This window comes from Marmota monax, unplaced genomic scaffold, assembly GCF_021218885.2.
Source record: "Marmota monax isolate L192 unplaced genomic scaffold, Marmota_monax_Labrador192_F-V1.1 WCK01_AAM20220418_F8-fsc00031, whole genome shotgun sequence".
Taxonomy (NCBI): Eukaryota; Metazoa; Chordata; class Mammalia; order Rodentia; family Sciuridae; genus Marmota; species Marmota monax.
The window spans coordinates 13,321,989-13,898,704 of NW_026695197.1; the positions used below are offsets into that span (position 1 = coordinate 13,321,989).

A 576,716-nucleotide genomic window follows, 5' to 3' on the forward strand; every position below is an offset into this window, starting at 1 on the left:
TAAGTTACATAATTGCTAATAACATAAAATAGAGTCATGGTATTTTACTCTGTTCTCCTCCCAACCTATTCTCCAGAGCCAGAATTATACCACGTATAAAAAAAGCAAATAATTATTATTTCATTCCATCGTCTAAATTTCTTTCAGGATGAAGAGAGATGAAACCCTCACATAAATAGGCCAATGAGGTTTTATCCTAATTTTCTCATCACATCACAGACCCGGTTCCTCTTTTCTACCCCAGAATGCTGGTCTCCCCTACTCACCATGATCCCGCTTTCCACAGGACTGATTCCCATGCTCCTCTTGCTGCTGGAAACACGTTAGCACCATCTGTCACCCCCTGGCTAGTAAGGGGTGCTTGTCTTTCATATGCCAACTCAATCCTCATGTCTTCAGGGGAAATCCTGACCTCTTCAACTAAGTTAAGCCTCCTATTATAGATAATATTCACACCTCATAACTCTCCTTTATAGCATTGAATATAGTCCCAATTTAAAAATGACAAATATAGTTCACTGTTATCTTTCTCCCTGAACAGAGAGGAGCATCAGAGCTGTTTGAGTAAAACTGTATCCCTAGAGCTTAGTGCAGTAATTGATAGGGAGTTAGTGCTCAGAAAATGTCTCCTTAATGTGGTTAACATAAATGGTTTGGTTTGTTGTGCTGATTTCTGAGGGGCAAACAAATAATGCTGAATAGAGTGTGTTACACACAACAGGAGGTCAAAAATGTTAAATAAGTAAATGAATACATGCATAAATGAAAGTTGAGTTATCTGTGAATAAGTCAGCTGCTAGTGAATTTATGGGTCATTTACTATTCTAGTTTGACTTTGGGGGGCCACATATTTACTAAGATAGAGTTCCTCTTTTCTTCCACGGATGGCTGAAACAAGTAATTTCTATTATTTATCTACAAAACCCAATGATTTCTATTAGTAGCAACACAGGATATACAATAAAATAAACTACACAATAAGTACCAAATATAAAGCTCAGCCACATAATGAATGTCTATCTTTTGTTGGCCTGATTCCATCCCCATTTTTTTTTTTAATACTGGAGATTGAACTCAGGGGCGCTTGACCACTGAGCCACATCCCCAGCCCTATTTTGTATTCTATTTAGAGACAGGGTCTCACTGAGTTTCTTAGTGCCTTGCTTTTTCTGAGGCTGGCTTTGAACTTGGGATCCTCCTGCCTTGGCCTATGGAGCCAATGGGATTACAGGCATGCACCACTCAGCCCAGCTATCCCCATTTAATATGATCAGAGAGGGGAAGGATTTGACTGACCCAAAGCCACAATGTGCACTCTTGAGTCCATAGTTCATGGTTGTTTTCAACTTGCTAGACATCTCTTCAGCCGTGGAACTTTAACAGTGCTTTTATTTCTCACTTTATCTCTTCTACATAAAAATATACAGTGTAATTGCTATAAATCCAGCACTTCTCACCAGCAATAAATATAACACTTTTGCCAAACTCCCCTTACTTGACACTTTCACCTCAAATCTGATGCGCTTACCTGAGGAGAGTGACTTTCAGCAGCGTGACTTCTGGCTTCCGGGACTCTACTTGCCTCACCCAGGATGGGAAGCAAACAGCTCTCATATTTCATATGTTTGAAAGAGTCACTGTGGATCTATCCCAGAAACCATATTTTTCATTTTATTTATTCACCTGTTTTAATTACACCTCTGGAGAATCGAGTGATACCCAAATTGCAATACAGATTGTCTGCGGAATAAATCATTGTTGTGATTTTAGTGGGCATACTGAATATATCAGAACATTTTATTTCATTTTAATTTTTTAAAAGACTTTTCTACTAGAACTGGGAGATATAATAATGACCTATAGTCATTTTTAACAAATTGCGGTGTCTGGAGTTGCTAACCTCTCATGGGGCTGATATTGTCACATCTTCTTTCCTTCTGCTTCTTCCATGAGAGACGATAAAATATTAAAGGGTCAGTAGCACCATGGTCACTACCACTTTGGTTTTTAGCCTATTAAGCCCCCACAGGGCAGTCAAGGGCACTTGAAAGGATAGCTAGAACGAAGGTCAGGCCTGACTGACCTCATGTGCCTGGAGACTCGCAAGCCTCTGATCCTGTGTCCTCACCTCTAGGAAACTGAGCTATTATAATGTATATGGTCTCCTGATTCACTATTTATTATTCAGTGTATATTTTTTACAGGTACAGGTTAATAACTATAAAGTATTTAAAAAGTAAATAGGATAAATCATACTGACATTATTGTTAAGACTCTACACAAGTTTTTTTTTATAAGCTGAAATGTTTTGATTTATTGATGTGATTTTTCTCCATAAAAATTAATGATTTAGACCCATCTTTTTGAAGGGAGATAGCTACACTAGGGGATATATAAAAAGGTTAACAAGAGATGGAGCTTGACTGAAGCTTAGGGGTGAAAAGAATTGGGCATAGTATATCCAAGTGAGTTTTGTGTAACACCACCCTTACCTTTACCCTACTGTGGTGGTTGGAATCCACTTATTTCCTTTAGTAATGCTTTCATCATTTTCACTCTGAAAATTCACATGCTCCTTGTCTCACCACAGGCTTCTCTGCTTAGTTTTTTAAAGTAGCTACTAAATCATATGATGCATTTATTTGTGAACGCAAATTTTTGATGCCGCATTTCCTGTGTTGAAAGATGACTAGAGGATTGATAAAGCTCTGTGAGTGTGTTTCCAGAGAAGACTGGTCTATGGAGTAGTGCTATGATAAGTGTCCTTCCAAGGTCTATGTGTTAAAGACTTGATCCCTAACCCACGGCACTATTGGGAGGTGATTGAACCTCTAGGAGGTAGCACTTAGTTAGGTCTGTAGTTCTCTGGGGTCACAACCTTATGGCATAATGGGACCCTACCTCCTTCCTCTTCCTTTCTGTGCCCAGCTTGAGGGGAGTGGCTTTGCTCTGCCATGCAATCCCATAGCGAAGTGCCTTACCACAGACCTAGAAGCAACAGGATCAAATAATTATAGACTGGAACCTTTAAAACTGTGAGTCAAAATAAACCTACTATCTTTAGGAGCTGGTTGTTTGAAATATTCATTACAGAGTCAACACACTGGGTGGAGAAGATTCTCCATGAATGTGGGTACTACGACCCAATAGGCTTGGGGCCTAGAGAGAACAAAAAAGGAGAAAGTCACTTATTCTTTCTCTTGCTTTAACTTTTGCTCTTTTTCTTCCTTCCAGAATGGGCACATTTTCTACTGCAGCCACAATTAAACACGAGAGTCCAAGATCTTCAGCCTTTGGACTTGGACTTTCACCAGTGTCCTTCTTGATGTGGGGAGAACTTTGCCAAGATGGGAGTTTATCATTGATCTCTTTCTTTTTCTGAGGCTTCCAACTTCTTGGACTGAGCTGCTACTGACGACCCTTGCCTCTCCAGCCTGCACATGTCAACTGTGAAACTTCTCAAGCTCTATGATTGTGCAAGCCAATCTAATAAAGCCAATTTCATATAAATATGTGTTTTATTGGTTCTGTTTCTCTGGAAATTCTAATAGAGATTTTAGAGAAAATTGGTATGAGGATTGCGGAAGATACTATAAGATAAATAAGAGTGTTTTAGAATTGGTTGATAAGAAGTAGTTCTAAGAGTTTAGAGAAACAGACGAGAAAATGCATCAGATGCTAAAATAGAGCATTATGGGGCAATGCCTAGGAGAGCTGTGGGAGTGAAGCCAGAAAGGCAGAGGTGCAGCAATGTGTAACACCTACTAGAAAAAATGCAGGTAGCATGCAAAAACAGCTTCAGAGAGCAGCCACGGGGCCTACAACCAGCAAAGTCATAGAGATAGGTTTTCCAAAGCCCCGAAGATTTATCATCCATGGACAGCATGACCAGGAAGCTGTATCTGGAGCTTTAGATTTTAATGTCTTTCATGCTGGGCTTTCCTTCATTTTGTTTATCTTGTGCCTGCCCTACGTTGTATCTTGTAAGTATATAGCTTGCATTTTGATTTTTATAGGCTCACAGCTAAGAGTTTGCCTTGGATTTCTGAAAAAAAAAACTCTGGAGTTGGACTTCTGAGCAGTGCTAGAACAGTTAAGATGTTTGGACTCTTGCAATGGATGGGATACATTTTTGCACTGTATGACAGACATGGACTTTGGGGGGCTAGGGACAGAATGCTACTGCATAAATATGGTTTGTGTTACCTCAAAGGGTCACGTGTTGGAAATATGGATTCCCGGATAAAGCTGTTGGGAGATGGTAGAAACTTTGAGAAGTGGGAGATCCTTAGGTCTTGGGGTAGTTCTTGCATGACCTCTTGAGTTTTCATAAGAGAGTTATTATGAAAGGAACAGCCTTTGGCATGTTGCACCTTCTGTCTCTTCCTCCTTCAAAATGAAGTCACTTGTTCGCTCTTGTGTACACTCCAAACATGGCTATGTATATTAAGCAATGATTTAGAAAAGGAACAAAAACCACTATAGAACTTGCATTATGCTATTTGAACTTTGAACCTCCAAAACTATGAGCTAAATAAACTTTTTATTCCTCATAACCAGTCTGTCAAGTATTTTCTTATATTGATGGAAAGCTGATGAATATAGTATTTATATGGTTAATATTTTAATGAGATAGCTAAAATTCCTACTTTCTTACATTTACATTTAATGATGGTTAAGTGGTCAGAAAGAATGACTGGTGGTTTTTTTTGTTTGTTTATTTGTTTTGTTTTATTGTTGTTGTTGTTTTTCCATATAAGCCCATATTGAAATTCTAAAGAGAAAACTTGAGATCAGGTAGAAGAATTTAAGTGAATGTTAAAAATAGAACTTAGGTTAAATAGGATTTGTGTCTTCTTCTTTTATTATGTAAAGATCCAAACCAGAAGAACTACAGCTTTAATTTTTATAAAGGCGCTCAGAAAGCCTGGCCTTAGATATATGTATAATAATGATCACACGCTTTGATATGTTTTCTTATATATTTCTGTATTTTCATATTTTCCTTGATCCATGGATTTCAGTCTTTTTACAAAATATATGATATTTTTATTGAGATGGGTTTCATGTTTTGATGCTATGGTGGAGGAACAGAAGCCCCTAAATCAAGGAAGTCAACATTATCTTGCATGATCTAATTCTTTTTTATTTTCACTTTTTTGTTTTGGTGCCAGCATGTTGTTATAGGAATACATAAAAGGAAAAGCACATAGGCTACTCCTCTCTCAGGAGGTGACTTAAAGAGAAACGTTAAAGAAAGCAAAGGGTTACTACCCAGGATATTCTTTCTCATCACCTACCCTAGCCCTTCAGACTGAATATTGATATGAGGCTGATTATCAACAACCATAGGGAAGTTTGAGAACACTGTGGCTACTGATCAACTTCCCTATGGTAATGGTTGTTGGTACACTTAGTGATTCGAGCTAACCTCCCTTTTGCTTGGGCTGTACTTGTGTGTCATGTTGCCAAGGGACTTGGATCAGCTCTATTCTTGGAGGTCCCACAGGAGCTAGATTGAGGTGGTGGCAGAGAACTGGAGTAACTTCATTGAGGCAGAATTCAGGAATCCACACATCCTCTTTGTGTCACACAAGTGATCTCAAAGGGAGGCAGGTGCTCTGGGGGAGGTAGACTAGAAAGATCTAGGGTCAGAACAAAGAGACAGTATTGGGAAGGACTCCAGACCCAAAGCAAAGGGGAAAGTTCACAGAGTCTAGTAGGGAGTTCCTGCTTACCATGACACACTTGATAAACTGAGTCAACCAATGCATTAAACAGAATCAGGCCAGCCTCTTGGTTTAACAGATCAGAGAAGAAAGAGAGTATAATTCAGGGCTTAGAAGATGAAAGGAAGAAACAACTGCCCTGAAATCACCTGGGCCACACCTTACCTTGTAACCCAGAGATAATTTTGAATCAGAGAGTACATGGGGCACATAGTTTTGAATGATAAAATTTTGACATATGCACACCAAGTACAGATTGTATAGTTTAGGAGGGTTCTTAAATTACTGCCTCAGATTAGCACTAAATTACTAGAATAAACTAAAATTTAGTAGGCCCCCTCCCAGCTATCCATTAGTCTAAGGCTCATGAGGAAAAATGAACTATAGAGAAATGAAGTAGTTATCTTTTGCTTGAACATCTGAGCACAATATGTATGATGCTTATTCCAACTGCCCAGGATTTATCCCTACAAGTATTTTCTATAGAAGTTCCTAGGCTGAGGTAATGCCTATTGAACATAAAATGTGATATTTTAGACTTGCGTTTGTGTCTGGTCTGACAAATTATTTTATCATGGCCAACTATAGGATAAGTTAATGGAAATTACTTTAAAATAGGTGGAGGGTCCATTTGAGGAAGCAATAAATCATATTCAGGATTGCTTAGTACCATCCCATGGGATAATCTCACACTTACACATACACTCTTGTAGTAACTAGAGAAGGTTTGTTACCTATTAGGCACTTATTCACAATTTGATAACTTGTGTTGGGTGACTAGACATTCATCTACTCTGGATATCTATGCATATTGGCTAAAAATCTTGATATTCACTGGACAATATAGGCATAATGTACATTATAATTTCTGAGCTTTTGGAATCACTTAGATGTCCTAGGTCTGGATAGAAATTTTCAAGAACATGATCAGAGACAAGATCCTGACATTTTGGTCTTATATCAAAGGGGGCAACTAAATATTCCTTGGGCAAAAATATCTAGGGTTTTTATGGAATATTTCCTTCTAGTCCAGTCTTTTATAAGAAAGATAAGTTGAAAATAATGCTTGAAATTTGTCTTTGACTCTATTGGGGATAACTATCTCAGATACTTCCAATGTGAAGGTGATGATCTGCAGACTCCCTTCCTGAAATACCATAAAGTGGTTGGATGTGGCAACTGCTCCCCAAGTCAAAACTCAAAGAGAATTTTTAAGTTGCAAGAATTATTTACCATAAATTATTAATAACTATTAAATGATTTTAAGTTATAGAAATTATTTATTTAAGCATTATAACGAAAGAGATGGAATAAGAGTAAAATGAGATACAAAACTTTAAGGCCAAAGGCAGAGGAGTTATCAATTAAAGATAAAAAAAAATTAAAATTTACAAAGACTCGGCTGTGTTAGAACATGCACCAAACAATGTCATTTATAGGTAGGGGAATCATCAAGTTTACAAAAAAGCAGATTGAACACAGAAAAATTAGTGCCAATTACTGTTTTCTGAATTTCTTCTTCTGGCAAACAGGGAGTAACTGTTGGAGTGCAACATTCTCAGGCTTGGAAGGATTCCAGGGTCAGGGACTGTAAGAAGCAAAGAACCTACTGAAGGTGAATGAGCTAATTTAAAGGGACAAGTGCAAAGAATTGAACATTCCAAAACAAAGGAAGAAGTCAAAAATCAGTTTGAACGCTTAAGATTATCTTGTATCACATGAACCCATGTATATGTATAATTTTTAATGTGTCAATTTAAAATAAATTTAATTTTTAAAAAATCTTGTGATTTTATATCAACTTTATTTTATTTTATTTTGGCTTTTCATCTTAATTGTGAACACGAGTTACAATGGAGAAGTATTATGCATTTAGTTTTAGGGGAAATTCAGGATGGAGAAAACTTCGATAAGTCCATGCATCAGTGCATAAAAGACTTGGTTTCAGTAAAGCCTAAGGGACAGAATAGTAGAAATTACTAACAAAAGATAAGTACCTTCTAGCTTCCTTGGTGGGAAGGCCTAGGAGTAAGAACAGAGGGCTCTAGGTGGGTTTGAGAAAGGGCCCTGGCTCCAGTCTGTAAAAGAACCCACAAGTGTAATATTCTGAAAGACTGATCTTGATCAACAGGTAAGAACTGATAATCTATAATTTCCCTTTTATTTGTATCTATATTACATGTAAAGTAATGCATGTGGACAGAATCTCACAGATACAGAATTCAGGGCCTAAGTCTGAGTAATTCATTTCTATACTCTCAAAGTTTACCAAATGCCAGAGACATTGTGGAAAAAAGGAAGAATCAGTGATGAAATACTGAAGGACACCATTGTCCTCTTCCCTTTATAACCTAATTTATGCTAAAACTGTCCCCTCAACCCGTGAACAATGTTTTGTTGGATTCATGCTTAACTTAGAGTTTTCCTAAATGCTTCTCTATTCAACATTCAAAGCTATCCCTTTTAGTAGTTTCTTACCTTGAATTTAAATAAGCCAATTCACACAATGGGAAAAAAATGAACGACAGATGACTTCATTTTACATGATGACCCATTGTAACAAAAACAAGTACAAAGCATCTAACTGGTGGCGTCTCATCACATTTCATGTAAAAGGAGAGAAAAGATTTTAGCAATATGACAAGGTTGAGTCAGTTGGGTTATCAAAACTCATCACCTACATATATGTATATGCAGATGAAGGAGTTCTAAGAGATTACTTCCTGAGAGGGAGCACAAGATCCTTTTATAAGTGTATGAATCACCAAATTCACAATCGCTAGTCTCTTCTCATTACATAGACAATATTCTTTTGCCACAGCCCTGTGGCTTCACTGTGATACTTTCACACAAGTGAAAAGGGGGCAGAACACTGTAAATAAGGGTATCTTTCATTTTGGCTTTTTAATGACCCATACCAGTTCCCATTATAAATAATTTCTCTGACATTCATTTCTGAAGCATTCAAGAAGTAGTATGGTGACTTTTACACTTAAGGAAAGACCAGGATGCAGATTCCTGTTCTGAAATTATTTCCCAAGCTGCTTCATTATTTACAGAGATTCCTGAAATGCAAACAACCAGTGTTATCAGGCAAAGGCAGATCCCTTGAGCCTTTTATCATTCTGCTTGCAATTTTGCATATTTCCTTATAACCAGACAGCATACCAAATGAAGCTAGACTCTTTAAAGGGAAATGAGGCAATTGGAATGTCAATTTTATTTACTAATATATTGTAAAAACTAAAAGCATATCCGGCTGATTGACAAAATCCATCCAACTGTTAAAGGCAAAACAAAACTATCTCAAGAGGTACAGTTATGCAGATCTAACTTCTACCTAAAGGCAGATATATAAAGAAAGAGGAAAAGAGAATAGAGAAGCAGAATTGTCCGACTGATAAAATTCAGAGAGACAGAGAGGGACTCAACAGCAAGGAGATCATGCTGTGGCTTCTCTCTTTTTCTTCAGGGAGACTTTCAGCTTCTTCCAGAGGCTGCCTTTTCTCTTCAGTTTCTTTTCCATGGATGATGGCATGGACTCCTTCTTGCGAATTTCTCTTACTAAGCCATGAAAGGCATCATCAATACAGAATCTAAGGGCTGCAGAGGTCTCAAAAAAAGCACAGTTATATTCTCTGGCAAGACTCAAGCCTTCTTCTGTAGAGACCTAGGAGAAAAACAAATAATATTAAAAATAGGGAAAGGCTCTAAGATCAAAACTATGTTCTCTATTAGGGCCTATGGGCCTGTTTTATTGAAAAAAAAAAGAATAAAGCAAAAGATGAGAATTTGTTTTGAGGAAGAATCTTAAAATTTTTGAACTTGAAGGACAAATAGAAAACCAGAATTCCTGAAGAAAAAAAACAGATTAAAATTGTTTAAGACTATAACTAAAATTGGAGCTGGGGCTGTGGTTCAGTGGTAGAGTGCTTGCCTAGCATGTGAGAGGCCCTGGGTTTGATCCTCAGCACCACATAATAAATAAAAATTAAGTATTGTGTCCAACTACAACTAAAAAGTAAGTATTAAAAAAAAATAGAACTAGAATTAAGCTCTCCAAACTTCAAAAGAAAGCAACAGCATAATGAACCAAACCAAGGGTTTATAGTCAATCTATTTAATTGCAAATCCCAACCCAAATATCTATTAGTTTTGCAAACTTGGGTAAATTTCTTAATGCTTTGGTTTTGATTTTCTCATCTAGAACATAAAAATAATAGCACCAAACTAAAAAAAATAACAAAAAAAACCTTTTTGGGATTAAATGAGATAATCTGTAAGAGGGACATGGATGTGCTGGGTGTAGATTTACTTCAAAAATGTTAGTTGTTATTATAGTCCATAGCTTTCATTTAAGACTAAGTGACAGAGTAAAGTTGTCGTGAGACTTAAAGAAATTATTTGCTGACAAAAAGAACAGGCAGGGCTAGGGTATAGTGGTAAGATATTTCTCCAGCATGCAGAGGCTCTGAGTTTGATGGGGGTGGAGTAGGGGCGGAGGGGAAAAAGAAAACAAGAAGAAAAACACCACAAATGTATAATAAATAAGACTGTATCTAATTGAGTGCTTTAGAAGGCTCTAAGCTTCACGAGTCCTTTGTGGCACTTACGCCTGCTGTGGTTGATGTTATTGTACTGTATCTTCTAGAGAATATACAGGACTGAGATCAGGCAGTTGGCTTCATTTATCAGTCCTGTAATATCTACCAAAGCTTCTGATGCTTAAGTGACCAATGGAGGTTTTACAGGAACCAAAAGAATAATCAGTAAGACTACTCAAGGTTTAGTAAGTCTTAACTAAGATATTAACGTAAATTATGCACATATACTTGCACACAAGGTTTTGTTACTCTAGCTGCGATTAACTTTCTTACTCAAAATTTAGTGCTCCTATAAAGCGCTCTCAGATTGTCCATCTGGGACTCTGAGTACTGGGATAGGACTACAGTGAATACAGCTCCCAGCCTTCCCGTGTTGGAGATGTGGCATAACTCTGAAAAAAAATTTTTTGTTCTTCTAAGCAACTGACATTTTGTAATTGTTTTTAATCAGAGCAGAAACCAGCCTTCTTAGCCGATACATCACACCATATGGCTAGTACGTGGCTGAGTTTAAGTGTAAAAATCTACCAAGTCTGTTTGATTCCAAAGATACATCTTTCCCTTGAGTCTGTAGTAGATTGGCTTCATCAAGGGCTATAAAATGGAGAAAAGTAATTGCCATGTTTTAACCTCAAGACCCAGAATGTCTGGATTTTTTCCTCCCTCCTTTCATTCCTGATGGCAAACACATCAATCCTTTTTGGAGATCATTTCTATCATGTAAGAACTTAGGAAATGTAGCTGAAAACAATCAACTAAAGCTATTAGCATTTTATTTTGCTAATAATTAAGCAAATTATAAATGCACTAAGTCACTAGTCTGATTTTCAAGTTATCACAAGTGATAACCATACTGTTTTGACACTGCATACCATGGGTTACTATTTATTTTTCAGTCACCTGTAAGCATTTTCCCTATCTAGAAGTCACTGACATAATTTTACATATCTGTAGAAATGCTACATATCTATAGAAATGCTACATTTCTGGAAACTTTTTTTTATTAATCAGCTTTCATCAGATTAATTGTATAGTTGTATAGTAAAAGAGCCTCAATATCTCTGGGATGTGAAAAAATTTGTTCTTTGATCACACTGTTTCTTAGCAGCTGGAAGTGGACTGTGGTAACCCAGTTTCAGGCTATTGACTGGGTTCTAGTCTCCTAATTATTTTTCTGAGACTCAGGCTAAAAGAACAACTATTATTTAGCATATGGTTTATCCATGATAAAGGGAAGACATGCTAAAGAGGCTGACATAATTTTATCCATGTCCTAGTGTTCAAAAGACACAGAAAAACCAAAAGCCAGTGAGGCTGATTGTATAATAGGCTTACACTGAAGAATGGCCAAAGTAGAAAACTCTAGCACAATCAAGTATATATAAGTAGAGTGCATTCTTCAATTAAAAAACAAAAAACAAAAAAACAGTGATAGTTCTAATTTTTGAAAAAAAAATCACTTATAGTTGCAACATCTTACCTGTAAGAATCTAATCTAGAAACAATGAAATCTGAGTGGAAACATATACAAAGAGAAATTTAATGCAGTGGCAAAAATATCAAAGTAAAAAACGAGCATTACTAGAGTTAAAGGAAAATATTTTATAATTGTAAAAATACCAATCAGGAAGATATTAAATATTTGTATGAACTAAAAATTGTAGCCTCAGTTTATATCAAGAAAGAATTGATATCTCTAAAATTCAAAATTATAGTAAATTTTTAAAGGTTTATCTTTTTTATTTTTATTTCTTAGTTGTAGTTGGACACACTGCCTTTATTTTATTTATTTTTTATGTGATGCTGAGGATCGAACCCAGCGCCTCATACGTGCTAGATGAGCGCTGTACCGCTGAACCACAACCCCAGCCCTATAGTAAATATTTTTTTTTTTTTAGAGAGAGAGAGAGAGAGAGAGAGAGAGAATTTTAATATTTATTTTTTAGTTTTCAGTGGACACAACATCTTTGTTTGTATGTGGTGCTGAAGATCGAACCCCAGCCCCATGCATGCCAGGCGAGCGAGCTACCGCTTGAGCCACATCCCCAGCCCAATATAGTAAATATTTTTAACAAGTCTCATTTAGCAATTGAAAGCATAGAGGCAAAAATTCAATAAGAAAATGAGATTAGAAGGAAATAATGGATATGACTTAATTTACATACTTAAGATGCTATGCCCAATTAATAAAAAAGTTACATTATCTTCAAGAAATTTATTTCCTGCTAAACCAGGCCTCAAAACACTGAAAAGACTAATTAGTACCTCATATTCCCATATCAGATTAAAGTAGAAATTAATAAAAAAAGATAAATAGAAATCCCCAAGAATTTGGGAAAAATATATTTCTAAATAGTCAACAAAGAAATTATATGAAAATTAGAAAATAGTGGGAAATGAATAATGAAAGGAAAACAAAAGTGTAAATATCGAAACTTGCAGGATTACCTAAAGCTTTATTTAGATGGTTGTAGCATTACATGCATGTTTTAGAAAAGTATGAAGACTCAGATTTGATGATTAAGGTATGAACTTCAACAGAGAATCATAGCCAGATTCAGGCAGCTATTTTTTTCTAAGTTAAGGGTTAGAAAAATAGCCTAATACTAGAAAGATTAGCATATATATGGGGGTTTGATGTATTTTGGGGGTGGCATTTCAAATTACTGGAGGAGTGAAGTTGTCCTCAAGAGTGCTCTGACATTCAATTATCACTTTGGATTATTTTTGAACAGCACAGGAAGGTAATTTTTAAAAATACTTTTGTTTATTTATATGTGGTGCTGAGAATCGAACCCAGTGCCTCACATGTGCAAGGCAAGTACTCTACTCCTGACCCACAACCCCAGCCCCTTAGGAAGGTAATTTTTGAGAGGAGAGAACAGAAGTAGAAAGGTTGGAGTTAAGTCTTTAAGGTCTATACTTTTTTTTTAACACGTTTGAAAATACTTATGTTTATGCTTATATGTATGTATTACACATATGTTTGCATTGTAAATATGTATTTGTATATACACCTCTTCATATATAATCTCATATTTTATAAAATATTTCCAAATTATATAAATATAAGCATCACAAATTATCATAGAAATCAAACTTCATTTAGAATTTTGATGTAACAATCAAACTCAACCTAAAATAAAATCAGGAAGCAAACTCTGTGCCCAAATACTTATTGGAAATATACACAGCAAAACAGTACCTTTAATACATGATATAACCACATAATTTTAGCAAGTTGAAGTATATTTAAATCTGTGATCACTCATTACTTAGTAAGAACCCTCTCAATATGTAAAATCTATAGTTGCAAATATTTTTAGATTTATTATCAGACATAAATTCCATGTTACATAATTGAGACTAACTCAGCATCTTTTTCTACATTCATTATAGTGAAAAAAAATGTTAGGAAAAATAAGTCTTAACAACCATTATTTTTTAAGGATCTCTGTGTTTTATGGTTAGTAAATACAGTCAGCTATTGCAACAGTATCATAGGAAATACTTTTTAGGAATCTAATCATCCACAAATAGTGTTTTGACTAGTTTAGAACCAGAGTGTGTGATCATAAGTAACAGCTTTCCTATTAGAATTAAAAAAAAAAAAAAAAAAAAAACTAAGGTAATTAACGTATTCTTCTAATGTCTTGTCTATCCAAATTTTAAATAAAATTAAATATTTTAAATCACCAATATGTATTCACAGGATATGTTTAACTGCTAAGGACAAAGGGGAGTGTTAAGGAGAATTACATTTTCTTATTTTCTGAATCAGGAGTTTCAGACCAGAAAGGTTAAGCAGTGGTTAAGAAATGGTTCAAGGTCACCCATCCAATTAAGGAGAAAATCTGTCCAGTTGTCTTCTTTTCCATCAGTTATTGTCTCCAGTCCTTCTTCCTGTTTCTCCTGGGACCTTTCTTGTTCCTCTCACTAGCATTCCATGTTTATTAAGAATGATGCCAGTATGAAGTTTTAATATGCTGTTTAAATAGTAGATAAGTGGCACACAATATTTTATATAACATTTATATAAAAATTAAATTTTCAATAAGTACAGAAATATAGGAGGGGAAACACATGTTGTAGGAAGACTGCTTTAGGGGAGGGGAGCAATTGTCGAAGATACCCTATTACTATTGTGTCCCTCAGTTGCAAAGAAGGGAAGTTTGTGATTCAATGTGCCACCTGGAGGACCAACAAGGCAATGGCAGAAGAAGAGAGAATCAAGAAAAATGTTTCATACAAGTAATAGAAAATTTCAATAACCCAGGGGGGCCATCTTTTTAATATATATGACCTTTTTCACCAAGGAAGATCACCGTGTAATAGGCCAGGTACTCCCTGAAATGCCATTACCCATCTGCTGGAGGAGGCATTAGCACACAGCCACAGCTGCACCGGGGGCTGATGTGGCTGCAGGGGCCCAAGGCAAGCACAGCCTCTTCTAGAGCAGGCCCAGCCGCAAGCACATGTCCAATTAGAGTTCCAGTCCCAACCATTTGCTGACTTCAGGAGTTTCATATCTCTTTACATGTTTTCGTCTTCTATAAAAGTAAAATAAAATAAATTAAACTAAATTATTGTAAAGGTAGTCAGAGAAATAGTGGTTGCCTAGTAAACTTTGTAATTCTTAATAGCACACAAGAAAACTCTGATACCACTCTGCTAGAATTGCTAACCTCGAGTGAAAAAAGAGTGGGTCTTGCTCTTCCAGCAGAAGCTGTACCAGCAAAATCTCTTTATGGATAACTCTACTGGGCATTGTTAAAATGTTGGGGGCACAGAGAGAACTCATTGGGATTTGTTCTACATTTTAAAAATATGTCATCATCTGTGTTTAGCTCTATTCTTGCCTATGAAGCAATTCATATTCATTATATAACACACATCATCAAGATAGCAGGAACCATACTTTCCTGACTTATTTGGGACCAAAACATCCAATTTGTTAAATTGAAGGGAAAGCATCCCAAAACTTATATATATATTTTTTTTTTCAATTTTCACTTTTAGATACTATTTGATTTGGGTCAGTTTTAACGTAGTTTTGATGGTTTCCTTGACCTGTTCCAATGAAAGTGCTTTTGATCTATTTAACCTGATTTATTTACATATTTCATCTGAGACAGACATTGCCATTCAAAGTAAGTGGTCAGATGTTATCTCAAACTCACTAGCAAGATGCCCTACCTTCAGATGCGCTCAGCCCATGGGAAACTAATTCTCGATGGATCAGAGAGTGGGTGTGTGGATGTTCATCCCACTGTATTTGTTTACTCCAATTTTCTTTTCTAGATGGGTAAACAAATCTGCAACCAAAGCAGATGCTCAACTGGAGAAGAGGTGTCACCCTCTTTAGTAGGTCCTCCTAACTTTTTGGAGCTTCCTTTCCTTGTTCTGACAAAGGAGGTTAAACAACTCCCTATCTTTCTCCGTGGTAAGGAGAAGGAAAAGCACTCTGATTTAGGATCAAGATTCCAGATTCCAGCCTGAGTCTGTAGAATGGGAAGGGTAAGGATCAGGGAGAAATGAAAGCAGGAGTGTACCATGTCTCATGGCATATTTGTCTGTGGCTCTTTGGACCATGGAGTACCTTTCACACTTTAGTGATCACAGCTCTTCTTATGGTATGGATATGAGGTATCCATCAAAAGTTCCTGTGTTAATATAGGAATATTCAGAGATGAAATCATTACATCGTGAGAAGTCTAGCCTAATCAGTCCACCTTATTTCGAACTCCTTGAGTTGGTAACTCTAGGAAGGTACCATGCGGCTAGAGGAAGTGGGTAACTGGGAGTGTGCCTTTCTGCCTTCCCTCCCCACTTTCTCTGTTTTCAGACTAGGCCATGAGCTAAGCAGCTTTCCTCTGCTGGGCCCTTCCTCCATGATGTATTGCCTCATCTTGGGCCCAGAATTATGGAGTTGGCACGTCTGGGCTGAGAACTCTGAAACCATGAGCCCCCAATACACTTTCCTCCCTGTAAGGTGGTTTTGATGGATATTTTGGTTACAGCAACACAAATCTGACTAACACAGCTCCTCTGCAGGAATCTTTCCATTTTCATACCTTTGCATGTTGCTTTTTCTCTTCTATAAACTTTCTCTTTTTCTCTTTTTTTTAACCTTTTCCAGATCTGCTCACATCTCCATAGACCCAGCCGAACTGCAGTGATCTTGTTGGTCTCAGTTTGCTGTTCAATTTATTATTCCTAACGGGAGTTTCTAGGTCTTACACTGGATGCTCAAGTCCCTTATTTAAAGTGGCGTAGTATACTCATAAAACCTGTGCATGTCCTCTGCTACACTTTAATTGCCTCTAGATTACTTACAACATCTAATATAATAAATGATATGTGACCAGTTATTATGATGCATCTATCACTTAAGGGGTAGTTATAAGAAAAAATGTCTGTGCATGTTCAGCACAAATGCAATTTTTTTTCCTGAATATTTTTTATCCAAAGTTGTTTGCATCCTGTGTTGCAGACCCCATAGAGACAAAGGAAAAACTGTAGTTGTTTTATCTCATCAGCCAAAGTGCAATACAGCTGAACAGAAACCATATTTTGTTCTTCTTGTAATCCTCATTGTGCTCAGCCATAAACATTGCAGGTGGCAGATGCTCATTAAATATTTACTCTTGATGATGGTGATAATGGCAGCCCATAAGCAGTCACTGATGACCACAGAGTCCATTATAATGAGTCCATCAAACTGCAATTCTAGAGGCCAAGATACTATTTCCAAATTTATTTTTACTATAGTGTGGGCTTTAGCAAGATACTCAACAAACTCTTACCACACTGACTAAAAGTTTAGCTTCTGCAATCAGATTCTCAGGATTTGTATTCTGGTGATACATTTCCTACCCATGGGCTTTTAAAGAGTTGCTTAAACTTTCTGTGCTTCAATTTACTCATCAATGAAATCCTATATCATAGAATTGATAATAAGATTCAATGATATATTTTATGAAAATAAATTATCGTGGCTCCTGCCATATTGTGTATATGCAATAAATGACACCTTTATTTTTCTGATGTTTCCAAAGAAGTTCAGAGGAAATTTTCAACTGCTTTGAATCACATTTGGACCCCATTTAAAAATTTGCTGTTTCTCACCATGATATAAAAATGTTACCCAATGTAGTCTCTATTTCCTCATACCACCTTGTGCACTCTGTTTTCCATTCTTTATATCTACCATATATACTTGCACATATGCCCGGGCAATCTTCCTGCCTGTAATCTACATGGACTGTTTCTTGTCTGAGATGTGCTCCCCCAGTTCTCCTCCTGGTTGTTTTCTTCGTGCCCCAGTTTAAGTGATACCTCACCTGAGGTGCTTTGCATAATTGTCCTCTCCAAAGCACTTTTAACATCCTAGTAATGCCATTTCACTACACTGCCTTATTTCTTTTTGGACAGTGAAATATTCTTGGAGATCATTTTATTAATGTCTCTATGTTTATTTAGTTTCCCTACAGTTAAGATTAAACTTATTTATTACAGAAAACTTTTTTTCATTCACCATTGTACCTAGTCCTTATCATATTGACTAGCACTTAGTAGGCACCCAAGTTTGTAGAATAACACCACTGAAACCCAGGGCCATGGGAATACAGCTGGGATTACAACAAATAGAGGAGCTTGTTGTCAATTGGGGAAATTAAGTCAATTAAAAAAAATAAAAGGAAATTTCAGATCAATCATAGTGGCTAGCACAGGACACTCTGGTTGCAGTCACCCTACCCTATCTAAAGAAGGGAGCCTTAATCTGAATGGACTTAACCTGAGTGACAAGTAGTAATTACAGAGGCTGGTGGGGGGGAGAGGAGCCAGGGAAAGGCACTAACAAAGGCCTAAATGGTGCTTTTCTGGAATCAACAGTAGTTAATGTGGTTTAGACCAGAGCACAAGGGAGTGAATGAATGAGAGCACAATCAGAGGGAATTAATGCGCTTAACTGCCTAATTTACTTAGAACTATCTGAAATTTGTTTGGAATGCAACTGAGTAATTAAAACAAAACAAAAACTATTTTTGAGAGCCTACTTTGTGCAAGGAAATGTAAGAGGTTTTCTCTCTCCCGGTGTTCTGGAGTAATATTGATTGAGTGGAGAGAGAAAAGCAGGACATAATAAATTAAATGGTGTAGCCAGTCATTGAGGCACAGGATGATAATAGCTCTAGGGTAAAGGGTTTAGACTGCTTTGTGCAAGAGACATTTGAAGTCTCCAAGGCCTTGTGCTTTTCATCCTAGAAACTGTGGTATGCTGGGGGAAGTGTTGCCATGGTAGCCAGTAGTTGCTATGAAGGGAAAAAAAGAGAAGGTTAATGCTAAATATTTTGCTAACAGCTATGTCTGGCTTCTTCTTTGAATTTTCTCCTAAGGACTTTACTTTTAAAATATCTTGTTAAAATTATAAATCAATAGACTTAGGCAGTATGTGTAATATATATATATATATATATATATATATATATATATATATTCAGGAATATGTGTGGGTAAAATATACATATATATATATATATGTGCATGCCTAAGGATATCTTTACATATTTGCCCTAACAAATAAAAGTATGTTTTCGATTTACATTAAATCAGTAGTTCTTTGAACATTCAGGGAATTAGTTATTATGAATAGCTAAGCTTAAAAGTGGCCAATAATTTTATTCTTTAAATATCAAAAGTATTTTAATAGATAATCTATTGCTTTAATAAATTCATATTAGGCAAAAATAGAAAGAGGAAAATTATATTTGTAATGCACATAACAATTTAATATAAGTATCATATTTTAATACATATAATAATTATAATTAAGTAATAAATTGTATAACTGTATAATATCTGAATCCCTGCAGAATACCATGATGTTAAAGGACATCACATTCTCCATAATACACAAATTCTTTGTCCATGAACCAATTCAAAAAATATCTGTCCCCATGTCTTCATTGCAATGCCAAGGAGGAACCAAACAATTACTATGGTTGAAATTCTCCATGAATTAACTAGAGAACTCATTAGCTGGAATTTCATATGAATTGATGAAGGTTTTAAGTTTTTTCCATTAAAATGTTCCTGCAACCAATTTCAAACATCATAAATGCATGATTACATATGCTTTCACTATGAATGTATGTCCCACAGAATCTCTAAAGAGAGAAAGAAGAAGAAAAAGCAAAGCAGGGTTACAATGCTTGCTTGAATCAGGTCTGGGGATCACAGTGGCAGATGATTCTGATGAGGATCAAATGAAAGTCTAAGACTTCACACAGTTATCAGGGCTCCTCTGAGCTGACTATCAAACTTTGTATCAAATTGGATTGCATTTGTAAAAGAAATTTCATAAAAAGATGTATGAATTTAGGATGAGTTTGATATGACTTCTAAACTTGGAATCTGCAAAAATAAGCCATATTCTTTATTTTCTGACCTCATATACACACCTGGGAATATTTTGGAAAATATAAGTGCCTGTGCTTATTGGCACCACCATAAATTAAGTTTCCAATCTTAGCAGAGCCATCAATGCTCTTGTCAATCATTTTACTTATTATTAGCAAGAGCCCTTTCTGATTCCTCATTTAGTTCTTCAAAATCTGCACTTCTTGTCTCAGATCTCTGACCTTATCCTCATTTTTAGCAGATGGCCTTGCCCTCTTACTTCACCTCAGAGAGAAAATAAAAGCATCAAAAAGAATGACTGCCATCTTGGATAGTACCTAGAAATTCATCTGAATCATTAGACATCTTATCTTATACTTCCCAACCTCAGAAAATGAGAAGTTGCTGATTTCTGTGAAGTCTAATACCTGTATATCTGGAGGGCTCTGAGGTCCCTTTTAGATCTATATCAATCCTGCACTATTAGTTGCCTTTCCTTTGTTCTATATTTTCAGCCTTCTTCTCAAATAGTCCCCTTTGTCTCAGAAAAAAAAAGTGTGATTTTTTAAGAGTCTAATTTTAGTTACTTTCTTATTTCTGTCACTCCATTTCCACTCAAATATAAATTATTTGAGAAAAATATTTGTACAAGGTGAAAAAAGACAAAGGATGGAGTTGAGACACAAAAGTGATTGGGAGAAGGTTGCACAATTTAAAAAAAGTCCTTGTACATTTATGTGCTGGTTTCTCTCAATCACTTCTGATTTGCACATTAATATCCACAATCTGAATTCTGTCCCCACCTCATTCTCCTAACATGTTATGCAAAGGCATAAATATTATTCTTGCTGCCAATCCCAAGAACTGTTTTCAGTGATCTTTAACCATTTGCAAATTGGTGACTCCCTTTTAAAAAAATTCTTCTCCTTTGGATTGGTGACCTGTATCCAGTCTAGAAATTCAGATTTACAACTCTTCACTCACTCAGAATTATGTGCCCGTGGATTCTTTCATTGACTTTCATTATTTCTGTGCTCATTTGCCATTTCCTCCTTTGCTACTTCTAGCCATTTTCATAGACTTAGTCATCATCAGAGTGCTCACACGTCTCAGACCAATCAATGTCTTCAAATCTCCACTTTCAGTTGCAGTCCAGAATCATATGCATAGCTTCCCGGTGAAAAGTTCTTTTGGAAGTAGTACAGGTGAGATCTTTTGAGACCACTCTACATTCCTCTTTCTTCCACATGTCTAAATCCTATTGTGAATGAAGTTGTTCCATGTGTATCCCTCTATTATTTTATTCTTCCATCTTCTCTCTCCATCTATGATCACTGACTTCATTTAAGCTCTTGTTAACTTATACCCTGGAATATTTTTTCTCACCTTTAAAGTCATTCCTCTTAAATCTATCCTTCCCACTAAGCAGAGGAAGAGTTCCACAGAATGAAGGCAGCTCTTTTGCTCTCCACTTTATTTCTGTGATCCCTCATTATTGAGCATGTGGTGGGTATTACATTATATTAAAAAGGATGTTATTCTTATGGCTATTGTTATAAATAAAGTTATATTTGTCTGTTTCTTTGGAAAAGATTGCCTCATCAGTGTGTGTGAGCATCATCCAATCTATTGAAGGTGTGAAGGAAAGGCAGAGGAAGAATGAATTTTCCCTCAGATTGAGCTGGGATTATATACCTTCTCCTGCCTTCAGACATTGGCTCCTCTTTTTTTCAAGCTTTAGACTATAACCACAATCTACACCGTCAGTTTCCTTAATTTTAAAGCCTTTGGGTTTGGACTGGGACTATGCCTCTGGTTTTCCTGGCTTCCAGCTTTCAGATGGTAGATTGTAGGACTTTTCAGTCTTTATAAAAATGTGAGTCAACCTCTCTCTTTATATATCTCTCTCTTTATATATAATTTTTTCATATATGTATATATAAAAAACATAGGTATACACATACACACATTGGTTTTGTTCCTCTGGAGAATTCACATGCAGTACTAAATAAAAAAGTAATTCAGGATTGTAATTGTGATAGCTTTAGGACCATCCTGATTTACCAAGTCATCAACTGTGACCCTACACATCATCTCTCTCAATGACTATCTTGTTTCTACAAGTATATATTTATTGTACATTCTTATGTAAAATGCCCATTTCTGTCAAATTTTCTTATACTTCAAAGATAATTTAAATTTTAGAGATTATTCCTGGGTATCATGCACTCCAAAGTCTGTCTTATAGGAAGTACATGAACAGTTTGGGGATATCTAAATTCCAAGCTAATATATAAGAGTTGGCACTGACATTCAGGTTTTTCTTTTTGCAGTTTTATCTTCCTTTTCACCAAGAACACAAATAAAATGGTGCTAAAGTCATGGTGCAGGGGACAAGTGCATTTTGATAAAGAGAAAAATGGAAAAAAAAATGTTCAGAAGAGACAATTCCGGGGGCAATCAAGCTTGCCTTGGTTGGGGATAGCAGGAGTAAGATGCCTTTTACCCTGCTTAGTCAGAGAGCAGTTGAGGACCCTGCACTTCTGGAGCTTGAGTTTTTACTTTGTGAAATTCAAGTTTGTATTTTTAAAATTTATATTCTTTAATATTTTATAATAAAATGCATCCACAAGTCCCCAACCCTTTGGATGTGGAAGATATTATATGTAGATTCAAGTGGCTGCACAGATGACAGCTGTTAACTCTTATATGAATCCCCTCTGTGGCCTTAGAAACTCCTTGCATTTGTTGCTTCCTAAGCCCAGTTGCCCGATCAATCCCTGGGTGGACGGAATGACCTGCCTTAATGGCTGGGTGCACAGCGTGCCAGCAACGGCAGGCAATCTTGACAAGTCTGTTAAGAAGCAGCAGCCTGAGACTGCATCTCCACGTCAGTGACACCTGTTTTCACTTCCAGATTCTGGTCGTGTCAGAGCACCTGGCAAACAACACTATCACTGCAATGACTTGTCAGTTCACTGACATTATCTGTGCTCTGTCCTCTGTGGAGGTAGCTGAGGACATTGTCTGTGTTAGTTAAACAGCAGGTCTCACTGAGATACAAAGAGAAAAGTACTCAATTTAAGAAAATGGGATTTGAAATCAAATGGCCCGGGTCCTATTCCCAGATCTGTTGTTTATTAACTGAGTGACATTAATTGATTTACTTATCCTTATACTCCATATTCCCATTTTGAGATTAATAAAAGACCTATTTGATAACCCTAATGTCTTTTTGCTCATTACACAGTCAATGTATATTATTTGGAACTTTTTTTTTATTCATTTAAAAGATGTGGCTGACTTCTCTGACACATGTCCTGCAACCTGATATGGCTTTATGACCACCAGAGGATGAGGTAGGAAACTTTTTCTCATCAGATATTCAGGTAGAGTTCAATCCATTACCATACCTATCCTCACAATTCTTGACTTCTCCTTAGAGTATATTATATTGAGTACGACCGAAAAACATTTTGTTAAAATCACAAGTCTTTTCTGTGATCACAGGTCTGTGGGGTGACTTCTGTCTCCAACATTCAGTGATTTCTCGAACATGCTTTTCTTATTCTGTCTCAATGTCTGCTATTTCCTGGTCTTGAACCAGTCATCTTATGCCCTTATGGAATAGAACCAACATTCACCCAGATGCCACCTACACCCAATCCTCTTCACACCCTGACTACTTAAAAGTACATGCACATTCCAAAAAGTAGCACGACCTATTCCTAGATCCATCTGCCAGAAATATATCTCACCCCTTGTAAGTCACATCTCTATTGTCTTTGAAGTGAAGCATTTTCACCTCTTCCCATGTATCTTTCCAGGCGCTTTATCAGTTAGATGTTTCCTTTTACTCCTTAAAAGGTATTTCTTTAAGGTAGAAACTATCCTGTTCATTTTTTGTTTACTCCAAGAATTTAACCTTAGCAAAGATTTGGCAAATATTTGTTGAATTCACAAAAAAGCTCACAACATCACTCACATTATCCTTTCCTCTACAGATTTCAATAAAGGATTGTTGTAAAGATTTCCTACTAACCTTCTTATTTCACTAAGGATGTACAATCTCTGAGAAAGCTATGAAGTATTAGCATAAATAATTAAAACAAAAGCTTACTTACTAAACTAATTTGTGATGCAGTTTTATTTAGTTTATAGTGTTTACTTGCTAGCTGATTTAAGAAATTTGAAAGTCCATTTATCTAGATATCTTGAAAAGTCATTATTGCCTTAATATTTAGAGGCATTCAGTCTAGCCTTTTCAGTCAGCTTTCTTGAGCCTATATTTTCTTCTCAATGGGGGGACATCCATTAATTTTGCCATTACTTTCTGTATCTGATGCTCAGAATGCATAATGAAAGCATTTGAAAATTAGTGGGGTGAATATTCTGCAATTACAGAAACAAGTAATATTTTGGTTTTGTCAGAAGAAAATAAATATTTGAGAACCAGACATGCAGTAACAAGAAATGTATGCCAGGGCTTCTTCTGTAACTATATGTAGAGAGAATCATTTCAGAATAGTAATGCAAATGACTCAATTCATGGACAATTTAAAGACAATAAGCTTTCACTTGGAACATGTCTTCATCTTCTCTGAGACCATTTGACATACAGCCTGTCCTCATGAAAAAGGAAATATTTACTGTCTCCAAAGGTAGTTTACAACATTAAAATTCTGTTTGTGGCTTTTGTAAACCTCCCCTGGAAAATTACAAGTGAGATTAAAAGGAACTCCGACAGTCTGGGGAGGAATTGATAGATGACCTGCCATATTTAAGACAGCCGACTTTCTGCTAAGGTCAGCCCTCACACACCAAGAGGACAAAAGGAAAATGCAAGGTCTAGGGAGCTCAGGGAGGCTGAAAGAACAAAGCATGTCAAAATCAGTGATCTCAGGCCCTAACCTAAGGGGAAAGACTACTCTTTTATGTATGTGTGTATATATATATAAATACAAAAATGTTGACTTGCCTATTTTCTTTTTCCATAGACATGTGTATATATATATATATATATATATATATATATATGTGTGTGTGTGTGTGTGTGTGTGTGTGTGTGTGTGTTGCATATGTTAAGAATATGTATATGTGTATGTAGAGCCAATATGGTATGTAATATATATATATATATCCCCTTATTAGAATAAAAAAAAATTGAGTTGTTATTCCATGTCCTGACTTATCCTAACAGTAGATTTCTGCTTCTCACTCTCATTAACTGATCTAGTTGAGTTGGTATATTTACCTTCCTGAATGAGTTTGTCAGAATAGTAGTGGGATCAGCCAAGATAGATTTAGGTGAAGAGTTACCATTAACAAAATCATCTAAATCCAGACTGCAAGCCCAAGTGCTGGTCTCGAGGCAGCCTAGCGATAAATTGCCCTCTGGGTGCCAGAGCCTGCCAAACACCAGACATTAGAAGTTCAAGGTTTCCATGGATACCTCATCCTGGGACAGGTGAAATGATGACCCTTCAGAAGCTCTTTGCACAAACACAATGGCTGGGGGTTCAGTGGAGGTTAGCCTAATTAGTTATCAGAGGGAAATGGATTTTTATGAATAGCTTCCAAAGGCCACTTTAATTAAAGAATAAAAAGAATAAAGGAATGAAATTGTGAATGGAAGTAAAGTTTTAAAATTTGTATGTGATTTTATTGCTTCTTTAATAATATTGACTAGTTTCCTATTGCTTAAAGGAGGAATTCCCAGATTTCTGCTTTTTTTTGTGTATGTGTGTGTGTGTGCGCGCGCGTGTGTGAATAAGCTACTTTTTAAAATTGAGGGTGACATGTGTTGGGTTCTGTAGATATTTCAATGATAGGCATATGTTATGTTTCGCTATCCAGTAGATTTTTCTCTCCCTTTTTGAAATATTTCAATTTTTTCTTGGAAAAGTTTATATTTTTCATTTCTTAAATATTCAGTGATTTTGATAAGATCCATCCAATTCCTAGCTCCAATGATATACAGTAACCCAGGCCTGGATCTTTAAGGAACTGTCTCTTTTTATCCAGATGTTGGTTGTAAGGTTAGCATATGACCCAAAGAGACTCATGAGACTTTCCCTGGAAATTTCACTAGCACTCTTGGGAAACAATCCTATTCCTTCCAGGAGTAAGTTAGTAAAAATGCAAGTGTCTACCTAAGAATAAAGTCAATAGAAAGGTAATAAAAGCAAGGAGACAGAAATACTCTCATGATATTGTTAGGAGCTCTAAATCTAGTTAGTTATTCCTGAAGCCAACCAAATTGGGTTTCCTAGTAATAGTAGTTAATACTTTTTGTTTGTTTGTTTGTTTCAATTTTTCTGTTTGTTTAAACTAGCATATGTGAGGTTTTCTAACAACCGAATGCGTTCTAACTAATACAGTTGTTGAGTCTTTATTTCAGCAGTATTATACAATGATGTAAAGCATTGCCTGAGACTCTCATTCCCCCGAGGTTGTCAACTACTATAGGAATTGTTGTAGAAAGATCCTGCATCTGGAAACAAAGAAGAACAATTTCAAATCACTAGATTCAACAGGAGCCTGATTCTTGATGCTAATTCTGTATATTTTGCACTGCACTTCAAGAACTGGATAAGTATCATTTAAACCATAAATATTTTAAAACAGGCTAAAAGAAAAAAAATAGATTTTTTTTTTTTGTTTTGGAAAGCCAGAAATTGAGAGCAGTATACTATTACCGCTCTTCCTTATCTCTTGGGACATAGTGAGCCATAATCTGTGTGGGTGCTTATATAATATGATCATAGCTGTCAGGAGGGAATTCCATTTCCTATATGAAGACTGGATGCTTTCTGATGTGTAAGCTATGTCACAGATCCACTGCACTCTGGAAACAAACAGTAGAGAAAGACACAGTAACAGTGATCTGGGAGAACTCCAGTATAGGTTTCCACAGTTCCAAGGCAGTCATGGGATTCCTAAGTTTTCTTACTGCATAGGATAGGATTGAGGGAAAAAAGGTGAAGTTACTCACTGGTCACCCAGAGGTTGCCCCAGCAGGTCAAGGATTAGTGCCTTCCTTTATTTCTCCAGTCAGCCAAAGATAAATGGGTGAATAAAGGAAGGAGTGAAACCTCCTTGAGGAATTTCCATTATTAGAAATCTTTTTGTAGCCAAGTACTGAACTACATCCTAGAGTAGCACAAATAATTCAGGGCATTCTTAATGCCAACGATAAGCTGGCAGGGTACCATTAGCATCCAGCGCCAGCAGAGAGGTTACAATGACCTAGAAGGAGAGCTTCTATGTGAATAGAAACAGATAGCAATTGCTTCTCCACAGCACCCTTCATAACTACACACATCTACTCATACACCTTCTGCAGTAAGAGAAGGTTGATGGGATAGGAAAGGAGAGAAGGGGAGGATAGGGAATTGCCTTGAGTCTCATTCTGGTTTTCTGTGAAAATTCAGCCCAAATTCTTGAGGATGGATGACAAATGATAACACTTAAACATGGCTAAATATTTACCAGAAGTAAATCTTTCCTCCAATATGAGCAATATGAATTGCCAGGTGTGGTGGTACTTGCCTGTATTCCCAGTAACTCAAGAGGTTCAGCAGCAGGATAACAAGTTCAAAGTCAGTCTCAGTAATTTAGGGAGACCCTGAACAACTGAGCAAGAACTTGTCTCAGAATAAAAAAATATAAAAGGTCTGGGTATGCTGCTCAGTGGTAAAGCACTTTTGTGGTAATCCTTAGTAAAACAAAATTAGCAATATGCTTGTAGAAAAAAATATTTGCATTAACTTTTCAAGTAAATCAGGAATAAAAAATCACTGACACATTGCCCTTTGCAATCTCTTAGATGGATGTCAATCCACAAATGATGTGTTGATATTTTAGTTATTGTAGGTTTAAAAAGATACAAAACAACCAAAATAAATACTAAATCGTGATGACAGGAGTAATTCAATATTGCTTCTTGACTCGCCAAAAAGAGGTTGGTTACAACATTATAGAAAGAAGGAAATTTGTGAGTTACACAATTATAGGACATGGGGTGTCTAGAAGCTAAGTGGCTCACTCTAGGTCACACAGTAAACTAATTATAGAGATGATATGAGCCTCCAAGTCTTCCAACATCATGCTTAACACTTGATGGTACTCTAGATTAACATGGTGTTTCTTGTTTCTTCTGAATTGCTCCTTGGAGTTCATTCATTTGGATGCAGAAAATACCTGGCACAGGTACAAATTTTCTTCTTGTCCTCAGTGGAGAGTTTTTGACCTGGCATGCCATTTCTTCCTAAATTTACCTCCCTCCATTTCAAACTTGAACTTCTTTTTTTAACCATACAAACTCTCACAGCAGCATTCTCCATAATTTAGTGCATAAATCTGACAAACCTCTTAGCCTTCTTGTAGTATTTGAGTTTGGCTTGTGATATTATGGCATGAGTCACATTGAACAAATATTAGGGTACAGAGGCCCTAAAACCCTTTTAATTTTACAAACATCATGGAATCTTGGTGCATCATTTGATGCCATATTTGGTTTTGACCTTGGTTCCTGATACAGAGGTCCTGATATCTTAGAAATTTTGGGGGTAATAAATATGCCCTTTGTTCTAAGGAGGCAATTCTTGGTAGGTGTTTACATAGTATCTGGTCATCAAAAAGACCAATCCATGATTGGAAGCTTAGAACTTCTAGCCTCACCCTTCATTCTTTTAGAAGAAGAGAGGGGTTGGAGTACCTGAAATGATTTTCATTACCTTTGAAAAATTCCTTATATATTTTTCTGCCACATACTAGATCTAGTGAGATCACGGCTATCCATGGGTCTGGGAGAAGAGTCGTGAATGAGAAGTAGACATGTATATTTAACATTCTCCTTGGGTTTTATACAACATACCCTGCAATGGGAGTCACAGCCTTCAGTAGCATTAAAAAGACCTGTTTCTTTACATCCTGTAAATATCTGTTCATCCAAGGAAAAATAAAATTGTTTTTAACCTCCTTCTATGTTTTCTAATATCTGTTTTCTTAATAAATATTTATGCACATGTAAATAAATTAAAATCTTTAAAATTCCAGATATTTATGAAACGATTGTAATGTTTGATTCGGATCTGACATTTCTGAGTCACTGAGAGAATCAGTTTGAAAGGAAATCAATTCAAACCAAAAATAATGGAAGGGAGCTCTTAGGATATGCTTTGAATAAATGATGGAAATAGAGTCATAGCATTGGAAAACAATTTAAAGTAAGAATATCAGGAATACAAATGATGAACTGAAAAGGCTTACTTTCCAGACCTTGAATGTGGCAAACTAAGCTATTAACAGCAGTGGACTTTCATAGCTAGTACGTGTACAGACCAGAAGACTGATATATACCTTTATGTAACAAATTTTGTTTTAAATGTTTTATTTGTTGTGAGGCCTATATGATATTCTGGAAGAGAAAAAATTAAATATAATCTTTGTCCTCAGTGATTCTATATTTTAATAATAAAACATAGTAATTAGTTACTCAATTGAATATGAAATAGCAGTTATGATAAATGTTACAAAATATAATTGCATGAAGCATTAATGAATGTAAAACTATGAATATATCCAGCCAAGTAAGTCAAGAAAGGTGCCCGAGGATGTAATAATTGAGCAGAGAGATGACAGAAGAGTTGTCATTAACTAGATTTACCATGTCTATCTCTTTAATGCAAAAGCCCAGTTGTTCCTATAGTTCATTCTTTAAAATAATAAATACTTAAAACTTGGTTTTTCCTCTAAGTTCCAAGAGTTATACAAAAGAATCTAGAGAAAATGTTGGCTCTGGCATGTATGAGAATACTGAAATTGATAGTCCTACCAATGTTGTGAAAAGCAATTAATCAGTGTCACTAGGAGCCAGTAGGTTAAATCTTTCTTTAAACAAACTTAAAAAAAATCTCAAAACCCATAAAAGGTAACAGAAATAAAGTAATTCAGACCATTTGCAAAATATTTTCTCTCTTCTGAGTCTCAATTCAATTTTATTTCAGTGTCTACATATTTAAACTCAATGGCTGTTTCTTTCCATTTTTCTTTTCTTTGTTTGTTTTCATTACTTTCCTTTCCCTCCCTTCTACTAACTACATGGGAGACTAAGCTGAGTCATTTCTTCAGATAGTGCAAAGTAATTTGACTGTGGGGGTAAAATTGCTCAGAGGTTAGAAAGAGGTTTTTCTCTCCCCTCTCTGAGTAGCCTACTGTTTTCCTACTCCACAAATTGACAATATTAGTGTCAATGTGTGTGGACAATTTCTGCTTACCTTAGAAGATAAAACACAGAAACACCATAATTATCTTTTCCATAGACAGTAACTGCTTGGCACAGAGACATCTGGTCAAACAGGAAGCCAGACAGTTTTTTTTTCTGCATAGCATCAAATGTTTTTTGGTGCCAAAAAAATAATTTGGCACCATTGAGAGATTGCCTTACTCAATTCATTTATCCATTTTAAATATCACTTATCCATTATAAAATATTGGAAAACTAGTTTTACTCATAGTTTTCTCAAGAGTAAAATGAGAGGCTTAGACTAAGACTTTGAAGTCACATGATCTGTAATATTCAATGATTGAAATCAAGCACCACCATGACCATATGTAGCTTCTAATAATGACACTATATATGCAAAATTGTGACAGTAGTGATGAATACTCAAAGTTGTATTGTTTTTTGACCACAAGACAAATTATTACTTATGCTTTTCTCATTGCAAAAGAAATAAGAGAAGTCTTACTTTATGTAAAGTAATTGAGCATCACCAGATTTAGGTGTATGGTAAAACTTAATACTGACACAAGTCTCCCGGTGGATACCAAGGGGTAAAGATATATCTGTATCTATATCACACACACACTCACGTATGTCCTTTCCTAATTACTTTTCTGCTTTCCAGTTTTATTCAGTGGAAAAAATAAATAAGATAAGCATAACACCTAAGGTAATATATTGATGTGACAAAAAAGAGATATTTTGAAAGCTCATAGGTGAGTTTAACTACTTTTCATAACAAAAAATGGACAGGTATCACTGGTCTTGCTTTTGGGTTTAGAGTAAAACAGTATAGGAAGGGGGGATAAACATGGAGGAGAGTAATGGATTCCAAAGAAAATTATTTCCAGGTCTGAGACAAATGAATACATATAAATAGATAGAAAAGAGAAAATCAAAGGACAAAAATACCTGAGGGTAAGAATAGATGACAGTGTTTATTATACTCATTCACTTCTTCATTCATTAAACAATTACTTAATGACACCCTGCCTATGGTACCTCTGTGCCTGGTTCTGGATACAGAATATGCAAGATAAACCCAACCCATCTCTTCATGGAGTTCTCACTCAAGGAGGAATCGTTAACATTAGCATAATTATCATCATAATTTAAACCTTCATTAAGTACTTACTACAGCTCCTGAACTCACTGAGCACTTAAATGTTCTTTATTAAATACTTTATTTAATTCTCATAACAAACAACCTTAGGAGATAGTACTAGAATCCTGGCCCTTTAGGTACAAGTCTTAAAGAGCAATTTGCAGAAAGTTCTCCAGTAGAATCTCCATTTAATCTAAGATTTCCAACACTGCATCTCACATTTTCAATTATTACACTGAGGAAAAAGTATACATAAGTCCGATGCAGGATTTTTAGTGTGATAAGCAGCCAAGGAGGAAATTGAGAAGGGGAATGACATTGTCAAAATTATATTTTCCAAACATAATGATCAACATGCAAGTAGAAAAGACTTTAGGGACCCTAGAATAGAAGAAAAAGGGGCAAAGGGGAATTTATTTAGAAATTTTATAATAGCGGTTTGGAGAAGAAGTAGATGGGATGGAGAAGAAAGGTAAGACTCAGGACCTATTTGAAAGGTATTTCCCACAGAGGGCATATGGGCTGAAGAAAAGGGGAGAAGAGGAATATTCCTAGATTTGTGACAGAACAACTGGATGAATAGTGCACTACTTGTTGAGGGAAAAAAAAACATGTAAAGAGAACTTTGAGGGGAAGAGAAATTCAAATGACAACCTGAAGAATGTGGAATCCTGGCAACCTAATGAGGAATAAATCTATTTTCACGGGAAATAGATTAGCTGTTTGAACTATCACTGATAGGTTAAGTAAGATGGAGTTGTATAAGATGGAATTCATTGGCAATCTCACTATTATCATTTAGGTAGAGGTTACTCACTATCTTTGATATGTTGGAAAAATTTAGAAGCAAAACCATATTCCATAATCTTAGAATTCTATCTACAAAATCCAAACAAAAATAGAACTTTTAAGGTTTCCTCCATTGAAGAGGCTGACTCTTAAAATCATGTTCTTAATTTAACTAGTCAGTCCCAGATAAGCACTGAAGTCTAGTTATAGAGTAAATGTTATAAGATTAGATTTACTACACATATAAATAAGCTAGAGTGTAGGAATAAAATCAAACTCTAGTCTGTAGTATATGGGCATTACAATGTAACTATTTTAGGTCTTATGAACTATATGACTATAAAAAGTAATCATAGATTTTTAAGAATGTATTTTATAACATGATTACTAATAAAGGGAGAAGAGTGGCACCATTGTAACACCAACTATGGATCCTCACTTGCAAATTTATTTTTAGGAAAACCTTGTCTGCCCTATAACTCTCATCAGGAGCTTTTCTTTCCAAGCTCTCATAATGCTGGTGGCTGACCACTGTGCTTTTAGGGCAAACACACAGAGAAAGATCAAAGTACTACACACTCTAAAATCATGTCATTAAAAATTTCATCTAATTAGGTCTGGACTGCTCCCTTCTCCAGTCAGAACAGGAATTATATGCTCATTTCCTCTCTTATAGTGTCTGCAAAAGAAAAAAAAATCTTTATAGAAAATATAGCAACTCCAGATGGTGACTTGCCATCAATTAAGTGAACAGATAATTTCAGTTAACCCTTGGAAAACTTACTGTTGACTCTTTTTTTCTCCTCTTTTTTTTAAATAAAAGAATCTATTAACTCTATAAATGATCTTCACATGTGATTATATCTGAATACCCACCAAACTTATTATATAAGGATCTTTTCTCAGTATAAAGCATATCCAAAATATAAAACTCACACTTAAAATCAAGACATCCTAAGGAACACTTGAAATATACTTTGAAAGAAAAAATTGCAACCTACGTCATCTGTCCCTGGTAGAGAGCATTCTCATCTTTAGTTTCCCCATTAGTTGTCCATTGATTCTCCTATCACCATTACCAGGTCTTCTGTTACTCTGACTTGATGCCTCCCTCCCTTCTTAAGTCTTAGATGCAAGAGAGTACATGTGGATTGACATACTTCTAATGTCCAAGTCTGAATAGTCAACTTCTTATTTTATGTGGTTTCCTTAGATATTTTGTGGATATCTTAATGCTCATGAGCACTTTCACTAAATCATAGATGGAAATATCATGCATACAAGAAGTGGCAATACAATTGACTGCTTGTCAGTCATAGTACTGAACCCAACCCTGCCAGGGCAAGAGAGCAGTTATAATTTCTCAAACTTAGTGATTTATTGTAAACTCTTTTTTACTTCCTTGTATAATCTCCTATCTCCCTTTCAAATGTTAATTGAACCAATATACATTGTAAAAATATGAAGTTTGGCTGAGATCTTTTTGTTTCTAGAAAGAATTTAGTGTAGGATACCACGTTTTTCATGTTTATCAAGACTGCCTTAATGTCCATTGAGCTTGACCATGCTTTTGACCGTTTTTTTTTTCCTACCACAGTCCTCTCACTTCTCTTTTCATAGAATATTTACATTAGAAAGCTTGTAATTATAAATTCTTTCTCTACCCCTTTGAGATATAAATTTTACATAGCCCAAAATGTCATTCTCAAGGACTCCTGAATCATCCCTTTGAAATGCAATCAAAAGAAAGTTAGAGTCCCAGTATCTCTGTGGAAGGATAGGAACAGAACTTCAGTAAGTGACAATTATTCAATGTACGTGAAAAGCTTAAGTAATTAGCAAATTCATCACCTCACACATTTAAAAAATTAACAAAAAATTTAAGTGCAATTAGCAAACACACATGAACCGACCACACTGAACAATTTTTCCCCTAACATCTTCATATAGATTTCTACTAGCTTACCCAAGTGTTTAAAAATCCCTCCAGCCTTTGTTGCAGGGAAATTGAGTTCAACATCTCACTTTTATTGCAAGCCTTGACCCCCTACAGTAAAAGTCTTGAATAAAATATTCTTTTTCATTTTTAACAAGTGCCCAGTGCAATCTTTCTTTTACAGCATCTTAGCAGGGACTGTGAAAAATGTGGTATAACTATAAATATAGTTTTCATCCTACAGAGCTCACAATCTGTTCAGTAAATAGAAATAAAAATACACAAAAGCATTAGTGAAAAAGTAAGAATAGCACGTTCTGTGCAAGAAGAAAATGCGGTTTGGATGCAGTCTATGAACCATTAGTTAATACCTCTATGAACCCAATGGGAAAAATGGTAAAGAGTAGTTTTCACTTGGTCTTTGACAATTTTGTGACTTTGAGCTTGATTATTGCTCCATGAAATGGGGAGAATACCTGATTTAACTACGTGATATGACCTAAATATATCTGAGGATGTTTAATAATTATGAGGTGGAGGTTATAAAGTTCTAAATAATTTACATATATTAAGTCATTCCATTTTACCCTGGTACTACTTCCATCCCTATTGTATATATGAGTAACTTGAGACAAAGCATGAATAACTTGCTCAAGGTTATGACTTAATGATTGTCTGACCTACATTGAAAATGCAAGCACTCTGCTTTACAGCTTACTCCCTTAAAATATTTGAAGAAGTGTTTTCAAATTGAAAAGCTCAAATACACTGAAAATAAATATAAAAGGGAGTGAATATTCACTGAAAAAAATGAAATATAGTTGACTTATGAAATTTATGATTTTCCTAATTTTGATATATGGGAAACAATACACATAAATTCTGTAAATTATATTATCCTCATGATCTTTCCAGAGTCTACATTTTAAAAGATTACTGCTTTGTCTCTCTTTCTTACTTACTGGAAAACTCTGTTTAGAGATCTACATTTTTGGATCAGAAGCACAATCTCTTGATGAATGTTTTTCTTCACAATGCTAAGGAGGACAGATGGAAATTTGTGCCTTCTCTCCACTGAAAAGCAAGGGGGAAAAAACCTGTGAACCATTCCTTGTGTTTATTCTGCCTGGCCACCCCCCCATAGCAGCCTCTCATATCTCTCCCTGGGAGTCTCAGCAGCAACAATTCTGAAGGTCAAGTCTTTGCTTCACACATCTGTCACTATATTCTTCATGATTTTTAGGCATCACAACCCAAAGGGATGATAGAATCAGGCTGGATTATTGATAAATATTGATAGTGCACATGAAAATATACTAGCGCAGATTGGCTGGATCTGCTGTGTGGGGATTTCTATTCTCTTGACTGAACTCTCTTGACCATTGCTTATCAGTCATTTGCATACAGTTGTCTCTACTTATTTACAGGAATAGATTTCAAGGCTCCCAGTGGTTACCTGATACCATGGACAGTGTATGTGTGTGTATGTGCGTGTATACATGTGCATTTATACACTATCCTTTTTCCTATACATATATACACATAATAAAATATAAATTATTCAGAGTGAGAGATTAGCAACCATAACCTAATGACGAAACCAACAATTATAACACGGTATCATAATAAAAAATGTGTGAATGTGGTCTCTCCATTTTGAAAATATCTTTTGGTATTCTACTCACACTTCTTGTGATAAGGTGAGATTATGCAGTGTCCGCATGACAAGATGAAGATAAATGAATAATTCAGGCCTTTAGATGCAGTATTAGGCTATAGGATTATTTGAACATAAGTGCTGCTGATCTGATAATGAAGACTGCTACTAAGTGACTAATGGGTGGGTGGTCTACTCAGTGTGAACCTACTGAACAAAGGGATGATTAATATCCTAAGCAGGATGGAGGATAGTGTGAGATTTCACCATACTGTTCAGAATGTATATAATTGTTATATTACGATTTTTTTATTTATGGGATTCTTCATTTAATATTGTTTTGCACTGCAGATAACTGAAATCATTGAAAGTAAAGCCATAGTGAAGAGGGAACTACTATACTTGTAAACACATGTCCTAGAGGACAAGAAAAGATAGAACAAGGAGAGTTATACAAACTTCAATGAATCCATTCAGTTATAGTTGTAAGTAAAGATCTGATAGGCCAGCACTAGAAATGATGAGCATCTGACATTTGATGTTTGTTTGTATAACAAGAGGTGATTTTTTCCCTCTTTTTATATTGTGGTATCATTGGCATACTTTTTAACTAATGAGCAAGTTTTTCTTTCATCTTAGTGCACAAAATAATTATTCCTAATAACACCTTGAAAATATGCTAAATATTAACTTCAAGTTTTGGAAAATGTTCAGTATCTTTACATGTTCAGTTGCTTTCAAAACACAGGTAAAGTGTCTTTGTGTATTCATTGTTAATTTTATCTGGATTCAAGCATTAAATTACCTCTAGCACTCTGCAAGACAGCTTTTTAACCATTCATCCAGCATACATTAAGTCAGGCTATTCCAAAATTTCCCATTTTCCTATAAATTATTAGTAACATTATAAGTTAAGAATTGTTGCTTATATATTTTAAATCAAAAATACTTATTGAGCACCCAATATGTTCCTATGACCGAGTGCATGTGATGTGTTATTTCGCTCTATTTAAGTAAATTCTTACACTGCATGATAGGCAGCAGGATTATTCACTTTGTAAAAAAAAGTATAGACATTTTTATATATAATTTTTTATTTACCTCATATATAGTTGTCCAGATGGATGATGGATGGATGGATAGATAGATAGATAAAATGAATATAAAACACTAGTGCTATGTAACTATAAGACAATTCAGACAAAAAAGTAATATACAAAATAAAAAAGTATACGTACTATACAGGATAGAACATAAATGTGCTAATGATAATAAAGATTTCTGGAAGTCAGTATTCATAAAGAGAATCTCAGGATTTGAAAAGCAGGTAAACTCTAACAATTATAGTTTTTATTGGCTCAAGCACAATGGTGGGGAATCTAAATACCTCGATTACAAAACAGAGAACAATAAACATAGGACAAAAAGGAGTGGAATCTTACATCTGCTGGGAAAATTCTGCTGAGTAGAGAACCAGAGGCAGGCAAAGAATGAGCAAGATCATTTCTTGGGATTCTGGAAAGTTAATGATTGTAAGAAGTCAATGAAAGAGTAAGACAGAAAGGCAGTTTCTGATAGGTATAGTCACATAAGTGGTAGTAAGTTAATGATCAGCCAAATTATTCCAAGAACTCAATTTTTGTAAATGCTGTGTTTTAAACACTCAAGTCCCAGTTGTTGTTGTTGTTGTTCTAGGTATTAGTGTCTTGCCGAACAAATACTTGGGCAGATGCTAACACTATGAATGGAATTGTGTGACATATGTACATGTAGTAAAGAAGTTGAGAGATAATTGAAGGCAGTGAAAACTCAAACGGCCAGAGAAATTTTTATGCAGGAAATATAACAGAAGTTGGTCATTGATACTTGGGCAGAAATGGACAAGAATAAAGCTGTGAAAAATAAATTAGGACAAGAATTGCAGAAGTAAAGGTGCAGTAGAAGAAAAAGATAACTACAAAGAAATAAAGACCTTTACATAAGTTGGTCCAAATTATATTTGGGCTGTGAAATTTTATATGTGCTTCTGAATTCTAATGTTAAGAGTAATAATAATTTTGTAGTTCAAGTGAAACAACTAATTTTTTTTCTTATTTCAAATAAAGGGCACATTGCCATTGATCTACATCCCCAGTCCTTAATATATATATATATATATATATATATATATATATATATATATAATAAATTATATATTATATATATATAATTTAAATATATATTTAAATTGTAGATTGACACAATACCTTTATTTTTTATTTATTTATTCATTTTTATGTGGTGCTGAGGATCAAACCCAATGCCTCACACATGCCAGACAAGTGCACTACCACTGAGCCACAACCCCAGCACCCCTGTCCTTTTTATTATCTGTTTTAAGACAAGGTCTCTCAGAATCGCCTAAGTTGGCCTTAACATTTCCAACCTCCTGAGCTAATACAATTACAGGCATGCAGTACTGCATCCAGCTCTGATTTTTTTTTTTTTTTAATTTACTGAGGCTAGACAAAGCACATACATTAGCATGTGAAATGCTTGTGTTCACAAGTACATTCAGTGTAAAATATCTGATGGGCAACAAACAGTGAGTTGGGAAGAGTGAGAAAAGAGCATACTTTTGCTCACTTTGCCTGGATATTCTCAAACTTCAGGCAAGTATCCTAGAATATGATACTTTATTTTTCAGGGCTGATGTCATGTTCAAAACAATTTGTGAATATGTGGCAGAAAGAGATAAAAGAACTGGATTGTAACTTTAACAATCTGTTTGGGGTGAATTCCTGGTAACGAACTATAGTTCAGCATATATACTCAGAAGTCTAAAGAAAACTTTCAATGAAAAAGAAGTCCCAAGAATTAGCAATAATGAAGCCACATTTTCCTTCTTTGCTAATAAACTGGGTCAAGTGTGGTTGTGTACAATTCCCATTCTCCTACCACGTACAGTTTTTCCATATTTATATTTTATTCATATTATCATATTTTCTCATCTCCCTTTTGTACATCTAACGTGTGCCTATCTTTCAAAGCTAAACTCAAATATAGTCCCTGCATGAAACTTCCTTGGCAATTTTAGTCTTCACTCATGTCTCCGTCTCCCTTGACTTTTTGTTTTGCTTTTCATTTTTATTTTGTTTCACCCTAAAAGTGGAAATAAAGGAAACTGGAAGCTATACTATGGTTTATAAACTCAGGTGGTGGATGTGGACATATTCAGGTTTGGAGCACTCTTCTGCTCTTTTCTTTAAGCTCTCAAGAATATTCTTCTCCCCCCCCCCCCCGTTTAAATGAGATTAATAGAAACCCTTAAAATCATTATATGACTTGAATGAAATCATTTTTCAATATGCTTTGCATGGTACTTGCCTGTAAACTCTCAATAAATGTAAGATATTTTTGGTAATAAAATATTAAAATTACTATTAGTCTACCAAAACTGAAACTTTGAGGAGAGAAATGGCTCTATTTGTGATGTTCACTCAGAGTGGAATGCTTTTTCTGTCAATAAAAATTCTAACCACCCTCAATACTCAGTTCCAATATTACATCTATCATTAAGTTTCTCTCAAACACCTCACTAACCATTACCCTCCTTTGAATTATGCTATTAGTCCCAGGGAGGTACATAAAACTTTTACAATATGACTTGTAGAATATAGACCGTGCCTTGAATTCAAACTTAAGTCTGAATTCCTTCTATTACTTCCTGAATATGTGACATTAGCCAAGTAACTATAACTGGTCCAATATGAGAAACTTGCAAAGTTTCAAATGAGGATACACAAAAGAAGTGTAGAATTTTTAAATTCTGTGTCACATATTAACTTATAATATTTAAGATGTAGTTAAAATTTAGAAGCATTTGTTAAAATATATTCATTTAGATACAGTAGTCTTTCTCATGTTTAATTAAAAATATTTATTCATAATCATCTTTGATAACATTATCTTATAAGTAAGTAATTTGAATGACATCAAATATGTTTTTACCTGAACTGGTGAGATACTTCACTTTTTGAATTTCTGAAAAATTCTATTCTTCAAGTCTCAAGTTATTATTTTTTTTGTATAACATTGGTACAGTTGATACTTTCTTTTCACCGTGATCCTAATGATTTGCAGTTTAGGATTTTTAAATGATCTTCAAAGTGTTGTTGATAATCATCCTCTGCATATGGAGTTGTGTGATACAAATCATTAAATCTGTTATATGTCTTGGCCATTTAAAACAATTTAAGCCGATTCTATGTCTATAAAATTTCAATATCAGCTATGACTGAGTTTGTTTTCAAAATAGGGTGTCTTCCTCTTATATAATTTTATTCTATAATATATGGTGATTAAGAGAATTCACTGAATCTTGAGCACTAATGAAGAACTTAATTGTAATAGACCATCATGGAATTTTCAAGGAAAATCGGATGGAATCCAATAGGTCATGAAATTTATAGATCGAAAGATTACAGTTTTAAAGAGCAAAATGAAATTTCCAGGTAAGATGAAAATGGCATCTGAATACTTTCACAGAGAGATGAAAATGTTCCCTACAGAAATTTCAATGATTAGTCTATACAAATAATACAATAAATATCAAATATACAAAAGCCTGTTAGGTATTAAAAGAAGCAAGTGTATAAAATTTACCCTTGAGATTTTTTCAAATGTGACTTACTAGCATAAGATTCATTCATTCTGTGCCAAGTCATTATGTACCTTTCACATTTTTAATCATAAAAATGAATATATCATCTTCCTGACTAAAATGAATATATCATCTTCCTGATATTTCAAATGCATATGTAGAATAAACAAAATGTTTAGGAGTAGAGATGAAGACAATTTCTCATTAGAGTGAAAGTAGTCCTTATTCTAAACAGTGTTCAAGAAGAAGAAAATAAACAAAAGCACAACCCTCTTCTCAAACATCATAACTGTGTTTACTGTGTAGTGATCAATGATAAAATGGTCACTAGTAGAACTGGGCACATCTTGAGGAAACCATTTACTTTGTTAATATCTAAACTAGCCCAAAGATGAGCTATCTATATAGATTTCTCATTTTATTTTTATGGGTCATGAACTTAATAATTAATGTAATGATAGTAATATTTCCCTAGATAAAAGAGATGAGAGAGAAGGGAGGTTAAAATTTACTATTTAATTTAGGAGGCTGAATGGTATATTTGACATAAATAATGTGATGAATCCTTCTCAGTAGATTCACCAGATAAGATTCTTTAGTTACTATATTTTCTTAGTTGGAACCATAGTTTGAAAAACAAAATATATTCAGGAAAACGCTATCAGTCTTCAAATTCTTACTGGGAGGTGTGTCATTGTCTTTTATACTTTTTTGTGTGAGAATTTTGCTATGACAGATGTTCATTTATTTTAAATAAATCTTTTCTCTTTCTCTAGATTCAAAGACCATTGTCATATGCATTAAGGGAATGAAAAGTCAGATATAGTTCCTAAAGCTTACTGGGTTTGTGAGCCATAATATTAAACAATTTTATTTTCACTATGAAAAGACAATTTTGCTTATAATGTTAATATATGACCAAAAGGGTGAAGTTGCTTTGAAATTCAGTTCTTTCATATACAGAAACTCTTTGCCAACTATGGTTATTTACAAATCCACAATTTCATACATCTTAGCCTTACCCTACACATTTATAATTTTCCTGTAATTTGAAACCCCTCAATTTAGAAATGTTGAGATATCATTAACCTTTCCTCTTGTGCTTCTGGTTCAAATAAAACTGAACTGACAAATGAACCAACAGGAGCCTGCGTCTTTCCCCTAGACACATGCATCCCCAGCCTATTTTAATGATTCAGGGCTCTCTGATGCAGAAAAAAAAAATGTACATCAGATCAGAAGAGCAACTTACATCAAAACAACTCAAATTCTTGTCACTACATTTTGAACCATTTTAATAATGTGCCTACATGCAGAAAAGTTCAGAAATCTATTCTCATTTTACCAATGAACTGATGTTCACAGACTTAGACCTTATCGATTCTCCCTCAAGCCCCTCTGGACTGGCTCAACCTTCCCAAGAACAGGGAAAACAGCAGAAATAGCTTCCTTGATAGGGTGACTGCATTCTTGGGTGTCCATCCATAACAGGAATCCAGGGGAGACATCCTCTACTCTTTGTTGGCTGAAGGGCTCCTTCCCTACGTTCCATTTTTGGGTAAGTGCTGGGGATTGAACTCAGGGATATTTACCACTGAGCTACAATCCAACCCATTTTATTTTTTATTTTAAGATAGGGTTTTATTAAGTGTCTCAGATTGGCCTCAAACTTGCATTTCTCCTTCTTTAGCTTCTCAAGTCACATGTATCTATCACTACACCTAGTACTCCTTTTCTTGTTAACAGAATGGGCGAACCAATCTTGCATGAATCCTATATTCTTTATTAATTAAAATAACTTGAGAATGTCAGCAGGAATATAAGATCATCCAAGTTAATAAACATGCATGTTTGATTGATTTTGTATTAATATAAGATATCCCACCTCTTTTTTCTTTTTTTATAACTACATATAATTTGTCTTCCAACTCTCTATGCCAACTCCAGATAAATCCCACGGTACTGGTTTGACCAAATTAGGTGTACATTCTTTACCTTTCCATATAATTTTAATATTGAAGTGATTCGGGGTACCACACTACTATGTAGACCATGGGTAGTGAATCCTTTGTTAATAGTTTTAGTAATATATTATTTGTATGTTAATGAATTCATATTATGCTTCTGCAATACAACTTTTCAATATGTGCATTGTACAAGAATTTATCATCATCTCTTGGTGTCTCACTGACCTGTTTATTTCCACTGACATTGTACATTGTGTTGTATTATGGTGAACAAGTCTGTTTTTCTAAGATTGTTATGTCTTAATCCTAAAATGCTAGGATTAGACATAGTAAATACGAATGCATTTTATTGACAGGTCAGTTCTTATTGCTTTAATACACATTTGTAATAAACATTTGCTGATTTCTGCTCTTTCAATCTATTACTATTTCTATCTGTAGGAGAACCCTAATTTCCTCAATGGTCCAATTTCCTTTCGATACTTGGCCTATGTCATTATGGTGCTATTGATTCCAGTTCTGATTCAAGGGGTGTTCATCCTACATTGGTATGACCAATCAGAATACTGCCTTCCACTGGCCATAGTAATTTGTTCATGGAAAAGAATGTGACCCAATCATAGCTAATAAAACACTATTAGGATTTTGATGGGTTGTTGCAGAAGAGAGATGTGCTATTTGTCACTGGCAATGAACTTGAAAGGATGGCTGTAGATCTATTTTAGTTGTCTTGATATCAAGATGGTAAAATCTAGCTGAAGATGGAACCATAACATAGATAGCCCCAATGGATATAGAGAAAATAAACATGGTGCTGTATATTTAAACTTGAATGAAACTATACCAAAAAAACCCCACTCTATATTTGTACTTCAGTTATGAATTCAAATAATCCACCTCTCTTATTTTTTTCTTTTCTTTAATCCTCCTTCATTTTGGTATTCTTTGATTTGTAGCTGACTTAATGCACACCTGGAGAAATCTGTGGTAGTTATGATAAAAATGCTTAATGACATCAAAGTCTAGTCCAAGGAGAAAAATTAAACCACAATTTAGTCAACTTGATTCACTTCTTATTCTGCATAGCATAAGTCATCTTGACACAACTAGGCTCAAATCTCAATTCTGATGCTATTTTCTAATTTCTCTAATCAGCTCATACTCAATATTTTTTATAATAATAGCAATATCTAAAGTTTCACTTTCCATTTTCCTTTTGTTTTATATACATCAATGCCTTTCATATTCATTATATTAATTCAGAGACAATCCAATAAAACAGGGCAGTTACCACTTATATTTTACCAATGAGAACAACAACAAAAAAGGTAATAATTACCCTCTATATTTAAGTTCAAGTACCAAATCCATAAAGAATCCATACAAATCCCAATTTCTAATTGAAGACCCTTTCTATTATATTGCCAAAGATTGCCCTTAAAAAAGGGCACCATAAATTTTCAAAATAAATACAAACATACCCCGAATTAATTTCCTATTAATAATATGACATTGAATATTGTCTCATTAATGTTGATTTTTATTTTATTAAGTTATTTAGTTCTACTCTTTATATCCTCCTGTAGAAAACCATAGTAAAATTCATGTCTTGTTAACTATATTTTTTCTCCAAAATAATAACTGATTTATGAGTATTTTTATCGTAGGGACAGAAATGAAGTGATTCCTCCCCGTTCCCCATACCCCATAATAAGACGTGGTTTGGGTTGAAACTTCTTATAACAAAAGACAGATTAACAAGAGAAAAATGTAGCAGATATACTTAATCAAAGTTTTATGTAACACAGACATCTTTAGATTGAAGACGCAAAGATATAGGGAAATCTATTGAGTTTTATGCTTGGGTTCTGTAAAGCAGGGGCAGTTGTATAAAAACGTGATTGGACAAAAATGGTATGGTTTTGGTGTGCATCGCCTACCTTGGGGAAGAGGAATTCTAATTTCTATGGCTTGCTTCAGGAGAGGAGGGGATGAGAGACAGGAGGACAAGAGAAGGTCAGAAAGAAACTTGGCTTCTGAGGGCTTTATTTGGGGGTATTGTTTTCTGATTTTCAACATTATCTATATCCCAAAAGAAAATTTGAAGTATAGGAAATGCTTGCTTCCCACAAGCATCTTCTTTGTTAACCTAGAATGTGTGTTTGGGGCCTCCTGTATTTCAATTAGTTTCCAACTCTTAGAATAAGTCATATTGACTGTAGTATCAAACCAACTAAGTGATACTAGTGGCTCTTTTAAATATGTAGGTTATTAGGAGAGGGAACAGCTATATCTAAACTAAAAGTTCACCTCCTGAGTTTAATTTTATCCATAAAATGATTCTAATAAAATTTTCTAAGGTCTGTTCTCTCTGATGTCCATCACTCACTCTCCATTTAATCTTGACTATTTTATTTCTTGGCCTATTGAGCGGAACACAGACATTTTTAACTATTTCTGGCTAACTTCACATACCCTTCCTCTCCGTTTAAAATCCTAGTCCATCATTCAAAACCGGCTCAAATTCCCCATAGCTACTCTATGAAGCTTATTCTTACTTCTCAAATCCAATCATCTTTTTTTTCCATCTGAAATCTTCATTCTTATTTAAGGGAGAAGTCTCAAGAGAGGAAAGCAACTTTTGCAAGTGCAGCATATCAATGTTAAATAAAGTCATGAGACTAAATGAGATCACCTACTAATCGAATGACGTTAGAACAGAGAAGAGGGCGGGGTGTGGGGGTGCTCACAAGAGAGAGAAAAGAGATCTGAGACCTGAGTTACTCTCAATTTACAAGCTGGAGACATAAGGACACATCCAAGGAAATAAGACTAGCAAAGAACAGATGGAAGGTTCGAAGCAAAAATTCAAGTGAAAAAAAAAGTATTTCAAGGAGAAGAATGAAGAGTTGTGTCAAATACTGCTGATGGATCAAGATTTATTTTTACCCCTATGCTTTTTATTAGCTGACAGAGGAACAGTAACCAAAAGATTTCTTGATTTTTTTTTTTCATTTTACATTTTTCTGGGACAGCTTGATCACTTTGATGAAAATCCTTTCTCATATCTAAACTCCTTTGAATTTCTCATTTTCACTCTATAATTGGGATTTTTTCCCAATACTCTTATATACTTCAATTGTCAATGCTCCTAAGTTAAACACTTGGAATGTAAGAAAGGAAACAGAAATCTCATGAGCATGTATTGTAGCACTTTCCAAGGAAGCAGTTATTCTTGGTGAAGGTGAACCCAGGTGCTCCTATTTCTCTCTTCCCTGGATGCCTGTCACACACTGCCACTCAGACACTGCAGCTTGCCCGGAGTCCAGCATCCTGAGTATGGCCCTTATACTGCCTTAGCATCAGGCAAGACACCTGATCTTTTAAAATACTAGATTCTTCAACTTTCAAGCAGAAATAGCTAAGTCAAATAAAATTAGTCATTCATAAGATGTTACACTGAAAAGTAGAGATCACTGCATAATCTTTGTTGTGAAAAATAACAGTTTAAACTAATAAACTACCTAATTTACATAAATAACAATGCTTGCTTCTATATTACTTCTTCCAAAATTCTCCTAACAGTTCTCTTAATTGTAAGGGGTAGAAGTGCAAGGAAGCATGGGATTGATTTTTTTTTTTTTTAGAAGATTAGAACAGTTTAATCTTAGAGACAGTTCAAATCTCTGATTTCTACTAATGCTTCTTTTTCTTCTTCTTTTCCTGGATGTCTGCTTGAAAGCAGCTCAAATAAAATTCCAAAATCCAATAAAGGTGATGGAATTGTTGTGAGGTGCATTTTTATTACAGGAAATAGTTCATATTGTATAGTAAAAACTGATTCATATCATGTAATTTATCAAAAGAGGAGTGGGAAATCTTTGATACCTGCCTTGCTAACTGGGGAGAATGAAGTTTTTCTTTCAACCTTAAAATAAATAGTACATAATAAAAATGATGAGAATAACTTTCAGGTACATTGAGAATGGAGAGAAGCACACAGTTTACCGATGGGATTCCTTTTTCCACCGAAAATGCTTCAATATGTCCAAATCAGTAGAATTTGACATTTACATTTTAGAGGTTTTTTGCTTAAAAGTCAGGAGAGAATGAGCAAGAGCACCTATCACAGTGAGCTGGATGCTGTGCACAGGTTTTGGTGAGGATTCTCACTGGCCATCTCTCTACAGGCATCCCTGTGAGGTGGCTGTTGTCAACCTTGTTTCTCCAACACGAGGCTGAGTTCACAAAGTATGTGACAAGATTTGTGAAGTTAATATACAAAATTTACCCCATTTAAAACTGAAAGTATTTCTGGCAGCAGGAGTCCCTGTCTTATTTTCTTAAGCATTGGAACTACATATCTTTGATGAAAGCTAATTTACTTTAATTTGATATCCAATTGTTTATTACAATATTGTCTTTCCTTCTCTAAAGTCTATTGAGCTAAAATAAAGTATTGTAAAAGTACAGCATATAACCAAAAGATATTAAACCAAGAAGACAATGAGGGATCTTTAATCAGATTGTCCATTCTGATAGGACCAGAGGAAAGCAAACTTGTCAGGACACATACAATTGTACCCTATATTCTCTTTTGGCACACTACCCCCAATCCCTGCTCTCCACCGCTGGCACCTTTCCAATTAATGGCTGTACCACATGTTGAATATTTTGTGGCCACCGATTTCTAGACAGTTGCTTCAGAAAAGTTTTTTGTCTTTATTCATAAAGACTTAATTGAAAATCTCCTGTCCTTCTGTTGGAGGGAGCCTGGTGATAACTTGGATGCAGATGGAACCATAAAGAATCCTTCCCTCAGGATCACAGCATGCTATAGAATCATTCTGGAGGATTTTCACAGGTCTTTAATCATGTTCAACCCAAGGAGATGCAGCCAGTCTCATTGCATAAACTGTTTATTTTAGTTTTAGTGTTTGTTTGTAATTACTTGTTATCCTCAACGACTGTCACACTGTCAACATATTAACTTCCGCAGTTATCAGGAGGGGAATTAAGTATTCTGAAAAATAAATAAATAGGTCACCTCTGTCAGGCCTTCAGAGGTAGAAAACAGAAAAACAGAGTGAACCAAATAAAATTCTATGTTCCAACCTTGCAGTCCTCAGTAGGTTTGGGGTAATGAATTCAAAGGTAATTCTTTCATGCAAAATAAGTGGGTTTTAAGTGTCAAAGAATAATAATGTCATAGAAATTCTTAGAATGAGCAATAGAAAAATCTAGGCAAACTTTTTATCCAAAGTAGAATTTCACACTAAACTACTGCATTTCTCATAGTAACTATCTTTTATATTCATTTGAAAACTAAAAGAAGTCTAAAAATATGCTGAATTCACTTATTATCCTCACCAACATTACCATATCCCATGCTTCCAATATTTCTCAATTGAACTATTGCAATACCCTCAATTATTACTGTCTTATTTTCTATGAGTACCATTAATTTATTTTCCTGTCAGCATATGCAGTGGTGTTTTTCAATGATCACTTTTTGATATTAAAGTTAAGGCTGAAATCTCACAGAACCCAATGACCTGGATCTTTCAAAATCCAACTCCATTTAAGAAAGTGCTTCCCCATGTTTCATGTTTGCATCCATACTGACTTTCTTAGAACTTCCTATTTGCATGAGCAACACTTGTACTTAGTACACTGCTGTTGTGTTTTCATACCTTTTAATCTAACAATCTTCTCAGCTAGAACAACAACTCCACAAAGTAGCCTTCCCAGAATCTCTCAGACTAACCTAATTTCTCCTACTAGATGTTATTAGATATTGAACTTGTCTTTTATTGGGTTTATCATAAATAGAAATTTAAATAAGTATTTGTATATAGGTTTTACATGTTTCCCCTTACTAGGTTATAAACTCCATGAATTTGGGTAATGTGACTTCCTAAAAACCCCTACATCCCTGGAACTTTGAAAAGTGGTCTGGCTCCATAAGCATTGGTCATCAGAGTATGACCAAACAATATTATTTATAAAAATCTTTACCAGGTACTACTTTGTGGGATTGGTCATCCCATTAATGAGACGACAACTTCCATCCTTCCTATTTATCTGTGGAACTGTACATGACTATATTTATGCTATATATGAATGTATTTGGAGACTGTGCCTTCACATCAAGTATTTATCATTATTATTCAAGCTAACCTTCATTAGGAACCTTATCTACTTCACATTGGATCTATTTTCAAACATAAGATTCTAGATGTCTGTGTTCTTTCAAGGGCTTACATTTAAACCATTACGCATATTGACTTGGATCTGCCTAAATTGCATGAGTAGACAAATTTGAGGGCTGACCTACTCTTACATAATTGTTCCTCTGTTTGTCTTCAGGAATATTGCTCTTTTACTTCTCTCCATACTGTCTCATGTTTGCCCCGCCCTTACGATATAGGATATTTTCCCTCTATTGCCTATTTTTTGACAATTTCCCCAGTCCTCTTTTCTACTTTATTAGAATTTGCATGCACTTACTTCAACAATGTCATCTTCTCCCTTAGGATTCACTAGCAACTCTTATCTGTGGTTCTTTCCATAGCCTTAATTACTTATTAAACCATTTTTGTTTGACTTATAAAAAGATTTTGCAACAAGCATGTAAACAAAGCAAAAAAAATGTGAAGGTCAAATGCAGAATACATGAAATATCAGAGTAAAAATGAACAGAGTTGAAAATAGGGTCAAAACTAAAAGGATGAATTTTAATTAGGATTATAATTAGGATGAATGTTAAGTTTTATACTTGGGTTCAAAAAATCATGAAAAATGCAAAAATGTGTGAGCTCTTATTTAGAAATCAGGTCACACAGAATAAAGGAACAGTTTATTAGATTGCACATGTAATATGATCAAACGCTTATATAGTGTAGTCAAAAAAAGTAAATGCACTTGTAGGCTGAATAACAGGGAAACACTAAAAATAAGAAAGTCAGAAGCCATATTGTTATTAAAGCTTGTAAGATTATGCTTGTAGTCTTGTGTGAAGTTTTAGACACTTGTGTTTTAAGGGAAATAGTTGTGGAAATATACAACGAACATTATTTCCTAGAATCATTTTTGAATAATGATAAGATAAAACCCAAAATGTGGCTAAAGAGTTTAAGGGCTAAAAGGATGGAGGCAATAGTTATTTGTAAACACTTTCTGGGATGTAAGATAAATAAAACGGCTCTTCAAACCAACATGGAGGATCTTCTTACTCTTAAGTTATTTATGGTGAGTAAGCCATTCTCCTGATAGATGTGATTATGTAGGTGTTTTCATATTCCCTAGTTTTCTCTATGTTGGTGTTCTAGAGTCCCAGATCTGTTTCTTCATTTATGGTGACTGATTTTCTACTTCTCAAATGGACCTATTCTAATTATAGGTTTTAGTATTTACTTGTGAATCATATTGAAGTTTGTGATGCTGGGACTTGAAACAAGTTATCTTTTTACACCATGTTCCACTTCATTAAAACTTTTCCTGAAATTATCTAAATTCATTCCATTTATCTAGTATGAGTCCTAAGACCTTGAACCTAAAAGAGATATTCAAAGGGATTATAGTAGTAATTTTCATTATGTATATTGGTGGTGAGCAACAGAGGTAGAAATTAAATTATTAATATATGTGGATTAAAAAAGTATAAAAACAGCTCTGTAGGCAATTGAATTGAATGGCATTATGAGGGTACAAAATTGATGTTATTTAAAAGTGAAACAGAGCAAGTCAAGAAATGTAAAAATAGAGACTTGGTTAAAACCAAAAACATCTATACATTTTCAGTGGGCTTTTAAGTATAATTTGTTACCTTGCTCTTTTTCTGAGGTGATTAAGCACTATTTAAGTTAGACTGAAGAGAGGTACAGATTTCATTGATAGTGGAAGATTGATCTTTCAATCATTTGGAACTTTTATATTGGTCTGGACTATCTGGTGTGGAGTGATCTGTAAACAATACTATTTGTTACTGAACACTGCATGGCAGCATTTGCAGTCAAGTGTAAACAATGAGAACTCTTCCCAGCAGCTTCTCTGTTAGCTTTCCATGAGTGGAGCAGGAATTGAGTAAGCCTTCTTTTAGCCATTGTGGTATTATAGGATGCAAAGGTTGCCTAGGCAACTCCACCTCATTTAAGTAATAAGCCATAAGAGAGGATGTTTTATGGGGCAATTAATACATGTTATGGTACATTTCAATCTGGCACTATTTTCTGCCCAAGGTATTTATTAATAGTCCTCTAAAGCATTTGCAAACAACATTACTTTGATAAAAATAAAAACATTAATTTTAAAAATCCAATTTCAGGAAGAACTCTTGTTTTAATTACTTTTCAAGAGGTGTTTTCATTTTAAGAATCTCTGATGTTAACTAGCATGGGACTGAACCCCATCAAGTATTGTAATGTTGAGTTCTTGTGATATTTAAAAAAAAACAGCCAGTTAACATCACAAATTTTTGTTACATTTAGGACTAAAAGGAGAGCGTAAGCCAGAAGGGCTTAATGCTTTCTGGTCAGCAAGTGAACCAAGCCACTCATGAGAAAATTGAAGAACAGAGTATCAGATGAGGTACTACATTATCATAAAGATGAGAATATTTTTTTAAAGACAGAATGTCACAAGGAAAGTTTTTTCATCAGCATTTTCAGGATAACAAAACATAGATCAAGCATAAATTGCACAAGAAGAAATACTCAATTCACTATGGATTAGGGATACATGTCTTCTATGTATTCCTAAGCTTTTAATGATATCTTACAAGACATGAAGTATACTATCACAGCCCAACATGACCTGGGATAATGGTCTCCACTGACATCACCAGTAGATCGAGCGGATCACTTCTCATTTCTGTTAGGAATAAGGATGTTGTTAGGTCAGACTTGGTAATTTCCTGTTATTCTAGATGTACCTGAATCAGGAAAGGGACAGAGGATATAGTGGTCTTGGGTAATGTAAGATATCAGAAAGGAAAGTGAGGTTTCCTAATGGAGAGGCTTAATGATTCTTGAGGCTATGTTCACTAGCAGGAAAAGCACACACAAATTTGAAGAGGAAAATACATCTACCTTTCTATGAATTTAAAACTATGAGAATATAGATCAAGTTTCTAGAACAATGGTTCTCACTGGCTTATGTGAGTTACATATATTGATTTTTATCTTATTAAAAAAAGTATTTTTATCCTATTTATTCATTTCAAAGTAACAATGATAAGTCTGTTACATGTCAGCATAAATAAGTTTCATTGAAAAATGCATTTTCTAAAACAAAACAAATTTGTGAAATGATATTGCTTTACATTTCTATAATTTCATTAATGCCTGGCCAAATGTAAGTAAATTAGAGTTTGATGTCTTTTCTTATGTAATATGTTACAATATATCATTCCGTTAACAAATATGAAAACTACCTGAGCTCATGAAGTTGAAACTAGAAAGAGTATTTTAATAATCTTTTCAGATAGTTGTGGGACTTCTTCTTTAGTTTTCAACGAAACTTGACAAAATGTTAGCTGCAGTGTAAAATCTGAAATAACATGAATAAACATCACATACTCGCTACTATTTAATCCCTTTGTCTATCTTGAAGTGTGAATGGATATTGTGCTTAAGTCTATTTTGTAATATCACATATTGATTATTTGAAAAATATTATTCATTGATTATGCTTATCTGACAGATGTTAACAAATTGATTGTTAAAATATCAAAAGAATTACATTTATTGCTATCATTACCCATCTTATAAGGAGAAACCTTTATAGCTTTTGTATAAAAAAGCTACAAAATTTGGGTGGCAGATACAAGCTTTCAAAATTTCTAACTTTCCCTTACTCAAACATTAGCATTAACTACACATATTGTCGCTACTTTCCTTTGAAGGGACAGGTTTTTTTTATATGTTTTTGAGAAATTATCAACCTCCTTTCCAAGTCTAGATACCCCTAGATTGTGTTGGTCATGATTTCATGTAAAATAGCATTCCATGAAGAAAATCACTCTTCCACTCATGACTCAATCACACAAATTCTTGTTCCCAAGGTTACTATGTACTTCTTTTTTGTCACAGAATTACTTTATGTGAGCTTCCTATTACATCCACAGAATAATGAATAAATGGGTGTATACTTGAAGGTGCAAATTTAATAAAATAAATAATTTAATTGGTTAATCAAGGATATCCTTATGTATTATTTAGTTCTTAAATTTTAATTTTACTCTTTAAAAGAGATTTTTTTTTTTGGCCTGCATGACCAAGAAGAACACATGTCAGCTAACGCAATTAGTGCCAGTGTTTTGATGACAGCTATTGCTGACTAAAGGGTCAGCAATAGCTATCATTCTGACTGTAGTTAGATGGTATCTTAGAGTAGTTTTGATTTGCATTTCTCTAATTGCTAGAGATGATGAACATTTTTTCATATATTTGTTGATTGACTGAATATCCTCTTCTGAGAAGTGTCTGTTCTGGTCCTTGGCCCATTTATTGATTGGGTTATTTGGTTTTTTGGTGTTTAACTTTTTGAGTTCTTTATATACCCTAGAGATTAGTGCTCTATCTGATGTGTGAAGGGTAAAAATTTGTTCTCAAGATGTAGGCTCTCTATTCACCTCACAGATTGTTTCTTTTGCTGAGAAGAAATGTTTTAGTACAATAAGTGTTGGCAAGGATATGGGGGAAAAGGCACACTCATACATTGGTACAGTCACTAAGAAAAGCAGTATGCAGATTCCTTGGAAATCTGGGAATGGAATCACCATTTGACCCAGCTATCCCTCTCCTCAGTCTATACCCAAAGGACTTAAAAACAGCATACTACAGGGACACAGCCACATCAATGTTTATAGCAGCACAATTCACAATAGCTAAACTGTGGAGCCAACCTAGATGCTCTTCAGTGGATGAATGGGTTAAAAAAAAGTGGCATATATATATACACAAAATGGAATTATACTCAGCAATAAAAGAGAATAAAATCATGGCATTTGCAGGTAAATAGATGGCATTGGAGAAGATAATGCTAAGTGAAGTTAGCTAATCCCCCCAAAATAAAAGCCAAATGTTTTCTCTGATATAAGGAGGCTGACTCATAGTGGGGTAGGGAGGGGGAGCTTGGGAGGAATAGATGAATTCTAGATAGGGCAGAAGGGTGGGAGGGAAAAGGAGGGGGCAGGGGATTAGCAAGGATGGTGGAATGTGATAGACATCATTATCCAAAGTACATGTATGAAGAAATGAATTGTTGTGAACATAATTTATGTACAAAGAGAGGTATGAAAAATTGTTATATATGTGTAATAAGAATTGTGATGCATTCTGCTGTCATGTATTTAAAAAATAAAGCCAATAATAAATAAATAAATAGTCAGCAAATTTACCCACATTTGCATATACATCATCAGTGGAATTTAAGCACAGTAAAAGAAAGTAGAAGCCGGGCTCAGTGGTACATGCCTGTAATCCCAGCGGCTTGGGAGGCTGAGGCAGGAGGATCACAAGTTCAAAGGCAGCCTCAACAATTTAGCGAGGCCCTAAATAACTCAGTGAGATGCTGTCTCTAAGTAAAATATAAAAAAAAGGGCTGGGGATGTGGCTCAGTGGTTAAGTGCCCCTGGGTTCAATCCCCAGTACAAAAAAAAAAAAAAGAAAAGAAAGTAGGAACAACTAAGTATTATTATGAAAACAGTTTTTACCTAATAAGATCTCAGAAGTCTGTGGACCACATCTTGAGTACAGACACTGTAGATGAGAAGTTCAGAGAAAAGTTGGCTTAAATTTACTTGATTTTTGAAAGCAAATGACTTCTGCATTTACAAATATAATCTTATAAAAATGTTAATACTTTTCTGATACAGGAAATATAAAGTAATACTGTTAAGATGCAGGACAGTTGACAGTAAATAGGAATTATTAGCCTGAGCAAATAAAAATAATTATTCTTCCTCGAAAGTAATCATTTTTTTTCATGGTAATTTTAAAAGATGATTCTATGATGTGTTTATGAAAGGTATGTGGCTTTAAATTATGAATTATATTGGTTGTAACTATTCATATTTTCTTCCTTTTCTGTGTGGATTTAATTATCCCTATGGTATTGGTCTTCCAAATCATGTGTCTTTGAATCTCTTGATTTATAAATATATTATCTTAAATTTTCAAAATGAAGACATTTCGCGCTGAGAGTCATCTCTTTTTTACAATTTTCTTGACAAGACCCAGATCTTAGGCTCTTCTGTTTTCTTTGAGAATGGATCATGCATTTCATACATTTTAAGCAGTCTTGAATAAAGTGTTCATGTTCTGAGAACACAGCTGATGTTTTAAAACATCATTTCTGAAAACTGTATCATGGATTCTGAGTCAAAATAAAATAAAACAAAGCATTTCTAGTCCTTAAGCTTTTGCTATTTATGGAAACCATGGTCCCTTAGAAGCAAAAAGGCCAGAGGCAAGATTATTTTAATATAAAGTGAACATACATATATACCTCATCGGAAAGTAAATAAATTAGATGTGAATTTGCTTAGGAGCTTGAGGATGTATCATTGTAGGTAGCAGTCGATGCTAAAGATATTAAGGAAAAGGTTTTTGATTATGTTTCCCTCTAAAGAAGTGAAAAGCAACTCAAGGGTGGTTCTTTCTGCATAAGTGGATGATGTGTTAGGAAGAGCTCAGCTGACCCTAATGAGCTGTCAGTGGGCACGCTAGTCAGAATTCTCAGTATGCCGGAGTAAATATGAACAAAAGATACATGAATTCCTGGAAGACTTTAGCATGGCATCTCTCAAGGTTGTTTTGCTCAACAGAGCAAAGGCAAAATAATTTAGCTTCTATGCTCTTGCCTCAGAGTTGTCTGAACTGACCAAAGAGAGTGAATTACTCCTGGGAAAAACTAAAATATTAACACAAAGGTTTACATCACAGATGCTGCATATTTAGTGTGCTTGTAAGTCTGCATTCTGCTAAAACATATCAAGAGGTTTTTAAAAATGTTGTACTTCATAAAAAAGAGACATTATGCATTCATGCAAATAACACATGTAGAGGACATATAAAATCAAAATTTTAGGGGAGATTTTTCTCCCATGCTATTGGTGAAGGAAAAGAACTATGGTTCTCTCTCTAATGAGGAAGAGTTGTTCTATATCTTATTCCAGCATAGGTGCCATGATAAAATATGTACATTTGAACAAATATAAGTGCACAACATTTATATTGAAAAAATGGCAAAAAGAAAGAAATGAAAGAAGGAGAAGGAAAAAGAAAACCTCAAAACGAAATTCTGTATCAATATCTTCTTTTCTGGTGTTATGCTTTAGATATGTGGTGTCCCCCAAAAGCTCATTTGTGAGATAATGCGAGGTTTAGAGGTGAGATGTTTGCATTATGACAGCCTTAACCCCAATCGGTGAATTAATCCACTGATAGGGATTAATTGAGTGGTAACCTTAGGCTGGTAGGGTGTGGCTAGAGGAGGTTGGTCAATGGGGGATGTGCCTTTAGGGTTTATATTTTGTCATGGTAAGAAAAGTGTCCCCTCCAATTCCTTCTATGTGGCCAAGACTTGACCTGCCTTCCTCTGCCACATTATTTGATGTTCAGCTTCACTTCAAGCTAGCTAGCTATGGACTGAGACCTCTGAAACTGTGAGTCCCCAAATAAATTTTTCTTCCTCAAAATTATTCTTCTTGTCAGATCTTTTGGTCATGCCAGTGTAAAAGATGACTAAAACACCTGGTGATTAAGAGGAAAAGAGCTACTTTAACAACTATCATTTAAAAGCATGATTAAACTGAAAACTAAGTCAGACTTGTTTAATAGAGTTCCCTCTTTTACTTTCGGCCTATTTTGTAAACACCAGAAAGAATGATCATTTGTTCTTGTAAATCATCACTGTGTGTAAAAATTCATCAAGGACTGGGATCAATAAATAATCTTAACAATTCTAGCAGTAACCAAAGTACAATTCTGCTGTCCTCTTTAGCCAGGTTCTTTATGAGTACCAGTTATTAGGTTTAAAATAATATTTATACTACCAGAAATGCTAGCCTCAAGCTTTACAGGAAAGATCTGGATTTACCAAGCTTTAGAGCAATAGTGTAATAAGTAGAAACCTTTATTTAGATGGTTTTTCTCATTGTAAGGAGATTTGAATTAGATTTATCTTGCTTCCAAGAATTTGGTAATGCTTAAGATAGACAAAACAAAAAGTATAGGTCTTATATACTTACTACATTGGCTAGTAGAAGCATTAATTTCAAGAAAGAATTATGATTGTGTGTAAATAGACTCCGAGTCCTAAGATTTAAGTGCTGAAAAGAACTCGAACAAAAATATCAACCAAATCTATTATTCAGATGACAAAAGTAGGGATGAGATTGAATGACTTGACCCAAATTCTGTAACTAGAGACAGACTTACATTTAAGTTTTCTAAATCCCAGTATTATTTTCTGTCTTTCACACTAAGCTGCCCAATCATATGTCATATGGACTTTTATCAAACAAGACTTCATTTTGAGCTGTGAAACTAGAAAACTTCAAATAAATTTAAAATCCACTTTGAATTGTCACTGAGTCATTAAAAGATGGTTTTAAATGAAATCCTGTAGATCTCATCCACTGGGATAATTGTTCCACCTTCAATTCTCACCTGCAGTAGACCACTTTGTAGAACCAATCATTACTTGACCTGAAAACGGTTGTGCATGAATCTCTATGTAAGAGAATAACTGCCTAAGGAAAGAAAGAGGAGAATTAAGGAATTTTTGGCGAACTTTTAATGAGGTGTTTGGGGGCCATCTCAATAGATAACGGGGTTCATTATTGTGGGTTTTTACAAATACTCTTGTCAAAATTACTAACTCACAGAAAAGAAATCATTGCCTGCTTTTGTAGTACAACTGCTCTAGTGTGCTCTCAATGTAATCCAAGAAAGACTTGCTCATTAGTGGCTCATTACTTAGCTGGATAATTGCTGTTCATATCAGCAACACAAATCACAGAAAAAACTTATTAAAGTAACCTATTAATTTTTTTCTGACGAGCTTCATTATACAGTATCTTCTCCTAATTAATGTAATCAGTACCATAAAAATACAAGATGAAAAAGAACTATGAGGTCATCTGAACGCAACTACCTGGAAATAGAGAGGCTATTCTCTGCAATGACCAGTCCATTAATCTCAAGCAAGGAATCCCATTGACCTCACTATAAATAATTGCTTCCCTTTTAAAAGCCCTAACTATGATAGTTAAATCTCTTTACTCTTCAGAATATTCCTTGGATTGCCTTAAGAAGAGAATGGGTGATAAAATTTAGAGCAATTACTGTATATGAAAACTATACCATCTTTTCACTAACTCCACTATGAAGCCTCTAAACTAAAGGTATAGAAGCTGAACTTCTTACCTTGCAAGGCCTTAAGCACTGTAACACCAAACTATCCTTCTAGTTTCAATTTCCTAGCATCATTGCTGCTTTCTTCTTTTGAATATCAACCTTCAGATCAACTGTAATGTTACCTTTCCAAGAGGATTTACAACGCTCCGTGACTTTACCTTAGTATAAAGCCATTCTTTCAGAATGGAAAAAAATGAACATATATTATAAAAAATGATTTCCATATCAAGAAAGTTTACCATGAAATGGTGCTCCTATCATAATTACCATACCAACTTAATCATAAGTTTTTGAACCTGCATGCTTCCAGGTCTTTGAGTTTTCTTATGCTTGCAAGTATCTTTATGTACTTATAGGCTCAGGGCTTCCATATTTATGTAGAATACTGGAAACTTATATTTACTTTATTTGTTAATTGCTTGCCTGAAATAAATCTAGTCTTGCATTTTTTGGAAAATGCAAGTTTTTGTAATATTTGTTCATTTATCTTCTTTATTATATGTGATCTTGATATGTGATGCCTTTTAAGAGGTTATTTATCCAAAATCTTAACACCTTGCCATGCAAGCTGCCATGAAAAATAAATCATTCCATTCTAGTTACATTTTTCAATTGAAGTGTGACAATGTGTGAATTTTAAATATTTATCATTATTTGTTTTCTGTATATCATTTTACTTATTTTTAAACTGTATTTTATTTAAATGATAAAAAATGTTCAGACTCATTATTAAGGAGTTAAACACAAAGTTCAACTTTTGAATGCACATAAGTTTTTGAACTGTGATATCTTTATGGTATGGGTGATTTATAGAGAAGCATTCAATATTAGCCCAGCTCTTTGTTTTTTGACTTGGTCTCCATTAAACAATTCCTGATTTACATGTCCTGAAAATAAGCCATCATGGATAAGAGTTTGTGAACTTTCAAAAAATGTTTTCTATTATTGGGTACATGGTGTTATCACTTAATATCCAACGGGAAATTACATAGAATATGCAAGAGTCAAGGGTAACATTTACATTTTTTCATGTCTATGCTAATCATCTCTTTTTAGATCTTCTGTTTGGTCTGTAGTATAATGCCAGACAATTCCTCATGGATTACTAAGAAAATAATAATAATAATACCCAAGAACTAGAGAAGGATTAAAGGTCATCTATTCCAACTTCCCAGCCAAAATTAAGATTCCCATACATTTTTAAGATAGAGGAAAGAATCTGGCATTCAAATCTGAGAGATGACATTAAACCATACATTTTTAAGATAGAGGAAAGAATCTGGCATTTAAATCTGAGAGATGACACTAAACTAAGGTAAAGTCACAGAGCATTGTAAAACCTCTTAGAGAGAGGTTGAACTTCCCACTTCTAGGACATAGTTCTGGGTTCTACATTATGGCCATCTTTGTAATTATTTGTGATCAAGTAACTTGCTTTGGAAGTAAGCAGACATTTGAAGAACAAGTACACAAGTCTCTATATTCCAATTATTCCTGCCTTAACAATTGTGAAGTCCAGATCTGGGGCAATCCTGAGGTTGGTTCTCTTAGTGTGAAACATGTCAAGTAGAACTCTCTACCAATTTAAGACCGGCAAGAATATGGCCAAGAAATAAAGTTTTGTTGCTTTAAGTCATTGAAATTTGAAAGAAATCTTCAACATAAACTATTAATCTTGAATGATAAACCATCTTGAATGATAAAATCATGTCATGGCCTGAGAAGATCTGTTAAAACATCCCTGTGTTTTTTTTTGTTTGTTTTTTTTTACTTCTGTTATACAGTAACAAAACAAATAGTTTAATGTGAAAGTTCTACTCCTTAGAATTTCACTTCCTCAAGTAGAGGATTCATATATTCCTTATTTTGTAACTCCAGAGTCTAGCATAACATTTGTCATTTTGCAAGATCACAAATTCATTTCTGTGGAAGGAGAAAGAGAGAGGAAAAGAAAAGAAAAAAGAAAGAAAAGATTGGAGCAAGTGTCTCAGATGTTTCATGATGGTTTCATAGACTGATTTATTCCAGAGGGTTTAAGTCTTAGTAATTGGGGACATGATGGTTACTAAATTTTATTGGTCACATTAATGCATGTTTAGAACCTCAAAAACATCTATGATAGCAGAGGAAATACATAAATGCCAAAATAAACTACAGATTTAATGTAATTGTTGAATAGTGGGAGACAGACAGTTGAAAGACACTTTCCAGAATACAGTCCACCCAGAGAGCATGAAGGCTCAATCTCTTTCCAGCCACCAATTGAACTTTGATCCTTGAATCAGCTGAATCCTCTTCTGGAAATAGCAATATAATAGGAGAGTGGGATGCTTGTAAAAAAATTAATAATCAGATCTCCAGGTAACGAAAGTCTGATTTGTAGAGTTGCCAGTTTCCATGCCATAAACATCTCAACAGAGCTGGGGACTGAAGTGTGTACGTAATTGACTCTCATGAATTGGTTTAAGCTAATATTTGCCAACTGCTGCATGCCACTGAGTCAGAGACACTTACATGTTCAAATTGGTCTGTGGGAATCCACCAAATTGGTTCCACTGCCCCTGCTACAAGAGAAAGTTGATTACCAGCTAAAGCAGTTTAGTAAAGTCATGTACTTTAATGTGCACAAAAATAAGCTGGGGATCTTGTTAAAATGAAGATTCTAACTGAGTCCTTCAGAGGTGGGGTCTGAATCTGTATTGCCAACAGGTTTCCAGAAAGTGCTATATGAACTCTGAGAGCCTGATTTCAAAAGCAGGGGACTCAATTTAAGTAAAAGTTTATTTTTTTTTAATTTTTAAATTGTTTCTCACCCTATAGTCTCTGAAGAAAGAAAAGCTCAAGTGAGCTTCCTTTTCTAACCTCTTCAAGCTGATATCAGCTGGAGAGACAGCCTGAATACACTTGATTGCCTTAGGGATGACTAATTCCTGGACACTCACAGGTATCAGGTAGGAGAGCTGAAGGGAGAGGAAAGTGATTTGTATCACCTCTGCTTTCCTCACAGGTCAGAACTCACTTTGGTAAGTAGAATGTGCTTATTTCAGGTAAGGCTAAATTGATCATTGGATTCACTGTGTTCCTGAGGTTGGTTCTCTTTGAATACTTTCTATTTAGTTAAATAGTTGCCTGGAATAAAAGACGATGGATTATATTTGAAGAGTTTTGTTCACATAATAGAAAAGAAAATCCATTTTGTAACCAGTCTGATCTGTAATAATTAGTTTCACGATTATTATCCAACAATGTCTTTGAATAATTAATTGGATAATGTTCATGTAGGTTTGAAATTACTTCCATCAAAAGGTTAACATTTATTAGGTGTCATAATTATGATATGTACTAGCACTGAAGGAGTTTAAAATAACAGATTAGCATAGCTTTTGAAGGCAATTGCATGCAATGGAAGCAAAACTGCATTGAAATTGAAAATACATCTTCTTTGGAGTTTTTGAGGAGTTTTAACTTATCTTTAAATAGGGAGTGAGAAATGATCTTTTAACCTATGAGAAGAGGCAAGACTTTAGAAACATTGAAATCTGGATTTAAAATGTTGGTTGGTCAAGTTATAATCATGTCTTGAGACAAACCATATAATTTCCCTGAATTTCAATTTCCTGGTATATTAAATAGGGATAGTAATATTTATATATCAGTACTGCTGTGATAGTAAGAAATTATATTTATAATTTACCTAATTAAGTGCATGCACAAAATAAGTATCAATGACCTGTCATTTACAATAAATAATCATTTTCATGGTTATGATAGAAAATTTATATTATCTTCTATGCTACATTTTCTATTAAATGATATCTAAGTAATTTATTTTAATATGAAGTTTACACTTATTTATTAAATATATTATAGTAATACATTTATCATGTTAATATTTCACAAGTTGAATTTTCATTAGAAATAGTAATCAGCACTGCCAATGAACTGTGGAGTTAACATGATCAATTGTTTATATAAAATGAGATATTATGTGTGAAACATCTTTGAGAAAATATAAATTATGATATACATGTGAGTTATTAACTTTTCAACCAAAATGAATTCCCACTCATTACCTCATACACAGGTACTGATTCCTAGAGTAGACTAAACCAGGAGAAGTTGACCTATTAGGAAACTGCATTATTATGCTTTTTCCTGTTGATATTATGTATACTTTTCCTTGACAAAATGAATGATAGGATTCATTTTGTCAAGGAAAAGTATATGAAACAAATGATATGAAACAAAGTGCCATGATAACATATCTTAAGAGCTCATAAATTAGATTATCGAATGATATAGGGTGTTAACACTTTGCAAAGATAAATGTTTAGAAAAGAATGAATTCTTGATATGGTAGGGTTATCCCATAAGTCTTTTTGGTGATTGTAAAATCAAGCTTTTGACCTGGAATGATCCATTGGATTTGGAAAGGTATTTTCATGGAGCAATAAATCTGTCAATTAATTTAGCTAAGGATGCTGAGATGTAAAGACACTGGACTATGGGATGTAAGCACAGAACATTGTAGACATGCTACTAATAATAGTGAAAAGTGGATCCTTAGAAGACATGGCCAATACAGCTGGTAAATAGGATAGAGCAGGTTAAGGAGTATCTGGAGAATACTGAGACCAAGGTGATATAGGCAGACCAGTGACATAATAAAGTCAGTACATTGTATCAACAAGTAGGATAGCTCTATGCAAAAAGATTGGAAGAAAGGATTTCAGTAGAGGAAAATTCAAGTCAGAGAGGCTAAAGGTTTATAAATATTGAGTCTTTAAAATATTCCTATTCCTCATCTCTATTCCAGGGACTAAATGGCATGCAAATATTGAACATAATTGAGGAGAGGACAGAGAACCACATCAATGCTATATCAATGCAGAGATCAAAGAAGTCACTTGTTCAAAAAAAATGACATACAAAGAAAAACCGAGTGGTGAGGAATTCAGATCATGAACAGAATGTAGAAAACTCTTATCTAAAATAAGTACTCTCTTTCTGCCTTGTATGTAGAGATGATACAGATGAAATTAGAGAAAGGGGTAGCATCCAAATCATGGGAGTTACCAAATTTGTATTCACCAGGTAATAAGATTATGCAAAAACAATGTAAATGCCACAATCCTTGCATTTGTATTCCAACACTTAATGCTGAAAACCCTTAGTTCCATTTCATTAAAATCACTGGAGATTTGAAATACCATGTAAGCAATATGTCAAACACAGAAAATATTGCAATTCATAAACTGTTTATTCCCAAAGAATACCTTGTTGAATTCTTATTTTCTTAGGTGTGGTTTTGTTGTTTTTCTTCTCATGAAGCAAAACTGACTGTGCTTTTTAAGGTATTCTCCAGCAAAGTGGGCTGTTAGTGTATGTTTTTATATTTAAATGAAGAACATCTTTATGCATAACTCATTGTACTCCACAAATATCAATTAATTCACCTTATTCATGCTATCCCCAGGTGTTAAAAGATGGGATGTCTGTTTTACATTACAGAGGAAAACAATTACTTTACAAACACTTACAACCTGCATGTCTGAATTCATTGTTCAATCCCATCCACCTGCTCAATTCTTTGAAGTCATCAGAGAATTCAGTCAAAACATTGAAAATGAAAAACAATATATACAAAAGAAAAACATGACAAATAACAAACCCCAAATGACTGTTTGGGTCACTAACTTTCTAAGCAAATTACCTGAAGAGTTTAGTGTAATTGGATGCCTTCTGTGTTTCTAACATGAGTAGAGTATTAAATTACATTTTCATTTCACCATTGGTAATTACTGCTAGTTTAGCATTGATCAACGGAATATTCATTCATTTGTTCACTACCTTTTAAACATCACACACTATCCTATGAGCTACATTTAAAACTGAGCATTATCTGACCTTGAATAGAAACTGTTTAGTGCAGTTGGTAGAAACAAACTCTTTTAAGACACAGTGGCAAATGACGGTTATTAGAAAAGGAATACATGAAAAGGGGCCTAGATTTATTCAGGAGTGAAGGATGCAGGAATCATTCTCTTAGGATGAGATGACACATGTACGTCTTGAATGACAAGTAGGAGTTTTCCACCCAGGCACTTGCAGAGTGTTTCAGAAAACATGAACAGTATAAGCAAAAGATTCGGCAAACTTGGTGTGTTTGAAGATGAAAAGGCAATGCAGTTAACAAACTGTAAAGTGCAAGCCAAGACAAAAATGGGAAATTATACAGATGTGCTTGGTAGCAGCAAAATCATATATAAAGAAACTAAAGAGTTCTGAGATGGGTTATGAAACAAAGTCCCATGATAACATATCTATCTTAAGAGATCATAAATGCCAGTTTGGAGAATGCTTGAGAGTAGGATACCCCTGGAAGACTGATATCAATTAGCAGTGTGTATTCCATATCAACCATGTAGCTTTTTTATTGTACAAAGTAATAAGATGTAGTTACTCCATTGGTATTTTACACACTCATCTCTCACTTCTTTCAGGACTGATAATCAGCTAAACTACACTTGACGCTTACCATGTCCATATCAGGTGGTAGGAAGCCTTGAGACCCACAAGCATTTTCCATTTGCTGTTCCAATTGTTTTACATTTCTATTTCAAGATTTCAAACACCCCACCAAGAGCTTCTGAAGATGCAGAGGGGAAACTGGAGGAAGCTCTCAAAATCTGAGGCATTCTCACTTCTGGTAGGTGGGATTCCAAACTGTACAGATTGTTAAAGCCTTTGAATGTCATTCCTCCTCACTTTCTGCCTCTCATTTTACACAAGCCCCCAGCTTTTTCTTGGCCTTTGGCTCTTTCTTTCATTTATCTTCTTGCTCTTTGGACTTGATATTTGCATTGTCTCGCTAGCTACTGACTTTTTAGCTCTACCCTATGGTCTTGCTTGTAGTCATTTGACATTTGCTTTGGACTAACTTGTTATTACTGTTGACTTCTCGGAACCACTTGCAAGATGTGGCTTAAAATGAAAGAATAGACTTCAAATACTTCTTATCAACTCAGATGAGAACGACTTCTGACAATAGATAAGGCAAAGATGATGGATTATGGAGAGCACATGGCAGTAAGGATGAGATATAATAGACAGATCTGAACACTGCTTAGGAGAAAACTACAATAGATCTGTGAAGAACCATTAAATGTAGATGATTAGAAAGAGAACTGGGCTATTAGTCCATAGTATTATTTTGAGATTTTGTTTTTGATGATTTTAAATCATTCAGTGCTGCTCTCATTCACATAAAAAGCAGAAGGAAATGCTTCTGGACAAATTAAACTTACTTCAGACATTCAAATTCAATTCCCTTCAATGGCATAAAGTTGTGTCCCTGACTGAAAGATAAAAATTCATGTAACTGATGAGAATTGAGACCAGGCTCTGTAGAAGTAGAGAATTTGAGAAAGTAAAGTAGAATAAGTAGGACATTTAACAAAGGAAAATAAACAAAAATACTGCCTTAAACTATGGCACTAGGATGGTACAGGTGGATTTGCATGACTGCAAATAGTTCAGTTTTGATAAACCAGACATTTCGTATTTTGAAAATATGGAAAATATCCAGGCGTGTTGATGCACTTACAGTGACTCAGGAGACGGAGGCAGGAGGATTGCAAGTTCAAAGCCAGCCTCAGTAACTTAGCCAGTCCCTATCTCAAAAGATAAAAAGGCATGGGGATGTGCTCAGTGGTAAAGAACCTCTGTTTTCAATCTCTAGTATGAGAAAAATAAAGGAAGAAGGAGGAGGAGGAGGAGGAGGAGGAGGAGGAAGAAGAGGAGGAGGAGAAGAAGAAAATAAGTCTTTAATTATTACTTTAAAGCAGTAACCACTGCCAACCAGGGGTAATTCTTGCCTCCAGGAGATACTTCGCAATATCTGTAGACATTTATGGTTGCCAAGACTACAAGAGAGTCAGGGAGGTTATAGTGGCATTTATTGAGTAGAAGTCAGAAAGCTGCTAAGCACCTTACAGTACACTGGTAGCACCCTACAACAAGACTCACTGAGTTTAAAATGTCAACAGTGCCCTGGCTCAAAAACCCTACGAACAGTCAGTTTTGGAGCATATTCATCATAGAGCATCTTGAACTGCTTGTCCTTCCATAAAATGGTTCACATTCACTCAGCAAATACTGACTATATATCATTTGCACATCACAGTGTGAAACATGGGGTACAATAGAATAGAAAAAGAAACACAGTTTCTAAGCTTAGAATAAACTTGGGAAAGAATACACCAATAAAATAAAAAACTCAAATAACAGTAAAATAAAAACTGTGTGAGGGTAGCCAGTGAAAATATAAGAACTGAAAATGTGAAGTGGGGAGGCAGTTGGTCTCACCAATGAGATCAGTAGGAATTAAGTAGGCAGGGATGAAGTGGAATGCAGACATAGAGAACATTTGCAGAAGTTGAATATGTGAGGAGCTGGCTGACTCCATTCAAGTATGTATTCAATTGCAAAGTATATCATTCCCTTGCTAGAGTATTTTTGCTTTATGATTGCCTTTTAAACTGATTTCTTTACAACTAGAGGGTAGTTTGTTCTAAATTAAGAACTGTTTTCTGGTCCTGGTCCGTGTGTGTGTGTGTGTGTGTGTGTGTGTGTATGTGTGTGTATAGTGCTGGGGATTGAACCCAGCACTATACACACATACATACACATTAGGCAAGGGCTCCACTACTGAGCTACAGTCCCCAATTCAAGTTTCTTATTCCTTTTAATGTCTGCACATCCATGGAGAATGTCTCATGTCTAATCATGTACATCACTCTAGATCCAAAATTTAGATTCTGGTGTTACCTGCCAGTTTGCTTTTTATTAAAGAACATTTGCACATGTTGTTGGAGAGAGTTGAGGGTGGCAGTTTAAAAACAAGTTGACTCAAGTCTCTTTAGAGTTTATACTTGAGCCGATTTCATCTGCAATGCTTGCTTCCAGTACATTGCTAAAGACACACTTCCCCAATCTGGCACACCCAGGGAAAGCACACCAAAGTGAGTGGCTGGAGACCTGAAACTTACCTCTACTTCTGCTGTAATTACACCTTGATATTTAAAAAATTCCCAAAATCCTCATCTGGTGCTAGTGGTTGACTAATAATATCCTTACACTAATTTTTTTTAAGGAAACAATGTCACCATATCTTTGAAACTACTCTAACATGTGCAAAATAGAATACATATATAAATATATTATACATAATAATCAGAAAACAAGAACTGTGAACTCAGAGCTTAAAAAGTACCCACATGACATTCAAAACACAAAACATTGGTCAACATCCAACGAAAATAACAACTATAATAATATCAGCAAGGTGGACATTTACCCTTGATTGGACAGTTTGGTAGGAGAAAGAAACTCAGCGATACCTACTGTCAAGCCTGATCCATTGAAGGCTATGGTGGGAAACCCATTGGAAGAACATCAAAAGAGCTGCTAGTAAAGCAATCAACATTGAATAAATAACAAATTGACATTGAGGTCCTGATGGGGCAGATGTAATGAAAGTCTCAAATCAGTTAAAGACAAAATATACCCACTTTCATCTTTATTCAGAAAAAAAAATTCATGAACACTCTTTCCATTAGTATTATCCCAAAGAAATAGGAGTCTGCCAAATTTAAATATAAGAACATTTTGTCAGGAAATTATTCATATACATGCTTCATAATGATAGAAATAAATATGGCCAATAATCATTTCTGGTTAATATTTGGGTTTGCTCATTTCACAGTGAGAGTCAGTGAGAGGAAAATGAACTTGTTATTTCCTTGCAATTTCACAGGCAATTATCAAAATCATATTTTGTGCATGGCATCTAGATAAAATATACTTTGGAATAAATATCAGATGATCAAATAATTGTGAACACAACATAGCATACTTTGGTGTAAATAGCATTGTAGGAGAGTGAAGAGATCAAGCTTCTATATTTAGGTTCTACTTAATAAGGGTGTGTCTGAGGTGCAAGGTATTTCTGAATACCTATTTTCCTAATTGTTAAAGAAGAATGTAGATTATAATGGTAAACACATCTATATTTTATTAGGTACCTATCAAGCATTGGCCTGTACCAAAAGTTTTTATAGTCATTATCTTCTTTAATGTTCATAGAAAATGTTTGAGATAGATGTTCACATTTAATGGATAAGAAAACTGGGAACCAACTCATGGAGTCAAGTTTTCAAAATGCGCAAGAGGTAAAGCTGGAACTGAAACCCATGTTTTCCCATCACTATCTCATTTCCCCACATTGATAACAGGAAACTTGGATAGAACCTGTTATCTCAAAAGATTCTGAATGCACAGCACATTCTCATATCAGTCATGATCTCCTCAGATGGAGCATTTTGCTTCATCATGATATAGTCTCCACTCAGTTTCTTACCTATTTGCATGAAATGGCTATTCAATAAATGTTAAAAAACATCATGAGAACATAGTAATTTGACCTTTACCAATGGCATCTAGATTCATGAGATAATGTATGGTGAGAATGACTGGAAATTTCAACTCTCTTCTTCAACCTGTTGCATATTTTTAACCTTGAACATTATACACTGAAAGAAGAGAAAGTAGAGTTGATAAATTCTCTTGTTTTAATTTTGCACATTCACAATTTAAAAGCCAAAGAATGGGTGGAAGGTCAGCATTGACATAGTAAGTCAATTAGAGTTTCACAAAGATTTGTCATGAGCAAGAAATGACTTATGAAGATGTGTGCCACTTTCATTACTGCTGTCCCTTCTTTCTTGAAATTAAGTCAATACGAGAGTGCAATATTCATAGCTATGCTTGACAGTACATTTACAATTGCACAAGTAGATACAAAATTCATATCCTTGCTACTTTTCAACCTTTTTTTCTCAAAGATGCATAAAATTATATGGTAATCTAAGTATTAAGCAGAAGAGATGATAACTGACATTTCAGATCTAATAATGTATGGTTATAAATCAGATAATTTTATATCTCTGCAGATATATTAATCTAAAAATCCATTTGAAGCAGTGCAATTTTAGTAATGATATTCATATCAAATTATTCTCCTAGGTGAATCTCTACCTATAGCAAGCTTAAATCCTCCTGTTGTTAGTTTTTCTCTTCTTTATTTTTCTTTTCTTTTCATTATAAGGAGAAAGAACTAAGGAGAAAAAATTCTAAGATAGAAGAAAAATGCAGGGCACATACTGTCACAGGTTTGCTCGTGAAATTTCAACAAGTTTTATCTGTGCCTGATAGAAGGTCATGTTCAGACAGCCATATTCATGAAACTGAATTAACTTTCATTTCCAGGCTAAAAAGAAAAATATTGGATTGGATCAGTCTCATCAATTGCATTAATTGCAAGAATTTGACATTTTGCACATACAATCAGTTCTACAATTTTAACTGAATTCATTAGTCTGTTTAGTCAAATAATTTGATGATTTAGTCAAACTTCTATTATTCTAGTTAATGAAAAATAATGGTCACTTCAGGATTTTCAAATAACTGGTAAAAGTGATTTCCATAAATATACATAATTTATCAACACAAAATAAATGTTAATATAAGTATATAGAAAATGGGACAAAGAAAAGATTAAGAAAAATACATGGAGTCAAAATTACTCTATAATGTCTTAAACCTACAGTAGAAACAGATTGTGAATTTAGCTCTAAATTTGTAACAGGCAGTGCTAACAGGGAGACATGGCCAGCCATGTAATTCAATGTTGTTATGATAGAAATTAATTAATTGTTCAATGAAAACCAAATGTTTCTAGTATTGGAACCAATGAAAAATTTTTCTTAAAGGAGTAATGCATTGAACAATGTTCCTCAAAATGTCCATAACATAATCATCATTGATACATTATGACAAGCACTAGATAGAATATATTTCCAAAAATATATGCTGGAAAGCTTTCTGTAGAAAAGTATAGCACGATTTTTTTGTATGTACATAGATGTAAAAATATGACATAAGAGTAAGACAATTCTATAAATGTATAAAATAATAGTAATATTGTTAATGGTAGCAAAGATAGCTTATATTTGATAACTTGTACTATTCTATGTATATCATATATGTGTCTGCATGTGTATACATATAGCTATGTGTGTATATCCATTTGTAGGTATATATTTGTCTACACACACACACACACACACACACACAACACTATTGTTTGAATCATGAATGTCCCTAAAAGGGCCATGTGTTAAAAGCTCAGTCCCTGACTTGGTGATATTGGGAGGTGGTGTAAAGCTTTAAAGTCTTAATGGAAGGTTTAGGTTATTGGGGACATTTATTTGAATGGGATAACAGGACACACCTTTTTTTCTCTCTCTCTTCTTTCATTTCCTGGTCATGAGGTGAGCAGCTGGCCCCACCATGCCTTCACTGGCAGGATGCATTGCCTTTCCAATAGATCACAGCCTGACACCTCCAAGCTATGAGCCAAATAAACCTTTCCTCTTTTTGAATGTCTTATTTCAGGCATTTTGTTTCCTCTTGTTAAGTGTCTTACCTCACATATTTATAGTTCATAAATATATGAAATCAGTAAGCACTGACTTACCCAGAAAGAGCATAAAGATCATGATCATAATAAGGCCACTTGTATAGTAAGTGGTATGGATGATTTCTGCAATCAGGATTCTTAGATCTAGCCTAACATTTTGGTATCCATGATTGTAATTGATACAGAAATGTATTGAGAGAATATTTATTTATCTCAAGAAATATATAAAGAACCTTCATAAAATTTTTGATCACATCTTTCCACACCAACCAACCAACAGGCCAAATAAACAAATGATAAAGAAACCAATCTCTTGGCAACCTGATTTAAAAAGGTTGCTAGTTAAAGTGATGCTTTGGAGTTAGAATCGCTAATTTGTATCCCTTCATGATTGCAGAAATTAATTAATAATCATGTGAAAATAGTTATGATAGAAATTAATTGTTCAGTTGGCTATTAAAGAAATTAAGTTTGTAGAGTTACTATAAGAGAAACTGGGTAGATGATGATAGGCCAAAATCTTTCATGAGATTAAAACTGAGCCATGGCTGTAACTTGAAAGGGGGAGAAATATGGGAAGTTAATGGAATTGTCATCATAGTCCGGAACGTGAAGATTGACAGCATCTTGTTTCCCTATTGAAATCAGACAGAGGACTGATAAGACCTAGACTCAGCCTTATCATGTTGCCTAAAAACTAAATTCATGTTCTATAAATTAAAATAACAACCCTTCTCCTTAGGTTGGAGAAAGCTGGGGGAATCATCTGCCAATGAAATAAGTATATTAGAGACAGAGTGATGTCAGAAACCTTATTTTTCTCCTTAGAGGGTCCCTTCACTAGAGCTCACATTCTATATCTTTTTTTTCAGAAAAATTAGTCATGGCAGGGGTGGGCAGTAGAGAGCAAAGAGGGCACTATTTGAGAAGACTTCCTGTTTTTTTGTTTGTTTGTTTGTTTGTTTTTAGTTTTATTGTTCAGGGATACAATTGGAATAGTTCAACCCATCTCTCTCTCTCTCTCTCTCTCTCTCTCTCTCTCTCTCACACACACACACACACACACACACACAAACACTCACACACACACACAATTTACTTCAATTTGGCCTTTTGAAAAACAACTCTCTGTCTTTGGATCGAAATCTGAATTCAACACAATCTTTCTGGCAATACTTCTAAAAACACAGGAGAAATTTAAGGAAAACTATTGAATGACAAAATAGAGGGAATGAAAGCTTTGTTTGAGGTAAGGAGATATGAATTGCTTTGGTCACAATGTGAAAACGCAATTTAGAGGAGGAAAATTTATTTGAGGCTCATGGTCTCAGTGGTATCAGTCCATAGATGGCTACCTTCTTTGCTCTGGGCTTAAGGTGAGGAAGCACATTATGGAGGAAGGGCACAGCAGATGAAAACTGCTCAGCCCATAGCAGGGTCAGGAAGCACAGAAAGAGGGGAGAAGAGACCACAGAGAAGATGCACCTTTTTGGGTCCCACCCCCAGTGACCCCTCTCCTACAGTCATGTTCCAATAGTCACTACCCAGTGAGTCCTAGTCAAACTAGGATGGACTGACTAGGTTTCAGCTCTCATAATCCAATCATTTTACAGTCAAAGATTTCTGCATTAACAAAAGCTTTTGGGGGGACATCTAATATCCAAAATATAACATGGATTTAAAAAGTAACTAAAATAGGAATATAAGTCGCAAGAGGAAAAAAATATTAAGAGACATTTTTTTGATCTACAGGATTCAAACACTAGAAGATAAAAATATGGTAAAATTGAAATTTAAAAAGTATACATAAAATTAGAAGGGTTTAAGGATGTCAAGAATTAATAAGTAATAAAATAAAGAAGAATGAAAGCTGTGAGATTTAAATGACAGTTGAGACAGATAAGAAAAATGAGGCGGGAGGGAATAAAGGAAAATTACTAGAAACTACGTAGCCATGAGAATTCTGAGAACCATTTAGTTTTTCTTCTTGACAGACACTCTCACTCCCATGTGATCATCATGGGAAGAATTTAGAAACCATAACTTGGCAGCTGTACTTACTCTATTGTCACTTTTTATGAGTCAGGCTCCTAAAGCCACTGTCTGAAATGGTCAGAGCCTGTTTTTGTATCACATAATTATAGATACCATTTCTGGGTTATGAAAGCAAAAGAAAACATCACACTTTGGTATTCCTGGACCATTGTTTTCTAGTAACCAAAATAATCTGGAATAGCGGTTTGAACTCCTCTCATTGATAAGATGGTCAAACAGTAATGGTTTCACATGTTCAATGTCAATGGCTACCAGTGACAACTTCTATAATGATTTCACCCAGTTTTGAAGAATTTTCCAGAGAAAAGAGCTTCCATGAATGGTCCAGGGGAAATTATACACTAACTGGTCAACAAAATTATTGGAATAAGGAGAATATTTTTATATTTATATAGTTTATTAGTCTAAGATCTATTGAAAACTAAATAAAGACTAAAATGTACTAATCACATGGATCTGAAAAGAGGGCTCTCAAATGAGATTAGAACTCGGGTCCTCTGACTTCACTTGCCCATCTTGTCTCATGGACTCATGAGGGTAAAAATCAAAGGTACTACAGGAATTTGAGGCAAGATAATAAGCAAATTCTGCTTTTATCATAAATGGGTTTATAATAAGTGTTTTTTGATGATAATCTGTTAGGTTTTTTCTTTCTTACCATTACATGAATTGAGGCTGGTCAAGGTTTTAACTTAAAAACAGAATCATTCAGTCACCAATTTTGCTTTCTTTCAGAAATAATTGGTAGTAATGGATTCTTCTTCCCATAGTATTTTCTAATTTACTCTTCTAAATAAGGGCACAGAACAAAGACGTAGGACCTGAAAGTTCTTTTTCCTTATTGCATAATGAAATTCAAGTGTACTGACCTTCTGACCATGATGTATAAGCCTAATGATTTTAAAATTACTTTTGCCTGCTGAGTTGTATATTCTAGCCTGGGAGTAGCCAATTATCATTTTAAACTGAACAGATTATGTAAATTAGTCTGCTTGATAGTTTATTCCTGTCTTTGTATATACTATAAAAGGCAGGAACAGTTTCTCAAATAAAATGAATTAAACATCTGTGCTGAGGATAATCTCAGTGTTCAAACACTTGCTTTCTCATAAAGCTAGTTTTACATCTAGACAAGCAAGGACTTCGGAGGAAGATGGTAGGAAACTACCGTTCTTTGTTGTTGTTATTTTCTTTTCTTACAGATTTGCCCTTTGGAGTTAAGAACGATCCTCTTCCACTCTTTTGCAAAATTTAAGTCCACTAGTAATTGGGACACCTTTTCCTTGGGAGGGATGGATTATTATATCCTTTCTTCTAATTGATAAGAACACAGAGGTATGCTCTGTGTAGGATGTGCACGGGGTGCATTTGAGGCCTTAAAGAAGAGTCCCAGAGAACAGAAAATGCCACAGAGCGGGGATGGAGATGAGCAAGAACTGGAGACAGCAAGAAGAAATTTACTCAGAGTTTTATTTGTGAACAATAAGACTTATATTCAACTAATTCTTGCGCATGCAGAATACAGATGTATAAAATACAAACTAACTTAGAAATGGAATTTCAAGTAGGGACAACCATTTTTTCTTTCCCACTACCCACTATCGTACATGGCTGATGGTCAGAGATACCATCTGAGTGATGAACCTGCTCCTATTCCTCACTGCCAACTGCCTTCACTGTAGTAGCCATGACCCTGCATTTATTTCCTGGCTTCTCAACCATTTACTTAAAAGACCAGACTCAATGTCCACCCCATTTCCTAAAACACTTGGATAACGATGGGATACAAAGCTTCATGTTTTCATGTTTTCCATTTTTTTTTTTTACTTGACATTCTTCTTCTAGGTTAGAGGTAGATTCATAAGAGAAAGCTTCAGGGAAGGCAACCATCAGGGGAACAGTTTTACAGGAAATGGTGAAAATGGGAACGGAATGAGGATCCCAGAAGGAGGTTGGTGAGGAGGTAGTTCATAGTATGATGCCAGACTGGCCCTTAATCATTTAGTATTTTGTCCCAATAAGAATGAAGCCCACAATCAGGTTTAATCTTGACTCAGAGGCAATAGCAAATAGCCCATTATCAGAATAAATATGTGACTTGTATTAGTCTATTTTCTGTGACAATAACAAAATGCCTGAAACTTGGTACTATGCACACAAAATAAGCTTATTTAGTTCACAATTTTGGAGGTCTAAAAGCACAGTGCTGCAATCTGCTTGGTTCTGATGAGAACTTTCTAGCTACATCTCATGGTAGATGGCATCATGGTAGAAAGTTGAGAAGGACAGAAAGCAAAAGGCTAGGCTTGATATTTTTAGAACAAATTATTCTCCCAGGAAACTATTGCAAGACCCAACCCACTCCATTATTCCCTTCAAGAGGATGAAGACTCTGATCTAATTACCTTGCATTAGGTCCCACCTCTTAAAGATTTCACCACCTCAACACTGCCACTCTTGGGACCAAACTTGCAGCACATGAAACTTCTGGAGACACACTTAAACTACATCTAAATTGTGGCATAATGAAAAGTTTTCAAAAAAATGTACATACAAAATGGAGTGTTAATGGAATAAATTTATATGCTCTTTACTTTTGCACTTCATCCTCAAAGTGCAATTCTTAGGTTATTTGACTTAAAAAATGGAACCACAAGTAATTCCTATTGTCAAGACCTTGTTTAAGTGCACTCTTAGTAAATGGTGCTATAAAAAGGCCTTGAATGCAAATGGTTTCTTAAGCCAGTGTAAACTTTCTCATCAATAAAGCTAATTTAATGCATGCAGCATTTTTACAGTACACATATTAATATATATTGTCTTTTGTAACTATAAAATCCAAATAAATTATACCTATCATGTAGCTTATAAATCAGAAATGGCCTGAAACTGATTAACTTAAGTCAAAATCCTAAGTTACCTCAATGTCAAATTAAACCAGTGGAGTAAATTATTCAATGTGTTCTTATTGACTAATTCAGCTCAAGTTTATCAATATAATTTTTTAAAATATTGAATATCAACTCATTTCCAAATATTTTGACAGTATTGATAGGAAGGGAAAAAGAAGAAGGAATGTAATACATAGTATTATTTTCAGGACACATTGTCATGTAGCGAAAGGCATGTGTTTGAGAAAATGAGCAAGGGGAAGATATTATGTTGTTCTTTGTGAAGGCTAGGGATGGAACTATCTATTTCAATAATTACAATAGTCACTAAATATTTATTGCTTCTATTTTGCATAGAGAAACCAAAAAGAAAAGTTAAATAATTTGCTCTAACAAAGCTGATGTGAGGTGAACTCCATCATCCAAAGTCTTAACCCTACTGTGCTGTGCTCTTTCCCAAGGATTATAAAATATGAAAGACAAAAACATTTTTTACTATGAAAGTTCACAGGGCAGAGAGAATAGGATTGCATGTTTTGTGCAAGTTTCCTGCCTGGGTTTTTAATGGTACAGTTGAATGATTTCTAGATTAAGCATCAAGATATCTGCAATAAGATTTACATTTGCTTTAAACTCATTATGTGGACTTGCTCACTGCATATATACTGCATGGACCTTTAGTTCCCACCTATGAATGCAAGGGTCGGATTGGACAAACCCAAAGGTCCATTTTATTTCTAAAACAATACTTTAACTGAATTTGACCTGTCTAAATTAATAATATCACTAGATTCTGGCAACTACACTATATGTGCAATGAACGGGTAGAATTATTCTTTCATTCTTTCTTTCTTCCTTTCTCTTTAGCATGCATATACATGAATACATACACTTATATTATGGTTTTAGGTGGTTTTTAAGTGTTTTATAAATAAAATAGGATTATCTATATATGAATTAATTTCTACTATATAACTATGGAAAGATGGAATTACATGAATTAATTTTAAAACAGTTTAAATATATAATTATGCAATATAAAACTATAATGTTTTCTCAAAAATATCATACTCTAATAGCTATACTCAATATTTTGCCCAATTAAATATGTACTTACAATTAAGTTAAAAGCTATTGGTGCCACAGTAAATTAATTGCATCCTTTAGAAAGTTCTTAACATAATTGACACAAATTAATCCCATAATAGACATGATTGTTAAACTATTTAAACACAAAACAAAATTTGTTTAATTTTGCTGAATCAGCTGGTCAAATGTCCTCGCTTTACCATCAGACCTAAGAAGTCAAATGATTCTTCTTGAAAAATTATGTAATTACAACCTGTGAATTAGCTATTTCTCATTAGAGTAAATTTTAGGTCAAAATATCTCTGGGAATCCATCTTCTATATTGGCCACACTAAGAAGAATAGAGAATTTTCTCTAACACTTACACTAGTTGACCTCACACATAATCTTTTTTAAAAACTTCCACTCCTACTTATTTATTCAAAGGATTCTACTCAAGATTAAATAGACATGACAGCAGGACAGGTACAAATATTTGGAGAAATACACCAGGACATTTAAAAATACTTATCTGGAGAAATAAACATAAAGTTATAATAATATCTCAGAGTGATAATTGTTCAAGTCTTCAATGTGAAAAAATACCTTCAAATGTAGAAACCTACTTTATGGACCATAGAATCTAGATACTCTGAGAATTATTAGAGATTAATAAAGAATTATAAATTAATGGGTAACATATTGCCCCAGACAGAATATTTGTTATTTTCTCAACAAAGTATTATCTAAATAAAATTAATAAATTAATATTTGATCAAGTATTGAAGCCATTTCTCTTATTACCAAAAGTAATACAATAATTCGTGGAAAAAAATATTCAAATCATTTCACTTCTTAAGGCTTTTGTTTTCTACTTTGTAAAATGTCATTGAAAAATTAGGTGATCTTTAAAATCCTTTTTTATGAATGATCCTTATTTCTTATTGAATAGCTTACTTATTTTTTTACTTTCTTCCCATTCTCATTTTGAGGTTGGTAGAAAGGAAACTAGAACAGTGAGGATCTATAAGTGCATATCTCCACAAACTAACCAAACCACATCAAGAACAAAAGAGAAACCCTCTTTCTCACACTTGATTTCATTATTTTTTTTTCAATTGTTCTTTGTGGATATAGCTGGTTTAGTGTTCCCTGGAATATGTAGCCATTATTTAGACATGGGTTCATCTATGTTTGAGTGAAGCTAAAGGAAACTACATAGGATGGGTTGGGCAGAATATAGCTGAATTTCTCTACTCCGAGTTGGGAGCTGCATCTAAGGAATAGTTAATGAGACCAGAAGGCAGTGTGAGAGTCCTGGTTTCAGAAGAACAGAAATTAAGTAGAGTGGAGTAAAGAAAGGTAAAATTAGCACACTTAATTTTCTTCAGAGCTATATTTCAAAATAAAATTAAGAAGAGTTGTTCTTCTGGAGATAACTTTTCTAGTATTGGGCTAATAAGCACAAAAAAAAAGAAAATAAAAATCAAATTCCATAGAAATTATGTGAACCAAAATAAGAAAGAAAAATACCATACTTTTAGCTTTACTGAAGAATAGCATTGTGCTGGTAATGTTCGCTTTGCTTTGAGGTAACAAAAACATTCTGAGATGATGGATCATTCTCTAAACCATCCACACCTCAAAGAGAAGAGAATCAAGATTTGAGAACCTCACAGTTTGTAAGATGCTTTCTGAATTGTATAAGGATTTGATTAAACTTTTCTTCAATATCAAGAGTCTCGAGACTGCTGATCCTGATGTCAAGAACTCTAGCTGTGCTGACCACCTTAGACCCACTGAATTCACTAATTTGGGGTTTTCAAACTCCCTGAGGGGAGGGCCATTGTTTGTTACTTTTGTTATTTTTTTTCCAAGTGTCATACATGGATATACAGTCTGTGTACCGTGCATGTCCATCAACTAGCTCAAGCCATGGCAACTTGCCACACACGAATTCAGTTATATCTAAACTGATCTACAGTCTCTTCCATGAAGCTGTCTCTGGTAGGGTGGGTCCTTGTGCTTTCCATCAGAATAATCTGACAAAGGTATAACTTGGATAAAAATGAGTCTCTTCATTTTTTATGCTGGAGCATGTGGGAAACAGAAATCTCTGCATGATTAAGTAAAAGACAAGGATGCTCAGCTGTTATGGCATCTACACAGTAGGTGGGGACACAATTTTTTGATGTGATGTCATCACATGCCTGCCCTTTTCCTCATGCCTCCTCACATGACACAGAATTCATTACCATCTTACGTCTCCACTTCAGGGCAGGGGTGTGTGTTTTACAATGCTAATAAGACAAAGGTACAGGTACCTGCACATTACTTTTGTGACTATTTTAAGTATCTGTTTGCCCCCTACTACCTGAAATCATTCCTTATCATCTGCAACAGTTCCTAACATTATTTCCAGAACATGAAAGACTATCATCCTGTCCTCAGTAGGTTGAATTCTAGTGACCTTGTCCTATCTGGCTCTGGCTTCTTGGTTTTTCTGCTGACCACATAGTCTCAGAAGGTTGAGCTGATTTCCCAACCTCCTGTCTCCTAGTGTGTATCCCAGTTCCACAACCTTGAAGACTGATTCACTTTTTAACCCTGAATTTCTAGGTATGTCAGTTAACCCCATAAATTTTGACAGCTAGTTTGACTGTCTTAAACCAATTTGATTGATCAGGCCTTTGAATATTGTGGCAAAGTTAAACTGCTATAAACATTTCTAAACAACTTACTCTCAAGTCCTATATCATTAGACTTGGACCAGAACCTTCCCCTTGAGACTATTTTGAGCAGAAATAATACTCAAAGGTAATACTTGGCTTGCAAATTAATTTAGTCAGACAGTTTCCCAATATCAAGATTCTCCACAGTAGAACACAAAATTATGAAAGAAGTTGAACAAAGAATATGCTGGAATTTGTGGCAAATTATGGTCTTTCTTTATATAGTTCTAATTTGAGCAGTTCAATCATTTTCCCCAGGTTTTGTTGCCATGATTTTATTAACATGTGCACTTTTAAAAAATTAACTGACATTAAACCAAACATTTGGATCAGGTTTATTTCTACAAAATGTCCACAAAATAGAATGCATATAGGGAAATAACAACAAAATATTACACAGAAAAATAAATGAAGAACGTTACTAAGTAATTTCCAGGAAGGAAAACACTCAAATAATTTTGGGTGGAAATAAAGAAAAGAAGAGTGAAGATGTCATGGTGTTATCAAAGCCTGACTAACTGATTGCTGAGGAATTTCTTCTCTTAGGTGCCTGGGATTTCCTAGATGTCGCCACATAGCAGCTTCTTGATTATACACTTGACTGTATTAACATTATTTTACATATTTGAGTCTCTTTATTTATTTTTCTTCAAGCAGATTAGCAGCTCACCAAAGGCTAGGATCCCGAAACACATCCTTTTTCTGTGACTCCATGCAACTCTTGTGTGAAGTACTGTTCCATAAGGAAGAGTAACGTTCCTGGGAATAGTCCTTCTATTATGGCATACATTTTGGAAGTATTCTCTCCAAAGTTTATTCTGTAATATCCTTTGTGATTAGAAAACATGGTTGCTGGGTCCCTGATGAATATTTAAAATGACTTCTGGTAATTCATGATCTTCTATTATTAATATTAGAATGTCAATATTGATGCCAAGACTCTGAGCTACGTATTGTTTAATACTACCTCTAATCTTTCATGGAAATTAAGGGGTTTTATGTTATGTTTATAGATAAGAAAACTGAAATTCAAAGAGGTCAGACCTATTTCACTGTTCACATAGATACTATGTGGCAGTGTTAATACCAAGTATTAAAATAGCTTTGTCTCAGCTCAAAGCTCCTTTTCTTCAATTTGCCTTGCTTTTCCTATATAAAGTATAACCTTTTATGCTCATGATATCTTTTTTTATTGTTAAAAGTCTCAGAATTTGAATATTGGAAACCTATGATTTCACTTCAATACCCTAAAGCCCATGAGTTCTGATTAAATACCAGAGAGATTGCTTCAGTTGTTCTTTATGAACAAAAGGAAGAAGAATTAGAAACGGCTACAGATAGTATTGAAACTGGCATGTCCAACTTCCTCTCACTTGAGAAGGATCTGCCGGAGCTAGAACACATCTCACCTTTTTAGAGCAAGTTCCTGAAACAAGGTGCTTTAGCCAGAGAGGGGTCCTGAAAAAGTTCATCGCATCACCCAGCCCATAATGACAAATGAGGTGCTAACCTGAGGAAACAGCCCAACTAATAAACATTAAAAATCTTCTCTCACCCCACACCAATTCTTTGCACACTGCAAAATGAGCAAAATCCCAATAAACCAAATCAACAAAAATCAAGAAAGGGCCAAGCTCATGACTGACTTCAGCTGACCCCCATTAGAAGGCTTTCCTTCAGGATCAATATCCTTAATGCAAAACTATAGACACCCACCAATCAATGGAAAGTGATAAAGGAAGCAGAATCAATAAACATTAGAAGGGCTAGAGAGAGTGAAGAAAGAAAAGAATATAGTGAGAACACTGTACAGGAGTTTGCTGAAGTGAGAGGTATGGGAATTGCTTGAGGGCCTTGTGTTTTCTCACTCATATAAGCTATTTCCTTCTGCTGAAAAAGCTTATGTCCTGAACTGAGTTGACATTCTTTGCATATTGCTACTACAGAATAACTTGAGAACTTGTTTGGCTTTAAAAGTTTCCTTAATAAAATTCCATGATTTGGAAGTAAATCCCGAAAGAATGCCTTTGCCACGTTAAAATATTGTGTCTTCAACATTCTCATAAAATAGAATTGCTTTTGTAAGGCTAATACGTGTCTTGTCATAATCGTTGCAACATTAGTTACACAGCATCTAACTTAGCAAGTAATGAATATTAGTGCTGGTAGATAAAATTGAGAGCACTATGTTGTACTGAGGTTGAGAGATTGAATATACAAACACACAGTGGCCAGATCACACATAAAATAAAATTGACTTTTGGAAATATTCCCAGATAACCAAATTCTTATCTACAATACCTAGTTCAGGAAGCCAGAGTGCTATAAGTCACACTTGCAGGAAGCCAAATTGCTATGTCTAGTAACAACTCCCTAACTTTGATTCTCTACCTACACAGTGCAAGTGATAGTGGCTGACTCTCTTGCTGTAAATAAATAACTCTTTACTTGTTCTAAAGTCCTGTTCTTTATTTATATCCATAGAATATTCTTATACCATGTTATGGTTGAGATATGAGGTGTCCACCAAAAACTCACGGGTGAGACAATACAAGAAGAAATAGAGGTGAAATGATTGCATTATGAGAGCCTTAACTCAATCAGAGAACTAGTCCCCCGATAGAGATTAACTGAGTAGTAACTGAAAGCATGTAAGGTAGTGCTGGATGAGGTGGGTCATTGGGGACATGCCTTTGAGATAAAAATGTTCTCCTTTTTGAGCAGAGCTTCTCTCCTTCTTGGTGGTCCTGTCTGAAGCTACTTTCTTCCACCACAGTCTTTCACCATGATTTCCTGCCTCACCTCACGCCCTAGGGAATGAAGTCAGCAGTCTATGGACCAATACCTCTGAAATTATGAGCACCCAAATTAACTTATCCTCCTCTAGTTGTTCTTGTTAGGTCTTTTGATTGAAGTTGCAAAAAAGCTGACTAAAACACACCAAAAAATAATAACTGTCTCTAATGTAAACTTAACTGTGCATTCTGTATTTTTATTAGCTAATTCTGGCAACCCTACTTACTATATGCCAAGAACTACTATAAGAGTTAGACAAACATTGCTTTTAACTCTTACAGTATTCTGAAGTTGATATAGTTCCCAAATGGGTCAGCTGTGGCTTAGAGACATTTTGCAATTTGCATGAATGCTAGCAGGAGAGATTCAAAATCACTTCTGTTGGATGGCAAAGCTCATATAACTTTTACCACTAGGTTACTTTCCAAGGTTAAGACTGGCAATTCTACAATAAAATTGCACAACATTCTTGATTAACAAAACCTGAAGCTAACCTGCAAAGTGAAGAGCAGACAGAAATTAATACCTCAGGATTATAAGCATGAGGGACACAGATCATATGCTAGATTAGGAGGAGGAAAGACAGGAGAGTAAAGAAATTGTGCCAAAGGCATGTTTCAATAAATGCTCTGATGAAAACCTCATTTAAAACATTCAAGTTATAAGCATGATCGTTATGATAGACATTTCAGAGAAGCTCATACATATTGCATTTTCCTTTCTCTCTCATCTCATGTTCACTGTAAATTTGTACAAATACAGGCTCCAATTGGCACTATAGCATCTTCTCATACATAAAGCCAAAATTAATCTTGAGAATTGTTCAGGAAAATGTGCATAATTGAAGTTATAAAATGATAAAATCCTACCATTTCTAATTCTCTTTCTTTAAGGAGTTATCATGATGAATTTTGGTAAAATGTGATTGCCAGAAAAAAATATCTATTGCTCCTGATAGTTTTTTTAATCTAACAATGAAATTATCCACCCATAATTTTTTAATAGTTTATTCTATAAACTTGAAATCAGAGTCAGTTTTAAGACATCAAACTCTGGTTTCCAGTTTGCATACCCTAAGCTTACTTCAAAACCTGATCTTCACTGTATATTTCAATAGCTATCATTCAATACCTATATTACACCAATGGAATAAGTATATTAAGTTGTGTCATATTATTTGTCTTTCTTCTTGTAGTTTTAATTTTTACTTTTAATATTATGAAATACATATGTGTCCATGAATGTACTAGAGAATTGTCTCCTTATTTTTATTAACCCAACCCCAATTATTACAATCTTTGAAGCAACTGATTTTTACTGTACATCATACTATGAATCTGCTCACTCCACCCTCCACAGCTTTGTTATAAAGCTAATGACATCTAAGTGTTACACATCCTGAATGCATGCTGTCTTTCTCTAGAATATTTTTTAAATATAAATTTAAGTCTTCACATTTTTCCCATAAAGTTTCATTTCTATGCTTTTTTTTTTCATTATTTCTGGAAACTTCTAGCAAAATTAAGACTGATAAAAGCTCTATTTCCTGGGGTATAATAGGAAGCTAATTTCCTATGTACAAAATTTCTCTCTAGAGGATAGTATTTCTTCAAGATCTTTACCAGGTTCACCTTCTGCTGTGATACAGGCCTGATTGCTATTTGGTAATTTTATTTGCATTTGCTGATCCATTAATATATATCACTCACAACTCAACTTAGTTTCCATCTGGTGGAAATTATACAAGGATGTTATCAAACTGTCTAGGAGATAAAATAGCCTCGGGTCTTCTGTTATCAAAGTTTGTCATCCTCTAACAGAAACATAAATTATCTAGTCAGAAATAGAAGATGCAAGTATAAATTAATGATAAAAATAATTGATTTTCCCCAAACCATCATTTTATTGAATATAATAAATGTATCAATGTATTTTTCTGTGTTGAAGATTAATTTATATATTTGTACATCATAGGAGATGGGGTGACTAGAAGTCTTAAAATATATCACTTGAGTGTTTATGAAACACAATAAGCAGAGCAGAGGCTTTATGAGAACCCTGATCTACTAAATCTTCCCACTTCAAGTTAGGATATATTTTCAATCACTCATTGAAGGATGAACTATATCATCACTTTGTGAAGAAAGTTCTCAGTTCTGATTGTTTGCACAATAGCAAAACCAACTCCACCCAAAATCATAAGCAGCTCAATTAGAAAACAAGCTAATGAACATGTAGTTAATGCATAGTAAATATCCAGTATTGGTTTTTAGATTAAGAGGGGTCAAAGGTGTATACACAGGTAAAACTTTTAAATGATACAAACTAATGAATCCTAAATGTGAGACAATTTGAAACATACAAATTATAATACTGGTTGGGATTCTAAACATAAAGATTCCAAAGGACATTCATTAGATGGCCTAATTTCTCTCCAAATGTTACAGTTTCATATGACACATTTGATATAGGTAGCATGAGTGTTCATGACAACATACCTTGTATTGAGCTTTTTGAGGTATTTTTTTTTCAACCTTCACATTGTCCATCTCTTCTTAGGTTAACAACAAAAGTTCTCATTAAAAATTACCTTATTATCCATTTATGTGGTTTGAGAAGCTATTTGTTTTATGTTGCTATAACAAAATACCTGAAGTTTGGCATTTTATAAAGATATTTACTTAGATCAAAGTTTATAAATTCTAAGAACATGTCATTGGCATATGCTCAGCTCTGGTGAGGGCCTTCTTGTTATCTCATCATGTAGTGGATGGCATTATGACAGCATGAATGCATGCAGAAGAAATCACAATGAAAGACAGGATACCAGAAATTAGTCATGACCACTGAATTTGCTTTATAAGAACCTATTCTTAGGAGAACTATTCCATTCTGTGAGACCAACATTAATCCCTCCAAGGAGTGGTCAAGATCCAATCATCTTCCACTATATCCCACATTTTAAAGCCTCTACCATCTCAACACTGTCATTCTGAGGACAAAACTTACAGTACAAGATACTCTGGGGAACACACTCAAACCATATCCTAGCCCTAGCAACTATTCAGTTCAGATAAGAACACGTGACCCAGGCCATAGGCAATCAGTGGATTCATTTCTCCTCAGAATTGTGATGATAGCAGGAATGACTACTTTTCAGGTAAATGGGAGTCAGGTACAAAACTTTTATTCAAACTAGTAAGAAGGAGAAAATCTCTTTCCTGATAATGTGATCCTTGAGATGTACTGCTGGAGACCCCTGATCAGCCTTGAGAAGTGATTAGATAGAGAATAGAGTCATCCCATGGAAAATATGGTCAAGAAATAAGACCAGCTTCTCTTGATTTCAATTGAGTCTCTACAATTATAGCCTGTTGACAAAGAGGAAAACAGTTGGAATAAGCTCTTGAGATATTATTTTAAGGAAGAAAAAAATGAAAACTCAAAAATGTCTGATGACTTTATCAGATTCTCATTGATTTCTAAGCCAATGCTATTTCTATTACCCCTTTGTATTTGTTGAAATCAATTAAATTCAATATATTTACTTAGTACCTAACAGCACTCGATATTCTAAGCATGTGGGACATAATGGAAATAATGTTAAAACTCTAATCAAATAGCTGTTGCTAGAGATCAAGACAATTTGGTGATAGGCAATTCCACAGAGTCTGGTAAGAGTTATGGATGAGTTAATCCAGGTCTATGGGAACTCCAAGTTAAGTAAGTACATTCATCTTGTGGGGAAAAGCAAGAAAACACAACACATATGAACTTAAAACATTCCCACACAGATTCTTTTTTTATGTAGTTGTAGATGGACAGTATGCCTTTATTTGGTTTACTGTTATGTGGTGCTAAGGATTGAACCCAGTGCCTGACATGTGCTAGGCAGGTGCTCTGCCACTGAGCTATATCCCCAACCCCACAAAGATTCTTTCTATTAATGTGTACATACCTAAAACCCATGAACTTTAAAATCTACTATTTTCACCTTTCAAAATATCCCTAGCTGATTACAGGTTTCTCCAAAATGCTGCTCTTATCCCCCAAATAATTAGATATCAAAAGAGAATGATGAATATTAATTTCATAATTATAATTAGGAGATTATTAAGTAATTTTTAAAAACTTTTAGGTTGTGGCCAAGATTTCTTCTAGGGCATGACTACCTGTCTGGAAACCTGGTGCACGGAACTCAGGCACATAATGCACAAAAGAAAAGAGCTGAAGTAAGATATTTTATATATATATAGAGCTCCGGATTCCAAGTACAATTCTCTTCATTTATCATTTCATTGGCATCAGTGACATTGGAATAAAGCAAGCAAGCTCAGGGCTTTCTCAATTTAGAAAGTTATTGTGACCTATTTCTATGGAACTTTGGCAGATATATAACTGAGACAGATATCAGAAAATCATTGAGCTTTATAGCAATGACTACAGAGACAATGATGAAACAGTCTCTCATCCAAGCAGTCTCAGAATACAGATTAAGTTTCCCAGATGAACTGATGTCTAAAGTGTAATCCAAATGACAATTAGAAGTTACTTTAGTAAAAATATAGAATATTAAAATATAGAATATTAATAAATATAATATAGAATATAATAAAAATATAGAATATTCATGAAAGAGGAAATGCATTACTTGTGGCAGGGATAGAAGGATTAAAATGTCTTAAGACATTTTAAAGAGAATCTAGCCAATAATGAGAACACTGTCAGGAGCCACATGTGGTTGTACATGCCTATAAAACCTAAGAGGCTGAGGCAGAAAGGATCACAATTTCAAGGTCATCTCAGCAACTTAGTGAGGTTCTCTCCCAAAGTAAAAATAGCTGGACTTGGTGGCATATTCCGGTAATCCCAGCAACTCTAGAGGCAGAGACAGGAGCCTCAGCAACTCAGCAAGACCCTAAGCAACTCAGGAAGACCCTGTTTCTAAATAAAATATTAAAAAATGGCTGGGGATATAGCTCAGTGGTAAACCATCCCTGTGTTTAATTCCTCATAACAAAAAACAGTACTGTCATTTGACATATGAGACATACAATAAAAATATGTGATTAGTAATGGTATGAGTAATGTCATCAGGGTGACATTAAAGTTTAAGATAGGGCATCTTAGTCGGCATTGCTGACTTTTCACAGAAACCTGAGAAGTTGAGTGCCGATAATGAAGTCAAATTTTAATACCTTGACTTTCAAAAACCATGTAATTTATCAAATTTAAGGAGCTAGACAAATAAAATTATAAGTTGATAATTGTTCTATGGTATTATAGATATAGTGGTCAGCATTTTGAAGACAACTGGAAAAATGAGAGGGGAAGAGATTGCTCAGGAATCACGTGAAGAGAAAAACAAAAGAAATTGAAGATGAAACTCCACCAGGAAGTAAAAATTAAAGGTCAATGTGAAACGATTCTAGAGAAGGACAAGTATTGAACTTTTACAAATGGCAGGAAACCATTTTATGAATAGTTTACAGTCCATCAAATTTGACCACTCTTCCCAAAACTAAAGAAATCCAAACTTTGGTTATAACAAAGTAAAATAGCAATAAATTAAATATCAATATTAGGAAATTACCAAATCAGAAATGAAAGCAAAAAAATGTAGTAGGTGGTAGGAAGGAAATAACAAACATTAAGACCAGAAATTAATCTAATAAAAATTAAACTTTAAAAAGCTGTTAAAAATTAATAAAGTTAAACCATAGATTAATCTCTGGACATACTGAGCAAGGTAAGAGAGAAAAGAACATGAAGAAAAACATTTTATAAAAGACATCATTTATTATGTGAAAAATACTTAAACTAGGGATAAAAGGGAACTTCTTTGACTAAAACAGGTATCTACAAAAAATCCATAGCAAACATCATAATTAAATTTAAATGTTGAAGCTTTTTCTTTGAGTTTAGGAAAGTGTTGTGAATAGAACACTGAAAGAATATAAAATAATATTTCACTTGATTCCTTGTAAGACTTGATGTTTGGAACTGGGTTATGATCTTTTTTTAAAAAAAAAAGAGGGAGAATTTTTCAATATTTATTTTTTAGTTTTCGGTGGACACAACATCTTTATTTTACCTTTATGTAGTGCTTAGGATCGAACCCAGTGCCCCGCACATGCCAGGCGAGCGCCCTACCACTTGAGCCACATCCCCAGCACAATGATCTTTTGATATTTACTCTGGGATGACCATTGAGTTGTTCATTTATATTTTCACTTTTCTATATGTGAGTTACACATCCCTCATTCTCCTGACTCTAGTGACTGTAATAAATTACTACTATTTGCTGTGCAGTAACAGGTTCAAATGTCTATCTTGGGGAGGGATTGAGGACATAATTCAGAGGTAGAGCATTTGCCTATCATGTGCAAGCCCTGGGCTCAGTCTCTGGTACTGCAAAACAAAACAATGACAACAAACCAGGCTATTGGACTATTCCTGATAGAGGAATGTCGTCAGTGCTTTGAACAAATATGACAACAATCATGGTTTGTAGACATGCTAACTTAGGGATAAAAGAGAGAAGCCTGGTATTAAGGGATGTTCCCTTAGAGGGGCAATTTACTGAATATCCTATGGGAAATAACAGAAGTTTAGGAAAGGTATCTTGAGGTCTCCAGCTGTGATTCAAGGACTAGTGCTTTTTTTAATGCTCTTCCTGAGGAGGTCCCTTCCCTGGGATCACTGTGGAGCTACATTGTCTGATCTTAAACAATATTCTTTATTATTGAATCAGATGCCAAAAGGTCATTTTCATTTATAAAAAAAAATGACACAATTTCTCTCAGTTTAAAGATAGTTTTCTGATCCAGAGAAATTCGAGGGAGTTTCTATAATAAATTCTCATGCACATAAAGATAGCGAAGTCACACTTGGGCCTCCAGTCCACAAAATCATAATTTCTAGACATAATATATAATTATTCTAAACATTTTATATTAAGGAGACTTAAGTCCAGAGCATCATATTTTCCCTGTTGGAGAGAGAGCTGGAATTATTTATAACTATGTTCTTGGGCTTTGGAGGAGTAATAATTACAGTCTGAAGTATGATTCCCAGTGTTCTAAGAAGCAAAATATAACATACATATATTCTTAAAATAAGTCAAGAGTAAGAGCATTCAAATTTGATTTGTTTGAGCGATGTTTCTTAGGTGGTTAACTAACAGGACCAAATAAGATAACTAACTCTGTCATCAGACTGGCTATAAGAGTTATAGAGGCAGTTCCTTATCACTTTATGAAGTACTGTGATAGCCACTGTGATCTGGCACCTAGCTGCCCTGTAATGGAGGACTCATTACCCAGCTGCAGGGAGTGTGGCAAGCAGATAATCTTCAGGTGTCAGCTCCTTTGGACATTGCTTCTCCTAACTCATGCTCCTTCACAGGGAAGCCGTCATCCTAAATGTATCAATGCTGAAGTATAAGAGTCTGTCCACCTAAAGGCAATTCTAGCTGCGGAACCCCAAATGGGATTGGCTGACATAGTTAGAAAAGACAGATGTTAGAAGTAACTTTTTGGTGCTTAGTATTGTCTGATTTTAAGAGAAACAAAATTGTTGATTATTATTATTTTTCTATGATAGGTATACAAGCCATAATCACTATTTCTACGCCTCCTCTCCTCTTGTAATTATGAAAGTAGATTATGAGAAACCAAAAAGAACAGTTCTCAAAGTGCCATTACATGTAAGCGTATTTTAGAATCATATCACTGGGATTCAAATCCAGGTAACCACACTTATGAGCTTTAAAACCATACACAATTTATAACCATATGCTTAGTCTTAGTTCTCCTATGGGTAAAAATTGGTTTTTTTTCAGGCTAAATGTGAAGAATAAATGTGGAAAACTAAGTGTTCTGCATAGTTTGTGTAAAGAGTAAGTACCCAATATATTTATTGTTATTACTGATATTTTATTTGTACTGTGGAAGTACCAAATTATTTTTGAGCTTGAGAGTAAACTTCAATATCAAGAAAGATAAAAAAAACCTTCCTTTATGCACAATTCTTCAAATCATAAAGAAAATCATGGGACATTATCTATCACCACCTCATAAATCTAAGCAGGATAATATCCGTCAATTATCCAGCTGCCCAATGAAGCATGATGAAGTGGAAATCTCCAGGAAGAAAGATAGAATGCTGGTTTGCACCTCATTCAATAATGACTTTTCTGAACTGGGACAAACCACTTAACCCTCTTGGTACCCAATTATTTTATATAATTAGGCCTGTACTAGATGAGTTCTAAGTTTCCTTTAAACTATAATAGATAATAAATCTTAGGCTAATTATTCTAAAACTAAGATCCAAAATTTCTTTCCCTTTTATTCCTTAAACATTCTAGAAAGTAGATTCTTAAGTTTGGAATGAAACACCTCATATATTTCTACATGTGTATATATGTGTGCACATGTGTGCATATACATGTGAGAACAAACATACCAAAATGAGTAAATTGTTAATGAATCCACTTGGAGTTGCACAAGGATATTTAGGAAGAAAGATCCCTGGCAACGAGAATTCTTTGGAATGTTCCACCTTTTACCTCTTTATATTTAATTTCCTATCAAAACAATGACTTAACATCTGGCCAGAAAATTCAAAATGCCATTCAAATTTTGAATGATTTTGCCCTGGGGCATGGCTATCACTCAGTTTCACCATTACCCACATTACCTAAATTGCTTGAACATGTTTATGCACAGTTAATGGATTGTATTGTGAAGAGTAAGGTTGGTGTGGACATAAATCTGGTGGCAGAACACATTGATAACTGTGTTAATGGTTTTTATGCATGAATTCCATTTATACCCCAAAAGGACTCACTGGCAAAGGTACTGCTAGAAGATGAAGTGATTGCAAAGATTTGGGGCACATTATTGAGAATAGATGAAAAATAATTAAATTCTCATATTCTAATCAGAAAATCAAAAGTTTAGGGAAAAATTGAAGATAAAGAATATGCAAAAAGTCATGGAAGAAATGTTTAGAATATTTAATATTTACTTTGATTTTACTTTGATTCTCATGCAAAGTCAATTAAAGTTGTTTTCTTCACAGTTTGGCTTAGGGCCCTACCTATTTTTTCATGCTGGCTGCAACTACTACTTTTTGCTGAACGCTTCCTTAATTCCCTGCTCTGATAACCAATGTCACTGTTATGATAACCTAGTAGGCATTTCCCTAAGGTTCTGTCCTGTCACCATTGCATGCATTGTTTCCAATTACTCTGTAGTTCTCAGAAGCCAGGAACCAGATCTTATGTTTCTTTTATATCCTCTCTTTTCCCTATTACAATAATATGTATGGACAAGGTTCTTATGAGCAAGGAAATGAAAAACTGAATGATTCAATGTATCATTGAACTGATTAGTAATGGTAATGAGCAAATAAAACTTTATCTAATCTTGTTAAATTGATTCCCCTGTTTTATTCAATGTTTAAAAGTCCAGCCAAATTAGACTCTTGTTACTCAGATATCTCAAGAATTTTGAGGCACTCTCTCCTACTTCTACAAAGCCATCTGTTTATCTTACCATTTTAAGATGTACTTTCAAATACAGAATATTGTTTAGTCTTGATGATAAACCAGGGGTATATTTAAAAGTCTTAATTTTGTCTGTGGGTTGTTATAGAATCTGATTTCTACACAATAGATCATTAGAAGGTTTTGTATTTTAGAAGCAAAACTAATGAAAACAGCATAATAGAAAAAAAAGGATTCTCAAAAATCCTAGCAAAGATATTGCTAGGCACTGCAAAGGCTTTGTAGTGTCTATCAATTTCTAGAACTAATTATATAGGCAGAAAAACTGAAAGGTGGCCAGTTTTTATATGAATTTTTACCTCTACCTTCTTGCAAGGCACATACAGGTCTCACAGCAAGGATCTCTAACTCCCATGGATATTGTATGTTCCATGAGGCGGCTGCAGAGATGCAATGGTTGCAGGATGTGCATGATCCCACTGATACCTACCAAATCATTCACGCTCTTTGCTTTCACACACCAAAGCGGTGACTCTGATCTTCAGTTAGGAAAATACACCAAAAGGGCATAATAGTGCTGGTCATCATATCAATCTCAACTTTGCAACATGAAATTCTATTCTATGAATTAAGTCATTAAGTCTTGAAGATAGCGATTAAAATACAAAGTGTACCTTAAGACAGTAAAATCACAGCATATTATAATACCATTCTTTCTCATTTATAGCTTAATACACTTAAATGAATTAGTTAATTAAGGTCCCAGCTGCTGCTTAAAATCTACGAACATGCCTCTAAAACTTAAGAAAGGTCAGTTTTGATAAAAACTGAATGTAGTACAAAAGGCGATAATGAATTTAGAATGCAGAGGATTAGAGTTAAATGTTCTAGTGAATTAGGATATATGATAAAATATTAATAAGGCCCTGAACAGTTGAACAGATATAGCTAAAGAGGGGATTTGAGATAGGTTTAAATAATGGGAATCTCTGATGATACTTAGGCTCCTGGACTCCATTCTCACTTCCAGTTTGTTACTTCAAAGTGTTGTTGAGGGACAGAGTAAAGTTAAACATCTATGGTAATAGAAGTCCATTGCAGTTTTTTCTCCTAAAGATTTACCCCATCTTATGATCACATGCCCTCTGCAACCATGTTACCTCTGTCTAAAACTAAGTGAACTCAGTTCTCTTTTGAGACTATCTTTTACGAGTTCTGTAGTGACTTGAAATAAATCTGTGATACCTGTATTGAATATATTTTTAATATTAGCTAGTTAAACTTTCATACTTATAAAATAATGATCAAGAAATAGATTTATCCACTGAATTATTTCAGGAGTTGATGTTGAGTTGTCCTAATTGAATCTTCTTTACTACATGTAGTTGTGACCATATTCAGAGTCACATCCTGGTCAATTAACTCAGTCTGTACATAAACAGCAACTGGGTCCATAATTTGGAAAAAAAAAATTATAAAACCTTATGCTCTACACTTTTTATTCCTTATAACGAGTATTTAACCTTTGAATATTGAAAACATGAAACCTGCAGTGAGGAAACAGTCTTTTGTGCAGTTTACAAGTGTTGGGGGATCTATTTTCAGACCTATAACTTTATATTTTTGTTTCCTCATCTCAGACATTATGCTACTGTTATAACCTTAATTCTGCCTCTGTAGAATTTCTAGGAATATGAGCATTTTATCGTATAGATCTTTATCCCCTATTGAGGCTAGTACATGCTCAATAATTTTAACTGGGGCTTTCTAGTTCTTTATGAGTCTACAAAAATGAACCTCAACTATTTCTTCCTAAATCTCTGACCCGTGTGTTTAAACATAGGTTGCAATAAATGTTTGCAAGAGAAAACTCTTGGCTTATATTCTGATCAAAGGACTAAATTAATTTCATACAAAAATACTTATTTGTATTTTTTTTAATTTGTTAATTTCTTGTAAATTGTTTAAACTAAACCAAAAGGAAACATCTTATTCAGTCTCTCCCTTCTCTTAATTTACATGACTGGTGGCTGATTGCATTGCTTAGTTCTTTAACTGCCTCATAACATTAGTAATTTATTCTTTAACTTTTCTTTCTTTAATATTCCGAATATTTCTCCAGTTTTATACTTAGGCTGTGAATTATTTGAGGGCCAGGACCATGTCTGTCACTATTTTTGGCTTCCCACATTCTATAGCCCAACCCTTAGCACCAAGCAGTTTGAGTGCATATACTTTTATTTCTGATTAATAAGGGCCCTGATTCTCCAATCACTAGGACAATAAGATGATATAAGTTTTGCCTGATTGACAAGGTTCTTGTCTTTCTCAAGATGTTTTATTCTTAAAGTTAATTCCTTTGGTAAATGTAGCAATTTTCTTTTAGTCTAAGAAATAACATACATTTACTTAATAGTAATCCTAAATTTAATTCAATTAAATGCACTAAACTTCCTTCAGTCTTGATAGAAACTGTAAATTCAAACTGGCCTTTGAAACTTAACCAAACAATTTTCTTTTCCTGAATTTCTGGGATCAGGCATACTTTTTTCTGTCTATGGGATCAAGAATAGAGTTAAGTAATATTGAGAATAAGCAAAATAACTAAATTACTTGCTCTAGGGAATATTTACTCCTAGAAGATAAGACTATGTGACCCAATTAAAACAATATTATAGGATGACTAAAAGCTTGCTTATCAAAGTTGACATTAAGACCTTCACCTTGCTATATCAACCTTCAAAATCCCACAACCGAAGTTCCAAATCCTACAGCCACTTTCTTCTGACTTCCCCCTTTTGAGACACTAAGTGAATCTATCAAAGTGGTATTCTCCCTTACTACAGTTCGCATAATTACCTTAGATTTACATTAATAATGTGTTCTTATAGAGAAATTTTGGGAGAGTCAACAGTGAATGAACAACCTCCTAGAATATATATAAAGTCAGCCATCAAAATCACAAATTGTAAGTATCCTCATCTCTGAAAAACAGGAAAACATTTTGCACAGCTAAAATATGTCTCCATTGGATGTTATTATATGAAATTCTGAAATACTTTTTACATTTATTAGGTAGCAATATGTGGTGGGAGTTTTCTTTTGGTAGAGACTAGATTATTGTGTAGAGACTTTCTTCATCAGGAAAATACTCTCTACTACCCTTCTAATACTTTCACTTAAACATTACCACCTTGAAATTTATGTAGAGATTAAGAGGTAAATTTTTATTTCAGAAGCACTTGGAAAGGGCAGAATAGTCACTCAAGATATACAATTATAAGAGAGGTTAACCATCTTCTGCTCACTGCTATAATTCACCAAATGTATCACACGATAAAATTCTGTGATAACTCACTTTTCCTGACAAAACCTGTAATGAGAATAGAAAATGGAATAAATTCATCTATTCACTTGACCCAATATGCAAGTACAGAGAGGGGAAATCCCATGGAATTATATCTTCTTAAAGTCACCATTCCACTGTAATCTCAGGGTTTTCCTTAGATTACTTAGCTATTACCTTTTATATGCGAGACTTACCTTTCTTTCATCTTAACACATTCACACAGTCTAGGCTATGTTATAGATAATAGCTATGGAGTTTAAGCTACAAAAATATGTTGAGTCCTGTTTTGCTATTTTTATTTCATATAGTTTTCTAGCTTGCTTCAAAGCTATTAGTTATATCAAAGGCTACTAAAAAAAGATGACCAGCAGACATTTGATAAATACTGAACAATATGTAGATCACTATTCTAATCTAATGATAGAATCAGTGAAATCCGTGCACTTCTTTCAAGACTGAGCATTTGTTTTATGTCTTTATTGAGGATAATACCAGTAAGAATACTAAATAAAAAGTGGCATCACATTTTTATTTAGATTTTGCTTTAAGTTCCATGTGACCAAGAGCAATCCACCTACAATTTCAATCTAAATTTCCCTTCTGAAAATGAAGGACTGTGATGAAAAAGTGGATTGATGGGGAATGGTTTTTGTTCTCTTCTTGAATAAGACACAGCAATGCCTGTAGACGTTTTCAATTGTCACAGCTGAGAAGCGGAGAGCTCAGGGATGCAGCCAAACATCCCACAGTGCAGAGGACCATCCTCTATAGCAAACAATTATATATCCCAGAATGTCAGCTTATGGTTGAGTTACAATGGACTCAAGCATCTCTCAAACATTCCTTCAACTTCTCTAGGTCTTCTCCTAATTTATTTGTCCCTGTGATTATCTTTATCTCATTTTTATGAGATGCACATTTGTGAAACAACAGCACTGAGTTGTTGGCTGTAAAATAAGATTTCTCATTACCCTGGTGTTATCTTTTTTATGACCTACTTAAAGAGATTCTTGACACAAATGTTTATTTGAATACACTAAAAATAATACTACAAATGAATCACCAGATTAAGCATACATTATAATGGAACAAGATAGAAGAAGACATTTTAGATGAAGGAACTCAGACCTGTAAGTGTCATTTACAACTATTTCCCACAGGAATCAGACAGCTCCTGGAAAAGACTTTGGTCCCTCACAAATGAGGACTTCACAAAGAAGTCACCATGGAAGTTTTTACATCTCTTTATTTGAGTGGGATATTTTCTGCAACTGTGTGTAGGGGCCTTGATTAGGGGCAGGTTGCACAGCAAAGAGACGTATGGAGAAGATTGTCAGGTGCCTTTTAATACTCGAGACCATGGCACTGGAGCAGAGTCCATGGTTAGATAAGTAGGAGCAAAAGATGATGTGATAACATCCATTAGAGATTGCAAATTTGGGGGTACAATTAGAACTTCTTTTGACCTCAGGTGATAAATGTTAGACAGATATAGAAAAAGGACGATCACCCTGCTTTTCGTTGACACCTATCCTGCTCTGGAATCAAAGAATCCTCAGGAGTGGAAGCACTTGGCACTCTCAGAGTAGGCCCTAAAAACAGAGGGCTTATAAGGGGCCTTCATCAAAATGATGTATGATTCAGCATAAGAAAAGGGAAGGAGAATCTCACAGAAAACAAGCAGTTACAGCAGCAGCTCATTACTCACCAGAATATCCCGTATCTAAGAAAGCATTGTCTACCTCTGAGTTTTATAGTTTTATCTCCTACATGTGAATGTATGATGCATATTGAATCAATCCATGATTATTTGCATTTTTATATTGTTTAAGTCATATTTTTTTCTATTGTGAACAAGTGACCTAACAAGAACAATATAGAGGAGGAGAAGTTAAGAGATGAAATGATTAGGTTATGAGAGCCACAACTTAATTAGTCTTTTAATCCAATTGAATGGTTTAACTGGGTGGTAACTGTAGGCAGGGAGGGTATGAATGGAGAAGACTCCATTCAGTTTTGGCTCACGATTTCAGAGGTCTCAGTCTATGAACAACTGATTCTGTTGCTCTGGGCCCTAGGTGAGGCAAAACATCAAGGTGGAAGGGAGAGGCAAAGGAAAGCAGTTCAGAACATGGCACCAGGAAGCTGAGAAATGGAGCTCCACTCACCAGGGACAAAATACAAACCCAAAAGACATAACCCCAGTGACCCGTCTTCTCCAGTCATACCTTCCCTGCCTACAGTTACCACCCAGTTAAATCATTCAATTGGATTAAAAGACTATTTAGGTTGAGGCTCTCATAACTTAATGGATTCATCTATTAACTTTGTTGTATTATTCCACACATGAACTTTTGGAGGACACCTCATATCTAAACCATAACATTTATGGTGTAAGACTGGAGTTCAAATTATCATTTTTCTTGTATATAGATACCCAATTGAGATAACATTTTATTGGAAAAAAAATTAATTTGTTGTCATTGAGTTGTTTTTCTATACCTTTGTCAACAGTTAACCAGAGGTGAAAGGATTTGTTTCTATGCACTCATTTCTATTCCACTGATCTGTACGACTACCCTCATGACAATATTACACAGTTTCAGATGCTATGGATTTGTGGTAAGGTTTGAAATGGAAAGTGAGTTCTTCATATTTATTCTTATTCAATTTGGCTATTCTGGTTCCACTGAATTTCCATATGAATTTCAGGATGTCAATTTCTACCAGAAAGGTATCAGGGATGTTCACAAAGATTATGTCAAATATTTAAATCAGTTCACAGACTATTGGCATCTTAACATACTGAATCATCTGATTATTGAGCAAGATATCTCCATTTATTTATGTCCTCTCTAGTTTCTATCTATGGTATTTGACAGTCTTCAGTATGCAAATATTGATAGTTTCCAGTATGCAAATATTGAGCTTCTTTTGTTTGATTTATTATTAAGCACTATGTTCCTTTGATAACATTAAAATAAAATTATTTTCTTAATTTAATTTGCAGAGTGTTAATTCCTAGCATATAGAAATACAACTCATTTTTGTATCTTGAATTAGTATTCCACCACCTTGCTGAATTTTATTATTATTTTAATAGTTTTGTTTTCAATTTCTAAGAATGTTTTGTATATAAGAACATGTCAAACTCAGAAAAAAAAAGGGTGAGATGTTTTATCTCATATGCAGAAACTAGTACAAAATGAGTGGGAAAGTGGGGGAAATTAGATATTAAAGTTACAGAGAAGATCAGTGGATAAGAAGAAGGGGGTCGAGACGGAGGAAGGAGGGACAGGAAATGAAAGGAAATGCAGAATGACTTTAACAAAATTACACTTGGTGAATCTATAAATGTATCACAGCAAATTCTACATTTATGTATATATGTATATAAAGCACCAATCAAAAATTAAAAAAAAAATAAATGAGTGACAGGAAGACCAGTAGAGTAGAGAAAGGAGAAATGAGTGAGGGGGACAGCAAGGACTGAAATAGAGTAGATCAAATTTCATGCATGTATGATTTTGTCAAAATGAACTCAACTGTTATGTTTAATGATGTGCACTAGTAAAAGACAAAAAAAATTAAAAAGGCTCTCATGACCTAAAACAACAACAACAAAATGTCATTGAAGAATATAGTTTTACTTCCTCTACAAACTGGATCACTTTCTTATTTTTTAATTTTTTTTCTTGCCTAATTTCCCTGGCTAGAACCTCTAGATAATGCAAAAGGAGATAGCTTGGACTTTTTCCTGATCTTGAAAGAAAGGCTTCCTATCTTTCAGCATTATATATATTATTAACTATGGATAATTTATAGATGTTCTTTATCATGGAAGAGTTCCACTGATCTTCTCTGTTATCTTTATAATATCTGATTCCCCCACTTTCCCTCTCATTTTCCTCTAGGTTTTGCCTGTGAGTTTAAATATCTGACCCTTGACTTTCTGAGTCTGACATGTCCATATATACAAAACACCCTAAAACATCAACAACAAAACTATTAAAATAATAATAAAGTTCAGCAAGGTTGCAGAATACAAATTCAATATACAAGTTCCTTTCCATCCCCAGTGTGCTGAGTATTTTTGCTAGAGGAGGGTATTGGATTTTGTAAAATATTTCATGTCTATTGCCATATTTTAAAATTTTTTTGGTCTTTTATTCTCATGAATGGTTTTCATATGTTATGCCAAACTAGGATTCTAGGGGAATATTCTACTTGGCAATTGGTTATAATCCTTTATATAAGAGGCTGAAATTGCTTTGCTAGTTATTTCCATGTTTATTTTTGTCTATTATTCATAAAGAATATTGGATACTATCTTCTTCTCTTGTTGTGTCTAACTGACCTCAAAAAATTATTTGAGCAGTGATTTCTCTTGTTTGTATTTTTAAAAAGAATTTGTAAGGTTATTGTATCTATTCTCCCTTCATCTTTTGGGAAAGTTTGTTGGTGAAACCATGAGATTTTCTTGTGGATAATTTTAAATTGATAATTCACATTCTTTACGGTCTTTAAGTCTTTTTGAATTTTCTATTTCTTTTTTCAGTTAATTCCAGTAGTTCATGTTAATATGTCCTTTCATGTAGGCTATCTAATTTACTGAAATAAAGTTATGCAGAGTATTTCATTGTAGTACATTCTATCTCTGTAAGTTTGTTTGTGATGCCTTTTATTGATTAATTTCTCATTTTATCAATTTGAGCTTTTATTGCTCTTTTTGTTGTCAGTGTAATTATTGATTTTGTTAATCTTTTAAAGAGCCAAATTTCAGTTTTAATGTTTTCTTCTATTGAGTTTTTACTTTTTTGATTTATTCTTTCCCTAATCTTTATTGTTTCCTTCTTTCATGTATTTCAGTTTTATTTTGTTCTTCTTTTCCTACTGTCTAAAATTCTAAGTTTTAATTATGAATTTAAGATATTTCAAACATGAGCTTTGATAACTATAAATTTCTCAATAATCACTACTATAGCTACATATTATAAATTTTGATGTTAATTTCAAATTTTCTTTATGATTTCTTCTTTGATCTCTTATTTATTTATACTTGTGTTATTGTAAAATACACATATTGGTGAATTTCCAAATATCCTACTTTTACTAATTTTTCGCTTAATTCCATCATGGTCTTATAAAATGCTTTTCATTATTTCAATCATGTGAAATGTATTGAGGACTGTTTTGATTATTTGTTCATTTTAGTTATACATGACAGTAGAGTCTATTTTGATATATTTATACAAACATGGAGTATAGCTTATTCTAGCTAGGATCCCAGTCCTGTGAATGTGCATAATGTTGAGATGCACTGTCGTGTATCCTTATGTGTACATATGAAAGTTGTGTCAGTTTCTTTCCACTGACTTTCTTTATCCTATCCTTCGTCAGTTCCCTTCATTCCCCTTTGTCTACTCCAATGAACTTCTGTTCTTCCCCCACCTTGTATGATAGCATCCACTTATCAAAGAGACCATTCAACCTTTGTTTGTTTTTGCAATTGGCTTGTTTTACTTAGTATGGTAGTCTCCAGATCCTCCATTTACTGGCAAATGCCATAATTTCATTCTTCTTTAAGGCTGGTAATATTCCATTGTATAAAGATGCCACATTTCATTTGTAATTTCATCTGTTGAAGTCACCCAAGTTGGTTCCATAGCTTAGCTATTGTAAATTTAGCTGCTATAAACATTGATGTGCCTGCATCACTGTAAAATGCTGATTTTAAATCCTTTGGATATATACAGAGGAGTGGGATAACTTGGTCAAATGGTGGCTCCATTCCCAAGTTTTGAGGAATCTCCAAACTGCTTTCCAGAGTAGTTGCACCAATTTATGGTCCCACCAGCAATGTACAAGTATATGCTTTTTCCCATATCCTTGCCAACATTTATTGTTACTAGTATTCTTAATAATTGTCATTCTGACTAGAGAAAGATGAAATCTCAATGCAGTTTTAATTTGCATTTCTCTAATTGCTAGAGATGTTGAACTTTTTTTCATATATTTGTTGACCTTTTATATTTCTTCTGTTGAGATTATCTTTTAGTTCCTTTGCCCATTTATTGATTGGATGATAATGATGATGATGATGATGATAATGATGATGATGATATTGATGATGATGATTTTGGTGTTAAGCTTTTGGAGTTCTTTGCATATTCTGGAAAATAACACCTGAGGTGTGGGTGGCAAAGGTTTTCTCCCATTCTGTAGGCTCTCTCTTCATGACCTTGATTGTTTCCTTTGCTGTGAACAAGCTTTTCAGTTTGATACCATCCCATTTACTGATTCTTGATTTTACTTCTTGTGCTTTAAGTTGAGTTTTGTGCAGGGTTAGAGAGAGTGGTTTAATTTCATTTAATTACATATGGATTTCCAGTTTTCCCACCACCATTTGTTGAAGAGGCTATCTTTTCCCCAATGTATGTTTATGGTGCCATTGTCTAGTATGGGTAACTATTTACGTAGGTTGGTTTTTGGTCTTCTATTCTATACCATTCATTAGTCTTCATGTCTGTTTTGGTGATAATACCAAGAAGTTTTTGTTAGTATAGCTCTGTCATATAATTTAAGGTTTGGTATTGTGATGCCTCCTGCTTCAATTTTGTCACTAAAGATTGTTTTGTTCATTCTGGGACTTTTGTTTTTTTGCAAATGACTTTCATGACTGCTTTTTTCTATTTCTATAAAGACCTCATTGGAATTCTAATAGGAATCACACTAAATCTGTATAGCACTTTTGGTAGTATGGGGATTTCCTCACATCAGTATACACATCTTTGTCTCTAGTAACAAATTTCTCTTTAAATCAATATTGCATGGTATTACTGTAACCACTCCAGCTCTGTTTGTTACCATTTCGACAATACATTTTTTTCATCCTTCCACTTTAAACTATTTGAGTCTTTGAATCTAAATTTTAACATTTTTTATGTCTGGGATCCTGCTCTTTGTCTTTCATGTTTTTTTTTTTCCATAATTCTTCTATTAGTGCCTCATTTTGTGTTAAATAGATATGATTTTATATTATGCATTTCTTTTACCACTTTCTTTTAAAGTATTTTCTTAGTGGTGTTTCTGGGGATTATTCCTACCATCAATTTATAAAATGTTCCATTGAATAGCAACTTCAAGAACATTTAAAACTTTACTCTTATATAGCTCTCTTTCTGACCTCCATTATGTTGTTATTTCCACAAATTGCCTTTATAATTGTGTATACATCAGCTCAGATTTTGTTTATTACATGTGCATCATTATTTAAATCAAACGGGCAAAAACATTAAAAAAATAAAAGAATATGCTTTTAAAATAATTATTATGTTGTTACTATGTAATTACTATGTTATTTTTGTGAATTTGGTTTTTCTAATGTCTTTATGGACTCCCTTTTGTATTTTTTTGTAACATAGTTCTGCTGCTGACCAACTGTCATTTTTGTTTATCTCATAATGTCTTAATCTTTTATATTTTTTGAAGAATAGTTTGAACACATTGATTATTTAACAGTTTATTTTCATTTAGCATTTGAATATGTTACTTTATTGCCTTCTTATATCCCTAGCTTCTGGTGATACATCAGCTGTTAATCATATTGATGATTCCTTATACATTATGAGCCACATCTCTCTTTTCTGCTTTCAGTATGTTCTCATTGCCTTTGCTTTTAACATTTTATGATCTATCTAGGTGTGGATGTCTTTGAATTTATTCTACTTGGAGATAGTTGAGCTGATTAGATTTATATATTAATATTTTCCATAAATTTATGCTGTTTTCAGACATAAACTTTTCAAATATCATTTCTATGTAGCCTCTTCTTCTGGAACTATCATTAGGTATATGGTAGTATGCTTGTGGTTTTTCACATATCTCTAGGGTTCCACTCCTTTCTTTCTTTCTTTATTTTTACCTCAGTTTGGACAATCTTAACTAATCTATCTTCAAGTCTACAGATTCTTCTATCTAGTCAGTAGTCTTTTGAGATATTCCAATAATTTATTTTTTCATTTATGTACTCTTCATTTCTAGAATTTCTTCTTCATTTTTATAATTATCTATTATTGATATTTTCAATTTGGTAAGATATTTTCTTCATACTTCCCTTTAGTTTTACATGCTTGCTTGGTTTCCTTGAGTTCTTTGAACACGTTCAAGATATCTGCTTAAAATTTACTGTAAATCAAAAACCCATTTTGATTGGCTTTGTTTTGCTTAAGTATCCTTTTCTGTCTCTTTCTATGTTTAATTTTTGTTGTTGTTAATAACTGGACATAATTTGAAAAATCAGGAAATTATTATTGATGGCAATTCCTTTTCTGTCCATGGTTTGTTGTTTTTATTGAAACTATTTGTTGGATGAATGAATTTCCTGGATTAAGTATATAAAATCTGTGTTCTTTGTTACATGTAATCTCCCAAAATCTATGCTTGTTTAGGATAGTGAGCACAAATATCTTGAAATACCTTGAGTGGACAGAACTGCTTAAACACCTTTGATCAATTCTCCTCTTAGGGCTCACAACTCTGCTTACCCTTCACTTCCTGCTTGCTCAAAACCTCAATTTCAGCAATATTTAGTGATTAGGGACTACTTAGGTTTTTCTGGGTCATGTGATCTGTCCTTCCTTCATCCACATGCGTATGTCAGAGGTTGCCAGAGCCCTTATGCATATTTTATTTCTAAAATTTCCTTTCAATATTTTTAAACTACCATCTTTTTTTGTTCTGTCTGGTGTTGCAACTTTAGATAGCTGCTAGTTTGTTGTTGTTGTTGTTGTTGTTGCTGTTGTTGTTTTGTTTTGTTTGTTTTTAACAAATGTTTTAGGGATGCATCTTCTTTCACTGATTAGTTCCAAGTGACAACAAATAAAGAAAAAACCTTGTTATTGGGACTTTTCCAGGGAACACTCAGAGAAGTTGTGCAGTACACTAAAGATTAGTTTCCTGGGAGATTTTCATCCTGCGCTTTCCCATGCTGGTGGCTAACCACAGGTTTTCACAGACACTGTGATTCCAAGGCCATTGCCGTTCAGTGCTACTCTGGAACTTGGAAGAGGGAGATGGGAATGGAACAAGTTAAAACACTACAAAGATCAGTGCTCTCACTGAGATTCAGATATTTTTCTTTCATAAATCCTCATATAATTATTGCAATTACTTAGTTAATTTTCAGATTTTTAAGAAAGTTAATTTTGACCATTTTTGTTAGTATCCTCATTAAATTGTGCAGAAAGAGATTTATACATCTTTTTTCCACCATTCCAGAAATGCTTTTCTGTCCCATTAGAATTTGAACAAAAAGTATCATGTGGGTTCCTTTGATCTCTACTTGGGAAGAGATGGGGAGAATGGAGTGAGAATGCCCTGCCCATAGGGAGTGCTATCTCTTTTGAGGCATAGAAAACCTTCTGCCAGCCTCTATATGGTCCTCAGCAGGCTGCATAGGGCTTCACAATAAGCCTAGATTTTAATGTGTTCTTTATCCTAGTAGACAAGCCCGTAGGCAGAATTTGAAAGACAGGAGATGAACCAAAGTGAAAAATAACCCCACTCTACGCAGCCTGCTCAGAGGATGAAAGCATCTGTGCAGGTAATATTTTGTATAGGGAAGTAATGTTTCTTTATTAAAATTACCTGTCTCTGAAAATTAATCCTTATTTTTTTTAAGTAGGAATAGGTATGCATATACTCAAATGTACAGGGAATTTGTAGTGTTTTTTTTTTGTCTATAACTGTTCTGATATTTATAATACAATTTATAATTATGTGTAGTGAGGAAATAAATGAAACAACTATCCTTGAGCAATTTGCTTTAAAATTTGTTAGGATGAAATAATTCAGTCTATATAGGTTTACTATTTACTTGATAGTCCACATTCATCTCTGACCCTTTAGCCACTCTCAAATGGTTTATCGGCATGGAGAAGGAGTTTGAGTAACACAGTGACAATTAATGAAAGGAGATTCCCTTGCCTCCCTATTCCTATAAGTCAGGCATCTATTTTAATAAGCACTTATTTCAGAACTTCTAATCTATATCTCTGTGGTAAAATTATCAAATACCTGACCACAGTCTGCTCCATGGCAGACAGGTTGATTCTCAATGCAATGTTCATGTAATAGCACGGTTAAATCTAATAGATACAAAGGAGACTCTGTCTATCTGACCAAGCTGTTCCACCTGATCAGTAAGTTGACCCTCTTCCTATGGTGATTTGGTGTAATTTTCTTGAGGAATTTTGCAGAGAACATTCTACTGTACCTTCTAAAACTATGTGTGCCAAGAATCTCTATGTCCTCTATTTCTATCAGTTTATCCAAATGCATTCCTCCCTCTTCCATAAGCCCATGATAAACAGGGCCTAAAACAGAAAATTAGAAAGAATGGTGTGTGGCATGGTGCTCCATGGTAGAGTGATTGCCTGATACACCAGGGTCATGGCTCAATCTATGGCACAGCATAAAAGGAAGAAAAAGAAGGAAAGGAAAAAAGAAAAAAAAAAGAAATGAAAGAGGAAATGTATTTTTTTAAAAAATGCTAGCTTTTAATATTATAACCTTAAAGTGCAATATCATTTTAAATAATACAAGTACTTTTTCATCTCTGTAGTCCTACTCCCAAAATCCTGGTTTTATCCTTTCACCTAGAAGCTGGATATTTAAGCCTAATGGGGGACAAAATTAGACATTCCAAAAAGAGAAAAAAAAAAGAAAGAGAAAACAGCATACAGCATATTATCCTTCCTTTTTTTCTTTTCTCTTTTTTAAAAAAAATCATTACATACATCTGTAATATGATCCAGAAAGTCAAAAAGAAGACTTTGATGCCAACATACTTCATTATTTAAATGACATCTACTGCAAATTTATCAAAAAGCAGAAATCAACAATTTCCGGCCATTGGTTTCAAATTTAAACTTGTGTATTTGTACTGGTAATTCAATACTTTGTACGTCAGTTAAAATATGATTTACTTCTCACAAGCTCTCCATTTACACAGTTTTCATGAATGCCTTGTTGTATATTATACACAAAGGACTAAGACCTACAAGTGAATATCCAAACTGCCTGAACTCAAGTACACACCTGTCAACTCTAGCATTCAGTCCTGTGAACAGATATCACTTTACATTGTCACTTAACTCTCTGTTATAGGCTTATCTAGCTTTCCTAATAAGATTTTGAAATTTTTGAAAACAAAAGACAAATCCCTTAATTCTTTATATGTTCAATGATACACATGATTAGGTTATGAATAATTCTATGGGGCAGAAAATGCATACTGAATAATCTAAAAATCATAAAAAAAAAACTATAATCTCTACAAAGATACCATTTTGGAGTCATATACTTCTTGATTTTCTGTTTCTGGTGCTTTGGGAAAAAATATATATGTATATATTTCTTTTTTTTAAGGAGAACCATTTTTTTCAGTTGTTGATAAACCTTTACTTTATTTATTCATTTATATGCAGTGCTGAGAATGGAACCCAGTGCTTTACACATGCAAAGCAAGCACTCTACCACTGAGCTACAACCCCATCCCCCAAGAGGCATATTTTTTAAAATGAGGCATTCCATGTAATAAATTGAGAACCTCAATCTGAGTCACTATAGACTGTGATCATCCTGTTGGGCAGGAAATAAAGAATTTACTGTGCTGAGAAACCAGTGAAATAAACTCTCCACTGTAGCTGAAATTTTTCACAGATGTATACTGTTGGGTAAAATCTTCCTCCTGTCTACATTTGGGATTCAAGAGTATGTATGTGTGAATATATATGTATGTGTATTTACTTTAAGCTTATCATTCAAAAGGCCACTTTGAAAAAATACTTGTTGTGAATTTCTGATACCTAGAGAGACTTCTGCTCATGCATGCACTTCATAATCCCAAGGAATACTTATTATATTCCATCCCAAATATATTGAACCAGAATCGAAGTGAGTACTAGGAAATCCAGTTTGCTTTTAGAAACCAAACAATTCTTCATAGTGCTTTCTGGATGAAAAGAAATTTTTAGGCTAGTAATTAAAACTGTGTGCTTTTTATTTGTTTGTTTTTTGTTTTTGTTTTTGGACATCTATGGCGCTGCTCTAAATTAAGCAAATTTTAAAAGAATATAAAGCATCAATCCAGTGTTGCCCATAATATAGGCAGTCTACCAGTTCAGATCAACTCTTATTGAAGTTTGACAAAATTAGGAGAGCCTTAACTCTATTTATCATTGTTTATCTCTATCTTACTGTCTCTTTAAATATGTTAATATTTAACCATCTTGATTTTCTTTGGGTGTTTTAACAAACAGAAAATTTTTCCTTTATACTTTTTCCTGGTTTCTATAGTTCACTAAAGAAAAATGATCTGAATGACAGTAACAAAGAATTTTACGGGGCCTCTTAGGTAGCAGTAAGGCAAATGTTTCATAGTTCAATTTGGAAGCCAAATAAACTCCTTGAGAATTCCAAGTAATGCTCTCTTCCTTGGAATTGACTTCTAGAATATTCAGTGGAACTTTTCCCATTTTCTCAACCTGTTTCACTCATGCTAGGTGAGTTACTACCTCGGTGAAAAAAACGTTGACTGTGTTGGCAGAATACCTCAGTCCTGACCTCAGGTCATGTTACAGAAAATTCTACTTAATCCTTCCAATTCCCAACAAAGAATATGTATTTCAAGAATGAATCTAAATAAATTCGGGCAAACAGAAAAAAAAAAAAAAAAACAACTGATATTTATGAACTGAAAAACGAAATTAAGGAAAACTAAATTAATCAGATACAGGATCCATAGGAAAAGAACAGACAATGATGAAATATTATTAAAAAATTGTTCCAGGGAACTAGAAACTCCATTCACAGATTGCATAACAAGACTGTTTGAGGAAATGGAGAAAAACTGTACGAAGGTGACACTGTTAAATAGAATCAATCAGCCCTTTCAATAACTTCCTGACCCAGAACACACTAAATAAGAGTCTCCAATCAATCACTTATGCCTGCCTGTGGGTTGCCATGCTGTCTCTGTTCTACTGAGAAATCCTAAGTCATCACAGAAGAGGATGAACCTGGTATCAACACTTGAAGTACTTAACATCAATAATGAAATTTTTCAATTTTCTTTTCAATTTCATATTTTTCCACGTTATGCCCCTGAATAATTGAAAAACAGTTTTATAAATTACAAATCCACATGAAACTCCTGTGTACAATAATCATGTAATTATACAAACCTTTCTTCTGTTTTTATCATATAAGTGGAGCAACTAACATTTCCAATGCATGCTCTGCTCTCTGGTACACTGTGAAGGGAAGTTTGAGCCACACCACTTGTTCATAGGATCTAACAGATATTCAGAACTTGTATCCAAATTAATGAAGCATAGGAAGGGAATCAGAGATTCTTTCTTAAGCCAGTTGAACACTCTTAATTTCAAACATATTGAAATTCTTGGTTTTTATAAGGGGAAATTTTGTGCTATTTACAACATGTCAATCTATCTCCTATTGTATCTATCCATTGTATAGAAGCATAATTCTTTTCACAGAGCCTATGATCATACCACTCTCTTCATTCCTGGCTACCTAGAAATTTCAGTGACTTTAAAAGACTGCCTCACACCTACCAGCCTTCCACTAAGGCTTCTCAAGACAGGTTATTTCTTAGGAGCCTCCATACTTCATACACACTGACACATGGTATTGCCATAAAAACAGGTTACTATGTGACCATAGCCTTTGCTTATCTATGAGAAATTTTGCCCAGTATGAAGTCCAAAACTCCTAGTTTATTTACTAGATGTACTCACAACTGCTGGAATCCTAAGTACCATTGGGAATTGCTGACTGACTGGAGTCTTGATCTTGTTAGCCTTCATTCCCAAGAAGTTGAACTCAACATCTGGACATTATAAACTTATATAAACTTATATTGAATGAGAATCACCATTGGTATGCTGAACTCTAATATGAGTCTTCAGGAAGAATGGATAATAATGCTTATATCTCAACTGGTATACAGAGTTTGTAACTGGGCTATGCCTGGCTCTGGATATGAAATTGAACCTAATTCTTCTGTCCAGTTGAGGCTCTGTGCCCTTTGACCATGATGTCTGCTTTAGTTCATTAATTCTTCATTAAGCCACCTTTACTGGACTCTGATGCCTCTCTGCTTTGACTCATCTACAAATTATGCAGGAACCTCCATTATCTACCTGGAGACTGGCATGTTCTTTCTCCATGTCCCCAATCTTGTGTCTTGGTAATTGATCCTCAGTGCCATTCAAGTTTTCAATTATTTCAATATTTATTTTGTGCTGGTAAAAGAAGGACAAAGAGAATACCCTCTTCATCTGGGTCACTGTCTCCTTTCAGATAATATATAAATGTAATAGAGGAGCAGTTTGTAAAACATATATCCCATTATTTTGTTCTTAATATTTGCTCACAGTATTATTTAGCTCATTTATTTAATGTATTTATTTTCTTTAAGGTTTAAATATATGGAGACAACTCAAAATGCTCTTTCTATAGTCACAATTCTGATATTGTTCTTGCCCTTCTTTTGCCTTATTTTGATTATTGCATTTGATTCTAATATTCTATAACCAAAGGTTATTTTTATATTTGGGATATTGGGTGCTTGTAGTTAACCAGCTTCTTCAGCAGAAACTTTTCCTTTTTGGTCTGACTGGCATCAAAGATACGTCTCAGACACCATTAGATGATCAGGAAGTACTCCTGTAGCACTTTCATGAAAGGGAGAGCAAGATTAGGCCAGACACAGTCAGGGGTCACATGAGTACTTGATGCATTCTTAAAAGTTTAGGGGATGTTTCTCCTTTATTATACTTGAATTCAGTTAGATCAGCCACTAAGTACTTCTTTCAAGAAGAGAGTTTAAGCTATTCATGTATGCATAAGACATTTTTTTTTTGGAGGGGGTACTGAAGAACTAACCCAGGTGTGCTTTGCCACTGAGCTACGGCTATAGGCGCCCTCCTTTTTTCCTTCCTTCAGACAGTCTACTAAGTTGCTTAAGGCCTCCTCAAATTGCAGAGGTTAGCCTTGAACATGTGATCCTTATGTCTTACCCTCCTAAGCTACTGAGATTAGAGGTTCCCAGCCATATAAGATTTTTTTTCATATTTTTATTGGTGCATTGGTGAGATTCATTTTTCTGTATTGGAACATGCACATGACATAACAATGTAATTTTGCCAATATAATAAGCTTTTAAAGGTGCATTGATGTTACATCTATGGTAAAATAACCTTGTCTCCAGTGCAATCATAGGTTTCATTGTCATAGATGAATGTAATCCCCTATTCAATTTACATTATATTGCCAAATTACACATAGTGTTTGCCCTATGAAATATCTCAGTGGACCTCTGGTCATCTTGTTATGCCTCTTATAGTATACTACAGGCACTTATTCGGATTCTTACTACCTTAAGTTTAACACCTTCAAAATTTGAGTAAACTTGAAAAAATTCTATGTTTTATTTTGGTAAAATTGAGCTGTAATTTGTTTGACTGTAATTATTCTTTAATGTAGTTCATAAGACTGTTCTTTGTCATAATTGAGAAGGATGCTTCTTTGTGATTTCCCACTGATTTTGCTATTTTTAGCACTGCCAGCTCTACCATCATGAGAACATTAATTAAATGTGGCTGGTGACAAGAGGCTTTGTGGGGATTCTTTAAAATTCATATGTAGCTTGCAGCTGAGAACACATTAGAATCATCTAAGCAAAGCAAAATTTTCTGGATCCCACCCCCAGACCTCTGATTTAGTCAGCTGGGCTTGCTCCCAAAAGTTGTACAGAATGAGTATCCCTTATCCCAAATGGTCAGAAATGCTTCAGATTATGGAGATATTTTTATTAAGATGATTGGCATAGACTTTACCAGTTGAATATATTTAATCCCCAAATCCAAGATACAAAACTTTTTGAGCATTGACAAAGTGACAAAATTTCATGTTAGAAATGTTTAATCTGTATTTTAAAATGTTACCAACAGATTTAACTGAGAGGCAGGATCAATAGAATGCAGTCTCATTAGGCTCTAAGTATTTATTTCAATAGACAATTAATCAACATCCTAAATAGTGCAGGTGAGTTTTAGAACAGTGCTATTGCTACCTCCATAGTTCTCAGCAATGGCAGTATATCAGAATTACCCTGGGAACTCTAAAACTTCTGGATTCCTAGATGAATCAAATCAGAATTTCTAGGGTTGGAGCTCAGGCATTAGAAGTGAAACTCCATAAGAGTTTCCAATTTATCCCTGGCATTGAGAGACACCACTGTCTTGCACATGTGCTAAATTAGCCTTGCTACATTTTCACTTAGGGAAGAAGCTTTTCTTCCCCTCCCCCACAAGGTAAGTGAAAATCAGCAAATTTGAAAGTAAAAGGGCAAGAGAGAGTTTTTCTTATCAATTTACAGTACATGATTTCCCAATCTGAAAAATGTAGATTTTTTATATGCTTTTTTAAACCACTATGTCCATCAATTCCCCTGCCCAATCATGCAAATTGAGAAATGTTTTCTAAATTGATGGTCTATTCAATTGTGTATTCTGATCTTTCCATCCTCAATGGTATCTCTCATAATTGCCTCTTAATTTCTATGTCCATATTTGATAAATTATTGCAAATCACAGCCAATATGTTGTTGGTCCCGTGGGGGAGGATAAAAAGGCTAGGTTCTGCTTTGAAAATCCAGTTTTAAAGAAATTGAGGAAACTAATACTGGCTTAAAACATGATTTGCTGAAAGTCTTATACAAAGTAAAAGATGTAACAACACACATTATTTCTAATTTAATATGCTATTTTATAAAAATATTATTAAATTAAGCACTTGCTATCTACTAGTCAACTAGACAGGCAATATGAATTTCTTTATGATATTAAATCAATAAATATATGTTGAATAATGCTCAACTATATGGAGGTAGAATATATGTAAGATTCATGTAGTCATGGCTCTACTTTGTTAGCATTCAAACTAATGGATTAGACAGCATAGGTTCACCAATGACATTAGATGTTAGTATTTTTTAAAATATATTTATTTATTTATTTTTTTAGGTGTAGATGGACACAACACAATGTCTTTATTTTTATGTGGTGCTGAGGATCGAACCCGGGTCCCTCCCATGCTAGGCGGGCACTCTACCACTGAGCCACAATCCCAGCCCTAAATGTTAGTATTCATGAGGTTGCCTCTATTTCATTTGTTTTTGATATTATTCTATTGGAAATTGGAATATAACACAATTATCATAGAATCAGTAATTGTAATGGCTATTTTTTTCAGCCTTCTTCTGAGTTTAATATACCCATTTATAAACATCTATAACAGGTGGTAATGTTGTCCTGTCTTGAATACCTTGAATGAAGGGACTCTCACTTCTTTGCTGGTAAGTTCCAGCTAGAACCACTCATTTCTTTGCTGGAAGTTCTAGTCAGTGAATTCTCCCCCAAAGGGAGCCCCAAATGAATAGTTATTCTTTCTTCTATGTGGTATTTCAATTCTAACTTCTTAGATAATAATGGTTCAGGGAGTATTTGCCTCGATACTTTACTGAATACTAGAAAATACTCTTTTTCTCCATATAAATTTTATTATCTAGTCATATATTTACTTAATGCATTTTCAACCTTGGCATATATCTTTAGGCCTGATCATCAGTTGCTGAAACCCAGTTACACCTTGTCATCTTTGATCTAGTTAAATCTTTACATCTCTGGGGAAGTGTGATGTAGCATGTTACTTCCTTATTCCACAAACTCAAAACCCAGCACATCACATGATTTATGACTCCAAAGTAAATCCTAGTGGTGACCACTAGAGTCACATAAATAAGATGGTTCCCCTTTGTACATGTATGGTTAACCAATCCCCAGGTTTGAGGGGAAGCCTGAGGAATAACACCCATGAACCCCTCTCTCACTTCTTGTCACACCCAAACTTCCTGTTGACCCCCATCTACAACCCTTTTTTCTCTGAGATCTGTAAGTAATACATTTTATCAGTTTAATTTATTTTGGTTTTATCTCCTCATTGTGTGTTACCTGAATGATACACCTACACCTAACTTTCCTCCAGATCAGGACCTTCCTAGAGAGTGGCTATCTTGACTTGTGGCCACTGTTGACAGATCCCTCAACACCAAATAAGAGGGATTTCTTATTTGTATCTGGTTCAGATTTACATATAATATATGTAAGGAAGATCTCATATATGATGAAATTCTGGACAGGAAAACAAACAATTGGTAGACCAAGAAGCAAGGTCATGTTATGATATTCCATGTGAATGGATCCCTGTAAAGTTGGGCAATATGGAAATGCTGCTAAGAGAATCAAAATATTCACTGATATGAAAATTTGGATAGAAATTTTGTCTTAAGTACTAGATATTACACTTTATCATTCAGTTGATGTTTGTAAAGTACATCTAAAAAATAAATCTTCTGTAACTTCTCAGCTCATGTGAACCACATAATCTCTCTTAATTTGGATGTACCAATCAGCACATTTTAGCACTTAATACTCTTTTCATATCCCCCTCATGTAATATTGTTTTGTTTTGTTTTTTCCACTTTGGCTAAATACAACAAGAATAATCTAGGAAAGGAAAAGTTTATTTTGGTTCACAGTTTCAAAGGTTTAATCCATGATCTGAAAGTCCAGTACTCTCCCAGATGAGACAGAAGATCATGGTGGAAAGTCATGAGGGTAGAAGGCTGCTCACCTCATGGTGGCTCACTGGGAAGCACAGAGAGAGGGAAAGGGGCTGCAGGGAAGCTGAACTTTTCCAGGGCATGTCCCCAGTGGCCCACCAACTCCAGTCATGCCCTCTTGCCTCCAGTCACAATCCAATTAAATCATTCAAACTAGAATGAACTGATTTGGTTATAGCTGTAATTTCATCTCCAAATATTAATACTGGAGCTTTGGGTGAACACCTGATATCTAGAACAGCAAACATGATGTGTTATCTGGGAAATATCAAATTTGCATATTTAGTTTCTATTTTAAACTAAATATTCAACTTTTTTGTAGAAGTTGTAGTCATTTATTTCATCATGTAAAGTCATTTATATGTGATGTAAATTGTTCCAATAATTTCTTGCTGATTAATTTAACATATTTTATATCTGATGATGACAAAATAAAACTGAATCAGTGCATTATCTGATTATTACAAATAAACTATCAAGTAGTACCTAGCTACATGATAAATTCATACTAAATTTGTTTCATCCATGTGTTATTTTTATTCTTTTATAAAACCAAATGTGTAGAGTGCATATTACTGAGGGAAAACTTACAAAGCAGAGAAGTAAAAGAGCAATCACAGACTCCCAAACTCATTATTCCACAACCTAAGCCCACTAGGTATAGGTGTTATATGTGCATAATGGCCAAAGGTATAGTAGGGCAGGCTCTGCCCTGGCCAGCAATATCCTTAATGTCAGAAATGTGGACACTGACCAATGGCCTTGTCTCAGACTTACTCAGTTGCATTCCTTACTTGGTGGTAATATGGGGGAAGGAAAGTAGCATCCAGGACAATCCTATTGCTTCTCATCATAAAACATTAAAACAAAAATGACCCCTCCATATCTCAATTTTCTTATTAAATAAAAATAAAACAGCAATTGAAAGATCTTTTGTCTTTTAATTGAACACCTTAAATTAGTTACAAGTGATAGAAACTTTCTAACTGGCTAGACCATTCAAGGTTTGATTGGCTCACATAGCTTAAGATCTAGAGACAGGACTAGATTCAGATGTGTCATACTTCATTGTACAGATGCCTCCAAGACTCTAATTTCCCTCTCTCTTCCTCTGCTCCATTACATTGGCTTCATCTTCAAGATCTACATTGCAGACCTATGCTGATTCATATCTTACTTTGTAATCACAACATTTTTGCCAGAGGGGGAAGATCTCTCCACTGCAGTTGAATAGAACCACTGACTGGATTTGCATCTTATGCCTAACCCTGAATCATTTGCCATAGTCCAGAGGATCTCAAACTCTCCATTCACAGAAACTTGAGTTTTAATAGTTCTTTCCTAGTTCTCTAGGGCAAAGGAAACACTTAACAGTTGCATGTTTAGGTCCAAATAATTTAATGAGCATTTATGACTCAAATACAGAGTAAGTGTTCAAAAATGATACATATAAATTAAAAGAAAAACTATTTTTATTTTTAAGTAACCACAATAACTAAGAGGATGCATGGGACATTATACAATTTCTCACATGTTGAAATCAGATTGAACAAACTTGCTCTTATTTCTAGCTTCATATTCATTTTTGTCTCATTATTTCTATCATGGTTATCACTGCCAAACTGAAAACAACCTTCACAAGTAGAAGATGTCATTTGGAAAATTACACAATCTGACATCGTTTGTGGTGTTCTACAAAAGTTAAATATCGCCATGGTTTTCTTGATAATTGACAGTATCTCATGGTTTCCAGTTTGAGAGCCATGGGTGTTATCAGGATAATAAAAGTTGCTTTTTGAGCTTAGCTGGTTTTAACTCAACCTCTGACCTTAGGGTGAGGCTGATCACTGGGGATAGGTGCTTTTCCAAGTAGCATTCCAGGAGTTTTTTAATAAAACTAAAAAATTAGTTGGGAGTGTTTGCTGAGAAATAAGATGCCCATTATATCCAGTTTGTTTCTCTTTATTATTGAAATATAACCATTTATTCACTTCTGAATGAAGAATCTCCCAAAGTTTCTATAATTGGAACAGTTACATTTAAAATCTCTATTTTTCATGCATTAAAGCCTGTTAGGTTCATGTTGCGATTCCCCTCTGTGAGTAGGAAGTGCTGATCACATAATAGATGATATTTAATAAATGATTATTGAGAAGTATTACTGCAAGTTAAAACACAGAAAGCAAACTAAGAAATATTTTTATCCTAAATAATATGTTCCATATTTCCTTGACATACTTTTGTTTTAGGCTTACCATACAGTTATAATAGTTTTATTTTCTTTTGTTCTTCTCCTAACTGCTCCTTGGTAATATTTTAATTAAAAAAGAGAACATTATGGGGAAATAACCTTTATTTTTTTTTTCTGTTGAACAGAAAGTACATTCAAGATGATAAAAACAGATAACAGAAACTCTTTAAAACAAGCTTTCTTCAGAAATAATAATTTAAAAAAAGAACACTGCATTCCTAAGTGTAATTTATGTTCAGGAAAGAGGGGAGACATTTTCTAAGCTAATAAAGAAAATTAACTTTTCTGTCCTGGGCAAGGGTTTCAAAGCAGCTATGGTATAGTACAAACCAGAACCAAAATGGGAATCAGAGGATGCAGTGGTAAATGAGCTGGGAGCCCTGGGAGAACACAATGTCACTTTCTTGCTGATAATTGCTGAGTTTGACTTGGAAGGCATAGCTTTAGATACAAAATGGGAAATGAAGACTGATTCTATATCACAGCATCTTTCCACTGAGAGATGGACAGGAGCAAATTATGAATCAACATAACCCTGGTCCCATCTCTGAATTATTGAGTGTGAAGCTAAAACCTTGGAGAGGCTTAAACAATCTATCAGCTGCTAAGCTTTCCTTAGAAAATTAGCTCGTGATATGTAATGGTCTTTCTTATACATTTTAATTCCTTTTAACAGTTTAAATAGAATTTGAGTAATAGCTTCTTAATGTTCACTACAGAAGGTAACTAAATCTTTAATGGACTCCTGCTGCAGCCTGCTTAATATTGTAATTTAATTGAGGCCTATGTAAAAGAAGTTTTCTCTCTTTTTTAATATTTATGCTTGCAGATTTGTTAAGGATCCATGTTTTACTGAAACTGTTTTGCATAAACACAACTAATATTTGCATCTGATTAAAATGGGAATTGTTACAATAGAAGTAAACTTACAATTTTTGTTCTGTTAAAACTCTTAGTTTTAAAAAGTATTAGATTTTAACTGAAAAGAAATGTTTGTCTAAATGCTTAAATTTTCATTCATTTATTTCATGTACCTGTCTTGTGTTTTCCAGCTCTGGCACTGTGAAACTACCTTTAGCCTATGCCTAATGTATAGTGCGTTTCTCTGTTTAATCAGGTCCAGTTTTCAGAATCTTTATTATATTAGGTTATGAATCATGAAAACAATTGAAAAACAAACTTCTCTTTACTGGGGGTTTAAATTAGGTGGTAAAACATTAAACTGAAGTTTTGATGGTGGAAACTTTCACACCAATCCATAGTTGGGAGAAAAGACAGGAATCTCTCTGGAGTCCCATTTGCAAGGGAAAAGAAAAGGCTCCAGTAGGACTGCCTGGTGCCCTAAGAATCATATCATAAAGGAATCTAGTCCAGCAAAGTTGAACTGACTATGCACAGGCAGCATGTGGTTTAGTAGTATATTCACATAGTTTAAATCTAGAAAAGTGTTAGAACCACAAGAATCATCATGGAGACTGTGGCCTGAAACCCCATCTCTGCTGCCCATTGCTTCCTGTCTCAGCTGTCTTCCTATCTGACACCTGTTTTCCACTTATTGAGTCTTTCTCACTCTTCTCAAAGTTTCCTTTCTTCTCTCTGCACTTTTAGCATGTCATATTTGACTTCTGGAGTCAAGCAACAATATAGAAAGTCTTTATTTTTCATTTTGTTTCAAATTTTGACTCTCATCTTTGGGAATATAAATTTAGTCTTCCTAAGCCTCCAATTGCATTTTTCTCCTTTTTTTAAAATTTTCTTTCTTCCTTTTTTTTTTTTGTTTGAGAGGTGCTTCATAGGGTTGTTATGAGGCTTTGCTGAGAGAATTTATAAAATAAGCATATAAACTTGACCTACTGTAGTGTATGAGTAAAGAGTGTTGTGTTGTTGCTGATAGTTTTATTTCTCCATGAATAACAAACCCTTGTGTAGGTAGAAACATGAAGATACTTGGCAGTATGCAGATGGCATCTTTAGTTGATACCAATTCTGTACTCCTTATACAATATATTCATTGCATGGAGCTCCAGTATTGTTTAAAAAGATATTTTAGGAGTTTGTAAAAAGAATATAATTGGAAAACAGCATGATACTTATACCATTACAGATAGTTTAGGAAACATGAAAAAAAGACAGATCTTATCACTGAGACCATCCATTTTGGTTTCCTTTATTCATTTCCACCAAAATGTTATTATCCATGTTTTTTTCTTGATTTCCCTTTTGGTGAACACAGTGTTCTTATCGACGATATTTATGGGAATTTAGGGATACAAAACATTGCTGGACTCTGCTCTGTGCATTTGAAAAGAGCATAAAAGGGAAAGAAGAAAGCTTTATTCCAATGGTCCAATCTTAATAACTTGTCAGGGAGCTTGAAAAGGAGCTAGCGTGGCCAGGGGGTCTCTTGATCTATGGAACTTCCTGGAACATCAACAGATGACAAAGGACAAATTACATTTTAAAAATCAGTCACTGAATTATATTAGAGTCAAAACCTTTATAGCTGGGTAGGTTTTTAAGATACCATTTGGTAGTTCAGTGCTCTAACTTGCAGTATAGAAATTAGGTCTCTGAGAAGTAACTAATACGTCTCTCAATACCAAGATTAGGTATCAGCTCTTTTGTCTTGCCCTACAGGTTCTTTTTGTTACATATTAACATACTCATAATTCATTTTAAAATCCAACATTAATTGAACTGTCTGTGTTTTTGTTTTCTGAAAACTAGACTTATTTGGTGAGAAACTATGTTCACACGAGTTATTATTTCAGGGAGTATAAAGGGAGTATCTAGGATGAGACAGAAATGGAATGAGGTCTTAAATTAACTTTGTTTTCAATTTCATGCCTCTTTGCTCTCCTTGGTTACCACCATTTGTGAGAAAAGTAATCACAAGGGGAGGAAAAAGAAAGAGCAAAAGCCTGAATAACATTATTACTGAATATGGCAGCATTAGTAAATAATGCTGGAAAGCACATTCCCAGGTAATTTTGAGAAATGTATCCTTCATGTTCATTTATTTAAAGATCCGTATTTATTTGGGTACAGAATTTTTTCTAATAAGTAACAGCCAATGGTCCAGGAAATACATTGTTAAATGGCAGGACTGTACTATTATGTTTTTTAACAGGTGTATTAAAATCTTTATTATAAAATTTAATATCTTGGGAAAATTGCTACTTGTCACATATATTAAAATATTTGAAGGTCATTCATATGAAATTTAGTGATTTAGGTTTTCTAAATTCTACTATCTTTGGCAAGAGCAGTGGAAAATGCAAGCCCTTTGAGATATATACCTCACAGTCTTAAACTTCATTTTCATTAGATTGACTACTCCCTATACTAAAGAGTGGCATGGAACATTAGCCATGGTGAAAATTTATTCCAGTTTGCAATGTCTTTTTCTTTCACAAATTGTCTTAGGGGCTCTAATTTTTCCAGGGCACCCAAGGAGTAAATAATAATTCTTTCTCCTTCACCTTTCACTACCCATGGGAAGTATAATTTTTAGGATTTCACTTTCTGTGATAAAGATAGACAATTTTGAAGCAAAAGAAGAAAATACCAAGTTATTGAAAGAATCAAGACAGTTCAGATAAAGTACAAGATACAACACAGATGCATATAAACAAACACCATAAAGTGAATGTGACTTTCTTAATACAACATTATGTTTTGATTAAAGTTCTATTCCCATTCTATTTTAGATCTGAGAGATTTTTGAATTTTAAGATAACATTGAAACTGCACGTATTATTGCCAATTTTTTGTGATTATCTTTATGAAGGTAACTTTGCTTTTCTTATTGCTATAGTTATTTTCCCATCAAAGAGCACTTTTAAGAGTCACTATATAACAAACTCTGCTTTACATGTTGACTATACATGAATAAATAATTAGACAAAAACCCTTACTTCTTGGTTTGTTTGTGTGTGTGTGCATGTCAAAACTGATATGTACCTGTATGTGTAGATATATGCAAGTTTGTGTAGAAACATACATATAAATATAGATATGTGTGTGTATATATATATGTGCAATGTGTTTGTCTATATATCTGTATATATTTATACAATTGCATGTATATATCTATATATGCATATATACATGTATATACACATATATGTTATATATATAACATATATGTATATATAATGCTATATATGATGTTATATGTTTGAAACACAACAATCTCCTGCTAAGGCTTTTCATGATTCTGCCGCTTGCTCACTGAGTTTCCTCCTCTCCCCTACATTCATGCGGTGTCCCAGCAAATGACTTGAAATTCTTTAAATTAGTCATGCTTGTTTTCTTCTCTGTATATTTTGTTCCCCTTATGTCTTTTCTTAACTGATGTCAGCTCTTTCTTAAAATCTCAACTCATATCTAAGTAGTGTTCTCAGCATGGAATGGCTGCCTCGCTGACCCTTTCTTATACTTTCTATTTATAACTTTGTCTCAGCACTTTCAATGCTGTGCTCATGATGGCCCATTAGATCTAGAGTTTTCTGAGGCCCTGAATTGTGTCTTATTCATGTCCATTAACTGACACTTAAGGTAGTGGGTGAGGAATGTTAATTGGATTAATGAATGACTGTGTTAAATATTTAATGTATTCCAGATATAGGGATGGGTCATTCAAGAGCACATTATTCATTTTAATTTAAATACCTTTCTTTCACATTATTTTAAAGATACAATTTTCTTCTGTGCACAGAAAATAAGCACTTCATGCTTTTATGGAATTAGCCTCTGATTGCCACTGATACCTCCATATTTCAGATTAGAGAAGTCACATTGAAGTTTTGCTTTCAATTTGATTAGTTTTAACTATTTATTTTCTGCCATTCTAGTTTGAGGCTGAGCAGCAAAAATATGTTAAATGGACCAGAATTCAAGAATTAGAAGTCATCCAGCTACTGAGGCTTTAAAGGTATCAAAGTGAGCATAGAGATGATCTATTCTGTTCTTACCAGGCATCTTCCTGTAAGTGTTTGTAGGTCAGAATGCCAGGTGTCTAGATCTTAGGTTTGTTATGCTATTGTTTATGAGACTGACAATCTCCCATTCTTTCATATTTCATTTAAATGTGTGTCCTTGCAGTAGTGTTTGTTAAATTCAGGGATGATCAAGTATTTATATCTGGAACTATGGCCACACCCTTCCAGTGCTTTCACATGGAAGGAGTCATCAATCCAGGTAGTTCACATGGACACTTTATATTAAAGATACTAGTTGGCTGGTGGAACTAAACAGGGAGCTCAGTCCAAGAAGATGTCAGCAAGAACACACAGGCCAGAAGTTGGTGTCAATGTCACTGGACATAACCATGGACACTTGTTAGCAAGCTTCCTATGGGTCAACATGGAAATTCTAAGCTTTGATTTCTGCTTCAGTCAAATGGGGTAGTCAAAGGGAAATGGTCTTCTCCTGAAAAGGACTCCAACCTAATGTTGAGCATAGATCCTTATTTGGATAATTAACCCTGGTCCCAAAATTTCTCACAATTTATGGGAATGCTGGTTTGTAATTTTAGGAAGCTATGGAGAATTGAGAACATTTTAAAATTTCTGATAAGCTTCTCCATCACACACAAAATTTGTGACAGTGATTATAAAGGATGAAAACAAAGAAATATTGTATGACCACCATGTGTTTTGCAGTTAAGTTTCATTGACAGCACAGATTTTACCCCTGGTCTTCCATGTAGGCATATTTCCCAATATAAATCACATTTATTAAACATCTCTTATGGGCCAGAAACTGATCTAGGCACTAAAAACTAACAATGATAGTACAATGATACTACAATGATAGTACAATGTACTAACAATGATAGTACAACATCTTTCCTGAGCTTGCACTTTAAATTGCACATATGGACATATATGTATATGAGTACTGAGTTTCTCCACACACACACACACAAAAAAAACAATAAAAAATAATCATAAACATTGAAAAGTAATATTATTATAACTATATTTTTAGGAATTTTCTTCCAGTAAAAGAAAATTTTATATTGTAATTACACATGAGCAGTAGTTATGAGTTAGTTTTGCCTAAAAATGTTTTAAACCAAAAAAATGATATCATCCAGGAGGATTTGGATAAAGCCACATTAAGAAGGAGTGTGATATCAGTCTTTGATAGTATGCTATCCTCTTCCCCGAACAGAGCTCTCTATGAATTTTAATAATTATATACAATATATAAGCATACAATATGATAATATATAAAATTATATATTGTATCCAGTATATATATATTAATAAATTACCTAAGAATTAAGGAAAAGTTTTTCACTGTATGTCTAAATCTCCCTAGTTACAAGTTTGTAAGTTATAAAATAAAAGTACATTTTATAAATAAGTAATTATAAGTAAAAAAAGATATAAGAGTTTGATTGTTTGTGTGTGTGTGTGTTTGTGTGTGATTAAATACATTTCAAAACTCCAGGCCTACCTGGTGTACTAGCTTAAGTAAAATTCTGAACGCTACTAAGGCTCGGTTAGTTTTGTTCCTGAGAGTAACGTCAAGAATGGAGGAAGTTGATGATCTAATATTGCTTAATGGACTATTGTACAGTGCACAATGTCATTGTAATTGCTCTGTAGTTAATTTGAGATACTCTGTATTTGTTCCATCTATGACTATGTTAATTTCCTTGCCAAACATTATCATTCTTCATGTGTAAATCCTCTAAGAAATTGGACATTAGATCCTCAGCAGGAGACAGATTCCCGATAGCACTTTTGCAAATTGGCTACAGTAGGTGAATGCTCAGGGTTTCTCAGATTTCCCTTTGCTTTGTCCCACAAGTGAGAAGAAGAGCAAATCTTTTCTCTCGGTGGGAAGTCCAAATGCTGTTTTCAGAAATAGATAAATTCGTGAATATGTGAATAATCCTTTGAAGTAACACTTGAAGATTCTAGGCATAGAAAGGGGAAAAAGGTTTTATTCAAATTTTGGCTGATCTGAAATTTCCAGAATATGGACTTCCCAGAGTTCTTCTGTTCCAATAACTGATTTCTTTCGTTAGTACAACTTCTAAAGAGTTGGCCTTTAAAGATCTTGTGTCTATATGTTATTATTTTCTAATTAGAATCCTGGAAGAGTTAAAGGCATCCCTAAAAATAATGCATCTCATTAATAGAACCATGTTCTTTCCACCATGTATAAAGCTATGCATTATGGAAATTTGAGAGTTCTTCAGTCTTTAAAAAGTTTATTCTATGTAATAATCTACATAAAACAAAATTATAAATGTCACAACATTAAGAGGTGCCATATCTTAAGAATTAACAGTTTAGAAAAATGTTCTTAAAACTCTGACAGTTTAAAGACAGAGCACCACCATGAATCTCAAAGGTTTTTCTAAGATGTGGGTAACAAAGGACCTAAGCAGTCGCTCCTGGGAGCTGACAACTCTTGAACTTTGCGTATCTTGTGGGGTTGCTAGTCCCCATGGATTGTGAGTTGAATTCTCTCAGCACAGAAGTTGCAGGCTCTCAAAGGCAATTGCCCTCTCTCTCCTTCTTAATGTCAACTGTTAAGATCATGACTGAGAAACCCAAGACAGTATTAGTCACATGAGAAAAGATCCTTTTGGAAAACTCCATATATAGCTTTGAAATATATCAAAGAATCTTAAGGGATAACTTTCACCATGGTTGAGAGATTCCTATCGCATATTTTCTTCCTTGTGACTGTGGATGTGATGGGGACCTCTCAGGTTGTGTCATTTTAGAAATGCTGGATGTCTTATTTGTTCTTCATATTCATTCTACAGTCTGACCTCCATTATTAGAGGTGTTCACTTGATCCTGCAGGAGAGTTTTGTCAGTGTATCATTATGTTACCTGGAATAGTAATGGTAACCTGCTATTATCCATAGAGTACAGGTTAATTTGTCAGATGAGCAAAATACCACCTGGCAGGCTGAAGGAAACAGAATGCAGAGTAGATGAGACTTTGCTTAAGGAAAGTTAGAGAATTTCAAAACTTAGAGTAACTAGGCCTATTTGTCATAATGTAATCAGTGAATAATACTTAAAACACCTTTAAATTCTACCACTGCTTTACAGTTAAGATTCTCTCAATATTATCTGGGTTATCTGCACTTAAAACTTTCACCTTCTCCACAATAGTTCACTTTTTAACTAAATGCCAGAAACTTCTAAAAAGCTTCCCACTAAGACTGTTATCACTCTGGTTACCAAAGTGATTGACTTGATAGCCATAAGATTATACCATTGAACTGAGTCTTAAGTTAGTTGTACTATTGAATTGCTTCTCTTGATACTCCATCTTAAATTGAAATCACAAGTGATTATTAGAAGTATGGTGGCAGTGAGATAAAATGACAGGATTGAAATGGGAGATGGACATAGAAGCTAATAAATAAGAAACTTTATGTTCTGTTTTTGTAAATACTATACCTTTCAGAGATGACAAATTGCACTCAACAATACCTCTTAAAAAAAACACCAATCACAAATATAAGTGATCTAGAGAAAGCACCTCATTAGAAAACAACCACCTAAGGTCCACAATGGAGAATATATTGGAGACATTACAAATATATTTTCATTGGTCTTTACTACCAGAGGAAAGAGCTAGTAGGTTAGCTGTAATGTCATATTAGTTTTCATTACAGAAGAATTTCCATATGGAAATTACAGTGTGACAAGCAAAGTAACTTAGAATAAATGAAACAGTTTTTGAGAGATGAGACATTCATTTGCATATATAATTTCTCAGACCCTGGTTCAATAATCAATCTGAGAGCCTTATGGTACAAATGCTTCTTTAAAAAAAAAAGTTACAGATCAGCAAGGAACCAAAGTTGGAAGAAAACTGATTACATGAGTTCTGTAATATGAGAACGGGAAGACAGAAGAGTCTGATTGTACACCTCATTGTCTTCTCCTTAGGAAGTGTTTCATTAGTAGCCAGGATGTGTGACTGTATTAATTTAGTGGTTTTTTTTTTTCCTCCCAAATGAACTTTTTAAGTTTTCCTTTAGACAGAATTGAGAAATAAAGAAAAAGCAGTAATCTTTGATTTACTTCTGCCTATGCTTTTTGATGAAAAGCTGCTGATTAAAGTGTACATTTAAAAAGACTAAAGTTTCAAACACATTTTCACTGTTGTCAGTTGCAATATTTGCTTTCCACCAAAGCCATCATGAAAGCACCATCAGATAACAGACGGATGAATATTTTAAACACATTTCAATTATTTTATTATGAGTAGAATCATAATGAACTTCATATAAATCATTAGGGTGTACATGGACACATAGACTCTACTAACAAAAGTGATGATAACTACCCCCACAAGAGGTTTTCAATAGGCAAGTTTTACCTAGTATTGTTCTTACTGTTTTACCCTTGGAGGGCAACTTCTGAATATTCATTGGCAAAAGACCCCTGCCACACAGAAGTTGAAACTACAGGGTTTTAGAAAGAGTAGGAAATGAAAAGGCTGAATTGAAAGAGACTTACAAAAGAAACTAGAGTAAGAAACTGAACAGCAGTAGAAAAACCTTGGGCTTTGGAGTCAGGTTGATTTTTTTCTAGAATTAGGCATGCCAATTTACATGTAAGGCTTGGGAGCTAGACCTGGTGGTTACACACCTGTAATCCCAGCAACTCAGGAGGCTGAAGCAGAAAGATTGCAATTTTGAGGTCAGCCTCAGCAACTTAATGAAACCCGGTCTCAAAAAATAAAAAGGGAAGGGGTTATGGCTCAGTGGATAAGTGCCACAGTATTGAAAAAAAAAAAAAAAAGACTTGAGAAAAATATTGAATTACCTCCTGTTTTCTCATCCGAAAATCTAAAAAAGATCACACATTTGGTTATTGATATTATTGTTATAGGTATGTTTATGTTAATAGATACATTTAGATATTTATATTTTTCTACAGGAGTGCTTATTATGCCCACCTTATGGTAACTGCTTTGATTTATACTACACTATAATAGCTTCAGGCTAACAGATAAGCTATGGGTTTTTTTTGTTGTTGTTGTTGTTTTTTAAGGGATTGGCAGGGTACTGAAAATTGAGCCAAGGGTGATTTGACCACTGAGCTACATTCTCAGGCTTTTTATTTTATTTTACTTATTTATTTATTTTGAGGCAGGACCTAAAGAAGTGTCTGATACTGGCCTTGAACCTGCATTCCTTTTGCCTCAGACTCCCAAGTCACTGGGATTACAGGAGTGCACCACTCTGTCCATCTAAACTATGTTTTTAAACATTTTTACATGTCCCCACTTCCTTGGAGTTAAAACAAAGTTTCTGCACTTGGGCTAAGCCTAAAAAAAAAAAAAAAAGTACCACCTGACATTGGCCATAACAAATGAGATTATGGGGGTATTTAAAGCTTTATTTTTAAAATGAAAACCTGATCAGAGCTGGGGATATAGCTCAGTTGGTAGAGTGCTTGCCTCACATGCACAAGGCCCTGGGTTCAATCCCCAGCACCACAAAAAAAAAAAAAAAAAAAAAAAAAAGAATTCTGATCAGAAGCAACAGCAAGATTCAAATTTGCTTGAAGTTCAGAATCCTTAACTTACTATGCACACATGGGATAGTTAATTTACAAATTTGTGCCATACAATGACTCCCTTAAGAATCCATATTGTCAATATATCTTATAAAAAACAATGCATAATTCTGTAGATCTCTGTCTTCTAGGATGATTAATTGTTTGAGATTTATTGATTTTGTCAACTTCTCTGAGTTCTATATCTGCTATTGCTTTGGTACTAAACAATTGGTGCTATCCAGGTCTTATTTACATAGATGGTATCATATGAAACAACACGGGAAGCCACACCTTTGTGATGCATAATAGTCTTTCCACAAGAAACTCTTTTCTTTTCAGGCAAGACTTTATTATTCAGAATAATAGAAAACAAAGTATCCATCTGCTCTGAGCCTTATTATCTCTAGGATTTTGAAGAAATATATCAGAATAAAAAAAGAACACTTTTAAAATTGCATCAAGAGCCAATCAGTTCACTGGTTCACTGAAAAGTTTCATTTTTTTCTCATAAAAGTTAATACTGAGCCCGGTGTAGTAGCACACGCCTGTAATCCCAGGGTTTCAGGGAGGCTGAGGCAGGGTATTGCAAGTTCAAAGCCTGCCTCAGCAAAAGCTTGGAGAGACCCTGTGTCTAAATAAAATACAAAACAGAGCTGGGGATGTGGCTCAGTGGTCGAGTCCCCCTGAGTTCAATTCTTGGTATCTCCCAACCCCCCCAAAAAAATTAATATTGAGAGAACAGATAGTGAGAAAGCAAGGGACTAGGAAACAATTATATAAAAGGACACTAACATGCTTTTTTCTTTATAACTGCTAGTAGGTAATGTGTAGGAAGATTCTCTTCTCTTGCATTTTTATATTCTTGAACCTGACCAAAAGCCTGGCACCTCAAGCTGATGATCCCAGTTCATCTTCAGTTTCCCAGTAATTTTTTTTGTGTGATGAAGGGGGAAAATTGAGGGACAAATCAATACTGCCAACTATTCTCATCATATTACAGAGTGGTGATTTACTTAGGTTGGCTTGAAGTCAAATTTGGGGGATACAATTAAACCACATTGGCACACGGATAGCTTAAAAATGATGGAAAGAGAGATAATCCCTAAATTAATCCATTTTTTAGACAATGGACAAGATTTAACCTTCTGTCTCAAATTGTAATACTTGATTGTAATGGTGAATTAAACAATAGATTCTGAATTTCTTTCATAGTGAACAGTTGGTTCTGTAAGATGATCCAGTTACATTATCACTATCGAATGAGTGGCTAATCTACTTTGTAAAAATTCAGGAAAATAATTTTTATTTTATATGCTTGTCTAGATCATTCAGCCTTATGCAAAACTTATCAAACCAGGCCAGAAACAGAACAAAACAACAACAAAAACAAACAAGCAAAAAAATTGACTTTACCAGTACCTTACTCATTAACTTAGACAACAAAAGCTAAAATAAACTAGCACTTAAGTTATTTTAGCTTTCTCTCTAGACCTGAGGATACGTGAATGTCCTATCACTGGTTTCATATATGGGGTAAGTTTCTCAATCTTATTTGGAATGTTCACAGGCTACATCATATTCAGGGATATAAAACACACATGAACACATTTAAAATAATAGAAATCGTATAATGTATGTTCTTAGACCACAATGGATATAAACTACAAATCAATATCAGAAACATCAGTGAAAAAAAAAAAAAAAAGAGAGGTATTGGAGATTAATTAAATTACATTCATATTCAGAAAAGAAACCTCAAGGAATTTTTTTAAACAAATTAATGAAAAAACAAAATAGGACTCAAAATTTGGGGGATACAGCAAAAGAAGTGTTTAAAGAAAAATTTGTCTCAAGGGTGCTTTACCACTGAATTACATAACCAGCACTTTTTTTTTTTTTTTTTTTTGAGACAGGGTCTTGCTAAGTTGCTGAGGATTGCCTCAGACTTGTGATCTTCCTGTATCAGCCCTCAGATTTGATAGAATTATAGATATGCACTACTGCATTCAATTATAAAGGAAAATTTATAGCATTGGATTTATAGCATATCAGAAAAGAACAATGATCTAACATCAATAATCTATATTTCTATCTTAAGAAATTAGAAAAAGAAGAGTCAATTAAATTTAATGTAAGTTGAAAAAGAGAAAAAGTAATAAGATTATAACAGAAATCAGAGAAACTTAAAATAAGAAATCAACAGAGAAACTCAACAAAGCCTTTGAAAAGGAAGATAACATTGATAACCCTCTGGCCTGGCTAAGAGAAAAATGAGAAGATATAAATTATGAATAATTTTATTTCAGAAATAAAAGATGAAAATTCACTACCGATTTCATGGCCAATTAAACAATAAAATAAAAAAGTAATCTGAATAACATCATGCCCACCAATTTGATAAACTAATCTATACATTAAATGTCCAAATTCACTACAGAAGATACAATTTGGATAGACCTATATATATTAAAGAAACAGATCAACAATAATTTTCCAAACAGAAAATACCATATCCAGAAGAGTTTACTAGTAAAAGTTAAGAGATTATTAAGAAATAAATTAACCGATTATCTATAATATCTTACAGAAGACAGAGGGCATACTTCCTATGAATCCAGCATTACCCTAATTAAAAAAAAGAAATTTCATGAAAAAAATGAAAGATTAATATTTTTAATGAATCTAGACAAAATATTTTCAGCCATATAATAGCAAATTGAATCTAATAATTTTTGGAACAATTATGTGTCTTAGGGTAGCCAATGTATACAAAGCTTCTGACATTTGGAAGTCAAATAATTTAATCCATCATGCCAACAATCTAAAGAAAAATAAATAAATAAATTTATTAATAATAAGAGAAAGCATTTGACAAAATCCAACAAACGTTTGTGATTGAAAAAAAAAAGCAAACTAGCAATAGAGGAGAAGTTCCTCACTTGATAAAAACATCTTCCTCAAAGTCTATAGGTAATATCATAATTAATGGTTAAAAAAAAAACAAAATACAAAAAACCTGAAACTTTCTCACTAGGATAAAAATAAAAGAAAAAGTTTCCCTCTCTCACCAGTGTTTTTGACATCATATTGGTTGTCCTAGCTAATGCTATATGACACATATTAAAAGTTGTATAAACTGGGAAAAAAATAAACATTTATTTGCTCACTGATAACATAACTGGCTTTGAAGAAAACCTGAAAGAATCATAAACAACAAAAATTCCTAGAACTAAAAGCAATCATATAGAGTTTGAGAAATATGAAGCTAGTGTCATTATTGAAATTCAAAATTAATAACACATTATGGGTTACAGTAACATGAACACAAATGGAAAACTTAGGTATAAATTTTACAAAATATGTGAAAAAATATATACATATAATAAAAATCAAACAATTTTGAGAAAAGATATAAAAAAATGAAGTAATGAGAGAAATTTCATGTTAACAGTGAGGAAGAAGCAAGACTGTCAAAATGTAACTTACTTATAAATCAATCCATATGTTCAATATAATGCCAATAAAAAATAAAGGATGTTATTCTGAGAATACCTATAAACTTGTTCAGAAGATTACATGATAATGCAAAAAAGCAAGTATTGGCTTTTTTTTAATAGAAGGAGAATAAAAAGACAGAGAACCAATATTACCCAACATTGTGACTTATGATAGAGCTACAAAAAGTGATGTTATGTGCCATTTGGTGAAAGAATAAATGATCAGTGGAACAGAATATGAAAGTACAGAACTAGACAAATACAAATGTAGTCAACTGTCCTGGATAAAGGAGAAAAAGCACGGAGAAAAAAGTCTTTTCAACAAAAGGAACAGAAGAAAAAATGGATCCCCCCCCCACACACACACACAAACACAGAATCCAAGACTTAAGAGCCTCATAACTTATATCCTTCACAAAAACTAACTCAAAATGAATCATAGACCTAAAAGTAGAATACAAAATTATAAGACTCTTATTAGACAATAAGATTGGAGAAAGCCAAGATGGACCTTGGGTATGGCAACAGCATTTTAGATATAACACCAAAGGCATGATTCATGAAAGAAATAGTTGATAAGCTGAACTTCATTAAAATGATAACAAACTGCCCCATGAAAGACAATGTCAAGAGCTTGAGATGAGGAGACGAGGGAGTGAAGATGTTTTCATGATATATCTGATAAAGGAGGATTAATAAGACACTCTCAAAATTCCACAACAAGAAAATGTATAACCTTGTTTTTTTAAATGGTGATTGATGTACTTGAACAGACACATCACCAAAATCAGTAAAACATGGAAAGATTGTCATTAGACAACTTCAAATTAAAACATGAGATGCTATTGTACACATATCTGAATGGTCAAAATCCCAAACACTGGTGATACCGAATGATGACAAACCAAGTGGTATCAGGATTTCTTGATTGCTGTGAAAGCGAGGGATGCAACCATTTTGGAAGGCAGTTTGGCAGTTTCTCACAAAACTGAATATACTCTTTCCACATAATCCAGCACATTGTTATTTAGCCCCTCCCCCCCAAAAAACAAAACTCATGCCCATACCAAATCATGCACATAGATGTTTATAGGGTCTTTATTCACAACTGTGAAAAGTTGAAAGCAACCAAGTTGTCTTTCAGTAGGTGAATGAATAAACAACCTGTGGTACTTCCAGAGAGCAGAATATTATTTAGAATTTAAAAGTTAAACACAAAGTCATAAAGTGAGCTACCATATCCTAAACTTTTCCGACTTCATTCCATCCTATATGGATTATACCACTCATGTCATTATAACTGTAGTACAATCTGGATATTTGTGTTGCTTTCAAGAGTTGAAATAAAGCAGGTACATTACTTACTATACAATGCTAATATATTTCTTAAAATCCCTCTCATGGTGGACGACCTGTGTTCTTGAATATCTCATTCATAAGGTTTGTTAATTAAAAAAAGTACCGATTTTGCAATGCCCCACAAGGAAAATCTGTGATCCATTCCTTTTACAATAGGTTGGGAAATTTCAAATGTGCCTTAAAGCTAGAAAGAAAAGTCATTCGTGATGGACACATTATTGACAAGCTTCCTTTTAAAAATGTATACTGCCATCAAACATTTATACATATAATTACAGAAGATAAACACACACTCTGTCTCATGTAACATAAGCAGGCATGTGTGGTGGCAACAAAGGGATAAAGAAATGCAGAATGAGCAATTGATTCCATTGCTATTTATACTCTATTGTATTGAATACTCTCAGGAAAGAACAGGAAACACCTCTCTCTTAACCAGATTTGCCCTTGTGCTCTGAATTTGTTTTGTGTGTTTTCCACAAAGGATTTGAAGCTTAAGAGATAAAACCCCTCCAAACAATCAGTCTCTTTTGAAGGATTAAATGCTTTCATACATTCAGTAGAATGGTGTTATGCATTTTTCTATAAAACAATAAGCAAGTGAGTGATTTGGTCATTATTTCTGGGCACCACTAAGTGACCTCATTCAAATGACTTGAATATTTTCAGTATATAAAACAGGGGTTCTAGTGTACCTCTTTATTTTACAGCCTTCCCATTCAATGTTCTACATGGAAAAGTAAACAAAGTCTGTTTGGACAACTTTTTATGATCATAGTATCATAAACAACTTCAAAACAGAAAAATTTTCTTAAAATTTTCAATACAAAATAGCATACAAAAACAGGACCAATGAGAATTTTAATTTAGCTATTATCTTATAAGAAAGTTCATTTTAATACTCTTTATAAAACAGCTTGGAACCTATTTATCAAGAGACTTAGTTTGGTAACTCTTTTTAAATGAGAAGGGGGAGGAAGGAATGAAGGAAAGAAGGAAGGAAGGAAAGGAGGGAGGGAGGGGGAGGGAGGGAAGAAAGGAAGAAGGAAGGACAGTTTTTTTTTTTTTTTTAAGAGCCAGAAAAATGTCCAAATATTTTTTTTCTCTTATATATTTACTATGTAATGGCCAACATCATGAATATAACCTGGTATTTTAGACCCATCTAATTGGTTCTACATTCTTTCTGTCTAATTGGAAAGAAATATGAATGTGAAATTAAATAATAATAAAAATAAATTACCTTACCTTTCCCTTTATTGTCTGTAAACACAGAGCTATATTAAGGAATAGGACATCTGCCTGGAATATAACTTCAGGAATGATCTAAAATTACTAGAAATAGATACATGAAGAAAATTATATTTAGCAGAAGTTATTTTTATGGACTGTTCCATTTATGGTTGGAAGGAAAGTTTAGGTAAGTCTTTTAGGTGAAGGAGAAAGTTGTACCCTCTAGCAGAAATATTCAACTAAAAATAGGTAATCATTGAATGACTGAAAAAGTGGAAATTTTAGATAACTACAGAACTTGTATCTGGGGCAGAGCTGAACAACATAGCAGAAATCTGTCCCTGGTTTAATAATCCTTCTTCCCCATCTTTTCCTGATACTGCACTTAGCCTCCATCCTAAATGAATATTGTGCTAACATTTTTTAAATTAGCATTTGAATGTACATTAAGCAATCCAGATTTTTCATTCTTTCGTTGAGTGGTTATGTGGTCTTTCATTTCTGTATTTAAAGTATACAAAATGAATATTAGTATCCATAAGTTACTAAATTCATTAAACTCTTTTCTCTGTATTTACTTTTATGGACTACAAAAACACTACCAATGTCCATACAAAATGGCCAGATTTTATAGTTAACAAAATCTGCAAGTAACCAAGGTATTTTCCCATAGGTGAATGGATATATCCTACTACATCCTTACAATGAAATATCATTTAGTACTAAAAAGAAATAAGATACCAGGACATGAAAAGATATGGAGGAAACTTGAATGAATATAAAAAATTATGAGAAAAAATACAACTTGAGAGGGTCACATAGTATCCAATTTCAACTATAGCACATTCTGATAAAATGCAAAACTATGGAGAAAATTAAAAGTTTAATGGTTGTCAAGGTGACACAGGAGGATGGTGAGCTAAAGTTCAGAACCTCAGTTCTTGTGAGTTCTTGTCAGCATTAGTATAAGTCAAAGTAGAGTAAAGCTCAAGTAAAGTGTACTCAAGGGAGAGAGTGGATTGTCTCTGAGCAGAAAACAACAAAAGCAAACAATGGCTGCTTCCAAATTTATTACTGTTTGAAATTTTCCAGGAGAACCAAGTTCCATGGCAGTCTTTACCAATCAGATGTTTATCTCCTCCTTCACATTGGGTGGGGAAGTTTTCGACCCTAGTTGGTCTTCTCAATAACTGTTAGAATGGCCCTCCTATTCAGGGGCCTTTATCTACAGGTTACTTCTATGTTTAGGTGAGTATTGTGGTCAGTGACTAGACAGAATGCAGCTTCAGTGCCTGTGCTACTATCAAATTTTTCCTTCTGAAATACTGTGGGAAACTCATGGTCATAAATCCCAACTTTGCAAAAACCTCAGTAGACACTGTCAGGAGTGAGCTCCGTTGATCTTTCTTGACATATTACTTGTTTTCCTTTGTTTCTACCTGTATATTTTTGTAGACCCCTGTTGTTGTTCCACAAGTTACTTGATTGTTCATTAAAGGCAATCCAAAGAAAGCCTGTGACCCTGCCATGTTATTTGTTCACATTTCACTGCTTATTCCTAAGTACTATATAACAAAGGGTTAAAGGGGTTTTAGGGATGGATAAGAGGAGAACAAAGGATTTTTAGGTTTGTCACTTATTTTGTATGATACTATAGTGATAGGTTCATGTCATTTTGCATTGTCCAAATCCATATACTATATAACAGCAAGGATCAACCTTAACACTAACCGTGAACTAATAATTTTGTGTTGATGAAGGTTCATTGATAATGAAAAATGTATATCTGAAGGTTGCTGATAGTGGAAAAGGCTGTGCATATAGTGGTGGAGGGGATATGGAAACTGTATGCCATTGGCTCAATTTTACTGTGAACTTAAAACTGCCTAAAAATAAAGTCTAATAACAATCAATCTGTCTAGGATAGAAGGCCCAGATTAGAGTCACCCACTCCCATAGTTCATGCTTACCTCTTCCAAACTACATTCTGATTTTTAACCTTTGAACTCTATAACACATCTTATCCAGAATACTAATTCAGTCCTATGTAGATATTCCACTATGCACTGTTTAAAAAAATTCATATCTGTAAGGCCCCATTTTTTCATCTCAAGTGAATACTTTTTCTGTAAAATGTAACCCAGAGCTGGACTAACTTATGATTAAGAAATTCACATGAATTAATGTATTTTAATACTTGTTTAATTCAGCCCTATTGGATTATATAGATTCTTAAACTGTGGCTTTAAAAAAATCTCTTTTCTCAGAATATCTGAATGCTTCAGAAGAAATAATCCTGTTTAAGAAGCTGAGATCTGGATCCCTAAAGGGTTTTGCCCTTATTAAATCTTATCTGCCATTGTGCTGCCTGCTCTTTTAATATTCAGAACCTGGAGTTGCTTTGAATTTAAACAAAGCACAACACTTGAAAATGTAGTTGGAGAAAACACCAGACATGTTTGAGAAATAAAGTGACTTTAGAATAATGTTCATGCATTGGTGACAAAACACTTATCAGAAAACTAATAATATCTACTTTTCCTTGAGATAAAAATGGCTAAATAAAATTACCTAAGATCCTGTTGTCTTATGAAAAGATTATCTCACTTATTCTTTTCTGCCTGAGGATAAGTCTGAATACTGAATTTGCAATATTGTTAGTTCTCTGGATGATCCATTTTCAAAATGGTTTGTGAGGCTTGTTAAAGTATGAAAACACATTGTCTATGCTTATTCCTCTACTTTCCCATGACTTGATATGAAAATAAATAAACAAATAAATAAATCGTTATCACGGCATGGTAGACTTTACTGCAATTTTCTTAGTTGTAGATAGTTGATAAGCCCTAAAATCCAAAACCCAGAGCATTTGGGGCCCTCAGATTTACACCAGGCTCTTTAAAATCTATAATCTGTTTATGATCTTGTAACAAAATACTTTATACTGAGCAACTAATAAATAATGGAAATTAATTTTTCATAGTTCTAGAGACGTGTATGTTACAATTTTGAAAACATTCTGTGGAAACAGGAAATCACTCCTCTATCCTGCCTATGTATCCTGTGGAGTCTATGACACATAAAAATGGAGAGAGAAGATGGTTTCATAGTAGAAGTAGGGAGTGATTTGTAGGGTAGTTGGGAAACACAAAATGATTGTCCATGGAAACACTATGATGTAATAGATTCTGAGTTTCTTGAAGTCCAAAGTCTAGCATGAATCAGTAGAAAACTGGTGGAAATCCAATGATTAGGAAGACAAGCTTTAGAAGACACATTTAAGGAAAGAAATATATGGTATATTGTATTTATCACTGAAATCTCACTGCTTCCTAGAGGAATAAGTTAAGAGCCATAAAATTAATATAAATAGATTGAGGAAATACTCATAAAATAGTAGTTTGATCAGTACAGTGGACCCTTCATATCTGTGGATTCTGCATCTATGGATTTATCCAACTGAAGATTGAAAATATTTTTTAAAAATATGTTGGTACTGAATATATACAGACATTTTTTATTGTCCTCTAAGCAATTCAGTATAAATATTTATATAGCATTTACATTGCATTAGATATCATAAATACTCTAGAGACAATTAAAGTATACAGAAAGATGTGTATAAGTTATATGCAAATATTTTGTCATCTAACATAGGAAATTGAGTCTGGGGATTTGAGGATCCACAAGGATTCTGGAAGCAAATCTCCATGTATACCAAGGAACAATCATACATGGACTAAGCTATAGTTAATAATGCAATAGATCTTGAGAATTTCTGAAATTAGTAAATAATAGACTATGAAATCAATTCTAAAAATGAGAATGAGCATCCTATTGTAATAAAAATTAAGTCACTTTAAAGTTGTAATTAACTTACAATTAAATTTGAACTGGCTTATGTAGGAAAAAAAATATATCATAAGGTAATCACATTTCTTGGAAGGTGATCGATTTTTTTTTTTTCTGTACAAGGTACATTTTTGAATAATTTGTAAAAGTCAGTTTGTCTGAAAAAGTTCAACAGTAACCATAATTGCTGTGGAAAAGCAGTTGAAGGAGAAGAAAAAATGCCTTTTGGCTTTGCCTTTTTAGGTATCTAGCACCAAAATGAATTCAGGTGTTAATTCAGTCTCTTCTCAAGTTATGAATATCCAGATTTAGGAGGGGAAGCCTCAAGTACAAGTAGAGGGAAGAAGAGAGCAGATTTCCCTCTTATCCCTAATGAGGAAATCTGCAGACAGTTTTATGATGAAGAATTAATTAAGCTTTGGCATTTAATTTCATGCAATCAAATATAGGATGTGAATGAGAAATTTCTTTCAACACTCTTTCACCTCACCCTAAACTTTGTGAGTTTTTTTAGAGATTTTTTTCAAACAAATCTACATTGGCTTACATCATGATATTAAGATCTTCTGTTATATTCTTTGCATTGTTTACAATGCATATCAATGATTGCTAATTAAAGATTTCAGATCAAATAAGTTTTTTCCTATTTTCTAACATTGAGAAAGATGAACATGCAGTTCAGATTCTTGATACTGAACCATAAATCTTTAAAAATGAAATATTTTCCTTCTTTCACATTAAAATATTAGAGGATCTGATTGAATTTCTGTCAAATATACATTTTAAATTTATATTTAATAGAGCATTCTCCAGATTGAAGTCATTTGGGGGAACAAAAAGATATCCGAGGACAGAGAGACACTAAAGTAACATTGTTTTGGAAAACACCCATGTAAAAAATAAAAGCCACAATATGACAATTTGACTGGACACATCACACTTGGTACATCTGAGTTGTAAAGGACTTAAAAGGAAACTCATTCAACTTAGATTCTGGTCCAGGGATTCTCTCCAAATAGTTTCGTGATCTTAAGAATGCCATTCATATTGTGATAAGTCTCATTGTTCTCTTGTATCAAGTACAAAATATGAGATGACAGAGATAAAACTGCAAAGGGATAAATAGGTTTCTAAGTTCCGAAATTTGAGTGGGGAAAAAAGAAAGCTTTCAAAACTTGAGCTTAGTGAAGTATAAAACACACACACACACACACACACACACACACACAATGTGCAGGGGATCACACCAGTGGTTTGCTCTGAGATGGGAACCAGGGTTTTGGATGTGGGCAGGCACAAAAGAGGGCAATAAATGGTAGAGACAAGATGTACTTACACAGTTTTAATGTTTAAAAAGAAGATTTTGTGTGTGTGTATCACCTTTGAGAAGGCCTGGGTTCTGCTTCTACTTCGAACTTAACCTACAGAGCCCCAAACAGGAATTTTTCTCTTTTGCAGTCTGTCTCTCCATGTTCATTTTTCAAAACTTCATTCTGACTCACACTGATTTTTCAGAGCAAGGGAATTTAGTTGTTCATCACATTTTTAAATAACTTCATTTATACTGTTTAAGGTGAATATTGTATTCACTTCTCCCTTCTCTCAAGCTATGTTCCTCCATATGACCACTATATATGGAAGTGGTCTCCATATTGGAATTGAATTTGGATGATTCTTTACAATTTGTTTTTTACTCTTATAAACTTCTTCATCCTCTTGACAACGAGAAGAATGTGAACATCTTTATTGAATAGACTGCTCCAAGAACTCTAGGTTAGCCACACAATCTGGTATTAGTTCAGGAATTATTCAGTGGACTCAGCCTTTTAACAACTAATGCTACCTTTGTTGATGGAAAGCTCCTCTATGCTTAACTGTTACTTATTGCACAAATACATCACTATAGATTAGGAAAAGCTGTGGACTGAAGATTCTTAGGCAGGTATTCTAATCCTGACTTGGATACCAGCTCTGAGACCTAAGGACATCACTTCACTCTGTGACTTTCCTTTCTAATTTGAACTTCAGTTATCTAGGTTTTCATTAACTTGCTGTGCAGTTTTAACTGTGCAGTCCTCTGCAATGCTACTCAGTCAGGTGTGACTTCTTGCTTGGCTCCAGTTTATTATGATTCTCTTTTCTGAGACCAGCCCACCAACTATACAATCACAAGATTTTGCAGTTATTTAAGTCATTGGAATAAAGCAATGAGAAAATGTGTCATTTCTCATTTCTTTCTTTTACTTCTTTATATGGATACACAATTATTTTCCTCTGTTTATTACTTGCCATACACCTTCACTTCCCAACATTTCCCTCAACTTCCCACAATGCAGGGAAACCGACCTGCTGAGTCTGATCTGTATCTGATGGCATTAGGGAACATCTGAACTGGGAGCTGGTCAACGATGAAGGTGAATCTGAGAAGGGAGGAAGAGGGCTTAAGTTGGTGTTCAGAGGGACTAGGAAGAACTGCAAAGTAATTATCCTCAAATATTTTAAAACTATGTAATTGCAGATTTCAAGATAGGGCAGGAAAATATCTGCATAGTCTAGTGCATGCCTTCTTGTAGCATACACAAACACACATACACACACATATGCTATGAAATGTGTGTGTGTGTGTGTGTGTGTGTGTGTGTGTGTGTCAGATGAGAGCAAAGTTTTGATTTGGGGAGATTGAAACACATCTTACTTTTTATGTTCAAATTACAGATATCCATGTAGCATATAAACAGATATAAAGAACATCTGCAGTATTAAAAGTTCACAGGGATTATAATCAGGAAAAATCTAAAATGACTTCTCATGTTATAATAAAAGTTGAAAGGGTAAGAGATGGTATAATATTATTTAAAAACAGGTCATCAAAACAGAACAATTCACAATAGCCAAGGTAAGGAATCAACCCAGGTGCCCATCAACAGATGAATGGATAAAGAAAATGTGGTACCTATACACGATGGAGTATTACTCAGCCATAAAGAAGAATAAAATTTTAGTATGTGCTAGTAACTGGTTAGAACTGAAAATCATCATGTTCAATGAAATATGACAGAACCAGGAAGTCAAATGTCAAATGTTTTCTGTGATATGTGTAAGCTAGTTCAAAGTAAGGATGAAAAAAATGAAAGAAAGAAAAAGGAAGATGGAGAGGTGGAATTCTATTAAAACAGAAGAAAGATTAGTAGAATAGAGAGAAGGGATTGAGAGGGAAGGGAGAAGGAACAGGATAAGGGAAGAAGAGTGAATGAATCTGATCCAACTTTCCTTTGTTCTATATGAATATTCCACAGTGAATCTCACCTTTATGTATATACACAAGGCATTAATTAAAAAAAAAACCTATAAGTAAAAATAGTAGAAAGATCAGTAGAATAGAGGGAAGGAAGAGGGGAGGGAAAGGGGAAGTACTGGGGACTAAATTAGAGTAAATCATATTCCATGTTTTTATAATTATGTTGAAATGAATCCTAATGTTTTATATATCTAAAAAGAACCAATTTTTAAAAAATGAAGTAAAAAAATAGGATATGAAGTATAAAGAGGTGTGGAGATAGACAATTTGGACAAGGATAGAGTAAGATTTCTGAAGATGTCTAATGTAAATAAATACGTGCTTCAGTTTGTTCTGAGGCTTTCCCAGGAGGAGACCCACATCTGTGTGGTTGCCATGTGGGGCAGCAACTGATAACTCTGAGCCAGCGGTAAATGCAGCGATGAGAGAGTGTGAAATGATCAGGATTTCCTACTGAGGAGTCTTGTAGGATAAAGGAAATGGGGTTCAGACACCAGCTTTGGTTTTGAAAGGATTCCCCTAGGAAAGAACTAAAGAGGGACTGAACTGTACACTCTTTTAAAAAGGTTACAAGTTTAAACACTGAAGACCCAGAGGTCAGACCGCACACACAGGAAAAGTCAAAATTAAGAAAGAATAAAGAAACAAAGAGTTACCGAGTTATTGTAAAAAAAAATGCAATTTTATCTAAGTGGAAGGAAAACTTCCAAGATTGGCAGGAAGCACTAAATTTCATAATGATTATGTAAATTTTCCTGTTTTTTTATATTTTGAAAGAATTTCAAATTTTAAAAGAGTTTTAATGGTGATAGTATACATTTTCAAATATTGGCATTTTAAACATTTGCTTTATTGTCCTTTCCTTAATATATAGACCAAATTCAAATTTTGCTACTTGTCCCAAAAATGTCTCATGCAACATTTTTTTTTTTCTTTCTGATCTGTGGTTCAGTTCTGGTTTGTACATTGCATGTAGAAATCATGTCTTTTTTTTTCCCCTTGGATGGGCCTGCTCCTTAGACTGTCTCTTCTGAGAGATAAATTGTGAAGAATGTGGCCAATTAATTATACTGTAAATGTCCCTCAATTTGGGCTTTTCTGATATTTTCTTGTGATTAGTTTCAAGTTTTGCACTTTTGACATAAATACTGCATTAAGTGGCATATCCTTCTAAAAGTCCCTCAGTGGAAGTATACAATTATTCTTTGTCATGTGATTAATGATGTTCATTTTTATCACATGGTCAAGGTGATGCCCAATAGTTTTTAACTGTGAATTTACAATTAAACCCTTTCTAATAAATATGATAAATTTTTAAGGTTATTTTGAGACTACATAAACATCCTATTCTTCATTAAACATTTACCCAATAGTTTTAACATCTACTAGTGATTCTTATTTATTTTGTATTTTGAAATATTTTCTTACAAATGGACAAGTTACTTTATTATAATTAATAAACATGTAAAATAATTCTATTCAAATAATACTTTGAGAAACAATTGTAATAATAATTTCAAAAAAGGCACTAATCTGCTCTCGATGCCAAGGGAACAGATATAACTTGAAAAAGTGCTGGGTAAACCAGGAAACACAGCTATCATAGTGCAAATCCTGAGAATAAGAATTTATTCTTATCTCTCCGTGGAACGTACAGTAAGTTAGACAAAGTAGAAGACATTATAATCATTAAGAAGAGAAAATATCGTAAAATGTCACCTAATAAAAGTTAATTCTGGATTGTTGCAAATATATTTACTTTTCAAATAAAATCTATGTCCTTTTTAAAATATTTTTTAAGAGGATCATAGTTTCCAAAGGCTGCTACAACAAATTGCCACAAATTTGATGAGTTAACACAACTGAAATTCATTCACAATTGAGGAGGCCAGAAGTCTGAAGTTAAGGTCCAGGCAAGACTTTGCTTTCTTTGAAGGATCTCGGGGAGAATCCTTCCCTGCTTCTTCATCTTCTAGTGATTCCTGGTGTTCTCTGGTTTGTGGAAACAGACTTTAGCCTCTACCTCCATTTTACCTTGACTTCTTCTCCCTATGTGTCTCCGTGCTCTTTTCTCTTCTTATAAGGACACCAATCATTCCATTGTAAATCTAGAATGATCTCAACTTGAGATCCTTAATTATATTAGCAAAGAGCCTACTTCCTTAAAAGGTCACATTTGTGGGTGGGGTTAAGACATGGGCATGACTTTTGGTGGACACTTTTCAACACACTGCAAGATGTATGACATTTGAGAACCAAGAAGTCAGACTCAGTTGTGCGAAAGGGAACTGGAGCTCTTCCAATGTACCCACATGGTGACAAAGGTTAAGTGGTTCAGTGAGCACAGGGTGAATAAGAATGGACCAAGTGACTTAATGGAAGATATTAGTTGATAGCTACACAAAATGAAAACAATACAACTGTGGCATAACACACAGAATTATGTCTGGCTTAATAGCTGGTAATTGAGAGATGTAATATTGATCAAGCTTAAGATGACAGCGTTTCTCAAATACTGGTTCCCAGACCACCTGTGCTATGATCATCTTAAGTACTTTTTAATGTGCAGATTGTATAGTCTCACACACACAATGAATCCAAATTTCTGAGGATGGTGAACGAAAAGCTTCAAAATTAATGTTTTTCTCTTGCTAATTCTGTGTCCTCTGAAATGTGACAACTTTTGATATAAATAAAAATTTACGATGCTTTAATGATGGAGATCAGTGGGTGAGATGAGATCCTGGATGGAAGGAGAGGTCAAAAGCACTGAGATGCCTTCCACAGCAATGGCATCATTATTGCCTATACCATCAATCTCCTCCATACCCTTGATGTCTTTGTTGTTTCTGGTTTGTACATATTTCTTATACTCAAAGTTTTTCTTCATCTACCTCTTTATGAAATGCTTCTCTAAACCTTAAGACACCATGCGCATTGGTTCTTATCCTTCAAACTTGAAACCCATATTCTGATTTAATGGTCAATGGTGTGAGGTAATGTAAAGTTGAGGTGCATTGGGAGTTCAAGTTCAAGACATTCATTTCCTTCTGGAAATATTACACACTAAGTCACAGAGAAAACACGTGTGCAGCCTGTGATTGTCTCAAGCTCAGCTGCTGTGATTGTCTGACATCCAGCTATTTGTTACAAAATATACTCCAAAAATTATACTTCAGTTCCTTGAAGTACCAACTTAGATTGCAGTTATATAGGGATTGAAGGTATGGAGGCACCCTCAATTTAATTTAGCTAACCATGTTTAATATTGTCTCAACATTTTAGTATATATTCCATATATAATTAAATTCTGAAAGTCTGGTAAACATAAAACTATATAATACCAAAACAATCAATGAAATTGAATTAATCAAATGAATGAAAATAAACCACCAGACACTAATTATGGTAATTAACTTAATCCTGGTAGTGATATTTAATATCAATTAGTACTAGAGTATATGCATTATATATCTTAATTAATCTAAATTAAATGTGTGATTAAGGTAATTTATTTTTAATAAGGTGCTTTTCATTCTACAAAATTTAATATTGTGTAATTTGGAGGAAATTCTGCTTCTCTTAGGTAGACAATATCATAATAATGCTTCACATATGACAGACATTGAACAGTAACATAATGAGCTTTAAAAATGAAATGATGTCCCTGGGGTTTTTCATAAAACCTACCATAGTATCAGTAATATAAATGTGAAGTCAGGCTGGTAATCCATGTCAGACGGGCACTTGTTGAAACTAAGCTATACCCCAGATATAAGTAATTAGAACTAGCATGTTCCAGGTTAACACCAAGAACCCTTTCATTAGACAAGAAGCTAGAGAGCACACCTGCAAATACCTGTTAGTCAAAGCGTTTCTTTTGCTAGTATGTGTTATATCTAAAGGCCTTGACATTATATCTCCAGTTCAAACTACTCCTATATGCTTCCCCGAAAAGATAAATATTTCTATTAAATAATTCTCCCTCTTTCTTTTTCTTAAGACCAATGGTAGTGTTTTCACAAGATATGTGGGGGACAAAGATTTAGTATTAGACTGAGGCAAAGAGCTTGAGAGAAAAAAAATTGTTGGTGAAAGGAGAAAAGTTATGAAATTACATCACAGAAAAAATAGTGAGAGATGTAATCAGAAAGCAGAAAGACAGTAAAAGGATGATGTTTAACCGTGGGTCTCAAAGTGTGAGGCACAGAGCTCTAGTCATTCCTAAGCCTCTTTAAGAGATGTATGAGGTCAAAACAATATCACACTAATGTTATAATTTTATTTGGCTCTATCACTGAGCTAGCATATTTTTTCCTGATGGAACAAGGGCAATGTTTGATGAAACTTCTGGTGCTTTAGCATGAATAAAGGTAGTGCCATGTAATCAAACTCATATTATTTGTTGCTACATGCTCATAATATAAAGAATGGCACAAAAGAATAAACTTGATGAAGAATAAGCATTGTTAAATGCATTCAATATTGACATTTGTGTTCACATTATTGCAATATTATCTGTAATGAAATTTGAAGAATGCATAAAAAAGTTTTGCTAATGTACACTTATTGTGTTGGATTGAAGCACTTGATAAATTGCTTCTGTAAAGAGCTGGAAGACTCACACTTTTATAAAACCCTGTTTTATCTCAGAAAAAATAATTTCCAGTCAAGCCAAAGTTATTCAGACTAGAGTACCTAATAGACATTATCTTAGCAATGAAAGAATTAAAATTTTCATCCAAGAACAACTGACAATAATAGAGGTCAACAATAAAATTTAAGGTTCCAAGCAAAAAACTAGCATTTGGGAAAACTCTACCCAGAGTTTAACAACCTCCCAATTCTAAGAGATCTTTTAAAATAAAATTGATTATTAATTTTTGAATCTGATGTTTTTGTGCAATCAAATGTGACAGTATTTAAACATCAACCTAACTCAGTGAATCAATGGTTTTCAAAAGGCCAATATATATTATAAAACCATGAGAGATTCAGTAATGTCCATTCATACTAGACAGATTAGTAAATTTTAGTTTAACATTGACATAGATACAGAATCTGAATTTTAACTAATTTTTTAAAAAATACAACATGTTGAATTTTGCTGAGTTGTCGAAGAATATTATCTATAATTATCTGGAAAATGTGTTAAAATATCCTGCCTTTTCTGATTATTTTTTTGTAAACTTTAATATGATGTTTTTACCACAGATTGAAGAAAAGTGCAAGTCTAGGAATTCATCTGTCTTCAATTAGATAACACATTAAGGAGACTTGCAAAAAATTATAAAACAATGTCTCTTATGTTTAGGTATGAGATTGTCCAAAATTTCATGTGTAAGCAAATGCAAGAAAGTTTGGAGGTGAAATGATTGGGTTCTGAGAGCCTAAACCTAATCAGTGCATTAACCCATTAATATGGATTAATTCCATAATATAGGCAGATAGCATATGGTTGGAGGAGATCTGTCTTGGGACATACCTTTGGAGGATATAGTTTGTCCCAGGTGAGCCAAGCTTCTACTCTCTGTGCTTCCTGATTGTCAATGTCCTAAGCTTCTTTCTTCTTCCACCATGATGTTGCCTTATTTTGAGTGCAAAGAAATAGATTTGGCCATCTGTGAGCTGAGACCTCTGAACCCGTGGGACCCAAACAAACTTTTCCTCCTCTAAAATTGTTCTTTTCAAGTTTTTGAGTCAGAGTGGCAATAAAGCTGTCTAAAACAATGCCATTTAACACTAATTCGGGGAGGAAAAATACATATTTTCCATGAAATTCTGTTACTTTTATTATGAGATGAGTTTAACATTGTTGATTTAAATAAAATGTAAATAACACTAAATATTAACATTCTACTTTAATTTTTAATGTGGTAAACAGACTCTCTTGGGGAGGGGGTCCTCAATAATTCTAAGCATTTAAGGGGCTCTTGAGAACAACTGATCTTTATGTTCTTGCATATAAAATATGCACAAATGGTCATGATGATGATTCATACATAGATAGATAATAAAAACCTAAAGTAAAGTAAATTATTAGGAATATAAATTCAGAAGAGGACCATCAGGGATTGCAATCAGGGACAGTAATGTAGGGAGCTTCAATGTTACTGAGAATGTTCTGCTTCTTAAGTTGGGTGTAATGTTTATGGATGTGCATGTTATTACTGTGCAGTTTATAATTTGCATACATCCTTTTTATTTATTATGCTTTATCAATATTTCAGAGTTTTAGATATAGAAGGATTTTAAATAGTTAATTGGAAGATGGAAGTGGGAGAAATTGGGGGATCATCGGTGTATACTAATAACTTATTTTTCAAGAAAATAAAACACCCAATATTTTTGCTTTCTCAGGAAAAACATATAGATAAATATGTCTGAAAAATTAGAGGGTAACATGGACTGGGGATGTAGCTCAGTTGGTAGAGTGCTTGCCTCACATGCATAAGGCCATAGGTTCAATCCCCAGCACCACAAAAATAACTAACTAACTAACTAAATAAATAAATAAATAAAAGATGGAGGGGGTAGAGGGTAAAATAATAAAATCATAAGCTACAACTTTCAAACAAAAAAGTGATTAAAAGGAAACAGAATAGTTAAGCAAAGACAGAAATAAAAGAGAAATAAAAATGCAATAAACAGAAAATGGTGAATAAATCCAAATGTTATAATATATGAAATTATAACATATGAAAATGAGTTAACATGTTCTTTAAGGGATGTTATAAAATTGAATTCAAAATCAAAACAAAATCCATATATATATATATAACTATATATAACTATATAGTTATATATATATATATATATATATATATATATATATGTATATATCTTATAAGAAAGGCAATCTAAATAAAATGAGGAAAGACAAAGAGCTAGAGAAAACAAAACAAGTATATTAATAAAATTAGTAATATAATTTGAGAAATAGAATGGTAAAAACAAAGAATAGAGGCATAAAATAATAGAAAAATAAACCATCTTTAGTATTGAAAAATCATATTCAATGTGCTTTTAGCAAAATCATTTTGAATATATCACAATTTTAAAAACTGCAAGAAAGAAACTGACAAATATTAATATTATGATATTTTAAAGTTTCTTTAAGGATCTGAGATAATATAGAAATCAGTATAATATCCATGTAATTGATTTGTAGATAGATAAGAAAATTGATAGGATTAGTAGGTGGATGGATACTGCCAGCTATTTCTATAGCCCCCAAATATGAACAACATTAGGAAAAGAAGATCATTTTCAGAAAGTGATAATTCATTAGCTGCAAATCTTCCATTTTAAAGAGTTGATCTCTTGGAAATTAAGGTTTCTGATTTCAATAGAGTTCAGTAAGAAATGTTTGCACATATTGGTAGAGCATAAAGGGATCTTTGGAAGCTAAAATAATTTATGCTATTCAGATGAAGCTTTGATATAATAAATTATCATAATTGCCTCTATAATAAATAGAGCACCTCTATGCTGATCCACCATCTATCACAAAAGGGAAAACAAGTCAAATCCAGAAAGTTTTATAAGAGGATTGAATAAGCCTTCTTAAACCAGATAATTCCTCTTAAAAGCACAGATCAAGAAAAATAACTGGAAGGCTTATGTGTCATTTTTACCTTGATTCCAAAGCTGGACAAGGAGTTTAAAACAAAATTATAAGCAGATTGAGCTAAGGCATCCTAAGGAAAAATATAAACAAATGAAAGCAATTTCAATAAAAAAGCAGAATTATTCATGAAACTTTCTAAAATTCATATCGAAGAAAAAAGTTCCAAGAATAAGCAATATAACTCTACAGAAAGCAATTAACAACAAAAAAATTGTAAAAGTAAATCTTCCCTACAAAATGTTATGATGAGTTAGTTATAAGTTATAATGCACTATTAATGAATAATATATAGGAGATCAATGGAACTGTTAGTGTTCTAGAAACTGAACCAGGCATGTATGGGGACTCGCTTTGTATGATGCTCTAAATTAATTGCATTTATGTACAAAACAAAAGCCTTAATTGTTGAACTGAAACCTTTAATGATTTAGAATAAAATATAGGAGAATATCTTTGTGTCTTCAAGCAGGAATGATATTTAGACCCCCTAACAACATGTAGGGTATGGACACCAACCAGTCAGAAGAGAAGTCAACGATAATGCAAGAATAAAGTTCCACTATCTGTGTAACTGTGAGGCATTAGTCCTGGAGTGTTAGAGCTTAGGGAATTCAGCAGTGTCCCATGGAGGGGCATCAGATACTTGGGCAGCAGTGGGCCTGGAGTAGCAGGTAGGCCTGTGCTCTGGGAGGAGACAATTAATCATGGCTATGGGAATATTTTGTATTTTAAGAGTTGGCATGCCTTACCAATATGTACCAAAAACATTAGCCTTGTTCTGTTAAGGAATAAGTTTTTGGTCAAATAGCAGAATACAACTCACAAAAGAAACTTGAAATAAAGTGAAAGAAAAAGTGACAGATTGGTATACACATATATAAAATAGAAAAGAATTTATAAAGAGCACCTATTAATTCATATTGCAAAAAAATATTAGGCAAATTGTGTAAATACAAAATTCACAGAGACATCTAAGGTAAAAAAAAAAAAAAAAAAAAAAAAAACATCTTGTTGGTAATCAGGAAAAGGAAAATCCAAACAAAAGAATGAGGCAGAATTTCACACTAATTACATTGGAAAAATATATAATAATTAGAACATAGTAATATTAATTTTATATCTTTAGAGGGTGTGCAAATTGGCAGTTATTTTGGAAAGCAATTTATATTTTGGAAAGCAAATTGTTTTGGAAAGCAATACCCCATGAAACCGAAAATACAAGTGTCTTCACTCAGTTCAACTTCATGTCTACCCATGTCTACTGGGAAAGCTCTCATCTATGTGTTCAAGGACTCACACACAATAATATCCACATCAGAACTTGCAATAATGTGAAAAATTGTCTTACCAATAGACAAGCTCATTGTTTTGAATACTATTATGTAGCCATTAAAATGAATGTACTATTTGTATTTTTTGTATTAATGATGTATAATGTTTTTGTATTAATGTTTGTATTATTACCAGAGATATCTAAAATCAAAGTATTGAGTGAAACAAGAACAAGGCACATATATGTGTATGTGTGTATGTGTATATACATACATACGCTTTTTCTTGTATTACTACATATATGAACATGTACATGTATTGCATATGATACATTTAATTATTAAATAGGTAAAACAATCCATATCATTTCTAAGTAAACATATTTTATAAATGTAGAAAAACATGTATCTATGATATTAATTATGTCTTTGAAATAATTATAATCTAGCACTGATGATAAAAATGAGACAAAATTGAAAATAAATAGGAGCCTGTCATCAGAAACACTAGAAATAAAAGATTAGGAGGGGAAAAAAAGAGTTTATATTTATAAGAAGTATTTTTAATTCAATAAAATTAAACATAAAAATTTAAACATATATATGCTTATTCATATTTTCTTCCAGGACTATGCTCATTTTAAGTTCTACCTCCTATAATGAATGTTTGTTTCCCCAAAATTGACTCCCAACTTTCCATAAACATGGGAAGATTTGTTCTTTGGTTGAGGGCGCCCAACCAAACTGCATTGCCGTTACATATGCAGTTATATGCTCTGCCCATTATTGTGGCTCTATTGGCCAGCTAGCAGGAACTGAATAATTTGAGTTTTCTTTTATTCTCAAAAATAAAAACCAAATCTCTCTCTCATAATATCTCATCACTATACAAACACATAGAACACTGAATATGCAGCAAAATCCAATTATAAACCTACCAAAATTATATTACTTCAATGCTATTTATCATTATGTGAATTACTTTATACTAAATGTCCCCTTTGAATACAAAAAAAGATCTCTTCTTTATCCTTACTAATTAAGACCAATTTTGGAAGAAAAGAAAGCATAAATTTTAATAAGTGGTGGCATGATATATTTCAGACACTCCAATAATGCTTTTGAAATTATTGATTGCTTAGAGAAAATCCACCTCCTATGCAGCTTCTGTGCTGCTGCTTCTAATGACAATCTTAATTGCAGATTATTCTCATTTTGTATTGCTGGAAATAGATGAGATACATAACTAATATGTAAGGAACACTGCATTTCAAAAACTGTTTTATCTGCCTCAGATTCTATTTGATTAGTGTTAAAATAGCTTTGTTTTCTCCCTTAAGAGAACCATTTAGCTAGGCACAGTTGTACACACCTGTAATCTCAGCTACTCAGGAGGATGTCAAGTTCTAGATCAGATTCCGCAATTTAGGGAAGCCTAAGCAACTTAGCTAGAACCTATCTCAAAATGAAAAGGGCTGGGGATATGGCTCAGTGGTAAAGTGATCCTGGGCTAAATCCCCAGAACTGCCCTCCCACCCCACAACCAAAAAGAGAACTACTAATGCAAACAATGCATCTTTCTAATTATTAGGAGTCCCCCTCCTCAAGGCTTGGACTGGCCAATCTTCCTGCCTATCTGCACTCTTGTTGCTACTCATGCCCATCATTGCCTCATAGTCTGGTGGTTAAGAGGAGATATTCATTAATTTTTTAAAACGTTTTTAGTTGTCAATGGACATGGCACCTTTATTTTACTTATTTTAATATGGTGCAGAGGATTGAACCCAGTGCTTCATACATGCTAGGCAAGTGCTCTACCTCTGAGCCACAACCCCAGCCCCATCATGACAATGTTCTATAGCATCATTAATCTAAAAGCTTTTCTCTTTCCTCTCTTGATTTGTGTTTTAAGACAAAAAGGAAACAAAAAGTACTGTTTCTCTAATTTTTAAAATATCTTCCTTTATTTTTTTCTGATTTTGTATAGCATGTTTCCTCCTTGATTTAAGTGCACAAACTAGTTGTGTAGGCAGATCTGTAAACAATGGATGGACTTTGAAAAGTGCAAAAGCCAAAGCACCGACAGTGGAAGTCATAGCAAGAGGGAACGCCAACACATGATGTTCAGTGAGCAAAGAAAAGGCTTAATATGGTGATAATGTTGATTCAAAAGGATGAGAAGTGGTAAAATAACATGGGATGGCAGAGGTGGCCTGTGTCCCCCTTGAGTTGGAAGAGGGCGATTGTATTTACAGTGTAGATTACTGGAGGGGTTGAGCATCAGGGATGGAAAGCATAATCAATAATCATACAAGAACCCAGAGAAAAGCAAACACAATACTCAAAGCAGATTCCCACCAAGGATTCTTGACCTGACCTGGAAGAACCCAGTGGGACCGTAAGCTCACCTGTATGTGACGGACTCAGCCCTCCTCTTCCTCTGTCATCTGTGAAGGTGGTAGATGCCTGTACAATTCCCTCTGTAGGGCTGGATGCATATAATTCTGACCTTTCCTGAAGAGCAGTTTTTCAGGGCCCAGCCCTGGTACAAGAGCTCACAAATCTTTTAAAACATACTTAAACATCAGTCACATTAATTGGTATTGAAATTAATTCATGTTCATTTTGCAAGAACTAGTGGTACAGTATGGAGACACCCTGCCAGCTCTATCCACTTGAGCAGGGCAAGTTGATCAAAGAATAAGAATTTACATCAAGGTGTGAGCGTGAAGGCCACTTCTGGCAATAGCCAACCCAGTAATGCTGAAGAGCTCTCTTACTGATACAAAAAAAATTGGATATGGAAAAACTACCAAGGTAATCTATGTGAGTCCCCTAGGCAGTGAAGAACTCCAGGGACAGATAAAGTAGGAGAAGGAAAGTAAGAGAGGTGAGCCAGGGGTCTGGCACCTCTTTACCTATAGAGGCAAATGTTCTCCACTGAGAAACTGAGTAGAACTAGGTCTCCACAGGAGTGGCAACAAAAATAGTAGCATAGGGCCTGACAAGCAGCCTTTCTCCCCAGGTTTGAGTTGGGCCAAATATCCTCATGCTAAGAATAAAAGTGGGAAATAAAGAGATGAGCCCCTATAAGGTCTGTATCTCAGTTTCCTGTCATCCAGTTACTGACTAGAGTAAGATGATGTGGGAATTTTAGTCTTCTTAGTCTCCTTCCAGAGGTAAAGTACTAAAAAATTGAGAAACTTTTTTTTTAAGACAGACAATCATTCTATACTATTTCAAGGAAATATATTAGAACTTGTAAAAGATGATGAAATCTAAAGATCAGTATTTCTAGAATGAAAAAGTAGAACTATTGAAATGAAGAACTCAGTGGATGAGTTTAAGACAGATTAAGAATAAGGTAAAAAGTAAATAATAAAAAATTCAGAAGAATAAAACCAAGAATATGGCTCAGGGAGATAGAAGTATAAAAAGAGAAAAAGAATGAAAGTGGGATACAAGAATGAAGTATAAAAGATTGACACAGTCCTAATTCTAATCCTATGAGAGTAGAGAATAAGATAAAAGGAAAACTCTGAAGATATAATGACAGAATTTTCCAAATCTGAGCAATAGAAAAAGAATTCAAATTTTACTATACATGCTTGGAAGTAACACATATCTAGAGAAAGAAAGAGAGAGTCACATAGGGCCAGATTGAGTCTGTTGAGAAGAAAACAAACAAACAAACAAAACAGAAAAATTGTAAAACAATGGGGTGGCAAGTTATGGTATAGGAAATGTGCTGCAGGAGTACTTTCAAAATAGCAATTATTCAACACAAACAATAGGCAACAGAAGGAATGGAATGTGATCTCAAATTTGTTAAAGAAATAACTTTTGTGTCCATTTGTGCAACATCATTGAACCCAAATGTATGTATTCTTATTAAAGATGTATGGAACATTTACCAAAATTATATTTCAAAGTGTTATAAATTAACACAATATAAAGTTCAAGAAACTAAAGCTGTACACAGCACATCCTTTTAAAATATTAGAAAATAAGGAATTTGATAACTAAATGGTAACTAGCAATGTGCCACATGATCAGAAGTTAAGAACCACATTTTTGAAACACAAATGAATCAAAGAATAAATCATAATTGAAACTGCAAAATATTTTGAATTAAAACATAAAAATATAATATACAGAACTGTAGAATTAAAGATGTACAATTAAAATCTTCCTTAGCATGTTAATTTATCTTCAAGTGCATAAACTAGAAAAGTAGAATGGATAAAAGTAGAATGGATAAAAATTAATGTGCTAAGCATCTATTTTAAGAATTCAGAACCAGAATAGCACATTAAACTCCAACAAATTAGAAACAATAAATAGTCAAAATAAAAGCATAAGTAGGTGAACAAGCTGGGGCACATTCAAACCTGAACAGCATTCAATAGTAAACACAAACACACACTGGTAAACACGAAACTGAAGGGGTTCCTCAAGAAATAAAGCTGAGTAAAAAAAAAAAAAAAGCCAAGCTCAAAAGAATGCATATAAAATTATTCTATTTACTTCACAATTAAAAATTAATAATTTTAGAAAAGGGAATGAGTTGGTGGATTGATGATTGCTGGGGTTAGGGACTAGGGTAGGGAGGATAGATATGTTAGAAGAGAAACATAAGAGTCTGTGCTAGTAGTATGGTTGAACATCTTGATTGTGGAAGAGCTAACTAACATAAGCTACATTTCATAGAATTTCAATGAATTATACACATGCATACACAGAGATGTGTGCAAATGTAACTGATGGAATTTGAATACATTTTTTGATTGAACCAATGCCAATGTTTTATATTTGATAAAATTCTGTAGTCATGCACAATATTAATATTGGGGATACTGAGAGAAGTGCATAAGCGGCTTCTCCACATAGTTGTCTAAAACCACTTGTTTATCTAAATTATTTCCAGATAATTTTTGAAAATTTCCTAAATATGCGGTTGAATGATTTTTTTTAAAAATTACCAACGTGCAAACAGCAAATGGCTCTTTTCAGAATGTTTGTAATTCAGCCTTAGACATCATTATTTTGCATTCATAGGATTGCTCCAGTCTCTAATGTACTTATAATCATATATGAACCTATAAAACCACACACGTACACACACACACACACACACATACACACACTACTGGGTACAGCCTGAAGTCCAATTGTTGAGCATTGAGGAAACTACAAATATTAGAATTTTACCAGGCTAGGATACATGAGGAAGAACAAGAAAAAGCAAAATCAGGTACAGGACGATACAAAATATAACCTTCACTCATTTCGATTTATTTCCTTTTGGATGGCTATTTTAAATGGTTGGTTTTAAAAACTGTAAGAAATCAATTCAGAACAATATTTTTTATAATCTTGGACTTCAAATCAAGGAACCAATCTGATTACTGATGTAGCTTTCTTTTCTTCTTCTCCTTAAAAAGAAACAAGCTTATTTCCACAAGCCCACTGACCTGTCAATTTTACAAATGTAGTCAATGATCCATGCAAACCAAACAATTCAATGTAACACAATTTAAATAAGGAAGGGAAGCAAACAGTTATATCAGCTCAATCTGAGCAGGCACAATCTCTGTTCCAATGAAACAGGAAACTCACAGGCTATTTAGCTGTAGCTACACAAAATCCACAGCAAAATTTAGATGTTTAAATGACAAATTTAGTTAGAAAATTATATTGAGTCTAATATTTTCATCACCAGTGTTTTAATATAAGCATAAATTAACTTTATGTTTAAATATTTTTATACTTTAAGTCTGTGTGTGTGTGTGTGTGTGTGTGTATTTCCCTTTTAGGCCTCAAATATTTCATTTAGTGCTTGGAGGTTTTAGACTCCCCCTGATTATGCCCAAATGATAAAAAGCACCCTTCATGTCCTTCCACTTCTATTCTAGGATTGTGGTTCTCTATGTTTAGCATGCTCCAGAGTCACTCAGAAAATTTACTCAACTAGGCTTCTGTGCCACATCCCTATGTATAAGACTCAGATAGTCTCTGAGAATCTGTTATCTAACAGAGCTCACAAGTGATAATGATTCTTCTGGTTTGGAGACCACATTTTAAGAACCCTGGGTCTCACATCAGATAAGTGTTTCCATGCATTTAAAAATGAGCCCTAGCTTTTCTGGAATGGCCAATAATCCTTTTTATGTTCACTTTGTCAACTTTAGATTTCTCAGTTTTACTTAAACCCATGAGCTAGCAGAGGAGAGAGTGAGAGAGCCACACAGGGACATCAGGTTAAACTTGTCAAAAACTGTAGGCGACAAGAAAACCTTAAAAAACACTAGGGTGGGGAGTTATGATATAAGTAATGTGGAGAAGAGAACCTGCAAAATGCCATTAGATGTAAACCTGGCCTTCCACACAAGATAAAAACTACCAGAAGGACTGGAATGTGATTTTCAAATTGTCAAAATAAAGTAACTGCCAATTTGTACACCCATGTAATGGTGAACTCAAAGGAATACTTTCTTATCAAATATATATGGAACATATACCAAAACTGAAAATACGAAATACTGTAAATCACCCCTCCACGTATTTCAAAGGACTAAAATCACACAGCAAATATTCTTTTAAAATATTAGAAAACAAGAAAGAATTCAATAACAAAATGTAACTGTGCTACTCTGTTTCACAGAATTTTATAGAATTGCTACTCCATGTTTCAAGGTAAAAAAATTGAAAAATAATTTCAATATGGGTTTGCAAAATTCATACACTGAAGCCTGTATACTTTGGTTATCGAAAACCCCCTGAGATTTCACCCACTTTCAATTACTCTTACTTTTTACACAATTTTTACACTTCTGGCTGGCTAGTTTTTAACTTTTAAAGAGTAAATTAGAAGCATAACAATAACCTTTCACAACAATCCAGGTGTGCTAGTCAATTTTCTGTTACTGTGAAAAAATACCGTACATAATCAACGTTTGATGAGGAGGTTTTAAAGGTTTTGATTGGTTAGTTGACCCTTTTGCTTTGGGCCTGTAACAGTACAATATCTCATGGTGGAATACATAGCAAAGGAGGTCTGCTTACTTGAAAGCAGTTGGGAAACAAAGAACAAGGAGGCAGTCCCCAGGTTCTCAATATTCCCTTCAAGACTATGGAATGACCTAACGTCCTTTCACTAGGCCCCATCCCTAAGGGTTTCACAATAGTGCCACAAACTAGAGAACAACCTTCAACTTGTGGGCTTTGGGGAGACAAGGCAAACCCAAACTATAACACTCAGTGAGGGATGAAAATGGGGACACCTAATATCTATTGAGTCCCTGCTGTGTGCCAGGCAGTAATCCACTGACATTATCTAGCTGCACCCACCTAAGAACAGAGTCTCAGTGGAGGAAGTGAACAGAAGAGAAAGTTGAACATGAATGCCAGCCCAACTCTTTTAGTCAGCTTTTTCCAGGGATTAATTCACTGATTGGGTTAAGGTTTTCACATCTTAATCATTTCTTCTCTGAACCTTATTGCATTTTCTCACACATGAGCTTTTCAGGGACACCTTACATCTAAACCATAACACCAACCATTGTTGACGATTCAGTCATTAGAAGAGTAGGACCAGAACAAGATTTGCCTGTCAGAGTGTTCCACGTTATGCTGAAATGTGTGGAAATTTATACTAAACTTCACTAGAAATACAGGAAGGGTGTGACTGCAGGCAAAGAGTCTTGATGTAGCCCCTTCTGACCCTGAAGCTCTTGACAGCTGGAAACTCTCTACTGACTACATTTGCCTACCTCCGTGCTGAGAAGGAAGAACTCTTATGAAGAATATGGATGTTGGTTGCCGATATTTGTCAGGACATGGTAATTAACTGCATAAAGATAAAAACCCAGGGCTATCTTATTCTTTGGGCCATATTCTCTGTTACTTTCAAGAATATATATGCTGAGATTATGTCTTAATCATGTTTTAGCAATTCATCAGGAACATGCAATGTATTGTTTAATAATGCATTTGATGATCTCAGGTGCCACTGAAGATTGTCCAGCTTTTGTGTTACATGATATATCTCCAAACATCATTGCAATTTTGTCATTTGCCATCCTCTCAGCATGCTGTGTGAGTGTGGAATTCACAAATATTTGGTACTAGGGCTTTCACCCAAGCTGCCATCATTTCTAATCTTGTTGACCTGTTCTCCTAATTGGTTTTCCTGCTTCACTGTGGCCACATTCAACAGCTAGAATGACTTAATGAAAATGCATTCATGTCATAGCTCAGCTCAATGTTTTAAACCAACAGTTGCCCTTATCACTTAAAAACAGTGCATGCTCCTTACCCCAAATCTTTTATGGTGCTATATATCTGACCCTGCATCCTCCATGTTGGTTTTCAAATAACCTGATCTACATTTCACCATGAAGATTTGATAAATACTGTTGGATCTATCTGGAATGCTCTTCCCACAGGTTTCTGCCCAATGACTTCTTCTTAGAGAGGCCTTCCTGACTATTCTATCAGAGATGGTTTTCTTACTCACCCACACTGCCCTCTTCTCCCTTCTCCCACTTTTTTTTCTTCCTCTTTTCAATACTGGAATGTATGTGTGTATTTGTGTGTGTGTTTGTGTGTTCATGCACACATGTGTATATATGTAATATTATTAATCAGAGCATTTTTTGTGTTGTGCAGTTGGTATAAAATAAACACACACATTCAAATTATTCATATTCTGTCCACTGTTAATTTAGTTTATCAAAGATACAGATGTCTGTCATATTCATCCCTGTGCAACCAGATACTAAAAGAGTGCCTGTTTCTTACCCATTGTGTGGTTGTTAAAAACTTGTTAAATAAATTGAATGAAAAATACATATATTCATTACTACCTATGGTTATATATAATGCCAACCATATATATGCATATACATATACGTACATGTACAATGATTATATATATATATATATATATTTATATATATATATATATATATGTGTGTGTGTGTGTGTGTGTGTTTATGTATGCATGTGTATGTGAGAAAACTCATTTAAGATCAAATTCTAGATCTAAAATCCCTTTTAGTTTGAATAAATTGGGTAAAACTCTAAGTTTTGCTTTCCATCTCAATAGGAATTAACAGATTCATATTTACTTAATTAAATGAGGTAACATACAAAAGAAATGCTATCAAAGGGTAATTGCAGCTAAAATAATTGCTAGTTGAATTTGAGTGTCTATTCCAATAATAATGAGTAAATTGCCAAACCTCTCTTTTCCTTTCAAAAAATAAACCCTCATTATTTGGAAAATGTGTTTATGTGAATAATCTAATGTACTGGTAATGAAAGATAATGAAGTGGTACTCTTTTATTTTTTAAGTTTGACTATGATTTGCAATTAATTACTTCACTACAGCAGATTAAATGCACTTTGGTATATATTTATGTTTTGTCTGTGCTGCAATGTATCTTTGAGTCAGGCCTTGTCTATGAATAGAGGACACAGGAGACCAACCCACAAAATTACAACTACCTTGTATTAGACAAAGGTGCTAAAAGCATGCAATGGAGAAAGGATAGCATCTTCAACAAATGGTGCTGGGAGAATTGGAAATCCATATGCAACAAAATGAAATTGAATCCCTATCTCTCACCATGCACAAAAGGTAACTCAAAATGGATCAAGGATCTAGGAATCAAACCAGACTCTGCGTCTAATAGAAGAAAAAGTTGGCCCTAATTTCCATCACGTGGGGTTAGGCTCCAAGTTCCTTAATAAGACACCCATAGCACAAGAATTAAAACTAAGAATCAACAAATGGGATGAATTCAAACTAAAAAGTTTTTTTCTCAGCAAGAGAAATAATATGTGAGGTGAATAGGGAGCCTACATCCTGGGAACAAATTTTTACCCTTCACACATCAGATTGAGCTCTAAGCTCTAGGGTATACAAAGAAGTCAAAAAGTTAATCACCAAAAAAACCCAAATAACCAAATCAACAAATGGGCCAAGACCTGAACAGACACTTCTCAGAAGAGGATATACAATCAATCAACAAATACTTGAAAAAATGCTCATCATCTCTAGTAATCAGAGGAATTCAAATTAAAACTACTCTAAGATACCATCTCACTCCAGTAAGAATGGCAGCCATTATGAAGTCAAACAACAAGTGCTGGTGAGGATGTGGAGGAAAAGACACACTCATACATTGCTGATGGGACTGCAAATTGGTGTAGCCAGTTTGGAAAGCAGTATGGAGATTCCTTGGAAAGCTGGGAATGGAACCACCATTTGACCCACTATTCCTCTTCTTGGACTATACCCAAAAGACCTAAAAACAGCATTCTACAGGGACACGCCACATCAATGTTTATAGCAGCACAACTCACAATAGCTAGACTGTGGAATCAACCTAGATGCCCTTCAATGGATGAAAGGATAAAAAAAAAAATGTGGCAGGTATACACAATGGAATATTACTCAGCACTAAAAAATAACAAGATCATGACATTTGCAGGGAAATGGATGGCATTAGAGTAGATTATGCTAAGTGAAGTTAGCCAATCCCCCCCCCAAAAAATGTTGAATGTCTTCTCTGATATAAAGGGGGGTGACTCAAAATGGGGTAGGGAGGAAGAGCATGAGAAGAAGATTACTTCTAGATAGGGAAGAGAGGTGGGAGGAAAAGGGAGGGAGAAGGGGAATTGCATGGAAGATGGAAGGAGACCCTCATCGTTATACAAAATACATGTATGACGATGTTAGGAGAAAAAAGAATTGTGTCACATTAGATTGGGGTAGAGAGAGGTGACAGGAGGGGAGGGGAGAAGAAGGGGGGATAAGAAGGACAGCGGAATAAAATTGACATTATTATTACTGTGTGTATATACGTGACTGCATGACCAATGTGATTCTGCAACCTGTACACTCAGAAAAATGAGAAATTATACCCCATCTGATTCAAATGTTTGATATGTCAAGGTTATTGTACTGACATGTATAACTAATTAAAACAAATTTAAAAAAATTAAAAAAAAGAAAATAAATTATTGGGAGCATGCTTGACTGTTTACTAGGCAGAATTATTTCCTCAACCCCCCACCAACCACTCACCATGTTTGTTTATACTTGTAAGCCTCAAGATTTATTTCTTCCTCCCTAGACTTATTCTTTCCTATTTTCTTAAAATAACCGTGAGTCACTATTTACCTGATCTCTTCTATGTGGTCAGGATACTTGTGTCTTCCTCATATATGTGTCCATGTGGATCTTTTGCATCTGTGAACAACTTGTTGAAAGCTATAGCACTTATAGGCAGTATCAGATATCATAGTGTTTGGCACTTACTTCTGTTGCTTAATAGGGTTTTCTGCATATTTATTGTGCATAGCTCCTGAAGAGAAAGTTCTTGAGAATAAGGAATGAGTTACTCATTCCTTTATTTTATTCTGAAGTTGTCACTCTCTTGATACAACTCTACATAGATTTTATTTTTCTTAATATAGGAGTTCCTAATCCTTATAAATACAGATACCCATCTTGGTTAAAAAATAACAATAATAATTTTCATTAGCTATCTCATGAAAGAGTAAACAAGGCATCTTTCATGATCCAAATTCAGCACTTAGTCAGCAGATATGGAAATTAGAGTCTCAAGGTCTCCAGCTGTGTAGTAACCTGTAATTAGACTCTCAGGACTGAGGGTTTTATCATGATCTGGTTTAGGATAGAACAGTTTATGGTCTGCTACTGATGTAAACTTTTCTAATCTAGCTCTCAAATAGCTGAAATTCATTCCATTTAGAAAGCATCTATAGTATGCACAGGTGGTCAGGGTTTTGCAAAAATAAGAATTATCCTCTTGTCCTTTCCAATGTAATGTTTGAAGACACAATAAGTAGGGACAAAGATAATGGAAGCTTAGAAACTAATGTTGTTTGTCTGGGAATCTTTCAAAATTTTTTATAAAACTCTAGATGGACTCTGGACAAAATTGTTCACCTGATAACAAAGCAACGCCTATCAGAAGGTGTTCTTTTATTTTATTTTATTTTCATTTTTTGGTACTGGGGATTGAACCAAGGGACACTCTACCACTGAGCTACATCCTCAATCCTTTTTTATTTTGAATTTTGAGACAAGATCTCATTAAATTGCCAAGACTGGCCTTGAACTTGTGACTCTCCTGCCTCAGCTTTCCAAGTAGCTGGGATTACAGGGTTACACCACCATTCCTGGCCCTTTTAGAAGTTTTGAATCTCATTTTCATTGCTTTTCTCCCATTTTTCTTCACATCATTCCTTACAAATTCCCTCACTTGTCCAGGGCATGGAGCTGCCCTCTCCACACCCAGGAACTTATCATTCTCATCCTCCTGGCTATACTTGACATCAACATGCTATTATTTATGTTCCAATCTCTGAGGAACATGCTAAGATTCTGAAGCTGGTATAAAAACTATAATTCAGGATAAAATAATGGTTGGAAGCCCCATTGTAATACACAAGAGCACTTGCATTTCATTTCTGAACTCTAGCTGGCTGTGTGAACGTGGTGACACAGTTCTCTTTGTGAGATCTCCAAGTTCCTGAATGTACAAGAGCTTCAGTTTTCTCATGGATGAATAGGCACCATGTAGGAACCCATGACATGGGCTTGTGGTGGGGATTAAATAAAATAATACGTGTAAATTGCCTGTCACAGTTTTACAAATACATCACAGGCATCATCAGTATCAAAATGAATACTACTTCCTGACAAAATATTAGCTTTTAAACAGTCTTTTCAAATTTTAACTTGAGACGAATAATGATAAAAAGGCATTAAAGTCTATTACTTGTTTGCTTTGTATTTTTATTTTTTGCTTGAAATACCACAAACTTCATCAAAATGCAATGCATGAAAGATACAAAAACCTACCCTATCAAATATAAAAAGAAAGAGCTTTAATCAATGGGACTCTTTCCTTTTAATCTCTTTCCCTACAGAGAAGATGTGCCAAGTGAGAATCTTGTTCTCTGTCTCTCGATATTAAACAAAAGCAACTCCAGGTTACCTTCAACAACTTTGGTGGTTTAACTCTATTACTTTAGGAAGCCTCACAGGACTTCTTTGAGCCTTAAAAGGTATTAGTGTCAGCATTGTTATTTTTGTTTGTTTGTTTTTCAATTGAACCAGGTTTAGTCTTTTAAATACTCATGTAACAAAAAGAATACGTGTGATCTGGGTTTTAGCTTTAATTTTATAACTAACCCCAACAGCTTAGGAAAGTCAATTTCTACATCCATATTCACTTCTCAAATATCTTTATTCTTAAAATACTTGCCTTACAACCACACAGGACAGTCATAAGATTAAAATAAAGTGTGAATTGAAATCATTTGCAAAGAAAAACCACTGTGCGATTTTAGGAATAATTATTTCCATCAGAAGCACCACAGCCAGAAGCCAAATTTGCACATCAACACTTCATTTACTGGCGACATGGGTACATGAGCATTTTAACAAAGATTGTAATTTATGTTTTCATGGCTTTTGCACTTTCGGTGACTATTCATGTTTACTGGCTTTTATCTAAAAAGGAAAAGTCTGTCAAATCTGCAAAATTAATGCCTTTCTAAAATATTTGTTTCAGTGACATTTGTGATGCTTATGATTCATTTCACTGCTAATCAGAAAGGAGTGGCTAATTATGCAAGCTGGGATTGAGGTCCTGTTGTACATTCTTCGTGAAGTCCTAAGGGTCACCTCTGAGTCTAGGAAAGCAGGACCTGGAAAGTGCATGGAAAGCAAATGTCACTAGCGTTTGGAATCATAGAGAGCCACTGATCTGTGAGAACCTGAACTGAAAACAGTTTCCCTAATGTTCCCAAATTCACTAGCTTCTGACTTTCCCAAATGACGCTGAACCAAAGCTTTTCATTCTCCAGAAATTCTTAGAAGTGCAATAAAGATGGCCCTGGGATCATTGATGGTGCACTTGTTAGGATGCTTGTATGGTACTTTGCCCTAGAAAGCCCTAAGAAAAGTGAGGCATCCCTAAGCTTTAGAAGAATATCTGAAAGGTCCAGGTACTAGGTCTATATTTCTTGTTTTCTGCAAATATCTGAGAATAGATTCATATTTAACTGTTGAGATGAGCTTGAATTCTTACCCACAGAAATAAAAGCATATCGTACCCTACATTGCTTTGGAGAAAGGGAAATAACAAAGAAAGAAAACAAAACAGTGCACAGGATACAAATTAATATTACAGCCTTGAAAACAAATTAGTTGAGATACTTAGACTCTCAAGTAAATGATACAAAAATGTCACCATGAAAATGAATTGTACCAAATCATAAGAACGTTTCTATATTAAGCATAAAATTACAAAATTTGGCTTTCTGTGAGATATTTTCATTTCTAGAAGAGTTAATATGCATTGAATGTGAAAATTCAAATTCAAAAAACTTTTAAAATAAGAGAAAACTCAATTTGCTTTGGTAAAGATTCCTACCTTAGCAAAGGATCTTACTAGCAGGCTACTTTGAGTGGATTAAAATTAATCATCAATTGGAATAACATAAACTCTATAAAATCATTTCAAATTTAAGGTCAATGCAAATGGAGATGAAGCAATTCAATTTAGACAATTAGATTTACCAAAACTTTATTTGAATGCAAGTTTTCAGTAATGTTGCTTTAGACAAAACAAGTCAGAGCAATGAAAATGTAAGATAACTTCCTTGATCCCTGAACCAGGATGGCTCAAGTATCAGGGGTAGCTCAAAGGAAATTTATCATAGATGAAAATAATTTCTGAATCAACCTGAGAAGTAGTGGCTTGTTTTGATTCTGGGAGAAAGGGAGATCCTGGTTTATCCACCACTGCATGAAAACTTACTCCAAAAAATAACAGCTTAAACATTTTGATTTTCTTTGCCATGGATTCTGTAGTTCAGAAATCGAGACAAGAACTCTGCGGGAGATTTTTTTTTTTTTTCACGTGAATTGGTTTGAGTGACTTATAAGGTGACTGGTGTTAGAACATGCAAAATGGTTTTGCCCAGATGTGTGGTATCTTGGCAGGGACAGTTGTGAGCCTTCATCTCACTTTGTCCACATGATTCTTTTTTTTTTTTTTTTCAGTCTTTTATTTTTTTTTATTGTTGGTTGTTCAAAACATTACATAGTTCTTGATATATCATCTTTCACACTTTGCTTCAAGTGGGTTATGAACTCCCATTTTTAGCCCATATACAGATTGCAGATTCACATCAATTACACATCCATTGATTTACATATTGCCATACTAGTGACTGTCACATGATTCTTTCTACAGAGTTAGCTTGGGCCGCTTTATAGTGTCTCAAACATGAATATCTCAAGTGAGAAAGGCAGAAGCTGAAGAAGCTTAAATTTCAACTTTCCAAGTATATACACTATGGCTCAAAGCAAATCATAGAACCAGCCCCAAACCAAAGGTATAGGGGAGTGATAAGGACCTGCTGTAAAATAGCATGTAAGATGGATTATATTGAAGTAGCCAACACAGTCAACCGCAGGACCACTTAGACTTCCTAGAAAAATCATGTGCATCATTTCTTTCAATTCTCAGTGTCAACCTTGGAAAGCAGCCACACTGAATACTATGTATCTTCTGAGAAAAAAAGACAGAAGCTAACAGATAAAATTGGCACTAACCTGGCGGAACTGTTCCAGGTCAATTTTGTTACCCACCAGCACCAGGGGAATTTCATAGGTGTGGCGGACCTGAAAAATGAGCTCTTTAAACTTGGCAGCCTCCTGGAATGATTGGCGGTCAGTAACAGAGTAACAGATGATGAAGCCCTCTCCGCCTCGCATGTACTGCTCCCGCATGGCTGTAAATTCTGCCTGCAGGGAAAGAAAAAGATTCTTTATGAATTGTAAGAGAATCAATATGAAGTATAGATGTATTATTATGGAATTTGAGTATTTTAAACTATTGAAAGTGTTGATATTTAACCAGAGAAGGGTTGTTTTAAGAGATCTCAAAAGCATATGGTAAATGGTGAATTTCACTCATTGTCTCATAGGAATTATATATAGAGGATATATTTTTAATACTTTTAATGACCTCACTTTAAGAAAAATCTAAATTAGATTTTCCCATTCATTAAAATGATTTGAACCTAAACTTGACATTGTTTACATTGCATATTTAAGCATTTTCTAAATCCCACCCTTAACCATTTTTTTCCTCTTAGGAACTATTAAAGAAAAAAACTTGGATCTAAAGAAATTGGCTTCAGTTTGCACGAAAAGCTAGTTTGTATTGCTAATCTGCCATAGGTCCTCCACATAACCTGGGAAGCAAACTGCTTTTCTCCTCAAAAATATGAGGAAAAACTAGAGTAAGACCATGATTATCCTTGTGAAACTATTTCCTGGACCTAGTTATATATTTGGATGTTCTTAGATTCGTCTCATGGATAACAGAGGGACAATTTAGTTTCTATATTCTGTTAACTCTTTCATCAGCATTACTTTCCAGATGGTACCAGTGCCCCAACTGTCCCTAAGCCATTCATGTTGCATCTATCTGTATTGCTACTTCTCTGCATCTGGAAGGGCAATGTTTTAAACTGCAATCTGGAATATTTCTTTAAGTCTGAAATACGTGTTTGAATCCACTGTTAAAACTACAAGAGATAGTTTAATATAAACTCAATGGGAAATATAAAACTCCAGCTCAGGCTGTGGAATAAACTACATGAAACAATAGAAGAACACAAGAAAATGTTGTGACATGAACAATTAGTGCTCTAAGAAATCAACAGATGGTTCCACAGTTTAGCTATTGTGAATTGTGCTGCTATAAACATTGATGTGGCTGTGTCCCCATAAATTCTTTGGGTTATAAACTGAGGAGGGACAGCTGGGTCAAATGGTGGTTCCATTCCCAATTTTCGAAGAAATCTCCATACTGCTTTCCATATTGGCTGCACCAATTTGTAGTCACTCTAGCAGTGTAAGAGTGTACCTTTTTCCCCACATCCTCGCCAAAACTTATTGTTGTTTGTATGCATAATAGCTGCCATTCTAACTAGAGTGAGATGATATCTTAGAGTGGTTTTGATTTGCATTTCTCTAATTGCTAGTGATGATGAATATTTTTTCATGTATTTGTTGATTGACTGCACATCATATTCTGAGAAGTGTCTCTTCTGTCCTTGGCCCATTTATTGATTGGGTTGTTTGTTTGTTTGTTCTTGGTGTTTAGCTTTTTGAGTTCTTTATATACCCTAGTGATTAGTGCTCTACCTGATGTAAGAGGTAAAGATTTGTTCCCAAGATGTGGGCTCTCTATTTACCTCACAGATTATTTATTTTGCTGAGAATAAGCTTTTTAGTTTGAGTCCATCCCATTTATTGGTTCTTGAATCACAATAGCTAAACTGTGGAACCAACCTAGATGCCCTAAAATAGATGAATGGATTAAAAAAATGTGGCACATATACACAATAGAATATTACTCAGCAATAAAAGAGAATAAAATCATGGCATTTGCAGGTAAATGATGGAGTTACAGAAGATAATGCTAAGTAAAGTTAGCCAATCCCAAAAATTCAAATGCTGAATGTTTTCTTTGATATAAGGAGGCCGATTCATAGTGGGATAGGGAGAGGGAGCATGGGAGGAATAGAGGAACTCTAGATAGGGCAGAGGGGTGGGAGAGGAAGGGAAGAGGCATGGGGTAATTAATGATGGTGGAATGTGATGATCATTACTATCCAAAGTACAGGTATGAAGACACGAATTGGTGTGAATATACTATGTATACAACTAGAGATACGAAAAATTGTGCTCTATATATTTAATAAGAATTGTAATGCATTCTGTTGTCATATATAAATAAGAAATTACATAATAAAAAATTAGCTATAAAAAACAAAAAAGAAATCAAAGGATGGAAACTTTAGGTGAACTTCAGTCATATTTGAAGACTTAGAAGATAGGATTCTTCATGTAACAAAGTATTTATAAGAATTATTAAATGCCCTAATTCATAGTATTTGTCTAAACACATGTTAACATGATTTGAAAAATGAGAACATTTAAATAGATTCAGGAACTTTGGGAAATTGGGGCACTTGATTACAAGTGCAGAAACAGTCTTTTTCGTGAATTTTTAAATCATGTTCAATAGATATGGAATAGTTCTAAACAGTATCATTGGGTTCAATCATTTCAAAGTCGCAAGGACTGGATCTAGAGAAGAGAGGATATGTGTCCAAGGTCAGAGAGCCAACTAAAGCCAGAGTTGGTTAAAATAATTTATATTCCCTCACTCTCAGTGTATCAAATTACTTTGCAGTAACTTTCACTTTAACTCAATCTTAAATTTAACCATTATTGAAATGTCCAAACATAAAGGAAAAAAAATCATACAGGACCTCAATTTCATCATCCACAAAATGAAGTTTGAATATGAAATATCTAAGATCCCTCATAGTTCTTACCTTTTCTCTTTTTGAAACTCCATACCACTATCTGAAACCCATACTTGATAAAGATTGAGTAGGAAAGTACAGACTGAAAATGCTAACTGATGCTTCCCAAACTTACGATTACATTGTCAAATGAAATAATAATGGAAATATGTTTAGGAAAATGTAAATATTTTTAGGAAAATGTAAATATATTTTTATCTATTATGATTAAAAAAATGCAAAAATGCAAAATAACTGGATGAGTTCTATTTTACAATATAAAGTTCACTCTACTTTCCATATCATTTTATGGATTAATATGTTTATGTTTAATGGTTTATTTATTTTTTAATAATTTTAAAAATCTGAGACAAAATATTCCAATGGTAGAAAAACATATACTATTAATTTAGGATTTTTTTTTTTCCATTTCAAACTCCCACTTTTTTCATTCAAATACATCACAGTTACTAGTTTATTTTTTCTTAGAGAAATGTCTATGTTTTTACAAATATATTCATGACATATATATACACATACGCGTGTATGTGTATATATTTATGTGTGTGTGTGTGTGTGTGTGTGTGTGTACACGTGAATGGATTTTTTCAGTGCTAGAGATCACATTCATGCTAGGCAAATACTCTACTAGTGTGATACAACTCAAACCTATATCTTTTTAGATTCAAACAATAACATAATATGTATAATTCTCATTTTATCCTGAATTAAAATTTAATAACCCCAATATATCTTATAAATCTTTTCATACAAGAATGTATAAAATATTATTTACTCTTTTCCACAGAGACATCATTATTTCTTTTATGCATGTATCATATTTGATGTAGTCACATCCTTATGATGAATAGATATTTAGATGGCCGCCTTTTATATCTATTATGAACGATGCTAAAATGTATATTCTTCAACATTCATAATGCATGGATTTATATATACCTGAGAACTAGAGTTGTTAGAGCAAAGAGAATATACAATTTTACTTTTGTGAAGTGGTACCAATCTCACTGAAAAGTCTTTGTATCAATAGTACTATATGAATGACTAATTCTTCTCATTCTCAATAATGCTGTTATAAGCAAACTTTTTGACTTTTACAAATTTTAGGATTAAAAAGAATTATGGTTTTTGTTACCTATGACTTATATTGAGAATCTCTCATTTGATTATGCACTTAGGTATTTCTTCTACTTATGAATTTTGTTATAAAGAATGAAGGGTTGTTTTTGCTTCCTGATTTTTAATTTAACTGTAGATTTTTTAAAAATGATCTAGAGAAAGATCTTTCCATGAAACTTAAGAAAAAGAGTAATACATTTCACTACTTCAATATAACTACACAATAAAGAAGAGACTAATAAATTTGAAAAAGACTAACAACCTATTAAGAAGACAACCAAAGTACATGAAAGCAAAATTCACAGGGAACAGTATTGGATAAAAGAACAAATATCCAGGGCAGTTTATTAACCAGGCTCAAAGCCACATATAAGTCATATTAAAAACACATATCCAGGGGTGGGGTTGTGGCTCAGTGGTACAGCACTTGCCTAGCACGTGTCAGGCACTGGGTTCAATCCTCAGCACCACATAAAAACAAAATAAAGGTATTGTATATAACTATAACTAAAACATAATATTAAAAAATACATATTCCAAGACCTTGCCTCCCAAGTCTATTGGGATCTCTAGGTATGTGGTTCCAGCACTTGTATTTGTAAGAGTTCCTTCATTGGTTTTACTTTGCACCTATATTCCAGAGTATACAAATGTGTTCATATTCAAAAGTGGGTTTTATGACACAACAGCCAGAAAAGGGAGTCGCAGTACATGATTTCTAGGTCTGGTACCCATTAGACTATATCTTCTGACAAATTGCCTAACATCTCAGATCCTCCATTTCCATCTTTGTCAAAGAAGGATTAGTATACACTTAACCCATATTACAGGGCTGAAGAAAGAATCAAATGAAAGAGCAGATGTGAAAACACTTTGATGAATTTTTAAAATACAATACAATTTAAGCCTATTACTATCTCTGGTACAAATCCGGCAGAACAGAACCTTTCACTGGGAGAATAAGCATGAAATCCTCTTTAAGCTGCATTAAATATAAATGTGTTGGTATTTTTAAAATATGCTCATCAGAAAATTATTAACATTTCTTTTCAAACAGAAGAATCTCTCCACCTCTAAAGCTGATATAATGGAGTTATCACAATGACTGGGGAGGGCACTTTCTAGTTGGATAGCTGACCTTATCCATATCAACTTTCACACAGCATAAGGATATGTGTCTGTGCATTTTACTTACAGATGCACTGAAGGAGGAAGAGGTCCAGAAAATTGAGCAGAACTCGGCAGCTATGTATCAACTTAATAATATATGATACGGAAATCACTTTATAGGGAAATGTTATGTTCAACATGTTGCTTCCGTCTTCATTCACCCATGAATTAAAGATCCCTGTGCTTTATGTTCTGTGTATCCTGAATACTAATATCATTTTCATTGGCTTCCTGCTATAAATGAAAACTTGTTGGTTAATTATTCAGGAACATTACTAGATTTCATTTGCTATCCAAAAGTAGCAAAATATCTATAAAACAGACCCTTGCCAGAAAATGCTATAAATATAAGCATTTCAAATATCTTCAAAAAGATATTCTGAGTACAACACTGTGGTTTGATCAGTTCTCTTTGATATACCCTCTTGTATTAAAATAGTGTGAGAATTTTTTCAATTCTGAAAATGATAAAGAATTTTTGATGAACCTTACATCCCAGTTTCTTGAATAGCAGAGTGTATTTTGAGCAGGTATTAGAAAACACTGTCTGGGCCATCTCATTATATTTAACTAGTGATACTAAGATATGAAGGACTCAGTATTTACAAAATGCAGTAGCTCTACTGTCATATCATCCTTTTTTTTCAATACCAAAACACCACATTTATTCTTCTAATATATAAGAGTAAATAAAAAAGCCAGTCATGTACCTAACACCATGCTAATTGGTGGGATATACGAAAATTAAAACAAACAAGTAAGGAAATGAAAACACAGCCTTGCTCCAGTTTACAATACACAACTAGGATACAATAAAATAAATGAAGATCAATTAAATACATAATGAACCATGGGGACACAGGTGGTTGGGAATGAAGGCTTGGTGAGGGAATGAGACTTGGCACTTTTTCTTAAATTTATTAGTTTTACAGAATTTCTCAACTTCCATGCAATTGAACTTGGCAATGATTATGTATTGTCACCCTTAAATAATATATCTGGCCCAAATGCAGCATTTGCATAATAAGGGAATTAAACTTCTAAGGTCTATTTCCAAAGGTCCAGTCCAGTTATTGGAGAGTGCCAAAAAATCAATACGCTTGCTGCTGCTTTAACTTGAATCTTTTTAAAGAAGGCAGAATTTAAAAAAAATATTATAAATAATGAAAGTCTGGGTATCATAAATTTTTTATAATTTATGCAAGGTATAGAAGCTAAAATTAGTAGAATGGTCTTGATCTCAAGTCTTAAATTGGTTAAATATTTTCAATTGAAATGTAATGAACAAAAAAACTGTTAGAAATGCTGATAGCATGTGGTTAAATATTGTGTTTAAAAGGCAAAATACAATTTTTAATACTATTTTCCAGTTTTTCAAAGAACATAACCTTCTCTACCACTGTAAGTTTACTATCATCTCTTTCATATTCAAAACATATTTTTAGGAATGTATTATGGAATATTGCTTATCCTCTGTTTAACCCATTCATCAAATATTTATTGACCACTTACATATGTTAGGGATGTAAGATTTGAGAAGGCATAAAAGAATACATGGTTTCAGCAAAACTATGGATGGATAATATGGAAAATAGCAAAACCAGGATACAGGGAGAAGATAAAGTTCAATCTAAAATTTTTGTGGTAAATATTTTTAACTTGCACATATTATTTATATAGAGTAGTGGGTTTCCTTGAGGCATATTCTTATATGCATAAATATATAATTTGATCAATTTCACTTCAGTTGAACTTTGAATTTCCAGACAACCAATGCTATAATGAAAACAATCAATTGTATCCCTTCAGTGGTCGATGACAACATATTAATTTGTCACAAATCCCTGAACGCTTAGAGCTGAGGGCTAATTCTTTAATAGAGTTGATACAAAAGGGGGCACCCTCAACGTAACCTCAATGGGATTTTCAGTAGAGGGTTTGCTAAGACATGGTCTGTTTTCAATGCATTGTGGTCAACCATTTTCATGGACAGTATCAGTACTTGATACTGATACAAGGTAAGGTAACATAAAAGTTTTGTCTATAGAAAAAATTAAACAGTGTGTTATGATGGAGAACAATGGCTAAAAACTTTTGATTTTTGTGCCTGACAAACTAGAAAGGCTTAATTATGATATTGGCATTGAACATTGGAAAAGTTGAATGTCAACCAAAATATGGCTGTCATAAAAATGGGTCCTGAAAAAGCTCTGACCTAAATACAACTTGAAATAAAGGCTGAAGTTGCCATGCAGGAAAAGCTACATGATTTGTGGGTCCCAGTACAAAGGGAAAATATGGGGCATTGCTTAAAATTTATTAAGAATTAACAAAAATTATTAGGAATTAAAGATGAGCAGAGCCACAGAGTCATAAGCTAACTGCAGGGCCCTCTGAGCACAGGGTCAGATTCATGAGGCCAATATCCCACCCACCCTCATTCCTTCTCTCTTTCTTTCTTTCTTTCTTTCTTTCTTTCTTTCTTTCTTTCTTTCCTTTCTTTCAATTAGCATAGTAATGAACAGGAGACAGTTGTATTTCAGTGGTATTGGAGGAGTGGTGAGGCAATAGTGGGAATAATAATGGAGAGAAAGAATGTGAAGGCAGGGAAAAAATCTTAAAGACTCTTGCAGGAATTTTGAAATGTGAGTTCATGGAGAGGGGGAAACAAAGGGAAAAGTCTGAAGGAGAGATCAAAAGAAAACAGGGAGAAAAGAAATGTCATACATTTCAAGGAAGAAAAGACTTGAAAGCTGCCACTTTGGGTAGAGAGAGAAAATGAAGGAAAATTGTTATTGATAGTTCTAGAAAATAAGTTAGGTGTTTGCATAGGCTCTAGTCCGATGTTTATCTATTAGCTTCCATGACAGGTATGAAAAAAAAATTCTAGTACAGACATACAAAATGTTGTAGCCAAAGTCCGAGAAATACTAAGTGGGAAATTAGGGACACATTCATTCCAAACCGTCTTTCCAAGGAAACAACGAATTAAATTAAATGTGGTTCCATATTTTATAACTCTGGATCTGGGAAGTGGCAGAAGTAATGACAAAAATAAATGGACTGAGAAAATAAATAAAGAATATTGTGTCCTATACAGGTTTATTCTTGTCCAGTTAGATTTAACACTAGATATCTAAATGAACCATCCATACATCATTGGAAATATAAAAGACTAGAGTGGGAGAGGAGGAGGGACATCACACTCAGTGGACAAGAGTTTTGGATTGATTATGTAGACAAGAAATAGGACATGAACTCAGATCAATTTGGGGGGACAAGGATTATGTGGCCCCTCCTCTTTTGAAAGCTGGAGCTTTTTCACTACATTTAATCTATCTGAAAGGAGGTTTTATGAAAATGATTTTGACAGCTGTCTTCTAGTTTTGCTCCCTCTTGCCAAACATGCTCAGTGCTTCACTGTTCCTGACTTTGGCACCGATAGCTCTTTCTTTGTACGGTAATGGCAAATGTGTGCTTTGCTCTTCTTCTCATTACTAGACTCTAAACTACATGCGTATCATCTTCTCCAAAGCACTAGGGACAGTGCCTGGACCAAAGCCCAACAGATAATTATATTATCATTTGCTTAATTACTTACTTTAAGCTCAATATTTTTAAGTATGTTATCATTCCCTGGATGATATATACTTTAAGGAGAGGGAGATTTGGAGTCAGGAGGATGAAGATAAAAGGAGAAAGGAATCAAATCTTTAAACTAAAAGCTTTTAGTTGCTTACTCACTCCTGTAAATTTAAGGTCAAGTCCAGTTTAACTTTCAGGTTAAGTTATATTGCAGTAAAATCCACATTAATTAAAAAGCAATTTAATGTTCCTAATTTAATTCTCCAGCTCTGCTCATTTGTCTTATGCTATAAGGGGGGAAAGATAAATCTTACTGGCTTTGGATGAATCAAAAATTTCTTCACCATAGAAGTCTGTTTTCCTTTCCCCCTTTTGTTTGACTTGTTCATCAAAAACTTAAAGTTTCATGACTGCCTCTGGGTGGTACAAATCCACTAAAAGATATTTCTAATCACAGCTGGTCTCCTGTTTATCCTGGAGGTCACTCATTCTGGGGGCTGTTTTCCTGCTGATAGAAACTGCAGGAATATAGCTGCAATCTTGTGGAAGGATTTCATCCACTTCATTTTAGACAGTTTCAGTGTGATACTGGAAAGATGGTCCCAGTAAAAATGCAACCAAGAAGAAAACCCACAGGACAAAGTTGGAGTCACTATTTGATTTAGAATGTGTGGTATTATGCTACTATAAAACAAAGAGATAACATGATATGAGACATGCACATACATAACACACACACACACACACACACACACACACCCCAAAATCCTCACCATTGCACAATGTACTTCACATTTCTAAAAGTTGGATGGAAGTAAAAGGACAGGCATGGTTCTTTCCCAGGTGAAAACTAAATCATCTTGTTTTGCAAGACTTATAATAATTTGCCTCAAGATCATCTCAAAATTTTTGAATAGTACTGGGAAGCTGGCATTGTTTCAGGATACAAATAACTAAAGTGATGCTCAGAGCAGGTGATTGTTTGTCTTCCAGAATATTGGAAGCACAATCATGAAGAGACTACAGGTTTCCTGACCATGTGAAGTAATGGATATACTTCAGCTTCCAGTGAAGCTTTGTGGGTGGCCACTCAAACCTCAGGGTCTCTGGTTTTCAGTGAATCCATCATGCATTTCTCAGTCTGATGAATCTTTAAGCATTGTGTTTGCTATGGAGCTTTCCTACCCCTAAAGATTCAGTTGTTAACCCATTTGCTTTCACATCAAATCAATACTTGCTGTGGTTTGGATGTGAGGTGTTCCTGAAAAGCTCATGTGGGACAATTCAAGAAGGTTCAGAGGAGAAATGTTTGGGTTGTCTTAACCCAATCAGTGATTTATTGCCCTGATACGGATTAACTGAGTGGTAACTAAAGTGGTAGGGTGTAGCTGGAGGAGGCAGGAATGGGGACTTTGGGGTATATATTTGTATCTGGTGAGTGGCTTCTCTCTCTCTGCTTCCTGATGATGTGAGCTGCTTCCCTCTGCCACACTCTCCTGCCATGATGTCCAGCCTCAAGGAATGGCACTGGTCTTCTATGGACTAAGATCTCTGATACCTCGTACCCTCAAATAAACTCTTCCTCCTCTACAACTCTTCTGATCAAGTCCTTTAGTCACAGCAACAAAATAGCTAACTGATTCTAAAGGCCCTATGTACCATGATATCATTCTCCATACCCAGCGTTGTCTCCAGTTAATCCTGTATGTGTACTCCCTAAGGGAGTTACACCCTCAAGGATTGATCATGGAAGTTGTCATCTCCCCTATTGTGCCTTTATGATCATTGTTCTCTATGCTGGAGCTTTTCTAGATAACAGAGAATTTAGTGATTATGGGATACAACCCTTTTTCTTCACAGATGAGAAAATTCAGATCCAGAAAAGTAATGGTGACATCATTTTCTCATGGCTAATTAAAACACAGCCAAGTCAGCTAAGCCAGTCTTCAGATTTCTTCTACATTATATGGATAACTGCCCTCCCATTCATTGATCAGAGTCACAAAACCTCTGATCAATTATATTCTTTCTTCTTTTATGAACATATGTATAGAAAACTCAACCCTTATTGATTAGCTTTTGTGAATATTTTTATCATTTATGAACCTAAAAAATTAACAATTATGTCTTTCTTTTTTTTTGTTATCATTCAAGAAATTAGATTTGTGTCACCAAACAAGACTTTAAAGATTCTTTAAGTTGACATCTTCATTTACACTGTGCTTAATGCTTATATATTGCCCAGTATGTTTTGAACATATGAAAATCTTTAATTAAATTGTTACCATCTGAGTGGGAAAATGTCATTTCATATAAAGAAACTGATTTGCTTATTCTGAAAATGTAAATATTCTAAAGCAAACAACAAAAAAAGCAAGTTTCTAACTTTAAAAGAGTTTGTAAAGACCTATAAGATTCATCTCAACAGAAAAATTTTTAAGAAAAATTGGAGGAAAAAAGTGAAAATTTATATTTTCAAAAGATATATTTGCATAAGTGAAACATGGCTGCTTTGTTCTCAAGTCAGCTGACATTCCTACCTTTTAAATCAAATTTGTAATCACATATACCTGCATACTACAAATTTTAAAAGTCTACATATATATTTATAAAATACATTGCTTTCTAAATTATTTCAACTTCCTACAGCAATTGCTGTAAGTTATTTAATTTCACAAATGTAATTGTGCTTCATTCTACTTTTAGACTGAAATGAGTTACTTTAAAAGTAAAAAAGGAAACATTGAAATACAGCTTCAGTAATTTTAGAATCATTTTCATCTAGATATTTTAAATGTAATAATTTTAAAATTGCATACTAACCTTAATTGAAAGAGATAGTTTTTCAACATTAAAATCATAGATATATGGGGGATAATAAGGAATGATAAGATAAGAAGAAATTTGAATTTTAAAACTTTTGAAATTTTAAAAATTTAAAAAATGTTATTGTTTGCAAGATCACTCAACATGAAGAAGATGATATTCTTATGAATTGCCAATAAGGTAGAGAATCATAGGTTTTTATATATTACATGTTATTATATCTTAATATATTATAGCATAATGAATTTTAAATATATAAGCATAGATTATAATAATCATAGAACATAAGGCTTCATATTGTAAAAGCCATTTTTGTATCTAGTACATATGAGACTTTCAAGCAATGCTTTTCTGAAAACATCTCTATTGAAGCAATATGTTAAAATGGAAACTGCTATTCAAGGAGGTGGATAATTCTCCATCCTTTGCTCCTTGAAATCACACAATATTTATTTCAAATCTATAATACTGTTGGGAAACAAAATAATGGCAACAACATTTCAAAAGTTCTGGAAGGCTAAGGGTGAAGGCAAAGAAAAGATGATCTGAAGTTGTCCTGATGAGGTCTTCGGAAACTTCAAACAGCATCAGTAACCAATAAAAAAAGTGAGAAAAGATCAGGGTGATTAAAGAAGGAGATGCTGGAGCAAATAACTCTCTTTCTCCCAACTTAATAGCCACTACTTTTGCTCAAAGTCCTGTGGATTCTTTTTAAAAAGTTGGATGATCTAGTTAGGGTGTCAGCAGAGAGAGAGAGAGAGAGAGAGAGAGAGAGAGAGAAGAAATTCTAAGATAATTCAAAATTGCTTTACCTATATCCTATATGCATCCTTCTATACCCTTCAAACCATCTCTAGAATACATATCACACTGAATACAATGCTAAATATTTATATAGCAGTTGTTATAGTTGTTGTACTGTACTGGTTTTTACTTGCATTGTTTATTCTTCTATTGCTGTTTTTTTTTTTTTTTACTTGTCTGTTTTCTGAATATTTTGAGCTCTGGATGACTAAATCCATGAATGTGGAAACTATGGTCATGAATGGCCAACTGTTTTCCTGCTCTCATTTTGCTTCTTCTCATGAAACTCATTAAATTAAAAAACTTTAACCACAGTTTTTATTACTGAATAATTTGGTCACTGCTTTTATTTGCAAAAATCCTTAAAAATAATTCTGCTCATGTGAAGTGCCAATGTACAGAGGACGGTATTATAAGAGGGACTCTAGAATCAAGTTTTAAGCTACTAGAACCTCAGAAATAGATCATCGAAGTTGATGAAGAGCCAATGAAGTTCCCGACTCTGCAGGCATAAGTAGACTGGCACACCTAGACTGAGAGGTGAGTGGAAAAAGAACAAAGGTAAGCAGGAGATGTCCTCTGGAGAACATCAAACCCATCCATAAGTCTTGTTTAGTTACCAATTAACTGCAAAACTTCTTGTTCTACATTACCTAAAGGATGGATCTAATTTGCTGAAACCTGGATTGACTGGAAGAGAGAGTAAATAAGAACTAAATGGAATATTTCAGGGAGTTGATACAAATTTTCAAACAACAGAGATAAAAATGCTTTGAGGGAAAATTAGAACTCAATCTTATCTGATCAAATAACTCAGGAAATAATAATTCTAAGTATTTTAGGGGGTCTAATTAGATAAATAAATATCCTTCATAAGGCAAAGCAATGCCAATGTTGTTTGTGAGGAAAGTGCAAGATGGGTGGACATATCAAGATTTCGAGGACTCCTATGGCTGTAGAGGCTACCTCAGCATGCAGCTGAGGGTAGATCAATGGAAGGATGTACACATGTGACTCCTCAAGGTATTACAAGTGTTCAATCACTTAATAGAGAGCAACTATGATTAATATGAGAGAATTGGTGGAGGAAAAGCCATCAGGTTCCACTTGACTCAATAGAAGTTTAAAATTCAACATTTGAAAGCTATAAATTAGAAAAGATGCAATGTATTGACTATGACTGAGGGAACACAATAATTGGCGGGGGGGGGGGAAGGATCTTTTAAGTAACAAATACAGGAAACATCTGCTGATACCAATGCCAATTATAAGACAGAGCAAATTTTATCTCATCCATTTCCTAAAATTCAAATTTTTGATGGGAAATCAAAATTGTTAGCTGCTACAAGAAGTGGGGGGATGCTGACTACTAAAATTTCTTTAAGTTGTTTCTGATAAGGCCTTTGGGTGGTGGAGGTAAATCACAAGAAACTGTTTAAACCAGCCAAAGGCACCCAGTTCCTCTTCTGTGTGACCTGAAATAAACTTTTCCCATTATAATATTAAATTGCTTCAGAAGTGTTCCTGTCCATCATTTTCAATCATGCAATGTATGAAGAAGCATGACCTTGAATGAGCATGTTCAGAAGTATGTCCACCTTCAAAAGTGATGACATCTCTCCAATATTAATTTCCCTACATTTCCCTAGTAAAAGTCTCTTGCTTCTTTTGTTTGGAAAGACACTAATTGGGGAGTTATCCTAAGTGATCACCACAAATTGCTGCAATTAATAAAAGTTTGTTTATTCTTTTACATTCTGGTGGTGCTTACTGATTTTGCACTTACCAAGTGGGGGAACTCATTGTGTTTGGTTACAAGATGAAAGTATAAAATAACTCCTCACTTAGATTTAGGATTTGGTGGAGATTGACACATAAGGTGAGTACTACCAAAATCTTGTACTTCCTTTAATCTTCACCCTTAAAGTCCTTCACCCTTAAATCTACTAATGGGAGGCTTAACTAGATTTCTAAGTTTCAAATTTAAAACAATTCAAGAGATGATTTTGCTTCTCAAATAGCAAATGGATTATTCCTATATTAGAATTTAACATTATTAATTAAAGAATGGTTCAGATACAGATAATATTCTATTTATATTTAGGAAAGAAACAGATATATTGATATACTTGGATAAAAGAGTATAACATTCAATAGACTTTTGATGTTCTTGGAAGAGATTACACAAAATAACATTAATTTTCTACAATATAGTCACTTAGTATGTAAGAAAACAGGTGATTTCAAGTTATTAAAACTATCACAGAATTCACTAGTAAGAGGAGTTTAAGCATCAGGCTCTGGAGTCAGACTGGATTTGGACTCTATTATTTCACATCTCCTAAATCTCTGCGTTTTCATGTGTCTATGGCATTAAGGAAGAGGATCCAATCCAAAAGACTGTGGTAGGGATCAAGGGAGATATTGCAACAAAAGTTCTGAGAACATTTCTTCTTGTAAAGTCCTTTCAAGACCACCTGGGCATAGTAAGATCACTGTACCTTAGCAACTATTCATGTTGGTTATCCTACTAAGTCTATTTCTTCTCCTTAGCTGGGGGATAGAATGAATCGGTCTCTTTGTCATAAATGGTGAGGAACAGGATATGGGATTTGTAATGTGAATTTGTCTGTTTTCATCACCTATTGGTAAGCTGACAGAGTTACAAGTAAGCCCAAAGCCATAGACAACTTACTGTAGGAAAACTTTTACTTATTCTTTAAATGGTTTACTAATGCTTAATCTGGAATTACTACTGAAAGAAAACATCTGTTTGAAGCTTAAATGCTTTGTTTTATTTCATATCAATGCCAAACACTTGCTCTTTCATCCAAGTAAAAATACTTTTATAAAATTGTGTTTTACAAAATCTACTAAAGTAGCATTAGTATTCACTTCCTAAATCTGAAATGTAAGCCTGGTTATAAACATAATTCTCCCTTACAACACTATTCTGGAAGAGAATATAACCTTTGATAGCTCTTGGCACATCATATTATGTAGAAAGCAAACAAAAATACTTCAGTTTTTCTTCAAATTTTTATAACTATGATAGTTTTAAAATAATACTAGAGCAGAGAACAGAGAACTTGCTGGAGAGAGCTTCATACACTTCCATGGCAATTTGCATTAATCTGATCAGTCTCCTATTGTTTGTCTACTTGAATGCAAGTCTTACCGATATAAATAATAAAGATTAACACTGAGAAGAACCCAGCACTGGTGTTTTAGTGCATTTGTGCAAGGTAAGGTACCTGAAGCAAAGCCAAAGAAGAATGGTTCAGGAAAGACACATTTTAATGCCCTATGCATTTATTTATGCAGTTTATTTCCCTGTGACTTAAATTTTCCTTCCATTCCTTAAGTGTCAGTTTAAATGTTGCAGGTCACATTTTCTCAAATTTCTATTCAAAGGAGAAGTATTATCTCAGGTTTTCAGTCTCCTCGGGTTTTATTCCACTGCGTGGCCACCATCTTTACTTTGGTCTTACCAAATAAGTAATGGAGTACAGTAAAGTAATACACATGACACTTAATAGGTTTTTCACAAATGTTTATTAACTGAATGAAGAATCAAATTTTATACCCTTAAGGACTTACCTCACTTATTCATAAGCTCTCATTTGTAAACCAACAATATTAAAAGGTATAGAGAATTCCACTTTACAGATTAAAGGGACATTCAGTGTTTTGACCCAAATTCAACATTTAGTGAATGTGAAGATGGAAATTTTAATTCAACATTCCTTGACTCTAATTCTAGTGTATATCTCACATTACTATATGCTAGTACGTTTTTCTAGTTCTTGGATACTATTTGTTTTATAGGACAAGATCCTTCTGGTCCAGGACTTTAAATGTTAACTGCCAAAAGAGTAAACCAAGGGTCCTATTTATTCCTAGTATATATTGTGGAAAATTGTGTTCATTTCTTCAAGTTTAACACTCAAGATTCGAAAGCATGTTATTTGGCTTATTGACATTATTTAGCAGAAGGGTTTTTAAAACAACATTTAAGGGAAAGAAGTAATAAATAGTTTTATATTAAATGTGGGGAAGGGATATCAATTCTGAGGTTTTATAGAAGCAAAAGAGAAGTGAGCAAATGGTGTGTATCATTTTAAGCAGATTTGCATGACTGAAGCCAAGAGCTCCTGTCATGGAAGAAAATAGACTGGCTGTACATAGAATCAGCATAGGGAACTGTCAAGATGGAATGATTTGAGGCACACTAGAAGTCATTCCTCTGCTTAAAAATACTTTCTGCACTGACCCCTGCAACCTCCTACATCACTTATTTCTCCAAGTTAGAGCATCAAAAGTTTCTGTTCACAGCCAACTCTGTTTACCAGGAAGAATGGAACTTTTATTATTGTTTGCTTTGTATAGGTATAATGTTAAGTGGTTGATCAAACTATTGTTGGCTCTAAAGATCATGGATAAATATGCAGAACTTAAGGAAATGTCTCAGGATGTCACACTTCCACATGCATAACATTTCATGGGAAATAGACTCTCCCTCAAAGAAAGAAAGTCTGCCTCAGACAGCCTATGTGGACCTGAGTCACTAACAGCTCAGTTTCTTTATTTTTAGAAATGATGGTAAGAGCCACTATCTTATTTATAAAATGAATATCATAAATATCCTATGGGTTAAAGTGCTAGAAAATTACTATTGGCTTTAAAATACTCATATATTAAAATTTCAAGCACTCCAGCTTTAAAATACAAATATATACCATGATATATTTAAGCAGAATTAAGAAATAATATTCATTTCACAATTGTTTTTGGTCAGTCATTATTCTGTGCACATGATATTGGTAAATAACATTTTAATTATTTTTAAAACAATTCTATGAAGAAGTAACTAAAGAACTAAAGAGAAGAGAACCCAGGGAATGGGAAGGTTAAATAACTTGTCCAAGAGTGCAGCTACTTAGAGAAAGAACTGAGATTACTGTGATAGGCAAAGTTGTTTTATCTTTCTCATTTCCATTTTCCTAGTTTATAAAAGACTTTGAAGTTATCTCACTGGTATCCAAATTCTTGAGGTATCAATTACGTATTCCCATATTAAAATTAGAACATAACTTATAAAACTCTGTATTTCTTGTTCTCCCTTTCATCTGAAAATGGTGCATTGGAGTAAAAATAAGCGACCTGGTTGAGTTGAGCACCTGTTTTCTAAATTAAGAATCCACCTGGCCAATCACCCCTTTTTCAGCTTCACTTATCACCTATCCTGGGTCAGGCTTGCCTACAGCATAAATATCTGCATATAAAATGGACACAATAGCAATTAGTTTTATAGGCATTATCTGGATTGTTCACATTAAAAAAGAGAGAGTTTATCAATTATATTCTGATTTCCTTTTACCTTTTCAAAGTAGAAATAATCCTTTAAAAGTCAGAAATAAAAATTGATCATCCCAAAACCTCATGGTGTAGCTTGGCATGGGATGACTTTACTTGCCACATAGACTGGTTGCAGCTGCCAGGCCCCAATTCTTATAATCATGTCCCCTCCCTCAGAACAGTGAAAGAGGAGAGAATTATCATAATTGGAGCCCAATCTCTGCTCAGGCATCTGATGACTTGTCCATGTATGGTTAATATTAAATTGAATTTCAATGTTACTTCTCATTCCCTTCTTTTCACTGTTATCCTAATAATGGTTCTAAATTATTAGAACCATTATTTTTTTTTATTTCTCACAGATCTCATTAAGTCTAATCAGTAAATTTTGTCAGTTCTATCTTCAAGTTATCTCTAGAATGCATCTACTTTTCTTTCACCTGCAATGCCACCATGGTGCAAGCCCCATCTCCCCTCTTATTTTATTGCAGTAGCTCCCAGATATTCTTCCTTCTGTGACATTTGCTCCTCCAAGGACTGGTAAGAACAAAGTATTCAGAGTGAGCCTTTTAAATGTAACCAGTCAAGTCTTTCCCTTGCTTGGAGCTGCTAGTGGCTCCCATGTCATTCAGAGAAACATAAGAAATCCTGAGAAGGGATTGCAGGCCTCATGCAGACTATATACTTCATTCTATCCCTTTCTGATCCTGACTCTTATGGCACCACCTCTCTTATCCTGCTGCATCCACGCTGGTCTTCTTTCTGTGCCTGAAACAAACCAGGCAAATTCCCTCACCTCCTGCCTCCTTTTTCTCCATAGTTATTACTCCATTAATAGATCATTGAATTAGGCTATTTATTTATGCTGCTTATTTTTTTTCTCCTACTAGATGCAAACTTCATGAGGTCACTTGTTTGTATCCATTTTATTAGCAGGTATATCTCTTATCCCTCAGGTTTACCTGACACCAGGGAGGTGACCACTGAACATGTAAAAGGGATTATAGGCCAGATGGGTTCCTGTGATTCAGAAAGCAGGTGCTCAATTCCATCAGGCAGCCCTGTCTAACTTCAATGCACTATTTTTAGATTGGAGGGAGAACCAGAAATATAGATTTTTATGAGGTATATCTTTATTTTAAGGTTGAGAAAGTCTCTTGCTAGTATCATTTTGATTTTAGTTGTTCACACACAACAAAACATGTTGACTGAGATATAGTTTTCCCCAAGTCCCTAGTTTGGGGTTCTTCCCTGAACTCCTGAAATCATAACAATCTTTTTAGATCTAATAGTCAAAGTTTCCACCTAAAGCCTGCTTACTGGAACATACCTATTTCCAAGAAAATGTACAATTTATAGAAGCCAGTGTTTTCAACTATCCTTGGAGAAAGATTATATTAATTTTGGGAAGTCTCTCCCCATTAAACCATCTAGAAGATGCAAGAAGGCAGAAAAATTGATTAAAGGAGTTCTTAGCGTGATTGTTCTAATTATTGCATACTAAAAAAATGCAAGTATCTGCTTTGGGGTTTTGGTTCTGTTTTGGTTATAGAATAGTGTATCTCAATATTTTCCTTGATACTCAATTACATAAAATGGCAGATTTCTTCAGTTTTCATTTTATTCCTTAAAGGTAATTCCTTTACATCTGATACACTGGCACTTACACTTTATAAGAGATCTTACAGGTGCCTTTATACCACTAATGATGATTTTACTTTAACTTAACTAAACTGCTTATTGGTATCAACTCCATCAGTGTTTTTTTTTTTTTTTTCAAAAAGTAACTACAATTTACAACTATGCATGGTGAATAACTGGATTCAAAAATTTCTTTGCTTGTCCTATGAGAGAGAAAAAGTTAAGGTATTAGTTAACACTTTTTTTTAGGCATAGGGCCCTCCTTTGAAGAGAAAAAAGATAGGTTGGCAAGTTTCATTCTACTAGAACATCACAGGTTGGAAATGTCTAGGAGAATTTGGGCACCTATATTCTGTGAATTTGGTACAGGTTTTTGAAAAACAGTTATTTTTTAGTTATAGGTGGAAATATACCTTTATTTTATTTTTACGTGAGGCTCAGGATCAAACCCTCACACATGCTAGGTGAGCACGCTACCTCTGAGCCACAACCCCAGCCCTGGGTACAGGTTTTTGAACACAGGAATCCTACAGGAGCAAGCTGTATGGGTTTTATTGTTGAGTGTTTTCCTACAAAATAAACATAATCGTTATTTCAATTAGGCAATGAGAAGGTTTCATTGGATTTGATTGCAGATATAATTATTCGGTATAAATGTGGTAATTTAAAAATTTCTGCTCTTTTATCATGTTTAAAACATGCATATATTTTGTTTTATTTTCAGATTTGTGCAATGATTCATTTTATTATGCCTCTTACGGGGTGTGTTTACAAGATGTACAAACTACCCACAGCAAATCCAATGGTCAGATCAAATCAATTTATCAACACAGAAAAGACAAAGAATAGAAATAGTCATGTGTTATCTGATGAATGCTAAGGCCCATGTGTCATTAGGCCTGTGGCACCATTGGGAGGTGTCAGAATTTAGGAGTTGGGCCTCCTGGAAGGAAGGAGGGTGTGCTCTTGAAGGGAATATTAGAGCCCCAGTCCCTCTTCTTCTCTTCTTTGTGATTCTTAATTGTCCTGAAGTGAGTAGGTACTTCTGTCATATTCTCCCACCATGAAGTGCTGCCTTGGAGTAGACCCCAAAGCAATAGAGCTGACCAAATATGGAGTGAAACTTCTAAACCTTGAGTCTCATTATAAGTTGTTTATCTTAGAAACTTTTTTCACAGTGTCAGAAAGGCAACTAACACAACGGATTTTAGTTTAGTTATATCATTTGAAATACTGGCATGAGAAAACTGAAGAAAGAGAAGTATCCAAAAAATTAAGCTTCTTGGTTGTAGACAAACCAAGCCCTGGTTTGTTAAGGATTTTTTTTTTTTTTTAGTATCATTTAATTTCTAGTTCCTTTAAAAAGTCATACAAAGGCAAATTTTAAATGCTATGAATGCTCTGGGTGCACATTTTGTGTAATTGTACATATTCTTTAGAGCAAAATTAAAGTTCTTCAAATGTTAAATTAAATAAACTGATGATGATTTGTAGATACTATGACAAATATAGTAATTAGGTCTACAGGAGACAAGCCTGTAAACTAATATGGATCAGTATCCAAGTTGAGTTTGTAGCATATTCCAATGAAGACCACTGTCTCCAAAACATTATCATATGTTAGCATCACCTGGAGGCCTCCTTCCCATAGCTTGCTGAACCCCAGAATTCACATTTCTAATGAGTTCCCAGTTGATACTTGTATTGCTGATCCAGGAGTCACATTTTCCTACAAGCCTCCTTTTCAGGAGAGCTTTTAGAAGTCTATCAAACACAACACACAACAAAGTTCTTGTTCAGGAAGTAGTCCACTCGTCTAAACTACAGAGAATCTAATGTTTCTTATCACTAAGTAAACTAGTTTACTGCTTGCTCTAACTTTAAAGGTTCTATTTAATCATGTGTATAAATTCAGGGAGATTTCAAGTGGTTAAAGGCTACTTATTTTTCAGTAAAAATGTTATTTTTAGGGATAGAACACCACGTTCTTTCTAAGTGGAGGAAGCAGGAAGCAGTTTTGCAATCTTGCTCTTGTCAACTTTGTTCTTATGAAGGGAACTCTGAAACTATGAACCAGGAATTACCAAGGGGAAACTGCAGTGGCCTCAAATCACAAAAAAAAATATCATTCCTGCTACAGGCATTTTAAGATAAAGTATCCTGCTGTTTGAGAAGAGATGTAATGGAAGTGGAATTAGTCAGGATTCAAAGATTACCCACCATACCCTCACCCCCCCCCCCAGAAAAATGCAACATTAGTTCTGAATATCACTCATTAGGGTTAAGTTAACAGATTCTTAGGCTTTTAGAAATTCAAAAGAAGATGGTCATTTTTTTTTTAATGTTGGTTCTAGACTTTTCTTTCCTTACCCAGCAAGACATATTTTGGAGCAGAAGCAAGATAGGGAAGAGAAGAAAAATCTTGTCAGAATAGTGGGTGAGATCATTGCAGAGTGTTCACAGATAAACTGCAAAAAGTAACAGCAATTTGAAAAACATTAATGATGAACAACATTCTTCTCTGTCTCAATATGAAAAGTCGGACTGAATATGAAGAGATATGGCAAAACTTGTAACTGAACAGACCAGTGTATGATTCATTGGAAATATAGATTTATGTTAACTCCTGATCCACTTGGGGGAAATTTGTTTTAAGAGCACATAAGAGTATTAGAAAATGTTGGGAATTGAGATGCAGAGATGGTGAATGGCCAGTGCTTCCATTTGGACAGAAGACTTAAACTGAATTCCTTGTCTTAAAAACAAAGTTGACAGCTGGATTGATTAATTCATTTGTGTAATCCAGGTCAAATTGTTTGTGGATATTGTGACTGGCTGGTTGATTATTTACAATTCAATGAGTAAGTCTCTCATTGCCCATGGCTGAGCACATTAAGAAAATGGAATTGAGTTTCTTTAGTGGTTTGTTTTGGATTTCTTGAATTAACCTTTGTTACTTCCTGTGCCATTTCATGACTCGGATTTTGCATGGTATATTAGAAGGAGTAAACCCTCTTCAAAATCACTTGATAAAGTCTAAAGTTAATAGAAATTTTAAAGCATAGAGATTCAGAAATGAAGGATTTTCTTACAAAGAATGAAGTCATAAATTGAGGAGTGCTGCTACTAATCCAACATAGCAAGCAGGAATCAGGCAAAGGAGTCAGACACTGAAAAGTGCACACGTACAAAGGATGGTCCAAACTGCATCAGGACAGAGAATTGCAGAGTGACTGAGAATTGATACAAAACATGCTGTTCAATGTTCATAATAGCAATATAAAAAATTTATTTAAATCAACAGAACAATAAAATGTAAATTATTCTTATTTCAGGGATAAATGCTATTATTACTTTTACCACATATAATATCCCATATCCTGCAATTATTTTGCTCTATATTGTATCCCATATCTAAGATCTGAACTGAATAACTCTTCTAGGTATTTCATTTATATATGTTTCATATAGATGTACATATTACACATATACATACAATACAATACGTGTATGCACTTTTATGAATTTTAGATGGATTATGCCTAAGTAAACAAGATTAACAGAACTACTTACATAATGTGTTTTTTAGCAGGCTTATTTCTGTATTTGTATGATATGCCATACCTCCTACTATTCTAAACGTGGCATATATATGTTTTAAATTGGAATAAATTACATTTATGCAGATAATATTGAAGGATTTGTGACATCTTTAAGCTAAAGAGAGAAGCAAAACAAGGGATGAAAATAATTTTCTTAAATAATACAACGCTCTTGCATATTAAATATTAAATTTCCCAAGGCACCAGTAAGCTTAGGTAGTGAGAGGAGAAAGGGGAGTTGGCCTCTTAATGCCTTTACTCTCAGGGGTTTGTCTTTGATATTTGATCTTCCTTGGCAATAGGCTAAAGGTTCTAGAATACAGGACACTTTGCCACTCAGCATAAATTACCAGGTGTCAGGTCCTAGGACCACGATTAGAACTTGTTTTTTTATTGAATTACCAGTCTGAGAATGAGCCAGGGACAATGGAAGGATGAAAATAAAAGTCAGGACACAAATGTAAGTTTGGAAAGGGCACTTGTACTCTAGCAAAGGACCTAGGGGGGGAATGCAAACTAGGGAATATTCCAGTTTGCCCAAACAATCCTGGATTATGCCTGATGTGCCTTCGTTATTTTTAATGTATCCCTTATAGTCTGAAAAATAGTCTGGATGATAAATTATCTGCTCACTTTAACCAGAGGAAAGTCAGGAGAAAAACAATTCAGATGGGGCATTGCCCTTTCAGCTAGAGCAAGCCCAAAGCAAGCAAGCATTCTAATTTCAGGACCCTTCTCTTAGGTCACCCTCAAATGACCATCATCTCCTTCCCCCATAATACTTTAACACATAAACTGAATCCCAAAGTATGGGAAAGGAAATAAGAAAGCCAGACAATCCCGCCCACCCGGGGAGCTTAGAACTCTCGAAGCAACTCTTCTCTTGTTAAAGCTTCACTGGTTTTTCAACTCACTTTTCAATTCTTCTGATTTCCCACAGCTCTCCTTCCCATCTGTGTTTTAGCCAGCTGCACAGCTGGGGAGAAATTAAAATAGAGATTCCTGCAGTAATATTCACAACTAGGAACTCTAATTAGATGCCCTGCTACACAGAACAAGGCTTCCAAACCAAAAAGAACCAAATCGTCGTACCACGTTTTCCTGCTCCAAAAGTCTGTGGGTGATGTGGTGCAGGTGCTTCATAAATTGGCAACCATTCCTCTGAGAGTTGGGGAAAACTCTGAGTGAAGGATATGCCGAGGAACAGAACTACATCATTCCTTGGACTTAATGAACTGAGACTTGTCTCTCCGGTGGCAAGAACATTTAAAGAGTAATTTCAGTTGAATAAGAAAGAAAAAATCTTACTGAATCTCAATTTCTGAAAGGAGCATATATAAACAAGAAGAAAAGAATAAAAATCTACTACTCACAACCACAGGAGGGAAAGATTGTCTCAGCAGCTCTATTATTTTTTGTTATTTTTAAATTCAAGCAGCTCATACACAAGAGGTAAAAATTTAAATCATATCATAAGGCTTATAACAAAAAATAGCACTCTCAGTCACCTGTCCTTCTTTTCCCAACCCTCTAAACAATTCAGGACACTTCCTTCTGCACACATGTTCATGCAAAAATGTCAATTACTCCATTCTGAATTGTTAATCATCTTTTGACAATAAGACATAGTCTTATAACCCTTTTAATTACAAAATTACACATACTCTAAAACAAAACACAAATATGTGTCATCTATAATATATAGGACACCAATTTAAGAAACTTAAGAAACAAAATGTTACTAGCACTATTAAAGATTCCAATATATTGCTCCCTAAGAACCCTAAAAATAAAACTCATGTTGTTCTAGGACTTGAATCCAGGAACACTCTACCACTTAGCTACATCTCCAGTCCTTTTCATCTACTTAATTTTAATTTTAATATTGTAGTTGTTGTTATTATTATTATTATCATTATTATTTGATACTGGGGTTTTACCACTGAGTCACATCCCAAGCCCTTTTTAAAATATATATATATATATATTTATAGAGGCAGGGCCTTGAAAAGATGGCTAATGCCTTGCTATATTTCTGTGTCTGACCTCAAATTTATAATCCTCTACCTCAATCTCCCTGAGTCACTGGGATTATAGGCATATACCACTGCTCTCAGTCCTTTACCTCTTTTGATACAGTGCCTCACTAAGTTGTTGAGGTTCCCACAAAGTCCCTAAGACTGGTCATGAAGTTGCAATCCTCCTGCCTCAGCCCCCAGAGCTGCTGGGATTGTAGGTGTGCACCACCATGCCTGACAAAGATTCTTCTTCTTAATGCAAACACTATCTATGCACAAAAATCAGTAGCATTGCTTAACACCTAAGAATAAATTTAGCCAAAGAAATAAAACATTTCTAAAATGAATGAAAATATTAAAGCAGAAAAAGAAGAGAGAGGAAAAGATATGTCATGCTCATGGATTGGAAGAATCAATATTGTTAAAATGCCCACACTACTCAAGGTGATCTAGAGATTCAAAAAATCCCTACTGAAATACAAAAAAAAATTATGTCATTCTTCACAGAATTTGAAAAGGCAATCATAAAATTGTATAGAACATCATAAAACCCTGAATAGCAAATGCCATCTTGAGAAAAAAGAACAAAGCAATAGGAATTACATTATCTGATGTCAAAATATATTAGAGAGCTATAGTAATCAAAACAGCATTGTAGTGGCAATAAAACAAAACAGACCCATAGAACAACAAAAGATATCAGAGATCCTAGAAGTAGATCCACACATTTCTAGGTGAAACGATTTTCAACAAAATTGCTAAGAACATGCATTGGAGAAAAGACAGCCTTTTAAAATAATCATGTTGGGAAAATTGGTTATTCACATGTTGAAGAATGCAACTAGACTCCTATCTTTATCAGGTACAAACATCAACTCAAAATTGATTAAAGAATTAAATGCAAGGCCTGAACTTTGAAACTACTAGAAGAAAACAGGGAAATACAAGGACATTGAAATGGGCAACGATTGTTTTATTTAGAGAAGAACATGAAAACACAGCAAGTTATAAAAACAAAACAAAACAAAACAAAAAAGGAAAGGACAATAAAAAGTTACAAACAGAAAACAGGAGTATATTAAACTAAAATGCTTCCACACAGCAACGGTAGCAATCATTAAAGAGAGAACATAGAGGATGGAAGAAGTTACTGCAAACTATATATCTGGCAAGGAATTAATATTCAGAATATATAAGGGACTCTAAAACTTCAGTATCACCATCATCAACAACAAAATAGCCTAATTAAAAAGTTGGCAACCATACTAAATAGACATTTTTCAAAAGAAGACATAGGAATGGCCAGCATATGAAAATTGTTGAACATCATTAATCATTGGGAAAAAAATAGAAAACATAGTGAGATGTCACCTCACTTCAGTAAGAATGGTTATTATCAAAAAGGAAAAATGACAAGAGCAAATGAGGATGCAGAGAAAATGGAATACTTGCAATTTGTTGGCAAGAATATAAATTAGTATAGCCATTACGGAAAACAGTATTGAAATTCCCCCCAAACTAGAAAGAGAACTACAATGTTATCCAAGAATCCCAATGCTAAGAGTGTACCCCAAGCAAATGAAATCAATGTCAAAGAGACATCTATACTCCATGTTTATTGCAGCAGTATTCATAATAACCAAGAAATGTACACAACCTAATTATCCTAATTATTGATGAATGAACAACAAAAATGTGGTTCATATACACAAAGGAATACGATTCAACCATACAGTAAAATGAAATCCTGTCATCTAGGACAACATGAATAGCACTGGAGGTCATTATGATAACTAAAATTAAGCCAGACACTGAAAATCAAATACACATATTGTTACATGTTTGTGGAAATGAAAAAGTCGGTCTCATAGGAAAATGAAGTTAAACAGTGATCACTGAGAACTGGGAAGAGAAGAGGGGAAAAGGAATTGAAAGAAGTTAGTTAAGGAGCACCAAAACACAGATGAGAGGAATTAGTTCTTGTTTTCTGCAGATCAGGGTAATTACTGGTTGTGACAATCTATAGTATATTTCAAAATAACTAGAGGGGTCTGAAAGTTCCCAACACACAGAAATGATCAATGTTTACAGAGAATGAAATGCTTTTTGCCCTAATATTATCATTACTCATTGTTTACATATATTAAGTTGTTGTTTTCTACCTTAAAGATATACAAATATAATCTCTCAAAAAAAAAGGACATATTTTTTGATGTGGTGGTATAGGCCTGTCATCCCAGCAATTTGAGAGGCTGAGGAGAAGGATCATAATTTCAAAGCCAGCCTCAGCCACTTAGCAAGGCCCTAAACAACTTAGTGAGACTCTGTTTCTGAATAAAAAAGTAAAAAAGGCTAGGGATGTGGATTGGTGATTAAGCATCCCTTGATTCAATCTGTGGTTTAAAAAAATGACATATTGTATAGAAAAACAAAGGAGAAGGGAATGGTATTTTATTGAAGAATGAGCCCTCAGTGTCGCCAGAAGTAGATGATACCTACATAAAACCAAACACAGTGTTTGCTTTTAGAAAACAGGAGGACATTACCAAAGGACATTATTTTTTTTTTTTTTTTTTTTTTATTGTTGGTTGTTCAAAACATTACATAGTTCTTGATATATCATCTTTCACACTTTGCTTCAAGTGGGTTATGAACTCCCATTTTTAGCCCATATACAGATTGCAGAATCACATCAATTACACATCCATTGATTTACATATTGCCATACTTGTGACTGTCATGTTCTGCTACCTTTCCTATCCTCTACTATCCCCCCTCCCCTCCCCTCCCCACCCCTCTTCTCTCTCTACCCCCTCTATTGACCTTCATTTCTCCCCCTTGTATTATTTTTCCCTTTCCCCTCATTTCCTCTTGTATGTTCTTTTGTATAACCCTGAGGGTCTCCTTCCATTTCCATGCAATTTCCCTTTTCTCTCCCTTTCCCTCCCACCTCTCATCTTTGTTTAATGTTAATCTTCTTCTCATGCTCTTCGTCCCTACTCTGTTCTTAGTTACTCTCCTTATATCAAAGGAGACATTTGGCATTTGCTTTTTAGGGATTGGCTAGCTTCACTTAGCATAATCTGCTCTAGTGCCATCCATTTCCCTGCAAATTCTATGATTTTGTCATTTTTTAATGCAGAGTAATACTCCATTGTGTATAAATGCCACATTTTTTTAATCCATTCGTCTATTGAAGGGCATCTGGGTTGGTTCCAAAGTCTTGCTATTGTGAATTGAGCTGCTATGGACATTATTAAAGTGAGGGAGGCATCTATAAAGGAGTCAGAGCCACTTGGCATCCCCTGATCACTGGTTCTAGCCTCGGAGGGACAGGAATGCTTAAAAGGACACCAACAGCCCCACCTTTAGTGGAGACCATTTGCTTCTTAGGAGACCATCAAGACACACATGGAAGTGCTCTGTAATCCTCCTAAACAACTCAGGACACTTCAGTCTCTGCCTTTAATATACCAATCAACTTCTCCCAACTTAGGTGTGATACCCAATGTTTTCCTTACAAAAAAAAAAAAAATCAGTGATATTCTCTATAAATAAAGGTTTTATAAAGGTATCAGAAAGTGTAGAATTTAAAACTAAAATACTAATGGTAAAATTATAAAGACCAGATGATACCTAGAGTTCTTCCATATTCCTAGGTTCCAGACTGAGCAGAGATCCCATGCTTTGTGAATCTTGTAAAAGGGATTCTATTCCTTGAATAAGACTTGGAAAAGAAATCTCACAAATTTGCTGAACATAATCCCTTGCAAACAAGAATTTATGCTCTGTAGTTCCTGAGATCAAAAGAAAAACATTTCATAAAGAAGAATGCAAAGGTAGAGAGATCAATAAAAGTGACATTATTTTAAAACACAGTAAACCAAATTTCTAGAGGGTACCAACTTCCAGAAGAAAGCAGGCAGATGAAGGGTCAGATCTTGATCAAGTGCATGATCCTTTTGAAGCACATTCTTCCTCATTCAGGATTCAGACTCTTCTAAAAATTCCATAGAAAGCAGATGGTCTGTTTTTAGGCTTTGAGCCATCTTTTACTTATCTCCAGCCCTTTTTATACTTTATTTTGAGTCAGGGCCTTGCTAAATTGCTGAAGCTGCCTTTGAATTTGGGAACCTCCTGCCACAGCCACCAGAGCCACTCAGATTACTGGTGTGTGCCACCAGGCCCAGCTACCACATAGCTTTTTTTTTTTTCCTTAGTTTTTAAACAAAGAGGAACTAAGTTTTTTTCCCTAAGTTTTAAACAACATGAAACTAAGGTTAAGATATGCAATTCATTATTTTTTAGCATGTTCAAAAGTTGTGTAACCATCGCCACTAAATCCAATGTGTTTTCATCACTCACCCCAAACCCATTCCTTATATCCTCTCTCCTCAGCTCCTGGTAACCATTGATCTAATTTCTGTCTCTAAGGCTTTTTACCTATTGTGAAAAATGCATGTAAGTAAAAATATGCGATTTTTCATCTGACTTTTTTCAATTTCTTATATTTTTCAAGGTTCATCAACTCAGAATCTTCAAAGGTGCCCCAAGTCATCCTAACATGAGCTAAGGAACTATTGCAAATGAACTCTGTCATTCCCCAAAACTTCAACTTTATTAAAGACTGAATCTCTGGGTGATCAGAAGACTTAGGTTTGCTTTGGGTTTTGAATTGATCCTTAACATCCAAGGATCTCTCTCTCTCTCTGTCTCTCTGCATCAGAACAGCAATGTTATATATCCCTGCTGGAGTACACTAATGATTAAAAGAAATAGGTCACACCACCAATAATTCAGCCAACCGGCTCAGTGTCCCATAAACAAGTGCTGATCACTAAATTAGTCCTCTTTATTCTCGATGTGTTCCCCCTTTGATGTCATTCTGCTGAGTCTCTGATCACTTAGGCATGGAGAGAATGCATCTGTAACCTCTACAAACTACTCAGGCTTTGTGGCATCAGATGAAGGTTAGCAATAAATGAAACATGTACTTGGAATTTGATTTCCTCTCTGCTCCATTTCATCGGTTTGAGATATGGCAAATCTAATCACAGATTGATCTTATTAAGGCTAATGACCTGATGATTAACAAGAGAAATGCATCTGTAGTCAAATTGCCTGTTTTAATTATTCCAAGGAGCTGCACCATCAGCGGACAGCGGGCAGCAAGCAGTCTCTTGGATGAGGTTTTGCCTGCACCTGGTGCTATCTGGATTATTACTCTCCTGGTACCTAGCAGAGGAAAATAATAATAAGAAGAAAATTCTCAGATGTACTCAATATTTCACCACACACAACTTGCAATAGGCAGCATAAGGCAGAAGTGAAAGGTTTGACTCTGATGTGCGTTGTGAGTCTGGGTGTCACTGAAGGGTGCTGCGAGACATGAGGACAAGCTAGGTGGGAGTTTGGCTGGAAATCACGAAAACCATTGTCCAGTTCAGCAAAGTCAGTAAAGATCTAGAAGCAGAATATCTACTGGTGATTCAGGAAAAACTCTTTCATGGCTTGGCTATTGTATGACCAGGGTCACTTAGGGACAATGATAAACCATAGCTAGCTTTATGAAAAACATCACTTAAAAAGTAGAATAATTTTAAATGATACATATATTAAACATTTTATATTCATTTAAAACACACAAATGTATATTTATCTTCCAATCTTTGATGGTAAGCCAACATGCCCCCTCTTTAAAAATAAGTCTGCCAAATTGAGCTATATTTTTGCATAAAGCATCCATAATGCATTCTTCATGCTTGAAAGTTTTGATATCATTAAAGTGGAACAACGATGTAAGACACACTGAATGTATAGGAGTTCAGAATTGTGGATTTTCAAATGCCAAATTTTAAAATTACCTTGTAAATCCCTTACTTCAACAATAATTTGGAAGGTGAGGGAAAGCTGAAACTCATGGATAATATATTATTTCAAAACACCCAGTTTTGTGTAAGTATTCACTCCTTTCTCACAGTATTTTGTCAGTTTGTGTAATATATTTAATTTAAATAATTACAAAATCATGTACTTGGTATAAACTGATTAGAGGGCAAACATAATGAGCTCTCAGTAAGCATTTTAAGGAGAGCTGAAGCCCAGGCATAACAGAGTAATTTGCTGCCAGCATGTGCAGAACTGGAAATAAGGATCATTATGATTTTAGGAAGGAGCACAGGTCACTGGTTAACCTGGTGAGTGAGTTAAAGGGCAGGCTGGTTAAAAGAGCTCCTATTGTAATAGGTAGCAAGAACAGAGTGAAGTTTTCTATCAAAGTCTTTGGAAGCCAGGATTTCCTACAATTTGCAAGTTTACAAAAAAAATTAAAAAAAAAACACAAAGTCTACAAAAATAAATTTCTTATAAAGACTTTATTTTAAGATCAACATCTTGAAAATTTCCCAAATTTCAACACTTACTAGATAACAATTACTATTTTTAAATGCAATTTCGCAACCACACCCCAGCCATTCTTATCTGCTGTTCTATATAGGGCTGAAGATTTTGCTTATGCTGAAAAATATCTAGAAAATTATTTAGCCTTCTGGTACCTACACAGGCATCCAGAAACTAGAAATGCCCATTTAACTATATTCTGGTGGTGAAATAAGAACATCAATTCTGAAAGATCAGCCAAGCAAGATGTAATATAACAACACAGCCTATACTGATGATCCCTGACTAAAAAAGGAGTGTTTTCCATGAAACCTGGGAAAAGTGCTTTACTATAAAACAATCTTATTAAATATACTTTGACAACTTATAATACTGAAATTTCAGGCCATACCTATACCATGAATTACAGCTAATTGCAACTCCAGGACATATCCACAAACCTTATTTCTATATTTATGTTCACTCTGGAAGGTGCCACATTTTTTTAAACCACCATTCCTAGCCTGGAATTCTGTAAAGTCTTTTAATAATCTTTCTGCAGTTATCATCTCCTTATTTTTTTCTACATTATTACAGGGTAAGCATTTAATAATACAACTTCAATTTTTTTTTCCACTGAGTCAATGATGTCTCCTTACTCCTAGAAGTAAATTCAAAATGATTAACTTGATTTCATGAGTAGATGGATTTTTTATCCCTGTTTTGGCACATGATCCATCACATGTCACCTGTCTAAGGAATGATGGGAATCTCTAAGTTACCAAAGTTACTGCCTTTTCTCCAACTACAAACATACCCACATATCACATTACATACTTGAAATCATTTTGACTTCTCCCAAATCTGCTCATGACCTCAAGTTTATATCTTAACATATAGCCTTCAGTAATCTTTTTTTTTTTAATATTTATTTATTTATTTAGTTTTCGACAGACACAACATCTTTGTTGGTATGTGGTGCTGAGGATCGAACCCGGGGCCACATGCATGCCAGACAAGCGCACTACCGCTTGAGCCACATCCCCAGCCCTAGCCTTCAGTAATCTTAACTCTCCATGTTAGGCTGGGTTCCTTTTACACAGTTCTAACTGTTCATGTATTTTTGCTTAATTTTGCATCTCCTTGTGTAATATACCAACTTTCATGTAGTGAGGTCATCTCTGCCTTTTGCCTGTACTTTTTTTTTTTTTTAACCAGGGATTGAAGCCAGGGGCACATAACCACTGAGTCCCATTGCCAGCCCTTTTTATATTTTACTTGGAGACAGGGTCTTACTAAGTTGCTGAGACTGGCTTTGAACTTACCATCTCCTGTCTCAGCCTCTGGAGTCACTGGGCCATACCTGGCCTCATAGACATTTTTATATGCAGTTTCATCGTAAATCGGTTATTTTTAATGTTTACAAACAATTTGCGGGCTAATTCTTTCATTTTTTAAGTGCTAGGGCTATAAACTACAGGAACTTGCTCAGTATTAAAACTGTCCATTTAAAATAATGAATAAAAACACTTTTCTAAGACTTAAAAATACAGCAAAACTTCTTTTCTGATTTCAAGCATTAAAATACATAATGATAGTGTGACAAATATTATACCACTAATCTTGAGTTTTACAGTTAACATAGTTATAGCTTTCATTCTAGATCCTAATCAGATGCTAACTTTAAAATGACAGTTTTGTGGCTTATTGAAAATTTTCACACATTAGTCTACTTTCTGTGATTTACATATTAAGAGATGTTCATTCTATCTTGTAGCAAAGCAGAATTGAAAATCCAGGCTAGAATGCTGTTATTATCCTAACAGGCTATGGGGACCAGTCATTTGTCAGATTTAGGTCACTGCACTCCATTTAGACTTATTCATGTGTTGAAACCATTGCATTAATAAAAATTTATAATTTACTTGCCTATAAACTGTTGCTTAGGGTTTAACTGTTCCAAAGGGAATCAACAACAACCTGAGAACATTATAGCTTTTGGAAAACAACCGATTTGAGAAATTTCTGGGACTATGACTAGGAAGACTTCCACATGTGGGGAACCCTTGATGAAGCCATCAGCCAATAACTCTCCATCCAATTAAATGTAGCATAAGTTCAAAGGAAAGATAAAGGTATATAGTACCAAACAGGTAATGAGGTAAAAGAATATATTTTTAAAAATATAAATTATATCAACAACTAGAAAGTTCATTTTTATAGATTAATTAGAATATCTTAAACCCCTTGGAAACTTTACTCATTGATATATTCTCAAGGAAACAGGAACTTCACAAAGTTCTGCTGTACTAAATATTACCTCAGAAGGAACTTTGAAACTTTTCATAGATGTGTATATTATCTAGCATCATTAACATATTTGCATGACAAAAGTCCTAGAAGACATGTATAACTGGGGTAAATTCTTTGAGCTATTGCCAGTGCTTACAGTACTATTCATAAATAATCATGAATTCAAACTGAAGGTTCATATCAGCTTTAAAATGTTAATGACATAGAAAGACATCATGTTACACTTTCTTAACAGGTCCTATAAAAATAAGTGGACAAACACATATCTATCAGGATTACATACTATTTGATGTGACCAGTGATTATGTACATTCGTTTGTCTGTTTTTCATAAAGAGGTCATTGCTCATGATTTCCACAGTGTGCACATGTATGCACACATGTGTGAGCACACACACACACACAAACACACACAAAACTTCCTATTATTAAACATAATCTTCAAAAACCTTAAATCTAATTGCAAATTTTAATCATCTTCTAAAGTTTCTTTTAATGCTAAAATTATTTTGTTGCATTTTTCTTCTTCATTATTTATGTTTCTAAATGTTTCTTCGCATTTTGAGGAGTCTGATTTGTAGGATTGTGGATGTGGTACCTATTTGAAAACTATCTTATTCCTGGGATGATCAGAGGATGCAGTTCTGGGGAAGAACATTTTTTGGGGGTGAGGTACCAAGGATTGAACACAGGGGCACTCAACTGCTGAGCCATATCCCCAGGCCTATTTTGTATTTTATTTAGAGACAGAGTCTCACTGGGTTGCTTAGTGCCTCACTTTTGCTGAGGCTGGCTTTGAACTCGCAATCCTCCTGCCTCAACCTCCATGTTGTAGCACGGTGCCCAGCCTGGGGAAGACCATAAAATTCATTCTAGTTAGTAGAATTTATACATAGAAGAATAAAAATAGAAAACCATAAATGTTATAGGTTCTATATATTCATCAGGCATGCACCTGAAACCTATAGTGAAAACATCTCAAGAACTTGAGTTTATTCTAAGTTTCTCAAATTTTGCATTTTCATCTCTCGAAGTTCAACAAGAATTTGGCTAGAAAAAGTCTTAAGATTGTTACCAGAGATTGAGGTTTGGGAATGATTAGACAATATGGCTAACCAACATATTGCTATACATAATTACCATTTTAGCCTCAACAGAGAATTCTGCTTTCCTACTATGTTAGTGCAAACTCTGATCAAGACTTAGAGTGTTGCTGATCAGCGTCAAATCCTCTGAAATGGAAATGAGGACAACCACTCCATTCAAAATATCTTCAAAAAAAATAAAATACTTGGGAATCAACCTAACAAAAGAGGTGAAAGACTTATACAATGAAAACTACAGAACCCTAAAGAGAGAAATAGAAGAAGATCTTAGAAGATGGAAAAATATACCCTGTTCATGGATAGGCAGAACTAACATCATCAAAATGGCGATATTACCAAAAGTTCTCTATAGGTTTAATGCAATGCCAATCAAAATCCCAACGGCATTTCTTGTAGAAATAGAGAAAGCAATCATGAAATTCATATGGAAAAGTAAAAGACCCAGAATAGCAAAAACAATGCTAAGCAGGAAGTGTGAATCAGGCGGTATAGCGATACCAGACTTCAAACTATACTACAGAGCAATAGTAACAAAAACAGCATGGTACTGGTACCAAAACAGGTGGGTGGACCAATGGTACAGAATAGAGGACACAGAAACCAATCCACAAAACTACAACTATCTTATATTTGATAAAGGGGCTAAAAGCATGCAATGGAGGAAGGATAGCATCTTCAACAAATGGTGCTGGGAAAACTGGAAATCCATATGCAACAAAATGAAACTGAATCCCTTTCTCTCGCCATGCACAAAAGTGAACTCAAAATGGATCAAGGAGCTTGATATCAAATCGGAGACACGCCGTCTGATAGAAGAAAAAGTTGGCTACGATCTACAGTCGGTGGGGTCGGGCTCCAAATTCCTCAATAGGACACCCATAGCACAAAGTTAATAACTAGAATCAACAAATGGGACTTACTCAAACTAAAAAGTTTTTTCTCAGCAAAAGAAACAATAAGAGAGGTAAATAGGGAGCCTACATCCTGGGAACAAATCTTTACTCCTCACACTTCAGATAGAGCCCTAATATCCAGAGTATACAAAGAACTCAAAAAATTAGACAATAAGAGAACAAACAACCCAATCAACAAATGGGCCAAGGACCTGAACAGACACTTCTCAGAGGAGGACATACAGTCAATCAACAAGTACATGAAAAAATGCTCAACATCTCTAGCTGTCAGAGAAATGCAAATCAAAACCACCCTAAGATACCATCTCACTCCAGTAAGATCGGCAGCCATTATGAAGTCAAACAACAACAAGTGCTGGCGAGGATGTGGGGAAAAGGGTACACTTGTACATTGCTGGTGGGACTGCAGATTGGTGCAGCCAATTTGGAAAGCAGTATGGAGATTTCTTGGAAAGCTGGGAATGGAGCCACCATTTGACCCAGCTATTCCCCTTCTTGGTCTATTCCCTAAAGACCTAAAAAGAGCATGCTACAGGGACACTGCTACATCGATGTTCATAGCAGCACAGTTCACAATAGCAAGACTGTGGAACCAACCTAGATGCCCTTCAATAGACGAATGGATAAAAAAAAATGTGGCATTTATACACAATGGAGTATTACTCTGCATTAAAAAATGACAAAATCATAGAATTTACAGGGAAATGGATGGCATTAGAGCAGATTATGCTAAGTGAAGCTAGCCAATCCCTAAAAAACAAATGCCAAATGTCTTCTTTGATATAAGGAGAGTAACTAAGATCAGAGTAGGGACAAAGAGCAGGAGAAGAAGATTAACATTTAACAGGGATGAGAGGTGGGAGGGAAAGGGAGAGAGAAGGGAAATTGCATGGTAATGGAAGGTGACCCTCAGGGTTATACAGTGGAGGGGGTAGAGAGAGAGGAGGGGAGGGGAGGGGAGAGGTGGGGAGGGAGGAGGGTGGAGGATGGGAAGGGCAGCGGAGCACAACAGACACTAGTATGGCAATATGTAAATCAATGGATGTGTAACTGATGTGATTCTGCAATCTGTATATGGGGTGAAGGTGGGAGTTCATAACCCACTTGAATCAAAGTGTGGAATATGATATGTCAAGAAATTTGTAATGTTTTGAACAACCCACAATAAAAAATTAAAAATAAAAAAATAAAAAAAAAAGACTTAGAGTGGTTCAGCCAAGCTTACTCAAATACTATGTTCTGCTAACTGACTTCCAATTGCAACTGCACTTTTATCTATAACTAAAGTGCAAGATCAGGTAAGAGCAGACATGGTGCCTAACACCATCAAGAGAGCAGCCACAATATTATTCCATTGATCTACTGTGAAGATATTTGACTCCTATGTGTGACTTGGCTGCACAGTTAAATTTTATCAACATATCCCTCAAGCCACCGATGTGTTGTTATTTTCTATGGTCTTCACCAGAGCCACAGTGTGAAGAGAGCAAATGTTCATTAATAAACACAACTACTAAAATTGAGTTATCTGACATTTTTACATCAATCAATAGAGGAACCTCTTTAAACGGTATCTTCTCAGAGGGAAGAGTCAGTGTACATTTTACATAGCACCGTCTCCAGAAATATATTGTTCCTATTGACTTTCTGTAGCTCCATAAGAAGACGATATTTTGCTTAATTTAGCTCACTTACAGTTTTTTAGATAAAAATGACTATCTCTTTGATACCTTATCCATTTTTTAATTTGCTCAGTAACTCAAATCATTTATCTGAAATTTCAGATATTAGAATAGAGGAGAGAAATGTTCATGGGTGAAAGCACTGATACCTATAGAAACAGATCTCTACCACACTTAGCCATTATACTCATCTGAAACAAAATAATAGTCTTGTTCAGGGAGTTGTTTGAGGTTCCCATAGCACAACTTGATTTTAAAGTCAAATCTGGATATCTGCAAAGAAAAGCAATGGCACTTTGCACTTTTTTGTAAACAAGGCTTTCCTGTATTATAGGAAAATTTTAAAAAATTAAGAAATTGAAATGGGAAACACATTTAAAATGGTTGTAAAACCATTTGAATCTTGTAAGGGACTCAGTTTATGGGCCCATTAAAAATATTACTGAAAGAAATGAATTTCAAATTTCCATTAGCTATTTTAACTTTCACTTTAAACTTGAATTGGTTTAGGATGAGAGGATAGAGTTTTGGGATAATAAGCTGGAAGATTCCAGATAACTGCCAGAGCCACTCACAGAAGTATTATGTAGAGAGTATGAAAGCGTGTTTATCTGAAAAAGCCTTTCAGAGTCAAACAGCTTTGCTTCAAAGTAGAAAGCAGGGTGCAAAATTTTGGGCTTAGGATCCTGGCAGGAAAAACTTGCCTTTTGATTTTTTAGTGATACCAATGACACTTGTTAGCCTCGTGAGTGGACTCATCAGTTATTTTCAAACTGTCCTTCTAACATGTACCCCCTATTACTGAGAGTGGTCTCTGAATGAGATATTCATTATTATTTTAATTTGCATTTAAAAGAATTCAGAATTAACAGTCTCCAGGATAGTCCTGTATAAAGTGGCTCCTCATCAAATTTTATTGATTAGAAGAAGTTTCTTACTTACTTTAAAGACATTTAATTGCTCTGGAGCAATATAATTTCCAGTTCTTTTGGTCACAGTTTGTCTCCAGTTGCTCACTGAAGTCAAAATCAGCACGCTATTTATTGGTAGTTGGTCCAACAAATAACACAAGTTTCTTGAATGAGAGTGTTTCAGTAATTCTGCTGCCTAATTGAATAATTGATTTCTAAAGGAGAAGTTTGGTTCCCTAAATTCCATCTGTTTCCAGATTTCAAATGAAATGCAATACATTTATTTTCCAGCGCTGCTGAAAATTCTTAGGAAGAAGAATAGTTTTAATAGAAAACAAAATCATCAGGCATCTTAAATAACAACCACCACCCAAAATTGGATTTATCATGTCTTCCCACAAAAGTTACACAGTTCAGATGTACCTATAATACAGCTAACAAGATATCAGAAATGGGAAATGCCATAAAAGGAGAAGCCAATCCTTTGCTTACAGGCTCATTTCATAAAGGAAACAGACTTGTTCAACTTTGATACATCAGCTATGAAGAATGGAATATGTGAAACAAAGCTATGGGAGGGTTTTGTTGCCTAAACTGGACCCCAGCAGACCACACCAAACCACAATGGACTCACTTCTGCTTGGTGTCACATAATGGAACTGAACTCTGAAATGAGCCAGTATTCAAAAACAAAAAAGAAAAACAAGCACATTCCTAGCAACCAATCAGAATGAGCCTGGTTTACCTGAGATGGCAAAATAAGGAAGTCACCTTTTAACCCTGTAAGGAAACTAACTGAAATGACCAATCTGATTTTCATTTCATATTTCCACTTTCTTTAGCCCTTTTCTGACTAAAAAGCCAGTCTACTCTGCTGAACTTAGCAGGATACTCATTCTGTAAGATAGAATGAGGTATTGCTTAATTCTAAAATTACAAATAAAAACCCATTAGACCTTTACACTAATTTGTTAACATTTTGTATTTTAACAACTATAAGAATTTTGGTATTTTGCATCTGGTTTTCTACTGCAGCATGTCTCCCTAACTCAGAGTTCAGCCTTCACTCCAGCTAAATTCACGTCCTTCTTTATGGATAAGATTTCTACCTAATATTATCAATGTCTTAGTCTATTTTCTGTTGCTATCACAAAATATCTCAGACCAGCGATAGAACTTTCTGAGGTGAGTGTCCCAATGATGTAATCCCCTAGACACCGCCCCCCCCCCCCATTTAAAGAATTCACCACCACACCGAGGACCAAGCTTTCAGTATGTGAAACCACATTAAAAGCATAGCATCATATATTTTTCAACCTGTTGAACCTAAGGTTGTAAAATGAAGAAATATTATCTGTCTATAAGAAAGTACCAAACTTATTCCTGTAGTCTCAAATTAGTCTCAAAACCAAGTTTCCCATTCCTTTTCCCCTGAACCCTTCTTAACCACTTTAAGCTTTCCAGATAGCCAGGATGCTCCAAACACATTCTGCCTCCTCCTCACCTCTGCCACCCTAAAAAGAGCACAGACAAAAGTTTTAATACCATAATATTGCATCATCAAGGAAGTAAAGAAAGATATCAAAGGGACTTTTTTTTAAATAAAAGATTTCATTTTATCAAGAAAATGTCTTATTGCTAGAAGGTCTATAATGATAGGCACTATTTTCCACATTTTTTTAAGAGAGTAGGATATTGGAAGCTGTGTATGTAAATATAATTCCAGCAGAATATGAGGAGTATGTTGATAGAAGCCCTCCTGATTTATTTTTTTGTGGCTCTCATTTTACCTAAGCAAACATAGCTGATTGTAATTCTTAAAACTATACTGAGAACTAAATTCATAGTATGTTAATTGACACTTTCTCCTAACTAACTGTTATATCTTGCCTGTTCTAATAAATTTCAAATTGCTTGAGGACAGAAAATATTATTCAAATTTGTTTGCATCTGTCATAACTTTTAGTACTTTTCAGAGAACATAATCAATATCCTATACAGAGTAGCTCATTGCCAAACAGAATAAACCAGTTTGGAGAATAATAGAGCACAAAATGTTTTAAAGAATAGTTAATGCAAGCTCTTTTGAACACCAGGAGAAAGTAAATCGGAAACAATATTTTGTCTAATACTGCATGTCTTACTTATGTCAGATAGGAGAAAAAAAATAAGTCATGTGACCTGTGTGTTTCATTTGGTATTATAGCAAACTTAGCCATGACCCTCCTTCATGACATTATTGGGGTTACAGCAAATGTGAGGGCTCAGCCTGTTGTTCTTGCTCATTCAATCTTCATATAAACTTCACAGAGTGCAACATCATTTTTCACAAATATGATATTAAAGCTTTCCTAATTGATAAATATATGGACAATGTGACTCATGGAAAGACTGTAAATAAATTCTTCTGATGTTTAAAATTAGGAAAGATAAAATCCTTTGTTCAAAATATTACAAAGAATGCACAAAGCCAAATGGATGGAAATAAATCAGCCCTTGTACTTCTAGTATTTCTCTCTTTCTCTCTCTCTTTTTTTATTCTTACTACTCTAGAATTTTTTATCCATTGTGCTTGGCAATATTCTGTGCTGGTTTCCAACTAAATCTCCTTTAATCATAATATCATTGCCATTGCCAAAAAAGTAACACACAAATAGCAAGCATCACCACTTACAGATAGTTCAGTACTATTCATTTTCACAGAGTAACTTTTAGAAGAGGTAATAGAGCTGCATCCCTGGAGGATTGTAGGAATGACTCACCGGTTAGTGTTAGGATGCCTCCAGCTGCAGCATTTAGAAGCCATGAAACATTGGATAAGCCATTTACCTCTGTTGTGCCATAGGGTCTTTATTAGTAAACTGAGGAAAGTGTAATTTGTGACCTTTACTCCCCCTTCAAGTTTTTAAAAATATTCGTAATTATAGTCATATCATGGATATTCAATAGAAAACATTTACAAATTGACTGTGGAGTTTCTCTGAGGACTATTCTTAGTGAAATCTCTCTTTACACAGTGGCCCAGTAGTGATTATAGGATACAAAGATCTGGCATTGTCTACCACGAAAGTAGAATATTGAAGGAATTAATAGCAACAAAGGAGCTGAAAGATGAAATATGACGTCATTGACATTCTGTTTTTCAGCTATTTCTATCAAAAGTATACTTCAGAGAATCTTGGTCGTCATTTTAGTGCTTTTATGTCAAGCATAAATCAATTTATTTTTTAATTTGGCAAGTTTAGTCTTGAAAATTGCCAAGTTTCAGCTAAAAAATATGTATGATAAATATATATCTTAATGCTCTGCATATCACACTAGAGAGTAATTAGATTCTTAAAGCATGGTTTTGTAATGAAATTCACTATAAGAAAAGTAAAGAGGTGAAGTGATTAATAATATGGAAATGAAATTTAACATTTATTTTTTTGTAAGTTTAAATTCTTTTTAAATGTGTGCAAAAATAAAAGTGTAAGTCCTCCAAAGTCAGGGATTGCCTGGGTTTTATTTAATTCTTCTGTATTAATGTGGACCAATTAATCCAGCAATGCAAACCTGTAAATGTCCCAATTACTTGTGTTAGGAATATGAGATACCCACATATATTCAGGGATGTATAGATATACAGCCTCATATAGTTGACCATCAATGAAACTGAATTATTAAGAATATTATCATTGGAATCTGTGGATCTACAGTTGATGGTATGACTAATTGTTTCCCCTGAATCAATAGAAATTTTACCTTTAAAAACTCACCTTAAATATGTTCATCTTTTCTAATTTTTAAATTGCTTGCTTTTTGCTTTCTTTAGCAGAAAATACAAATCATAATTATAATTTCTTGATAGTTTTATATTATTAGTCACGAATGCCATTATTGCATTTAACTTAGAAATATTTGCCATTATAGCAGGTGGACCCATACTTACATGCTTCTAAAACATGCTTTGTGCTTTAGCTTGTATTTTAAAATCACATTCTCTTGTTCTTCTGTTATAAATTGTTAGGTCATTTGGCTATTAAAATACTTGTTTCTACAAGTACACTTCTGAAGTTTTTATTCTAAAAATTATAGACCAAAAAAAGAAAAAAAAAAAAAAACAGGTAGCCAACACCTTATATCTAACCCTAATACAAAATAGATTCAGAATGAGAAACTGATAGTCTCCTTTGTTATGAGACAGTTTATAAATAACATGAACTTTATTTTATGTTTTTTTTTTTTTTTTTTTTTTTTTTACATTTGGTTACTAAAAAATCACTTTTGTTTTATTTCTGGCTTCTGGTTGTATTCCTTATAGTTGTTGGCTTTCTTTGTTTGCATATTTAAATCATAGGAGATTTTAGAGCCTCTTCATTAGAGAAGGAGAGGTAGTAATTTGCTTGTAGTCTGGATGACTACGTAAGTCATTTTACAAACCAGAGCAGTTTTGAGTGAAATGCAGTGCCAAAAACAGAAATAACAAGCTTTAATTGCTGCACAGCAGGTGCCAGTACCAACCTGAAATATCCTTGAAAAAATCAGAATTCATGGTCATTATATTTGCATTAGTATTAATAGCAAATAGTTTTCAGGCCTCTACATCTATCACAAGGGATCACCATGACCTGACCCATTTTCCGAAGACCAAAGGTGATGATCAAACTATCAATTCAGGACATGAGTCTGGTTGTAAACATACTCTGTCTTTTCCTATTTAAAAAGTAGTTTTGTTGATTCTTTTGATGGTAATGCTTATAATGGTTTGTACTTTAATATTTAGCTATATTATGAAGTATCTTTTAAAAATTGCCCTTTACTTCTCCTCACAGAGTTATGACTATATGGCAAGCCATTTAGATAATGATGCATTTCTAGATTTAGTATAGTTCCATAAAATGTGTCCTATTTCCAGAGAAGCTAGACTATACCTGCATGATATCATTTGAGAGGAACATGAAAGAGATATCCATGTTAAGATGATGTCACAGGAGCTCTGTTTTAGAGTCAGTATTGGGTAGCTAGCAATAAAGTGAGTACACTGGAGTTGGAAGCAGATGGAACGATGATAGCTCTATGCTTCCTTAGCACCCAGTTGACAAAACATCAAACTGAACAAAGTTCTCAGTAAATCCAAGACTGAGAACATTAAGATCTACATTCTCATATTTTTCAGTTCTAATATGGTATTACTTGATTGACTTTAGTAACATAGTGTCTATCAAATAATCAAAACTCTCAAAATGTAATGAAAACTGACTGAGGAGTTGGCACATAGTATTTGCCCTGGGATGCAATTAGGAGGAGCTGTCGAAAATACCCTTCTTGTAGGACTGCTTGATTATATTAGAGCTTTGCCCGTTGTGGGGCCATCTAGCCCAGGTTTCATCTTCTAAGACCCTAAAATATTCACAACTCCTTGTAAGATGGGATGATTCTTGAAGTGTCATGTCCTAAAGAATTCTAAGGATAAACTACAAACATGAAAATAAAAATAATCAAATAAATAAATTAAAAGCTTGAGGGTAAAAAGTAATTAAAGCTTTCAAAGAATAATGTACAAATCAGGCCAGAGGTAATTCAGAAAATCACAGTTTAAATCTGAAAGATACCTTAGAGATCAAGTTTAATTCTTTCATTTCACAGATGAGTAAATTAGGTTCAGATGGGCTAAGGGACCTACTTTGACTGCAGAGTTGATTAGGGGATGAACCAAATAAAATTACAGCTATGTTGTTTCAGAATGACTTAATCCAGGTAGTATCCATGTTTGGGAGGATGTGTAAGTCTAGGAAGTTTCAGTGGCTGGATTTCATGGATTGTCACAAAGAGGTAACTGGTGTGTTTGGAGAAGAACTACTTTTAGTACTTCTTATGTGGATGAGTATGATTTAATATGGTTATAATTAAATTGAACTTCATATACATATTTTCTTAGAGTTTCATTTAAGAATACTTGCAACTTCTATTTTAAACTTAGCTATATTAGAAGTTTGAGATAATCCCTTAACAGAATTTGCATACTTCCTCTATAATCTTCATCCTAATTTGCTGCAAAATTTAATTAGCATGTCCACACTGCCCCAAACCACAAGCATTTTGAATTCACACACTGTATTTTATTTTATCTTGCATTTTCTTGATCTATGGCAGGCCTTGGTACACACAAGGGATTTCATAAGAGAAATGAAAAAAGAAAGAGCTTGAGTGGAAATGGGGATGGCTTCTAGTCACACCTAGATCGAGAGCTTGCTGTACTGCAGTAAGTAAGCCACTTACACTCTATGAGACTTAATTTTTCCATTTATAAAATGAGTAATATAATATTTCAGGAGATTGGTCAAGGATCAAGAATAAACTATGGAGAGGAAATTTTTAGCTCATGGCAATAATACTTTCTAAAAATTAAAGCTTTCCAGAGAATGTCTACTTTCAGCAGTAGAATTCCTGAACAATGGAAGTAGTCAAATGTAGGCTTACCAAACATTTGGATGGAGAATTAAGCACTGAAAGAGAGAATTGAAAACCCTGGGTGAATGGCAGAGTAAAACCCCTTTCCAAATTGAGTTTTGGTGATGCCCAACCTTTCTTCCATGGAATTATGGTGGCACTGCAAGTCCATATGCATAGCATGGGGTAGTGCATGGCATACTTCCCCTAAATATGGTGCCTTGAGAAAATTATATAAGCAGAAAGTTATTTCTGACTTTCTGTTGTCCCCTGTTTTAAAGACCCTCATAAGACAGATATCCAGCCCTATATTAAGTGAGAAGGAATGTGGCACAGAGAGGCCAAAAAGAATTTGAAGAACCGGCCTAGCTAAATTGAGCCCAGTTTGTTTCTTAGGTTACACATACTTTTAATCTAATGGTACTTACCATAGATGTCCATTCAACATCAAACTTAAGCATAAAAATATAATTTTTCCTTTTTAAAATTAATTAGTTTATTGTAATTATGTATATATGACATCAGAATGCATTTTGATTGATTGTACACAATTGCAGCCCAACTTTACATTTCTATGGTTGTACACGACATAGCATCACACCATATGTGAAGTCATACATGTACATAGGGTAATAATGTCCATCTCATTACAATACTGTTCCTGCCCACACGCACCCTCCCTACACACAATGGACTATTACTCAGCATTAAAAAAAGAATAAAATTATGGCATTTGCAGGTAAATGGATGGAGTTGGAGAATATCATGCTAAGTGAAGTTAGCTAATTCCAAAGACCAAACGCTAAATATTGTCTCTGAAAAGTGGATGTTAATTTATAAAAGGGATGGGTAGGCATGGGAAAAATGGAGGAACTTTGGATCTTTTATGTTTCTTCATTCTGTGAAGCTCCTATATCATCTAAGATCTTGTTTTAAAATTTTTATTATGCTTTCCTTAATCTTTCTTCTGTTTTGCTCTAGGTAAGAGATAAAACTTTGTCACCCCTACAAGCATAAACATGAAACTGGTCAGTACTTGGTCTCCTTTATTGCCTCTAAGAGGACAGTCTCTTCACGTTTTGCATAACAATATATGTATTCTAGATGGTGACTTTAATAATAGCTTTTCTACCTAATCCTTGGCTTTATTGTAAGGATGCTAAATTTCAATAAATATGAAAATCAACAGTACCTAAAGAAAAAAATGTGTTATTATTTTTAAAAATTTCAATGGTGTTCTCTCCTATCACCTGTAGGGACATAAGTTCTGTTAAATCAACTGTATAGACCACCTCCTCCTTTGTAGGTTTAATAACAGTTTGGAAGCAAGCATATCACCATCTGTTTAGGTTTATGTACTCCTAACTGTTTGGCCATAATTGATATTTTGAAAAATATTTAATGGTATACAAATTTAATAGCTTTATCATTTTAATTGTGTTTGCAAGTTTCTCAGTATTACCAGAGCATATTATCTTAAATTTATCTTTCATCACTTACCAATTTACCAACAGATAGGTGGATAGACTCTCTGAGCCATATTGAACTAAAAAATGCTTTACTAATATGCATATTGATCAGTTATTTCCACAACAATGCTATGTGACAAACCATTTCAAACTTAGGGTCTTAAAACAATGGGTGCTTATAATTTCTCTACTTTGCAATCTGTGTGGTGCTGAAGCAAACCTTCCTCAGGCTTGGGTAGACTAGGCTTTGCTTCTTTCTTTGAGATAGTGCTAGGTCTGCTCGGTATTTTTCTTCATTTTCTGGAAACCAAGAATTACCTGCAGCATGTACTTTGAGGAATAGCAAAAACACCCTTAGTACCCCTACAGACTTTAGTCCAAAATTAGTGTGTTTTCTCAACTGCCTACATTTCACTGGCTTTAGCAATAACATGGCTTAGCCAATTGTCAACAGAAAGAGAAATATTCACCATTACCTTAGTACCATGGTTAGGATCTGGTAGGTCTATATAAATACTATAAACCAAATGACTGTTTGATAAGTGAAGGATTTCGCTTTCTATAAATGTTTAATTCTAGTTGATATTTCCAGTAATTCAGCTTTTCTCTTTCTCAAAGTAGACTTTATCACTGGACAATTTCAGTCATTGGAAAAACGTATTAAAATTTAACATTCTTAATTTTCTTTAAATTGAGCCCCCAATTGCCTTGAAAAACACATGTATTTTGCTTTAGATAAGGCAGGACTTTCAAATAATTGAAATTATTTTTCTATTCTAAATATTCCCCAATGGTTTCAACAATCTTTTCACCTAAGTTCCTTGTTCAAATGTCTCCAGAAACAAATGAGTTTGTTAATATATTGATTTCAGATAGTCTTTGTATAACTCATAAATATATAAATTGACTACTTATTTCTAGTGACTTATACATTATCAATATTCCAATTACTGCAGTTATATTTTAAGTAGTTACATAAAATAGATGAAAAACATAAAATATATTTAAAATTAGTAAGATCTTTAAGGACAAAGAAAAATAATATAATGAAAACGTGTATTCATGATTTTCAACTCTGAATAACTTTTTATATTTAATTGGAAACTTAATAAAACATAAATCATTGCAGGTATAGTTGATGTTTATTTTGTATTTCTCTCATTTCCTGTCTTCTTCCCTTTCCTCAAAAGTGGTAACCAAAAAAGATAACCACTAGCTTAAACATTTTATAAAAATGCATCATATCCTACGCCACAAAGTAAAATTCTAAATTCATCAAATAATCAGTGTCCTACAGATTACATGCTTTGCAAGATTAGAAATCAATAGAAAATAAAAACAACATGTGAAAAGATTGTTGATTCTTGTATTGGATAGAATATTCTATTTGGGTTATATGTGTTTTCAAATCTTCCATTGCACGACGACTCTACAACCTAACACTTATTGACAGAGCTGCGTTAGTACCTTCCATTGGATTTGATTTTAGATTTATAATTCTGCTCTTCACAATCCTCTCCATTGCTGTTAATATTATAGATGATAATTTAAAACTATTTCTGATGATTTCTTCACTACAAACTAGAACTTTTACAGTACAGTAATGCTGTTCGCATAATATCTCTTTTTTCTGATGTTAATACAGGTATGCCTGCTTTAGGTTTGGCTCTTTTAAACCCAATTTTTGTCTTTTTATTTTTCTTTGTTTGTTTTTTTGGACTGGGAATCAAACCCAGGGCCAAAAGTAATCACATAAAATAGGTGACTTAGGACTGGGAATCATACCCAAGGCCTTGTGCTTGCTTGGAAAGTGCTCTCAAACTGAGCTACATCCCAGCACTATTCCATTATTTGATTTGCCACTCTACTTTACCATTGTGATTCTTTTAAACCACATAAAAATTAGTCTATTTCATTCTTTTAATATAATATTGACAATACTTGTCTATTCCAGGAAAGAGAGATCCGTTTCCATTTATTTTGATATCTGATATGTTTATATTTCCATGTACATATTATCAACATATTTCACCTATTTTTTGTTTATTTTATGCCTTCTATTGCACTGAAATTTTTATTGTGTTCCTCCCTTTTCCTTCAGCTCATTTTTAAGTTGTATGGTATGTATTTGGCACTTGATATATAGATTTACATTTTTAATGTCCTTATTTTGAACATTTGAAGTTAAATGAAACATCTACCCTCCTTGTAAATACCATAAGGGTTTTGACATATTGTAAATATTATGTACTTTCTCTTCCTCATGTTTTACTGAAAATTGTTGTAGTGCTTTAATTCTTTCTTTATGTCACATAAATCATTTGTCTTCCTCTTTGTCCTCCTCTTCCTCCTCCTCCTCTACCCCATCCTCTTCCTCCTCCTGCCTACAGGTTTGCGCAGGAACATATTAGGTTATGCTAAATTGCTTACATCACTGAAATGTCTCCTTAGCCTTGGTTCCATAGACTGTGGTAAACAACCCTTCCTTTTTTATTTTCATCAAATGAAAATTTTTTTCACAGTGAGGTCTAGAATAGAATTTTGTGTGTATCTAGAAAAAATAATAAACTATTTTATGATTTCATTAATACTTTATATGTATACTTTTGTATTTATAAAATTGAGAGAATATTAAAATATTCTTGGTGGTAATCAATGATACATCACCTTTTCATGCCAAGTCTTTTCATGTTCAATTTTTTTATTTGTATTACAAATTTGTTTTCCTGTTTACATAAACTCATCTCACATATATGAGGTTGGAGCCTTCAACTGTCTCAGTGACTAGAGAAGCTGAAGTATATCACCTACCTGGCCAGCAGTGTCCAAGATGTCCAGATAAGCTGGCTCATTGTCAATCCTAACTTGGGTCTTATAAGCATCTTCTGAAAAACAGAAGCAAAGTTTATATTCAAATATGTCCAGTAGAAAAGCCATGATTAATTTTTAGATTTTTTAACAAAGAATTTCTAAACAAATTACTAAGTAAGAGAATCAGATATACCATCCAAAAAATGAAAGCAGATTGAGAAGAATGTAATGCAGGGATGTATAGGAAAAAGGATTTTAGTTAGAATATAGTTGGGTAGATTTTTTTTCTTCATCAGGAGAATTTCTTGATCTCAGATAACCTAGTAACATTCCCTTGAGAACAATCACTTGGACAAGTCCATCAATTCTTTTCCAACCATGAACCACAGAATAATGGTAAAAGAATAAAAGCTTTTCCTAGGAAATCAGGAGAAAGACACAGTGCTGGAAGTCCCAGCCAGATCTATTAGGCAAGAAAGAAGTAAAAGAAAGGATTCAAGTTGGAAAGGAGTAAAATTATATTTTCACAGATAACATGATCTTACGTGTAGAACATCCTAAAGATTACGTACATACACCCACAGGCACATACACAATAAATGAATTTAAGTTGTAGAATACAAACTAACAACAAAAATTGTGCTTGTGTACATTAACAATGAACAGACTGAAATCAATAAATCAATTCCAAAAAACAAACAGAAATATACTTAATTGAAGGTGTAAAAGCTTAAACAAAGAAAACTACAAAATGTTGCAGAAAGAGTAGAAAGATGTTCTGTGCTTATGGTTTTCAAGATTTAATATTACTAAAATGTTAGTATTACTAAGATGTTAATATTACCCAAAGTAACCTACAGATTTAATTCAATTCTTATAAAAATTCCAATTGCAGAAATTGAAAAAAAATTCATACAAAAGTCGTATGGAAACTTAAGACAAATACAGTACAAATAATTTCAAAAAAAGGACAAAAATTGAGTTTTATACTTCCCAGTTTCAAAACTGAATACGAAACTACAGTAATCAAAACAGTGTGATACTTGCATGAAAACAGACATATAGACCAATCACAGAATACAGAATCTAGAAATAAACGGTGGAATACATGGTCAACTGATTTTCAATAAGCGTCCCAAGACCAAGATGAGTCAATGAAAAGGATAAATGGATAAAGGAAAACTGGATATCCAAATACAAAAAGGAGTGAAGGTGGACTCATATTTAACAACACATAAAAATTAACTCAAAACAGATCAAAGACCTAAACATAATAATAAAACCTATAAAACTCTTGGAAGAAAAGATAGAAAAATAGAAAGATCTTTATGATTTTGTGTTTGACAATTTCCTACATACAACACTGAAAGTACCAGTGATAAAATTTGAAAATGGACCAAGGTATTTAATCCAAAATATTTATATAAATGGAATCACAAAATAGGTGACCATTTGCATCTGGATTCTTTTCACTTGGCATAACATGATCTCATGTTTCCTCAGCAGCTATACCATAATCAGTTGTTCATTCATTTTTATTTCTGCATAATATTCCAAGAACCATCTGTGGATGACTGCCAAGTTATTGTCATTGTGGGGATATGAGCAGGGCTGTCCCCTACTGTCAATCTTGCTGACATCACACTCTGCAATTTAAGGTCTTTCTTTTTTCTTTTTCTTTTTTTAAAATGTAAGCATCTACAGGCAAATTTTGGATTGTTGTGCTTTCATCTCCATTCATCCCTAATTACTTTCTAATTTCCCTAGTGATTTCTACCTTGACCCACAGGTGTTTGAGAATATAGTCTTTAATTCCCACATATTTGTAAATCTGTCAGATTTCCTTTTCTGTAGTATTTTAATGTCATTCTTTTGAGACTTAGATACTTGGTATGATTTCAGTCTCACTTCTTCCTTACACTTGGAAGGACAAGACACATTTTCTGGATGAAGTGCATTTGAGTTGAAGAGGTAGGCCAGGCAAGGCAGGAAAAGGAATAGGAAAGCCAGAATATGAAATTGCAAGAAGGGTATGTTAAAGGCACAAGAACTTAAATGATTTCAGTGTTGCTAAATACTAAGTATTTTGGTCAGCTTTTTTGCTGCTGCGACTACAGTGGATGGGGTAGAGAGAGAAGATGGGAGGGGAGGGAGGGGGGATGGTAGAGGATAGGAAAGGTAGCAGAATACAACAGTTACTAATAGGGCATTATGTAAAAATGTGGATGTGTAACCGATGTGATTCTGCAATCTGTATTTGGGGTAAAATTGGGAGTTCATAACCAACTTGAATCTAATGTATGAAATATGATATGTGAAGAGCTTTATAATGTTTTGAACAACCAATAAAAAAAAATTAAAAAAAAAAAAAAAAAAAAAAAAAAAGACCCACCCAAAACAATCTTAGAGGAGGATAGGCTTATTTAAGGGCTCATAGTTTCAGAGGTTTCAATCCATAGACAGTAGGCTCTATTCCTTGGGGCTTGAGGTGAGGCAGGACATCATGTTGAGAGAGTGTGGTATAGGGAAACAACTCACAAGATGATCAGGAAGCAGAGAGAGAGATCTCCACTTGCCAGATACAAATATATACCCCAAAGCCACACCCGCAACTCCCACCCCTTCCAGCCATATCATCCCACTTCAGTTACCATTCAGTGAATCCCTATCAGAGAATTAATTCACTAATTGGGTTAAGACCCTCACAACCCAATCATTTCTCCTCTGAAACATCTTGCATTGTCACACATGTGAGCTTCTGGGGGACACCTCACATCCAAATCATAACATAAGGCTTTAGAGAAGACATGTTGATTAAGAGATAAATTGGACCAACTTCTGAATACATTAAAAGGAATCATCTTTTGATTGAGTCATGTGAGGTCAGACTGCCTCTATTTAAACTCTAGCTCCACCACTGTTAGCTGATTGTCTTTAGAAAAATCACCTTCTCTCTATATAATGTTGATTTCTCTTTAAAAAGTTATAAAAATATTTATATTTAATTCATGAAGTTTTTTAGAGGATTCAATGAGATAAGGTCTGGAATTCTTCAAGCAGGGTGCTTGTGAGTAAGGTTTAATAAAGATTAAATATGTCCATTGTTATTTAAAAAAATGAACTCTATTATAATGCTATCATCAGGAGAGCCTTTTTGAAATGCTCTGTCTTTGGGGTGTGGTGAGTGGATTTTAAAGTGGCACCTTGTGGCATAGGAAGAAGATTAAGTAGATATTTAGAACTCCAAATAAGAGACGATACAGACCTTTACCGAGATAGTAGCATTTGTGTTGGAATGAAGTTAATACATTTGCAAGATATTAGAAATAAGAAATTAAAGCACTTAATAATTGATTACATGTGGGAACAATGAAAAAAGAAAGTACCAGAGAAGCTCTCAGATTTCTGGAATTACCAGCTGAGCAGATGGTTATGACATTTCCTGAGACAGGGAAGGTAGACAGATGACAACAAGTTCAATGCGGGAAATACTGACTATGCCTTGTCTATGGATCCTCTAAGTGAGGACAATGGGTGTTCAGCTACCTTGCTCTGAGCCCTGGACAGGGCTCTTTAAGTTCTTTCATTATATAGTTGTATGTTCTTGTTCACATCAAATCTACCCTACATATTTTTGCATGTTTAAATATATAAAGTGAATACATATCATATGTCAAGCACAGTTGAACCTTCATAGCCTGAACTTCAAAAAAATCCTAGGTTTTGGCTGCAGTTTGTATTTTGCTTTACCCACCATTTTTATTATAAGTAAAGAGCAAATGACATCACTGCTAAAAGCTTTTAGAACACCATTGGATTTGGGCACAAAATGATAATTATTCACACTGTTGATTTTGAGCCACCGTTGGACAAATGAATTATTTTCAGAATCTTTTGATGTAGAAAGTGGTAATAACCACAGGAGGCATTTTTCAATGCATAGTGCTGAGTACCTCCCACAAATCAGTCTTTTGCTAGCTGTTGGAGATATGAAGACTCTCAAACACACACATATAGAGAAGGGGGGTTGCAGATAATCATGGTCTTGACTCTCAAAGTGCTTATTCAATCATGGTGAGAGACACATATATAAATAATTTATATACAATGGATTTTTAAGACTATAAAATGTATATGGCAGAGATTCATAAACTCAAAGAAATTCATTCCTTGAATTGTACTTGAGAAGATAGAAATATGGAAAGTGTGACTTGGACAGTGATCCATCTAGTGTGGTTTCAGCAACCTAGCAATTCTAAATCTATTCAATATATGGTCAATCATAACACTTTTTTCTATTTTCTGTCCCATTGATCATCTTCCTATTGGAGGGAAATTCTGTGGAATTACTTTCAAATTTTTTGGAAGATGCATTGGGTTGTTTTTCAATTTCATAGGGAAATAAGAAGAGTGACTCTGGAAAGGGCTCTGTCACCTGAGGATCACAAATGAGTCCTTCAGATTTCAGGTTTGTTTATTTAAACTCAAAGCCCGAAAGAAGAGCCTCCTGAGGCCAGGGGCATGCAGAGTAATCAAGGCTAGAATTCTCTCTGTGGTTATCTGATCCTTGGATAAGCCCAGCATCTGAAACATATATTAAATGAAAGCTTCTCTTGAGATCAGAAAACACCTTCAAAGAGACTTGATGTGAATTGGCTAGAAACGAAAGTCTGTCCCTGTATCCAAGGATTTTTTTTTCTCTCTCTCTTTTAAAAAGTGTCCATAAGAGTATACATCCCAGTATGGGGAATCTAGGTCACCTGCCTGGCCCTCATAGAAACTAATCCCTTTCATTTCCTTTCCACAAACAATCTTTCTTTCAGTTTCCATTCATCCACACCCTTTGAAGCCACCCATGCAGAAATGTACTGTCAGAAATCCTCTGTTGAATGCATATAAACACTTTCCTGAATTTCAATCATCTACCCATAGACCCAACCCTGAAGTGAGCTCATTTATCTTTCCTCACAAAGAGGCCAAATGTACACAAAGCTTTATCAGGCAGAAATGGTAGCAGCTGCCTGCTGTATTCTTTGCACAGAAAAACACAATAGGACAGCATTCCTGGAGGCATCCACCACCTCAAAATTCATCTCAAAATACTAATGTTTAATTTGAGACCACTGATTCTCTTAGAATATGTCTTCCTCACTTTCTTTCTCCAGCAGAATTTTATAAAAAGAAAATATTAAAGACCTGTATTAAATCTTTGAATATACCATTAAAAATCTGTTGCTATTGGCCAACCACTTAATCTTATTTGTAAGATTGAGACAATAGCACATAAACGTGAATACATAGGATTTCTATAAGATTCAACAAATGTAACACATATGATATTTCTTTTGAAACAATAAAGCACAGTTCACACTCAAAGTATGTTATGTTTGACTTTTAGTATTGCAACACACTAATTAGGCAAAATATATAAAAGTAAATCACTTAGGCTACTTGTATTTACCTATGTTTAAGTATTTTCCCTAACCAATAAGTGATAGAGGACTTGACAGGATATGTATGCAATAATCATAAAATATATGCATTTTTGATTGATTTAAAACATATATAGTGTTCTGAGTGACTCTCCACCAAAGTAACTTATTTAATTTCTTTCCCAAACAACCATATGCATTTAAATTATTTTAAAACATTTTACTTTTCAATGTGAAATTGGGGGTAGTTTAAACCCATAGGATGCATATAACCTAGAAAAAACACCAGAAAGTTATTATAGTTATTATAGAATTTTCAGTAGAGGACTTTTAAAAAATCTTAAGATAAATGAATGCTTCTAATATGATTCATTCCATAATCTGAAATACATTATTTGAGTCTTTGTATTATTTACTGTCTTTGAAAAAATTGGGTCAACCGTTAATAGCTTAGACATATATACTAGCTCAGAGTTATAGAAAAATAGCTTCACTGAAATATCAAGTAGGTATTTCAGAAGATCATTTAAACAAATCATCTCTATTATACATTCAAATGGATATTTCTGCCTATGCATAGAGAAGAAATATCTGGCAACATAGGGTACTGAATATTTTCTCTTGAACAAAAAAGTTAAATTATGGCTGACTTAGCACTGACACAAATCTAATGTATTTATCAACATATGTAACAGAATTCAAAACACATCTGAGTGTGTAATAGGAGCTACCCACTCTGATGGCAGAGTCTGCAAGGCTGAAAAGGTCATCATTGGTTTCTACCACATTTTATTCATTTCCCCAAATTTTACAATTTGGGGAAATGAATAAAAACAAACAGGGAATTGCACCAAGTTTTAATGAGTGCTATATCAGATGCACTCAGAAATGTGCTTAAGAGATAACAATGGACACTCAGGAACTGATGTTGAGCTAGGTGAGTCCCAAGGTATAAGGTAGAAAACAGTTTGGAAGAGCAAGACTGGGATGTCTAGGAAGAGAGAATGTTGTGTAAGTGCTGATGTAACTCCCACAACACCCCAAACCTAACTCTCAGTGAAATATTCTAAGAGTAAACATGCTTGTTGGCTGTGAAAATGTTTTTTTAAAAAGTTGGCTGAATTGAGCTTTGTAGCATGACTCAGAGAGAACAAGAACATGATTCTGTACCATAACAATAAATGCTAAAGACAAATATACATGAGAACATCAGCCCAGGAAATTCATAGAAATTATAGGTTTGCACTTTGATTGTTTTTCCTATGCTGTAATATTGAGAGTATAGTCCAGTTTATTTAGGTCTGTGAGGAATAGGGTCTCTCATAGTGTACCTGAGGAACACTGCAATTCAATCTTTTCTCTAGACATGTGAACAGGCATAATGGGAAATTTGTTACCAGTAGTCTTTTGGAGATGGAGATGCCTCATGTCATTGCTTAGGAAAATCTGATGACAAAGTGGCCAGTCACACACATTTTGGAGGGTCTGCCTTGCAGATGATTCATTTAATACCATGTTTGACTCAATGTCTGTGTTCCTGGTCTTTTCTTCAGGAGGCCTTGTCATGAACATTAAATTCAATGTCGGGGCAAGGGGAGGGGTTGCAAGTTAGAGCATGTCCTTTGGAACTGCAGAACTTCATAAGACAATTTGGCTGTACAGAGCCCATCATTAAAAAATGACATTCCAAGCAATGGCTTCTTGAATCAAGGAAAAACATGTGGGAAAGATGATCTTTGCAGTTCTTGTCTTCTAGAGTTCTACCAGAATGGAATTCAATACAGACTATGTCTTCACATAAATCAAAATAGTAGGGAAATTGTGAATAAAAGAGTACTGATACTTTACCCTCACCTGATGCATATTCAACAATTGCAAAATACTGTGGAGTCCATAGATAAAATATGAGAAACTCTAGTGGCAGACATCTGACTTATAAAAGGTTGCTTTTTCTGGAAAGATAGCAATAGATGTAATTTTCTCTGTTATTCCTGGTATATGCAACTTAAAACCATGGATTTTATATATAAAACAAATATAAGAAGACTCTGAAATGTGGAGAGGAGAAAAACTATCTGGAAACTTCAAGACCTGAAGAACAACATGATAATGAACTCCCTAAATTTTCTGTCTCATATATTTCAAATTTGGAGTTGAAGAATCTAGCAACCTGGAAACATCAATGAATAGAATAAAAACAAAGAAATAGTGGAAGAAGTAAAGGACAGAAGAAAAGAGGGTGAGGAGAAGGAGGAGGAGGATAACAAAGAAAAAAAGACCCAACAAAATAAAGTGCCATTTGACTCTACAAGACAGGAAACATTTAGGTTATAACCAATTCACAATTGTTCATAAAGTGAAATAATAAGGTGTAAATTGAGCAAAACACATGCAATACTTATGTGCTGAAATGCAACATTAATAAAAGAAATTACATTATAGTTAAATAAATACTATTTTCATACCATTTTTATGTGTTTGAAGATTCAATATATTAAAGGTGATGATTATCTCTAAATTTATGCAATGAATTAACACAAGCCTTTCAAAAATCACAGCACTAATTTGGGTAGATTTAAGTAGACTTACAAAAATTTTGTGAAATGGGAAATGAAATAGAATAATTAATGCATTTTTTTAAAAAATGAATAAAATAAAAGGGATAAATTTACCTGATTTCAAAAGTTGTTTATAACACTAGAATAAATACAGTATAATAGTAACAGAAACATAGACACATAAATTAATGAAATCAAACAGATAATGTAGATATAAACTATACAAATATGGTAGATTAAATTTTGACAATGTCACAAAGGCAATGGAATGGAAGAAAAAAAAATTCAATCAGTTGTAAAGAAACATCAAGCATCCATTGGGGTTGGCTGGACCATTGAGCTAAGTCCAACATCTTGTACACAAATAACCTATAATGGATCTCAAATTTCAATAAAAATTTAAAACTAATACTTTTAGAAAAATCATAGGAGGAAGTCTTCAGAATCTACTCAAGCAAAGTTTTTATAAGCATAGTCTATGAAAAGTTAAAAATTGAGTCTTAGCAAAATTTAAAAGAAATTGTTTTTGTTTTATGAAAGTTTTCATTAAGAGAATGAAAAAATAATTAGAGTAGGAAAATAAAGCACTCTTAAAACTTTTCAGCAACAACAAATAGTCTGATCAGAAAATAAGCATAAAAGGACATTTTAAATCTACACATGGAGATGACAAATGACCCATGAAAACTTGTTCAACCTTATTAGCCTTAAATAAGTGCAACTTAAAAAACACAATGAGATAACATTATATACCCACAGAATGCTAAAATAAAAAATATTGATAACACCTAATTTTATGCATACTGTGATTGTGGCTTTTACATGTTCAGTGAGGCAAAAAAAAAAACTGGTTGATGAGGAAAAAAAGGGGAAAATATCACTATTCATGAAAATTCTTGTTTAAGTATGTTAAAAATTTAAGAAAGTATAGAAATTTAGACTAAATACATGAAATTCACTCATTTAAGAAAAGACAGGAAAATTAGATTAAATACATGAACTTCACAAATTTCTGGAAACAAAATCAAATGGAAAATCTATTTTATTTCTATATGCAAGCAAAGAGTTAGGAAATTTAAATTAACTAACAGTAATATTCACCATAACATCAAAAACAGCAAATACCAAAGAACAAATCTTACAAAAGTTTTGTAAGACTTCTACTTAGGAACTGCAAGCTGGTGTGAGAAAAACTAAAGATCACTTTAATGAAGTCATAAATATGTCATATTTATGAATTAGAAAATTCCACACTGCAATAATGTGCATTTGCCCCTAATTTATCTATAAATACATAGAAACAGACTTAGAGATGGGGGCAGATATTCACCCACTGATTCTAAATGTATATAGAAATGAAAAGGGTGAAAATAACAAGAATAAACTTTATAATTTATTAAGAGTTATTCTCAATCTACCTTAATTAAGACACTGTGATATTGGCATATGGATAGACAAACAGAATGTAAATCCACACGCTAATGAATATTTTTTTGTACATGATAATGTTGGCATTTGGAGAGAAAGGAATATATTTTCAATAAGTAGATCTGTCAGTTGTACATAAATATTGAAAATATTGGAATCTGCTTCCTCACAGGATGCACACATACGGAAAATAAATTCTAGTAGGATTGCAAATATAAATAAGCAAAGCAAAACAATAAAGCCTCTTGAAGATACTGTAGGAGGACATCTGTCCTACTTCAGTGGTAAGACTTCTTACCAACAAATATAAATAATCTACAGAGTAAGAGATTGACAAATCAAAATTTATTCATTAAAATTGGACTACATGGAAATCAAACAATTGGTTCATCAAAGACTTTATTGACTGTATGAAAATGCAAGCCATAAGTAGGATAAAGTATGTATAACAAAAACAGGCTCATATTTGAAAGATATCAAGTATTCCTACAAATTCTTCAGGAAGGGGAAGCTTCTCTAGTAAAAAGTAGGCATAATTATTGGTATGTAATTGCCTGTGTTTTAAGTTACTTATAGTTGAAATTAGGCTGACCTAGTGAAAATATTTCTTTTTCATTCACTATGACATTTAATGCTCATTAAAAGCCTGGCAATTCAAAGAAGAAGAAATATGAATAGTCAAAAATATGTGAAAAATAATGTTCAACACCTATAGCAATTAGAAAAATACAAATCAAAACTACACAGAGATTCCATCTCACCCCTGTCAGAATGACAATTATCAAGAATACAAATAACAATAAATGTTGGTGAGGATGTGGAGAAAAACATTCACTTCTACACTGCTGGTAGGGCTGCAAATTGGTTCAATCACTCTGGAAAGCAATATGGAGATTCTTTAGAAAACTTGGAATGAAACCACTATTTGACTCAGTTTATCCCACCATTTATTGTACTCCTCATTATATACCCAAAGGAACTAAAATCAGCATACTACAATGATGCAGCCATTTCAATGTTTATAGAGGTTCAATTCACAATAGCCAAACCATGGAACCAATCTAGGTGCCCTAAAAGAGATGAATGGATTAAGAAAATGTGGTATATTTACATAATGGGATATTACTCAGCCATAAAGAAGAATTGAAATTATAGTATTTGCTGGTAAATGGATGAAGCTGGAGAAGATCATGCTAGGTGAAATAAGCCAGTCCCCCAAAACCAAATGCCAAATGTTCTCTCTGACTTGTGGATGCTAACCCACCACAAGGGAGGGGAAGATTAGAAGCTCACTGGACTAGACAAAGGGAAATGAAGGGAAAGGAGGAGGAATGGGAATAGAAAAGACAGTAGAATGAATTGGACATATCTTTCTTATCCTTATATAAAAATACACTACCAGTATAATGCCACATCATATACAACAACAATTATGGGATCCTAATTGGAACAAGTTATACTTATTCTTTGTATGTATAATATGTCAAAATACACTCTACTGTCATGTACTGTCCTGAATATCTAGAAAGAACAAATAACAAAAAAATGAAATGTCACCTCAAAACTTGAAAAAATATAAATAAAACCCATCCATTTATTTCAAAACAAGAAAAGAAAATTAAAAGTAGACTTGTAGAGAGTTTAGATTCATTTAAATCTAAAGCCTTAATTATCATGTTATCATGGAGAAATTTATAATATTTGGTTTCTAAAATCTATATTAAAATAATAAACACTAGGGACATAAAGACCGATGATATCCGGTTCTATCATTTAAGGAAGGAGCAAAAAAAAAAAAAAAAAAAAAAAGGAATAACAGATTAAAATCCTAAAATAACTGCTTAATGTTAAAAAAAAAAACCCTGATAATATCCCTTTTGTAGTAATGGTAACTTTCATATACTATAGGTGGAGCATAAAATGGTGCAACCAGCTTAGACAACTGTTTGGGACTGTGTGCTGATCACAACCATAGCCTGTGTGGTAGGTTGAGGTACTGGTTCAAGTTGTTTTCACCACTAATGCTATTAACTACAACTTTGTCAGGGTCTCCATGGAAGGTGAAGTGTATTTCCTTGAAGTTTGGTTTCACTGTTGACCAGGTGACTTGCCCAGTGGAATGCTAATGGATGTGATGTGAGCAGAGGAATGATATATGCAGGTGGGATGTGGCTCAGGCTCTTTCAATTCTTCTATTGTGATGAGAAGGATAAGTCCTGGGAAGCCCACTGGTTTCAGAAGCAGCCTAAATACCAATGAGAAACAAATACATTGGAACTCACCTTACAGGTATGTGAGGGACTAAGGCTATTATTGTTATCACTCATAATTTGTGGCAATGTGTTATACAGCAGAAATCTACTAGAGTACTGAATTACAAATAATTTCACTTATTAATAAACGTGTACATGTATAGTACACACATTCATAAAAACATATGAATGAGAATATTTATGTCAACAGCATGATACTGTCCCTACGCTAGAAGCAAACCTAGATTGCATCAATAGTAGGGTGTGTAATAAACTCTAAAGTACTCATACAGCAGATTCTTTTCAATATAAGATTTAAAATGTACAACACAAACATATGGTACAATCTTGAAAACACAACATTGAGCCAATCAAGTCAGACATAAGAGAATACATGGCATATAGTTTATGTTTTAATTTATAAAAATTAAAAACAAACATCCCAAGCTAAGCTATGTATATAAGAAAATGCTTTCTAAATGAGGATGGAATTTCTTTGGACATTTGTTCTAAATAGCTTTGTATATTTTTCAGTACTTGTGTTACAGTTCACTTTGTAGAAAAGCTTTTTAAAAGGAAATGCTTTAAATTACTCAACTGAAAGAAAGAAAATCTCTAGTTCCATTTTTCTAATCATTCAGAGTTCTAATGGCAGTACTGCATTGCCAAAACTCAATTCATGACAACTCACTTTTCCAAAGATGTTCTCTTTTTCTTCTAGTCTCTCTCAGTTTTATCTCACCTAAGGATAACTTCTAGATATTTAGTCTTTGTATTGAATAAACACAGTTCTGACAATGTTGTTGAATATGGGATATGGAGATCAAATACAGAATGATGCGAAAGGATCTTCCTGTCCCAAATATCTTATTGACCCGGCATGATGCCCCCAATTCTCCCTCTTCTTGCCTCATTCCCTGTGGTTAAGATAAGCTGCTTAATTTCCAAGAACTTTCCATTAAAATGCAATAAAACTACAGGAGAGGTAAAATATTAAGCTATTATCAACCACAAACACCTTACACTAGATTGCTTTTGCTCAAAATTAGCTGTCAGGAGAGAAAGCAGAAAGCAGGGTCCCCAGGGAATGATCAGCAGGGTGATGAAACAGGAATGGTAGGAGAGAGGACAAGCTGAGAAGAGTGTTAGGTACAGACTAGGAGAGCAGGGAGGGAACATGGGAGGTGCAGGAAGTGCCTGGGCTTCCAAGGACTTGAAAGGGATTAAAAGCTATGCTTTCTTTGTCTCCTCCTCAAACCTGATAGCAAATGGAGTGATTTTGTGTGACCCCCCCACCCCAAGCCACGCAGGGTCTGCAAGCTATAACAACGGAACACCATGTATATACCAAATTTTAACATAGAGAAATATGATATATGCAATTCTAGGCTTGCCTTCTGTGAATCCTTAATTCGTTAGTTTCTCTAAAGAGTGTAGAAATGAAATTGTCTGTGCAGTAGAGGGAAGAAATTCGTTTTTGTTTTTATTTTTTTGAACAATGGCTTTGATCAGTGTTTCACAGTCTTCCTTATGTTTTCAAATATCCCAAGGATCTTGTTAAAAGGCAAATCCTACTTCAATTTAGGCTTTGGGTGGAGAATCTCTATTTCCAGTAAGTGACCACAGGTCATACAGAGGCTACTGGTCAACTACCTACAGGAGCACTCTCCAGCAGAAACTGGGGAGTCCCCAAATCTGCAGCTACCACGCCAGACTTGAAAGAGCTGGTTGTGCAGTTACAGACTGAATCTGAAGGCCTGAGAACCAGAACTGGTTTAAGATCCAGTCCAGAGACAGGAGACGCCTAAAGTCCCATTTCCTGCAGTCAGGTGGCAGGGCTCCTTCCTACTTATCTTTTTGTCTCCATAAGTCTCAATTGACTGGGCAAGGCCCATGCACATTAGCAAGGGCAATATGCTTACTCGGGTCTACAGATTCCAATATGAACTTCACCCAGAAACTTGAGAATAAATTTTGAGTAGGTACCTCGTGGCCTACTCAGATTTCCATGTAAAATTAACCATCACATATCCCTAGGAAATCTCCCTGAATTCACCCACTCTGAAATTGCTACACTCTCTCCTATACTTCTCTAATATCCTAAGCATAGCTGTATTAAAGCCACTTAATCATTCTGTTCTAATTATCTTAGTCTTGGTTATTTAAAAGCATGGAATACGCCTCATTATCTTTGCACATATATGTATTTTCTAGCAAATGAAAGATGCATAATAAGTAATAAACAAATTCAGGTTACTTTCCTACTACACTTTGTCTGGTATTCTACTTATTTTTTTTTCAAATATGATACTTATTTAATTTGCACAATGCAATGTAACTAATGTAAAAATATGTCTCTTTTAAATACAAATATATTAAACTTTACATTCACAAAGCCAGCACAATGTGGTTGAAAGCCTCAAAAGATGCTCTTACTGGAGCATGACGGTGCACCCTTGTAGTCTCCATAACTCAGAAGGCTGAGGCAGTAGGATTGCAAGTTTCAGGGCTATCTTTGACAACCTAGGGAGATACTGCCTCAAAATAAAAAAAAAAAAAAATAGAACAGGCTAGGGACATAGCTCAGAGGTAGAGCATCTCTGGGTTCAAACACCTACCCCCCAAAAAAGCATCTCTTAATTTGCTATAACATTTTTTTTCTATAAACTGATCAACTGAGTACAGAGGTTTACTTTGAATATTTGATGCTGTTTCTTAAAGTGAGTGTATACATAACTCACAAATCTGGTTCAAGTTTAAATCAATGCTCAGCTATAAATAAGAGAAAGCTGAATCTTTCCTCAAACATCCTTAACAAAAGAGAAAACAAAACAAAACGAAATGAAATAGCATCCTGAACAAGTGCTAAATTTGTGGCCATGTGGCATCTTTTGAACCCTACATTCCATGACTGAGGAAGAAACAGCACTTCTTTTTTCCAGTCTTTCTTACATGGAGGGAACAGGAGTGTGACCTAGGCTCTTCTGATCAGATAAATCCAAGAAAACCCTTGATCCAAATGTTAGTCATATTAGGATGCCTGTGCACAGTGTGTTTAAGTTTCTGGAAAGATGAAAAAGTATGGCAAACACTACTTCCATGCTCAGTATTAGCAAACCAGAGTAAAATTTAGATACGGTTCAAAATGTGTGCCCTTGAAACTTACTTCTTTGTATCCACTGGAGGTTGTAGAAGAAATCTATACCTACGTGATTTCCACTTTGGGGCACTTTTAAATCTCCTAGAGAAATGACTGCCCGTACCATTTTAACTTTATTTATTTGCTTATTTATTGGTACTGGGGAATGAACCCAGAGGCACTCCACCACTAAGCTACATCTTCAGCCCTTTGTATTTTTTATTGGGAGACAGGGTCTTCTTAAATTGCTGAGGCTGGCCTTGAACTTGCAATCTTTCTGCTTCAGTCTTCTGAATCTCTGGGATTTTAAGTGTGTACCACCATTCCCTGCCCTCCCATATCACTTTAAAGGGAACTGAGCTCACCCACTGTGTAAACTGTAATCCCTATGGAAAGGATTTTTTCCCCATATTTGTCTCTAATGCCCTCTTCCTTCTTTAGGTTTCTCTGTAACACTTGGTTTTCTCTTCCTTCCTCACAGCAACAGTTCCCATTTTTAGTCTGTGTGTCACCTTCAAACATCTGGTCTCCATTTACCTTTCTGCCAATCAGCGGGATCATCCTGGTGTTTCACAGCTATGCACTGGAGCAGAAGGCAGACAAGGAAACACAGCTACTGATTATTTTTATAGTGCATCATTCACTCTTCATTTTCTTTCCCCCTTCTCTAGTACCAGGTGGACATGCCCACCAAATCTAGAGGCTGTATCTTTGCTGCAGGGTCTTTATACTTAACTAGGGACTTTTAGTAGGTCCTCACAGATGTGAGACTTTTTGAGTTTTTGCTTTTCTCTATCCTCCCTTGCCTCTTAATACTATGGCTGAATTTTGAAGAAAAACGAAACTAAACTAAAAATGCTGAAAAATCTAAATATATGCATAAATAAATAATCTGACCTAGAGATTTTGCTTGTTTCCTTTTCCCATATTTTTATGCCAGGCAGACACAGCTAGTGATGTTAATACTGTATCCCATATGTGGCTTCATGGATTTTAATGACTCATTCAAAAACTATTTTGAACCCTTTCTTCATAGTTTGCTCTGGGGTATAATGAGGGCAAAACTGGCATCATCACTGTCCTCACATATTTATAAACTAAAGGAAGAGAACCTTAAATAATAGCAGAAAATAAATATGGAAACCCAATTTGATTAATCCAAGATATTCTCACCAACTCTTGGAAACTGGGCAGTGGCTCCAAGCGACATTCAACTAATAAAGATGAGGCCAGACTTCCTACAAATTAGACTTAAACAGGCCATCTCTAAGGCTCATCACATAGAACTCTTTTTTCCATATCCTCCACTTGCTAATTGAGAAGGAGAGAAAGAGGAAGATAGAGACAGAGAAGTAGAAAGAATCTCAATGAAAACCAACTGAAACCTGTTTCCAGTCCTCTGAGGTAGAATACAATGTATTCTTGGAACAACAGTTTCAACACAGTAAATTTTCTAAACTTCCCTCCAAATACTCAACAGGATTCATCCTACCTTCTAAGAACCATGGTCTGTTTTGAATTCTTTTAATAAACAACATAAGTTCCATGCCATTTTTTCCAAGGAATAAGCTTTTTGATGTCTCTACCAGAAATATATATTGTCTTTCATCCTTAAGGTCCAGCCCAAATATTATCTCCTTCAAGAAAGTTTGACTTATCTGTCTCTGAATAATTAAAATATTTCTTCTTAATAATTGCAAATAAAGTTATTTTATTTCTATATCAATACTTGGCTCAAACTTAGAGATACCTATGAATTCTTCTTGTCCTTACCCCCTTGGTAATTTTGACTCCTCTGTTTCTTAAACACAAGCCTCTTTTCTTCTCTCTACTCAAGAGCATAGTATTATCTCTGCCCCACAAGCCAGGCCAGGGTACATTGCTCTAACTAAGCAAATGCTCTTTGGTAATGAGTTTAATCTGACAATTCTGAAATTAGGTCCTGGATTTTTATTTTTTTAAATAACCCTCATTGGAGATTCTAATGTGCAACCAAAGATATATATAAATCACTGAACTAGAAGAGTAATCACATAGGCTGTATCAAACAGATGATATTCAATGTTTCAAGAATTTAAGACAAGAGATATGGAAAAAAGTTAGAAGTTAGTAGGTACTAACTGCTAAGTATCCAGAGTGTGGTAAGTATCATACTGAGTTGCAATTTTGCAAAACAAATGTACTAAAACTTTATAGAAGACTTTCTGCAACTATACATATAATGGTATGTATAGTTAACTTTTCTTCATTCTTTTGGGAAGAAATAATTTCATATGTCCTACAATAAAACCCAGAATTTATAGAACATTTACAAGGCAACAGATTGTAAGTGTTAGATTATTGTATATTACTCTTCTAGAGGGAATTTGCTGATGGGCACATCTAGCTTGAAGTCTAGTTCTACTACATACCAAATCTAAGTTTCTTGACCAAGGTCTATAGTTGAAAAGATTTTTTATAACAAAAGAAGAGAATAAATATCTAACTCAATTTCTCTCCTTACCCCGTTCCCAACTCTCAAAAGAAAAGACAATTTACTAGATTCTTAAAACAAAAATTTGCTATTACTTGCTAAATTCAGAAGGTTCTTTATTTTTAACTTAGTTCTTTTAGAACTAAGAGATCTTTGTCTATGCTATTATTTTTCCATATGTACTGACCAATAATAAAAATTATATTATTCACAAGTTTGATCAATACATATTAATCTGACATTCAAAATGCAGGTTTACATTTTTTAAAATGCCAACACTTATGTCCATATAGGTTGTACAACCCAGAAGGTACCTTTTACCTTTTAAACTCCAATGTAAAAGAAACTATCCGGAAATGAGAAAAGCAAAGACTGTCTATGAGAAAAGGAGAGAAGTAATTTAGTCAGTTACCAGTGAGCATGGCTCATATACCTGCATCTAGAGGAAATATTTGGATATTCACTGGGCAGGAGAGGGTGTTTCCATGTTTCCACTGGAGGGTCAGAAACCAACAGTCCAACTTGACAAATTAAGTCAGTTCCAAAAAAAAAAAAAAAAACAGAGATGGCCCAGATAATTATAAAGAAATCTGAGTATAGAAATTAGATAGGATCCAGTACTTGCCTCATAAGGATATGGAGGATTTTATCAGGATACCTGAACATTTTAATTTCTTTTCTTTCAAACTTTAGAGAAGTTAAGATTCACAAAAGATACAAAACACAATGTATCTGGAAAGAAGGTGAGAAAAGGAGGAGTAGGATGCTGATGAAAGGCTAAGATATCACAGCTCCTTTACTTCTTATTTCCTCTTTTAGAATTGCATTGAAAATCAAACGATAAAACCAACATTTGTCAAGAGAGAATGAAATCCCAAGATGTGTGATTAGATGTGAAGGGAGCATGTGGCTACTCCAATGGAGTGAAAATATCTTTTTTTCTGATTAATGATGTTTTAGGATTTCAAGAAAAGGTATGAATGATATTTGAATCATCACCATGCAGGAAAGTCGACTTCAAATGGGTGTTTCACTTCAATCTCAGTAGATAAAATGGGAAGTATAACTTGACACTGAAGAGGATTGAGTTTAGTAAATGTGTGAATTATTCTATCCACATGATAAATTGTAGATTTCTGTCAGCATGTAAAATGTAAGCTAGTAGTTTATGAAGTATTATTCCATTTGCCAATTTTGTTAGTGATTTTAACAGAAATACAGAATAATAAATGCTCATATGGGAGGGGGGCTAAAAAATGAAATATAACTGGTTCTCAAATGGTTCTTGACAAGGTTAAACAATGGTCTGTTTGTAAAAAGATAATGCTTGATAGTGATTGAAACAATTGCCTGAGGGTGCTTTGTCTACTGACAAGATGAAATGTAAATTCAAAATAACAGTTATGATAAAACATAGGTAGAGTTTTTATTGATAAAAATTTTAACATAAATTGATGAAGTAAAATGTTTATGAAAACCAGGTAATTTTCTTTGGCTGTGGGGGTTGGATTGGGAAGGTGGAGATATCTGTATCTACTTACCACAGGAGAGTTAGGGACCCATTGTACTCACACCTGGTCAGGCTACAGGTGGAATATTTCAATTACTGCAGTGGGATAAACTCTGTGAGGGATACTGATAAACTGTAATGAACACAGGGCAGGCAGGAGGTGTATCTAAATTTTAATCTTTCCTGAAGAAGGGATTACAGAGGAATGAAGGAGTCCAATCTGAGCAAAGAAGGAACATGCAATAGATGTTTAACTTCTTCAAATATTTTTTTAGATATATTGATTTTTAATCATTTATTTTATAAACAGTATAAAATGTAAACATGTATATTTAGGGCCAGGAGTACAGGTCAGTGGTAAAGCATTCACTTAGTATGCAGGAGGCCTTGGGTTCTATTTCTAGCACTGCAAAAACAAAACAAAACAAAGCAAAAAAAAAAAAAAAACAAAACCCTAAAAACATGTATCTTCATCTTACGTTTTTTCCTCAATAGTATTTCTTCTCTGAAAGTTTATTTGTAATTGGTTATTTATCTTTTACTATCAATTTGCAATTCTTACTACCATTCTGTTGCCTTGGTGTTTTCTCACCTCTATTGATTTTGCATTTACTATCTTTTCTTGTAGATAGATACTTTTTATCATTAAAGTTGTGATTCCTTTTTAACTTCTAGATTTCCAGTTTAGGTTTAAAAAAAAATCTTAACTATGCCTGAATCGTATTATATACTACCCTAGGTGTTCTAGATTAAGTAATCATTTTTTTTTTTTGGTATTGGGGTTTGAACCCAGGGATGCTTACCCAACCAAGCCACATCCCCAGCCCTTTTTAATATTTTATTTGAAGGCAGGGTCTTGCTCAATTGCTAAGTGCCACACTAATCTACTGAGGCTGGCTTTGAACTTGTGATCCTCCTGTCTCAGCTTCTCAAATTGCTGGGATTACAGGCATATGCCACTATGCAAAGCAAGATTATAACTTCTTCAAATATTTTAAGGGCTTCTTTGTAGATAAGAATTAGAAATTTTTTCCTGTGACTCTAAAGAAAGGGAAAAAAAAAGCAAACTAATAAAGTTACAAACTAATAAAAAAGCAAACTATTAAAACTCAACAATTAATATTTTAGTTGAATATAAGGAAAGCATAACCATATACAGATGAGATTACTAAAGATGGATGGATTTTCTTGAAGGAAACACAGTCTGTAGTTGAAGGAGATGTGGGGAGGCAGGTCCAAGCACATGGTGAGTGATTAGATGGGATATCTTGTAAGATTTCTTTCATTTTATTGTAGAAGATTTACAGAAACAAAAAATCAATGTGAAGAGTTTGCGAGTAGAAATTGAATAAGAAAAAAATATATATATATATATTTCATAAAGGCATTTGGGGGTTTTATCAGGAGACTTAAAACTTTAATTTCATTGCTTTTCAGCATTTTTCCTTCTTTTTGTTGTATACAACACATTCTGATTATAGTTTTAAAAATCTTTTATCAAAGAGCCATTCTTCAGTTAACATAGGACTGAATATTTGTAAAAAGTTCTGTTTTTGGTCTGTCACATTTAAAAAATCAAGGATGCCCGCCTCTTTGTGGGTATGTATGTGTGTTCCAGTCTAGATGTGCAATAAGACTGATATTGCAGAACCTTCAGGGACAGAAAACACTCAGAGTATTCCTCCATATTGGAAACACTTTTTAAAAAATACCTAAATATTGGTGACACAGTTTTTACCCTCTGCCTGAGGTTGGGCCTCTTTAAGAGACAGATGACAGAAGAAATTGGCTGCAGCTCCCAGATGAGCCCTTGTAGCCACCAAGACATCCCTGAGCAGAGGAGGAGGGAGTATTATGAGATATTTCATTTCTTTTCTTGGAGTGAAAATTATGATCCACTCTGTCATCTCTGATAGGAAGAATAATGCTGCCTGCTTCCCCCCAAAAGTGTCTATGCCTTAATCCTCAGGTTGCAAATTAATTTAGTTTCTGACCTTAATATAAAGATGACCTCAGAATAGAGAGAATAACTGGGATTATCCAGGTGTGCCCAATGTAATCACTTGGACCTCTAAAGTGAAAGTGAAAGGTGGAAGAGGAAAGTCAGAGAAAGATGTGACTAGGGAATCAAGTCTAGAGAGATTCTAAGCTCCTGCTGAGAATGGAGTGGGTTGCAGGGAGAGCTTAAGATCAGAAATGCAGGCAACCACCGGGCACTGGACTGAGCAAGGAAACAGATTCCCTCCAGAAGCCTTCAGAGAGGAACACAGACCTCTGATATCTTGGCGTAGTCCAGTGAGACTAGTGTCAGAGTTCATGTAGGAACTGAATGAAAGTAAGTTTTAAGTTGTTCCAAATCACCATGTGTACTGTCATTTTTGTGACTGCAATAGAAAACCAATACAGCATCCATTCACAACTTTTTGGGTTTTTTTTTGGGGGGGGGGAGGGGCAAGAAAGGAACAAAACGGAAAGGGTAAACACACAGAATTCTCTTCATGAAAGTCTTCAATGGGAGGATCTACCCAGATTTTAGAGAATAGTCATTGTGGTCTAGAATAGTGTCTCACTGCTCACTTTGAAAGGGAGTAATCATCTCAACATATTCACCATGTCTTCCTTACATGGCACCTCTGCTTCTGTGCCCCATTCAACACATCAGGATAAGCCTAGTATGATTGCTATCAGGTTTTATTTGTTTGTTTTTCCAGGGTGGCTTCTTCAACTGCCAAGAGCAGAACAGTTGTCTTCATAATCAGCAATGGTGACTGTTTTGGTTACGTTTGAGATATTTCCTTCTTAGAAAACCATGTCTCTATAAAAGAGATTGCATTGCATTCTACTCTTTATAAATCTATCTTTGAGGATGGGGAGCCCTTATGGAATGGGGTCTGTGGTAAAAAATATCCACTTATTAAAGGGTTCTACTGTTCTGGAGGCCAGAACCAACACACTGATTAGAGAGACCCCCTGTCCGCAGGTCTGTTTTCCCTGCTTTGTTTGTTTGAGTGGACTTAATTCATTAATAACTGTAGTTAGAGATGCATCATTATCACAATCCTATCCTAAAGCACATATGAGCATCTCTAATCATCTTAAGAAGTGCTATCAACAGTTAAAAACAATTTTGACTTTCTTTTTTTTTTTTTTTTTTTGTTAGCATGTACCACAAAACAAGACTTCCCAGTAAGGAGATTCAAATCTCCTGGGAGAACTCAAATGCTTCCAGTGTGCCCTGTGTTTCCTGGGAAGTACAATTAGTCCACGGTGCTGAGTCTATGTTTACTTCTATATTGATCTCCATTCTGAGAAGAATGGCCTTGTCTCACCTCTGCTTCACACTCAAACTCCTGGACTCGGCTCAATACTCCCTCTTCTTCCAGGAGATCTTTCAGGAGAATGAACCAATAATTGCCCTTGGCTATTTTCACTCACTGATTGTCCTTTTCTAAAGATATTTTGCATTATACTTTCATCATAATATATTGGCTATTATCTCCCTATTAGATTGCTAGATCTGTAGGCTCGTTGAGTATGTATCACTCATATTAGCACATCTTCATAGTATTGCACACACCTCACTGACAGAATGTGAAACAAACTACCAAAGAAAGGTGTCAGGCCGAGGAAAAGGTATTGTGCCATTTACATGTGTAAACCCAAAGACTTTTCATCTATGAGCCCTTAAACAGATCACTGCAGTATATTGACACTTGACTTTGGTATAGAGTAATTTCTGCTATAACTTTTATTTTACAATGCAAGTGGGTCCCAAAGCAATTAATATATTAGGGAACAATTTGAACATAAGTAAATCTCATATTCCTTTGGCACTTGTTGGTTGTTGAGGAAAATTAGATGGATTCAGGTAACTGCATCCAGATGAGTATAAATGCACACATTCTCTCTCTCTCTCTCTCTCTCTCTCTCTCTCTCTCACACACACACACACACACACACACACACACACACACATATGCACACCTCTCAAGCATCTAGTGACTTTAATTTACCATATATTATGAGCCTCATTATCCACTTCTGTTTTTACAGTTTTATGTTCAATTTCCTTGCAAATGTAAAAATAATATTGTCATTTTCTTGCTGGCTATTAGCTGGGTGTTCCTCTAGGCTTCTAGACTGTTCTCAGAATCTAACCACATGACTCTCTTACAACATAACACTATTTCAAAGACAACAGCAAAAACTGTGACTTCCTCAGAGACTGCTCTCTAGATCTTCTTTTTGATGGTTCAAATGCAGTGTCAATTTCAACCAAAACCATGTTAATCTCTGTTTTGGTCAACATAAATTCAAATGATTATAAAGTCAAATAACCCTAATTCCATCTGCAGAATCCCTTCACCTTTGCCCTATAATATTGCATTTCAGGATAGTGACAGCACATCATCTTTGGCATATTCTATTGATTAAAAGCCAGTTATAGGTCCTGCCAATATTCAAGAGCAGAGATTATATAAAATCTGCACCATTCCCCATATTATTAGAATTCTTCATATCATGGTGTAAGTTGAATTTTCTTCAGAGTAGCAGTGAAACAATATGGATGACTCCTCTTCTAATCCCGTTTGTATAGAAATTAAAATAAAAATTGTGTCAATTTCCTACATGAGGATAGGAAAGTGTTGTAAAAGTGGAAGAGTTTCCTGTATCTGTCTCATCCTTCATTGTTCACCTTTTTTTTGCTTGTCTTCAATGTCTATGCAATGTCTCAATTTTCTAGATTCACCTTTCATCTACATGTTTAAATACCATAAGCAGAGACAGTAGAATATAATTCATATTTACCCAAAGATTTCTCTTAGTTGTCATATAATTTCTGGATTTCATGTCTCCAGATTTCTTGATATATGAGAACAATCCCCCATTCCTGATTAAACCCTATTTTATGGGTGTCTGTACTCATAGCTAAATAAAATATAACTGGTTGTATAATCAAGGGTAGATTCTTTCTGCCACAGTGCTCAGATATATTCCTACCAGAAGCCATCTTCTCATCACAATTCAATTGAAATTGTACAGAAAATATATGTTGACTTCCTTTGTATAGCTTCCAAGGCTGTAGAGAAATAAAAATGGCTTCTTTTAACCAAATATTGTATATTCCTTCCATAGGAGGGAAGGAGCAATCTGTAGGGCTTCTGAGTAAGAGAACGCAGAGGAAATAGAGTCATAGAGACTCTGACATGGAATTACAAATTATAAAGTATCAGCATTGCTCAATTCTTTTTCTCCAGTGTTGAAGAAACTTGTATCTCATTTTTTTTCAATCAAATTTCAAAGCCTGTGAATGACCCTAACAAATCAAACCTTGGGAACATGATATAGGATTATAAAAAAGAAATATTTGTAAATCTGATAGTCAAAACTGACCAATAAAATGAGTGAACACTGGCTGTTATTGAAAAATAGACAGTATAATTTCTTTCCATATCTACATATGCAAGCAATTGTTTGTGAACAATTTAAATACCTACAATAAGTATGTATGACATCTCTGAGATTAGAGTTCTCTGATTTGAAATTATGAGCTAATGAATTTGAAAGAAATGACAGTGAGGAAATGCTACCAACAATAAAGGCATATCCACTCTCCATTAGGAGAAATTATCTCCATTAGTCTAATGTAAGTTTGTAAATTGTATGTTGGCAGGGGCAATGTTGTCCAAATTCATGGCAATGATACAAAGTAAAACCGGTTAGTAGAAGTAGAAGTTAAATGTGGTGGTGGCATAGATTTTGTCCCCTAGGGCAAAACCATCATGTAAATGACAAAATGTTCCACAAACTCCAAACATGAGTGGACTAGAGACATGTTATGAAAGCTGCAGGTCACATGGCATTAGCATCTATGCCAGAGAAAATGAAAGTAATCAACATGAGGTCTGATGAATCTGAGTCCTAGTACTCACTGAAAAGTTCAGAAAATCAAGTGCATATAGCAGCTGCAATTGGAGACCATTCCTGAACTTCAATAGCTAGTGAGGGCAAGAAATCTGCAGTGAGAACTGGGATTCACTGCTCTCCAAATTCTTCCAGAGCTATTTAGCTAAATTTTTTTCCCTTAAAATTGTTCACACAAAGAAGAAACTTTTGGGAAAAATATAAAATGACAGTCTTAATAGAAACAAAAGGAAAAAGAAGCTTTAAGTAAGAGTGGGGAAAGAAAACAAAGAACCTCCCACAAAAATAAGCTTCCCAACAGAAAATTGTGCTGTTTAGTTGTAAGAATAGAAAAGGTGCACAGATGACTTTGTCTAAAAGATCAGGAAAGCTGATTCCATATAAAAGTGTAGACCAGAATTAAAACCAGCTTCTATGCAAATGTAAGTGGAAAAAAATAAGACTACAGAGCAAAATAACATCTCTGTAGATAAGAAAAGCATTCTGGAAAGATAGTTCACCAAACATCTGGAAATGTTACTGAGTATTTTTCAATGAGTTAGAACACATTAAGAACTTAATATATGATATTTGTTATGGTTTGGATATGAGGTGTCCTCTAGTAAGCTCATGTGATAGACAATGCAGGAATGTTCAGAGGTGAAAGGATTTGATTATGAGAGCTATGACCTAATAAGTGGATTAGTCAATTTGATGGCTTAATAATTTGAAAGAGCAAGTGCATTGGGTGGTAAATGTATGCAGGAGGGGTGTGGCTGGAGGAAGCAGTCTCTGGGAGAAACCTCTAGGGGATTGTATCTTATCCTCCTGCCTCCTTCTCTGTCACTCGTTTCCACTCTCACTTCCCATAATCCTTCATGACTACCATGAGCTGAGCAGCTTCCTCCACCTTCTGCCATGATGTTCTTCCTTACCCGGGTCCCGGAGCAGTGGAGCCTGCCAACTGTGGACTGAAGCTCTAAAACCATGAGCCAAAATAAACTTTTCTTCCTCAACGTTGTTCTTGTCAGGTATTTTGCTCACAGGGACAAAAACCTAACACAATTACTATATAAAAGAAATCAGAATTAGACCTTAAGTAATTTGATAGAACTTAGAAAAAAAACAAATCATGTCAGAAACAAAGGCTTAAATAGAAAGAAGGGCAAGAGTGAATAAATACAGTAGTTGATGCCTTAGGAGTTGCAGAAGATAAAACAGAAAAATTCAAAAAGGCCAAAGATATTTAAAAATGAAAAATATTTGAGAAGCATAAACACAAGACAAAAGTTCCAAGATATTAATAATAACATACTCCAAAGAAGAAGAGCAAAGTAAGAGAACAAATACTAAAAACTATAACTCAAGATGATTTCTTGGAATTAATAAAAGGGTTTTTAAATTACATATCAAGAAGATATATTGTGTATTTGAGAAAATCAACATAGAACCACTACTATGAAGGTAATACATCTCAAAATCATTGGATTTATAGGAAAACAAAAGAATTTTTATGGTATTTAGTAAAAACAAACAAACAAAAAATTATATCATCATACTCATCACTAGAAGAAAACAGAATAATAATTTTAAGAGAACTGAGGGGGGGAAGTGTGAACTAAGGATTTTGTATCATGCAGTCTAACTTTCAAACATAAAGACAAGTATCATCAAGATGCTAAATATAGAAATGCTGTTTTGATAAGCTCTTTATTAAGAGTATACTGAAGGAATGTCAAATGACAGAACAAGTGGGAGATTGACAAAAATGGTGATAAGCATTAAATCTATATTTATATGTCAACTTTAGACTATGTGAGGGAGAATTCATAATGGCTATATTCTCTGACAAGTAATGCAAGATAATTGTGTTTTTTTTTTTAAGTGAAGGAAACGGGGACAGCATGTGCACAAAGGCTTTTTTTTTTTTTAACCTGTAGCAGTATCCTGCCCCCCTTCCATCCATGAAAAACATCTGGGAACAAATTCAAGGCAACAGCAGCATTCATATTTAGTGCATTGCATTAAGTGATCATAAAACATCTCTATGCATTAAGAAAAACCAGAGCTTTTAAAGTAATGGCTTTTAAAGAAATCCAGGTTTGTAGTGGAACATGAAAAAGAGAAGCTGAGAAGATGCTATTACATCAGATAAGAAGAAAACAATCATTGTTTGCTAGAGTTGGGTTCAAAGAACTTAGTGTATTTTAAATGTCTGCTACTGGCAAAACATGGGTAATATAAATACTAGGAAAATGGTCTGCAATGAAGATAACCCACCAAGCATGCTTAGGTCAGCAAACTCATAATGATGTAAAAATCTCATTGGTCATCCTTGGAAAACCTAGAGAATCAACTCATTATTTTGAAAAGTAATACATAATGGAAAAGATTTATGCAATTCTTATTCAAACTGAATCACTGAGTAAATAGAGTTTGACAGAACATTTTACTTTATAAAAAACATTCCAAAAATTAAGAGCATGTGAAATGATAGGGTGGTGATATCACCATTTTCCAACCCTTAATGACTGTTAACCACATAAAAGAGAAACAACCAGATATTATGTCTTTACATCAAACACTTTAAATCCAACATGGCATTTACATCCAATGCCATGTATGAAATTGTCTTACCACAAAATATCAAAACTGAATCTGATTAAATATCAAAATCCAACTACACATTTGTAGGAAATTCTAAGAGCAAACTAATGTATTAAACTACACAATGGGTAATACTAGAGCACCAAAACAAAGCAATTCAAAGATTTTATAGATTTTATATTATACATGCAGTATTAGATAAATGTATAGATAAGTATAGACACACATCTATGTAAGATTACACATCTACATATATAATTATATGTAGAAAGCTTGTGCATATATAAGTGTGAGTGTGTGTGTGTGTGTGTGTGTGTGTGCGTGTTTGTGTGAGGAAAGGCAAGGGTAAGTCATAGAGAACTGGAGGATATTACAAAGGAAAGCAAGAAAGTTATTTTATAAGTTCTAGACTGGGGATTACTTGTACTGGAGAGGGGTAAAGAGAGATTTTGGGGTGACAGAGAAGGCTCTGCATTTTACAAGAGTATATTACCTAGTAATTCATTAATTACTAGAACAACAAAAAGTAAAAGAAAAAAATAGAGATGATTATTCCATTTATTCATACCATTTATTTCATTGTGAAATGAATTACCATACCATTCAGCACTAAACCTCTGAGTATATATTATGTGTCCATGAGCTGTGAGAAACAAAGTTAGGGATAGGTTTGTATAATTTTTTTTTTTGTTCAAGGGAAAAATGTTTTGATTTTAAACGTTGTTGTGGTTTGAACATGTGTTGTAATGCTCCTGTGTTAGTGCAGGGATGTTCACGGGTAAAGTGATTGGATTATGAGACCTAGGACCTCATCAGTTCATCCTATTTTGAATGGACTGACTGGGTGGTAACTGTGGGCAGGTAGGGCACAGCTGGAGGGGTCTCTGGGGTCATGCCTTCCTGTGTGGCACCTTCCCTACTTTTTTCTTCTGTTTCCTACCCTGCCAAGAGCTGCGCAGATTTCCTCTGCTGGGCCCTTCCTTCCTCCATAATGCCCTGCCTCACTTTGGGGCCACAGCCATGTAGTTGTTGGTATAATGGACTGAAATCTCTGAAACCTTAAGACCCAGGTAAAATTTCCCTCATTCATGTTGCTCTCATTGTGTGTTCTGGTCACTGTATTAAAAAAAAAAAAAAAAAAAGGTGACTAAAACAGTAGTAGTAGCCTGCTATTACCTATGGTAATGTACTCTTTTTCTCTTTTTGAACAAATAATATTTATTTGCATTACTACCACACAAAACAAAGGATTTGGATAATCTTCTTTTCTAGTTGTATAAACTGGAGAACCCATAGTCTCTGTGGAGCTACTTTCTAATTGATTACAAATATATGGATTTATGCTGTCTTATTAAGATTGTGCTGGAGATTTAAAAAGGTTCTCAATCGAAACATGAAAAAAAAAAAAAGGAAATGTAGCCAGCAACTACTACTACTCTCAATAATGTTCAAATCATAAAAATTGTAAATACTTGTATTTATTCCAAAATATGAGTTACAAACCAATCAACAAACATGCCAGTAAGAAATCTAGAAGTTATGTAAATATTGCCCAAGTTATTCCAATTCCCATGTCAACACTGGAAGCAAATTTTAGTAAAATATACACAAGCCAGTTGTAAATACTTTCAAAATTTTAATGTAATGTTGTTTTCAAAGAAGGAAACAAATACCAGAAAATGACAGCTACAGTTTTCATTAATAGATCTAACTGAAAATGAAGAGATCACTGAAGACAAAATGGTATTGGTACATATCCTCCTTCACTCTCATTCTCTCCTTCTGGGACTAGAAAGGAGCAGATCTCCCTTATAGGGTTAAAACGCTTCCAATTTCAATAGAACATGAGGAGAAAAAGGGAAATGTTAGGTAACATTGGTCTTTGGTAGAGTTTAGAGAAATCAGGCCGCTGTAATATTCTCACACTCATCTTCACTTCTTGGAACAATCTGAATATTTCCATGGTCTTATTGAAGACAATTTCAGAAGCGCTTTTCTGCATCATTGAATGCCATTTTAACCAGGCTAAATCTTATGGAAATTTATGTTTAATTCTAAAACGTGTTCCACCCACCATCATATTCCAATTAGAGCATGACAGTGACACATCCCATGGCCCCGCCTGATTCAGTGTTGAGAATGCACACAATTTCACATGCTGGTATCTCTCCAAACCAGGAAGCCTCTTTCACCTCTAATTTGCATGATGCATTCATTTTCAGATTAGTCACATGATTAATGAGCATCTTGGAGAGTGTCCAGTTTTATCCACTCTGTCATGTTTCCCTTACTCTCAACACCAGACTCAATTAACTCTCCCAGCTATTGCCAAGTGGTGCACACAGTATAAATTATGCTTGTTCATTTGTTCCAGAAAACAATCACATCCATTGCAATTTGAAAATTGTTTTCCATTGGTAAGCATAATTAATTGTTAAAATGTGTATCAGCAAGAATTTTCCTTCACTACGCAAACCAAGCCTTAGGACTATTCAATATTCAATATTTATTACATGACAAATTTGTACTCCACAATTTTCATCCCAAGTCCCTGAAGAAACATTGTAAATTTGTAAGGAAATTCTTATAATAAGCTGTAGTTGTAGAACTTGAATTAATCTGTAGTCCTTTATCACAGGAAATAAATGTAAAACTTGCTTTATAATGAAGAAACCAAAGACTTACATTATTGTTCTCTCACCATTGCATTTAATTATTTTTCTCTTTTTTACAGCTCAAATTGAATTTTGCAGTTTTACCCCTTGAGCCTCTAGTTATAATATAAAAATTAAGTGCTATATTTTTCTACTTTATACATCATCTACATTAATTGATATTTTTCTGAATAAGGCACAATACAAAGAAAACTATTGTGTTTTTTGGCAACAATTTTGTTTAGGCTTGAGTTATTTATAATTACAAACTCTTAAAAATACAATAAAATTATTTTGTTTCAAATAGTTACATTTCTAATGAAGATCCTAGGTCATATTTTTGTTTAACAAAGAATAAACATTGAGTATACTAGGTCAGAATTATTTATGAGTAAGCTATCTGTTTAATCAAAGAACTTTAGATCTTTTATTTGAAAATGTACTGGCATGCATACATTAATCTAGGCATGATTAATTTTATAGGAATAAAATAGAAGATAATTGAAGAGAGGTAATTGTGCTATTGTTGCAAATTATCCATACAATTGATATTCATAATCTATTGAGAAATTTAGGAGAAGATTCACATTTCTATCAAGAGCTGTCCCTAAGATATAATTCTGGATGCTGGGGAACACATCACTGAAGTAGACACAAAGGTCCTCATTCTTATGATAGACAATGAAACAATAAATACATGTCCAAGAGAAATATTGAATCTTGATAAATGCCATAGAGAAAATTTTATAAAAATGATAATAGAGTGACAAGTTATAAAGAGTAAACATTTAAGATGATATGAAAATTCCCAGTGACTCAGGAGGCTGAGGTAGAAGGATTGCAAGTTCAAAGCCAGCTTCAGCAAGAGCAAGGTGCTAAGGAACTCAGTGAGACCCTTTCTCTAAATAAAATGCAAAATAGGACTGGGGATGTGGCTCAGTGGTCAAGTGACCCTGAGTTCAATCACTGGTCCCCTACTCCCCACTAAAAAGGAGATGTTACAAGAATGACAAAAAGGAGTCAGTCATATGAAGAAGATGGAACAGAACATCAGACACAGAATCAAGCATAGTGGTATGTTTAATGAATGCACGAGGGTGATGCTAGATAGAGAGTAACTGGCAGTGGGGAGAGTGAGCGGAATGATGTATGCTGAGATCAGAGAGATATACCACTGCCACATCATACCTCCAAAGTTGTCAGCCAGCAGCATTACTCCATGTGCAATACAGAGCACTGGACAGGGACAGCCCTCTAGCTCCTGAGTGAAACCAGTGTGGGACAAGAGAAAGAAATGGCATGTATATGTGAGTATGATCTCTAGCATAGACACTTAGTCCACCTCTTATTTTACTGTATCTCAAGTGATTAAGATTAATGAAGATTTTAATAGAAAGGAAAAACAGAGAAATTTAAGTTGAGCACATAGGAGGCTTTTTGTTTTGTTTTGTTGTTGTTGTTGTTGTTTATCCTAAAAATAAACTATCCCTAGGCTGAATAGAAGAAATCTACATTCAACTCTACTGATGTGGATTTTAGTCTTATCTCTTTTCACCACCACCACCCCTACTCTCATAAATATTCCTTTTCTTTTAGGTATGTCTCAGGATCAACCTCAGTTTTATGTATTGCTTGTGTTTTTGAAGATATTTACCCCCAAGGAAATCGTTTACTTTCTAAATTTCAAAAACAAACATAAATGTTATTTCCTTGCAATATTTCATAAAGTAATAATTTCATATACCTCTGACTTACATTTTTTAATAATAAGATCATCAACACTTTGGCATCAAAATATTATAAATAAATTGCAAATGATATGATATATAATGTTGGAAGAGCTTTTGTGTATTCCTGAAATTACTCCGGTGGGTGCCTATCAAGTTTCTACTGTGTCTGCATTAAATTTGTTCAGAAACCCAGGCCAGTATTGAAAAGGGCTGAGCTATGAGCAGCACAATTGTGAAGGGGTTAATATTAAAATTCAATGTTCTTCAACACTCATCTCATTTGTCTTCTTTGGATGGTGTGACCTAGACGTATGAATTACTGTGGACTAAGCATTATTGTGCAAAGGTCAAGACTATTTGTTTTAAATTTACTGGATTACAAAGCCCTGGAAAAATACTTTAGTTCTTTCAGATTCTGCTTTTCTTTTTTCCTTTGCTTCTATAAATCAAAACCACAGTATTTTTCAAATGGGAAAAGTAATTTCTATATGTGAACTCTTCAGAGCTGCATTCTAAACCTGAAGTGATATACAATGGGGCTGTCTTGTTTAAAATATAGTAGAGATCATTTATTATGGGAGACTTGTATATTACACATCTGAGTATCTAAGGGAAAATAATAATTTTCCATATTTCAGTCAAATTTATGTAAATACACATGGTAGCATATGTATCCCTACCATTCCTGGCTTTTTGAGTTTTATCTACACTCATTTATATCTATTTTTATTTTATTTTTTGTATACCTTTTTATCTACACTAGTCTTCTGGCATTTTTGCCTCTATCATTCAATGTATCTAAATATATGCATCATGTTAGTCTACCTATAAATAAAAGATATATATTTACATGGTATGATTATAGAGAAATTTTTTTTAAAACCCAGCTTTATCAATCAAAAGTTTATAAAGCCTGTCAAATCCACTATTTAAATCTGTGTTTATCACAATACCACATTTTTTTAAAGACAGGTAGTATTACCCACATTTTGTAAATGACGAAATTTTGGTACTAACAAATTCAAGTGACTTGCTAGAAACCAGATATTTCTGAAAAAAAAGGTCCCATAAAAAGGCTTCATACTAATTCCAATATGATTGATATCACAAACATTTTAGAAGATCTATTTAGACTCCAATGTCAGCTAATAGGAAGTCATATATACAGAGAAAATATTGTTAGAATCCAGTATTTTTTTCCCCAGGAGCACTGTTCTCCACTGCCATCACCTCATTTATTTCATTTTTTCCAAAAGTCAAAACCTCCCAAAATTGGATATTTTCTGTGTACATACGTGTGTATAAAATGCACAGTAAAGTCATGTTTCAAGTGGTTGCAATATCACTGAAACAAGTACTCAAAAGTGTTGACTTGAAGAAGACAATCTTATGTAAGCCTATAATTCTCTTACTTTTGTTAATTTACTGTTAACTAATGTATGGTCACCCACAGTGGTTCAGTGGTTTCATTTTTTTGTTTGGTTTTGTTTTGTTTTTGGGGATTGAACCCCGGAGTGCTCAACCACACTGCCACATCCCCAGCCCTTATTATATTTTATTTAGAGACAGGGTCTCTCTGAATTGCTTAAGGCCTCGCTAAGTAGCTGGGGCTGGCTTTGAACTGGAGATCATTCTGCCTCAGCCTCCTTGAACTGCTGGGCTTATAGCAGTTTCCCCACCATGCCCTGCTCCACAGTGATTTCTTATTAAGCAAATTGAATATGAGATACAACAAGCTGCATAGTATGAGTATGTATGATGAATGTGAATCTGTATCAATTGTTTTTTCTTTCCTAGTGATATCATAGTGTCCAGGGGCCAGGACTATGTTTTAGCTCTTGAAGAGAAGATGTTCAACATTTTGGTTAAAAATTCCTGTCCTTAACTGGTTTGTTCCCCATTATGGCCCAAAGTTTTGGACTCATTTGATTCATTTTTTTTCATTTTGAAGCAATTGCTTATGGTTCTATCAGAGTGACCAGTTATATGATATATTGTCCCACTGAAATTTTGGTTATATAATTATATAGCTTTGAAAACTTGATACACAAATGTATTGAAATTGTGGGTGGATAGGAAACAAGTAATCTGTCATAATGAGTGAAGAATCTCTCCTGGGAATACCTGTCATAAACAGAATTGTTGTTTTCTACATGATCTACCAGCTCTAGTCTAGGTATGATAAATTTTGCTATAATAAAGTTGTTAAGCATCCTTTGATGGATGAAAATATAACATCTAAATTTATTCAATAAATATAAATGAAGTTTCCCCAAGGATCTGTTACTGAAATTTCAAAGGAAAAGATGATCAAGGAATCAGTAATCTATTTATGAAGGTATGGCTGCTCAGGATCCAGGGAAACAGAATCTCAGTGAGCTGGTCCTTGGAGAGAGAGAGTGGAGTAGCTGAAGGAAAAATAGGCAGTAATTAAACAGAGTAGGAGTGGAGCAAGAATAAGAGCATACTTTCGGCTTAACTATGAGGAGGGGCACTGTGGAGGGAGGTAAGTCACTGAAACTCAGTGCAAAAAGAAGGACAGTCTTCTTTAACTGCAGAGAGAGAAGACAAAACATCAGACAAAGTACCAGTTAGTAGGACAAATTAGATTTGTTCACCTAAATACCAGGAAAGTCACTGAGCAAGTTTAAGCAGAAAGACAAGTGTGTGTGTGTGTGTGTGTGTGTGTATTTTGGGATGAATACATGAGAACATAGAACCATATCTGAAACTCTTTAAAGATCACTTTGAAGATGTTCTTTTGAAGATGGTGCCTTTACTTCTTGCCCCAACATTTAGAAATATTTCCAAGTAAACAAAACATTTCTAATATCATAAATAAATAATCACCAGGAATAACCTACTCTAAGTGGATCAGAAACTTTCAGCAATACCCAAAGGAAAAGAGAAAATATGAAAAAATAGAAAACCATGGTAAATAGAAAACACAAGACAAAGTCACAGGAATGAGTCCAAATAGTGTAATACCCACTCCTCCCAACAAAATGTGAATAGGTTTATCTATTTAGAAAGAAAAATTATGTGATTAAATTGAAAAAAATTCTCATAAAGTATATATAAAGTATCAGTTTAATAATCTACACAGTACCATATCATAAAGAAGCATTAATAAAAATGTTTTAAAACTACATAGCATAATATGGATGAACTGCACAAATATTTTTTTTTATTGGTTGTTCAAAACATTACACAGCTCATGACATATCATCTTCCATACATTTGATTCAAGTGGGTTATGAACTCCCATTTTTTACCCCAAATACAAGTTGCAGAATCACATCGGTTACACATCCACATTTTTACATAATACCATATTAGTGACTGTTGTATTCTGCTACCTTTCCTATCCCCTACTATCCCCCCTCCCCTTCCCTCTCATCTTCCCTCTCTACCCCATCTGCTGTTGTTTAATTCTCTCCCTTGTTTTTTTTTCCCCTTTCCCCTCACAAACTCTTATATGTAATTTTGTGTAACAATGAGGGTCTCCTTCCATTTCCATAGTTTCCCTTCTCTCTCCCTTTCTCTCCCCCCACTCGTCTCTGTTTAATGTTAATCTTTTCCTCATGCTCTTCTTCCCTGTTCTGATCTTAGTTGCTCTCTTTATATCAAAGAAGACATTTGGCATTTGTTTTTTAAGGATTGGCTAGCTTCACTTAGCATAATCTGCTCTAATGCCATCCATTTCCCTGCAAAATCCATGATTTTGTCATTTTTTAGTGCTGCGTAATACTCCATTGTGTATAAATGCCACAGTTTTTTAATCCATTCATCTATTGAAGGGCATCTAGGTTGATTCCAAAGTCTAGCTATTGTGAATTGTGCTGCCATGATCATTGATGTGGCAGTATCCCTATAGTATGCTCTTTTAAGGTCCTCAGGGAATAGACCGAGAAGGGCGATAGCTGGGTCAAATGGTGGTTCCATTCCCAGCTTTCCTAGGAATCTCCATACTGCTTTCCATATTGGCCGCACCAGTTTGCAGTTCCACCAGCAATGTACAAGTGTACCCTTTTCCCCACATCCTCGCCAGCACGTATTGTTGCTTGACTTCATAATGGCTGCCAATCTTACTGGAGTGAGATGGTATCTTAGGGTGGTTTTGATTTGCATTTCTCTGACTGCTAGAGATGGTGAGCATTTTTTCATGTACTTATTGATAGATTGTATGTCCTCCTCTGAGAAGTGTCTGTTCAGGTCCTTCGCCCATTTGTTGATAGGGTTGTTTGTTATCTTGTTGTTTAATTTTTTGAGTTCTTTGTATATTCTGGATATTAGGGCTCTATCTGTAGTGTGAGTAGTAAAGATTTGTTCCCAGGATGTAGGTTCCCTATTTACTTCTCTTATTGTTTCTCTTGCTGAGAAAAAACTTTTTAGTTTGAGTAAGTCCCATTTGTTGATTCTAGTTATTAACTTTTGTGCTATGGGCGTCCTATTAAGGAATTTGGAGCCCGACCCCACAATGTGTAGATTGAAGCCAACTTTTTCTTCTATCAGGTGCAGAGTCTCTGATTTGATATCTAGGTCCTTGATCCATTTTGAATTTACTTTTGTGCATGGCGAGAGAAAGGGGTTCAGCTTCATTTTGTTGCATATGGATTTCCAGTTTTCCCAGCACCATTTGTTGAAGATGCTATCCTTTCTCCATTGCATGCTTTTAGCGCCTTTATCAAATATAAGAAAGTTGTAATTTTGTGGATTGGTCTCTGTGTCCTCTATTCTGTACCATTGATCCACCTGCCTGTTTTGGTACCAGTACCATGCTGTTTTTGTTACTATTGCTCTGTAGTACAGTTTGAAATCTGGTATCGCTATACCTCCCGATTCACACTTCCTGCTTAGAATTGCTTTTGCTATTCTGGGTCTTTTGTTTTTCCATATGAATTTCATGATAGCTTTATCTATTTCTACCAGAAATGCCGTTGGGATTTTGATTGGCATTGCGTTGAACCTGTAGAGAACTTTGGGTAATATCGCCATTTTGATGATGTTGGTTCTGCCTATCCATGAACAGGGTACATTTTTCCATCTTCTAAGATCTTCTTCTCTCTCTCTCTTTAGGGTTCTGTAGTTTTCATTGTATAAATCTTTCACCTCTTTTGTTAGGTTGATTCCCAAGTATTTTATTTTTTTTGAGGATATTGTGAATGGGGTGGTTTTCCTCATTTCCATTTCAGAAGTTTTGTTACTGATATACAGGAATGCCTTTGATTTATGCGTGTTGATTTTATATCCTGCCACTTTGCTGAATTCATTTATCAGTTCTAGTAGTTTCTTTGTAGACCCTTTTGGGTCTTCTAAGTATAGGATCATATCGTCCGCAAATAGTGATATTTTAAGTTCTTCTTTTCCTATTTTTATGCCTTTAATTTCTTTTGTCTGTCTAATTGCTCTGGCTAGTATTTCAAGGACTAAATTAAATAGAAGTGGTGAGAGAGGGCATCCCTGTCTTGTTCCAGATTTTAGCGGGAATGCCTTCAGTTTTTCTCCATTTAGAATGATGCTAGCCTGAGGCTTAGCATATATAGCTTTTACAATGTTGAGGTAAGTTCCTGTTATCCCCAGTTTTTCTAGTGTTTTGAACATAAAAGGATGCTGTACTTTGTCGAATGCTTTTTCTGCATCTATCGAGACGATCATATGGTTCTTATCTTTAAGTCTATTGATGTGGTGAATAATATTTATTGATTTCCGTATATTGAACCAACCTTGCATCCCAGGGATGAATCCTACTTGATCATGGTGCACAATTTTTTTGATATGCTTTTGTATTCGATTCGCCAGGATTTTATTGAGAATTTTTGCATCTATGTTCATTAGAGATATTGGTCTGTAGTTTTCTTTCTTTGAAGTGTCTTTGTCTGGTTTCGGGATCAATGTGATGTTGGCCTCATAGAATGAATTTGGAAGAGCTCCTTCTTTTTCTGTTTCTTGAAATAGCTTGAAAAGTATTGGTATTAATTCTTCTTTGAAGGTTTTGTAAAACTCCGCTGTATACCCATCTGGTCCAGGGCTTTTTTTGGTTGGTAGTCTTTTGATGGCTTCTTCTATTTCTTCCTTTGTTATTGGTCTGTTTAAATTGTGTGTGTCTTCCTGACTCAATCTGGGCAGCTCATATGACTTAAGAAATTTATCGATGTCTTCACTGTCTTCTATTTTATTAGAATATAGGGTTTCAAAATACTTTCTAATTATCTTCTGTATTTCTGTAGTGTCTGTTGTGATATTGCCTTTTTCATCCCGTATGTTAGTGATTTGAGTTTTCTCTCTTCTTCTCTTCGTTAGCATGGCTAAGGGTCTGTGGATCTTATTTATTTTTTCAAAGAACCAACTTTTAGTTTTATCAATTTTTTCAATGGTTTTTTTTGTTTCAATTTCGTTGATTTCCGCTCTGATTTTAATTATTTCTTGTCTTCTGCTATATTTGCTGTTGTTTTGCTCTTCCTTTTCTAGGGTTTTGAGATGTAGTGTGAGTTCGTTTATTTGTTGGTTTTTTCTTTTTTTGAGGAATGAACTCCAGGAAATGAATTTCCCTCTTAAAACTGCTTTCATTGTGTCCCATAGATTCCGGTATGTTGTGTCTGAATTGTCGTTTATCTCTAAGAATTTTTTGATTTCCTCCTTTATGTCTTCTGTAACCCATTGATCATTCAGTAACATATTGTTTATTTTCCATGTGATGCAGGAATTTTCCTTCCTTCTTTTTTCATTGATTTCCAGTTTCATTCCATTATGATCAGATATGGTGCATGGTATTATCTCCACTCCTTTATATTTACTAAGAGTTGCCCTATGGCATAATATATGATCTATCTTTGAGTACAATCCATGTGCTGCTGAGAAGAACGTGTATCCACTTGATGATGGTTGATATATTCTATATATGTCGGTTAAGTCTAGGTTATTGATTGTGTCATTGAGTTCTATAGTTTCTTTATTCAGCTTTTGTCTGGAGGATCTGTCTAATGGCGAGAGCGGTGTGTTGAAGTCACCCATAATTATTGTGTTGTGGTCAATTTGACTTTTGAACTTGAGGAGAGTTTGTTTTATGAACGTTGCTGCACCATTATTTGGTGCATATAAATTGATAATTGTTATGTCTTGTTGGTGAATAGTTCCTTTTAACAGGATATAGTGTCCTTCTTTATCCCTTTTGATTAACTTAGGTTTGAAGTTGATTTTATTCGATATGAGTATGGCCACTCCTGCTTGCTTCCGAGGGCCATGTGAGTGGTATGATTTTTCCCAACCTTTCACCTTCAGCCTGTGTATGTCTTTTCCTATCATATGAGTCTCCTGAAGGCAGCATATTGTTGGATTTGTTTTTTTGATCCAGGTTACCAGCCTGTGTCTCTTGATTGGTGAGTTTAGTCCATTAACATTTAAGGTTACAATTGAAATATGATTTGTACTTCCAGTCATGTTTATTTATTTATTTATTTTAGTTTGGCTAGTTTTTACTTTTTGGTTGTTTTCCTCCCCCTTTACTGAGATACCTCCCGCTGTTGGTTTTGGGCACTGTTTTTCCATTCCTCTACTTGTAGAATTTTGCCCAAAATGCTTTGCAGTGCTGGTTTTCTGGCTGCGAAATCTTTTAGCTTTTGTTTATCGTGAAAGATTTTAATTTCATTGTCAAATCTGAAGCTTAATTTTGCTGGATACAGTATTCTTGGTTGGAATCCATTATTTTTCAGCGTTTGAAATACATTGTTCCAGGATCTTCTCGCTTTCAAAGTCTGTGATGAAAAATCAGCCGTTAACCTAATTGGTTTACCCCTGAATGTAATCTGCCTCCTTTCCCTCGTAGCTTTTAATATTCTCTCCTTGTTCTGTATGTTGGCTATCTTCATAATTATATGTCTTGGAGTTGGCCTATTACAGTTTTGGATGTTTGGGGTCCTGTAGGCTTCCAGGATTTGGCAATCCATTCCATCTTTCATCTCTGGGAAGTTTTCTAGGATTATTTCATTCAATAGGTTGTCCATTCCTTTGGCTTGAATCTCTGTGCCTTCTTCTATCCCAATGACTGTCAAATTTGGTTTTTTGATGAAATCCCATATCTCTTGGATAGATTGCTCGTGAGATTTAAGCATCTTTTCAGTATTGACTATATTCTTTTCAAGTTGATAAACTTTGTCTTCATTATCTGATGTTCTGACTTCTACTTGATCGAGTCTATTTGTAATATTCTCGTTAGCATTTTTAATCTGGTTTATGGTTTCTTGCATTTCTAAAATCACTGTTTGTTTTTTTTTAAGATCTCTATCTCCTGGTAAAGCTCGTTCTTTGCAGTTTGAATTTGTTTGTTTAGTTGGTTTTCAAAATATACTTTCAATTCTTGGATTTGCTGTCTCATGTCTTCTCTAAAATTCCATTCCATCTGAGTTAGGTATGCCTTGATTTCTTTCCCTGTCCATGTTTCTGATGCTTCTAGGTCCTCCTGTAGATTTAAGTTGTCCTGCATTATCTGTACTCCTTTTTTCCCTGTTTTTTTCATGTTGTTCACGTTACTTTCCAGCTCTATTTGACTGCTTTGTAACTGCTTTCTCCTATACATTTGTTTTGGCTTTGTTTATATCTGTTGTTTCTCCTTTGTGGTGGGAGATTATGCCTATAGATGTTGGGTTTTATTGTACTTTAGAGCTGATTAATTCAATTTATAAAGGGCTTCCGGATTTTGTATGCATATAGTGATTTGTTTTTTGTTCTTAGGACTTTATGTTGGGTGCTATGAAGGTATACAGGTTAGTATGTCTTGGCTACTTTAGAAGATTGCTCTACTGAAGGGGGATGCTAACCGTCAATTGGATCAGGGTGTTGGTAGTAGCTAGGTATTTAGGAGCACTATAGACGGCCTCGAAACATTCACCTGTTTGCATTTAGACAGTTACACGAAATGGAGGACGTAATGCTTGGGATGAAAGTTGGGGGGAAGGGAAAGGAAGGTGCTCTTGAAAAGTAAGAAGGAGGGGGAGTTAGATAGCATAGAGGAGAATGGAAAGAACAATAAAACTTGGAAGGGGAGAGAAAGAGGGAAAAAGGGAGAGAAAAGATAAAATAAAATAAGAAATAAAATTAGGTCTTAGAGATCCATTTTCTTCTCTTCCCGTAGGCAAAGCTGTGCCCTCTGGGCTGAGATTTGCCCTCAATGAGTCAACAGCAATCCCTGTAAGGCGGCTCCTGGGAGTCTCTCAATCCTGTTGGTCCAGAGCCGTTTCACTTCTACAGCCCCTCCTCCCCTTCTTCCTGCCAGCCAGCCAGGTCCTGTGCACCGGAGGAGGTTCTCCAAGGATTTGGTTACACTTTCAGCCCCTCTGGGTGCTCTATTTCCCTAATGACTGAGCACTCTCTCTGTCATTCATCTAAGCCCCAGGAACTGCACAAATATTATAAGGAATATAGAAGAGCCAGATACAGAACAATACAGATGGTAAAATTCTATTTATCTACTGCAAAATCAAGCAAAAATGTTTAAGGATGTATGTTTAGCATCCCTTCACTGTTAAAAAAAAATGGGGAAATTAGACTTATGGAGTTCCATAATGGGTGGGCAGCATAAGATGCTTCTGCAGAGTTGGTAGTGCATACTGCTTCAGCTGTGTAGTAGTTATGGATCGTCACTGTGCGGCACACTATTGACATGCAGCAGTCATGACCTTGAAAGATGTTTAGGAGACGAAATCTTCAGGTCAGTGATGGCATGGCTATAGAGGAGAAGAGGTGTCAAGGGTGATTCCCAGTTCTGGAGCTTGAATTCCTAGAGGGATAACAGCATCCTGTGCTGACAAAAGGAACACTACAAGAGAGACAATTTTGAGGGGTGACAGGTATATATTTAATCTGAAATGGTAAAATTTAAGATATGTTTAGGACATGCAAATTAGTCTAGTAAGTGCTAGGATGTGTAAGTCTAGAAGTCAAAACCTGTTCTGAAAGTTATTCTCATGTAATAAGACATATGAACCTGGGGGTCCTTGGCTTATGCATGGCAATTAATAGCACGATGGTATTTGTGATTTTTGGAGAGAGAAACGGGGCTTAGAAAAAGAGTCTAAGATAAAGCCATGAAAGAGGCTTATGTTTATTTGCCAGAAGAGTCACCATGAGCTGTTTAGCACAGTAGAGCAATGACTAAAAACAAGTAATGAACCAGGAGACAGTAATGGTACACGAGATGAAAAAAGATAATATTCCCTACCAAAGGGACATAATCATTAATATTTCTTACCCCTTTCTCAGTAAAATGAGACTGGCATGTCCTTTGGGTTGGAATACAGTGATGGTTTCTCAGTTGAGTATTGGCAATGGAAGTTCAATAAGCACCACTTGAAAACTGAGTGGGAGTTTAGAGTTCAGACAACTCTTAAAGAGAATGAGAGCAAAGAGAAGAATTGAGAGAAATGTGTATTTCACTGGAAATAAACAAGCTGAAAATTAACATAAATGGGAGAAGGTGAACATGCATGGAATATGACCATATATGGAAGTTTAAAGTAAAAGCTCCAATCACTAAGTTGATATCAGCAGCCTCTGCCTTTTGTACGCAGACTACTCTGACCCTACAAATTGAACTACTGAGAAGATTTCAGTTAGTCAATTTGATTTTTATTAGAAGTTTCACTATTCCTAAACACATATATTCATAAGAACATTTTAAAAAGGAAATTAATTCTTAAAAGTGGTATTATTCAACTTCTTAATACAAAGAGACAGGGTATTCTTTAAGTACATAAAAGATTCACATAGGTAAGTAAGCAAGAAGATGCCTTAGCTTTCCTTCTATAGCTGTGTTATTCACCTCTTTGTTACTGTGACAAAATAGCTGAGCAAAACATCCCAAAGGAAAAAAGATGTATTATGGTTCACAGTTTCATTGGTTTCAGTCCAAGTTGAGTTGGGTTCATTGTTGTGGGCCAAGGTGAGGCAGAGCAACATGCTGGTTAGTGTATAACAGATTAAAGCTGCTTACTTCACATAAACAAGTAGAGAAAGTAAGGAAAGGGCCTGGGATAAGATTCACCTTCCAGGTCTTGCCCCACTGACCTACTTCCTCCAACTAGGCTCCGCTTTGTAAAATTTTTACCACATCCAAATAATGCCACCAGATCATTAATCCATCATGATCCAATTACTTCTCTAGCGTTCCACCTCTGAACATTGCTACACTGGGGACCAACTCCACCACAGAGGAGCCTTTGGGAAAATTCCACATCCAGTCATAACAAAAGTGCAATAAGATAATCCCAAGTAATTTGGCAATTATCTATTATCCTCATAGATAAAATATCCCTTTGGAAGACTTAATTTCTATAATCCTGCATGATTAGTAAAGGCAAGAATATAAGAAGTTTAATGCTGACTTCTATTATATAAAAATATTTGCTCATATTGGCATGGTTCTTGATAGTTTTTCAATTGATTTTCCATGTAGCTAATTTTAGCTTCAAATCAGTTTTGTTTTATGCTTAGGAAAAGCATGGCTGACATAATTTTACAGATAAGAAAATGAAGATCAGATTGGATTACTGACTTGCAGAAAATGCCATGATTTATCTGGACTCTGCTGTTTGGACATTCAATCTTTGGATATTCATTCCATCCTGTCCCTCTTCATCACACAGGTTATATGCCTATAAGACATATTGTAACACAAAGTTGCAAAGATTATTTTTCATCTCCTAGATAATATCACAGCACACTAACTCTATAAGGCTAAACCCAAATAGCATTTCATGTTAAAAGACAAATAACATTGTTCAAGTGAGAATTTTAGGACTTATCTTTCTAGATCTGTGAAGAATCTGGTATTCGAAAGGGATTGCATTGAATCTGCACAATATTTTTGTTAATATGACCATTTAAAAATACTAATTCTGTCTAACCATGGAACATGGGGTCAGGTCTTTTTATCTTTTAGTATCTTCTATTTATTTTTTTTCAGTTCTCTGTAATTTTTATTACAAAGTGTTTTCAGTTCATTGGTTCAAATTATACATAATTCTTAAGGCTATTACAAATGGAATTGTTTTTTGATATCTGCCTTAGTGGGTTCATTAAGTATAGAAAATCTACTGATTTTGTATATTGACTTTATCCTATTAATTTTCTGATTTTTTATCATATCTAAAAATATTATGGAAGAGCTCTTAGAGTTTTGTAAGTATAGAATAACATCATCTTCAAATAGGGATACTTTTACTTCTTCCTTTCCTGTTTGTATCTCTTTTCTTTCTTTCACTTGCCTAATTGCTCAGGCTAAAATTTCAAGTCCTACAATGAATAAGAATTATGAGAGCAGACATCCTTGAATCAATAAATGGAATGCCATCAAACTAAAAATCATCTGCCTGATGTGATGGCCCATGCCTATAGTCATAGCAACCTGGGAGGCTGAGGCTCACAAGTTTGAAAGCAGCCTAAGCATATTCACAAAACCATATCTCAAAATAAAAAGTTCTGGGGATGTAGGTCAGTAGTAGAATGCCACTGGGTTTAATTCTCAGTACCAAGAAAAATTAAAAATCAGAGTTTCTGCACAGCAAAGGACAAGTATAGAAGATAAAGACAGGGCCTACCGAATAGGGGACACTTTTTCCAGTTACTCTTCTGATAGAGGTTTTATATCCAGAATACATAAAGAACTTAAAAAAAAACAGAACACAAATAATCAAATCAATAAATGGGTGAATGAACTAAACAGACACTTCTCAAAAGAAAGATGGGCAACAATTATATGAAAAAATCATCAATATCCTTAATTATCAGGGAGCTACAAATCAAAACTACACTGAAATTTCATACCATTCTAGTTAGAATGGCAATAATCAAAATACACTAACAAATTCTGGTGAGAATGTGAGGAAACAAACTCTTAAACACTTTGGAGGCAATGTCAACTAATAAAACCACTATTGAAATCAGTACAAAGCTTTCTCAAAAGACTATGAATGGATCCACCCAAAGTCCCAATAATGCCACTGCATAATATTTATACAAAAAGAAATTAAAGTCAGCATACTATAGTGCTTTGTGAATACCCATGTTTATAACAGCACAAATTACAATTAGCCACAGCATTGAACCAGTCTAGGTATTCATGAATAGATGAATGAATCAAGAAAATGTAGTGTATGTAAACAATGAAATTTTATCCATTCATAAAGAAGAATAAATTATGTCATTTGCAGGAAAATGATTGGAACTGGAAAGTATTATGTTAAATGAAATAAATCAGATTCAGAAAGTCAAGGGTCATATGTTTTATCTCATATGCAGAAGCTAAAGGACAAAAAAGAAATTCCATGAAAACGAAAGATCAGTAAAGAGGGGATGGGGGATACTAGGGAATGAAATTGATTAAATTATATTATGTGAATATATGAATATGCTTAATGAAACTCCTATTATGTATAATTGTTATGCATTAATTTTTTATATATAAGAAAGAAGCAGACAGTTCTGGGAAACAAAAAGATGGCATCTCCGAGGCCAATAGGGCATGACTCTAATATAGCTGAGGATTCTTAATAACAGAGGTGCCTTCCAAGGCCCTATCCTTAACTCTCCATGCAAAGTTTTGTATTGTTTTACTAAAGAGGTGGGTGTATTTCTGGAAGTCATATCAAGTGACAAGCAAAACTTAACTATACATAAAAGCGATTGCATATTAAATAAATATATATGATTAAACTTAAATTATTAGTATATATTATACATATATGTATATATGTGAGTGTGTGTGTGTGTGTGTGTGTATGTAAAATAGGTTTGTATTACCTGTCTCCCTCACTAAAATGTAATTTACTGAGGACAAGAACTTTATTTTGTTTTTGATGATAGCCCAGCTCCAAGAAGAGTGCTTGGCACATATTAGGTGCCTAGGAATTATTGAAGTATGAATGGATATGAATCAGAACATTGAGAGGTAAAGAACTTAAAACAGTCAGAATTGTCATAATCTTCAGAACTCAAGTAAGACTACATGAGCATCTCTAAATAATGAATGTTTCCTTTAGAACAATCAGTTTTTTATGAATGCTGGCAATCAAGAATCTGTTCTTTCGATTATTTCTAGGATTCATCTAAATTTTGGTCTATTTTGGAGCTAAGAAGGATGTTTTGCATTTAGTGCAAGACCAGTGCAGTTTTGAAGAATGTGTCACATATTCTTAGACTGGCATTATTAAACTTTCAATTTTCTTAACTTCCCTGGACTGATTCAATACCTAACAGGCAAATTTCTTATCCCATATAAGACACCTGTCATAAAGATGATGTGGAGCTCATATCCAGCTTTCTGATAGAGATTTCACAGAGTAAATTGATTCAGGAATTTTTCATTATGATTTTTCTCCCTTATATAGTTTGGCCACAGGAAAATTATAGTAATCATGAGTTTTAAATAATCCCAATAGCAATGACAGTAATATCTCATGGTAAGTTAATAAATTGACATTTTGGTTACTTTAACCTCTTTTATGGATAAATTTTTATGGTGGTTCAAAAAAAGAACACAAAGTATAGGTGATTTCTTCTTGACAACCTTCATTTTTATTTTATTTTTTTTTCGTCTAGTCCAATTGATTCCTACTGAGGAAATCATGATTCTCATTTTGTCTTGAGCAAAGTGTGATGCCGTTACATCTATATTATTTCACATAACCATCATGAGAAATAATATTCTCATCTCATTTTTATAGATGAAGAAAGGGCCAGCAATATCTGTTAATTTGCTCAAAGTTGAAGGTACTTTAGGAGGTACTTTAGCCATTCACTCATCCAATTTATTGATCATCTCCTGTGAACCAGACATTGATATAGGTTTTTAGACTTCAGTTAATCACACAGTATTTATATTCTAGCTAAAGAAGACAGACACAACTGATTGCTGACTAAGAAAGTAACATGTGCTATGGAAAGACAAATAGAAAGACACCTATAAGGAGTTCTGGCGATGGTTAATGGAAGCCTAATTAAGAGTCAAGTGAACTCTGAAGCAAAGCCTTAGAAAAGTAATAAAGGGATCTCTGTGAACACCTGAGAAAAGAGTGTTCCAGGAAATGGTGGGTCAAGTGCAAGATGCTACGAAACTATCTGGCATACTCCAGGAGCAACATGGGGGCTGGTGAGATTGAAATCAAATCAATGAGGGAGAATGGCAAATAATAAAGTCAAATGGGCAAGGTGTGTCATTCTTGAGAATTTTATTTATTTGTTTTATTTTGCTGGGGACCAAACTTAGGGCCTTGCACATATTAGGCAAAACTCTACCACTAATATATACCCTTGAGCCCTTTTTGAGGATTTTATGGGCCTTTGTCAGTAACTTTGACATAAATAAAATGGAAATCTATGTGGATTTGTGACCAGAGTGGCATTATCTAATTTGTTTTTGAAAGTGATCACTCTGTCCACTGTGGTGAAAGTAGATTAGGCAGGGAAAGGGTAGAATCGGGGAGAATTCTGAAGAGCTGCAGTCGTAGCCCCAGCTGGAGCTTCTGCTGGCTCATATCAAGATCTGAGGTAGTTAGGAATAGTTTCTGGATACCAGTTTTGAGTATGGAGTCAATAGGATTTCTTGCAGGTATCTTATGTGAAGAGAAAGAAGAATTGAGGTTTCTGGCATAAGCACCCAGAAAGATGGGGTTGTCACAAAGATAAGAATGCAATACTCATAAAAGTTTGTGTTGTATGTGTGTGTGTGTGGGGGGTGTATATGAGAGAGAGAGAGAGAGAGAGAGAGAGAGAGAGAGAGAAGCACTGGAAGCCAGTTTTAGAGTAATTTAGTTATTTTTTTTTTTAGAAATTGAGTTAGAAATTATATAAACATGAAATTTAGGAGATAAATAGGAGAAGAAGAAGAAATAAATTTTGAAGTTGTAGATTATCAATGTCAACTAAAGTCATGATAACAAAGGCAATAACCAAGAAAGGGATGTGAATAAAGACAGTAAGAAGACTAAGCACTGAATCTTAGGGATACTTAAAATTCCAGAAGAAGAAGAAGAGCCAAGCTGAGTCAAAAAATTATCACAGAGGTTAGAGGTAAGAGAGTCTGGAATCCTGGATGCCACGTGAAAAAAGTAGATGAAATTCAAGAATGGTAGTTCATATCGAACGCTACTGCTACTGGTATATCAAAATGAAGAGAAAGAAAATTAATATTGGCTAGCCACTAAAAAGTCACAGCAATTTCAGAAATGGGCTTCAAAACCTAGCTATCAGTAGAAGGGGAATGAGAGTCTTGTGGTAAAATCAACACTTTCAGGAATTTTACAGCAAAAGCAGTGGAGAAATGCAAAAGGCACTCACAGAGGAAGCAATGTCATAAAAAATTTTAATACTATGATTTTTTAATGTTTTGGAGCCACACAGTAACACCATGTTTTTATAATGATGGAGAAAGATAAATTAAAAAAGAAACGCATACGGTGCAAGATTCTTGAGTGGGACAATGGAATTGATTCTGATGAATGAAAATAGTGGTACAGAACTGCCTTACATAGGAACATGGATATAAGTGGGAAAGCCCATTGTAGGTGCATAGTGGTTGGTAACTTTGGGAGTATTTTATGGATGAGAGTGTAAAGGAATTAATCTTCTAGTTATTTCTATTTTCTAAATAAAGTAAAAAGCAAGGTCATCAGTGAAAGTGTGGAAATGGTAGAAGCTACTGGTTTTAGTAGAATGAGAAAGTGAGTAGTTTTTGACCTGAACATATTTTCTAGGCACCAGTAAAATCCCATTGGAGATCCAGCATAATACATTTAAAGTGAAGCCAGATTGCATGGTCATGCTCAGCTGCCCCACTGAAGTTTCATAAAAATAAAAGGTTTGAATTCAGTCCTGGTGGTGCTGAGATTACTATATCAAATGACACAGTCAAAAGGTCTAAAATTCTGATCACATAAGTTTAACCTAGGTAAAAGGGAAGATGACACTGAAAGTTGTTCATGCATTCTTTTATTCAATAAATGTTTTGATCATCCCTTATGAACCATGCATTGCACTAGGTCCTGTATAAAAAAGCAAATATGTTCCTGGACACCATAGAGGCTGCATCTCAGTTGGGAAAATAAACAACAAAATGCCCCATTACTTCTTATTCAGAATTTGATAAATAGTATTAAGGAAATAAGCTCTGTACCCATATAGGGACTACGTTTGTGTGTTTCACATGGTTTGTGTGTGTTTTCATATTTTGTATATTTCACTTAGGTAAGGTAGGCAAAGAACACTCTAAGGAGGTGATATGCAAACTGAGACCTTGCAAATCAAGAATGAGGAACTTGCTATGTAAAAAGCACAGGGAAGATATTCAAGGAACGGGAAAGAATACTAGTAAAACCCAAAAGCAGAGAAGAGCCTGTTTTGCTTATTTAAGTAATGAAGAAAGAACTTGTGGCCAGAGCATAATGGCAACAGGCTGTTAGAAGATAAGTCTGGGAAGAGAATTGGGCCAATATGAAGACAAAATTCAATTTCTACAACTAACTACCTTTCTATTTTTACCATGTTCAGACATGAATCATTAATAAATAGAATTCTTCGAGTTCAACTTATCAGCCTTGATTTCCTTCAAGAATTATGCTATAGCACTTTTTCTACTAGTAGTAATATCCTATCTTCTACAGACCTTGTAACTCTTCCTTCAGCACTACTCTGTAGACCATGGCTCTGTGGTTTCCTTTCTAGAATAATTGAGCACATTAATCTATGCTATTATATAGATGGCTCTTAATGGGCCTAGGCATTACCTCCTCCACCCCTGAGTATTTACATTTTAACAGAGATTTTCTATTGACACAAAGAAGTGACACTATCAGTGCATACTTTAGATGGCAAACAGGCCATTTTCATGTAATTCAAGTACCAATATTGCCTTAAATTCCATACTTAAGTAGTTTGTGTTCTACAAGAGATCCTGAGCAATATATACTTCATATGGTAGGTTCACCCCACGCTGGTCTAACTGCATTGATAGTTTTCATACTCTGGCACCATGCTGCATGAGCAATCATTGGGAATGTGGCTCTCTGCAGAAGACCTGTTTATATCCTTGATGTACGTTGCCACTTATATGAGCTCCTTGTTTTTTCAAACTTCTGAAATCATTCAGGAAGACTGCACTCTAAAATGGTATTTTTTTTCCTGTAGAGCTTGTTACAGCCCTTAATCATTGCTCAGAAAGAATATAAATCTTCTGGTGTGCATATTATACAGCATTCATGGCTTGTAAATGAAACTGAGGTCTAAAACAGTAAAAGAGGAAAAGCATTTAAAGTTGAGTCAATTACAAGAGTATGTGTTCCTTGAAAATAGAATATGTAAGTAAAGCTGGAAAGTTGGTCTCATAAACTTCTGGGCACTGCAAGAACCAAACAAATATATGGGCAGGTGGGATCATAATATTATAACTGATTTCTGGGTTGTTAAAGTTGTTTTCTTTTTGTAGGAAAACCAGCCCAAGGAAGCAGTTGAAGAAGTCAATAAGACTAGCTTAACTAAACTGTGTGCTGCATTAATACAGTACAATGAGGAAGAAAAGAAGAACATATCCCAGATGAAAAGATACAAATAGCTCTTTAAAATGATGAAATAAAACTAGGCAAGAAAGTTCAATGAAGAAAGAATCCTTGTCTATTTTGGTGCACCAATGAATAAAGGAAGAAACAGAAGAGAAGAGAAAGAACAGAAAACAGAAGAAACAATAAATTGGCATTAGCATAATATTTTTAATTTTTCAACGAATTTTTTTCTGGTTATTCTTCATGGCAAGAAATACCCATTGACATATATAGTCTACCACACGCAGGATTAATAAGGAAGTCCTAACTGCTTTAACTCCACAAAACCAGTAGCATGAGTCAACTTTGTATTGTGTTTCTATTGTTATGATGTAGATATGAGGCATCCTCCAAAAGCTCGTATGTGAAACCATGCAGGAAGATGTAGAGGTGAAATGATTGGGTTATGAGAGCCTTACCTCAATCAGAGAATTAATCCCCTGATAGAGATTTTACTGAGTTGTAACTGAAAGAAGGTAGGGTATAGCTGGAGGAAGTGGGTCATTGGGGGTGTGCCTTGAAGATATATATTTTGTCTGTGTTGAGCAGATCTCTCTCTGCTTCTTGGTAGAAATGCCTGAAGCTGCTTTCCTCCACCACACTCTTGTACTGTGATGTTCTGCTTTGCCTCAGGCTCCACAGAATGGAGTCAACAATCTATGGACTAACATCTCTGAAAATGTGATCCCCAAAATAAACTTTTCCTCCTCTAATTGTTCTTGTCAGGTCTTTTGTTTGCAGCAGCAAATTAGGTGACTTAAACACACACACACGAAAATAATATCTGTCTGAAATTTAAACTTAACTGTGAATTCTGTATTTTTATTAGCTAATTCTGGCAACCCTACTTACAATATGCCAAGAATTACTGTAAGAGTTTGACATACTTTGCTTTTAACTGTCACAGTATTCTGAAGTAGATATAGTTTCCAAGTGTGTCAGCTGTGGCTTAGAGATGTTTAGCAATTTTGCTTCAATGCTAGCAAGAGGGATTCAAAAATCATTTCTGTTGGATGGCGAAGCTCATATACGTTTTACCACTAGGTTACTTTCCAAGGTTAAGACTGTCGTTTCCACAATGAAATTGTACAACATTCCTGATTCACAAAACTGGAAGCTAACCTGCAAAGTGAAGAGCAGGCAGAAACCAATACCTCAGGATCCTGAGTGGATGGGACACAGATTATATGCTAGATTAGAAGGAGGAAAGACAAAAGAGTGGAAATAAAAGTGCCAAAGGTATATTTCAATAAATGCTCTGATGAAAACCTCATTTGGGCTGGAGCTGGAGCTCAGTGGTAGAGTGCTTTCCTTGCATGTGTGAGGCACTGGATTTGATCCTCAGCACTATATAAAAATAAGTAAATAATGATACTGAGTCCATCTACAACTAAAAAAAAAAATATTAAAAGAAAAGAAAACCTCAATTAAGACATTCAAGTTATAAGCATGTATTGATTAGGTTAAAGCTTTAATTAATAATTAATTAATCTACGGGGATGGATTAACCTGGTGGTAATACTAGGCAAGTAGAGAGGTGGGTCACTGATGCATGCCTTTGGGTTTATCTTTTGTCCCTGATGAGCCGAGCTCTCTGAGCTGCTTTCCTTCACCACGCCATTCTGATATACTGTATCATCTCAGGCCCAGATCTATGGAGTCAGCTATGGCCTGAGACTCTGAAACCATGAGTCACAAATAAAATTTCCCTTCTCTATGTTGTTCTTGCCAGGTCTTTTGGTCACAGTTCCACAAAAGCTGACTAAAACATTCTGTTTCTTTGTCCTCATCATAAAAAGCATGCTGTTCTGCCATTGTCCAGAGGGAGCTCTCATTCTATTTGGAAGAATAAGGGTGCCCAGATTCATAAATTGTTGGTGAACAAAAGTCCGATTAGGTCTACAACTGAATGGTTGTAATTTTGTTTTTTGACAAAAAGCTTCCCTGTCTTCAAGGCAAGTGGATTTTACCTTGCTACACTCCTGCCATGCCTTGTGCTTTTCTATTTACTGTATGGTCTCATTTAATTCTTCTCCATTTGTCTTGAAGTGCTTGGACAGCACTGACTCCATTTGACCTCTGCATGTGTTGTGTTTACCATTTTTAAGGAGTGTAGGAGATAATCACTAGTTACATATGTGACTTAATCAAAGTTAAAGAACTGTGTAACTGCAGGGAACCACAAATCCTCCAGACTTCAGAAAAGCCCATCCAGGACTAGGCATCTTTTTCAGGGTACACTGGTTGTGAATACTATGTTTCCTTCTGCATTCATTTGCAAATGAGGTGACCCTATTGTCTATGCTTATGTGTTTGCCTTCCTGTGAATGACAATCAACATCCGGAGAAACAATTCTCAACATACGCAGTTTTCATTAAACCATAATTTGGAGTAAAATGCAGAACCTGATATCTTTTATTACATTCTTGGTTTCAAGGAAAGGGAGCTCATCTGTTGTAGAAAAAAATAAATAATCTGATTTTTAATTTATATTCCATTAGAATTCTATACCTTCAGACTTTCCACCTCAAGCAAGTTATAATGAACCTAAAAAGGCATACCATGACAAGCATTCACATGTCATTTTCTCAAAAGTATTTAAGAAGTCTGGTATTTCCTGAAAGGTTTCCTTGAAGGAGGATTTCTGTATTCTAGAAAAGATGGCAGGAGTTTCTTGGCTTTTGAAAAGTGTGGAGAGCTTGATCCTAGTTCACAGTGAATACAGTTGAGGAGGGAGCTGTTTAACAGCCGCCTAGTCTTTTCAAAACCCTTTCTAAACAGTGTTGACTTCTTTCTTATATTAATAGCTAACTTCAAAAATATTACAAATATCTGTGTATTTGCATTAACTCCTCTGGCTGAATTCATCCAGGGCTTGAAATGTACTATTTCAGTATTTTATTTTTGGAGGACAAACAGATTGCTTTCCAAAGAGTAGGTATTTATTTTTTGCCAAGTGAATGGCATACAATGGTCATTTTTAATGAGTCATTACTTAAATATGGCATGTGGGTTTATTAACATGAAAGCTTAGAACCAGTCCATTGGTAAAAATATTGTCTCTTATTATCTCTATAATAACTTTATTATGGAAAAATCAGCTGTAATTGGTGCCATGTCTAATGCTCAGAGAAGTTCCATTTTAAAGATTAAATTAAAACTTGAATTTACCCATATTTAAGTCTATTAAAGGAACATAGTTTAAATTTTACATGAATTTTTCTCCCATTAGAAGAATTGAATCAATACATTTAAATATATCCCTTTCTTAGGCATACTCTGTGAATTTTAGAAACCAAAATCATTGGTCTATCACCAAAATGCTTGCCAAGAAACAAGATCAATTATTTCTCTGGATAGAACACAACTAATAATAGCCCTGATTCTTATTATGAATAAAATATAAAATTTCAGAGTTTATAAAGTTTCAAAAAAGGATGATTCTAATTTGAAGATAGGGGAGAAAATAAAAACCTACAAATGACTCAAATATTTCAGGGATTGTTGTGAATATACTTTATATACAGAGTCACGAAAAATTGTGCTGTACATGGGTAATAATGAGTGTAAGGCATTCCACTATTGCCATGTATGTAAAAAATAAATAAATAAATAAATTAAAAAAAAATCTCAGTCAGGATGATAAACAGATCCAAACAGGGATTAAAGAATATTCATTTACTATTTCAGTCATGAAATAACTATGCTTATTCTTCTTCAATTTGTAAGATTTTCAAAATGTACTAACATGAATTCTTTCCTGAGGGATGATTAAGGAAGCCAGACTGAGTTACAGTTATGTAGTTAGAGCTGGTGAAGAGAAAATTACTTGGGACTTTGACCTTCTTCAAGCAGGATACCAATGGGAAATTGTTAACTAATGTTCCCATTAGAGAAGATAAGAAATGAGATAATGGGAAAATCGAACAGAAAGTAATAAAATAGTCTTTCTATTTTCAAACTTTTTCTTTTAAAGCTAGCTACTTTATTAATAGTAGATAAAATTATGATGTTAGCCACCTGTTAGTAGTGGCTGTCCAGTTAGTCTAATCTCAAATGATGGATGGGCCATGTGAATATCTAAAGAAACCATCACATCCTTATTTCTTTCTCTTGAAGGAGCCATTTATGGTTTATTCACATTCACTGTCCTATGTAAGCTATTAGACACAATAAGCTGGTGAGCAAGAGGCAAGTTTTTGAGACAGTGATACATATGCAATTTAAATAATCACAGAAAACAACAAAGAGCAGAGCGAGCTTGTGATTTCATAAATTATATTATGCAATTTTCCAACAGATACAAGATTCAGAACTTATGGCCAGAGAGTTCCCCTTTTCTGTAACTCACATTTAAGTGGTACAAAACTACTGGTACTCTAGATATTTAGAAAACAGTCTTAGAAATTTATCAAACAAGGGTTATACCGAAACACTTCTAAAACTTTATTAAGTGATTATTCTCAGAGACACAAAAACTCCTTGGGGAAGGCCTTCTTGGTCAACAATGTACCAATCAATTGTATTTAAATCTTATTGATTCTGTTTACCTAATGAAGAGATCTTAACGAATTATAAGACATTTAAAAATTCATGCATTTTCTTCATTTCAGTACAGTATTCAAGCAAATATTCTCTAGGACCTACCGGAAGAAATACAGGAGCATTATATATAGGATAATATTTTATGTATTTTAAATCAAAATTCCTTGATTAGCAGATGGAAACTAGAGGATATTATCCACAGGCAGGGGGCAAGGACAAGACATATAAAAATTGAGAAAATAAATGAGGTAAGTAATGGGGAGTCATTAATGGAGCTCACCCTCCAAGAGTCAAGGAATCAGCCATGAAGGGCCCTGGAGATCTATGCTTCCCTCTCTGGGAAATAACACTTGGTGTGTTTCTAAGCAAAGATGACTTTCTTTTTTTTTTTTTATTTTTTGCAAAGATGACTTTCTTGAACTGTGCTAGAAAAATTTCAATCTATTCTTTAAAATAGCTTTATGAATAAAGCAAATTTAAAGACATTTTTCCTACTTTGAATGAATGAGAAATCTTTCCCAGTGCAATGCTTCTGTACTGCACTATGAAAGAAAACTGCATAAGGGAATAAAACTTGGCTGAATTGGGAGCTTTTACAATATTTTGACTCTTTAAGTCATAGTTTCCTCATCTGTAAGATGAGGATGCTGGATAAAATTATGTCTACATCTAATGACTTCTCCAAATGTGCCATTAACACGGTTAATCAATTCTACAACAGAAAATTCAAAGACTGGTAAACAGGAAGCAAATTACCAAGTCCCTATATAATCATGTCACCTATATTAACTAGACAACAGTTTTTCAAGTGAGTTTCTCTAATAGTAAATATCCATTATTGGATCCTAAGATCAACTTAATGGATTCTAACCATCATTTAACAGAATAATAATAAAAAATTATTAGAGTGTGTTACAAGATATAAAGACAAATATTGTGAAAATTTACACAATGTGTGTGTGTTCATCATACAATAAATTCAATTATTTATTCTTCAACGTCATTATCAACATCAACAGGCTACTTATTTAGAGTGTCTTTATTTGGACTAAGGGGAAAAGAGATTTTTACTCACCTATAGTGGGGTCATGATAATCAGGAAACTGATGACTGATAAACTGCATTGTCATTGCTGAAAATAAAAATAAGTTTAAGTTTAATAAAAAAATCAGCAATTCACTAATAACCCATTCACTTTGGTTCACCAATCTTTTTTAATAGGTTCTGGTGAACAACACATTTATGTGAGTGACTGATTATATTATATGAGCCACAAAATGATAATTAGACATAGTTCTTAAGGGGGAAAAGAAGGCAAATAATGACAGATATTTCTCTAGAATAAATATATTTGAATTTTGAGTGTATTTCCACTACAATTGAATTGGAGTGAAAATCAAGAAGCTCTTGATATAGTGAGACTATAAACTAACTGTAGGTCCCTCTTAGCCTGTTCTCATTAAACAATTGGTAATAACCAGAGTGATGTTCCACTAAAAGATCTGTATATTTGGGGGAACTCAAGTATCTCATCGTAAAATAAGAAGATAATCTCTAGAGTTCCTTTAAGCTATAATACATTATAGTTATCATCCTTTGATTATATTCTTGATGATATTATTTTATTCATAGTTAACTTTTTTAGTTAAGTTTTTTCAGTCACTTTTATCTTGTCTAATTCATGTTAATTACTATGACTTTTCACTACTTATTCTGTCGTTCTGAAATTCTCCATGGTTTTTACAAACCCTTAAAATGTAAAATATTTTTAGTGTTTCTGTTTTCAAGAGTTTCCTTGTGATTTTTCATTGTTAGGAGACAAGGGACCTCTGAATTAAATAACAAACTATATAAAAAAAGCAATATGTATGTTGACAAAGACTCTTGAGTAGAGATTTGCTGAGTTCTTTTTTAACTTGGCCTCAACTTTGGCCCTGTTGCTTGTTTCTACCCTGCAGGGTATGCATAGCTCAGTTGTAGCAAGAACACTACTAAGTCAGTTCACAGGGAATCATTTCTGATAACCCTGGCCTAGCAAGAATCCCTGTTAAATCAGCTAAGCAAAAATCCTCCTACCCTTGATGTCTCTTCTTGGTAATTTTCTATCTACGGATGCAACCCCTCCTCCTCTTCCTTCTTTCTCATTCTGCTCCTTGCCTGTGAATCCCTGTTAGTCCTATTATATTCAGAATTCAGCCCAGTTCTATACTTAAATCCCTTTTTTCTCTATAGCAATAGTTCCTGAATATAATCTATCTTTACTGCCTTCACTATTGTATTGTCTAGCTCTGGTTCTCTTTAACAGTATGTTCACACTTTAGCAAATGTTCAGAGCAGAGAACACTCAGTTAAATTCAACATACATGTAAAAGGCACTTGCTTGTTGAGAAATACAAAGAAATGGAACCTGACCCAGTGGAAGAGAATTTCTGTGTACACTTCAATGGTTGTTTTCCTCCTGTTTTTGAGTCCTCAAAGGGTGTCTTTTTATGAAAGTGTTAATTTGGCAGCTTTGGAAAAATTTTTGAAATGCAAATCAAGTTTCCTTACAGACAACCTTAGGAATTTTGAGAATTTCAGGAATATAAACTGAAAGCTACATCTTTGTTGGTTTCAGATATTAGATATATATTTTAAAAATCATTTGGGAATTTCTTGGATCCAATCCAAGATGGCGGAAGGAAGAGAGTGAGCCACCCTGTACCTGCGCAGCCAGACCCTCAGATCTCGCCTAGTAGGAATACTATATCTCCAAGAGTGTTAGAGGTCCCCTATCCAGCTGCTCTCTGCAGAAATCACCAGCGCTGTGACCTCATGTGGGGCTCTGGGCCTCAGCATTAGAGTAGGATGCCTGGCGTTGGAGCAGGACTCAAAGCCTCAAAGTTCCAATCCATGCAAGACTTGTGGAGTGCCTTAGCAGAATCACCTATCAACACACCTGCAGATCGCCAAGACTCGCTTCACTCCCACGCAGGACATTCAATTGCTATCTACCCACAGTACAATGCCATTGCCTGGCTCCCCCCACCTCACCAGACTCTCTCCACCTCACCAGACACCCCGGTGCTGAAAGCAGACCGCCACCATCTTGGCTCAACATTCTTGCATTTAGCTGGGGTAATTCCCAGATCAGATCTCCAGCAGCCAGGTACCAGGTTTCCCCCCTCCCCAGCAGCCAAACCCAACACAGTAGCTACCCTACACAGGTGTGCAGTGCTACCAGGAAGCTGCCCACGGGAGCACTGGGGTGAGAGTTTCCTCAATTGGGAACTGCTGGGGGAGAGGGAGAGACCAGGAACTGGGAAATCTCCAGGCAAGAGAGGGAGATAGTACCAAGCACGCTAACATCGCATGAGCGAGAGTTCCCAAAAAGAGACCAAGAAGGGGCTGGGGATGTGGCTCAAGTAGTAACACGCTCGCCTGGCATGCGTGGGGCGCTGGGTTCGATACTCAGCACCACATAAAATAAAATAAAAAGATGTTGTGTCCACCAAAAACTGAAAAATGAATATTGAAAAAAAAAAATTTCTCTCTTTCTCTTTTTTAAGAGAGAGAAAGAGAGACCCAGAAGGTGCAGTCTTTCTGCAGGGGACTGGTGGATTCCACTCCCTGCATCCAGGCACCCTATGCAAGGACCATCTTCCCACCCTGGTTACCTCCACCATCCTGAGGGCAGAGACACCAGTTTGCAATAGACAATGCCACCTACAGGATGAGAAGAGAAGCAGGAGTGATGCGGATCTCTAAAGCTGACTACCACCCTGGTTTCTTCCCTTGTTGGTTGGTTGGTTGGTTTATTGGTTTGTTTCTTTTTTCCCTTCTACCACTCCATCCTCCGGCCCTCACATCCCCAACATATGTGAAACCTTTGCATGAAAGAGGACTTTGAGGACTGAGTCATCTCAATAATATAATATAGAGGTGTTGTATATGCCCTTTTTTCTTTTTATTCTTTCATTTTTCGTTCCTCCTCCAAATTTTACTGTCTTAACATCTGTATTTTTCTAAATACATATGTGTGTTTGTTTTATGTACTCTACTGTCTTCCCACATACCTACCCTAAATTACTTCCTATCTATACTCTTGCTACTAACCCTCTTTACTAGATTTCTCCTTCATACTTCCTAAGATATATTGACTCTATATCCTCACATCCTACCTTCTCAGCATATCATCCTAAGCTCCACCCCCATGTTATTGTCCACTGTCAGAAACTATAAACCATTTTAGAAAACTACTGATTATATTTTAGATAATAATTTAATCCAACATTTCTGTACATTGAGACTAAAGTGTAAATATCTTAATAACAACAAATTGTTGATATTGGAATCTGTTAGCATTGTCCTTCCCTGCAAAGGAGAGATCTTGGAACTCTACAAGAGCACTACAAACCTATAGGGTAAAAACAATAACAATCTAGACCCACAGAGCTGGAAAGGATGACACACGAGCAACATGAAAAGACAAGGGAAGAAAGTGCCCCAAACAAATGAAGACACCAATTTAAGACATTCAAGTTATAAGCATGTATTGATTAGGTTAAAGCTTTAATTAATAATTAATTAATCTACTGATATGGATTAACCTGGTAGTAACAATCATAAATATATATGCCCCAAACAATGGTACAGCTATGTTTATCAAACAAATTATTCTCAAGTTCAAGAGTCAAATTGATTACAACACAATTATCTTGGGTGACTTTAACACACCTCTCTCACCACTGGATAAATCTTCAAAAAAAAGTTGAATAAAAACAATAATATAATCAACAACTTAGGCTTAACTCACATACATAGAATATTTCAACCTGCATCAAGCAGATATACTTTCTTCTCAGCAGCATATGGATCCTTCTCTAAAATATACCATAAACTATGCCATAAAGAAACTCTTAGCAAATACAAAAATGTAGAGATACTACCATGTATTTTATCAGATCATAATGGAATGAAACTGGAAACCAATAACAAAATAAAAAATAAAAATTACTCCAACACCTGGAGACTAAACAATATGCTACTGAATGAACAATGGGTTGCAGAAGACATCAAAGAGGAGATTAAAAAATTCTTAGAGATAAATGAGAACATAGACACAACATATAGAAATCTCTGGGACACTATGAAAGCAGTTCTAAGAGAAAAGTTCATTGCATGGAGTTCATTCCTTAAAAGAAGAAATAATAAACAAATGATAAACAAATAAATGACCCTACTTTATATCTCAAAGCCCTAGAAAGAAGAACAAATCAACAGCAAAAGCAGTAGAAGACAAGAAATAATTAAAATTAAAGATGAAACCAATGAAATTGAAACAAAAGAAACAATTGAAAAATTGACAAAACAAAGAGTTGGTTCTTTGAAAAAATAAATAAAATTGACAGACCCTTAGCTATGCTAAGGAAGAGAAGGAGAGAGAGAATTCAAACTATCAGCATATGCGATGAAAAAGGTAATATCTCAACAGACACTACAGAAATACAGAGGATAATTAGAAATTATTTTGAAAACTTATACTCTAATAAAATATAAGATAGTGAAGGCATTGACAAATTTCTTAAGTCATAAGACTTGCCCAGACTGAATCAGGAAGATATACATAATTTAAATAGACCAATATCAAGTGATGAAATAGAAGACACCATCAGAAGCCTACCAACCAAGAAAAGGACTGTACAGTTACACAGCTGAGTTCTACAAGACCTTTAAAGAAGAACTAGTACCATACTCTTCAATTTATTTCAGGAAATAGAAAAACAGGCAGCACTTCCAAACTCATTCTATGAGGCCAATATCACCCTGATTCCAAAACCAGGCAAACACATATCAAAGAAAGAAAACTTTAGACCAATATCTCTTATGAACATAGTGCAAAAATTCTCAATAAAATCTGGCAAATTGAATACAAAAACATATCAAAAAGATCATGCACCATGATCAAGTGGGATTCATCCCAGGTATGTAAGTTTGGTTCAACATAAGAAAATCAATAAATGTAATTCATCACATCATTAGACTCAAAGAATCGTGATTATCTCAAAAGTCGCAGAAAAAGCATTTGACAAAATACAGTACCCCTTAATGTTCAAAACACTAGAAAAACTAGGGATAACAGGAACATATCTTAACATCATAAAGACTATCTATGCTAAGCCCCAGGCCAACATCATTCTACATGGAGAAAAATTGAAGGCATTCCTTCTAAAAACTGGAACACGACAGGGATGCCCTCTTTCACCACTTCTATTTAATGTAGTCTTTGAAACACTGGCCAGAGCAATTAGACAGGTGAAAGAAATTAAAGGGATATGTATAGGAAAAGAATAACTTAAATTAGCACTATTTGCTGACCATATGATTCTATATCTAGAATACCCAAAAAGCTCCACCAGAAAAATTCTAGAACTAGTAAATGAATTCAGCAAAGTAGCAGGTTATAAAATCAACACCCATAAATCAAAGGCTTTTCTGTATATCAGTGACAAACTCTCTGAGATAGAAATGAGGAAAAGTATCCATTTACAATAGTCTCAAAAAAATAAAAAACAAAACTTGTGAATCAACAAAAGAGGTGAAAGATCTATACAATAAAAACTACAGAACCCTAAAGAAAGAAATCAAAGAAGACCTTAGAAGATGGAAAGATCTACCTTGTCCTTGGATAGGCAAAATTAATATTATCAAAATGGCCACACTTTCAAAAGCACTATTCAGATTTAATGCAATTCCAATCAAAATCCTAATGGCATTCCTCATAGAAATAGAGAAAGCAATCATGAAATTCATCTGGAAAAATAAGAGACCCAGAAAAGCTAAAGCAATTCTTAACAGGAAGAGTGAAGCAAGTGGCATCACTATACAAGACCTTAAACTATACTACAGAGCAATAGTAACAAAAACAGCATGGTATTGGCACCAAAACAGACTGGTAGACCAATGGTACAGAATAGAGGACACAGAGACTAACCAACAAAATTACAATTATCTTATATTAGACAAAGGTGCCAAAAACATGCATTGGAGAAAAGATAGTCTCTTCAACAAATGGTGCTGGGAAAACTGGATTTCCATAAGCAACAAAATGAAATTAAATCCCTGTCTCTCACCATGCACAAAACTCAATTCAAAATGGATCTAAGATTTAGAAATTAAACCAGAGACCCTGCAGCTAATAGAAGAAAAAGTAAGCCCTAATCTTCATAATGTGGGATTAGGCCCCAACTTCCTTAATGGGACTCCTATATCGCAAGAATTAAAACCAAGAATCAATAAATGGCATGCAATCAGACTAAAAAGTTTCTTCTCAGCAAAAGGAACAATCTGTGAGGTGAATAGAGAGCTTACATCTTGGGAACAAATTTTTACCCCCCCCCCACATCAGATAGAGCACTAATCTCTAGGATATATAAAGAACTCAAAAAGCTAAACAGAAAAAAACAAATAACCCAATCAATAAATGGGCCAAGGACATGAATAGACACTTCTCAGAAGAGGATATTCAATCAATCAACAAATATATGAAAAAATTTTCATCATCTCTAGCAATTAGAGAAATGCAAATCAAAACAACTCAAATATACCATCTCACATCAGTCAGAATGGCAGCTATGAAGACAAACAACAGTAAGTGTTGGTGAGGATGTGGGGAAAAAGCCACACTCATACATTGCTGGTGGGACTGCAAATTGGTGCAACCAATATGGAAAGCAGTATGGAGATTCCTTGGAAATCTGGGCATGGAACCACCATTTGACCCAGCTATTCCTCTCCTCAGTCTATACCCAAAGGACTTAAAAATAGCATACTACAGGGACACAGCCACATCAATGTTTATAGCAGCACAATTCACAATAGCTAAACTGAGGAGCCAACCTAGATGCCCTTCAGTGGATAAATGTATAAAAAAAGTGGCATATATACACAATGGAATTTTACTCCGCAATAAAAGAAAATAAAATAATGGCATTTGCAGGTAAATGGATGGCGATGGAGAAGATAATGCTAAGTGAAGTTAGCCAATCCCAAAAAACAAATGCTGATATGTTTTCTCTGATATAAGGAGGCTGACTCATTGTGGGGTAGGGAGGGAGAGCATGATAGGAATAGATGAATTCTAGATAGAGAAGAGGGGTGGGAGGGAATGGGAGGGGGCAGGGGATTAGCAAGGATGGTGGAATGTGATAGACATCATTATCCAAAGAACATGTATAAAGACATGAATTGATGTGAACATACTTTATATACAAACAAAGGTATGAAAAAATTGTTCTATATGTGTAATAAGAATTATGATGCATTCCACTGTCATGTATTTAAAAAATAAAACCAATAAAAATAAAATCATTTGGATTTTTTTCTCCTTAGCCTTTTTTTTCATCTTTGGTAGAATTAATAATTTTAACAATTTTTAATTATGAAAACTAATGGGTTTCACTGGGATCTTTCCACATGTGTATATGTGTATGTATTTCCTGAGCTTTAAAATTGCAGTTGTCACTATCTCTCTGTCACCTTTTGTTTTTTGTTTTGTTTTGTTTTGTTCCCAATTATAACACAGAGGTCAGAGGCCTGGCCTCATCTTCACCAGTTAGCTTAGTCATCTCAATTCCAACAATAGCTTAGATTTCATAAAGTTAAAACTAAGATGAGGATGTTCTCACTACATCTCACTCAAAATAAAGAGAAATATACCCATTCACTAAATATGATTAAGAGTCTGTATTCATCTTATGATAATCAATTATTTAGACTAAAATCTTAAAGATATCTTTGGACACTTTCACTTTCATATTCTTCATGCAAACATGTCAATTTTTTACTATACCTCACTCCAAAATATCTTTCAAATATGTCTTGATTCTTTCCTTATTACCTAGTTCAGAATCTTCCATTTCTTCTCAAAGCCTCTGTTGTATTAAACTCAACACTGTTTTCTTTGTAAATGTGTTTTTTCCCATTATATTTTTCATAGTCACATCAGAATCATCATAAAAAAATCTTGTCACTTACATGTCAACAGCTATTAAAGACATGTCTAATATGACATGCTGGCATATGTGGTCTTTAATAAACCATGCTTGCCTTACTCTTCAGTCTGGAATCACAGACTAAAGTCTAAAGTACAGACTTTCTGAAGTGCTTTTCATCCACAAGCAAAACTTAATCCTATAACTGAGAATGACATTCATGTTCTGGCTTCTGCTGATGTACTTAACAAACCTCACTCCTTGACCAGCATTTCCTCAACTTCCTCTGAACCCTCTTCTCACCTAACTTTAAAATTTTGGTCTTCTGTATTTATCTTTTGGATAACACAGTTTAAGCAAGAACTGCTTAACCAGTTTAGAGAGCAATCCCCAACCTTTACATCTATTCACCACCCTCCATATCTGATCAAATTATTCTACCTTACCATATTCCATGTAACATCTTGCCTTCAGCAAGAATCTCATTAAATTGGTTTAACCAGAATCCTCCCTAGTTCTCCCAAATGCTTCTTCTTGCTAATTTTTCATCCACTGACCCCCATCCTGCTCATTGGCTATAAGTCCCTAAGCAGTTCTTGTTGTATTTGGAATTGAGTCCAGTTCTATACTTGGTTCTTCCTTTCTCTATTGTAATAGTTCCTGTTTAAAGTGTGTTTTTACTTCTTTAATTGCTGTACAGCTCTGTTTTTTTAAAGCAGTAATAATAATGGCCAATAGCTCTGCTTGAGCATCACACAACTCAATTCACTCATTTAACACTTTGTCTACCAGCCATTGGTAAATAATAGTTATGGAAGCTACCAAGAAGCAATAGCAAACATTGTTTTAATTGTGGATCAATTTTATTACTGTATATTTGGGAAGGAATTGTGGAGATAGAAGAAATTTTGAACAAAATTAAGGAAAAGATATACATATAAGTATTTTAAGGACTGATAAATATACTTGCATATTAAAGTTGAGAATCCAAAAACCAACATACAGTTATTTAGAAGAACAAGTAGCATATTATTTAGATGATTGAGTTTGTGCTTTAATGGAAACCTGCTGTTTATTAGATAATTGAAAAAGCCCTTCAATTCTCAAATTCTCTGACCTACCACTGAGAGAGAACCAAAGAAAAGGGAGCCAGCTGAGCTTTGTTCCAAATTTTCAAAAGATAATTTTAGAAAGGTTTATTTGTAAAAGTTTCTTTGTGTTTCACAAAATGGTTGCCCTCTGGGACACTTAAGAGCCATTTTCTTTTAGGGAGATAATATATAAAACAATTTTTGAAGAAGCTCTCTTAAACACTTATGTGGGACTGTAATATAACTCACCCAAAATGTAATTCTTCAGCATATTTCAAGTTGATTACTTGAAGAAACTTCAGACCTCAGCAGAGCATAGGAATGACTCTGAGAGGCTGCCCTGTGGTTGGAAATGCATTTATAAAGAACATTTTCATGGGAGATAAGCAGTGGAGGCAAATAGGCTTTTCTATCAGATACACTACCCCCACAGTCAAAATCATTGCCAGTCTATATTGTGCAATTGACATCTCAGAGACTGTATCCTCAATCTCAGTAGGAGACCCTGGATATTAGCCAGGAATAAGAATGCTAATGAAGATATGGGATGATAGGAGATCAGTACAAGCATTTTGGGGGACCTATGAAGTAATTTATACAGTCTTGATCAAATATAATTATGTGTGTGAATCAGGTAAATAACTGGGATTAACCACTGAATCTTCATATCAAAATGAACCATTAGAGTTGTCATCATTTTCTTATATAAAGGATGTTGATTTTTATAGGTTCATTTCAAACTCCTTTCCCTTGCTAATTAGCATTTTGAGCAATTTTTCGTAATTTTTAGGAGTTCCTTAGTATCATAACCTCTGAAATAGAAATAGTTTCCAATTCTTATCTTCACTCTCAATTTATCTTATCCATAGTCATGGCTTCATTCATTCATTCATTGATTAATACTTCATTTTAATAGAATCTCCTATGAAACCATATGGACCAGGTAGGTTCCTTTTGTATAGTGGTAGTTCCTTTATAACTTTTCTATCTAGTCTGTGCTTATTTGGTCTGTTAAGCCATCTAACTTTACTAAGCAGAACTTTAGGCAGTAGTATTACTAAAAAATTTATGCCTCTAGGTTTTAAATCACATTTTTAAGGATTTATGGAACTGTATAAGAATTTGCTTCCATAATGTCAATAGTAATTTCCTATTTATAATTTTCTGTTTACTATTTTCCTATATTATTTGTATAAGTTAACTAAGGATTTGTGTATTTCTTTGATTTTTCTGTAATTATTATTATTGTTTTTCTACTCAATTGTTTTCTTTTCACTGTCTACCTGCTTTTGTCTTTTTTTTTCTATGTTGGTTTCCTTAGGTTTGTTTTTTTTTGTTAACTCAGTTGCATATTTTAATTCTGACTGATAAAGCTTATATCAATATGAATTGTCCACTGATATCTGCTATGAATGTGTCCTATATATTTTAAGATTATTTTCATATGTTTTCTAATCTCTATTTGTATTTTCTGTTTTATCTATTGGTTGAGAAATAGAAATCACTTTTCAATTATTAGCTGGTAGTATTTTTTTGCTTTTAATTTAATTTTAAGATTCTAATTCTGAATCTTGAGTTCCATTTTTAATATACTTTCAGCGATCATATTTTACTTGTTTTAAAACATTATTGATCACATAATCACTCTTGTGGGTGTTTTTCTGCCTTCTTTAACATCTCTGACTTGATTTTTCATCCCAAACTATTTTACCATAGATATAATTTAGTATTTATTTTTGAGGTGGTTTTGGCCTTTCCTTCAAGTCTCATCTTCTTAATACATTTTTAAAAATTATTTACTGTTCTCAGATTTTAAATTTTTGATTCTATGTTTTTGATCTTTACATGATTATTTGAAGATATTGGATTCAGTTAAGATTCTTGTGTTATATTTCACTGGTTGTTGAATTTGAAGAAAAATTGTTGTCTTTCAAAATACTGATTTATAATTTTTGGTTTTCTTCTTATAGTAGTTTTGTTTCATACTTGTTTAATTCCCTCTCTGTTCCTATATATTGGAAGTCCAGAGTTACTAGATCAAGAATGTCTTCTTCTGTTAGATGACTAATGTGCATTTTTAAAAAATTGTCTAATATTGGCAGATATTAGTGGTCTTGTTTTTTCTTTCTTTATATCTTCTTTCTTTTTTTCAACAAGATCTTTAATTTTCTTTGCCCTCCCGTCTTCCCCTTCACTGCCCCAACTTTGAGATGAACCACCCTTTTCTACTCTATTTTCTGACTCTCTGAAACAGATAGTCATTCTGTTTAGATAGACCATTAGATAGACCATTATTTCTGGTCCTGTTCAATGGTGAAATATTTTATTGTCTTTATTTTTTAGTTGTCAATGTATCTTTATTTTGTTTATTTTATGAGGTGATGAGAATTGAACCCAGTGCCTCATACATGTTAGTCAAGTGCTCTACCACTGAGCCACACTCCAGCCCTTGATATCTTGTGACTGCTGTGAAACAAAAAGTTCCTTGATGATTGTCATTATTGTTGTCCATTTGCATTGGATTTCCATTCCTGGGGATGCTTATACCTGTAGTTTATTTGTGTACATCATGCTCCTATCTCTTTTTCTGAGTCTTTAGTCTTTCTTATACTCCACAGCTATAAACTTATAAGGGCAGCAGAATTCCACTTGGAATTATTATTTCTTTCCTTAGAAGTGACTGATATTCACAGTGTGGATCATATGTGATTTTTTTTAAAGAGAGAGAGAGAGAGAGAGAAAAATTTTTAATATTTATTTTTTAGTTCTCGGTGGACACAGCATCTTTGTTTGTATGTGGTGCTGAGGATCAAACCTGGGCCGCATGCATGCCAGGCGAGCGCGCTACCACTTGAGCCACATCCCCAGCCCCCATATGTGATTTTATTTATACTCCTTGTTGGTATTTTGGCTTTGTGGCAAGATATATGAGAAACATAGATTTAGGAGGCCAACAATATTCTCCTAGTCATATATCACTAATCATTAAATTTCAATATGGAATAATAAGTCAATAAAATTTGTGATGTGTAGGTCTTTGAAACTTAATGCTATAAAAGAGCAGGTAATTTTTCTCATGGGTAATTTAGGTTAAAAATTCTCTAAACATAATTTGTGCATTGAATTACTTCGGCTAGATGATTAGAAATTCATTTGTGTAAGAAGGCAAAGTGTACAAAAGGTCATGACTTAATCATAATCTGGTCAAGACTGCTTTGAACAAAGAAAATTGTGTTTACAAGTCCATCCATAAGACATTCAGTTAGCATGTCTGTGTGCTTGAAATTGGGCACAACAACTTAATAGGTGGAACATTTTAAATGTACTGAATCCAAGATGCATTTCAATCCTCTTATATTAGAAATCAGGTTGTACGTGTGTGTAAGCATGAGGTGGGAAGAGGTTGATGGAAATAGGTGCCTAACACAAATAGAAAGTATCAGAAATTTAGTTTCCAAGTTGAAAGAGAATTTATTAATGCAGATGCAAAAGGCTGAAACCAAATTTCTATGTCTTTACCACTATTCTTTATTTTGCACTCATGTCAAAATGCAGCATTGAAGAGGCATGGATATGGTAGTTATGTCCCATGGAATCTTTCTGGGGCCTAGGATTCTTTCATCAAGTGGGTCTCCCACCCACCACTCAGAATTCAAGGTCTGCACAGAATTCTTTACAACAATTGGCATATGAGTGAGCGATAATGCATGGAGGATTATATGGGAGGATTTTTAGGGAAAGTGATATAAATATTGTACATTACTTTCTCCGCACACAGTTAACAGAACTCAGTTACTTGGCTTCTCCCAGTTGCCATGAGGCAAGGATGTATGTAAGGAGGAAAAAGAAACTGGGCTTGGTAAATGCATAGCAGACACTTACATATGGGGAAAAGAATGCTCAAAGAAAATGTGAACATTTCCAATGAAGTAAAATAAAATTTCACACTCTTCCTCCCCAAAAGAAGAATCATCTCCTGAAACATTAACTTAGGTCTTAGTGTTCTGTTTCTCACTAGATTCCATGCAGAATCCTTCTGAATTTTCTAAATATAATATTTTTTAGTTTTGCTGAATAGCTCAAAAATATTATAAAAAACAATACTTATTTAGATTTTCAGGGTTGCTGCATCCTAAATGGTGAAAATCTATGTACCATTTGGTAACTTTTAAAAATCAGTTCTCCAGACGGAAGCGTATCTGAAATGATGAATATTTTTTTTTCAAGTCAACTACCATCACAAAAAAGTTCAAAAAAGAAATAGTGACAGGATGTTTGAACCATTCCATGTTCGTAAATGCTTCTTTTTATAACAGTTGTCTTTTACTGCCTTTACGGATACAAAAAAAGTACAAAACATTTATGTTTAGAGAGGACATTTGATCAGAAAATTCAGTCACCCACTTTAATCTTAATGAAAGTAATCAGGGATGAAAATATTTGGTGGACTCAAATAGCCATGGTCATTTGATTTGTAGAATTATTATTGTTAGTGGTAACTGTTGTATAGGAGGCAAGAATACTTTTCCCACCATAGAAAGGAACATTTGCTAGAAAGTAACTGAAAGTCCATTATGAAGTATCTGATGTATTTCATATCAAAAACCTTTTCCCTTTATTAGTTGGCCATACGGTTTACACATGGTATGAAAATGTAATGTTTCCCAAGACTTCATAAAATATTCAGTAAGTACATATAATAGATAATGTTCAAAGAATCTTAAATGTCCATGCAATAATAGTGGTAAGACATTAACAACAATCATTTTTTTTAAGCAAACATGCTTTGTTTAGACTTTCTTTTTCCATGGGCATGTTTTCTTATTTAAATTTTCATTTTAATATTCCGATATTTTCATAATTTACTATTTCATTTTAAAGTTAAATTTAAACCAACTGCTTCTTGTTTTGCATAATTCAGTATTAAACCATCAAATTTACCACTCTGAAAAATCTGACAATATTATATATCATCCTACTTAGAGTGTCAGTAATATTTGGCCAGAGGCAGAGACTGTCAGTTATGAAAAAGATAAATTGTAAAAAGAAGGAGTTATTTTTTATGAACTCAAAAACAAAACAATTGAAGTACTACATAAAATCACACTACTGGTTATTATTTCTCCTACTCACTCCCACTCCTCCAAAAGGAATATGATATTTATGGAAAGTACTAAACAGAAGCATTTAGGATAATAATACAATCTCATAACACAGTGACAAAGGATGGCAAATCATGGCTTTCCCTGTGGGATTGATGGCCTGTCCATGAAATAGGAATGATGAGACTGAGACTGGTCACTAAGGTTTAATACTATTTCCCTCTTATGATTATATTTGTGGGATCTTGGGAAAAAATGACCTAAACTCTCTGTGTTTATTTTCTTGTCTAGAAAATAAGAAGGATGAGGAACAGTGACTTGAAGTTACCTTCAGATTAAGCACTAAGACTCTTTCTTCTTCTCATTATCATTATCACCATCATTATCCATTTCTCATCTATATAGGATCTGGTTGTTTTGTTTCTCCACCACTTCAATCATTGGGATCCAGTCACACAGGCCTCCTGGGAGTTTTCCATAAGTCTCAGCCATGTTTATGCCCAAGGAAGAGTCTCAGCTGGTACAGTTTCTTCTGCCTGGAATGCTCTTCCCTCAGATACCTTCACTCTCTTACACTTTCAGGTAACTACTCACACAGGGCCTTCTTTGGGATACATACCCTCAGCACTGAATTTAAGTCAGAACCCATTTATTCTTCCTGGAATTCCCATGTCCCTTGTTGGTGTTCACTCATGCATTCATTCATTTAATTCTAAGTATTTATTATGTGCCAGACACTGCTTAGATGCTTGGGGAAAATCAAGGAACAACACAGGTAAAGCCTATGCCTTCTAGGAGTTACATTCTAGGAGATGGGAATTTGGAGAAAGAAACACATTCTGGAACACATTAATAATATGTGAAGGGGTGACAAAGCTACACAAAAAGTCAAGTATTACAGGATAATTATTAAAATATAAAATACAGTAAGATGAAATTCTGTGGTAGGAATCAAATGGACATAAAACTTCCAAATAGTACAGGAAAAAAATGTAGTATTTTCACTATTACAGATCTTTTAATGTATATTTTAAAAAGGGATAACAGTGGATTTTAAATTACTATGTTTTTATGTACTAATGGGTATACTTCTGATTATTTTTTTGAGACTTCATTATTTAACATAAGCTGGAAATTATACCCTTTAAAACTATTTAAATTTAGAATGAAATTTTTAGGTGTCAGTCTAAAAGAATGAAAATTAGGCCCCATATCTTTAAAATTTTCTTTGGTGGAGCAACTTAACAAAAATATTTTAGAATAAATCTGTAGATAATCTTGATCAGGGTTAGGGAGCCACCAAAGAATCAAAGTAGATGGGTCATAGGACCCCAAAATAAGACTCTTTCTATTGTGCTAATTGGTTCTCATTCATTCTTTCTCTTAACTGAAAACTTATGCTCAATCATGAGCATACCAAAAACATTTCCTGTATATACAATCAGTGTAGGCTTTTTAATGAATAAGTCTAAAATTATCTTTTGACGCAAAGGAACAAATGATGACTGATCTTTTATTTTTCTATCAATCAGCACTACACTTACAAACTTTTTCTGAAATGCATTGAAAGAAGGTCAGAAATAGCATCAAAAGAATCCATAACATGGAATCCTTCCCAAGGAGAATATGCCCCAAAGAAATGACAGTGTGATGGTTTGTAATCACTTGCTGAGCCCCTTGAGTGAGACTGAGATGGCCATCCACAAGGATTGCCCCCAAGCAGGTGTTGGGTGTTCTTTCTAAAGTCAAGGCAATAGAGAGAGTTTAAGAGTGGTGATAAAATAAGAGTTTCATGGAACTTGTTAAAGATGTTTTAATTATTTTCATAATTTTTAATAATGGAAATTGTTGAACCTATGTTAGACTGAAAAGAATGCTGAATTTAAAAATGGCATAACAGATATCCTAATCCCACTTAATGCCATCTTTCTTTCTCCTTATTAACACACTTCTAACAGGAAAAGAGTTCTCTTGTGTTTTCTCTAGGGTATTACAGGTTCTAACCATCTATGAAACTGACATTTAGAAGGGGCATTCAGCACTGGTAGTCTGGAGTCTGGTGCCCTCTAAATCTGAAGCATACTTCAACATATTTACATCAGGATTTACAAAATTACTTGAGTCAGGCATATGCCCAAATTATCCAAGAGTTAAATTTTCAGAATCAATTATTATAATCTTAGAACAAAATCATCACAGTGGAAAGGTATTCTGGCAATCTGAGAATGTCATTTAATTTGTTCATTAAGTCATAAAACAAGTAGTAAAGCCCTGGTATGTTTTCATCTTCTTACATGTTTGTGGACATGGGATGAGGATGGATGTGGAGGAGGGGTGATTGGGGAATGTGGGATAAAATAGAAAATGGGACCATTTGGTTGGGGGAACAAGATTCAACTAAGGAGTTGATTGGTGTTTTTCCTGAGTGTCTCTATTTCTGTGGAATCCTCTCTCTTGCTCTGATATTTTCTCTTTCTGTCCCATAAACCCACTGCTGATAGAAAGAAATTGTGCTTTTCAGGACTTTAAAAACTCTATTCATCTTCACTGACTGATTTTCAAGGGTGATTGATGAGATACCAAAAAAGGGAATGGATATTAAAACTCAATATTACCAGTCATTACTTATTTGCTTTATGCTGACAGTTTATTTTGTACTCAATGAAACAAAGAAGAAAAATAGACATTTTCACCAATCTTTCTTCAAGTCTTTTATCATTGACAATAAACTATATCTCCTTAGGTAAATGAAATACTGCTGATGCTCTGCATACCTGTACCAACATATGTAAATACATCTCTCCCTCTACCTCCATTTTTAGAGCATAATTAACGGAGACAATTATTGGATCCTCATTCTCATAAATGGTGATGGAACTGCACACTATTCCAAAATTCTTAGGTTTTAGAACATGTACAGCATATGATAGGAGTTATCACAGACATTAATATCAACACTATGTGAATTGTGGTTTCTTCTTATTTGCCATAAGGAGAGTTTTTATTTCTTCTTGAGATCCCAACCCCACAGTGAAAACACAGGCATTTTAGAGAATTGTGTTTGTAACTAAAGGACACCAACCTATATCTCCACTTGAAGGTTTTTCTTTCAGAGGTTTGGAAAAAGATTATTAAGCATGATATCTGTGATTTATGTGTTGCTATAATATTTGCATGATCCCTAAGAATTTTTCTTTATTTGATTATTCTTCATACCATTTCTAAGAATTTTGTTAAGAACTCTGTGGAATTAGGCATATACTAGTCAGCTGTTTTATAAGCTTCATTTATTGGAAGGACACTGGAGGACATATATAACTTTCTTCTGCCCCTATTATTGCTATTTCCTATCTGTCTAAAATTTTTCATTCTATTCCTTCATTGCTTCTGGGTTCTTGGACTTCTTTTTAAAACATTAGCTTCTTTCAGCTCACACAGTCTTTCATGATTCAATAGCTACTTCATTCAGGGAGGAAAATGTTGAAAACAAAGATGTGTCATACCCTGAATAACAAGCACACTTTTCCATGGTCTTCTTCAGATTATATCTTTTTGCACTCAACCACTAAGCCACATCCCCAGTCCTATTTTGTATTTTTTTTTTATTTACAGACAGGATATTGCTGAGTTGCTTAGCACCTAACTTTTGCTGAGTCTGGCTTGGAAATCGTGGTCCTCCTGCCTCAGCCTCCAGAGCCACTGGGATTACAGGTGTGTGTCACTGCGACTGGCTATGACAGTGGTTCTTAAAACATGGCCAAATAACCCTAGGAATTTGAGATACCCTTTCACAGGTTAAATGAGTTTCTCTCTCTTTCAACTTCATATTTTTATACAACTGGATTTTCTTCAAATACTCAGTCAACACAACACACTTGAATCTATTTAATACAAAAACAGAAGAACCTAATTGCCTTTTATGTTAGATGTCTTTGAGTATTTTAAAAGAAGTGAAACAATGCCATTTTTCTCATGTAATTTTCCTTGTTTGGTTTTGGAAAGTGTAGACTTTATAAAATCTTGTTATAATATATATATATTTTTTTTTGCAGGGGGATAGCTTAGCAGGGATTGAACTCAGGGACACTCAACCATTGAGATACATCCCCAGTCCTTTTTGTATTGTATTTAGAAACAAGGTCTCAATGAATTCCTTAGTGCCTCCCTAATTGAAGTTTGGCTTTGAACTCACAACCCTCCTGCCTCAACCTCCTCAGCCACTAGGATTACAGGTGTGTGCCCCCACATATGGCTTGTTATATCTTAATAAATTAATATTCACTTTAACTTATTAATAAATTAATCCAGCTCTATAAACCTTCAGTTTTAATTTATATTATGGTGTATATCAATAGAAATAACCTACAAAACCAAACACTTTCTTGATAATATTCAAGCATATATGGTCATCCTGGGACCAAAAGTTTTGGTGCCACTGATCTAAGCAAAATTTAAGCTTGGTTAATTAAAGCAGGCGGAAAGATCTATGATTATTCTTAAATTAACAAACATTTCAAAAGTCTAGAATTAAATACTACAGAAAATGAAAAGCTATTTGAACAAGTTATATAAATATATTTTTTTGCAGATAATTTCATTCTCATTTCATTTTCTCTTTTTTCTCTGTGTCATATATTCATGGGTATTGTACTGAAGTATTTTTCTCTATCCTTTTATCTTTCCTTTTCCCACTCACTCTATCTTTCTTACCATATGATCCATTTTTATTTTTTTTCTTCCTTTCCAAAAATTGCTCTTATTTTTTTATCATATGTTAATCATATACAATACCAAATTATGGAATTCTAATTAATTATTTGCTTAATAAATAAAGTCTTAGTAAATTTTGTTGTATCTCTTCCTCTGGTTACTCATTCTAAGACAGTCAAATTTAATATTTTAGTGAATTTAAAAATAATCTGAAAAAATATTACTAAATTTTACACCAATGCAATGTTTGCATTTTTTCTATAAACATTTTTTTTATTTTTAGAGAAACACTAAGAGGAATTAAAGTAAAAATAAAATAAAATCGCTTTATTTACAGACTGGGTGGTCAAGAGTCTTCAAATGAGTGAGGAAAGTAAGCAAAATACAAAAAAAAAAAAAAAAAAAGAAGTAGTTTCTATGACAAATTCTGAAGTCAGGAACCCAGAAAGAAGGGCTAGGCTAGACAGAATCTCTCTGGAATGGGGAACACATGGCCAAAAAATTTGGACCAATTTATGAATGGATGTCAAATTTGAGGTTTTTTCTTAGTTTCATATAAAAATTGTAATGTCTCTATTCTTTGCATGCCTATAATCCCAGCTATTGTGGAGGCTGAAGCAGAACGATCTCAATTTTGAGTCGAACCTCAGTAATTAAGACTCTGTGTCAAAATAAAAATAAAACAAATTTTAAAAGACTGTGGATGTCACCCAGTGGTAAAGTGTCCCTGAATTTTATCTACAGTACCAAAAAAAAAAAAAATTACTGTGGGGTCTAATGTTTAAGCTCAACATGGTGTAGAAACTGCCATTCTCTTCAAAGAGAATTTCATCACCAGTAGCTAAAAGCACTGCATAACTTAAAACCCGTGAAGTCAACTGACAGCACTGGTATGGACTGACCATGGAAAGTTAATTCACCTTTGGAATCACCATTGTAAAATGGAAGGAGAACTGACTGCCACATGGTGTATTGAGCTGGGTCTGAGCCATTCCACTGATGGATTCTCTGATATTTAATCCACTGCTTTAATTATCCTGTAATATGTTTGTTTGCTAGTCTTATCGTTTACTGAATTAAAAACTGAGTACAGGCACTGTGGCTTGTGTTTATTTTGTGCATCTATATCGATAATATCGTTATTAAACATGACATTAAACAGCATATACTTAATAAAGACTGGTAAATTTATAGCCACTAATATAAATAAATGCATCAAAATTTGGGAAATTAATATTTCAAATAATTAGATATTTGGTTGTGAGTTTTCACCTCAGTGTCATTCCAATGGAATGACCAGTGCTAGAAAATTATTAAATTTTTCTGGACATTTACAAGTTGTGTGCCTTAAGAGAGTTAATCAGTAGCTTGTCCTGTTTTTCAGTTGCCTCATTTGAAAAGCAAGGTTAATAATAATAACCACTATTGGGTTGTTATTAAAATTAGTGTTACAAAAGCTAAGTTCTTTACACATAAGGAAATTCAAACCAGTGATTGGACAATTGTAAACTCTTGATGAAACTTTTTATCAAGGCTTGATTTAAATCTTTTTTTTTTTAAATTTAGAATGATTCAAGTATTCTCTCTTTTCCAATATTGCACTGGGATCTCAGGTCAAATTAACTAGAATATGAAATTTTAAACCACAACTCACATATGTTCATATGATGCTATCCCATCTGTTTGAATGTTACATTTCTATTTACTGGTGTTTGGCTTTCATGAGGACACCTTGTTTGATAGTCCTTATATCATCATGGGAATGCCAGTTGTTATTTTTTTATTGTTGCTGAATTAATGAGTTAGTATGAAAATGCATATAATCAATGTACTGATTTCTAAAACATTTCAACCACATGTTACTCTGAACTGAAAAACAGATTGAATCTAGAATACACACTCAGCTTACTTAATTAGAGTTGCTTTCTCATTTTGCTGTTCTGAATTGTAGCACTAATGCTATGGATCTCTAGCTCTCTGGGTCAAATTTGAGTGAATTATGAAGAATAGCTGACCAACTGGCACTGGCAAATATGATGATGGTGACACCAAGTCCAGGCCTATGAAATCCCCAAAACAACCATAGTTCCTTTTCATAAACAGTGAGATAGTAAGAATTTCCTAGAAGTTGTCCAGAACTTGATAGAAAGATCATTGAGCAATAGTGTTAGGAGGGATGAGTTCTCAAATTGGCAATACTGACATATTCAATTAATTTAGAAAATCACAATGGCAGCTCTAGCTCAATTTCCTCAACTCTAAACCATAAGGGCTAATATGTATACACACACATATACATGTAAATATTTACATATATATATTTGTGTATATATATGTATATATAAAAATAATAATAAATAATTAAAAAATAATAATTAAACAAGAGCTAGGTATTCTGTTATGTTTAGGGACATGGGGTTAAAAGAAATAAACTTTGTCTTCAAGAAACTCACAGACGGATAGAAATGAAATAAATAATTCTATTTTGGTGCACTAAAGATATAATAGTTAATCTTTTTTTATTTTTTTCCTTTTTCAAGGAATAGGAGAGTAGACTCTAATCTCAGAGGTGAGTAATTACCTCCTTGAGATGGCAGGATAATTATGAATCCTGAGTAGTTTATATATTTGAATCGTTTATAATACACATGGGGTACAGACTAGAGAAGTCTTCTAAGCAAAAGGAATGAATTTTCAGAGGTTCCTAATACCTTGCCACATTCAGGTATTTCTGGCCATTCAATATAGGGGGAAGCCAGGGTCCGAGTAAGATGTGAAGGGGCCAGATGAAGACTGGAAAGAAGAACCCAAAGTCTTACTACTGAGCACCCCTGTGTTAGGTTAAACATTAAAAATTTCTCCTGACAGCCATAGGTAATTGAGAAGGGGCGTTACTAGATAGAAGTGAGAAAATCAGACTTACATTTTGAAAATAAAATTCACTAGCAAAAATGAAGAAACAGGTGTGAAGTGCATTACTAACCACAGGGAGACCTGTTAGGAAACTTCTCAGGGACAGGGAGGTGAGACATGATGAAGGTTTGACATAAGATTCCACCAGGTCAGGTGGGAAGAGGAGATGGAACTGACAAATATTAAAGGAAGAGAATTTGCACAAATTGGAGACTAAATGTAGAGGTGAGGAAGGGTTGTTTTTCTGGGTGGATGAAATGGTGACCTTTGCGGAAAGAACCCATGAATGGGAATACATTTGGAAAGGAGGTGAATTTCAACATAGGGAAGGTTCAATTTAATGTGTTGTGAGTTTAAAATGGAAGAGAACCATTGAGAAGAAATTGAACTTGGTATCTAGAGATCAGAAAACGATTCCTTAAAACTTTTCAAATAATATTATAACAATTTACAAAAAAAAGAAAAAAATGAGAATATCTTTTTTAGTGTTAACTAAACGTTAGCCTTCAGTCTAAATCCAAATTAACTGTCTAAATGAATATTAAGTGTTTGCTGTGTTTTGCTATTGCTTTCTTGAGTTAGCTCATTAACTCTGAAAGAATATAAACCAAGTTGCCTAACAATTAACATACAAAATAGGAAATCAGATGTGCTAAAATACATGTTTAACTTTTAACTTTTTAGCATCCTCAAGGATACTCCTCAGCCACCTCTTTCCAGATGAAAGTGCTACTCTTTCAAGCTAGCAGTTTCTATGAACCCTCTTATGGACTCCATTTATTTTTTTGTGTGGCTTTTTAGATCATGTTATGGTTTAGATACTAGGTGGCCCCCAAAAGCTCATGTGTGAGACAATGCAATAACATTAAGGGATGAAATGATTGAGTTATGGGAGCTTTAAGGGTGTGGCTGGAGGAGGTGGCCATTGCGGGTGTGCCTTGAGGTATATATTTTACATCTGGCCAATGAAGTCTATCTCTGTTTCCTGATCATGTCCTGAGCTGCCTTCCTCCACCATAGTCTTCTGTCATGATGTTCTACCTCATCTTGAACACAGAGAAAGGGAGCCAGCAGTCTACGGGTTCAGACCTCTAAAACCATGAGCCCCAAATTAAACTTGTCCTCCTCTAATTGTTCTTCTCAGTCTTTTAGTCACAGCTGTGAAAAAGCTGACTAAAACAGATCACCACAAGCTTGTGCATACCCTGTATGACACAAAGAGAGACGGGATACCCAGGATACTACCAGTTTTACAAGGCAATACAGACAGACAAGAGCTTCCTGAATATGACTTTTGTTATGAATTTATCTTAAACTTTTTCTTTTTTCTTTTTTGCTTCCATTGCCCTTCAATTCAACAATGGCTAATAAATAATAATCAATTTCTTTTCCTTCTCGTGACACCAACCTTTAATTATTGCATTAACTTTTATTACATATATAATTAAAATGTTAAATATAGCCTTGATATATGAGTAAAAGACCTGAAACTAATTCATTACAGATATATGGATGCTCTGAAAATTTTAATTATAATTACGTGAAGAATGAAGTTATTTGTAGGAATGATTTATTAATTAAGCTTATTTGTTTCTATCATGGTATGTATGGCTATTTTTATGACATAAAATCTAATTTGGAATCAGATGATAAATATTTCCTAATTCACAGTTTTTTATGGGATTTCTCATACAGACTTCCACATAAGACTCTGGAATCCCCACTATGTATAGGATCAATTTCAAATTTGCTAATTTGACACTCAGAAAGTCTTTCTAATCGGTTAGCCTGAAACCAAATATCAAACTGTTTAGTCCCAGAAATGGTGTCCTTCTCAGCCTGCTCCTTTCCACACTGGGGACTTTGCCCCAACATCTCTTATCTGCACATATTTTTTCTTTATTACCTAAGATTACATTTAACTCAGTTTTTCTTCTTCCCTATTCCGTTCTTATTCCTTCCCATCATCAATCACTTGTACTTACCTTCAACAGCTTATTCTCTGGTTTCCCTCCTCACTCATCATGTACATGCATTGTGTCCTCAAGTGCCCTTTGACCGTGAGGCGATAAGAGTGGCCAGGAATGAGTGGGGGATAACAGTTGTATCTTCCCATCAGTGAAGGCACACTTAATGTTTTCTCCAGTTCCAATTCTACTTTCAGATAGATACTATTATTTGAGAATTATTAAATTCAGAGAGTTTCAAATAACTTGCCAAAGCCCTATTTGCTTTTAATGGGGAGCTGGACACAAAACCAGTAGTGTCTGGTGTTTGTCCTTTCCTTCTCTGTGGCCATGTTGTAGTGGTCATGAGCTTAAGGCAGAGGCCTAGCATTTAAATCACAATGCTGCACCTCAGAAGCTGCGTGGACTGATTTATTAGACATTGAATTATTGCTTAGCAATTTCCTTACCTTATTACAGTACTGTTGTAGGCAAAGACCCTCAGTACTAGAATTTATATTACCCTCACTTTATAAATAAGGAAACTGAAGCACAGGGAGTTTAGGTAGCTCACCAAGAGACAAAACTGAATGTCAATCCCAGGCAGTTAGTTTGCATTTAAAATCACTATACTAATAATTATGTCTTCATGGGAAACTCCTGGGACTCCATTAAGCATAAATAGTTTCCTTGTGTATAGGATAGGTGAGTGGCTGTGCGCGGTGGTGCATGCCTGTAATCCCAAAGGCTCAGGAGGCTGAGGTAGGAAGATCATAAGTTCAAAACCAGCACTCAGCCACTTAGTGAGGTCCTAAACAACTTAGTAAGACCCTATCTCTAATAAAATGTAAGAAAGGCTGGGCATGTGGCTCAGTGGTTAAGCGTCTCTGAGTTAAATCCCAGTATCAAAAAAAGGAAAAAATATATAGGTGTAGGATTGCCTTGGTTTGGGGGTTAAATGGGATGATAGGGGATTAGTAAGCATTACTTGTCCATAATAGTAACTAAGTAATTTTTTTTCCTGTTATCGTCAGTATTTTACTGTGCTATTTAGCAAGCTGGGGGATGGAAATTCTATATTTTTATTCCCCCAAAAGTGGTTTGGTGAATACAATTCTTACATCATAAATATGTGTTGATTTCATTATTTAATGTGAGTTGTTTAGAGACATGCTTGCAGGAAAAGGGGACTTGTTATCAAACACCGACATACCTTTAAATAGTATCAAAGTATTTTGGACTTAAAACATAATAAATGATGCAGCCTCATTTTATGTCACCACATAGAAAGGAGCTCACGGTGGGAGAAATTTCCCCACATTTGACATCCATTTAACAGCAGTAATTATCAATATAATCTACCACACAACCTCCACACTTGCTTTAATCTTATTTGCCTATGATGTGGTGATCTAAATATATTTTGGATTCTGCTCCATCATTTTCTATCATTATCCCCTTAATGACATTCTGATATCTAAAGCATCTGGCAGACTTTGGACTGAACTCTCTATTAAGAAGTGATAAATCATAGTTTTCGTCTTTTGTTGAAAGTTAGTTTTACTTTCTCCCTATGTCCAAATTCCAGCCAGACTCCGGATGCATGTGTCCACATGTGCAGATCCTAAGTCCAGAGTGTGTGACTGGGTCAGAATTCAAATGTCCCCTCTGGAGAAAAGGAAGGACCTGAAGATAGTCAGGATGACTATCACATCCAATTGGGAACTCAAGAGATTTCTAGGATGAAATCCAAAGTTGTCCTTTTGAGGCAGCTTATAAATGTGTTACTAATAAGTTTAGAAAGATTGGTAAATTTCAGAAAGGGACTCCTGGGAGCTAAATTGGATGATGTGAAGTATTTTTTTTAAAGGACATGATAAAGAAAAGTGGTCTATATGGACTCAAGAAAATTAATTGAAGAGTAATTACTTGCCAGAGTTCATTCAGCAAGTATGAAGAGAGAGAGAAATGATAGCTGGAAAATAGCCATTTTAAGCTGAAAGAGAGACTCAAGATATTCTGGATAAAAGTTTCTACAACCCTTTCCAGCTCATTCTATTTCAAGTCCAAAAAGCCATCTGCTTTCCTTGTCCATGTGTTTGGCACCTTGAATATAGAAGGGTTTCTGGTGATTTGATTTCCTTGTAAATTGGTCATTCTCGTTCTCAAATTATGCTTTGATTTTTTTTTTTTTGATTCAGATGAATTAGTCTCACAGATTTTATTACCCCCATGGGGCATTCATAAAGGTTGGTTATGTACCTGCAAAGCTAAGAAGCTCCTGAATCTGTGGAGATGCCCCTATGGTGATATCTGTGGCTTTCAATCTGTTAATCATTTTCATCTACACTGGAGGTGTCGAGTCTTGCTGTGCAATGGATGCACCTCAGTTGCTGTTAAATGCATCAATTCATGGGTACTCCTCCAGATCCATGGAAGCAGTGAGGGGCTGATACATTCTTATTTACAAACCTTTTGAGCTGATTCTGAGGCTGCTATGCCTTCTGAAATCCTATATGGCCATATTTTCGGGAGAAGAGCTGCCTGGTAAATCAGTCATTGTTTCTCAGTTATTTATTTAAATAGCAACCTCAGAATATGCAAAGTGAGATAATCATTTTCATCTTATAAAGAAAAATTGTGCAAGCAGCATAATTCTCTCTGCCCTCACCATAGGGTCTCATCCAGAACCATGTCCTCTGGGAGCATTTGATGAAGGTCTGGTGATGAAAACAATAATGAAATGACACTAGGACACCAAATGGAAATTATAGTTGTGGGTATTTGACAACTGTGCATTCTAGATTGCATTGGATACAAATTAGTTAGGATGGTCTTTCCACTTCATGCACATCTACTTCTAAGTCAGAAGACAGCCCCCCGTGGTATTCTTCAGAAAAGAATAAAAGTTATTAAATAAAATAGACTAATCATTATCCATCTTCCATTATCAAAATGGAAAATGCATGCTACACTTTTTAAAACCGTTTTAGTAAACTCCTTGAAAAGAAAGACAAAAAGAGTTTTCCATCATGTTTGAAAATACTCTAAAATATAGCATGAAGAGGAAAATCAAGGATTATTTGTCATTATTTACATTCAGGCATGGTTATGGAGGACTGGTTATGAAGTGCATGCTGTTGGTCTAGAAGGGAGGGATGTAGATTCAAAGTAGCTTTAAAGTTCACAGGCACACTAAGACTGTCCTGAGCAAGGACATGAGTGCAGATTGGACAGGATTTTAAGGACTTTAAGGTTATGCTTTAACAACAGCAACCTAAAAGTTAGGATCCAGTAAGGGTAAATTCTGTAGCAAGCCCTCAAGTCTTCCCTAATTTTTATTGGCTTCCATGGTGCCTGTGGGTGACATAACAGTGAGTATTAACATCAAGACTGAATCATGTCCTGACTGCAAAAGTGAGAATCCGATTAGGTCTGCTAAATGATATGCCTCTGTCTCTTTTTGGTGGGCAAGCCATAGCTGACCAGCTAGTAAGACACATGTAGAAGCATAAGCTTACCAGGTCTCTTTTTTTTGCAAAGTATATATATATATTTTTATATATATGTGTGTGTGTATATATATATATAAAATAGTTTTAGTGTCAAAGAAATTATTGCTAAAAACAAAGGGTATTAAAAATGGCCTGAGCTATCTGAAAATCCAAGCCACAACTGTAAAACCCATCGACACCACAGCACATTGAATCTGAAAATCAACAAAAGTAATATTCCCCCAAGACTGTGCAGGACCTGTCATCAAAACTAATAAACATTTATTGCAAAAGATTATTGGGAAGCTTTCTGGAGCTGTTTTATCCCAGGGAAATATGTACTTACAGGAACCATGGCTTAAAGGAAACTCTATCACACATCATATTTTAGGCTGAGAAATGACCAATAGGGGACAGTATAAGTGGTGGCACTTATGAAACAAGAAGTTGACACTTGACAGCCATTTTATTACACCTTGAACATATTGAAAAAATAAATCATGACGGGTGTAAAGAATCTGAGTTTTTGAAATCCTAGGCTTTGGAAAAAAGCTAAACCCTATGGAGAATCAGAAGATGGATTCCAGACACTGGACATGTCTGAATTGCCCCAGGCATCAGCAAAGACCTAGCATTGATGGGTCTCCTAGGCCTTGCCAGGAAGAATGACCAGGACAATAGCTTTTTGACTTTAACAGAGCAGTGAAAATCTTTGAGTCACCATCAGCAAATAAAGAAACTGTCTATTTCATTATTATATTTCTGCCCTCTGGCACCAAAAACATCCAAAATAAACTTTGATTTAATTATATTCATGGGGTTTTGCTTTTCCCTAGTCTGAATTCTGAAAAAAACAAAAAAAAATTCCTTGCTCTTGTTCTTATGATGGAGGTTGCATAAGAAATTCTAACCATCCAAGGGAATTATATAAATGTGGGGTGCCAGTGGAGACTATTTGTGGACACAGTACATTGAGTTATCTATTTATTAAATCAGAAAGAATGACCAACAGTAAGAAATGCTTATTCAGATTTGTTACAGCCAGTATTTTTCCCTATGCCTCCTCTTGTCCCCTAATATATTGTTCTAATCAGCTGACCTATTTTCTGCCCTCTTTGATACCTCGATCTTACTTATTGTTTGAGTTAAATCACAGAGGCCTCTAGCCCTTAGCTTTCCCACTGTGAAGCACTATATATAAAATGAGTTACTGCAAATAAGACAAGGGCCAGTGCCATAAACCTGTCAACCTCATCTCCAGGATTTTCTTTCCAAATAGCTCTACACACTTTCTTGCTATTACTTCGTATTGAAAAAGGGCAAGCCTCTATTAAAGTTAGGCATTTATGAATCTCATGTTTCAACACATTCTCAATAATGCAAAGGAATTGGGAATATTAAGCATGGATCATTTTGAATTGTTATTTAGGTGAAGAGCTGAGGTGTGTATGTGTGTGTGTGTGTGTGTGTGTAAAACTGGCATTCACTATTTAGCTAACATGAAAAGCAGACTACATTTAGCATCCGTTTAAGATCTGGTGAAAGCACCCTATACTTTGCCTCCTTCCACATTTCACCCCGGAACACCAGACCACCTTGGGACAGCAGATGTTGATGTCTTCCCTAGCAATGGAGCTAAATTGCAAGGGCCTAGACTTCTTTTTTGTAAAATATTTTCTAAGGGAAAGACATGTAGCAAATGGCTTTGATCCAAGAAATTAGTAATAAAAATAATGCAGAAGCCAAATATCTTGAGGAAAAATTTGGTTTGTTCTGCCTCGGAACCCAAATTATGATATTAGGATTTCTGGTTCTGTAAAAGAGAGGTAACTCATAACAAACAAGTAAAATTAACAAAAACACCATCAAAAGAGATTTTATTTTTGGAATGGTATGTGGTCAGATTGTTATCCCTGAATTAAAGTACTAATGAGAATGAGAAAGTAGTTGCTTAGGAAACACATACTGCCCTGTCACGGAAAATGGTTTGGAGTCATAAGGCTGTTTGCATAGTGATATCTTGTCTCTGATGGTTTCTATTTATTCCTGATATTGCTTAAGTTTGATTAATACAAAGTTCATATAACTTAAATGCTACATTCAAAAATAACAACAAGATGGGCATGGTGGTGCATGTCTATAATCCCAGTGGCTGGGGAGGCTGAGGCAGAAAGATAGTGAGTTCAAAGCCAGCCTCAGCAATAGTATGGCACTAAGCAACTCAATGAGACCCTGTCTCTAAATAAAATACAAAATAGGGCTGGGGATGTGGCTCAGAGGTTGAGTGCCCCTGAGTTCAATCCCCTGTATACCACCCCCCCCTCAAAAAAGTAACAAAAAAGTAGTAACACCTTTGATACTAAGGTGAGGCACTCTTTTTTGTTGGTGCTTTTGATATTTTTAAGTAAAAACATTTCCCTGAATGCATAATGACAAAAAATTTACCTTCGGATATGCAGAAATAAAAGTAAATAACTGACTAAGAATCCCAGGTGTGAATTATTAACCTCAGAAATAATGAGTCTATATCACTTTGCTCCTCAGAGTAGTACAGCTTTGCCTTCATCTGGGAGTTCCCTTGAAACACAGACCACTCCAGACTCTCCAGACTACTACTGCATTGGAATAACATTTTAACCATTAGATTCAAATTCAGGTTGAAGTTTGAGATATACTGCTTTATTATTCTCAGGATTTTACATGTGCATGTTTCCACATGTCTATGCAGGACACACATAAGAATCATTCATAAATTATTAAAAATCACACTAACATCCTTCCCTTTCTCCAGACCCTCCAGAGCCACTTCCCCCAGTCTTCCACATGGCTATTCATGCCTACTAGCCTCACACCAAGGAAAAACTAACACAGGGGGTAAAGGGTAGAGGAATATTTGGGAATAAAATTCCCTCTATGTATTTTTTCCAAAAAGAGATGTCAAGAAAATTTTCTCAAGGTAATGGGAATGATTGCTAGTATTTGTTGAGCACATAAAATGTTCAAACTTTTCTTGCAAAGATTTTAAATATATCATCTTATTTATCCTTATAATGACATGAATAATATTAATTTCCTGATTCATACTTGTCAATTCTGAGTTTCAGAAACTTAAAAGGTCACATAACTAATATGTGCCAACATCAAGGTTTGTACAGCATGAACACTATTTTTTTTGTTAAATGCAGCATTTGAAGTACAAGAATTTTGCACTAATTAAAATCAAGTAATATCAGGAGTAAATAGAAATTATCATAGATAAAATATACCAGAGAAGTGGATTAGGAGAGCATTGTTGTTTTAGAAATAGGACAGATTGTTAGGCCTGGTGGTGCACACTATAATCCCAGAGACTCAGAAATCTGAGGCAGGAGGATTGCAAATTCAAAGCCAGCCTCAGCAACTTAGTGAGGCTCTATATCTAAATAAAAAATAAATAAGAAGGGCTGGAGATGTGGCTCAGTAGTTAAGCACCCTTGGGTCCAATTTCCAGTACCAAAAATAAAAGAGAAAGAAAGAAACAGGACAGCAAATCACACTAATAGTTCACCATCTTCTTAGCTTATCTAGGTCAGCACATCTTCTTGCATACTGGGGTTCCAACACCTACATGAAGTTTTTCTTAAACTGATGAATAGCTTATGTATTCCCTTTTGAACTTAAGTAAACACTTATTAGCTCAAATTACTTTGATTATTTACTAACTTGAATTATTCTACTACCACACACACACACAAAAAAAGTGTAATTTCTCCAGGTACACTATGAGTACCTTGAAGGGATGAAAACTCTTCTTAGAATTTTGTTCTTTTATTCTAAAGTGTATGTCTTGTGTCCTGCTGTTAGCTGTTACATGTGTAACATGTTTATATATCATTGACTAGCAGGTTTTGGACAACACTTGGTGTTAACACATGCCCTAGAGTAGATGTACAGTTTTAAACATGCACACCTTGATGGGAATTAAGCTACAGGTAATCCCAGCTCAGGAGCTAGCAAGCTGAGAGAAATTTCAACAAGTGCATAGCAGGGGTAATTGAGATTGAAGTCCAGTCTTCATTCTCTTTGTTATTTGAAATTTATCCATAACAACATAGCTTATTAACTTAATAATTAACATGAAAAAGGTACTCAAAAAGTATATTTTTTTACAGAGCAATAGTATTTTAGATCTAGAAATAACTTTAGGGAGAATAATATTCCAACTCTCTAAATCTGAAATCAAGATACACAGAGAATAAGTGAGTTACCCAAAGAAGAAAAAATTGAAACTAGAATCAAGTCTCCTGGTGCCATGTCCAGTACTATTCCTGCATAAAATGCTGTCTCCATAGCCATGTACATTTAATGTTATGACTAAAAGAAATTTCTAATTCAGCAGGAATCTGGATGACACTGATCTCTTAATGAGCCAGTAGATTCCACTTTCCACAATATAGTAATAATGATGCCAGATTTGTCTAGAGAATAAATTCATGTTTGTAGTGTACTACCCAAATAATTAACAGTAGTTCAGAAACTGCTCCCAGAGAAGTAGCAGTATCTTTATAATATTCTAGAGGGTACTGGGTGTAATGTCAGCTCTAAAGCTAGTGCCAATCATTGCTTGATGCTAATATTGACTCCTTTGAAGAAAGGATTAGAAATGTGAAACTTTTAAAATATAAGCATATGTAAATAGAATAAAATAAGTCCAGGCCTTATCTGGATAATTCAGGAAAAAAAAATGTAAATGAACTGAAATGCAGTGGCCACATTTTTGAAGTTGTATAAGGCAGGAAAAGGACTCATGGGTGTTAGACTGGTAGTCAGAATCAGTCCTAATCCCACTCACTAAAGCTTAATATAAAACTAGGAATTCTGAAAACTTCAACCTAAGCAAAGCATCACTATTCTGTGTGGTCCCTAAATCAGTCCATAAATAGAGAGCAGCTGCCCAGCAATTTTTGAGTCATTATAATACTAACTAAATAGTTAAGTATGTACTACCACACACACTTTTAACATATTACAGTGATCCCTGTGACTAATTTATTATAATCCTTACATTATATATTAAGAAACTGAGGCTTAAAAATACTATAAGTTAACAGAGTCACTTAAAAATGATCAATGTATAATTTGATCTCAAGTTTGCTGGATTTCAAAACCAGAACTCTCAACCACTTTATATGGTGTTTTAGTTTCTGGATGCCTAGACACTATAAAGCTGTTATTATATTTTTATAATAATAATTTTGCAACTACCTTTATTAGATTTGTATAATCATTATTCACAAAAGTAAACTATTATTTCTAAGCATCTTAAACTCAAACTATTTTGATCCATATATAAAAATTATTCACAGAAATTCTAGGACCCTTTTTTCCATGATAGCAAAATAACAGGTAAGAGAGGTCAGACTATTTTGTTAGGTTCTGCATGCAGAGAGGGTTACCTGTCTTTAGTGTTTTATGTGGGTTCTTATGCAAATATTGAGAATATGGAAGGGGAAGAAAAATATTATGACTTTTTAATATGTGTATACTATGAAAATCCCTAATCTCTTCAAAAACTTTTTTAAAAATATATTTTGCTTCAAAATAAGAAAAGAAAATTTCTCAAAATGGCTAGCTATTTCCTGGTTAAAAATAAAATCATTGCATTTTCTCCTCTCCCATATGTTATGTACCACTGATGTATATCTTCAACCACTGTTCTGTATATCTCTCTGCAGATCCTTGGGGACTGAAAGTATTCTGCTGAACTTTATTTATTGTAGATTTTACACGAGAATTATGAGCCATAATACTCTATTCAAAATAAATATTACATACATAGCCCCAGAGACTTTGAAAATCTACCCTTCATCCCCATGAGAACTAGAGAATTGATGAATGCAAGGATTCGAAGATCATAGACTATATTTCCTATCTATCAATCTAGACTATTTAGAACAGCTGAAAAAAAGTGAATATACTTCTGGAAAATATTCATCTTATGTGACAGAATGGAATGACCACATGCTTAAATACAGGCTAGTGATGTGGTATCAACTGGGTGCATGAAAAGCCAGAAGTGCTTTTTACATGTAAATAGAAATTCAGAGATTCATTTAAAGCTTTGATTATACAAAGGCATTCTAACTCAAGTGTGATATAAATAACTTAGAGCCTACATGGCTACTAAAAATCAAATGGGCTTTATTAATTAAAAAATAAGCAACTTGAGGTTTAAAGGGAAAGATTGGGGACATAGCCAAGATAGAGACATAAGAGATAGTTCTGGCAATTATGTATTCCCTATAAGAGTTTTAGCCAGAGAAAGAGGTTTAAAATCACAGCAGAACAGATTGAGTCAAATAATACAGGAACAGGTCTTTGTTTAAAAAAATGTCTTTTTCAGTAAATGTAGATTTGAGTTATATATATTTTACAGGGCTTTCCACATTCAGTTGGTAAGATTGTCAACCAGCATCTACTGATTTTCTCAGCTTCACTTGTGACCTTTGGACCTAAAGGAGTGGCCAATATCTGGGTTATATGCAATAAAGTAAAACACAAGACCTGCTCATTGTCTTTCCATTTGTTTAAGGAATGATTTGGGTATCTTGGTAACCCTGAGCCACTGGCGCACTTAGTAAAAGTAATTTATTTTAACTATTTTTGAAATTGATTTTTTGTTTGTTGGAGAAATTTTATAAAACCTCCTATAATAATGTATTTCAATCAGGAATCCAATTCAATGACACTAGACATCAATTTTCAGTCATACATTATTTTTATTTTGTTTAAGGGATAGCTTTCTTTGGAATTCTTGTAACATAAAATGATATTTGACTGACAACTTAGGAGATTAACAAATAATGAGGACTAAACACTTTCCTTAAAATCAAGGACTCTAGAATTATTTTCTTTTGTTACAAAACAGTTGCCAGGCATGTTATATCAGTATGACAAAAGTAAGCTATGAGAATGATATAAATACCTACTAGACACCCACAACAGCTGGAAGTTGAGATTAGGGAAAAATCACTGGGAAGAATAACACTACTTCCGAGTGTCAAACCCTCTTTACCGAATGCTAACATCTTAAAATGAAAAGCATCTTAAATTTTCTGCCACTTATATTACAATGAAAACAAACCACAACAACAACAAAACAAATAAACAAAAAAAACTTATGTCCAGAGAGGCTAAGGGATTTGGTTAGGACTGATAAGCACAGAAGTGGTAATACTGGGAGCACAAATAAGATTCTATGACTTCCTCCACATGCAGTCTGAAAAGTAAATAAATGGGTACTCTCATCAGGTGGTCACAAATTTTAGAACAGAAATAAGTAGAATCCAATCAAATTTGTTGAAGGGAAATACATTTAAGTATCTTCCTAACTCCAGAAATCTCAACTCATTGAAAAGTTATACCAGAATATGTGATAAACTAATAAAAACATTTGTGAAGCATTGGTTTCAAGTTAGAATAATGCATGGCCTTTTCGGAACAGAGTTAAGTGCCTTTATTATTGGTGAATAGCTTATTCCCCTGGCTACAGTAGCTCTAAGTAATGTACATTTTGGAAGTGACAAATCTCTTTTTACATCCTATTACTAAGCAATGCACATTTCAGTCAGAATAACATGGAAATTAAATAAAGAGATGCAATTTCAGGCAGAACACAGTACTTGGGATCTGTAGATGGCAGGCAGGTCCCCATAAAACATTTAGAGAGCACTACAGCAATATGATATCCAGAGCAATTTTCTTCTGGGTTCATATGAGGTGTTTGAATATAGAAATGCCTTTTACAATTAAGTTCTGAAAGAACAATGGTCTCCAAAAAGACTCTCAAAAAAAAAAATACACCATCAACATCTTATTCTCAATTAACCAGATAATTGGCCTTGCCTTGTCACTGTGCCTATAATTTCACCAATAATTTTATATGTTGCAATCTTCACCAAAATTCACATAGATTTATTTTGTTGAGAGGTCTTGGGGATTTATTTTCTTCTGGAATTCCTCATCATAAGCTGTCTTGCCTAAACATGCAAAGTAAATCACAAGCTAGTAATCGATTCCATTTTAACTGGACTTTTTTTTTTTTTCTGTTTTTGCTTTTCTTTGTCTATGCTTTCCTTAGGAGAATGCTAATCAGTACAACATTCTGAGATGCAAGGACGTATCTTCTACCGTTTGAACATGCACAGGTACTGTAACAAAGAAAGTAGTATATCTTCTTCATTCCTTTAAGTTAATAATACCCATAGTCACGTTGTGTTAGTCAGTTTTATGTTGCTGTAATCAAAACACCTGACAAGAACAACTTTAAATAGGAGTTCATGCTGGTCTTACACTTTTACTTTGTCCATGGTCAGTCTATTCCATTGCTCTGAGCCTGAGGTGAGGAAGTGTAGGCTGGAGAAAAGCTATTCTGTTCATGGCAGCTGAGAAACAGAGAGGAAGAAAGAGAAAGAGACCAGGGACAGATACCACCCAAGCTTACACTCCCAGTGGGCTACTTCTTTCAGCAACACTCTACCTGCCTACAGTTTCCACTTAGCCATCCATTCAAATTATTAATCCTTCAAATGGATTAATCCACTCATCAGGTTGCAGCTCTCATAATCTACTCTTTTCACTTCTTAACATTGCTACATTGTTTAGCCCATGAGCTTTGCGGGGAACATCCAAATCATAACACCCATCTACTTGGGCTTTAAAATATGTAATGTATTACCCAAATACATTTGCATGCTGTTGTAGTTTGGATATAAAGTGTCCCCAAAGACTCATGTATTGAAGGTTTGGTCTTCAATGAAGAAATGTTTAGAAGTAGAGATTTTAAGAAATGATTGCATCGTGAGGACTGTAATCTCACTAGTGAATGAATATTTTATGAACTAACAATTCTAATGGACTATTGCCCAGCCTTGTCCTCAGTCAGTACGCACGCTTTCCCTTCCTGGTTTTTATGAGGTGAGTATCTTTCCTCTTTCACTCTTTCATACTTTTCCACCATGATATTCAGCCTCTCTACCAGCCTATAGCAATAGAGTTGGTCAACTATGACTGAAATCTCTGAAAGCATAAGCCAAAGTACATCTTTCCTCCTGCAAGTTGTTTTTCTCAGGTATTTGTCACAGTGACAAAAAGCTTTTAGGAATTATATAATAAATACCAAAATGGGACAAATAAAGTAGAACTAGATGGCTTCCACTTAACTTTAATCATGAAAAGTTGTATAGATAACCTAGCATCTGAGTGAAGATATGAGCAATAGTCAGAAGTTTAAAAGGCAGAAATGCTAGGTAGAAAACCTTTTCTATACAGATGATAACTTAACTCAAAACATAGAACCTAATGTAGAATAAATTCTTGGTGAAGGTCTTTTATTGAGTAACCATTGTGTTAATGCTATAAATTGTGTTTAGATTAATATGATAATTTAATTGGATAACAATGAATTTCAACTTATAACAATATTTCTCAAACTTGATACTTAGTGAATCTCCAAAAAATTGGCCATAGTCTCATTGCCATAGATCCTAGCTAAATCAAAAATTGAGTGCTACCTAAGTGAACACTAGATACAACATCATTGTAATAAAGCACATGCACTCTAACCAAATGACAAGTCTGGGTTACAAAGGGAATTTACAGGATGATCCAGCACATGCTTATATTGATTTAAGACTGGCTATTTAAATTAATTCACAAAGTCAAGATGAAAATCCATAGAACAATTACATATGCTGAGAGCAAGGGTTTATAAGCCCTAATTTAAGAAGCACTATCTTATAGGCAATGTAGAACCATTAGAGTTTAAAAGTACAGTTGAACTGGTACTTATACAAGATATAATCCAGAGACTTCTATCTTAAGGGACACTGGGGAACTTTTGAAATATCTTGTTCATTAAATTATCCTATCATGCAGTATATAGCTAAGATCCAAGTTTCTACCTACCTGATAAGTGTTAGGCAAAGATAAATACATGATTTTGCTATAAAGAAGCTTATAGTTTAGTTAGGGAAAACATGCTCTTGTCCTATAAGAAAAATAAAATATGCAGATATGATGGTAAAGAAATTGACAGAGATGTATCCTTTAACTCACCTTGAAAGTCAGAGAAGATTAGTGAGACTAATGAGAAGACTAGCCTCAGAGAGTGGGCTATGGGAGAAGGAAGGATTAGAAACATTTGAGTGTATGTTGGGGCATGTGCATCTGTACGTGTAAGGGGGGAAGTAATTTAAAGAATAACAGAAAGCATAAATAAATGTTCTTTTGATGTAGCTAATTTAAAAATTTTGAAAGCGGGGATTTTTGAAAACAATATTGAAAATGTATATAGCAACTATGTTCCTGTGGTTGTAATAAATTGGTGCCAGGTAGCTATCTTTGACTATAAGCCTTGATGAGTCTTAGAGTGTGGGAAGCAAGAAATGATATGGTTGACTTGGCATTTTAGTGTGATAACTAAGGAAAAGAATAACCAAGTTTGCAGATAAAATGATTGAGGAATATCACTCAAAGTGTTGATGAGTCCCTTGGGTAGAACACTGAAGATAGAGAAAGAAAATGGAAGGATGAAAATTATATTCAAGGGGTTAAATCAGTGGGACACAGATTACACATGAAAGTGACAGAAAGGAAAAATTTAAGCATGAATGTTTTTCCAGTGTGTATCTATTCACTGAGAATGGAAATACACTGAGAAAAGAAAACATTGAAGAGAAAAATACACTGAGAAAAGAAAATATTGAAGAGAAAAAAAAGTGAGCTCATTTTTAAAATGTTGAAAATGAAGGGTTTGTGAAATACCAAATTATAGACTTTATTGGCAGACAAAATATACACATGACACTTAGGACACTGCTGTTGCCTAGAAACATAACATTGTACAATTTGATGATGGTGTATAATATAGCTACAATTTATTGAGCACTTGCAAGACAGTGGGTTCTGTCCAAAATTATTTAAAGGAATTATCTTACTTAAGACTCAACAAATCTATGAAAACAGTGCAGATAAGTCAATGAAGGATCAATGTCAAGAGAAGAACTGCTCATGTTCCCATAGCTAGTTACTTGAGAGTTTAAACTCAAGCTCAGGGAATCTGACTCCAGGGAATTCATACATAACTACTAGTGTAACCCACTCAGAATCCTTTGACTTCTCTGGGAGCATGTATGAGAGGATTCGTGAACTCAAGAGACCAATAGATTTTAGCACTTCATTTTTATTATTTTATTAGAAAGTGAGCCTATTAGTAAGACAAAGATGAGACAGATTCAAGGCAAACCAGGAGGCATAGAATCATGATGGTCAAGATAGTAGAGAAGAAAGCAAGGTCAACTGTAAAGGTGTAATGAGGATTCCAGTAAAAGGACATCACAGATTTGGCAATTAAAAAAAATGCGACAGAATCTTCTGTAGATTTTGGAATATAAGGGATGTTACGACTGGAAAGTAATAATTGATTAACATGACTGCAACTATTCTGAGTTCAGAAAAGGAACAGACAGAAAGACTAGAAACTGATTTGTATTGGTACCAGTCTGAATGGTTGGGCCAATTTTGAAACTTTCTTTCCTAAATTTGAGGTGCAGTCAGTAATTGTTAGGTCATCTCTGTTAACTGTAATACAGCCAGTTATCAACATCTCTTGAATTCCATCTATCCGTGGCCTCTCTCCACTATGGAGCCAAACTTCTTGCTTTGGTCCTTGCCCACAATCTGTTGTTTGTAGAGCAGTTGGGATGCTGCTTGGAGAACTTAAACCATGTCACATTCTCACTCAAACTTCTTCAATAGTTTCTTCTGATGCTTCATATAAAGTTAATATCCTTACCAAGGCCTCATGCCCTACCTGACCTGGCCCTTACTACCTCTGTGACCTTATGCCTTAATGATGCCTCTTTCTGTAGTATTTTTTCCCCAAACATTCACAAAGCAGTCCCTTTACTTCCTTCTGGTCTCAGAATACATGTTAACTCCCCAGAGAGAGGACATCCTTGAAGACAGTAAGATCATAACATAATACCTTTCCCATTAGTCTTTCCTTTTCTGTTCTATTTTATGGCAATATATTATTTTTATGGCAGTATATTAAATTGTAAATGTATTCTAAAATATAAATTCTGTAGGTACCCACAGCTGGAACAGAGGCTTGCACAAAGTAAAATCTTTTAAAAAAATATGCTAGGTGAATGAGCAAAGTAGGGAAAGAATGTTTATGGCAATGTTGGAACATTGTTAGAAGAGGGCAGAGGTGGGGAATGGAAAACATGTTTCCTTTGGAAATTTTTGTTAACTAGTAAATAATTTTCCTTGACCCTGTTTAAGAAAGCATATTGCCAGGCAGTTAAATAGACAACATGACATAGGGGAATTGATAATCAATAAATTAACAATAGCCTCACCAGAATCTGAGAGTTTAAGGAATACAAAGGAAAGCTATTGTTACAGTTTCTTTTTCTTCACTTCTTTTTTCTTAGAAATAGCTCAGGATTCACAACATGTGGTGGTTGGTCCTCTAATTTCTTCATTTATGTCAATGCAGAAAGTAATTAAGAGGTAGTGATTTTACTTAAACTATAAAACCTGTGAGTCCTTGAGTGCCAAGGACGGTGCTAGATTCCAGCAACAATGTGCCCCGTAGAAGAAAGGAAAAGAACAAGACAAATAATGAAACCACGTTTGTTCTCAGGTCACACAAGGTGTATATTATCCAGAGTGAATGCAGCAGGGGATCGGGGAAGCAGCTTTTATTGATCTTGTTATTTATATGAAAACATGATTTGCCTGTTTACTACAGTGTTCATTAAGTGCATCAGCTATTATGTAGTGAATTTCTCCAACACAATGAATACATTCAGTTGGAAATTACCAGAGCAACCTTTTTATAGAATGATAATGCCTGTGAGAAATACAGCAGTAATCCAGTCAGTTAAATGTCTGTCCATAGATTTGGGTATTGCTGTAACCCTCCACATGCTTCCTGTAATTTTCAGCCAGTCCCATATTTATCAGCTTATTTTCCATATACCACCAATTTGATCACCCCGTAGCCCCCATAAAAAAGCTGGTAATTAACCTTTTCCTGTTACACTTGCACAGAACAATGACTCTGTAGCAATTTGGTGTAGAAACAAAACAAGAATATTAGCTTTTTCTTCAGGTTTTTATGACTTCAAAGTGAAATGTGTATTTTTCCCCAATAAATTTCTGAATTCCTCCCACTGACTTATTGAGATCTTATTGGCTTTATTTTGTTGCATCTGTGAAAGACAAGGATTTCCAATCTAGAAAATTGCTCCAGTGGCTCAGTTCCTCTGAAATTTGGTAATAAATATGTTTAAAAGTCAGGGAAGTGGACCAAGAAGTGGGGAAGAGAAGAATGCATAGGGAAGTACTAGGAAATGAAAACTACCAAGTAATGCTGTGTTCATATACAAATACACCACAATGAAAGCACTTTTATCCTTAGAATACACTAATTAAAATAATAAAAAAACAAAAGGGAATTATTACAGAAGAGAAGGCAGATTGGGGGAAGAAAGAGGGGAGGAAAAAAGAAAAGTACAGGTGAATGAGATCCATCAAATTGTGTTATATGCACGTATGGCATAATGAATCCCACCATTATTTATGATCATTATATACAAATTTCAGAAAGAACATACCTACAAAAATTGTTTTGGTTTTAATGTAAAATTTCTTTGATCACTCTGAATTACGAGAGCTTTATATTTTTTATTTCAACTCTAATCTACAGTATTATTCTTAAATATAAATGCCAATATAAATTCAACTAGATCATAAGTTCTCAATTTTGGGATCTGAGAGTTTAAAAAATATCTTTATTTTTATTGAATCTTAATAGGCAATTGATATCTCCTTCCATTGTTAATATACTTGTCCAACTGGAATACATTGAGCTTATCTGCTACTTTGTCACCAGTAGAAATCAGTTACTTTGCAATATTCTGCAAGTTTCGTATATATCTCACAATTTGCTGATTACCAGTATCTCGAGATTGCAGTAGTTATTTTTCCTTTGGATAAATCATATGTAATATATTCTTAAAGAAGTTTTTACATTCCTGTGTCATATTTATTAATACTTTGACAAAGTCTTTCAATGTAATTGCTTTTCTTTGTAGTTCTCCTCATTTATGTTTTTATGTTTAATAGCATTGCTCTGAAAGAGAAGGGTTTCTGCAGACTTCACCAAACTCTCAAAGGTATGCTCAAAACCTGACAAGTGGAATAGAGACATCTTATGCCTTTTTTTTCACATACTTAGCTTCCCTTGGAATCAGAATGAGCAAAATAATTGTCAATTTTCAGAATAATTTATCACTTCACTAAATATTCCAATTTGTGGTATTTTACTTCAAGGAAATTCTGGAAGTAGAAACTATCTTCTAATCTTTGTTTCAACTGAGTTAACAATTCAGCCAGTCATTTAGGGCTAACAGTTCTTTTAAGTTTTTAATGACTACACATTAGAATAAAGGAAACAAAACATCACTCTTGGAGATAAATGGAAAGAAAACATTCAAATGCTCAGTAAATTAAACTCCAATGTTTTAGTGAAAAACAAAAACGATGCATTTGCAAGCTAGTCATCACTCCAGCTAACTAGCTAGAATGAACCATGGATCCAGCTCTCTGGGGAGCACTAGGGACTTCCTCCATGCCGGTTTCTCCCACAAACATTTTTTTTTTTCTTTAAATGTCTGCTATGCATTTCATCTGCCTATTCTGAATCTCATTTCCTCAGGATTCTTGTTAACTTCCCATATCTTCCAAGGTGGTAATTAATTAATCTTGTAATGAACTTGAAATTACTAGGAAAAAAAGAAAGAAGAAACTCTGCATGTCCTCTTGCTCTTTCATTTAGTGTGTATTGAACACACAGAAGGTACAAGAAAGGTCAGGTGAGAAGAAAGGAGAACAGAGCACCCCCTTCCCCTCAAGGCTATCCCCCATTTCCTGGCTCCCTCCTCTTTCTCAACTAGTCTTCTTACCAATATACTTGGCATGATTTAACAGATACTTAAGTATCTGTATTCACAACCTTAGACTAAACCACTTTACAGAACCACAAGTGGGACTTAATAAGTAGCGTGTAGGACCCCTCCATAGGCACATTCTAGCTGTCTGAAAAGAAGATGGGTTGCCTAACAAGAAAATTTAATATAGGCCCCATTTTCCCCATTGAATGACAGCTCATTATTTCATTGTTTTGTGTCGGTTCTCATAGATCACTGAAGATATTTTTCATACTTTTTTTTTTTTTGGTTTATTTGTTTTTGAGGTTTAGTCTTATTTTTTTTTTTTTCTTTTGACAGTTTTTAGAATGTACCACACAACCCTTTGAAAGAAAATCATTGTTGTAGGTTAGAGTTTTGACTTTGATTGCTTGGATATGTCCGTCCTTTTTATCACAACAGGACAGCAGGAAAATGCTAAAGAAGCTCAAAGTTGCTGATATTTTGCCCTTTGGATGAGTCTCATATAACACTTAAAGGCACAATATCATTATTGTTTTTTCTGATGCTACCTTCAAACAAGTGTATCACATAAAATATTACTGACTTTCTCTTCCCATTGTCTACAGGGAATTCAAAGATTTTATTTAACAATAATCAAAGCTGTTCACCTGAGCTTACATTGAAAGTTTGCTTTTTAAATATGGATTAGCTTTAATAATCTTGTCTTATGTGAACAGAGCTAAGGATTACAGTTAAATAAAAAGATGAAAAAATATGATCCTGGGGCTGGGGAAATAGCTCATTTGGTAGAATGCTTGCTTCACATGCACAAGGTCCTGGGTTCAATCCCAGCACCGGGAAAAAAAAAATATATATATATATATATATACTGCTGAATCAGGATATATATATCCTGATATATCACAATCCAGAACCTTACCTTACTCACGGGAACACAGGCTGGTGGAGAGAACTATCTGGCTTCCACTAACCACAGAAAATCACACTGAACATAAAATACAAGAGTGTTCCAATGGCATTTGATAGCTCTTATGCAAATAGGAAAAATTAGAAATAATTTGTGCCTCCATAATCCATAGGTAATGAAAAACCAGCCTCTATCTCAGAGCAAAGCCTGTCCACGAAAGGGACATGACCTTTGTCCTTGGAAAAATCCCACAGAGCACTCCTAGGCACATTCCCACCCTGCTAAGTTGTTTATCTACAAATAACAGGCGAGATCTGCTGTGCCAGGTGTCCCTGACTCAGTCAGGCTAGGTGGGGATCCATAGCAGCCCCCTAGCAGCCACCAATCAGCATAAGACAGGGAAATACCTGGGATGCCAGATAACCCTCCCAGTAGTTTATGGTGGTTGATAACATATTGGGAAACCATGTAGTTCAGCACGTACACCCCTCTTGGCTTAAACCAATCAGTTAAAATGAATACCCCTTTTGCACTGACCAATCACCCCTACCCAACTTGTTCACGCCAGTGAATGTACTAATCATGTTTTAGAGTTGTTATTTGATTTTCCCCCGGTGTGAGATGATTTGCTAAGGGATGCTATGATGTATGTGAAGTCCCTGCCCTCTCCAAAAAATGTATAAAAATGCTGCAAACCCTGGGCTCTGGGCCTCTCAAGGTCACCAGTTGCTGTGTGTGCGTGCGGAGGACCGAGCTAGCTCGCAATAAACACCTCTTTGCTGCTTGCATCCATCTTGGGTCTCTGGTGGTCTTTGGGGGTCCCGAATTCAAGCATAACAGTGGCAACTAATATGAGTCTAGAAACATGAGAAGGTATTTGGATGAAGCGAGAGAGAGAGAACAGGTGGGTCTGGCAATTTGGTGCACCAGGAACATGACATGTGTTAGGCAAGGCAAAAAGATGGTAGTTTTATTAAAAAATAAATACATTCAAAAGCAAGGCTTTTTTACATCCATGATTACAATAGTAAACTTTTTTATCTTTCACTATTGAGAATCATCGTAAGAACAACAACAGTAATTAGAAAGTAGAGAAACTATAATAAGTTAGTTAATTTAATATTTAAGCAAAAAAAATAAATTAGAAACTAGCAACAATTAACACACTTAGACCTCCTTAATTCTTTTTGTATATATGCCTTTGATTTTTTTTCTCTCTGTATGCTTATATCCATGAATTATTGTGTTCATATATGTATATATATATATATATATATACATACATATATATTATACACACATGTTCATATATATGTGTGTATATATATACATATATATGTTTGCGTATATATATATATATATATGTATATAATATATATACACACATGTATTTTTAAGCAAATGAGATCATACCATATAATGTTTTGTAATGTACTTTGTTCAGCTAATAGTTCCCATCTTTCCACTTCTCTTAATGTTTATATGATCTAAAATTCAGATTGCATTCAAACTTCCCCCAAATGTCTTTCATAGCTCAGTTTCCCAAACTATAATTCTATTTTCTCTGCTTTGCCCTTATTTTGTGCCTTAAATTTCTTTTTAAAACACAGAACTACAATGGGTCCTAAATTATTCATCATTTCTAGTTTTGTTGTCATTGTTGTTAATTTTAAATATATCATGCTCTTGTATCATGCTTACCAAATAAGAATCCTTATATTTTCTGCAGTTCTGGATTTTTTTTTTTAAATTTCGAAGACAACCAGGATTACCAATAGAAAAATCTTTTACACCAAAATATATAAATATGAATGAAATAATACAAGTTTGCCCTCCAATGAAAGAATGTAAACAGTGTTATGGTGAAGAACATTTATTACCATTTTCTCTTTTTGTGTTCATAAATGTATTCCTTGGTTAAAAAATTGACACCTTTGTAAATGTTAATGCTTAATTACTTCAGAATCTGTACGAGGCTTAGACATAGTCTGTCCTGAACATACTCAATACATGCATATATTATGCTTTTTAAAGAATGACTTTTTATAGAAAATTAAATTCTGTCTTACTTAAGACACACAATTTCAAACATGAAATTTCTGTAGACTTTGCTTAAATATGCTACTTGTCTCTCAGCCTAAATATACATGAACATTATTTTCAGCATAATCTAATCATAGTTGGAACTGGATGCAGCCACCATTCATAACTGCTACCATTTTGCCTCTTGTCAAAAAGTTTCTTTCTCCCCCATCCTGCCTTTGTCTGAGAACTGCCAGTCTCCAGCACAAATGCCCTAGCTTTTCTCAAACAGCATTAGACAAAAGGAAAAGAGAAGAAAAATGGGCTTTTTGAAGATGATTGAATTTTGTATGAATCTAAAGCTCATTTCCTTTCTGCCTTTAGTGAATAAAAGGATATTTGCAAAATCCTGCATTACCAAGTATCATTTTTTAGCAGTTTAACATGGGGAGCTAATTCAATAGGAACGAGCTAGGAAGGAGGACAATTAAGCATGGGCCTGGCGTTAGAATATTGCTGGCATTCTTAGGAGGATCCTTTTTTGTGTGTGATAAAAATCTAAGTTCCATTCAATTTCCAGTAGTGTTTACTGTGGTACTTAAAGCTTCATATGATTTGGATTATGATTCTATATTATTTCTTTCTCCTAAAGAGCTTAAAATAGTACGATATGATGGCAGAAGCAGGGCTGTCCCCAAAGTGTGTTCACTCAAATTTCTACAGTTCATTAAAGATTTATGAGATGTTTCTGAACTACAGCTGCATAGTTATAGCCTTCTTTCACTGAAACTGTTATTTTTTCAGTCAATAAGTATTTACTGAGCATCTACTACATCATATCAAGCTTTGGACACAACAGCAGTGGACAGAGAAAAATTCTGTCTTCACAAATTATAACTAAATATGTGTTGGGGTATATGACACATAGAGAAGGCATGAAGTAGACAATTGGGAAGACTATTGTACAAAAAATTAAAATCAAATAAAGACAGATAAAAACATCTCAATATATTATACCTAGACAACACCAAAAACCAGGCTTCAGTTTCTTCTAGCTCCAAATAAACTTTGAACCCCTGTGCAAACTACTGTGTTCTATAATTGCCATACCTGGGGCTATAGTTGTCACTAGAGCAGCACATTGAAATCCCACAGGGGGCCACCAAGGTCAGCTCAGTCCTAAGAATATGTTGGTTCCTGTCCTTCCTTCCTCCCTTTCTAAGAACGGATTCATGTATATGTATTATTTAAATTACCCAGTCTTTTTTCCTTTTAAGACAGCTTATTACCCTGCACACAGTAATGTAAATTCTTGACAAACAACTGATATGATCCCCCTCCCCAGACTGTGCCTTTAAAACTTGCTTGAAATCTTTAAGAACACATTTCGGTCTGTCTGAAATTTGTGTCTTCTCTGTTGCAACTCTGATCAGTTCAAATAAATTGTTTCTTAATCAATTTGTGCCTCTGTTTCTCTTAAAGGATACAATTTGAACTCATTTAGATTTTAGTAAATGCTAAAGAGATACTTTAAGTATATGTTGGGATTAGGACAGTTGCCATTGTGGTCTAATGAGAAGGTGACATTTTTGAAATACATCATAAAATGTTGTAGAATATAATTACCTTACTAGGTTTGGGCACTGAAATGGATTCTTCCTACATATTCAGATTTATTTTATTGTCCCTTATTTAATTGTTTCCAACCCTTCACTGCAAATATTTTGCAGGGACATCTCTTTCTAATCCCTGGTTCTGAAAAAGGCAGAGGAGATTCATGTTACAAGAGTGAGCTAAGCATTAGTTAAAATACAAAGGGATGCTCAGAATTTATAGTTCTATTCTCCCTCCTTTTGGGGCAACTCTGCATAACTTGCTGAGCTACCAGATATCACAAGGAGACTCAGCCGGATTTTATCACCACTTTTTCCCCCTGAGTGACAATAAAAAATATATCCATTTGAGTGCTTAATGCTTGTGAGACATTTTAAGCTCTTTAAATAGTGTTTCTTTAATCCTCTCTTGAAATCCCTGAAACAAACTAGAGCATTTTATTCACGAAGAAAGGACACTGAAACTTGTGCTCAGCCTGTGAATGGAAAAGCCAAAGGAGACCCAGATCCAAAGATGGGTGTACATCAGCTTCCATATTGTGAAGTCCTCATTGTCGGCCATACTCATGCTCACACTTCCTGAGATGCATGTGTGGGTCTATGCCTATGCATATACATAATGGATAACATTCATACAGGACATTCAATATCTTTAAAAAATTGCATTTATTTCTCATTTGTCTCTCATAAATACCTGATGAAAGTCATAAGTTAGTGATGTCCTTACTTCCTAAATGAGGAAATGTAGCTTCATAATCAGGAAGTATTTTCCCCAAATTTCAGGTCTAATGATCAAAGGCAGCTGATTAGAATTTTGCCTTTGGATAGTGCAGCCCATAACTCATTTCACTAGATCTAAATTTAAGGCAAAAATTTCAGAGTAGGTACAGTCAAGAGTCATCAATATAATCAAATTTCATATTTAAAATATGTTCATTGTATGATAAGGCAGTACTTAAAATGGTCCCTATGAGTTTTTTTTTTTAACAACATGAAGATACATAGACATAGAACAGTAGAAAAATTGAAGTCATGAACCATAATATTTATATACAAACCGTGGAACTCAAGATGGAGTGATATTTATTTCAGACCCAAAAATCTGAGAATTACCATATTAATTATAGTAATGGTGACTTTTATGGCAGCTAATACTTAATGAACACAAAATATGTGTAGGATTCTGTTTTTATTGCATTGCATTCATTATCTCCTTTACTTAGTTCTCAGAGAAATTGTACAAGGTAGGTACACATACTAACTGATCCCACAGATGAGGAGACAGGCAGAGAGCTATTCTATAAGCTGCTTCGGTCACACCTTGCATGAGTCTCAATAATTGGCTTTCAACCAGGGTCACCTGCTTCTAGAACAAGCATCTTTACCCACTGAGCAATCCTGTGTCCTATAGTCTGCATGATTGTGGCTGACCCCCTCCCTGGCTTCTTTCTGTTATGAGACTAGGAGTTTGTCTTGCCCAAGAAGTAAAAAATGGAGTTGCTTCTTTTTAAGAGGCTCAAAATGAAGTTTTCAATTGAATTCAGTATAAACTACAATTTCTGTTTTTTCAGAGACACTGTCAGAGCAAGCCCAAATGTATGGTATAAAGAAGATGCCTAAGAGTGTTTTCCACAGAGAGCTACTGGAAAGGCAAAATTTTATTTAGGTTGTGTGGATGTTTATTATACAACCCTTCCTTGTCCAAAAGGTGTCCTTCCATCAGTTCACTAATCATCTCTATTTCAAATTCTCATTTGGGGAAGAGATTTATAGCTCTAGCCTCTGATCACATAGCCAAGCATTCTTTCCTTGAAAACTTTCCTCTGTGGCTCTTGATTTAGGAGGGATTCTAGTCCAAGGGTATACTTCCTAATGTTGAGTTTGAAGCTAGCCCTTTGTAATTTGAGATCGTATCTGTTTTATCTTTATTACATTTTAAGTGAGAATATTATAATGCTAGGAGACTCAAGTTGTAGTTAGGATTAAATACTAACCAGCTTTATAGTCATGATGATATGTGTCACATCTTTTGGATTTAAATTGTCACTTGAGCAATATAAAAATTCATTTTTTTTTATGGGACAGACCATAGCTTATAGGACAGCTCTTGTGCCCACTACCCGGACAACATATCTATTTCTCTAATCAGAACACACCAACTCCATATGGATTCACCTATGTATTCTCAACCAGATTGTATTGGATGATCAGAGAAAATGGTATAAAACATTTTTTTCTAGGAATTTTTAAATTCTTTTATATATATATATATATATATATATATATATATATATATATATATATTATATATTGATTACAGGTATTAATCCACTTCAATACAGGTATTAATCCACTTCAAATATTGTATTGATATTTCAATACAAATTAAAAATAGATCTACCTTATGATTTTACTATCCAATTTCTGGGTGTATATTTAAAGGGACTGAAATCAGTATATATACCCATGCTTTTTGTGGCACTTTCCACAATAGCTAAAATATGGAATCAGCTCAGGTGCCCATCAACAGATGAGTGGGTGAAAATATGGGCTACACAATTGAATATTATTCAGCCACAAAGAAGAATGAAATCCTGCCATTTGCAGCAGAGTGGGTTGAACTAGAGGACTGTATGTAAAGGGAAATAATCCAGACACAGAAACCATGGGATCTCACTCCCATGTGGAAGTTAAACAGAGGCTGGATTTAAATTCTTTTTTCCTCGAAAATGTTATTGTATTTCTGTTTTCAGTATGAGGCAAAAATAGCCTAGATATTGATTCTTCTAACCAGCTAACACGAGGTAATAATGCCATCAAATCCTCAAATTTATGCCTTTCATATGGATACACCTAGCCTCCTCTGATGACTTTTGTTCCCAAAGAGATGTTAAAGGCAGAGGTGTCTTCTCTTATGTAGATCCAATTCCATAGTCAACCCAAGCATATCACACAACATCAACATTTACTCCTTCTGCTTCTTAAGTTATTACTGCAATTGCTACATACCTTTGATGTTTAATTTGCTAATTTTAACTTCCATGACTGAAATTTCAAATCCCCCACCCCACTTCTCTAACCATGTCCTCACTCCCCACAAACCTGAACCCTCCATGTGCTGAGTCTGTCCCCTCCCCAGCCTCTCTGTGTATCAGGCACATTCTTACCTTTTAATCTGTCCCTTTTCCTTCCAAGTAAAACTACATTCTCACTTTGACAAGAAAGTCTCCTTTCATGACCACTGACCTGCAAATAGATCTATTACCTCTGAATTTTCAAAACTAAAGTCAGTTTCTATGACCATGTCTAACATCCCAAAGAGGACAGTAAGTTCCTTTATGTCTCACTGGGCCTTGCATCCCACACACTTAACCCTGATGGCTCCTCCTACAACCTAGATGCCCCAACTTCTCCAGGAGGAGGAAGGGAAAGGAGCATAGCATATGCGAGGCACACCAAGGAGAAAGGTACAGGGGCACCCCAGACTCCTGCTCCTCTGGACATTCCTGGCCTCAGATTTGGAGCTTTTGTACCCAGAGGAGCTAGAGGAGCTAGAGGAGCTAGAGGAGCTAGTGGCATCATCTTAGATTTCAACATTCTGATTTTTTCTTTTTACGATGGTCCTTTCATCATGATTAAATCAATCATCTGTTCAGGACAACTCAGAGTCAGAAGGGGGCCAGCGTACAGCCCCATGGGGCACAGAAAAGAGCAGGGACACTTGAAAGGATGTTCCCTAGTCAAACTGCAGGATCAACATCATAATTAAATATAATTCCAGTGGCAGAGCAAAGTCATGTCATATAAATTACATTCTGTTGCTGATATATATATATATATATATATATTTTTTTTTTTTCACTTGGAAAAACATCCAAGATGATTTGTTTCACTAAAAAGCAAATACATATCCTAAAGTGGCCATATAAATATTGTTCTACTTGGTATCTAAGTGATTTGTAGAATTATTCTGATGTAGAATCATTAGTCCTATAAGTAATCTAACTGAATTTTTCAATTTCTCAAACGAAGAATCAAAAAAGAAATCATGGAGATGAATAAAACTCAGTGTGTTCCTCCACTAGGGAATGTTGGGGTGGAGAAGTGCTTTGACTTTTGTTTTATATATATGTGGTAAGTGAGTGTGTAGACCATAGATGGATGGGTGGATGGATAGATAGATAGATATAAAAAAAAACTGGAAATAAAATAAGCATTAAAAGAACAAAGAAACACTGGATGCAATAAAATTAATATTTTAATTTACTAGGAAAATTTATGTGGCCAAGTGATCAGCCAGCAGGAAAATATATATTGTCCTGATATTCTCATCTGTATTAGGATAAAATAATTTGTGAGTACAGAATTTCTAGTTCTTTGTATAAGATTGGCAGGAGGCCCAAAGGCCATCGTTAAGCAAGCTCTGATGACAACTACAGCCATCAAATGAGTTCCCTGAAGTAACCCCAGGTGAAGGTAATCTGATTTATAAGTTGAGCCCAAAAGGAGTTTTCCTATGACATATCTGAAGTCAGTGCCAATTTTCCATTTTGTATTCTCATCTCCAACAGCACATCTGAGCTAACTAGAGACACTCTGTACGTTTGAAATCAAGTTTGCAGTCTACAATTCTGGTTTCATCAGGCTCTTTGTAGGTCAGTGAGCTCATCATTTCAAAGAGTTCTCTCCCCTTGAGCTTCAGAGCTCTTGTCAATGAATGTAAGACACTCCTGAGCATTAGTGTGTCACTCCAGCTGGCAAAGTCACCTCTGTCATCGCTTGGGTCCTTTCACAAAGATTGCAAATCCCATTCACTTCTTTAGTATTGATAAAATAATGCTGTTACTCAATAGGTATATTAAGGTGCTTGTAAACTTTCATCTTCAATAACTAATCAATAAGATGGAATTAAAACATTAATCTTTATGTTTCATTCAGTATTCATAGGCTTCAGTTCTTTGTTTTTATGTGTTAGGGACTAACATCTCTGATTCTAATGACTTTCAGGCCTCCAACCTTCATTCAGTACCAGGGTACCTTCATCCATTAGTGAAGATATGCACATTACCTAATCTCTCACATCTGCCCTGCAAAGACAGGTACTGGTTCTAGGTCTTTTGCCCCAGGCTACATATCTGGTAATAGATGCAGTATTTGAATTCAAATCCAAGGCTTTCTTTTCTTTTCTTTTCTTTCTTTCTTTTTTTTTTTTTTTGTTTGTGGAATAGGGCTTGAACCCAGGGTGTTCTGTCACTGAGCCCCACATCCCCACTACTCTTTATTTTTTAATTTGAGACAGTGTCTTGCTAAGCTATTTGGGATCTCCTTAAATCATGACTTCGAACTTGCAATCTTCCTGCCTCAGCCTCCTGAGTCATTGGGATTAAAGATCTGCTCCATTGTGCCCTTCTGAATATAATAATTCCTATTCTTCAATAGATTCCTCTGTCATTGTTTCTGAATTTGACATCCTTGACCTAAAAATCCAGCCTGGGCCAACACCAAGCTAAATGGCAAAGTGAGCTGTGTCCCTACCCAGATCCCTACACTGCTTCCTTTTTACTGTTTTCCTACTGCTTTATCTTTTCTACCATCAGATTTGAAAAATTTGCATTGCAGTTAAAGCATTCATTACATTTTTAAAAAAACCCATTCTATTCTTATTATATTTGAAACTTTCAAAAAGTCAAGTGGGAAGGGAGACTGCACATCTCCAAATTTATAGCAGTGCAAATTGAAATCAAAGGCAGTAGTTCAGTGACAGGTTTGACATAACCTGTTGTTGCTTATTTGCTCTCAGGACTGACTCTTTCTCCTATCATGTCTTGTATATTTTTCAGATGGTTCTTTTTGCCGAAGTATGATAGCCATGCAGTTTAGTGACCAAGCCAGGATACTTTGACAATGAAGAAATATTCCATTAATTATTAATTCAGGACAAGAGGAATAGAGCAAGAGCCTCATATAAACTCTGTACAAAAGAAGATGATCACTCTCATCTTCATGAACTTGCAATTCTTTTTTAAAAACAATTATTGTTATTAGCAAATTGCCAGGTGACTCATGACCACTTCTATTATGTATAAAAAACACTACGTTTTTTCAGTAATTGGTATAATAGTTATCATATATCAGTTTATTATTAGATATACATATACAAGAATCAAAAAAAACTTTAAATATGTTACTTTGGGATTTTGATTTGACTTATTTATTTTATATATACTTAAAATAATAATTATGGAACTATTTTATTGTATTTTATAATTTATCTTTCTGATCAGAAGCTAATATAGTCTTTTATTCTTAGAAACTACATAATACTTATCATGATAATCATAATAATGATGACTAATATTCGTTGAGCAACTATTAACTCCTAAAAGGTCTAAATGTGTTCTCTCAATCCCCTCAATAAAAGAAGAAGCAAGTGTTATTGTCTGTATTAAAGAGATAGAAACTGAGGAATAGAGAGTTTTTGTAAATTTATTGTCATGCTACGGTGAAGTCCCACACATGGGCTCTTAAATACTATGAACCATTATCTCCCCTGCCTGAGAAAAACAGGTCATACCTCAACCACCCTGTTTCTTTCACAGGTGAGCAAACAGAGGCCATAGGGCCTGAATTTTTCCTAAAAGTCTCCTGAATAATAAGCGGATGAGCTATGTTTAAAACCCAGGTGCTTTTTATTTCCAGTCTTTTTGTTCTCTCTTTTACCCCACAGTGCTCCATGAATAATAGATTCATTTTAATCAACACAATAGCTCACTGAATCATCCTCAAATCTTCAACTGAAGTCTCAAAGCCTGTAACAACTATACTCACTGCTTGTGCCCCTTAACTTCCTCTTCTTCTTGCTTTCCTTCCTCCATCTTTTCCATTTATTTTCTAGTGCTTTCTGACTTCCAAAGCCAACATGCACTGGGTGGCCATTCTGAGTCCTAGACTAAGCACAGTACTGTTTAAGAAACTGGTAGTCCATGGAGCATGCAGAGCTGAGTCACAGTGACTGTTAACTTCACCATGATGATGTGTGCAGAGAACAGGGAGCATCTTCTGGCTCTACCAATGAGGATGGAATGAAGGGAGAGGGGCCAGGGAGGAGGAGTGAGGAAGAAGGAAGGCAGAGGTTTTCTTGAGGCCATGAAGAATGGAAGAACAGGGTATCTGTCTGTCTATCTATCTATCTATCTTCTATCTATTATTCTTTTATGATAAAGAACAATTAGTGTATATTCATGGGGTTATGTGATATAATCAAGAAAATCAATATATTATTCACCTTGCCAATTTATTATTTTTTTGATAATAATATTTATTATTATTATAATAAATAATATTATAGGATTTATTATTATTATAATCAATAATAAATAAGGATGTTAAGAATCTATTATTTTAATAACTTTGAAATGTGTAAAACATTATCATTAACCGTGGTCACCATGTTGTGGACTAGATCATTAAAACTTATTCCTTTGTTATAATAGAAACTTAGAATCCTTGGATCAATATTTGTCCCTTCCTCATCCCTATCTACCCTCCCCATTCCCTGGTAACTTGATCTCTTTGAGATTTTAGATTCTAGAAACAAGTGACATCATGTAGTATTTGTCTTTGTGTGCCTGACATATTTTGCCCAGCCTAACATCCTCCAGTTTTATTCATGTTCTCACAAATGACAGAATTCTCTTTTTTAAAAGAGTCTTTACAGTATAGATATTATAACATATACCACCAAATGCAAAGGATCCTAAGAGACTACTATGACCAACTATGTACCAGCAAATTGGATAACTTGGAAGAAACAGAAGAATTCCTAAGCACATGCAACTTACCAAGATGGAATCAGGAAGAAATATAATAGCTTCCAACAGAAGGCTTGTAAAGGGAATTTCTGGGGGTGGGGGGCTGTGCTAGGGCTTACACACGACCACCAGGGCAAAGCTTGGATGCCACTGGAGAGAACAGAGGCAACAGATATTGACAGTCTGTATGTCCCACGTAGGATTCACATTTTAACATGAAAGCTGGTGATGGAGACCATTTCTCTTTCCACTAAAGGTATTTTAGAGCCACCCAGCACAGGTCTAGGCACTACACTGACCAGTTAATTGACATGCAAAGGGAGCCTCAGGGAGAGCTGAGGGCACAGAATGAGAAGCCTGAGATGAGATGAGGATGATGTGCCTACACATAGCTGAGGGGAAGGAAGAAGGAAAAGGCACACTCAGTGGCTTCTCAAAGATGATTGTGAGAAAGAACACAATTAAACAAGTTCAATGAGAGCCCCAGTCTTCCTTCAGGTCAGGGACTTTCCTGAGCTCCTCATTATTTCCTAGCAGGTGGTACAACAGCTGGCCCTGAGTAGGTGTTCATCAAACAGGTGAAAATAAATCATTTATCTTCATAATGATTAATGGTAACACTTGGATGTGTTTCAGTATTTGCTTATTAACAAACACTATTTTGAGCATTGTACATATATTAATGTTAATAATTGTCAACATAATCCTATGACTTCCCTCAGCACCTGCCTCTTCCTTTGGCACAACTCAAGTATTTTATTTTTATTAGCTTTAATTACTTGTGACTTTACCTTACTTGGTGCTACCCAAAGTAGAAGTGTGGTTATTTCTTTTCTTTGATTGAAGGGTACCTGTATTCAGTCACACTGTAACTGAAGAGAGGTCACAGTATGACACAAGCATCCTTCCTCAGACCTCTTTCTGATATCATCTCCATCCCCTTAGTTTCAGACAAGAATATGGGAGAGTCTGTCTCGTCGCTCCAATAGTACAGATAATATTCATAGTTTTATTGAATGATTTTTTTCTTTTTACTTTTTCTTTTTTAACAACCCTGCAAGAAAGTTACTGCAATCACTTGATGATTCTTAAAGTAGTTGTGCTAGAGGTCATTTGCCTCCTTCAGTTTAGCAGCCACTGAGTGTTTCTGGAATCACAACCAATGAAAATTATACTGGCACTACCTTTAAAAGTCAGTGCTATAAAGTATAAAAGCCTTAGGGCTGGGGATGTAGCTCAGTGGTAAAGCTCTTGTCTAGCATGTGCAAAGCCCTAGGCTGATTCCAGTACTAGGGAAAAAAAAAGTATGAAACCCAAAGGCAAAAAATCAGAAGAGCTGAGTTCTAGTTCAATATCTGCCACATAATAGCCATTTTATCTTGAGCTAAACTGTCTCAGATTCTGCATCTCTGAAATAGGCATATTACTTCTTATAGTTCTTAGAGGAACTTTACAAAAGCAGGATAAAAATTATGAAGACTTTCAAAATGTTAATAATGTCTATTAATGATTTATACTCTGAGGTGTTGGGTAAAATAATGATGCCTAGTTACAAGTTCTTTAATGTTTAAATATTTTAAATAAATTGAATTTTTATAGGCAATAGTATAAGAAAAATGTAGTCAAAAAACAGATAAAAATGCAAATTTATCTCATCCCTTCCATGCATGAATATAGAAGACAAACCCTAAAGGGATAACTTTATTATATAAAGTTGCCCCACCACAAAAGAACTGATAAAATTTAGGACAGGAATAGAAACAAAGTATACAAAGTTGAAGCAAATTATTTGATCATAGATCATTTCAAGATTTTCATTATAAGCTAATAGCAATATTCATAATGAATTTCTTATGTAATTTGTCCATGGATGTTTTCTTGAACTTGAACTGAACTTTGTTGAGCACAGTGCATTTAGTCAGATATATTTATTATCATTTCCAGAGTTTCCATTCCACTTTGCCTGGATTATTATCAAACAGCCACACTGAATTAACTGAATACCCAGTAATCAACCAACAGAAACATGGGTCTTATCCATGTCCATTGTTTTTCTTTATGAAGTATTCATCTCTAACAGTGCAGTCTAAGGAGCTTTATGTGAATAGTGTATGTGAATGTGTTAACTGTGGAAAGTGTAAGTGGCAAAGATTTTATCTTTGATTATTTTGGGAAAATACAAATGAGAGTGCACTGAAAATATAATCAACTAAAAGGTGATCAGCACTTCTCCTGAACAGTGTATTTTGTATGTATTTTTAAATGAAGTTTCCAAATCCATCCTTCTGAATTTAATGGTAAATGAAGAGAATCTATTTCCATGCATTCTCATATTTAAATTAAATATTTATTCTGTTCAAGTCATCGACCTGGGCTGAGAAATAAGACACAGATGCAGTCCTTACTCTCAAGGGTTTGTACTCTCCTTCCTGGGGGACACTGCACCACACATGCAAATCTTGAGACAATGGCATGCTTTTTTATTTTTTTTTTCCTCTCACCAAGACCATTAAACTTTATTAAATTCTTAACTAGAAATTTGATTATCTCTCTTGGCACTTCAACTGTGGATTTGCTTTGGGTGGTATAAAATATGAGCATATTTAATCCATGGAGAAAACAAAGTGTTGAATAATGCAATTTTTATCATGGTTCCATTAACTTCTGGTAAATGTAGCTATCAGCATAGGTCATAATCTTCATTTGGACCCTTTCCTGCTACTGGGACTGAGAACGTGATTTTCTGGGAGCCACATGTGCCTCAGAGCCTCAGAAGAAAGAAGATATACTATAGAAAAAAATTACATTATATGCTCCAAAGACAAAGATGACCTTTGGATTATTTTTATTTAGGATTCTGAAAGCTACTGAAACCTATCCTTGCCCTTGCTAATTGAAGCAAGATTTCATCTTTGTTGTTTAACCTTTTCTTCTTTAGTAATGCTTAACAAACATGTGATGAGTTCAATTTTGCCTTGGATCTTAGCTACGTCTAGGTTTTTAAGCATAAGCAACATGTTATAAGTAAAACAAATCCAAGCCTTCAACTCACTAAAATATGTATATTTCAAGTGATTTGTTAGTCCATATGACTTACTTCTGAGTAAGTTTAACGGTACTGGTGGTCAGAATAGGCACAGAACTCTTCTACCTGCAGAATCATCTACAGTTGCAGTATTAGAAATGTCCCTACTCTCTAAGATACTGGGATCTCCAAAGTACTAGCATGTCCCCCACCTGAGTGATATTGCTAGAGAACAAAGAGACTCTTTGAATTGAGATGTTCATGCATTTACCCCACCCCACAACAAATAAGTGTTTTAGTGAAAGCTCCATAGATGTCTAACTCCTTGATGCCCCAAGATGAAGTTCTTATAGTAAGATTTAGCATCCAGATTATTTGCACAAAACAAAAATCTAAGATTTATTTCTCCATGTTCAAAATGAAGTAATGACCTCTCCCTGACCAATCCACCAACGTAGGCTTTGAATGAGATACCTTAAGATATTTTGTGTTAATATATTCTTATTCCCCAAAATCTGTTTAACCAAAATCAAGTTGGTTTTCTCACCATGTAAAAGTGGCAGATTAAATTCTCCCTAAAGACAGAGGGTATGTTCGAGTTTGCAAGACCCAACTACAGTCTTGAGATTAACTGAGGGTGTTCTGGAAGCATTTTAAATACTGAGGCAAAGCAGGTACAGCATCAAGAGGAAAATTGACAAAAAAAAAAAAAAAAAACAACTCCCACTATCAAGAAAAAATTTTAATGAAATGTTTTAAAATGTAAAGTTAATGCAAATTTTTCATGAAAATTTTATATCAAAATTGGTATTAGTGCTATTGTTGTTGTTATAGTTCATTTTGCCTCAGGTTCCAGTTTGCCTCAGCATGACTCTGATGAAAGAACAATGAAGTCCGAGGAAATTTGAGTAATTATGTATAGTCACAGAACTGCATATTATAGGAGTGGGATTATAGAGGATGAGAATTTACAGGATTTGTGTTGGAGCAGGAAGTGAAACACCTGCATATACAGCGACTTCAAATTCATCTCCCTTCTGCTTTAATCATCAATTAGTGTGGTTCTCTGGTCATATATTGTGTTCTGTATTTCCTCTTTATCTGTTTTTTGATAATATAATGGAATTTTAATTACTTTTTATTGAGTCAATTGGCATTAGAATGACTAACAATAACCGTGAGGACAACCGGAGGTCTATAATACTGAAAAAGTGGCATTGAACTTCATATGGAAATACATTTAAGGAAATTGTGTTGAGACTACAACTTCCTTGATTGTATAAAAGCTTCCCAATTAATCAATGAATAAACATAAATATTGTGGAATGACATATGGAGAGATACTATCAAGGAATGGGAAATAATAATTCGAAATGTCAGACATAAATTAGCAAATTGTTGTTCACATCAATTAGAAAAACCAAAGTGGCAAATTCAGTTTAAAAACATAGAAAAGTACATAAATAAATGTAAAACTTAGTATTTAGGAGTAAATTTGCTTAAATTGCTGGCTCAAATGTTAAAAGATAAATGTAAACTTCATTTTAAATTCAATGCAATCATGTTATCTAAGCCCAAACAGTATAAGGAAGATTATATATGTAATATCTATCTGTGTATAACTTCGTTCACTACCTGATTTGATAAATGGAGCAATATTTTAAAGATGCAGATTCTAAGTATTTAACTCAATTGCCATGATAATTTGATTGGTCCAAACTTTTAACATTTTCTGAAAAGAAAGTACAGTATTTGGATGCTATTTACTATATATCTTTTCCTTCCTCTAATATTAAAGGTGAGGCACGTGAGAACAGGAGAGATTTGCTCCCTTAGCTCTCTGTTAGAAGATTCGGGATTCCCAAGTGACAGTGAATATTTAAACACATCAATGTCTACATTTACAAGAATTAAAGCTTCATAGAGGCATTTGCAATCAGAAAAAAAAATCTCTCATGGGGTGCATGTTTAGGGCAGATAAAATTCTCCCCAAAAACAGATGGTATGTTTGAGTTTGCAAGACCCAACTACAGTCTTGAGATTAACTGAGGGTGTTCTGGAAGCATTTTAAATACTGAGGAAAAGCAGGCACAATATCGAGAGGAAAATTGACAAAAAGCAAACAAACAAACAAACAAAAAACTCCCACTATCAAGAAAAACTTTTAATGAAATATTTTAAAATTTAAAGTTAATGCAAAATTTTAAGAGGCAGCACAGCTAGAGCAGAGAGAATATTTCACATTGAAGAGGAAAATGGAAACAAGAAAATGAAGGGCTGAATATAAATACTCATTTATCAACAAGTGTTTACTTAAGGTCTGATACAAGGTCTAGGGAAGAACATTTGCTAGAAGTCTGAGTCAGCACCAGCAAAACAGACACACATGAATTGAATGGAACAGTAAAATAGTGACCTATTTGAATTTTCATGGTCTGTATATTAGTAATTCATGGAATCCAGCCAGGGACCATGTTCTCTCTTGTAAGGTTATTAGCACAATCACTTGAGATTTAGAAGGGACCAGACCTCCTAAATTCTAAAAATAAGATTCCACATTTTCAAGAAGAAAAAAGCATTTTCCGGTTATCACAGAAGTATCGTGAACATTATTTCATAACATGTCAGACTCCTGTTCAATTGTCAATATACATTTATACTCTCCTCACCCTTCAAAGAGACGTGTCAGCAGGCACATAGGAGGAGGTCATGTACACATTATGTTTTAGTGACTGCTGGAAAGACATCCTTGCTTTAACATCTCTCTTTGTACCATGATATGTGACCTGATTTCAGAAAATCATATTATTTTGAAGATAAAAGATATTTTAACTAGAATTACCTACTATGCTGAGTGGCCCATTCAGAGATGTTTCTTGTATTTTTATTCATAACTTCTAGGTAACATACATTATTTTGTATGTATCAAGTGTTTCAAACTAAAAAAAAAATATATATATAAAAGAATTAAATCCCAGGAAAATTACTTAATATATTTGATAAAATCATATGTCACTGTTATTTGAATTTTGATTTCTCTTGGAATGTGTGATGATACAGATGAAATCTAATGGAATATTAGAAGCATGTAATAGAAGAATGGAGAAGTGAGCTTCATGCTAAGAAAGAGATATGTCTTTTTGCTATGAATAGATCATACTATTAGAGTCAGAAAAAAATCACTTTAACAAATACATATCTAGTGTATTCTTAGTTTGAGAGATAAAGAAATCAGTGATAGTATAGAGTAAGGTAACTAAATATTGCTGTATAGTATTACCACATGGAAATCATGATTGTATCTCGGTGTCCAGGTTGCAGCCCAAACTAGACCAAACTTAAAACTAAGTGCCAAGGCTTCAGTATTGTAAAATTACTACAGGTGATGCCAATGCACAAGGACATTTGAAGAAAAGTTTGGTGCTCAAGCTTGAGCTTATTTCTATAACATGAAAAGAGCTTGTTAACATACAAATTTGGGGGCCTCATTCTCAGAGTTTCTGATTCTGATGCGCTGGAAAGGCACATGAAGACTTGCATTTCTGACAGTTTCCCAGATACTACATTTGCTAAGGACCAGGGAACCACACACTTTGAGAACTATTGGCAAGGATTATAGAGTACGTAATACTAGACTTTCATTTCAAGGAGTTTATACTATGGTGAATAGAAAGGACATAGAGAAAGCATAATACAGTCTACAAATAAAAATCCGTTAAGTGTTATACAAATAATACAGACAGCAAAAGTTAGAAACATTGAGAAGAAGACCAAAATACTTAGCATGAATGTTTACCTCCAATTACTTAAAGGATAAGTAAAATGCAATTAAATGGAGAAAATTCTAGAAGATTATTGAAAATGAGTAGGATGAGTTATGGGAAAGTTAGGTTGGGATGAATAAAGTGTAAGGGAGAAAATAAGAAGGCCCTTCTGGTTGGAGCAAGGGGTTTTTACAAGAAAACAGTATTCACTTTGGGGGGCTCTTCTTGGGAACCAGTGCTGGAGGGTTTATAAAGAAGACTAAACACACAAAGTTTATCCACCAATCAGTGAAGAAACTTTCAAGGACATAAAAATGTGTTGCAGGCTCTTTATTATAGCATTCTCCAAGGGTGGGTATCCAGCCAGGCTCCAGTGAACTCACCATTACATAAATCAAAACTGAAATCCTGTCTCTTGGAAAACCATTCATCACTTTCAAGAATGAGACATTTTTAATATCAGCAAATTAAACACAAATGGATATTAAAAACTCCTACAGATGATTAATCAATAAAGGTGGAAGCAGAAGACCTTATTAGTTAGATAGAGATTAGCTGGTGTATCTCAAGTGCTAGCTATAAACTTTGAAAATTAAAAATGATTGCACATGACTGGAGCGATGGGAACAGCCCAGAGACATTTAAAATGCATGACCTTCCATGATAAGTTCACATCAAACAAAACTGTGAAGCCATCCTGGGTTCCCCAGTTCTCCTCTGAAGTCTTCTGATAGTAAAATCTCATTGTACAAGAAGTTTTCCACATAAGAAATGAGAAAGAAACTCACACTGGTAGAAGATGTACTAGAAAGTCCTTCCCTGAGTGTTCAGACTGTCTCATGGTAGTGACACTGTATAGGGAAACAACAATTAAAAAAAAAAAAAGAGCACAAATGTGTCTTCTCCTTTCTGGGAAAAACTCGAGGCTTATGAATCAGAAGCCACCTTCTTTCCCAGAAAACATGTTAGTAGATGTTACCTTTAGTCTGCATCCTGCTAGGTCATTTTCTCAGGATTGTATGAATGTTTTGTTTCGTTTTGCCTTTTACCATGTACACAGAGATAGTAGTTATTATAGGCAGGGAAGCAAAATAGAAATGCTTTCCTGTGAGGAGAAATGAAGTCATTTAAGCCTTGGACAAAATGGAGAAAATGTAATCTTCTGCCTGAGGACTGACTAGTGTTTTTTTTTTTTTTTTTTTTTTGAAAATGTTAATTGTAACAATAGCAACAATAATAACTAGTGTTTATGTAGAATTTCCAGGTTCTACTTACAGCAGTTTATTCTCAATAGTTCATTGGAAGCCTCTTCCTGCACACAATGAAACGGCACCCTCATATCATCCCCATTCGACAGAGGAGGAATCACATTCAGAAATGCTGAGTACCGAGTCAAGTTCACACTACTATGAAGCAAATGAGGCAAGGTTTGAATGCTGGCTGCAGGATCCCACATCTTTGCTCTTACACACACACCATGCTTAACAAACTCAGCCTTGAGAACTGATTGGCAGTATCATTATTGGGGATGAAATAGAGAAGCAGGAAGACAACATCTGGGCTGTGCACACTGGGAAATCTTCCATGTCACCAGCATGTGACCATTGCAGGAATGGCCCAAATGATGAAGGAAGGAATGAAGTTTTTATATTTTCTATGTTGGTTCTAGATAAATCATCTAAGGAAAAATAATCACGGAAATTCACACCACCAAGCTCTACTCTAAGGCTAAGATGATTCTACTTTCCTGGTTACTTGCCTCCCTTTGCAACTATGTTACAGTCTTGAAGGTGGGGTCTGGGGCTAATCCCAAGTGTTGTGTTTCTGGTGCTCAGAACAACAGTGGAAAGCTAGAGCTAGGCACATCTAAATTGCTTGTTAAAGGAATGAAATGTGGTTCAAACCTCCTTAAAAGAGGGAGATTTCCAGAATCACTCTGATCTATGAATATGCTTTCCTTACTCTCCTTCCAGTTAGAAAATGTAAATGTAAATTTGATTTATTCACTCATATTGATGGACACTGAGAATTTTAACTTGGAGCTATTGGAAATAATGCTGCTGCATACATTCTGGCCATGTGTCTTTGTTCACACATATGCGAATTTCTGTAGATTAAATATATATAGCTAGGAGTAGAATTGCTAGATCATATGGTGAACTTATGAATTTCTTCATCTTCATACATAGTACCAAACCTTTTTGCAAGGGTGGTCATAAGAATTTACTCTCTCATCAACATTCTAGTCCATATTTAGTAAGTATTGTTACTCTTTTAAATTTTGGTTATTTTAGCAATGTCTCGTTTTAATTTTAATCTAGATATAAATGTCATTTAATATAAAGAGATGAAGATATATAAATCATATTCAAACCAAGGGACAGAGTGAAATATTCTTCGAAATTAAAGATGAGAAGAAGTCAGAAGAATGAGCCCTGGTTCATCAGCAGTAAGAGATCAGGAAGAAGAGGAAGAGCCAGCAAAGTCACTTGCCTGAGAAGGGGCAGAACTGAATTTCAATACATGTCTATCCATCTTCAAAGTTCAAGCTGTTTCAAACATACTGGGCTGTCTCAGGATGAAACTCAAGAAAAATGCAAATAAGTTTAGAGATGCAGACAACATGTGTACTTGTCAGAGCAGAGTATTTTATGCAAAAAAAATGTTTTCAATTTGCTTTTCTGTGATGAAGTAAGTGGGAGACACAGTTTACAATGGCAGAAAAATATGAAACTTCTGGAGGATGAGTCCAAATTAATGGCAAAACTGATGACATTAGATTATTTAAACTCATTCATTATAAGCAAGCAAGTGGCAATAAATAAGTAGCTAAAAAAGGGGGAACATAAAAAAATCTCTTAAACCTAAAGAAAAATGTTGTCTCTATGATGTTTTGTTGTTGTTGTTTTTTAAACATAAGTCACAACTGTAACCCATTTAATAGATTTTACTTTCCTGATTTTAGAGCTTTCTGGACTCAGGAAGAAGTGATGACTTCTGATTCTATGAGTATTTGCATTTCTCAAGACGTCTTCCTTTTTCTAGAACAGAGGTTATCAAAATTAAAATTAACTCATGGTCAAGAGTGTGTGTGTGTGTGCGTGTGTGTGTGTAGTGTGGTATTTTTTGTTTGTTTTTGTGTTTTTACTATAGTGGGAAACATAAACTCTTGTGGCTGATTCAGGGTTCACCGTCATCATCACAGTCTACCTCAGTGGCGATCAGAGTTGAGCAAGCAAGAACAATTCACTGAAATCTTAATAAGTGTTTTTAACTCAAAATCACGGAGGTAAATGTTGTTCTGCAGGTTCATTCACTAAGGTTTTCCAAGAATATTTCATAAAACACTCTTCTGTTCCTCCCTTCCCCCTAGGTAGCTCTATAGTGAGAAATGGTTTGGGAACTAAAAGATGAGTTATTTCCAGTATTTCATGTATTTGGCCACCAGCTGTCTCAGCTTTTGGCTTTCAAGAAATGTGTATGCTGCTGCTCCTGAATCTAGAGCACCTGATGGCATGGAATCACTTTTTACAATGTGGCAGTTGTATCTTACTTCTAGAATTTGTCCACAGAACTACTTTCATCTATTAGTGTTACTGATTCTACTTTCCTGGTTACTGGCCTCTCTTTGCAACTATGTCACAGTTTTGAAGGTGGGGCCTGGGGCTAATCCAGTGTTGTGTTTCCAGTGCCCAGAACACAGCTAGAGCTAGACACATCTAAGTTGCATGTTAAAGGAATGAAATGTGGTTCAAACCTCCTTAAAAGAGGGAGATTACCAGAATTACTCTGATCTATGAATACACTTTCTAAATATAGGATAGGCTTGTGTACCTTTGAATTTATTGTCACCAAGACTAATCATCCCGCCTGAACCTAGGTACTTTCCAAGCCACAGCCCTTTCCTATGCTCACAGACCTGACACTTTTCTCTCTGTGACAGCTTTTTTCTTTATATCCATTGGTTCTTTATATCATAAACTGTGAAAGTATCACTTAGTTTTATTTTAGTATGTATGCCTGACATCTTACACTCTGTATTTCCTGAAAGACAGAAACGGGAAAATAAATTAAAATTTTGAGGATTTACTACCAGGGGTATCATGAGAAAAGAAAGACAATATGAAATCTATTTCCTACACAACAGGAATGTGCAATCAAGATGGAAAAATAAAATATAAGGAGATGGTAAGTTTAAAAAAAATTAAGCTTTAAATTACATTTCAAGACCATGTAACACATGCTAGAAGAACCTGTGCAATTGTCAATAGTGATGAAACAAATAATGATCTGAAAGAATTGTAAGCGTTACAAAGGGCAGAAATATGTCATCGACCGTGGTAGGAAGAAGGAGGAAATACTTGTGCAGAATCTGGATAGACAGACAGACTAGACACATTGAGGATGAGCAGGAAAAAGCTTATGTTGAAATGGCAGTGAATAATACAAGGGAGAAGTTTCAAGATTTGGGGAAACAAAAATGAAGAAATATGTCTTCAAGGAAGATTCAGAGCTGGGCGGATGGTTTGGGGTCTTTACAGAGTCTTTCTAGATCTGTGTAGAGTTCACACTGAAAGAGGTATAAAGAAACACACACAGAAACAGAAAAAGGAGAAATACAATCTAACAAATTATATTATACCAAAGCCCACCTCAGATGATATTTCCACAGCAGCAGAGCTTTAATAACTTCAATTCTGAATCTCTTCATTTGTCATTCCCTTGCCAGGGTGCTGTTCACTCTTCATTCCAGCCCCTCACTGACTCTTCTGGCTCCTGACATGTCTCTGTTCCCTTGTTTCCAATTTTCAGCCCTCTCTGGCTTGATTCCTGCTTCATGCCTTGCAACAAGGCAGCCCTCCCCATTTGACTGGCATGGGAATGCCCTTCTTCATGGATGGTTGACAGATAATCTGACCTGGCTCAGGCATCAGGGGTTCTGCAGGCTTTCGATGTCTGCCTGGTGGCAATGGGTGGGTTGTGAGCAGAAGAAGTAAGCAAAATAGGTTTTCAGGACCATCAGACTGAGAGTGGCAGAGAGACCAGAGAGGAGTGGGATACAGGGGAGTGTTAAATGATGGTAGTGGAGAGCAATTAGTTAAAGTTTTTACAATTTCAAATAAAAGACATTCCCCATGGCTCTAGATAGGGTCAGATTTATTCATTGAAAAAAAAAAAACCCTGAAAGTGTGACTGTAATTTATTATCACTTCTTTCTTCCATCGTTAAATGTGACTTTTTACCGAAATGTAGCAGTGATGATAATATAAAGAATAAGGGAAGGTCTTATTGAACAAATTGTATTAAAAATACACATATTGGGAAGATTCATTTCTGTCCAGATTCAAGCACAAGAACACTCCATAAAAATCATAGTCCCTCTAAACAGGCCCTTTGTGCTCATGGTATTAGGAGATTATTCCCAAATCCTTTCTCTAACAGGCAACGGTGTGTGTGTGTGTGTGTGTATGTGTGTGTGTGTGTGTGTGTGTGTTTTACGGGTCTATTAAGGTGGATAAAGGAATTGTTTATTAAGGTAACTAGCAAATCACCATTATTATTGTCACTGAAAATACCACTCAAGAGGCCAATGCTGATAGTAATCAATATAAGGATAGAGAGTAAGAGAAGACATAGAAAATCTGGATACACAAAGCAGGTGTACAATATTCAACCAAATTGCCTCATTTTCCTAAAACCTATCTGAAAGATCTGTCTCTCTCCCCCACTCCTCTTTGGTCTCTATCTCTACAGAGATAAAACATCTTAGGTGAAGATGTAAAAGGAAAAAAAAAAGGAGAAAAGGAGAGGGAAGAAGGGAAGAGTTTTAGTAAAGATGTGATACTTTGGTGACTAGTTTTCAATTTTTATCAAAAATATTTAGTATTTTCCAATACTGTCTACCCAAGCAACTCTCTTGAGATAATTTAATTTACTGCCATTAATGTTGAAAATGGAGACTCCCAAGTGCTTAAGTAACTGACGCAAGATTACATGCTGTTAAGTGGTAAATAATTAAAAGGAAATTTCCATTTATTTTACAAGCATTACTTAACACTTACTATATTGTCAGGTTTTGTTCTTAAAATTCTGTGAGGGTCATTGCAGTAGTTGACTACACAAATATGAATTTTCTATAAAAGCAGTTTCATGACCAAAGACTTCCTTGCCACTACCCTTACAACTTTTGTAACTTGTTAAAATTCTTTATGGGAGGTTCCATTATGAGATCACAAATATTCTGCACCATATCATTATAGTTCAACTAAAGACATTTGCTTAGGATGTAAACATTTTGTTTCCTTTGACTGCCCTCTCAGGACAACATTCCCAGAAGGCCCACCCTACCTGTCAGCTTCCTATCCTTCATTCCTACTGCAGGGAGAATCAGGCACACACTTCTATTGCTGCAATACACTTGGCATTGGCAGACACTGAATTTCCTGTGTGTGTGTGTGTGTGTGTGTGTGTGTGTGTAGAGACTAGAACAGGTCAACATCCCTCTGCTGATGCTATGCTGTCAGCTGGAATGTGGTGATGGCAGACAGAAAAGGCAGAAATGATGATCTGATACAGTAGCCAGCTAGAGCACTCAGCTGATGCCTACTGAAGGTCCAGAAGAACAGATGGCACTGCTTGTTCACAGTCATTGGACACCTAGTATTTATGAGCAAATCCCAAGAGCTTAAATTGAATTCATTGTCAGGCTTTGCAAATAACAGCCAGATTCAGTGATAAGAACCCCCTCCACCTGTTTAAGCAGTGCAGAGGACTGCCATCGTCACTGCACATATCACAATCCCACCACATGACAAGGATACACACACACACACACAAACACACACACACATAATCATTCATGGGCAGTAGCCTGCTCTCCAGTAAGGAGAGGGATATTTCATGTTGGTTGATGGAAGGTTACATGGCCTTTTGGAAAAATAGACCCAAGGCTACAGCTGAGCAGCTAAACAATTGACGAAATGCATCACTCTAACTTCCTATAGCTCCCATTACTTTCAAAATACCACGAGTACTGCTCTATCACTGTACCTACAACATAGCATCTCTATTTTGTTTATGTATTTTTTAAATCCCAGTAGACAGGGCTCAGTAGAGAGTTGAGTTTGTGGCTAATTTTTTTTCTCATAATTTAGGGTTTTGCACTGGTATAGGGTCTCACACCCACATAAACACATATCTTTGGTTCCTGTTAAATAAAGGGACAAGGTAGGTACTTTCCATTTGTGACACATGGCTTCTATCAATTACTCTGTACTGCATATAGAGAAAACACACTTCCTTAGATAGACTGGCACCTAATAGATTTTGAAAGTCTACCTGATATATTCAGCAAAAGGTTTATTTTGTCGACTTGCATAGTTTTAAGTTTTCAATAAATTATTTTAATTGCTTTCCTAAAGTCAAGGGGATTATTGTCCTTTCTCTATGTGGTGGAGGCACCCAGGGGTCTCCCAATGTGTAAGAATATTGCTTTTGTTGCCTCCATGTTGCAATTTTGGTCACAATCATCACATCTCTCCCTGCTCCATCCCATAAAGTTAACACTCCATGTTGTTTGGGAAGAAGATTAAGGTTTTCAAGAATTTTGATTGATATACATGATTAATTTTTAATATCTAAACTACATCTGTGAAGATGGAGCTGAAGCTGGAACTCAGGCTCATAGTACAATCTCCTCCAAGAAAACAAAGTTAAAGCTCTCAGGTAGGGAAAATGAAAATACTGTAAACCTTGAAATTAGACATATATGTATTTGTAGCTTAGATTTACCATTTAATATTTCTATGTCTCTGGGCTGTAGGATTTTCTCCCCTGTGGGACTCAGCTTTCTCATCCATAAAATGCAGAATGTAATATATCTTCACAAGATCAAGGTTAGGAGTAAATGAGGCAGATGATGGTGAACATGTGAATGGAAGACAACAAGAAGACGTGTGTAGTTTAGGCATAAACACATGCTCATTCATATCCTGCCCCTTTCTCTCAGAGCAATGTAGAGCTGTACTGTTTCAACAATTTCGTATTATAGTGACTATAATCTTGTCAGCACCTTTTGCCAGAATAATGCTTTCAATTACTTCTTGAAAAGACATACATGTATATTTGCATATACATACATACATATTGGGGGAGAAGTCAATTGCTATAGTAGTATGTATGTGTATATATGTGTGTATTTTTGGCAGGGGGGGTGTACCAGGGATTGAATTCAGGGGCACTCGACCACTGAGCCATATTCCCAGCCCTATTTTGTATTTTATTTACAGACAGGGTTTCACTGAGTTGCTTAGTGCCTCACTTTTGCTCAGGCTGGCTTTGAACTCAACAATCCTCCTGGATGGCCCTATTTTGATTCAGATTATTCTTTGTAAAAATGGGCCTCATTTTTTCATTCTGTAAAATAGAGACACTTACTCAGATTCTGGTAAGGGATACATATAAGCATAAAATTCACAAATTCCTTACCTGCCACTACTAGTTCATTTGCAAGGTTCATTTCCTTCGCATTCCCTCTACAGTAACTAGTATAGGCTTGTTCATAGTATATGCTCAATAAAACTCACTGCTTATTCATGGCTTGAAATTTCTCATACATAGTACATTTATTCATACATATCTTTTAAATCTTTTGGGAATTTCTATTTCAATATTTACAAGTCCAATTCACCATACTATATTTTGCTAAAATATGGATAGAAAGATAATAACATATTTTTTTAGTAAGGATAGAAAATTTCCAAGATTTTGTTCATTTAAAAATTCTGGTTACAAGTTGGGGTATAAAATTATGCTTATAGTAAAGTGAGTTTCACATCTATGTTCAAGGCTGACTCAGATATGCCTCTCAAAACTGGAAAAAAGTTGAGACTTGTGCATCTTTGTTAGCTCCTAAAGAAGAGCAGATATCTCCTGAAAATCCTTGCATGAGACCCACTTGCCTGCACAATACCTTGACATTCCTCTGTTCCTCCAGTTCTTCAGAAATATGAAAAGTGACTTTTAATTTTTTTTAAATTTGTTTTAATTAGTTATACGTGACAGTAGAATGAATTTATGCACTTTGATATATCACACATAGATGGGATGTAATTTCTCATTTTCTGAGCATGCATGTTGTAGAATCACACTTGTAATGTAGTATATATATATACAGCAATAATGTCTGTTTTGTTCTACTATCCTTCCTATCCTCACATCCCCTCCCCTCCCCTCCTTTCACTTCTCTCTACCTAATCTAGGGTAAGTAACTCTATTCTTCTCTAGTGCCCCACCTCCTTTAATGTGAATTAGCATCCACATATTTAGAGAAAACATTCAGACTTTGGTTTTGTGGAATTGTTACTTCACTTAGCATGATACTCTCCAGCTCCATCCATTTACTGGCAAATGCCATAATTTCATTTTTCTTTAAAGCTGAGTTATATTCCATCAGATATATCTATCTATAGATAGATAGAGGATAGATAGATAGATGGATAGATAGATAGATAGATAGATAGATAGATATTACATTGCTTTATCTATTCACCTATTGAAGGATACCTAGGTTGGTTCCACAGTTTAGCCATTTATGAATTGAGCTGCTATAAACATTGACGTGGCTGCAGTACTGTAGTATGCTGATTTTAAGTACTTTGGGTATAAACCAAGGAATAGCTGGGTCAAATGGTTGTTCCATTCCAAGTTTTCTGAGGAATATCCCTACTGCTTTCCATAGTGGTTGTACCAATGTGCAGTCCTACCAGCAATGTATGAATGTGCCTTTTTCCCCACATCCTTGCCAACATTTATTGTTGCCTGTATTCTTGATGATCGTCATTCTGTCTGGAGTGAGACGAAATCTTAGTGTACTTTTGATTTGCATTTCTGAGATTTTTTCATGTATTTGTTGATCAATTGTATTTCTTCTTCTGTGAAGTATCTGTTCAGTTACCCTCACCCATATATTAATTTGGTTATTTGTTTTTTACTTTTGCTTTTTATTTTTATTTATTTTTTTGGTGTCAAGTGTTTTGAGTTCTTTATATATCCTAGAGATTAATGCTTTATCAGAGATGCATGTGGTAAAGATTTTCTCCCAATCTGTCAGCTCTCTTCTTACATTATTGATTGTTTCCTTTGCCGAGAAGTAGCTTTTTAATTTGAATCCATCCCATTTCTTGATTCTTGATTTTACTTCTTGTGCTTTAGGGGTCTTGTTAAGGAAGTCAGATTGTAGGCTGACATGGTGAAGATTTGAGTCTACTTTTTCTTCTATTAGGTACAGGGTTGCTGTTCTAGTGCCTAAGTCTTTGATACATTTTGAGTTGATTTTGGGGCAGGGTGAGAGGGAGAGGTTAAATTTCATTTTGCTACATATAAATTTCCAGTTTTACCAGCATAATTTGTTCTGTAGGCTATCTTTTATTCAGTGATGTTTTTGATACCTTTGTCTAGTATGAGATAACCATATTTATGTGGGTTTGTCTCTGTATCCTCTATTCTGTACAACTGGTCTACAAGACTATTTTGGTGCCAATACCATGCTGTTTTTTGTGACTATAGCTCTGTAGTATAGTTTAAGATCTGGTATTGTGATACCTCCTGCTTCACCTTTCTTGCTAAGGATTGCTTTGGCTATTGTGGGTCTCTTACTTTTCCAAATAAATTTCATGATTGCTTTTTCTATTTCTATTTTCTATTTCTAAGTGGGGTTCATCCCAGGGATGCAGAGTTGGTTCAACATACAGAAATCAATAAACATAATTTATCATATTAATAGACTTTAAAAAAATCATATGATCATCTCAATAGATGCAGAAAAAGGATTTGACAAAATACAGCATAGCTTCATGTTTAAAATACTAGAAAAGGGCTGGGGATGTGGCTCAAGCAGTAGCGCGCTCGCCTGGCATGAGTGCGGCCCGGGTTCGATCCTCAGCACCACATACAAAGATGTTGTGTCCGCCAATAACTAAAAAAAATAAATAAATATTAAAAAATTCTCTCTCTCTCTCTCTCTCTCTCTATCTCTCTCTCTCTCTCTCTTAAAATAAATAAATAAAATAAAATGCTAGAAAAACTAGGGATAGTAGGAACATACCTCAACATTGTAAAAGTTATATATGCTAAACCCAAGACTGTCATCATTTTAAATGGAGAAAAATTAAAAGTATTCCCTCTATAACCTGGAACAAGGCAAGTGTCTTCTCTTTTACCACTTCTATTCAACATCCTTGAAACTCTAGCCAGAGTAATTAGACAGAAGAAAGAAATTAAAGGGATACGAATAGGTAAAGAAGAACTCAAACCATCACCATTTGCCAATGACATGATTCTATATCTAAAAGATCCAAACAATTCCATCAGAAAACTTTTAGAACTAATAAATTAATTCAGCAAAGTAGCAGGATAAATAATCAACACCCATAAATCAAACGCATTCCTAAACATCAGCAATGAATCCACTGAAAGACAAATTAGAAAAACTACTCCATTCACAATAGCCTCAAGTGAAACAAAATACCTAGGAATCAATATAACAAAAAAGGTGAAAGACCTTTACAATGAAAACTACAGAACACTAAGAAATAAATTGAAGAAAACCTCAGAAGATGTAAAAATCTCCCATGCTCCTGAATAGACAGAATTGATATTGTCAAAATGGTCATAATACAAAAAGCATTATACAAATTTAATTCGATTTCTATTAAAATCCCAATGACATTCTTCATAGAAAAGTGCCTTTTAAAAAAATATTTTAGTTGACTTGAAATCAAATACTTTAACCTTCAAGAAAAGGTTAGTATTGAGGTCAGTGCCTGAATATTTACATACTGATAACACCATATAAATCATAAGAATAAAGTCCAAGGGCAAGATGTGATTCTATCACAGTGAAACACTTGGCCCTAAGGACAGTATTTTCTAGGAGTGAAATTGTAATATGAATAAAATTCTCTGGAGAAATAGCCAAGGATGCCATTTATATAATCAGTACAACCAAACTATTTACCATCTTTTATTCTTAACCTTTTCTGAGGGTGAGCTGGTTACAGTTGTCCTTCTCCCAGAGGAAAAGTAGAGTTTTATTCAAGTATTTAATTAGGAACTGGTTTCTTTTATATAAAGTAAAGGTGAAAGTAACCCAAGCCACTCCTCCAACCATTGTGTTATCTTGAAAATATTTAGATATTGCAATGGTAACAATGAGTAGTCATCACAAATAATATTGGGTGAGGTCAAAACAGAAGACATAATATCAGTATTCTAACTTCCTAATATCACAGCATAAGGGTCTTGCTGGAGGATGCTCCTAGGCAACACCTTCACTTTCCAAATCTGCATCCTTGGAATAAAATGAGGTGTGTAAAGACAATCACTCAGTTCCCACATCCCCCACCTCCTGGTAAAATAAGAAAACACTCTGCTAGCAGGCAAAGGGGACCCATTGGCACATAAGCTATTGTAGACTCTCTCATCTCACCAGCTCTGGCCATAGGTTTTGTTGATGGCCTCTAGACTTTTTTTTTCCCTTAATCTGTTTCTTTTCTCAGATTTTATTCCCACATAACTTCCTTTTATAAATATATATTTTTAATTGTAGATGGACACAATACCTTTATTTATTTATTTATTTATTTATTTATTTATTTATTTATTTATATGTGGTGCTGAGGATGGAACCCACTGCCTTACACATGCCAGACCGGGTGCCCTACCACTGAGCCCCAGCCCCAGCCCCCGCAATAACTTCTTTCTCATTGTATCTGATGACCTGTTTTTAAAGCATAACTTCATTTTCATAGATTCTTTTCCCTTATCCTTCCTGCTTACTTCCTCCCCCCCCAATCATCATCTATTTTGATTTATTTCCTCCCAAGCCATTATATTAACAAAGAAAGTTTTTTTTTTTCATTTCTTGTTCATATATTGTTACAAAGCCTTTCATTTCACATTTCTTTCCTAGAAGAGATAAATAATTTTTCTCACTTAGGCAACCTCTTAGCTCCTATCACATCCAAATCTGCCTTTTTTTTCTTTTCTTTTCCTTTATATGATAATTCCTTTGGGTGCAGCAGGGGAGCATTGGGGTGGCTCAATTCCTTGTCTCTTGATAATTTTTTCTCTGCCTTTTCTGTCCACTAAAGTTACTGTCTTTCCCTCATTTCCTCATTGCTAAACTTTCTTACTCCTTGTGGAACCACCATCAAAATTATTAGCTTTGGGATTTCTTCTGCAAGAGTATTTTCCTTAACTTTGAATCTTTTCATCAAGCAGTTAAGTATTGAATAGTTTTGATAGAGTTTGTCCATGCTAACCTCACTTTTCTTTTGCCCTTTGACATGTCCAAACATGTATTCTCAGTAGGAAATCTTATGTTTATATAAATAACTATATATCTTTATGTTCTAATGATATCCATAGGCCCAAATTATCTAACATATATTCATCCTCAAACATTACTGAATATCTCTTTCTTTAATTTGTAATACTTGGTCTTTTAAGCTCCTCATGAAACCAAAGCCCTGATGACTCCTGATCTTTATGTATCAAAAATAAATTACCCAGTCTTGTCATCACCTCATTACCATCCCACATCCTTTAATTCTTGTAGCTTGTCCTTTTAGTTCCATTGACTAAAATGCCTGGTTGGCTCACCCTGTATGTGTCCCACTATTCTTTAAACCACAGTTACTTTCAAAACACCAACTTCCCTCTTGGTTCACAACCCACACTTGCTATGTCAGACCCCAACTAGGAAAAGGACACTGGGAAGCGCCTAGTGAAAGAAATACCACAGTCATCCATGAGAATCCCTAGCCAGTGTCTCTATCTATCTGTGTGATTAGTTGAATATTTACAGCATTCCTTTCCTGATGTGAATATCTTTTCTTTTTTTCCTACTTTTTATTTTTCTTTTTTTTTTTTTTTTAGAATAGGAGCAGATTTTTTCCCAGACCACGAATATTTATTATCACTATTAATTTTTAAAAACCATGTAAATTAAGAGCAAATATCACCCGCATGAGATAAAAGGAGAAAATCATCATCTTAAAGTTCTACATATCATGACTGTCTCTCCAATCTCCTGACTCATCAGCATCCCGTTAACAATCTTTACACTTCTAAACATCCTGCCAGAAGCTCCCTGCCGCAGCCAGACCCTAACAGCACCAGCATTACTATCATTATTTTCCACTGTAGAGTTTCCTGCATAGAGGTCCCTCCTTCCCCAGCATTTGGTGTTAAAACTTACCGCTTTTACCAACTCCCCCTGCTCCCAGCATTACCACCTTGTACTCTCTGGACCCGCCTGTCGCGCTGCCCTGGGAACAGCTGGCTTCATTTTCTACCTCCATCTTACCCGAGGAACTGGAGGAGGGAAAAAAAAAAGGAAGGAAAAAGTCACCCGTGTCAGGTGCTTGCTCAGATATTAAACAACTCTAAAACTGTGTCAGAGGAAAGGTTTAGTACGAGCTAAGAACCATCAGCATCAGTCTGGCTGCTGGTCCTCTGCTGTTGCGGGTCTCATAGCAACCACTTCAATTGCTTCCAATAAAAACCTGGCTTTTACATCCCCCTCCTTCTGATCCTTCACTCTTTCACGTCTCCCACGATCTCTCTGGCGCGCTCTCTCTGTATTTTCCCCCCCTTCCTCTTATTTTTCTCCCTCTTCCGTCCTCACTCTCTCCTTTCTTGTTCCTGCACTCTCTCCTTTCCTCCCCTGCACAGACGCACGTGTTAGATGCACATGTATATAAGTACCTTCCTGGCTGCGCTGCTAGAAAAGAAGTGAATCCGCGAGTTAATGGGAGATGCTGTCTCACTGGCAGGCTTCAGTCGCTAGAGCTACAAAGACACTATTTTCTTTTTTAACCAGCCAATTAATTAGGAAGAATTTCCGCTATGTGTATCCTTGCTGTTTATCACAGTTCTTCCGCACAGTTGTCATTCGTCAGAAGGGATGCCACTGTTTTGTAAGGCAAGACAAAGAAACAAAAACAATAACAACAACAAAAAAAAAAAAAACACCCAGTAATTCAGGGCACTTAAGGATGAGTCTTCAGAGTTGTTGAAATAATACCTAGCTAACAGGGATTCTTTTGGCTCACTTGACAGTTGTAGTTCCAATATTGGGAGGTAATTGAATTAGGTCATTGTCATGTTTGAACACGGATCATCCTTGTTTACACTCAGTTATTAGAAACAAGCTAGAACATCAGGACCCTGTCAAGCATGAAAGAGATACACGATAAATATTTTTGCTGACAATTATGGTAGCATAGAGGATCATGAAAGAATATTTTTCAGATGCCCAAAGTCCTGCTTCTGTTTTGAATTCTTCTAAAGCTTTAAGATCTTCACATTTCTCTGAAACAGCTTCTAAAATACAGAAGTCTTAGGATCATATAAATAGTTTGCAAATGTTTTCCCCTAGTCTGTGGCCTTTCTTAATAATCTTTTAAAAAGCAGGAGTTTCACATTGTACTGGAGTCTAGTTTATAATATTTTAAGATTTTGTGAACCTACTATCTGATTTTAAATGAAACTTTTCCCAGTGATTCTATTACAAATTTTCTTGACCCTTTCATTGCAAATTCGCTCACGACTATGGATCTCTCTGTCACCTTTATATAGGTAACCTTGTCCAGTTTATGAATCTGGACTTAATTTTGCCTCTGAGCTATAGAAATGAATCTCACTTCCTCCTGGATGTTTCCAACATAATCTTGCTTGGGTCTCAACCTGGGGTATTTCTAAAGACACCACCCTCATTCTCAAGAAAGAAAGTCAGCATGACTCTCAATCTGCGGGAATGTCACCACCTCCATGTCCTAGTTTCAGTTCTTCCTCTTCTTATATTTGATGTCAATAACTGAAACAGTTCCATAACTTATCCACCCTGATCACAAGCTCCTGCCCTTTCCCCCTTCCAGACAGTTCAATTTATCCTACACACTGATGTCAGGGAAATTCACCTAAAATGTCAACCTACCTGAACTTGATGTACACACATTCATATATCAAATGCCTAAATAACACAAGTCAATGGCTTAACTGTCATATAGAGATACCAAGCATTTGTTCCAGTCTCAGGTTCCAGTGTGGCCTTTATGCTCCACAGAGCAGAGGCAGGCAATATGAGCTGTTCATCTTCCCTGTCCAAAACTATCATTTCCATCATTGCATCTAAAAGAACCTATAGCTATATTGTAATTACTCCCTGATTTTTAATTGAAACTTTAGTGTTCTATGAAAGAATACATATGAACAATAGCATTTGGCTTCAAGGTCTTCCTGGGTTTTGTTTCTAATTCTGCTAAAATTCTTATGACCTTGAGCAAATTGCATGCTTCTCTAGCTATTGGTCCCACCATCTGTTACTCTGTTTTCCATGTCAGCCATTCTGATTTGGTGGTAAAGCACAGGAATTGTCATGCCAGCTGTGTCCTTGTTCCTGTTGTTTCGCCAGCACACTTAATTTGATATTGGTTAAGAGAAAATAATACATGGAAATGTCTTCACAGTACATACATTAATGGATTTCCTAATGTAAGTGGGTAAAGTGAGAGGGAGTTTTAGCTAGTGAACTGAACTGCTTTTCAATTGTTAATGTTATCTATTCGTATTCCTCCCTGGAAGTCAATAGATTTTTTTTTCTATTAATATGAAAGGAACTCCCCCAAACACACACACACACACGCCAGCACGAGCGAAAAGTGGGGAGACTTTCCTAGCTATAGCTCTCTTAGTCTATTGCATTTTTGAAATTCTAAGACCCTCTACCCAAGAACCTTTCCCTGAAATCCTAAATTCCATAAAATCTGATTAAAAATGATTAAATTTTGCAATATTCTAATGCTCCTGACTTTCAGCTTTTGTTAGTGGCTTTTGTGAGTTTGCATCTTAGAACACTCAAAAGCCTGAGTTGGATTTTTATGAGTGTGTGTGCTTATGTGTGTAGATGGACAGTGTCAGGGAAGTATCTCCCAAATGTCTGAATGCTGATGATTGAGATGGAAGTGTTAAGTAAACAAAATAATTACACAATATTTCCCTTGGACTTGGGGAAACTATTTGGAGTTTGCATTTGCTCCCTAGACTTATCCTGGCAGTTACCATCTTCTTGGGGTGGCACACCATTCTCTCTAATTGCTAATTTTAATTTTACTTAGGTGCTCTATGTTCCTTCAGAACCACTTGATTCTGAGTAGGGTCCAAGTACACTCCAAGCATCTCTGCGTGCTACTGCTCACTGCTGCAGTCTTTCTTGAAGTACAAAAGGGGAAACTAATTTGACAAGAAATTTACTCAAAAGGAATGCATTATCACTATTTATATGGATATCATCATCCTTAACTCCTTTAGGAGCTGCCAAGACATCCAGTTGCTGTGATAGGTCTGGAGGAGAGAAGTTGGAATGCTGATAATTCTTTTTTCACCTCTCTAGTCATTGATGAGTAAATAGAGTTACACATGCCCTGGTCGGCAATTCCCTTCTTCTCTTTGTTAATGAATTTGTTATATTTATTGCAAAGATGTTTTACATTTCAATTCACCTTATTAAAATATTGTGACCTCTTCTGTATTCATTTGTATCTCTCTAGGGTTTAGCACTGTCAAAGGACACAATTTCAACAAGTTGAGCTTTAAAGATACAGTTGGCTTTTACTAGTAATTCATGATCTGGGGAGTATCAAGCGTAAAAAACAAAACAAAACAAACAAACAACAAACAAAAACAGACAGGTGCCTTACTGGGGGTGGCAGTACCATTGGTTCTTAAACAGGAACAAGAAATTAGTATAGTGCAAAAAGCAGACTGGTTGAAATCATGTTCCTTAAGATTATTTTCCTTATTTAGGTTAAAGCAAAGAGGACTTCCTTACCCTGCTGCTCAGGTTGATGGGGCCTCTTGTGATAGGTTGCTGTGAATCTATTGTTTTCAGAAAACTGGCCTGCATGGGGATTTGATTATCCTTTCCCTTTATGATTTCTCAGAAGTCAACTCTTACAAGTAAACAGTTTAGGTTTTGGTTTAAGAACATGGAAACTTAGTATAAGTGACTCCATTTGATGTTGACCTATTGGGCCTAATATACGTCCTCAATCCAAATCAATAGCTTCCCAGACATTTTATTCAACAGCAGAGCATATTGCCTGGCATATGCTAGATCACTAAGACATTTTTTTTGTTAAAGAATTAATTGTACCAAGTGATAGGTTGTACACTCTTAATGAAATTACCCTTTCAAAGCATATCATTTACTACTTAAACCTTGATGAAAAAATAAATCATGAAGAGAAAAAAGATTTAGCCACTGAATTGATAACCTATGGATAAATGAATGCACATCATGTGTATTCTTGCCCTGAAGTTTAAGAATATTGTAAACCAGAAGATATCACTACTGCCTGTGCCTGCCCCCCACAAAAAAACTGGATATGTTGAAGCCAGAGAATGAAGAGGAAAAGTTAATTTTGCAAATAACAGGCAAAGATTGATCTGTGGAGTACAGACTCCTACCTCACACTGACAAACTCACAAGCTCATGCAGTAAAATTCAAAGTACATACGAGTACTTCTACTTGTGGGACTATTAGATTTTTACCCTGAAGTCTTTTTAAGGTTGAAAAACCAGGATAGATCTTACAGCTGATCTAAATAACTTACATTCACACATTTATTCATTCATCATTGGTTCATTCATTCATCATGATACTGATACTCAAAGTAATTTATTCTACAACTGTTTTAAGCTTTCAGGCAATATATGGATAAACACTATATAGTCCACAAGTTAAAGGTTGTCAGTCTTGGTCACCTACATACCAGGATCTGGGAAAAGCCAGAATGTGGCAAGTAATTAAATAGATAATGAGAAATATATGAGTAGATTGCAAGTGAGGAGAATGACTCCAAAAAGTGGGCAAAATAAGGTGGTAAGGGAAAAGATTGCTTTGGCCCTAGTACTTAAAGTAGGACTTCAAACAGACTACAATAAGGAAGGACGGGCATTTAGAATTCAGAGAATGGGATGCATTTAATGGATTGCAAGATGTAACATTGTCAGTCCCTAAGAAAATAGGAACAGAGTTCAAAAGTTGGTTTGTAGATAAAAATCACAAAAATATTTAAATTACAGCATATAGGCCTCAGAGTTCTTATTTTATTTTCTCTCTGTGATATTCAGGCTGGTCTCATTTGATCCTTCAGTCTGGGCTCCAGTGCCCCTTCTACTTCAACCTCTTGAGTCACTGGGTCTGTGGGTGTGCATCACTGCACCTAGCTCATTTTTTTTTGCATACCTTTTTATGTGTTCAAAATGCAGTGCCCCCTTTGAAACAGGACAGGATTCTGACGAGAGGAAAGCCAATATATAGCTCAAGCTGCTTTCCTTATATTAATCTTTTTTTTTTGACTTTCTCAATTTCTAGTGGTTAAAAACTTAGCTAATTTTCTATATTTATTACCTTATGAATTCACTAATTTGACTCTTAGCATTCTACAATTTACTAAACTGTAGCTTATTGAAAAAGAAACTTCCATTTCATTTTCCTTATAGGTCTAGGCCAAGATTCTGGCATAATACAAATAACAATTTTAAAAAAAATTATTTAGACTTTTTTTGATCCATATGCTTCATAGTAAAATTTGATGTGGTTACTACTGATTTCATGTTCTTCTGTTTAATCAAAGTGGATTTTTACCTCATAAAGGAATTATTCTAGGCTGAAGTTATTAAAAGACATGGATGAGATATTAGCATGGGCATTTAAACCACATGAAAATGAAATTTTTCATAGTGGTAAATTTCAGCATATTATATGATTTTTTTTATTTACCACAGATTTCAATCATATTTTACTTTAATATTATTAATATATAATTATAATTAAGGTATGTAATGATGACTTTGACATGGTAGTTCTCTAAAAGAACACATAAGAAATATTTAATTTTATTAACCATAAATGTATATAATTTACACAAAATTTTATATTACACCAGATGTCATCAATTAATTGTTAATTCAAATTGTTGACTATTCAGATTATATTATTATGTTCAAACTGTGAATGACTAAAAAGCTATTATAACTACTTCAGTGCACAAAATGGCACTACGTCTCACTGAATATATAATCAACCTTTTGAATATTGAGCTTGAATAATTTTATATACTGTTGCAAACACAACCACACAGCCTTGATAATAGCATTAAAATTATAGTTTTTTAGCTTAAAAATTGAGGTGATATTACAGTTTTATCTAAGTTAGTTTTGAATTTTTCCTTGAGGAGAAAATTAGAATTAGCAAATTCTTTATATAGTTAGTATAAAATTTTATCTGAGAAAGATGCCCCATACTTAATGGTTATTGATCTCTTTGAATACTAAGTATCGGAGAGTTCACTACTTCAAAAAAAATGGCCACTATGACCCCATGAAATAGTTGAGAAACACTCAGATTTTAGAGTCAGAGAGGACTTATTGAGAATCCCATCTCTTAGCAACTTACTGTGTGATAATGTACAAATATTTTCACCTCTCAGACTTCAGTACTCTCATCTGCAAAACAATACTCTTAGTGCCTGAGAATACTCATTAAGAGTAGAAAATTAGATATTGAAAAATTTATTCATTCATCAACTCCTTCCATGAAAGAGAAAAATGAGTCAGGGGCTCTCCATCATTCCAGCTCCATGTGATCAGAATACTAAATTGAGTCAGGGACAGGTCAGTGTGGAAGGGGCACAATTTTTCTCCAAAACATGTAACATTTGGGAACAATGATGTAGGTCAGTGAAAAAGGGGGAAAATAGCTTGAAACTACAATGGCTTTTTTTCCCTTGTCGCTTTGAAAAGTTTGAACTTACTAGTTGGTGATGTGAAGTCAGGAATTAATTTAAATCAGAGGTGCAATATAAACAAGTGTTTGATTTACAAACCTTACCAAACTCTCTCTAGAGGTAATATGGAGAGTGGATTAAAATCTAGAGAAGCTAGGGCCAATAAAATGGTTGGGTGCTTCTGTTAGTCATCCTGCAAAGACAACAATAACCTCAGCTATGCAAATTAGGCCTGTGACTGAGAAACCAGGAAAGGAGAACATGACACATGCCATATTGGTGAGGAAAAAATGGCTAGTGTTGGGGCTCCATGGATGCATGGAAATAAGAAGAATAAAAATAAAAGTTGGGTGAAAGCTTTGCTTGTTTATTCTAAATAGGTAATGTTATAATTTCCAAAGATATTGAATTTAGAAAGATTCAGTGAAGTAACGGGAAGATGTAAATAATGAGTTAATTTTTTATTGCATGAAGATTGAGGTACTTTTGGAATATCTAGTTATATATGCAAAAAAAGAAATTTCAAATTATATATTTGGAGCTCAGAGGAGAGGTTGAAACTTAAGAGGTAAGGATTATGGATTAGGAAATCTCCAGTGTATTAATGGTAAATGAAAACAAAGCAAGAGATGAGATTCTCTATGCAGTGTTTGTTAGAAAGAGGAGAGAACAAAGTACATCTTTATGGATGAACTATAAAATGATGAAGTAATATTTATTAAATTCTCTATGCGGGGCACTGCATGTGAATGTTTGTGCATGTTTAATGAATTCACACAATAAAATTATGAAGTCTATATCCATGTTATTAAAAGGCAAAAGAAGAAATATGAAGACTTCAGAAAGCCATTAAGAGAGAGAACATAAGCAAGAAGGTCCCTGAAAAAGCAAGTGTTGGTCGGTTCAATGAAATGCATCAGATTGGTCATGTCAGAATACCAGTGGCCATGTGTCCTTTTATTTGAAAGGCTAGAGCTCATTGCTGAACTCAGAGCAATCTTGGTAGAAAAACGAAAATGGAAATTATAAAAAAAGGAGATGGAGGAGGAAGAGCCTAGGTGTTAAGGTCAGACAAATATACTTTTCATTGTGAGATTTGGTCATCACAGAAAAGAGGATGATGAGATCACATGCTGTCCTTGTTGAGGATGAGTTCAATGTCACAGAGTCAATGAGATATCATTTTTAAAATATGGCAGGCAGAGAATTCACGTGAAATAATTAATGTTATTTAAGTTATAGATTATCAAAATACTAATATTGAATCCTAATTTTTACCATAAATATTGAATAATCATTCACTTTTAAAATATACATATACATTTCTTGACTCTTCCTGTAAGTTTTCTGAAATTGTGTTTTATTACAGGATTTTGATTGATCTTAACTTTTGTTTCTTTGTTTTATTGCTTGGTTTTGCTTTCAGCTCAAAAACTTTCTCTTTTATATATTATTGTAAATTTTCCTTCACATAGCTCCAGACAATCATTCTTGTCCTATTATCTTTTGTGACTGTAAATAGTTTGCTTTGTTTATTTTGTTACCTTGATAATATTTATAGATCATGTCATGGAGTGTCTACCTTGGAGACCTCTTTTTTGTAGACTGTATAAATTTTATCCCTTATGTCTCATTCTCTAATCCAGGGATATATTTTGTTGACCTTCTGATATATTTTTCTCAGCTTACTTCTACAGCTTGTCTGTACTGTATAGTGAAATTAGAGTGAAAAGAAAATGGCTTGAAATGATATCCTGCAAAGAGTGATGACATAGCTTTCTAACCACAATACATATGAAGTTAGAGAAAAGAGAAACACAGTTACACTGAGGACAAAGCCAAGGGAAATAAAAACTATCCTAAGGGAAAAAAAATCAATGATATTTGTTTAAAGAGAAGCACCCTCATGATGAGAAAGAGGAGACACAGGTCTCTTATAAATCTCTTATAAATTAAGTAATATTTTTTCTGCAAAAGTTATACATGCATACTAAATAGTATGCCAAAATAAAAGAGTGTAAACTCGTAAAAAAGAAATGTCTCTATAAAAAATAGAAAATTATATATAAAAGGATAGCACATACAATTAGAGTGTTTGGATACAGTGAAACAATCATAAAATAGTGCATGCTTCATTTTAATATTGGGTACCATGACGGGCACAAGAGCAGATTATCAGTGAATTATCAGCTACTTTATGTAATCACAATGAACTAACAAAAATAAATAAGAATTATAATGGGAAAATGTAGAGAATTACTCATTATTTACATCTTCCCGTTACTTCACATGGGCTGAATCTCTCTAAATTCAATCTTTGGAAATTATAACATTACCTATTTAGAATAAACAGTGATGCAAGCAAAGCTTTCACCCAACTTTTAATAATAATAATAATAGAGTTTAAACCAAAATGGCAAAATCAGATTTGACCTTGTTGAAAACTAAATTAGGGGTGTGGATGAAAAACTTACGAACTTTCCCAGAATGCAGAGGAAAAGGTAAGTCAGTGACAATGACGAAAACAGTGACAGAGTTGGACATTGGACTGCTTCCTAAATGACTAACAATAATTGCCCTCCTTTCCCTGTTACCCTTAAAGAAGAGACAGGTGCATATGTTGGGCATTAGCGCTGGAATTGATGCAGAGTATCAGCAAAAATCACCAGGTCAGAAGCCTATTGACACAGGATCAGGTCTCAAGGGAAACAGGAATATTATTATTTTTTCCTACATTTACCTACTTTATGTGTTCGTTAAGAAATAAGCACAGGGAACAGCATCTTGGAAAGAAATTAGAATAGCAGCTCAAAGGGGCTTGTATGTTCATGAAATCTCAAGACACCAAAAATATGGAAACAAAGGAATCCTAGCAAGACCACGAATCAGACATTAGGATGATTAATCCAGAAGAAATTTCCTGAATTGGGAAATGCTCATGTTTAATTAGGTGACTTCAAGTGTTATATCCAGAGGCACTCCTTCGAAGAGCCAACCTTGGCTGGAAAGGATCTGATTTCCAGAAAATGTTATTTATCTCAGTCCAAATAATTAATTTATGTGTCAGTTAGGGTTTAAGTCCACACATGAGGTCTTATTTTGTTACTGAGTATAGATCATTGAGATGCTTAATAAAGAGTATGTTAATGTAAAGAAAAATGGCCAGTCAGCAATGAACTTGAAAATTTAAAGAGAGTCTTTGGAGAAAGAATTTCCAGGAATCCGACAAAATACCTCGAATGTCAGATCAGGAGTTTCTGTCACTGAGTTGAACAGTCTTCTCTTCTGAGGAACAGATTACAAACAATCAGAGCCTGTTGTTACTTTTAGCAACTGAATGATGTTAATTCTGAGCCCTCAAACAGCCTTCTTTATACATTTACCTTCCAGGAAGATAATGTGCATCTTTGGCTTGGGAATAAAGAGGCTTTGAAAGTCATCTCAGTATTTTCATTTTTGCCATATCTCCTTTCATATCCCAAATTTACTTTCAATCAGCTTTGACTTGTGTCTTCAGAGAATGGGAGCCCAGGGTGATTTACCACCGTGATAATTATAAAAAAATCGATTTATTTTGAGATGAAATATTTTCTCTTTCCATCCTCTTGTGTCCAGCTTCTGAAGTGAGATGGAAAGAATACAACCTCACTCAGTTGAGAAAGACCTTTGCACATTTGCCACAGTTACTACATCTTCTTTCAAACTTCTTTCTAGATAAATACCAATTTCTGTCATTTCTGTTGCATGGATTAAAAATTTTCAGTATCTAAATTACACTCACATAAGTATTCTATATTCATTTGGTGTTATTGCTTAGAAAACCCTGATAAACTAATCTAAGCCTGACCCATCTAGCAGTCAGACTAAAGAATCGGGTTCACCTGTACTCAATGTAGAATGAACAGCCTGATGTCCTATGTGGCTCCAATCTCAACTGAAATGCTTCCTGGGTTGAACTGTTGCTTTACATATATATGATCATAGCCTACTTTTTTTTTTTCCAAATGTAGGTTTGGACTTGGATGCAGAAATGCCTCTCACCAACTTCCTAGACAGCAAAAGCCATGAAATATTCAGTAGCTGCACATTTCTTCTTGCTCTCTGCTGCACTTACTGCATTCCATAAGCCCCCCAAAATAGACCAGGAATGTAAAGTGTAGTGGATTTTGGTGGTTAATCTCAGTCTCCAATGGGAGAAAACATGGGCAACTCTAAGAAAATAATGTGGGTTAAATGTTAGACAAATTAAAAAGTTAAGACAAAGTCCTTATTGAGATTGGTAGGTATTGATTCATTGTGAGTCTAAGTACACACGTTAAGCCTTTTAAAGCATCGAAAATGCAGCTGAGGTATTATCAGGTTTGCAGAAGAAAGATTAGTATACCAGAGGGAAAAAATTACTATTCCCTAAGAATTACAGCCTTCAATTCTTTCCAGTCTCTGAAAGAAATGAGATTGGCTAACACTGAGGCACAAATATCATTAAGTACCTGCTAGACACTTAAAATAGAGAATCCAACCTATTATAGATGGCAACACTGAAAAATTTGAAGTTTCAAAAGGGAAAAGAATCAGTTGAAAGTAACTCATCTACGTTCTCAGACATGAACAACTATAATAGAAATTGTCTTAGGAAACACTTTGAAAATTCTTTAACTAATAAAGTCCTAGAGCTGCAGGAGTTTTGAAAGTTTGTCCCAGAAAAATTTCCTTTCTAATGAGGGTCCCCCATGGATGGTGCTGTGATGTCTGCTGACATTGCTTCCTTGACAGACAGGAAACTTAGTCTTCAGCCTGCATCCAAGGCACTAGCGATATCTCCATTAAGGACTTAGCACCAGAAGACATGCATTAATTCTTAGCTGGTCATTTACTACAAGGATAAAACACTGTGTTTTAGAACTATATATATATATATATATATATATATATATATATATATACATATATATATATATACACAAACATATATATGATATATATGTGATATGTATATGATATATATGTATATGATATATACATATATATATATATATATATATATATATATATGATTAACACCCACTACAGACAATAAAAACATTGCTGAACTTTATTCATTCCAAAACAAACACATACATATTAATTGTAGCTTTTTGAAAAGATTATAGTCTATTGAAGTAAAATTGCTTTTTTTCTGTCATTTCTTCACATTTTATTTATTTTGCTGTGCACAGCAATGGAGAACAAATAAAATCTTTGTTCTCAAATAAAACAAATGTTCAGTCATTGGAGACAGTTATTTTCCTCCAGCTTTGTTTTTTCTCTTGGTGGTCAAGTACCTTAAGAATTCCTCTTGCAAGACACCTTCCTTGCTACACTGCTTACCTAACTCTCTGTGAATCCCAAATCCAGGTTGTCAGTGATACCCTTGGGATGGTGGGCAGGAAGTGAGCATGACACTTCTGGAATCACTGAGTAATCATGGATATGTGGAGATTCTTCTAGGAGCAATGGTACTATGCTTTTATTTACATAACTTTAGCATGCTCAGCTATGCATTCATTAAAATAAACCATTTTCCATTTGTTTTATGCTTTAGATGTCTGTTCAAATCCCCCTTCAATTATTTATTTTGTGACAGCCTTATTTTTCTAAATGGATGAGTAGAGCTAATTCCTTGGAGCCCTTAAGAATATTTTGCTAGTACTGGGCTGAGTTTGGTGCTCAAAGAGATTATGTGTTAACTTCATCCTAATTAAACTGTACTTGAAACTCCGCAGACAAAACTAGCTATTGTCCCAGCAGTCTCCTAAATGTATTATGTGAAATTTTTTTTCCACATAAGATAAGAAAATTAAAACCACGGACAGAAAAGCAGGGATTGGAGAGGAGAAAGATCACCCCCCTCTAGTGCAACTCACTTCAGTTCAGTATGAGGCTACATTGTGAATGTTCATAGTTTCCACGTAAAGCACAGAACAGCATTCCCATTGTGCCAGGTGAGAGCTTAGGGCAGGTTAGTCTCTGATGAAGAAAACTGATCCACCTTGATTCAAATTTAATCTGTTGGCAAATAACTATTTCCTTTAAAAGATCCACATTGCAAAGGGAGCCTTTCCATTCAGTCTTCCAGTTTCCAGATCATTAGCCATTTGATTGAGAGACTAAGGGGAATGGGGAGAAAGATCAAGTAAAGCTACAGGATTTAGAGTCAGTATTAATTGAAGCTGAATCAGAACAACTCTCAGCATCAAGAAATGAAAACCTAAGTCAGGGGCAAGAAAAGGTGTGACTTGTCAAACTGTTCCTGTTGCCGGGATGGGGATGTAAGAGAAGCCATCCCAGCAACAGGAATAGTTTAGAAGTGCTCATTCCCCATACATCTCATCCATTCTTTCCACAGATAATATTTCTTTTGCACTATCCTCTGTATCAAATAGATATCACATGACTTAATTCTCATATTTTCTCTTTCCTTCCTTGGTTTATTTTCTTCTCAACAATTTTAGATTAATGTATTATAAATCACCAGGATTTTCTTTTCTTCTTTAAATATTTTAGGAACATGTGCAAACCTCTGGAGCAGAATTTTTGACATTTCTGTCTGATCAAGGGATTGTTTTTAAACAGTTATGTATTTTTCAACTGAGAAAGGTCTAGAAAGTGAGATGGTGGAGCTCAGCCATAAGATGTCTAAGACTTCACCTGGCTGCTCTAGTATATGGGCTGTGACCAAGAGAACAGTTGGGATTTCAGCCCCAGTGGAGAACCGGGCTGCCAAGATGGTTGAAGGAGCCAGTATCCTTCTGAGGCAAAAGGTCAGGCTGGATTCTCCTGATTGTGATTTTGAGATTAATAGCCCCCCCACCCCTAGGGTACTCTACTGGAGATGATTTTGGAGATAGGAAAATATTCTTCATATCAGGAAAGAGGACTTCTGAGAGCATAGCTGTCTATGGGCCTGCCTGTCACTGTAACAGAAACCAGCCTGCAGTTTCCAGCTGAGAACAGGATGTTTTGGGGAAAGACACAGCAATGAAAGTGTTCATATTTTTAATCAAGAACATTTGACTTTCACGAAATGAAAACATCGCATATTATTCTCTCTCTGGTCCTGTAGTTTAAAAGAAAGAAGGAGAAGGAGAAGGAAGAAAGAAAGAGAGAGAGAAAGAAAGAAAGAAAGAAAGAAAGAAAGAAAGAGAGAGAAAGAAAGAAAGAGAGAGAGAGAGAAAGAAAGAGAAAAGAAATCAATCCTATGTGCAAACTCCATCTCTGTATTTTTTTCTCTCAAAAAAAATATTGGCTTTCTTAAAAAAAACAATCAAAATTGTTCGGTACCCAATTACAGACTCTAATAAGTCCAGAAAGGCTGAAATAAAGCAAAAACTCAAGCAAAACAAAAAAGTAGATTTTGAAGAAGACTTTGTGAATCAGTAGCACTGAATGGCAAAGCAGTGTTTGAAGCAGACAGAGAAACACACTAGAAGTTCACCTCTCACTTCATGGATGCACAGGCCACAAGTGAATGATATGTTTTCAATTTAAAAAAACATCATTACCATTCCCAAATAACAGGTTGATGAAAAATGCATTTTAATTTGAATGGAAAACAGGGAATTCTGAATGGAAAATAAGAATATTTTACTGAGCTGTATAAAGTATGCCAAGTTTTGATAACCAATTTGTAAATTAAAATAATTCAAGTACTGTGTCTGATTTTCTGATTTTTAAAAAATTATCATTCTTAAAATATTTCTCAAACACTTTATGAAGAACACATTTTTTTTTTCAGTGATATCACTGAAGCCATCAACCTGTGGTCACTTATACATTCAGATAAACTTGTGCATTAGTGTGTGTGATTGCTCAGGACCATTAGCTGGCACTGTGTGGGAATCCTGTGTAAACTGCTTACACAAACCTCATATTTTTAATGGATTTATGAAAGCTTTAGGGAGACACTTACCTTCAGATGTCTACTTCATTATGGCATCATTGGGCTATGAGGTTAAGTGTCTCATAACTCAAAACAAGATTAAGCCAGAGTAATTTTTGGAAGTGGCTTATTTCTACCTTCTCATTTTAAACATTAAGGAATAAAAATCCAGAGAAAGAAGTGACCAGTCAGGCTCATGACCCATCTTGGTAGTAGCTGGTGAGAGATCTAGACGCCAGGTACCTTAATTCCCACCATAATGACTATGTAGCTTTGCCCCTTTTCTTGAAGCTCTGCTTTTAAAATCTGAGCCCTCCAGAAACAAGTTATGTTCTAACACAGGGTCAGAGTTTATTTTCCTTTGCTTTTTTCCTAATTTGCTGTTGGGATCCAGAAGGAGCCAGAAGTGGCATGGAAATTGAAATACGGCACAACCAGAAAAGGGAATATGAGTGGGAAAGACACGGAAGCACGTTGAATCCTGCCATCTAACCACACTGAAAAATTGCAACAGTTAATGAGAAAATATCAAACCAACTATTGAAGCCACTGTAGCTCTCAACATTGTGTTCTATCAAATAATGTCATTTCCTGTTGATTAAACCCCTGCTGTTACTGACTTCCCAGTTGCTAGAAAAAGTGTTATAATGAACATGAATGTCAAGTTGCAAAATCTTATTCCATTCACATGCCTATTCCAGTGGAAATGAGTTTCCTGCAAACTGAAGGGTAATCCAGAGGGAGATGGTAGAAGTGCTAACAGAGTCCTATCAGATATGTTTTCCAGGTTTTGATAATGAAGAGATTCTCCCCTTAATTTTATTAAGTGCAGGATAATTGTGATTCTTTTGGTATTTAATATGAAACATATGCCTGACCAATATAAACAGGATAGTGGCTCAGTTCATTTCACAGACCCAAAATTAAGTTGATGGATTAGAGACAGAAAATTGACTTGGCTGACAAATGCACTGGATATGTCCAGAGGGCAAAATTCAGAAAAAGAAAGAGGAAGAGGAGGAGGAGGAGGAGGAAGAGGAGGAAGGGGGGGAGGAAGCGGAGGAGGAAGGGGAGGAGGAAGGGGAGGAGGAAAAGGAGGAGGAGGAGGAGGAGGAGGAGGAGGAGGAGGAGATTATTGAGGAACTAAGGGAGAAAATAGAAAAAGAAAAAAAATGGGAATTATAAATAAATTTTCTTTATGAATTAGCTTGGCCTCTACTAAAAATTCCCACCTCTCCAATATTTCTACATTTTACCAAGGTAGAAATTCGGCTAATGGAGAAATGACTGGGGATTGGCGAAGAGTGTGATTAGGAAGAGAAGCTGCCTGTGAGTGTAGGTAGTGTGCATGCGTCCTATTGCCAGGGAATTAACAGCCTAGAAAGGAAGATATGTATAAAAATAAATAACAAAGTCAAATAAATTTTAGCAATGCTATGAGGGGAACATATAATTGATTGGGGACATGCACATTTAGAGAAAAACTAAAGGAAAGTTAATTCATGTAAAGAACTTGAATAACGTGGTTTTGGGATGCATAGGATGCTTGAGAGCTAGCTTTTTCCTCTACTAAAACCATGCACCTCTCAAACAAGAATCTCCAAATACTGAATCTCTTTTCTCATTTAAACTACACTGATGGATTCACATCACCATTTGACAATAAGGAATTGGAGATCCACAGATGCTTAGCAACATACCAAGGCAACAGTGCCTGAGATAGAATTCAAATCTTGGTGTATAGTATAATTATACCTTAGAATCCTTACCCCTTTCTATAGAGGCACAGCATCAAAACAAAACAAAACAGAGACATTATGTACTCCAAAGTGCTCCGCTCTGGGCTGAGGCATGGTAACAGAAGAGTGACAAGATTATAGGATATGTTCCTTGAGTGCCTTTGCCTAGCACTTAGAAGGGAAGCCAAAATTACCCCATGGCTTAGATCTTTCCATTCACCAGGACATAATTCTCTCTCATGAGACTGACACTCATTCAGGTAGCTGAGAACAGCCCCCATTTCCTCAACCAATAGAGAGTTTATTTTTGAGCACATAAGTTCATTTATTCTTCTGTCACAACCTATTTTTCATGCTATCACTCACGTTGCTCCTCATTTAAATGCAAGTAAATTCACAAAGTATATATCATGTCATTGTACTAAGAAAAAGAGGTGCTCAATATAAAGTTTATGAGGGATGAAAAGCTCAAAAATTAGAATAATTACTTTCAGTCTGAGTTAGTCAAAAATGTCAGTGCTGATGCTGAGGAGCCATGCAAAGGGAAAATATCCATGCAGTCACCAAGAGCAGAGCCCCAGCATGGTCAAAGCCCACTCCATTCTTCCAAATTCCATTCTTCTCCACACTGTTGATGGAAGTGTAAATTACTAAAATTAGAAGATGCTTAGAGATCAGGGTGAGAATACCTAAAAAGTGAACCCCACAATTTCTCTATCTCCTGTTCTCCCCCAATCCTTCTCGGTCCCAGGAGAGTTTTGTAAGCATAGCACCTTGTAGAAATTTTCCAGAGAACTATTTTGACCTGTAGAACTTTGGCATTTGGATGTTTCAGCTAAATTCTACATGTTTAGGTGTTTTAAAATTGTGATTTCCTTAGTTAAAAGAAGTCCATCAATACAACATTAGCCTTTGGAGATGGGTGCGGTGGGAAATGATTTTTAAATTGAAAATGGAAAGAGTAATTATTAGATTTTTAAATATAATTACCTGCCTTTCGATTTTATAGGCTGATAATCACAATATCCAATATGATTATAAATTAATTGGATTGACATTTTTAGAAGTAGATTAAAACTCACTCAGGTGAATATTATTCTTTAAAGTAGTCCCCTTAGGACACTGTTGCAGTTATTATGGCTATTTGTCAGGTGCTCAGATATCAGGGCAGCCCCTGACCCTTTTCAGATTGGGCCCCTGTGATTGCATACAGCCTGTGTCACTTGTGCAGATACTGCTCTAGCCTATTGCTCTTCTGGTGTTCCTCCCACCGCAGAAGTGATAGGCAGCCTTCCTCATTCTGAAAAAAAGATCCAATAATTTCATTTGAGCTACATAATTCCAATATTTGTTTAAAATGCAAGCACCTTACTTTGAGTCACTAATAATTCTCTTTCTCAAGAGACGTGGTGGAATTATACTCAATTCTCCCAAATAAATATGATCCTGACCATGTGAACAGCATGGCCAAATATGTCAGAATATGAACCAAGAAGGCGTCAAGGAAGACAGTTCATGATGCCCTTCTGTTCAGGAGCCATCCTCCATCCTCATCTTAAAAACCCAGGCAGGACCATGCTACCCGCAACTACCTCAGTCATTTTTTTTTCTTTTTTTAAAAAAAAATATTTTATTGATATTTTAAAAATAAATGACAGCAGAATGTATTACATTTCTTACTACACATATAGAACACACTTTTTCATATCTCTGGTTATATATAAAGTATGTTCACAACAGTTCATGTGTTCATGCATGTACTTTGGATAATGATGTCCATCACATTCCACCATCCTTGTTAACCTCCTGCTCCCTCCCTTTCCCTATCACTCCTCTGTCTTATCTAGAGTTTATCTTTTCCTCCTCCCACTCCCTACCCTACTATGAATCAGTCACCTTATTTCAGAGAAAACATTCAGCCTTTGTTTTTTAGGGATTGGCTAACTTCACTTAGCATTATCTTCTCCAGAGCCATCCATTTACCTGCAAATGCCATGATTATTTTTTGTCTTTTATTGCTGAGTAATATTCCATTCTGTATATAATGCTACATTTTTTTTTATCCATTCATCTACTGAAGGGCATCTAGGTTGGTTGCACAATTTTGCTATTGTGAATTGTGCTGCTATAAACATTGATGTGGCAGATCTCATTTCAGTCAGAATGGGCGCTATTATGAAGACAGACAACAATAAGTGTTGGCTAGGATGTGGGGGAAAAGGCACACTCATACATTGCTGGTGGGACTGCAAATTGGTGCAGCCAATATGGAAAGCAGTATGGAGATTCCTTGGAAAACTGGGAATGGAACTACCATTTGACCCAGCTATCCCACTCCTTTGTCCATACCCAAAGGACTTAAAAACAGCATACTACAGTGACACCACAGTCATTTTCTATGACACTCATTTCACAACAATTCATCCCCTTATTGATAACTTCTACTACTTCAATAGTAAAGTGCCCCTGAGTTCATTCCTTAGTCCTGAAATATTTAAAAGCCTGAATGTGCATAGTTTCCTCACTTGTTCATCCTTCCTCCTTGAGGCCTCAGATTAGAATGTGCATTCCAAGTGTAACTCTTGTGCAGCACCCCTTTAGATGTCCTAGGTCACCAGCAGGCTTAAGAGTTAGGTGCTCTTTGATTATTTTGGTGGGAATTCCTTATATGGATTTACTTATCTCAAAGTTATAAAAAAAACCCTTTCTAAAAGTACTATATTTTTATTCATATCCTTGCTTTCTATTTGGACTCTTAGGATACTTGTCCCAGTCTCTGGGTTTGGAAGTATGGGACAGACCTTTGTTTCTGAAGTTTCCCTTTAGTATGTACAGGACTTGAACTGAAGCATGACTGATGAGGCCTGAAATCTTCCAGAAAGTTTAGGGAACAGCAGAATAAGTCCATGAGCGAGGACAGCACATTGCGATGACTATTGATAAGGAAGTACTGGAGGGCCTCATTTGATTTGAATTTACTTATTTATTTTCAGGACTAAGGAATGAACTCAGGGGCACTTTACTACTGAGCTTCATTCCGAGGCCTTTTAATTTATTTATTTATTTTAAATTTTGAGACAGTGCCTCACTAAGTTGCTGTGGCTGGCCTGAGGCTCCTTAGTGGCTGTGATTACAAGTGTGCATCACCACACCCAGCTTGATTTGAAAATTCTGCCCATGACCATTGCCTGTGATAGTATAATCAATATTGTAATTAAAGCTCTAGAATACAGGGTCATAAGAACACAACTCCTGTGAATAGCAAATGTAAGGCCCAGAAGACAAATTGAAATTTTTCAGAAACAAGGGTCATTCTTATAGTTGGACCTTAAGGAATTTAGAAGTATCCGTCAGAAAGCATCTGTCCATAGAACAGAATGAAAACAAATCTCAAGATTTTGGTCGACTACAAGTGGCACACTCTGACTGCTATAAAAGTAAGCATTAGTTTACAATAATAATAAAAAAAAAAACATGGCCTAAGTCACACTTTTCTGTATTCTGCACTTATCTTGCTTATTCCTGGATTCCAGTAGTCAGTCCTAAATGTAAATCAAAACTGTACTGAGATTTCATCTCACACCAGTCAGAATGGCAGTCATCAAGAATAAAATAATAATAAATGCTGAATACAAGTAATAGTAAATGCTGAAAAGGATGTGGAGAAAAAGAAACAATATTGATGGAATTGTAAATTAGTACAAACACTATGTAAATAAGAATGGAGTTTCCTCAAAACCCTAGGCATGAAACCACCATATAACCTACCATATAACCCAGCTATTCCTCAGTATTTATCCAGAAGGAATAAAGTCATCTTACTACGGTGATTCATGCATACCCATGTGTCTAGCATCACAATTCACATATAGAACCAGTCTAACTATCCCTCAATGGATGAATGGATAAAGAAAATGTAGTATATATACACAATGGAATTTTATTCTGCCATGAAGAAAAATGAAATTATGTCATTTGCAGGAAAAGAGATGGAACTTGAGAGCATTATGATAAGATAAATTAGTCAAACTCAGGTAAAGAGTCTTATATTTTCTCTCATATATGGAATCTAGAGAGGAAAAATGAAAAGAGAGGTGGAGATGTGCCTCATAGTAGAGGATAGAAAGGGCAGCAGAATACAACATACACCAGTATGGCAGTATGTAAAAAAGTGGATGTGTAACTGATGTGATTCTGCAATCTGTATATGGGGTAAAAATGGGAGTTCATAATCCACTTGAATCAAATGTATGAAATATGATATGTCAAGAGCTTTGTAATGTTTTGAACAACTAATAATAGAAAAAATCAAAGGGAATGCCAAGTGAAGTTAGCCAATCCCAAAAAACCAAATGCCAAATGTTTTCTCTGATTTAAGGATGCTGATCTGATTCATAATGCGATGGTGGTGGTGGGGTGCATGGGAGGATTAGATGAACTCTAGATAGGGCAAAGGGGAGGGAGGGAAAAGGAGGGGGAAATGAGGGCAGGAAAGATGATGGAATGAGATGGACATAAATACCCTAAGTGTGAAGACACAAATGGTGTGACTTTACTTTGTGTACAGATATATGAAAAATTGTGTTCTGTAAGTGTAATATGAATTGTAATGCATTCTGCTGCCATATATAACAAAATAAAACTTAAAAAAAGGGACCAGGAGGTAGGAGGGAGGGAGGGAAGGGGAAAATGCTGGGGAGCAATGTTGGCTAAATTATATTGTTACATTATATGCCTATAAAAAAGAGCCCATCAATATATATAACTAAATGCACCAATAAACATGTGGAAATGGGATACTGAGAATAAAACAAGAAGTGGAATAGCTGGGTCAAATGGTGGTTCCATTCTGAATTTTCTGAGGAATCTCCATATTGTTTTCCATGGGTGTTTTACCAATTTGCAGTCCCACCGGCAATGTATGAATGTATATTTTCCCCCACATTCTCACCAACATTTATTGTTGCCTATATTCTTGATGATTAATATTCTGACTGGAGTGAGATGAAATCTTAGTTTTTATTTGCATTTCTCTAATTGCTAGAAATGTTGAACAGTTTTTCATGTATTTGTTGATCGATTTTATTTCTTCTGTGAAATGCCTGTTTGGTTCTTTAGCCCATTTATTGATTGGGTTATTTGTTTTTTTGGTGTTAAGTTTTTTGAGTTCTTTATATATCCTAGAGATTAATGCTTTATCTCATGTGCATGTGGTGAAGATTTTCTCTCAATCTATAGGCTCTCTCTTCACATTACTGATTGTTTCTTTTGCTAAGAAGAATTTTTTTTTTTAATTTGAATCCATCCCATTTATTGATTCTTGATTTTACTTCTTATACTTTAAGGGTCCTATTAAGGAAGTCAGATTCTAAGTTGACATGGTGAAGATATGGGCCTACTTTTTCTTTCTGGTAGGCACAAGGTCTCTGTTCTAGTGCCCAACTCTTTGATTGATTTTGAGTTGAGTTTCGTGCAGAGACTTGAAATCAGCATACTACAGTGATGTGGGAACATCAGTGTTCATTGCAGTTCAATTCACAATAGCTAAACTATGGAACCAACCTAGGTGTCCTTCAACAGATGAATAGATAAATAAAATGTGGTAAATATATTTGATGGAATATTCCTCAACATTAAGAAGAATGAAAATATGGCATTTGTTGGTAATCAGATAGAGTTGGAGGATATCATGCTAAGTGAAATATGCCAATCCCCAAAAACCAAAGGCCAAATGTTTTCTCTAATATGTGGATGTTAATTCACAATAAGGGGAGTGGGTGCTAGAGAAGAATGGAGTTACTATAGATTAGGTAGAGGAGAGTGAAGGGAGGTGAGGGGATATAGGGATAGAAAGGATAGTAGAATGAAATCACACTATTACCTTATGTACATATATGACTACACGACCAATGTGATTCTACAACATGTACAATCAGAAACATGAGAAACCCATTTATGTATGATATACCAAAGTGCATAAATGTATTCTACTGTCATGTACAATTAATTAAAACAAATAAACAAATTTTAAAAAGGGATATTGATATTTCAAGGTAAACCCACAGAGCAATGACTCTGATAATACAAAGCCCAGAAACTAAGTCATATGATTGAGAGTTGTGGCAGGTAAGAATGTCAATAAAAAAGAGAGCAAGAAAAATAAAATAAAGAGGAGTTCTTCAAGTATCTGAACCACTAATATACAGACAGAATACTGTTTGTGTTGTGAAAGCTATTGCCAATCTATATTTAGGAAGAGAAGATTCGGCCTAAGTGAGTTAGCTTAACAAAGAGAGCTGTGCACAATGGGATCAGATGATTCTGGAGGCAGGAGCCCCCTTAGTAGAGCTCTTAAAATGCATGTTGGAAAAATATCTGTTAGGATCCTTAGAAGGGATTCTTATACTACAGATAAAGTAGCCATTGTGGTTGTTTCTGTGAGTTAGATGCACCAATGAGAGAATGAGAATGTGGGTTTTGCTTCCAAAATGAAGCCCCAATTTATCTTTAGAACCGTTACTGCTCTCGAAATATTTTGATTTTTCAATATGTAGAAAATTCTTTGTTGGGTTCATGCACAACGTAGAACAAACTATCAGAACAGAAATAATATTCTCTTCCTGTGGTGTGTTTGACCTCACCATGCAATAACTATGTCACAATCTTCGGCTACAGATGACAACCTGAACTGAGATAATCGTTAAGGAGATTTTAAAAATGGATCACTGTAGGATTAATGCCCATGTTTCTTTCCTTGCTCACATGCTGTGCTAAACCCATGCCATCAAGGCCAAGGAGATAAACTTTATCCTTTGAAATCACAAGCATCTTCATTCTCATAGAGCTCTTGAGAACAAGAGGAAAAACCTACCTTTTTCCAAATTGGTTTTTGTTTCAGAAATGTTCATCTAATTTAACTGCCACCTGACTTTTATTTTCTTTCATGAAGAGGTGCCAGATATGATAAGGATCCACTCAGTCAAAAGCCAATTTCAGCCTCAGTGTCCCTTTGTGTTAACAAAGCCTCATAAAAGCAGATGGATAGCCCAGGCCAACTTCTTTCCTTGATCAGCCAAAGATAAATACTCTAGGCCTTATCAGCTGAAAAGGAAATTCTTCATTTTTATCAGAGAATAGATTATAGTTGCTTAGTTTGAAATAAAAATCAATGGCTCCTTTAGGCATTGTTTTAAAAAATAAAAACTTGTATTTATTTATTTATTTATTTTATTAAACCAGGGAGAAGCAACCTGGTCTCCCAATTGTTCCTTCTCACATAAATTCTGAGTTACACAGGGAATGCTAATTCTTGGCTAACAAACTGAATGAAGATAGAAGCGTAGATTCTATTTAAGATTTCAAGAATTTAATGAGATCATAAAACTAAATACCCTCATTTTTATTATTTCAAATGGGTTGTAAAAAGTTTGCATCCAAAGTTTATACCCGAAGTCTTACCTAATGTAATGTATTTCACAAGCTCACCCTGCATACTTGCCAGTCCTTGGGGTATTTCATCCTGAACAGGCTTCTCAGAGCCTACTTCTCTTACCCCTCAGGCCACAATGATCCCCTAGCCTTTTAACTATCATATATCTGTGTCAGCCATCTGAAGATGGTATAACACATCACTCAGGTGTTTGACTTTTGACATGGGCCCACCCTGTCTCCTTGAAGGCACAGTTATATTCTTAAGACTGGAAGCCATGCTGACCCTGTGCAGTTTTATATACAGAGGTGGTCTGTGAGTGAACAAATGACACTAAGAATGGTGAAGAAAATTGTGAAAAGATAAGGGAGATGCAGAATTAGAAACCATGTCACCTCACTCATGAGTCCAAATGCCTTCTCTTTCGATTCCTTCTTCTTCGTGTCCTCCCTTTATCACATCTCACTTCCAAGTCAATTTGGAGAAGGACACAAGAACTTCTTAACCTATATCATCCATCAATTTTTCCATCTTCTTTATTCTTTGCACTTTTTCAGGGAGGAAAGGAATTCATCATCTCCTGGAAAAAATATCAATAGAATTTTAGGTTTTATAATTATCAAGGAGTTGCTTTGTTCAAATAGCATGTTTCTCTCTGAAATATCACAAGTTGGATAAAAATACAAATAACTGGGCTGGGGATGTGGCTCAAGCGGTAGCGCGCTAGTCTGGCATGTGTGCAGCTCGGGTTCGATCCTCAGCACCAATACAAAGATGTTGTGTCCGCTGATATCTAAAAAATAAATATTAAAAAATTCTCTCTCTCTCTCTCTCTCTCTCTCTCTCTCTCTCTCTCTCTTTCTCTCTCTTTAAAAAAATAAAAATAAATAAATTGGACTTCTTACCACATTTCTTTTTTTTAAATTATGGTTTTATTCATTTCTTTTCATTATTCAGCCTTCATAGGGAACAGAAATGTAACACTACAGTATCAGAGTTTATCTCCTTAACATTCATTTCTATACAATCAATCTTTCTAAACTATAAATGTTGTCCTGTGGAATAATAATTATTTAGCTACTATTAGCTAAGTGTTTATTGAATTGCTGAGATTATTTATCATCACCCCATCAACACTTAATTTTCCTCAAATTATAATAGAACAAAGACAGTCCAAATCATTTTGCTCAGAATCAGACATTTCTAGGAAAGCTCTTAGAGGTCCAAATAGATTTCTCTACCTAATTTTGACTTATCTTTATCAGAACCATCAGTGGTTTTTATTTGAATCTACGAATCTACCATTTCTTCTCACATCTTTTTTCTCTGTTTTGAAGTTGAGCTTATCTAAATCTAACACTTCATAACAATCAGCTATACTTGGATTCATTACTCTGACCTCCTTTATGATTCATTAACTAAATGATTCCCCAAAGAATTGCCTGATTTTCAGTCTTGTTTTTCTCTCCTCCAGAAAAAGAATAGTTGGGCCACCACATTTAAATCATATGGCTCTTTTTTCATAATAAGGAAAAGTTTGGGGGGTTCTTTATGTATCCTGGAGATTAATGCTCTATCTGAGGTGCAGGTGGCCTTCAACAGGTGAATGAATAAAGAAAATGTGGTATATATCCACAATGGAATATTACTCAACTATAAAGAAAAATGAACTTATATAAAATGGATGAAACTGGATATCATGCTAAGTGAAATAAGCCAATCCCCCAAACCCAAAGTTCTCTCTGATAACTGCATATCTGCTAACTCACAATAAGGAGTAGGGTAGGGAAGAATAGAAGTACTTCAGATTAGACAAAGGGGAATGGAGGGAAGGGAGGGGCCAAAGGAATAAAAAGATAGTAGAATAAATCAGACATTACTATCTTATGTACATATATGATTACACAACCAATGTAATTCTATGTCATGTACAATCAGAAGAATGGGAAGTTATACTTCATATATGCATAATATGTCAAATTACATTCTACTATCATGTATAACTAATAAGAATAATTTTTTTTAAAAAAAGAAAAAGCTTTTTTGAAAGTAATATATTACATATTGCTTTTGATATAATGTATAAATATATATCACAAAAACTTCACATAGCATTTTTGTTCCCCTCCAACAATATTTTCACCTCCAATATCTATACAAAGTGGATCTACTAGTTTCTAAGACAATATTTTTGCTTTGGCCCTTTCATTTTAATAATAACTAAATCCTACATCTTATAATCTTATATTGCAATATTATTATCCTTATTTATAGTTTTAATTACTATAGTGGCTGCTACTGAGGCTATACCACATGAAAGGTCAATGACTTTAAAATACATCAGATGAAATAAGGACTCATAATAGATTGCCTAGATAAAAGTGACAGGAAAATTGATTTGTCACAGTGTGCATGGGATTACAGAGACATGAACCCAGATAAACCACACCAACTATACCACATTCATCCTATAGGTTTATTTGACAAATCACTTCATTTAATTGGTACCAAAAACATTTTTATGTTCCAAATGCAGTAATAATTAAATTAGATGACCAGCTAAAGTAGATTTAGTTAGCACAATAATGCTAAACTTATCTTCAAGGGAACATAAGAGTAGCTTTAGTCATCTTGTAGCATCTTATGAGAATTGACTTTTGTGATTACTCAGTGGATTTGGTTATTGTAACATAATAACAACAATAAAAGTACCTTAAAGACATTGACACTAGTAAAACACAGAAAAAACATGACACATGTGAACAATTGCATAGAAACAAATGACTGAAGGATTATATTAGAAACTATATCTCCCTACTCTAAACCCAATACCTATAGTTGACTTTCAGAAAGCAATATCATCCACACATTATATTGCATTATGATTTGATTTGCTTCACAAAATGTGTAGATTTGTTTAAGTTTCTTTCTTTTTTGGATTATATTGTAAGAGCTATACACTTAAGATTTTGTCTTTGTTTTGTGTTATTTAAGCAACCTCATGATAAAAATATATCCATGACATATTTTTTACCCATGATATATGTGACTTATACACACACACACACACACATACGCACACATACAATGGAGTTTTTATTTACTCATAAAGAAAACTGAAGTTATGTCATGTGCAGGAAAATGAACGGAACTTGAGAACATTATGTTAAGTGAAATAAGCCAAACTCAGAAGATCAAGGGTCATATGATTTCACTCATACTTGGAAGCTAGAGAGAAAAAAGGAAAACAAAGGTGGAGAGGGAATCTGATAGAAAGGGACCATAGAAGAAAGGAAGAGAGGGAAAGGGGAAATACTGGGAAATTTTATTGGCCAAATTATATTGTTATATTGTGTGCAGGAATGAATGTTTTTTTTTTCTTTTTTTTTATTGGTTGTTCAAAACATTACAAAGCTCATGACATATCATCTTTCATACATTTGACTCAAGTGGGTTATGAACTCCCATTTTTTACCCCAAATACAAATTGCAGAATCACATCGGTTACACACTCACATTTTTACATAATGCCATATTAGTGACTGTTGTATTCTGCTACCTTTCCTATCCCCTACTATCCCCCCTCGCCTCCCCTCGCATCTTCCCTCTCTATCTCATCTGCTGTTGTTAAATTCTCTCCCTTGTTTCCCCCCCCCTTTCCCCTCACAACCTCTTATGTGTAATTTTGTGTAACATTGAGGGTCTTCTACCATTTCCATATGATTTCCCTTCTCTCTCCCTTTCTCTCCCCCCACTCGACTCTGATTAATGTTAATCTTTTCCTCATGCTCTTCCTCCCTGTTCTGTTCTTATTTGCTCTCTTTATATCAAAGAAGACATTTGGCATTTGTTTTTTAAGGATTGGCTAGCTTTGCTTAGCATAATCTGCTCTAATGCCATCCATTTCCCTGCAAATTCCATGATTTTGTCATTTTTTAGTGCTGCGTAATACTCCATTGTGTATAAATGCCACATTTTTTTATCCATTCATCTATTGAAGGACATCTAGGTTGGTTCCACAGTCTAGCTATTGTGAATTGTGTCGCTATGATCATTGATGTGGCAGTATCCCTATAGTACACTCTTTTAAGATCCTCAGGGAATAGTCTAAGAAGGGCGATAGCTGGGTCAAATGGTGGATCCATTCCCAGCTTTCCCAGGAATCTCCATACTGCTTTCCAAATTGGCCTCACTAATTTGCAGTCCCACCAGCAATGTACAAGTGTACCCTTTTCCCCACATCCTCGCCAACACTTATTGTTGTTTGACTTCATAATGGCTTCCAATCTTACTGGAGTGAGATGGTATCTTAGGGTGGTTTTGATTTGCATTTCTCTGACTGCTAGAGATGGTGAGCATTTTTTCATGTACTTGTTGATTAATTGTATGTCCTCCTCTGAGAAGTGTCTATTCAGGTCCTTGGCCCATTTGTTGATTGGGTTATTTGTTATCTTATTGTTTAATTTTTTGCGTTCTTTGTATATTCTGGATATTAGGGCTCTATCTGAAGTGTGAGGGGTAAAAATTTGTTCCCAGGATGTAGGCTCTCTATTTACCTCTCTTATTGTTTCTCTTGCTGAGAAAAAACTTTTTAGTTTAAGTAGGTCCCATTTGTTTATTCTTGTTATTAACTCTTGGGCTATGGGCATCCTATTAAGGAATTTGGAGACCGACCCCACCGTATGTAGATCGTAGCCAACTTTTTCTTCTATCAGACGCAGTGTCTCTGATTTGATATCTAGCTTCTTGATCCATTTTGAGTTAACTTTTGTGCATGGCGAGAGAAAGGGATTCAGTTTCATTTTGTTGCATATGGATTTCCAATTTTCCCAGCACCATTTGTTGAAGATGCTATCCTTCCTCCATTGCATGCTTTTAGCCCCTTTATCAAATATAAGAAAGTTGTAATTTTGTGGATTGGTCTCTGTGTCCTCTATTCTGTACCATTGGTCCACCTGCCTGTTTTGGTACCAGTACCATGCTGTTTTTGTTACTATTGCTCTGTAGTACAGTTTGAGATCTGGTATCGCTATACCTCCAGATTCACACTTCCTGCTTTGAATTGCTTTTGCTATTCTGGGTCTTTTGTTTTTCCATATGAATTTCATGATTGCTTTATCTGTTTCTACAAGAGATGTCATTGGGATTTTGATTGGCATTGCATTAAACCTGTAGAGAACTTTGGGTAATATCGCCATTTTGATGATGTTAGTTCTGCCTATCCATGAACAGGGTACATTTTTCCATCTTCTAAGATCTTCTTCTATCTCTCTCTTTAGGGTTCTGTAGTTTTCATTGTATAAATCTTTCACCTCTTTTGTTAGGTTGATTCCCAAGTATCTTATTTTCTTTGAACTTACCACATTTCTTTAAAAAAAAAATACAAATAACTGCTACTCTGCCAGTGTAAAGGCAGGGATTGTGCAAGATGACAATAATGCTGTCGAAGCAAACTGGGTTTCTCTGCTCTTGGAGCATGCACACTTGGACAAAAAGTGTCAAACATACAAACCATGATTACCATTCTTTCTCTCATTAGGTACTTTCTGGGTTTCTAGCCCCTGCATTTTGGCTTTACCAAGAATAATAAAATGAAAGAGAAATTCCCATACATAAAGAGAAAAATAATCAAATTCTCTATGTGTCCCTTAAATAATATTAATGCAGTGGTATGCTTTCTTATTACTACACCTAAATTAAGGATGTATAGATACATACTAATTTTTTAAATGTTCACAATAATTTCCAGTCTAATATCCTCCTGTGAATTCACAAGTATCATTTGTGCCCAAGCCATATTCCATGATGTAAGAGAACAAGAGGAAATGCAAAGGAAGCATGATAAAATATCTAATCTTTAAGGAAATTATAAATCTGAGAACATTTCTTTTTTAATTAAAATACACGAGACACACTTAAAACCGAGGTAGCAGATCATTTTATACATGCTTTCTGGGTATATTAATTGTGTGCATATCTATTGTGTAAGTGTACAGAAAACTAGAGTAGCTCCAACATAGAAGAGATGGTTATGAACTAAAATATTTAGAATTGATTGAAAGTTCTTACAAGACAAGAATTCAGTTGTCACTACTATCTAATTTTTATCTAACTTTTAAATAATTATTTCCTTTAATTTTATAGCAATGGAAATAATTACAGCTATAATATTAACAGATGATGTGTTTGGAGCTTTTTAAAAAAAACTTTTTTTTTAGTTGTTGATGGACCTTTTATTTTTATTTATTTATTTATATGTGGTGCTGAGGATCGAATCCAGGGCCTTACACGTGCCCAGCAGGTGCTCTAGCACTGAGCCCCAGCCCCAGCCCCAGCCCCCTGTTTGGAGCATTTTATGTGACTGGCAAACTGTAAGGGTTTTACTTATATTACGATTTAATTCTTCATAGCAACTTCATGTACTACAAACTTTTATTAGGCCCAATTCAAGGAGGAAATTGAGTCAAAGAAGGAGTAGGCAACTTGTCTGTGGTCGTACAAGTATTCAAACTCATGACCTTGACCCACTACACAATACTACCTCCACCAATATTTTCTGCTTTTGGAAACATTTATTAAGAATTACATGATCATTTATTCTTCTTAATAGTCTAATATCAAGAAAGAGTTGAGCAAGTGTGAGACAGCAGCCAATAGTGAATAATAAAAAATATTGATATAGTAGGACTTTAAATGATTTGACTTTATCAATAACTGATTATAAAATAGTGTTAAAGATTCTTCCAGGAGCCAACTGCCTGAGCTCTTTATCCTAATCAGCTGACATTAGCTCACCTTTAATGTTTTCTAAGCTTCCCAGAGTGCCAGACTCCTGGTGTCTTATGATATTTCATTGTTTCCTGTTTAGATGGCGAACTTCTTAAAATTACTATTTCTTGGGCACAGCTATCATTGGGTTATCACCACTGAAATCCCAACACCTGAATCCACCTCAAGTTATGGTAAAACCTTGCTAACCAAAGCAGGTATGAAACAGAGAACTACTGTTGAATGAAATGATGGAATTTGGACTTTCCACATCTGCCTTCCTAATTAATACTCTATTCCATATAAGCTCACTTGAAACCCTCACTTAATATGCTCAGGATCTAGCACACCCAATGATCCAGGCCCAAAGATTTAATATCTCAGTGCAAAGATAATGTTTCTTCCTCATCCTTATAAAAGAATATACCCCATGTTCTCAATTGCTTTTATAGAATGTATTCCTCCTGCTATTGATAAACAGTAGAAAATTCTACTCTCACAGTGTTATCTTACCCATCTATAACATTCATTAAGACAATTTCGTCATAACAGAATATTATAATGTATTATCTTCAGTACTTAAGGATTAATCACTTTTATAGTGTAGCACATTATTTGTCCAAGCCAGCTAGTTTTTCTCTTTTCCTGTTTGAGGTAAAGCTCATGGTGTTTGCTGCCCAAGAAGGACTGGAAGCAGAAGGACAACAATGTCAACTCTATTTTTCGTGCTAAAACAAACAAACACATGTATTGGCTAGTCACAGCCAAGAAAGAGGTGGCAAACTTATAAAATATAATGAAAAAGGATTTAATAGAGAAACCATTTTCAAAGTTAGACAAGATTAGCTTGTGCATGTCTGTAAACCCAGTCCCTTGGAAGGCTGAGGCAGGAGGATCACAAGTTTGAGTTCAGACTCAGAAACTTAGGGAGACCCTATCTCAAAATGAAAAAAAAAAAATGATCGCGATGCATGCAGCTTAGTGTTAAAATTTCCCTAGGTTTAATACCCAGTTATCCTATCCTGAAAAAAAAAAAAAGTTAAATAAGATTAAAGAAGTTCAAGAGAGAATGGCAAGACTAGAGATAGCAAGGGAGACACTGTAATTAGAGACTGCAGTTCTGAACCCAGTGAGGAGATGCTCACCCATCAGAGGACAGAAACTCAGCCATGGGTATATCACCATCCATCAGCATGGAGAGAGCTGAGGGAACAAATATTCCAGATTCTCTCCCCTCCCTACTGAGCTCTTGCTGATGTGCCCCCTTAGTTGAACTCAATAAGAAGCAAAGGGCAAGAAGACAAAGTTGGTTAAGTGTGTCATGGTCAGTATTAAAGAAAGGCAGAACTGTAGATCTAGAACAGGAACAGACAGTGACCACCATGGTGCAAAACTCGGTATGAAATATAGCCACCTTATCATAAAAAGGCACACAAGATCTTAGCACATGTGGCTTCTTGTTCCCACACAGGGGTAAGGACCACAGAAGCAAGACTCTGCTAAGAGGCTTTCTGAGAAAGAAAGAAAAAAGCAATAGCTTACCCTAAAAATCAACTCCATTAGACATTTAAATTTAATTTGCTGAAGAAGGCACTTTTTTCCATTGTAATCTCAACGCTTTTTTGTTTCATTGTTGTTGATGTTATTGTAACCCACCAAGTCACCTGCAGGATTTTAGATTTAACAATAGCATCTAGTTGCAAAAAGGACAGATGACGAAAGCCAAAACTGAAGTGAGTGTGATAATTGCCACAGAAAATACTTGTTGAAATTGGACACGGATCTTAGTTCAAAGCACTCTGGAAAATTAGAAATTTGACGAAATTTTGATGTCATTTTATAAGTAAATCAGCTTAACATAATAACATCTTTTTGTCTTATGATTTTAATTAGGAGCAAGATCAGGGTAATGATTTAGAATAACAGGCTGTTAGTAATGTTTTAGATTAAATAAAGTAGATAGGATATCAGGATGGAGACTACTTGGCAGTGGGGGATAGGGAGGGAGGCACATGTTAGAGATCCACCTGGTCCAGAATGTTGTCACTAGCAAGAAATAAAGGAGAATGCATTGGATGGAAACAGGATTTGGTTATTTAGTGGAAATAGAAGTTGGTATAGAGGAAAAAGACATCAATAGTTGTATTCACCTACTTCTTCCTACCCCATTCAAAGCCTCTGATGCAAGTTCTGTAGGCTGTATCAGGAAGTAAATGAATGGAGCAGAGGGATACACAGAGTGAGGCTATTACAGAATAACAGCTTCCTTTTACCTGCCATAAGGATAGGAATTTTGGTGGAGGTGAAAAAATACTTGCACATTGTAAGCAGCTGATCCACCTTTTGCCTGGTGACTAAATAGATTCTGAATTGAGGAGACCTAAAAAGAATACCAACCCGGTAACAGTGTTTTATATTCATAAGAGTTGTCAAGACAGCAATTGCAAGTCTCCTATATTAAACAAATACTTTCTGTCTGCTAGGAAGTTTCATGAGCTAAGGTTGATGTCTGAACAAGAAATATAAAACTCCTGCCCTCATGGATATGGTACTGTATAGGCACAACTTGTTTTGCAAAGGTCTCAGTTCCACGTAGCTGAAAGTTATTGATGAGTGAACAGGTGAAAAGATGAAGTAGATAAGTTCTAACTCTGATTAAGGCTTGAAGGGAGGAGGATAAAATAATATTTATGAGAGTTCTTCAAGGTCTTGTCTAGTGCACCTCAGGAGACACACAAATGAGAATTTGGACAGAAACCTTATCCAGGAAATATACTGTACTTCACTCCAAGCTTGATGAGAACAAAGACCAAGTATGTGTTGTCTGCTGTGCCTAGTACTTGTGTATCTTCAGTAAATATTATATTTAGACTAAAATAAAGAGTAAGCATTTGTCCAGAAGAATGAGAAGCTAAAACATTTTGAAAATAATAAAAATTAATAAAAGGTGATATTTTTCATCCAGTAGTCCTCTGGTAAGAATTGATTGAAAATTTTATTTATAGAAGAAACAAATGAGGTAATCTTGTCTTATATAGGCTTGAGATTAGCAAATGCATGCAAAGTAAGATAAACTTTACTTTATACCTAACACATTACTCAGTGAAAATGATCAAGTTATCATCACCTCATACCATGTACTGAAGGATTTTAAGATAAAGTAGAAAGTGAAACAAAAAAAAAAAAGGAAACCATAAAATACAGGGAAAAATACAAGTGAATATATTAACATGCTTGTTCTTAATGGTTCACATTAACCCAGGGCCCCTGTGAAACAGGCCTGACTTTCACAAATTACTTTTTACTATTTCAATTTTGCCTCTGGCTTATAGCATTAGAAATAAGTGATCTGTAAGAGTTATGACCACTAGAGGGGAGAGAAATAAAATATTCTAAGATGTCCAAAACATTAGATTCCCTTTGTCTAAGCCAGCCAAGAGAACTAAATCATTTGTAGCCACGTTTCGAGAGACATATGAACCATCAGATTTCCCCTGAAAGAGCGTGACCAAATTTAGAGCTCAATAGAGTCAAGTTGATTTGGATGTAAGACTTATTGCTGTTGTTTTAATGAGAAATGTTTTCACCATTTCCCTCCCTGAAAACTTCCTTGACACCACTAAAAATTCACTTAAAAATTAACATATTATGTGTTGTTTAAAAACACCGTTCACCTGCTACTGTGTATAAAGATCTAAATTATTTGGTATATGAAAATAAAACATCTAAAATTTTCTACCATGAAGGATCTTAAAATCCAGGGGAGGTTTTTAATGTCTGAGAGCTTTTCTCAATAACCACTGCTATTTCTTGGGTAGCAAGAGGAGAAGAGTGAATACAACTTTTAACTGTCTGTCTTCCAATATTCCAGTCCAGCTTACAAATAGTTTCTTGGTGCCTGAAGTGGAAAACTCAGACCTACTGAAACCTCATAGCTGTACATTACAAGTACCCTCTTTCCGGTAAACCATCTTTCCCTCAAGTTCTGCATTTGTGGATTTTTTTTTATCCAAACTAAAATAACCTCTTGGTATTTATCAGTGTCTTGTATCTTTGATGTGATCCCTTCTCAACTCTGTGACCATGATAAGCTTTTCAATTTAGAGTAGCTGTCATTTTATGGTGGTATAGAAAAGTTTGTTAGTTTGAACTTATCTGGGTATGACTGTGATCTAACTTCTGAGGAACTTGGTCTTCATTTCAGATAGAGACAACAATAATCATGAACTATTGGGTTTTCACATGCGCTTTTTGACTGAATGTCCCCACCAAATGACCAGCTTCTTGTTTATCTACAATCCATGTGATCTTCCATTTTCTAGTCCTTTCCAGATTAACTATCCATAATCAATCTAACACGTGCTATGCTTTATTAACTATCACATCATATCCGGCTTTTCAAAAGAATAAGTTCTGCATCTCACCAGAAAAAAATAGCCAGACAAGATTATAATGACTGTGCCTCACCGGAAACCAAAAAACCTAGATGTACTGAAATTTGGATATTCGTTTTTTATTAATATCCATCCTTGACACTTCTCTTGCTCATTTTTAAAGGACTCTTGCTTTTAAAATCCCTTACATTGAAATTTTACCCATCATTTAAATGATGAATGTGACTACAGGGGTGAGCTTTACATTTTCACTAAACAAGTTTTGGAATAATTTCATGGCCAGGCTCTGCAAAGAGGAATAATGAGGTAGAATGGCTAAAAAAGGAGATGTATAAGGCTAAGAACTTACCAAATGCCCATCAAAATGTCCAAAGAGATTTATATTTTAAAGATGAAGAGTTTGAAAATTCTTATGTTCACACTTTTTAAGAAGGAAGACAGTCGGTAACATTTATGTTTTAAGGCATGTTAAAATACTATGAAATGATTGCTAGTGTAACCAAACATTTCATGGATATTAGCTTCAATAATTGTATGGATTTCTCAGGGCATATTTAATTAGAAGAGCAAGTTCAATGGTATTCCTTGTTTTTTTCAAGAATTTTTTATCAAGAACTTCTTTCGAAAATATGCTAGTCTTATGCTTATAAAGTTTACTTTGAGAGCCTGTTTTGTTATAGACTTACTAATAACTTGTAAGCAGTCAATTAACTACCTCCTAAATGTCTACAGAATAAACTAGATCATATTTAATTTATAATAATCCCAGCCTATCCTGGGATTATCCTTAAACTAAATATGATTCACAAATTCCATCCATTTATAATTTTAGTTTATTAATTTATAGTAAGGAAGAAGGAGGAGGAGAAACAAAGAAAAAGATGAAGGGAAGAAAAGGATTTTTTAAAAAAAGAACTAGAATATTGCTAATGCATGGTGTCCAAACCTGCTATATTCATTGTCACTTTTGTATTTTAGCTAATTTATTTTTTATTCTCATCTGTCATCCCCACCATTTTGATTTTAAAATCTTCTTTTCTCTTCAAAATCCAGATCAAAATTGGCTTCTTCATGAGAATTTCTCACACTTAAAAATAATTTAATGTTTAACAGAAGAGGATTTTTTAATTTACTACTTCATATTAATTAATACAAGCCTATAGTTACTGAGCATGACAAGTAATGGCTAAACCTGAGTACAACTGTTGAGGAGGAAGCATAACATTTGCTCTCATTGACCTTAGCGTTTATTTGTATGTGTATTTGTCGCAATCTATATTATATATCAACTAAGGGATCGAATTGTCACCAAATTTATATATCTTACTAAGCACAGAAATTGGTTCCTCAATACATAGATGAACTACGGCAAAAATTAAAATCCCCCAGTAGGTTGTTCTAGAACATTGGGTCAGTAAGATTTCTCTTTTTTTTTTTTTTTTTTTTTGTCAAGAGTCTTTGTTACCCACCCTCAGTTTGCTAACCCAGTGCTAGAAGATTTCCTTGTCTTAAATTTGATTTTCTTGAAGCTGAGACTGAGTCAGGTATTTGGGTGCAAGTGAAACCCACAAAGGAGGGAGGAAGGCAGCATAGAAAAGGGAAAGGAGCAGAATAAGAATGGGCTTCTGGAAACAGAAAGTGGATTTGAGGGGATGCTTAAACTTCTAGTCAGACACTCCTCTCAGTCAAGGGTAATTCTCCGAAAAGGGTGCAGTTCACACATCATTGGTGAGTATAAATCAGTGACAATGCATTGGACAAAGGTTGGATTATATCAAAATTTAAAACCTTCATGGATGAGAAGGATCTTGGAAATAAGTAGTGTTTATATTTTGTTTATACTATTACTAATATTACTAATTAATAATGTTACTCTTCTGCTAACTTTGTGTGGTCTCCACCTCACATAGTCCAACTCTGATGAGCCATGTGCTCTGAGTCTCAGCATTTACACTTACAGGTACCTCTGCCAGAGCTGATCTTCCTAAGCCACTAGATAGTTCAGTCCTCCCACCACTCGGGCCATTGCTCAAAGCTCACCTAAAGCAGAGCCCTCCCTTATCACATTCTATTTCCATAGCCTGTTTATTTTCATGGCATATTTCCTTGTTGGGCTTAGGATTTATTTGTTCATTGTCTTACCCCCATTGTGATGTAAATGTCAGAAGTGCTGGAAGTTTGACCATATTGTGTTTATTGCTATCCTTGAGTAGAAGATGCCTGGCAATTGTATTTGTACAATAAACACTTGGGGGAAAAAAGCCTATGTTTAAAATTATACATAATATTTTATCCAGAAAAGTGCCATTTCAAGTATGTATTACCAGAGAATAATATAACTTTACAAGTACAGACATTGATATAGTTGTTGTTTATAATATAGCCTTCTTTTAAATGAGAAATTGGTATCTCTAATATTGAAGAACAAATAATTTGAAATTTTTCTCTATATCCTTTTATTGACATTGAAAGCAACATCTACAAGACATGCATTAGAAAAAAATAGATACATCAAAACAGAACATTTCTAATACTATTTACATAATTTTACATGCTCACATGTGTTTGCAAGTTCATGCACATGAGAGAGAGAAATTGCTGCAAATAGTGATTAACTTTGTGTGATGGGTTTTAGGTGACTTTTACTTCTTCTGTGGTTATTTTCTTTGCTGGGTTAATTTTATTTATGAATATACAATATATATGCCATAGAACAGAAAATCAAGAAACTCACTTTCGCAAAGAAAAAAAAAACAGGCCAATTTAACTTGCACTTTCTGTGTGAAATCTGTTGCATATTAAATCATCTCCAATTCAAACAATTTAATCACTGAATGGTTTTGTATTGTGTCATTTTCGTCCAGTTTTTAGTCTCAGATAAAGCCTTGTACTTCTAGATTGTAACAGAAAAGTACTGAAGATAGCTAGACTTTCTCTGTGAAGAAATCGTGAAATCCTGGATATCAATGTAGTGAACCATGTTGACTATGAAAATCACTGTCCACCCTTTTTTTCCCAAGGAAAGACCTGTAATCTACGTGTTTTAGTCAGAATTTTCATCACTGTGACTAAAAGACTCAAGTAGAACAATTGTAGAGAAGGAAAAATTTCTTTGGAGGCTCACAATTTCAGAGATCTCAATGGATAGACAGCAGATTCCTTTCCTCAGGGCCCAAGGTGAGGTGGAACATCATGGCAGAAGAGTGTGGCAGAGGGAAGCAACTCACATGATGATCAGAGGCAGAATGAGAAACCACTTGTCAGATACAAAATTTACACCCCAAGTCCATGTCCCCATAAATGTACCTCCTACAGTTACCTGTTTTCAGTTACCACTAAAAATTAATTGCCATCAGGGGATTAATTCCCTGATTGGATCAAGGCTTTTATAATCCAATCATTTCTCCTCTAAATCTTCTTCCATTGTCTCATACATTAGCTTTTGGAAGATATCTCACATCCAAACCATAACATTACCTTAGCTTTTATACTGTGTCAAATAAAGAGACATAATTATGTACTGGTGTTCCACAAATATTTTATTGGAAAACAAAAGATTCACAGAAAAAGTTACGGATCTAGTAGGACCCAGGAGAAAAGAATATATTTACCCAGATATTATCAATCTCTCTGTCTTGATCTAAGAACCATATGTCCCTTCTGCTCTTCCCAGCCACTCTGCTCATTCATGTTCTTAAGCCACTTCATGCCATGGTGCCATGAACTCTCACTTCCCTTGGTTCTTAGATCATCTCTTTGATCTTTAATGCTTTGATGCTTTTGCCCACTCAGCAACATTTTGTGAATAATGGCTGAATTAAAAACCCCTCTCTATGACTTTAGTTTTCTGAATTTGCTGGTACTACTGCTCATAATTAAACCCAAGCCTCTTTGCAGTTTAGCTGTGGAAATCCCTTGTATTTGAGGCATGGATGCATTTATTTCACTTTCTGCAAAAAGAAAGAAAACAAAATTCACCTTTGTGTCTTAGAACTACTCATAAAATATTCATAGCAATACCACAGTTTTATTTAAATGAAACAAAATATATGACACTCTGCTCAGGACATAGGAAGCTCTCAATAGATGTTAAGCTGGATGCTTATCTTTCAATCTTTCACTCCCCTTCTAGATCAAGTGTATTTTATAAACCATAATTGAAACTTACTGTATTATAATATAAATTTCCAAGGGAATTTCTGGAAAATAGTATCTCTAATTTCACCAATTATAACAAAGAGCAAAACAGAGGTTTTTAGAAATTCTGTAGTGTAAAAAGGTAAGAAGTATATGTTATAGTTTAAATGTTGCATGTCCCCCAAAGCCTGTGTGTCAAAGGGTTGACCCTCAGAGTGGTGCTCTTGGGAGTTTATTGAGCCTTTATTATATGAGGTCTAGTGGGGAGATATTTTGGTCATCAGCTGTGTGAGCTTGAAGGACGTTGTAGGTCTCTGTCCCTGTCTCTTTGTTCTCTTTCATTTTTAAGTTATGAATTGAACTGTTTTATTGTCTGTTTGTGGTAATGAGGATTAAATTCAGGGTAAGTATACCACTGAGTTATGTCCCCAGTACTTTTTAAATTTCAAGACAGGGGTATCTCCAAGTAGCAGAGGTTGCCCTTGAACCTTGCAATCCTCCTGCCTCAACTTCAGATGTGGCTAGGGTTACAGGGTATAGCACCAGCTTTCCTTCAAATAAGTTGTACTACTCTGCCAAATGCTCCAAAGTGATATGCTGCCTTCCCACTGGCCCACAAGCCAGGGGTTCAATAAATCATGGACTGGAACCTCCCAAATTGTGAGTCTAAATAAACTTTTTCCCTTTATAAGTTGATTATGTCAGGTATTTTGTTATAATGACAGAAAGCTGACTAATGCAGGGTGAGAATTAGATGGCTACTCATGTGAACATAAGCTCATTTGTATTTTAACTCCAAAGAATGATATGAACTGAGCTCTGTCGGCTTTTCAGTCACCATAGTAAACTTTCTGGTCTTCACTCAACAGTGACAGATAATCCATCACATTTCACAATAAATATAAACTTATAGTTGGAGATCAGGATGAATGTTATTCCAAGCAACAGTGGTTGATTTGGCAAATTACTCTTTACTATAGAGTAACCTTGGAAAGTTGTTGAGCCATAAAGCACACATCACAAAGACATCTGATACTTGAAAAAAGACCCTGAATTAACCAGCAAATGGGGGCCATCAGTCTTCCTGATAGATCGGCAGAGATTAATTCTGTTTGCTGGTTCATATCATGTAATGCCCATCTTTTCCTACACCAAATATTTGTCTGCACATGTCAGACTTTCTCTATAAAACATAGATTAATAGTCTTTCACCATCCATGGCTACTCCTCTCATTCTATAATATAACATATATAAATATAACATATTCAAATATAACATATTCAAATATAACATATTCAAATATAACATATTCAATACAGGATGTAGCTACATAACTACATCCTGTATTGAATATGTTATATTTGAAGGCCACTTTAAGAAGACTACCGTGTATTAGACTTAAGTACATCCAAATGAATTATGTTTACAGCTTATTTATTTGGGTTGGAAAACTTGTGTTTTACTGACATATTTAACAGATTCTATTAAAAGTATAAAGAAATCTAGCTCAACATGAAAGCTAAACCAAAACTATTAATCAACATTTTATCTCTAGGTTGATAACATCAGAAAGCTATCAAGTTTCATTTTTCATTTTCTTAGGTTTTGAAAGTTGGTATTATTATTACCCAAACGCCATGTTTTATAGTCAAAAAATCTCATCACCTTTCTGTAATTTTAACTTATATAAATAATCATTAAAACTGCATCTATACATCCATGCAATTATTTAAGACTCAATTCAAATAAATAAACACATGGATTAACATGAGACAATATTTCACAAATGGTTCATTTAAATTTTCACTAGTTTTATGCCTTTTGTCTCATATACTAGCTTTGGAAACACAGAACAATTGAATTACCTTAAAAAAAAACTTGACTAAATAACCAATTTGAATAGCTCTGCATTTTTTTCCTTGTGTTTTGGAAGTGTTCTCATTCTTCTATGAATTGCTATTACACAAATATATTTTGCATTCCTTTGATAATTAATTACATGCAATTACTATTTGACATGTGATCTTGTCTCTAACCAAATAAAATATTCTTTAAAATTTCCCATATCTCTACAAAGAGAAGTATAGTTTACTTTGTTACACTTCATGGAAAAACAACCCTAAAAATTATCAAACACCGCCATACTACAATGGTGTTCAACATGAGTGAAATAACATCATGCCCATTATTTCCTGCTGTTCTAAGAAGGAAGTGGGTATCCAGCTTCTTGATTTGTGTTCTTTCCTGTCATTTCTTTGGCTGAATATATGTGAGCGTGGCAATTAGTTCAACTTATTGAGTCTTCACATTACGTTCGGAACAGAATGTAACTTTAGGGGTGCTCAACCCAACCCTATACCATTTGTCCTTGCCCCACAATTTTGCTTCTTTGCCTCTTTCAAGCCCATCTCATTATTTCAAGCATGCATACCAAAAGCACGCACATGCGTGAGTGCACACCCACACCCACCTGCACCATAACACCTTATGGCCAAAAATTAACATTTATAACTTTAACCAAGGAAAATAAACTCACTGTCACAAAACACTTACCAATACCCTTAGGCATTTTTGTGAACACATCTATCTTTACTCTGTTTTATTCGTATTGCCTTGTCACCATTCACCCACTACAACTTCCAAGTGCAGGAAACAAGGGTGGTCAAGGTACAATGGTGACATGTTCCCCGTGGTCAGTTCTGATGAGAGAGTGTCATGGTTGATTATGTCAGAATGGGTCATTTTTTACAGTGTATCATGTCCTGTACCTGGTAGGCACTCAAATATACCTGTTGACTTAGTTTAAATTTGATTTAAAAATAGAATTTGTAGCACTCTATTGACTAAGTGCTCACAATTGCTCATTAGTTAGTGACCCACTGGTTTGGCTTGGCCAAACTTTAGTCAGCCTTCTTCATTCCCCACAGGTCCCTGAACTTCGGCTTTCCCCCCAGCCTGAGCAAGCAATAAAATACAGAACAGCCCCTATTAAGATCTCATTTGAAGGATTAGCTGAGCATTGCTAAAAATATTTTCTGTCAGCCCACTCTGACCATGCTATCTGTTGGCCTCCATCACTTTCCCAATTTCCTGTCAAAGGTTCCTGCTAACTCTGCTCACTGCTCCTTTCTGTAAAGAAAAAGCCTTTCTCCGTTTGATTTTGACAGGCTTGCAAATCCTGAGTTCGGAGTGTCCTTCCAATTGCAACCACCTTTTAACATAAAATTGCTGCTTAACCTCGGTCAGGATTTGTTTTTATTTGACACCATTACTGGTCTTGCGTGAAGAGTGGGGAGATTTCCTTTACTTTGTCACATATTTACCTATAAAGAGCAGGAATCTAACAGCATTATATTTTTGGTATCCAAATACTCTGTAAATCAAACAAACCTACATTTTTTTCTTCCTCATTCATTTAGCTTATTCAAGCAGTCATGTTCATGGCTGTGAGTCTGTTAACAGAGAACAATGAGGGTATCCTGAGCAGCTGACAGCAATGTCACACCCTTAACCATGCAGTCAGTGACTGCAGGGAAGACTAATCAGAATTCAAATTTTATTTTTCAACAGCAGTACGATAAGTTATCTCAGGAAATTCAGCATAACTGAAATCAGAATAATTTCAGTCTGGTGTCTTAATATCATCTAAAATACACTAACGATAGCTGCTTCGGAATGATAAGGCTTGAAATATGGGACTCATTTGAACTTAATACATAAAGAATAATACAACTATTTCACAAAAGAAAATAATATAGCATAAAGTGCAATAAAGAAAGAATATCAGTGTATCTGGCATTAGGAATACCACATGTCAGGACATCATTGTTAGAACTATTGACAATTATATCTAATTTAAATACCACAGAATTTCCAAAGCAGTTACTACCAGATAGGATTTATACTTTCCAAGCGACTTGATCCCAAGACTTCAAAAACATTCTGGGACAATTGTTTAGAGTTTCTTCTTCTTTAAGTGTTAGAAAAACGTGGTAGGGGAAGGTCAAGCTGTGCAGGAAACAGTATTACGGATTGAGAAAGTGCCCTTCTCTTATTCGGAAAAGAAGCCTCAGTGCATAAGCTCTCACTCAGCACTGCATCGGCTGTGAATGTATTTCAACCCTTTCAACTTCTACACCTATAATTTTGAAAAATCTGCAAGAGCACAATGGAGAGGACAAAGGAATGTAAAACACATTGAGATTTTTGTTTTGATTATATTTTGTTTTGTTTATTTTAACTTTAAAAAATAGCTCCTCTTAATTATGCTTAATATTGGGGTTCATTTTGACATCATATACAAACATGGAATATAATTTGCTCTAATTCAGCCCCCAGTCTTCAAGCTCTTCCTTCCATTCTCCCTCCCCACTGTTCCCTTTTCTCCACTCTTAATCTTTCTTGTATTTATTGGCAGTTATTTTTTTTTAACTAATGTCTTGTGGATATACATGAAGATGAGAGTCACCATGGTATATTCATATGTGTACGCAGGAAAGTTGGGTCAGATTTATTTTACCTCTCTCCCTATTCCTTCCCTTCCTCCCTTTCCCCTCAATCCCCTATATCCATTCAACTGACCTCCCTTGTATTTTGATGAAATTCCCCTTTTCTCTTTCCTTCTTTCCTCCCTCCCTCCTTCCTTCCTTCCTTCCTTCCTTCCTTCCTATTTTTTTTTTTTGGCTCTCTCTGTTCAGGGATTCTTTTTTTTAATTTTCTATTTTTAATTTTTTTAGTTTTATTAATTTTTTTTAAATACACGACAGCAGAATGCATTACAATTCTTATAGATTCGAGAGAGAGGGATATTCTTCTCAATGGGAAAGAGTCAATGTCACATGTAAAAGCATGGGAGATGAGAAATTTTGTGGACATCTTAGAATATGGATGTGCCTCACTTTACCATTTCATGGTAAATAATAGCACTGCGTTTGTTATGGGTGTTAAATATAAAATACCTGGAATGCTATCAGTAACCAATAAATATAAATCACCTTGCCTCTCTAATAGACAATGAAATAATTGTTCATTTATTATGAATGATCATCTCACTTAAACTTGATCCAATTTCAAGAAACACCAAAAACCTCATTTTGTAACAGTGATTACCTATATTTATTTTTAAAAATCACTTTCATAGGCTGGGGATGTGGCTCAGTGGTAGAGCACTTGCCTTGCACGTGCAAGGCCCTGGGTTCAATCCTCAGCACCACATAAAAATAAATAAATAAAATACAAAGTTTTTTAAAAATATTTTAAATATTTTCAAACTACCAGTGGTTGAATAAAGAAATTGTGAATATTTAACAATGAAGTTCTAGAAGCCTGTACAAATCACAGATTAACTCCAGAGCACTCTGGTAACACATCTCTCTCTCTCTCTAAACCACTAGTCTCAGGATGCTGCCATGGTGACAGCACAGGTGAAGAGGAAAGTCCCAATACTGAAGCCCGTTTCAACTTCTGCATGGGTCATGACTCCTACTTCTTTTTAGCTAATACAAGTCACATGAATGATTATGATTTCAAGGGATTTGATAAGTTCACCTGCTCATGATGACAGGAATCTATAAAGTCATGTGGCAAAGGATTTAGATACACATTTAAACCCATCTACCTCACTTCAGATTCTTGTATTTTATTTAAAGAATGTGTTTTCTATATTTGCATACTGCTATGGTTTTAATATGAAGTGTTACTCCAAAGGCCATATGTTTGTGCAGGAATATTCAGAGGTGAAATGATTGGATTGTAAGAGCTATAACCTAATCAGTCCATCCTAGTTTGAATGGACTGGGCAATGTACAAAAAAAAAAAAAAGTAAATTCACAAATGACAGCGGGTTGTACCTGGAGGAGGTGGGTCAGTGGGGCAGTACGCTGGAGGGTGAATCTTGCCTGTGCACATGTCCCATCACCCGCTTCCTGACCCCACCAGAGCATAGCTTTCCTCTTCAACACCCTCCCCCATGATATGCTGCCTTACTTTGCTCACTTTGGACCCACAGCAATCAAGGAAGCCATATATGAACTGAGACCTCTGAAACTGTGAGCCCCAGATAAACTTTGCCTTCTCTAAGTTGTTCTTGTTGTGTATTTTGGTCACAGCAACCAAAGTGCCCAGCAAGAACACATATTAATTTTAAAACAAAACACATTAATTTTAAAACTGAGGAAAAATTTCAAAAACTATTTCATAATATGAGAATATACATTCTGAGCAAGCAGTATCATTTTTCTGAATCTTTTCGTTCAGCAAAATTTTTTCATCAATTTATTTCCTGTTATCAGCTCATATTCACTTATTGGCATGTGAATGAAAATACATATGAAGATAAAAACACTAAAAATGTATGTAAAGTTGCCCTTCAGTATTTAAGGGGAATTTATTCCAGGATCCCTGCAGATACCCAGATTTGCAGATAATATAATTTCTTATGTATTATGATGTAATACTTGAACATAACTTATGTATATCCCCTATCTGCTCTAAATCCTCCTAGATTACAATCATATCTAATATGAGGCCAATGTTATGGTGTAATACTCTATAATTTAGGACACAATGAAAACAAAAAAAAAATCTGTACATGTTCAGTACAGATACGATATGTTTTTCCAGATATTTTCTATCTGTGGTTGGTTAAATACACAGATACAGATACAAAAGGTTGACTGTGTGTTATGATTTTCTTAGCCTGTGACAGTATAATTTTGATTCAGATTTGAGGAAGTGCTATTTGACAGCCAGCTGTGTTGTGATTGATTAGAATTCAGGAGAGATTATGAGAATGCTATCATATCAAATGAAAAGGGAAAGTATGGAGTGCTTGCAGAGGAACAAAACTGGTGGTGGTCAATGGAGGCATGGAGACTGGATTATCTGCTAGTATTTGTAAATGTAACCAACCAACCCTGAATCACTCTGAAAGTTACTGAGTATAGATGTGTTCCTCCAACTTGCTAATAATGCCCATTTGACTTTGAGCTGGCAATGGACTATGAATTAAGTCTCAAAGTAGAATTGTTTGTGCACCCTCATCATTAAGAATAGAGTGAATTATGAGTTCCAGAAAGCTGTCTTGCTGCTGCTATGAATATAGCTGGTTGATTCACACATGTTTTCATATAGCTTGCTTCTCACCTTTATCCTCTCTGTGCTCCTATTTTCAACACTTTCAAAAAGAGAGAAATTTCTTCCCAAAATGCTTCACAAAAGCTGGATTTTGCTTTGTAGTATGTCTAAACTTGGGAACTTGTCAAACTGAATGGAACAGAGTGATTCAACTGTTCTAACAAGGGCAGAGAAAGAAAAAAAAATCAGTGCTCTGTGGTTTGCCAGAGATACATTGAAAGAATACTTCAGCTGCTCCCATGGAAAAGAAAACTGTGCCTTGTAAATCACTAATCCCTCCTGTTTATAATATACACCACGTCCAGATGAGAGCACAGTGAATTAAATAAGCTCTCTTTACACAATAAATAATAGGTTGGCAATTCAAAGACTTTTCATCAAAGCATCTTAGGAAGCTTTATTTGTTTTAATTGACTTGACAAATTACTGATTGAAAGGCTGTGCTTATTCTGAGTTACTGAATTTTATGTCCTCCTCATTGTTGCATTTTAATTTTGTGTGTTCCATCACTTTTTGTTCTGACGTGTCCCCCAAAGACTGGTGTGTTCAAGTGTCCCAAAGAAGCAAAGTTCAGAGGTGGGACTTTTCAGTAGTGATTGAATGGTGAAAGCTCTGACTTTGTTAGGGGATTCATCCATTGAGAGATTCATAGCTGAATGAAAAATTGAGAGATGGTGGAAGTTGGCGAAAGAGACCTAGCTGAAGGGAGTAAGTCCTCAGGGACATGCCCTTGGAAACCACATCTTGCTGTGGCCTTCTCCCTTCTCTCTCTCTCTACATCCATGAGGTGAGCAGCTTTGCTCTGCCATGTGCCCCCTACCATAATGTCTCCCACTCACCACAAGAACAAAGAAATGGAGCCAAGCAACTCTGCATTGAAACCTCTGAAACAGTGAACCAAATGAGTCCTTCCACCTTTACCTTGATCTTCTCAGGCATTTTGTTATAGTGATGAAAAGTTGATGAACACAGTCAGTGACTCTGAGAGTATATAAGATAAAATTGTTACAAAGTTTCTGATTTAGTTACAATAGTAGAATAATTGTAGTATTTATAATAAGGATAATTTGTTCCACTATGTATACTTTTCTTCCCAACCTTCCAATGATTGCTTCTTTGCTGTTTATGAAAGAGTTACTGTTCAGTAATTGGTTCCAAATGGCTCTTTGGTTTTTGAGAATTTTACATTTATTTCAAGATCAACTCAGTTATTATATAGCCTAGGAAGATTTGCCTGTGAGATCCTATCTTTCTTCTTTTTAAGTTTTGAGAACATTATGATGATACACCTCAAAATGATACATAAACATATGTATATTTTATGTATATACACATAAATATATGTACATATACATATGCATACACATATATATCCACAAAATTTCCTAACCCCACAGTGGTTTATCATCTGATATAATATATGTTTTTCACTTTGTATGCCTTATAAGGAGATTATATTTAAGGTTTACTATAAGGGGATATATTTCTCTAATTTATATTTTTCTTCTTTTCTCAAAATATATTGAAAATTTTGTAAACACCACATTACGTTCAGACACTTATTAATGCCAGTTTTTTAATGATAAACAGGCTCTTCAGTTTCTGATTGAGAAAGACTCTAAAGTCATATTTTTTTTACTATAAATAAGAGGACTTACTATCATATTCAATTGGGTCTCAACAGACCAGAGTAGTCATACTTGGTAGGATTAAAATTCTAAGAATGATTATTGGAAAGGAACAGCAGTTCTATTTATAACTTGAAACATTGATTTGCCTCTGAAAAGGGTGAATAAAGCAAATACACAGGAAAGGGAAAGTAAATGGAGTAAGACTCATTTGAAAAATATAAGCTGTCAAATCACTTTGCATTTCAAGTTGTATTTTCTTGATTATATCAACTTTTCTTGCACTGCATGGTGTGTTTGACACCACACAATATGACATGTCAAAAGCAATTTCATAAATAGAAAACAAGGGCAAGGCTAACTTAGGTTCCCTGAACTGCTGGACTAGAGAGTGTGAGTGTGTATGTGTGTGTGTGTGTGTGTGTGTGTGTATACATGCATGCGCTCATGCACATGTGACTTTCTTAACAGCTTCTATTTCCAAAAGACTGTCAACAAGAATTCATTATCTCACCTAAAGTTGTTCTGTAACTTTTCTGTTTTGTTTTTGAAAATCCTTCCAAAGTCTCCCTTGCTGAAAAAAACTGTCAAGAGCATTAAGAAATAGTAACTAAAAAATTCACCTTCTTTTAGTATGAGAGAAAACAACCTTTAAATAATTTTCTTTAATATTAATAATCCCCATATAATTTTTTTAAATATTTGAAAGCAGATGATTTTCTTATATGGAAAAAATGTACTGTAATTCACTTTCCACAGGTTAAATTATTTCCCTTAACTATAACTGAAATTTATAATTGGATTGCTTCTCAACCTTTGCATCCAAGGGGGTGCCCAAGCATATTAAAACAGGTTATTGAGGTATTTAGTGGAAAGTTTTAATCAAGTGCTTTTATTTGCAATGATAGTCTATATTATGAGCATATTCTGCTTTGTCAGGGTATATTCATAACTCAATAAGGCACTCCCTTTAGTGCATTCATTTGCATATGGGACTGAGTTAATATTTCCTCCAAGACTAAGTCCATCATATGATAGTACACTGAGTATCTGGTGATTCCACTGAACATAGAAGGAGAACTACAGTGAGCAGGATGACATGGCTTACCATAGTAACAATGTACAGAGGTCAGGAAACCAGAGTCATGTTTTAGACAAGACACCTTGTCACAATTCTTAGCAATAGGTCATGAACAGTTAGTAATGGATGTTGTGCTTCCAATATTAACAAATACTTTTACAAAATTGCTATTTATTACAGAGTTGAATACTAGTAGAAAAATTCATAGAGTTTTAAAGTAAATTTTTATTTCAAATTGGATTCATGAATTGCTTCCTTATCATTTTGTAAAATCAGAAATCTAATTTTCCTCAACAATCAAGCAAAGTCATGAAATTATTGGTAAAGGCTATATAAAAAAAGGAAATGTACAATGATTCTCAGAACAAGTAGTATTGATAAATTAAGAAATATAACAATGAAATTACAGATGCAATGTAGAACCCGTTTCAAAGCTATATTTTTATGGCATTAGATTCAACATCTGTGATTTAATATAAATAAATAAAACAGGATAATCTCTGACAAAAAGCAAAAGTTGGTTATTATAATTTGTTTTGTGGGTTGGTTTTTATCCTATTTATAAACTCCTTTGTTTTTAATTCTAATAAGAATCATAAGCTATATATATATATGTATATATATATATATATATATATATATATATGTGTGTGTGTGTGTGTGTGTGTGTGTGTGTGTGTGTTTACTCTATATTTGCACACTGAGAATCCAGGAATAAGTTTTTTCATCTCAACAATGCCTATAAATAGGTACATTTATAATTTGCTGTCCCATTGGGACATTTCTGAAAGTGAAAGTGAATACAAATGTTAATTACTTGGTGAGGCCAGGCATAAATCAAATATTTTCTGTGAAAATTGGGATGTGTGGTCATTTAGCATGCATAATTCAAGTTTGGAAATTATTAATTTAGTTCAGTCTGTTTTCAACATGAAATAAACTGACATTCCAAGTTTAGTTGTGGTTTAGTAACCAGTCTGACACTTAGTGTTTTGTTTTCTGAATTAATTCCTTCAATGTTTCTGTTCCCATAAAGTTATAAAAACTATTTTCATATATCCACAGTGCATATATCTCTCAACAACTTTCAGAGAGCTGAGAAAGATTAAAAGAATATAGTAAAAGCATCAACATTGATTTTCACCTTGAAAGAATACACAGACACAGAAAAATAAGCTTTTACTCACCAGTATATTTGATGAATTGAAATTATCACATTTCAATGTTGAAACTAAATGGCCCCAACATAAGTCAATATAACAAATGCATTTTCTAGTTCGTGTATGACTTTGGCACAAACAATTTTTGTGACATGTGTTGGACTCCAAGCAGTTGAATCCAGTTAGGTACAACTTATCTCATTTCTATATTTAATCATCAACAAAGATCTATGATAGAATTCCTCAGACAATAATTCAATAGTTTTCATGATGGTGAACTTTTTAATCTAAGTAAATGAATACATACAATTTAGAAAGTATTTCAGCAAACATGAAAGCAAGGAAATTTCAGGTTAACTTTACATCCACAGACCAGGAAATTTATGTGCCTGGAACACTTTTTCTTCTTCATAACTCTCCAGATGATAGAGGTTTTATTATAATGTGCTTTATATTTGCTAATGTAGTTCTACTAAAACTCACATATACCAAGATGATACTTTCCTCCTCCTATCTCTTCCTCACGAATGCCATCATTAAACTCCATTGATACAGAGCCACCTGTGTATACAGCACTCAACCAGGCATGACATTTCTGAAGTAATTTGGAGAGAGATGACAGCAGGTGAAATTGGAACATTCCCAGAGGATGCTCATTCTGCATTCAGCAGCATTCCAGATATTTTCGAAGAGTTTCTTTTTCTAATTTGCATTATTTCTAAATACATTTCTCATACTTTTCCAAGGTTGCTAGCTATATTGAAATACATACATTAATATTTAAGCTTATGTCAGGCTTAGATCTATGAATTAAATAAAAGGCATAAATTAAGCACACATTTGTGTGTTACTCTATGAAAGACTCCTTAGCTTTGGAAATAGACAAAAGAGAGTGAGTTCTTCCCTCATTGGTTTACCTTTCACACATTACCATTTTTTAAACCTTTCCTAGGCTATTTATAACAGCACATATCTATGAGTTAACTTGGGCAGTAGAAAAATTCAATCAGATATTAGTTTAAGTCATAATTACATAACAGATAATTGTTCATTTTCAGTGTTGTTAATAGCATTTGCTTCAACACTGTCTCTCAAAAATATCTCTGCTTTGAAAACCTCCAATTATTGATCAATCATTATTTCTGAAAGCTACTCATTCTGTTTTTGTGCAGCTCTAGTTTCTTCTTTGAATATCATATCTTTGGCAGGTGGGATTTTGACACCCAAGATCTTCACTTCTGACTTTTACCCTTGTGGTTATGTTACATGGCAAAAGGAACTTGGCATGAAATTAAAAGCAGGAGAGGGAAGTCAGAGAACAAAAAACATGAGAGAAGTTCAGTGTTCCACTTATTTCTGGACATCCTGCTGTGCACCATAAATATATGCAGTTTTTGTTTGTCAATCGATAAAAAAAAAGTTCAATAGGATGTGTCAAGGGAACAGTGAACTCAGCTCTGTAACTATAAGAAACTAAATTTCACCAGCACCCTAAAGAAGAATTAAAGTGGGTTGACTCTTTGACCATGCCTTCAGATAAGATATGAGTCCAGTTAGCCACAGGATTTCAGTCCTGAGAGACGCTGAGCAGATAATCCCTTTGAATCATTCTATGTGTATTTTCTTTTATTTTGTACTGTACATTGAACACAGGGGAACTGTACCATGAGCTACATCTCCAACCCTTTTTATTTTGAGACAGGGTCTTGCTAAGTTGCCTAGGCTGACCTCAGGGTTAAGATCCTCTTGTCTGAGTCTCCCAAGTAGATGAGAGTATAGCAGAAATCAGCCACAGACTCTGGTTTATGTTTGTACTTTTGATGCATGAAGTTGTGAAGTTATTATTATGGGTATTTGTATATGCTACTAAGTTTGTGGGAAATTTTTATAACTAATGGAAGAACAGTATATTCTAGGAATATACTAGATCTTAGAGAGCTTCAGGTTTAACACTCTCATTATTCATAAGGAAATTAAGCTATTTGGGAAGTTGAACATTGGCATTTTGCATTCATAGTTTATAGTAATTCCATTTTCTACTGGTCTTCTAATCTTTCCTACCACATTGTTTGATGATTTGTTGAAAAAACAGTATGATAACAACTCTTTTGTAAAAAATGAACAAAGAAAAAAGTTGGGTTTGCTCTTGGGGACTGGATCGCTATTTATTGAGCTATTACTCTATGCTTAGTATTATGTTTGATACTTTAAATATGTGTTACCTTACAAAATAAGTGACTTAGTAGAGAGAAGTATGGCACATATATAAATAAGAACAGTATAAAATATAATAAGTATCAAACCACATAAGGGAACTATTTGGTAAAAGTGAACTCAAAAGAGAAAGATTAGTTTTCGATGGAAGGAGACTTCTCTTGCAAAGTTCCATAGAAGTTAAAACATCAGTCTTGTTATTCAAGGATGATGAGCATATGCTCCCTTTAACAGCTCCAAGTAGTCCTGCCTATCCATATTTTGACCTGAACAGCCTGAGAAAATTCACCAATAGCAATCAATGTCTGGGATCAGAGCATTTGCTGAGGACTGTCTTTCCTTAGTCCTTTAAACATTTTTTTCTTTTGCTGGTGTCACACTTTTTCTGATCCTTCAGCTTATCATATGTACCTAACTGCTTGAATTCAGTAACCAAGATCAGTGAAATGTCTCTGGTTCTTTCCTGATTTTGCTTTTGCACCTGTTCTTTCAGTGACATATCCTCAGTATGACATACCACAGCTATTAGCAGAGGTGACCCACATCTAAGGCCATAGTATATAGCTGTAGTACATACCCAGACTTGCTGGCCCACTAGGGATAGTAATAATTTACTAATTAGAACTAAGGAATAGCCAATCTCTATGGACGTGATACTTGGACCAAACTGTAAGAGAGCATGAACGATGCCTTTACCACCAAAGTTTTATTGTTCTATTTAAATTAAGCAGATGATACATGAAGTTGAGGGTATATGCTGAAAAAGTTAAGCTGGCATTGGACAGCAACAGAGATTAAATACCAAGTCATGGTAGTTGGAGTATTTATGTATATATCATTGGTATCAGGAAGCTTTTGTGTGAATTGGCAGAGAATTGTAAGGACCTCTCAAAACCTTGGGAAAGCTACTCTACTAGCAATATGTAGGATGATTTGGTTCTTAAAATGAAAGGAGAAAATTTTTGATGAAAATAGAGGAAATTGGTACTTACTTACAAGTCTATCATAGCAGAAACTGGCAAGCCATTTACTCTCTGAATTTATCTTCTATTTGAAGAGACTATACATCATCAGTGAGATATGGCCATGGGATTATGTTCCAGCCAAAGGAGTAGGTTAAAGTTGTGCTCCCATTTAAACCTGACTGTGAAATCTTCCCATTCTCAAAGATTCATGCTCTTCCTAATTTCATAGGCTTTTAAATATTAAGGGGGATTTGCATACCATATATTGAAAAGTTGGACTCAGAAGGCAATAACTCTGGAAGCCCCACTTGGAGAAGAGCTGCCCACTCATCAGAAAATCATGTTTCTGATTATGTGATAAGAAAGAAACGGACTCCTGGAATTTTTGTTCAGTGGATTTTTCAGAATTTTTGTGTTGAGAACTCTAAATTCTTAATGTCTTAGAACAGCAAGCATTTATATTTTAATCACATTAATTTGGGACTGAGGTTCAGTAGCTGCTTTGCCGCACACTCTTAGTTGACAGTGGGCTGTTTGCTATTGACTTCACAATGTGGGCTTAAGCCTGCAATTAAAGACTTTATCTGAGCAAGCTGCTCTCAGGACAGTGGGAAATTTGCAAGAGCCTAGGCAATTGAGGCCTCACATTTATAGCTCTGTGTTACCATCACTTCTTGCTTTATTTGCTAAAGAGTAAGGAACAAGCCCAAAGCCTAGGTGAGTACATGAATGGAGTGAGGCTGTGTCATCTTCACTCAAGGAAGGAAGAAATGAATAATTGAGAAAAATAATACAGCAGTATTGTGGCCTGTTTTGCTATAACTTTGCTTATTCTAATTACTACTACATTGCTATGTGCAGGACTTAATTTCAGGACTTTTTTTTTGGTAGAGACTTAAACCCAGTGTTGCTTTACCACTGAGCTAAGTCCTTTTTCTTTCTTTTTTTTTTTATTTTGAGACAGAGTCTCACTAAGTTGCTTAGGGCCTCACTAAGGTACTGACACTGAACTTGAACTTGGGATACTCCTTCCTCAACCTCCAGAGTTGCTGGGATTAGAGGCATGTGCCATTATACCCAGCTGATTTCATGACTTATTTTTAATAAGGAATTCTGACCTTCCATCTCACCTTACCTCACCCCCAAATATATTTTAGATGTAGAGAAATTGTTTCAGGAAAATAAACAATTTTCTGAGAGATGTTTACAGTATGGATTAGAGTCAAGAGTCAAGTCTGGTTCTGCATATTTTATTTGTGTTATCAGAAAAGTTCTTTGGCTATGAGGAAAGAAAATGCCATAGTTTTCTAACATCAATGGATCACTAGACAGCCTCAGTGTTCTCTTCTGTATTTGTGATTACATTACACGATTGATCAAGTTTCTTCAGATCTAACAGTCTGTGTAACTGATGAGGATAAGGAACTGTCAGGATGAAATCTGACCCATCTAAGCTTTGTGGATAACTATTCTCTAACTGTTGCATGATGTACAATACAGTTACCTTTACTCCTCATGCATTTACCAATTTATTCCATGAAAGATATGAGGTAAACAAAACAGCAAGAAACCAAGCAGAAGTTGCAATAACACAGATGAAATTTCTTGGCTCCTTTGGTGAATGGGGCATGCTCCGAAGCAAACTGAAGACAATAGTAAGTTTACAATAGTAATGAGAAGTAATGAGAGGCAGAAGAAACAGTGAGAATGGTTCTGAATACTAACTTCTATTATACTTCGTGCCAGGCACCTTTAAAATACTCTTAATCCACCCAATTGCCATACAATGTGGGCATTTCCATTATCTCTTATTAAACAGATGATGCCATTGATTGGCCAAGTTCTGGAATGCCTGGTCCAGATTCACATGGCTGGTGATTCTAGAATTTATCTCAAGCCACCTTACTGTGCTGCCAGAGAAATGGAAGCTAAGAAGTATTGAAAGCATGTTCCTCAGATGACACCTTCATGTAGCACAGTAAGAAACTCACAGGGTTCAACAAAGGGAACATGTTTCCTTCCTGAAATGTTTTCTTCCAAATACTTTTGTTTCAGATTTATATCATTCCATATGCTTTTATTTGCTTAAGTGTAAAAAGTTCAGTTTCAGGTGGTAAGATGCAAATACCTTTAATAAAGGCATTAAATTTGGGGCAAATGCCAAGACATAACATAAAACCCTTAATGTCTGATTAGTTTGTAACATATTGGTTTATATGCAAAATTCTTCTTCCCCCACCCTCCTACTTAGGAACTGTCTTCCAGGTGGGTTCTATCAATGAGATGTGACTTGGCATCCGAAGTGAAATGTAGGTAGAATAAGAAAGAGAAAAAGAGATTCCAGTTAATGAAATTGAAAGTAAATTGACAGAGGTCAGGGTGAAGGGAACACCTATGGACATTTGAGATTCACAAGGTGAAAATGAATCCAAGAAAAGAGTCTTGCTCAGAGGGTATTGTATGTCTGTTTTCCACCTCCCCCTGAAAGGAATGAAGCTCTGTTTAAGAGTTGCAATGTCTGGGTGCTTTTCTATCTTTTCCACCTATTTTAGGTCTTGTGAATGAATGCTCTGCTTGTGGAACGAGGCTTATAACTATCTTATAAAGCCAGTAGAAAACTGACTTGAAATTAGACCTAATCTTTCACCTTCACTCTTTAATTTGCTATCTTTATGATTTCAAACAGTAAATTAAGGAAAACACTTGTTTTTTTCTGTAAAAAATATATAATGTAATTTACTTGAGGTAAATAAGCAATCTGCTTTTCTCATCAATTCTGAAGCATGTTAAAGATATTAATTATTATTGCATGAATTTTGCCTTCTTACATGGAGTTTTGCTTTTGACCATAATACAAATCAGATGCTACAGAAGAGGGAAGAGTTTTAATATACCATAAGTGATAAAGACAGCAGAGAAATAAATCAAATTACATTATTTGGTCCCAGAACTGCATACAGTAGAAAGTACAAGCAGACACAAACTTACTGGGTAACTGCTTAGAAGACAAAGTCTGCTGTGTCTATTAGCAGTATCTTAAGTGGAACTGGTATAATTGACTTTTAAAAAGTGCTTAAAATTAAAAAAAAAAAAAACAGAGAAAATGGAGCAGATTAAAAGTTTCCTTTTGAAGTAGAAAAAACAAAGTTTTGTCTAGCCAGTAGAAAACCAAAGTTTGTTTACTAACAAATAATATATTCACAACTTTCAATGCCTGAAGATATAAAAAAGGTTTCATTGAAAATTTTTTTCTATCAACCCAGTTTCCAATTCCCCAATATGTAAATGACTGTTACTAGTTTTTGTTAATGTTTTCAGAATTTTAATGTATATGTTAGCCTCCCTGTGTGTTTGTGTGCATGCATCTGTGTAAAGATTTTAAATACTCTTATTGCGTCTCATTGTTTTTACTTAGCAATGCACTTACTTACCTATCAAGTGGTAAAGAGATTCCCTATTCTTTTATATTTTTAAAACTATATGGAAGTATTGCAATGATTCTAACCTTTTGTTCTTACAAACAATGCTGAAATCAATAGTTCCATAGACTGTTCTTGGACACCTGTGGAGGTATAACCAAAGCAACCTTTGGAGAACTAGTACTACTGTGTGGATGGTGCCTGTTAGGAGTTGTAGTATCAATACACTGACATGCAGAGCTGAATGGTAAAATTTTCAGTCGGATTTCTGGATTCCAGTCCACTTTCTTTATTCCTACTTTAGAAAAACTTCAGAAAGCACAATGGTAATGGGTTTTTATTAGCATTGACACCTGTACAATACTGTGGGACATGTCATCTGCACCATGTGAAAGAAGGTTCTTCAAAAATTAACTATTCATAGGCCAATGTAAAATGAAGTGATGGTAAACAGATCAAACTTTTCTAAAGTACATCATATATTTCAGGTTTTGAAACAGAGAAGACTGGAAAAGACATAAATGTGCTTACAATCTGCTATCTTAACCTCACCAGTAGTCTTCAATATACATGCATCTCTCTCTCTCTCTCTCTCTCTCTCTCTCTCTCTCTCTCTCTCACACACACACACACACACACACACACACACACACATACACACACATATCCCTACCTGCTGTGTTTCCCATTTTTACTTGATTTATAAATCAAAGCTATCAAAAAGAACACTTGAATGAATATCTGGCAGTTGGGGGGGTTTGCTCTAGTAGCCTGAATCATTTTCTTTAGACAAATTGGAACCATTAAGCCAGTCATTCAATTGCCAAATATCTGGGTTTGAATCTTGGAGCTGGGTTAACCCTCAGCCTTCTTATTGCTGCACTATAGTGGTTTTGTCATGCTGGGTCACTCAGCTCAGAAATTCCAGATTGTCTTAGTCACCCTCCTCTTCCATACTCAGATACAAAAATATCTCTAAAATGTGAGAAATTTCAAATGCACAATATTTCTTTACTCCCTCTCAATTTTACTGCCTCTGGGCTAATCCAAGCCCACATTATTTTTTATTTGTTATTATAATAACTTTCTAAAATTATTTATTTTTCCTCTGGGATTAGCTGTATATTTCATTTTTTTAACGAGTTTTGTTTCTCAGGATAATAAATAATTGGAGTTTGTTTATGCAGAGCATTTTATGAAATTATTCTTGTTACTTTGTATTTCATAGAGTAAAAGTCTATATTATATTCATCACTCAATGATCATTTTACATAAAAATATGTATATGACATATGATTTTAAACATTTTAGATTACTAGTAGTTTCTAAATTTGTTAAATTGATAAAAATGAAAGTTAATGACAAAAAGAAATTGTTTGAAATTTGTGCTCTCAGAGTATAAAGAATGTATTATTGCTGGTGCCTCAGGAGGAAAAAAAACAATATAATATCATGAAAAAAAATACACCTCATAGAAGAAAGTCAGTGGGAAAGAAATGAAAGTCAGATTAGTTTATATATGAAAACAGCTGGAAGGTCTCTAGTTGGCCGAGTTCTGTGATTTCTAGGTTATTCCAAGATAGATGTACATGTACTTTAGGTTGTTTTAAGCTGACTCACACACTAAGGAAACATCGTGTGTGAGGGTTGCGTTACCAATTAGAATAGCAGCAATCTTGGTTGAATAAAAAGAACCTTTTCAAAATTTAGGAATTGTGTATTTTAATAAAAATGTGTATTTATCATCTGGATTTTCTCTGCCCATATTTTAGTAAAGCTATATTTCAAAATTAAAATATGGTTATTTTTTAATTTTAAATATTAACTAAGTTAATGACCATATAGAATGGAGAAAGTGACAGTAGGCTTGTTCTAAAATGAACAGAAAAGATTTGTGTTTTTTTTTAAATAAATATGAACTTAGTTTTTTGTTTTGTTTTGTTTTGCTTTATTCACTAGTTGTATGATTTGGGGAAAATGACTTTACATTTCTAATATTTAATGTTTTCTTGGATAATAACAGCAATAATAAAAATTTTATTTTGCAATGCTGAATATGTTCAAATTAATGTCAAGCATTTATCACAATGCTAGGCATGTCTTCTCTTCTTCATCATCATCATCACCAGCATCATCTCCCATATGTTGGTCCATGTCATATAGTGTACTTTGTGTTATGTATTTTGTATCCACTCTGAAATTAAGAAAGAACATACACACAATGCACACTCACATACACATATTTTAGTCAGCTTTTCCTCACTGTGACCAAAACACCTGATAAGAACAACTTACAGTAGAAAAAGGTTATTTTGACTCAAGGTTTCAGAGGTTCAGTCCAAGGTGAACCAATTGCTTTGCTCAAGGATTTAGGGGAGACCAAATATGATAGCAGAAGGTCGATGGGGGCAAGTGCTCCTCTGCTTTTGGCAGTAAGGAAGAAGAAGAAGAAGAAGAAGAAGAAGAAGAAGAAGAAGAAGAAGAAGAAGAAGAAGAAGAAGAAAGCAGAAGTGGCTGCAGGGAAGTTAAAACCTTCCGGGGCAGCCCCCAGGGCCCACCTCTTCCATCCAGGCTCACCTGCCTACAGACACCACCCAGTCAGTCCATCAAATTAGAATGGACTGGTTAGGTTACAGCTGTCACAATCCAACCATTTCACCTCTGAATATTCCTGCATTAACACAGGTGTTTTGGGTGGACAATTCACATATAAACCATCATTACACATGTACAGTTATGATATATAAATATGACATATATAAACATTATACATATATCAGTTACAATATATAACTATATGTGTATCAAATAGCAAGAATCCACTGTGTCTTATCTTAAGAATCATCTCAACAACTTGGATTATTTATAAGATTCCCCTATATGTTTCTATGTTCATAACATATCCTAGTTGATTAGCTTTTTTTGGATAAAGACTATCTATTATTCATCCTTGAATTTCACAAAAAAAAGTAAAAATAAGAAAATAAACCAGTATTAACATCATCCATTCTGTTATACTTTATGTTAATTATTTACCAGACATTTTCAAATAAATGTCTTTACCATTTTCTGAGATATTAACATTTGAATTAAGTCAAAAGGCTAAAGGGATGATAGGCAGGGCACTGGGCCTCAGAAATACCTTCTTTCCCTGTGTGTCATAAGTTTTTTATGACACTTTCAGACTCCTCCCCAAGACCCAGAATAGTGCCATACATACAATGGATATTCAGAACCAGTGTGTGGAATAAACAAGAAGCCTAAGAAATAAATCTTCCATATCAGTTTCTTTATGAACTGAGGTTGAGTTCATTGTGGTCAAATACCTTTATCCTTATTCTCTGTGTTTTCTGAGGGGACAAAAAAAAATGGTTCTTTGATCTGAATTGGGATTTCGATTCTTTATATTCTTTGTACGAAACATTTGCAGATTATCTGTAATAAAATTAATTGAAGTGAAAAGTTCATTTGTCTAATGATATTCCAATATGTCTTATTTTGCTGTAATAAGGTAGTAGGGATGATGAACCTAACTCTGCCTATGTTTTTATCATAACGATTATTATAGAGATTTTACTTAGTTTCTGCAGACTTACTTCCAGAGCCAATAATAACTCTTTCCAGTGGAAATGTATCAGTGCCATTTCCACCAAACTTGGGCTCTGAAGTTAACTCACCACCTTAAACTTGATCATTAGTGTGCCAGAGATGAGCCCTGAAAAAAAGCCTACCCATAAAGCTGTAAAATATCTTTTATATGAACCTTTCCACAGCTGGTTCTCATCATTTGTTCAGCTCACTAGTCATTCTATTTTCAAACAAGCATATTGGATTATTATATTGCAGTGGGCCAAATATTAGCACATATTACTGTTCTGAGAATTTAATTTTCAAGTTAGAAACTGGAACCACTCACAATGGCATTCCTTTCTTGAACCAACTCTGCCATCTGCCAGAGTGGACTCAAGTTACATCCAAACAATTTGAGACCATGGAGAGAGAAGATCAATTTAAATTAAAGACAATTTGAATTCAAAACTATTTTGCTGAAAAGCAACTACATTTTCATATGCTCCCTGAGACACATGCATACATAAAAGGGAATTATTACAATTAAATGGTCATGGAGTAACTTAAGAGAGTTTGAGGATTTTCTTTTTCCCTTGAAGTAGCTAAACTTATGTCTTTTAAGGGACTTTAAACCTACTTAGGCTATGTTTTCCCTTTTTAGTCATTTAAATTAGTTTCTTTTGTATATGCCCAAATTAAAAAAATATATATATGGTTTGTTTTCTTAAATTCAGCTGTTCAGAGGAATTGGGTTATGATAAATGTAAAGGAATAAAATTAAGACTTAGATCATGACCAGTCCCTCACCATAGAATCATGAAACTGACGTCCTCAAAGCACCTGTTTGCATTGGAAATGGATATCTTGACATTGAGTTTTGTCTAGTGCCCAAAGAATTAAAGCAAACATCTAGACTTCTAGCTAACTATACAGCTTGAATTACATGTGTTTATGGATTTATATCTTCTCCTGTAGAAATAAGCTTAGATTTCTCATTAATGTATAAGCAACAAAGTCAAGATGTTGCATAAATAAAAGGAATCAAGTACAGTTCCAAAACAATTGTCCATTATGATTTATTGTGTGAAATTCTCTAAAATGTCCACTTCTTATTCCTATCATGTGGTGAAGTCAATTTTTGAATCAGACAACTAAAGCTTTTAGAGTTGAATGAAAAAAAAATCAACTGATAATGAATAGAGAGGATCACAAAAGGAGAAGGTGCCTATGAAAGCATTCAGGCATCGTGGAAAACACCATTTTTCTCATCTTCTTCACCACTGTCATTACTGCTGTTGATTTTCAGATACTGCTTTCACATTCAGGAAGAACTGTACCCTCAATTAAAGGCACGAAACTTCAAAATGTATGCCTGCACACGTAATTCTCATCCACATCCTGGTTAAGAAGGCAGATGCCATATACCAGATGGCAGTGCCACCAGATTCAGGTAAGAGGAAACTACATAAGTAAATTTTGTCCCACCTTTGACCCACTGTACTTTGTATCACTGGGTGCTTGTTAATTTATAGATGATTAATTTATAGATGATTTCTCTTCCAAATTTTTTTATGAAAAACAATAATGATGACATAAGCATTGGTAGAGAGCCAATGCACAGCCACATTTTTCAGCTATAATAAAAATAATTGGTCATACATAAAAAGTACTAAGGGGGTACATGAAACCACAGAATAGGCTAAGCATACCATCCAAAAGTATCACTTTTATAAATGGTAAACATTATGATGAGTTAATTTTATATTAACTCATGCATCAGAGTGTCAAGTTCATATGAACTTTAATAACAGCAAATAAAAAATCAATTATTGTTTCTATGATGAATTTTTAAAGGAAGAGTAATTCTGTTCCTGACTGGCAAGAGTCACACTTTCTGAGTTTATGTCTTTTCTGAGATACCTTGGTTGCTTTTTTTTCTTTTCCTGTGACCTTAGCCAAATTCATCTTTCAACTTCTAGTTTTCTCATCTCTGAAAAGAGATAATACTAAGACCTATCTCATAAAGCTGTGGTATTATATTTTTAACACAGGTAAGAATCTTAGCAAGGAATCTTAAAATGATAAGTGCTCATTCTTAGATATATTATGAAATTCATTTTCCTAAGATGAGAGAATTCAAGAAAACACCTAACAGAGAAGGGTTTTCACAGAGTGAAGTGACAGAGGAAGCCTGTAGATAAATTTCCATATTGTATAAGGTTATCATTTATCATTTTCCTCTCATGGAGAAAAAAAAATCAGAATAAGCCTCCATTCATCCATTTATGCTGTGATAGAATATTCTAAACACCCCAGTTACTGGGAGCTCATTGATTCTAAAGTAGGTAAGGACTTTGCTTTTCTAGAGGGGGAAAACAGGAAATTATGCATGAATATTAATGACTAAACACACAAAACCAGATAACAATATTTCCTTGTTTAATTATAAAGAGCAAACATCTTAAGCACAAAATTACACTGAAAATAATAACATTTTTTTTTTAGTGACTGTGCCTTGTAGAACAGATCAGGAGAGATGATTCGCTATGTAAACAAGGTTTCCCTTAGTAATGACCATCCCAGTGGACTTCACTGAAGAACTTACAGCATCATCATTTTTCTAAAAGGATCATGGGTTTATCCAAGAACATAATAAAAGTAAGTAGAGATGTAAAGTGTTACCTTTGATTTTGATGACCAACAAGGAAGGAGAGGTTCATCAATGAGAAAATATTCTACTGACTGGGTTTCTGAGGATTAAAAAAAAAAAGAAAAGAAATAATTCCTTTTAATGCTAAAATTTCATAGTCCATAGTAGTTACACATTGGATAGGTCAGAATAAATCCATACATTTGCACATAGCAGTTAATTTTAAGATAAGTGAAAATGGGCTGGAGTTGTAGCTCAGTGGTAGGGCAATTGTCTACCAAGTTTTTGGAACTGGGTTTGATCTTCAGCATCACATAGAAATGAATAAATAAAATAAAGGTATTTTAAAAAGATGTATGTCAAATTGTTTTTTAAAAGATCAGTAAAAATCTGATGTCCTCAAATCACTCAACATTTATGAATCTTTATTAATCTCAGTTGTTTAAAAGCAGTTTTAATGTCTCTTAACATGGTAGCTCTCAAAGTATGTTTCCAGATCTGCAACATCATCCTCACTTGGGAGCTTGGAAGAAATCTAAATCCCTGGGTCCCATTGAACATCTGCTAAATCAGAAAATATGGGGTGGAGCTTGACAATCTAGATTTTAAGAAACTCTGTTAGTACTTCCAATGCAGACTGCTATGTGAGAAGCGCTATCCTGAGTAGATTTTGATTGATGTGAAAAGTTTCCTCCTCTTATAAAAGTTCCCGTCTTTTGAATAGTTTGTAATGTCTCAGACATGAGAATCGGCTCCCCTTCTCACTCTGACTTTGAATAGTCACTGCTTCTGTTTTAATCTTCTCACTGTGTTTGTTCTAATGACAATCTCAGCCAATTCTCCCGGGTCAGATATGCCCTTTGTGTGGGAAATCTTTTGTCTATTTCAATGGTTTTGATCACTTTCTGGTCCCATTTCTGACATTCCACTCGCTTCCATTACAGTTCAGATGTTCAACAATAGCTACAATAGAGAAGTTTAATCAGAGTTCCTGATTTTGAAAGTCAGAAATGATCAATTTAAAGGAGAAATGCTACTGAATGAAGCCCCTTTAACACTCAAAATGATGATCCTAAAACCAGTGATATCTGTTCCTGGCCTATAGATCTCTGTTTTAATATCAGGTGCTTTTAGGTATCCACATTCAAATCTTTGGCTGTCCTTAACTCTTCCCTCACACTTTTCATAGTTCTTTCAAAAAATAGGTTTTGGGGGAACAGATCAGCAATCATTTGGAAATACATTGCTAATTTCACTACTCCTTATGTCTACCCTTCATTTTCTTTGCTGATGCATTTTTTTATATTTTTATATTCTATTACTCTCTACAAATTAAAAAAAATGACATGTCCTACACTACAAGCTATAATACAATGCCTTCAAACTTCAGTATATAAAAATATGTATATGAAAATAAGCAGAATTAAATATACACAGAGATATACAAATAAATTTGTGGCCTATTGTTTGTTGTTTAGACAAGGATGGAATTGTATTTTAAAACTTGCTTTTCTAACTTAACAGCATGATATAGATATCTATTGGCCTTAACTAAATGGTTCCAATTCATCCTACATAATGGTTGTATTACATTATAAGACATTTATGTAATTCCAGTTCCTCCTGATTTCAAATTGCTTGCAAATGCTGCAAATAAATATTCTTATACATTGAATCAATCAGGTCTCAAAAACAATTTCAAAAGTAAGTTATAGGGAAGTCAAAAGGGATATACAAATAACCAGTATTGTGCAGCTTATCCTATCCTCAGAACAGACACAAAATAGAAAGAAGTTACTAGAGAGAGAAAAGGAGACTCTCATAAAGAAGTCTGCTTTAAGATGACAAATGACCTCTCGTGGGAAAATATGGCCAGTTCCAGGTTCCTTTCCCATGGAGTCAAGGAAGTAAACATTCTTTTACTGCATTTTCTCAAAGTCAGATGGGACAGAGGAGCACTAAAATATTCTCTACAGTTCAGCTTTGTGGGGTTGAGAGTACGGTGGAGAAGGGACAGTGTGACTCTAAGGGACAAAATGGAAGGTTTTCTGAACACATATGTCCTTGCATATTGGCTCATTTCATTCTGTGAAATCGAAAAGATAGATTATTGGATATGTATATATAAACTGAATTTATAGAAGATTCTTTTTCACAAGGCTGTGGCAATTTAGAACTTCATTCACATTTCAATTTGTTTTTTTTTTCCTTGAAATTGTGGCATTTTCCTTTTATTCATATTCCTCTACATCAAATATAATGACTTCATGATATCTCACTTTTCGTATATGTCATAATTCATTTAGTATGTATGTTAGTGTACATTTTAGAATGGTTTCACTTTGATTATTTAAACATAATGCAGTGAAGATATTTCCTTTTGTATATTTATTATTATTTTCTTTGGATGTATTTCCAGGGGCAGAATTTCAAAATTCCCTGATGAAAGAACCTTCTAAATTTTACATCATTTCTAGGGAGAAAGTTGTATTGATATATTGCTAGCCAGTAGCACCTTTCTAGCAAGCTATCCATCTGAGTATAAAAATAAGATGCTCAAATCACACTGGTTTATTAAATGCATTTAGAACATACTACAAGAAGTAATATGTCAGGTAAATAATCTTGGCTTCATTTATATGCTTGTTTGAAACAGCACTCTCTGTTTTGGACTGTTTTTGTCCATCTAAAATTCTTATACCAAACCTCTAACCACTATGATAGCTGCATTTGAATTTGAGAAATCCAAGGATGTAGCAAATATTAAAGGAGGTCATAAGGGTAGGTGAGACCTGAATTCAATAGGATAAGTGTCCTTTAAAAAGAGATATTAGCATTCTCTTTCCATAACATACTACCAAAGAAAAGTCACTGTAGGACATAATGTGAAGACAGACATCTCAGGCCCAGAAAAGTCCACACCAGGAACCTCATAAGCTGGCAACTTGATATTGGATTCCTCGGTCTGAAAACTATGAGAAAAAGATATTTGCTGTATAAACAACCCAATTTGTGGCATTTTTTATAGTGGCTCAAGGAGACTAAGGCACTACCTGAATCCTATGTCATAAAATGGTCATATGTCCTATCATTAACAGCATATCAGCCTTCCCTGCAGAGGGTGTTGAAGACCAGAGTTGAAGTTTGAGACAGGGGTCTCAGCAGATGGAAGGTATCCAGAGCTACAGGACTCACCTTGCCCTCTTGCAGAAATAAGCTGTCAATGACACTTGCTATACCTGCTACCCTTGTAGTAGTGTGCTTATGAGCTCTAGAATTTGTCTGCATGGAGCCAGAATAAGACCAATATAGTTCATAAGTGTGTAAGTGTGTCTTTTCCAAATAAAATAAAAGCACTAAAAACTTACATATACATACACACATAAAATGTTAAGTGTGTCCCAAATATCACATGAATTATACTATTTATGTTTAAAAATGTGGTTTTTTTCCTGAAGTTCAATTTTAATTGGATGCCCTCTTTTCTCATTTGCTAAATTTGGCACCTTACATCAGTGGGTGTCAATTGGGCTTAGAAAAGTTGTCAATCTGGAGCTGTTATGATATGTTTCCTATATTTAAGATTGGTGTTTCTATCCCTATCTATTTATAGGACATTCTTGGTTATTCCATCCTTTTTATCTATATTCAAATTACACAAACTCCAATTCTTTTATCTATGCTGATATGTCTTACAAGTTGTTATCCTACTGTCTATTGTTATCAGTTTTCTTGAGTTTCATCCACTTTATTGTTTCTTCCTGACTAAAGCCAAGCAAAATATTTGCAAATAATACAGCAAACATACAGTGAGTCAAGTTTTACCAAATATTATTACATAAATGTATGCCATTTTTATCCCAAACCATAATTAATTTAGGAACAGAACATACATTTGATTCATCTTTTCTTTTCAAACCTACATTACCTCAGCCTCAACCCAGTTTTGAAACAAAAGCTTCCTCCCTAGATGCAGCCTACCCATTTGGGGGGACAAATATTTGCAGAAGCAGATAAAATAAAATGAATATTACCCTTAAGCAGATGAAGGAATATGAAGTGTGGAATGAAAACCACTGTCAGGTGGACCTCAAACCTGTGAGTTCAACGAAACTTTGCTTTTTTCCTCTGATCCTCGATATGTGATTCTCATCCTAAAATACTTCAGGGAAACATAACAGGAGAAAAATAATTATTCTTAATGTAGCTTACCAGGTAGCCCCACGACATACTTTAGCTCCTTGATTATGCAATATTTTTCAAAATGGACATTTGCGTTAGTCAGGGTTTCATCATGGTGACACAATATCTAAGTGAACAACTTGAAGGAGGAAAGATTTATTTGGGGTCAGTTTCAGAGGTCTCAGGCCATGGTCAAATGGCTTCCTTGCTTTGGGCCTGAAGCAGAGAACATCATGGCAGAATGTGGTGGAGGGCAGACGCTTCCCTCAAGGCAGCCAGGAAGCAGAAAGGAGCCTGGAACAAGAACACAGCCTCCTAGGGCATGTTCCATTGATCTACTTTCTCCAATGAGGCCTTACTTCATACAATTTCTACCAGATCCTAATAATGTCATCAAATTATTAACCCATTCATGGATTAACCCATTGATGAAGTGAGAGACTTTATGATTCAATAACTTCTCAAGAGCTCCACCCAGTAACATTGCTGTATTGGGGAACAAGCCTCCAATACATCAGCCTTTGGGGGACATTACACACCCAAACTATAACACACAACAACTTTTTGATTTACCACCTGGTAGATATTTTTTAATCCCGTGTTTGTTCCCCCACTACAATGTTATTGTCAGCATCACAAATAAAATATCACTTTCCTTCATTCTAAATTAGTTCTACCTATTTGCTTTCATAACATCATGTACTATTCTTTATAGGATTTGTCTCAAAAGAAGTATAGGGCTTATTTTTCTGATTAATTAACATACTTGTCTGCCCATGCTATGTAAGATTTATTGTAACTTTATTTCTTATGGGAACAAAGCATCCAGAATGTTCATCAATAGACTGAATATGAAGTGTTATTTATTTATTTATTTATTTATTTATTTTTATATCCTCTACAGGTGAGACTGGTGTGTGGCACTTTCAAAATGATTTTGTTACTTAATTAGTGGCCAATCAAGCTGGGATACATTTCTAATGTGCCTAAGAAAAAAAATAGTAATCTAAATAAATTAGATTAATCTTTCTTATACACTTTCCAGTCTTATTTTAAACATACTCTCCAAGGATTCCTCTAAAGTGGGTCTAGAGAAAGCAATCCAAAAATATAATTATACTTAACTTAAATGGAACTTTTCTGAAGGCTTACATTTATTTTAGCTTAATTTGGTATGCCTATTTAAAGTATCGTTTTCCTCTGGTAACAGTATATAAAAAGTGACAATTTTGTTTTTACGTGTATTCTAATTTTTTATTACACTAGAGACCTGAACTTGAGTAGAGCTTATTTATACATTTTGCAGTATTCTAGCTCACTGATGATGTTCTCCAAAAGAAAATAATTAATTTGAGCAAGAAGACGGAATGGAACTAAAATCTTAACTACTATGAGATGATAATTAAAAGAGATGCCACATACAGGTAACACTGACAAATGCTTCAGATCTACATGAGAAGACAGGTGTAGTGAAGCTCTGTCATCTTCAGATCCCCAGCTATTTTGCATTTTTCTAGACTTCTCTGCCTGAGACATAAGTTAGGAACCAAATGATATTATTAGACTTCAGTTAGCATCTCAGGCTAGAATTTCACCCTGGTTTAACTCAAATCCTTGGTAAAACTTTTGGATGGCATTTTTTGCATAATTTTCAAATGTTCCTTCATACTCTTAAGCTTGTTAGTTTTATATCTCTGCTTTGAAAGTACTACTAACAGTAAAACATAAAAGGAAGGAATGAAGTAAACATGAGCATTTGAACGAGAACTAAGACATTGTAATTCATTATACCAGATAATAGTATTCAACAAATTTCTGACATTTATTAGTTTTGATATTTGAGATAATAAACATAAATATGAAGAGGAGGCTGATAAAATAAATATGATCTATATATGTACATGCATGCATAGCAGCTTATAAAAGAGAGAAAGAGATAGACTATAAGCATTTCCTAAAAATCCATCATAATAATCATAATAATTTGGACTCATTTCAGAGGCCTCTGGCTGATTTCACAGACCAAATAAATTAAAGGCTCCCAAATAACTCTTTGGTGCCGTTGAGAATAATCTGAGCCATTTATCCTCCTATAGACTTCCCAACACTGGATTAAGGAACAGAATGATAAACTAATGTGCTCTGTGAGAGGAAGCCACATCTTTCTTAAGCAGCATTCAACAAGTCTCTCTACTTGAAATAATGTTGAAATAATGTTATAATGTTGAAAATGAAAAATTAAAATTAAAAATAATAAAAAAATAAAATGAATGATGGGAGAATGAACCTCAGCAAATACTAATAATAAATTTCCATAAGGATACAGTCTTTTAGCAGGAGTGTGAGTATGTGGGTGTGTGTATGCTTGGGTGTACATTTGTATATATTTGTGTATGTCTATAAAAAAGAGTAAAAGCAACAGAAGGAGAGAGAACAGAATAACAGACTAAACAGTGAGTTTTAAAATGGGAGAAAGCTGATCCAGTCATTTTTAATGGCAAGTACTATGTTGGCACATAGGAGATCTCTGAAATAAAATATGGTTGCGATGATAGTGTATAATATAATTTATGGGAGAACAGAAACATTATTGGGTCAGTAATTTACCAAGAAAATCACATCTTAAAATAGCGTGCTTTTGTTGTCCAATAAAATGCACTTTATAAGCCAAGCAGTGAATGCTTTGAGTCTGTAAATTGAGACTTTTATATGATGTTTAAGTTTCTTTGAAATTAGACACCAATAAAAAAACGTGTAAAATGAACATAACACTTCAAGAATAGTTGCAAGGAGTTATTTTAACTTTAAGCTGTCTGCAGATTAATGATGATTCCCTTGTTAAACAATTTGTAGTATTTTAAGTGAAGCTATTATCACTAGGAACTTCACAAACGAATATAAACAGGGTATTGCCCCTAAAGACTGCTTTTAAAAAACCTGTCAAATGTTCTTTTTTCCCCATTATCTTCACTGAGTGATTTATTTCAGCATCGAGCAATTTGTGCATCAAGTATCTCATCTTCTAGGATCAAAAAAAGGTAATAATTTTCTGATTTCATCTTTGTTGAAGAGGTATACTTAATGTGTCAGGTGTTAAATAGATTGATGAACATTACCAACTCTAGCTTATAATTATTAGAAAATGATCATAGAATCATTGAATCTTCGTGTTGGAAATGATCCATCATGATCATTTTCATTAGGGAAAAAAATTTAGGCAAACAAAACACTATGTGGGGGCATGATGCATAAGAACATAGGTATTTGATAAGCATGAATGTATTTTATAAGTTTCAGTTACTATTTATGATAAAACTAATTATAAAAAGAGGGACCATTTTGTTGGGGGTGTTGTGCTATGGTCACAAACAACTCTACAAGTTCAGTGTCTGGGAAACTGTTGATTCACACTCACCAAATTGACTGCAGGGCCCAGGTGTGGTGGTGCATATCTGTAATCCCAGCAGCTTGGGAGGCTGAGACAGAAGGATCATGAATTCAAAGCCACCCTCAGCAAATTAAGGAGGCCCTGAGCAGCTTAGGAGATGCTGTATCTTAATAAAATATTTAAAGTGCTGGGGTTGTGGCTCGGTGGTTATGTAAGTGCCCCTGGGTTTAATGCCTGGTATTAAAAAAAAAAAAAATGACTGAAGTTCCTAGGACTCTGCTCAGTAGGTTCTCCATGTTGTGGCACAATGACTCTGCTACTATGAGCTTTCAGTTCTTTTTCAGTAGCCAAAGGTCCACTCCATGATCACTACAGTAAAGAGGAACACAAGCATAAAAGCAACTAAACACCTCAGCATGGAAAATATACTTGATCATTCCTCCCAATCTGCTAGCCAGAACTAGTTGCTGAGTTTGCCTAAGTACCAAGGGGTGTAGAATTATAATTCTCTCAAAAGTCTAAAAGAAAGGGAGCACTTGATGTGTGGGGGGCAGAGAAATTTTAGAATTAGTTCTAGTCAAAGGATAATTCTGGTAGGTGATACCAATTTATCTTCCAAAGATCATGTCAAATATTATGGCATCAGAGAATGTTTTAAAGGATAGGGTATTATTCTTATTCAAAATGTTTGGATATGTTCACATGTATGTTATACATATGAAATTTAGATTTTCTTTTATGAATTTTAGAAATTTTGTTTACATTTAATGACATTGTACTAACTTGTAGGTTAAATAAAAATAATTTTTATGTTTATAACCTTGCTGTGACAAATAATAACTATTTGTTCTAATATTATTTTATATTCCTAATATAATTATCTTCTTAGATGAAAATATTTAAATCAAATATACTGGGAATATTATGTATTAGTACATACTGTTAAAAACTTGTCATTAACTTGTATCTTATTTCTTATCTCTCCTTCTCACTGTGATTTTTAATCCATTTTTAAAAATTCACTTTCATCATCTATCTTAGGGTGAACAGATAAAATTTTCTATAATTTTGTAGTGGAGCCTTACATAAGCTAATGTCACTCCACCTTTTCTACATTTTATGATCTTTCTTCTTATTCTTCTTGCTGTAAATAGAGATTAAAAAGTTATTTTGAATATCTTACCTATCATGTGCAACCTTTCATTCAATCGAACTTCTATCCTTTTGACATTGATTTAAAATTCACAAACTTATATTTCCTAGGATTAATGTTTCTTTTTATATTTATTTTTATTCATTGCTTAGATTTGCACTTTTCAGAGCTTTGGAAAGGAAATGAGTAGTGAAGAAAAGCCTACCACTTGCTTGCTTTATATGATTGCTTTATTCAAATTTAGTGTTTGTTTTTAATCAACTTTATTTAGACATAATTTGCATAAATTAAAGACACCCATTTGAAAGGTACAGTTGAATGAGTTTTGACAAATGTACACCTCCCTGAAACCATTTCCCATACAAAATACACACTCTTTCCACACTTTCTTAAACAAAATGGTACACATATTACTTTCAGTTAATTCTTTATTCTCTCACCCACCCAAACTCACATGTGGTCTAGCCAAACAACGACAATTAATTTAGTCTGCCATAGAATGGAATATTTTTAGAGTCATTAAAGACTTAGTGACTAAGTTATTTTAATTCATTTTAATATTTGTGAGTTCCATCCATGTTGCTATGTATTTATCTATAATGTGGTATGTGTATATTAACGTTTGCATTCCCATTTCCTATAAATGGGCATGTGATTTGTTTCCAGATTTTGACATTATGATAGATTTACCATGAAAATTTACAAACATATTTCTAGAGGGAAATTTTTTCTTTGTTGGTAAATATCCAGAAGAAAAATCACTCTTTCATATGGTAAACGTATGTGGAACCTTAAAAGTAACTGCCAGGTTTTCCATTTTGGTTGTTTAATTTTATAATTTTACCACAACAATGTATAAGATCATTAATTCTTTCAAATTCCCACCAACATTTTTAAAATATATATACATATATAAAAAATATATATTCACATTGTCAATGGACTCTTATTTATTTATATGTGGTGCTGAGAATCAAACCCAATGCCTCGCACATTCTAGGTGAATTCTTAAGCACTGAGCTCCCACCCCAGCCCCCAACAGATTTTAAATTATTTTCAATATCAGTTACTCCTATTGTGTATAGTCATCTCCGTACACTTTAGTTTGAAATTCCTAGGCAAATAATGATATTTTTCTCCTTGACACATTATCCATACATATTTTTTGTTAAGTATCTCTCTAATATTTGGTCCATTTGAAAAATCAGTTGTTTTCTATTATCGAGGTCTAAAAGTGCTTCATATATTCTGAATTAAAATCTTATAACAGATATGTATTAGAATATTTACCCTCCTCTATGAATTGCTTTTATATTTACAATAGTGTGTTTTGAAAGAAGATTTTCATTTTGATGAATTTTTTTAAACAAATTTTTTTTATTTGTAGGTGGACACAATACATTTATTTTTATTATGTGATGCTGAGGATCAAACCCTGTGCCTCACGTGTGCTAGGCAAATGCTCCTCCACTGAGCCACAACCCGAGCCCCTATTTTGATGAATTCTAACAAAACTTTGTTTGTTTATGTTTTTTTCCAGCAGTTTTATATTTTCACTTTTATATTTAGGTGTATTTTCCATTTTGAGTTTTTTTTTATTATTTCATATGCTGAGTTAAAAGATTCACACTTCAATAGAAATATGCATTTATATCCATCATCTTTCTTTTTAAAAATGTGTCATTTCTGCCACTGAATTACCACAGTGCAGTGGTCAAAAACAATCAAGCATACAGATATGAATCTATTTCTGGGCTGATATTTGTTCCATTGACATATACACCTATTCCTGTGTGAATTTAATCATTTTTAAATTTCTGTAAATATATGTCTTGACATTTCTTTTACTTTGTGCTCATATTTAGTATTGTTTTTTAGTTAAAGCAATTTCAGTTCTAAAATATCCACTTTGGTTTTTCTTACAAGTTTATTTCCTCTATTCCCTTTCCTATTTCCTCAATCAAATCATATTTTCCTTTAATGATTTGAACACATGTTATCATAGCAACTTTAAAGTGCTTGCTAGTATCTGGATCAGCAGAAGATAGTTTATTATTGATTTATGTCTATCTGAACTATGGGTGAGATTTTTCAGTTTCTTTGCATATTGGACAATGTATAATGGGCAATGAAAACAATATGTTCTGAATTTTAATTCTGCTACCTTCTTCTGAAGAATGCTAATCTGTATTGCAGGCAGTATAAATACTGATTAATCATCTTAGCTTCTTGTAGGCATCATATAATGCATCCTGGACAGGTCTCTGGAAATCCTAAAATGTGACACTTGTTATAGTTTGCACACTGACTGTCCACAAAGGCCCATGTGATGAAAACTTTGTCCCCAGGATGGTGCTATAGAAAAGCAGTAGAACCTTTAGGAGGGTGGGGCCTTAGGAGAGGTCTTTAGGTCACTAAAGGCATGGCATTGAACAGACTATGGGGCTCTGGACGCTTTATCTTTCTCCTTGGTCACTGGCTCATAAAGTAACCAATTTTGTACCACCACACATTCTAGCCATAATGTGCTTCAAAGGCTCAACTGATCATGGACTGAAACTTCAAATCCATGAGCCTAAGTGACTGTTTTCTCTTTGTAAGTTGATAATCTCAAATATTTTGTCATAGTGATGAAAAGTTAACTAACACAATACTCAAACTCCAAACTCTGTCTTTATTCTGTATCCTCTCAGGGCTTGGTCTAGATTTCCCCTGCCCCAATAGATCTAGAATATGTCCTCTTGTAAGCTGGAGTATAGCAAAACAATTTTCTGGTGTCTCAGCTGGATAACTGGAAAGCTAAAAAAGTCTGTTAGTTAGAAACTACCTATTTCTCTTCACTCCAATTGTTTGAAAATTCAATGTCCGGGCATCCCTAGACCTCTAGTATCTCTATTCGGTTTTCAACACTGTAATCTATTCTTTGGCAACCTTCAAGTGGTCCAGCTCTGCACCTGTATTGCTCTACCCTCAGCTGATTACTCACATGAGACCCAGTTTTCTGGAGAGTACCTTGCTTGATCCCCCCACCCCTTTCTGCTGCACTGCATATCCAGCTGCTTCTGCTTTCCCTCATTCTTTTCTGTGCCTCCTCATCCCAGCATGACAGCTGTTATACTTGGATTCCAGTTTATTATGCTGCAGTCAATTAGCATAGAGCTGGAAGGATTTAAAGACTTATCTATTCAGTTTCCCTTCTCTCAGCGTTTCTGGTTTCTGATCTTACTCTGTTTTCTGTGACCTTGGCTTTCCTTCTCTAGCCCTGGATTTCCACTCTAGAAAATCAAAGATTGGATATTGGTTCATCACTAAGTTCTTTCCCATTCTAATATTCCATGAATCTAGAACATATAGTTTGAGTTGTTTGCATGTCTAACATTTGTCTTCCAGGTTTACCAGGACTTAATGGGTCTGCATCAAAAATATTTTTAAATGATAAATTATTCACAAACCTATACAATGAATATATGTAAAATGTAAGCCAAAATAACACATTGCAACTCCTAGAAAGTTCTATCTAAAGCTAAGAATTGAGGAGTAAGTTACTTTAAAAATGTATAAAATTTTCTGCTAGTAATACCACCATTCAGTATTTAGGTAATTATTCAGAAGACATTACATCTAAGGGGTTGAAGAAGATAATTCCCCAGTTACTCAAGTGCTCTTATAATGGAATAGAAGAAGAATGTCCTCATAATCATAGTAATTCAGCCTACTTTACCCAGGAGTACAATCATGAGATATTTTTGCACCTGGATTCATACCTGGAAATAGGCTCTCAATAAAGAAAGCTATACCTAAATTATTTATATATAAGGAAATTAGCATCTAGGTCACAAACACTGTGTAGAAAGACTTTACCACTGTTGTTGCTGTTATTTCCCTAGGCTAAAAACATGTGAAATTCTTTCTTCAACAGCAAGCATCTCAATACAAAATCAACTTTAAATATATTTAAAACTATTCCAGTACACTATGTTGAAGTAAATAATTTTATGTGTTAATAATAACTAAATACTGCAAATTACCTAAAGGATGTTAAATGTAGGAAGTGTGTTAGCAATTTCTAATTACATTCAATATTAAATAATAAATAAATTTGAAATAAAATATTAGAATGTTTTCGTTTCAAGGATTAAAAATACGATTTCTGAACTAGGCATGGTGGTATCTGCCTGTAATCCCAGAGACTTGGGAGGTGAGGTAGTTTGAGGCCAACCTTGATAAATTAGCAAGACCGTGTCTCAAAATAAAAAAAAAAAAAAAGAAAAGTGATTGGGAATATAACTCAGTGGTAAAGCACCCTTGAGTTAAATCCCCAGTACCAAAAATAAGTAAATAAACAAACTGTCTTTCAAGAAAATTGACAAATGGGTCTCCTGTTTAACTTTTAAGTAATCATAGTATATATGTAACATGATCACTGTCCTTTGTAAGATATGAATTTAATATTTAAGTGCCTTTAGAATAAAAGTTATAAGTGGCAAAGCAGTAGGACTTTTAAAAATCTTGTCTTTGGAAAGCTGGAAATCAGGTCCCATCTCCTTTTGCAAATGTTTGGATTCAATTTCACCCTACAATTAGAAATCAGTTCAAACCTGGACTAAGCAAAAGAATAGACAAATATAGAAAGCAGAGTAGGAAGCCCATAAATAGAGTCACACAGATAGAGTCCAGTGTTCTTTGAGAAAGCAACAAAGGGAATTTAATGGAGACAAGATATTATTTTCAACCAGTGGTGCTAGAACAACTGGATATCTACATGCAAACATAAAACAAGATAAAATAACCCAGACACAGATCTCACACTCTACATGAATATGAAATTAAAATGGATCATCAATCTGAATGTAAAACACAAAACTATACAACTCTTAGCAGATAATAGGCAAGCATGTTGATTACATTGGGTTTGGTTATGTCCTTTACAGAAACAATGCCAACAGCATGACCCATCAAAGAGATAAGCTGAACTTCGCTGAAAATAAAAAAATTCTGTTACTTGAAAAACACTGTCAAACACACAAAAAGACAATTTAAACTCAACAATTTGTATCTCTTGTTCATTGATTGCAACTTAATGAGACTCTGTCTCAAAAAAAAAAAAATTTAAAGTCTGAGGATATGGCTCTGTGGTTAAGTGCTTCTAGGTTTAATCCCTGAATAATAATAATAATAATAATAATAATACAGAAATAACATTCTTTATAAAAATGTGGGCCACTTTATTAGCACACTTTTTTTCCCTGTGGTGTTTCCAAGACTCCAGCTGACCCATTCTTTATCAAAGAATGTGATTTACCTAAATAAATTAAAAATATATATTTTCACATAAAAACTTACACACAAATGTTTACAGCAGCTTTATTCATATTTGCCAAACAACAACATGTCCCTCAGTTGGTGAATAAATGAATTTTGGAACACATGTATAATGGAATATTATTGAATTCTTAAATTAACGACCTATCTAGCATATGAAAAGACACAAGGGGACCTTCAACATATGTTACCGAGTGAAAGGAAGCTAGTTGAGAAGGTTGCCTTCTATGTGATTCCAACTGTATGAAATTCTAGAAAAAGTAAAGCTATGGAGACAATAAAAAAGATCAGTGGCTGTCAAGGGTTCAGGAGAGGGAGATGAGGAGGTGAAATACAAAGAGGTTTTAGCATAGGGAAACTATTCTGAATGATAGTATAATGGTGGATACATACATTTGTCAAAATCCATGGAATGAATTCTATTGTAAACTGTGGCTTTGAGCAATGCTGATGATACATTGACACACATTCAGAGGACATAACAAATGTAGCTCTCTGGTGTGCAATGTTGGTGGAGAGGGAGGATGTGTGGGTGGGGGACTTTATAAGGGAGTTTTCTATATTTCCTGTTCACCTTTGTTGTAAGTCTGAAAATATTCCAAAAAACAAAGTCTGTTTAAAAAAAAAAAAAAAAAAAAAACTGTTCTAATACTTCAAAATAAATAAATAAAAATATCCTGAGACTACTATTTAAAATCTGTTTTAAGCACACAGTACAAATGATAATGAGCACATCCTCAGACTTTAATACAAAACTAACATGAGTCAAACAGAAACGTAACAGCAAGAGCTAAAAAATGTCAAACTGATTTTTAGATTTCATTAATCGAAGATGTTGGTTCAATATTTAAGGAGATAATAGTTAAAATACAATCTGTGCTAGTGAAATCAGAGGGGAAGTTTATCACTTTGAGCTTGTTTCTGTATTTTCATATAATTATGCCAAGTGGCTCATGTCATAAACGAAAGAAAAAAAAAGAGATAAATTATAAAACTAGAGCCACTGAGTTAAAACTTCAGACTGTGTCACAAATAGAATTGCCTTTTTTTGTTGAGTGAGGTATTCAAACACATGTTGTATTCTGAAATAAAAGACAATTCCAAAATATTCTTAAAGAATTATTCTAATAAGCTATGTAGTGATAGCAAATAAACTCCAACTCCTGGCCCAACTTAACAAAGCTTTAGTCATCACCAAATGACAGGGATGACAGGTTCTGCAGGACACTCTTCCCTATAGTTTTTCAAGGACTCCAGATGACTCTTTCAGAGACTCTGGGAAGAAGGAGGCACTCAGGAGAAGGGAAGTGACCTACATTTCATCCAGCCACAATTCATTGGTTGGAATGAGTTATTGCATCCAGTCTCAAAAGCAAGGAAGCAGGATATGTATGTCCCACATGATCAAAGACTAAGTGACCTGGATAAAACAGAGCTGGGTTTTCTCCTGCCATAAATACCTCTCTCTACATTTTCCTTAGTAAACTGCTATTTTTTATATGAATACCTTGGCTTTGTATAGTAATTGGCTCCTGTTTTTAAAACTCATTTATGTATGTCATAATAATAATATTTACATTTAAAGTAATTTATAAAATCTTCAGTGGTTCATTTATATTACCTTAATTATCCTTTCAACCACAATATTATCCTTATTGGCATAGTATCATATCAAGATGTCCTTGAGCCATTTATAAACACAAGAACGAGGTCCCAGAAACTGTGATATGTACTAATATTTTTTAACTATGTGGAAGGTTACCTACTTCACAAATCTGTCAGAATTTTTCTTTTGTTTTTACATACTACTGTCTCTCAGAGACTGCTCTGCAACACCTTTTATAAATCAGGTTTCACTGAGATTTCTTCAGCTTATTTAGGAAATAGTTAATTGTTTTATAACCATTTCTTTCAAAACTTCCTTATTTTCCCCCTTAGAAGCATATGATGTGCAATAGTTCAGCAATAATTCAGCATTCCATTTTACGACCATTTTCTCTCAACACAAATGCAGGTGCATTTTCTTCTTAAAAGACTTGCTTTCTTTGTGGTCATTTGAATATTTATAATTATTCAGAGTGCATTTTTACCCCAGTAACTTTTTATTGTTGCTCACATTTTTCAAACATTTTCTCCTTTCTCCTCCCTTTGGCCTACACATTCTCTTGCTTTTCCTCAGCCTGTTGTCTCATTCCAAATTGACCCTTTTCTGAGTAAGAGGTCTCGGAGGTTTTAATGTCACATAACACATACATATATAGGTATTTCTCTCTCATCACCTTGAATCTTCATACATTATTCATACTGCATTAATCTTTCAAATTCCTTCAACTTCAATTTTCTGTCCATGAAGAACTTTCAATTTTCTGGGGCTGCTCTAGGTCAAATTGTAAAGTAAACCAAGTTCTTATTCAGTATCCAACTATTTGCTCCTCTCTATCCATAGTTACAGTCTATATTTTTCATTTATTTTTGTTATTCCTTGACTCTGTGGATTACCATGTTCAAATCCTTTCAGAAGCCAGGCTCTAACTCACATTCAGCAAGGATTTGTCTTTAAATAGTCACTTGCATAAATCTCATGTTATTCTGCAATTATCTTATTTGCAAATTATTCCACAAGTGCTATTTTCAAAAATAGATTGTAAATAGGAGGATTGAGATCCAACTCATTTTACCATGTTCCCACAGATGTTCTCACATAAAAACATTCAGTGAATTTAGCACACTTCTCTCTGTGGGAAAAGATTTACTTTGACCTCAAAGAGCGAGACTGATAAGCACCATTTTCATGGAAGTGGACACCTGTAATAACAGGCAACGGTGATTACCATTTCTTCATACCTTCATAGGCAAAAGATAAATAGAATGTGAAGAGAAAAAAAGAGAAAGAAGCTGTGGACATACATGGGATGCTCCTACAGAGCAAGATTGGCAGATGAACGATAAGCAGAATTTCCTACATTGGACTATAGGGGTGAACAAGAGAAGCACTATTTATTACTATTCACATGAGTCCAAATACATCAAATCTGATATACATCAAATAAGTGTTTTCACCTACAGACATCCTGGTGCTCAGCAAGTTTAGATAGTTTGCAAGATGCATAGCTATTTAATAAGCCTGGTTTCCACTTCATACAAGTATCTCTTCATTGATGCCATGCTATTGCTCAGCCTCTGAACTCTCCCAGGACACCTTCATCTGGTAGAGGAAACACACAGGGGAAAAGGTTTTACTTTTGAGGAATGATTTGAAATTGTCTAGACTGGCAGTTGTACTATACAAGTACAGATGATTCCACTCCATTCTCTGTCCCAGTCCCTTACTTCTATATTTAGAGTACTATAGCAGAAGTAGTGCTGAAAAAGGCAAAGCACTTGCACAGACAGTCAGGTTTCCATGTGTGAGAAGTACATGCACTGAATAGGAAGAACAGGCAGTAATAAATATGTTCTGATTGCTTCCCTGCAAAAATGATGCAACTTTTATCATTTTCTACCATCTTGCAAAGCTTAAAGATATTCTCAACACACAAGCATGTAGTTAAAAATCAGTCTAAAGAGATCGGATATCTTAACTATGCCTTTTATGTAACAGAATACATGATTACTAGCAAAGGTAATCTGGGGTCCTAGCAATTACCAATAAGATTTAACAGAGAGCTGGTGGGTTGAAATGATGTCTGAAGTAGGTTAGATGGGGCTTGAATCCAGAATGGAGCCCTGATTAGAAACTACGTGATTTTTTTGAAGAGTCATTTAGTCTCTGAGAACCACAGCTTTCTCATCGTCAAATAAGAATACATAACATCTACCACTTAAACATGTTGTGAATTGATAATGTATATGAAAAAACTTGGTTTAGAACTATCTCACCAAGTATTTATACCCAAACTTTCTTTCTTAATTCTCAGAGATGTCTTCTTCCTCCTTTAGTAAAATATTTCTTTGGGATATTTGCAAACCCTTACATCAATCTTCAAAGTCTGTTTCAGAGTCTGATTTCCATTAAATATATTTTACTACTTTGTCTTCCAATTTTATTCCTAAGTAGAGGTAATAAAGTCATGATGGTTCACCGCAGACAGGAAGTTTATTTTTTAAATATTCAATTCTATTGTTCTACAAATTCACACACACACAAAAATAGCAATGGTAGCAAGGATTCCTTTAAGTGGAAAATATGTTTTATATTAATTATAAAGTATTAAAACAGCTTAGAACAAGATGGCGAGGACATTGAGGATAGCAGGAAGGGACAGGCATACTTTACCAGGGAAAATAAAGATAATTTTACTTCAGTGGACATTTGAGCAGAATAAGTTTATGTAATAAAATTATAACAAGTGTGGCTTAAATTGTCGTTGTGAGTTCAATCCAAGTAGACCTACTTTGGGACATTCTTTTCTTTATTCAATAAGTCACCCACTGTGACCATTGGAGTCACAGATTGAACTAGATCCTATGGAAAAATTGAAATGATAAAGGTCCTTTCTTTTGTTATGTGTAACTGGATTAATGTGCAAAATAGTGAGTTTACACTGGAGTCTATCGACATTTCTTTCCCAAGAAGGATTAAATTCCCTGTTGAAGCACGAATGGTTTGGTGGGCTTTGTTTTCCTTTTAATAATAGCACCTAGAAAGTCTTTGGCAGAATTTTTGCCTCATATACTCAATAAATAATTCACCCTCCAATATTGTGTCTATAAAAATAAAAGAACTCAATCAGAAGCAATTGTTTTTATGAGCCTTGGGTGGAAATATCCTGAAGATTATTTCCTTGTCTATATCATGACTTTCTCATAATGCAGCACTAATCAGATAGACGCCAGCGTTCCTGACAGTCTATTTATTGCTTAATTTTTTTTCTTCTGCCCCAATAAAACTTTTATTCCAAGCAGTCACTATTGAATAATAGATCCTCTGAGTAAAACCATTCGTACTGATTGAAGGATGATTATTTTAATATTGCGGCTGCCAACAGCTCCTCTTAATCTCCAATCATGTGGGTTTTGTTTTGATGTGTTGTTTGGTCTTTGTCCTTAGACACTGGAAATTATCTCTGATATCAGAAGACAGACCACTAAGCATAGTGGTGGTGCACAATATAAACTCCAGCACTGGGAACATCACAGTTGCCAAGAGCTTTATGTACAAACTCCTTCCCTGGCCTCCATAAGGGGTTTTAACTCTCTGGAGAAGGATTGTGTTTACTTCTTTAGTCTCTGATCATGTCATCATAGGAAAGGTGAAGTTTAATTGATGAGATGATTGTGTTTATCAATATTTCTATTGAAGGTTAAGGCAGAAAACTCTAACATGCGTTTTCAGATTATCCCTGGATTTCACTATAAACTCCTTAAACTTGTTTTTCAGGACTAAATGTATTGAGAGGCCAAGACATCAATCCACAAAAAACAACACCAACAAAAATAGTTGTTAAGGGTTTATATGCTCAGTATTTTGGAAGCAATCACAGAATAAAAACTCATCCCCTCCTTTGAGGTGATCTCTGGTTAACAGGGAGAAAATTAAAAGCAAGGCCAACTTTTTGATTCATAACAACACTCATGTGAGCCAGTTCTGAGAAACAAACCATTGCAGGCCTCCACAGCCAAGTAAACTGTGGTTCCTCAGTCCTGTATAGGATTTGGTTAGTCAGAGAGAAGGCTGGGGAGAAGCGTGTTAAGAGTGAAGACAGTGAGATGGGATTTAGTTCACTTCAACTGTGGATGAGCAGAGAAGATAACTGAGGCTTTCAGGCTAATTCAGAGGAATTTGCAGTGAAAGAATGGGGATTAAGATGCCATAGAGGCCCTTTAGTTAGTGTAGATAGTTTTCATTAAGTACCCCATCAGCTAAAATCTTTACATGATATCTAAATCTATGTTTAGTCTTAATGCAAATACTAGTGACATTGATTATGATACAATTGAAATAAAATTTGACATGATGAGGTAAAACGATCACTGGTCTATCAGCAACTCTCATCTTAAATCCTCTTTGCATTCTCAAAGGAGAAATGGATTCCTGTTTCCATTTTTCATGAAGATGTTCACTATTTCCACTTTGTTCTCAAGTACGTTGACAAAACATTTCTTTTGGCCATGAAGCTGGCATGATCTGATGATGCATGACCCAAAGGTGCTGGGGATAAAGTCAGCACCACCCCATAGCACGGGCTACAATGAAGGAAGGGGTATATTCCCATCAAGGAAAGGGGGGAAATTCACAGAAACTGTATAGTAGATATCCACTTAGGGAAAGGAGATCAGATTCTGTTGTAATGGAAACACACAGAAGGGTTTGAAGCAGGGAAATGTCATGTTTCAGATCATGTTTTCCAGTTAAGTTCATTGATATTAATCTGGGATATAGGTCTGTAAAGAAGCATGACTTATCTGCTGTGTATTACACAAGGGATATTTCCATCATTGTCAATGATGGAGAAGGTAGAAAATCACCCTGCTTCCATAAACACATGGTCTTTGGTCAGAGTGGTTGAAAGTGTGATTTCTAGATCATTCTATGGTGCAAATAGACATAGGAAAAAGTCTTCCCAGAGGCCCAAAGGCTGTAAGAATCCACACTGATATTACAGTCTTTGTTGTTGTCCTTCTTGTTGGGTTCACATTCTAAACCACAAGGTTAGGCCTGGGGAAAAGTTCATTGGAATGAAGGAAGTTCACATCTTGGCTGATAACTAAGCATTCTTAAAATGACATAATGGAGAGTTAAACATTAGGAGGCTTCAGTACAATAGTCTGGGGAAACTCTTCACACGTAGCCTCTAGCTCATTAGGAATCTCAAGTATGATGCTTAACTGCTCTAACCTCATTATATCATCACCTCTCAGAACTGAGATGAAAAAAATAATAACAAAATTTTTATCATGGGTAACATAGCAGTGAAGATGGCATCAGCATGAACAAATGCTCCACACCATTACTAGTTGTTAATTGATATACTTGTACCTAATATCCTAAAGTCATCTTTATAGACTCCAAGTCATGGGTTGGGCATTTTTTTCTACCACAGCACTATTTTATGTAAAATAGATAATAACTTTGTTAACATAAAGCTAAAAAAATGAAATTACTATGAAATTACTATTACAAATTCAAAGAATGCTTTTGAGAATGTTGAATTGTTATTGCAAAATTATTTATGGAATTGACTATGCCTTCTATTTTCTTTTAGCATCCCTTCATCACCCATAAGACTTAACTTTAATATAATACACTGTACACCAAAAAATATTAAAAATGTATTACATGGAATGAGATTCTGTGTGTGTGATGTAATGGTAAAGGTGGGTGACACAGATTCTTAAAGACATAGGTTTCAGTCTGCTCTACTATGTATTACCTGTGAGACTTTGCATAAATTACTTAACTGCTTTGTTCATTAGCATCCTTATCTGCAATAAAAAGAAAGTGTGGAGATAGATGACTAATAATATCGTCTTTGTAGGATTCATATGGGGATTAGTGATGTTTTAAAGTCCCTAAGATAGAGTAGAGATTCAACAAATGCTGGCTATTAATACTAGGCATTGAAGAATTGTACATACATAGGAATGGTGCATTCCCTGAAGGATATTTCAATCTAATAGGAAAGAAGAACGTATGCTCCTCTCTCTTATATCACTGAGTGGAACTTCTGACATTAGACCATTGGAGAACTGCCAACATCAAACATCATGTAGAAAATAAGTAGCTCCATGTCTACAGTTCATCAGTATCTAAAGCTGTCAAATAGTAAGAGCACTAATGATGTCCTTTGCTTAGTTAGCATTATCTCTAGGTAGCCCAAAGTAATTTGCAGGTGGAAAATCAAATGATGCAGTTCAAGATAAAATTAAATTCCAAATAATTGTTAGAGAATTAAAATGCAGTTGAACCAGAAATTCTAATCAACTATGAATCAATGCACGTTCATGCTCAACTGTGAGAAAAATAACCAATACATGCAAGGAATGTTATTTTGATCCTATAAGAGCTTTTGAAACATATATTTATTTATATCTTGTCTAATTGCAAGAATGTTGGAGATGTAACAATATGTTTAAAACCATAAAGAGGTTTTCTATCAATTAGTTGTGTAAATCTTAAAATTGTCATTTTCCCTCTTTGAGGCTGACTCCTTGGACATTGCAATTCATCCTTCACACAATGATAAATTATAATCCTAATCAGATCTCTAAGGTCCCATGTTGTCCATATCTTTGACAGACTTGGCTACTCTGGTATAAACATAAATTGTGATCAAAGTGAACAGATAGTGTATCAGAACAATGTCTTTTTCTTGTTTTTTGTTACTATTGTTTTTACTGAATTTATTTTAACCTGTACATAAGAATTACTTGTATTAGTGGGATAACGTGATGTTTTATTCTGAATACTGGAAAGGCATGGCTGCATATGGGCAAGTCTCTCCTATCATCCTTGAGAAGACAAATCAACATTCAGTCAAACACTGTAGAATAATGAATGTTCAAGCCACATAGAACAAAATTCAGTGAGAATGTGGAAAGAGATTTTTATCTCACCATCTTTCTCTTTGCCTTGGTTACTCTTAGGTCAGAAAGCAGGATATAATGGCATCTCCATAGCTGCAACTGGCCATATTCAAGGACAAGATAGATTGGGTTAACTCTCTTCTTGGTACCAATAATTCCAGTAGCACTTGCCTTTATCACAACCCTTCATCCCTTAGGGACACCATTCCCTGCTATGGAAAAGCACTCCCTGACTTACTGCAGTTCTCACAACTAAAAACATATACATTCCAAAAATTTCTTAAGTAAGAGGACAGAAAAACACAAAGCTGTCATTTTTTCTTCTTCTTCTCACAGGTTACCATAGATACAAAAATTGCAATGGCAACTGCTGGAAAATTCACCTAATTGGATTTAGATAAGACTTTTTAAAAATGCAATTACCAACCTATAGGCATGTGGTTTTATTGTGAAATAGTTAATTGTTCTCAATTATTTCAAAGCTTTTCTATAGTGCCATGTATTGTTTGCAAACAACTTTCTCGTTTATTTTTCCTCATTATGCTTACATTAACTCTCAGTGCTATCTCAGAGAGATAAATGTGCATAGAGAGAAAGGGAGATGTGTGTGTGTGTGTGTGTGTGTGTGAGAGAGAGAGAGAGAGAGAGAGAGAGAGAGAGAGAGAGAGAGAGAGAGATAATAGGGGTTAAGTTCACAGTAAATATGCCCAAAATGTGAAATACAGAGGAGTCCCAGATTGCTAAGTCCTTTCCTTAACTTTGAAAATACACATTCTGCTTTAAGTAGTTTCATTTTCAGATACCTGTTGGACTTTCTGCAGTAATGATATACATAGCTTTAATCACTTCACTTAGTTCCCTTTCAAATAAGAATAAAAGCTGTGATCTATAGTTCAGGAAATAACAGAAAGAACTGATAAATAAGATGGCATAGAATAGCAAAGCTTCTGTCCAGCAAAGGAAATAACTGATCTAGTGAGGAAACAGCCTATAGAATGGAAGAAAAACTTTTCTAGATACATTTCCAATGGAAAATTAATGTACAAAATATCTCAAGAACTCAAAATACAAAAAGAAAAAACTAACAAACACTCATTTGATAAATGGACAGATAAATGGAATAGACATTTCTCAAAAGAAGAAGTACAAATGGTTGATAACTATATGAAAAATTAGTCAACATATTTAGCTATCAGGGAAATGCAAATCAAAACTACATTAGGATTTCATCTCAACTTTTCTTTGTTTTTAAAATTTCTTGAAATACTATATTAGAAAGTAAGAAAGATCCTTAAATGTATGAACCATGTTAGAATCATGTCTACCTTATAAGGTGATTTCCTCATCCAATAGCATTTTGTCACTGATAATTCCACTAGTACATATTCTTCTCATTACCTTTACACAGAAATTTCTTCTGTCAGCTTATCTTCTTTTATTTCTCTAAACATACCTAGAACCAATACAATTCAATCCTGTTTTGCTCTTCTCATGACTGCTTTCATAGACATTTTCTTTCTCATAGGTCATTAAAATTCTGTTCATCTTGAACATGACCCTTCAAGAAGACTTTCCAAATTTCCAGATAAGATGTTATTTTCTTCTCTTTGCATCCCATTCTAATTAATGCTTTCAACTTTCACTGTAGCATAAAAAGTTTATATACAGGTATATTTTTTCTAGCCCTGTTTTCTTCTATGGCTTAAGTACCATGGTCCAAGAGTGACATGCACTAAATGATTATAATCAATTCATAATTCATCAAGAAATTTTAATACCTATTCAAAATCTGAAAGTGTAATAGGAAGTGAGAATACAAAGTCCAATGAAAAACTTATAGTAAAAATTACTGAGTATTCAATAAAGGTAAATATATTTTAAATGATAAACTTGATTTAAAAAAAAAAAAAGTCGTCTTCTTTTTTTTTAAATAATGACTTGAAATTTACCAAATTTCCCTGGTCTCCTTAAGTTTAAAGCAATTAATAAATCATGTCATTTAGTAATATTTTTCTCTGATGCTCTCTTCATCTTATGTGAATAGACTTGTACTCAGGAATTATTCTCATTGATATTCATCTTGTCAGTTTCTTTCTTGATTCCTAGCTACTTGGAATCCAAAATAAATAAAAGAAAAACCCATTAAAATTCTACTCCAACTCTTCCAAGGTTGTTATCAGAAAATATTTTCTAATATTTTGACCAAGTTTATTGTAAATGACCTTGGTGTTGGAACTTTTGCTGTTGTCATTAGGAAGGCCATCATATGGTATCTTTATCCCAAGCAAATCGTTACCCATTTCACTATTGTATCAAAGCCTCGTGCCTATGAGACTGACATAATGCTCTCTTGTATTTAGTATGGTACCCTATCAAAAATTTTCTTAAATTTCAATTCAACTGCTTCTGCCCTTCTATATCTGACTTTCTTTTTTTAATTTTTTTTATTGTTGGCTGTTCAAAACATTACATAGTTCTTGATATATCATATTTCACACTTTGATTCAAGTGGGTTATGAGCTCCCATTTTTACCCCATATACAGATTGCAGAATCACATCAGTTACACATCCATTGATTTACATATTGCCATACTAGTGTCTGTTGTGTTCTGCTGCCTTTCCTATCCTCTACTATCCCCCCTCCCCTCCCCTCCCCTCCCCTCTTCTCTCTCTGCCCCCTCTACTGACATTCATTTGTCCCCCTTGTATTATTTTTCCCTTTCCCCTCACTTCCTCTTGTATGTACTTTTGTATAACTCTGAGGGTCTCCTTCCATTTCCATGCAATTTCCCTTCTCTCTCCCTTTCCCTCCCACCTCTCATCCCTGTTTAATGTTAATCTTCTTCTCATGCTCTTCGACCCTACTCTGTTCTTAGTTACTCTCCTTACTATATCTGACTTTCATTGTCACTTTTTGAGGAAAGTGTACAAACATCTTTGGTAATATAAGACTGATCTATAAATAGGCCATACTGACCTGGTCAAATTTTACCTTTCTTTGATATTTTTGGTGCTTGAATATTATCACTAAATTCAAGTATTAAATTTGCTCGACAACATCAGAAATTCCTCAGAAAATGAATAAATTCTAAATCAATTTAGGCTTTAAAGTAAATTGGAAAAAAATTGGGAAATGTGCTGCTATCCTTATTATGGAATTTCTACTAGTACACCAATTTACTTGAATATCTACCCCACTGCTATGAATTCAAGACCTGAGTGAATTTATCATTTCAAAGTTTGCAATATATAAAGCAGGTTTCCTTGCTTTTGCACAGAAAATCATGAGAAAAAATACATTTTTGCTTCCTTTATCCGTACATGTGCAGTTGGTTTTCTTTCAATTCATTTACCAGATCAAAATGGTTTAAGATTATTTAAACCTGAAATGATGGTGTCACAGCAAATGAACACAAAATAAAGAAGAAAGAAGATATCACTTCATTAATTTAAATATATTTTGTTTCTTATATTCTGGTAATATTTTAAATAGCGATGGTGAATGAATCACCTAATATCTCAGAGTCCCAATATTTTCATTAATGCTAACTTTGTATAGTTCTGTTTTTGTATGAATTATTAGGGTAATTCAGATTTAATTGGCTCCAGTTTTAATATTCCTTTTTTTTTCTTTTCTTACACTTAGTAACATCTAAAATATTCTTTAAAACCTGCTTAATTATCCATGTCATGGAGCTGGAAAACCCAATCATAAACTCAAATGAATTTCTTTTTAGGTGTTTCATTTATGAGAGCAATTGTAGCAGCTGATTAATTTTACTTTTCCTGTGGTCTCCCTCCAAAATTTGAAAAAGAATAACTATTTTTTTTTTTTTTGCCCCTGAGAAGAAATGCCCTATGCCTATATCACCAAAAAGCAAGAAGTGAAGTTATTAAACATACATTCAAAGGTCCAGATTTTGTTTCTGGCATCTGAAGCTCTATTTCAAGTAGTACTGAGACTGCAGGCAATAGGTGGGTTTTGCCTGATCTGTCGCCATTTTCTAGTTTTGCTTATAAAATTGAATACTTGAAGTTAAAGGTCTGTTTATGTTTATGCAGTTCTCTTCTATGTGTACAAGTTTACTCCTTTTCAAGTCCTAGAGAACAAGAATAGGTGTTGTTACCCAAGGGGATTACTACAACTCCACCAAGTCATCCATCTGCACATCTTTCTTGAGTACGTATTTCAGGCTCACAATAAAAATACATATAAATTACAAAACATACACACAGAAGTATGAGAGAGAGTCAAAGATACAAGAGGAACACACAATAAATTACCTAACCATACAACATATGAACATACCACATATTTATTTGTGTGCATCAGATTAGAAATTAAGAATAGATTCTACCCCACTGCTATGAATTCAAGAACTGAGTGAATTTATCATTTCAAAGTTTGCAATATATAAAGCAGGTTTCCTTGCTTTTGCACAGGGACCTGCAAGAGCCATTTGTGGCTGTATAGAATGCAGTCTAGATCTGATATTGAAGGGATGTGTTCAGTTTATAAGGGAAGAAAGTCAACAGTAGAGCCTACCAGGCAGAATATAGACGCAAATATAACAAACACCAATTGTGTGCCAAAATTAAGAGATAAATGCCCACAAACAATACCCAAATGAAAACCAATATATTGTTATAGACAAAAAGCTAAGCATTTTACATGCAATCTTATTCTCAAATTATATAAGTCTTCATCATTTTGAATTTTCACCATAATGAGAGGGAGAGAGAAAAAGCGAGAGAAAAAATAATAATAACAATCCCACAATCTCATCCTATTACTTATTTTTAATTTTAATTTTTAATCTATCTTTCCTGAAAAATTTGATAGCCTAAGTTTCTGGCTCTTAAATATTTCCATTGGTTACAGAAAGATGTTCATAGTTCTCATTCTGGCATTCAACACACTCAAAGATTTACTTTTAACCTAGCCTTCTCAAAATATTTCTTAGCTCTCCCATTTTCAGACCTTCAATTCAATCTAATGATTTTTTAAATTCTAAATAAGTATACATGACAGTAGGATGCATTTTGACACATCATAAATAAATGGAGTACAAATACTCACTCTTCTATTTATACATGATGTAGAATCACACCGTTTATAAAACCATATATGCACATAAGGTAATAATGCCCAATTCATTTTACCATACTTCCCACACCCATATTCCTTCCTTCCCTTCGTTCTCCTCTCTCTAACCTAAAGTACCTCTATTTTTTTGCTAGCTCCCACCACTTTATTGTAAATTAGCATCCACATATCAGAGAAAACATTTGGCCTTTGGTTTGGGGAGACTGGCTTATTTCACAAAACTTGATATTCTCCAGATCTATCCATTTACCTCCAAATGCTATAATTCCATTCTTGTATAAGGATGAGCAATATTCCATTTTGTACATATACCACATTTTCTTTATCTATTTATCTGTTGAAGGACATCTAGGTTGGTTGCATAGTTTGGTTATTGTGAATTGAGCTGCTATAAACATTGATGTGGTTGCATCACTGTAGTATGCAAATTTTAAGTCCTTTGGGTATAAAGTGAGAAGTGGGATAGCTGGGTCAAGTGGTAGTTCCATTTCAAGTTTTCTGAGGAATCTCCATAATGCTTTCCATAGTGGTTATACCAATTTGCAGTCCCACCAATGTATGAATCTACCTTTTCCCTCCACATCCTTGCCACAATTTATTATTGCTTGTATTTTTGATAATTGCCATTCTGACTGGAATGAGATAAAATCTTAGAGTAGTTTTGATTTGCATTGCTCTAATTGCTACAGATAATGAACATTTTTTCATATATTTGCTAAGCAATTGTATTTCTTCTTCTGTAAAGTATCTATTCATTTCTTCAACCCATTTATTGATTGAGTAATTTGTTTTGTTTGTGTTAAGTTTTTTGAGTTATTTATATATTCTGGAGATTAATGCTCTATCTGAGGTGTATGTGGTAAAGATTTTCTCCAATTCTATAGGCTCTCTCTTCTAGAACACACTTGTTTTTGATGATTCTGGTTAGGATTCCACTTCTACATTCACTCCTTCAAATTCCTCCAGCATTCCAAGGATACCCTTGGTTTACTATGGTTCTGTTCTTTGGATCTTCCTAGCTGGAAATAATGGCTCACTTCTTAATATGCCTACACTGACATATTGCATTACTCATGTTTTTTAAACTCATACTCTATATTCTAGGTAATTTTTTGTATCTTATCTTCCTCTCTGATTCAAGTAAAAACAGTACATTAAAGATTCCCCAGTACATTTAGTTAGTGCTCAACAAGTAGATGTGAATTGAACAGAATCAAGTTGAATTTGTCATGCATGAGAAAATGTCATGACCTATGGGATCCATTTGAGTGCAAATTGAAATTGCAATGACAACTGTTCATTTTGCAGAATTATTTTCCTTAATCTCAACAATTGCTTGAAAACTCACTTTAACATATCATCTCATTGATTTTCCAATAGAAAGGAAAGGTAGAATATTACTATTCTATCTTACAAATGAGAAAACTGAAACTCAGAGAGTTTAAATGCTTTTTGGAAAATCCCACAATTAGAAAATCCAAATCTAAGCTTCCAAATCAATTTCTTCTCATTTTAAGGCTTGTTTTTACTCTAACAGACAAGTGTAAAACACGCTCACCAGTGGATACATGTACAAAGGACTAATTCTATAAACTTTCTAATTCTGTACTTCTCCTGTAACCTAGTACATTAGACCTAAGTGTTTAACAGATATTTATTAATTAATTCTCTTACCACACACACACACACACACACACACACACACACACACACACCTTGACACCCTCATGAATACTGGGGGTCCAGACTTCTCATGGAGAAGTGGTGAATGTACTAGTCAACCAGTTGCCCCTGAAAACATCCTGAAATTAGATGTTTTTAGTTTCAAATGCATCTCCAAACATTTAGTGTAACATTAAAATAATTACTTTTTACACAGAAATGTAACTAATGGCTTTAAATTACACAGATTCTATTACTAAATTTGACTGCAAGAGAAATAATCAATCAATCAATCAATGAAAATTTAACACAAATCTAGAGCATTTTCATTGAGGTCTCCATAGAAACCAGGTCCTATGTCTGTGTGCTAGGCATACCAGGATTGTAGTATTTTGTTTTGTTTTGTTTTGTTGTTTGACATTACAAATATTGATGAACCCTCATAAGTCAGGAACTCAACCTCAAAAAAAATTACTTATTCAAATGTTCTACTATCATGAAACTTCTAAGTGAGACAGAATTCAGCCTCTTAAAATATTTTCAGGGCTTCTCTGACTATTCTTAGATGGGAAAGCTGGTGGAAGTGCTCAGCTTGCAGTATCCTACATCTTATTTGGATCAATTCCAAGAGATAAATAGGACCAAAATTATATTAAGCCATCTAAACATTTGTGGATGGGAACTGTTTTTGTATGGGTCTCTAAATATATAAAGTGAGAGGAAATGAGTTAATCATTTAATTCACCTGGTTCACTTTTCATGCTAATGTTTTTATGATTCTGTAACCATAGTTGAGTACCCATGACTTTAAACCCACATTATTTATTTCCTGGGATTGGTGCTAAGTCATTGGTAGCATTAAGCAAGTAAATACAGAATGGAATAGACATGGATCTGTGGCTGAGGTTTAATGTTCAATATTTCAGGGAAATGTGTGTAAAGCTAACATGACTTCAGAAGTTAAAAATTAGTTAAAAGCTCAAAAATTTCTGTTCAAATAGGAAAAAAAAAATAAACATGACTTAAGAGCTGCCATATTGGTAAAGCCAATCCATGCCATGCTGCCTTTTGGTGGGTAAGAATTTAGTTAAGTAATTGGTTATCACTTTCTGAAATTGTTAAGAACTTGAATTAATGGAAAAGAAAAATAACTTATGATAAAAAAATGCTTTCATGTAGTAAGGGAGTCACCAAAATAGCAAGATGACCTTCTCAAAAGACAGAACAACAAATTTAAGTTCCAGAAATCTATGATGCTATTTTTGACTCAAAGTGTGATATTAGTTACTAATATATGAAAATTTTGCTTGTAAATCATTAGAAGCAGCATCATCTTAACAAATATAACCAGAAATATGTCTAGAAATAACTAAACGTCAATTTCTTCCCCTACCACAAAAGTTTGACTAATTCATTTTTTCTAGATTTTTTTGAATTCTTAGAGAAGTATGCAATATATACTTTTTTTTTCTTGAATAGATTTGAGTAAATATGTAAAATTTGGGTAGGAATCTAATTGATCTGAAAATAGGTGTTCTTGTCCGGATATGCCCTGAGGTCTGTTGATGATTGTGTTTTCTACTCATGATTCCAGAATTTCCAGTTTTCCTTTCATTACTATTTTACACAAATGTATAGTTCTGAATTTGTGGTTTAAAATGGTGTTGGGGACCACCATTTATGCAAGAACCTTAGGAATATAGTGCAAACTGGCCAACAAAATTGAATAGTTTAGATTACCCAATTAATAAATTAATGCCAGTTTTCACCCCACCAAAAAACACAGCCCAGTCATAATAAGCCATAACAAAGTCTGTTTTCACAGGAGAGGGAAAGAATGTTACAACACTGAGATTCAATGTCTGGATATTCAGTACCTCCTCAAGCAGTTCATCCAATAATTCTCAGTTGTCTTTCTCATTATCTCCTTTGATGTGTATTGCACATACTTATGTCCCCAGTTTAGTTTGTACCTGTGTGAACCCCCATGAAACCATCACTATAATAAAGTAATAGCCATGTCCAACACTCTCAAAGTTTCCTTGTGCACCTTTGTTTTTGCTTATGATTTTCCTTTTTTTATGTTTTAATGTGGTGAGAACATTTAACATGATTTAACATTTTAAGAAACTTTTCAGTGTACAATACCTTATTGTTAGGTGGAGGAATTATGTTGTATTGTCCATCACTAGATTAAACTCATCTAGCATAACTTATATTTTATATTCATTGAACAAATATCCATTTCCTTCTCCAAAAGGCCCTGGAAACAATCATTGTATCCTCTGTGTCTATGAGTGAGACTATTATAGGTACTTCATATACCTGAAATGAGACACTATTTGTCCTTCTGTATCTTATTCAGTTAACATGATGTTCTCCAGCTTCACCACGTTGTTGCAAACGGCAGGATTCTCTTCTTTTTGAAATGGACTCAGTATTATTTTTGGTATTACTGCTAATCATGGTGATAATTATAATTCTACATTTGAAAATTTATACATTTCTATTTCTTATTAGACCATTAAAATAAATTATGTGAGATTAAAAAAATCACTTTCATAAGAAATCTTAAGAGATGCTAAATTACATATAATTCATGTCTGTTATATCCTTAAGAATCAATATACTTCACATATACAGGAATTAAAGAACTAAGACATATACCTCATAAAGGGGAGAATGGAAGGATGAGAATTCTGTGATTTAACAGCAGACATTCATCAGGATGTAGTGCCACTGTACCACTCTAAATTTATACTAAGCCTGAAAAATTATGATATGAAAGTTAATTTTTCAGTTTCAACTTTGCTTTTCACATGCTTAGCATGAGAGATGCATATTTAAATAGAAAGATAATTTTTCAGCAATCTACTGATATTATGGTCCTATTGAGGGAAAGCATACATACATATATACATACAAGTAGATTCTCTGTGTCTGCAGGTTCCCTCATCTGTAAATTCAAGCAATTGAGTATTGAAAATATTATTATGTTCACCATGTTTGCATCTATGTTGAGCAATAAATTAACCTTTTATAAGCTGTGATATCCTAAACATAAGAGTTTAAAGATTATTTACATGTAACTTAAAATTATTAAGTATTATAAGAAATATAGAGATCATGAATTTTATATAAAGATATGCATACATTACACGCAAATACTATGATTATTTATATAAGAGACTTGAGCATTTACACAGTTTGGTATACAAGGAGGATCCTGGAACTAATTCCCCATGGAAACCCAAAGAATAACTTTACCTATACATGTACGCATACATACATAAAATAAACCACCTGGTATTTTAAACTCCATATCTTCTTTCTTCAGTTTTTAACAATAGATCAGAACCTAAAGGGATAGGAAAACAACAACAAACAACTTTCAACTTAGTATGTAGAGATCAATATTTAAATGCCTTTTCAGAACATTCATTCATAGTTTTCAATGGTGTAACAAAATCATACGTTTATAACTCTATCTATCTCTTCAAGAATTTGTGTGTCAATCATAATGGATTGCCTAATCATTTTTGACAAGCCATGTCCTTAATTTTCCTTTAGTAATATTTGCCCTTGTATAAATGCCTTTTAATATCCAAACATTTAAGGTCATCTTGAAGTCACATTTGCAATGAAAGTCAATTTATTGGTAGAATTGCTGTCTTCATTTCTATAATCCTCACTTACTTTATATCACCATTATGGCATATAATACATTTGTCTGTGTCTAACTTCTTGTAGTCTTGTACATTGTGTTTTTGCATGCAGTGGTGGCAGGGGAAAGCCTTGAGGTTAGGTACCATGTTTTATTGATCTTTTATTCCTTTCTGTTACAAATTCTACAAGCATTCACGGACCTTATACTTTTCCTGATTTAAAATAAATTCCCATTGCTCTTGCAGTACAGCACTTGCCTCTAAACTATCTGGCACTACACAAATTAGTATTCAAAACATTCCTGAATTTTTGAAAGACCAAACCATTTATATCTGGGCAACTGAACAATTTAAAAATGTCAGAGTTTTGGTTTAGCTTCTCACAGATGGAAATTCTGATGACTTATGATGCTACAGTGGTTCTTCTGGCCAATATTTAAACCTAAGCCAGAGTTTTCATTCTGGGAGGAAATTCCATATCATCTGATCCATTCTTCCATTGCTATCAGCAACAATAGTCTATCGAGAACAAAGCCAGGCTCTAGTCTCCCTAGAGATTCAGGATATTGGAAATCATGTAGAGGTCTTTTAAAGGTTCTGCCTTTTTTTTTCCCCACATACTACCATAGGATCATCTAGGAGAAAATCCCTCTAAAGGACAAACAACTAGAAATAGGAGCTTAATCCTAAGGTAATGTATGAGCCATGCAGGAGACAGGTGGGTACATGAAGATTGTTAATACCACAACTCATTTAACACCTATGAGCCATGGCACATGTAACTCCTGTGTGTAAATGGCACAGTGCAAACTGAAAGGGGCTTTGGAGAAAAAAAAAAAAAAAACTTGTTTGCCAAGAGGGAGAATTTCTAGGACTCACAAGATTTGACATAAATTCAAAAGATAGAGAAATTTTCCCAGTTCTGTGAAAAAGAGAATTTCAGTAGGAAATTTGAGCTCTGGAAAACACTACACAGTCATGCCCACTCCCAACACTGATGTTTCCAGCCTATATGGAAGAAAGGGCTAGAACATTGAAAGGAGCATTCTTTTGTGCAGATGGGTGTTGTTTTGGGGGGTGTGTTGGAGATAGAATGTTGTGTGGTGCTGAGAATGGGTGGATGAGAGATCAATTGAGGCTGCTAGAATTAGAAGCACCTGAGAGAGAATTCCGATGACTACTGATTATGACTACAAGTATACTACACATCCTGTCTGATTAGTATCACCAGAAAAATAATAGCTCTGAGATATGAGAAAGCATAGGTCCAGAGCCATGAACTTTCATGACTAGTACGTGAAAGCAGATGCTCCCTTTTCCTTCCTAGTCTTTTAGCATTATTTCTAGAGCTCTATTTTCTACCCTCACTTTTACAAAGTGTCAATCACCCTTGTGCTGCTCTTCATCTAGCCAGGGACTTGATTTCAGATTTTCATTAATGCATCCACTTCTGAATTTCTTACTCTAGATCAAACTGAATGAACCACCAAGCCATACTCTTTATTTGTGAAAATGGAAAGAACAACAAATAAGATGTTCAGATGATTTGAAATGTGGAGGGCCAGAAAACTATCTGTACATTGCCTATGCAGCAACCCAGTTCTTTGAAGTGGCATATAGTGTTCTGATCTATATGTCAGTTGTCACTACTATGACAATTTTTTACCAGCATCTGCATCAAAATTTTGTTATCTATACAATGAGGATGTTAGACTAGATCTCCAAGATCTCTATAAGTTCTAAAATTCTATCATTCATATTCTCATTAAAGTTTGAGGTTTTGTGAGATATCCTGAATGCCTGTTGCCAACCTTGGAAACTTCTAAACATTCTAATAATAATGTGGGAATGGTCATCACTGATAGTAGGAGATAATTTTTTTACACTTAGCAACTCGTAAGCTCACAGACCTGAAACCTTCTGTTGATGTGTAAACCTAAGTGAAACCTATCATGTTATTGGCGACATTTTCATCTCTTAGAAGTTACGTCAAATCACAACAGAGTGGAAAGGAGCAGTCTTGTGTTCTTGTGGAATTTCGTGGTGACCCATTTTGCTTCTAGCATAACTCATGACAGATTTAGCCTTTTCACGTTCATGGTGAAGGGGGAGTTGTCAATTTAAGGGAGATGCCCGTCACCTTGCAAAGGTCAAACACACTTTCTTAGAGTATTTTATGTTTTGCAGTCAAGAGAAAAGCTTCTCTGTACAGTTTTCTTTAAGCTATTTTCTCTCTCATTGAACCTTCTGAAAATAAGAAATTGGATGAAAGCTAACGTTAATGAGTACAAATTTTTGGTTAAGGGAAACATATTCACATCACTTTGGTAGTCCTTCTGATGGTGACTGACTAAGGATATAGGCCTTGAAAATGCCCAGCTACTAAATTATTGCATATATTTATATAAGTCATCCTAGAAAGAGGTTGGAATCATGACAACATAATGAGAAAATAATGAGATGACTTGTTCTTCCTAGTCTTTATTAGACAGCACAACAGCCAAATAATTTTCTATGAAGTTCTAGGGAATCCTATAGTCTAGATCTTTTACTTTTCATTCTATGCCACAGAAATGAAGGGATGTAGAATAAAGAGGCATAGCGCATCAATCTCTAGCACAATTTCAGAAAGCTCATTCATACATCAATTTAAGAAACATTAAGTACTCAGAATATATTAAACATTGTTCTAGGACCTGAAAATAAAAATCTGGGTTGATTGCTCTGATGCAATCTGTATTTTAGTGGTTGAAGACATAAAATAAACACAACATGTAAGTTTTCTCCAGAGGGAATAGCAGCTATGGCATGGGAGTGAAAGTGCCTAGGGCAGGAGATGGAGTTCAAAGACAAGCAACCTGACGGAGCAATCCTGGGTTAATATCTAGAGGAAATGAAAGAACAATTTTCTGAAATCATGGTTGGGTCATTGTTCAAGAAGATAGTCTAGTACACAGCAGCATGTGAAAGAAGGAGCAGACAGGGTCAAAAATGCACCTAAAAAGCTTTAGTATACTCATTTGTAAAATGGTTTCTAAAGTAATTTTCCCAAATAGTTAAAATATGACAATTTTTAAAGATATAATAAATTTAAAGTAGGTCAAAATATTTAATAATCCCTTAATAAACATCGCTGAAAAGGTGGTTATAATCATACTGATCTAGTATAGTTTAGTTTACATTTTGGTTTGTTGTTTATTTGTACATTTGCTTTTAAAACTCATATGACACCATCTGAAGGGTAATGACACAGAAGCTTCAAGAATGGGACTTGTGAACCTAGTGATCTAAAATATCAAGTGCCCAACTTTCATCTCTTGTACTTTTAAGACTCTTTGATCATTTTGTTTGTCCAGCTTCCATTCACAGGTCTTTCTGTCCAAACCAACCCAATGGAATTGCATGTATTCACCTCAGTTCTTAACTAAATTCAATAGATTTTGCCTTATAAATATCTTCAGTAAAGCTGCAGCATACTTTGGACATTTGGAAAGGAAATATCACTTATTAAAGGATGCACAATAAAATATGAAGCTGTTCCAGATAAGCCTTTAATGAATGGAAGAGAATTTGTAAATTTTTACCATGTCATACAATGTTACTTGGAAATCAATCTCTTTCACCTTTCAAGAACGATGGGTCTCCATTCAGTCTGGAAGAAGCTGCTCAGAGAACACAGCAGCAGCAGAGGTCCAAAGTCAGTTGGGTGACCAGCCACCTGATTCTTTTATTTTACATCTGGCATGATTCTGTGAAGGCGAGTTTGAAAAAGTTGAAGAAGGCAAATATGGGAAAGCAAAGAAGAGGACCACATTAACCAAATATAGTTCTTGGTTTGAATGTTTCTTGTACATATTGTCCTTCATGATAAATGTAGAATTGAATTAACCACATTAAGCTCATTACCACATGATATCAAAATAGAACTAAGTTATATTGAGTCATACAGAATCATACAACCTTAAAATACTAGAGTGATATTGACTTGCCTATGCTCACAGCAGAGTTTAGAGTAGGGCCTTGATAACCAAAGTGCCATGTGTATTTCAATATAGCATTGATTCATCCTGTCTCTTCATATTATTTTTGTAATGTTCATGTTCATATAATAGTTAACAGGCTAAAATTATGAAAAAAATATTTTCATATCTATGATTCTTGAAAAGACTAGTTTTCATTTATTAAAATATTATTATGGAGCATTTCATTAACATAGTTATATGTTTACATGTCTCTATATATGTATGTGTGTGTGTATCTATAAATGTTTATGTGTATATACATTTTATTTATTTATTTGGTTTTTATTCTGATTTGCTATATATGACAGAAGAATGCATTACATTTCGTATTACACATATACAACACAATTTTTCATCTTTGGTTGAACACAAAATCTAGTCACACCATTCATGTCTTCATACATGTACTTAGTGTAATGATGTCTATCTCATTCCACCCCCATGACCTTCTCTTCCCCTCCCACCCCTTTGGCCTGTCCAGAGTTCATTTAATCCTCCCATATTCCCTCCCAACCTCATTATGAATCAGCATCCTTAAATCAGAGAAGACATAAGGCATTTGGTTTTGGGGGATTGGCTAATTTCACTTAGCATTATATTCCCTAACTCTATCCATTTACCTGCAAATGCAATGATTTTATTCTCTTCTATTGCTGAATAATATTCCATTGTGTATATATACCACATTTTCTTTATCCATTCGTCTACTGAAGGGCATTTAAGTTGGCTCCACAGTTTAGCTATTGTGAATTGTTCTGCTATAACATTGATGTGGCTGTGTCCCTGTAGTATGCTGTTTTTAAGTCCTTTGGGTATAGTCCGAGAAGAGGGATAGCTGGGTCAAATGGTGGTTCCATTCCCAGATTTCCAAGGAACCCCCCTACTGCTTTCCATATTGTCTGCACCTATTTGCAGTCCCACCAGCAATGTATGAATGTGCCTTTTTCCCACATCCTTGCTAACACTTATTGTTGTTTATATTCTTAATAGCTGCCATTCTGATCTTTCACCATGCACAAAACTCTACTCAAAGTAGATCAAGTACCTAGGAATTAAACCAGAGACCCTGCACCTATTAGAAGGAAAAGCAGGCCCAAATCCCCATCATGTTGTATTAGAACCTGACTTCCTTAATAAGAGTTCTATAGTGCAAGAAGTAAAATCAAGAATCAATAAATGCAATGGATTCAAACTAAAAATCTTCTTCTCAGGAAAAGAAATAATCAGTGAGATGAATAGAAAGCCTACATTTTGGGAGCAAATTTTTACCACACATACATCAGTAAGAGCACTAATCTCTAGGATATATAATGAACTCAAAAAGACAATCACCAAAAAAAAAAAAAAAACAAATAACCTAATCAATAAATGGACCAAGAAACTAACAGACACTTTTCAGAAGATGATATACAATCAATTAACAGATATATGAAAAAATGTTCAACATCTCTAGCAATTAGAGAAATGAAAATCAAAACTAAGACTTTATCTCACAATATACATGTGTGCGTGTATATATATATGTGTGTGTGTGTGTGTGTGTGTGTGTGTGTGTATGTATGTATACACATTTATATGTATCTATTCCCCAAAATTATGTCTTTGGAGTAAGATTGTAATGCTCATTCTCTTTCTATATTTTTATCTGGATAAGCATGGTTGTTCCTGTGGTTTGATTTTGGGGAAATGTAAATATTGTCTGTTGTCCACATATAGCAAGAGTAGAAAGAAACAGAATAAGAAAACATTGATGTCAAGCATTCAACAACTTCATAAAGTAGAAATCTAAATTTTTATATGGAATATAAACTAGCATTTCTGTATGCAATTGAGGAAATAACATTTCTTATGTTCTCCTATTGATCATGTACTGATTTGCATCCCACAAAATTCCATCTATTAAAGTCCTGACCCCTAGTACTTTAGAATGAGACTAGAGTTGGAAACAGGATTTTTTAAAAGGTAATTAAGGTTAACATGTGGTCATGTAAATGGGCTCAATCCAATGTGACTAGTGTCTGTGTTAAAAGAGATTAACTACAAAGACCATATGAAGACACCATGAAAAGTTGGTCATCTGCAAGCAAAGGGAAGAGTCACAGAAGAAATCAATCCTGGTGATACTTTGCTCTCAGAGCTCTAGCCTTCAGAAGTGTAAAAATAATAATTGTTTCTTGGTTAAGCCACTCAGACTATGGCATTTCTTTTGGGAAACTGCACATCTTAACTATATTTTTTTACATTCCTTAGAGGGTGAGCTTATTTTTTTTATATTGTCACTTTGTCATCTTCTATCTTTCTGTGTGTTTTCATTATAACTGTTTGAATGAGATTATCGTGCTACATTAATCATAAGTAGTGACCTGTGTATTGACAAATATTTCAGCAAACTTTGCCTTAGTGTGATTCTTTTTAAAACTTTTGAAAATTTTGCCTTTGTACCTAATAACATGTTTGATGTTTATTTTATACAAAACCTCTAGGATCCTGCATTTATATATTAATATGCATGAATAAAGGCAGAGGCATCATCATAACAAAAATGTGGATGAATAAACAAATATTTCATGTTTCAATTACTCCAAAATAGATCATTTTTCATACAAGGTATATTATCTACTTGCACCCTAAGCTCCAGCTAGACTCCCCATCATTCATGCTAGATCATCAGTTTTCCTAATTCAACATGGTTTTTCTCTTCTCCAGGTGCTTCGTCTCTGTCCTACCTTAAACCTACCCTCTTCTCAAATGCTTGTTCCCTCTAGGGCTAGACTTTTATCCCATCCCCCACTTGCTTCCACTTATAAAATGCAGATGCTAACTTCTGATAAATCACCTAAATCTCAAATAGCATAAAAAGAATGTATTTCCAACTTTCTGCATGGATTTTTTGTGAAGATTAAATATTAAAATGAACATGTCCTATGATGTAAAATACAGCTGTAAGCTTCTAGATGCAGTTGAACTACTAACAGATGTCAATACCCATTTTCAAAGCCTCACAGTTTAATTCATTAGATTTTCTTTTTTGCCCATTTAGATCCAAAGAAATTCAATACATGTTTTCTGAAAACCCATCTCTATGCTGAACTAATGATATTCCCTTCTCTCCTTCTGTGTATTTGGGATATTTTGCAAGTGTGGAATTATTACCAGCCCTTTATAAGAGAAGAAGAAATGGAGACACAGAAATGTTTAATGATGAGACATACCTCATACAGCTAATAAAGGATGAAGCCAAGATTAACACGATGGGAGTCTGAATAAGGAGATCATGCTTTTATCCATAAAGGTACAGAGAATATTAAAATATTATTTTAAATTAGAGAGAGGCTGACTTAAGAAGTGTTTTTATCACTTCACATTTCACCAACAAAAAATTCAAGATCTGTTTAATTTTTCTTACCAGAAAATGAGTAGACATGTTCCTATTAGGCTGGAAAAAGCTTCCCATTTTACAGATAGTCTTGCCCATTCTTTTTCTGCTATGATTTGGTCTTGTACAGTTATTACTGCTGGATTGGCACTAATATTCAAGATATGCAAGATGGCATTGAGTTGTTGTCTGGCTAGATTCTCAAATATGGTTGTTCAAGGAAACAGATAATAGTTGTTCAAAACTTGTAGTGGAGACTCCATGCACATTTAGCTCCTGTTTCTACCACTTGCTTGTAACTGATCTGTGTTTAAAAAAAAAATCAGATGACAACAACAACAATCTACCAAATTATTTCAACCATTATTTTTCAGTATGTTCAGTATTTGTTCTATATGTGACATTATCATAAGAATTGGGATGAAAGAAGTAAAACATGATACTGTGCTTGCTTAGAGCAGGTGTGTCTGGTGCTGTCCACAAAGCAGTGATTTTGAACTCCGGCAGCTCCAGGTTCCCTTCCATCTTTGCCACTGGGTGTTTTAAAGTTAGATGGTATACTGAGATTAATCTTCATTATCAGTAAATTTAAAGGACTGTTGTATACATTGTGTGTTGTGCTATGAAATGAGAAGATATAAATTAGAAAATGTATTCTATTATTGAGTTTTACATTTTAATCCAGCAAATATTTCAGTCAGCTACCACCAAAAGCAGATCTTGGGGTAGGGGAGTGCATCAATGAATGTCACAGAAAGATTCCCCAGTAATCAAAATATAAGCTTAAATAAGTCATCTCATTATAAGGTGGTAGTAGTATGCTGGAGGTAATATAGCAGCAGCGGCAGCATTAGCAGCATCTGTATCATCTGCAGCCTGCATTAGGGGAATGATTTGGGGATGAAACTGAGGCCTATTTCCTATACAAGGATCATGTGTCTTTGTGGATTCTCCATTGGGTAAATGGCCTATTGATGTAGCAGAGGCACTTTCAGTGTTTTCCTGTCTTCTTTCCCAGGATCATGTGAGGTTTGTTGTTGTTGTTTGTTGTTTTGTTTTGTATAGGGGATTGAACCCAGGGGCATTTAACCATTGAGTCACATCACTAGCCTTCTCTATATCTTCTTTAGAGACAAGTTCTCCCTAAATTGCTTCATGTCTCACTAAGTTGCTCAGATTGGCTTTGAAGCCACAATCCTCCCTCTTCAGCATCCCAAACCTTTGAGATTACAAATGTGTGTCACTACCTATGGCTACTTTAAAAAAAATACTACTCATAAATTTGCTTCAAATATGGTATTAATCATGGCTGAAACTTTTTTCAGTTAAATTAATATTCATTGAGCTTTCTATACACAGAGCCCTGGCCTAGATACTGTGGAAATGTAAATATCAATGAAAACCACACTTTGTCTTTCTAAGGGCCTTATTTTATGAGAGCAAACACATTTCCAATCATTACTACATTTAAATTTAAAACACAATACATTTGAAATTGATCCTGTAAGGTAATATTATACAGCTTTAAAGCAGGACTGGCGACCATATCTATTTGCAGGCAGGGAACCATCCCCAAGAAAGCTTGTTAAGTGAAAAAGAGAATTCAAACTATGTTTCATGCTTTTGCTCATATAGTGAAGAAAGAATTGTGAACATAGATATACACTTTTATTAACTTGTGGAAGGACTAGCTTAAATCTTTCAAACATTATTAGTTATGGAAGAGGAGAGAAAAAGTGAGAATGTATAAAAAGATAGGATTCTATTAACATATTTTATTCTTAAATGTAACTTTGGAACAGTGTACACATTTCACAAACTGCAAAACAAAATGAGATTTAAACAGAAATTTCTTAAAAATAGAAATAAAAACCTAACACAAGTTGTATTTAAATAAAAAATGACTTGATGGCATCATGACAAAGTTACTGTCTTAGTTGCTTTTATGAAGCAGTAATATAAACACACATTTCTAGGAAGATGTATTTTAGGAACAGAGACCCGATCTAAAGGATATTATATAATTTGATCTTCAGATGTCACAATTCTGGTGGTAATGTTGGTACTGGTATTTCTTTTGTGATTTGATTATAATTGGCTTATTCTGTATGTTTTTCCCCTTAACAACTTTATGGAGGTATAATTTGTGTATAATAAATTGCATACATGAAAGTGTTGCGTTTGATAGATATACACCTATAACACTACCACCACAATCAAGGAAATTAGCGCATCTGTTATCCCAAATGCATTTTCCTAACCTATTTCAATCTTTCACTCACACCTTTCCATGCTGCCTCTTCATCCCCAAACACTGATCTGTTTTTCATCACTACAGATTAGTTTGCATTTTGTATAATTTCTATAAATAGAATTATATTATAGGGCTGGGGATGTGGCTCAAGTGGTAGCGTGCTCGCCTGGCATGCACGGGGCACTGGGTTCGATCCTCAGTACCACATAAAAATGAAATAAAGATGTTGTGTCCACCAAAAACCAAAAAGTAAATATTAAAAACTTCTCTCTCTTTAAAAACAAATAATTATATTATATATTGTACATTTTCAAGGGGTGAAGGGATGTCCAGCCTTCTTCATTCAGCATAATTACTGCCAAATTTGAAAATGTGTCTGTGTATATTAAAGTTTCATTCACCGCTGAGTAATGTTGCATTGCATACATTTTCCACATTTATTCATCCATTCATTTGTTGATGAACATTGGAGTTGATTCCCATGTTTTACTATTTAAAATAAAACTATTGTTTAAGTTCATGTACAAGTCATTTCTTATTTTTTTATTCATCCACTCACTGCATTTCTGGGGATTGAACTCAGGGATGCTCTACTACTGCATTACATCCCCAGCACCCTCACCTTTTAATTTTTTTTTTTTTAACTTAGAGACAGGACCTATCTAAGTTGCTGAGGCTGGCCTCAAACCTGTGATACACCTGCCTCAGCCTCCAAAATTGCCAGGCATGAGGCATCATACCGTGCATTTGTTTATTTTAGGTATGATTATATTTGTTCCAGATGATTGTAATAAGCATTAAGCAAAATAAAAGTATATGGAAGATTTGTTGCTTGGTCCCTAAATTTCCCTAAAGTATCACAGGTGACCTATTAAAGAAGCTTGAAAGCTCATGTAACAGTAAGAAAAGGTTCACTTCAGAGTCCATTGGCAGAAAGTCTGAGTTGAAATGGGTTGGGCAAAAGTAGCAGTTTATTCATGTCTTACAAACATGGTCTTACGAACATCATACAGAGCTGGCACAAAAGAACAGACACCATCTTGTGAACCATGCTTCCTTCCAAATCACTTCTATTGAGCTACAACATCAGAACAAGTCAGTTACTGAGTTACACAGTTCTTCAAACATGGATACCTCCCCATGAGGGTGGTTAGATTGGCTAATCAGACAAACGATTAATTTACATGTTTAATACAGTGCAGGATTTGTAACAGAATTCAAGATATTCACATTGATATTGTAATACATTATAAAACAGTACAATTTTCAAAAATGATGAGATCACATATCTCCCTGCCTGTTTGGATTCCTTTCTTGCTTTTCTTCTTTCTTTTATTACCCGTTGTAAATAGTTTCACTCAACTTTTCACACTCTAAAACACTTTAAATTTTAAAAACTAAAAACTATTTACAAATCATCCATTGTAATTTCAATTGTTCATTCATTGTTGTTCCACTTAAAAAAAAAGAAAAAGAAAAAAGCCCTCTTCCAATAATCATACTGAAGGCTGGTATTACCATTGGCTGCTGTGTAGGATACTGGAAATTGACTCCTCACAACTTTTCAGAGCTCCAAAATACCTCATATCCCATGGCCCATGATACCGAACATACATACATTAAAAAGGCCATTTGGCTTCCCCAAGCTCCACACTGTCTGAAGTTCATGTTGCTTTCACAGAAAAGCTGAGGAGACCAAGATGCTGTGGAATGACTTCATATGGAATGAAGACCATGGCTGGGGAATGTTCATTTTTAGTCTCAAAGTCATCTTAAAGCACAAAAAGTGGTTGATTTTCGATCTTTGCACGTACAGAATGTAATACATTTTCTTTACATTAGGCATTGTCATAAAAAGCATGTAGAAGTTGTTAGGAAAATGCATGTTCATAGAATTTACAAACACTGGAATATCAAACACATTCTCAAAAACTGTTAAAGTACTGACACAAAACCTGACTCCAAGTGTAAATTTTCCAGTAGACTTTATTTCTAACTTGCATATTTAATAATTCAGCCGTACCCGAGTTTCACTCATACGTCTATAAAAACTCAAATATTGTGACATTACCCTCCAGTGAATTCTTTCCAGATAATCGCAGGGCTCTGCTTTCCTCTAACAGGTTTTGAGTGCATTTCAGAACCCTGGCACTGGAAAATGGTACAAGACACAAGTCTCTAAACTGCTTTACAGACAACAGCTCAAGACCTAGGAGCCTAGAAAACATAGTGAAAAGCACACTTTGTTTTGCTAATTTGACAGCCTAAGTATATTTTGTGAACATGTAAATTATGTCAGGCTTACTCTATATTTTTTTCGACTTGTTACTTGATTTGTTAGTTTCAATCTGGCAATGTATAAAACTTCACAGTCCGTTTTTCTTCCTTCTTTCCTTCCACCCAATCCTCACCGTTCCTTCTTCTCTCCCCTTTGTTTCCTTCCCTTCATTTCCTTCCCTTTTCAAATAGCTTAATCCTTTCTGGGGGAGAATGAATTAAGCCAACACTCAGGGGACCATGCCCACTTGGGTACAAAGGATGGCCTTGAGAGTACATTTGTATACTGTACATATCTCCTACAAGAAAACCATGTTTCTAGTTGAATCTCTACCTGAATCTTATCTCTTTATCCACTAGCTAATTTGACGATTTCACAAAGGTAAACAGGGGTTTCTTAGGTCACACTGAGGCTTGTGACAGGCAGTGAATAATTCAAGGCTGTGGTTCTTATGTGAGATTCTATTTTACATTTGACTCACATGTAACCTTAAAGAAGCGAAAAAAAAAATCATATTTCAGCCACAGTGTTCTCAACTCAGCCCTTTGATAAAATAACTTCTCAGGTTGTTCATTGTCCTTTGGAAATGAGCCTGTTATTTCTCTTAAGATAAAATTGTATCAAATACTTACAAACCAAAGAGAAATGACCAGATACTTTGATATGCAGGACAACCATTTGTGTTTGACATAATTAATAGAAACTAGAAAACATGTCTTTAATATCTTTGGATTTAAATAAAATTTCATTTCCCCAACTTGAAGAAACGGATGAATTTTCATAAGCGAAGGCATGATTTTCAGTTTTAAAACTTAAAAAAATCACCTGGACTTTCAGTGACATTGTAATGAATCATCACCCTCTAGATCCAAACCATGACTCGGATTGTAGTACAGTGTTCACAACAGGATTGACCATCCCTATTTATGTCACTGACAACCTGCAGGGGAAATCAAATATCTTATGAAAATTTATCCAACTTTGCTACTAAAGGGGGAAATTATCATGATGCACATTTACAGTTACTTTCTGGTCTACTAATTCAATCCATTTCTTACCAACAAAAGGTGGCTTGTTGTGTCACAAGCTTACAATCACATATAAGAAAAAAAAAATTCTCCTTGCCTAGTAAAAACCCTTAAGTTCCAACTCATGGCTAGGATGCTAACCATCACAGAGCATGTGCCACTTGGCAATTTGTCTCCTGGGGAAGTCACAGATCTCCTTCCAGTGCTCCCCACCGGTTCCTTCAGCCGTTGCACCTAGGACCAACCGCCCAATCACCTCATTTCGGGACCCCCTTTCAGAATCCAAAACCAGAAATTCAACACTTATTTCTTCAAGACCCTCACAAGGAATATCAAAGACAAACAGTTCATTGAATACTGCGTTGGGGGTGCATTTCTTCACATGAGTCTTCTTTTTGGAGATTCTCTTTTTGGCATGGTACAGGTTCACTTTGACATAGGGATCTGCAAAGGTACACAACAGGTATTACAGAGCAAAGCTCAGATGCAGAACTGACTGCAAAGTAATGGAGCTTTCCGAGATCCCAGCACACCAAGATCTTTACAATGAAATGAGTAAGAACAAAGAAAGTGTGAATGAAGTGTGACTTTACTCTTATTAACAAAACTGAAAATGAAAAAGCAATTCTAGACTGGAGATTAGAAAAGGAATTGCAATGGCAGAAAAAAAAGGATAACATAAGAGGGCAGAAAGAAGAATGTTCTATTAGGGACATTCTGATTGCTAATAACTCATTCTGGAAAATGAGATAGAAGGGAAAAAAATATTACACAACATCCAACTTTAGAAACCTGTATGATTTGGGACATCTACATCTGAATTTGGGCTAACTTTCTGTTGAATGGGTATTTGAAATGAGGAATATTACCGGCTTTAACTTTTCTGTGGTTCTTTAATCACTTGCTGTATTTTCTTTCTGTTGCCCCTTAGTGACTTTTGCCCTGCCATCCTTAGTGTGTGAATTTTAGGATCATGTTACTTGACCACATATTTAATCATCTTTAACATTTTTATTGTTGCACCTGATTTAACTTTAGCTCCCTGACTGAAATTTTAGGACCACATTTTAACTTACAGCATCAAATAATAACAACAGCAACAAGGATAATATTAAAATTAGATGATTCTTTTTTATTTACTTATTTTTGGGTGAAACCAAGGATACGGCGACTCAACCACCGAGCCACATCCCCAGCCCTATTTTGTATTTAGAGACAAGGTCTCACTGAGTTGCTTAGTGCCTCACTATTCCTGAGGCTACTTTGAACTCATAATCTTCCTGCCACAGCATCTTGAGCCACTGGGATTACAGGCTTGTGCCACCATGGCTGTCTAGATGTTTCTTAGTAGACTATACGTTTCTGTGTTTTACGATGCTTCCCAAGGTATTATTATCTCCAATTTTTACAAGGTTTAAGAAATATGTTCAAGGATACTAGCTTAAGAAATTGAAGGATCAATATTTGAATTTAGATTTTTTTAATCCATAGTTCATGTTCTTTTTCATCCTGCTATGCAAATGAGTTCGGGGTTTTGTTTTGTTTTGTGAAATTAGTAATAAGACTAAAAGCTAATTCTTAAAACATTTAAAAAGTAATCAAATAATAAAAGTATAGGTTAAATGGGCTTATTAAAAATACTGAAATTAAAAACACTTCTCCTGAACCCTAATAATATTTCTAATTGTGTGCTTTTGGTAATGGTCCCTCACTGTTCCACTTATCAGTGGTTTTTGATTTCAACACCATTCAACTAGGTATTTAGCAGGTACTGACCTGGTGTTAGTTCTATGTATGTTTCTCCTTATTGCTGGTAGCATTAGGTCACAGTATTTCAAAAAATGAGAAAAAGTGAAACAATCCTATAACTTATGATTATGAATAAAAGTAAATCAAAATCAGAGGCTAGAGTTAGTTGGTAGCTATTTTATTTAATGTATACCCACTTTTAGACTGAACCTAAATATTTCAGACACATTCTTACCTGAAAGTCCAGAAACGTCAGATTTAGGAAGGTGTCGAGCTTTTAAAACAACCACAGTGAGAGTATTTGTAGTAGACTGATAGCAGAGGGAGATCAGTAGCTCACCCCGTCCTGAAGACTTCTGAACAAAGAGAAGGGCAGCATAAATATTTTAACATAATTTTCTTAGTTTTAATGTTTGTTTTTTTAATCAAAATTTTATGGCAATATAATAGCATGATTATTTAAATTTAATATTGATATTTATTTTTATTATCATGTGCTAAGGAATCTAGGAGTAACTAAAAACTTTTGTGCAGTGCCACCATGGCCTAAAAACCATTGCTTGCCATCTTGTGGTCTTTTTAGGTACTACAGCAAGCTAACATAGAATTGGCCACGCCCATTTCTTTACAAATGTTTTAAAGGATATTTACATTATACTTAACAGAAAGATATGTATTTTTTGTTTTTGTTTTATTGATACCTACACTGTTTTAAGTTATTAAAGTTACTATGATTACCTAATCTTTTGAATGGGTGTATGTAGGATCTGATGGCACAAGTTTGATTTGATTTCAAATTCATTAGCACTGATATAGTCAGAATTTGAATTCAGATCAAGTGAGCATTATTCTGACTCCCACCATTCTCCTGTCTCAGAGAGGTGATGGAGTTAAAAGTCTTTTCCTCTTCCTTACCTTTAACTCTCTATTTAATCTAAGAAATAAATTGAATTTAAGTCTTGAAGTGACTCAGGATTTTTAATACAATGTTTTTGGACAGTGCCATAGAGTCCTTCTTTGTACACTTCTTAGATTTAATTTGTACTTAAAGAAATAATGTAATAGGACCAAGAACTCAAACTCCAAATTTTAACTGAAAGTAGCAAAATGCTGATTTGGGACTTAGTTACAGCCAAATGATGGCTGGGGCAGCATTTTAAAACAGCAATGTATTTAAACAAAAGCTGACATGGGGCAGCTGTATGAATAACACTCTAAGAGAAATGGAGACAGATTGTTAACTCCACTGTGCCAATGAACAGGTGGCTGACTCAAATAAATTTATATAATCTCTGAACCTTTATTTACATTAATTTCAACAAATAAAAGGAGGTGGAGTTGGTCAGAATAAATTCTGAAGTTGTTTGGGCACAAAAATACTAATTTTTTTAAAGAATTGAAATTAGTTAAATTAGTACATTTACTAAATTTTTGAAATCCTAACATCATAAACATGTTATCCTGAAATACCACTATTAGTATCAGTTGATTTCTGTATTTAAAATAGAAATAAGATAAATTGTGTTTAACTGAAGTATATCTTTTCCTAATCCCAGAACTCCCAAAGTAGTATAACTACAGAGACAGAGTAACTCATTTCCTGTTATACTACATAGAGATGGGCATTTATTATTCAGTGTGATGTGATGTCTCCTCCTTGAAAAGCAATTCCATAAAAAGTCAATATGAATTCCAAATCCTTAGATAGAATTGATTTGATTTTCAATTTCAATTTCAGTTTCAAATTCAATTATGCTGACTTTGAAACAACTTTGTTAACTTAGTTAGGATTAAGAAGTAGCCATATGAGTTTCAAAGTAACAATATTTGGCACAGTACTTACAGTAGAAATCAACAAAAATGTATATAGATGATATTTAAGTACTCACAAAGGAAAACTATTTATTTATACCATTAAACTATTTTGAATATTTCAGATGTGGGTTAAATTTACTTGCATTTTCTCTGTTCTCTTGCTATCTATTTGACTATAATGAACAATAATTAAACATGGTAAGGATGATATGTATAAACATCATTTTAGTGAAGATTCCTTAAAAACCTACATTAAAGGTTGTTTATGAATAAGGACTCAAATTGTATTACCCTAACATTTCTTTTGATGATCTCTCTGTTCATTAACATTTTCCCATCAGATAATTCAATTCCTGAGAGAGGAATAAGGACTTCTCCAATGATATCATCTCTTGAAAACCTGTCAAAACTCAAGATTGTGAAGTGCAAGGCCAGCTCTTGGATTTGGGTGTAGGGGATGCCATAGAATGTGAAGGTCTCATCAAAAGCTGGATCCAAGGTCTTCCTCAGCACTCTGGTTTTCACTTTATGCTTCTTCTCGGGGAGGATGGTCATTTTGATGTACGGGTCAGAGGTCATAGACTGCTCATCCATGGCTGGCAAGCCCCGGGCCTCCTTGATGTTCACCACGAATGCCTTCTTCTCAAAGTTGTACTCTAGGGAGAAGAAGAGGGTTCCCAGCTTTTCTTGCTTCTCTTCTGAAGTGAGGGATGTGCTGGATTTTAAGCTATCGGGGGAAACTGCCTCTTTTTCTCCTTCTAATAAGAGCTTCGGGGTCACATTCTCTGGATCAGAAGGGCTGCCCACTTTGAGGTTTGTTTTGGGGAAATTGCCATTAAGATCTCTCTTCTCAAGATCAAGATGCAGTGAATTCTTTGGCACAGCTGGCTTATTCTTTACATCATTCTTGTCATCTCCTCCAAACTTCTTTTTGCTATTTAGGTTTTCAGGATAAATATCGACTCCTTTAAGCACATGAACAAACTTGTATGGAGGAGTCTTGTTAGACTTGGATGATTTTCTCTGACAGCAGATCCATGCAAAGAGAGAGACAGTGAAGACGAGTCCGAATGCACTGAAGATCCCCACCACTGTGGGGATTTCATCTGAAAAATCAAGTGACCAATAACATATATTAAAGGAGCAGAATGGAGATGTAAGCCTATTGGGAAAGCATAGCAGAGCTGGCGATTGCTGCAGGTTGGACAGATTGAATTCCTTTCCAGCTGTTCTGGGTATAAGTTATACCCAGTTCACATAAACTTCAGATATAAACACATTCCCTGTGTGACACACAGGGAAAAAACAGTGTGCTAAAAACTCCTTCGCTTCAGTAGCTTTTAAAATGAGAAGATGAATCTGAGCCTGGGCCAGATATGGGGGCTCTGTGCTTAATAACATGGCCTTATCTTTGTTTTCTCAGATAATATGAGTCAACTCCACCACGATGGGTCAGTACTGATTCCATTATCTTTTCATTGACATTTTGAAACTTTCCAAAAGCATCAATTCTTATTGACTATGGAACACTAGATGGACATTCTTCAAATGCTAAGAAATTTTGTATTTTATTTTATACTTCTTTTTCCAGAATTCAAGTAGAAAATATTAGGGTCTCAGTGGTTCACACAATTTTTTAAAATGGTGAAATATTATCTGCCATTGCCACAAACTCACTAAAAATTTTCACCTTAATTATGGAACAGTAATCAAAAGGATGATCATTTATTAATGGGAAAAAAGAACAAAAAAAGAAAAGGAATAAGATCTTATTTTATAAAATCTGTAATGCTGCAACCCACTTGTATGCAAACACTAAATTATCCAAAGTACAAATTAATTTAAATAGGATTAAAACAGAAGTTTTAGATGAATCATCTTTCCTTAACATGTAATGAAAAGAGTGAGTATTGATAGAGTTCAATTTTATTCATAAAAATATTTTTCCTATGATATTTTCACATGAAAGTGGTAATCAAATTGAAATTGACATTATTTCCTTGAATGAGGGCACATTAAATCACTGTCCTTAGGTGATATGGATTGTGCATGAAGCTTATCATATTTCATATGTAAGCATATTTCTCAAATCATTAGGGATGTTGTTTAAGTAAAAGCAGTACTGCTACATCTGGACAGAGTATACTAATTGAGTCAATGTTTCATACAATCAAAGTGAATATAACTAATGTAGCATATTATACATTCACTTTACTTCTCGTCCATATTTTACTTCAAATAGGGAATGATGGATTGAAAAGTCTCAGTCAGGAATGGGTTAAGACTTGTTTAATCCCAAGAAGACCAATCTTTTGTTATTCACCTTCCCCACCCCCCAAAATATTCTGCCTACCTACTTTATAATTGCAAAACTAAACTCAAAGAATAAAAGATTGGGGAAGATGAGATAAATAAGTATCTAAAATTTAAAAAGCAAATAAAACAGGAGCAATAGAAATTTCTGTATCTTGATTGTGTTAAGAAATTGAATTATGTAAAGCTCGAATAAATCTCTGGATTCACCAAATAAGAGAAGAAGGAAAAAAAAAAACAAAACAAAAAAAAACAGAAAGCTGGGAAGAAAGAGGCAAGAGCTAAAGATAATCAGCTTAACTTAGTATCCGCTTTTGAGTTTTCCCTTCTATTCAAGTCTTTATGGGAAAAAAAAACAAAGCCCCCCACTCTTGGACATTAATACTCTTAAGACCAGGGAGTAAAAGCAAAGTCATGAACTGAGGCAATTCTTCATCCAATGTCAGGTGAACAATAAAAGCAACTGAAAATGATTCTAAGTAGACTGATAGCCCATGCTAGGACATGTTTCACTTCCACAGTCCCTGAAAATGCCTCAAAATTAGAAATTTTCTGATTTTTCAGGTCAAAACTTGTGTATACATATCACAATATATACACAAAACACACACACACACACATACACACACACACACTCCTCAATCAGTTAAATGAAAGACTGAAAAAATCATTTATGTACTTCAAAAATTGTCTATTTAATACACCAAATGAAAAATATTCACGATATCATGGACTCAGTGCATTCTCTTTTGATAATATCTTAAGCTTTTGAGAGCAAAGATTGTAATCATTTCACTCAGTTTAATAACAATCACCACTTATATATAGATATCACTCACTCAAACTTCTACAAAATTCCCTGATTGAAAACTAAAAAAGAAGAAAGAAAGAAAGAAAGAAAGAAAGAAAGAAAGAAAGAAAGAAAAGAAAAGAAAAGAAAAAACTTGTAAAGTAAGTAAAATTCTGATCTCTTGCTTTTGGAATATAATTAGATATAAAACACTATGTGTTTATTCTAAGAAATAGATATAATTAAATTGACTGAAACAGAGAAGAAGATCTATGGGGCCAAAAATTTGGTACAGGAAAAAAAGAAAATTAAAATCTCAAACAAGAGCCCCAATTCAAGTTTCGAGCAGATTTTAGCTAAGTGTGCAACTGGAAACACTTCCCACATCTCTCTGGCTTTAGTTATCTCGCCAGTAAAATGGAATAGGCTGAGCCAGTTGGTTTTGAAAGTCCCTGTAATCCTACTGTCATAGGATTCTGTCTTGCACTAATAACATATTCCAAGGATAGAAGAACAGATAGCAGAGAAAATTAGGGAACATTCTGTAATAAAACGTACATGTCAGGCCCTCAATCTGCAAGTTGTTTTATACCAGATCAAACTCTTATGTAACCACAGGCATATTTGGCTCCTCCTAATAAAATACAGATTTGCCTGCAAATAAAAATCGCCTACAAGATAAATGAAAAGAGCATACGAACAACAGACTCCTTTTTTTTTTCCTTCCCACCAATGCATGCTGCAGTTTTTAGAGCTACCTGAACATTCAGGAACTTCTGGAAGGTAGAATCACCCTAACTGAAGTCAATTTTAAGGAGACAGATATCAAAAAAAGGGGGGAGAAATCATAGAAATAAGCCACGGTTAACCGTTTGCTGACTTCATTTTCCTTTCCAATTCACTACCTAAAAATCTCCATTCAACATCCATTGGCGGGTAGGAGACATTGCCCACCCCGGAGTATTCAAGGAATAAGTTGAGTAACTTGCTTACCAAATTCTTCCCGGCTGGTAGCGATCGGAGCCATTTTTTTTTTTTTTTTTTTTTTTTTTTTGCTGCGTGCTCTGTCCGAGGTGCTGAACGGAAAACTCCCTGGCTAGATGGACTTGCCTGGATCTGAAGAGGCGGCTTTCCTGAGTGCTGAGAACAGCGGCGCAGAGCCCAGGGGACCCGCGCCTGGAGCAGGGAGGAGGCGAAGAGGGAGGTCCACTCGCCCTCGCACAATGATTTGCCACCCCTGTTCCTGTTTTGGCTCTTCTGAAAAGCTCCTCTCTGAGACTCCAGACGTGGCTGAAACCCGAATTGACGCAATCCTGACGCTACAGGGCTGAAATCAGCACCTGCCCCCCATCCCCTCCTCCCTTCCAGCCTCTCCTCCTCGCCCTCCTTCTTGCTTCCTCCCTCCTCTCTGGAGGATTCAGCGCACACTCATCAATTATTTTAACTGTTGGACGACTAGATATTAGCTTTGCTATTCTGCGGGGGCTCACAGGCAACACTGAGATACGTCCTGAAACTGATTCTTGTCAGTTCCGAATATAAAGATCCTCTGATCACTTAGACGAATAGAAATGTGTCTCTGAGTTATCAGAATAATCTGATGCACAGAGGCAATTAAATGAAAGAGTAAGAAGAGAGAACATTCTGCATCAAACCACCCATCGTAAAATATAAGAATATATTTTCTTGCTTCCCAAATTTCTCTGACACACATACATGATACTCTCTACAGTTGGGGTAAAATTCACAACAAATTGATCCATTTGAAATAAAATAACTGTTTTCCCACTACCATTTCTTATATTCTAATGGAATTATTAGTCTAAACATTTTGCTGATGCTGTTAGTCCTTCTGATCTTCCCTTTACATTTGACCAGCTAAAATACTTAGGAACAGATGGGCATAATCCATTCTGTATTCAGACTCACTCTCAGATATGACTTTTGCATATAATAAGACTGCTTCTGAAATGACGTTTATGGTTAAAAGCCCTGACTTCTAAAAGGTCTGTGCAAAATAATTACAAAAATTTAACAAAAATCTGAAATAATATTTATTATTGTTATTTTCACAGGAAATGAGATGTTTTTTTCTGAACTGATGATATTCTTAGGAAGAAAGAATTAGAAAACAATATGGTGTGACATAGTGATTAATTTGTATCTGAAAAATGTGCCTTTTAAAAACTAAAGTTTAGCAATTTTCTAAAGGAGCTAACTTGGGCTATGAGTCCAACTGTCACTTATTTTCTTACAAAGAATTACTTTGCTCTGGAACTCAGTGAACAAATGACATTCAGTGTGTGCTGGGATGAGAAAGGAGGGGATGCCGGGGAAGTCTCAGAAAGCTACTGTACAAATGACAGTTTCCTGCACATTGGCAAGCAGCGGCCCTGAGCGTCAGCAGTGTGTCTGGGGAGATATTGGCTTCAGTCCTTTGCATCATGGAAAATTTTATAAACCAAAGTCTCTTTTCTTTCCCTTTCTAACTTGCTCCCACACACTTGGCATTTTAGCATTCTTCTAACAGATTTTTTTTTAAAACCTTACATCTTCATGCAATGAAAACACACACTAATTTGCTGTATTTAATTTTTACTTCAGCAGGGCTTGTGATAGTCCTTATCATTCCATTTCATTCAGATTACCTATTTTCTCAGTTATGCATCAACCTGGAAGAATGCTCCCTGGGAATAAACATCCATTAGATGAAAGACAGGTTGGCATTTATTTGTGATATGCATCACAGGCAAACCAAATATCTAGTGTGAGCTTTATTAAAGTGTATGTTTTCTAGCTAAGTTATTGCTAACATATGGTTCAGCTCATTTGTTATAAACATAAGTATATTATGTGTATGTTATATATAAATTAGTATGTCATTGATTATACCTTCAGATGGTTAAATGCTGTAGAAAACCTGTTTAGATTGTTTAAACTATTTCTTCAGAACCTAAACCTATCTTATGCTGTTTCATTTCTGAGGACACATTGTGATAACATTACCTCTTGCCCAGAGCCAATGCTCTTGTAGTAACTATTTCATTGCTTGCTTTATAAGCAAACTGAAAATAAATGTTATTAATTAAAGTATCTGAAATTTTCTCATTTTCTTTTGATGATGAGCACATTAGTTGTATCCTATTTCTTTAGACAAGCTTCTAGCAGTACCAGGTGAGGAGTGTGCCCCTCAGAGAGAAAAACCTGAAAGTTTCTTATGATTGAGAATCATACCCTACCACATTATGGCATTGTTCTTTTTCCATCTAGCAAACCCATAATCAATTCACTGACGTGTTCAATCTGACTGGAAGCAGACTTGGGAGGAGGGGTTGTTGCTAGGTAACTGCTTTTTCACCACCCAAAACACACAGCCTCACACAAGTTCCTGCCCTGGGAACCACAGACTGCTCTGTAAAGGTGGCAGTGTTTACTTCAGGATGATTCTTTCATTGCTAAAGTGGTTCCATTTTTACCTACTTTTTCCCCTAATTGCAAATATATGCATAAATTTTGAGAAACAATTCACAAAACTCTAGAATTCAATTTAATTTTAAGAAATACAGTTGAATTTAAAGACTATTGATAACTCATCACATACATTTTTATTTTATTCATTTAGTTCATGTTGTTTGATTTAGTATGTAGATTGATTCATAAAGTTTATCTTATATAGTTCATTAATTTTATAGCTTAGCTATATTTTCAGCATTAGCTTCTTAAAAACATTATTTGGTGTTTGCATTTAGAACTTTCCATTAAACAAAAGAATTTTCAAAAGGTTTTGAAAATGTTTCAGAGATCTTCAGTGATCTTTAATAATGCTCAGAGATAAGAACTACAAAAGCATTTTACTGGCATGTGGGTAGAGTAGATAGAAGTATCTGATAATGGAAAATGGATAATTGTTTCAATGTTCCATATCATCCTATTGAGAACATTGACTCCAATGCTGGTGGATTAGATTTATATTACAAGCATACTCAAGTTGAAATCCTGTATGACACATGCTTTTCCAGATGGCATTACAGAAATTCCTTTACTATCCACCATTTCTACATTTGTTTTCCTCAACATATTCAGCATGTGTTATGTGCTTTTAAGGCATGCTGAATGAAACCTTTACTTTCCTGTCATCTTTCTTTCAATGCATACTTATCAAATGTGTACTTCTTCCAAATTTTTGCTAAGGGATGGAAGAGAGGAATTTATATTGATCAAAATTATATAAATTATCCTTCTTGGCACTTCATGACCCGAGGAAAAATTGACAGTTTTCTTCCAGATTCAGAAAAAAGAAAAAAAAAAAAGGTAGATAACAATTGCAACTATGTCTTTGGCGTGGTATTTTTCTAGAAAGACTGGTCAATGCTAGTTGACAACCACCAGGTTTATAAAGTTCAATCTGTTCATATTGACCCTGTCTTCATGACTGTGGACACATAATGTTCTTGTGCACAACTTGCATTCTTCCATTGCATTTATCTATTACAACTTCTCTTTCCTTTAAGAATCAGTTGAGGGCTGGAGATGTGGCTCAAGTGGTAATGCGCTTGCCTGGCCTGTGCGGGGCGCTGGGTTCGATCCTCAGCACCACATAAAAATAAAATAAAAGATGTTGTGTCCACCAAAAACTGAAAAATAAATATTAAAAATCTCTCTCTCTCTCTCTCTCTCTCTCTCTCTCTCTCTCTCTCTCTCTCTCTCCTCTCTTTCTCTTAAAAAAAAAGAATCAGTTGAAGTTTCATTTATGCTGTGGAAGTTTCTGACTTATACAAACACATTTCTTCTGATTGAAATTTTTATAGCAATATCTCTACTAAAATCTTTTACCAGCTTGACACATTCTTTATCTTTATACCCACAATTACCCCAAAAAGATAAGCTTAAACCATCACTAATATGAAACCCTCAATATTCCACAGGGCTCTGGACCATTTTGCAGATGGAGCCTTTAAGTCAACTTTTCTAATTCTTAAATATTGGCATCTCAGCAACAAACTAGTCTAGGACCATTCTATGAGACTACCCTCTTTCAGTTTACCCCAAAAATGTTTCTTGCTGTGCCTCATAACACACTTGCATCCCTCATTCAATATGTTCCTAAATGATACTTCTGTTTATCTTCCATAAACAATAAAATAAAGATATATTTTATGTATGATGGCAAGTGGAGAAATAGTAAAAATATATAAAATTTTCCATCTTAGGTACTGGAGATTGAACAAATATTTTATTGTTTGTTAATATTTATTTTCAAAATGTGAATATTTGTAATATTAACAAGGATGACAGTACAATAAATCACAGGATAATATATATCATAAAATAAAATTGCAATAACAAAACAGGAATAAAGTTAAAATTATGATAAATGGAATACAGAAAAAATACTCAAACAGATAAAGTAACTAAAAATTTAATCATCTAAGGTACCATAAAAATTTTTTAAACTCCAAAGTAATGAGTTATATATTGGGTTGAAAAATAGTTTAAATATGTGTTTACTCACAGCAAAAGTGCTTAAATGAAAATGACTCAAAATTTAAAGTTTCCTAAAAAATAGAAATGAAAAAAATTAAAGTTAGAAAGTAAAGAAAAAAATATCAAAAGGAATTAAATATGTAGTTTTGTATTGTAAATGTATGCACTAAAAATAAAATAGCCAACAGTTTTTAAGACTTATGTGTCAAATAACTTAAAATCAAATTCATAAAGTAAAACTGTAATAAGTAATTAAGAGAAATTCTAAAAATATATAATACCTGAATAGAGATATTATTCTTCTAGCCACTTGAAGATCACCTTAATTTCAGCTTTGGACCATTTATCTGGAGTGAAGCAGTTACACTGAATTTTTTTTTTCTTTTCTTCTTCCAAACTGTAAAAATTGAATACTTTTCTAAGCATAAAAACTTTTAGAGAATAGAGAAAAATTCCTCAAATATTTTAAGTAGGAATACTATAAACTTTACGAAAAAGTGAGAAGATATAATATTACAATATGAGATATATAATTGTATACTAAATGATATGAACCTTATATCAAGAAATCATGATTTTCAAAGATTTCAAAGATAGTATATTAAAAAAAACCATTGGAAGAAGTAAATAAATAAGTATATATGTGTGTCCAGTAAATCAGCAATTCCCATGTCATTACATATACAAAACAGAGAAGTTCGTATATGAGACAGGAGGTAGCACATAGGATATTATACACAGCAAAATTGTTGTGGTAGCAGAGTTAAAGGCAAAATAAAGATTTCCATCACAATACAAAATTAATAAAATACTAGAATTTAATAGTTAAAAGCAAAAGACTATATATATATATATATATATATATATATATACACACACATAGAGAGAGAGAGAGAGAAAGAGGGAGGGAGAGAGAGAGAACTTAGCATTATATATTATATCATTATTATATATATCAAAAGACTATATATGTATGTAAAATGTATGCATATCATATATATGTACATTTATATATATATATATAGAGAGAGAGAGAGAGAGTCCAAAATATGATATTTTATAAAATTTTATGTTAAAAAACGAATTAAGTACTTTTAATTTAAAAGTAAATTAAAAAATATTTTAACTCATACCTAAAAATATAAAATTGTGCAAGTCTCATTTGTTTTGATAACATGTAAACCTTGTGAAATGCTTAAATGATGTTAAACATCTATATCCTCAAATATATATCATTTCTTTATGATGAAAACATTGAAACATCTTTCTTATAGCTTTTTAAAATGTATTATTGTTACCAACAATCACCTTACTGTGTAAAAACACACCACAACATCTTATTCCAATCTAATAGCAACTTAGTGCTCATTGAACAACCTTTCCTCATTGCTCCCTTTCCTCCTACTCTTTCCAGCTTCTGGTAATGATCATTTCATTCTCAACTTCTATGGAATCATCTTTTTTTAAAAAAATTGTTCTACATATAAGTGAAACCACATGGTATTTGTTTTTCTATGACTAGCTTATTTCACTTAAAAAAAATCATCACGTCCAGCTCCCCCATGTTTTTGCAAATGATACTTTCATCTGTTGTCACATATCCATTGTATATATGTGACATGTTTTCTTAAGTAGAATTAGAATTACAGGAAAATATCATTTGTGCAAAATAAACACATTCACCAAAAAATACCACTATATAACTCTTAACAGTAAAGAACATATGCAGGTTTTTCTTCAGATTTTAATGGATTAATTTGTAGAAGGCTTCCAAGAATAATTAGAAAAGTCACATAAATCTGTATTTGAAAGTTTGTTTTACTGCATTTATAAATTGATGAGGCAACTAAAGCTTCCTGCACAGAGATACAAAACAAAGAACAGAGAGGTGAGTTAACATTTTTACGTTGTTTTTCTTCTCAGAGAACTTTATTATTCTTAAAGGTGAAAAGAAACTGAGAAATCGAGCCAAAAAAAACGTTGAGAAGCAAAAACACAGATTTTTAAGCTATCTCACAGGACTAGAGAAGGAAGTACTAGAGTTAGGGAATACCTCGGCAGGGAGGGGGACTGGGATACCGGAAAGGAAGAAGATATGAAGAAATAGTTCTTGTCCTGGGTCACTTTACACCCAAGAAATGCTAAGTTCAATTTTGCAAGCAAGTTTAGAAGCTTGGAAGACACACACACACACACACAAAAAAAAAAAAAAATAAAAAAAAGCAAAATGATGGTTTCAGCTGACTCATGGAGCTGAGGATACAAAAGTTATGACTTATTGGTCATCAATGGAAGGATTCTTAGCAATCACCATAGACACTAGTTGGAGCAAATGAAGAACTACATCAAGGAGAAAAGGAAGATCAGCAGTAGAATGATACTCATAGGAACATAACTAGGCTTCATTTAGCTTAGTCCCTGAATAGATAAATGTGATGTATCCCCCAGCCCAAAGGCAGGGTGCTAGAAGATATTTGAACTCAATCCAAAGAACAGAATACCAACCAAGCTGCCTTAGATTTTTATACACAATGTCCAGTATTGGGTCACAAAATACCCAAAATTGAACCAAGGTCATAAATCAATGATATTGATAACTGACCCTAATATTTTGGTAATAGAGGTTATAAGATGGAGTTACTGATTAAAGAATTAGAAGTTAGAAGACCCCATTATGCAGTTATAAGAAGTCAAGAAACAGATGGATGTGATAAACAGATGATTAAATAAAATAGTTGAGAGGGTCAGTGAAGAAGGAGGAGGAGGAGGAGGAGAAAGAAGGATAAGGATAAGGATGAATAGATAGTATGAAGACCAAAGGACAGAACTGGAAAAGTAGGGATAATTTGAAAAAGAGCTTATGAGATGTGTGGTATATGATAAATGGTGAGGGAAAGACAGCAAGGTAAAAGCAATATTTGAAGAGTAAATGACTTTCCAAATCAACAAAAAATAACAACTCGTGTATTCAAAAAGCCCTAACTCCTATTAGAATTAAAGAAAACCCACATGGAACGTCATAGTTTAATGACTAAAACCAAAATCTTAAAAACAGTGTGTTCAGTAACATAGCTTCACAATATATTAAACCAAAGTTAATTATGTATATGAGAAATGGATGTATCTACCTCAATAAGAAATGTTATCCTATTTTTCACACAACTCATAGAAGAATCAAGCAAAAATCAGTACAGATAGAGAATATCTCAGCAAATTAACAAATTCGACTTAAGCTTAAGGAAAAACAAGGCCTAAAAAACATTAATATCCACGTTAAAAATGGGGCAAAAGGCCTGACAGAGACACTTCACTAAGAGAAAATAATATCTCAGTGGTGAATTATCATTCAAAAGGAGCTCAGTGTTAGTAGTGTTGGAGAACAGCAAATTAAAACCATCGCAAGGGGTGGGAACTCACTCCCACTACAAGACTTTGGGAACAGTTGTAAAACCAGGTTTTAATAACAATTGATTAACAAGAGGTCTTATTCACTGGCTTTTGAGTGTTTATATTAGTATGGATATTGTGAAAAAATATTTTCCAGTGTCTATTAAAGCAGAAAATACAGATTGCAGAATCACATCAGTTACACATCACAACCAATAAAAAAAAAAAATTTAAAAAAAAGCAGAAAATAGACATATTTGATGGCCCTGCAGTTCCACTCTTTGCTAAAGTTCTAAATTGAAGACTGTATATATGTACAGAAATGTTCACAATATTATAATTTACTGTTGCCAAATTGAATGTAATTTAGTTTTTCTATGAATACTAGATTGGCTAAGTAGGTGTATATAGAATAGTATATGGAAATGGAAAAGAATAAAATACTGTTATATGCAATAATACTTCAGAAACATAATTAAATAGAGGAAAAAGACCAAGCAAAATCCACATTGAATCTGCTGGTTCAAATGTCAAAAAACAAGAACAATTAGTCAATGTTGATAGAAGTCATAAGGCAATTATACATACTTGAGAGCGGTAACTGAGGTAGAGCACCTAATAGTTTTCTGAGGTGTCAATATTCTATATCTTTATTAGAGCAGCAGTTAGTAAAGAGGTTTATTTATGATTGATTAAGTCATTCAGTTATAACTTATGCAGATTCCTTTATGTATGTTATGTCAAACAAATTTCACCAAACACTTTGTATGTATAATTGCTGAATATTTTAGAAGATTTAATATACTTTTAAGGACATGCAAACATATATTAAGATAGGTGGCTATAAGGAAGAAGAATATGAGTGGCAAAGGGTTGTATAAAAGAAAAAAATAAATCAAATTGAAGATGAAATGTGCATAGGTTAGCTTTTTTCTTCAGAAAGATATTTTCTGAACAATGATTACTTTCAGCTGTCCATAGATTTTGAATCCTATTTCAGAATTGATGGTCTGTACTTCCCTTTTTAACATTTTCCCTCTGAGCTGTATCTTATCCAGGTATCAATGTTATAAAAATAGATGTCTAGTGGGAGGATAGAAAGAAGTAAGAATCAGCACAGCATAAAGATTACATAAAGAAACTCTATAGTAAAATGAGAAATTTTTGTACTTCCACATAAGATGAATATGCATTTTCAGATCTTCTTTTCCATGGTCTCAACATTACCAAGTGAAATGTAATAAGATAAAAAGTAATATATATTTCACCTGAAAATCCAAGAAGTTTCATGGCATGTGAAGAGTTTGATTATGTATATAACACAGGAGAAAAGTTGAGGAAACTGGAATCATTATGAAGTCTCAGATTTTTGTGGTATAGATGAGAAGGTATAAAATTTCGATGACCCCTGATTTGGCTTTCAGTGAGTTAATGCTGAACATTAGTTATCTACCCCAGAGCTAATAGCCCCAATCTTCAAATTGTTGAACCCACTCTGCATTTGCTACTACTTTCTATGCCAAAAGTCCACACGCAGCAATGAAGATGCCCTTATTCTCCCTCCAAAATAATCCCTGAAATATGCCTTTGATTTACTCACCTTCACTTTACATGAATTTTGTTAACTATAACACTCACTTCTTTATAAAATTGGTGTTACCTGCTTAACTTTTTCATCTGTTCCTTTACAAACCCATGCCTACCCTCAGTTGAAAATCTTGTAACAGTTGTTTATACTACACCCTGGGATAAAATCCTGTTGTGCCTTCTCCAGAGGAGATGTGCATTTTGAAGGCTTACATCTATAAATTCAGTCAAATGCTTTTATTCATACACCAGGAGGTTAAGGAAGAATGAAAATCAACTGTCGCCCTACCTGAGCCTCTAAAATCATTTAATGATTATACTGTTTTGTCTCTTTTCAGATCATCTCTATTAATTTAATAGTGTCAAGTAGGAAAAAAAAAGAAGAAAATGAAAAGTTTATTTTACAGAATTATTTTATGCCTAAGAAGGCCTTCAGAGTCAAGAGAGAGGAAAAGTTATGAGAGATTAGTGAATCAAATTGCAACTATTAAAATGTTATAATTTTAGGTGATAGTGCATAATATTTGTTACATATTACTGAAGTTTATTTAATCTGTTTTGTACATTTTCCTAATTTCTTTCATCCTTTACTGAAATCAGTTTTTAATAAAAAAAATTTAAATTAAAAAATCAGTTTTTTTTTTCTTTTTAGTTGTAGGTGGACACAATACATTTATTTTTTTTTTTTTATGTTGTGCTGAGGATTTAACCCAGTGCCTTGTGCACAATAGGAAAATGATCTACCACTGAACCACACCCCCAAACCTTTGGCCTTGTAGTTTGCATTACTCATGTCCTGTGTCTTGGCCTGATTTTCTTCTTAGTGTTCTTTTCTAATTGAACTATATAACCTACTTATTACTTTTTGGCATTCAATCACACTTAGCCCATTTGATGTGCCACCATGACTGTCAATATAGCCAATGATGTCTACTTGTAAGAAATTTTAGTTGTCATGTGACTTAATTGTTGCCAATATCCAGGATATATACTATGGGCCTAAAGAAAGTGTGTGTGTGAGAGAGAGAGAGAGAGAGAGAGAGAGAGAGAGAGAGGAGATAAAGGAGGAGAAGGAGGAGGAAATGTTAAAACATTGGAAGTAGTAGCAAGATAACAAGATTACAGAAGAAGGAAAGTGAGACAGAGACCTCAGATAGGAGAGAAGGAAGGAAAAGAGAGGGAGCTAGGAAGGAAGGGGGAGAAAAAAAGATAAAAAAGAAGGGAAAGACAAGAGAGAAAGAAGGAATGGAGAGAGGAAGCTTTAGAGAGAGGCAACGAAGATTAAAAAAAAGAATGTCTTTTGAATACAAAAATTGTGTGTGTGTGTGTGTGTGTTAGGTTTTTGTCATCATAACCAAAATATCTGAAAAGGATAATTTAGAGGAGGAAACATTTATTTAGTTTCACTGCTTCAGAGATTCAGTCTATGATTCACACACTCCATTGTTCTAGGGTCAAGATGAAGCAGAATCATAGCAGAAGGGCAGGTTGGATGAGTGCCTCTCTATTTATAGTGGTCTGGAAGCAGAGGAAAGAGGTCCAAAGGAAAGATCAACTCTTCCAGAGCAAGCCCTCAGTGGCCCTCTCGCTACACTCCACTTGCCTACAGTGACCACCCAGTTAGTCCATTCAAGTTTGGATGAATTATTTATAGCTTTTATAACCTAATCATTTCACCTCTGGACACTTGTGAATTGTCTTACACACGAACATAACATTCTGCCTCAGGTCCCCCAAATCTCCTCTCTGTCTCACAGGATAAAATGCATTTAGTCCATCTCCAAGAATCCCCAGAGTCTTGATAGTTCCTGCCTTGCCCAAATGACCAAGTTCAAAGTCTCATCTGAGACTCAAAGCAAAGTGTTGGCTATAAGCACCATGAAAATCAAAAGCAAATTACATATACACACAGAGTAAATATTCCCATTTCAAAAGGGAGGAATAGGGCATGGAAAGAAGGGAAGAAACCAAAATAAGATAAAACTCAACTAGGCAAATAAGTCATGAACCTTCATGTTGAGTTACTGGGGCACTTAGAAGGGAGACGTGAGCTCAAAAGGCTTGGGCACCACAACCCTTTGGCCTTGTAGTTTTCAGTACTCATGGTCTGTGTCTTGGCCTGATTTTCTCCTCAGGCAGTATATCCTTGACAGACAGTCCACATTACTGGCATTTCTTATTTCCAGGGGTTTCCGTTATAGCCTTGTCTTTACTTTCACAGCTTCATGTATTACCCTCTCAGGAGTTATCTACAGGATTCTGAGTCTGCTGCTCTCTGTCTGGCTACCCAGCCTTTCCTTTTAAAACTTGGTGGAATCCTCCATGATCCCCTAACTTGGACATCCTGCATTCTTGCAGAACCAATACCATGTGAATCAAGCAAAGGTCTGCCATCAGTTGAAGCAGTAGTTAGGCATCTCCTAGGAGGATAGCTGCTACAGCTTCTGGGTGTCTGGGTGGCTGAGCACAGAAAAGCAAGTTCCTAGACCCCGCCCCCCACTCCCATGCAAGCAGCATACCCCCATGATCTCTTCTCAAATAAATTTTTAATTCTATACCCTTAAGCCTGCAATGAGTGTGGTCTTGTCAATGCCTGAGAAGCCCTGAAGGCATCTTTCCTGTTATCTCTGTAATTAGCATCTCTAAGTGATGCAGTCTCTTCAATAACTACAACTTCCTTATCCCCAGTTTAACATGCACTTTTAGGGCATAACTGCAAGATTTTAAAATTATTCTGCTCTGCTTTCTTCTCCCAGTAAACCTGGCTAAAAGCTGCAAGCAATATCCATACCAATGCATGAATACTGTCGTGCCTTGAAATTTCCTCCACCAGATTAATTAGGCCATCACATTTAAATTCAGATTCAGGCCCAGGACCGCACCTGCTGACTTGTGTGGGAGCCCAGGCCCAGGGTAGGCTCAAGGTCCATTCCCAGTTGCATCTCTGAAGAGGCACCCCCAAACCAGTGTAAGGCCTACTCTTTCAGCCCCATCTCTGAAAGAGGTTGCATCCACCTTCAGAAATCTCTATTGCTACCTTCAGTTACCTGTGCTATTGCCGCCATCACCTTTACTTGCAGTAGTGAAGCCAGAATTAAACAGGCAGTCAACATAGATAGGTAAATTGAGTCCGGTCAGATAAAGGAGACAAATTTGAATGAGTCCAGGAAGTTGAAGACTGCCCCCTGAGGGATTGAACTTCCTTCTGAGCTCCTCCTCCACCTTGTCAAGACAACTTGCCCCTGCTGCAAACTGTTGCTAAGGTAACCTGTCCCAGGAATGGCCCCTCCCTACATTGTGTTGAAAAGTTGTTAATTAATGCCACCTGGGTTGCTCCATCCTGGCCTTCCCCCTTCAGCTCACCTGTTTCCTGCCTTTTGGCCATCCCAAGGAGTATTTCCTGGACTTAGTCAGGTAAGCAGAAGGAAGGGAGATAAGGGGAAGAGAGAAGGAGAACAAAAAAAGACTAGGACATATAAAAAAAAAATGCAGAACGCCTTGCTTCCAGGAGACCAGCTATTAGCCCCCTTCTCCCTCCTGGAAGAAGTCTACATTAACCCTTTTTAAATAAACCCTGCTTCATATGCTTGCCACAGCATGCTTCTCTAATGTTATAATTCAACATGTAAGGGAACAGAACTCATCTCTGGTAACTAGTGGTATCAGTAGCATCCATTGCAAGACACCACACCGGCAGGTTCTGGAAACCCAATACCAAGATGAAGTGCAGATAATCTTCACAGATACTACAAAATTATAGGGTAGAAACTGTAATACCTCAGATCCACACTGCAAGAAAGGAAGACACATAGACAACATGAAAAAACAAGGGAGGAAATTGCCCTAAACATACCTAGATACTACAATAACCAAACAGATGTACAGGACAGTTGATTAAATGTCAGAAAAGGAGTTCATAATGTACATAATTAAAATGATATGTGAATTAAAGAATGACCTAAATGAGCAAATACAGGCAAAAAATTGATCACTCCAACAAAAAGATAAGAGAGCAAATACAGACAACCATTGATCACATCAACAAAAAAATAAGGGAGCAAATATGGGGTAGTAAAAGATTACTTCAAGAAAGACCAAGCAGAAATCCTTGAAATGAAGAAAACAATAAACCAAATAAGATAAGGGACTCTAAAAACACCTTTTCCTGTCCTAAGCCCTTCCCTTCTTGCCATAAGCTCCATAAAATTCCAATCTGGTCAAGCTCCCACATGGTTTCTCCTCAGACCGTTCTCCTGTCCACTCTGTCGGTCTCATAGAGTTCCACCTGGGAGTGAGTCTTAACTAAGCCTCATTCATCAGCCTTTTTAAATCTGCCTCCTTTGGTTGCCACCTGTTGCCTGACCTTACAGAGAACACTAGGCTGTATCTCAGCAGATTTTTCAACCCAGACCTTCAAAGCCAGGAGATTCTGGAACAACATATAACCAAATCTGAAAGAAAATGGATGCTAACCAAGAATTTTATATCCAGCAAAATTAAGCTTCAGATTTGATGATGAAATAAAAAATCTTTCTTGATAAATAAAAGTTTAAAGAATTTACAGTGAGGATGCCTGCACTACAGAGCATCATCAGCAAAATATTCCAGAAGAAGAAAATGAAAAACAACAATGAAAATCAGCAAATGGAGGAACTATACTAAAGGAAAGGCTGATTAAAGAAAAAAACCAAGTTAAAAACCAAAAGTAAACTAAAATGTCCAGGATTATAAATCATATTTCAATAATAACCTTGAATGTGAATGGCCTAAACTCATCAATTAAAAGACACAGACTGACAGATTGCATTTAAAAAAATGACCCAACAAAATGTTGCCTTCAAGAGATTCATCTCACAGGAGAAGACATCCACAGACTTAAGGTGAAAGGTTGGGAAAAAACATACCACTCACATAGACCTCATAAACAAGCAGGGATTTCCATCCTCATATCAGATAAAGTGGACTTCAAACCAAAGCTAGTGAAAAGGGATAAAGAAGGACATTTCATACTGCTTAAGGGATTCATACATCAACAAGACATAACAATCATAAATATCTATGCCCCAAACAATGGGACATCTATGTATACCAAACAAACTCTTCTTAAATACCAGAACCAAACAAACCACAACATAATAATACTGGGTGACTTTAATACACCTCTCTCACCGCTGGATAGATCTTCCAAACTAAAACTAAACAAATAAACTATATAACTCAATTCTTTGCACATGAATCCTTCTCTAAAATTGACCATATGTTATGCCACAAAGCAAGTCTTAGCAAATACAAAAAAATTAGAGATACTACTCTGAAATCTATCCGACCATAATGGAATGAAATTAGAAATCAATGATAAAATTTAAAAGAAAAGCTGTTCCAATATCTGGAGACTAAATAATATGCTATCGAATGACATGTATAACAGGAAACATACAGGAGGAGATAAAAAAAATTCTTAGAGGTAAGTAAGCACTCCATTATTGTGGGCTCAAGGTGAGGCAGAACATCATGGCAGGAGGGCATGGTGGAGGAGCACTGCTGCACTCATGAGAGTCAGAAAGCAGAGAAGTGGTTAAGGAGCCATAGGGAAGAATTCATTCAGTCTACGTCCCCAGTGACTCACCTATTCCAGCCATGCTCCACCTGCTGAAAGTTACTACCCAGTTAGTCAATTTAAATTAGGATGAACTGAGCAGGTTACAGCACTTGTAGTATAATTTTTAACCTCTGAACATTACTGCATTTTCTTATACACACGAGTTTGGGGAGACACGTCATATTTAAACCATAAAACATAGAATTTAGTATTGTACCAACAAATATCTGATTGGTATTTTTTTTTTTTTGGTTATAGTTGGTTGCCTCATTTTTCTTCTCCCTTCCTTTTGTTTTTTGCCTCTTCTATCCTGAAATTCACTTTGTGAATATTTTTATAAATAATATTTTTAAATATCATGTGGTAAAATGACTTATCTTTTCTATTCATGTTTGGTTATATGAATTCTAACACATTTATGTGTTCATGTAGCCTCTACTATAACCATAATACAGTTCATTACCCTAATAAACATCCCTTTTTCTCTCCTTTAAAGTTAACTCCTCCCCATATAAACTATGCATAATCCCAGTAAACCATTGATATGTTCTCCAACACTATAGTCGTGTGATTTCTGAAAATGTCATAAAATTTGTCATTCTGTATGTATCTTTTATGATGACCTTTCTTAACTGAGCATAGCATCTTCTGAGAACTATCCAAGATGTTGAATGTATTAATAATTTTATACTTTCATTTATGAGTAATAGTGCAATATATGTTGTTTTTTAAATCATTCATCCAATGGAGGATTTTTGGACCATATAATAATAATTTATGGACCATGTTTCTTCTAAACATTGAACTTGGCAAGTATCTCCATTTATTTAAATCTTCTTTGCTTTATTCTATTCACTTGGTAATATTTAGCATATAGTTCCTATATGTTGTTTTAATTAGGGCCAAAGCACTTTATATTGTGGAGCTCTTATAAATCATATTGTGTTTTTAAATTTTTGTTTCTAAATGTTCTTCATTCATGTGTATAGAAACATACACTTAAGTTTTCCACATTGATCTTATATTAACGTTCTAAACTCACTTGTTAGATCTGGGAAGTTTATTTTTTCTTATTCTCTGGAATTGTCTGCATTAAAAAATGTCTTATGTGTTGTCTTTCTAATTTATACATAAATTGAAAATTATTGTCCAGAGAGACATGCACTAATGTCAGGCAACAATTTCTAAGTTCTCTTGTAGTAAGGTAGGACAAAGATCCATTTTAATACATTAATCACATCTATAAATTTTCATCAGTGTTTTCATTTTATAAGAAGAATAAAAGTTAAATTTACAAGTACTTTGAATCATATAAAAAATAAAGATACCTGAATGAACAGAAGTTTCCCTGAAAAAAGAAAGATTTAAGCAGGTGTAGTGAGAAAGGAAGTTAGATTTTAGTAGATTGTACAAGAAAGTAGTGGCTGAAGTATTGGAAATAACTTGAGAAGAGTTTATAGTATAGCTTGAACAAGAACTTAATTGGTTTGTACTTGCTGGAGCTGTTAATTCAATAAGCATTTAATGATTATCTCTTTACTCTCCACTATTGTAAATAAGTGAAGCTAAAGGGATGAATTAAAGCAGTTGAGTCTACATTCAAGGAGATTATATACTATTGACAAAAACTTATAAATAAGAAAAAGCACAATTACATGTGATAAGGCTCTAAATGGACATGCACAATTACTCATTCTAACCTATTGATCTGAAAATCTTTGATGGTTTGAAAAGGTAAAAGTAACATGTAAACAGAGTATTATTCAATTACACATAAGAACAAAATATCATTCACAGGAAAATGAATGGAATGCAAAATCATTATGTTAAGCAAAATAATCCAGATTTGGAAAGAAAAATATAACTTGTTTTCTCTATGCAATCTGGGGAAAAAGAAGATGACATATAGATAAAAATAATAATGTCAGGGAACAAGAAGAACTGGTGGGGGTAAAAATAGTTATAAGGTAATGGATATGATAAAGGTACATTGCATGTATATGTGAAAATGCCACACTGAAACCTATATTCTATATAATTAACACTTACTAATAATTATAATAATAAAATTTAGATATGTTTAAAGTAGTTCTAAATTCCACTATTTCTTTCATAAAAATTAGTTTTATTTCAGTTCTGCTTCTAATATCCTTCCAAATCCAATTCTTCATCAATAATTTCTATAAGATTATTAACCTATGTCAACTAGTCTTCAGATTATTATTAGCAGCAATTTAGGGTATCTTAAGTTTGATTCAAGTCATCACCAAACTTTTCACCTTGTTTGAATCTAAAACTTAAGGCCATTTCTAGAATTGTCAAATTGGAAGAACTCTTTTCTTCTTTGTGAGGTTCACAAAAGGAATCAACATGTGCCAATGTAACACGGAGAACAAAATAAATATGTTTTTAGGAGATGTGGGGTAATATATAAAAAGTGTGAATGATGCTTGTCTTTTAATAAACTCATGTTTCATCCAGTAAATAGTTTTGATTATTGCATTCTCGATTAAAATTGTTTTCAGGTACTTAGAGAATGGAGGAAGATAGAGAATAGAGGACAATAATTCTGTAAATTGCTTTTCCTGATTTTGTGGTCTGATTTATTTATACAGTATTAGGAACTGAACCCAAGAACACTAAGCAAGTGTTCTTCCACTGAGCTATTGCCACAGCCTGTATTCTGACCTTTTAAAATTTTATATTGGTAATTGTTTGGATAAAGAATGACCGTGCCAAGAAAATTCAGGGAATTTGTCTTTCAATGACTTCCATAATCATAGACACTTTTTTTTTTAATGTCAAGGAGCAGCTAGAAAAAAATCAGATCAACCTTGAAAACAAGGATTTCTTTAAGAATTCAAGCATGAAGTTAATTTTTCTTTGTTGCTTTTGAACTAACATCAGTAACACTGAAATCAAAATTAAAACCGTAGAACAGATACCTGATACATTCCCAGACATAAATTAGGAATTTGTATCCAGAATGAGAAAAAAACTCTTGTGCTGCTTGAAATGTGCAAAGTGGTTCTGTAATTTTCTATATGCTTTTCTATGTACAATAGAAAAATACTTTGGCCTGACTAAGTAAATGTCACTGGGCTTGAAATATGATGTACAACAAATGCAGTATCTCTTGGAGTGACTCCCTTTACTACAGGGATGACACGGCATTGAAACCTTTCAGAAGTAGATTATGAAATGATTACAGGACACATTTCAGCTAGGCAATACCCATGCCCTTTCAACCTCACAATACCTGTGCCTTCTGAGCATGTTTCAGGATTGATATCCAAGTATTTTCTAGTCATAAGTTCCTTATCTGTCACATTTGGTACTAATTCCTCATATACATGAGAATGTTCTTACTTGGAGATTCAAAAGCTAATGATATTCTCATCTACTAAAAACTGCATTCTGAACTTGGAAAGATAGTTGATGAGAATTCTTTCTTTCCAAAGCACATCTGCACATGCCTGTTTGTCTCACAGCATGCTTGCCCTATGCCATCTTGCATTTTGGCTATTTCTACATTTCCAGTGTCCTTTGTGAGCTTATGAATATGTTTCCTTGTCTTCCTTCACAGGAACTTACATGTGTAATGTATCTCTTTGTATCTTTGCATGTGCCATGAACTGCATTTTCTTTGCTCAAGTCTCTGTAGATTCACCTACAATCATCCAATCTTTGTATCATTTTTACAGCTTCTTCTGTTGTTGTGATGTTTTTTCTTATTTACTCTGTGTCAGCATTCATTGGAATTTCACTTTCCTGCATGGTGTTAGAAAAATAACACTATACTGTATGTTCCAAATGTGCTTATTTTTTTGCATCACTAAACTTAGTATGAATAGCGCTTGCATTCTATCCTTGACCTCTCGTATACATATAGACCAATTATGGTCCTTACTTACTCCTGCATTTGTAATTTTTAAAAAGTTTTGTCATGAATTGTACTTTTTTATAACCCATAGAATGCATTGCAAATCAACCTATTAAAGATCTTACACTGCCATTGTTTTTCTTAATTCACTAAACAAGTAATCTAAAATAATCTCCTATTTATGTTGAAGCCTAATATAATTATCTGTGATGTTTTCATTGACCTTAATATGATAACCATCATTTCATATACGTTGGAAAAAAATTCCAAAACATAGAAGCATTTTTATTGCATTGAAGTGTTAAGAAGAGTTTGTAAGTCCACTTAGGACAGTGGACACAATGAAACTAATTAAAGAAGAAATGGGATAAAATACAATATTCCTAGTGGGCTTCAACTGGATATTGATCTAATGGCATTAATTGGCAAGACTTACTCTTCATGGTGTTTAATATTTGAATGAAAATATTAATAATTCCATTTCATAGATGAGAATAATAAGGCCCAGCATGTACAGTAGTAAAGGTTTGCCCTTTTGTTGCTGACCTACCTTATCCCTAAAAAATGAGTTTCACAAAGGATGAAGGAATTGATAAATCTCCTGAGGCCACACTGCAAAAACCTGATAAAATTGAGTAAGTCGCATTGTGATTACAACTGCATTAATTTTCTTAATCCTCTGACCTCACTGAAACCGTGTGCTATGTTGGCCAGCTCTTGGACTCATCTCTAATCTGGCACAGGCACTGTAGTAGCAAACTGATGTGATAGGAAAGAAAGGAGAATGAATCAAATGTGACATTTAAAATCTGCAGAATGTTTGGAACCCCACAAAGGCAAAAGCTCTAGGAAAGGATTATGTGTTCTTTATGTCGTTAACACACTGTAATTTCCCAAAGATTTCTAATCAATTTAGTAATACCAGGCACAGTAGTTTACAAAAGAGTTAACAATTTAGCAATAAGAAACATTAATTTATCTATTTGTATAAAAAAAGCAATGTCCTTTTTCTTCTGATATAAATGTTTTTATTATTTATTGTCAGGAACAATTAAAAATATGACTCATCATTGAGAGACAGTTCTTTATGCAGGTCACACCATTTTCTGTGATTGAGGATGATGGGAAGGATGTGTAAAGTATCCAGATCAGTCAATGGACTGCAGTGACTGGAAATAAATGAATCATCAAGAGTGGCTTCTGGACTCTATGAGCAATCACATTTCCCACTTGTATTAATGCAGCTTCCTCCCTCCCACATAGCTGTGGATTTTAATAATGTAACAGAATCATGCAATCAAAATTTTTTTGAGCTGTTAGAGACCTCAGACAACTTTGAATTCTTTTCTTTAAATCTAAGTGAGGACATGAATACTCCATCCAGTTAAGAATTTTAGTACAAGGTCACCTGGCATGGTAGTGGCCAGCTGAAACCATAATCCTTTTAAGAAAAACAAAGACCTCATTGGATAAGTGGCCTACAACTGAACTGTATCTCCAGCCTTCATCTCCTGCCACACGTTTATACCAGGGAGTGAGCCCAGGGGCCCTTAACCACTGAGCCATGTCCCCAATTTAGCAGGGTGTTGCTAAGTTGCTCACGGCCTTGATTACAGGCATGTGCCACCACACCAGACTTCTTCTGTCTCTTTTATGTACAGACATTCAAGGAGTAGAAACAGCTTTACATTACTATCTCCAGTGTTCTGAGAAAATAGCCAAGCACAGTGGTGCATGTCTACAGAGACTTGAGAGGCTGAGGCAGGAGGATTACAAGTTTGAGGCCTGCTATGGCAACTAAGCAAGACCCAAATCTTTTTTGTTGTTGTTTGTTTGTTTGTTTTAAGATATTTCAATGTACTCTTGCTGCCTATGTACTTCATAAATATAAAACACTCTAAAATTAATGTTTAGTATTATGAAAGAAAAAAAATAAAACTTATGTCCTATGTGATAAAATTCAACAAGGCTAACTCAAACCTCTGTATGACGTTATATTAAAAACTATTCTTATTGTTTTCTAAAATTAAAATATCCCTTCTAGTTATAAGCATTCTTCTCATTGCTTCTCTGTATGCATTGATATTTATGGGATCAATATGTAATTTAGCATCAGTATGTTTAATCATAATCAGCCAGAGTGCTGTGTTTAGCTGAACCTATAAAATGTACTATAATGATTCTAAAATGTTTAAGAATCACTGCCTCTGTGCATATGAATCAGAGACCTGTGTTTAATTATTGATAGCAATTAGTATACAGAAACAGAGAAACACCATCTGGTGGTAGAATGGTTCTGTAGCTATCGTCTTTCCACTCTTGGTACTAACAATGCATCATTGATTGAGTCCCCCATATGGAAAAATTGATTTTCTTTGTACCCCCCAAATACTGATATTTCTCTCTCTTAAATCCTCACGGTAACAATAGCCACTACTTTCTGACCTAAGGCACAGTGATCAGAACTACGTGATGGTGAAGTGGGTTTCTGTATCATAATCAGACCCCAGGAAATTTTTCAGTAAAACTCCTCACCCTAAATGTATCTCATGAACATTCAACATTTAAAACAAAAGATAGTTCAATAAAAAGTCATAGCAAGTGCCAATAATTAGGTAAATTTTTTATTCAGAGAACAACAGGTACACTGTGTTTGTGTGTGGGGGGTGGATTGATGTATAGGTGAGATAGATTGCATTCCTCTATTTAATTAAGACAGATTTTGTTTTCTTTTTCTTTCTTTATATTGTTTTTGTATTTATGAGTTTATTTATTTATTCATGGTACTGGAGAGTGAACAATTAAACGCAGGGCCTCATATATGCCAGGCATGTATGTGCTTTATCACTGAGCTACATCCTTAACACTTTTTTATTTTGAGAATTCATTAAATTTGCTAGATTGTCCTTCTCAGTTTGTAAACCTCCTGACTCAACCTCCAGAATAGTTGGGATTACCAGCTCTGCACAACCATTTCCAGCTTTAGGAAAGTTCTGAAGTGAAAGCAGAAATAACTACCATGACTACTCTTAAAACAATCTACCACTGTCATCACCAGGGCCTAAAGCATACTTACTGATTCCTCAGCAGACTGCTTTAGTCCAGTATGGAAATATATCACCAATGCCCCACAGCTGACTCTTCTTTCTGCCTCCTGTGACCCTCTGGGTCAGCTGGTGTGCATTGTGACACTCATCAGACAGAGCTGGGTTCTATGTGTACAGAGGTCTGAGTCCCCTCAGTCCTTGTGCTGTGGAGCTGGGCTGGAATCTCCTGGGCCATTCTTTCCACCATCAAGGAGCCTCATACAGGGCTCTTTAGGCTGGATTTTATACTTCAGAAAAGGTCCCCACTTAAACAAACACTGGGTAAAATCCATGTTTTCTATCTCATCTCACTGAACCCAGTGCAACCCAGGAGTGTTCTGCTACCTAGGAACCCAATTCAACAGTCAGTAACAAAGTGCTAATAGCCTTTATGAGCAAGGATCCTAAGAAAATGCTGGAACATCTGGGCCAGATACAAAGAGCACTGTATTCAAATCAAAGTGAAACTAAGTTGGAGCTTGATAGATTAGGAACAGTCTCTCTGCAATCTCGAATCACTGACTATATCTAGTCTGGATCACTGTATTAACATTATTGGTTAATTCTATCCAGGTGAAGTTGATGGGCCCATTGGTAGAATCCAAACTAGAGGAGTCATATCAGTGAAAGCAAAACCACAGATGGCCACTGCAAGATCTCAAGAGAAAAAGAGGGATGGGGACAGGAAACTTCAAGTTGTATTATAATTCTTCATGATTTGTCCTTTCACGATGAGACCCTAACCTCATGGAAAGAGAGGCATGAGGAAAACTCAGAAACTTCATCCAAGTGATTAGTGATCTGCATAATAACCCAGTCTGCCGGCAGCCTGAGACATCAGGGGGAATGCTGAGCATTTCTAGAGTGGAAGGAAATAAATGTATAAGCTCAGGACTCTGAGCTGAGCCAGTGCATCTACCATACTAGAAAGCCACAAAAATGTCTCAGCATCATGTGCAAGGAGGTTGCTTAGCAAGGGCAATCTGTGCATTCCAAATCAACTTTTATTCATTTTATCTATTTTGTATAGCAAGTTGTAAACTTCCATGAAAGTTTTCACTTAAAGAAAGTGTTTGATCATATATATATATATATATATGAATGAATGATACTGAAGCCAGAATTAGACAAGCATTCACTACAGATAGTCAGATTGAGTCAGGACAATTTTGAGTGAGTCTGACAAGTGGGAGACTGTCCCCTGAGGAATGAAATGTTAATTCCTTCAGAGCCCTTCCCCCACCCTTATCAAGAACCTGCCCTGCTCCAACCTGTTGCCAAGGTAACCTGTCATAGGAATTACTCTTCCCTATAGGGAGCTATAAGGTTGTTAGTGTGTCCTTGCCTACTCCATCCTGCTCTTCCCCCTTCAGCCCACCTGTTTCCCACCTTTGGGCCCTCCCACCAAGGGGAAGAGGGTAGGAGAACAAAGGAAGCCTGGGACACATAAAAAGGGCAGAACACCTTGCTTCTGGGGATACTAGGATACCAGCTATGGCCCCCTTCTTCCTCCTGGGAGAAGTCTATATTACCCTTTTTTAAAATAAACCCTGCTTTATATGCTTGCCTCTGCGAGCTTCTCTAATGTTCAAATTTCAACATGTGAGGAAGCAGCACTCATCACCAATAACCAGCGGTAAAAATACCACAAGGATGATAGCAATATATCATCTCAGAAGCCAGATCTTAGTCCTGCTCAAATGAGCATCATGGTTTACCTAACAGGGTGGATGATGGCACTAAGCCTCTGCTGCTGTTGTGAAAGGCTCAGGAACTCAGCTAGACCCTATCTACCTAGAAAAAAGAGATGGAGCAGGAAGAAGCAGGAACAGCTGAGATGTAAAGAACACTGCACTAGAGTGATGAGTGGGTTAGGTACAAAGGCCAGTGTCTGCTGTGCCCTTAGGGACTGAAGTTGAAAGACAGATTCCTCTATGTGACCTCTGCCAGTTACAGAGCATTTGCTTAGACCTCTGATTTTACACGGAAAATTGCATGGATTCTTCATTTAGTCTGCTAATTGAATTCAATTTCCAAGAAGAAGTTGAAAGCATCACATATTTCTCTACTATTTTATTTGTATATCATCCTTGAACTATAGATAATTGTAGCTACAGCTGTTCATGAAATATTCATTCATTCAAGTATGGCTTAAGAAAAGTCAAGAACAATGACATAATTGCAGTGGGGCAAACTTGCTCAAAAGGTCACCCATGTATTACCCCCCCAAAAAGATTCTGGCAGAGAATCTGAAAAGATGATACATTTTATCATAGAAAAATCATAAATGTAGTCAGGTCCTTGCTGCTACACAGATACTATAATTATGATGTTCCAAACAGAAGTCAAAGAATAGGATACATTTTATCATCATACAAGTCCTTTTGAGTAACCTTACATCACATGAAAGAATCCCCTGTATTAAAATAATTGGCGCAAATTCCTACTGTCTATAATCATGTAGGAGAGGAGGTTTGAGGAATTTGTGTTTTAAGGTACAGTGAATATCTGTTTGAGGGACTGCATCAAATTTCCTCTCTGATTCTCATCCCTTTCCTCTCTTGACTCAAAAAGGTCCTTTTGAAGTTATGATTGCCTCAGGAAAGGGGTTCATAGACAGGTTAATGGAAAGAACAGGGTGGTTTATTCAATTAGAAGTATTATTATTTCATGTGTGCAATTAAACTTAGAAAATATATTTTAAAAAGTTATATCTATTAAAGAATTTCCAAACCTGTATTTGAGGTCTTAGGTTAAATTGAGTTCTTGAAAATAGTTAACTCAGTATTTGTAATTCCTGATCATGTCATTGTGCATGGCTCCAGAGGGTCACTAGAGATATGTGATATGAATGAAAAGCAAACCATTGTCTGCCCAGTATCTCTCAGTAAATGATAACAGCAAGAGAGATTCTTAACATGGATTTTTGTAAAAGAGGAATACTATAATTGTTCAAAGTTCATGTGTTTGCATTATAGTGGAAAATAAAGAACTGTTACAAAATGAATAAGTCATATAATGAAATTTAGTTTAAAATGTTGAGAGCTTATAGAAAAACATGCTATCCCATTAGAACATTGTTAAAATTTTTGTTTTGAAATTCTTTAGAAAATTTGCAAATTAACAAAATACTCTTCAAATCATTGAATGTCAAGATATAAACGAATTTTAAAAGTCATTTAGCCTAGTGACACTGTGTTTACAAATCCATGATAGGATCACCTATAGAGGTCATTGGTCTCTGAACACACCCAGGGGAATCATGAGGTAAATAGCATTCTGATTAAAAGCTTGGCTTCTGGAGCCAAGCAGGTCCCTTACCAATTGTATAACTCTGGAAAGCGTCTTGACCTCTCTAAGCTTTGGTTTCTGCACTTGGAATATGGGCATAATGACAATACACTTGATCCTCATTATTCAAGGATTTAATTCTCTTACTTCCTAAAATTTGTTTGCAATTCAAAAATCAATACGTGGTAATTTTGTGTGCATCTGTGGTCATACACAGAGAAGGAGAAACTTAAGAATGCTCAGTGTGTCCCCCCCACCCCCGCACCCACCCCTGCTGAGATCAAACGAGGTGGCAATCTGCTTTCTCACTTCAGCTCTTGTATACATAGTTGTTCTTTACATTGCATACCATGTTTTATGCATTTTTTTCTTATCACATAAAATTGACCCAATCATAGTATTGAAGTACTATCTAGTATTCCTAGGCTGTAATATGACTTATGGAGTAAATATGTGTTAGATAAACTTCATTCACCATTATCTTTTGTGCTGTTGGTCAAGAGTTCATATTAAACTCATTATATATTAATCTTATATATTAAATGTACCTATTGTATACCTATTGAATATGGTATCTTTCAACAGAAGTGTGCATAAAACAAGTCCATGTATTGAGAGATTGATAAAAACTTTGTGAACAGAGAGGAGTGTAGGAGCCTAACTCTGCACTTCCCCTAGGATTGGTGTTTCAATGATTGATTGAATAATGACAACTTTAAAGGACATCACTACCATAAATAACAAGAGTTGAATCTATCTGCTTCACTCAGGGAAAAAAGGTATTTTAAGCAGTTCAGTACTGAAACTCAGTACCTGGTATGTAAAAATATATTCAATAAAAATGTTTAATAAAAATGGACATGGTTGTTAAATGTACATAGTATTATGAAAAAGTCCCTTGAAGACATTTCACATTAACCAACTTTTAAATTTACAGCACTTGAAAGTTGGTATGTGCTGTCTAGGTCTTTATCCAGAGGGCATTGAGATGCCAGTATCTTACCCATTCAGATCACTATAAGAAATTATGGACTCTACTGCATGGCTCAAAAACAACATAATGAGAAAAAGAAAAAAAAGAAGATTATGTATTGCAATAAATTAGAAATCCAAGTCTAAGGCACAGGCAGATTTTGTATTTGGGAGGGTCCTCTTCCTCATAGATTCCTATATTCTCACTGGATTCTCGTATTGTAGAAAGGGAGGGAAATACACTTTGGGCTTTTTTATAAGGTCACTAATTACATTCATAGGCCTCTGCCCTTATGGCCCAGTCAGACATCTCCCAGGGATCTGACTTCCTGATACCACTGATTTGGACTTAGTGTTTCTGCATTTAGAACATAGGCATTTAGTCCAATGCAGCAAGGCTGACATAAAAGCACTTTATTCCCTTATTAGAAACCGCCACTTAAATCTGTGTTGAAAGGCACATTACTAATATACACTGAACGTGGCTATTTCACTTCTTATAGAGAGTAAATTTCTAGATCTTCAGGGTTTCCTGACTTTGGAGGAGGAAGTGGATATAAATAACTCTATGTAGTAAATGGGAACAGTGGAGAGAGCTTGTTTAGTGTGGTTGAATCTGATCACCTGTTCACCAAACCCATGAACTGTTTCTTCTTCCTGGAACACAACTAGATGATATCCCCAGGTTTTCTTGCCATGAGACTGAGCTGAAGCAATAAAAAGCCAGTAAAAGATATATATACCAATTCTGGACTTGGCCTATAAAATTCTAACTCAGTCTTCTCTTTTAAACTGGCTTGATGCACATAGGGACATGATTTTCAATCTGTGACAAATTGATGTACCTGAATCATTCTTGAGGTTACTCACCAATGAGGATCACCCAGTTTAAACTTCATCTGAATGATAAACATCAGTCATATTTTAGTGATTATACAAACATTGTTGCAATAAGCAGCATTACTTTTAAAATTCATACAGCTAAAATTCAGAGGACTTGAATTTGGTATGGCTTCTAACATCAAATGATAATGTGGTTTAAACTCAGATGAGGTATTTAATTGTACGGTATCTCAGCATCCTCATATGTACAATGATGCTAATGATGCTCTTTCAACCTATCCTAGAAGATCACAAGAGAGTCTTAATAATATAATGGCTCAGAGAAGACACAGCAAGGCCTGACACATGATACAAGTGCAAGGCACTATAAAATAATTTGGGATGCCCAAGTCTCTCAAGTGACCAGTAAATTGCATTTCTATATCCACTCAGTGAAAAACAGGTCCTTCTTCCCCTACATATGAATAATTTCCTACTCAGCTTCTGAAATTTTAATTAGTATAGATGGAACATCATGATGTTCCAAAGAGAGTTAGCACATGGTTCCATACAACCCTGTCTCTCAACCACAGTACGGAGATACTCCCCGGTGCATGATTGCTCAAAGTGAAAGCACTAAATTAAAAATAAAGGTCAATAATAATCTAATCTATAACGTCACTCAGGCTGAACTTGCATTAATCTCACTATATGTGGTAGACATATAAATGAAAAAATACACCAAAATGTGATGTGAGTACTCCCCACTTTTCCATTTCTTCTAATAATTGTTTATATATGTAGAATTTACTATGTAAAGTTAAAATATATATTTTAGTGTAAAAAACTGCAATGTTGATTTGATTTTTTGGTAAGATGTGTAAAATTTTCCATATCAAAAATTATCAGATTTAAAACCCACAGTTAAAATTTACATTACAGAATATGGCAGCATTATTTCCCTACAAAATAGTGTGTACCTGATATGCCAAGTTGCATGTTCTGAAATTGCATCTACCTCACCCCAGTCCCCATTTGCCACCCATCACCTTCAATAATACACTGATAGTAACACAAACTCCCATTTCAATATAATACTGCATTGTTTTAATGTACATTTGTACACTACATGTAACTTTAAAAAATAAATCAAGATGTATATAATCTTTAGAGGATAGCTGTTTCCAGGTAATATTTCATTGCTAAGTTTTCTTCATATGATACTGCCCCTTTAGTTTATTTGTTTTGATGGTTGTGTACTGTGGCAGGCAGGATAACAGAAACCAAAGATAACCTTGTTCTAATCCCCAGAACCTGGAGATATATTAAATTGTATGTCACAGGAAAATTAAGGTGAGTGGAAAAGGGTGGATTAGAGGAAAGATTCCCTTCCCCAGTAGTTCCTCAGCTCAAAATTTAAAAATCATCAAGGTGAGTGACTAAGGGAATTCACAGAAATTCAACATTGTACAACAAAATAATCAGAGACATAAAAAGTCATAACCTTAGATCCTAATATAAGAGACACTATGTTAGAGAAGCTCGAGGCCACTGTGGAGGGAAGGAGGAGCACAGCAGAGTAGAGGAAGATACAGCAGATAAAATTTTCTTGGGGGAAGCTGTGGGATAAGAGAGAGATTGTGACCTTAACTAATAGCCTAGAGATAGATGGTGGGGAATTTGTTGATTAAAGAGTAATTGAAATCAATCTGCCAGGATCAGAGAGTCCAATAAGAATCAGCACAACAAAGTCAGGAACCATTTTTCAGCAGACACATAGTAGTGAGCAGAGTCTGAAGACTGGGAATTCATGACGGAAGTTGCCAGCCTGACCCAGCAGTCACTGATTGTGGAATCCAGACTATATCTAGGGTGATACAGGCTGGGATACCAAGTTGAGAAAGCTCCCTTTGCTGCTGGCATTCCACATGAATGTTTGGGAATGCATCAGACAGGCACTTCTGTATTCCAGGTCTGATCCTGGGTAATTCACATCCATGGGGGTGGAATGTGCAGAGTGTGTAAAGGCTTAGACCCCTCATCTGAAATGTGGAAATTCTGAGAGGCCCCTGAGACCCAGATGTCCAACACAGATCAGTATCACCTCAGCAACGGGGAGTGCGAGCAAATCTCATGTACCCACCAAAAAAATTCCAAGGGTCCATCAAGACTAAATTTTAGCTACTGGAAACTCCAATTTAAAACTCTGCCCTAGCCCCAATATGAATATAAACCAATCAATACCCCCCATCCTATACTGGGAGATGGGAAGCTGAGAGCTACTATAACCAGCTTTGATGCTGGGTCACAGCAGATAGAAGACTGGGCAAAAACACAAAGACATGGGACTTAACAACTCCAAGCCCTTGACCTAAGGATAATAGAGTCCCTCAACATAAATACAAAGAATTCTACATCAGCAGAGCAGAGAATATCCATCCTTATTAACAATTTTGATTACTCAGTAAAAGCAAGCCCTTTTCTTCTCATTAAGAATATTTTTCCTGGGCTGGGATTGTGGCTCAGCGATAGAGTGGTCGCCTAGCATGTGTGAGGTACTGGGTTCAATCCTCAGCACCACATATAAATAAATATATAAAGGTATTTTGTCCAACTATAACTAAAAAAAAAATTTAAAAGAATATTTTTCCTATTCCCCTTTCATTTTCCACCTTTTCTAAAAAAATTCTTACTTTTTATTCTTTTTACTTCATATTTATTTATTTACTTATTACTTTTTTCCATTCTGCATGATTATGTATGTATGTGCGAATGTGTGTGTGGAGGTATGTGTTCTCGCTGTGTGAATAGTAGTTTGAAATATATACATATATATAATACAAATATACACATATGTATATTTGTATATTTTTTTTATTTTAATTGCTCTCTTCTTCACCTGTTTATTGCTTTTATCCTGGTTTGTTGTGGTAAAATTTTACATGGGTTTGTTTCATTTTAATCTTTAACTTCTTTGCTTGTTTAGACCTTTGTTGTCCCTTTTTGGAAATCAAAATTTTCATATTTTCTTCTTCCTCTCTTTTATTACTTTTAGTAATTTTTACTCCTCCATGTATACAGCCATCATAAAGGATGACTACTTATCTCCTGCTCATTGAGGTAAATACATTCTACTTCTTCTCTATTTACTTTTTAAATACTTCAAGCTTTCTTTGCCTTCCTAACATATTTTCTCTTCACTTCAGAAAATGTAATTCTAGTATCTAACAGAATTATATAGTTTACATAATTCCTACCTGTTTTATTCAGCTTTATTGCTGCTGTGATTAAAACACCTGACAAGAACAATTTTAGGAGAAAAAGGTTATTTGAGGGCTCATGGTTTCAGAGGTCTCAGTTCATAGACAGCTGACTCTATTCCTCAGGGGTTGATGTAAGCCAACTATCATGGCTGAAGAGTGTGATGGAGGGAAGCAGTTCAAGACTTGAAGATCAAGAAGCAGAGACAGACTCCACTCAAGAGATACAAAATATATATATCCCAAAAGTATGCCCCCAATGACCCACCTCCACCAGGAACACCTTACTTGCCTTCAGTTACCTCTCAGTTAATCCTATCAGGAGATTAATTCACTTATTGGGTTAAGGCTCTCATAACATGATCATTTCACCTCTAAACCTTCTTGAATTGTCTCAAACATTAACTTTTGGAGGACACCTAATACCTAAGCCATAACACTACCGATTTTTGTTGTTGTGATTATTAATACAATGTACCATGTTGTAAGTACCTGCTGGTTAATGTCTGATCTAATTAATGATTGTTTACTGTTGGCACTGATTTAATTCTGACCTCACCATTCCTCTAAGGATGGTGATTAGAGGTACAGATGTCAAAGTAGACACTGCACATTTATTTTAAGGGTGAACATCAGTTGTTAACATTATTGCTACTCCTTGCTTCCACTTTCTCTAACAGCAGTTAACAGCATTTGGGAAGTGGTTGAGACTTTTCAAGCTCAGAGAGTAGATATCCTAATAAGCAGTGGTCAGAAGTCAGCCAAGTAAGAGAGAAAATCACTCCACGCTATCCCCACTTGAACCTCAAAATACTCCAACCCATAGAAAAAGGGAAGAAAAACGCTAACCAACAACCACATTCCAAACAAAAACTAGAGTGGACCACAGGTCACACTCCTGTATATCTATGCATATACCAAAATCAGAGAGAAGTTCCTAGAACAGAAAAGATAACTATACACCAAAGGAGAAGTATACAAGAGGAAGAGGAATCCAATGCAATTGATGTAAAAGCCCAAGTCCTCTGCAAATAAACCTCACCCCAAAATTTTCAATCATCCAAGAAAGGAACACACAGATATTGAAGTGGAATAAATTCCATTGAAAGACTATAAAAATTGATTATTATAGTGTTCAGGGAACTACAAGAAAATCTAAGAAAGAAACTGAAAAGCTCCAAAAAAAAAATCAGGGTACATTTAGGGCAAACTGGAAAGGCCTACTTCCGACTTCTCACCTTAGACTCTAAAATTAAGGAGGGCATGGGATGCTAGAAAATAAAACAAGTGCCAGCCAAGATTGCAATATCCAGCAAAACTCTCTGTCAGATTGTTTGTTTGATAATTCCATCATGCATTCATATTTAAAATGCTGGAGAAAGGAGGTAAAGAAGGAACTTGACCTTAACATTATAAAAACTACATACATCACATCCAAAGCCAACAACATACCGAATGGAGGAAAACTGAAAACATTACCTCTACAATCATGAACAAGACAAGCATACCTATCTCCTATTCAATATAGTCCTTGAAACTTCATCCAGATAAAAAGGCAAGAGAAGAAAATTAAACAATAAAAATAGAAAAGAAAGAAGTCAAATTATCTCCATTTTCTGATGAAATGATCCTGTATATAGAAGGTTTTAAAAAATTTCACCAGAGAGGCTGGGGTTGTGGCTCAGAGGTAGAGCATTTGCTTTACATGTATGAAGCACTGGGTTCGACCCTCAGCACCACAGAAAAATAAATAAACAAAATAAATGTATTGTGCCCATCTACAACAAATATATATACATATATATGTATATATATTATGTATACATACATATATATATTCTACCAAAAAACTTCTAGAGTTGATTAATAAATTCAGCATAGTAGCAGGATACAAGATAAATCTTCAAAAATCAATAACTTTCCTATACTCCAATAGCAATTCTGCTGATAAAGAAATCAGGAAGTTCTGTCTGATTCCTCCTTGAGGCACAGGTCATATCCTGTCACATCTGTACCAATTTTTACTTGATGTAATATAAAGCATCAAGCCATATTTGACAGTTCATAGAGAACCAGGATCATTTTTAAATAAATAGCTGTGTGAAGAAAGGGTGAGGGAAGATTGTGGGTGGGAACCTCCTTTTCATATTATAAAACAGATATTCTCAAGTATGAAGGCATGAAGGCCAAAATAAAACACTGAGACCAAAAGAAAAAAAAAAGAAATCAGGAAAACCATCTAATTCACAATAAACTAAAAAAAAAAAATCTTGTGGCTTAATGTACCCAGTGGAAGACCTCTACTGTGAAACCTATAGAACACTGAAGAAAGAAATTGAAGAACTCTTAGAAGATGGAAAGACATCCCATGGTTTGGGGTAGGAAGAATTAATATCATCAAAATGCCACACTACCAAAAATATTACACAGATTCAATGCAATAACCATGAAAACACCAATGACATTCTTCATGGAACTAAAAAAAATGTCCTAAAATTCATTTGGCAGAATATAAGACCCAGAATAGCCAAAGAAATCTTTAACAAGAATAGAGATGCAGGAAGCATCACAATACCATATGTTAAAATATACTATAGAGTTATAGTGACAAATCAAGCATGATATGGCCATCAAAATGGACAAGAAGACCAATGGCACAAAACGGAAGACACAGAGAAAAACCACGTAGTTCCAGTCATCTGATACTTCACAAAAATGCTAAAACATATATTAGAGAAAATATAGCCTTTTTAAACAATTGTTGCAGGAAAAATCAGATAACCATATGTAGAAAAATAAAATTAGATCTCTATTTCTCACACATAAAAATCAAATCAAAGTGGATCCAAAACTTAGGAATTAGACCAGAAATTCTGCAACTACTAAAAGAAAACAGGTTTAACACTCCCTCATATAGGTGCAGGTACTGACTTCTTTAACACCCTGAAAATTCGAGAAATTAAACAAAACATCAATAAATGGGACAGCATCAAATTTCAAAGGAAATGATAAAGGGTGGGAAGAGAGAGTCTACAGAATAAGAGAAAACATTTTGCCAGCTACTCATCTGATGGGGAATCAATATCCAGAATATACAATTCCGGAATATATAAAGAATGCAAAAACCTTAACACACACACACACACACACACACACACACACACACCAATAATAAAAATAATTCAATCAATAAATGGGAGAAATAACTAAATAGATATTTCTCAAAAAGAAACACAGTTGACCAATAAATACACGAAAAAATTGTTTAACATCCCAAACAATGAGAGAAACACAAATTAAAACTATACTGGGATTTCATCTCAGTACATTCAGAATGGTAATTATCAAGAATACAAGTAACAAATGCTGGTGAGTTTATGGGGGAAAAAAAGTACACTCATACATAGTTCATGGGACAGCAAATTGGTACAACCATTCTGGAAAGAAATATGGAGATTCTTTTAAAAAAAAGAAACTAGGAATGGAACCACCATAAGATCCAACTGTACCACTCCCCAATATTTTTCTAAAAGAACAAAAGTCAGCATACTGTAGCGATACAGCCACATCATCATTTATAACAGCGCAACTCATGATAGGCAAGATATGGAAACAGCCCAGGTGCCCATCAACTGATGTAGAGATTAAGAAAATATGGAGTTTTACTCAGTCATAAAGAAGGATGAAATGATGGCATTTTTGGTAAATAAATAGAACTAGAGAATATCATGCTCAGCGAAATAGGCTAGACTTAAAAAAATCAAGGATCAAAGATTCTCTCTCATTTTCAGGATCTGCAGCAAGTAGGGAGGGAAAAGGAGAGACTGATATGTCTGATATGACTAGAAAGAAAGTCCAGTGAAATACAAGGAGACTGAAGGAGAGGAAGGAGTGATGAGAAAGGGGAAGAAATGCAGAATGAAATTCACAAAATTATGCTATGTGCTTGATAAATAAACCAGAGTGAATCCCATCTTTAGGTATATCTATAGAACACAGATTTAAAAGAATAAATGAGGAGAAGGTATACCAGTCAAGTGGAAGAAAAAGATGAGTGGAGGAGGGGGGGAGGGTAAGTGGGGGCACTGGGTACTGAAATCGAGTAAATTAAATTCTATTTATGTATGATTGCATCAAAATGAAGCCAACTATTATGTTCAACTAAAATGCATCAAAGAAACAAAGAGGGGTGTTGGTGTGGTTATGTGTTGTTAGGGTTAATATGAAGTGTTTAAAATGTGGAGATAACCCTGGATTATAATAACAAGCCCAGTGTAATCATAAATTAACTTAAAAGTGGAAGAGGGAGACCCAATGAAGCATATCAGGGTCATTCTGTGTGAGATCATTCCACTGAGGATTGCTGGCTTTGAAGCTGGAAGGGTGCAATGAACCAAAGAATGTGGGAAACCTCTAGAAGCTAATAAATAGCAAGAAAATGGATTCTTTTCTTGGGGAAAAAAAAAACAGCCCTGTTGGTACCTTTATTTGAGCTTAGAGATACTATTTCAGATTTCAGACTTTTAGATCAGTAAGATAATACTTCTGTATTGTTGTAAGTCTTGATATTTAAAGAAACTTATAGCAGTAACTATTGTTACTAATACATTGTAACTATTGTAAATTAATATAGTACTATTTCATTGAGTGACTATATCTAAGACTACTCTTCTGCTTTCTCATTGAAGGATGCTTGTATTGTTGCCATGCTATTGTTCATGTGGGTAATGATTCCTAGAAAAATTTTCTGTATGTCTGTTTTCCACATATATATGTTTCTCCGGTAGGTACTTAGACATGAAATTGCTAAATGTATGGATTTAAGAATGGTCATATGGAAGGCATAAATTAAAATTATTATCCAAAATGATTGCACAAATTCATATTCCTACCAACAATACACAAAAAATAGGTTGTTCTACATCCATTTAGCATTTTTAAATTTTTTTTTCTTATTGAATGGGTTTAAAATGATATGTCATTGCAATCTTGACTTACAATTCTCTGATTACAGGTGATAATGGTTATATCTCAGGTGATAATGTTTAAATCTCAGCTGGTTTTCTGGTCAAATGTATACTTCTATACATGTTCACATTGCCTGTTTTAAAGTTAATTTATTGATGCTTTTATATTTATTTGTTAGAGGTTTTATGCATTTTTGAATGAATCCTTTGTCAGCGTGAAGGCTAAAATATCTGAGGACTTGCTTATCTGAGACTATTTTACTATGGCATTAATGTTAGATAAAATCTCTAGGTTATAACATCTTTCCCTTCAATGCCTTAAAACTACACTCCATGTTGTATCTAGTGTAATCCTACAAATGTCTGTGCCTTTGAATATGATCTATTATTTCTCTAAGATTTTGAAAATTTTTTGATGTCAGTAGTATTCTTAGATTCTATTCTTATGTCAAAATGCCTTTCCTCACTGATATTTTATAAGCACTTTCAAACTGAACTGTGCCATTCTTTTTTTTTCCCATTGTTTTACTCAAGTATTTCTTCCTCTTCATTTTTATTTTTCTAATTTTTGGGACTAGCTGTATGCTAATATTTTCTATCTTCTGTGTATTGTAGCCATATTTTTCTGTTTCTTTTTTTTAAAGAGAGAGAGAGAGAGAGAGAATTTTTAATATTTATTTTTTAGTTTTCGGCGGATACAACATCTTTGTATGTGGTGCTGAGGATCGAACCCGGGCCGCACGCATGCCAGGCAAGCACACTACCACTTGAGCCACATTCCCAGCCCAATTTTTTCTGTTGCTTTATTCTTTTCTTTTAATATGTGGCATATACTGAGTTTTTAAATCTGATTATTTAGATTTGTTAATTCTTTCCCCAATGGCATCTCATAGTTTGTTTTTAAAAACTATATTAGCCATTATATTTCTCATACATTTTTGCTTGGTTCTTTAAAGTTTTCTTGAGTTTTACATTGCTAACCTTTATACACATAGGTAGGTCACTAGCATTCTTAAATCACTTAGCTGAGATATAATTGCTTACCCAAATCAAACAAAATAGGTTGTAAACCAATTCTAATCTTGTGTCTATCATGATTTCTCAACACTGCCTCCCAGCCTGAAAGCAAGCATAGATATTATATAAATGAAGAGGCATGTCTATATTTCAAACCATCATTAACAAAATTAGGTGGGAACTTGGATTTGGCCATCAAATTATAGTTTGTAATTTTGTGACCATTAAAATCATCAGTAGACATGTCGAATAATCAAATACTAACTCATGATCAATTTGAATTTCAAGCCAGCATGGTATATAGGGGTTTTCATATTTAAGGAATTGTGAAAGATAATGCACAATAGGCAGCCAAGGCCCACAACCTGGAGTATCATTGTGTTTACCTGCAAAGAATGTGAATTAGATTCATAAAAAAGTCACTGCTGATGAAATGAGGGAAGACAGTGCAAACAACCATACTGACAGAAGCATCTCATGGGCAGAGAAATGGAGGTAAAGCTGAGGAACAAAGAAAATATAGTGCAGCCATAGGCTAATAAAATATGAAACTCTCACTTAAAAAGGGTAACTGTAGTTACTAAGAGCAGGAGCAAATTAGAATGACCCAAGGGTGTAAAAGACCCAGCAGGAAGTGAATTTGAAGGTATAGGAGAAGCAAGAGAAAGGACCCACCATGAAGGACAGAATTTCATTTAGTAATTGAGCCCTTGGGTGAATGCTGGCACACTTTACCAAAAATAAGTACATAAACGGTATATTGGATTTAATAGGGTAAAGTTGAACTCCTCTTAGGAGATGTTGAGTTTGAACTGCCCATGTGATTTTGAAATGGAAATGTCCAAGTAAACTGTTGGTTGTTTGGCTTTTGAGCTAAAGAGAAAGACGCACCCACTAAGAAACAGTGGTCTGAACTTAGAACGTGAGGAGAGGTGAGAGAAGACAGGACTTGTAGGAAAACTTGCATTACTATCTTTTCTTATTACTTTTTCCATCTTCCTTTTGAAGACAGGTTTACCAGGATCCTAGCATTTTTCTTTTTTTTCTCTCTTTTATTCCTTCTTCCATTCTTTCTTTCTTCCTATTTTTCCTTGTTTTTTGTGTGTGTTTGTGTGTGTGTGTGTGTGTTTGCGTGTCATTTTGAATATCATTCTTTTGCATATTTATTCATTTATACCTTTGGCTCCAAGTTCATAAAATTTCTAAAATGAGTTTTTAAAATTCTAACATATTTCCAATAATTAGGAAAAGGAATGACTTTAGACAACACAAACTTAAAGTCCATGACACTCATCTTATTATTCTTAACCAAATCCCACCATTATCTTTAGAATTCTGAAGGAAAATATCCACTGTCAACCATAACCCAGTACTTTCTTCCTCCTTTCTTACATGTCCTGGGCAATTCCTACAGATTGTCTTTTCTAAGTAAGTCTGCATCTACTGACAATGCATGATTTCATCTCTTGCCATGGGTGGTCGAACATCTGAGCTGGACAACTCTGTCCCAATATCTCTCCACTCATGTCAATGCTCTCCACTATTCCAGAGTGATCTTATTGAAATGATCCTATCTGCATTGAACATTTAAAAACTGTTCAGTCCTTGGCACCCCATCCCCAACAATCCTATAAGACTCAAGATTTGGCAGCAACTGTTGGGCATATTCAAAAAAGCATGTTGTTTGCTGCCGCAAGAGAGTCAAATAATATTTAGGACCAATGCTAACTAAAACAAAGAGTCTTTCACAAAGATTTTAACAAGTTAACTTTGCAAGCCTCTTCCCTTGGATGCCATTATCCTTTTGGAATACATTATAACTCCTAACTCTTTTGATAGGAGGAAATAAAATAAGTTTCAGGAGAAGTTGCTATGACAACATAACATTTTCTTGTTCATTCTTATATCAATAATCTAAATTCAATATTTCATGTTCCAGTTACATTTCCTTCTAAAATCTTTGTTCAACAAGGGTTATTTCTGGTCCCTATTACATCAACTGGGAAAACACAGAAAAGAGAAAAGGATTAAGTGAACTTATTTGAAAAATTTTTGAAGCCATTTTTTTCTTAAGGTAAAATTTTGTTTCTCCAATTACCCATCCCCAACTCTGTAGCTCACTATCATTCTATTTTGATATTATGCCTTTAACTAAAATAACAATAATAATAAAACTATTAATTATATGCTGTTTCAAAATACCCAGCATTATATTTTTAATATTTATTCCTAAGTTTTTTAGGTGGACACAATGTCTTTATTTTACATTTATGTGGTGCTGAGGATCGAATCCAGTGCCTTGAGCATACTAGGCAAGCGCTCTACTACTGAGCCACAACCCCAGCCCCCAAATCCCCAGCATTATTATTATTTTTTTAAGAGAGAGAGAGAGAGAGAGAGAGAGAGAGAGAGATTTTTAATATTTATTTTTTAGTTATCGGCGGACACAACATCTTTGTTTGTATGTGGTGCTGAGGATCGAACCCAGGCCGCACGCACACCAGGCGAGCACGCTACTGCTTGAGCCACATCCCCAGCCCTCCCCAGCATTATTATAAACACTGAATGTATTTTAAATCACTGAAGCTCAAAAGCAAACCAAGGAAGGATTTACAATTACTGTCATTGCTAAGAGATGAGGAAACAAGATCAAGCTTGGTGGCATACACCTGTAATCCCAGCTACTGGGGAGGCTGAAAGCAGTATGATCGAAAGTTCAAGGCCAGCCTGGGCAACTTAGCAAAAGCCAGAAGCAACTTAGGAAGATCCTGATTCAAAATTTTTCAAGGGCCAAGGATGTAGTAGTACTAATATTCCTGGCTTAAATCCCCAATATAAAAAACAAAAACCTGACACATGACACTCGGTCATGCAGTTTATAAATAGTTATATAGATATGCACTGTTCATTCTCATTGTAAAGTCTACATTCCTCTATTACCTAATACTGCCTTTCTTAACACTGTGCTGTACTGAAAATATCTGAATAACAGTATAACTTGAAATCATTCTTGCCCATCCTATCACTCCTTGAATAAAATTCAAATTCATTAGCTTGGAATAACAATGAGGTCCAAATAATACTGGATCATCCCATGTCTTCAGCCTCTCAAGTGTTCTCCTGAAAGCCTGGGAACATGTGGCTCTCATTGTGTTGAAAGGTCTCTGCATAATTGGACCCAGAACCTGATGATAACCAGAACCACAACCAGATATGTGAAATTTATCAGCATCTGTCTTGTCTATAAAAGAAGAGTTACTAAATTTCAGAATAATGTTGCAATGACATTTTTAGACTTAATATTCAATAGCCACTATGAAAAAAATGGATAAATAAAAATCAAAGAGCACATTAGCTTCTGTAATTTTTAAAGCTCTAATTTTTAAAAAGAATGTTTTTGGTTGTGCTGCTTATATGTAATTGCTTAATTAAAGAGAACACCATGAGGTTTTTTGTTTGTTTGTTTTGGATTTTTTACATGGCTCATGGTCCACAAATACAGAATCATATGTCACTTTTGATTTTATTTGGGAAATACTTATTTATTTGTTTGTTTGTTTGCATTCTACCTTGCTCACACAAAGACACAGCGTGTGTGTGCGTATGCATGCACACACACACACACACACAAATACGGAAGTGTTTTTTTATTATATAAAGGTCAAACTACATGCTACATTGTCCTGCATTTTGCAGTGACCCGTTAGTGTCACAACTTCTAAGGCAGCCTTTCAACACAAGCTATTTTCAGAGAAAATTTCCTTCTCCTAATAATTCCTGATAGGAACTTCTGATAACTTCATATCAGAAAATTATTGTGAGATGTTTGCTATGTGTATTAATTGAGAGTCTATGCTCTTCATAGACTCTCAATTAATACACATAGTAGCAAAATAAAATAGAAGAAAAACATTGAGATGATTTAAGCAGTGGATTATTCCAGGCATCCCTCAATTTAACATCTGTACATTCAGTGTTTTCCGTGTGTCAAATATGTTTTCAGGAAATTTACAAACTAATGGAAAACAAAGACATGCAGTAAAGAGGACATGTAACCCATTGGCATTTACCCTGCAACTGACGTACATTTTCATATTTAAAATAAAAAATGAACAGTAATAAACATGAGGAAGTCATGTATTTCAAGTGGAGGTGTGTTTGTTATAGCGTGCTGTAACAATACAGGGTGAGACTTCTTGCTGAGGGCAGTAGGTGAAGGGGTCAGAAACAACCTCTGAAAGAACATTAAGATTTAAGGGGTGAGTCCATTTTTTTTTTTTGTACTTTGGAGAATTTGTTCAACCTTCTCACGCCCAGATAAACTTATCTAGAAAAGGATGGGAACAAATGAATTCAATCTTACATATATGTCTTCAAAGTCCAGAAAAATAGAGACTACTTTGCAACTAATTTTACCATCTTGGTATTTGAACTTCTCCAGAAAATTATGAGGAAAGAAAATTCTGAATTAATCTTTATGAAGAACATAAATGACAAAAAATCTCAAAATGTTAATGAATTGATTCTAGTGATACATTTTGAAAGATGATCAAATTGAGTTAAACTGAGAAATGTAAATTTGGCTTAATATTAGAAAAATCAAGTAATGTAATTCACCACATTAAAGAATCAGCATAGAAAAACTATATCTTCATATCCGTTTATAGAAAAGGCATTTGATAAAATTCAAAAAAACTACTGATAATTAAAAACATTCTAAATCCCTTTTATAGCACACTAGGAATGGAAGATAAACATACTTAAAAGAGATGGAACATTATCTCCAAAATCACCCAAAAGTAAACTTCATACCAAATGGCCAAGTTGTCTTTATTATCATGAAGAAGACAAGGGTCCATTATATCCTCATTTATACACTAATATACTAGAGCTCCTGGCTAATGTTCTATGTCATGAAAAATCTATAGAAATGCCATTATTGAAAATAAAAACATCATTTGTGATTTTTTGTGTGTATGTAACATTTTAGCAGACTTGCATTATTTAGAAGGGGTTAAGTTATTCTATGACAGCAAAGAACCATGAAATTTCAGATACTTAAAAATAGCGAAAACACTTTTCTTTTTCCAAGTTACATGTCCAGCATGGGAATTCTCTCAGGGATTCTGGATCATGATGGATCAATTAATAACTTGCTTTTACCCTTGCCATGACAATGGGGACAAAAGTCAAAACTGGTTACTAGCAATAAAAATTTTTGACCCGTAACTAGTAAGTGGCATTTCTATTCACATTTTGTTGGCCAAACCAGGTCAGAAACATGCCAAACTTCAAGTAGGTGGAAAAGCACAGTATTACCGTGTTCTCCCAAATTGAAAACTGGAGTATTTGTAAAAAATAAAATAATAAAATAAAGGCAAACATTAGAATATACAGATTAAATGTTTATAACAAGTAGTAGTGTTCCACAACCGTATTTTGAAACAAGCACCAAAGGCAATTGCACATTTATTAACAATATTTTTAAAATGTAATTTTAAAACTCTTGCATGACAATGTATAAAATATACAAAGTACAAGAGATAAATTTAACCAGAGATACAATAATTAAATGAGAAAAATTGTTATGTTTTACTCTCAGGCCATATAATTTTAATTATTTTAGGAGCAGGATAGCCTTTCTCCTAAAACTGACAAATAAAGGCTTTTAAAATTCTTTTGCCTCTTCAGTTAATTTAAAATATGTGCTTTGAAAAAAAATAAAAACAGTAAAGTTCATCCTTGAACAAAAAATAAAAGCAGTAAGCTTCATCATCCTTCTCTGGAGTGACTGTAATACCCACTCATATATGCAGGAGGAAGAAAATCTCCTAGTATCCAATGTCTAAAGTACACATAAGGCAAGAATTTTTTTCTTTAATATTAGGAAGGAAAAGACATTGGTTATTATTACACATGACGAAGAAACTGCAGACATAAATGCACTTTGGAAAATTATAATTTACATTTGCAAGAGTTGAGGTTCATGCTTTGAGGTGAGAGGAGGGAAAACACACAAGAATATATATTTTTTCTTAATCTATACATATTACTTATAATATATACATATTCAAGTTATACAAAAAGTAAAATGCAGCAATATAATGTAGGAAGTAGTGGGAGAGGGAAAAAACATCAAAATTTTAAATACCAGTTGCTGATATACTCATCCCATTAATGACAGAAATGAGATCAATGCTGGTCATAAGAGTAGTTATAGTAGTAAAGGTGGCAACTGCGTATCAGGGAGCAGCATTAAGTGCAAGCAGAGATATTCAATAAACTTTTAGAAAGACAGGTTTGTAATCCAGGTTTGAAGATGGAACTCAGGATAAAAGATTTTTGAGGAAGCAGGGTTTACACTGTTCAGAGGAAGTAGGCTACACTGTTCAGGTGTATATATGAGCCAAGGCTAATGAGTCAATGGATGGACTCTCAAATCCTTTTTTCCTGTGGAATCTTTTCTAAAATACAAACTGAGCATTATTTATACACAGTACGTTTGACCATAATACTTCCCTTAAAAAAATTCTCTCTCTCTCTCTCTCTCTCTCTCTCTCTCTCTCTCTCTCTCTCTCTCTTCTTTCTCTCATTAAAAGAAAATTCATCTTGGTCACCTCAGAAGTAATATCAGGTCATGTATAGATATTTTTTTCTATTTCACTTACGGTACAAGTTTGACAAAAAAATTATAATTATTAATGAGGGCTAAGAAATCTGTCTTTATTTATCAGAATTCCATGGAAACTTACCTCTGAATAGCTTTTGTTATTATGCAAAGAAAAACAATAAGCCTTTCATCCACAAGACCAGAGAAAATATCACAGAATAGCAGAGGGAGAAAGAACTGCAGGAGAGAAAGTAACAAGAGAATATTGAGAAGAAGGATCACAGAACGGAGTAGGGAGTTGGCAAATTCATTAAGAGAGAGAATTATGAAATACTTTCTTAGGCGCTTAGATATGGATGTAGGTTTATATTATACCATTATATGCACAGATTTGTACTTATATGGGTTTAAATTGTAAGTGGAGAAAATTACCTTAATCGAGCTACTTAGAAAATACCTACAGAAAACCCCAAAGTAAACTGTGTGCTACATTACACCCTCCAGGGCACTGTGTTTTAGTGAAGGCTTGTCTCCTTTCTGATAATTATCAACACTTATGTTTTATAGATAAGGCCCTATAGCCTTTTCTTGGTCTACATTGTAGAGATATGATGATGTGCCTCCCTTCTTAATACAGAATAAACATTTTTGTCATCACACAATTGATCTTATTCCCTGGTAGCTGGTTCAAAATATTGGGCCTGTATCCAGGGTATTGTTGCAGAATATGAGTCATCCAATAATAATTAAAAATTTGCATTGTCTTCATTTTGTGTGATTTTATTTTTCTTAGTCTCTAGTTTCAATCACTGAACATTCCTTTAGCTAGATCACAGTTAATTAAAAAGCCTATAGCAGAGTACTGAATGTGCCCACAAGAAAACCTCAAGCAGTGCAGATGGCCCCACCTCTGCACTCTGAAGCAGAAAAGTAGTCCTCTGAAACAGCTGGGGCCTGGGAGGCTTTGAGTGGGTTCTGCCTTCTGGCATGCAAATAGGGAGAGTGCATCTGACTTGAATCTCCATTGCTCAAACCAACTAATGCTATGGTAAATAGTTTTTCAGCTGCAAGGGTGTTCCAAATTTTCACTCTGCAGCCCCATAATGTTTTGCTGAAGTTGTGTGCAATCTGCATTGATGTATAGACCACATATTGCCTAGAAAGCTGTAACTGTATGTATCAGGGTATAGAATAGAGGACAGAGAATTTGGAAGAAAAATCAGCAGTGGTAGCACAGATGTTTTCTAAGAGCTCCCATTTGATCTCCATAAAGAAACCCTAAGGTGTGAGGTTAATTGCACCTTTTCTCATTTTTCCCCTCCAGTCGCTAATATACAAGAATTTGGAAAGAATTTTAGCATCCTACAGCTTAATCGCAACCAGCCCGTACCTTACCATATTGTATAAGCAATAAATATTGATTGAATTTAAGTGCATTCCAATGTATTCCCCTGCCCTCAATCCCAAACACAAAGAACTGAATTACTAAAGGGCACAAAGCACAATTCCCTCTTTATGAGCATGAGGAAACTTGCTGTAAAAGCAAACTGAAAATCAATGGCCCCATGATACTCCCAAGGGCCTGCTACAGGAAAAGAGGTCTCAACACAGAATCAAGGGATGCATATCACTTTGAGGTAAAATATCCGTGAAACAATGATTGGACTGCCTATTTGGATATTGCTTTTAAATTAGTGATGAATTATACTATAGCCAAAAGAGATTGTTCTTATAATTATTTCATCTCTATATGGGCAAGTTATCACCACACTCTACATATCAGGAAATGAACAAAATCAGTACATAAACAAAGAAAGAGATGAGATGAGATGATTCTCACCACTCAAGTACAAGGACCAATAGCCATTCTCACACAATTATCTCCTAGGCTTTTCCTAAACATTCTAAATGATTTGATTTCTGTTGTCTGACTTGTCATGCATTAGTAAAGAGGGAAAATTCTTTGGGACCCAAGAACGAATTCAAATTGCAGCTCTAGTCTCAGAGCCTGGCTAAACTAGATTCTGTATAATAAATAATTAAGAAATTCATAGAAGCAAAATTAATTTTTGGTTTTACAGGACTGAATGCATTGGTATCTACAAAAGAAGGATCTTCTGCTGACAGGGCTTATTACACTTAATTTAGGAGCCAACGGTATAGTTACAGAATTTATCTATCACTGTAATAAGAAAACCACATCAGCTTTTGTCCCTAATTACAATCATGGTATTTTTTATTCAAGAACCAAAAACAGATTATTGGTTTTAAAATGTCTTTATTTTTAATGCTTAAATTAAAAATACATTGAAATACATGTTACTGTGTCAAGTTTCAGGGGAGAAATGCAATCAGGATTTATATAACAAATGAACAAAAACACATTATCATTAAGGTTGTTAGTAGAAAATACTTTGCTAATAACCTCATTTTCATCTCATTTATGCTCTGTATCACAGCTTTGCTTTTAAGAGATTTAAATATGAAGGGAAAAAATCCATGAGCCATTTTAAGATATAAGCAAATTAAGTAACCATTGTTCAGAAAATGGCTCTTACATGTGGGTCTGATGAAACTGTCCTGAAAATGTCACCATGAAAGTAATCATTTAAATCTCGTCAAATCTTGCTTAGCAAGTTCTTACTATAATATCCTTTTTCAGTGAACAACAGGCTTTAAAAATATGTTGAATAAAATTCCACTGAAAAATATCTGGTGGGTTACTAAGTAATGTTAAATAAAATTTATAATACCAGATTGTTGTAGACAGAGCTCCAGCCCTGGGCCCTAACAGACCAAACCAACTAAAATGGTGTCTCACATGCTATATGTCACACAGTGAAACAGAAATGTAAAAGAAGCATATAGATCCTAACACATACCAGTTCTTCCTGAGAACATCAAATTCCAGTATACATGAGTCAGAGTGATAAAGAAGTCCCTTCTCTTTTATGTATAAAATATTAATAATAATAACAACAACCACCTGCTGTAACTGGATGCTAACCAGTTTTTATTCTCTTCATGTTTCCTTCCTTCCAACTTACAAAATAATAATAATAATAAAAAACACAGCCTCTCATTGTATAGGGGGAATTTCTCATTTAATTTGGGGGAATGAAATCTGGACTGATTCACAAATTGTAAGTAAAAGGCAATTCTATCTATAACTAAATTTGTTGCAATTTTCTCTTTGACAGGAAGTATTTTCTTCATGCCTTTCACATTTGGAAAAATTTTTCTCATGGCACTATAAGGTTCTATAGCAAAAATCCCTATTTTCTTTCCATATCAAAAGCATGTTCCTTGACTATGTAAGTATTTCCGACCTAATAGGAGATTAGTAAGTCAGTCCTTAAGATCTTCCAGCTAGCTCATTAATGCATTCTGATTTTAAACTTGTTATAATTTAAGTAATTTAGAATCCAAGAAATAAAAGCAGAATGTTCAATTTTAAGAGAGGTTACATTCATGGATAAGTTTTATTTTCAAATACTAAAATTTGCTGCTGAAATTTCAAACTCACATATTAGTATTAGATGCATATCCTCAAATTTAGCAATAATGCCTATCTATGTTTCAGACCAACTATCAGAATGCTGATATCATGGATATGCTTTGTTAGTCAAACAAACAACTCCTAAAAACCAAGGATGCTCTCATGGATATAATTTGTCCTTCATAAGTGTATTTCTTGGTGCTAGTTTTTTGAGAGGGTAAGAGCACCAGGAGCTGATTAGGGGGCAAGGGTGTAATAGAACACTGGAACTCCAATACTTAAGACTTTTGGAGCTGGTGAAAAAAAAATCTATATTTTCTAACTCAACTTTAAAAATAAAGCAGGGATGCTTACCAGAGAAGTAGGTGCTCTAACAAAATTTTCAAATCAGCTCACAACAGGTGTAATAAAAGATCTAAGAAAGCCTTGAATTCTTAATCTTTGACACAGGTCCCTATGTGAACCCCTACAGATCATGTTCACAATTGTGTGTGTGTGTGTCTGTGTTCATGTGTGTGTATCTGAAGAGAGTACACAAATTGAATTAGTTTCTCAAAGAACTGCCAGCACCCTTACTTCCATACACCTCTGAACTGGATCACTGGCCCAATAGTACACACTTAGCTTTAATACAGTCACATTCTGAATAGTGTTATTTCAAACAAAAACAGACTGTATACATGAAAGTGGTTCCATAAGATTTTATCACCTAGTGATGTCATGGCCATCTTAATTTATGTAAATATACTCTATGATAGCCACACAATGACAAAATCACTTAAGAAAACACTTCTCACAATGCATCTCTGCTGTTAAGTAATGAATGGTGGTGAAGGGAAGAAAAGCAGAGGAAGTTCACTCAGCACAGAAAGGAGTGGGTTGCAACCTACTCTTTATTAATAATATGGGAATCATTTGTTCAAAATGCTTTCACATTTTATGTGCCAGGCTCCAACCTAAACACGAAATAGTTAAGTGTCTGTTGGTAAATCAGACATAAAGTTCATAATCTGAGTGGTGGTAGTTGGTTGGGGGATAAGGTGGTAGAGATGCAGTAATTAATGAAAGATGATATTCAAAGATGTCCTAAAAATGAAACAAAGAGAGAAAATGAGATAAACATTATATAATTAATTAGCATTCCCGTTGACATATAATAGGGACTTAGATCATGTTTTATATTTTGAAATTGTAATATGGAACATTAACAGAGAGCAGAGTGTTTCAATTCTAAGAAGTTCAAAGTGTTCTCATACGCCACTACATAAAGTGGTTTTCAAATCATTAAAAAGGCACCCTGCTTTAAATCATAACCTACAAACAATTTGAAATGACAATTTTTACCATGCATGCTTGCTTCAAAGTCCTCAAGGAAAGATCTGAGCGTCTAGAGTTCTCTAGCCCCACTGTATGAAAAGGAGCTCAATAACTATGTACCGGAAGGAGGAAGGGATCTGGACTCTAACATGTCACCTTCCTTGGTCTCACTGACAGCTCATGCAGGCTAGTAGACAAAGGTTTAATGTCTTCTGGGATAAGCAATCTCTGGTGGCAAAACATTTGTCTTCCTGGTTAGCCAAGGGGATATTTAATAGAGCTGTCAATCATTTTCAAAAGAAAACAGGAAAAAAAATGAAATGCATGAAAGAATTTGTTCATTTTCCCCTCAAACCATGGTTTTCTTTTCCAGACTATGAAATTCTGCCCTCATTGTATGGAACAGATTTGCCTGTTAGCAACTTGACAGGCTGAGGTGGCTATTCATTTCTTATTTTTCTCCACACACACAAAAAAGTGGATGAGTTTGACATTACTTCTATTCTCATTTCCTTTAGAAGCTTTAGGGGGAAAAGAGGCCCTCCTTGGAGATTCATACAGGGTTAATAAATCCACAAATTTTGTCATATTCCTTAGCCCCAGTTGGAGAAGGAGAAGAAAATCCAGTTCAGTATGTGTTCATTTTGTATCTTGGAACTGTTGGCAGAAGCTGAGCCCTTCCTGGGAAAGGAAGGACCATGACTGCACTTTTAGCTCATTGAATATGGAGATATTGTGTTCACAAAAATGAGGCTTTATTACTGTCTCCATTTGGTGTCCCAATCCCAGAGCAACAATAAAATTATGATTATGGATATGTTGGGGTCATTCTGCTGACCTTCTGACTTCCCAGCAGGCCTGAATGTCTTTTCCTGCATAGTAATCAAATCCCTGCCCCATCTACAACTAACTGCAAATGTATCCTCTTCAACCCAGGATTTTTTTTTTTTTCCTGTTAGGGTAGGGCCATTATTATTTTGTAATATCTTTAAAATCTTCTGAAACAGGAGATGTTCCAAATTCTTCCCTGAGGATTTATTCCATAATAATAATAATAAAATTTTTAGTTGGGCTGGAGCTGTAGCTCAGTGGCAGAGCACTTGCCTAGCATGCATGAGGCACTGGGTTCAATCCTCAGCACCTACTATGTAAAAGCATAGGGACAAAAGAATAGAGACAGGTGGGGTCTCTGGTTCAGAAAAGCTTTTAACCTTGTTTTTATGAAAAGTTTTAGAGTTTTTCCAAAATTATAATTTCCTATTGTCTGAATTTGGTGACTGAGAATCCAATATTAGCCTTATTAAAAACTGTAAAGCACAATAATTCATTTATTTTATTTCTCAAAAAATATTTTGCCAGGCACCATCCTGAACACCTACAATCCCAGTGACTCGGGAGGATGAGGCAGGAGCATTGCATATTTAAGACTAACCTCAGCAACTTAGAGAGCCCTAAGCAATGTAGCAAGATCCTGTCTCAGAATAAAACATAAAAAAGGGCTAAGGATGTGGCTTAATGGTTATGTGCCCCTGGATACAATCCTGATACCCTCCAAAAAATTATTTCATTGCAGTTAGATTTTCATAAATCAGAATAATAATTCAATATTTTGACAAAACCACCATTATTATGCCATAACATATTTAACCATCTCTGGTGGGGTTATTAACTTTTCAAACAGATGTGCAAAGCCTTATACAAAGTTTAAGTATATGGTATTAGTTTGTTTAGAAGCTATGATTGAAAGATTTTTCTCTTCATTTAACAATGTATGCTGAACCTATAATGTGTTAGCAACCGTGTGCTAGGCATGACACATGCAGAAATGTCAAGTTTTGAGGAACTTTTAGAATGTGTCCTTTGAGAAAATTTTTCAGAGATTAACTTCAAAATATAAGAAAAATAACCAAGAATAAACAGATATTAGACTTTTCCAAAGCTCTCTCTGGCATGACCCAAACTTCTTTCTCTCTCTCTTTCTTTTTAGTTATAAATGGCAACAATACCTTTATTTTCTTTGTTTTTATGTGGTGCTGAGGATCAAACCAAGTGCCTCTCACATGCCAGACAAGTGCTCTACCACTGAGCTACTCCCCAGCCCCCAAGCTTCTCTTTGAATTCCTATTTCCACTCATAAGAATTTATACAACATGCTTCACCCAGATTCAATGACTTGGCATTCTCTACCCTGGCCATATGTTCCCACATTTGTCTTTTTTTTTTCTTATATACCTTCCACCATTGGCTTTTTCCTTTTCCTGCATCCATAGTTTTATAGTCCAGTCTTCTTCTGTAAGAGTCCTGAAGCAATCCCGCTCCCCTACACCATTTACAAAGCATCTCAGTTAGAATATCTATCACATGTAATTATCCATAGTGCTTTGTCTGAATTGCTTATGAATACATCAGCTTCCAACATTTAGTAATGTTATTTGTAAACTACTGTTATTTGTAAACTACTTATCATCTCTATTTAACAGTGTATTAGTTTGTGAGAAATTCATGTCTGACCCATTCAGAGTAGCCTGGAAAAGTTCAGTAAGTATTTTCAGAAATAGTCAATGGCACAAAGTGCAATCAAAGAAGGACTCTTACTGTGCATGAGAATTGCTTGGAGACCTTGTTAAAAATAAGAGTTTCTGGATCTCACGAGTCAAACTCACTAGGTCTGGGGTGGGCTATAGTAATGCTGATGGTACAGTTCCACCAGCCACTGAATAGATCCTCTGCCACCACTGCAGAGAGACATATGCAATATGTGGGGTCAGAGTTAGCTTAATAGCATCTTTCTTAAGGAAGAAAACATGAACTTTAGACTAAGACTTAGCAAGAAGTCATTTTAGGTAGATGAAACACAAACAAATGTACTGAAGTAGGAGAAATAGAACATCAACTTAATCGTATTTAACAAAGCAGCTTAAGTCCTTTCCTCTTCTTTTTACACACCTTGTTACAGTAGTTTCTTTTACTACTATTATCTTTGCCATCTTGAACTTGTCCAAAGAATATCATATAGTATATTAATGATCAAAAACGCAAGAAAGAGAAGGTGAGAAATTATAAGATATTGTCATATAACTCATTATCATAAAAATAAAATTATCTTAAAATGTTAAAACCCATTTAGGGGAAAAGAGAATGACTCACACATACAGATATATATTAAATCAATGACAAGATGTGTTGTGTACCCTATTTTCACATAAACTTCACAAAGTTGAACTTCATGACCATGGGCTGAAATTTTCCATGTATTTTATTCCGAGAAAGCAAGGATAACTACTGATATTGGAGGAATAAAAATGGATTTTCCGAAAGCAAATAATCATTGTCTAGTCATTGGTTGATGTTAGGAAGCAAAGCAGCAGGAAATGACTCTTCTTCACAAAGGAGTCATTTGACATTGAAGCATAATAAAGAGATAGAGGCCAAGAGAACCTGGCCTAAGAGACCAACATACTGTTGATGAGTGCTATCTGCACACACTAACAGCCTTTTAGCATTTAGCCTTTATTAATGAATGGGATGCTATTTACTCAACCAAGTGGAGACACTACAATGCGGCTCTCCATGGCCAGAACATAATTCATACGTTACAAGGTTCATTGCATTTGTATGTGCAATAGCTTGTTATAATTGAAATACTGGAAATGTTAGTCCAGTAGGCAATTTCTTAGTTGCCACTTCTTGCTATCCTTGATAATTGATATAATTTATTAATATCGTTCGGATAGTTTTAGGATGGTAATTCCCATTCTTAATAAGGTAGTTCTGGATAATAGTTGGCAAGTAATTAATGCTGCTTCCATCCGCTATTGTTTTTGTAACTGTCAGAAGAAAACAGCAACTCTTACTCCTTACTGAAGTAAAATAAAACAGTGGATCACAATGGAACAAATTTAGTCCTTTTTTTTTTTTTTTTAGTGGCAATTATCTGTGACTTGGTAGTTTCTTGGTAGAAGGAAGTATTAACTGATGGTAAAAGCAAGTCTTTTTTTTTTTTTTCCTGGGATTGAATCATTTGGGCATATGGGAAGGGCTGGTCTTACGTGCCCACAGAGAAACAGAATGTGAAAGGCAGCCTGAGGAACAGGCACTAAAGGAGCATAAGCATTGGTGGAAGCAAAAGGAAAAGCAGAAGAATTGGATATTCTGAGAGCTGAGTAGCATATAATTCAGGTGACTGCAGAAAGCCCTTGAAATACTATTAGGATTTGCTAGGGTGGTAGTAGGAAATTGATCAATTAAACTATATTATTGATATAGAGTAACCCTGAGATTGCTATGAGTTTACAGGACAAAATGATATCACTTTTTTAGTACAATGAAAGAATATAAAACATAATGGAAGAAGAAAGTTTTATCTATTTGTCAAAATTGTCAGCTTGCCTTGGACAAAACACAGAAATGAAACATGTTCCACTGGGATTAGGTAAGAAGCCAGGGAAGATGTCTCCTGCTAGTGCCTTCATCCTGGCCATCAGGTAAATGTTTATCTCATTTTAAATATTCCATGCTTTGGTGATCATGACACAATGTGTCATAAAGTGGAGATGTCATCAGAGAGGCCTTTTCTGACCAACATCTCTGGAATATTTCTCATTTCCATCACTCATTATGCTTCTGTTTATTTTATTTGTATTCAGTTGTAACTTACACAATTATGTTTGCTGACTTGAAAATGGTTTGCTGTTGACTGCCATATCTCCATTGCCTCTTACTTTGTTCAATACTAAGTATATGCTTAACAAGTATCTTTATACTACCATTCAGTGAATCACTAGCAATAATGATGCCAAGAATTGAAAATCCTATTCCCTTCTGTTTGCTTGTTCAGATTTGATTATCATCTTTTTTTCCTCTAGCACCAATAGAAAGCTGTTTCCCCACTTGGACAAAGAGATGCATACTTTTTTAAAAAAATGTTTTAACATGGAAAATAAACGTTAATTACATAAATTATACATCAGTTCTTCATTGTTCATGGAAGTTTCTGAAGGAAGTAATGGTGCATTACTAAAATTTAGTTTTAATGGAGGAAGAATTAAATTATCGGTTGGATATCACCTGATATAATAAAAGTGAGTGGTACAAACAAATGTGATCTAATTTCATGCCTTTTATTTTATTCCTCCCAGTTCTGCCTCCCTGTGCCTCAGCATCTTTCACTGTTGATTCTCATAAAGGAACAAGCAGACATTTTGACCCTACTATTTTTCTACAAGTGACCAAAGTATAATCAAATTTTTATTTTATCTTCAAATACCTAATAACAGCTTTCCCAGAGATAAAATGAGAAAAGTAACAAATCAGTCACTGAAAACCCCTTCAAAATAGTCATGTCTTTAGCTAATATTTCTAACATCAGTGCCTCCTTTAGAAGTAAGTTATTGAAAAGATCACCATTCTTCAGGAGACATAATACATAAGAGAAACATTTCTCAAGATCTAACTTGCATAAAGCTCTGGAACTTGCTAAAAATGTAGCCTCCCAATCTCTACTTCCAGAAATTCTGAAGCTCTAAGATTCTGTAGCCGTAATAATTAGAATTTTCCTTTAATTTTAGAAAGATGAATACTTACTAATTTTGGCCAAATAGTCAGGCCTCCATTGGAGAAACACTACAACAAGATTAATTTTAAATTGTTTTAATTTTCCAAACCAAGAAAATGAGACAATGAGGAGTGACAGTTAGGTTTCAGTCAAGAAGGGGGCAGGGGTAATGGAATTTGGAGAATTAAAAAAGAGTAAAAAATTATTAATGAGTGAAGAATTACTTAAGAAAATTAACATCGTTAATAATTATAATTCAATGAAAGATTTTGATTTCAATGGCTATGATCATTTTTGAAAAGTTAAAGCATGATTTTTGTCATAAAGATTAAAGACTTTAATATATCTTGAATATGTTCAAGAAACTGAGAATATATGAACATATAAATTCTACCTTTAAATTTTTGTACTAAAAACCCTCTGAGAACATTTCTTCAGCACTTTCCTAAAAAACTTTCATCAACTAAGCTACTATTAAAAGTGAATGAAACCAAATATTGGTAGGTAGCACTTTTAATTTTGTTTAGCTGGGACTAGATATTTTACTGTTTCACAGGCCTTATAAAAGCCTATGGTAGGGGCTGGGGCTGTAGCTCAGTGATAGAGCGCTTGTCTTGCACTATAAGGCATTGGGTTCAATCCCCAGCACCCACAAAAATAAAAAATAAAGATATTGTATCCATCTACAATTAAAAACTATTTTAAAAAAAGACTGTTGTAAGCAATCTAAAAATGTTTACCTTTGAGCATATTTTTTTGAAGCCTGCATCTGAATTACCTCTTCTCTTTCTCTCTGCTCACCACAACCCTTCTCAGTCATCATACAGAGAATATGGAGAGGCATGTGCATATTTTAGTACACATACATGTGAAGAAAAATAAAGCAAAGAATTTATTTGTTTACTGAAATTATAATTTGCAGGGGGGTTTGGTGAGTAGTTTTGAATTACCTTTCCTAGAAACACAGTTTCAAAAATATAAATACTTGTATTTTGACAAAAAAAAAATAAAAAGATAAAAAGTATTATTATTCAGTTCAATAGGAGATCAACAAAGAATCTCCAAGAGACATCAGGTTTATTTTATTGAACAGATATGTATTGAACGCCTGTCATTTAGAAATATGTATTCTGGAACTTTTGTAGATACAAAGACCTTGACTTTTAAGGGCATTAGTTTCATTAAGGAGATAGAGAAGATACTATAATGCAAGGTATATAGGCTAACAGTCATGAGTGTCACAACAAAGGCCAGGACCACTGGAAAAGGGGGTAAGTGAGTTCTAGTTGTGATATTTAAGGGATGTTCATATGCACCCATGACTTTTAATCAGGACTTTCCTTACAGAAGATATAGGAAGGATTGGGGCAACTGCAGTGGAAGAAGATGAGCTAGCAAGGACTAAGCACCTCCTGTATAGAAAAGCTTTGTGGGAAACAGTTTGCTTATACTCACACAGATATTTAGGAGACTTTTAAGATGATATGAATAGTTAAGTTCAGCCTGACATAAAGTTCATAAAAGAAAGTGAGGAGGAAAATGAAACTAAAAGCATTTGGGGGGGGGGTAGTTCTCAGTGTTCTTTGATGTCCATAAGAGTACTACTGTATGAAGCTTCATATGGCAACAATGTGTTCAATCAATTGAAAAGAAGGAAAACCTAAGTGGTACTGAAGTAGCCAATAGGAGATTGTAGTTATGACCTCAATCAGAAGTAGGGATGGTGGGAATGAAGAAATGAAAACACATGTTTGAAGTAAGATAAATGAGAGAGTAAAAGGAATGTGAAGAGAATATGCCACTGCCTTTACAGACATGCGGTCTTAGTTTTCTGTTGCTATGAAAAAATATCTAAGATTGAATAATTCATAAAGAAAATGTCTCTTTTTCTGGCTTACAGTTCTGGAGGCTTGGAAATCCAAGGGCAAAGCAATATTTAGCAAGGGTATCATAATATACAGGAAGGTTTAAGGTCAGATAAGCCTGTACAGAAAATGACAAAAAAGAAAACAATCAGCTCTCATGCGAATGGACCCACTCCTTCAACAAAGGCATGAATCCCTCTTAGTGACCTAATTACCTATTACATCCTCCACCTCCCAACAAGAGTATGATGGCAATCAATTTCAACAGAAGTTGAACAAACCATGTTCAACTTTATTGCATAAGCCAGGTCTTAATTTAGAAACAGACATCAGGAACAATTTGAAGATCTGTCTACAGAGTACTCTTGGGTCCTGAAAAGTTGTTAACATTAAGTAAAGATTATTTGACATATTTTAAATACCCACTTGACTAAAACAATTAAAAAACTCTAGAATCATTAAAATAATAAGTCAGTGGGGGATTTCTGATGTCTATTATACTAATATGGAAATAGATCACATAACTATAAAAGACTTCTGCCATTATTATATTTCAGATGAAATTTATAGTTTGATCACCAAAATGAAAAATACTTCGAAGTTCCCACTAACAGTTTCAATAAAGGTAACACTTCAACATTCATTATTCTCAGAAGCCTTCATAACTGGGATGCTAAAATAATTGACTTTCCTTTTCAAAAGCTCTACAAATGTGGCATGTGTTCACTCTGTTAAATTAAACAGCCAAATACAGACATAAAAGGGAAGGGAAAGAAAATATAATTCTGTAAACCGCCTCCGCAAAAAACAATAACAATAAATACCATGAAGACCAAAAACAAAAGTAACACCTAAGGGGCTGGGGCTGGGGCTCAGTGGTAGAGTGCTCACCTGGCATGTATGAGGCACTGGATTCAATCCTCAGCACTGCATAAAAATAAAATAAAGTATTGTGTCCACCTACAACATACACACACACACACACACACACACATCACCTAAAAACAAAACCAAACTGCCGCAGTCTGGCTGGGCACAAATGCCGCAGTCTGGCTGGGCACACAATCACGAGCCACCACACAGCTTGTAGATTCAAACAGCAACTCTTTATTCCTGAACTCACACCAGCCGTCTACAATCACGTTCTGGGGAAATCCACGTTCTCTTCCCAAATCCACTCCCACTGGGCTTCTATGTCACTGCAACATGGGGTACGCTGGCAAGGAAATTGTCATACCTACTTGGCTAATGGCTTCCAGCACCGAACCTCATTGGTAACATTGTGTGTGTAACCTCCTAGTATTTTCCTATACATATGAATCTCTTTGTGTCCTTGGTCGTCTAAGACCTACAGAACTTCCACTCATCTCAAATACTCAAATTTTATGCACTCTAAACTAGGTCAGTTCTTGAAACTAGTCTTTACACATGTATACTTGTTAAATTAGTGGCATATTGACCCACAAGGAAGTTTCCTTTTTGGGGAGTGAGTACCAGAGAGTGAACCCAAGGGCACTCAACCACTGAACCACAACCACAGTCCTTTTTGTATTTTATTTAGAGACAGGGTCTCATTGCGTTGTTTAGTATCTCCCCAAGTTGCTAAGGCTAGCTTGGAACTCACGATCCTCCTGTCCCAGCCTCCTGAGCCACTTGGATTACAGCCATGCATTATTACGCCTGGATCCATAAGAAGTTTCTTAATATAATATTCTGAACCCATAGTATACCAATTCAACTGCTAAGTGATAAGTCAAAATTTAAGTAGTTAACATACAGAATATACAGACCCAAATAGGATAATCTAGCTTTTATATTTTTATCATACTAAATCTCTCATTTGTAAACTATTTATAAGGAAAAATATGTAACACTGTTTTAAACTTGCCAAAATTTCCATTTCTATGTTAATAACTTTGTTTTTATTTTTCAGAAAAACTTCTAGAAATTGAGGTTTAAAAATTATCATCTTTGTATTATAAACAAATGTGAATTTTGGCTTACTGAGAGAATAAGTTTAGACTTAGCTAAGTTAATTAAACCAAATAAATAAGGAAAATGAAGTACCCTTATCAAAAAGAAGTTTAAAAAGGACCAAATAAGAAAAATCTAGTTCAACTCAGTAGTGTGTGTGTGTGTGTGTGTGTGTGTATGTATGTGGTTATTTATGCAGATGTATTCTTTTTTTTTTAATTTTAGTTTTTCCCTAAAAGAAAATCTGAAGTCAGAGGCAGTAAATAGTCTTATAGTTCTTTAATAACAGGATACGAAAGTATATAGCCATGCAATTTCAGCATAAGTTCACATCCATAAAGTGAGTAGTGGGAAATTTCAAGAGACCATGAAGTTAATTTTACCTGTTTCTCTAAATCATAGGAATGACACAACAGAAGACTCAAAGCAACCAAAATGGTGTCTTTCCCAAAGAACGTACTCATCAATGATGAAGCTAAAAGTTACTTTTATTTAAAATAAACACAGAACAAATAGAGCAGATTTCTATTTTTCTCTTTGAGAGTGATTTTCAATGACTTTGTGTGTGTGTGTGTTGTTGTTGTTGTTATTGTTGTGCTCCTGCTATGTCTAGAGTTGAAGTCCTTTTTTATTTACCCTAAACCCATAATCTAGGAATACTTCTCACCAAGTGTGAAATATAAACATGTTCTCAGGAAGGGAAATGAAGATGGTCTTTCATTTAACTCATAAATCCCAAAATTAATAAGAATGCATGAGCGAACAAGAGAGGGAGAAAAAAAGCTAGAGGAAGAGGGACAGAGAAGCAGGAACCTGATCAGGAGTCCTTTAAAAAGCACTAGGATTGGACATTAATATTTGATAACATCTTGAGATGAAAACAGTAGAAAGCATAATTTACTCGCCTCCTATTTTATTCCTTCAGCTGACCTGAATCAGCAGTCTTCCCAACATGAATAACTTTTTGGATGATTTTCAACTTCTGGCCCTTGGAACAGAATCAGGTAAAGAGTGGTCACAATGGAATGAGCTCACTCCACCCTTGGAAGTAAATCAAATGTGGAAGAACTAATGAACACCCAAGCTGAGTTTGTTCCATGAACAGCATTGTAACCACTCCTGAAAATAACACGATACCTTAGAAATGACACAAGTTTTATTTTAACCTTACCATCTTTTCTAAATAGGATCCCTATCCTCATATATGAGTGGTTCTCAAAGTACGATCCCCGGACCAGCAGCAACAATATCCCCTGGGAAGCTGTTAGAGATGAAAAATCTTAGTCCTTATTCCAGACTCACTGAAGCAGAAACTCTGATGTTGAAATCCAGCAGTCTGCATTTTAATAGCCCCTTGAGAGGACTCTGATGCACACTCAAGTTTGAGAACCACTTCTAAACAAAACAGAGATGCTCCTTCTTTCTGAAGTACTAATGATCCCCATAATATGACAATATTTGAGAGAATGGTTGTTTCATAGAAAAATTAGGTTGAAATAGCCAAACAAAAGGTAGTTTAGCAACAACCATAATAATTTGCATTTTCCATATCTCAAATTGGTCACAAAGGAACTAGGAAAAATCATTTATTTATCCTGCTTCAAATTAGAGGAATTATTCTTCACAAACATCTGAAATATTGGTGCAATGGCAGATATTAACAGGCTTTGGACCTGATCAAGGTCCACATTGTTTCTAACGAGCACATGTAAGCATGTTTAGGCCTTGTGAATGGCGGTGCTCTCTGGCCCATTCTAGGCTAATGTGACAGGCTCTGCTGTAAGCCATCAACCATCTTCCTGCTGTTCTAGTAATTGGATGATCACAGCCACTGGGATAAAGATTTCCCTGGAGGTGACCAGATGAAGCCTTCCAATTCTGGCTCTGTAGCTTCAAAAGTCAAAATTACAACAAATTCACTTTTTTCCTGATTCTTGAATCAGGCAACACCTTTGTTACATAAAATCCAATATTTGTTCCAATAAGCAGAACAGAGGCAGAACCATGCAGAAAGGGGCTGAAGAAGGAAAAAAAAAAACGAAGGAAAAATGGTAGATTGATGATCTAAAAGTTATTTTTCTCATAGGTGAAAGCAAAGGGGGCTTCCTTATTGTGCAGATTCAGGTAAACTGGGCCCCTTTTGACTGCTTGCAGTGAACCTCCTGTTTTTTAAGGAAATCTCAGGTTGATTCTGCAGCACTCAGCATAAGTGACTCCATTCTGGTTTTATCTGGGATACTTTAGGGGTTCAGCCCAAAATAATAGCTTCTCTCAATTTGTGTTTAACAACACTAAATGTGCTTGTTCAATAGGTACATTTTCTGGCTATTCTTAAACTTTGCCATACTTCATGTTGAGGAATCAAGAGTGACCTTTACCCTCTTTAGGAGATGTTGGGAACAACCCCCTCTTACTATGACCTAGTTTTTATTGCTGCTCCTGCAGCAGCAACAGCCTGTGGGTGACCCAAACACTGGAAACCTTGCACATTTGAGAAAGAAAATGTGTAACATACACTTCCTAAATTTGAAAATTTCACCTTCTTTTTCCTTCCTCTTGGTGTCAAATGGTGTGGAAGACTAGTAGCTTTCAAAACTGCAACTCAAAAGTCCCTGTTCATCATACTGTGCTGTTATGTCCATTTGTGAAATGTTATTAATGGTAAAGAGGAAGCTTGGACACCAAACAGTGTCATAGAATCTACTGTCACCTATTTGGATAATCATTAATATCCACAGTGGTTGTGACAGGTTTGGGTAACAGAATTTATCTTCTTTTATATTATCAGCAGAGGGATGGGTAAAGAATAAGAAGATCTCAATATTGAAGGTTGGACTTCAATATTGATTCAAAGGCATATGGCCATATTCATGTCTGACTTTATATCTATTACTTATGCTTTACCACAACACACCAGTAATACAGCCTCAATAAATTACATTCCAGCTATTAGTACATTTGGAGTATTAACTATTTGAGATCCATTATTTTGACAGTAATAATGTATGATTTATACAAGTGACTCATTGATTCCCATGCAATAGGGCAAAATGAAATAACTTCTAAATGTTTCTTAGCCAAAGAAGACCAATTCATCAGGTTGCCAGTTTCTGCAATTTACTTCCACCATATTCATATATTTTTTATACCTATATTTTTTTATTTATTACTATTTGATGCTGAGGATCAAACCCAGCACCTCACTCACACTATGTGGGAGCTCTACCACTGAGCTAAAACCCCAGGCCCTTCATACTGTTTTGATGGCAAATGCCACTGTTATTTTTTATACATTGGTTGTTTGTTTCTGAAAATAAGTATCTAGATTTACTGAGTTCAGTATTTCTTTAAAAATTCCTTTTATGATGTTGTTCACTTGGTGTAGCTACCTCATTCCTGTACATGTATATGGTCTAACTAGCTGAAGAGAAGGTACATAATTTTTAAATCACCCAAGGCAAATAACTACACAATATTTTGTATGCAAACTCAATTTTCATCTGTTTCCATATAATCCATATGCTTTATTTGTGGCTGAATAGTAGGGGAAATACAAAGATAACTAAGACTCAACTATTAGGATGTTAGGATCTGAATGGAGATATGGACATGGAATTTGGGAGGCATACTAGTAAACTCTATCTTAGATCATTTGTTCTTGACCATTTTTAGGGTCACAGACAGTTGAGATGTTGATAAAAGATGAAAAGGCATATGTACACATAGTTATGTACGAAACGTAATATCACATCAATGAAATGTAATATTACATCAATGAAACATTTGGCACCATTCATGATTCTGTATTGAAAGAACCAAAGAAGATTCAAGGATCAGAATAGGCTTAATTAATTATATAAAACAGAGTTTAAAAAGGTTTTGTGATGGAATGGATTTAATATCATCTTAGAGATTTTTTAGGATTTTCTCAGGGATATTGGGAATAACAGAATATGTTTTTATTATGTTCAGAAAAAGGCAACTGGACCTCTACAGACTGTAAGGTTAAATAAGGTCCATTTTATTTTATGAAGTACATTGCAATGACTGCAAATTTTATGTAGAAGTCCTATTTGATGGAAATTGGGATGTTGGATGTTGTCTTGAACTGACAGGTATATGGAGACACTGATGGTGTCTTAGTGCATTTTAAAATAGGCAAATGACACAGGAAATAAGTTTCCAAAAATAGAAGGACTACAGGTGATTTGATATGAAGGTACTGCAAAAGTCAAAGTGAGCAGCGATGACATCATGAGGTCAATAACAAGGAACTGGTAATGAAGAGGAGGAGATTGCTAGTGCTGCTGAGGGTGGTATTAATCATACATACATCAGTATGAGAGCATTCTCGAGGTACCAAAAAGAAAAGGCCATTGCAATGAGAGCGATATAAAGCAAATCAGAATAAATTATCCTTGTCTGGCTTTCTTGGAAATATAAATACCTAATGCATGACAGTTATATAGTTTCAGTCCATTATGATATTGTCTTTAAGATAAGAGAGACTACAGTACAAATGGGTAATTTCTTTAAGTGGAAAATTCCAATAAGTATACATTAACTTTAAAGTCTTTCAACTGAAAGAATAAGCCAGAAAACATCAAGGAGAGTCTTGAGACAGAGACTTATATGTAAATTATGCTTTTACTTAATGGATGTCTTTGGGCCAAAAGTTTAGTTGTTTTTTCCAGACCAAATAAAAAAATAAATAAATATCCTGAAGAATGCTTCTAGAAGATTCTACAACCACTCCCTTCCTCCCTAGACTCCTTCAGGTGATCCAATTTTTTCAATTGAGTAACTTATTACTGAGTGTCTGAAATACATAAAGCTTTATATTTGCTGGGGATGGGGTAGGGTGAAGACAAAAGAGTGAAATATAGTTCTGTTATAAAAGTCTAATAGGGGAAATATTTGACAAAAAAAAAATTGTGATGCGATTCAGACAGATTTTAGGGCAGTGGTGCTGTATCTTGGTTGCACATTGGAATCACGTGGAAACTTTAAGAAATGCTGGTATTTAGTCTCACTGAAAGACACTGTCTGAATTGGCAGGGTTTATTAGAGGGATCAGGAGTTTTAAAAGCTTCCAGGGTGTTTTAAATATACCACTAAGAATGAGAATCAATGTTTTATAAAATTATTGATATTTGAGGTAAAACCTTAATGTGTGATAAAATCTTGAGAGACAGGAAGAAATTATAATGAAAGGAAGGTAAGTGTTCTTTATTCAGCCAGTAAATAAGAAATAAAATGAAGTTACACTCTGGGGTAACTTAAAGAGCAGACAATATATAACTAAAGAGTATGCCCAAGTTCAAGTCCTGGATGTGCCCCTTTACTGGTTGTGTGATTTTAGGACACTCACCTGACTTCTGAGTACTGATCTCCTCATTCAAATTAGACTAATAGCTATTTCTCAAAATACACATATTTATTAATTGAAGTTGCATCAATCAGCCTTCTCCAGGAAAAACAGACTCAATAGGATATACATATGAACTACTGTAAGGATTTGGCTTTCATGATTATGGAGGCAAAGTCCTGAAATCTGCCATCTCTCAGCAAACTGGAGACTCAGGAAGGTCAGTGGTGTGATTTAGAGAACTCAGTACTGATGGCATACATCGCCATGGTGAAGACACTGTTCAAGCAGTCAGGCAGAGAGAGCAAACTCTCTTTTCTCCAACCTTTGTGTACTTTTTACCTTTTTATATCTTCCTTGTTCCCCTCCTTTCTCTATCATAGGCAAGAAAACCAATGTTCTATTATCTTCCTTAATACTGTAGGGTCTCCTTACTCTTATGTAACCTGAATACCATTGGAAGGTGGAGCATTTCAAAATACTATCTCTAATAGTGAATGGTGTAGATAAAATTTTATGTTCAGGTGGATTGAAGACTTCCTCTGGGTAAGGGTCAAGCGTTTTCATACATCCAACAACAAAGAGAAATATTGCTTTTTGCCATGGGTGTTTTTTCACGGCTATGTTATCAAAGTAAGGAATAAAGAGGTTCATGTCCAGGACAATGGATGTGGCTGGTCTTCTCCAGCTACTTCTTGTTCACTCCAGAGTTCCTTCCAATAGAGGACCAGTAGGTGCTCTTGTCTGATTTTCTGGAGCAAACCTATCTCAGCCAGGGTTCTCTGAAGTAAGAGCACAGGACAAACCACTGAAGCATTGAAGAAGAAAAAAATTAGACTTCAATATACCTCAGGTTTTATTTTAGTTTTTTCCCCTTCTTTTATTTCTGCTCTTTGGAGATCTTCCATAAATGTCTACAACACACAATATTTCCTGTGTTTTTACATGAAGTAAGGTAGCTATATTAAGGTACAGGATTCACTATCTATCCCCATTTCAAGTAATATTGGCATATGCTTTAAAAATGGCACTTTGTGCGTTCCTGATTCAGACCACTCTTCTTTGAGTTTTGGGATTAGCACTTACTAATTTAGTTTTGCTAGATCTTCTTACTGATTGACCGCTCTGGACTGGCTTTCTCTAATCCAAAAGATTCAAAGCTGACTTGTTTATGAGGACTTGGATGCATGAGACAAAGAAAGTCTTTCAGCTTTCTCTGAGTGGATTTATTATCATAATAAAACCAACATATTCCTTTATTAGAGAGATACTTTTGAAATTGAAGTTAAAACCTTAAAGCCATGAAGATTTCTTTCTGCTTGAACATTATTGTTTCAGTCTATTGCTTGGAAGGGAGCCAATGGTCCAAAGTATGATAGAGTTTAATGAGGAACTCTTTACAAAGATGTTTTAAGGGAACCAAGAGGGCTGGTGAAGTGCCCAGGGGCCAGAAAACATAAGAAGTTTCTATAAATTCTGGACCTAAAGGCATAAATAATAGAAGGTACATATTTACGGAATCCAGTGACAGGTGTGATCATGGGATTGGAGCAATGCAAAAGAGCTGTGGTCATCAGCAAACAGAATGAGACCCCGAAGCATGGCAAGATAGAGAGGGAATTAGAACAGGAAATGTACTGGTTTATCTTCTCTTCCTTAAAATTCTAATTAGTAATTTTCATTGAGTGGACTCAATAAGCAATCAGTGAGCCTACAGTCTGGATTGATATTTTCTGAACTCCTCAGCCTCTCCAGATACTAAGAAGGTTGAAAATTTGAAATGTTGGTGTAGAGGGGTAACTAAGATATCACCAGCATTAGTGTCCCCTGCCCATGTATTTCTCCAGGTCTCCCACTTGCAGGGTGGCTGGCTGAGCATACATTTGCATATCCACAATTCTATTACGTTGGTTGAAAACCTTTTTCAGCTCATCCTGATCTTGATATGAAGCACAGGTTTAAGAACAATCATTTTGTCCCTTTTCTATATTACAATGGTGCTATGTTTTGGATGTGTGGTGTCCCCCAAAAGCTCAGATGTGAGACAATGCAAGAAAATTTGGAGGGGAAATGATTGAGTTATAGCCTTAGCCCAATCAGTGAGTTAATTCCTGATGAGATTAATTGAAGTGGTAGAGTGTGACTGAAGGTGGGAATTGGGGTGTGGCTTTGGGTATATATTTGTATCTGGAGAGTGGAGTTTCTCTCTCTGCCTCCTGATCACCATGATGTGAGCTGCTTCCCTCCACCATCCTCTCCCACCATGATGTCCTGATTTACCTGGAGTCCCAAGGAATGGAGCCAGCTTTCTATGGACTAGGACATCTGAAACCGTGAGCCCTCAAATACACTTTTCCTCTTCTACAGTTGTGCTGGTCAGATCCTTTAGACCTAGCAGTGGGAAAACTGACTAAAACAAATGGAGATATTAATCTCTAATCTCTCAGAATCTGATGTTTACTTTATTATTACTAATTATGTCATAAACAATACCTAAAATATATGAGAAATGCTAGCACCTAGGAGGGAATGACATTTTCCTCAGTGAAATGTGAAACTTGTGAAGGCTTCTACTATCCTAGTGATTTATTTTCCCTTTATCTAAATGGATGGAATCTTTAAGTTATTTATTAACTTGTTTGTTGTTTTGATTTGAGTAATGGCAATTGAACTCAGGGCACTTTACCACTGAACTACATACTCAGCCTTTTTTATTTTGAGACAAGTTCTTGCTAAATTGCTTTAGAGCCTGGATGAATTGCTGAGTCTCTCCTCAAACTTGTGATACTCCTTCATCAGCCTCCCAAGTTGCTTGGATTACAGGCATATGTCACTCTGTCTGACAATATTTGGATTGTTTAAAAAGTTATGCATTAGTGATACTCCTTAAATGCTTATATTTATGACAAATTTTAATTAATCACATATGAATTCCATATCTATCCTGTAACCTTCTGAATACCACTATCTTAAGATAATCTTAGTTCCATCTAAAATGATTATAATCATAAATGTGCCAAGGCCCATGCAAAGTTATAATGTCTCCCATTTTATTGATGCTGTAAAATATTTCTCTCTATGGAACATACCAAGGTACACCAGGAAGCCCTTTTCCCAATCTTTGAAAATATCTCTTTCATTAATTCAGGTTTCATGCATGAAAATGCACTATAAGAATAAACTTTTTTACAGGTAAGATTGTGTCATTTAAAAAGTAAGCTTTCCAAAGAGAAAAGAATGATATCTTTTCTTTTAACTAGCATTAGAAGTCGGTTTCAAAAAACTGAAAATAATCAAAACAATATGTTTAGACTGAGGGTACAAAGAAAGAAATCCTGCAGGCACCACGTACTAGAGGGGAAAAAAAGCAGAAACAACAAGAAGGAAAGAAAGGGAGAAGGAAGGATGCGCAAGAGGATACACGACAGTCAGAACTCTTCCATTTCTCTGTGAGGAGATGGTATTAGACATTGTCCTGTCTGCAAATCCAGCAGCAGCAGAGGGTCCAGCACATAACATTGTTTATGAGTTGAATGCAGTCAGCTCTGCTTGGGTTCACATAAATACTTGTTTTCATCTTCTTATTTTAAAATAACACCATATCCTGGAATGTTAGAAATACACTTGGTCTTCCTTGCATTTATTGCCTTTAAACAGGCATTTGTCACCTGACACATGCTTAGAATCTATATGCCATCTTTCCCCTGCCCCTTACACATATTTGATAAGTTGGCAGTTATCTTATCTATGATACATTCTTTTATTTTCCTGATACCAGAAATTAAACTCAGGGATACTCAACCACTCAATCACTGAGCCACATCCCCAACCTTGTTTTGTATTTTATTTTAGAGACAGGGTCTCACTGAGTTGCTTAGCTCCTTGCTCTGGCTAAGGCTAGCTTTGAACTCGCAATACGTCTGTCTCAGCCTCCTGAGCCGCTGGGATTGCAGGAGTAGGCCACCACGCCAAGTTCTGTGATGCATTCTGATCTATTCTACTCTATTCTGTCCTGTACTTTGTATTCTATTCCATTCCTTCAACTTCCACTTCTTTCTAATAAAAAAGAAATACAGAATTATAATTCACAAAATTGATTTTATGATTCTCTAGCAGGTCATGGGTCATTAAATGGGTTGGTCACTTAACCTCAATCTCATAGGTCACTCATTTGTGCCATTTGAGAACAATTGCTCTGAAAGTTTCATGTGCCTTCTGGTAGGAAACATCCATACCTGGAAAAGCCTTGGTTCTTTACCTGCCTAATGTCTATTAAGTAGACAGAAATCAAAATCATAATATTGCTTTCCCCATAAGAATAGTGTCACAGACATAAATGTTAATAAAATGGGAGACTTTCTGGACTCTTGAGCTTTGCCAGAGGGTTTTTAGAACTAAATCTGATGTTCGTATGAAAGCTGCTGGTATTTAACTATTTCACCTAGCAGTAATGAGAGGACTTTGAACAAATCTAAATGTGTCAAAGAAAATCATCTGCTTTTTTTTAAAAACTTGGCGGATTCCTCTAAAATGAAATTCTTTTCTGCATCTGACTAGAGTAAAAAGCAGAGTTGATGGGAAGGTATTAATATTCCACATGCTGCACTTATGGAAAGCCTCAAGCATTTTGCTTTCAATTTCAAGAGAAGAAATTTCCTTTGAAACACAGATCAATGCTTTTACGAAAATACCCATATTGCCACCTTAGAAATATCACAGAGTAGGATCTCAGTCTCTCATAACTGTTACTGAGATTTTAGGTAAGGACAGATCTTAATCATATACTCTTTACTTGGGTTTTCCATAGCAAATTTTCTCTAGCCAGCCCACTCTCACAGACACTTTTGACGTGTTGACTTAGTGAAATGCTGGCATTGTGTAACCAAAATGGCATCATTTATTTTAAAGTCAAAAGAAGTTTTGCTTTGGTAGAGGTTTTTGTGTGTGTGTTTCAGGTTCTAAACTAAATATGTTGAGGCAAAATATATCTTTGTCTCTCATGGATCCACAAATTTATTTAATGAACTGAAACTTTCTGTGTGTGCCATTTGCAGATTGCCATATCTCCCGGAATTCCCACAGGAAAAAATATAGCTATCATGAATATATTGTACACCATAAGCTATAATTAATTACCTCAAAAAAAATAGAGGAGGAATTTACTCTTTCCCCCCAAAATATAATTTACCTGCTCCTTCCCTGTGCCCTTACTCTAATGATTTTCCTCCACTGAAGAGATAAAAGCATAGTTTCAAAAGTGTAATTGAGCTGCAAGTCTCAACCTGACCATCCTGTTACCAGGAAAGATGGTAGTACCAGGTGATGATAATAACTGGCTGCCTGTTAAGTGCCCACTACTGCACAGCACTTTCCACTGCTCTCCTGTAAGGTACCACTTCCAGATGTTTTCTCATGTGCACATGTGTAATGTAAAAGCAAATCAGAATATTTGTTTCATAGCAAATGGCTTAGTTCAAACATGCTTAGACCACAGGACTACTGCCAGAAGACAGGAACATCTTAGAATTTACTTATTTTTAAAATGTATTCTGCACTCCTTTACCAGATGCTAAACAAAATAAGGAATTGATATTTGTCTTTTTTACTCATTTATGTGTTTCAGAGATGGAAGAGAAGCCCAATATTTGTTACTAAATGATGTATCATATTCTTCACACATAAATGATGCGATCACTATTTGACTTACGTATAGCAAATTTTTCTGTTCATAATTTGACTTTCAATTATTATTATTTTGGCAAAGACTGCTTTTTAATTTTTACAAAATTAAGTCTATCAATCTTTTCCCTTATGGTATTCTCAGCTTTCTAACTGCTAATGATATCCCCAAAGAAGTGTAAAATCTTGGCTCAGCATTCCGTTTCATTTGCTTCTGTGCTAATATGTGAACCAACCAGCTGCACAGAACCACTCAATCATCCCAGGCCCTGAGCACCAAGGTGCACAAAGTTGCACCAGGCATTGTGGAACATACAATATATATATATATATATATATATATATATATATATATATATATATATCATATAGGAACACTTTAAATGTTTCTGTTACATATATAAGGAACAATGTATTATATACATATATAATATGCAAAATATTAATATGAAGAAGACAAGATTGATAACCCTTTTAGATGCTAATGGATTGCTACATATAGATTTTCAGGGTCGGTGAGTTTAGCATACAAACAAAGTAATACTGTGATAGAGTGAGATGAAATATTTAAATTAAATGTTAAAATTTTCTGAAGGGCTAATCTGCCAATGAAAAATAATAATGTCACTGTGTTAAAGCCATAACTGTAAGTTGTTAAATTTCTAGAAGATTGAAAGTCCATGAAACATGGTACTCAAGGTCAAGTGTCTGAACCTCCACAGTAAAGGAAGAAGCAGGAAAGGAATGAATAAAGAAAGGAAGGAAAGAAGGAAGGAAGGAAGAACAGAAGGAAGGAAGGAAAGAAGAAAGGAGAGAGAAAAGCTAACAAGATTTCCAATGGCTCCATCTAAGATGTCCTGAGTGACTCTCACTGTACTGCAAAAGATAACAGAAGCCATGCTACCATATCTTATCTTGTAGTGATTCTATTTTCTTGATTGTAATTCTTGTTCCTAAAGTAAAATTCATATTTATAAGAAATCACACATGTCCACTTCTCTTCAGAAATCTGGGTAGTTTTTCTGAGGCATGAGGTCATTCTATGTGGCTCAGAATTAACCAGAATAAATGATAATCTAAGTCAGTATAAACTGTCTTAAAGGAATCAATGAATGTGTCAATGTGGCTTTCTTCAGTCTTCCAGCAAAAGTTCTAAAATATTTGAGTGAAATGGTTGCTAAGTTGCAGAAACCATTTATTCTTTCCATGATCATTAAAATTAATAACCTCTAGTGCTTACAAATAATAGAAATAATACAATTAATTGAGGACAGCCTTCATGCTTCTTGAGTTGTACTAGTGTAAATGCTTTGCTAAGTGAAGTCCTAATAAGGCAGCTCAGCCTAGAGTTGTGGGAATTTTAAACAACAGATAATAAAAGTGAAGTTAGTATTCTTTATACATGATGATGTAGTGAGTAGAGGAAAAAAATGCTAGGGAGTGAGTGAGCAAGAGTGGGAACAGGCAGCAGATGGTCTATGTCACTGAAGTTGTATCACAGAGAACCATCAAGAACAGGTTGTTCTCTGTGTTTTCTGAAGGGGATTATAACAAAGGCATGAGTTCTTGATCTAAATGCCCGGAAACAAATTAAGCTCTGAGAACCTTGGTGGAAACCTGTCTAGAGAGTTGCTAAGCCCCTAGACTTGCTTCCCTACCTAGTGGCACTCACTTGAACATCTGTGTGGATCTTTATTTCATGAGAGAAGGTCGAATCACCTACCCCTTATTGGTAGCTTAGTCATTAACTCGGATTTTAAAGTCAAGTTTATTTTCTTCTCTCCACTTAATATAAATAACATCTGTACAGCATCTATAGAAGGGACAGACCAAATCAAAGACCAACATTGCTAATGCTGCTTTTGAGGTTATGTTACACACAATGAAAAGACCAAAATCAGATATCTTGATTATTTTACTCAGCTGATTATCTTACTCATATTAGTTATATATAAAAATTCATAAGGAGACTCAATATAAAAAAAGTCTTCTGATAATTAGAATAATTGAATATGACTCATACCTTTTCATGAGGAAATTCTGAGCACAAAGAACTGACACTTGTCATTTAGAATAAACAGCCTTTTTTTCACCCTCTCCCAGCTATCAGAGGATTGTGAGATAAAATAGAACACTCCTCTCTTTATCCTGCCAAAATTCTGGAGGGAATTTGACTTACCTCATATCATTTGGATGTTGTTGATTCACCTGTTTACATAAGGGGACTCCTCTTCTGTGCTTCACTCCTCACTGCTGAGGTCTTACTGTCATCTTGTCCTCCAAAGTTAAAGGTTTATTCATTCTCTCTTATTGTGTTAGTCAGCTTTTCGTCATTGTGATTAAAATATCTGACAAGAACAACTTAAAGGAGGCAAAGTTTGTCTTTGGTTCACAATTTCAGAGGTTAGATCTATGGTAGGCTGTCCTCATTGCATTGGACCTAAGGTGGGGTAGAACATCATGGTGGAAGGGCATATTGAAGAGTGTTACTTTGCTCCTGGACACCAGCAAGCAAAGACAGGTGGGGAAATGCGGGGACGACTAACCCTTCCTAGGCACATCCAGTGACCCGCCTTCTCCAGTCATTCTTTACCTGTCCACAGTTACCAGCCAGTTAGTCCATTCCAACTAAGATGGACTGATTAGGTTACAGTTCTCACAATTCAATCATTTTACAAATAAATATTCTTGCATTAACACAGGAGCTTAGGGGCACACCTCATATACAAACCACAACACCTATATTCACCAAACATTGAATTCTACTAATATGCCAGATATGATCTTTGCAATAGAGGAATAAAGAAAAAAAAGTTCTCTACCATTGCAAATGTTTCACCCTTGTGAAACAATTAAAAGAACTATTTTTCTTATTTTTCATGAAATACAAACAAGTTTCATAGAAATTTCTGATAGTTAAATCACATAAAATATTGCATGTAGCAGAAATCCACAAAACAGGTTTGGGTAAAAAAAAAAAAAAAACAATTAGATGCATTAGAGCTTTGATTTCAGAGTTTTCTCAATCCCTAACTGTGGTTTAGTTGGCTTCTAATATGAAGTATATTCTTTTGTTGTTATTGCTATATTGCAACTTCTGAAACTCATCTGTTTAAATTACTCATCTAATTAGTTTTAGCACTGAATAATTTTACATCTTTGGAGTGGTTAAAAAGAAATTTGATTCTAGAAACACAGAATTTGATGCAAAGAAGGAAAAAGAAAGGTAGCAGGAAAAGATCCCTGCTATTAGCTTCTTTCTGTTTCTTCTGTGCACAAAAATAGAGAAATGCTGCACAAGAATGTACTACAAAACTATGTTTAAGAGCTCGAAGGCAATACCTTGTTGTGATAGTACAAGAAACCAAACTTCTTATTAGAAGTTATTTTAATGTGAAGTTATATCACCTAAAGAAATTCCTGCTTCAAAGTGATATGAACTGACTTACTTCATATTGGAGTCTCAACAAGCATTGAAAGTAATATATTTGTCCCCCCATTTCCTCCTCCTCCTCCTCCTCCTCCTCCTCCTCCTCCTCCTCCTTCTTCTTCTTCTTCTTCTTCTTCTCTCTCTCTCTCTCTCTCTCTCTCTCTCTCTCTCTCTTTCTCTCATTCATTTTTAAAAAGTATTTTTTTTCAATATGGGGGTTTGAACCCAAAGACACTGTACCACTGAACTACATCTCCAGTCCTCCTTCATTTTTACTTTGAGGCATAGTCTCCCTAAGGTGATGAGGCTGGCCTCAAACTTGAACCATCCTGCCACACTTTCACAAGATGAGATTGCAGTCATCCCCACCATGTCTGTCTATACCATATTTTTAATTTAAAACATATTTGTATACTCTGCTTTCTGACAATTACATATACCTAATTGTATGTGGTTCTTTGCCTTTCCTTACTTACTTTCCAACTCTTTTCAGTTTAGTTTTGATTTTGTATTTGGTACCAGGAGTCCAATTTACTAGAGTTGAGGAATTAAGTTGTAATCTTAATTATTTTTTTAAATTTTGACTAAATTTGTATTTATTGTTTTCTGATCAAAACATGATCCATTATTTTGCTTTCTCCATTCTTAAATGTATTCTTTGTGCCTAATGCATAATAACTTCTTTCTAGAGTATTCTGTGAACATGTTGAAGAGAATACATTTCATTTTTGTGGAGTATGAAATTTAATATACACTGTAATTATTAAATAACCTTGCTAATTGTATCACCTAGGTGCTTTTATCCTTATCTAAGTTAAATCTTAATCTGATTGGGACCCAAAGGTATTGCTAAAGCTCCATTACTTATGCCCTTTCAATTTCTCTTGATTTATATGAGTTTTCACTTAATACATTTTAATGCTGTGCTACTCAGCACATAAAGGTTTGTGACATTCACATTATCATTGTAGATTTTACATTTTACCAATAAAACATGACCTTCTTTGTCCTATTTAGCTCATTTTACCTTGAATTCTATTTTCCTTCTTATTAATATTTCAGCCCTGCCTAGGTTTTGTTTGTATATACAAGGTTATCTTTGCACATATTTCTATTTTGAAATTTTCAAAGGTTTGAGTTTGAATTTTTGATACTATAAGGTTAAACTGTTTTTTTAAAAATATATATCTGAGAATTTTTTTTTCTGTTTTTAATCAGTAAGAATTTAAGAATTTTTTAACCAGATAAATCTAACTTACTAGCTCTCAAGTCAAATTGTATATACAATTTTAAGCATTCTCCAGTTTGAGTTCAGTATCATGTTGCCAATACTGTTGTCACTAGAGGATAGAATTATTTAACTTATGCAATTTACTATAACAGTAATTTCATTAAATCACTTTGGTACAGAAGATACAGTGAAAATCTCAGGCTAAGAAGATCATGTATGTCTAGGTATCTGGGGATTTCAAAGTGTTTTCTCTCATTTTCTCACAGTCCTGCACAGATAATGTGACAAATGGTGATTAGACATTTTTCATTTTCTGTTACTTATGTGCATGTTGCTGTCATTATAAAAAGAGGAAAGGGATTACAGCAGTGATATTTAAAGAGCATGTGGTATATGTAAATAATTCACTGTTTTAGTTAATGTATTTCAAAGGTATCAAGGATAAATTAAAGAGTGAGAAATCGAAGGCACTAGTAATAAAATTTAGAGGGGAAAAGGAGAAAATTGAGCCTATTTAGAGATTAATGTTTAACTACAGAGAAAAAACAAGGAATCTACAGTAACCTCTTATATACTTGATAAATGAATTCTGTAAAGTGATGTTATAAAATGACATGCAAAAATCAATTGTATTTCTATAACAAGGTAACAGATAGTTGGCCAATAAGGTTATAAATACAGAAAATTTCCCCTTCACTGAATAAAGACAAAATATTAGGTAAACATCTAATAAACCAGGTAAAGGAAACAAATTAAGAGGCATTTTTTTTCTAGAGAAATTAAGAATTATTTTCACATAAAGACTTCTAATGAATATTTATAACAGCTTTATTCATAACAGCCCTAAACAAAATAACCCAGATGTCCTTTAATAAGAAAAATGGTTGAACGAACTAAAGTTCATCTGTATTAAGAAATACTACACAGAAATGAAAAATTAATGAATAATTGATACAAGAAAAAAACTGCATCTGGAAAATTAACCTAAATTTTAAAAGTCATTACTGAATGTTTGAATAATATATGATTTCCCTTAGATATTATTCTTGAAAAAAAATAGTGACATAAATGGAGCACAGATTAGAATTTGCCAGAGATGAAGAATTAGGTAAGGACAGAAGTTATGACAGTTTGACTATAAAAAAGTAATCTGAGGGATTCTTATCTGATGGAAATGTTCTATTTTTTTGACTGAATCAACGTGCATACACTGGATTTGATATTTTGCTAAGTTTTGGAAGAAGTTACCAATTGAGGTAACTGAGTGAAGAGTCCATGGGTCTCTATCATTTCTTATAATCAACTTCATGGGAATGTGCAGTTATCCCAAATTTAAAAGTAATTGCTTTTTGGCAGTACTGGGGACTGCATCCAGGCTCTAGTACATGCTAGGCAAGTGTTATACCACTGAACTACACCTTCAGCCCCAAAAGAAATTTTTAAAGAAAAAAAGTTGAATAAAATTATCTATCCATTAACCTTTCCTTCAATTTGATCCCTCTGCTCTGGAAACAATGAACAGAAAGTCCTTGATAAGCACAGATAGTTGCCTGTCTGTGCATACAAGACATACATGTATACATGACATTGCTCTTGACCTTCAAGACTTTACTGGTAATTCAGAATATGTATTAATCAGGCAGTTTTTTATACAACATATCACAAAAATATATGAATAATTTCACATTGTAGAATATCAAAGAAGAAAACACACAATCAAAAAAATTCTGGGATGAAATAGAACAAGTTATACCTTAGGACCAAATAAAATTTTGAAGGGAGATATTCTTTGTCATTTTCATGAGAAGGACTACACTAAAGGATGGGAACTGCATTTTTTATTTGCTGATATTGTCTTGACACAGAAAATGGGAGCGTTCACTATCTCAGTGACTTCATACAAAACACACTGCAAAAGGAGAAAGGAAAGTTATCTAGTCATTGACTTCTCTCAGCATATCTTCTGGGTTACCATACACAGGCTCTTATGTATGGATTAAGTATTGATTTTCCCTTTAACTGAAAATAGGAAGAAGTCACATATGAGCCAAATCATAGAGTAACTTCCCCAGTTTTCTATTTTGTTGTCTCTTCTTCACCATTATAGGAATGGATTTCTGCCTTATACTTGTGGGGATGATTGAATACTGGATGCTTGACACTCGACAGATCAACAGCAATTTATCAGTCACATATACTCAAAGTCTAGTCCAGATAGGAAATTCCATATCAGGCAGGGGCACAGAGGGCTTGCACTCAGGAGCTTAATGAACAGCCAGGGGCCAGAAAGACAGGGTATGTGTTACCACAAGTGTGAGTTGACCCTGGTTCCCACAGGAGGATATGACTGATGGCTCTGAATTCTGTGGGATGTCAGACACTAAAACCTGATACTTTGGAAGAAGCAGAAACTTTGTCTGGTACCCTCAATCTGGAGGGATTTGGGGCATAGCGTTCTTAGCTGTGGGAGCATAGTAGAAAGGGCAACTTTGGTAAGACCTTCAGATGTTTCAGATGTCAAAAAATCATGTGGGTTGTTGGTTTTAGATCTTATATCTCAGTGGCTGAAAGAAAAACCCTTTAGGGATAAGTTTTACTCAAAATTGGTCTATACCACAATGCACATGTAGATTCACATTCATATAGATAGCTGCCTATAACTCAAAGTTCTGCATTATTTGAGAAATCAGTTATCTGTTTTCTACTCCATTTCTGGCCTGGCTACATTCCTCCATGACTAGACTCCGCCTTCAATGGCTTGAGTAATATAGACTAATAACTACTGAAATTGGGGGCACATGTCCTTGAGTTCTTTCGCCTTCCTGGCCTCTGGCCACTAGGATAAAGCATTGGTTTAAATGTTACTATGCATTAACTTCAGCCTCCAGAACTGCCTTCTCTCAGCAACAGCTGCTTAAGACTGCAGGTTCCCAGTGGAAGAAGACTTCTCTTAGGAATCATTGCCACCTTACATGTACCCCAATATACACCCCATTCAGACATTGCCCTGGGAGAGAGCAACAGTTGAGAAAAGTGCACCTCAGATCCTCTAGAGACAAATTTCTCAGAATGAAGAAAAATTGGAAGTGGGAATGAGTTTAGGGAGCCAGGTTGGACACCTGAGAGAAAGGAATTTGCATTTGTACAGAGAAGTAGGTAGGTAGTAGCAGACTGCTCCATAAACCTTTAATGAACAGAATATTTGTTATTCATAGCCCCTTCATTTTTCCAAATTGCATTACCTTGTACAAATAATTAAGTCAAATTTGAGACACATAATTATAACCAACACATATAGAATCAATTTGCCATTTTTCAATGAAAGGAGAAAATCACTCAGATGGTAGGAAAAATAAGCTTAAAGAAACTGAAAATAGTACGTGCTCCTTTCTGGTAATCATTTAAACACCTAAAGATGTGGTTGAATACACTGAAAGGACATCTCTCAGAATCTGAATCTATATAAAATTCAAGTCTCTATATGATAATGTGACCACTATTGTAAAAAAAAAAATCCAACAATGCAGGGTACCTTCTGTAATTTAGTACCTTCTGCTAACTATAAAATTTACTTACTTAGTGACTACCTTCTAATTCTCCAACTGACATGGCTTATGAATGATTTCATCAGTCACATAGACTCAAAGTCTACTATTGTTTCATATATTATTGTTTTACATGATTTCCTATCCTCCAAGTAGCTACTGTGCATTTCAGCTATTTGTGTCCTTCAAAGAGATGATGGCAATTTACTGATATAAGCAATCTTAAATGTACCCAGGTTAAATTAGTTTTGAGGCAAAGAAAAAGGTGCCACTTTCTAGGATCTTAAAGTTTCAAGAGAAGGCAAGTCAGTCCAGGCATATTGAAAGGTAAATCAAATTTCCTACCCCATCTTCTTGGTCCTACAGTACAGCTTCAGATTGTCATTTCTTAGCGATTAGATGTTTTTATTCTAAGAAATGATATATGAATCACCCTTAATTTCCTGTGCAAAACTTATTTTACCATATTGCTTTGTAATTTTCTGCCTACACCCCTATCTCCTTATTAAAATTAAAGTTTTAGAGTTCAGGACCTGTGTATCTCTAATGCTCAGCACACAATGGATATACACACAAATGTTTTATGAATGGGTTAATAGAGCAGTGAAAAATCTGTGATGATGAGAACATTGAAATCTCATTAAAAACAGACTGTGCAAAAGTACTTTCTGCTTTATCAATTTTAATATGTGCCTACCAAATTAAAAATAAGAATTTTATTTCTCTACTCTTAATTAAACCTGCAAGTGGTATAAAGCCACTGCTCAAAAATAATAGTTTAAGACCTCAAATAATTGTGATCTTCCAGATATTTGCCTTTTACTCTATTTCCTTAAAAATGTCATAGAACAAAGCAGACAGTGAGAGTCAGAAATAATTGTCTAAACAAAGCTAAAACTATGCACTTATGAATCTAGGCCTTTACTACTCAATTAGTGGACCTCAAATAGCATCTGAGTTGATGGAAGACTTGAAAGTCAGAGGCTTAGGTCCATTTAACAAGACTTGAATGTTTCTTAAAGGCATATCAAAGAAGTGCTAGTCTTGGACACTTTTCAATCTCATGAATACATCTTACCAAAAAATGGACAAAAAGATATTCTTCAAATTTTAAGTGAATGTGAAAGAAGTAGCCAAAGAAACACTTAAGAAATAATCAAAAATGACAAAAGAAGATTGCCTTTTTAGAGAATCTAAATGAAATTCCCCAGAACCAAAGTTTCAGGTTGCCTTGAGTATTTCATAGCAAAGTTTCCACCACAAGCTCTGCCTTCACTGCTTAGTATCTTTGGCAATCTCCATCCCTATTTGCAGACCTCAGCTGAGTTCCACACTGAGTGGCTAATCCATGGTTCTCCTTTTTCCTATATTAACGATACAAAAATTCTTTATATTTGATTTCATATTTGATTTTCAGGAGGCTTTCTTCTTTTTGCTTCATTGTGCTCAAGGATTTTAAATTGTAGCTTATGGCTTCCTTAGAATCATGAAATAAATTGAGTAGACATAAATTGACTAAGATTTCCTGAAATGAATACAACAGAATAGTACATAGGAGAACACACTAAATGCACATAGATGAAAATGTATCTTTATGTAGTAGAGATATTTTTATTATTATTTCAGGAGACTTTTGTTTCATTGGCTGTAGAATATTCCCTATTAGTCTTGCAGTTTGAAAACTAGGCCTATGTGTTGCAGATTGAAAGCTACTGACATAAAAATCCTGCATGTTTTATATGTATCTATAGTCTATAAAAATCAACTTAAAGATTTTCTCATATGGACTAGATTGTGGAGTGGATACCAATTGCTTTAATAGCTCAGACTTACCCACTTCTTGTGGAGTTGTGACTGTTTCTCCCTCTTCTATCCACTGAACAAACAGTGCAATTAGTATAACCTGACATATCTTCTTAGTATAAATCTAAAGATACAGGATATGATATCTAACCCAACTGGGAACAAATTAGAATTCTTCTCTGGAATTTTTTTTTAAATAGAGCAGGGTTTAAAAAAGGGGTAACATAGACTTCTCCTGGGAGGGAGAAAGGGGCCATAGTTGGTATCCTCATATCCCAAGAAGTGAGGGCATTTTGTCTTTTTTATATGTCCTAGACTTCCTTTGTTTTCCTGTTCTTTTCCCCTTATGTCTCTCCTTCCTGTGTACCATGACTAGACCCAGGAGATGGTCGGTGGGGTGGCTAAAAGGTGGGAAACAGGTGAGCTGAAGGGGCCAGGGAGGAGTGATCCAGGCAGGAAGGGTAAGTAATTATCAACTCCTTATAGGGAGGGACAATCCCTGGGACAGGTTACTTTAGCAACATATTATCTTGATAAGGGTGGAGGAAGGGCTTTCTGGAGGAATTAACATTTCAATTTTCCATTCTCTGGATCTAACCCTTGCCTATCTACCTGTCTAATTCTGGTTTCATCCCCCTCTCTAATTTTAAGAACTCCTTACTGCTGTAAGGAGGAGGGGCAATGACCACTGTGGCTGCTTGAAGCTGAGAGGGGGCAATGGAGGTGAGGCAAGTAGTTTGGGAGTTCCTTTTTAGAAGGGGTCAGATCAGTAAAAGACTGGCTGTGGAAGAACAAGTTGTAAAGTCATCTGAGGATAGGTGCTTCTAGGAGAGATAAACAAAAAGACATATGAGTATAAAATAAATGTTGCAGCATCTGGAACATGCCAATGAATATCATGAATATGATAAAGTTCTCACCAGGAGGTGTGAGGGTTCAATTGTACCCATAACAAGGCTGGAGAGGACAAGGTCTTTTTTTGAGAATATAGATCTTTAACATTGTCAGAGTTATCAGGAATGTAAACACAACATTTAACTTGTAATGTAACAGATGTCCATCCTCTTAAGATGTGGTTAAGCTATTTAATGTCATCTAATTTTATAAAATCTTTCTACTGGTATGACATCTGTGTCTAGTAGAGATCCCTTTATTTCTGTAACTTAGGGCTAGATAATCATACTAGCAAATATTAAGCCTGCTTGTATAGGTTAGGAAGATCTGTAGGCCTTAAACTTACTAAAAACTTCTGACTCTGGCAGTTTCTCTTGATAGTTATCAGGCATTCCTGCCTAAGAATCTCTCTTTGTAGCCTCCAGTCTTCAGTCTTGCTTATTCTTGGGGGTTAACGCTAGTATATATCTTAAGTTAAATATAATTATTTTTCTTTTTTTTTCTAATGCCCAGGAATGTCTGTATTTTGGCCTAACTGTTTTTGCTAGATGTTTAATATCAAGTTGGTCAAAACTGACTTTGTTCCTATCTGCTGTTAAAAGTCAGCTGAGTTTTTATGGGAGTCACTCTCAGGGAACTTGAGAGCAGCTTCTATGCTCTGCTAGTGCCATTTGTGCTAGTATGGGTCAAGTCTTATTAACCATGTAACTTCCCTTGGAAGCATCAGGGATGTCTCCCTTCTCCAATGACCCTCCTCTTCATAGCAAGTGCTCTGATTGGCTTTCTATTCTCCAGTGGTCTCATTAATGTCCCTGATCAGGAGATTATGTGGCCCAGAGTTGCAAAGCTCTTTAGAGAAGTTTCCTGGATTCAGACTGATTCAGAGGGCAAGAGCCAAATATTGATTTCCTTGGCCCTTTTAATCTAACTCTTAATTTTTAAGTGCTGATCTTAAACATCCAGCAAGTTAGTCTCACCATGAGATCCAGGAAATTTTGTCACCTTACCAGAGGAAAGAAAGAAACAAAGAAAGAAAAAAAAAAAAACCCTACTACATGTTTGCTTTCATATTGTTGTCAGAGGGACTAAGGAAGAAATAAAGGCAATTGAGCAATTGATAAAGAGAAAGATGATACTAAGATTATGCCAAGAGAGAAGAAATGAATGTGATGATTCAGGGTATCTTCAAAAACCTGGTTTATATTGTTCTCTTGAATTGTGTCCTTGGGTCTCATGAGACATTCTAGTAAACCCTAGGATCAAGCACTCATTTTGCTTAAGTTAGTGTAAGAATATTTGGCATAAACAACAACAAATTCTCTAGTGTCTTCATTTGAAATGTATACATAGTGTCTCAGACTCTTTTGGGTTATCTTCTTCTGGGCTTTGATTTTCTTTGTCTTATTTTACAATTCAGAATGTTGTAGATACTGATAATAATGCAGCATGATTCTTGAAAATAAATTTTGTTCAATGGAAGGAAAGCCTCCTCTCCCAACAAAACTAGTTTGGGGTCCATTGGAAAGTTAATTTCAACATTCCTGATTTATAGGATCATGTGTTTTTCTTAAATTTTCCTGATATAACTTCTTATCAATTACATCATTAATAATCAATCAAATAATATTTAATAGTCATTTGTTTTTACATATTGTACATTTGTTAATAGCAAAATATTTATATTTTTAAGTGTTTCCAACATTTTATTGCATCTATTTTAGGTACACAACATGATATTTTGATATGCTTATACATAGGGAAATAATTTATACAGTGATGCAAATTATCATCTCAATCATTTCACATGGTTACAATTTGTGTGGAGAGTAAGAAAGCTGAAAGCCTACTTTCTTAGCAAATTCCCAGTATGCATATATAGTTAGTAATATTATTATAATTATATTGGTGTTAATTATACTTCTTATTCTGCACATCAGATCTTTATAGTACAAAACTATAATCATAAACCTGTTACCTACATTTTTCCATTGTACCCTACTCCACCCCTAGGAACCACTGCTCGTCTCTCTGTATATATTTGTCATATTAAAAATCTTATGTATAAGATTTTTTTGTTCCATGTCTGGCTTACTTAGTTGATTACTCTATATTCATGTGTCTTGCTGCAAATGGCAATATATTCTTCTTTTGAGTGGTGAGTAATATTTCATTTTATATATTTGTATGTATATAAATATTATATATTATTATATATTATTATATACCCATAGCACATGCATGCATGCACACGCTCACACACACACACACACACACACACACACACATACCTCAATTTCTTGCTCCTTTTATCTGTCAGTGGGGACTTGGATCACTTCCATATATTAATCATTGTGAATAATACTGCAATAAATATGGGAATGCAGATATCTCCATGAGATGCTTATTTCATTTTATTTCCTTTAATTTACATTCTCTCCCACTACAAGTAAGTATTCTTTTTCTTACACCCCTTTGACACATTTGTTATTTCTTAATTTTTTGATAACAGCCATTCTAACAGGCATGAATTGATATTGTTACCTGGTATGATTTGTATTACCTGGTGAATAGTAATATTGGACATCTTTATTTTGTTTGTTGGTCATTTTTAGGTTTTCATTTAAGAAATATCAAGTCCTTTGCCCATTTTTAGTTATTAATTTTGATTTTTAGGGTTGTTTATTATTATCAAATTCTGTGAGTACCATATAGAGGAAAATCTCTTTGGCCTAGAAATGTTTTTGAGAGCATAGCACTGAAAGATCAGGCAATGAAAGGAAAAATAAATAGGTCAAAGTATATCCAACTTAAGGATCTTCTGCAAAGCAAAGTGTGGGAGGCCATCCTCGCACGTGATTTGAGTTACCTCCCTGGCTGGGTGAGAGGCGCTTAGACGCAATTGTGTCGGAGCTTTCTACCCTGTCCTACGTAGAAGGGCTTGTCCATGTGGAGGTGTGCCTGGCAACTGACCCGAAGACCCAATAGCTGGCCCTGACCTTGGGATGCTGCCCCCCTCGACCTTCATTGGATGAAATTTTCCCTTCAATTTTTTGTTTCCCAATAAAAGCTCACTCCCTGGCGTGCTCTCCCTCTCTCACTAGCCTCTTCTGTAAACCTCACCACTGCATTAGGTGGCTGGAGGCGGGAGCTAGGAGAAGCCAGCTCTGGAGCTGGGAATTAAAGGTAATGAGAGTCTGTCTCTTTAATTTTAAAACTCACTAGTAAATTTCTATGCTTCGAACCTTCTTTTATGAAGCTCGTGCGCTGGTCTGCAGCAGAGCAAAGAAAGTAATCAACAAAATGAAAAAGTAGCATATGAATTGGGAGAAAATATTTGCAAATCATTCAGAAATTAAGGCATTCATAGCCAGAACACTTATTCAATTTATATCTCTATAAAAGTGATGTTCTTTGTTTTTTGTCTAAAGAACGTATCTTTTAACAGTAGAGTCAGCTTTTTGCTTTTGTTATCTGAAAAATATTTAAGTTAATAAGAATAACTCCTCATCTGAAAATATCTTTGGTGAGAAATCTATTGCTCAACTGAGGACCACATCCTTGTAAATAGATAAAGGAAGAGAATGATGTAATTTATAGGCATAGATTTTGAATATGGTGAACTGGGATTTCATTTTTGGCTTGCAAGCCTGGTTCACTTAATTATTTCAACCCCAAATTTTCATTTTAACAGAAGTCTATGCATTCTCCTATTGCTTCTGCTCTTTCTGCATGTTGTGATTCAGCTCTTGGCATCAGTCTTTCCTTTCCCCACATGTCCTCATGTTGTGTTTGGGAAATTTGATATGATGTCACCACATGTCTCCCTAAGGACACATCGCACCCATCTCTATACAAAGGTTCAAACTGTGCACATTTAAATGCTTCATTTATGTCTGGCTGTCCCATGCCTAGTCACATGTGAAAGCATAATTGAGCTGCTATAAACTTTGTGTAAAAACAATTCATTCATGAAGGCAGAATAGCAATTCTAGACTATGGTGTAGTGGATGAATACTGGAGCATCCTTATACAAAAATGTCCCACTTTTATGCACTCATTCTATGATAGTGGGGCCATTCATTGTACATGAAGTAATTTGTGGTGAATAAATATGACAAAGTTGTTTACCTGACCAATTGGTGTTCTCATCAGTGGTTTGCAACAAGTAAGAACACACCTCTATATTTTGTTCATAATCTTCCATCTACCTAATATACTTACTTTGTCATTTCTTCATGTTGCAGTTTCTCCATCCCTTAAATGTAGGCACTATATTTTCCATTACGCTAAGTACTTAGAGAATGTGGCTTTTATGTCTTTATAGAATTTACTATGTAATGACATTTAAATTTAGGTCCTTGATTACATTCTGCTCTGTGTGGTAAGTTTCTTCAGGTCATAGGCTGTTTTCCCATAAACCTCATTATTTCTCATTGTATCTGGCACTCAGCCTTGCAGTGTCAAATAACTCAAATGAAATTAAATTTGATCCTGGTAGGGAAAACAATGGCAAAAAATTTATACAGAAGTAGAAAACAAGAACTATACCTAATTTACAAATTATCAATTCCTACTCTGATTATATATTCCTGTACCACTCTAACATAAATATCCTCTAGCGGTCTACATACTTTTGTGCCTAATGAATTGGGAATGATTCAGAAAGCTTCATGTTTTCTAACCACTAAACGTGGTGACTAAGTGGCTAATATGTCCCCCAATCCCATCAGTAACAACAAAAGAAAACACAGATGTTCAATAAAAATGTCTCTGTCCAAACCATCAGAGCTTGGTGATCTTAGATCATGGATTAATGTTTTAAATGAAGATTTTTTTTTTCTGAATTAAGAGGCAGAGTTTGTTTTCTTAAAGGCAACAATTCACACCACCATTCCCATATCAACCCCCTAGTTGAGCACAGATTTCATTCGCCAAGGATCATGGATTCAGTTCTGTTCTGCTTTGGCACTTCAAAAACCTTCTGGTTATTCGTGAATTTCTATACTAGGTGCTGAAACAGTATGTGAAGATGATTTTTTACCAGCACATGAAGAAAATGGACTTTACCCAATAATAGAATCTTAAATGAGAGTACAGTATTTCTTTAATTCAAATAGTAAACTAGCAGACTAAACTATCTTAAAATTGACCACTATGTTCCCATCTGAAAAGCATATAAAGTCTTATTCTGATACATAAAAAAAGAATTATATAACATTCAAACAATGAAGCTCATCAAAAGAAAAAATACTTCCAGTTATACCTTTGCATTTACATTTCAGTTCTCTTCATTTCTTTGTAGTTTTATTTCTAATTCCTTGTTTATATGCAATGTTATGTTTTATGTGAATCATAAATATAATGTGGGCTCTGATAAAAATAGCTCAGCCTTTGTGCTTGAAAAGGCTCAGTTTGCAGAGATACTTGAGGTATTTATTAGAGAAAGGTGACAAGTAGGCAATGACATGCTCAATTATAGTGAATACACAATAAAAGTACAAGTGATGGCACTCTGCTTATAGCCAAAGCTGTGTCATCTGCTGAAGTCATGGACAACAACGTGCTTAGGAAAAACCAGGCCAGGATGGAATAATTAGTGAAAGCTCTTCGGACAACATCCCAGGAAATCTTTGACCACCAAGATAGAATAACAAACATCTTTGGTCTCTGCTAAAGACTGTTTTATGGAGATTTTATGGACTGAATGTATCTTCCCAAAATTCATATATTGAAGTCCAAATCCCAATATGGACTTTAATGTTTAGACATGGAACTTCCAGGGAAGTAATTAAAGCTCAATGAGACAAGCCCCTGATTCCATAGGATTAGTTATTTTATTAAAAAGGACACCACAGTTACTTTTTTGGTCTTTTTTCTCCAAGCATGCACAAAGAAGTCACAAGAACAAAAGTGTTTTGACACTTGTTAAGTACAGGTTAAGAGGCTGTTTCAGAAAGAAACTTATCTAGCAGCACCTTGATTTTGGTCTTCCTAGCCATCAGAACTGTGAGGGGAAAAAAAATTCCAGGAGTGAGAATGTAGCTCAGTGGTACAGTGCTTACCTAGCTTTCACAGGGCCCTGGTTTCAATCCCCACTAACAAAAATAAGTAAATAGATAGAAAGAAAAAAGAAAGAAAGGAGGGAGAAAGGAAAGGAAAAAAAGATGGAAGAAAATATTAATTGTATGAGCAAACTAAGATGGAAGTAGCAATGAGGATAGGGAATCAGGTATGAGCAGAGTGCAGGTTTAAAGAATAATTTCCAAATGTGCAAATATCAAGTGATTTTCTGATAGGATAAATGGCATTATTTATCTCTCTGTGCTCTGTTTCTTCATCAGCAGATTTTAGTAGATGAAATGTAAAGTTTGTTCAAATCCGAGGTTGTATCTTCCTATGTGACAAAAAGTGTATGTTCTAAAAATCATTGCCATGATATCTTTCATCCCACATGTTTCCTTTAAAATATAACTTTGGTAATTTTCTATCACGAAGTATGGTCTATATTCCCTCTCCATGGTTCTGAGTGGTTCCCGCTCCATGATTCTGGCAAAAATAATTCTATGTGATTTTCAAGGTGAGGTCAAAATAGGTGATAAGTTTCTATCACATTCTCTGCATCATATTCTCTTAGAATCAACTGTCATCTTGTGATAGAGTTGGATAGTGACATGCCAAAGTTCTGTGTATGTATTACAACCAACAGACTCAGCTCAGCTCTTAGCCAATAAAAAGTAACATTTATCAGACATTTCAGTGAATGGGACTTCAGAAGTCTAAAGTCTAAAACAATTAATTTTCTCCATCCATAAGTAGAAAGACTTTATGAAAAGAGTGTATGTTCTAAAAATCATTGGCTTTTCAGACATTATGAAAAGAAAAAGCATCTTTACTACCCATTTTCCTAGTTCCACCAAAGAATTCATAAGCAAAATAAAATAGTTGTTGCTCTAGATGACTACATTTTGGGTAGTTTATTATCTGATGATAATAACTAAAATGATCACATATTAGAGATATGATAGAATGCTGTTTGTTTGATTGCTTCATTTCTGCTGTGGTAAACTGAGTTTAAAATTTTAAAATAAAATCTATCTAATAATAAATTACAAAGTTGGGTCATGAAGTCATAAATTCCCATCAGTATAAGTTTTAGGGTTGGGACTACAGGTCTACCTGTCTTGAACACTACAGAAGGCTCTCCTGAACTGGTTTGCTTTGATTGTGATCTTTCAACGTTTGTATATTTATGGTGTCCAGCCAAGTGTCCAGCTCAGTAGTCCACATTTGTTCACTGAATGAAGGTTTGAATCTAAAGATACTTCCATACCATGTTATTCAATGTTAGAAGAGGAGGCAAAAAATAAACTTACAATAACAGTCATAAAGACAATCGTCAACCTCATTATAAATAACATTTCCTGTGTAACTTCTACATGCTGGTCACTGACCAAGTACTTTACATGACTTTGCAATTTATTCTTGATAACTACTCCTCCTGGGTAGCTACTAGCTTCCCTTTCTGATTTATAGATAAAGAAAATTTCCAGCAGATTAATGATTTCCCCACTGCTACTAACGTATGAAGCAGCAGGATTTTTGAGACCCAGATACTGGGCTCCAAAATCCAGGCTGAACCTCTGGCCTATAATTTATACTAACTAGTAGAAGAGGCTTATAAGGTGAGACTATAAATATATTTCCTGACCATTCTGAATTACAGTGATTTTTCACCTAATTCATTTCAGGCATGCATATCTTGATAAGCGTCTCCCACTTGTGACCCCTTGAATACAGAAACATCTATCTCAAAAGCATTGACTTGGTCTATAGTCAATAGAGAATGGTAATATTAACTAGTGGCCCACAAGGAGGCTCAGTTGAATGCCTCAGATGACCTGAAAACTTCATAAAACTTATTCAATTAAAAAGCATTCACTGCAGGGGCTGGGGTTGTGGCTCAGTGGTAGAGTGCTTGCCTTGAAAGTGTGAAACACTGGGTTCCATACTCAGCGCCACAAATAAATAAAAAATAAAAGTCCATCAACAACTACAATGAATAAAATATTTTTTTTTAAAAAAAGAATTTACTGCAAATTAAAACTACTCTGAGACTTTATCTCTCTCCAATCAGAATAGCAATTATCAAGAATACAAGCAACTGTGAATGTTAGCAAGGATGTGAGGAAAAAGGTACATTCATGCATTGCTGTTGGGGATGCAACGGAAAGAAGTATAAAGATTCCTAAGGAACTTTGAAATGGAACCAACATTTGACCCAGTTATCCTACTCCTCCATATATACCCAAAGGACTTAAAATCAACATACTACAGTGACAGCCACATCAATATTTATAGCAGCTCAATTCACAATAGCCAAGTTATATAACCAAACTAAGTGCCCTTCAACAGATGAATGGATTAAAAATTATATATATATATATATATATATATATATATATATATATATATATTACTCAGTCATAAAGAAGAATGAAATTATGGCATTTGCTGGTAAATGGATGAAACTAGAGACTATCATGTTAAGTGAAATAAGCCAATCTCCCCAAACCTAACGCTGAATGCTCTCTCTGATGTGTGGATGCTAACACACAATAATGGGTTGGGGAGGGAAGAATATATAAGTTCATTACATTAAACAAAGGGGAAAGAAAGGAAGGGAGGAGGGATGGGAATAGGAAAAACAGTAGAATGAATCAGACATAACTTTTCCTATGTTCATATTACATGACCAGAGTAATTCCCCATCATGTATAACCACAAGAATGAGATCCTAATTAGAATAAATTATATTCCATTTATGTATAATGTGTCAAAAATAAACTCTACTGTAATGTATAACTAAAAAGAACAAATTTTTAAAAAAAATAAATAAATAATCACCATGGGCTGAGGATGTGGCTCAGTGGTACAGCAGTCACCTAGCAAGCACAAGGTCTCAGGTTCAATCTTCAGCACCACAGTCACCACAATAAATAAATAAATAAATAGCATTTACCATGACACTAGTAATATTTTATACCGATAGGCTTCTTTCCTCCTCAGTCCTCAGTCATCCTATAATATTGTCTGACACTAGTATTTACAGTCATCTAAGAAGATTCTTCATGTAAAAAGAGAAAATAATTAGGAATGATCAAATGAATGTCACGTCACTGCAGTAGAGAATTTAATCACATCTTTTATTTTAGTTTCTCTGAATAAAAATGAGTAATTGCTGTCAATTATGAACTAAACCAATTGAAATGGAACAGTTGAATTTTAAAAGACTAAAAAGCATTATTGCACTCAAACAAACAAATTGCAATCAAGATATAATTGTATGCTTCTAAGCACTATTCTCATGAATCTCAGGGATAATTGGTCAAAATAACAACACACAAAAAAATTATTGGATGCAAAGAGAAGAAATCTCAAGAATTGGCTGCATGAGCAATGGGAGTGTCACAGACAGAAGAGGAAACAGAACAATGAATGGCCTAGGAATCATATGGCACATGCCCAGCTCCCTACTTGCCTATGAAAAAGTTGCTCATTGTCTTTAGATTTAAGTTTTCTCATTTGCTGAATGTAATAAAGGAGATTTCTGAATATTTGTTCAATTTGGGGGAGATTTAAAATTCAATCTTCATAATATAAGGATGTATTTATATTTGTATTTTAGGACAAATTATTTTGCAACATTAACTCCTTTCCTGATTGGCATTAAAAGTGTAAAGGATACTAATGTTTCTCCATTGACCAGTAAGAGTTTTAAGCAGGGCTGAGGGAACAGGTTTTGATATCTGGAAAAAAAATGTACTAAAAGAGGATATTTCTCAATGTGAAAATCAACTAATTAATATTCTTTATTGTCTATCTCTCTAGGAAAGTTTCATTCAGCCTCCCCCCCAAAAATCTTTTGAGAAATAAAACATAAAAAGTGATATAGTATTTATTCATTTACTCTATTGTGCATTGACAGAAGCATTTTACAGGTACCATTTAATCAATTGCCACAACATCTCCATGAAGCCAGTTTTATTATTGTCCTATACAGTTGATAAGACTGAGACGTCAAGAAGGCTATACATGCTTCCAGCAATGACATAACATCAGAAACCACTAAAAAAGAGAGAGAGAGAGAGAGAGAGAGAGAAACACCCCAGATTCTTCTATTTTTGAACTTCAAATATTTTGGGGTTTAATTATATTTCTCATACATAGGAATTGTGTCTCCTAACTTTTTTCTTAGGTTACCCCTTTCCTGCCTTTAAATATGGTTGTCTATCTTTGCATTTTTGCAATGCATATACTGAATCTGGAATGATACAGACATTAAGATAACCCCTGAGTAAGGATGATTTGCAAAATAATGAACTGTTCCATGTTTTTCTAATTAGGGATTTAAAGTCAAATATTATTGTCCAAAGCAGGGATCAATAAATTTCTCTTGAAGATTCTGAAATTAACTATGCTTGGCTTTGCAGGCCACAATGTTGTAACTAGTCAGTCTTCCAGGTAAAGCATGAAGGCAACTATACATAACATGCAAATGTGTTTGCAGCTGTGTTCCTGAGAAATAAAAAGAAATACACATCTTGTTCTCTGCCCCACTTCCTTGTGCAGAGCTCCTAAAATCCTCATCATTTCTAAGAGAATCTTTCATTCTAATATTTAGGTTTTGCCCAGGTTCCTGACAACTTACTAAATCCCTTGGAACTTCCCAGGTAATCTGAGAGACTTATGTTCTGATGAGGAGCTCTTGATGAATCCCAGATAAGGGCCAGCCACCGGCAGTACTAATCCATAATAACAGGCTTGGAGATTGAGCCTTAGCCCCCATTCTTTGAAGAGGAACTAGGGGATGGAAATGGAGTTAGTAATTGATATTTCTATGTGATAAAGTCTCCATTGACATTCCTTGAACTATGGAGTTCAGAGAAACTCCAGGTTGGTGAATACATCCACCAGAGGGTGGTACAGCCCAGCTCCATTGGGAACACAAGGTCCTGTGATAGGGACCTCAGACTGCATCCTCTGTTATATCTATCATTTAAAAACTGTTCAATGCATGCAAAATATTTTCCTAAGTTCTGAGAGCTATTCTACTAAATTAATCAAACCTGAGGAGGAGATGTTTGGCTGTCTAGTCAGAAGTGGAGGTGATAATCCACTATTTGTGACTGAAATCTGAAATAAAGGCAGTTTTGTGGGACCTAGCTTTTAGCCTGTGAGATCTGACTCTGAAGTAGGAATTGAATTGGATTGAGGATATCCAAGAAGTATCAGCTGGAGAATACACGGCAGAATTGCTTGATGTGGGAAAAATGCATCCATCTGATAACAGATGTTATTTGATGTGTCCACTGACTTACTGATAGTAAGAAACCAGCCTGCGGTCATTATTTTATTTATCTCATGTTTCCATCAAAAGTAATTCAAATGAAAAAAAGAAAGCACCATTTTGCTTGTGGGTTGTAGTTTTACTGACTCCTAATCAAAATTTCATCTTCCCTGTTAGCACTCATGACATTTTTCTAATTCGTTATTGGAAAATAGGATTGTCACCTGCAATTTAAACAAGAGAAGACTAACTTTAAATAGTGAAATATACAACTGTGAAAATGCAACCCAAGTTTTGGTGACCTGACCAGATCCACTCTGGCTCTCTACTGTGCTGGTGGTCATGGAGCATCCCTGGAGGGAAGCCAAGAGAAGAAAATCAAGTCTTGGCTCTGACGGCCATGAAACAATGATTTATAATGCTTGGCCCCACCTTTTTAGTTTGGGTCAGGTTTATATTTTCCATAGAATTGAATGGTTGTAACAACAACAACAAAAAATTACTCCTAGAAACTCATTTATCTGTCAGTGTGAATACATTTTATTCTGCCCCTTTAATTGCTGATAAGAAAAAAAAAGGGAGTGGTAAACTCAATTATTGGTTAAAATGTAGCCTGTAGGAAAAAAAAGTATTACATTTGTTGCTTTCATCACTTGCAGTGCAGCAAAAAGTGATAATTTATGATTAAATTAACATAGAAATAATTCATGGGGTTTAGAGGAACAGTATATCCTTTTTCTTGGCACTTTCATTGAGACATTTTTTCAATATGTTGAGAAATATAACAAGCCCATATTCTTGTCATATAATGTTACTCTTATAAAATAAAAAGGAGATTTCTGTTTCTGGCTGTACCAGAATAGCTGATATTGGTCTAACTATCCCACTGAGGACAATTATAAAAGCTGGAAACCATACATACAGCAGCTGCTCAAAAGCACTGGAGAAAAACCAAAGACTCAGGACCTGAGAATCTAACATCCCAGGGAGAAGGAAATGCATGGATGTGAAACCTGAATTTACCCACCGCTGCTCCTCCTTGGGACACTTGCCAATTTCTTACAGGTAAGGGGATAAATGGAGCAGTCACACATAGAAATGGGGCTCAGGGTTACTACACAGTTAGAACTTGGTCCAGGATCCCTGGAACAAAAGAACTGCACAGCCCAACATTCACTCATGTTCTTAAAATAAATTAGCTGTTCTCTAAAGGCATTTATTGACTCCTGAGCTGAACATGCAGAACTAAACATCAAAAAACAACAACAATAACAACAAAAACCAGCAAGCAGATGCTAAGCAGCTGAAGACCTAAGTTGACAATGCTATAGTCTCATGGCTCTAGGAAGAGAGTAATTGGATTCAGGTTCTTGCCAAGTAAGAGATCCTGGTAAATACTTCAACTTTTAGTCATCAAATTTAAGGAATAAGAAAGACTGGAAATAAAATACCCTTCTTGATACAGCCCATAGTCTGTCTTTATAGAATCACAAAAGAGAGGAAATATAGCATGGACAGGATCAATATTGAATGTGACATTGAATGTAAATTTTCTAAAACTAAGGGAAGAGTTTAAGTCACAGATTCTGGAATTTCAGCAAACTCCAGGAAAAAAAAAAAGAACAATAACAAAACAATCTTACATCTAGGAACATCATACAAATCTCCTTATGATGAGAATCAAAAAGGAAATCTTTTAAACTGCTAGAAAACAACCCACTATTTTTGAAGGAAAAATATGAAACTGAAAGATGACATTTCAACAGAAAGGAAGTAAGTTGAAAGTGAGTATGGAATATTTAATGTGCCGAAGCCTAAAACTGAATTTTCTACCTAGTCAATATTTACTCAAAAATAAAAATAACAATTGAAATCATTTTTTTTTTTACTAGACACATGCTAAAATTAATCCTAAAGAAGTTTTTTTAGGCAGATTAAAAATGATCATAAATGAAGCATAGATTTAGTAAAGAACAAAAAAAGGTAAATATAGAGGAAATCTATGGAATGTTGACTCTTTGCAAAATTTTCTGTAGTCTAAAAATCAAAATATATGACAACAGTTTGTAGAAGAAGTAAATGAATTTAAAGTATTGTACTGTCTCCATATTGTGGGAATGTATGGAAGTGCTATGTTTTGAATCTAGAAATGTCTCCTGAAAAGCTCATATTTTGGAAGCAAGTTCCTCAATATAGCAAGGATCAGAGGTGGCTTTCTAGGAAATGATTAGGGCTTTGACTTCATCTGTGGATTTATCTAGCAAATGGATTACTTCATTCCAGGTAAAGAGAGAGTGGGTGGAAACTGTAGGTGAATAAGGTGGGGTTGGAGGAAGTGGATCACTAGGTGTGTTGCCTTGTCCTATATCTATCCCCCTGGCCCCTTCCTCTTTCTGCTTCCTGGTTGCCCTGAGCTGAGTGGCTTCCTCCACCACACCCTTCCGCCATAATGTCTGCCTCACCTCAGGCCAGGAGCAATGGAGTTGGCCAACCACGGACTGAACTTCTCAAACTGTGAGTCTAAAATAAACCTTTCTCCCTCTAAGTTCTTTTTGTCAGGTATTTTGTTCACCACCATGAAAAGTTGACTAACACAGGAAGACTCTAGTAAGTGAACAGTGTATGTTATGAGCCCTAGAAAAACTTAAAATTGAATATTCAAATATTTAAAATATTTAGTCAAATAATATAAGCCAAATAAGCCTGTGTGTGTATGTGTTTGTGTGTTTTAGGCCCAAAGAAGATAGAACCAAAAAAATAAAGAAATAAAAAATAGAGAATACATTGGATAAAAAAAAACAAAATGAATAGCAAAACATCACAGTTAACACCAACCATAATAGCAACTAACTTTAGTATCATAAAACTAAACATTACAATTAAATGCAAAGATTAAGCCAGGAGTGCTAGTGTACAACTGTGATTTCAGTGATTTGGGAAGCTGAGACAGTAAGGCAGGAGGATTACAAGTTCCAATATGAGGTCAGCCTGGGCAACTTGGAGAGACCTTGTCTTAGAAAAAAAAAAAAAAAACAGAGTTGGGAACATAGCTTAGATGTAGATGTCATCTAAGTCAAATAAATATCTGGGACTACATATATATATATATATATATATATATATATATATATATATATTTAGATTGTATAAAATACACAGAAATAAAACAGAATCACAAGAAAGTAGATCTGAAATGCAACATGTTGACATTAAAAGAATAAATATACCACAAAAACAACAGGAATTGGGGATGGGGTTGTGGCTCAGTGGCAGATCACTTGCCTACATGTGTGAGGCACCAAGTTCCATCCTCAGCACCACATTAAAAAAAAAAAGAAAAAGAAAGAAAGAAAGAAAGAAACAGGAACATGTAGCTTAATTCATTAACTAAATAGGCTTTATAAGAATTATGGCTATGAATAAAAGAGGAACACTTCATAATGATAAAAATGACCACTTAAATGATAAAAATGTAACTACCATAAATTTTTATTTCCCAATAAACTGAAATATAAAATAAAATAATTAAAAAAAGAAAATCCTAAATCATGGTAAGAGGTTCAAAAATAACAATTTTACCAACTAATAGTTATGTTGATCAAATAAGTCAGTAAATACAGAAAGAAACTCTAATCAGATGCAAACTATCTACAAAACAAAACAAACAAAAGAAACTGAACTAATTATTAAATTAAATGATGAAAACTTGAATGGTTATGTCAGAGACCAGGAACAGAAAATAAATGCTATCACAAGTTCTATTCAAAACTATCCTGTAGGCTGTAGCCAGCACAATAAAGAAAGAAAAAAAATAAAGGCATAAGAAGGAAAACAAGACTATATATGTAAAACAGTGTGGAAAAACTACAAATGAATAATTCAATAAACTAAATGTCGTTAGTTAGGTTAGGTTACATAGGTTTCTGTTTAAAGCTCAATATAAACACTTATGGTACTTCTACATACTCATAGAAAGAAGCAAAAATTAAATTTTTTAAACACCATTTGTCATGGGATCAAACATGTAGGAATAAATATAAGTATCTAATTATCAATGTGTAAAAGTTACTGGAACAAATTAAGAAAGTCTAAATAAATGAAGAGCTATAACACATTAATGGATTACAAAGACCTAGTAATATAAATATTTCAGTCTTTCATACATTGATCTACAGATCTAATCCAAATCAGAACTCTAGAAGGTATGTATTTTGGCATGTTAAAATTGATAAGCTATCTCTAAAATCTATATGGAAGTGCAAAGAACCTAAAACATTGAGGGAAAATGGGAAATTTATAGTGCCAACACATATTATAAAGCTTTTATTATGGTTTGGATGTGAGATGTTCCCCAAAACTATCACGTTTTAGTAATGCAAGAAGATTCAGAGGAGATATGATTGGGTTATAAGAGTCTTAACCCATTCAGTGAATTAATCTCCTGATAGGGATTAACTGAATGGTAATTGAAGTGGTAGGGTATGACTGGAGAAGGTGGAAATTGGGGACATGGCCTCAGAGTATATATTTGTATGTGGTAAGTAGAGACCCTTGTCTCTGCTCTCTGATCATCACATGAGCTTCTTCCCTCTGCCACACCCATCCGCCATGATGTTCAGCCTCACCTGGAGCCCTTGGGGAATGGAGCCTGCTCTCTGTGAATTGAGACCTCTGAAACAGTGAGGCCCCAAATAAACCTTTTCTGCTCTACAATTGTGCTCGTTGGGTTCTTTAGTCACAATAACAAAAAAGCTGACTAAAACAGCTATATAATTAAAATAGCATAGTAATTGTGTAAATGTAGCTAAGTAAGTCAGTAGGTCAGAAAGAGATTTCAGAAACTATGTATATAGAGATTCCAGATCTATGCATACATAGGTCACCCAAAAAAGAAAGATGCCAAACTGATGTTTGGGTCAGAGGATGACAGGTGAGGAATGGTGGTATTTTCAGGAAGTAGTATTGTATAAACTACATATCAATAGGGGAAAAAAATCCTAGACTCTGACTGCAAGCTTTCACTCAAAACTCTTAAAAATTAATTTCAGTTAAGCATAGTGATACACACCCGTAATCCCAGCAAAAGGCTGAGGCAAAAAGGATCACAAGTTCAAGAGCAAACTCAGCAACTTAGTGAGACCCAACTTAGTGACAAAGATGTAGTTCGGTAGTAAAGCACCCCTGCTTCAATCCCATATACAGGGAAAAAAGTCCCCAATAAATTGTAGAACTAATGAAAGAGAAAAATATAGTTTTTAAACTGCCAGAGAGTCCTTCCCAACCTTCGGGTGGATGCAGATTTTTTTAAAAATTATGTAAAAACATCAAAATCCATTTAAAAATATTGATGATTTTGGATCTTAAATTTAAAAAAAAATTTTATCATGTAAGGATGACATAAAACACTAAAAAGTAACCAGTAGTGTAGGATGTTTGTGATACATTTAGCTGACAAAAATTTGGATTTAGAATGAAGAGTGCCTACAAATGAATTTTAAGAAATAGTTGATTTGAATAGGTCCCTCCCAAAAGAGAACATTGAAATGTAATAAATTATTAAATGGGTATTAAACTTCAGAAGTCATTTTATAATACAAATGAAAACAAAATCAGATGCAATATACAATTAACAGAAGAGAAAAAATAGTTTATCAATAACACTGATAATAATGAAAATGTGTAGAGTCTCTAATTCCTATGCTGAAGAAAGTATAAATTTGGAAAACTGCTTAGCAATATAAGAAAATACTTCTCAAAATAAGAAAATATTTATCTTGTGCTCCAAAACTTCATACCTAGGAAGACCCAAAAGAATGTGCCTCAGAAGAAAATTCTTAACAGTGGAACATTATAACAGCCTCAAACAAGAGCCAACTCTAAAATCTGTCCGTACTAGCATTGATAAATGAGTTATGTTATATTTATAAAAGAGAATATGATAAAATAATGAAAAAGAACCGTTCATGCTACCTGAAAGAACATTCATCAATCTCAAAGACATTACACTATGTTGGTGAAAAAAAAAATAAACAAAAGAGTACAGGTCACATGATTACATTTATAAAATTTCAAATTCCCCCCAAACAAGTATGAAGCTATAAGTCAGAATGTGGTTAGTGTAGTGACTTGTGGAGGCGATAAACTAAGGATCATGTAAGGCTCTGGAGTTGTTCTGAATATTTCAGTAGAGATAAAGTAGGTGAGTGTGATTTTTCAAAAATGCTTTGAGCTGTACACTTAGAATTTGCATCCTTTTGTTGCATTTTATTAAAAAAATAGTTCACACACACACACACACACACACACAAACCTAAGGGAAAGATACATGTAGAGTGTTTTAGTGTTTTAGATGCTAAGTTCTTTACAGGTATATCACTATGAATACAGCATCTCCTCCTACACATTATCGTTTATTTCTTTTCTCTCTCTTTTTCCTATTCCTTTCTTCTCTTTCCTTGCTTATCCTGTTATTTAATCCCTGTATATAACTTTTAAATTTTCTCCAATAATTTATATAAGTTTGGAGTCATTCCTTTTCCGCCCTCCTCACAAGGACCTGACTATCCTGGTGACCTGACTATCCTGCCCAGTCTACAGCAGCCCCAACAGATTGTTCTCAGTATATATGCAATAAAACGTTTAATATCCCTGTTCATTTAGCCCAAGTTTTTATGGGACTGTTAGCATGGGAAGTATAATATAAACCCACAATATGGTTAACCTCCATTATTTACTTCTCTAGTTATGTGGATTCCAGTTGTAGTCATTTTAAAAGCTTGGAGGAGCCTCATTAACTTTACAAGGCAAGACTGGATTTACAGAACCAATATCTCTGTGAAAGAAAGCAATGCCTGCAGGTTCTGTTTTTATTGGAGGTTCTCTGTTGCCTTTTTCCCCCTAATACAGATGTCTTTTATAAGATTACTTTTTATGGAACAAAAGCAACAGGCAATTTCCAATTAAATGCAGATGGCAAGGTTTCTCTTCCTACAGGCACCCAGGTGCAAGGATGAGCTGGAATGCCTATGAATTTTATGAGGGGTTAATGTGGTTAATGTATTTTGCATTATTTTGAATATTAATTACTGTATAAACATTGCCCCAAGCCCATGATTTAGGTAGCATATTTTTCAAACAAATACACATCTTAAGTAACCTTTCAAAACAAGTATAAGATGATTATTATGAGCTCTCAATTATTATTCTTTTCTGCTTTAGCCAGCTCTGCTTTCCAGGGAGTAGATAGTGAAATAATTAAATCCAGTGTTTCTTATTCTTACTCAGCTTTGACTAGTGTTTATCTGTAAGTCTTAACTATTCAGAGCATATGACGAAGAAACAACCTGAGACCATGACATAGTCATCCTTCACTATTAGCAAGTCTAATAAAGATTTGATTAGTAGAAGGACGAAAATATACAGAACACATAAATGATATATCAATACTTACTGTTGTGGTTTGGATGTTAGGTGTCCCCCAAAAGCTCATGTGTGAGACAATGCAAGAAGGTTCAGAGGAGAAATTATTGGATTATGGGAATCTTAACCCAATTGGTGAATCAATCCCTGATGGGATTAACTGAGTGAGAACTGGAGGCAGGTGGGGTGTGGCTGGAGGAAGTGGTTAATTGGGGGGTGTGGCTATAGGATATATATTTTGTATCTGGAGAGTGATGTCTACTCTCTCTGCTTCTTGATCACCATGATGTGAGCTGCTTCCTTCTACTACACTCCACCATGATGTTCAGCCTCATCTGGACCCCTGAGAAGCGCACTGGCCTTCTCTGGACTAAGTCCTCTGAAACTGTGAATCCTCAAATAAACTTTTCCTCCTCTATAGTTGTTCTGCTCAGATCCCTTAGTTACAGCAGTGAAAAAGCTGACTAACACAACTACTCACCACCACATAGAAAATTGGGTTCTGCCATGACACAGGAGGCTACATTTTTCTCAATTGAGGTAGTTTATGACACATTTTTTTTGATGTCCCTGTCTGCCCACTTGACCGAATATCTCTGGTTCTATCATAGGGTTTGTGGCAGATTTACACTTCCCTATATACTTCTGAAAACTTTTGACCATGTGACTTGTTTCACCAGTACAATGTGAGCAGAAATGCCACATATTACTTCCAGGTAAAATGCATCAGAAGACAGGGTAAAACCTGCAATCCTTTCTTTCTCTGTGCCAAGGATGCAGCTAGGTTCTAGACAGGAAAAACAGAATCAAGTGTTTCGGAGATGTTTCTCAAAACACAATGACAATAATGCTCTTTTGTACAGTGAGGATTTAGCTACAGTGCCATGATAAGAAAGTAGGAAAAAAGGGGGCAGTAAAAACTAGGATTCATGCTAATATGAGCTATCTGACTGATAAAGTAAAAGCCAACAGAGCTAAAAATTACACAACAGAGTCTATAGTAACTGTTCTGATTTAAAATACACATATACACACACACACACACACACACACCAATGAATAAAGCCACCTAAAACTTTGGTAAGGGGAAGAATTCTTGAAGAATCTGAAACAATTTCCCAGCCATTTTGCTAATTAAGGATTGAAAACCTGCATACCAGAAGGGACAGAATGAATCCACAGGTCTGTGTACAGTTGGCTGGAATAATTTCTTTGTTTCCCAGTGAGGAAAATCGTCAGCTAGCTGCAGCAATAATCTGGCAAGTTAGGGACAAAATTCATGGCCAAATATCATAGTCAAAATATGAACTTCAAAATATCGGAATGGGTTGGGATGGAATACAAAAATAAGTATTGATAGCTTATCCAAGAGCTTATGTAAGAGAAATAAGTTCCTAATAATGTCCCCTGTCCATGCCTAACAAGAATTTTTTTCCCACTGTTTTCCTTAAATGTCCACTCTGTCATATAATGAAGATGGAATCCTTCTCCTTGAGGGTGCTTTCTCCCACTTTTATTTTTATTCAAGGTTTGGCCTCCTACCAGACTGCTCATGGAAAAAAGTAAAACTACATTGATTTATTATATATTTCTACTCTTCGTATCACATTTTCCTTTCTTATAAAGTAACCCTAGGTTTCACCTTTTATTACCAGAAATATGATTTTTTTGTCTTAAAATATGCTCTAGAGCTCACAAATTAATTTTATTTCTTCCCCAGAAAGAAAATCACCAGTGAAGAGACTTTTTTTTTAAACTACTGTATAAATTTTTAAAATTAAAATCTATTCTTCTTTCCCTACATATATAAAATTGTGCAGATGGCTCAAAATACCAAAGGAAAAAAGGAAAGAAAGGATGGAGAAAATGATATAAGAAGCAAGAAGTCAGGAGAAACATTACTTAATTTAATTATTAAAGTGATGTAAAGAGTGAGACAGGGTGGAAAGAAAAGGAAGAAAGATGAAAACCTTAATACTTCTTTCATCTGTAAAATTTAGACAACTATTTAGCCTTTCCAATGCAAAGTTACCAAGGGAAATTGCATGTAACAGTGATCAAGGTATTAAATGTTTGTTTAATACCTTATTAGGAAAACAATTATGGTACAATTTCAGAAATACGTGGTCCACATGTAGAAAGAATATTTGTATTCTCTGGTACCTTTCCTTTTTGCTTGAAATATAATATTAGACAACCATCTATTTTTCCAAGGTAGAAGTTGTGGGCTGCTTGAATAGTTACTATTTTGCTGTAGTTATTAGCTTCCTATTGTATTAATTTAAACCAGCTTAAATTAACCCTAAAATTTTTTTGTGTGTGCAGTTAAGAAATTCTAATGTCTCATTGACAGGAGAAAGAGTAAGCTTGTTTTTCAAAATTGGTTTTGTTTGAGCTTTTCCTGGGCATTTGTGATCTTCCCTGAACAAGCTTTAGACTGCTGCTGCCACCTAGAGAACTAATTCGGTATTTCTCTGCAGCCAATCAAGAAAACAACCATTAGGCATCCTTGGTGTTGTGAGCTCTGTGTCGATGAGAAAAGTACTATCTTTTTCTCATCATCACAATGTTCATGGCTGACATATATATAACAACAACAACAAAAAAAAAAAAAAAACAGATTAACAAAAGACAGAGAGAAAAGCAGAGAAATGCATTTAGTATGTTTTATGTAACATGGGAGATTTTGGAAATGAAGACCCAAAGAGACAGGAAGACCTCTGTATTCTTAGGAATAGTCCTGTAGAAAAGATTAGAGGACAGTAGGGTATGAGCTATTGATAGTAAACTGGAGGAATCTAGCCAGGCCTGTGTATTCAGACCCTTCTCTGTGCCCTCCTTCTTTGTCTCCAGGTTTAGGGAGGAGCCTTCTGGGATGAGTGTATTATGACCTACTTTAGAGGAACATCAGCTAAGTTTTATGACCCTCTTCAGGGGAGGAGTAACAAAAGATCTGAAAGATTTTCCTGCTTCTGCTCTTTCCACAGACACCAGGCTGCCATATTTTGTGGTAGCATATTCTGAACCCCATCTTTCATATGCATCTCATTTCGGAATCCAGTATTAGACTCATCATGCTTTACTGAAACACTGTGTACTAATGATAAATCATGTATACATTTATTACCTGAGTACTTTTCATGCCTCAGAGAACAGAAATTGTTGGCTAAATTATTCCACAGAATTTCTATAATTTAAATTAGTCTAAAAGTAAAACTGCCCATTCAAAGAAATAAGAATCAATATCTATAATTTTTTTGCATGATAGTTATCTTCAGAGTAATGTAATTCAAATATATTTATATTTGTCAGGGTTTAGTTATACTTTCTGGGGATCACTTTACTTTCATTTATAATCCTTTTAAAGAAGGTACTTAGTAGATTTTATAGATAACCAGAAGCTAAATATCATTTGAATTAAAAAATACTTATGTAACGTGGGATCCTTTAGAAATCAAGCTTGACATTCAATGCTATCTAAGTTCTTCACTCGTAGTAGACGATAGTAAATTTATTTTTTAATTGTTAGTGAAGTTAGCTATTAAAATAAAATGTGTTCTTTTCTGGAGGTTATTAAAGTTGGCCTTATACTAATGCTGGGGTTTTGTTTGTTTGTTTTTGTTTTATGAATGCCTGGTTGTTGAGAGACCATTATTATTCACAGAACTTTATGCCAGTCAATGGTCTAGAATGTGGAATTGTGGGCTGTGTTTATATTGAATGATGCATGAGAAGATAGAGTCAGGCCTTCAACCTCACATTCCCAAAATGTAGAGTCTGCTTCTTGTCAAAATGCTGCCCAAAACTGGTGAAAAGCTGGTGTCCTTAAACTACCTTACCTATGGTGAATGGAAACTTATATTTTTCCATCTGTTATGATTTCTGGCTTTAGGAAGTTCATTGGAAGTAAACTTGTAGAAATATAAAATATAAAAACAGCAAAAACAAAATGCACTGGATCCTCTATTGTCAATTATTGAATTTAAGGCAGAATTTTATTCTACAAATTAGTCCAAATAGTTCTGAATGTTCCTTCGGAATTTCATTAGTCATTGTCATAAATTGAGTCACAAGAACAGAGGTTGTTATTGCATTGGTTTGGACTTAAAAACGTAGGTATGTTGCTTATATATTTAATATGAATAAAGAGCATTGGAATTTCAGATATAAAAAACAAAGCCTGAAATAGTGAGTGATTTTGTTTTGTAAGATCAATCAAATCATATGCTATTCTTAGCCATATTCATATTTCTGTATTTTTTTAAATTTTACTTTATTGGTTCTTCTTAGTTATACATGACAGTAAATCCATTTTGATAAAATTGTACAGGCATAGGAGGTATCCTATTCTAATTAGTACCCCATTCTTGTTGGTGGACCCCATAGTGGTGTTTATTTAGGTAATTTCATATGTGTACATAAGAAAATTATGATATTTCCATATTTTAAAAAAAATATTTATTTTTTGTAGTTGTACACAATAATTTTATTTTATTTATTTATATGTGCTGCTGAGGATCAGCCCAGGGCCTTGCACATGAGAGGTAAGCGTTCTACCACTGAGCCATAACCCTAGTCTCTGATATTTCCATATTTTTAATGCCATATATTTTTGTACTTAGAAAAGGATACAAGCCCAAAGGCATTTATATACAGTACTGCAAGAGACAGCTTCATACCACAGAAGTAACACAAAGTGCTTCATATAACAGTCCCAACATGGAGGAAAAGGACATTTTTTAGATTCTTAAGAAATAATAACAAATCTTTCTGAGAACTTGGAACTCCCTTATCTCTAAAATCTTATTGTCTAATATTCTAATATTTTCTGTCAGGCTATATTCTTCCTGTCCCCATGCTTTGAGTCCCACACTAACTCCTCTGCTGCCTTCTTGGTACTCCATACCCATTGCACAGCTTTGTCTTCCTTGTATTATCCCCATCTAAAAATCTCATTCATTCATTCATTTCTGTTCTTCACTAGACTAAAATGGAGACATTTTTTCCTATTAACTGCCTTCTCTCTTTTTTTTTAATTTCTCTCCCTGTTGGTACCTCTGCACAAAGCTGTTAAACATCTATTATCTGCAAAAATCTCCAACAATGGCATGCTAAACATCTTCCTAATACCAGTACTTCATATTTCCACTGAAATACCATGTAAAACAAAGGGGAGTGAATGTCTGTATCAGGGGATCGGGCATCTACACCAGGAAGTCCAAACTAACTCCCTGAAGGCATAACTGATTTGAATTTGTTCTAAGAATTTAAGCATTTTGATTCATGATTAGCTGTGCTGCATGTAATTGAAACACTAATGATTGCTTTTTATTATGATGCATTTTGTACAACACATTCATCTCCTGATAGGCTAAACTTCCCCCGCCTCACTAGTCATTTATTTTCTAACTCATTGCAATTTGACTTCTGTCTCTAAATTTGAACAGAAATTGTGAAGATGATCCGAGGTCTCATCAGTTTCCTGAAGAATGGAAATATGTCACAAGTTTTACTTCACATCTAGGCTTCATCTGCATATTTGTCTCAAGATCTACATTTGGTACTCTATCATCATCCAGGTAGAATCTGACTTTATTGTGGATGATATAACATAGATGGATTCCTTGGTTCATATAACGTTGTATTTTTCTTTTGTTTCTATTCTTGATATTCTTGAAGAAGAGTCTAATGAAGAGTCTAAACTTAGACCCAAGTTTCAAAGCCATGGCATGCCTTCCTGGTCTGGTGCCTGTTAGTCTTCCTAACTTTACAGTTCTTGTCCTTGTTCACTCTTCGCCCGACCCACAGGTCTTCCTGCTGCCCAGGCACATGTCTGAACTCTTCTCTACCTTCCTTTGAAATTTTCTTCTCAATTTAATTCTATTCCATTATTAATTTTCTTTGTAATGTTCATCACTATCTAAAATTACATCATTTCTTACCTGTGTATTACTTTCTATAATAAAATATAAGCTCTCCAATGGCAAGGGGTTGTCTACTACATAACTGGCTGCTCTGGGCACTGTCTGTGTTCTCAGTAAACAACAATCAAACCTCTTCATGTGTCATGAGGAAGAAGCCATGGGGGGAGATCATCAAATTTATGCCAGGTTTTACGCTGTGTGGCGGAGCTGGAAATGAGACCCAGGCCTCTTCCTAATACCAGTACTTCATATCCCACTGAAATACCCTGAAAAACAAAGGGGAGTGAATGTCTGTACTAGGGGATCTGGCATCTCTACCAGAAGTCCAAACTAACTCCCTGTGGACATAGTGATTTGAATTTGTTCTAAGAATTTAAGCATATCTAACATTTCATTTCATGATTCGCTGTGCTATATGTAATTGAAATATTAGTGACTTCTTTCTATTATGATGTATCTTGTATAGTCTGAAGAATTTGGCATTAGATAAACTGAAGTTCAAGTCCTAGTCCTAACATTTACTAACTGTGAATCAAGCAACTAATATGCACTTTTATGTCCCGGTTTCCTTATGTTTAAAAGGAAAGCACTTTATGGTTTCTACTTCAAAGGGTTTTATGAGAATTAAAAGAAATAACACATTTAAAACATTTAGAGGACATGGTTTACACATGGAACACAGTCAATAAATGCTAAAGATGACTGTGATCTTCACTAATGGAACACATAACTGTGGGGTAGGATTTAAAACAAAGACTCAATATTAGGTGCAGCTTTTTCATCTGAAATTGGAAGTGACTTAAATGTCCTAACCATAATTTCTTCTCCCGTTTTTGTCCCACTGATAAAGCCTCTTAGCAAAACAACCCTCAAGGAGGCACCATTCCTGCTTATCCCTCAGCAGTGTGTTTTAGCTCCTGCCAGCCCATAGGATTACTCAGCTAAGTCAATCATATGCTCCTGTGAGAATCAGTAGTTACCCCACTCTTTTAAGAAAAAAAAAAAATCCCTCCAACAGTCCCTGGCTGTTTACTCTGTCTCAAAATATGATTCCCAAGTGACCCTATGTGGCACAGATGTTGTTTCCTAAACTTGAGTATATGTGACAACCTGCTGTCAATCTCTCTATGCAGTATTAGAAGTCATACATTTGGCCATCTGTATAACAACAGGGCAGGGAGACTGCCCTCTTTAAAGATAGAAGGTGATTATTATAATAACAATAATAATATACCCTGTCATATTGATTTTGAGAATAATACAAGATGATCCTTAAGCTATTAAATAAATTAGTCTACCTTTTAGGCAATCTCATTTCAACCTATATTCAACACAAAACCATATGCTTTAGTTGAGCTATTTGGTTTTCAATGGAAATTTGATCATAAACATTATGGTAAATGAAATTAAAATCCAGCCATACTTCTGCCCAACTTTAAGGCCTTCTGCAAGCTCTTATCAGGGTAAGCAGAACTCTAAACACAGGACACAACTTATTTTCCCTGTCACACCGGAGCATGCACTTTACATCTAAATAATATAAAACAGAATTTATATTTTTATTTCATGCTTCAGAGTTTCGGTGATTTCATTCCATCCACCTAGACCAATGTTATTGCTTTACATGAAAACAACTGTGATCATTTTTCAAGAGTCAGCACATACACAATATTTCCTATGAAAAACTTTTCCTGAATTGTAAACTCTGAGCCAGCCTCCCTTATTGCTAACTGTAACAAACATCATAGATTGGCATTGTCTTTTTCAGGAACCAACTGCACATTTTATTTGTCTCTGGGCTTCAGGACAAATGGAAACCATTGTGTTTCCAATACTCAATAATCCCAGTTAGTGATCCCTTTTTCCACTTGTAAGAGCTCTTCTCCCTGTGCACATTACTCTCCACTGAGGGCAACACAGGAAAAAATAATTACACTCGATAATAAACAGAGAAACTATGTTTGTGACCACTTATATCAGGATATCATGGCAGAGTTACTTTAGATTTAGACTTTTCCCAATAACTTTAAAAGATGGTTTGGCATAGGAGTGAACTTCAGAGAGATGTGACCTAAGGCAGAGTGGACACCATCCAATAAATATTTTAGCTGTCTGACTTCACCCATTCTCACCACCCATCAATTTACTTGCCCTGGCCTTGGTCAAACTATTTGAAAAGAAAATTAAATGTCCTCAGAAGAAAAAATTAAACATTGATTTTAGTAAGGTTTCATGTATTAAATGACATCATTGGAGAAGTGAATATTTTTGATATTTTCTCTGGGAATCTGATCCCCCATCATTTCATAACAGATTAATTGTGAAAAGTCCATACAATTTTTTTTAAAGTGATGCCATGAAATAGCTACAGCAACAAAATGAAATTGTTAGGTTCAGAGTGAACATTTTCAACTTTCTGGGGCTGCTCGATAGTTTAGAAACACTGGGGTTTTCAGGGATGAATTCATTGGCCAGAAAATCAAGAGTCTGGGTGGTAAGAAATAGCCAGGCATTTTATTTTAGCAGTATATTTTTTTTACTCCATACCTCCTCTTGAATGTGAGAAATCAGGCGTGAATGATGGGAATCTTTCTTAACTTCTCAGAAATCCCATTTCTTGTCCTCAATCCATCTTTTCTAGATGTCTTGTTTTTTTCTGTCTTCAGATTATTCATAAGCTTCATGAGGATTTCTTCCTTAAAGAAACTTTTGTGTATCATTAATTATATAGAGGTTTAAAATAATATAAAATATTGGTATATGTGTAAAAATTTAGGAGCAAAATTTAAGGATGGCCTGCATATTCATTTCTTAATGTTGACATGTTCCCATGACAATGTACAATGTTTCCAAATTTGGGAATACCCAGTTGTTTCTCAAAAGAATTCCTCTAATCTTCCCAAGCAGAAAACATTACTTTGTTCTGGAGAATTCAGTCATGGGAGACCATTTGTTGTTTTCTTCAAGAGTAACATCTGGAGAATGATCCCCTTTGATTTTCTAATCCCTTTGATAGAGATACAAATCCAAATTCTTTTTAGACAAAACCATTCACTATGATTTCTGATGATTCTTCTTGTAATATCATGTTTCTCATAAAATGAATTAAAGTAGTAAATGATGCAAGGCTGGTTAAAGTAAGGTACAGTACAGAGAGAGCAAGCAGCCCGTCAAGTATAGGAAGGCACTGAGCAGGAAGAATGTCTTTTATTTTAGATTTCGGCAATCTTTTATTTATTTATTTTATTTTTAATGCACAGGAAGAATGACTTTTAACTTCTGTAAGGAAGCAAGTTTGCACAGAAAATTAAAGTTTATTAGTATGGATAAGGGGAAAATATGAAAAGATCAGATTACAGAAATTCCACAAGAAAGTATAGTTCACAAAAAATGCTGCTGAGGATGATGAGATAGAATTTTGGCAAGAGGAAGTTGATTATTTGATTCTCCAATAGGTTTTCCCTATTGACATATAATTAGCATTCAATAGGTGCATAACCTCCTGAATTTTCATGAATTTTGGTATATATGTTATCTATAAAACCTCTATCAACAATTAAAATAACGAACATATCCATTGAATTCAAAAGTTTTCTCATGGCTATGTGTGATCCATTACTCCCTTTGTTCCCAGAAACGGAACAAATTTCTTTTTCTAACCATAGATCAGTTTGCATTTTATAGATTTCATATAAATAGAATCAGACTTGCTTTGATTTCTTTCGTCATGATTCTTAGATTAATTCATGTTTGTACATATATTAAGCAGGATGCTAATGTACATTTAACAACCAGATCTCTGTGACAGTGATGAAGACTAATCTGTAGCATTTACCTATTCTACTGGTGTACATGTTCCCACTATGGATGATTTCAAGTTACCAATGCAGCATCTTTCAACTTCCAGTTGGAAAGAAATGCACACCATCCAGTCTTGTGAGCCAGTACTAGCCTTATCCAGATAATCCAGGCAAGTACCATTGTTTTGCTCACTGTTATTGTTGATTGGTATTTCACTATTGAGCTATGGCACAATTTGTTTATTCATTCACCTGTTGATGAGCACTTGGGTTGCTTCCAGTTTTAGGGTTATGACAAATAGGACTGCCATGAATATTCTTATCAAGTCTTTGGATATGTACTTTCATATGTCTTAGGCAAATAGCTAGAGATAAAAAGGTAGAGTCAGATTATAGGTAAAAATGTTCTAAAGTGGTTGGACCGTTTTACATTCCCACCAACAGTATAGAATACTCCAATTGCTCCACATTTTTCCCAATACTTAATATCATCAGTGTCTCTTATTTTCACATCTTAGTGTAAAAGTAATAAATCTCATTGTTGTTTTAATTTGTATCTCACAAATAACCAATAATATTGAGCATCTTCTCATGTGCATACTTATCACTTGTGTTTACTGTGATTCTATGTAAAAATCCTGCCACCATTATAACAGGATTATTTGTTTACATACTATTGATTTATATATTATTCAATAGAGTCCTTTTCACATATACATTTAGAAAATACTTTCTCCAAGTGTATGGCTGCAATTTTTATTTTCACAAATGCCTTTTTTTAAAAGATGGACACAATATCTTTATTTATTTATTTATTTTATTTATTTTTTGTGTGGTGCTGAGGATCGAACCTAGTACCTCACAAGTGCGAGGAAAGTGCTCTAATGCAGAGCTATAACCCCAGCCCAACAAATGTCTTTTAAAGAAAAATAATTTCAGTTTTCTTGAAGTCTAATTCCTTGATACTTTTATTTTATCGGTTGTGCCTTTTACATTCAATTTTATGAAGAATGAGTTTTATTTAAATGATCAAAAAACAAACACAAAACATGTAACAAAGTGATTTTTAACTTTTATTGACTTTTATTGACTTTTTTATTTTTAACTTTTATTTTGGAGAATTTGTTAGAATTTAAAGAAACCCCTCCTACATGTCTGAAAATACATACACCCCAAATAATAAATCTCAAGCACCTTGCGTGTGCATGCCTGTAATCCCTATAATTCCAACAACGTGGGAAGCTGAGACAGGAAGATTGCAAGTTTGAGCCTGGCCTGAGAAAGTTAGCAAGATCCTGACTCAAAATAAAAAGCAAAAAGGAATTGGGATGTAGCTCAGTGGTAGAACATTTCTGGGTTCAATCCCTAGTACTGAAAAAAAAAATTTTTTTTTCAAATTTAGGAAGGAGGACTGAGGAATATCCTAAGAAGTTATCTAGTGTGGCTTTCTCCTCGCTATTGTACAAAAAATGGATGGCCCCAGGAAGAAGGTTAAGTAGGGCTGGAGAAGCGAGGGTGTGGGGAAGAACTGAGTCCAAATGCCAGCAAATCTCCAAGGGAGCCACAAATATGATCCCAATAATTCTAATAAGTCCTGGGAACTTCTACGTTGTGAAATTATACATGCAGCTCTCCCTTTCCCGACCCTATTCAGCCTCACTGTTGACCAAAATAATTGGATGTCAAAAGTCACCTATGAAGTATTAAAGACCATATAAACCAGTACGAAATCCTGAATGAAACAAAGCTACTCTGATTAGCTTTTCAAAATGTTTTGTTGTTGCCATTTAATTGAGCCAACATGTGTCTAAAGAGATAGTTTGGTACCAGCAGGAACACAAAACAATTTTGTTTGTTAACCTGAGGTAAGTTAACCTCACATTTAAAAGAAAGCAGAACAATAATATGGAACAATTTACTGCTGAAATTGTTACAGCTCTGCTTACCTCCTAAGGTAGAGAACCTGAGGGCAAAACAGCTTTTGAATTTATGCCAATTTCAAATACCCTTACCCATTCTCCACATGTACCATAGAAATGCCTCGAGATTTCCAATTTTATGATAACTAGAATTGAAATAATTAACTTATCTTAAAACATACTTATTGTGTGCTATGCAGCCTGAGTTTTTAATAGCTGTGCTAAAAGTATAGCAACCCATACAATTGGTTAAATATCCATTTTAAAAATCATCATATAATGTAAATGTATGGGTATTTAGTGGTGAATTTATTTATTTTTTTATAATTGCTTAAGAGTTTTTATATAAATACATCTCTTTTTGAGAGAAATTTGTTTGCTAGTCCCCATGTTTTGGTTTGCAAATTATAATTTTCATATCTTAACAGGTTGAGGTCATTTCTTGTACCTCTTTCGTATACCTTAACTAAAAAAAAAAAAGTCCTAATGCGAAAACATCCAATCAATATAGAATCTGCAGAAAGCAACAGCAGCTATGGGATCACTGAAGGCACACACACACACACACAAATCCATTTGACACCAAGACTCTCAACAAGGAGAGACAGAAACTGTGGATGAGAAATGTACCAGTAAATGGCAGGTGACAATATATATGATATAATCTTGAGTGTGTGTGAGCTGTTTTCTGTACACTGACTAAATCCTTCAGGAAAGGGGAACATGGCAAGGATCAGAGCGTTGCATGGCCATCTGAGGGTGGCAGAGTCCTAATGTGCTAGCCCCAAAGCAGAAATAGCCACAGGGTCTGTGCATCTGGTTCCACCTCCACCCATTGGCAGGGGTTGTTAAATGGTCTTAGACAATGCTCTGCTCGAGGCCTGCTGGAGGCCTGCAGCCTCCTCTCATCAACCCCCCTGGACAGAACACTTTGTACTGCTGGACTATGCCTGAAATTACCATTCCAGATTCTAACTTATCTATCCCTGCCCTTCTCCATATTTATCTCTGCATGTGAATAGATGAGAGCTTTTGAGAGTCTGGTGAGCCTGGGGCTCTTGGCAGCAAGAGGCAGCAAGAATCTGGTGAGGAAAGGGAGTGCCTGCAGCTCAGGGCAGAAGGCCAGGAAAAGCAGGGAGGCTGAGAAGCCAAATGCCAAAGGAGAGCTTCCTGGAGAGCTCCTTTTCACCTCTGGGTTCATAGTTTCTGGGATAAAATCTCATTAAGCATCTGCAACTTCTATTCAGTGCTTCTGTTTGCATCTGTCTCCTCTTTTGGCCTATAGATCTTGTAGCGTGAGAATCATGGCACATGGTGAGATATTGACTTAAACAATAAATAAATTAATAAACAAACCCTGGTATCCAAGTGTCATTGAGAGTTATTTTAGCATGTCCCAAAGAAGACAGACATAACTAAGAACGTTCAATTTTAGAAGCAAGGAAAGAGGTATCTCCAGAATTTCTTGTCTGAAAACCATGCCTATGTTATCCTGTGTGGTGTGTGTATGTATGTGTGTGTGTGTGTGTATGTGTGTGTTACAACAAGGCCTGTGGCTTCAGAAGAGAAAGAAGCAATGGCCCACACAGACATTTCCACCACCACGTTAGACATCTGAGTTTCCAAATTTCATTTTTTCAAAATGTCACTTGAAAATCTCCCATCCTGCCATGATGAAAATTGGTTCATGTTCTGTCTGATCCTGTCTGCAACTCACGTCCTTCTCTGAGGCTGGCTATGTTATTGTTTGCTTAGAAAGAGGCACCCCTGTTTTCTGAGAGATCTTGCTCTTCCTCGTGATGAATTCTGGGCCATAAGCACCTCAAAGCTTCCAGGTAACTCAAAAACACACATTTCTTGTTTATCTATAGAACACATCCAAGTGGTTTCTTCCCACTTTAATGGAAGCTATAATTTAGAGCTAAGAGACTGTAATACCCATGGCTTTTAAATAGATTATTTCTTTGTTTTGGTTATTTTGAGAGTGCATATGTTTCAGCTCCTGGGTAAATTACAGGCTTTTAAGGCTTCACATAGCTATTTTGTTTTTAAACAGACAGAATTTCACCTTTATTTCTCCTGAGCGCACTCTCATATTTACTGATGAAAAACAGCAGAGGGTAGCATTTATTTACTTTCTATCAAACATCAGCCCCACACGCACGCCCAAGAAGCTCATGGGGGTCACCCACCCAGGACTGTCTTCTTGGATTCTTGCCTCTGAGGCTCATCCTTACAGCCTCAGAGCAAGCAGACATACAGAGACGCTGCAGAAATGGTGGCGACGTGAAGTGAATACTAGTTCTGCCATGTCAGTGAAAAAGAGTAGATGGGAAAAAATCCAAGGGAAAGCAAATTGAAAGGCAGAGTGGAGCGATATGAATTTTCTGCACTACCTTGGCCCTGCTTCTTTGCTGCAAGACAAGAAAATTAATAAAATGATAACAAAAAATCTACTTCTCTGCTCTTTACATAATACAAATGAGGAAAACGGATGCAAATCTGAACATTCATTAAAACAAAACAATGAATAATGAACCCTTATATCTACTTCTTTTCTATAATTCTAATGGTAGCTAATGAAAGAGGTGAGTTGGAGGGAGGAATTTTCTAAAAATAGAAATTGGGAAACACTGGAACTAGGCAAGAGAAGACACACTGAAATTTTTTTTGTTTGTAGCCATTTCTCCAATGTGATTTTTTCCCTGTTTAAATTTTTTTTTTTTCCATAATGCTGTCTTTCAACATGATTAATTGCTTGGAGCAACCATGATAATCTCTACAGAGACTTGCCTCCAAACCTCATGATGGCTGTTCCCTCTGTCTAAAATGCCCTTCCACCCCTTGCTGCTGATTGAATACCCTCTCTGTCCTTCATGGGTATGTAGATGTCAATTTCTCAGCAAAACACCCCTTCAATTCTACCCCGGAAAAACTACAGAACTTTGGAAAGTCACTTTTTTGAGATCCCCTTTCTTCATTTAAAAAACTTTCAAGTAGAACTGGTCTTTAATATAATTTGTATCTTGGTGCTTGAGCTAATTTCACAAGTACAACAATTATCAAGATTCCTAGAAACCTGTACCTCTCCCCATTTTCTAGGCACATTTCCTAAATTACTTATATTCCTAGATTGTTATTGTTGTCAATAACAATAGCTAAATAAGAATGTAGCTAAATAAGAATGGAAAGAATTTGGTTATCTATATTTTCATTACACTGGACTCTGAATTCTTTATACTAGTATGATTTTATACATTTATTTTTCTGTTCCCTGGCACAATATATTTTTACATTCCCAAATGTTTCTGAAAGGAATGAGTAACCTAATCAATTTTAAGATGAAAGAGTTTTAGTAGATATAGTGATGCCCCAACTCACAGCTTAATATTTTATGTTTGCCTGGAAAGAAAAATTTGTTAAGAGAAAAAATCTCTACCTCAAATTCGAGTCAGGATATTATGGTTTTGAATATATGAATAATCACCTTTTCAACGGCCTTATAATGGGAGATAGAGCAGTACGTTTCCTTCTCTGTAGGTATTTTATCACGGATTGTATGATCATTTCATTTTAAGTAGTCACACATGGAATTCAGGGTTATAAGTGACTTCTAAGACCTATTTTAATTATCATGCTTTGTACCTGCTATTATAATTAACATGTTTCCTTGAGTAACACGTACCTATATGCCACAATTGGGATCTCAAGTGTCCTCCAGAGGTACATGTGTTTCAGGCTGAGTTCTTATTTTGGCACTATTGAGAAATGGTAGAGCTTTGACGAGGTTGGGTCTACTGGGAGATTTTAGGTCATCCAGTCATATCTTTGAAGGGCATTATGGGACTCTGGTCTTTTCCTCTTTCTCTTTTTCACTTCCCACCTATTAGCTGAGTGGCCTTTTTCTGTTGCCATGCATTCTATGCCATGATATTCTGTCTTGCCATAGGTCAGAAAGCTATGGAGCCAACCCAATCAATTGTGAACTGAAACCTCTGAAACTGTGAATCAAAATGAATCATTTATTTTTACAAGTTGATTTGTTTGTCAGATTTTTGTTTTAGTAATGAAAAATTGATTAACATACCACATATCATCCTGAACTATTGAGCACATTGGCATAAACCGTGGAAATCCAGAAGATGCTCTATAGTGGGCACAAGAAAAAAATGTGGATGTGTCAAGCACCATTCGAAAAGGGTTCCTTCTGCTGAGTGCATGGGGGACAAGGGTGTGTATCTTTGCACACATCTTGGTATCAGCATCTTGAACTCTGCATAGGCACTGCTAATAAAGAGCTGTGAGGTTTGGGCAGGTGACACCAGCTTTCATAGTTTAAGATCTATCCTTGGGAAAAATGAGAGATTGAACCAGATAATTGCAATTATTCTTATGTGCTTTAATTGATTGTATATCAGTAAGAACTGAGATATACTTCTTTTCTGAAAAATTGCAAAAGATGACTATCCAGAACCACTTAAATTACACACTATTTCCTTATAACACAAAATTAATCTTTGAGTAATAAAGCATTTCCTTTAAAGAGAAAGCTCACATTATATTTATTTGCACCAATTTTATCTGCATACAATTTTCCTATCATGAAACAAAACAGGTCACCACAGGTTGAGGAAGAGGTGAGAAGACTATAAACATTATCGCCATTTACAGTTAATGTACAATTTCCTATTTATAAGCTGCAATGATTTAAAAATCAGGATTTTACAACTCTTCCATTAATCACAGAACTATTAATCCACTACTGAGTTTATGTCTGCCCCATGAAAAATTTTGATGACTTAGAAAATGAAGAAAATACCACGGATGCTTTGGGATGAGCTCTAATTGAAAGGGCTGGCTTCAATGCAGTTTATAGTTTGAAGAGGGCTTTGTTTCATGGCTCACTTAATTTCTTTTAGAGCTCAATTTTACTCCATTTCTCTCATGTTTTGAACTTTATTTCAAAGAGGGAAAAAAATCTATCAGAAAGTAGAAATGATGGACTTAAGACAGAGATGATATGTCCAGTAAGGGGGAAATCTCAGAAAAATTGAAAGAAGTTTATCATTGCCCCCTTACCTCTGTCTTCTATTATCTCTACGTGTTTCTATCATTCCTACCTTTTGCTCAATTGTTCACTCCCTCAAGATATTCTGGGTTCCATGCCATTGTGAAAAGTTTAAAAAATTCATCCACTCTGAGCTGCTAATGGTTTAAAATTCCTTAAAATACCAAACCCATTGTCTATCAAAGACTGAAAGAAGTAAACCCCAATGACTCAAGTGTGTATATATCTTTACAGCTAAAAGGCTCCTTTTTCGATGTAATTTAATCATAATTTTACAGCATTCCTTCCAGATATATGTTAGATAGTATTCAAATATCATGCAAAAGCTGAGTATTCAAACCTCATGCAAAAGCTAAGAGAAATGGTTCATAGGGTTTGAGTGGCTTATGCATAGTCACTGAGCTAATCAGTAGAACATAAATTTAAATTCAAGTTTTCTATGATAAAACAAACTTTCAAAAAATTTTCTACTGTAGTGACCCATACCCACTGTAAGAGACTTATTTCAACTTGACTCTCAATGTTTTTTTTTACTTTTTATTTTCTTTATAGTTCATTGATCACATGAGTTATCATGTTTATGATCAGAAAAAGTCCTAAATTAGAAGAAAAAACACAATAAGTAATCTTCAGACCATTCATTTAGCTTTCTGTAAGAAATAATAAAACACCAAGTATATCATCTACAGTATTATAGATTTCACAAACTATTACATTGTAAGTGACATCTCATCCCTCCCCCTAGTTTGATAAATTTGAATTGAGCCCAGAGAAACTAAGGGCCTTGAACAATGTCACATACCTAACTAATAGCAAAGGCAGAAAATGAATGTGCCACCACTAACTCATGTACATGGTTTTGTTTTAAATAAAGCATCATCTCTTTCCCCTTTAAGTTTTCTAGGAGAATTTCAACACGTTGATTTAATTGCCCTTTCTTACTGGAATCCTTTCTGTTCAACGTAAAATTGAAAAAAAATCCTAATTTTATCTAAATTCTCTTTTTTCTACCAATCAAGAATTTTGCCAGGACTTCCTGAGAATAGATTTCATATCATGATGGTGCTCTGGGTGCTTAGTTTCTCACTGCCTAGACAAATGGTATGCAAATGGTAAAGGACCATATTTGTCTTTTAACACTTGCAGTTTTGTTATTAAACAGGATGAGAATGAAAGCCATTATCCAGGGAATGTCCATCTTGCTACAAAGATGGAAAGCCAGAGAGTGTGGGGGACGTGGAGATGCAACACCCACATTGCCTTTTGAGGTAAGAATTGCTGCCAGCTGTGGGGAGTATAGTCAGCCCACAGCCTCCTGTCAGCATTTCAGAACTGTCCTTAGACCCTTGAAGGAATAGCCACAGTTATCTAAAATCATGCCCTTTCCACTCAAATATTGATCCTGAGCGAGGAAGGTAT

The 576,716-nt window shown here is 34.7% G+C and overlaps 2 protein-coding genes and 1 pseudogene across 5 annotated transcripts; 1 reads left to right on the top strand and 2 right to left on the bottom strand.

The window, feature by feature from the left end:
* Window positions 1-7,008: 7,008 nt before the first annotated feature.
* Rit2 (Ras like without CAAX 2) lies at window positions 7,009-344,852 on the bottom strand. 3 transcript variants are annotated; one of them, XM_058573940.1, is made up of 6 exons: window positions 344,772-344,852; window positions 344,263-344,378; window positions 268,703-268,759; window positions 212,811-212,884; window positions 163,881-164,072; window positions 7,009-9,399 (listed from the first exon to the last, which is right to left on the bottom strand). In XM_058573940.1, exons 2-6 carry the CDS (start codon window positions 344,363-344,365, stop codon window positions 9,172-9,174), a joined length of 654 nt encoding a protein of 217 aa, XP_058429923.1. In that variant the 5' UTR covers window positions 344,366-344,378; window positions 344,772-344,852; the 3' UTR covers window positions 7,009-9,171. The 3 variants fall into 3 exon arrangements, with proteins under 3 accessions (XP_058429923.1, XP_046284419.1, XP_058429924.1); XM_046428463.2 differs by lacking the exon at window positions 344,772-344,852 and having other exon boundaries at window positions 344,263-344,615; XM_058573941.1 differs by lacking the exons at window positions 7,009-9,399; window positions 344,772-344,852 and adding an exon at window positions 160,573-161,965 and having other exon boundaries at window positions 344,263-344,615.
* Window positions 344,853-449,279: 104,427 nt separating this feature from the next.
* On the bottom strand, window positions 449,280-461,015 carry Syt4 (synaptotagmin 4). Of its 2 annotated transcripts, none has more exons than XM_058573943.1 (4): window positions 460,690-461,015; window positions 456,885-457,699; window positions 455,014-455,131; window positions 449,280-453,473 (listed from the first exon to the last, which is right to left on the bottom strand). In XM_058573943.1, the coding sequence occupies exons 1-4, from the start codon at window positions 460,721-460,723 to the stop codon at window positions 453,166-453,168; spliced, it is 1,275 nt and encodes a 424-aa protein (XP_058429926.1). In that variant the 5' UTR covers window positions 460,724-461,015; the 3' UTR covers window positions 449,280-453,165. The 2 variants fall into 2 exon arrangements, with proteins under 2 accessions (XP_058429926.1, XP_046284215.1); XM_046428259.2 differs by having other exon boundaries at window positions 449,282-453,473; window positions 455,014-455,134; window positions 460,690-461,013.
* Window positions 461,016-550,115: 89,100 nt separating this feature from the next.
* Window positions 550,116-550,215, top strand: LOC124082031 (U6 spliceosomal RNA; annotated as a pseudogene).
* The last annotated feature ends 26,501 nt before the right edge of the window (window positions 550,216-576,716 follow it).

Coding starts and splice junctions, on each gene's coding strand:
- Rit2 (XM_058573940.1), bottom strand. CDS start 344,365: ATGGAGGTAGAAAATGAAGCCAGCTGTTCCCAGGGCAGCGCGACAGGC. Junction 164,073..212,810: donor TCTTGGACACTGCTGGCCAG/GTAGGTGATATA, acceptor CTTTCCCTGCAG/GCAGAATTTACAGCCATGCG. Junction 9,400..163,880: donor ACCTGGAACAGTTCCGCCAG/GTTAGTGCCAAT, acceptor TTTTTCTCCTAG/GTCTCTACAGAAGAAGGCTT.
- Syt4 (XM_046428259.2), bottom strand. CDS start 460,723: ATGGCTCCGATCGCTACCAGCCGGGAAGAATTTG. Junction 455,135..456,884: donor TCATCAAAAGAAATGTTAGG/GTAATACAATTT, acceptor CTCTTTGTTCAG/AAGTCTTCAGGACGGGGTGA. Junction 453,474..455,013: donor TGACGTTTCTGGACTTTCAG/GTAAGAATGTGT, acceptor GTACCTTTGCAG/ATCCCTATGTCAAAGTGAAC.